At 40.3% G+C, this 576,716-nt stretch overlaps 4 protein-coding genes and 1 non-coding gene across 8 annotated transcripts; 2 read left to right on the top strand and 3 right to left on the bottom strand.

Moving 5' to 3' along the window:
• Positions 1 to 157,474: 157,474 nt before the first annotated feature.
• LOC127413494 (NT-3 growth factor receptor-like) lies at positions 157,475 to 417,344 on the bottom strand. Its single transcript, XM_051650682.1, has 17 exons — positions 417,097 to 417,344; positions 388,829 to 388,903; positions 378,325 to 378,396; positions 325,362 to 325,430; positions 308,645 to 308,799; positions 297,863 to 298,005; positions 297,396 to 297,537; positions 290,654 to 290,959; positions 287,582 to 287,596; positions 281,898 to 281,947; positions 281,666 to 281,768; positions 235,984 to 236,172; positions 202,077 to 202,207; positions 199,037 to 199,209; positions 192,262 to 192,505; positions 165,028 to 165,186; positions 157,475 to 158,895 (listed from the first exon to the last, which is right to left on the bottom strand). The coding sequence occupies exons 1-17, from the start codon at positions 417,342 to 417,344 to the stop codon at positions 158,710 to 158,712; spliced, it is 2,460 nt and encodes an 819-aa protein (XP_051506642.1). The 3' UTR covers positions 157,475 to 158,709.
• Positions 417,345 to 493,678: 76,334 nt separating this feature from the next.
• Positions 493,679 to 506,031, bottom strand: mrpl46 (mitochondrial ribosomal protein L46). 2 transcript variants are annotated; one of them, XR_007892594.1, is made up of 5 exons: positions 505,748 to 506,031; positions 503,298 to 503,499; positions 502,953 to 503,123; positions 499,146 to 499,411; positions 494,121 to 494,254 (listed from the first exon to the last, which is right to left on the bottom strand). XR_007892594.1 is itself a non-coding variant. In XM_051650600.1 (4 exons), the coding sequence occupies exons 1-4, from the start codon at positions 505,988 to 505,990 to the stop codon at positions 494,007 to 494,009; spliced, it is 864 nt and encodes a 287-aa protein (XP_051506560.1). In that variant the 5' UTR covers positions 505,991 to 506,027; the 3' UTR covers positions 493,679 to 494,006. The 2 variants fall into 2 exon arrangements, 1 of the variants encoding a protein (XP_051506560.1); XM_051650600.1 differs by lacking the exon at positions 499,146 to 499,411 and having other exon boundaries at positions 493,679 to 494,254; positions 505,748 to 506,027.
• A 211-nt stretch (positions 506,032 to 506,242) lies between these two features.
• Positions 506,243 to 522,181, top strand: mrps11 (mitochondrial ribosomal protein S11). The gene is made up of 6 exons (XM_051650630.1): positions 506,243 to 506,431; positions 506,825 to 506,941; positions 507,253 to 507,351; positions 507,596 to 507,725; positions 517,252 to 517,317; positions 521,849 to 522,181. The coding sequence occupies exons 1-6, from the start codon at positions 506,352 to 506,354 to the stop codon at positions 521,954 to 521,956; spliced, it is 600 nt and encodes a 199-aa protein (XP_051506590.1). The 5' UTR covers positions 506,243 to 506,351; the 3' UTR covers positions 521,957 to 522,181.
• Positions 522,182 to 541,362: 19,181 nt separating this feature from the next.
• kif7 (kinesin family member 7) lies at positions 541,363 to 575,696 on the top strand. 3 transcript variants are annotated; one of them, XM_051650282.1, is made up of 19 exons: positions 541,363 to 541,513; positions 542,727 to 543,123; positions 544,452 to 544,652; positions 546,748 to 547,135; positions 547,985 to 548,525; positions 549,413 to 549,556; positions 558,966 to 559,163; positions 560,741 to 560,892; positions 560,985 to 561,112; positions 561,247 to 561,408; positions 566,433 to 566,635; positions 567,144 to 567,341; positions 567,679 to 567,804; positions 568,161 to 568,337; positions 568,453 to 568,668; positions 570,532 to 570,738; positions 571,315 to 571,513; positions 572,801 to 572,962; positions 575,026 to 575,696. In XM_051650282.1, the coding sequence occupies exons 2-19, from the start codon at positions 542,796 to 542,798 to the stop codon at positions 575,418 to 575,420; spliced, it is 4,125 nt and encodes a 1,374-aa protein (XP_051506242.1). In that variant the 5' UTR covers positions 541,363 to 541,513; positions 542,727 to 542,795; the 3' UTR covers positions 575,421 to 575,696. The 3 variants fall into 3 exon arrangements, with proteins under 3 accessions (XP_051506242.1, XP_051506257.1, XP_051506249.1); XM_051650289.1 differs by lacking the exon at positions 541,363 to 541,513 and adding an exon at positions 542,010 to 542,026; XM_051650297.1 differs by lacking the exon at positions 549,413 to 549,556.
• Positions 575,697 to 575,837: 141 nt separating this feature from the next.
• trnar-acg (transfer RNA arginine (anticodon ACG)) lies at positions 575,838 to 575,910 on the bottom strand. The gene has a single exon. It is a non-coding gene; the product is annotated as a tRNA-Arg (tRNA).
• Positions 575,911 to 576,716: the final 806 nt, after the last annotated feature.

Raw genomic sequence — 576,716 nt, 5'->3', positions numbered from 1 at the left:
AAAGAACTCTAAACAAGATAACAAGACAATCAACAAATGAAAACAAGACACATGAACATGGAGGGAAACGTGAAATTACATGACAAGGGAACCACATGACAAGAAACAGCAACTAGTTTTTCAAAATAAGACATGAAAAACATGAACCAACAAAATACACCTGACATAATTTTTGTGGCAATCAATATTATGCCACAAATGCTGTTGATTGAGCTTAACTTATATTGAACATTTTGATTCAACGTAATTGATTGAATTAAGAAAAGTGGGCATTCCATACCACAATGGAGCCAAACCTGAATGAGTTTACTAAAACAAGCTATTTGGCTATTGGTTGACTTTTGGTTATAAAGAAAGTTGGTTCAGAGAAAGAGCACATTATTATGTTTTGATTAAACTGACTGAGATTTGCTCAGTTGCAAATGCTTTTTCCAACACGTGTCATGCATGTTTCCCTAGAATAATTTGCTCCATGGCAGTGATGCGGGTTACCAACAGTTGGTTGCAATGCTGTGAAACCTGTTGCTAAGGTAACAGTCCAAGTAGATTGCAAGGAGTGAGTGCATGCAGAGATCACCAGTGTCATTAAGAGAATTTGTTGAATGAGTAATCTTACTCTAAGAGATGTTTGTTATAACCCACTAACAGTTAAGGCAATGGGCATTTTCTGTATTTTTACAATTGGTTCAATCATGTGTAATTCAACTAATTCTGAGTTCTTGGGAAATGTGAAAAAACAGGCCATTACATAATAAAGATATAATCTAATAATAGTATATTTTTATACTATTATATATTATATTATTATAAATAACATTACATTACAGGCAGAAAGACCTTTCAATGCCTTTTGTACACACATTTTTTGGCAGCTTTTCAGTTCTTTGAATTTTGAGTTCAGATTTTCAGTTCATTTTTTTGGCAGATCTACAGTTACGACGGAGGTGGTTGGTCTTTGTTTATGGAATCATGATCTAATCCAGTGCCTCTATTTCTCTTTAAACTGTAAACAGTCCACAAACATAAAATGCGCTAATGTGCTACTGGAGTAGGAGTGTAAGAATCAGTCAACAACTGACCATAGATTTAATAAATGGTTATTCTGTATATTTGTTACATTCTTGTATGATAGCCAATCATTCTCAAATAATTATAGCAGTTTAAAGATGATGAATAAAAGCAAATATTTTCAGTCTATTCTCCAAGAGTGTATATATATATATATATATATATATATATATATATATATATATATATATATATATATATATTGTTATGATTAGTTATGTTGATCACTGTGACAGAACTCACACTATATTTAATTGTACCTATATTTCACAATATTTCGAATGTGGTCCAAATATCTAATATTGTACAAGATAAAAACCTTAACCCCAGTTTTGGTCATGATATTTTTCTTCAGTATAAGGGGGTGCATCTCAAAATCTGTCCAGAACCTGTCTGGGTCATGTTTTTACCTAAATCAAAAGAAAGATATAAGAACTTATATTAAATGATTAAATAATATAAAATAACACATTATTATTTTTTTAAATTATATTTTGCTTTAAAAAATGAAGTCTGTTTTAAGACCATTTAAAAAATGCATTGTGTTTACTGTAGCAGAGTAAAAAATAAACAAAAATACTGCATTACATTAATGACAATCACCACTGAGTTAGGTTAAAATATGATGAATATACCATCTCAACATTCAAGAACTAGCTGAAAACACATCTGTTCCGCGAGCACTTAACCAATCCACACTAACTGTACTTATAATTGAACTTAACTTGCACTTACTGTACAAACAAACAAAAAAATCCTTTTGTCTCTTTCTTCTGCGCTAGCACCTATACTACACCAGCCACCTTGAGAGCTTGGCAGTACAACACTGTAGATGTTGTTGAACTTTGTATGACAAATCGTTTGCTATGTTCCTCATTTGTAAGTCACTTTGGATAAAAGCGTCTGCTAAATGACTAAATTTAAATGTAAATGTTAACGATATAGGCATTTTCTGGGGGTCCAAAAGGTTTGAAAAGTCTAATACCATTGAAACAAAATGAATAAAAAATGTCAAAGCTATGTCTAATAAAAATAAAATTTGTGACATTGACCATGTTAACTCCTTTGTATAAAAGGTTAGATTTTCTTGCCTCCATTGAAGCACACAAGATGCTCTTTGCAACATTCTCAAGTCATGCTGGATAACATGGATCATTAGTCCATTTCAGTTTGTGTGCATGCTGTCATTAAAACAAAAGGGGGAAATACCAAATACTGTGAAATTCAAGTGACATTTTCAATTAAACTGTTCACAAACATTTTTAATATATCTTAAGTGAACAAACTGTATTAGAAGCATTTTTCTCTCATGGTCTCTGACGTTTGGAACCCAATGTACTATAAAGACAAAACGTGATTTGTCTCTGAAGTAAATTTGATATGAAATAAATGTTACATCAGTGATGGAGAATATTTCTGTGATAATATCTCATGCATTAGCAAAGCAATGGACCAGTTACATAAAACAATACAGAAGTATAATTTGCCCAGCAGACCAAACATTGCAAATGGAAATGGAGAGACAATATTGATCAATATCAATACACTGATAATATCATAATTTGATAAAAGGCAGAGCTGGACTTGAATGGCTTACAGAAAAATCATTCTGTTGTTTTTCAGAAAGTTATTCCTTTATTCAAAGAGAATTAAAGGACAGGAAGTTATATTCCCCATAATGTGTTTACCAAGAAAGCAAGTTTACATCAAAATGTCCTCATTTACTACCTAAATAAATACATGACTGGTTCCTACAGAGTGTGAATTCCATTTGTAATACTATACAGATTTTTCATTCTGTTTAGTGTATTATAGTCTAATCTATAATAAGCATATACGTATATATATATATATATATATATATATATATATATATATATATATATATATATATATATATATATAGTGCATCCAAGTATAGTGAATACTGCATCCAGAAAGTATTCACAGCGCTTCACTTTTTCCACATTTTGTTATGTTACAGCCTTATTCCAAAATGGATTAAATTCATTATTTTCCTCAAAATTCTACAAACAATACCCCATAATTACAACGTGAAAGAAGTTTGTTTGAAATCTTTGCAAATTTATTAAAAATAAAAAACGAAAAAAAAAATCACATGTACATAAGTATTCACAGCCTTTGCCATGACACTCAAAATTGAGCTCAGGTGCATCCTGTTTCCACTGATCATCCTTGCGATGTTTCTACAACTTGATTGGAGTCCACCTGTGGTAAATTCAGTTGATTGGACATGATTTGGAAAGGCACACACCTGTTTATATAAGGTCCCACAGTTAACAGTGCATGTCAGAGCACAAACCAAGCCATGAAGTCCAAGGAATTGTCTGTAGACCTCCGAGACAGGATTGTATCGAGGCACAGATCTGGGGAAGGGTACAGAAAAATTTCTGCAGCATTGAAGGTCCCAATGAGCACAGTGGCCTCCATCATCCGTAAATGGAAGAAGTTTGGAACCACTAGGACTCTTCCTAGAGCTGGCTGCCCTGCCAAACTGAGCGATTGGGGGAGAAGAGCCTTAGTCAGGGAGGTGACCAAGAACCTGGTGGTCACTCTGACATAGCTCCAGCATTTCTCTGTTGAGAGAGGAGAACCTTCCAGAAGAACAACCATCTCTGCAGCACTCCACCAATCAGGCCTGTATGGTAGAGTGGCCAGACGGAAGCCACTCCTCAGTAAAAGCCACATGACCGCCTGCCTGGAGTTTTCCAAAAGGCACCTGAAGGACTCTCAGACCATGAGAAACAAAGATTGAACTCTTTGGCCTGAATGGCAAGCGTCATGTCTGGAGGAAACCAGGCACCGCTCATCACCTGGCCAATACCATCCCTACAGTGAAGCATGGTGGTGGCAGCATCCTGCTGTGGGGATGTTTATCAGCGGCAGTAACTGGGAGACTAGTCAGGATGGAGGGAAAGATGAGTGCAGCAATGTACAGAGACATCCTTGATGAAAACCTGCTCCAGAGCGCTCTGGACCTTAGACTGGGACAAAGGTTCATCTTCCAACAGGACAACGACCCTACGCACACAGCCAAGATAACAAAGGAGTGGCTCCGGGACAACTCTGTGAATGTCCTTGAGTGGCCCAGCCAGAGCCCAGACTTGAACCCGATTGAACATCTCTGGAGAGATCTGAAAATGGCTGTGCACCGATGCTCCCCATCCAACCTGATGGAGCTTGAGAGGTCCTGCAAAGACGAATGGGAGAAACTGCCCAAAAATAGGTGTGCCAAGATTGTAGCATCATACTCAAAGACTTGAGGCTGTAATTGGTGCCAAAGGTGCTTCAACAAAGTATTGAGCAAAGGCTGTGAATACTTATGTACATGTGTCTTTTTTTATTTTTTTATTTTTTATTTTTTATTTTTTTTATAAATTTGCAAAGATTTCAAAAACTTCTTTCACATTGTCATTATGGGGTATTGTTTGTAGAATTTTGAGGAAAATAATGAATTTAATCCATTTTGGAATAAGGCTGTAACATAACAAAATGTGGAAAAAGCGCTGTGTGTATATATATCTCACTTTTCTTAATATGAGACAGTGGGGTTTACTCCAATGAATACATAACTCTCATCATGGGGGCTGCACTTAAAACCTGAGCCTTATCCCCTAAGCCATGTCATTTTCTAACTTTTTACTCAAGTGTGGCCTTTGGAACAAGTGTCCTTGGGGCAATGGAGCTTGCATGAACTTGCATTTATTAAAACTTTCTAGGTCTTATTTGCATAAACAGAAACGGGTTAGTTCAGACTTAATTGAGTGTGCAGTGGGTGGTAAGGGTCTAAGTGTTTCTCAGAATTCCAGTCATGCTCATATTCGTGACTTATGTACTTAATCACTGCCATTAGAAGTCAAAGACAAACACCTCTCCAAACTTCACTCTTCAAGCTTGAGTGTAGGGCCGCACTCAAAAAGTTAAACAGTAAAGTACCATACATTGCTTATTTTAGCCCACAGGATAAATATTATCTGCTTCTCTGATGATTTAGTTAGGTTTTTCTGTCAGTATTGTGAGATCACGTGTCTCGTAATCATGTGCAGTGAGATCAACAAAGAAAGACACTTTCAGGGCATGTTGGGTTGGGATGAAACAGCATACGTTTAGCCTAAAGATATGTTCCCTAAGATGCAGTTTTGAGCATTCAATCTGCATATTCAGCTTTTCCTCAAACGAACCATCAGGCAAATAAGACTGAAATAAGAGGGAAATTGGGTCACCCAGACAAACCATTACAAAGTAACTGAAATCCGTTATATTAAATAGATTTACATATTCATTAGCATCAAACTGAAAATGTAAAAAGGCTTTAGAGTATTAGATGTTGCTTGGTTAAGCAAGACTGCAGAGAACTTTAGAAGGAGTATAGGCATATTGAAAGGTTACAGTTTTGGTAATCCCTAAGAACAGGGAATACTCACATATGCAGTACTGTGCAAAAGTTTTATGCAGTTGTGAAAAATTTGGTATAGTGAGGATGTTTTAAAAAATAATGCCATGAATTTTTTTTTCATATATCAGTGCATTAAACATAAAAAGATCAATAATAATAATAATAATAATCAATATTTGGTGTGACCACCCAGTGCCTTTGCAGCACCAATTCTCTTAGGTACACTTGCACAGAGTTTTTTAAGTTTGTTGGCAAATAGGTTGTTCCGAGCATCTTGGAGAACTTGCCACAGTTCCATATATTTAGGCTGTCTCAATTGCTTCTGTCTCTTCATGTAACACCAGAATGACGCAATGATGTTGACATCTGGGCTCTGTAGTGGCCATTCCATCTGTGAATGGAATGGAAGATGCATGAATACATAGATTATCAATTATCAGATTTCTTTTCACAGGCATGAATCCTTGCAACTATCAGCTTTTATTTAAAAAATACTCTCAAATGTAAAAATGTGAGATATTAAATGTTCTGAGATTTAAAGCAAAACAGCGCATTGAGGGTGCTGACATGTGGTACCTGTTACTTTTCTCAGCGCTGGATAGGATGGGACAAATACAGTCATTTATTATTACTGGATGAGGATGTTTTTAAATGCTGTTATAGATAATGCAGAGGAAGATTTCCATTCACAGGTATGAATCCTTGCAATTATCAGTTTTTATTAAAAATAAATATCCATTGTAAAATGTCTCCAAATGGATATAAAACATTCTGAGATTTATATGCAAAACAGCGCGTTGACGGTATTGATATGTGGTACCTGTTACTTTTCTCAGTGCTGGCCAGGATGGGCCAATCAGTCGTTTATTATTAATAGATAAGGATTTTTAAAAATGCTTTTCTAGATAATGTAGAGGACTATTTCCATTCACAGGTATGAATGAGTTTTTAGTAAAAATAACAATCCAGTGTAAAATGATTCCAAAGGGATATAAAACATTTTGAGATTTAAATGCAGATTCATTCGGTTTTCAGAGTGTCAAGCACCCCTTGTATGAATAAAACTTTGTGTCTCACAAGACACAGTCAGTGGAGTTAGTAAAGATGTTAAATGTGTCCATAGAAATTATCAGTTTTTAAAAAAATTTTCAGGGTGAGGAAAGAAGACAGGAATTCTAATTGAGCAGGTACGAATAGTAATTTTCTGAAAAGGTTAATGTATTTTTTCTAAAAAATTAACCCTAATGCTTTTTCTGAATGTTTGACAAGATACACCGTGTATAAATATTTAAGAGTATGCAATGAATATAATTTTCTATTTATCAGTGCATAAATTTGAAATTTTATTATGCACTATTATTATGTTGTAAGAAACATTACAAAATTCCTAAAGTCTGGGATGATCTTATTTAATTAGTAAGTTAATTAGGTATAAGAAATCACAAAATATACAGTACTGTGCAAAAGTTTTAGGCACTTGTGAAAAATGTTGCATAGTGAGGATGTCTTCAAAAATAATCACATAAATAGTTTTCATTTATCACTTAATTTCATACAAAGTCCAGTAAACATAATTACCATTGCCTTTAAAACAGCACCAATTTTCCTAGGTACATCTGGACACAGTTTTTCTTGGTTTTTGGCAGATAGGGTGTTCCAAGCTTCTTGGAGAATTCGCCACAGTTCTTCTATCTATTTAGGCTTTCTCAATTGCTTCTGTCTCTTTATGTAATCTCAGACTGACACGATGTTCAGTGGGGGGACATGTGTTGCAGGGCTCCCTGTTCTTCTATTCTAATCTTTTCTATTTGCAAAAGTAATGTTTAGAAGTCTAACATTTATATTTCTTATTGACACACTAAAGCTGAAGATATAAATAACCATCTTAAGACAAATGCTTTTGTGAAAAATCTCATGTGCCTAAGACTTTTGCACAGTACTGTAATGTAACCAAATACTAAAATGTACTTAATAATATTCATAATAATAATATCTGAATATACTAAATATCCCTAATGTAAAAAAAAAAAAAAAAAAAAAAACTTTATTATAATACACCAATTCTTATAAAGAACATAAACCACTTTTACTGTGTGAATCATATCTCTGACTAAACACTGTGTGAAAGGTTTCTTTTTGCCTTGTTTTATTCAACTGGCATGGAAACGTTGATAACAGTTTTGTTTTATAAGCTCCTCATTCCAACTCTGGAGAAATGCTGTCATCTCTTCCTCTGTGTAATTGCATTATATTAGTTTTGTATGTTAACTTGAGAGAAAAAATATTTGTAAATATGTAAACTCGGAATCTGTTTCAGTCAGAATGCTCATTTTGCAATGTAATTATTTAAACATCTAATAATTCAAATTAAATGTATTGATACGATTTAAGTATTTGACATAAAATGATGACCCAGTGTTAGTTTATTAGTTTAGAAAAATGCCCCTGGAAATCAGTTCCATGGAGCAAATATTGCACCTTAATGGAAAAGTTCATTTCTGACCCTGGAACAATGCTTTAATAGTGCCACAGAGACTTACACTTAAACCTTTTAGGAAATTCAGCTAACAAATAGCTTACTTCAAGTTGTCTCTGTATATTAAACTGGAATAAGAGAAAGTATTTTAACATTAAAAAATACACACTTCAGCTTTAAGCCTTTTCATCAGAACCTTTTGGGGTCTGTAATTCAAGGATGATGCCTATTCCTCTGAGTAACAACAACCCTGTCAAAACCTTTGCCAAACATTGTAATTAGATGAATTTATCAAGCAATTACTTTTATAAGCTATTTAAACAATGTTCAGCAGAGCTCTCAATAGAGCTGCAGCACTTTGTATTGAGTGAGTAGGTTCTGATACTATTTCAGTCAATCCACTCTTTAGCTCTATGAAATCATTTCCTGCACCACAAGTGAGATGACTCATTTAGTAACTCTCATTACTACCAAACTCAATTTCTCTGCTTCCCACTGGCAACAAAAAGCTTTAACTTTTCTTTCCATTAAATTACTGGATTTAGTTTATTTCTATTATGGAGCTAAGAAGATGTATTGCACAAGCATATTTGTTTGGAATATAACCATTAGTGGTTGTAAAGAGGAGGCGAGAAGCAGCTTTCCTGGTTCAGGTAAGGATTTATTTTTCTCTTTGCAATATTCACTAAGTTGAACTATAAACACACACCGCTTCACCAAAATAAAACGCTCATCATTTGTAATAACAAAACTCTTGCTTCTTGTTCGGGTCTGTCATGCCCAGGCTCTCTCTCCTTTCTACTTGCGGCGTGGCTCTATTTATCCGTTCTCCCCGTGCTTACTGAAATTAGAGACAGGTGTTAGACATAATTTAGCTCAGGTGTAAGCGCACTTACCGCTTTCTCTCTCTCCGGAGAGATGCTTGACCACGCCCCTGCTGCCACAGTGGTGTTGTACTCAGTTGACTGAGTTCACTTGACTTGAGTGCAGAACTGAATATTCCTTGTTTGATCAATGTACACCATTTATCACAACTCTGACTGTATCTCAAAACAGTGCCTTGGTTTTGCTCTAAACAGCAGAATGAGTTTTATTTATGTATTAAGAATTTGTTCTAGGGTATTAGATAAGAAGGGGTTATCAAATACAAGAGAAAGCAGGATGGTATCCCATGATGCATCCTGATAAGAGTGCTGTGTTTGGAATGACTTCTTTATACATACATAAAGTATTTATACACATCTAAATTTGATAATTTTACACTGGATTAAATGTTCTACTCTGAAAGAGGACATATTTTCCTTGCTCTTTGGAAATTAAAAATTTCGATCTACTACGTAAACATAAATTCACAAGTAAAAGCTCTCTCCTTAGTCCACCCAGACCATTAATCAGCATAGTTGTGATGTCGCAACCACAAGTACATTAACGTGTGACCAACCCTGTTTACATATCATTGCCAATTTAATATTCAGCAACTTGAAGGAATAGTTTACAAATAATAATAATAATTTTGATATTATTACTCACCCTCATGTCATTCCAAGTTTTATTTTTTTCAGTGAAAAAAAAAAATATATTTTCACATCCTTTCACATTTTTTGTTTTTATGTAATTAATGTGAATTGTTTTTCTCTCTCAGAACTGGCCCATGTTCCCATTGACTTGCAAGCCAAAGATCACAGAAATGACTACTTTACTACATATTCTGGCCACAAACATGCACATAATTGAACGCGATCTTACACCGATTACAATAAGCCGACAATTTGTATGGTCATGTAAACATTAAGCGGCTTTCCTTCATTGAGGTAAGGTCATAAACTGTTTAAACATAATCAATCAATCAATCAATCAAATCACTTTATTGTCACACAGCCATATACACAAGTGCAATGGTGTGTGAAATTCTTGGGTGCAGTTCCGATCAACATAGCAGTCGTGACAGTGATGATACATATACCAATTTACAATAACATCAAATTAACACAACGCAATTTAAACATCTGTTATACATAATTAAACTCGACTTAAAACATCAAATTAACACAACACAATTTAAACATCTGTTATACATAATTACACTCAACTTAAAACATCAGATTAACACAACACAATTTAAACATCTGTTATACACAATTACACTCAACAATATACAATAATAACATACATTGTACAGTACACAATATGCTTTTTTTTTTTTACTATATAGATACTATATAGATACACATTATTCAATAAAAATTAAAATATATATGAAAAAAGTATATATATAGAATGTACAGTATTGTACTGTATTGACATTCAGGCTGTCGGTTGATAGTCAGTTGTTAAGAGAGACATAATATAATGACAGTAATATAATTTATGACAGTCCGGTGTGAGATAAAAGAGTAATAAAGTGCAGGGCTGATGTATTTTGATCGTGGGAGATCAAGAGTTCAGAAGTCTGATTGCTTGGGGGAAGAAGCTATCATGGAGTCGGCTGGTGCGGGTCCTGATGCTGCGATACCGCCTACCTGATGGTAGCAGTGAGAACAGCCCATGGCTCGGGTGGCTGGAGTCTCTGATGATCCTCCGAGCTTTTTTCACACACCGCCTTGTATATATTTCCTGGAGGGAGGGAAGCTCACCTCCGATGATGTGTTTGGCAGTTCGCACCACCCTTTGCAGTGCTTTGCGGTTGTGGGCAGTGCTATTGCCGTACCAGGCGGAGATACAGCCAGTCAGGATGCTCTCCACAGTGCAGGTGTAGAACCGTGTGAGGATGTGGCGGTTCATTCCAAACTTCCTCAGCCGTCTCAGGAAGAAAAGGCGCTGATGAGCCTTCTTCACAACGACTTCAGTGTGGACGGACCATGTGAGTTCCTCAGTGATGTGGACACCCAGGAACTTGAAGCTGCTGACTCTCTCCACTGGTGCTCCATTGATGGTGATTGGACTGTGTTCTCTGTCTTTTCTCCTGAAGTCCACCACAAGCTCCTTTGTCTTACTGACGTTGAGGGAGAGGTTGTGCTCCTGACACCAGTGTGTCAGAGTGTGCACCTCCTCTCTGTAGGCTGTTTCATCATTGTCAGTGATCAGACCTACCACCGTCGTGTCATCAGCAAACTTAATGATGGCATTGGAGTTATGTGTTGCCACACAGTCATGTGTGTACAGGGAATACAGTAGTGGGCTGAGAACACAGCCCTGCGGGGCTCCAGTGTTGAGGGTCAGTGATGAGGAGATGTTGCTGCCTATTCTAACCACCTGGCGTCTGCTTGACAGGAAGTCCAGGATCCAGCTGCACAGCGAGCTGTTTAAGCCCAGAGCCCGGAGTTTCTCATCTAGCTTGGAGGGCACTATGGTGTTGAATGCTGAGCTGTAGTCTACAAACAGCATTCTCACATAAGTGTTCTTTTTTTCCAGGTGGGAGAGAGCAGTGTGTATTGTAGATGCAATGGCATCATCAGTGGAGAGGTTGTTGCGGTAAGCAAACTGCAGCGGGTCAAGATTGAGTGGTAATACAGAGCAGATGTAATCTCTGATTAGTCTCTCAAAACATTTGCTGATGATGGGGGTCAGAGCAACAGGACGCCAGTCATTTAAACAAGTTATTTTCGATTGTTTTGGAACAGGCACAATGGTGGATGTTTTAAAGCATGTGGGGACTACAGACAAAGAGAGGGAAAGGTTGAAAATGTCCGTAAAAACACCAGCCAGCTGGTTCGCGCACGCTCTGATGACGCGGCCCGGAATGCCGTCTGGACCCGCGGCTTTGCGGATATTCACCCGTCGGAAGGATCGGGTTACATCCGCTACAGAGACGGAGAGTGAACTAACCTCTGTAGCTTCGGCCGTGAGAGCTCTCTCCGCGAGGGCGGTGTTATTTCCCTCGAAACGAGCATAAAAAGTATTTAGCTCATCCGGTAGAGAGGCAGCGGTGTTCATGGCGGAGTTTTTATTCCCTTTAAAGTCCGTGATGATGTTAATTCCCTGCCACATGCTTCTAGAGTTGGTGGTGTTAAACTGTCCTTCAATCTTACTCCTGTACTGGCGTTTTGCTGTTTTTTCGGAGGGCATAACTGGCTTGTTTATGCTCCTCCGCGTTCCCGGAATTAAAAGCGGAGGTCCGCACATTAAGTGCCGCGCGAACATCGCTGTTGATCCACGGCTTCTGATTCGGATAGATTCGCACAGTTCTGGTCGGAATCACTTCCTCTACACACGTTCTGATGAAGCACATTACGCTATCAGCGTAAAGCTCGATGTCGTCATCAGAGGCGGACCGGAACATCTCCCAGTCCGTGCGATCAAAACAGTCTTGTAGCGTAGAGTCTGATTGGTCCGACCAGCACTGGATCGTTCTGAGGGTGGGTGCTTCCTGTTTCAGTTTCTGCCTGTAAGCGGGCAGAAGCAGAATGGAAGAGTGGTCCGATTTGCCAAATGGTGGGCGGGGGAGGGATTTGTAGCCATCCCGGAATGGAGAGTAGCAATGGTCCAAAACCCGGTCCCCTCGTGTGTTGAAACTAATGTGCTGGTGATATTTTGGTGCGACTGATTTTAAACTGGCTTTATTAAAGTCCCCGGTCACAATGAACGCGGCCTCAGGGTGCGCGGTTTCCTGCTCACTTATACTCCCATACAGTTCCTTGAGTGCCCGGTCTGTGTCGGCTTGTGGGGGAATGTACACAGCAGTGATAATGACCGCTGTGAATTCCCTCGGTAGCCAGAATGGTCGACACAGAAGCATAAGAAATTCCAGATCAGGAGAACAGAAAGACTTGATGGAATGTACGTTCCTCTGATCACACCAGGATTTGTTGATCATAAAACATACACCACCTCCTCTAGTTTTACCTGAGAGGTCTTTCGCTCTGTCCGCTCGGAGCATGGAGAACCCCGCGGGTTCAATGGCTGAGTCTGGAATCTCCGCAGACATCCAAGTTTCCGTAAGGCAGATAACGCAGCAGTCCCTCGTCTCTCGTTGGAAAGAGATCCGCGCTTTCAGCTCACAGAGCTTGTTATCCAGAGACTGAACATTTGCCAGTAGAATAGTGGGTAGCGGGGGTCGATTTGCGCGGCGTCTTACTCTGATGAGAACGCCGGCTCTGTTTCCCCTTTTCCTCCTGCGTTTCCGCGGCCGTGCTGCCCAGACAAAGGGCTCCGCTTGCGTGTTTGTAAACAGCGGGTCGGCATTGAGGAATGTGAAGTCCGGTTTACGGTGTGAGATCGCTGAGCCAATGTCCAAAAGTGTTTGTCTGTCGTAGACAATAAGGCAGACAACATCCAAGACAAAAAACATAAGAATTGTAAACAAAACAAACAAACCATTGCTATGTTGTGTCGGAGCTCGCAACGCAGCAGCCATACTCGGCGCCATCTTGAGTCCGTCCTTGAGTCCGTCCCGATAAACCGATCGGCTTAGATTTTCGCCCATTACCCAGATTTTGCGTTTTATGTAAACATCTTTACCAACGTTCTTACCAGCTTATCCAATTTGTGCAGGTGTTCAAAAGCATCAAAAGCAGTAGTCTCAGCCTCAGATGCCACGCCCATGGACCGCCCACAGTCTGTGCACTAACCATTTGATGCTTATAGCGCACAAAACTGAAAAATGATTTCTCGATCAACTCAGCGCACATCTGATTGGCTGGTTTGATTGATCTTCCGCGAGTAGACGCACACAGGATGTTTTATAAGTCCACCTGGAAGCAAGCTGTGTTCATAAGGTTCCACGTTGATAGAATGAGCACTTCTGAGGATGAAATAATCAAGAATTTGCCCAAGTTTGCCAGGTAAGTGACATCAAATCTTTTAAAGATATTCAGAGTTTCGTTTAAGCACGTAGCAGAAAGTAAAGCAGACATCCACAAGAAGAGCTGCATTTTCTGCTTTGTTTACTTAGTTATGTCTGTGAAATTCTCTATAAAGAGGTTTTCATAGCTGTACTTAGACTCTATTCATTTTCTGCTATTCTCCGATGTGCTTTTGGTGCAATCACTCGCAGAGACTCGCGCGCCATTATACCATATATATTATTTATTTCCCCATGTCAGTCTTTTATTATGGTATGATACATCGCCGATAACCCTGCCCCTAAACACCCCATAATGACAAAACCGACTGTGATTGATCACTTTACACGTCAGTTAAATGGCTTTTCCTGTCTAAATGGGTGGTTCTTGGCCAACTGAAGTGGCTATAGACCCCAGACCAATGCTGTAGTCATAGGTGTGGCAACATGAGACTACAAAAGCGTTTTTGCCGTTGTTAGATCTTTTAAATAAGCAGATTTTTGGTACCTATCAGCGTATTAGTTGCTCATGAACATGCAACAGACGACAAGATTTTCACTGAAAAATTACTTAAATTTCAGGTTGTTTCTCACCAAAATCGAATGCCTTCAGAACACTTGGAATATGACACACGAGTCATTAAATTTTGGGTCCTTTTTTAAGCTTTAAAATGATTCACTATCAACTGACATTGTATTGAAATGACAGACTGGGATTTTCATTTAAAAAAATCACTTTTTGTTCTGCATAAGAAAGTGAGACAGGTTTGAAATGACATGAGGGTAAGTGAATTATGACAGAATTTAAATTTTGGGGTGAACTATTCCTTTAAAAGGCTGGTGCAGTGTAAATTGTTCCTACCCAAAACCAACTTTTCTTTGGTGGGAATGCCAGGAATGGAGCCAGATTGAGCACCAGCACCCTGTTTAGACTGATCTCATGGTGAATGAATTGAAACACAGCTCTCAGTGGCTGAAGTGGGAAGTGTTTTTTTAACGTAAGGGCATGTGTGAGTTCCAGTTTCTGGGTGCAATACCCACAGAGGGGCACCAAAAGCGAGTTGTTTCAACTGTAAAGGATGTAATGCAGTGAAGAGAAATGCATATTTTATTAACTCTACCCCCAAACCCTAACCCTAAACCTAACCGTCAGTGAAGTAAAAATGTAATTGTAGAGAGAAAATGGAACCTCTGAATTGCAGTCATGACTCATTATTCAAACATGATTACTTCATAGTTTCAACATGGGTAGAGAACCCATGTCTCCCACACTGCTGTCACAACACACTTCCAATCACACCACAGGAGAAGGTAAACACATTTGTACCGATACAAAAATGTCTAATGGGAGACAGCGCTTGTCAGTAACTCGGCATGATGGGGCAGAGGCCAGGGACCTTGACTAACATTATAAGTGGACTTCAGGGAAAAATGAAATGAAAGAAAAAAAAAAAAAAAATTTTAATTGTGAAGAACCTCAAATATTACATGACTTTGATTCTATCTATTTTTACCATGCAGATTTAATCAAATTCAGGTTCTTTCCCACATATATAATTCACTTGCTGTCTTTACAGTTTCTCATCTACATTCCTATCAGCTGAGCAGCAGTCAATAGATTTGTCAGCATTAATAATTCCTGGGGACTAATTTCTCCAACTCATTTATAATGTCTGGCTGGTGACTGCAGTGAATTAATCGTGGAACAAAAATCTCTGTTGCCCAGGCAACTTCTGTGACATCTGTCATATTCTTTGCGCTCTTCTGATGCCATGAGGTGCTCTTGAGTTCAGCTGCTCTTTGAAGCTTTTAAATCACAGATACATTGGAATTATATAAAATTAATGAATCAAATAAATGTACTTTAATATATTAATGTGAATACTTCTAACATATGAATTATAATTTACATGTTTATAGCGCATGTGCTGTACATGCAAAATTCCAATGATACATTGAGATGCTAAATGTGATTTCCCAGAAGCTCACTAATGTTTATCTAATGATAATGATCTAAAAGAGCTTGAGCCAACACATCTAGAGGAGTTATAAAAATATTGTCACAATTAATGTTTATATAAAATGAACTTAGCTACACATACATTATACACTGTAGGGTCTGTATATAGAAAGAGGCAATTAGATTGTGACATTTTATAGAAAAGAGTGATTATTTTACATATCCATATAGAGACATGATGTAAATGGAAAATAATAATGAAATTAGAAAGTTCATAAGGGTTGGAACAGGAAATTGCATTTTTTGTTAGGAATATTAACTATTGCAGTATGCCTTTTTACTAAGCACTGGTACATATAACTGATTATTTAGGACAAGAAAAAAACAATAATTTCATGAATATATAATAAACTGATGTTGCCTTATTGGCAGAGTAATGTTGTCTCATGTGGTTCTTACATAGGTGTGACACCTGGATATTTTGGCCTGTTGTGGGCCTAAGCTACACAAACAATTGAGAATAAAATGAAATGTATAAAGAAGCATCTGACTATTGTATTGTGTCGGCAAATTGTCTGGTAATAGAGAAATCCATTTAGCTGATTATTCAGCTCTCAGTGAAACAAACGAACCCACTGTTGCTCTAATATTTGTCCATGTTAATGTAATAAAAATAACATTAAATAAACCGCAAAACCACCATATGACCTTTGCATTTTGTGTGTAATGAACTTTGGATTAATGATTGTTTTATTAGGTTTAGGTTAACAAAAATGTTACCAGCACATTTAAAGATAATGGCTGAAATCTTGAGACCACCAATGACATGAAGATGAGCAAATAATGACAGAATTTTCATTTTTGGTTGAACTAACCAGTTAAGCACCTTATCTGCTTGTTACATATTAAACGGCAGTAGAGGAATGTAAATTCTCTGAAATATTCAACACATTTCTGTGTGCGTATACATATGTCCACACTCTTTTCTATGGACAAATTAAGAAAAAACAGAAGCAGAAAAAAACATTTCTATTTTTTGCGAGTCGAACATTTAGCTTGTGGCAGTCAAAAATACTTGTTTTCATTGCCTATTTTCAAAGCTCAGATTGTAATACTACCTGTAGCTCTAGACCAGAATGTAATGTTGTGTAATGAGTTTTCATGTTCTGGGAATTTCTTAATATACTTTCCTCTTCTTAGGTAAAATTCTATGTCAAATGAACAAACAAGAAATTTAAACTGAAAGATTGGCATAGTCTTCTGAATACAAATCCATCTTCCCCACAGCGAAGTCCTGGTCTCCAGTCTCCAACACCAGTGTTTCATAAATAAAAACAAATTAATATAAATAACAAATATCCATGCTAATAATCAGTGTGGATAAGGGTGCTGAAAAACCCCTTTGGAGAGAATCTTCATGAGTAAAAGTGAATGTACTGCATTCAAATACAAAAATAAAAACAGCAAGAATCACATTTATTTAATATCATATAATGACAGAAAAAATTTTGTTCTCATTACTTTTTTTTTTTTTTAAGCATTAGAAGCACAAATCACTACCTAACATAAAATCAACCTAGCATCAACCAAGTTTTAAACACATTCAGGGACTAAAAACGAAAGTTTTTCATTTCGGATCGTTCTGAGCAAAAACTGTATTTTTTCGATCTGGTTCAGAAGTTCTGCAGCCTCCTTTCCAAAAGGTTACTGGTTAGAACAAAATAAAAGAACGGTTAATAACGTTCTTTTTAAAATGACAGTACTCTGCACTAAGAGGTGGGTGAAATACCAATTGCGGCGTTGCCAGATCTTGCAAGATAAACAAGCAACATGGTCTGGAAAAACAAGCCCATAATAAGCTACTTACCAAAATAAATGAAAATAAGCTAATTTATTTTAATTTTAATTATTTTATTTTTTTTCTGTGTGGTGGATTTATCAGCATAGAAATCATAACATGCAGTTAATTAACAGTTAAGTATCATTTTATTTACAGATCTGCTTCTGAGTCAAAAACCCGGCAGCATCAAATCTGTATTAATTCATCATATCTAACTGAGAAACAACTGAGAAATGTACTTTTTACCTCTAATAATGTTTTCCTTGTATCTGGATTAGCTGTGCATGTATCTATAGTAATTGTACATAGTTGTTTAAAGGTCTTCATTCAGAGAATGCGACATCCACAATGGGCAATTAGGCAAAGAAATGTGTGATGCAGCAGTTTCCTTTTTGGATCAAAGCACGTTTCATTTTTTTCAGGCAACATGAACTGGTGTTGTTCCAGAAATTTACTGTGATAAACCCTTTGGTCTTTAGTTTCATGAAAAATTATTGGAACAAAATTAACCAGTTATAACTGTTTACCAGCATTTAAAAATAACGTTTTCACTCTCACGTTTTTGGTTTTTTGAATAATTTTTTGATAGTTATGACTCATAACTTATGAGCATCTTGCTGAGCATGTCACGCTCAGTGTCGGCTGGGAGAGGCAGCTGTTAAACTTACTACTGCTGTTCCTGCCTCACAAATCCACCGATTTGCACAATGATGTCGGTGTAAATAAAACAACATGTTTGATGCACTGTGGCACCAGGACATGATACCTTTGTTTGGAAAATTCGACAAGCTGTACCGCTACAGTAGGCCTACAATCTATGTGGTGTTTGTCATCAATCTTCTCGACTAAGTACTGTAAGTGTTTTCCTGTAAGTGCTCAGTGCCGCCTCTCCGGAGAGGAGACGGATCTGCAGCTCACAATATGCAGCACTGCTTGGTTTTAATAACACTATAATGTGTTTGTTTATGTATTGTATGATACATGTTGTGTTGTATAGTGAATGTTGTATCGTATAAAAGGTTTTTTACACCCCTAATATATATATATATATAATATATATATATATATATACAGGGTTGGGGTAATTAGAATACAGTTACATTCGAAAAGTATTTTGATTACTGAAGAGATTACTTTGCATTTTATTGTCATTTGTTTCATTTAATATTTAGTCCTTTCAGATGGAAAACATTTATACATATATATGATGCGATCCAAAGTGCATTTGAACAGCAGTGAAACACTTTCTTATGATGTGTTACATTCATACAAGTAGACAGAGAAGTAAGTTTGAAGTAAGTTTGGAGCAGAAGAAATAGAAATATACCTTGGGTAAACTGTCAGCTTTACGCTAAGCTAAAATGCTATTTCTAGACATTTTGCATGCATATGTTACCAGGCACGATCATATTTTTTTTTCATATTTCTTCAATTCTTTTTTTTGTAGTAAGACCTTTGATATTAGGGCAAAAATCATATTCTTGATAATACTTTTTGTTTTGTTTGTATTTTTTGTTTGCAAGTATTCTGTAATCTGTAGTGGAATACATTTCAGAAGTAACCCTCCCAACCCTGTGTATATATATATATATATATATATATATATATATATATATATATATATATATATATATATAAGAAAATATATTTCCTTAATTTATGGTAAATACTATATATTTATCAATCACTACAAACCAACAGTTGGTCCAAAACTAGCTATCACCTGCTGCTAGTAATAGCATAGATATTTGTAGCCCTGTTGCAACCCTGTAACTCATTCTGATGAATTTTATATTTTTAATTGTATAAATTGTATCTATTTAATATCTATTCAATTCAATTGTATTTAGACATGCCCCATGGTTACAGGAACACAGCTTTCATTGTTTTGTGAGTGGCCCTTGTAAACCACAGATTGATGCAACCATTAAAATGGTGCTCAAACTCATGTTATTTACCAATGCAAACACAAATGCTGTCCCATAGATCTTTATATGCAAATAGGATGCTCTGCCAGGTAGTCTAAAAGGCAGCACTTTACACTGGGCTGTGTGAGTAAATTTCATTCCAAGTGAAATAATCTTTATCCAGACTTTCCAACAGCTCTGCCACACAGCAATCACTTAACACTGATGACATTTTGGCACAGCAGATGGTCATTGACAGTGAGAAAACAAGCATGGAAATATCAGCACAGACAACAATCAAAGGCACAGACATCACATGGTTTCAAAATGCCCATCAGTAATGTCCTGGTCTCTGACCTCACTCCTTTTTAAAGGCATAAAGAAATGAACAGTCTATTGATACAGTTGAAATGATACAGGATTTATGTTGTCAGCCAAGTCAATTTCAAATGGATGTAGTGTGGTGGCCATGTGGGTAGACCTTCTTTAAACATTATCTTGGTTTGCATATGAGCCAAGAAGTCATTCAATCCTAAAAATAAAAAAAATTAAACTGACACAACAGATGACTTATTGACTTTGGGTTACACACTGTAGGCTGTTCCAATGCTCACCTTCCCAGAGGAAATTTTTATTGCTCAGAAACCGCTCCTTCATAGCTCTGGAGACTTAATGGAGTTTTCAGTTATCTTTCATTTAAGTCAATGATTCTCAACTGATGGGTTTTGATCCAAAACTGGGTCTCAGGTCTGTTCAGATAGGGTAACAGACAGCAAGGACAAAAAAATGCTAAATTCATGCAGAGAGCATGAACCTATCAAATTAATACATTAAAATGCTTTTGGAAACATTAAGGACTATTTTATAAATTTTTTGTAACTCATCCATCCTCCAATAACAGCCCCTCTTGCAAAGTCAGTAAAAGCCCCTTTTGCATTACATTGTGACATGTAAAAAAAACAAAAAAAAAAAAAAACATCTGTGCTGAAATGCATGACACAAACTTTTAAGATTGTACTTAAATTATCAGTGATCTTTTTAAAAATAAGCACCCTCTCATTTATAACATTGCAATCCTTCAGAAGGATATGCAGAGCTGTAAGTATACACGCAAACTTTATCACATATTATCATTACTAGTTCTAGAAATAGTATATTTCCAGCTTTCTCCACATTACCTCACCATTCCTGATCATCCAATAGGCGTCATTAATGTGTAAATAGGTTATTACACAATAGGTTTTTTGGTTTGAATGTTGGTAGGGACATATTAAAAGGAGGATAATATTCAAAATTTTGTTTTTAAGAAAATGCTAGAATGTCAGTATGGTAATATAGGCAAAATAACATAATTTCCTCATATAGGTTACAAGTCACATTTCTCATTAATCTGGTCCACCACATGAAATATTAGCCTGATTTTGTATTTTTATTTTTTAAGATTAAACAGGCTAAATCTGACCACTAGGGCTGCACAAAATGGAGTAAAAATGCCATATGTGAAAAACTTGTTGGATTATATGATGATGAAATGTGGTTCGATAAACCTGAAGAATGTGATTAAAATTAAATTCAATAGTTTTTTAGTAGCTGTACATTGAGAAAACAATGATATCCAAGGGACATAAAGTGTGGGGATCTTACATTTTCCTCCACTTTCTACATTCCAAATTCCTACCACTCTCACATATTTCACCTCCTTACCTGGCACAGTCGTTCAAGTTTGGAGGTGTTTTCCTTTATAGGAGCGCTTACCGGCCGATCACACAGAATCCTCCACTGGGCCACATGCAAAACTTAGGATGTTTTTTGTTTTTTTACAAAAAAAACAAAAAAAAAAAAACATTTGTACACGAAAAGAATGCTTGTTTAAATATATTAATTTCAAGGATTGGACGTAAAATACAAGTGGAAATTTGCCTGTGTAATCTCCAGAAAATTATTTTTAAAAAATCTTTACGCAGTAATCAAAAACAACTGTGATTGGTGCAACCAATGCACTGATTTAACATGAATTATGATAGTGAGGAACTTTAATATTCATTAAAATGAAAATAAAAACATACTATAAAGTTAAAGTATTTTATATGTGATAAAACTGCCCATATGTTGGTGGGGACATTTCTGATTTTCTAAAAGTTGGTAGGGACATGTCCATACCATCCCTACCTAAATCTACGCCTCTGGATGATGCAATCATATGTGACCTCACAAAGTTGCGGAAGTTCTTTTTCCAGCTTAATTTCAGTACATGCTGGGGAGGAAGTTTTGAGTTCTGAAAGTTACAAGACAAGGAAAGTTTACCTCCTTGTTAAATGTCATGGATTTTTTGTATATAAACTCTCTCTTTTTTCAACTGCTTTTATTTTCAGCAAACTTAACATGTGTAAATATTTGTATGAACATAAAAAGATTCAACAACTAAGACATAAACTGAACAAGTTTCACAGACATGTGACTAACAGAAATGGAATAATGTATCCCTGAACAAAGCGGGGGTCAATATCAAAAGTAACAGTCAGTATCTGGTGTGGCCACCAGCTGCATTAAGTACTGCAGTGCATCTCCTTCTCATGGACTGCACCAGATTTGCCAGTTCTTGCTGTGAGATGTTACCCCACTCTTCCACCAAGGCACTTGCAAGTTCCCGGACATTTCTGGGGGAATGGCCCTAGCCCTCACCCTCCGATCCAATAGGTCCCAGACGTGCTCAATGGGATTGAGATCTGGGCTCTTCACTGGCCATGGCAGAACACTGACATTCCTGTCTTGCAGGAAATCACACACAGAATGAGCAGTATGGCCGGTGCAATTGTAATGCTGGAGGGTCATGTCAGGATGAGCCTGCAGGAAGGGTACCACATGAGGGAGGAGGATATCTTCCCTGTAACGCACAGCATTGAGATTGCCTGCAATGACAACAAGCTCAGTCCGATGATGCTGTGACACACTGCCCCAGACCATGACGGATCCTCCACCTCCAAATCGATCCCGCTCCAGAGTACAGGCCTCATTCCTTCGATTATAAACACGAGTCCGACCATCACCCCTGGTGAGACAAAACTGCGACTCGTCAGTGAAGAGCACTTTTTGCCAGTCCTGTCTGGTCCAGCGAAGGTGGGTTTGTGCCCATAGGCAACGTTGCTACCGGTGATGTCTGGTAAGGACCTGCATTACAACAGGCCTACAAGCCCTCAGTTCAGCCTCTCTCAGCTTATTGCGGACAGTCTGAGCACTGATGGAGGGATTGTGTGTTCCTGGTGTAATTCAGGCAGTTGTTGTTGCCATCCTGTACTTGTCACACAGGTGTGATATTCGGATGTACCGATCCTGTGCAGGTGTTGTTACACGTGGTCTGCCACTGCGAGAAGGATCAGCTGTCCTTCCTGTCTCCCTGTAGTGCTGTCTTGTGCGTCTCACAGTACGGACATTGCAATTTATTGCCCTGGCCACATCTGCAGTCCTCATGCCTCCATGCAGCATGCCTAAGGCATGTTCACACAGATGAGCAGGGACCCTGGGGATTTTTCTTTTGGTGTTTTTCAGAGTCAGTAGAAAGGTCTCTTTAGTGTCCTAAATTTGTATAACTGTGACCTTAATTGCCTACCGTCTGTAAGCTGTTAGTGTCTTAATGACCATTCCACAGGTGCATGTTCATTAATTGTTTATGGTTCATTGAACAAGCATGGAAAACATTGTTTAAACACTTTACAATAAAAATCTGTAAAGTTATTTGGATTTTTACAAAATTATCTTTAAAATACAGTGTCCTGAAAAAGGGACCTTTCTTTTTTTGCTGAGTTTATTTATTATTTTCCTTAAGTTTCACTTATAATGTATGTTACATATAATACATGTTATAATGTAAAGTTTTTTTTTTTTTGCACAAGAAACATTATTGTAGTATTTCATCCAGTCTCTGATTCTCTGTCTTGGTTTCTGTGCTACTTCTCCTTTAAGACTTCAGTATACACACCCACTGTTATGATTGGCTAACACATTCAGGTCATCAGCCAGTTGTTGGTCCACCACAGGGTTGGGGGTAGGAGTCCTATAATTCTTAAGTTGCCACTCCACACTGATGCAGGGTCGTTAGCTGAAAACTTGTTTTTCAGCTTCTCAGATTATCTTCTTTTAGACACTCTGATTCCCTTATTCAGTGTGTTCCTGGCCTGATTGTACAAGACTTTATCCCCAACTCTTTAAGCATCCTCTTTGGCCTGACGAAGCTGCCTGAGTTCCGCAGTAAACCATGGTTTGTCATTGTTAAATGTTAAATAAGTCCTACTAGGAATGCACATATCCTCACAGAAACTGACATATGATGTAACAGTATCTATGAGCTAATCCAGGTCTGTGGCTGCGGCCTCAAAAACACTCCAATCAGTGCAGTCAAAGCAGGCTTGTAGTTCCAGCTCTTCTTCGTTGGTCCATCTTGTAACGTCTGTGTAAGATCAGTGATGGCTAATTACACTTTGTTTGAAAAAAACTTTGTTTGAAAAAAAAACCTTTTAGCCTTTTGACATTTGCATATAAATTACTGACCTGGCCTCCACGTTTACATTTATATGGGTGCTAAATTGCAGATGGTCTTTATCACTATCAAAAGGATGCTAAAACAGGTCTCCTCTGAAGTGTCTCCATCAAGCTTCAAACACATTCCACAGAAAGGGGGTGACCCCCCCGTGCCAGGCACCAGAGCAGTTGTCTGTCTCCAGTAATTCCAATACACGTCACACACACACCTAAAGACATTTTCTCTATTTAGGCCATAGTAAGCAGTTATAAATGTATCTGCTATATGCATGTGTTGTATGTATATTCCCCTATCATATTAACTTAGTTAAAACCCTTTACTTGTATTAGTTAGACGTTAAATGCCTATATTCAAGTGTATGAGTGTATCTCTGCTTTAATATCGTCTGGAGGTTACCTTCTTGGTATCAAAATGATCTTCCCTTTATTTCTCACACAATAATGTACACCATGTGATCGTGAAATGCATCGAACAATTCTTACTATGTTTTGAATTAAAAGCTGCACTAGCGGTCCAGATCAGCAATAAAATGCGAATGGGCCATAAACGGAGACAAAGGATGTTTCTCCCGCTCAAAATGCATGCCTCTGATTGGCCACTCCACCCACAAAATGGGTGCGGCAATGAACTATCAAAACTCCAGAGCGCAGACTAATCATCGCTCAAAACTTCTTCTTCTTGAGACCAACACACTCCAAAACTCTCTCTTGAGTTTAACCTTCTGGCAGTGTTTACCTTCAAGTAACTTTGTGGATTTGCTGTGGACTTCTTCAACTCACTCCTAAAGAAATCGTCGAGAACCTCGTCTACCGCATCAAGACTCTTATTCAGCAACAAACCAATGCAAGTAACCATTTACAACTGATTAGATGCGCGTTTAAGTTTGAACCCCTTTTAAGGTGAATTGTGCCTCTGATGATTCTCATTTAGGTTGTGGTTAACTGACGTGAAATACTGCCTTCTTTGCTCTTTCTCTCTCCTTTCCTTACGTTCCTTCATTCTATATATGTATGTTTTGCTTAGTTTGTTTGTATGTTAGTTATAGTTTCATTTATTAAATCCCTTATATTCACAATTGATTGTCTCTGTGTTCCGCTCACAATTCAAAGTCACTGAATGTTGCTCCTTGCTACATGCTAAACTACTGCTAGCACTGTATAAGTAGGAAGGCTATTGTTCCTTGGCCAGGAAAGTAATCTTCCTAGAATTGATAAATAATTATATTGTCTGCTCGCTGGACGGACAGATCAAGTAATTGTAATATCGATTCTGCTACAGTTAATTCTAAGATCTAATCTAAACATTTATTATTAATTATAACCAGTTATAATTAATTATAAATAATTCCCTTTTAAGCTAATTTGCTACAATCTCTTTACAGTCCTTATTACAGGCTTAGCAGATTTTAATTTCTGTCTGTAGGTTGGAAGAAGATGAACCAGACAGTGATCAGAGAGTCCCAAAGCTGCTCTAGGGACAGTGCGATATGCATCCTTTATTGTTGTGTAGCAGTGATCCAGTATATTTCTGTCTCTGGTTGGGCATGTAATGTGCTGTTTGTATTTGGGCAGTTCACGTGTGAGGTTTGCTTTGTTAAAATCCCCAAGAATAATAATAACTGAGTCCGGGTATTGTTGTTCTGTGTCTGTGATTTGATCAGCCAGCTGTTGCAGCGTGTCAATCAAACAAGCGTTTGGTGCAATATACACACTCACCAGAATAAACAAGGAAAACTCTCGTGGTGAGTAGAAAGGCTTACAGTTAATAAAGAGCGCTTCCAAATTAGGACAGCACATCTTCTTTAACATTGTTACATCTGTACACCAATTTTCATTGATGTAAAAGCATGTTCCACCGCCTCTCGTTTTCCCCATTAACTCCGCGATGCGATCCGCTCTGAACAGCTGAAAGCCCGGAAGATGTAACGTGCTGTCCGGAATGGCTTCACTCAGCCAGGTTTCTGTGAAGCACAAGGCAGCAGAGGTTGAAAAGTCCTTGTTTGTGCGGGTGAGGAGATGTAGTTCGTCCGTTTTGTTAGGAAGAGAGCGGAGATTCGCAAGATGAATGCTCGGCAACGTTGTTCAAAAGCCCCGCCAACGGAGCTTGACCAGCGCGCCTGCTCGTCTCCCTCGCCTGCGTCTCATAGCGCGTTTAAACAACACAGCCGTGCCTCCAACTAAAATGTCAAACAAAAATGTCAGAATATTCAAAATCCAGGAAAAGATTGACTGGTATATGCTGTCGAATGTTCAGCAATTTGTCTCTGGTAAAACGGACTGGAAAAAGATTACTAAACAGAGGACAAACCAACAAAAACAACAAAACAATAGAAGCGCTCCACACCGATGCGGCCATCCGCGGCACCATCATGATGTATATATCATGACCCCTTTGAAGTAATTAACAAAACAAAAACAAAAAAACACAAAATTGCATAATCAAGGGTATATTCAGCTTGGATTCAGTGTACTGATAATGACAGATTTGTGTGATTCTTGGAAGAAGGCAGGACAAGCTGACCCTGCTGTTCCAGACTGAATGTGTTATCAGTGGGCTTGTCATTAGAGTGTTGCATCAGGAATCCCTGCAACCCCCTTTCCAGTCCTGCTCTATTCCCCTTATTAGCAGCGAGTTCTACCATCTGCACTGATCTCCCCAATGAAAGCATAGGCATATGGCGCGCAGAATGGGCACAGGGTGCATTATCATATCAAACTCACTCTCTCTTTCTGCTCCAGGGAATTGGACACGTACCCACTGCTTCTTAAATGAACTCCATTACATCGATCAAACACCTTGACGGCACTTCACACTGTGAGAGGGATGTATGGTTTCATAAATATTTCACTGCCTCTCCTTGTTTGAGTCTTTCATCTCTCTCTTCTCTCTTGCCATTGGGCAGAATCAGCAAAGCATCTGGAGGCTGAAGACTGGCAAACAGTGGCTGTACTGGGGTGAGTGTTCCGTACAAATACTCACTGCTTAACCACCATAGTATGATATAACGTTACAGAAATTAACTAGCTAGTGACGACTGTTTCCTGAAACCTTAATAACTATGTTGCATGTCCATTGTTCGAACCACGTTCAACAACATAGAGCTGTCATTAATGACGTTATGCCAGGTTGGTGGAGTAATAATTTATAATATCAAATTATAATAGCTCATTTAATAAGCTGTTCAATTCCCAAAAGTTGCTGAAGACACGAAAGCTGCATGCACTATTTAATGCAACAGATAATTGCACTGCAATAGTGGTATTTCCATTTACATCAGACTTCAGGGTCCCTCTGAAACACTTGAGCACATAAGCACATGTGCATACTTCAGAAACCTATAAGAACTCCACTTATGCGTTAACATGGACACATAAGCCATGGAGGTGCAGAGCTGTAGTTCCAACCACACAAATTTTCGATACAGTTTGCGGATGTTCATTGGAACTATGGTTTTGGGAAACACCAAATCGTTTAACAATGCTGGTAATATGCGACCATAGTTGGCAAATGATGCTTTTGGGAAACACATCCCAAAACAGAGGATTTGTTTTGTTTAACATGTGTTTGTTTAAATTATTGTGTAAATTACAGTGAAAAAATGGGTTGTTTCATATTATTCAAATGTTTCCAAAAATTTGCTGTGCTGTGCCATTCATTCCACATCCTTTCAAAGAATTGAAAATGTCATTGGGAAAGGAAATTTTACTAAAATGAGGTGACATAAATGTAACAAGTAAGCCTATACGTTTCAATCTGGGGACAGAATGTATAGTATTTTATTAATTGCAATTTCAGGGAACTGAAAATGATGAACTGAAAACAAAAGCGAGGCAGAGAACTTACTGATATTTTGCTAGGTAATTGGATGTGTGGGACAATCAGGTTTCAGAAAGACTTTCTTGTGCTGGGGTTGCAACATTTTGGGAACGGACTGTTGTGAGAAACAACTGAGAAATCTATTGGTAATATGCTCCACCCTGAGAACTGATAGGTTGGAAAAAATATAAGAGTGGCAACCTAGGAGAGCTTGGGCCTCTCGGCTGGTCAACACTGTGAATGCCGACATCATAGCTCAGACAACAACTGAACTCAATGCACGAAAGGAATGTACTTGTTTCGTAAAAACAAATGTGCTGCCAGTGTCCTTGTGTTTACAGTTCTGGAGGTGAGTGTTTAATGGTCCATATTTCTATTTTTTTAGTGCTTTGCTAAGAGCCATTTACACTACCAAATTCATATGAATGGACTATCTTCATTTATATCGTCGTTGCTTGACAGGGAATGGAATATAATAGGAAGCAGATGGCCCAATAACCAGAGAAGACCCACAGGATTAAACTGCACTTGACCAAACCCATTCACACATTCTGTGCGCTATTTCACCAACCCACGAAGGCCCAAGACTTACCGCATGCTTCCACGAAAATACCAAAACTTCATGGCTATGCCCACTGACTCTGTGCTTTTGACGTATGGCATAACACTGCGCTTAAGACTTAGCGGTCTTAAAACAGGGCCTTTTCGTCTTATTTGCCTTCTCACATCTAAATATGGCAAAGCCTTTAAACTGGATGGCCAATGACAAATTACCAATGAGCAAAATTCTATTACACATAAATATAAACCCAGTCGATTTTTTTGTGAAATATACTATTGGGCATTTCATCTAATAGGCTTTAATGCAGTATTTAGTTCATTATTCTTTTTTAGATGCCATAGACAGTATATAACTTCTAGAATTGAGTTCCATTGTATTTGCTGTGCATAGAACAATCATACATTTACATTTACATTTATGCATTTGGCAGACGCTTTTATCCAAAGCGACTTACAGTGAACTTATTACAGGGACAATCCCCCTGGAGCAACCTGGAGTTAAGTGCCTTGCTCAAGGACACAATGGTGGTGGCTGTGGGAATTGATAGAATTTAGTGCTATTACTTCTGAACTGCCACCAAAGCAAGTTCACAAAGAAGAGAATAGATTAATCTTTAATCTCATTCCAAATTTTTCAGCTCTCCTCAGAGACAAAAATATAGTGTTTACTTTTTAGTTTTCTTAAGGGCTTATTACATTTGTTAGAATAGGCATTTCATTGTGATATAAAGAGGCAAAATTTGATCACATTTATTAAGTTGGGCTGTTCACATGGTCATTTAAGTGACACGTTCTTGCGTAGACTGAAGCGTGTAATTTTTAGCACATATACTTTATAACAATACATTTATGTATTAATGCCTTTAAGGGTTTTTGTAACGAATGCAGAAAGAAGTCAAGAGAGCAGGATCTAAGTGCAGCTTTGATTTAATAAGAAAATGAGTACAGATACAAAACTTGGAAAACACAGGAACAAAACAAAGCTAAAACTCAGGAACTGAACAAACGTTACATCCATGGGGATAACAGGAAACTACAACTGACAAAGACACAAGCAAACACAAGGACATTAAATACATTGGGGCAAACAAGGTAAACAAAAAAACAGCTGGGAACAATCAGGGCAGGAACCAGGAACAGAGACAAAAGAAGGTAAACAAAACTTCAAACTAAAAGTCTCTTAAACACCTAGCGACCTCTGGTGGCCGCTAGGGCAAAAGTCTCAGGTATGACAGTTTTACGGTTTTTTGGACTGGACAGCAGTACGCAAATAACGCACATCAATGCTCATTTATATACTTTTGTTCATGTTTGAGGCAGTACTTTTTCTTTTCTTTTCTTTTCTTTTTTTTAATATCTTTTATTTTTTTAAATTTTTTTGTGTGTTGCACGTTTTTAACAGCATTAGTTTAGTGGCTTTTGACATAGGACAATACTGCTGTTATTTTAATGCACACATAAAATATTTTCTTTATTTCCTTTAAAATGTAAAAGTTTCCATGAGTTACAAACAATTGTATAAACAATACTACTACTATTATCATTATGAATATTATGGTGGTGGTTGTATTTTAGGGAATTATGGAGATGAATTATTTATTCTAGCCTTTGAACTGTTAGTAGAGATAAGATAACAAGTGGTGCTCTTATCAGATAGTCCTTGAATTAACATGATTTCTCAAGTACTGAATAATAAACATTAAATGTTAGTATATGTTTCTATCATAACATAGAATTTGTTAAACAAAATCACAAATAGATTATATGCCTGACTACTTTCCCCATTATAAAACATAACTACTTATATTTAAACAATGCAGAAGCAGTTTCCTAAAAAACATTATATATATATATATATATATATATATATATATATATATATATATATATATATATATATATATATGTGTGTGTAAAAAAGTATTTTTCATATACACTGGGGCAAATACAGCATCAAAATACCGGGTAGCCCCGCGATTGCCGTGATTCACTGTGAATGCCCACTTTTTTTCTGCAGCGAGAGTGGATCATAGGAAAAAATATGCTATGAATTGTCAGATGATATGTGGTCTAGAGAGGGCATTTATAGTTTGATCGATTATTCTACTGACGAATTACACAAATTCCAAATTCATCCACACTACATGGTTTCATTTTGATGTGGCCAAGGAGTTTTTAAAACCTTTATCTCCGGTGTCAGTGGCAGATTTAGGCATGGGCAACATGGGCAGTTGCCCAGGGCAGCATCTTGCGGAGGGGCGGCACGATCCAGGTGGAGGAGGATGAATCTCATTTGCCTCCACGTCTGAGAGAGTCAATCTGCGCATCTTATCACGTGGCTTGGTGAGCGCGTTAACGCGGAGACATAGCGTGTGTGGAGGCTTCACGCTCTTCTCACCACACGCCCCACCAAGAGCGAGAACCACATTATAGTGATCACGAGGAGATTACCCCATGTGACTCTACCCTCCCTAGCAACCGGGCCAATTTGGTTGCTTAGGAGACCTGGCTGGAGTCACTCAGCAGCCCTGGATTTGAACTCGTGACTCCAGAGGTGGTAGTCAGCGTCAATACTCGCTGAGCTACCCAGGCCCCCATATTTATAATATTATTAAAATACATCGACTCAGTTGTGATTCCAGTGATAGAGTTATAATATTCTAATATATTGTTTTTAATGTGGACTGACGGCAGCAGCCATGTTTCGGATCATATGTGAGTCACTCTTAAGGAGTTAGAAATCCTCAGGATAACTTCAGGATTAGAAGCTGTCATGTGTTTAGGAGCTACTTTCAGTGTTAAAATGCTTTATGAAGTACTCTTAGATTAAAATTAGGAGTGACATACCCCTAATTTTTAAGAGTTGCTCCTAAATTTCCGCAGTAGGAGCTACATTTAGCCTTAAGATTTTTTGTGAATACAGGCCCAGATTTGTCATTTCCAGGCGGTTGCTATGGTGTTATAGGTGAATTCTAAGTGGTTACTAGAGTGTTCTGGATGGTTGATTGGACATTTGTAGGTGGCTAGTTGGTGGTGGCCATCCCACAAGTCTCTATGATACTCTGATAGCTATATGTCACTTGAGTCCCTCCTTTAAAGCAATAGTCCGGGTTCAATACAAGTTAAGCTCAATCAGCAGCATTTATGGCATAGTACTGATTACCAGAAAAAATAATTTTGACTTGCCCCTCCTTTTCTTTAAAAAAGCAAAAATGTGGATTACAGTGAGGCACTTACTATGGAAGTGAATGGGGCCAATCCGTAAAATGGAGTTTCATTTAACAAGGTTTGGGAGGAGCAAGTCATTTAATCCAAACAATCACACTGCCAGAGTAAGAGTATTTAAACAGCTACTTACCTCTACGTGGCATCAAGTCTTCTGGCATTCGGCCCCGCTCACTGCCCACAAACAGACCCGTGCAAGTGACTTGGATCATCGGATGCAACTTCGCTGCAAAGCATTCACCTTCATCAGAACAGCTCTCCCGTCTAAATTATCTAGTTTTTCAACAGAAGCTGCCGCAGCAGGTCATTCGTTTTTACATTATTGACAGCTACCACTTTAATTGTTACTTTAACTCTGTCTTTCTTCCTAATCCCTATTCACCGAAGCAGATTATTACATGAAGCTGCTTCCACAAACTGGCTGCTTCAGTGTTGTATACATGTGAAACATCTCCCTATGACTGTTCATATGTTCTCTCATCTAAACTTTCTACCCAGAGCGGTCCATTGCGTGAAGTTGCTTCCATGAACGGACGCTGCTTTGGTTTCATGCCACTTGAGCTCTATTACAGTTTTCGAATGCGAGGAAAACAAAGATTAAATATTTAATTCAATCATCATTCCAACGCTACCCAGTGTTTAAATCTGGTTCTCCCGCACAGCTGAATGGGTGCTCTCCATTCAGTAATTCCATTTCTTCCAACACGACTATCACGATTATTCTCCCTTCAAAGCACCCTTCGGAGTGTGATTTATTCCATTCGGAACACAAGGGCAATCGTGCAACTAGCGAACTCCTTCCAAACGACCGCTACTCTATGTTTACCATGTTACCATGTTTACTATTGGCTCAGTACACCCCTAAGCAGCACAATGTGCTGTCCAGGTGCCGCAACTGAGGTGTCTTTCGGGCCATGCAACAAATTCCCGCTACCCTGCAAACAGCGCAAATGTGCTGTCCAAGCGCCACAACTGTGGCGTCTTTTGGGCCATGCGACAAACTCCAACAACACTGCAAAACAGCGCAATGCAGCGTTTACGTGCCACAACCACGGCACACCTTTCAAGCCATGCGTCAAAGCTTCCACAGCCCCTTAACCCATATTATGCCACTTATACCAAACGAACCATTACCCACCTAGTGATTGACAACATTGAGCCATTTTAGGTCTTCCCTAAATAATTCACCACAACCCTGCATCTCCGCATCAATCAATTTCACACAAAACATGGGCTCTTCCTGTTGAATGCCGCACGGTCCCTTGCTCGAGGATTCAGCCCGTTATTTTCACATAAGGATTTCTTTTAAAATGCGGCACGACTCTTTCATTCAAACGTAGCATGACTCCTCCATTCAAACGCAGCACGACTCCTCCGTTCAAACGCAGCATGTCTTCTCCGTTCAAACGCAGCACGACTCTCCCGTTAAAATGCAGCACAGGCTCTCCTATTTTGAATAGCAGTAAGAGCCCTCCTGTACGAATGCAGCAAGTAGAGCCCGACTGGTATGGGATTTTTGAGACCGATACAGATTTTAGATTGGGAAATTTCACCGATTACTGATATGGTGGCCGATATAGCTACTTTTTGAACTGGAATGAAAACAGACCTTTTCTATATGGATTGTGCACCAATTTTGCACAGATATGACTTACAGTAAAGGTACTCAGAAGACTGCTTTCTTAAACAAATATTTTTATCAAAGAATATTTGACATTATTATTATACATTGTCAACAGATTCTAGAAATGAACACTGAGAAAATAAAGAATAAATAAAAATACAATAAATAGCTAAATAAACATCAGTACTGTATGTTCAGTATCAGTCAGTTGCTGACCATTTCAATAAAGAATAAATTAAAATTATAGCCAAATAAAAATCAGTACTGTATGTTTAGAATCAGTCATTTGCTGACCATTTAAATAAAGAATAAATAAAAATACAATAAATAGCTAAATAAACATAAGTACTGTATGTTCAGTATCAGTCAGTTGCTGACCATTTAAATAAAGAATAAATTAAAATTATAGCTAAATAAAAATCAGTACTGTATATTTAGTATCAGTCAGTTGCTGACCATTTAAATAAAGAATAAATAAAAATAAAATAAATAGCTAAATAAACATCAGTAGTACTGTTTAGTTTCAGTCAAATGCTGACTATTTTAATACTGCCAGTCAATTAGGGGCATGTTGTAAAATGCCTAAATAAGCATTTACACCTGCCGAGTCAAGAGATAAACAGCGGCAGTGGTGTTACACCATATTCTGCTATACAAGTTCAGGGGAAACTTTCAACGGTGGAAAACCAGACTTTTAAATATTACATTTTGTAAATGCAGCAACTGGAATTGTTCGGTTGAAGGGAGACCAAACTGCTAATCCTGAACAAAACAGTTTGGTGAATACATGTTTACACATTAGCTTCCACTCAGCTGACAAGCAATGAAAGTAGCTACGTGGTTAGCTAGTAAGCTATAAGCTCGTTGTCACGGAGAGCAAAAGATGGACTTTATTTACCTTCCAGCATTGCGTCTCACCAACTAGGTAACAACGTAGCGTGACATCAACACTCAACAGACACAATCCAAAACTGCGCCATTGTCTGCTGAGCTGCATAAAGGTGCTCTGACAAACTACAGCTGACTAACATAACAAACAGATGTGATAAACATGAGTGACATGGTTGTCAGGGACAGGGTTAACGTTATATTAGTTATATTAAAAAGGGAAAACGATGGGGTCATTGTTTATTAACTTTCCAGTATGTATTTCACAAACTAGTTAGCAACTTACCATGAAGACACCGCTTAACTCCGCACAGCTTAACTCTGCACTGTCTGCAGAACCACTGTCACCAGAACCACCATCAACTCAGCTCTGTAAACAGTGGAGTCGGAGCATGCTCTGCTGGACAAACTACGTAATGACACCAATTCTAAAGCATTGCTTTCTGCATTATCTGTTTATCGGCCGACCGATAAATCGCAGTACAGCTCTCTTGTTCTAATCACGGTATGGCTCTCCCATTCAAATGCAGTACGGCTGTCCCATCCAAACACAGTACGGCTCTCCCATTCAAAAGAAGTACTGCTCTCCTGTTCAAACGCAGCCCGGGCTCACCCATTCGAATTGCAGTAAGGGCTCTCCCGTTCGAATGCAGTGAGAGTCTATTTTGTAGCGCTGTTAATCTTAGACCTTTTAGTTCTTGGTGTACTGCATCAATCATTGTTTTTGTCGAATTTATGAATGATATCAGTTCATATCTAGTCATTTTAACTTCTTTCTGTATTACTGCAACACCCACTTGTGGGAACAGTGCTCCAAAGAATTTCTCTGTTCCTGTCCATAATCTGTGTTCTCTCGGTGTGGTATTGGGTTGACTTAGACTACTTCTTCTTCTGTTTGGTTTTTTCTCAATAGCTCAGACCACCATGGTGTGGTCACTTAATTCTACCATGGCACATCTACCTGTCCACAATTCCAGCAAAGCAGTGTACCTTTACCGCAGGTGTAGATGCACTATGCAGTATATGCATGCATACATAACAACTACCTTTCTTTCCCGTGTTTTTGGCCATAAAGTTAGCTAGTTTCCACCACAAATTGGTAGCATAGGTATGTGGTGCATCACCATCATCTATCCATGTCTCATCTATCCATCTATCCATGTCTTCGTCCCTTCTAATTCTCAAGTTCCCGGTTAGGCACTGGCGCTGCATGTTCAGCTCCTCCAGTACTTTCACCGTTCGCTTTCGAAATAGTCAGGCTCTCCCCAGGTGCAGGCGTCACACGGCTTGCGTGTATCCACTGTGGTTGCAGATCTGTCAGTACCCCGTCCTGGTTACAGCCAGAACCGTTGTTGGACCCAGATACTTGTGCTCACCGAGCTTCGTTGGTTTCAGACACTTCACTAGGACCTGCTGGTTTGGAACAAATGGGTGAGTGGGCTTTTCTGTGGGCATAGGGAGAGAAAGAGAAACATCACCATTTATGCTATTCAATGTTTTGACAAGGGAATCCACGTAATCAGCTACTACCACCTCCAAATCACCTGTAAACAAAGAGCATGCGCGGCCTTTGACCCAAGGGGTCTACCCATTAGTATTTCAAATGGAGACAGTCTTGTTGTTGCTGATGGAGTCATTCTTATCTCTGTTAAGACTGCTGGTGGTATATCTACCCATTTTCGGCCTGTTTCCAGGCATGCCTTAGTCAACCTATCTTTTATTGTTCTGTTATTTTGTGCACACACTAAGCACGTGTCTACAATTAAAGAGACTGTTTTTCTCACATTTGCAATACAATACAATTCATTGATCATCTGTATCACCTTTTCTTTTGAAATATGCTATGATAATGTCTGCACAACAGCACTATTGTTGATGTTGGTACAGCAAATCATTTTTGTTTGTAGTGCCAATCGTTTTTGTTTGTCTTTTAGCAGTCCCCTATCATCTGATACCTCATTGGTGCCCAATGCTCTAAGTTGTGTGTTGTTTGGTTGGCTTGCAAAATTTTTATGTCTAGATCACTACTCAAAGTGGAATGCATCATTGGTATGATGCCCACTTTGATATCTCATTCACCTATGTGTGGGCTATGAATTACTTCTTTTGCTGCCCTCTTTGCTACTTCATCTACAAGCCTGTTGCCCTTTGCTTCTTCTGAGTCACCAGTGGCATGGTCTGCCACTTTGATTACTGCTAATTTGGAAGGCAGCTGTGCTGTTTTAATCAAATCAGCTACCACATTGTGATGTGATACTGGTTTTCCATCCAAAGTTTTATAATTTCTTCCCATAATTTTGCTAAATTGTGCACTACCCCATATGCATACTTTGAATCTGTATATATATTTATCCATTGGCCTTTTGCCAATTGACAGGCTCTTGTTAACACTACTAGTTCAGCAGCTTGTGCTGATTTTTATGGTAACAAGTATGCTTCTATAATTTGATTGGGTAGCTCTGTAATTGCGTAACCACACCAGTACACATTGTCATTTGGTTTATAGCATGAGCCATCTACATATCAGTGTCTCCCCTCTTGCAGAGCGGATGCAGAAACATCCAGTCTGCATGCAGTGGAAACCTGTATTCTCTCTGTACAATCATGTGTCATGCTCAAAAGTGCCTTGAACCAACAAATCATGCAAATTAATCGTTGGTCCATGGACCACACTGGTTGGTTTTAGAGTCTAATTAGCAATAGATGTTAAAATAGCTTCATAACCAGACCGTCTTTGTGCAGTCATGTGTTGTGTTGAAATATTGTGCATAGTAGCACCTACCTGGTGAGTTGTGTGCACAGTCAGAGGATGTGAAAGCACAACTCGTTCTGCATCCTGTACCATCATCGCTGTTGCAGCCACTGCTTGCAGACAACCAGGGAAACCCTTTGCAACCGAATCCAGAGTTTTAGATAAATATGCCACCGGGTGGTAAGAACCCCTGTGTTCCTGGGCAAGGATTGCAGCAGCAGTCCCCCCAGCCTCGTGCACGCACAGATGGAAAGGCTTGCTGTAGTCTGGAAGACCCAGCGCTGGTGGTTTCCCAAGGCATTACTTCAGATGTTTAAATGCCAAGTCCATTTCCGTAGTCCATTGGATTGCATCATCATTGTTCAGTGTTGAATTGTCTTCATTTGATCTGCAGACATGCATACAGTCCCCTTTGTTAGCACATGTTCAAGGTATTCAACCTTTGGTTTGACCCACTGTAGCTTCAGTAAATAATTGATGCTTTTCTGCAATCCTCTGATGTTTCAGCAGTAACCATGAAGTTGTCGGCATACTGCAACAGGTATGTGTCAGGTGGCAGTTTCACATCCTGTAATATACAGTGCACAATAGCTGAGAAGACAGCCGGCGAATCTCTGTACCCTTCTCCATGTATATTGTTGGCCACCGTAGGTGAATGCGAACAATGGCTGGGTCACAGGTGAAACAGGTACACTGAAAAGGCAGAACATAAACCAATTACAGTAAAATGACCATGTGTTGATAGTATTAAATTAATAATTGTTTGTACATCTGGGACTATTGGAGAAAGTGGTTCAATTAAATCATTCTTGTGTCAGTCTCCAAGTTCCGTTAGCCTTTCTCACAGGATTTATTGGAGTATTGTATGGAGAGTGTGTTGGTATTAGAATACCTTGTTCAATCAATTGCTCAATGATTGGCCTAATACCTTCTTCCTTTTCAATCGATAGTGAATATTGCTTACAGTAAACTGGAGTGCTTACAGCTAATTTAGCTGTATATGGTTTCATATCTATAAGGTCAGCTTCGTCTTCGTCTTCCTCTAGCAGTTGCTGTCTGCTCATTTTCTCCCCCACACCTCCTGTAGGCACAGTGACTGAATACACAGCAGGAAACATGAGTTGCAGAGAAGCATTGTCAAAAACACCAATTGTGCACCAATTTTATGCAATAGATCTCGGCCCAGTAAACAAAATGGAGAGTCTGGTATGATTACAAAAGCCTGCATTTTGAACAAATATGGCAAAAGATCTTGTTTATGGACGGATAATCTGATTAGAAATTCTGTCATATGTCTGAACATCTGTGTGTTAGCCCATTTAAAATCTAGTGTTCGTCTGAACATTATCTTACCGTCTTTCCCTTTTTCTTGTGATCTTAATTTTGTGGATTTGGCTTCTTCCATTTTTATTTCCAGTAGATCATGCGTGCTAACCAATTCGGGGACTTCGTCACCTCAAGTGATTTTTCATATATTTATCATATTTAATAAATATTTATAGTTGCCCCATCCTTTGTTCACCATTGAATACGGTTCAGTTCCAAAATATTTGTTATATATATTGTTATAGATATTTGTTGCTATATATATGTAACGTTCATTCATTCATTCGTTCATTTCTAAACATCCAATGTAAGGGCATTTCACCTTGTATTGGTCTACTTATCGTTTGTCCCATTTTGTTCAAACAACAAAAATGTCTCTTGTTTTGGTTTTTTGGTATGAACAATTCTCTGATTTCATCAAAGTTCATTCCTATCACGAAGAGTGAATGCGGCAGTGAAACTCCTACTGACTGTTAGTGGAATCCGCTGCACTTCATCCACAGGACTGGCCCTTTTAACAGTCTTCAACAACAAAGATCCTCACCCCTTGTGAGATCTGAGCACGTTTTTTGTGAATTATCGTTCTGCGACTAGTGATACAACCGCAGTTGTCACAGACGGATCCTGACCATCGCAGAGATACAAGGAGTTTAACTGGAATCGTTCATTCTACGACTAGTGACACATACTGCAGTTGTGTCACAGACGGATCCTGACCATTGTAGAGATACAAGGAGTTTTACTTGAATTGTTTTATAACAATATTTAATAGATATCTCACAGATAGGCAGATAAATTATAAAAAGATCTTACCTGTCCGGAGATACCCCACTTTCTGACACCAAGACTGTTAGTAAAATAAGATTTGGATGCTTTATTCTGCCTTCCTTGCAGTCACTCTTCTATCAGGAGATGAATTCACCGGTGGGAAGAAATACACGGACACAGAATGTCACAAGCAGTTCTTCGATTTATTAAAGAAAAGCATGGGGTTATATGGTTCTTGTCACACAAGGCTGGTTACACCCCCCACCTCGAACTTTCTCAATCCTCCATATATGGGGTTGTTTCCTCTCGCTTACAGAAGTACATTCTTGCCAAGTTCATTTTGTGATCAAGACAGTGCCGAAAACACACAAAACAGATAAGCAAGCATCAAGGTCACATTGTTCCATCTGAGGCCTATTTCTCACACCCTCCCAAGTTAAATTTCCTCTAGATCCGCTCTTTTTCCACCTAAATTACAATCTGAAATTTCCTGATTCTAATCTCCACTCTATATCCTCCTTCACCTCACATCTCAATCAAACTAAGCCAGCCCCAGATCTCACTACTTGTTAAGGGTATCCACAAATCCCAACCCACCAGGAAAGATACTAGGCTACCCCTCACCATCGATCTGCTAATCCGATGCCTAAATAATCTCAGCCAGGGCTACATTTCTCCAAACTCCTCAAAAACACTAGACACCATCTTCATCCCCACCTTCTTAGGCTTCCTTCAATGTTCAGAACCCATTACCATGGCAAATTTGACCAAAGAATCCATCCCACTATTTTGGACCTCCATATCCTAGACAATGACACAATCAGATACTCCATCAAACATAGCAAAACAGACCAAACCCAAAGAGGGCATGCAATTTTCATTTTCAACCTTCCTATTCCATCCAGTCCTTCCAATCACTAGCACACTACCTACATTACAGAGGATCCCACACCAAAGACCCTCTAGACACCCTCTTCATCAATGACAAAAATCAAGCAGTGTCCCAATTCTGGTTCCAAAAACACCTCAAATCCATCCTGCTCAATTTCAGCATCACATATAAACTATACTCAAGCCATTCCTTTCCACCATTTAGACACTGCGGGGGCCCTCCCGGCCAGTCCGGTTCCTGCTTCCTCCTTTCCCGATGAACGAGAGGCTTGTCTGCCACACTGGTGCCGATGCCTGGGACTGGATGAATGTGCGCCGTTAGACAGCCCTCGCCGCTGCGATGCCAAGGAGAGAAGTGGTTATATGGTCCAGGAGATGGAGGAGTGGCTGCCATCCATCAGGAAGCAGAGGAGCCATTGCCATCTGCCAGGGGACGGAGGAGTTGCTGCCATCCGCTGGGAGGCGGAGGAGCTGTTGCCATCCACCGGGGATGGAGGACCTGCTGCCATCTGCTCGAGGAACCACTTCCTTCCGCAAGAGGATGGAGGAGCCGCTGCCGGCCGCCAGGAAGCGGAATCCAGTGCCATCACCTGGCGTCGTGGAGGATCGCTGGACAACTGGCTGAGGACCGAATGGCGGCATGGTCGGGAACAGCAGTTTTTCTTTCTCTCTCTCTCCTTCTCTCTCTCTCTGTCTCTCCCACTATCTTTCTCTCTCTCCTCCACTCCCCTTGTCCTACCCAGGTACCCAGGAGGCGGGGAAGACCAACCGGCATTGGAATGGCCAAAGGGGCAACTCCTCCCCTTCAGGAAGGGAGGAGGGGAGTAAGTCAGATCGGAGGTTCCCCCAGCCTGAATCGGGTGGTGGGGGTATGTGATGAGGTGTAGGGCATGGCCGGGCTGATAGGATTCACGCCTGGCGCTGAGTTGCCCAATCAGTGGGAGAGAGATAAAAGGAGGAGCCGGGGATGGCAAAGAGAGAGAGAGAGAGAGACGCATGCAGCAGTGTTTTGTGTGTGCGCTTTTGTTATGTTTCAGTTCAGTTTTTATGTTGAATTACAGTCTTTTTGATTGTTAATCTGGTTCCTGCTTTCTCCTTTCCCAATGAACGAGAGGCTTGACTGCCACAGATCCCTCCAGCACATTTCAGCTCTCCCAGAGCTCATTTCCATGCAACCGCAACCACCACTGTCTCTTCAGTGCTTCAACCTATTTTTATTCTCCATCTCTACCTATTCTACATCTCCCAGTTTCCTATCCTCTGAGTGGACCCTAGAGCGAGGCTGCCTCCTCTACCCCCCCATCCCTCAAATTAATTTAATCGTTTAACACTCCTTTTTGGGGGGTATAAGAAGCAACGTAAAATACTTAATCTCATCTCAAATACAAAGGTTCCGTAGACAACAGCTCACTGTCCCATTTTCTGGCACATTTTGGGGGGTATTCGAGCTTGGGTCAAGCCTCAAGCCTCTTCTGCCTAGGACAGCGAGCCATACATTTCCTTCAACGTTCAGAACCCATTACCATGCCAAATCTGACCCAAGAATCCATCCCACTAATTTGGACCTCCAAGGTTCGGGAGGAGCAAATCATTTAATCCGACCAATCACGTTACCAGAATAAGAATATATAAACAGCTGCTTACCTCTAAATGGCATCAAGTTTTCTGGCATCCCTCCACCTCCCCTTCTCCGCATATCTATCCATCAATAACTAATCTAAACTAAACTAAAAGTTGGGGGGGGGGGGTGTTATTCGAGCCTCAAGCCCCTTCCGCCCAGAACAGCAAGCCACACGTTTAAACTATCCTCAATGCAGGATTTCATTTATTTGTGAACTACTGAACGTTAAAATACTCACTGTTTCAAAAGTATAGCCACAAGACATAAACAATATTCGTGTTAACATGATTTTAGTGTGATAAAATAGGTTCCCTATCTGTCACTCACTTGACATTGTGTTAATGTAGTGACACTAGGGGTAACTCTTGGGAGCCCGAGACACCTCTGGTCTTTGATAAAAGGCCAATGAAAATTGGTGAGTGGTATTTGCATGCCACTCCCCCGGACATATGGGTATAAAAGGAGCTGGTATGCAACCACTCATTCAGATTTTCTCTTCGGAGCCGAATGGTCATGCTCACTGAGCTGAATTCCCATGACTTTTCATTCACCTCTGCTGGATCTGATGGCGCATTTCAGCGGCTTCTCCCCCCTCTGCACTGGTGCACTGCAGAGAATGCCCCTGGGCACTTCGGCTGAAATAAAAGAGTATATTTCTCTAAAAGAGTATATATCTCTAAAAGAGCGGCACACATGGAACGTCTTTTTAAAGACGCGTCTTTTTAAAGATGCCTTTCCTTTGTGTGTTATTCCTGGTTGCGCTCGTTATCTCTCGCCTTCTGACGATCACTATCTTTTGTGTCTGGGCACTGCTCACGCGGAGACAGCGTTCGTGGTTGGGCCATGTACTCATTGTGAGAACATGTCCATGGCAACGATGCGGTCGCGGCTTACCTTCGTAAGAAAGCAAGCCACCCCAGAGGCTCCCCGCCTCGGTCCTTCTACCCACGGGTATGAGGTCAGCGTGGCTAGCACTGGGGGTGATTTGGGGACCCCAATGGGACCACCTCCGCCGGGTATCCCCCCACGGACCTCCCATTCCCCAGCACGCTCGTCTGCCCCAATCGGGCTTCCGGATGAGTCCGCTGGCTCGTCTCACTGCGAGTTCGACCTCTTATTTGGAGCCCGCGAAGGTGATGAGTTCTCGAGCGCAGCATCGGAGAGCTGGCTCGTCCAGTCGGACGTGGAAACCTCTGCTGGGCTCCTCCCTTCGGGTGCAGTCGCCCAGTCACAGGCTGACGTGGAGATGATGACATGCTTTCCCAGGCAGCTGCGAGCGTCGGGCTAGAGTCAAGCCCTCCGCTCTCCCCTGAACCTTCGCGGCTCGATGATTGGTTCCTGGGCTCGCGGCGCCGCTCAAAGCCACGCCCCACCCCCATTCCTTTCTTCCCGGAAGTGCATGTAGAGCTGACAAGGTCATGGGAGGCACTTTTTACTGCCCTCACTACCCTCGATGGTGGGGTGGCCAAGGGCTATTCGGCAATCCCCACTGTGGATAAAGGCACTCGCGGTGCACCTATGCCTGCAGAGCACCGCCACCTGGCGCGGGCGCTCAAAGCTCCCGTCCAAGGCCTGTAGGTTTATGTCGTCTCTGGCGGCCAAGGCCTACGATGCCGCTGGACAAGCCGCCTCTGCCCTGCACGCTATGGCTCTCCTGCAAGTCTGCCAAGGTGCTAAAGGAATTGCACGAGGGTAGTTCTGCCCCGGGATTGATGCAGGAGCTGCGCTCGGTGACCGACCTCAATCTACAGGCAACGAAGGTCACGGCGCGGTCTCTCGGGTGGGCGATGTCCACCTTGGTGGTCCAGGAGCGCCACCTTTGGCTCAACCTGGTCGAGATGGGAGAGGCCGACAAGGCACGGTTCCATACTGCCCCCATTTCCCAAGTTGGCCAGTCTGGCGACACCGAGGACTTTGCCCAGCAGTTCTCAGTGGTGAAACAGCAGACGGAGGTTATCTGGCACATCCTGCCCTGGCGCAGCTCAAGATCCCACACCCCGTCTGCTCGTCGCCAAGGGTGTTCCCCTGCGGTGACTGCACCGGCTCCACCGCAGCCCACCCCTGTGGCCTGGCCCCGGCGTGGAGCCCACCGCAGGAAGCAGAGCCACCCGTCTCGCGGCCGCCAAGAACCCACGGAAGGCTTTGAAGCACCCCTGAGACGGGCGACCCAGGGCGATGAAACCTGCTGCTCTGGAGCTGGTAAGCAGACCACTCCATCCCCCGGTCAAGGGCCGGGAGGAGAATCTTTTGTTACCTTTGCATTTAATTGCGTTGCATACCCAAGTGGCTGCAGTACCCAAGAGTTCAGCAAGAGCGGTTTCCTTGTTCCCTGGGTCACATATCCAGTGTGCACGGGCGTCATCACGACCACCGTCCACCACTCTATTTGGCAGGTTTGGCGCTCCAGCGGCGGTCTCTCCACACCTGAGAGCCCAGCTGTGGCACAAATCTGCCCCCGATATGACAGTCTCCACGGGTCACGAGGACAGGCCTCTTCCTCCCCGTCCCAGGCTGTTCCGGGGTGGTCACAAGGAGCCAGGTAAGTACTTTGATGTCCCTGTACTCAGCACGGCCATGACATGGTGTGGCACCTCAGGCTCCACCCCGCCGCGAGGCCCCACCCACCGGTACGTCTGATGAGATTGTCCCTCCGGCTGAGATGAAGAAGGGGTTTTACAGCCCCTACTTCATTGTACCGAAAAAAGCAGTGGGTTGCGGCCAATATTGGACCTGCGATTACTGAACCAGGCTTTACACAGACTCCCGTCCTAGATGCTGATGCAAAGACACACTCTAGCAAGTATCCAGCATCAAGATTGGTTCGCGGCGGTAGACCTGAAGGACGCGTACTTCCACGTCTCGATTCTACCTCGACACACACCCTTCCTGCGGTTTGCATTCGAGGGTCGGGCGTATCAGTACAAGGTCCTCCCTTTCGGTCTGTCCTTGTTCCCTCGCATCTTCATGAAGGTCGCAGAGGCAGCCCTTGCCCCGCTAAGGGAAGTGGGCATTCGCATCCTCAACTATCCCGGTAGCATATGTCAACCGTCAAGGCAGTCTGCGCTTCCGTTGTATGTCACAACTCGCCCGCCATCTTCTCCTCTGGAGTCAGCAGCACCTCAAGTCGCTGCGAGCCACTCACATGGGCGACCTCAACATTGCAGCGGACGCGCTGTCATGGCAGGTTACCCTCAGGGGAGAGTAGAGACACCACCCTCAGGTGGTCCAGCTGATTTGGAGTCGATTCGGACAGGCACAGGTAGACCTGTTCACCTCCCAGGAATCCTCCCACTGCCCGCTCTGGTACACCCTGACCGAGGCACCTCTCGGTATAGATGCCCTGGCACACAGCTGGCCCCCTGGTCTGCGCAAATATGCGTTATGTCCTGATAGCACCCTACTGGCCCACCCAGACGTGGTTCTCGGACCTCACGCTCCTCACAACAGCCCCCCTGGCGAATTCCCCTGAGGAAGGACCTTCTTTCTCAGGGTCGGGGCACCATCTGGCAACCATGACCAACCCTCTGGAATTTCCATGTCTGGCCCCTGGACGGAAAGTGGAAGACCTAAGCGGTCTACCACCCACGGTGGTAGACACGATCACTCAGGCTAGGGCCCCCGCTGCGAGGCGCCTGTATGCCTTTAAGTGGTGTCTGTTTGCTAAGTGGTGTTCTTTCCAATGGGAAGACCCCAGAGATGCACAGTCGGATTGGTGCTTTCCTTCCTGCAGGAGAGGTGGGAAAGGGTGGCTGTCCCCTTCCACCTTGAAGGTGTACGTAACCGCTATAGCGGCACACCATGACACAGTGGACGGTAAGTCCTTAGGGAAGCATGACCTGATCATCAGGTTCCTGAGAGGTGCAAGGAGGCTGAATCCCTCCAGACCTTGCCTCGTTCCCTCATGGGACCTCTCTGTAGTTCTTCAGGGTCTACAGAGAGCCCCCTTTGAGCCTTTGCTGTAAGCTGAGCTTAAGGCACTCTCCTTGAAGACTGCCCTCCTGACTGCGCTCACTTCCATCAAGAGGGTAGGAGACCTGCAAGCGTTCTCTGTCAGCGAAACGTGCCTGGAGTTCGGTCCTGGCTACTCTCATGTGATCTTGAGACCCCGACCGGGCTATGTGCCCAAGGTTCCCATGACCCCTTTTAGGGACCAGGTGGTGAACCTGCAAGCACTGCCCCAGGAAGAGGCAGACCCAGCCCTGTCGTTGCTGTGTCCGGAGCGCGCTTTACGCATCTATTTGGATCGCACGCAGAGCTTTAGAGTCTCTGAGCAGCTCTTTGTCTGCTTTGGTGCACAACAGAAAGGAAGCACTGTCTCCAAGCAGAGGATCGCCCACTGGCTCATTGACACCATAGCTATGGCATATCACACCCAGGACGTGTCTCCCCCAGTAGGCTACGAGCCCATTCTACCAGGGGTGTAGCGGCATCTTGGGCCCTGGCCAGGGGTGCCTCTCTAACAGACATTTGCAGAGCAGCGGGCTGGGTAACACCCAACAACTTTGCGAGGTTCTACAACCTCCGGGTGGAACCGGTTTCATCCCGTGTAGTGGCATGCAATACAAGCAGATAAGTCCGGGATGGCCGGCCGGGTGTATCGCTTGCACATAGCGCCTTTCACCTCCCCTGAGCTGAAGACGTGCGCCATTAACTCCCAGTAGTGTTCACAAACTATGTTCCCTGGTTGACTTCCTCCGAGCCCTGTGGCAGTTGAATTTTAGGAGAGACTCGCTTCCGGCCCAGTACACGTGCTAACTAAAAGCCCTGTTCTGGGGTAGGTGCTCCGCATGTGAAGGTTCCCTGTAGGTAACCCCATGCAATGTGTATCTTCCGCTAATTCGTTTCCCTGTTGGCAAACTGCGCCATGAGACTTCCCCACATGACATACTTCCGACATAGCTCGGCAAGACCATGTGACGTATTCCCACTTAAATATCCCCCCTCTCTCTGGGCGAGGTGTGGTCTCCGCGGTGTCCTCCCCTTGGGAGGGACACCCCCCGACTAGACCTGGTCGGCCCAGTCGGATAATCCCCCTTTTTTTAGTGAGTGAAAAAAAAAGAAGGGGAAAAGAGGCCACGACTGGTCTAGCCTGTCTCTATCTTTTGGGTAGTCGACTTGTACCCAAAGGGCCGTTCGACACTCATAACTATGTTGGAGGAGGTTACATGTCGGCCTGGTGCGCTGGCTACGAGGCACACAGTTGTCTGCCCGTCACACACCGCCAGTTCACGTAACACAGTTCAGCCAGTTTCAGCGTTTTGTATAGGGACCCCTAGTGTCACTACATCAACACAACGTCGAGTGAGTGACAGATAGGGAACATCGTGGTTACTTGTGTAACCTCCGTTCCCTGATGGAGGGAACGAGACGTTGTGTCCCTCCTGCCACAACGCTGAACTACCCGCTGAAATGCCCTGGACCTTGTCTCGGCTCCTCAGCATAAAACCTGAATGAGTGGTTGCATTCCAGCTCCTTTTACACCCGTATGTCCGGGGGAGTGGCATGCAAATACCAATTTTGATTGGCCTTTTATCAAAGACCAGAGGTATCTCGGGTTTCCAAGCATGACCCCTAGTGTCACTACATCAACACGTCTCGTTCCCTCCATCAGGGAACAGAGGTTACACAAGTAACCATGACGTTACTAACCTTTTCGGTGTAAAGTTATATCCAATTTTACAACTTCATTGCCATGGCAATGCAATGTCAACAAACCCTAAAACCCTAAAATGACTGTAAAAATGATTTAAACAACTATACAGTTCAAATAATACATGAGTTTTAACAAAATAATTATTGTGGTTTGATAAAATTATAAGCTTCACATTTCTGCCTTTAAACCCTCCAAAAAATTGGTTCCATTCACTTCCATTGTAAATGCCTCGCTGAAACCTTGATTTCTGCTTTTTTTTTAAGAAAAGGAGAGAAAAGTCGACAAACATTTTTTTGGGGTAATCAACATTATGCCATAAATGCTGTCGATTAAGTTTAACCTGTACTGAACCCGGAATATTCCTTTAACTCAAGGGAATTTTGTCATCTGCAAAGTGAAAAATCTTAAATCTGATCGCTTGTCCTGGCAAGCACCACTTAAACATAATAATGTATACAAAAACTACTTTCAAATAAAAGTCTGTTATTTGATGTGCCAAAATACTTAAAACAGGTCCTGGGTAAAAGCCATTAAAATACAGTAAGCTGCCTATCATCACTAAATATCGATTGTAATGTTGAGCCAATATAATCTGTTGAATCAAAGACAAAAGCCCCACTCCAATGAAGTATCTTAGCATTAAGGATTCAAAGCATGAATAATGCCTAAATTATGAGGTGCAAAATAAGACAGAGAAAAACACATTCTCTCTTTAATCACTCATGGCTGAAATAGATATTATAATATGGTAGACAATTCATAGATATATTAATCATGAGAAAAGTGTTAAAACAATGTTCAGTGGTCTTTTGGATCATGTTGATCAGGGAGGTCAAAGGTTTGTTTACTGATACAGACCTGTTATAGATAGTGAATGGAATATAGAATGGGTATATTCTAAATTAGAACAAAATCAGTAACTTTGAGACTTTTGAAGATTACTGGATAGGGACTGAGATTGAATATAAAAAATTAAAGTAATAGCTCACCCAAAAATGAAAATTCTCTCATCATTTACTCATCCTCATGCCATCCCAAATGTGTGTGACTTTCTTTCTTCTGCAGAACACAAATTACGATTTTTAGAAGAATATCTCAGCTCTGTAGGTCCATACAATGCAAGTGAATGGGTGCCAAAATATTGAAGCTCCAAAAAGCCCATAAAGGCAGCATAAAAGTAACCCAAAAAACTCAAATAGTTAAATCCATATTTTCAGAAGTGATGATCAGTGTGTGTGTGTTTGTGTGTGTGTGTGTGTGTGTGTGTGTGTGTGTGTGTGTGAAACTGATAAATATTAAAGACAATTTGTTGCAAGAAATTCTTCTCCCTGCCCAGTAGGGGGTGTATGCATGAAGAATGTGAATCACCAAAAACACAAGAAGAAGAATATAAAAGTTAAAGTGGAGACTGACTGAGCAGGGAGGAGAATATATAGTAAAAAATTACAAAAATAATGATCTGTTTCTCACCCACACATAACAAATCACTTCTGAAGACATTGATTTAACCACTGGAGTCATATGGATTACTTTTATTCTGATTTATGTGAATTTTGGAGCTTCAAAATTTTGGCACTCATTCACTTGCCTAAAGAGCTGAGAAATTCTTCTAAACATCTACATTTGTGTTCTGTTGAAGAAAGAAAGTCATACATATTCAGGATGGCATAAGGGTGAGTAAATGATAATATAATTTTCATTTTTGGGTGAACTATTCCTTTAAGCAGCAAAACATCATACAAAAGTTTTATTACATACATAAGACATGTCCATAATAATCGGCTGTACATCACAATGTTAGATAGCCTGATGGAGGGCAACTGGAAAGTGTGAAAATATAAGACCAACCAGTCAGTATATATTTCATATGATGCCTGATTGGACAAACATCAGTGTTTCATCTGTAGACTGTAACAGCAAAAATAAATGCAAAAGATCAAAAGATACAACATCAATTACCCAAGCTGAAAAGTCATAGCCTGTCTTTTGCTTTCTTATCTTTTTACTTCTGATCTTAATCTTGCCTTAGAAAGGCTCTTTCTGGCTTTAGCATGTTTGTGTGTTGTTGATGATGTTTGCTTGTTCATTTGTTTTATTTGAAATTGATTGGCCTGCTGTGCCTTCATATTTGTCCACTGAAATACGTTAAACATGGCTGAGTTAATATCAGCTCAACACAAATCGTGATAGCTGGCACAGAAAGTGCTGTACTGTAGACCAGTGTTTCCCAACCTTTTTTCTGCCATGGCACACTTTTTATGACTAAAAAATTCTACGGCACACCACTATCCCACATAGGCTAACCATCGTCAATATTTTTCATTTTCAAGAACTTGTCCATGTTTTCTGTCCATCTTAGTAGCATCTATACTTGTAATGTTTGAAATTCGGCTTTGCAACCCCCCCCCAAAATAAAAAACAAGTCACATAGGTAGGCTACGCTGTGTGTGGTCACAGGTTGCAAGAGTGCTAAATGGGTAATTAAAAAAACAACAAATTTGTTTCTTTTCTCATTTGTAGGCTTGTTCTTGCAATGCCACAACAAATTACAGGGATGCAAACTCATGAGAGGCGAAAAAAGTAAGACAATCACTGGACCACGAAATTTTTTTCTGGGGATATTTTTTTCAAGTTTATTCAAGTTTACAACTGTGCAGAATTAGTTGCCAAATAAAGAATATTTTGGTGAGGCTTGCTTCTGTTTCACAAATTTGTTCAATTTTATTAACTGATTAGTTCAGTGACCCCTTCTGGAAATGTCACTAGGTGGCAACAAATGAGCGTCTTATGTGCTATGAGTGAGTCATTGAATAATTTGGAGTCGTTCATGACTGAAATCTATCAAGATACTTTATAGTGTTTAAGCATTAAAAGACCAAAGCAGATCTATAGTCTTCCTTCAGTCTGAGCAATATTTTTCATCCAAAAAGACAACAATAATAGTCTAATAATAATTAGTTTCAACAACGTCCTTACCATCTCCTTTATTAAAACTTGCATGGCTACAAATCTACTGACTTCCGTATAAGAATTATAAACACAAATCAGATCTATGGTATCATTTTCCTACCGTAGCCTATTTAAACTGCTGAGCATGGCTTTTATCAGAAAATACCACAATAATAGACAAATAATAATAATTTTGAGTTTCAATAATGTTCTTTCATCATTGTAAAGCACATTTCACGAGTTGAGTCGAGGCGTCAACACTCCGTTCAATGCCAGCGTCAAGCGCCGCATTGCCCTCCACATGACAAGCGTTGCAGAAAGTGTCACAGAGGGGCAATTTTACGAGTTTGCCATATAAAAAAGCAGGAGGTGTGCACAATAAACATTGAAAATGTATTTGGAAGAGAGAAAAAAAGCTTGCAGTTGCTTTAATAGCAGAAAGTAATAAAAGGACTCGTTTATCTTTAGGTCTAAGCGTTTTCTTGGTGAATTAAATTAGTTCAATAACTGGGGTCTCTGATATTCGTAAACGATAAGGTAATATTTAATTAAAATAAATTATGAGACATTCAATGTCTCTTCACAAATTTGGACAGTTTTTAAATATGTTGTGTTGCTTAGTACTCTCAAAGACATTATTGGTGAAGCAAAAACGTGTGTGTGAAAAACACTTTGGTTTAAAGTGGCGTCACTTCATAGACGTCAATGTATTCTGCAGTGGTGACGCAAGTCATGTGAAAGACCCTTAACGCTTATAAATATCAGTCACTTTTGCACATTAATCATTGCTCTTCAGAATCACAAAAGTGACCGATTATGGTTTCAAAATGGTGAATTTCTCAGAAAGGTGATGAGTTTGGATCCCTGAAATTATTATTTTTTTCATGCATTTATTTATTTTGTGGAATTTGATAATTTTCCACGGCACACCTGACAATCTTTAATGGCACACAGTGGTTGGAAAACACTGCTGTAGACCTTCATGAATGTAGGAAAGCTATGGTCAGAGAAACACAACATGTTGCTTACTAAAGTTTTACATTTTCTGAAGATAATGTGAGTGTTGGTTGCGAGTACAACACTCACTGCCACAATGCTACACTGTAAAAAAAAAAATTATTTGGTAACCTAAATTTCATAAAATAAATAACTGTTATTACCAATTGAAGCAATCTGTTGGTGTTGGCAGTATGGTACTGTTCTGTGCAAATCCCAGCCCATCCATGAAGCTATGCATGGACAGATGAGCAGGTAGAGCAGCAAATCAACTTTGTTTAAATTCCTAACCCTAAGAATAAGCAATAGTAATAGCGATGCTTGCCTTAGCAAACACCACTAATCATGTTTGTTGGGATGAACATTACCAGAGGTGGGTAGAGTAGCCAAAAATGTAATTAAAGCAAAAGTACAGTTACTTAAAAATAAAAAAAAAATAAAAAAAATTACTCAAGTAAATGTAATAATGTTAAAAATTACTCGAGTAGTGTTGAGTAAGAATACTCAAGTAGTGATTAACTAGTCACTTTCACATACTGTATAACGTAATGGATGTTTGCTCTTCTATATTCCAGTACATGATACACATTTAACATCCATTACAGAATGATTATTATTATTAATAATACAACTATTATTAATATTATTGTTAATAATGGAAATTGTCATCATTCACCACCATGCTGTTCCAAACTCATAAGACTTCTTTTTTCCATGCATCAAATTAAAGGGAAAGTTCACAAAAAAAATTAAAATGCTCTCATTTTCTCACCCTCATGCCAACCCAGATGTGTATGACTTAATTTCTTCTGCAGAACACAAATGAAGATTTTTAGAAGAATATCTCAGCTCTGTTAGTCCATACAATACAAGTGAATGGTGACCAGAACTTTGAAGTTCCAAAAAGCACAAGTTCCAAAAAATGAGGCCAAATTCCTAGTGTGTGTGTGTGTGTGTGTGTGTGTGTGTGTGTGTGTGTGTGTGTGTGTGAGAGAGAGAGAGAGAGAGAGAGAGAGAGAGCACATCTGGGCAATAACAATGTGATTTCTGATGGTATCAGATGGTAATACCCTGGTACTTTGATAAACAGTACAACTATTTATGCACCATTCTGTAGTTGCATGGTGCTTCAAAGTACTTCAAAGAATACCATGTTACTACCTTGGTAATTTGATATATGATTACCATATTCATATACTATTGTATTTACATGGTGCTTCAAGGTAATAAAAATAAAATACCACGGTACTTCTCTATATTACCACATTCATATACCATTGTATTAACATGGTGCTCCCAGGTAATGGTACATGTCCAAAAAACATGGTAATATCATGGTAATTTTTTAAGTGTTTTCATGTAGGTTAATAAGTGTTTTGATATTCTTTTGAAAATGTCTTTACCTGCAGAAGTCGTTCACAAGCTGCACACGTATTGAACTTAATAAAGACTTTCCTTATTACTGGCAAACGAAAGGATGTATTTAAAGGTTTGGTTTCCATTGATTGATTGTAGATCCACTGCAACCATTTGACGTGTTATAAAATATTCCATGAGCTTGTTGACAAGTGAGAGCGTGTGCCAAATGATTCAGTAACGCAAGCGCAAGCTTTGTGAGTCATTCAGATTGAATCGCAAAACAATTCAGACCGTTTTCCTATCATGTGTGTCCAATTCATTGTAAAGAACCGACTCAAATGAGCGATTAATTTTTGATCGGGCATCTTTAGTTCTGATTCAAAACTGGCATTAGTAAACACCACTGTGATGCATGATATAGCGGTGTAGCTTTTGTCAACGCTACGCCGCAACCTTGCCAAAAATGTAGCTTCGTTATTGAAAAGCTACTTGGTTTAAAAACTAGCGAAGCTACCACCTCACTACTTAGAAATTTAGTTTAGCTAATAGCTTAGCTATTTGTAGGGAAGCTACTGCCCATCACTGTCTATAACTTTACAAAATATAAATCCTTTTTTACTATTAATTATCCACCTTTGCCAGTAGGTGGTGATATGCACAAAGAATTGAATCACCAAAAAACACAAGAAGAATGTGAAAGTGGAGATTTACTAGTAAACAAGGATTTAAATATTGATCTGTTTCTCACCCACACTTATCAGATGCCTTCTGAAGACATAATTTGAACCAGTGTCATTTGTTTTCCTTTAATGCTGCCTTTATGTGCTTTCTGAGCGTCAAAGTTTTGTTCACCATTCACTTGCATTCTGTGAACCAACAGAGCTGAGATATTCTTCTAAAAATCTTTGTGTTCAGCAGAAGAAAAAAAAACATACACATCTGGGATGGCATTAGGGTGAGTAAATGATGCGAGAATTTTCAATTTTGGGGAAATTATTCCTTTAAGGAGATTCATCTTAATCATCATTTACTTTCACTGCATGTTTTTTTCCCTCCATATTTTGAAAGGGGATGTTGACTGAGCCTGTCAGTCTCTAACATTTTGTCTAACATCTTTTGGGTTCCACAGAATACAGAAAGTTTCACAAGGTTGAAAGAACATGAGGGCAGGGAAATGATGACAGGATATTAAATAAAGGCTGAACTATCACTTTAAGGATGCTTCTCAGATTTGGATGAATCTGTCAATTAGAAGAGAAGTTTGGAAACCTTTTTCTAGTAATTATTATGGTGAAAATGGGATTGTAATGGGGTTCGGGAAAGGAGGAGACAGGAACCGGATCGATATTGAACAAGACTTTAATTATAACTTAACATCAAACTGAACTAGAACATAATAACACACGTCAATGACACACACACACAGCTCCGTGTGTGTGTCTCTCTCTCTCTCTCTCTCACTGGCATCCCCGACTCCTCTTATCTCTCTCCCGCTGATTGAGCCACTCAACGCCAGGTGTGCACCCTCATGGCCCAGCCATGCCCTCCTCCTCATTACAGTGAACAATGTCACACAGTCCCAAATTATATATAATGTTTAATTATACACAGAAGGAAGATCATGTTTTATTCATGCCTTCTGTCATTATTTCACAGCTTTTTACGTCCTGCGTGAATATAGTTAAGTGTAGTTCCAGCACTTTCAGTGTCGAAAGAATTTAGATAATTAGTTCTGTACACTAAGGGTAAATTGCACCTTATCTCTTGTGTTTGGAAGACAAAGCCGCCTGCATCTGTGAAACGCTGTGCATGCGCCAACCTTGCATGTGCAGAAATGCTCACAATCACGAATGGCAGGGCAAAACATTTGCACTTAACGTGGATGTTTACAAGTATTTATACAGTAGGCACTGATATGTTGCAGTGCTGATATAAAAATGTAAACTGAGAAACTGAGGTCATAAGAGCCCACCGTTACAGATTCACGGTGAAAATGAATGAGCATCACAATGACCCAGACAAGCCCACATTATTACAATCTCTAATACTTACCTCACCGTGTTTTCTTAAGTTGGAGCTGCAATTTTAATCTTGAATATATCCTCGGCTTGGTGTAAAATTAAAGCACTGTGTGGAGTGAAAAAATGTTTGTTTGCACACTTGCTGCTGTAGTGTTGAATGCGACTCGAGTGAAGTTCCGCTGTCATAAGAGACACATACAAAAATCTAAATAAATTACACATTTATTAACACTTCTTAAATTAAAACCAGTAAGGTAACGACAGGAACACTACCCATTGTAACGAAGTAAAGTCATTTTTTTTCATGTAGCGCGTAACTACCCACCTCTAAACATTACATAATCGACCTTAAATTTTTTTTTAAATAATAGGTAATCTTAAAATAGTTAATTAAAATGAACTATTAACTACTAAAATTAAGTTAATTAAAATAATAGTAAAATAAAGTGGCATTTTAATGTTTCATCTACACTACATACTGTATCAAATTGAACTTTTGGAACTCTATTGATAGTTATACAGTACAGTATACACTCACTGAGCACTTTATTAGGAACACCTGTACACCTACTTATTCATGTGTTTATCTAATTAGCCAAACGTTTGGGAGCAGAGCAACGCATCAAATCATGCAGATACGGGTCAGGAGCTTCAGTTAATGTTCACATCAACCATCAGAATGAGGCAAAACTGTAATCTCAGTGATTTGGACTGTGGCATGATTGTTGGTGCCAGACGGGCTGGTTTGAGTATTTCTGTAACTACTGATCTCCTGGAATTTTCATGCACAACAGTCTCTAGAGTTACTCAGAATGGTGCCTAAAACAAAAAAAACATTCAGTGAGTGGCAGTTCTGTGGGCGGAAATGCCTTGTTGATTTGAGAGGTCAACGGAGAATGACCAGACTGGTTTGAACTGACAGAAAGACTACAGTAACTCAGATAACCACTCTGTACAATTGTAGTGAGCAGAATAGCATCTCAGAATGCACAACACGTCGAACCTTGAGGCGAATGGGCTACAACAGCAGAAGATCATGTCGGGTCTTTACACATTATTAGGACCATAGTGTTTGTACAGTTGTGCTCAAAATTTGCATACCCTGGCAGAAATTGTGAAATTTTGGCATTGGTTTAGAAAATATGACTGATCATGCAAAAAAACTGTCTTTTATTTAAGGATAGTGATCATATGAAGCCATTTATTATCACATAGTTGTTTGGCTCCTTTTTATATCATAATGATAACAGAAATCACCCAAATGGCCCTGATCAAAAGTTTACATACCCTTGAATGTTTGGCCTTGTTACAGACACACAAGGTGACACACACAGGTTTAAATGGCAATTAAAGGTTAATTTCCCACACCTGTGGCTTTTCAAATTGCAATTAGTGTCTGTGTATAAATAGTCAACGAGTTTGTTAACTCTCACGTGGATGCACTGAGCAGGCTAGATACTGAGCCATGGGGAGCAGAAAAGAACTGTCAAAAGACCTGCGTAACAAGGTAATGGAACTTTATAAAGATGGAAAAGGATATAAAAAGATATCCAAAGCCTTGAAAATGCCAGTCAGTACTGTTCAATCACTTATTAAGAAGTGTAAAATTCGGGGATCTCTTGATACCAAACCAAGGTCAGGTAGACCAAGAAAGATTTCAGCCACAACTGCCAGAAGAATTGTTCGGGATACAAAGAAAAACCCACAGGAAACTTCAGGAGAAATACAGGCTGCTCTGTAAAAAGACGGTGTGGTTGTTTCAAGGAGCACAATACGACGATACTTGAACAAAAATTAACTGCATGGTCGAGTTGCCAGAAAGAAGCCTTTACTGCACCAATGCCACAAAAAAGCCCGGTTACAATATGCCCGACAACATCTTGACACACCTCACAGCTTCTGGCACACTGTAATTTGGAGTGATGAGACCAAAATAGAGCTTTATGGTCACAATCATAAGCACTATGTTTGGAGTGGGGTCAACAAGGCCTATAGTGAAAAGAATACCATCCCCACTGTGAAGCATGGTGGTGGCTCACTGATGTTTTGGGGGGGTGTGAGCTCTAAAGGCACGAGGAATCTTGTGAAAATTGATGGCAAGATGAATGCAGCATGTTATCAGAAAATACTGGCAGACAGTTTGCATTCTTCTGCACGAAAGCTGCGCATGGGACGCTCTTGGACTTTCCAGCATGACAATGACCCTAAGCACAAGGCCAAGTTGACCCTCCAGTGGTTACAGCAGAAAAAGGTGAAGGTTCTGGAGTGGCCATCACAGTCTCCTGACCTTAATATCATCGAGCCACTATGGGGAGATCTCAAACGTGCGGGTCATGCAAGATGACCAAAGACTTTGCATGACCTGGAGGCATTTTCCAAGAGGACTGGGCAGCTATACCACCTGCAAGAATTTGGGGCCTCATAGACAACTATTACAAAAGACTGCACACTGTCATTGATGCTAAAGGGGGCAATACACAGTATTAAGAACTAAGGGTATGCAGACTTTTGAACAGGGGTCATTTCATTTTTTCTTTGTTGCCATGTTTTGTTTTATGATTATGCCATTCTGTTATAACCTACAGTTGAATATGAATCCCATAAGAAATAAAAGAAATGTGTTTTGCCTGCTCACTTATGTTTTCTTTAGAAAATGGTACATATATTACCAATTCTCCAAGGGTATGCAAACTTTTGAGCACAACTGTAATAAAGTGTTCAGTGATTGTATATAACAGTTAGTTTCTGATTGGCCAAACGGCCTAACAGCCGCAAGAGTGCGAATATAGTCCAACAGTGCCAGGAATTAAATTGGGGCGGAATGTTCTGGAAAGGCATTCCAGCACCTCCGATTCCAAAAAGAATAAAAATAGTCCTGGCTGTGACATATCAGAACCTGTTCTGCTTTGCCCAGAGTGGCACTGTTAGCACACACATACACCGCCTTGCTCTGCTGCCCATTTAAAACAGTTCAGACAGTGGGAAGAAATGTGTGAAACCACTTTGTATCACTTAATAGATTTGTTGAAAAACACAGACTCATTAAGAACAAAACACCACGAGAATGAGAACAGTGTATAGAGTGGACCTATGATAGATGCTTTGCTCCTTTTGGAACTATTTTCACTGGCAGAGAAGAAATGCACACTGACTGATTTTTTTTATTTTTAATCTGAACCATGCCTGAGGTCACAGCCATGCTGATGATATTCGGACCAACAGCACTCGTGCGCATGTGATATTGCTTAAATAGATTACACGTAGTCTGTAAATGATTTTTTATTTTTTTTTGTAAGACAATTCGGTTTTAGACTTTGCATAAAAAGATTACTTTTTTATAGGTCTCAAAGGCTTTCTGACAAGTCTTTAAACTACATAGTTATATGACAACTTTGAGCCAAAGCAATACCAGTGTAGTGGTACTTACATTAAAAAACAACAAACTGTGTCCACTTGACCTTATACCCCAGAGATAAGAAAATACTAAGAGAACAGAAAGAAAAACATGAGATGTCCAGTTTTCTGTTATTTAGCATGGAGAGGAGAAATATGACTCCATAAAAGCAGAAGGACCTGGAGAGCTGAGCATTGCTCAGATGAGGTGATGCATTGGGGCCATCCACCTGGCGACAGTGACATATTGTAGAGCTCTCTGCATCTGAGGGGAGGCAGGTGTATGACAAATGGCACAGCCAATCAGTAAACATCTGTAATTCATCATACCTCCACACCCTGGCAATACCTCTCCAGCTCTACCTGCAGCAAGGGTGCCACTGGTGCCAGCCATACTTAAAGACGGCACTCATGGCCATCGAGAGCTCTGGGCAGACGAGCAATGTGCCAAAGAAAAAATGTCAGGTCATGTATGCTGGCATGTGGCTTAGTAAGGTAATCTGTAAAAATCTTAGTGAGAGAATACTGTGGAATATATTTAGTAAAACATTCAGCGGCGGAAAAGGATAAATAAGCCAGATAAGTTATGGCTCATTTGTCAGTTGAACTATAATCAGAGAACTTAAGCAGTCCTGTATAACAGTATGTCCCTCAGAACGGACAATGATTGGGAAAGTTACATAAAAAAGTGATGCATTAATTTTTTTTATTACTCCTAAAAGGGACGTATTACGGATTTAATGAGTACTTTATGGAAATAATATATGGAAAGTTACCGGTTATTTATTTATTTAGTTTTTTACTTTTTCCTCACTCTCTCTCTCTTCCAGAACGATAAGTTTACCAGATTTCTGAATTTAAAGCTGACCAATATTAAGCAAACCAATACACAATGTTTTTTGTTTCTCTTTTTTTTTTCTCTCTGCTGATGTTCCCGTACACAGATTATATCTCCCTGATATCTTACTATAAACCTGCTAATTAATGACACATTAAAACGTTCTGATCACCAACCCAACATTTTTAAATATAGCAAACAAATCTACAAATCTACTTAATGTGTATAGGAACTCCATCCTCTGCTTCTTCACTGTGGCAAGTTGATATATGGCCCTGTCATTCAGTCTTTCACTTATTTTGAGGTTTTTCAGTAAATTGTTTTTGCTACATTTGAAAGTCTCTCTTTAACTATTGCATTAAAGGGTTCACCCAAAAATGAAAATCGTCTCATGATTTACTTACCTTTAAGCCATCCCAGATGTGTATGACTTTCCTTTTTCAGCAGAACCAAAGTGAAGATTTTTCTAAGTACATTTCAGCTCTTTTTGTCCATACAATGAGAGTATACAGGTGCCATCAGTCTGCTGGCTAATTGATGGTCCAAAAGGCATATTTAGGCAGCATAAAGTAAGGCAGAGGCTATAGATTCTATTTACACTAAGTGTAAAAAGCAACAAAAAGCATCTTCTTTGCACTAATAGTGCAAATAGTGGCAGATACTCTTACACCCCTGTTTAAATACTAACATACAGTATAGTGTCATCACTGCAGCATTTTTATTGTGTTTATTTGGAGTCTCACAGACACCCTACACTAACCCCTAACCCTACCTTACAAAAATTAACCATGGTTTTACTACAATAACCATAGTATCACCATTATATTTTTCTAGTAATATCATAGCAACCACAAAATTAAACGTAGTTACTATTAACTACTATTAACAACGTGTTACTGTAGTAATACCATGGTTAGTACATCAGAACTATGTATATAGTTTCTACCAAAACACATGGTTACTACAATATTACTACAGTAAAACCATGGTTAATTTTATCCGGATCAAATCCTTCTCTCAACTCCCCGACCTTCACTGTGACCAAATCACTGCGAGGAATCTCTTTTATTTATTACTATAAGTAGTATTATAGGAAATATTAAGAGTAGAAACATGGGAAAAAGTATGTCAAGGGGTGGGATTCAAACCCAGATCTCCAGCGTGACAACAAATACACATACCGTCATTACACACAGAGCTACTACAGCAGCACAAGGAGGTGCGGTTTGTTGTAATATTCTGTGTTTCCACCAGACTATTGGAGTGCAAATAGTCACTTAGTTATCCAATCTCTTAATCCACTAAATGTCTAACCCATTAACCAGTTTAATGTCTCTGCCCCATCGCAAAAAATTCAAATTTGCTGCCTTCATTTGATCAGCAGTTGATCCAAATAAATCTGTCATGGCTGTCTTGAGTTTGGTAGCAGTGGTGGGCAGAGTTAGTGTAAATAGCCTCTGCTAACAAGATGGGCTATTTGCACTTAGTGTAAATAGACACTCCTTAAAAGTAATCCACACAACTCCAGTCAATCAATTAATGTCTTCTGAAGCAAATAGATAGGTTTGTGAAAAAAAAAAAAAAAATAGATAATTAAAACTTGATTAACTTTTTAATTTTTTTTATTATTAAAAAATATTTTTAACATATATTATTGATTCATACATGTGTATTGATCCATACACAAAAACCAATAAACACAACATAAAATACGGAATTAGTTATATAAATTAAAACCCATCCCCCCAAACATCCCCCACCCACCCGACACAAACACGCATTACAGTGGTCTCTTACAATTATAACAAAAAATGAGAAACAAACTAAAAAAATACTTTCAAGAAACAAGAGTGCACATACACATCAAACTAAAAATTCAAAATCAAAAATCCCTCTCCACTGCCCCTCCCCGAGAACCCTCCAAGAAATCCAAATATCCACCCCACTTCCTATTAAACAAATCCCACTTTCCCAACCTTCTGTAAATCGCCTCCTCAAATGCCGCAACCTCACTCATCTCCCTGCACCATTCCTGAAATGAGGGTGTCCCAGCCGTCTTCCACTCCCTGAGAATTATTCTCCTGGCCACCATAACTCCGGCCAGGACCCAACAGAATGCAGAGTCTGGGGCAAAATGAAAACCGTGTGTCCAACACATCACACATAAATCCCTGAATCTTCAACCAGAATTCCTGTATTTTAACACATCCCCAAAAAACATTGGTTATGTCCCTGTCTTCTGATTGGCAGTGCCAACAGGTGGGTGTGTCTTTAAGACAAAGTCTATACAATCTAGAGGGGGTCCAATATAATCGATTCAAAATCTTAAATTGCATCAGACGCACCCTTGAATCTCTATATGCAGACTTGACGTTTTTTAGAATCTTAGCCCACACTTCCTCCTCCAATATCAAATTTAAATCTCTCTCCCATAATCTCTTGAGAGAAGTTGAAGCTCCATCCCCAGACACTGAATTAACAGTGAGTAATACACTGATGCCTCATGACCTTTTCCAAAAGCAGTTATCACCACAACTAGAGTATCTGCCCTTTTAGGGGGGTGTATGCTACTCCCAAAAATAGTACAGAGCAGGTGGCACAGCTGTAAGTACCTGAAGAACTGAGATTCATGAATCCTGAAATGTTGGACCAAATTTTCAAACGATCTCAACCCACCACTCTCATATAGGTTACCGAGTGTATTAGCACCCCTCACAATCCACTCCAACCAGCAGAAAGGGGACTCACCAATACTCAAATTTGGGTTTAGCCATATACTCGAGGCAACATTTAAATAAATGTCTGAATTGAACACTCTGGACTCTTTTGACCATAGCACGTAACTTCTCCAATTTGTTTAATAGAAAGGCTTTGTAATGGTAAAATAGGGGCAATAACTTTCTGTTCAATTCCAAACCAGGGAGGGGCTCTCTCAGGTGGAACTGACCAATGAGCTAATTGTCTAAGACCGAATGCATAATAATAAAACAAAATCTTGGGAAGGGCTAGTCCACCTGTCAATCGGTCTATGTAACTTGTTGAAATTTAACCTGAGACGCTTTACATTCCAAATGAAGGACTTCGCTATACTATCAGATTGCTTGAAATAAGAGAGGGGGACATCTACATTGAGACATTGTAGTAGGTAGTTGAATTTTGGAATACAATTCATTTTAATAACATTAAACTTTCCAATCATCGATAAATGTAATGAAGCCCATCTACTCACATCACTCGAAAACCTTTTTATTAAAGGGTCAAAATTAACTCTTTCTAAATTACACTATTTTGCTGGGAATAAAATACCCAAATACTTAATGCCCTGTTTGGGCCATTGAAAGGTGCCGTTTGAAAAGCTGTTAATTGAAAGTACACTGTCAGAGACAAAGTTTCGGATTTAGACCAATTAACTCTGTATCCCGAAAATTTAGAAAAGGAATTAATAATTCTGTGGAGGCAAGGCATAGATCTAGTGGGGTCAGAGACGAATAATAAAATATAATCTGCATAAAGTAAAAGCTTATGCGCCACACCTGCCACCACCCTTGGCAAACCCTCCTCCTTTCTTATCACGGCTGCTAATGGTTCCAGGGCAAGACAGAACAATAATGGGGAAAGAGGGCAGGAGGACCCTGCCGGGTGCCCCTATTCAGAGTAAAATAATCTGAAATTAATCCATTTGTTTGTACCGCTGCTACATGGTGTCTATAAAGTAACTTAATCCATCCAATAAAAGTATTTACGAACCCGTATATTTCTGCATCTTAAAAAGATAATCCCATTCTACCATATCAAACGCCTTTTCGGCATCAAGTGAGATGGCAGCGACCGGAGTCTGATCATTTGCCACTGACCACATGAGATTAATGAGATGCCTAATGTTGTCAGAAGAGCTGCGGCCCCGAATAAACCCCACCTGATCTATATGTATAAGAGATGTCATAACTTTACTTAATCGGTTAGCCAGAATTTTTGCCAAACTTTTTACATCTAGCTGGATCAGGGAAATTGGACGGTAACTTTTACACTCGCTTGGATCTTTGTCCTTTTTAAGAATCAGACTGATCCAGGCTTGTGTCATGGTTGGCGGAAGCTTTCCATTCTTTAATGATTCCATATAAACTTCTAACAAAAGTGGAGCCAGTTCTGTAGTATAAGATCAAAAAATTCTGCGGCAAAGCCATCTGGCCCCAGAACCTTGCCTGTAGGCAAGGCCTTAATTACCTCTTCAAGCTCCTCCAAGGTTATCTCAGATTCAAGAGAATTTTTTTGCTCAGTTGTCAATTTAGGGAGTTGTAATGGTTCCACAAAGTTTCTGATATCTTCATCAGTAGACGAAGACGTGGAACTATATAGATCAAGATAGAACTCTTTAAAGGCATTATTAATATCAATGGCAGAGGTAAAAATTTCACCACCAGCAGATTTCACTGAGGGAATGGTAGAAAAAGACTCTCTCTGCTTTATATATCTAGCCAAAATCTTCCCTGCTTTGTCTCCCGAAGTAGTATGACTGTCTTGCCCTGAATAACCAAAACTCCACTTTCAGCGACAAAATAGTGTTATATCTGTATTTCAAATGGGTCAATTCTCTGAGGCCATTAGATGACATTTGACATTTCAGCTCTGCCTCTGCACTTTTAATATTCTCTTCCAACTCCACGAGTTCTCGTGCTTTGGATTTTTTGGTGAATGAGGCATACTGTATGATCTGACCCCTGAGAACCACATTAAGTGCCTCCCAAGCCACGCCCACAGAAGATACTGAGGACCAGTTGGTCTCCATATAAACATTGATTTCAGCCTTTAACATTTGTTGGAAATCAGGATCTTCCAAAAGGGATACATTAAAGCACCAGCTGTATGATTTCTTTTCTCCGTATGTGGCAACATCTCTAAACTCACCAGGGTGTGATCTGAAACTAAGATGTTTCCAACTGAGCAATCGACAACAGATGAAATGAGGGACTTAGATATAAAAAAAAAAATCTATTCTTGAATAAATCTTATAGACTGATGAAAAAATGTATAGTCCCTACTAGATGGGTTCAAAAGTCTCCAGATATCTGCAAGACCAAGATTTTTACACACTTTTGCTTCACTATGATCAAGGACTGAGTCCATCAAAAGATTAAAGTCTCCTCCCAATAAGCGGCTTGCAACATCCCTTCAAGATCTATAAAAAAGCCCTGATCATCAGCGTTAGGTGCGTAAATATTAGCCAAAATCAACCTTTGCCCCTGAATTTCTGCTAAAACAATCATGACTCTTCCTATTTTATCTTTAATCTGTTTGAGAAATTTGAATTGTAGATGTTTATTTATCAGTATGATGACCCCTCTGCTCTTACTTGAGCCAGCACTAAAGAAAACATGTCCACCCCATATCTTCCCAATTTTTTCAGCTTCCTGCGCGGAAAGATGCGTTTCTTGAAAGAACACTATATCATATTTGTCCTATTCACATTCCACATGGAGAGAGATAACCTACTCATAATAACATTTGACATTTTGATATAATAGAAAAAATAAATCGTGTGTCAAAAACAAGATTATACAGACCACATTCAAACATTATTGCAACAATCAAACCCCGAACTTCCCCCTGAGCAAAACAAACAGAAAAAAGAAAAATGTGCGCATTAACCCTGCGCATGACAGCGCCAACTGGCGTCAATCCCTCTAAACTCAATGAGTCCATGTACGCATGCGAGAACCCCCGTGACAACTTTGCAACTTCGGAATGCTCAAGTCCGGTACTTCTGCACAAATTTTGTGAGACAAAATTTCATAACAGAAAATACTTTGTAAAAACAGACCCCAGCCAATAGGCAGAATAAACAGAAAGAATGTTTTCTGTCTTGAAGGTGTGTTCCTACACAAAACAAACTCCAGCTGATATAAAGCCGTTCAGTTTCCTCGGACAGACAAACAATTTTTCAGTGAGCCGGCTGTTATGAGTGCAGCAGATGACATAATCATTCCAATGTCCTGCGAAAATACTCCACAAAAACAAACTCCAGCCAACAGAAGGCATAAGCACAAAGAACGAACAGATTCATCCATAACTGTACCGAAGCAGTGTTATTCCACAAAACAAACTCCAGCCACTAGGCAGAACCAGCACAAAAAAAAAAAAAAAAAACAGGCATTTCGGTTTCTTGAATGATCAAGTGTGTATTATTCACTCGGAGGCTGCATAAAAAAAATACACCATGACTTACTCTGTCCGTCAACTTTATAAAAGACATCCTTTGTGTAGGCATGAAGATATTTTGCAGTCATTCTTAGTAATCCATTCTCAATCTGGCCGGGAACTCAGTGTAAAAGCAATCATCCGTCCATGCAAATGTTTCTTGAAGGAGTCATGCCACAAAACAAACTCCAGCCGCTAGGCGGAGCCAATGCAAAAAGAAACAAAAATGGCGCCCAGCTTCCTTGGACAGCCAGAGTAAGTACAGTGAGTTAATCCACTCTGGAGCTACATGAAAAACCCCAAATGGCTTACTCACCCATTGTTTTTATAAAAGACAGTGCTGGCTTTGGACACGTAAATACCCTGCGACCATCCTTTGTTTCTATTCTCAGTTCGGCCGGAAACATCAGTGCAAAAGCGATCTTCCGTTGATGTAAGAGTTTCTTACTTTCCATGAACCGATCGTGTTTCTCTCTTGCCGCATTCGCAAAGTCCGGGAACAAAAAAATATTGTGACTCTTCCAAGAAAGCTTTCCTTTGCTCCTCGCCTCACACAACACGAGATCTTTATCGGATGATCTCAGAAATTTGGCCAGAATTGATCGGGGCCTGTCTCCCTCAGCACATCTGCGAGCCGGGATTCGTATGTTATTCCTTCAGCTCCTATTTTCCAAATCTTCCAGTTTTTCCAAGACTTTTTCCACAACTATTTTGGTCGCGGGCAGATTAACAGATAATTCCCTTTTGGATGATTCCAGATAATCGATTCGTTTCTCAACTTCTGTCACTCTTGTAACCAACTCAGAGAACATTGCTTCCATCACCGTAATCGATTGACGTATTACAGCGAGATCCTCCAAGTCAGCAACAACCTTCGTCAGCATCACCGAGATGTTGGACAGTTGACACTGAATTTCATCTCCCGACATGCCGTTCAAATCGAGTCCCCGGCTCGCAGGGCCGCCAGAGGTTTCATCTTGAGCACGTAAGTGTCTTTTAATGTCTCAAGAGCCAGAGGATTTTGACTTCTTTGCCATGTTTACCTCAAAGAACAAATATGTAACTGGGTGTATCAATTCTCACCAGTTATAACATGAAAATAATAAGAAAAACAACAAAGTGCGCAGAGCTCGTGTTTCACACGTCTGCTACTCGCATGGCGTCACGTCGTCCCCAAAATGTATTAACTTTAAAAAATCGCTTTCTACCAGCAGTCAACGCTCCAGTGACTTAAGCGCAATGGTGCGTTCACAGGAGAAGTCTGAAGTGCGCTTTTGTATACAACAGAGGAACGAAAGTCAGGCGAGTGTTAGGTCATTTCAAACAGTAACCGGAAGCAAGGATTTATAGTTAAAAATGTTTTAATTATCGATTTGTTTCTTACACCAACCTTTCGATTTGCTTCAGATGACATTAACTGATCAACTTGAGTCGTGTGGATTACTTTTATGCTGCCTAAATATGACTTTTGGACCATCAAATAGCCAGCAGACTGATGGCACCTGTGTACTTCCATTGTATGGACAAAAAGAGCTGAAATGTGCTTATAAAAATCTTCACTTCGGTTCTGCTGAAGAAGGAAAGTCTTACACATCTGGGATGGCTTAAAGCTAAGTAAATCATGAGAGGATTTTCTTTTTTGGGTGAACAAACCCTTTAATGGAGTTTAATCCTCTTGTCAATCAAAACACAAGGATATAGGCTAAGGTTAACCAATAGCTAACTAGCTATATGTGTAGGCATTATTTTAGGCTACTGTTTTAGGTAATTAAGCTTTCCAAAAGCTAGCAAGTAGTTAATGCTGTGATTTAATGGGGTTAATGGTATGTAATAAAGGTTACGGCAACAACAGCATCAAAGATACATCAACAATTATTTTTCACTTACAAATAGGCCTACATCACAATATTGAAGTAAAATGATGTTGTGTCATGTTGACTTTAATTTTTATTGTCTCGTGTGTGTGTGTGATATGTATGATGAAGTATTATTCTCATCTTTTGTGTAATATTTCAGAAAATCTTTTTAGGCAAATACCCATTTGCCTATACTGTAGTCCAATGATGTTTACACAATAAATGTGAAAGTAAATCTGTGACAAGATTATACACAACAGCTATAATTAGTACATCTGCATAAGCTTTTGGTGCCATGAGTATTTCACTAATGAGAGAGAATAAAGATGAGGAATTCACTGTAGTCCCTGTTTGTAAGCTTTTGTTTTTGATCAATACAAAGAAAGTCTCTTGTGCATACAACGTTGGCAGATAAACAGATTCTAGGGTTTCTCCCATGTTAGATACATTCTTCTTGTATTCCTTGTGGTCTCTATGTTTCAAATAAATTCTCTGCATTATATTTTCACTGTGTTTTGAAAGATGTAAGATATCAGTGTATAAATCAGAGAAGACAGTTTGAGGCTTTATCAATAAGTCATCAAAGGTCAGTGACCGTTAGATAGGTCATGACGGTAAATGTATTCTGCTACTCATGCAGTTCAACACAATCAAATAAAGAATATAATTTACATTTTATTAAACTGTCTAGCAGCTTGGTGTTTTAGCATAACTTTGAACTATATTCAAATGTGCTTTTGCCATAATAAAATCGATTACTGAATATTTTTATCTATTAAGATAGACAGTGATTGGTAGAATGCTCATCTCATGCATATTATTCAGCAGCAAGCCTTTCTCATCTGTGTATATATTTTCATAATGGGAAACTCTCCCCAAATGCCTCATTAGGTGCATCACACATCATTTTCAACATCAAGTGTAAACTAGAGGTGAACATTTTGTATTTGGAAGCACTGGGCTTTGGGTCAAAGTTTGGGTCAAAAGTTTGAATCATCATAAAAAGTTTTTTAATGTAATTAATTACATGATATGCTGATTAATTAAATTGCAGTTAATTGCATATATAAATATTTGCTAAGAAAGTCTCTCAAATAATAAAAAAAAAAAAATAATATCTAACGATTAAATAATTATAAAAAGTTTTATTTAAATGATTATATATATATATATATATATATCTGGGATGGCTTAAAGGTAAGTAAATCATGAGAGGATTTTCTTTTTTGGGTGAACAAACCCTTTAATGGAGTTTAATCCTCTTGTCAATCAAAACACAAGGATATAGGCTAAGCTTAACCAATAGCTAACTAGCTATATGTGTAGGCATTATTTTAGGCTACTGTTTTAGGTAATTAAGCTTTCCAAAAGCTAGCAAGTAGTTAATGCTGTGATTTAATGGGGTTAATGGTATGTAATAAAGGTTACGGCAACAACAGTGTTTTAAAACACTTATTCTTTATTATAATTGTTTTTTTTTTTTCACATTTTAGGATAATAGTAAAGTCATCAAAACTATGGAATAACATAAATGGAACTATGGGAATTATGTTGTGACTAAACAAAATCCAAAATAAATCAAAACTGTGTTATATTTTAGCATCTTCAGAGTAGTCACCCTTTGCCTAGAATTTGCAGAAATGTACTCGACATTTTCTCAACCAACTTCTTGAGGTATCACCCTGGGATGCTTTTAAAACAGTATTGAAGTAGTTCCCATCTATGTTGGGCACTTTTCGGATGTTTTTCTTTATTATTTGGTCCAAGTCATCAGTTTCAAAAACTTGGCACAATTATATTTTTGTCTACAAATCTAATTTCAAAAATTTAAGCATACGCCTTCAGATCAAAAGATTTTTAAGATCATGAGAAACATTTTAGTCAAGTGACAGGTAGTGTATATATATATACACTATATTGCCAAAAGTATTCGCTCACCCATCCAAATAATTGAATTCAGGTGTTCCAATCACTTCCATGGCCACAGGTGTATAAAATGAAGCACCTAGGCATGCAGACTGCTTCTACAAACATTTGTGAAAGAATGAGCCACTCTCAGGAGCTCAGTGAATTCCAGCGTGGTATTGTGATAGGATGCCACCTGTGCAACAAGTCCAGTCGTGAAATTTCCTCGCTACTAAATATTCCACAGTCAACTGTCAGTGGTATTATAACAAAGTGGAAGCGATTGGGAATGACAGCAACTCAGCCACGAAGTGGTAGGCCACGTAAAATGACAGAGCGGGGTCAGCAGATGCTGAGGCGCATAGTGCGCAGAGGTCGCCAACTTTCTGCAGAGTCAATCGCTACAGACCTCCAAAGTTCATGTGGCCTTCAGATTAGCTCAAGAACAGTGCGTAGAGAGCTTCATGGAATGGGTTTCCATGGCCGAGCAGCTGCATCCAAGCCATACATCATCAAGTGCAATGCAAAGCATCGGATGCAGTGGTGTAAAGCACGCCGCCACTGGACTCTAGAGCAATGGAGACGTGTTCTCTGGAGTGACGAATCACACTTCTCCATCTGGCAATCTGATGGACGAGTCTGGGTTTGACGGTTGCCAGGAGAACGGTACTTGTCTGACTGCATTGTGTCAACTGTGAAGTTTGGTGGAGGAGGGATTATGGTGTGGGGTTGTTTTTCAGGAGCTGGGCTTGGCCCCTTAGTTCCAGTGAAAGGAACTCTGAATGCTTCAGCATACCAAGAGATTTTGGACAATTCCATGCTCCCAGCTTTGTAGGAACAGTTTGGGGATGGCCCCTTCCTGTTCCAACATGACTGCACACCAGTGCACAAAGCAAGGTCCATAAAGACATGGATGAGCGAGTTTGGTGTGGAAGAACTTGACTGGCCTGCACAGAGTCCTGACCTCAACCCAATAGAGCACCTTTGGGATGAATTTGAGCGAAGACTGTGAGCCAGGCCTTCTCGTCCAACATCAGTGTCTGACCTCACAAATGCGCTTCTGGAAGAATGGTCAAAAATTCCCATAAACACACTCCTAAACCTTGTGGAAAGCCTTCCCAGAATAGTTGAAGCTGTTATAGCTGCAAAGGGTGGGCCGACGTCATATTAAACCCTATGGATTAAGAATGGGATGTCACTTAAGTTCATATGCGTCTAAAGGCAGGTGAGCGAATACTTTTGGCAATATAGTGTATATGTGTCCGAGATAGATTAATTATAATTTCATAGGACATGTAAATGTAAACGTGTCAGATGGACGTTTTGGAGCATCTCACTTTTGTTGCGTTCCCTCAGTATTTTTAGTTTGCTGCATCAAGAAGTAAAATGTAGTTTGAAACTTAGAAAAACACATCTCGAGATTCCTGCATTCGGAATTGCACTCCATCCAGCTGTTTTTGAATGCATCATCATCTTGTGCTGTTGCTAGTGTCAAGCAAGCCTGAGTGTGGTTTGTTGTCTGTACAGCTGCACGTTGTCTGTACAGCTGGAGTTCCGCTTACAGTAACCTGCAGAAAACAGGTTGAACCTCAAGCTTAAATTGCTCCAAAGCTAGGAATATTCCTTATTATGGGACATGATTAATGGCGTCATTTTTTAATGTATTTGTAACAGATTTCTGTTTGTCTGGGAAAGAAGGAAGTGGGAGCCAAATGCACATTCAACAAAATTTAATTACAGCACAACATCAAACTGAAAACACAGCAACATAAAACACTGATGCACACACACTCGGCTTCGTGTGCATCTCTCTCTCTCTCTCTCTCTCTCTCTCTGGCGTCCCCGGCTCTTCCCTTATCTCCCTCCCACTGATTAGGCAACTCAGCGCTGGCCGTGCATCCTCATGGCCCGGCCACGCCCTCCTCCTCATCACACTCCTCCACTGCCTGATTCAGGCCAGGGCACCATCTGGATTGGCTTAATGTTTGTGCAGATGCTTTGTTAATTCATATCTTTGCTATCCAATAGTGGTTATGGAAATGATGCTCTGTATTCTAACATACAGTATATCTGTATAAGTGTATACATATATCAGCACTATTTAAAAAGCATGCTTTACAACAAAAGGGTTATGAGTTGTATTATAAAGAATAGTTCACCCAAAAATGTCATTATTTACCCACACGAATGTTGCTCCAAACCTGTATACTGTTTTTTCCTCTATAGAACACAAAATAAGAATATTTTGAAGAATGCACACACTAAGCTCCACAAAGGAAAAACAAACACCATAAAAACACCACAAAAGTAGTCCACATGACTCATGTGCTATATAACATGTCTTCAGAAGCCATGAAACATGATTCACTGAAACTTCCCTTTTCCCAGGTGAACTCAGCAGCATAAATTTTCTTTATTTTAAAGTGTGCTTTCTTAACCTTCAATCTCACATGCTCTGCTTCGTGTCTGTTGCGAGAAGGTTCGTGTAATATAAGACGTCACATTGGGTATTAATATAGTAATGACAATCGATTCTTAAATTCCATAATCGATGCATCAGCAATTCTTTGAAATTTTTATATTGCATTTCTACTCCCCTAATTCAAACACAATACAAGTTTGGAACGACATGAAGGTGAGTGAATAATGACATAATTGTTATTTCATTTGGAGAAACTGAAGGATGCCACCTTTGTCAAAAGATCAACAGCCACAATCACCAGGGACCTCTAGTATACACTGCCTGTCCAAAAAAATCACATACTCTAATATTTCGTTGGACCGATTAGCTTTGATTACGGTGCTCATTCGTCTTGGCATTATTTCGACAACCTTATGCAACATCACAACATTTATTTCCATCTAGAGTTGCATTATTTTTGGGCCGAGATCTTGTATTGATGACATCCCAAAGACTTTCAATGGGTTTAAGGTCAGGACTCTGTGGTGGGCAATTCATGTGTGAAAATGATTCTTCATGATCCCTGAACCAAATTTCACAAATTGAGCCTGATGAATCTTGGCATAATTGTCCTGGAATATGCCTGTGGAAAAATGCCAAGGAAGAAAAATATCCATTGATGGGATAACCTGGTCATTCAGTACATTCAGGTAGTCAGCTGACTTCATTTTATTGCCCCATAACGTTGCTGAGCCTAGACCTGACCAATTGAAACAACCCCAGATCATAACACTGCCTCCAGAGGCTTGTACAGTGGGCACTATGCATACAGTGGGTGCATCGCTTCATGCGCTTTCCTTCTTACTCTGACACACCCATCGCTTTGGAATAGTTGTTTTCTTTGCTTGATGCAGGCCAATAATTTGCCCCTTCTGAACACAGTAACATCTTTTCCACGACCATGGGATATGTCTTCCAACATGGTTGTTTCAGAAATGAGAAGCTACACACTAACATCAGTTAGGTTTAAAAGAACTGTTGCCAGCTGAAACCTATAAATAAATTATCAATCTATTAATTTGAAAATAAAAATGTGTATAAATAAACCAATTTATAAATGGACAAATAAATAGACACATTTAAATGTGTTTATTTAATTCACATTTAAAAATGTACTTATATCTAGCAATAAAACAGCACATTAATAAGTCGTTTTTAAATGCACCTTTTAAATTGCGTTTTAAAAAGCATTTGGCAATTGCTTTTCTTCATTCATTTGCCAGTTGCTTTTCTTCATCCATTTGCCAATTGCTTTTCTTTATTGTTTGACTTTTCCTTTTCTTTTTCCATTTGTCAATCCATTACTGCTGAAGCCGATGGGTGCCAATTAAAAAAGAATGAAGGAATAAATGATCAATCTATCAATTTGAAAATAAAAACTTGAATAAGTCAATGTATAAATGGACAAATAAAAAGACACATTTAAATGTGTTTATTTAATTCATGTTTAAAAATGTAATTATATTTAACAATAAAATTGTGCATTAATAAATAATATTTATTTCATGTTTAAAATGTCATTAAATGTAGCAATAAATTAGTACATTAATGAGTCTTTTAAATGCACCTTTTAATGCACTTTAAACGCACCTTTTAAATTGCATTTTAAAAAGGTATTTGACAATTGCTTTTCTTAATTCATTTACCAATTGCTTTTCTTCATCCATTTGCCAATTGCTTTTCTTCATCCATTAGCAAATGGCTTATCTTTTTCGTTTTGCTGTTCCTTTTCTTTTTCCATTTGCCAATCCATTTGCCAGTGCCTTTTCTTTCTTTCTTGACTATCGGGTTAAAAAATGTCATTGGACAGTTTAGTATGGATGTAGCCAATGAACTTCTACATTTTAAGACACCCAACCCACCCCCCACCCCACGTGCCAACCCAATGTACACGTAAGAAGTGCTGCCATTGGACCAAATTGGAGAATGAGAGAATGTATCATCATTCAAGCGGAAACTGTCTTAGATCCATATATGTTTTGAACAAAATGGAAGGTGGTCCAGTCGCAGTTAGGAGAGGGATTGTAGAGTCCTTATTATCTCTAGCAGATTTCTGTGAAACAACTTCTCTACTTGATTTTCACTTTACGTTTGGGAGAGTATTGCAATTGAGAGAAGACCTTGCAAATGCATCTGCTCATTTTAGTTGGACAGTTACTTAGAGGATTTGGTCAAACTTCGATGAGGCATAGAGCGCCATCCAGCAACTGAGCCCATATCTCTTAGTAGTCATCTTTGTGTGACTTTGCCTCCAAACATTCTGGAAGAAAACCAGTTGTTGAGGATGTCAGCATGGGAGACAGCAAGAGATCTTGGTGTGTCGCTAAGAACAGTACGACAAAAAATGGCACAACATAGTTTAAGGTATATACAGTAAAATCTTGTCATTGTCTTGTTGATTGTCATTTTAATTGTCTTTTAGGCACTGTACCTTGTTGTTAATTAAAAGTATGTTAAATCGCTACATTGAGGAAAAAAAGAGACACTAATACACTTTTAAACTCTAATACACCTAGTTTTTAGGAAACATGACATGTACACTTCCATCACAAATGAGGAATTAGATACAATTGTGAGGGAAATACGCCACAGTCGTCTTAATGCTGGCAACAGGATGGTTTGGGGATATTTGAGGTCGAGGCAACTTTGTGTTAAAGGTAAGAAATGTTACAATCGTCATGGTTACTGGTGTAACCTCCGTTCCCTGATGGAGGGAACGAGACGTTGGTGTCGATGTAGTGACACTAGGGGTCACTCTTGGGAGCCCGAGACACCTCTGGTCTTTGATAAAAGGCCAATGAAAATTGGCGAGTGGTATTTGCATGCCACTCCCCCGAACATACGGGTATAAAAGGAGCTGGTATGCAACCACTCATTCAGGTTTTACGCTGAGGAGCCGATATAAGGTCCGGCCATTTCAGCGGGTAGTTCAGCGTTGTGGCAGGAGGGACCAACGTCTCGTTCCCTCCATCAGGGAACGGAGGTTACACCAGTAACCATGACGTTCCCTATCTGTCACTCACTCGACGTTGGTGTCGATGTAGTGACACTAGGGGTCCCTATACAAAACGCCACAAGGCTGAACTGTGTTACGTGAACTGGCGGTGTGTGGTGGGCAGACTTGCTGTGTGCCTCATAGCCAGCACACCAGGTCGACACGTAACCTCCCCCAACACAGTTATGAGTGTCGAACGGCCCTTTTTGGGGACAAGTCGACTACCCAGAGATAGAGACAGGCTTAACCCAGTCATGGCCTCTTTCCCCTTCTCCTTTTCCACTCCCTAAAAAAGAAGGGGGATTATCCGACTGGGCCGCCAGGTCTAGTCGGGGGGTGTCCCTCCCAAGGGGAGGACACCGTGGAGACCACACCTCGCCCCAAGAGAGGGGGGGATATTTAAGTGGAAGAATACATCACATGGTCTTTCCAACCATGTGGAGAGCCTTCAAGGTAGATCCTACCCAATGGGGGAGAAGTTACTACAACATGGAGACTGAGGGGCTCTGCCCAAGGAAGACGCAGTTTGCCAGGAGGGAAACGAACTAGCGGAAGATATAGATCGCATGGGGTTAGCCTTACAGGGAACCGCCACATGCGGAGCACCTACCCCAGAACCGGGCTCTTAGTTAGCGCATGTACTGGGCCGGCAGCGAGTCTCTCCGAAAACTCGACTGCCACAGGGCTCGGAGGAAGTCAACCAGGGAACAACCTTTGTGAACACTACTGGGAATTAACAGCGCACGTCTTCAGCTCAAAAGGAGGTGGAAGGCGCTATGTGCAAGCGATACACCCGGCCGGCTATCCCGGGCTTATCCGCTTGTGTTGCGTGCCACTACCTGGGACGAAACCGGTTCCACCCGGAGGTTGTAGAACCTTGCAAAGGTGTTGGGTGTTGCCCAGCCCGCTGCTCTGCAATGTCTGTTAGAGAGGCACCTCTGGCCAGGGCCCAAGAAGCCGCTACACCACGAGTAGAATGGGCTCGTAGCCCTACCGGGGGCGGCATGTTTTGGGCGAGACATGCCATAGTTATGGCGTCAGTGAGCCAGTGGGCGATCCTCTGCTTGGAGACAGCGCTTCCTTTCCGCTGTGCACCGAAGCAGACAAAGAGCTGCTCAGAGAGTCTAAAGCTCTGCGTGCGATCCAAATAGATGCGCAAAGCGCGCACCGGACACAGCAACGCCAGGGCTGGGTCTGCCTCCTCCTGGGGCAGCGCTTGCAGGTTCACCACCTGGTCTCTAAAAGGAGTGGTGGGAACCTTGGGCACATAGCCCGTTTGGGGGTCTCAGGATCACGTGAGAATAGCCCGGACCGAACTCCAGGCACGTTTCGCTGACAGAGAACGCTTGCAGGTCATCTACCCTCTTGATGGAAGTGAGCGCAGTCAGGAGGGCAGTCTTCAAGGAGAGTGCCTTAAGCCCGGCTGACTGCAAAACTCAAAGGGGGCTCTCTGTAGACCCTGAAAAACTACAGAGGTCCGATGAGGGAACAAGGCGTGGCCTGGAGGGATTTAGCCTCCTGGCGCCTCTTAGGAACCTGATGATCAGATCATGCTTCCCTAAGGACTCACCGTCGACTGCGTCATGGTGTGCTGCTATGGCAGCAACATACACCGCAGGTGGGAGACAGCTTAGGTCTTCCGCGTCCCGTCCAGGGGCCAGACATGGAGATTCCAGAGGTCTGGGCGCGGGTGCCGGATGGTGCCCCTTCCCTGAGAAAGAAGGGCCTTTCTCAGGGGAATTTGCCCGGGGGGAGCTGTCACGAGGAGCATGAGGTCCGAGCACCACGTCTGGGCGGGCCAGTAGGGTGCTTACCAGGACGACCTTCTCCTCGTCCTCCCTGACCTTGCACAGGGTCTGTGCGAGCAGGCTCACTGGGGAAAACGCATATTTGCAAATGCCAGGGGACCAGCTGTGTGCCAGCGCGTCTATGCCGAGGAAGACCTCGGTGAGGGCGTACCAGAGCGGGCAGTGGGAGGATTCTTGGGAGGCGAACAGGTGCACCTGTGCCTGACTGAATCGACTCCAAATCAGCTGGACCACCTGAAGGTGGAGTCTCCACTCTCCCTTGAGGGTAACCTGTTGTTACGGCGCGTCCGCCGAAGTGTTGAGGTTGCCCGGGATGTGAGTGGCTTGCAGCGACTTGGTGCTGCTAACTCCGTTGGAGGAGACGGCGGGCGAGTTATGACATACAGCGGGAGCGCAGACCGCCTTGGCGGTTGACATATGCTACCGCTGCCGTGCTGTCTGTCCGAACTAGCACGTGCTTGCCCTGGATCAACGGCCGGAACCTCCGCAGGGCGAGCAGAATTGCTAGTAACTCGAGGCAGTTGATGTGCCAACCAAACTTACTGGACGGTGTGGAAATGCTTTAAAATTTTTCACCAAATCCACAACCTAAAATTTACTGATTTTTCGACCTGATAATCCGATGCTTAAATACTCTTCATCAAGGCTACATTTCTCCAAACACCGCAAAAACACTAGATGCAATGTTCAACCTTGCCTTCTTCAGCTTCCTTCACTGTTCAGAACTTACTACCACAGATACATTTGGCCTAAGAATCCACCCCACCATTTCGGACCTCCATATCATAGACAATTGTCTATGGGTAGGGAGGCTGTTGTGCACTGGAGGGATCGGTATGCTCTAATGTGGGGGACACCCCCTTGAAAGGGCAGGGTCGCCCAAGATGGAGGTGTATATAATCTTTATAATCCCTCCAGGCTTGGTTGGTTCGACGGATGGGCTCGTGTGGCAAACGGTGAATAGCTCACACTGCATTCAGGGGGGAGATCCCACTGCTGATTGAATGGGAGAGCCCTTGAATAGATTGTGTTGGAGGGGTCTGCAACGCCCTACCACGGGGGCCTCACAACGTTTTAATGGGGAAGTCCTCACCGCAATTCGAATGGGGAGCCCATGATACAAATAAACGCAAGTTAGCGTGCACACTTTAGAATGGGAGAACCCCTGCTGCAATTCGAATGGGAGGGCCCTTGAGTGTTAGTGGCGGGCCCGTCCAGCAATTTGAGATGGGTGTGGATAATTTCCATGACAGCCCCTGGACTGGCCGGAGAGGCCCCCACGGTGTCTAAATGGTGGGACCGGCCTAGGTGGTTGACAAGGATAAGCAAGCATCCCCCCAGCCCTGGTCATGAATGCTGATGAGGGCTTGTTGTACATTTCTGATATGGAGACAGTTAGTACGGATGTAGCTGAGGTAAGCATCAGATGACCAATGGCCTAGTAGACATATTTGGTGCTCAGGCAGGCCTTTTTGGGCTGCTGTGGTTGTGGCACCGATACAGAAGAGTAACTTGAGTATAGTTTTTCAGGGATGCCAGATTTGTTCAGAACAGATTTGAGGTGTTTTTGGAACCAGAACGGTGTATTGAGAGGTGTTCTGGTTAGGGAATTTCTGTAATGGAGATAGTGTGCTAGCGATTGAATGGGCTGGATGGGAGTTGGCAGATTGAAAGTGAAAACTGGATGCCCTTTTTTTTTGGTCTGATCTGTTTTTCTTTGTTTGACAAGGTATCTGATTGTCTCATTGTCTATGATATGGAGGTCCGAAATGGTGGGGTGGATTCTTAGGCCAAATGTATCTGTGGTAGTAAGTTCTGAACAGTGAAGGAAGCTGAAGAAGGCAAGGTTGAACATTGCATCTAGTGTTTTTGCGGTGTTTGGAGAAATGTAGCCTTGATGAAGAGTATTTAAGCATCGGATTATCAGGTCGAAAAATCAGTAAATTTTAGGTTGTGGATTTGGTGAAAAATTTTAAAGCATTTCCACACCGTCCAGTAAGTTTGGAGGGTTCGACGGGAAACAGCTTGAAGGATGGAGTCTAAGGAAGCTTGGTGGAGGAGTCTGAGAGGGTGGTTTATAGAAATTTCCATTCTGAACAGGGAGGAACTTGGGTTGGTGTTGGGTTCGCTTCTGGGGCCAAGGCTCTGAATCTCTGAAAAAGAAAATGAGAGAGAGAGAGTCAGCAATCTGTTTTTTTATCCTGGAATGTGTTCTGCTTTGATGATGAATTGGTTATGGATTGAAATCTAAATTAGATGCCTGAGAAATAGCGACAATTCTGGAGAACGAGATCTGCCTTTATTTCTGCACTGGACGGTGGCTTGGTTATCACAGTGAATTAGGATACTTTTGGATGTCCATTCTGATCCCCAGAGGGAGGTTGCTACCACAATGGGATATAGTTCGAACAGGGCAGAAGATTCTGAGTGAGGAGGGGATTTAGTTAGATTGGAGGGCCATGAGGATGCAAACCAATGGTCCTGGTAATAACCTCCGAAACTGATTGATGGGGCTGCATCGGTGTACAATTGGATGTCTTCTGGGGAGGAGATAAAATCATAGAAAAATGAGAGGCCATTCCAGTGTCTAAGAAAAGTCAGCCAAAGTTGTAAATCTGCCTGACATGCTTGGTCAAGGACTACAAAGTTGTTTAGGGAGTGAACTGATGAGGCTAGAGAGAGAAGGCGTGAGATGAATGGGCAGCCTTGGGGAATGATGCGCATGGCGAAGTTTAGATGGCCGAGGAGGGAGAGGAGGTCATGCTTAGTGTGGGTTGGGTTTGATAGGGTGTCGGAAGTGATAGAAAAAATCCTGTCGATTTTCTCTTTGGGTAGGGAAGCGAGAAATTTGGCCATATCGAGTTGGAAACCTAAACATTCGATGGAAGTGGAAGGGCCAGCGGTCTTTTCTTGGGCAATAGGAATTCCAATAGGCAATAGGCGAGACTATGAGGAAATCATCCAGCAGGTGGATGAGTTAAGGCATGGAGTGATTATTTGACAAAATCCTGTTTTTACCGTGTTTTAATCCGGTCAGTCTGGATAAGTCTTGTCTGGATAATTGGCCGGTTCTTTAGCTAATGGTGAAATGATGACAGGAGAATGGAGGTACTTTCTGAATGAACGATTGATTGAGGGTTTTTTAACTGGACAAATGAAGCGAGTGCGGGCTCCTCTGCAGAAGCTGCAGATGTGCAGAAAATGGCATGCTGGTTTGTGGCATCCAAAATCGTTGAAGTTGTTGCATATTTGTTTTCCTGCTGAAAAGCTCACTGTTTTTTCTTTGTAATCTTTGATGGATGAATTTGAAGGGTTGCTGCTGGGTTTGGGGATGTAGTTAGTTGGATTGATAACGGTCGCGGTGGATGGGGGGGGTGATTGAGGGGCAGGAAGTGGTTTGGTGTTCGGTCGACCTGCATACAGCACATGAAATGCTCTTACATCCAAGGAACACTCTATTGTGGATGTCTAAATCTAGCGCTCCCCAGAACTGACATTGATTCCACTGCGAGACTTGTGCTGCGCATTTGGCTGAATAGAGCTTATGGTTCGTGGAAAAAAATGGCTTCCGCCATAAGAGAGTGATGGATCGGCTATGACTGAGAGGTAGTCGTTGAGCTCGCACCATCTATGTGGAAACATAGAGCATATAACTTTGGGAAAGCGACCAAAGGCGATGCAGTATTTGGCGAAGGTGAGCATGCGAGAAGCGCTGGGAGAGGGATTTTTTTAGATTAACTGAAAACTTGCCACAATCTATGGTTCTAACCGTGTTTTCGTGTGGGATTGCTGACAGTAAAGAGGAGAGATCTATGTCTGCACCTGCGAGAATTTGAGAGCAGAGGTGATTGGAGGCTGCAGAGATTCTGAGACTGCGGTCTTGAGGGAATGGTGAGAGGTATAGCTGTTTGGAGAGTGAGAGTGGGAAGGCGAGCAGGAAGATCTGGGTTGGCTGAAAAAGGATTCGGGACCGGATTCGCTTGATGAGACAGCCTCGCGCAAGGAACGGGAGATTAGGATGATAGAAAGAAGGGGGGTAAAGTTGAGAGGGGAATGGTCGGGGCGGAGTTCTGCAGTGGAGGCAGCGTCACACAGGAATCCACTCCAGTTGCCCATGAATAGAGGGGGAGGAAGGGATAGATATTGTCAGAATTAATAGATTGTGTGGAAAAAATGGAGGCATTCAGAGGGGCTGTTGTTGAAGAGCAAGGAGGATGGCCCATAAAAGTGGTGAAAGATTCGGAAGCCGGGTGGTGATCTTGCTAAATGAAAGGCTATGAGTTTGCTGAGAAATCTGTTATTGGGTTAAGATTTGCCATGGTAGACAGAAGAGGGAAGGGAGAAGGAGGAGGGAGCTCGGTGGGGGAGGGGATAGTAGCTCGCGCTCCGCGGCTGGAGGTTCTGTGCAAGCAATGAATCTGCGTGATGACCTGAGGGGAAGATTGTTGCTGGGGCTGGTTTGCTGCAATATAATTCCTGGATTTATTGAAGTTGTTGTGTTGAGGGTGGCCAATTTTAAACGTTTAGCGGGTGGAAATGAAGTAGGTGGGGCAGGTGAACCCCCACGTTTATGGGCGACATACAGGTCGTAAAGTTGGGCTTTGTTTGAATGCCGAGGGTATGTAATGTCTGTGCTTTGGATATACCGGGAATGTCTTGGTGGTCGGACGAACAAGAAGCGATAGTTGAGGAGTTATGAGAAGCTCTTTAAGGAGAGCGAGAAGAATTGGTTCGACAGCGGTGCCTGGGTGAAGAGGTGACTGAGCAAAAAGCTTGATGGCCTCAGTTTTCCACTGGTGGTTGAGGAACAGCATTGGGAGAAGGCAAGATGATCTCAGACTCAACAAGCTGTTGTGGGGTGTCCGGAATGATTGAAAATTCCTTGTCGGAGTTGAAAAGTTCAAGTTCAATGGACATCGTTGATTGAGGGTGGTGCATAATGCCAGAAACACTCGGTGCCATGTAGAGGTAAGCAGCTGCTTATATACTCTTACTCTGGCAGTGTGATTGGTCGGATTAAATGAACTTGCTCCTCCCGAATCTTGTTAATGAAACTTTATATTGTATTAAAGCAATATCACACACAAGGTTGTGTTTTATTGTGGATATTGTCATGATTGTGCTTGGTGTCATGCCCACACTTGCAGTGGATATATGCCAACAGCCACAATATGGCACAACTTTGTGAAAATGAGAAAAAAGTACATAAAGGGAAAGAGTACAAAAAATCCTAAAGTAATGAACCTTTTTTTTTTTCTCTTTTTTTTTTTTTTTTTTTTTGCACAGTCAAAAGACTTGTGCTTTACCTTCAACATCAATGAGCCAGTCCCTCCAGAAAAAATAGTTTTAGTTTCTAGCTCTCCCTCATAGGTTTCTGGTTTTGAAAGGTTTACTTTAAAAAATAATGCTATGTCAGAAGCTTGATGTGCTTAAACATGATGTGAAACAGATCAGGGTGCGTCCGCATCTCTTGGAGAAGTCCAAGAACATCAAAGCCCTCCACAAACCTGTGCAAAAACATTAATACACTGCAGCATCTACCCTATAAGAAGGTATTAAATCAATGCTGTTGTTTTTTTTTTTTTTTTTTTTTTTTTTTTTTTTGGTATAGTAATGTTATGTAACTTGTGAGTGAGATGATGTTACATACTGTTGCAGTGCAACATTGCATCTGCCATCAATGAAGTATTCCCGCTGCTTGAGAGTACTTATGGCTCTGAAGGCTCCAACAATGGCCAAGCAATCTTCTGCCATTTCAACTGCAGCTCTTGCATCTGCCAGATTTTTAGCTTCCTTTATCTGTGGGGAAAAAAAACACAATGAAAAGAATTTGCAATTTTTTAGTCATAGATTCCCTGAGGAATTTAAAATATTTTAGAAATGCAGTTTTCCATTTCCAGTAAAATAAGGTCTGTGATTAACTACTTTTACATTTGTTCTACAAAAAAATACACAGCCTTACATAAAACTTTTTGTAGCTATTGTGTGCATTAAAAACTTGTGTTGCTTACAAACTGCTACACAAGGACTTCAAATTCTACAAGGATCTGCATTTACTGTACATGCATTTTTAGAATAAAATGTGAAAGTCTGAATGTGCACAGATCCGATCTTTTGACCATATCCGATTTTTTTGCCCTTTTTGTTTACATTCACTTAAGACATAAGGGACTGTGCTTACATTAATAACCCGCCAAAGAACATGCCATTTTACTTGCAATCACTCTTGGAAATATCGATGAACATCAGAAGGATACGATTAAATCTTTAAAGCAAAACAACTTCTTCCACCATCCACATGTGACAATTCCCATGAATACATGGATGAACCTTACCTGAGCACTACGATGATTTCATAGCCCGTCTGTCACGTAACTTTGAGCACATTAATATCCACATCACTGATTAAGGTTATTATTAAGACTTTATTCCAAAAAGCTATCCACTATCCTCTTCTGGAAAACTGGAGCGGCTTGCTCTTGCCATTTGTTATACTGTATTTAGCTAATTCTCCATATGTAATTTAGCTAAATAATTATCATTGATATCCTCCTCATTATGGTTAAAAATGTGCTTTCTGATAGACTACCGAACTTTTATCCGTTTGTATACCGATATTTGCAACTTTCATTTCATCTTTGTAATGCCTCCTTGCTGAAAAATGTGTGCTTGACATTTCACAAGCGCTTGGCTACCTGTAGCTTGCTGTTATACATACAAATATAAAGGAAAATTCTCTGAAATATGAGGAGAATTGGATACGAGTGTTTAGACGCAGGACAGATGTCCAGATATCGGATACGTATCTGATTTAAAACCACATTTGGAAGTGGTTCAGATCGGATGCGCAAAAAATCCGATCTTATGTAGATTTTTCTGTTAATATAATCTGTGATATCTGCCTGTATAGACCTTTGTGCAAAGCTGTAACAAAGAAAAATAAAATCATTTAACAACTGACAATAACAATCATTTAAAGATACGGTATAATGTAAGATACCACAAACTTTCAGATGATACATTATTTACTTGATCACATTTGTGTTTGTTTTAATTTATTGTAATACTGCCCATTTCCATACAGCCTAATACAACTAGAAACAAACTGACCTTCGGAGGAAATGCCTACCTTCCATGTCTAGTCACAACATCTTACAATTTTCAGGGCCCTCAAATATGCTGGCCCGCCTAACAGCCTTAATGAGTAACCTGAGAAATTCCCGGATTGGACTACCATTGTCAACAGCCCCCTCTGCTACTTTTGTTTCATCAACAAAAACCACATCGAGACTGGCTCCAGCATTGAATCAATGACAGCTGAATGCCTGAACCCTGCTTCTTAGGATGTTGTGAGTATTGCCTTTGTGATCCCTCACAACATTGATTTGGTTACTATTAGTTCTTGAATCATCAAGTTTGGAAGCAAGGTGACTCAAATTGTCTGGAGGTCAGTCCTGAAAATTAATAAAAGCTCACGACTGCATTATCCAATTAACTTAATTGGTTTTAACTAAACTATAGGGTTTCACTAGATATGGTAATTATTATAAGCCATACCTATGGGTAGATGTTGTGTCATCTCGTTCAGATTGAAGAGAAATGGATGACAGGTGCATCTGAGGCTCACTGGAGGTGCTGGGTTCAAAAAGGTCAGTGGTCCCAAATGTAGGATCATCATTTTTTTCTTACAACATTATCATCAAGTGAAGGAAACTATGTAAAACAAAGAACTTACATACAGGAAGACAAAGGAAACATGTTTGACATTAAAGTCTAAAGGACAAAAGTGCATTCTCCTCATTTCAATGCCATCATGTAACAGTCAAAAGGAAAGAGAGGGAAAAAAAAGACATCTGCATCCTCAGCTGAAATCCAATGGACAAAAAGTGCAGTTGGCCCTCTGATGTTCTTTTCCCAAACAGATCCACACAAGTCATTTCTGAGTGGTGGTGACAGGGCTTCCTGGCAAAGTTGAACAACACTTTTTGATTATTGCACATTTAAAATGTTTTAAACCATATAAATAAAACCAACAATAAAATGAAAAAATACAAATACCAACCTGTATTGACTCAGTTAAGACAAGCTTTCTAGTCTTCAACAAGCCACTGGGATATTTAACTCTTAGTGGCACCCCATGAGCAGCCTCAGGAATACCAGCCATTCGCATTTGTCTCTAATCTATAACCTAAAATAAGGGTGATACATTTTCAAAACAAAATTATTTAATATTTTTAATAATTTAATAGAAATGTATTAATAGTTAGAAAAACAAAAAGGAAGTACCAAATTTGAAAGTAATCCTGTAGTTACAGGGATTTACCTCTCTGTGTCTCTTCTCAACTTCTTCACTAGTAATCTTTTGCAGTTCCTTCAAAAAATTCAAACAAAAATGCAAAGGAGATTTTTTTTTTGGGGGGGGGATTTTCTCCCCTTTTTCTCCCCAATTTGGAATGCCCAATTCCCAATGCTCTCTAAGTGCTCGTGGTGGCGTAGTGACTCATCTCAATCCAGGTGGCGAAGGATGAATCTCAGCTGCCACGTTACCGCGGAGACATAGCGCCTGTTGAGGCTTCACACTATTCTCTGCGGCATCCACGCTCAACTCACAACACGCCCCACCGAGAGCAAACCACATTATAGCGACCACGAGGAGGTTACCCCATGTGACTCAACCCTCCCTAGAATTCTGGGACAATTTGGTTGCTTAGGAGACCTGGCTGGAGTCACTCAGCACGCCCTGGATTCGAACTCGCGACTCCAGGGGTGGTAGTCAGCGTCTTTACTCGCCGAGCTACCCAGGCCACACCAAAGGAGATCTTAATGAAAACAATAAGATTACAATTGGCAGACATATAGTGAAGTTTATCATACACACTTTTGCTTGATCTGCAATCAAAGACTGATGATATTCTTCTTCTTGCTGCTCACTAAGCCTCCGCCATTCATTTAAGGATTCCTTCAAATATTGTGTGAGAGAAAATCTATATGGGCATATAATGTAGTATTATTTTATTACATTATTTCAAACACTGTTTTGTGTGGTCATCAATTTGTAAAGCACAGGAGTAAATTGGGGTAAGAGAGTACAAACTGAATTACCAAGCCCTTCACAATGCTCAAACTTAGAAATTACCGTAACTGTATCGTCATCTGTCAGATCAATAATGTTGCTATTTTCATCAGTGGGAGAATGGACAAAATCTTTAGAGCTTGAAGATCTTCAGAGCTCGATCCCTGATGTTGTTGGTAGATGACTAGAACTTTCAGTCCTCGGCCTTTTAAAAAATTACAGTTACAGTTTGGTATTACAGTTGGTCTCCCTAAATAATGATAAAAAAATAAAAAATAAAAAAAAACTTCAAAGCTAAAGCTCTGTTAGACAGCCTAGTGAGCTGCTTCTGGAAGCAGAAAGTTCAGGCATCATAAGCCAAAATGTAAAAAATATCAATCATAAATATAAATAAATAAAATAAAAATTAAACATTAACAAGTACTAGTAAACAATAGTTATGTAATTAAAAGCTTATTAAGAATATTGTGACATTCCTCTTGCTTCACCTGTATATAATCAATTGTGAGAAGAGTGACTACTACAATGCCTACTGAATGTTGAGAGCATGCACCAAGACGCTCACTAGGGACTGTAACAGAGCTTAGATCATACCCAGTCATGGTTCTCCGTGCCTGCAACTGTCAATGTGAGCTTTTAGTTCATTGAAGCTGAAGCATCTTTCATAGACACGACATTTCTCCATTGGCACCAGTGTGGTAGATTCACGGTCAGCCCAACTCAAGAGCAGATATATAACTTTATACAAGATTATCTTATGTTGCACAACTAATATAAGGACCTATGATTTCTGCGATGTGGAAAACAAGGACAGAATCATGGAATCCAGTCATAAAAATGTAATTAACTATAAAATGCAGAATTAAAAAATACTTAAATAAATAAAAAAAATAAAAAAATCAAATACAATCAAAGAAAGAAAAACTTAAGTCATAATCAGAAAAAAATGCTGGTAAAACACAAGGCATGTCAAAAGATACCAAAAAAATGTTCATACATTTTTTTAAATGAAGGAGTACACGTTTTGTGTGTAAAATACAGTCTGTGGTGAAAGTTACTTGAAGATACTTTCACTTTTTGTTTTTTGGAAGCTCTTGACAATAGTTTTTTTTTTTTTGTTGTTGTTGTTGGCTGGAAGGCTCCCTTATGAGGGGTTCAGTCTCCATACTGGACACATGGTATACCTCACTGAGGCTTGAACCCCCCACCGAAGCCTATGACAATTGACCAGATAATTTAAGCAAATTGACAAAAGATACAGTATATTAATAATTCAGTACAATGGCGATATAGAACAATGTTTAATTTCAGGACAAAGAGTTGGGAAGACTATGATAACAGCCTATGAGCTGAACAGATAAGTTATTTCTCCATAGACAGAAAAAGCTACAACAGGCTCAGGTGGGCTTAGCATGAGGGGGAGTTGGGGATGGGGGTGGGGGTGGGTGAGCAAACGTCTGTGTAAAACATGCTAGCAACGCCTAGCTAAATGCTAAAGCATGCTAAAACAGCCTAGCAACCAGCTTTATCAGCCTAGCAACTCCTAGCAACCATCTACAACAGCCTAGAAATGCTTAGCAACCAGCCAAAACTGACTAGCAATGCCTAGCAACCATCTACAACAGCCTAGCAACGCTTAGCAACCAGCCAAAACAGCCAGCAACCAACCAAAACAGCCTTACAATACCTATCAACCATCTACAGCAGCCTAGCAATGCTTAGCAACCAGCAAAAACAGCCTAGCAAACAGGCAAAACAGCCTAGCAAAGCTTATCAACCAACCAAAACAGCCTAGAAATGCTTAGCAACCAGCCAAAACAGCCTAGCAACCATCAAAAACAACCTAGCAATGCTTAGCAACCAGCCAAAACAGCCTAGCAACCAGCCAAAACAGCCTAGCAATGCTTAGCAACCAGCTTAAACAGCTTGAACTCAAGCTGCCTTTCCAGAGAGACTTCCTCTCTGACTGTAAGACCTGTATAACCTCTATACATTTTAAAATTGAAAACTATTTTAAGCTTTCAGGCTTGGCCTAGCAAAGCCTAACAATGAGCTAAAACAGCCTGGCAATGCCTAAAAGGCAGCTAAAGCCTAGCAACACCTAGTAACTAGACATAACACTATAGAAATGGCTAGTAGCCATAACAGCCTAGCAACCACTTATAAATGAAGTACCTGTCTGTCTGACTGTTCTATCTATCTCCAAGTCTGATTTTCTGTCTATCTGACTTATTGTCTGACCTTAAGACCTGTTCAACCTCCAAACTTTAAAATTGAAAACTATTTTAAACTTTCACACAAGGCTTTGTCAAGCCAACATAAAGTTTGTCTTTAAACATTACCTATCTAGTAATTATTATTATTATTATTATTATTATCATTGTAAGGGGGTTTAGTGGAAAGGAGGCGAGAACCGGCTTGACAACTTAAATAATAATTTATTAACCAAAAACCCCAACCAAAAACACACACAAAACACACAACCAAAAACACAGCACAGCTGTCTGTAATTCTCTCTCTCTCTCTCGAACTGTCGTCCCCGGCCGCCTTTATCCCTCGTGCACCCCATCAGGCTGATTGGGGACCGGGTGTGTCTCATTCCAGCCCGGCCCCACCCTCCTCAGCTCTACACTCCTCCCGGCGTTGCCTCAGGCCGGGGAGCCCCCGGCATGACGTACACCCCCCCCCCCACCCTTCCTCTCCGGGTGGGGGGGGGCGTGCCTTATGCCCCGACTGCCGGCGGGTCCTCCCCGCCTTCCTCGACCTGGGAGGAGACAGGAGGGGAAGAACAACAACACAAAATGGCGAGGGAAAGGCCAACACGGAGCGGCAGAGAGAGAGAGAGGAGAGAGAGAAAAAGAAACTCACCGGTTCTCTGATGCGCCGTCGCGTGGTCCTCGATCACTACTCCACCCTCTCAGGCGGACTGCAGCCGCTCCTCCCCAGGCGGACCGGAGTCAGACCTCCGACCCCCAGCGGACAGAACGCCCCTCCGCGTTCCCGGCGTCCCGTGGGGACTCTCCTCCGCCCCTGGCAGCGGCCCTACCACTCCAGGCGGTCGGGGAGTCACTTCCCTCTTCCCCCCGCGGACGGCAGTCTTCTCTCGACCCCTCCGCGTTCCCGGGGGACGGCAGGGCACTCCTCCGCCCCCGGCAGCGGCTCCCTCGCTCCAGGCGGTCGGGGAGTCCCGTCCCCACTCGCCTCGCGGACGGCGGCCGTTCCCCGCGTCCGGGTAGTTGGGCTACTCCGTCCCCCGTCGGACGGCAGCGGCGCTCCCCTGGGTGGACGGCAGTGTCGAGGCCTCTGCGATGGGAATCCCTCCTCCTTCCTGGGTTTCGGCACCAGTGTAAGGGGGTTTAGTGGAAAGGAGGAGGCGAGAACCGGCTTGACAACTTAAATAATAATTTATTAACCAAAAACCCCAACCAAAAACACACACAAAACACACAACCAAAAACACAGCACAGCTGTCTGTAATTCTCTCTCTCTCTCGAACTGTCGTCCCCGGCCGCCTTTATCCCTCGCGCGCCCCATCAGGCTGATTGGGGACCGGGTGTGTCTCATTCCAGCCCGGCCCTGCCCTCCTCAGCTCTACAATCATTATTATTATTATTATTATTATTATTATTATTATTATCATCATTATTTGTCAAATAAAGTGCTGCACTTCCAGTGCAGTAAAGACAAAACACTTATAATCCAGATTATATTCAACATTCCCTGAAAACAAATTTTTATATCTTCTGCAGTATAGCTCTTAATTTAAATGTGCTTTGTTTTAAAGGAGTTATTAATATTTATATTGGAAAACATGTAAAAAAAGACTGATGTATGATGGGCTAAGACTATCCTTTCACCATTTTGCTCACTTGATTTCAAGCCATCTTTAACTCACAAAAAATAAAATAAAAAATAAAAAACAAAAACAAAAAAACACTCTCCTCTTACTAGATCTTCATATGGCTGATTTATTCAAGATAAGAAATAAACATCTTGACAGACAGACAGGCTATATAGTAATTCAATACATCGTAAGATGTGAGTTGCAGAAAGCGCATGTGCGAGACGATTGTCTCTCCCACTTTAGATTGTGGCACATTATGTGACTCATATAAGCGGCTCTGACGGTCTGACCGCTTAGAGAAATATCAGTATGAGAGTTTGTGCTTATTTACATGACATGCTTACTTATTATTTGAACTGTAATAAAGATATCCCCAGGGTGTTTCCTTTTAAGACGCCTTAATGTGCAAGTTTTGCTTCAGTGGAACGCCAGCTCCCACTTTATTTCACAATGACACTGCTTCTGTATTTCCATATAATTCCCTCATACTTTGTGATCTATACATCACCTTAAGCTGTTTGTAAAGTTTGGAGTGTGCCTGGATCCAGTCCGGACTGTGAGCTGTCTTCTTCCTCTCCTCCACTCGAGCCAAAGTGCTCTCTTGCATCATCATGGGAGCTTTATATGATCTCATGTTACGTTAAATGAGATCAAATGACTATTCGACAAAGAAAATTTTTGTCGACAATTTTTTATTGTCGATGTTGTCGATAATGCCAACTAATTGTTTCAGCCCTAATGAGCATAGCTGAATGCCGCATATGAGAATGTCTGACAGGTTGTTTGGCTCATGAAACTCACCTGTGATTGGCTGGATCGTCGCACAATCATCCCTAAGAAACAAATCCCAGAGAATTCTGAAATATACTGTACACAACACCTCACTTTTTGGAATCAGTAAGGATTAAGTTTGAAATTGGGGCAAAGTACCAGGAAAAGTGCAGGGGACTGATTTACATTTTCCCTGAAGAGTCCCCCACGTCCCCTCGCTGCGGCTGCTATGCCCTTAAATTTCCCTCTAATAAAATTAGAGTATAGGCCCAACACTAAAAAACAAAGTCTGTTACATTAATATTAATAATATTCTCAGATACCTGAAAGCATTGTGTGACAGTGAAAGAAATATAAAAGTAAATATTTTAGCATGCTGCATCATAGAGATATGAAAATGCGTCTATTTAGTCTTAGTCTAGAGCCCTGTATGTGCGATGATAACAAAACTGCCATACAAACAAGTCTCAAACATGCTTCCTGTACATATTTGCTTCTTTCGGCTATAATAATATGGTTTGTTCTTACCATCAACGGGGTAACAGGGTCCATGCAGTTCAGATGCTGATGGAGAGGCAGTACGATCAGGCGTTGTAACACTGGGAGAAGAACAGCCTTCCATTTCATTCGCAATTAATCTCAAAATTTCAGCAATATTAGATATGGTGCATTAAAAATAGGATTTGGCCTAATGTAATTCAAATAAAGCTCCCGTTAAACTGCATGAAGGTTGCAACCTGAGTTCCCACTCATACAGTTCCCTTGAATGATTATTCGTTTTCTCATTATCCAATTTGGTCCAATGGTAGCTCGTCTTACATGTACATTGGGTTGGCACATGGGGTGGGGGGGTGTCTTAAAATTTAGGAGAAGTTCATTGGCTACATACACACTGTTCAATGACATTTTTTTAACCCGGTTGTCAAGAAAGAAAGAAAAGGCATTGGCAAATGGATTGGCAAATGGAAAAAGAAATGGAAAAGGAAAAGCAAAACAAAAAAGAAAAGAAAAGGAAAGCCATTGACAAATGGATAAAGAAAAGCAATTGGCAAATGAATTAAGAAAAGCAATTGCCAAATGCTTTTTAAAATGAAATTTAAAAGTTGCATTTAAAAATGACTTATTAATGTGCTGTTTTATTATAGTTTTATTATAATTATAAATATAGGTACATAATATAAACATGAATTAAGCACATTTAAATGTGTCTATTTATTTGTCCATTTATAAATTGGTTTATTTATTCACGTTTATATTTTCAAATTAATAGATTGATAATTTATTCCTTCATTCTTTTTTAATTGGAACTCCTGGGCTTCCATACAAAACTGGTCGTCAAACATCTTTGACAAAAATAAGTGCTAAATCATTGGATTTCTATTTTTTCCCCCATACAGTTAAGAGCTTAGTACTATATTCTCTCACTAACATGTATTCATTTGTAGTAAATGTGTAATTTTAACACTGATAGTGGAGGTTTTTGGTGTGCCCCTTGATTTATTGTCCACCCTGTTATATCATGATACTTTGACCTTTCATTGTCATGATACTTTGACATTTCATTGAAGAAATATGCTATGAAATGACATCACACACACTGGAGGTGGATATCAGCCATACTGCAAAATTCTTTTGAAGTTTGTAACTCTTTTGTTTTATTTATTTTATGTTATTTATGTTTTCCTTTATTTTGTGGTGTCAATCACATGTGGTCAAGCAGAACATGTTCACCATGCTAAGTTTACAAATACGTTTGCTAGATATCAATCACAGTCCATGTAGTGGCTAATTTATCGATGGAATATCCACCATGTTATTGTCCAGCCTGTTATTTTCCACCCTAATGCTGCCCATTTAACTCGATGGACAGATTTTTTTAATTTATTTTTTATTATTATTATTATTTTTTTTTTACTTTTTTTTGGTCATTTAGCTTGACCAGAATTAATAATACAATACTTTAACATGTCCCTGTAATGATGAAACATGAAGATACTGTAAAATTATATTTTGCAAAAGTTTCAAAGCCGAAATGCCACCAAATTGTAGGAATGACCCAAAAGACAGATGCATAGAGCAGTGGGTCTCAACCAGGTGGACTCAGCAAACTTCAAGGGTGCCACAAGATGGCAAAAATTGTAATTTTAATATTTTAAGTAAGTTATATTAGAATAATATTACTTAATTAAAATGCTTTAAAAATCTAAAAAAAAAAAAAAATGTTAGGCCTACAACATACGTGTAAAATGACAGATCCTCGAGGGCCCTCAAATATAGTGTCTTTGAAATCGGGGGCTTTGAAATGAAAAGGTTGAGAACCTCTGGCATAGACCACCACCAACTTTCCAGACTCCGCTCCACCCCGCCCCAGTCCCATCATTCTTGCCATCATTTTCTGGGGCCACTGCATTGAGACAATTTCCTCAAGCACAGCACAAACGGCAGATTCTGGCGTGTGTCAGAGAACATGGTGCTCTACAGGTGCACTTAGTGCTGCATAAAACAGACAAATCACCCATAATATCCTTTCATGCATTTCCAAGGGAGGTACAGACAGAACATTACCTTCATTTCTAGATGTCAAAAGAGGTGGCGCAGCTTTATTTTGATAGATCTTGCCTTGAGGTGGCAGACTGCTGTAGCTAACAGCACTTCTGAGCAAACATGCTTGAGTCACCTACAACAGCTTTTTCGTGTTGCAAAGCTAGTTTTTCTCGTCTCAGAATGTACAGAGGTATATGAGTTGACAGAGCATAGTGTTATGCATATTAAAATCTAATGTAAGCATCATATCTCCAAAGATAACAATATGTCTTGTCTGGTTAGTGATTATGAAGACTGAATGCTTCATTAAGTTGCAAGAGACTATAAAGCATAGGCGTAAAATACACGGGGGATGCGGGAGACATGTACCCCTCACTGTCAATAAAACCAAACTTCATTCCCTGCACTTTTTCACAGGACAAACGTGTTTACACTGTGTGCTTCATAAAGCAAATGTGTATATGTGTAAATGCAAATGTTAAAATTCACTGATCAATCTTTTAAGAGATGCTCAACCACCTACCACATGAGCTCGTTGTGTAGCATCGTTTCCAATTACCTTTGGTTGAGAACCAGCTCGGGTGAGTGACCGCTTACTCACTCAAGCTAGTTCTCAGCCAACGGTCATTGGTCACGAACTCAATGTACCAAAATACTCTCCACTCATGTTTTTACTGTGACATCAAGAAATGTAAGTTACCATTTGGCATCTGTTGATCTTTTGGCTGATGATCTGATATTAATATGTATTATAGCTTGCGTCTAAAAGTGGAGTAGCTTAATTATGCGCACAATCGGCACTCGCCCTTACATGCTAATTAATTTGCGCATTTCATCCAACACTGGATCATAGTGGGTGACACAAAAGTGCCAGAGCTTACCAGTTCATTTGCATACTTTGACGATTGTGTGAGTCGCTCATGGCAATAATGTCAGGTAAAAATAAGGGTAGAAGCACAAACATTTTTTTTTCTCAATGCTTCCAAGTCTCCACAGAATGAACATTATACAGTATATCATACATTAGTACTGACTGTTTACTGTTGGAATTTGACTAAAAAGTAGGTTGGTAAATTAAATTAGCCATATAATTTATGTATTATTGCTTGGTTTGAAATACATAATCTGGCCGAAGAGTGAGTGTTTTTCTCTAACTATTTGCTTTGAAATTGTGCCCCACAAATGTAAAATGCAGTAATTATACCAACACTGAAACTGAGAAAAATTGCTGAAATTTTTTTTTTCAGCCAAATTTTCATTATTAAAGGTGCACTTGTGACAATTTTCATGTAATATTCGCCTTTTTTTTGCCAATGTGTGAACGGCTTGTAATGCAACTTAAAAAATGAGCCCTTCCTGGACTTTCTAGGCTGCCTATTAAAGCCTGTAGACTGATTTTCATGCGACAGGAGTGGGTCGGTTTTGCCGGGAAAATCCAAGGGATGTGACATATATGCGTGCTCCCAAGAGCCTTGCCTCAGTGCTTCTCTTCCACTATTCAACAGGGACAACAAATTGCAACACTAGGTAACGTTATATTAGAGATGGAATCCAGCAAACTTCCGGCTCCCAGTACAACACCGACTGCTACACAAACTCAGAGTAAGCCAAAAAAAAAAATAAAAAATAAAACATTTATCTACTGAATCCTGTCTGGTTAAGCGGGAACATGATCATGGTTGAGCGAAAACTAAAGTGAACATCGGCAGGGCATTTGATTCCTGGAGGGACCATCGTTCGGTTTTGGGGATCAAAACCGAACCTGAATTGGCGTTCTTCTTATTGGACAGGTAAGCTTACATAACTGCAAAGCATGTGAAATATAGTGCCATAAGGATTGATCTGTGTAATTTTAGCTAACTTGATCTTGCCTGCTGATGCTGACAAATTGCAAGCCACCTTGCTTCGTAACTTTCAAATAATTTCAATGATCTTCTCTTTATACTAAAAGTCAGGTATACAGGATAAATTTAAGCAAATACGCTGGTTTCTTAATCGTAGTACAACATATGACATACAAAACATACAATAGTGCAACATAAGCACGACAGTAAACTGTCTGGTATAGTTCGGTAATATGTAGCTGTATGTGTGTATCAGTATGCTCTGTTAGCTGATAACATAGCTTAGTTTAGTCTCAAAGTTTGTAGTAAAACAATCATAACTGTGTAATTTTAATTATGCTACCTAATCTGTCAGCATGATGCCAGTGAATCACGTTCAGTCTCTTTGTACGTTACGTCATTGTTTTGGCCGATGCTCGCTCGCTCACGTCCCTATGGAGTGTGTGCACGAGCGCGAGCATGAGCATGTGCAACAGGTAGCTGCAGTTCACTTAACGGCCACATGTGTCATTAATAACAAGGGTTTCTGAATCTTACATACTGCACCTTTAAATTTTCACCCTTCGTTTACTCTTAATCTTAGGATAGTTGAGCCAAACCCGTCTGTTGAAGGATCATTGTAAAAAGTGGTAAACTGCAATTGTTACCATAAAGAGCTATTTCTACTTGATCTCAACCCCAAAGCTAGCTTTTTGTGGTGTGTCCTAATTAATTAAGTTAATTAAGTTATGTTAAATGATATTTTTAACTTCAAATCAATAACCAGAAATTTAGATGTTAGGACATGAAGCACATTTAAGTCTAAAGAGTCTACTGCATATGTAAAAATGTTTAGTCAGGTAGCCTGTGTTAGGTAAAAATGTGCTTCATGTGGTAAAATCTAAATTAACTGCTTTTTTAAATAATAAATAAAAAAGCATCCTTTAATATTTCTGAATCAACCTGATTACATTACTGTAAATTATTCCAACAAAAGTAATATTTTTAAGATTAGATCAGGTAGAAATAGATCCTAAATTAAAATACCCCTTTTACAGTGTAGGCTATATGAAATCTAAAGCTCTCTAGTAAATGAAATGAGTAAACTCCATGTGCTCCCTTTTAATTTGAACCAATATTTGTTTTTAAAGCAGCATAAAGTTGATTTTGGACTAACTTAATTCATATATATATATATATATATATATATATATATATATATATATATATATATATATATGCCAAACATTCTGTCCCCCTCACTTTTAAAATGATGGCTACACCCCTGCTATAAAGTATATCTAATATTTTCAGATTGAATCAAAACACATTTTCCATTACATAACCAATAAAGTGACTCAGCATAGCGTAACATAAAACATCAAATAACACCTGTTATTATACGGGTGAATCATAATTGAAAATGCTTACCCTCACTATTTTCATCATGCCATTATTTGCCAGGAAGGAACTGCAATTAAAGGGAGAGTTCACCTAAAAATTAAATGTCTATGTCCCTTGTTTCAATCCAATAGCAGTTTGATTGTGCCTCTAGAGTTTGAAACAACATTAGGGTGAGTATATTATAAAACAATTAAAATGTTTTAGGTGAATTTGCCTATTCCTTTAAGTTTTATCCCTGGTTAAGTTTTATCCCAGACTGGTACAACATAACCAGTAGGGGTGTAATGGTTTATTGTGGCACGATACATTGCGGTTAAAATTTTTTGACAATGTGCATCATGGAGATGGGACATTTAATAATAATAATAATAATAATAATAATAATAATAATAATAATTTTAGTGTTTGTTATATCCAATACATGCAATGTCCTAAGCCTACGTAACGCGGGGATACAAATGGAAATCGCTTCACTGCACACAAGCAGCTTTAAAAAATTGTACACTAGCAGCCAAATGACAAATCACTGAAAAATGTTAATACAAGTTATACTTAATCAGTGGCATCTCAGGCTCATTATTTCTGGTGGGGCACAAAAAATCACTTAACCTGATTTTACCAAAAAATGTTGTTAAGATAATTTTATGATTACACATAATTCCAAATGCTATCTATCAATCTAAAAAAAAAAAGAAAAAAGAAAAACATCAGTTCAGTCAGGACCAGGTCCCCCCCAATAATCAGATATGGTCAGATTGCCCCCCACCCCCAATAATTGATATTGTTGTTGCTGTTCTGCTCCAGTCCATTATGCACAGCTGTTTAATTGCCATTAAGTTGTTGCATGAATAACATAATGATTTAAAAAAGTTATTTTTAGCGTGCACAGTAGTCTAACAACGATCGACGATGTCATTTGAGATAGCCAATCAAATCGATGAAGGCGGGACTCAAATTTAAGAAGCTGAGCGGAAACCTTGTGGATTATTCCAACGCCACGCAGAATGCACACATCAGTTTCATTAGTTCAGGTTAAGAGTGTTAGTGTCAGGTAAGATGTCAGTATATAGCTAAACATGCAATATTTGCCCACTATTTTTTTATTGAAATGTTGTACAGACTAACAGTAATTTCCAATGGTGCAAACTATTCACCATTTTTGCTATTCTGAATTAAAAATATGTCACGTGCAGTACGTGATTCATATGTAATTCAAAATTTTGAATGTGAAAACATTAACGGAGCCGTTTTCAGCATATCAGGCTTAAGACAAAGAGCGAATGTGCGTATATTTTAAAGGAATTGAATGAATGTGGTTATCTGGTAAGTTTCTGAAGTACCTTTTTAGAAAATTCACTTGATATTGTCTTAGAAAATGATCTATAACACAAAGTAGAGCGTTTTCACCCTCAGATTAAAACTAGAACATGGTAAGACCTGCAACTTGTGGCTTCAATTGAGTTTTTAGGTTGGAAAGGACAGTGTCATATATTTAATGCAAATATTATTAGGTAATAATTTAAAATCAATTTAAGATTTTCTAAATAATTCCTTTATGTCTTTAATTAATTCAGAATGTTGTACAGCATCTCCTAAGAGTCTTAGAGACCATTTAATTTTGAGGATGAGACACCAGTTAAAGAAGTTGTTCACCTAAAAATGGAAAATGTACTTTTACTCACTCATTTGCTCACCCTTATGTTGTTCAAAACCCACATGCTGTTACTTTTTCTTGGAACATAAAAAGAGATATTTTAAGTAGCTCTATTCCATAGAATAACAGTTTATAGTGAGCAGGAGCTGTCAAGCTTCAAAAAGAACAAATACTATAAAGTGGAAGTGGAATTCAGGTGTGAGGAAGAATGTAGGGCTGAGGAAGGCAAAGCATATAGACTTTAAACACTACAGACCAGGTCACACCTATACAGGACCATCAATATCACCTTCAGATATCACAACCCTCCCCAAAATTTTTAGGACACATACAGAGTTTATTAGTCATGTAAATTCATCTGTGATGGCCCCACTGTTTCAGCTACAGACAGATGGTCTTCTTCAGCGATGTTTTAGAGCAGATGTGGACAGCAACATGTCAGGTCTAAGCCAACAGAATTCAGAGATATCCCATTCTCAACACAGCATAATGCAAAGTTGTAGGAAGTGCAGTATGTTTTATGAGGCCTACATTAAACTATCTCCCATCCAAGCAGCTACTCTGATGGAAGAAACCAGGGTCCAAAGTGCTTCACAGTTATGGCATGATGCCAGGAAGCTGCATCTAACTACCAGCAGAGCAAATAAAGTCCCCAAACAGAGTACTACTATCCCAAGAAAATTCCTGAATGAACATTTGTACCCAACTTTCAGTGGAAATAGTGCAACGAAATATGGACCAGAAAACGAGAGTAATGTCATCAAACACATGGAGAGCCAAGGGCATGCTGTGGAGAGGAGAGGCCTGGTGGTGCACCCTGTACATCCTTGGCTGGGAGCCAGCCCAGATGGGATTCTTGACTCAACACAGCTCCTAGAAATCAAGTGTCCCTTCAAGACCTCCGTGTCACTCAGAGAGTTTCTGAGTCACCCACACGGTGATATCAAATGCTTGGGTGATGGGCAGTATGTCATTCTTCCCAGTGGAAAGGATAGATACTACCTTCTGGTGGGTAAAAATATATATTTTTACAACATAAATTATTAGCAGTAATTGTACTTGTAAACAATAACAACACATTTTATTGTTAAGTCATACTGATCAAAATTTTGAGCAGGGTAATTTTATCTTCCTTCAGATCCAACTGACCATGATGTGTCTGGGTCTACATAGTTGCAAGCTGGTCATGTGGACTCCATCTGAACACCTAAAATGGACATTCCATTCGACAAAGACTATGCTGAAGCTCTGCCATAAGTACCTGCACTTGTGAGCAAGTAGAGGGCATAAGAAATCTAGTCTACAGTATGCACACCAACACAATGTAAATATTTTTTCACAAATGTATTTATAAATTTTTTTTTTTTTTTTTGTCACATCTTATTTGTTAAAGGGATAGTTAACCCAAAACTGACATTTTAATACATTACAGATACAATAAAAACATACAGATACAGTTATAATTATTCAGACATGTACAGCAGCATATGAATCATTTATATACATATTGCAGTGTATTTATGGCAAATACAGACATAGCAGCAAATGAATAAATATATACATACAGCAGTGTATTAATGATAAATTCATGCTTCTGTTTGAACAGATTAAACTATCAGCTCATCTGAATGAGTAATGTTAAATGTGTTGGATGTTGGGTATTTATTTTCTTGAAATAAGCTCTACTCTTAGATTTACAAGAGCAGCACAAATGTTTAATATTGTATTAAATTTTGGGACCAGATTAATAGGTACAGTTTGTGAGAGAATCTTGTAGACCTTTAGATGCCTTATTGCTCGACATGGATGCGGGCATGTGCAATGCGTCGTGTGCTGGTGACTTCCTCATTAGTCAGCTGGCACTGCTTGCGTGTAAATGCTGGCATGACTAACCTCACCATACGTTCCTCCAGCAGGTCCCCAATGGTGAAGCCACGGTCCGCCATCACTTCATCTCCAGCATGCAAAAAGTCCAGAAATCCAGAGTTCTGTGCAGTGTACCTGTCACTGCATTTGCCACCATAAGCTTCTGAAATGAACATCACTATTCCAGATGGAGCAGTTGCTACTAGATACTTCTGAGTATTACTGGCTTAGTAATGACTGTAAGATTCTCTTCTAGAGTTTAGATTTGTAGCCTTCTGCAAGACAGTTTCAGTGCAGTCTGTCACACAAGTAGTATTTGGGAAATTGTCTTTAAAAGACTGTGGCAAAGTGGCCTTTATTGTTTCCCAGGGCAGCCATGGAATTAAATCCTTGGTATGCTCATACATAACATCTATCCAAAATGTCAGTGTTTAACTGACCTGACCATGTGACCTCTTAAAGTGTCTTGATGACAAAGTTCTGTCTTAGGTTCATCAATGTCATCAGAATTTGGTCAACAACAGGTATTGAAGATGAAGAAGGAGCGAAGCCTTGTAAGCAGGATACAAGTGTGTGAAACTCCAGAAGTGGAATCCTGGTGTACAATAGGCAGTCAGCATCATTTTGCAATGTACAATTAGCAACAGGCTGTGACATCTCTGGTGTTGATGCAATTGTCGTGCCTCATGTGATGGTAGACTCTTTGGAATAGGTGTGGTCCTCCATCCATGGGTCCGACCACTGTGTTTGGGCATTCTGGAAGGTCTTTGAAGTTGACTCTGACACATCCATCATATGCAGCCTACCTGCAGCTTACTGGAATGAATTGCACATTTAGGGTGTAACATAAGACCAACAGTAGTTTAACTACTGAGACAACTAAAAAAAAAAACATTTATGTAATGTAATTTAAAGCCAGAAAGTTGAAGTGAATCAGTGAATCATTTATGTGAACAAGTTATGACCCACTTGTGCAAAGACCAGCGAGTCTACCTGTGGAGTCCACCGAGCAAGGACACCGACAACGCGCCACTCACCATAGCACTTAAGTACCTTGTTATTGTATCTCTTTTCTTATTTTCCATCTATATACTAACATGTCTACTTCACGAATAACACATGCCTTCAAGCACATCCCTGTTATCTGTTACAGACCGTCTACACGATATCGATGCAAGACCAAACGCAACCCACAACACCTACGGCCACTTTGCACTTCAGCACCTGCTCCGCTCTCTTTCTCAGTGGGACTCTGGAACTGCCAGTCAGCTGTGAACAAAGCTGACTTCATTCCAGCCTTTGCCACACAGTCCACCCTCAGCATCCTGGCACTGACAGAAATATGGATACATCCAGAGGATGCAGCAACACCTGCTGCTCTCTCCAACAACTTCTCCTTCTCTCACACCCCTCGACTCACCGGTAGGGGTGGGGGAACAGGTTTGCTCATTCATAACAACTGGACTTTTTCACCACACTCTTCACTATGTAACAATACTAGTTTTGAATTCCATGCTATTACTACAATGCAACCCACAAAAATACATGTTGTTGTATGCTGTCGCCCTCCAGGTCAGCTGACAATCTTTCTTGAGGAGTTGGATGTCCTGCTGTCCTCCTTGCCAGAGGATGGTAGGCCACTTGTGGTTCTTGGTGATTTCAGCATACACCAGGACAAGCCCCAGGCCACTGAACTGAATACTCTCCTGGCCTCATTTGACTTGGAAAGACTACACACCACAGCAACTCACAGATCAGGCAGCCAGCTGGACCTCATTTTTACATGTAACTGTACCAACTCAAATATTCTTGTTACTCCTTTACATGTCTCTGATCACTACATTGTTCAATTCAACATGACTCTCCCATCTACAGTATAACAGTCTCCACCTTTGGTTTCCTTTCGCCATAACCTCCGTTCTCACGCCTCCCACTGCTGTCTCTACCTCTCTTCCCACACTAAATGTATTTACCATGCTTAATGTAAACACTGCCATAGACACACTAAGCTCTACTTTAACAACCTGTCTAGACAACATCTGTCCTATCTCCTCTCGGCCAGCACGTGCTACACCACCCAGCCTCTGGCTGTCTGACGTCCTTCGTGAACATTGGACTGACCTCAGGGCAGCTGAGAGGAGATGTCGGAAATCTAAAGATCCAGCAGATCTAGGTAAATATCAGTCTCTGCTTGCAACTTTTTCAGATAACGTTAAATCTGCAAAAACCTCCTATTACCAGAACAAGATCAACAGCACCACAGACACTCGCAGCTTGTTTAGAACTTTCAACACACTTCTCTGCACTTCCCCACCACCACCTGAAATATCATTGACAGCAGATGTCTTCACCACCTGTTCCCTTGACCCCATTCCTTCTCACCTTTTCCAGGCCATTTCTCCATCCATCCTACCTGCACTCACACACATAATTAACACATCTCTACTTACAGGCACTTTTCCCACTACATTTAAGCAGGCTTGAGTAACCCCGCTGCTGAAGAAACCCGCACTTAACCCCACCCAAATAGAACACTACAGACCAGTCTCTCTCATCCCATTCATGGCAAAAACACTTGAAAGAGCAGTTTTCAATCAAATCTCTGCCTATCTCTCACAGAACAAGCTGCTGGATGACAATCAGTCAGGTTTCAAAAGTGGACACACCACCGAGACTGCCCTGTCTGTCACTGAGTCGCTGAGATGGGTGAAAGCTGAATCCAGATCATCCGTTCTGATTCTGCTGGACCTTTCTGCAGCCTTTGACACAGTCAACCATCGGATCTTACTCTCTACCCTCTCCTCCCTGGGCATCATAGGAACTGTGCTTGACTGGTTTAACTCCTATCGCTCAGGTAGGCCCTTCAAGGTAGCCTGGAGAGGTGAGGTATCCAAGCCTCATCAGCTACATACTGGGGTACCTCAGGGATCAGTGCTTGGGCCACTGCTCTTCTCTATATACACAACATCACTGGGACCCATCATTCAGGCACATGGTTTTTCTTCCCACTGCTACGCTGATGACATGCAACTCTACTTGTCTTTCCAGCCCAACGACACCACAGTGACTGCTCGAATTTCTGCCTGCCTGGCAGACATCTCAGCCTAGATGAAGGAGCACCACCTGCAACTCAACCCAGCCAAGACCAAACTCCTTGTCTTTCCAGCCAACCCTGCTGTTGAACACAATATCACCGTGCAGCTGGGTGCAACTACAGTAACATCTTCCAAATCGGTCAGAAATCTAGGGGTAACCATTGATAACAGACTAAATTTCACAGACCACATCTCAAAGACCACAAGATCATGTAGATTTATACTCTACAGTATCAGGAAGATAAGACCCTTCCTCTCTGAACATGCCACACAACTGCTTGTCCAGTCACTTGTCATAACTAGACTGGACTACTGTAACGCTCTCATTGCAGGCCTCCCTGCATGTGCAATTAGACCCCTGCAAATGATCCAGAATGCAGCAGCACGTCTGGTCTTTAATGAACCAAAGAGAGTGCATGTTACACCACTCCTTGTCTCTCTCCACTGGCTGCCGGTTGATGCATGTATCAAATTCAAGGCTCTGATGCTGGCATACAGAATAGTCACTGGGTCTGCTCCAGCATACATAAAATCATTTATGCAGAGCTACACGCCCACTAGAAGCCTGCAGTCGGCTAAGGAACGTTGCCTTGTTGTACCAACACAAAGAGGCACCAAAACACTTTCCTGGACTTTCAGCTTCATCATACCACGTTGGTGGAACGACCTTCCCAACTCCATCCGTGAAGCTGATTCACTCTCTGTCTTCAAAAAACGACTAAAAACACATATTTTCCATGAGCACTTAACCAGTCATTAAAAAAATAATAATAATAAATCCTGTTGCACGTTATTCTGTTTTGAATACTATTCTGATGCTAGTGAAACTTTGTAATACGGCACCTTTCATACCACTGTCTCCTTAAGATGATTCGCTTATGTTTTCCTCTTTTGTAAGTTGCTTTGGATAAAAGCATCTGCCAAATGAATAAATGTAAATGTAAATGTAAGTTAATTGACATGTTTGATATTAAGATGCGTTAAGAAGTGTATTAACAGATACCATCATGTGCATGTATGTATGTGCTTTATCTGGAAAAGTTTAAAAACCTTGTTTTAGTGCAGCAGTTGACTGACAGGTAGAATGTTCACCCTAGAACTCATTGGTTTCAATGGGCTCATGCATTGGGTGTCCAAAAATGAATCCTATAAGCCTATCTACTGTCCTGTGTACAGTATGCCCAGTGCTTAATTTGAGCCAGATCCTACTGGATCCTGTTCCGGAAAATGTTAGATTTGCGTTCTGGTAGTTCTTTTAGTTGATCCGGTTTTAACCAGAGCATTGACAAATTGCAACAGTCTGTGTGTTTGTGTTAGAGAGAGAGAGGGCGAGAGAGAGTGAGAGAGTGTGGACATTGATGCTAATAGCAGTGCTTATCAGGAGGAATGTTCAAATCACGTGAAACTGGGGTGGGGTTTATACACACAAAATCCAAAATATTACAGATACTTTTGATCTACCAGACTCATATCCACCCAAAAAAAAAAAAAAAAAAAAAACTACTTCAATCATCTATTTTGGAGCATTTGAATGACCAAGGGTTACTGAAGACTGCGGATGTAAAGAAGTCAGAGGACAGCAATCAATTAAAGATACACAACAGTGGGACAGGATGTTTCACAAGTCGTCCAACAACAAACTATTGAGTTTAATATTTTTTGCTGTGGTGCCTTAAAAGGGATGAATTAAGAGATGCAACTTTTTGTAATGTTCAAGCATGTCCGAACTGCAAATAAGCAATGTTGTGCCCTATTTTGAAGAGTCAGTAATTATATACATCCTATTTATTATATTTTGTGTATTTATCAGTTTTCCTATTGCATGGCTGTGCTTAGAGTCCATATATCCCTTTGAAACATGTCCACTAACACGTTCAATTGTGATATGAAATTAATGTTTTGCCTCAGTTCTGTTTCTTAATAAGAAAATATGCAAATAATCTTAAAACAGATTAACCACGATTTTTTTCTCAGATGGTAATCTAACCACCAAAAACTCACACCACTGCATCCCTGTGCAGTCCATGTGTCAGCATTTAGTGACGTCACTGTGTGATCCGGGAAAGCTGAGTTCAGATGGTCAGCATTGGTCTCCACACCTCTTAATCATTGGCCACGGCTGAGTATGAAACCAAAGGTAGCTGTCTTGTTGCCTCACTGCCCTATCAGTCAATGACTCAACAGACAACATTTGCGCACGAAGGTACCTCCAGAAACTGGTTTTGGACAGGCTACTGAGACAGCATAAGGTCACATCGTTGCTAGGATACCAGCAATTGATTATCGCCATCTGGTGTCCACTAAAGGTAACATGTCTGCTTCATTCAGTCCAACTCAACCACAGTGGACAAATAATCTAGATAGAACAAAATCAAGAAAGTTTTGGCGATAACCAAGTGTATATTTAATAACTACAATACTACTTTCTCGCTAGAAATCTAATCAAAAGTTGGAAAAAGTGAATAAATAAGAACATTTATACACAAATTGTCTATCAACTGCCTCTTTGGCTACCATTTTTTTCCGTTCAACTCAATGCTGTGGATCCGCATGCATAGGATTGTGGGATTTCATAGGCAGTGAAGGATACATCTACAGTATGCAGCCTTCAAAAATTGATCAGATGAAGGTATCTCAGTAGACAGGATGTGACACGAACACTGGATTCGGACATGCCTTGATCCCTTCTTACCCCCATATACAACCTCCGGAGGCAGCATTTTCATTGTTTTTAATCCGGCAATTCTTCATTTACAAATTAAGCACTGTGTATGCCATTATAATGAATGCTACACCCCTGAATGTAGCTTTAGTACTCATAAAATATAAAACAAGTATGACGGATAAAAATAGATCCTGACAAAATTTTTTCAAGATTTTTTTCTAGTGCAACCTCTGAACATGAGGCCGCACACAAACATCCCTAATAATTTCATCTCAGCAAACACCACTAAATCATAAACATCCACATCAAAAAGCTCAAGTGATCATGAAAGCAAACCAGACATAGGCAAATCATCAAAGGCTGTGCATATTATCTCACTAACTCTCATGAACAACATAACAAAACTACAATAACTGCTCAGTATTCTGTCTGTTCATTTTTTTATTAATCTAATACAAACCAATTTCTTCAACAGCACAACACTTCAACGCATTGGCATGCGGTTCATTGAAATGATGAGTGGTGCGCTGTAACTAATCCAACCAGCAACATATTAGAATAGAAATAGCTTTTAAATCTTACCAATGAAGTTCAATACGGTCAGCACTCAAGAATGGTAACTTCCGAAGCTCATGTCAACAGCTTGACATAAATATGATCAAAACTTTTGATTAGCTCAGGGGCAAAGGCAAACGAGCGCCTCAGTCCATCAATGAATATTGGTTGAAAATGCGCATGACATTCACCAGATCTCCCTTGATTAACACTGAGGACAACAGGCTAGCCCTACACATATCAAATGAGAACGATTAAATGGCTTTAAAGCAACAGACCTTAATATATATATATATATATATATATATATATATATATATATATATATATATATATACGTATATATTTAAATAGTATGTACTTTTGTCTTCTATAATGGAAATAAAACAAGTTTAAGTTATGGAAAATATATTATTTCCTAAAATAAATTTATGGTGATGCCACACATTTTGCACAGCACCATCTGGTGGGGCTCAGTCCCACTTGGCCCTAATGTAGAGACACCACTGTACTTCAGATATTAGTACATGTTTTTACATGTTACAATTATTATTATTATTATTTTTAATACACTGTTTATTTTCAGCATTGACACTGTTGAATCACGCAGATTACGACCAGGAATTTGTATGAAAAAAGCGAACAGTTTTGATTTCATGTCAATTTAATAAAGCATAAACTAAATTAGATAATTTAAAGTGAAATATATAATAACAGGCTACTTAAAAAATATATTTTGAATGTATTTTGTGCACTTAACACTTAATTAGTATAAATAATAAGTGGAAAAAGACATTTTATTATATTGATTATAAGAGAACTATACACATATTAAAGTTGTAGTTGTCCAATGATTTGTTTCGGCAGTGTTTGGCAGTGACTGTGCTACTCAAAGTGCAGACTTGCACTTCAGCAATGAAGTTTTCAGCTCTCTGTAGTTGCTCGGCTGACCCCCGTGAGACAGTGTTTGGAACACATTATTGATTACACACGCTCTGTTTGTGACTTGAATCGCTTTACACCCGATTGTGGAATTGTATGATTTATCACACCACATCAAACAATATCAGCTCAAAAAAGAGGCAGAGAGAGGGAGAAATGGAGCAAGAGAGACAGAGTAATAGCAATAAGGCCTCATGGCTGGTTAAGAGAGATGGATGGTACTCTGATCATTGATTGGAGAGAGTGAGATAGCGAGAAAGAGAGAGATGTGCTTGCAGCTTTAGTACAGGATCATTCCAAAATGATATTACAGTAAGAATTAAAGCAACATTTGCCAGAGGAAACTTTTATTGCTTAGATGTTTCTCTTTCATTGTGCATGAGACTTAATGGAATTCCTATTTATGTTTCAGTTAATTATTAACTTTGTCTCAGGTGATGCTCCTAAAATTAATTTGGAGAAATCAAACTAGACAAAAATAAAAAAAAAAGACAATTGTTTACATACTGCGAGAATAGAGCTATGAATTGAACATGAATAGCATAGCCCAGATAATTAGTACTTGGAAGAATTTGATGAGAATACTGTACTTATTGAAATATCTTACTTTTTATTGCAAGATTTTGTATGTTGGCAAATCTGAGCACAGTTTGTGACAATGTTGAAATATCTGACACATGTAAGAGTGTCTTTTTCACAGGAGAAAAATCTGAGAAGCAGGAGAAAAAGTCTCCATTTGCTTACCATTTCTCTTTGCTGTCTAGGAGATATTAAAGAAACCTAATTTGTGATTTTGCTTTCCTATGGATGAAACTATGGTAACTGTAAGGAGGCCAAACAGTTGGAGTGGAAAAAGGAAACGATGTGCTGTACAAAAAGTTGATGCATAATCCAAAAATGGTGTTTTATTGGAAGGTGCAAAAATATTTACAGTGCAGGAGAAAACAAAAAGAAATAAAACTCTACAAAAAGAAAAGAAAAGAAAACAGCAACAATGTGTTAATTTGGCTAAACCAAACGGCCCAAGTTTGCCACACTGCTCAATCCACAATCAGAACTGAATGCATTCAGCCAGCAAGCCTATTTATAGGCTAAAGCCCCACCTACAGGGCATACCAACTTAACAGGAACAAACTAATAAGTTTGCAACAATCAAATAAAATAATATAAACACCCAACACAACAAGACTTAAACTTCCCAAACAGGTAATACAACAACCATTAACAGAAGAAAGTTTATCAACAAATTAAATGGCCAAAAACAACTGTTCCTAAATTCTCCCCTCTGATATCACACCAAAATGGTAGCTTCCACAGGAAGTGACGTGGCTGTTGCTTTAAAAAGCAGTTTGACCCAGATAATGGGTTTGGTTGTACAGAGTGTGAACTGGGAAGTTTAACTGCTACCAGGTTTGTGGAAAATTTATGAAAAAATAAAGGAAATTGTCACATTAATTATTGTATGTTCTGGCATTTTGTTCTTTTAGAAAAACATTGACAAACTTTAAGAAAACAAACTATAAGGAGTTGAAAACTCAGCAGTAACAAACTTTAGACTGAACAACACAAAAACTCCATAACACCTTCCTGATGTGTACACAGATGTTAATTTGCCGGCAATGCACAGTACAAGTGATATGGGTGTATGTTAGTAAGTCCAAGTTTATACAGCCAACAGGTTAACCTATGATATTTCTCCCTCTTTCCTCAGACACCTGAGGTGTCCTAGAGAGGTAATCTGCTGTACAATTTTGTGACCCAGTTTTGTATAAAACTTCAAAGTCAAATGGTTGGATGGCTAAAAACCATCTGGTCCCTCATACGACCCAACCAGGCCAATGCCCTGTGATCAGTCTCAAGTTTGAATTTGCTTCCCATCAGGTAGTATCTTAAAGAGTCCAATGCCCATTTAATTGCCAGACACTCCTTCTCAACCGTAGAATACCTGGATTCATGGGGAAGGAGCTTTCTGCTGATGTAGGCAATCGGTTGGAGCTGCCCTTTACCTTCCTGAAGTAATACAGCCCCAATGCCATGCTCAGAAGCATCGGTCTGTACTGAGAAAGTCTTTTCAAAGTCTGGACTCTGTAAAACAGGCTCTGTGCATAAGGAGTCCTTTAGGTCCTGAAAAGCCCTCTCACAGTCCTGAGTCCAGTTCACTATATTTGGCTTGTCATTTTTAGTTAAATCACTTAGGGTAAAGGCTCGTTCAGAGAATTTGGGGATAAAACGCCTGTACCACCCCACAAGTCCTAGGAAAGAACAAACCTGTTCCTTGGTCACGGGCTGTTCTTCATACTTTATGGCCTCCACATTCCCCACCTGTGGACGTATTACTCCTTGACTCAGCACATACCCTAGGTATTATGTCTCAGTCCTAGCTAGGGTATATTTGTCTGGGAGGATGGTTAGACCAGCATTCTTAATTCTTAATACCACATCCTTCAGATGATCCAGATGCTCCTGCCAAGTTTGACTGTAGATGATAATGTCATCTAAGTATGCAACAACATACTTCTCAGTCCCACAGAGGATCTGGTCCATCATCCTTTGGAAAGTAGCTGGAGCTCCATGAGGCCCTAAGGGAAGGACACGGAACTGAAAATGTCCAAAGGGTGTTTTAAATGCAGTCATCTCCTTACTCTCTGGACTTAATGGGACCTGACAATATCCCTTGCAGAGGTCAAGTGTGGTGAGATACTTTGCTCTTCCAAGACTCTCTACTAACTCGTCTACCCTTGGCATGGGATACGGGTCAAATTTGAGCTTGCGGAAATCCAGACAGAATCGAAGACTGCCATCCTTCTTAGGCACTAGAACAATGGGATTGCTCCATTCACTTGTTGAAGGTTCAGTCACACCAAGACTCTGCATGGTCTCCAACTCTTCCTTCATAACTGGCAGAAGTCTCTCTGGGACCCAGTATACTGGCTGATGATTGGGTTTGGGATCTTTGAGAGTGATGTGATGATGGATCATGCCTGTTCTGCCAGGTGTCTCCATAAAGAGTTGGGCCGGGAGGCACTGTAGAAGTTCCTGCCTTTGTTCATCTTCCAGGTGCTCAAGGCTCAGCTGACTGTTGCCCTGATGACCAGGCAGGTATTGTTCCTCTATTTCCTACTCTCCCTCCACAGATCTCACAAACAAGGCTGTTGCTGTTCCAGCTACTTCCACAGATGTAGGGTCTGGTTGTGTGGAACGAGCATACCACTTCTTTAACATGTTGACATGGAAGATTTGCAAGGGTTGGGTCCTGGATGGGATCTTTATCTCATATGTCACAGGGCCCACCTTCCGCTTTATTTGATAGGGGCCCTGCCACCTAGCCAACAGTTTATGCTCACTCGTTGGTAACAACATCAAGACCTTCTCACCTGGCTCAAACGTACGGGATCTGGCTTTTCAGTCGTACCACTCTTTTTGGCATGCTTGAGACTGCAGGAGGTTTTCTCGTGCAAGGGCTGTTGTCTTCTGCAGATGCTCTCTCATCTTTAGCACATAGGAGATAATGTTTTTCTTGCCTGGTTTATCAGTGGCCTCCCAACTCTCCCTCAGTACATCCAGAGGCTCTCTGACTGGGTGAGCATACAGCAGTTCAAATGGTGAGAACCCTGTAGATGCCTGAGGCACCTCCCTATATGCAAACAGGAGGAATGGAAGCCATTTGTCCCAGTCCTTGCCCATGTCAGAAACATACTTCCTCAGCATGGTTTTCAAGGTCTGGTTGCAAACGTAGGTTCAGGAGGACCTTGTTCATCTAGGCCTGCCAATCATATCCTAAGGATATACAGGTATAACAGCTGCTTCTCTCACTCTGATGACAATTCTTCTGGCATCCCACTACCTCCCCCTTTCCACCTTATTATTTCATAATGCCTATACTAATTTTTATTTCAAAAATTGCCCTTTTATTCCTTTGACCAGGGGGATCTCAGAGCTCAAGCACCTCCATCATGGATGATGCATTCCAGGATTATATGAACCAGTGAACTCTTGAATTTAGAATAAATTGATGTTCAATTTAATGTTGTCACCTGTTTTGTTTTACCCTTATGGAAATTAATCATGGTTTTAGGCTGCTATAGTAATATTGTTGTAGTCATGACTGTAGTAACTATGGTTAATTTCATGGTTACTACGGTTTTACTAGAAATATCATGGTTAAACTATGTTTACTGAAGTAAAACAATTATTAATTTTCGTAAGGAAATTCTGATTGTGGAATTAACTTAAATCATATCATCTGATCATTATACATCAAAAAATATTTTCTTTAACTTCAATCAGGTTAGCTACTTTTTGTCAATAGCTTGTAGTGAAGCTAACAACTTAAAAAAAAAAAAAAAAAAAAAAAGTAGCTTGACTGTAGTGTAATTAATTTAAGTTATATGTAGCTTAGCTTGAAAGCTACAGTTTCAAAGTAGCTTCACTAACTCTGGTGCCTACAGTAATGCTAATAAACAATATTACTTGACTATATAACTTAAAAAAAAACAAAAAAAAACAACATGTATTCTAATACTTAAACAGTGGTGTCCTTTATCATATTGCTCTTGCTGCCATTTTATAAATGCAATAAGTCACCCAAGACTGTGTATTATAGTGATTTTACCATGGGTTTAGGGGATTAGGGGACACAAAGCAAAAATCACCCCTTGCCTGTGGTAAAAGCAATGTAATACATAGTCTTGAGTGGGTTATGACTTTATTTTCTAAAAGCATTGGAATGAGTCACCACACTGTGCAGATTTGCAGTGCTACCCTAACCCCTCATCATGGAAGTAATGTCTCCAGGTGTGTTTCACAGCTAACAAGACACAGTGGGACTTATTTAGCAGATTCAGTGTGGTGTGAAAACAAAGTCTGTTTGAGGTTATGGAGTCAGTGTTTCAGGAACGATTGGAATGCAAAACTCAACTCACATTACTAATATGTCAAACCCAAAGAGAATCGGTAATCTTTATTTAATCGGAAATCTTTAAGCCATATAATCAAATTGGTCTAAATCAGTGATTCTCAGCTGTTTTTGCTTCAGACCCAGATTTTACATTGGACATTAAGTGGCAACCCAACATAGTAAAAACTTAACCTGTATTTAATGTAACCTGGGTTGCACTCTCATTTTGCATAGTTTTGTTCATGGTTTTCAAGTCAAAGTGGATGCATCAAGTAACATTATTTGCATTGTTAACAATAACAATGTCAAGAATAAAAGATACAGGAACCTTTCTCTCCCCCTTTTTAAAAAGTAGATGAGCCTATTTATTTTTATGAACCTATTATATTTATTATCCATTTTATTTCCTAATATCAAACATAATTCAAACAGAACCGAACACAGAATTTAAAGCCTTTTATGTACTTGCACTTATATTCAGAGAACAATGCCATATATTAGATCAATGTAGCTATACTTTCTAATAATAATAATAATAAATTATAGTATTTATAAAAAAAAAAAAGAAAGTAGCCTATATAAACTTTAACTACAAATGCCACTGTTGCAATTAAAATTAGGTCTTATAGAATCTATTTAACAGATGGTCTGTGGCGCGATATCGAGGGAAGCCAGGTTGACGTACGCGCTACAGAGATTCAGAAGATTAGAGCAGAGAAGATAAATGGTTTAATCACCAGGCAGATGAGAAGCATATTTAACATGTATAAAGTGCCGAATGTGAGATCAAGTTTTTAAATTTGCCTCGCTTGCCCAAATTTTAGCCTTAGCGGCCACCAAAATGGTGAGGCCATGACATTGTTCTTTCCCTGCTGTCCGTGACCTAATCCGAAAACAGACCTGCCAGACCTGCGACCCCTTTTTGGGTCACGACTCACCAATTGAGAAACACTGGTCTTGATTAACCATGTCGCTTCTTAGTGCTAGATGTACAATAATTCCATGTATGGTAATGCATATAAAAACATCTTGATGCAAGTTGAGGTGAGATACACTATATTGCCAAAAGTATTCGCTCACCCATCCAAATAATTGAATTCAGGTGTTCCAATCACTTCCATGGACACAGGTGTATAAAATGAAGCACCTAGGCATGCAGACTGCTTCTACAAACATTTGTGAAAGAATGGGCCGCTCTCAGGAGCTCAGTGAATTCCAGCGTGGTACTGTGATAGGATGCCACCTGTGCAACAAGTCCAGTCGTGAAATTTCCTCGCTACTAAATATTCCACAGTCAACTGTTAGTGGTATTATAACAAAGTGGAAGCGATTGGGAATGACAGCAACTCAGCCAAGAAGTGGTAAGTCACGTAAAATGACAGTGCGGGGTCAGCGGATGCTGAGGCGCATACTGCGCAGAGGTCGCCAACTTTCTGCAGAATCAATCGCTACAGACCTCCAAAGTTCATGTGACCTTCAGATTAGCTCAAGAACAGTGCGTAGAGAGCTTCATGGAATGGGTTTCCATGGCCGAACAGCTGCATCCAAGCCATACATCACCAAGTGCAATGCAAAGCGTCGGATGCAGTGGTGTAAAGCATGCTGCCACTGGACTCTAGAGCAGTGGAGACGCGTTCTCTGGAGTGACGAATCACGCTTCTCCATCTGGCAATCTGATGGACGAGTCTGGGTTTGGCGGTTGCCAGAAGAATGGTACTTGTCTGACTGCATTGTGCCAACTGTGAAGTTTGGTGGAGGGGGGATTATGGTGTGGGGTTGTTTTTCAGGAGCTGGGCTTGGCCCCTTAGTTCCAGTGAAAGGAACTCTGAATGCTTCAGCATACCAAGAGATTTTGGACAATTCCATGCTCCCAACTTTGTGGGAACAGTTTGGGGATGGCCCCTTCCTGTTCCAACATGACTGTGCACCAGTACACAAAGCAAGGTCCATAAAGACATGGATGAGCAAGTTTGGTGTGGAAGAACTTGACTGGCCTGCACAGAGTCCTGACCTCAACCTGATAGAGCACCTTTGGGATGAATTAGAGCGAAGACTGCGAGCCAGGCCTTCTCATCCAACATCAGTGTCTGACCTCACAAATGCGCTTCTGGAAGAATGGTCAAAATTACCATAAACACACTCCTAAACCTTGTGGAAAGCCTTCCCGGAAGAGTTGAAGCTGTTATAGCTGCAAAGGGTGGGCCGACGTCATATTAAACCCTATGGATTAAGAATGGGATGTCACTTAAGTTCATATGCGTCTAAAGGCAGATGAGCGAATACTTTTGGCAATATAGTGTAAGGTCAGAGCTAATGTAGCATCTTTGAAAATGTTAGAATCTAACCGATTTTTAAATAAGGGTTTCTGTCAAAGTATTAAACTACACCTGACATAATAGGTTAGGCATAGGCCCAGATGGAATCTTCTGACATTTTTTAATATTTTATGCACTGTTTTTTGGGGAATATCTGCAGAATTCTTCTAATGGATTTTAAAATGTGTTAGAGCTGAGAGTACACTCTTATTGGTAGCGGAAATCATATTCATATTTGCAAAATATTTAACAAACAAACACACAAGGGGTGAGGGATGTGTAGAAAATTGTGAATGATGGGTGCTCTAATTCTGTGGGAATCTGTGCCAGATTCTGTGTGGGCCATGGGCATAAGGATCTGGATTGTATAAATATAAGAGCAGGGTAGGAACTAACCGGAGGTGACAAAAGAAATAAGATCACATCAATATAACACCTGTGAGCAAGACACTTAATCCCAGTGGTACAGTTCCTGCAATTTATTCTGATGTGAATAAGGTGTTTACATTGATTTCTCAATATGATTATGCAATAACTAATTAAGATGTGGTCTGGAAACTTGGATATAAGTCAGACTTGAGAAGTTTAAGACTGGAGTGAGACTTGAAGCTTGAATCTGACTTCAAACCATTGATTAATGACTTTATAAATGTATTGTACTTTTGGGGTTAGTTTTCTAGATAGACCAAGATGGGGATGCAGATTCATCCTGCAGATGATACTACCTTAGGTTTTGCCTGTTTCCCATAAGACGAATTATCAGAACATCATTGTTAACAAACCAGAAATGAAGTTCACAAAATTGTTTTCATTGCCTACTCTGGGGTGAGTCTACTTTGAATTATATATTTAAGCCCAGATGAAAAAGATGCTCACATATTCTGAGCTGCACAATCACTTTCGCATAACTTAAAGATGTGGAGATTGAAGAACCATTAACTGTTGCCAGTGCAAGGTGCGTTTTGAGTAGTGTTGGGTTCGAGTCCACCTTAGTCGAGTCCGAGTCAAATACGAGTCTTTTACTAATCAGATTTTATTCATGTCCAAGTCCAAAGAGGGCCGAGTCGGACTCAATACCAAGTCCATGGCCGAGTCGAGTCCGAGTTAATCTGATCATGAATCTGAATAAAAAATAGGGGTAGCTCCCGACGCCCCAAAACAAAAACACAAAGTTCAAGAGGGAGCTGGGGTGGTGGGGCTGTGGCGACTTGACGTGGTTACGTGGCAGGACATGGAAACATGGTGAAAGAAGGTGTGGGGCGTGGTCCGGTGAAAACATGGCGTGGAGCATGAGACCAGGGTGGAGCCTGTGGGGGGTGGAGCCATGTGAGGCTTGAGGGGTGGAGCCATGGAAGGAGGAACTGTGACAGGCTCTAGGGGTGAAACCATGGAGAACTGGATATCCGGAGAGTAGCCGAAGACTCGAAGGGTGGAGCCGGAGGCAGGGAGGACCAAGGCAGCTCCGGAGGTTCGGAGGAGCAAGGCGGAGCTGGGGGAATCGGAAGACAGAGGCGGAGCCAGTGGGGCTGAGGACCAAGGCGGAGCCATAAGGATGGAGGTCCCTGGTGGAGCTGAAGGATCGGAGAGACGAGGCGTAACCAGAGGATCGGAGAGCCAAGGCGGAGCCAGGTGACTGACAGACCAAGGACGAGCTGGAAGAATGAGGGCCCCCGGTAAAGCCGACAGACTGAAGGACTGGTGGAGCCGAGGGAACATAGAGCCAAGGTGATGTCGAGGGATCGACAGGCCAAGGTGGAGTCCAGGGCTCGGAGGGTCTAGCCGGAGTCGGAGGTTCAAAAGTTCTCTGTGTCTGGGATATCTCAGAGGGCGATGGCTTGGGGGAAACCGGCTGATCAGGAGAACTCAGGGTGGGCACAAGGGTGGGAACCAATTCCAACTCAAAAAGCCCAGTGAGAGATGGCTCTGGAATGGACGAGGTTAGCAACGCTGGCTCTGGGACGGACGAGGCTTGCAATGCTGGTTCGTTGGATGTGGCAGACGTGGCCGTTGGCTCACTGACCGTGGCAGGCTTGGGTGTTGGCTCGTTGACCAGAGTTGAGCCTGAGACATTGCATGGAGCAGACTGAAGCTTGGCTGTGACGCAACATGGAGCAGGCTCAGGCGTGGCTGTGACACGGCATGGAGCAGACTCAGGCGTGGCTGTGACACGGCATGGAGCAGACTCATGCGTGGCTGTGACACGGCATGGAGCAGGCTCAGGCGTGGCTGTGTCATGGTTTGGTGGCCATGACGTGGGACCTGGTTTGGCATCCATCTCCCCCACAGTGAACAATGAACCACAAATTAGTAGGGCAAGGTTGATATACTGAGCCAGGCTGTGGGTACTCTGACCACCTGGCATCAGGGAATAGATTTGCTCATTAAGTCCAAAGTGAAAACAGTCCTTGAGGGCAATCTCATTAAAATCGACAAGGCAGCAAAGACCACAAACTCTGTGACATAATCCTCCAGGGGACGATTCCCCTGGTGTAAACGAATAAGCTGGATTGCTGGGTTCATTTTGGTCGGATAGGTATTCTGTAACGTTGTCAATAACAGGCAGACGAAGACGATGATGATGTGAAGAACCCAAGTGCAGTTTATTTACATAAGTGATAACCAAAAATGTGAATCCAAAACATAACAAACATAAATGACTTGACTTCGTTACACAAAACAATGTTACATTAACAATACCTGACAAGAGACAATGGCAAACATGAGGGCCTAAATACACAAACATGGGTAACAAGACAACCAATGAACAGACAGAACTATAAACAAGATAACAAGACTATAAAACTAAACCAATGACAAACTAGAACTGATAACGAGTTAACAAGACAATAAACCAATGAAAACAAGACACATGAACATGGAGAGAAACAGGATGATCACATGACTTGACATTGAAACAGGGAATCACATGACAAGATCACATGACAGGAACAAACATGGTATGGAACAAAACACATACAATCCTGACAGTTCTCCAGCACACATTCTATTGACATTTCAATAATTTGCCAGGGCCCAGGAGGCCACTACACCCCTGGTAGACTGGGCTCGTAGCCCTACCTGGGGCGGCATGTCCTGAGCGTGATATGCCATAGTTATGGCGTCAATGAACCAGTGGGCGATCCTCTGCTTGGAGACAGCGCAGAGATCCTAAAGCTCTGCGTGTGATCCAAATAGATGTGTAAAGCACGCACCGGACACAGCAATGACAGGGCTGGGTCTGCCTCCACCTGGGGCAGCGCTTGCAGGTTCACCATCTGGTCCCTAAAAGGGGTCGTGGGAACCTTGGGCACATAGCCCAGTCGAGCTCCAGACACGTTTCACTGACAAAGAACGCTTGCAGGTCTCCTACCCTCTTGATGGAAGTGAGCGCAGTCAGGAGGGCAGTCTTCAAGGCGAGTGCCTTAAGCTCGGCTGACTGCAAAGGCTCAAAGGGGTCTCTCTGTAGACCCTGAAGAACTACAGAGAGGTCCGATGAGGGAACGAGGCGCGGTCTGGGGGGGATTCAGCCTCCTGGTGCCTTTTAGGAACCTGATGATCAGGTTGTGCTTCCCTAAGGACTTACCGTCGACTGCGTCATGGTGTGCTGCTATGGCGGCAACGTACACCTTCAAGGTGGCAGGGGACAGCCTCTCTTCCAACCTCTCCTGCAGGAAAGAAAGCACTGATCTGACTGCGCATCTCTGGGGGTCTTCCCATCGGGAAGAACACCACTTAGCGAACAGACGCCACTTAAAGGCATACATGCGCCTCATAGAGGGGGCCCTAGCCTGAGTGATCGTGTCTACTACCGCAGGTGGTAGACCGCTTAGGTCTTCCGTGTCCCGTCCAGGGGCCAGACATGGAGATTCCATAGGTCTGGTCGCAGGTGTCAGATGGTGCCTCGTCCCTGAGAAAGAAAGTCCTTCCTCAGGGGATTTCGCCGGGGGGGGGGGGGGGATCTGTCACAAGGAGCGTGAGGTCCGAGAACCACGTCTGGGTGGGCCAGTAGGGTGCTACCAGAATGACCTGCTCCTTGTCCTCTCTGACCTTGCACAGGGTCTGTGCAAGTAGGCTCACTGGGGGAAACGCATATTTGTGCATGCCAGGGGGCCAGCTGTGTGCCAGCGTGTTTATGCCGAGGGGGGCCTCGGTCAGGTTGTACCAGAGCAGGCAGTGGGGAGGATTCTTGGGAGGCGAACAGGTGAACCTGTGCCTGTCCGAATCGACTCCAAATCAGCTGGACCACCTGAGGGTGGAGTCTCCACTCTCCCCTGAGTGTAATCTGTCATGACAGCGCATCCGCTGTAGTGTTGAGGTTGCCCGGGATGTGAGTGGCTCGCAGCAACTTGAAGTGCTGCTGACTCCAGAGGAGGAGACGGCGGGCGAGTTGTGACATACAACGAGAGCGTAGACCGCGTTGGTGGTTGACATATACTACTGTTGCCGTGTTGTCTGTCTGAACTAACACGTGCTTGCCCTGGATCAGTGGCCGAAACCTCCGCAGGACGAGCAGAATTGCCAACAACTCGAGGCAGTTGATGTGCCAATGCAGTCGGGGGCCCATCCACAAGCCGGCGGCTGCGTGCCTATTGCAAACAGCACCCCAGCCCATTTTGGAGGCATCCATCATGACCATGATGCTCCTGGAAATCAGTTCTAGGGTAACATCTGCCCGTAGACACGAGAGGTCATCAAAGGGCTGAAAAGATGGTGACAGACCAGCGTGATGACCACGCGATGTGTCCCGTGGCGCCATGCCCATCTCGGGACTCGAGTCTGAAGCCAGTGCTGAAGCGGTCTCATATGCATCAACCCGAGCGGGATGGCCACCGCTGAGGATGCCATATGCCCCAGGAGCCTCTGAAAAAGTTTCAGTGGAACCGCTGTTTTCTGTTTGAAAGTCTTCAAACAGACCAACACCGACTGGGCGCGCTCGTTCGTGAGGCGTGCTGTCAAAGAGACTGAGTCCAACTCCAAACCGAGAAAAGAGATCCTCTGAACCGGGAGGAGCTTGCTCTTTTCCCAGTTGACCCGAAGCCCTAGTCGGCTGAGGTGTGAGAGCACCAAGTCCCTGTGTGTGCACAACATGTCCCGAGAGTGAGCTATGATTAGCCAGTCATCGAGAATGCGAATGCCCACCTCCTTTAGCGGGGCAAGGGCTGCCTCTGCAACCTTCGTGAAGATGCGAGGAGACAGGGACAGGCAGAAAGGGAGGACTTGTACTGATATGCCTGACCCTCGAATGCAAACCGCAGGAAGGGTCTGTGTCGAGGAAGGATCGAGACGTGGAAGTACGCATCCTTCAGGTCTACCGCCGCAAACCAATCTTGATGCCGGACACTCACCAGAATGCGTTTTTGCGTCCGCATCTTGAACGGGAGTCTGTGTAAAGCCCGGTTCAGTACTCGCAGGTCCAAGATTGGCCGCAACCCACCGCCTTTTTCGGTACGATGAAGTAGGGGCTGTAAAACCCCTTCTTCATCTCGGCCGGAGGGACAGGTTCTATCGAACCCTTCCGTAGGAGGGTAGTGATCTCCACTCAAGGTAGCAGTGGTGGACACCAAGGTGAAGTGGACACCGCTGAATGTGGGCGGAGACCTGGCGAACTGAATCGCGTAGCTGAGTCAGATGGTCCGGTCCAGCCATCGCGAGGGATTGGAAAGCGCAAGCCATGCGTCCAAGTACCGCGCAAGGGGGACCAAAGGGACAACATCATCGGATGTACCGGCAGGTGAGGCCTCGCAGCGGGGCGGAGCTCGAGGTGCCACACCATGTCGTGGCTGTGCTGAGTCTAGGGACATCAAAGCACTTACCTGGCTCCTTGTGACAACCCCCGGAACAGCCTGGGACGGGGGAGGAAGAGGCCTGTCCTCGAGACTCATGGAGACATCGGGGGCAGATTTGTGCCACAGCTGGGCGCTCAGGGGTGGGAGACTGCTGCTGGAGCGCCAAACCTACCAAATAGAGTGGTGGACGGTGGACGTGATGATGGCCATGCACACCGGATACGTGACCCAGGGAACAAGGAAACTGCTTTTGCTGAACTCTTGAGTACTGCAGCCACTTGGGCATGCAGCGCAATTAAATGCAAAGGTAAAGAGATCTGCTTACCAGCTCCAGAGTAGCGGGTTTCATCATCCCTGGATCGCCTGTCTCAAGGGTGCTTTGAAGCCTTTCACAAGTTCTGGGCGGCCGCGAGAGGGGTGGCGTCTGCTTCCTGCGGTGGGATCCACGCCGGGGCTGGGCCGAAGGGGCGGGCTGCGGCGGAGCCGGTTCAGTCACCGCAGGGGGACGCCCTTGGCGACAAGCAGATGGGGTGCGGGATCTTGAGCCGTGCCGGGGCAGGATATGCCGGATAGCCTCCATCTACTGCTCCACCATTGAGAACTGCTGGGCAAAGTCCTTGACGGTGTCACTGAATAGGCCAGCCTGGGAGATGGGGGCAGCAAGAAATCGTGTCCTGTCGGCCTCACCCATCTCGACCAGGTTGAGCCAAAGGTGGCGCTCCTGGACCACTAATGTGGACATCGTCCGCCCGAGAGACCACGCCGTGACCTCCGTCGCTCGGAGAGCAAGGTCGGTTGCCGAGCGCAGTTCCTGCATCAATTCCGGGGCGGAACTACCCTTGTGCAGTTCCTTTAGCGCCTTGGCGGACTTGCAGGAGAGCCATGGCGTGCAGGGCGGAGGCAGCTTGTCCAGCGGCACCGTAGGCCTTGGCCATTACAGATGACATAAACCTACAGGCCTTGGACGGGGGCTTTGGGCACCTGCGCCAGGTGGCGGCGCTCTGCGGTCATAGGTGCACCGCGAGCGCCTTTATCCACCGGGGGATTGCCGAATAGCCCTTGGCCGCCCCACCATCGAGGGTAGTGAGGGCGGGGAAGATGAAAAGATCAGGACCGGGCATTAAAAAAGTGCCTCCCACGACCTTGTCAGTCTTCATGCACTTCCGGGAAGAAAGGAACGGGGGCGGGGTGTGGCTTTGAGTGGCTGCCCGGGAAAGCATGTCATCATCCCCACGTCAGCCTGTGACTGGGAAATCGTCCATGAAGGGAGGAGCCCAGCTGAGGCTTCCGCGTCCGACTGGATGAGCCCGCTCTCCGATGCTGCGCTCGAGAGCTCATCACTTTCGCGGGCTCCGAATAAGAGGTTGAACTCGCCATGAGACGAGCCGGCGGACTCATCCGGAAGCCTGATCGGGGCAGACGAGCATGCTGGGGAATGGGAGTTCCGCGGGGTGATATCCGGCGGAGGCGGTCTGCAAGTCGCCCCCAGTGCTAGCCACGCTGGCCTCATACCCATGGGTAAAATGACCGAGGCGGGAAGCCTCTAGGATGGCTTGCTTTCTTACAAAGGTGAGCTGTGACCGCATCGTTGCCATTGACATGTCCTCACAATGAGTACATGACCATCCACGAACGCTGTCTCTGCGTGACATGAAAGACAGTGATCGTGACCGTCAGAAGGCGAGAGATAACGAGCGCAACCAGGAATAACACACAATCGGAAAGGCATCTTTAAAAAGACGCATCTTTAAAAAGACGTTCCGTGTGTGCCGCTCTTTTAGAGAAATATACTCTTTTAGAGAAATATACTCTTATTTCTGCCGAAGCGCCCAGGGGCATTCTCTGCAGTGCACCAGTACAGAGGAGGGAGAAGCCGCTGAAATGCGCCGTCAGATCCAGCAGAGGTGAATGAACAGTCGTGGGAATTCAGCTCAGTTAGCATGACCGTTCGGCTCCAAAGAGAAAATCTGAGTGGTTGCATACCAGCTCCTTTTATACCCGTATGTCCGGGGGAGTGGCATGCAAATACCACTTGTCAAATTTTATTGGCCTTTTATCAAAGACCAGAGGTGTCTCGGGCTCCCAAGAGTGACTCCTAGTGTCACTACATCGACACAACGTTGAGTGAGTGACAGATAGGGAACCAGTGGTTTACAAAAATAAAATAAAGAAAAAACGTAATTACAAAATTAATCTCTTTATATGAAGTTTAGGTCATGCACTACCATTGCATAATACATTTTGCTGCCCATAATATCCTAATATTTTATTGAGCATGGTTGAATTCTGTGAATAGTGCAAATATGCTGGAAAAGACTGCATTTTAAGCAGTTCATCAATGCGTTGAAAATACAATAAATCAATAATAAATATAGGTGCTGTTTTATTTAATCAGTTTAGAGCTGCTGTCTGTTTTAGAAACAACAATTTGCCCACTATTTAAAAATTAGTTAATTTATTAAGCTTTTATGGACCTCCCGGATGGGGCTTCAAGTTCAAGCTGACAGCACAGCATGGACCTCAAGAGAGTACAGAAATAATAGCCTACTTGTGTGTACACCTAAAAAATCTTAACAGCCTAATATTAATAACTTGTCATAAGTTCAGCTAACAAAAAACTGGATAATTGAGTTATCTCAACAAGATCAGTCCAGGGACATTATACTAACTCTACATTTTAAGTTATGATAACTAAAAGGCAAAATAATTTTTACAGTGTGTATGTGTGTGTACTCAACATGGTGGGGAAAAACTCTGACATCAGGTGGTGCTACAGCTTTATGCAGACAGAGATGCATTTGTTTATTCCTCGTTTTCATTATTTTCTTTTTGTCTAAATTATTTTTCGATGCATCACAAATGCAATGGACTATTAACATGACATGACACAGTTTGAATTGACTTTAATATGTTTTTATTTAAAACATTCTTTTATTTATTTCTCATATTTGAGAAAACTTGGTTGTCAACAAATAGTCTCCAATAGTCTAAACAGTGAGTTTTGCATTATTACATTCAACTGAAAAACTCACATTAGATATCAAAATTCCAGCATCAGAAATTACAATAAAATGGCAGCATTACAAACTAAAATAAAATTCAAGAACAAAATGTTCACATAAATCAGCTAAAAAAAATTAAGCAAAAACAAGACTTGCCCTTTTAGTTGAATGTCAGCATGACAGTCACAATGAATGCATGAGAGTTTGTGTCAAAAGATTGCGAGTATCGGAGTGACTACATGTTTGACTATAGGTGACAATGTAAGTGTGTGTGTGTGTGTGTGTGTGTGTATGAGAGAGAGAGAGAGAGAGAGAGAGAGAGAGAGAGAGAGAGAATGTGAACTTACTGCTGACTTCTCTAAATGAAACTCCATTCAAAGTCTATGAGATTCTTCAGTAGAGTGGAGACATTGGGATTGACTATGACAGTCTACTTTAGGACCATTTTCCCAGTCCTCTTTGAGACCACTTTGGCCCAGCTGGTCTTAGACCCCTTTTCTGGGTTTATACCAATAATGTATTGTAAAAACATTATTGTTAGATCAGAGTTTAAGCAAAATAATGGTTAAAGCTGATATGTGTAATTTTTGGATGTTAAATTACATCATTTTTGCAATTTTGTTTGGTAACACTAGTGTTGCAGAAATTATACACTTCAGCTTTCATTCATTTTTGAATGATATGTGCTTGAGTGCCAAATGAAAGTTGAAGTGGAGGTGAATAGGACATTTCTTTCCTCTGCATGAATTCCAGTGTACAGCATGCCTCCTCCTGGTACTGTACATTGAAAATGTAGTACACTGAAAACACAGCAGCAAGGCCTGTCAAAAATGAGGTTGGATGCTCTCACAAATGACCTGCCCCTCAAAGCTGATCATCCAATACTCAATGCAGAACTGATCTGGTCTACCTGAAACTTTAAACAATATATCACATAATTTTGTGGTAACCTAATGAATTACCATGCTGAATACTGTTGAATAGGCAACACATTGTGCAGGAATAAATCATGTTGTCAGTCTGGTTCAATCACTCTGTTTTTACTTCCCTAATTCCTTAATAATAGTGCACCTACCAAGCAGTATGAGACGAGGACTTGCAGGTAAACTAAGGGTCCTCTCAATACTTACTGCACTGGCAGATGCCTGTATAAATTGCATGTAAGAATAACACCTGGAGTTGTTACAATTTCTCCATTACTCTTAACTTGTGTCAATTTGTATGTATAATACCTTTGAAAACCACCTCAACATCCTCAGCATGAGACTGAGAGAACACAGCTTTGACATTTTTATCATTTGAATTGTTAAAGTATTCAATGATTGATCTTCCACTTTGATCCATGGAAAGCTCCAGGGAATGCAGAACATTAATGTCAGTTAGGAGTTGAAAATGAGTAAAGATGGACTTTAAATGGAAAAGATAAAGCCATTGGCTGCTGACTTCTTCAATGGAGGGGGGTGGTGATGCATTAATATACTGTTCAGTAGTTCATATGTTAATGTAATCTTGTGTTGAAGCAGTAAAGTTATTTGGCTTGCTGTCCATATACTGGAGGGCTCGGAGCTCAAGACTCGACTTGAGTCCTGATTACCCCCCTGGACTTTACTTATTTAGATAATGAATCTAGAGAATATGTGGAGATGGGGTGGAGATGGGATGTCAGGAGAGTTGTCACAGGAAGCAGGTAAGCAGCGGCTTATATACTCCTGCTCGTGGGCTGTGATTTGTCAGATTAAAATTAACATGCTCCTCTGAGCCATCCAGTATACGGACTGCAAGCCAAATACGTTTACTGCTTTAACACGATAACATTAACATACGAACTACTGAACTGGAGTGACACGGTCTCTGTCTCTGAAAAAAAAGAAAAAAGAAAAAGAAAAAAAAAATTGCATTAAACAATAAGGGCAATTTTTATATAAAACATTCACAGTATGCTAATATACTAGGTAAAACAAACATGATTGGTGTACCCAATTACCTCATCTAAATGCCTCCAGTAGCTTGCAAAGTTGAATAACTGGCAAAAGCCCATCAATGTCCTCTTGATGTACATACTGCAAGTCTCCTTTACATTCTACACCACACTTCTTTAGTGTAGAAATAAGCTTTACTTGGGTCCCTTCATCAGTGTTTGGCAAAGCCTTCCAAGTGATGTCTATTAGCTCATCATCCAAGGTGGACATTGCTGTACAAAGAGAGGAAAAAATGAAGAATTAGCAGCGGGATACAATGGACTGTGTACTTGGGTAAAGGGTAGTAATCAAGTAGATGCTTATGGTTAACACAACAAAACATCCTCTTCATTGGTGCAATAAACACCCATGTCAGGACAACAAACAGCCTGATACTGTTCAGTAATAAAATAAACTGCTGAACCCTTATGGATTAGAACAACTTTGATATGTCCAAATACAAACCCTTCATCACCTTCACCAATTACAACAAACATGTCTTTTTTTGTACTTTGTTCCCTTTACTGTAACCTCGTGTGCTATCTGAGAGTTCACAGGTTCAAAGTAGAAATGAGAAACTGATTGTTTGATGTCATAATTGTAGTCTCCTAAAAATAAAATCTGTGCTTTTTTGCACTACCAAATTTGGTGGGAAGTTGCCAGCACTGAGGAAAGCCTGTAAAAGTTGATGCCTTTTTAAAAGTTGTGTAATTTCCAGGCACACTGTATGAAATATTTGTGTTTGCTCTCAAACCTTAGTGTCCACAGATGGATGAGAGGGCCAAAGTGGACAATCAGCTCTGAAAAAATAAATACTCTTCAATTAAAATTCTTAAATACTCTACCTGGCCAACAAAGATAGCTGGTGCACACATGAGCTCTGTTATCTGTCTCAGTTGCAAAACAAGTTGCCATATATTGCCATCACCAGGATTCACAATTTTTTCTCCAGTCAAGACTGGCAACATTCTCAGCAAGCACCAGTTTTGCACTGCTTGTCCAGAGAGTTTTTCACTCCCAGATTGAACCTCACAAGGTTTATTGTTGGCATCATGGCCTAAGTACTTAAAATGATCGATGCGTCTATTCAATTCTTGATTTGTGAATTTCTTCTCCGCTATTGCAAGGTGCTTGATATATAATACCAAATCAGATGACACAATACCTTCAAAAAGATCATGGCCAATACATGGAGGTAACCCAGGCTGACACACATGAAAATATGGAGTTAAATTTGACACCTCCATGGCCATATGATGATCAACCACAACTCTGAGCCTGTCCAAAATCACTGTATGATTGCACTGTTCTAATACAGCCTTTGGCAAGAGGATCTACGTGAAATGTTGCATGCTCAATATCACAATATCTGCAGAAGTGCATACTCTTACTAAAAATTTCAACAAAGCCTACAATATTATGAGATCACAAATTAATATGGCATGCTAATCAAATGTGGCAAACAACACTTGCCTCACATCTGAATTGCCATCTTTGTGTCGATAAGTTCGTTTAAGTTCGTCAAAATTATAAAGTTTCAAACTTTACAAAGGTTTTGTTACAATTAGGTAACACACACTTAAAAAATGCATTAGAGACATGTCTGTGTATTCGCATATACCTGGATAGTAGAACAATTTTGTGAGTACATTATGCAGGTGAACATTTTTGCGCTGACACTATGAAAGCACCCAATATTCAATATCAAGTTTGTCAGTTACACAAATAACTCATGAACTTCACAAATTAGCTAGGTGGTTCTAGCACCTGCTCCAAGCTTGCTCACTACATAGACCTACACAAAAACTACTATGATGCTGCCTCCAATTACAATTAATGATATAAACAATTATTATCATCACATGGCTCTCAATATGTTTAACAATCTAAAATAACACATGTCATTACCCAAACAAACAGGAATTATTATACATACCTTCTTACTGGAGCTAGCTGATGTTTCTCAGGCCTTCCACGCACCATGTTGGAAGGCAAGCAGTTTGTGTTACTAAATTTTTTTACATTTAAAACTGCCTTTCTTTAAATATATTATATTGTATGAATTAATAAATTTTCCTCATGAATTATTGGCAAATGTATTATTATATATATATATATATATATATATTTTTTTTTTTTTACCTTGAGAACCAGCAATGAGGTAACAAACTAACCTACTATGTAAATCCACACAGGTGATCAGTATTGCTTATCATACCAATACCAACTCACATGGATGGAAATCGGGAAAAGTGAAATAAATGAAAGTATTATATTATGCCGACGTGAAATTCATGAAATAATAATAGAATAAATGTGAGGATACATGAATATAGCACAAATATATATCATTATTGAACATACCTTGACAATCTGTCACTCATTCTGTTTTTATGAAGAAATGATTGTCTGAATATTTATGAGACATGTTTAACTGGTTCGTTTACAGTTGAACAAGTTAAGAGACAATAGGCTTAAATTCCTTAGAATCCATCACATTCAAAATGTCTTTACATACTGTAATGGGTAACAGCTGGGTCCTCAATATGTGTATGGAAGAATAAAACTCAGGGTCAGGTTTTGCAATTATCAAATGAGAAATAGTTTACTGATTGTTTTCTGCAGGTTCAATAAGCATCACGAGTCAATGAGATACAACAGTTAGAAAGAGAGGAAGTCAAAGTGAAGTTCTACACACTTTCCAAAGCAATTCTAGTCATATGCAAATTACATTAAGGGTGTCATTGAACCACAATTTCTAGCATTCTGGTAGGTCAGCATTTTAACATATTACAAATATGGACTGTTTCCGTCTTATATATAATTAATTGTTAGCCACAACATGAATCGAGGCCCCATCCTTGGTTGAGACAAACTTATGATCAGATATCAGAGGTTAGCTATTAGAGATGGGAAGTCCGATTCTTTCCGCAAACTGGTTCTTTCGGACAGTTCGTTTCAATGAACCGGTTAAAAAAAAACGATTCACCAGTTTGATAACGTCATCACGTAATGACTCACTTATACGTAATGCTATTATCCCAGCGGGTGAAAATACATGGTCAAAACACATTCAAATATAGCCGTGTGTAAGCGCATATAGCTGATTTACATTTTATTAAATTAAATAATAATTTAAGAACATATATAAAAGATAATTTGTTCCATTGGCGGTGACTGTTGTAGACCAAATTCTTAATTGAGGTACTATATATTTATATGGGTAGGTGTGTGTATGCATGTGTATGCATATGTGAGTATATATGGGCGTGTGTATATATGCATATACATATATATGTTGTATTGTCTTCACTAGTTTTATGTATTTTTTTAATGGGGACAAATGTGTGTTCCATGTGCTTTATTATATGGTATGTAAGTGGATGTACAGTATTGTCTGATAAGATGTATTTTTTATGCCAGTGTCAAAGATGAATTTCTGTCCAGGAAATCTGAACAGACAATAAAGTCAAAACAAAACAAACAAACAAACAATGTATCAGTGCTATCTTCTCCTCCAGAATAGAGGCCTTCTCCCCAACCCAGATGGAATGCTGGGCCTCACATCTGTGGAATATTAGGACAGAGCACAGAGGGAAACAAAAGGGCACTCCACTGCACAAGAGAGCACACTATTGCTGCATCTAGTTAAATAGGGTATATGATTCATTATGTAATAAAATAGAAATAGAAATGGAATAAATGCAATACAACATAAAATGCACATTCTCTGGAGGCCGGGCTAAATGAGTAATCACTGTTACTGCACTCCTGGCATGGGCCAGACCCTCAGTCACTTCTCAAATTACATACATATAACTTGTACCTTATAGTAAAAGAAACATAGAAAATTGATTAGTATAATAACAATAAATGAGGACGATAAAAGATAAGGTATAACTTGTAAAAATAAATAAAAAGGTTTCGAAAATCCACCCCTTCAATACTTTTTTTAACCAATAAAGTATTTAAATAACAACCTACCTTGAGCTCCGAGAATCCATCAGTGTATTGTGAAATCAGTTGTAAAATCTTTAGAATCTTTAAATCCGCGGGAGTTCATGGTAAATCAATAGTGGTGGTGTTACCATAGAAACGACAACAGCAGCTGTTTCCTTCATAAGACTTTTAAAAGAAAATAATTAAATAAAGTGTCTGCGTTCCTTTCAAAACTGATGTGGGAAATTCTGACATGGTATCTCTGACCATATGCATTCCATTGCCCGATGCTCGGAAGATCACGTATAACAACCAAAACTGCAATTCTTTTGTTTGCTCAGCCGGTATTCGATTGTCAACAGAGATGTCTCCTAGCAACCAAAATAACAAACAATTTAGCAATACTAGTTTTTTTTTTTTTTTTTTTTTTTAAATCACAATCTTCAGAACATTATGCACAGGGGACACAAATCATTAACACACGATTTGGCTTTGCCAAACACAACAAAGAGAGAAAAACCCTCATTCCTATAGGCTACTGCATCTCCACTCATAACAGACCTCACAATCCCATTCAACACCTGGGACATTCCAATGGCTTTCTTGTTTCTTTTAAGCTTACTTAGAGAATCAGCAAAACCTTTTATCTCAGAGTGAAATAAAATAAAGTTAGGTTTAGATGCTATCACTCTGGATTTGTGGATATTATATTTTCCCAACAAGCATAGGATTTTGACAGCATTGTCTAAGAGAACAGAACCAGTGTTACAGAATAGAAACAGGACCATTTCTTCTTTAATGTCAATTAGATTATTAAAGTAAGTAAAAATAAATAATGAGATCTCAGTCCAGAATGAGTTTGAAAAGGAACATCTAAAAAATAGATGAGGCACCGATTCAATTTCAGAACCACAAAACGAACATTCCGGTTGAATTTCCATACGTTTATATAGGAATAAATTGCAAATGTAAAAATTGTAAAGGATTTTACTATGAATCACTCTAACCTTGTTTGGTATTACAAAAAGGTTTTGTACAGTCCAAACATTATGAAAAGATATTTAAGGATAACTTTGTCTCCATAAAACCACTGCTTTTGGAGCAACACTGGTCATAGAAAGTATTGTTTTTCTAATATGTATGTTGTTGCACTTACAATCTAGAAAATCTACTCCTCCTATCATCAAACGAGGTGATTCTTCCATTAGCGGTGAGTATTGTAGCAAGGATTTAATATTTGATATGCCATTAATCACCCTTGAAATCTCAATACGAGTGATATTAACATTGTTATCTTTGTTAATTTTCTCGTAATTAATTGGATTCCCGCTATTCTCAATGAAGTTTGAGATAAAAATAATATTCTTCTCAGCATAATTTTTGTCAAATATGGTCCTGGCTGTTTCTATGCAAAACATACTGATTGTTCCATACAATACATCTATGAGGTGAAAAGTTATGCTTGAAAGCTAACTTCCATGAATCCAATGCTTGCTTGTGGAAATTAGCTAGTTTGATGGGCAGTTTGTTACAGTTAAAATTTTAAGCCACCACAACCGTCAAATATAAAATTTGGAATAAAGAACCAGGGAGCATTCCCACCTAAAAGGCATTGTTTAACCCAGTTGACTTTAAACACCTGGTTAAGGATTGTGAAATCTATAGTGTTAAAGCCCCGTCAGCATAGTTTTTAATTGTTGTTTTCCTCTTAATATATTCAGTCTTATTTTTCCAAATGAATTTGAATAAAAGAGAGTCAAATGAAGCAGCTGTTCTAGAGTCAACCTATAAAGATAAAGCAGGATAAACCATTCTTGAAACACCTTCAGTTTTCGAGAGCAGTATCTGTCCTTATATGGTTAGGTTCCTCTGAAGCCATCCACTGAGAACAGTCTTTGTTTTCTGCATCTTAAGAGAAAAGTTTTCATCCAGTCTTTCACGAGCTGATTTACTGATTGTGATTCCAAGATATTTCACTGATTGTTTGACTTTCACTCCACAAATAGAAGATTTGTTAGATTCATGAACAGTTAGTATCTCACACTTATCCCTATTAATTAGAAGGCCTTCAGCTTTTGAAAAGATTTCCAATCCATCCATAACACTCAGAACCTGGTTTTCATCTTTAAGAAAAATACATGTCATCTGCCAGCTGACTGATTAAGACAATATTCTTAAAATTATTATACCCTCAGCACTAATACAATTTACTGTATATTCACTAATACAATAATTCTGCTGCAATCAAAAATAAAAAAGGGGAAATCGGGCAACCTTGTCGTATACCCCTACTAAACATTTTGAAGTTCCTCCTGTGAGGGCAAAACTGCTATTTATACCTTTGTATATAGTTCGAACCATGTTTTTAAATTTTACTCCAAATCCAAATTTGTATATATAAATTCATGCTCAATAGAATCAAATTCCTAATAAAAGTCTAAATACAAAATTATGGCACCGTTTTCAACATGAAATCAAATCAAAATCAAATCAAATCACTTTATTGTCACACAGCCATATACACAAGTGCAATGGTGTGTGAAATTCTTGGGTGCAGATCCGATCAACATAGCAGTCGTGACAGTGATGAGACATATACCAATTTACAATAACATCAAATTAACACAACACAATTTAAACATCTGTTATACACATAATTACAATAAACAGTATACAAATAATAACATACACTGTACAGGATACAATACGCACTATATAGACACACATTATTCAATAAAAATAAAAAATAAAAATATATAAAAAAGTATATATATATATATAGAATGTACAGAATTGTACTGTATTGACATTCAGGCTGTCGGTTGATAGTCAGTTGTTAAGAGAGAACATAATATAATAATAATATAATTTATGACAGTCCGGTGTGAGATATAAGAGTAAGGGTAATAAAGTGCAGTGCTGGTGTATTTTGATCGTGGGAGATCAAGAGTTCAAAAGTCTGATTGCTTGGGGGAAGAAGCTATCATGGAGTCGACTGGTGCGGGTCCTGATGCTGCGATACCGCCTACCTGATGGTAGCAGTGAGAACAGCCCATGGCTCGGGTGGCTGGAGTCTCCGATGATCCTCCAAGCTTTTTTCACACACCGCCTTGTATATATTTCCTGGAGGGAGGGAAGCTCACCTCCGATGATGTGTCTGGGAGTTCGCACCACCCTTTGCAGTGCTTTGCGGTTGTGGGCTGTGCTATTGCCGTACCAGGCGGAGATACAGCCAGTCAGGATGCTCTCCACAGTGCAGGTGTAGAACCGTGTGAGGATGTGGCGGTTCATTCCAAACTTCCTCAGCCATCTCAGGAAGAAGAGGCGCTGATGAGCCTTCTTCACAACGACTTCAGTGTGGATGGACCATGTGAGTTCCTCAGTGATGTGGACACCCAGGAACTTGAAGCTGCTGACTCTCTCCACTGGTGCTCCATTGATGGTGATGGGACTGTGTTCTCTGTCTTTTCTTCTGAAGTCCACCACAAGCTCCTTTGTCTTACTGACATTGAGGGAGAGGTTGTGCTCCTGACACCAGTGTGTCAGAGTGTGTACCTCCTCTCTGTAGGCTGTTTCATCATTGTCAGTGATCAGACCTACCACCGTCGTGTCATCAGCAAACTTAATGATGGCATTGGAGCTATGTGTTGCCACACAGTCATGTGTGTACAAGGAATACAGTAGTGGGCTGAGAACACAGCCCTGCGGGGCTCCAGTGTTGAGGGTCAGTGATGAGGAGATGTTGCTGCCTATTCTAACCACCTGGCGTCTGCTTGACAGGAAGTCCAGGATCCAGCTGCACAGAGAGCTGTTTAAGCCCAGAGCCCGGAGTTTCTCATCTAGCTTGGAGGGCACTATGGTGTTGAATGCTGAGCTGTAGTCTACAAACAGCATTCTCACATAAGTGTTCCTTTTTTCCAGGTGGGAGAGAGCAGTGTGTATTGTAGATGCAATGGCATCATCAGTGGAGCGGTTGTTGCGGTAAGCAAACTGCAGCGGGTCAAGAGAGAGTGGCAATACAGAGCAGATGTAATCTCTGATTAGTCTCTCAAAACATTTGCTGATGATGGGGGTCAGAGCAACAGGATGCCAGTCATTTAAACGAGTTATTTTTGATTGTTTTGGAACAGGCACAATGGTGGATGTTTTAAAGCATGTGGGCACTACAGACAAAGAGAGGGAAAGGTTGAAAATGTCCGTAAAAACACCAGCCAGCTGGTTCGCGCACGCTCTGATGACGCGGCCCGGAATGCCGTCTGGACCCGCGGCTTTGCGGATATTCACCCGTCAGAAGGATAGGGTTACATCCGCTACAGAGACAGAGAGTGAACTAACCTCTGTAGCTTCAGCCACGAGAGCTCTCTCCGCGAGGGCGGTGTTATTTCCCTCGAAACGAGCATAAAAAGTATTTAGCTCATCCGGTAGAGAGGCAGCGGTGTTCATGGCGGAGTTTTTATTCCCTTTAAAGTCTGTGATGATGTTAATTCCCTGCCACATGCTTCTAGAGTTGGTGGTGTTAAACTGTCCTGCAATCTTACTCCTGTACTGGCGTTTTGCGGTTCTGATAGTTTTTCGGAGGGCATAACTGGCTTGTTTATGCTCCTCCACGTTCCCGGAATTAAAAGCGGAGGTCCACACATTAAGTGCCGCGTGAACATCGCTATTTATCCATGGCTTCTGATTCGGATAGATTCGTACAGTTCTGGTCGGAACGACGTCCTCTACGCACGTTCTGATGAAACACATTAAGCTATCAGCGTAAAGCTCGATGTCGCCATCAGAGGCGGACCGGAACATCTCCCAGTCCGTGTGATCAAAACAGTCTTGTAGCGTAGAATCTGATTGGTCCGACCAGCACTGGATTGTTCTGAGGGTGGGTGCTTCCTGTTTCAATTTCTGCCTGTAAGCGGGCAGAAGCAGAATGGAAGAGTGGTCCGATTTGCCAAATGGTGGGCGGGGGAGGGATTTGTATCCATCCCGGAATGGAGAGTAGCAATGGTCCAAAACCCGGTCCCCTCGTGTGTTGAAACTAATGTGCTGGTGATATTTTGGTGCGACTGATTTTAAACTGGCTTTATTAAAGTCCCCAGTCGCAATGAACGTGGCCTCAGGGTGCGCGGTTTCCTGCTCATTTATACTCCCATACAGTTCCTTGAGTGCCCGGTCTGTGTCGGCTTGTGGGGGAATGTACACAGCTGTGATAATGACCGCTGTGAATTCCCTCGGTAGCCAGAATGGTCGACACAGAAGCATAAGAAATTCCAGATCAGGAGAGCAGAAAGACTTGATAGAATGTACGTTCCTCTGATCACACCAGGATTTGTTGATCATAAAACATACACCACCACCTCTGCTTTTACCTGAGAGGTCTTTCGTCCGCTCGGTGCACGGAGAACCCCGCGGGTTCAATGGCTGAGTCTGGAATCTCCGCAGACATCCAAGTTTCTGTTAGGCAGATAATGCAGCAGTAACCGTCTCAGGCGTATCCATTCTTATTGCTTTTTTTGCTGGGCTATTACCCGGTGTCTTTAGAACTGGCTGGCCTCCAAGCTCGTCAGTGTTTTGTTTCACATATTTGTGGATCCGCTTGTCCCTTTCCACATCTGTTTTCATTGGCGTGGATTTTTGTTGAATCTTCCGAGAGTTTACGGTACTTGCTTTCATCTTTTGTTCCCAATAGATAGCTAATAAGTGCCCTTGTGCAAATTAGCTATTCAAAGTTGTAATCGCAAACTCACTAGGAGGGGTTTGATATTGATCCTGTTTTGGTCTAAACTTAAAACATCTATAAAAGATGCCCCGCACCTATGAGTTTAAGTTTGGGTAACCGAAAGCTAAGTTTTGCACTAAAGAAAACTATGCCTCTCAAAAGTTAGCTTGCTTAAGCGCCATCTTGGCCACCCTCCAGCAATACTAGTACTAGCACTTAATTTCCGGTAAAATCTCAGCGGCTATCTGAACTTCCGGTATAGTGTTTTCTGATAGGAAACTGTGGTAGTAGCGAACTCTTGCGGTCATACTTCGAATAAATATCGGTCACAACTAATTTAATTATGTAGTATATATTATTAACTGTAATAAACATAATGTTTTAGTTTATAATATTAAAGAATAACGTTCTAGGGATAGCAAATAGATTTAAATACCTTTGGCTTGAAGGTGGATTGTCTCAGTATTGCTGTGTCCCATCGTATGACACTTTGTCACATTTAAATACAGCGATTTACAAGTGAGGAATACATCCATACAAGTGACTGATGTTAAAAGAGAGCTCAAAAAGATCAGTCTGTTCAGCTGAAGTTTTAGCGTCATCTGCAGAGCGAACAAACATCACTGAGAACATGACAAAATTAAACAATACTGATTTTTGCATATTATTATTATTTCCCCATCCTCAAAGCATGAGCTTACACATGACATGAGTAAAGCACTATATTCTTCTGAAGAAAAAATTACTTATTTGAGGAAACTGTAATAGCACACCACAAAATTCATAATTAAACAACAGTAATGATACAATGCACAATTTAATCATTATTTATTGTGTCAAATTATTGTGTCATGGTTAACTGTCACTTCTTTGTGCAAATAAGGGAATAAAATGGAGAATACAAGCATCTCATAAGTATGCCTTCATCATACAGGCTCACCTTTAGTTTAGTATGGACCAGAGGGCATGATTAATTGCATTTGTTGTTTTAATGTGTTTTATTACATAATTAATCATTAAATTAATATATTAAGTGAACAGCCCACTTAGTCATTTGTAATTGGAAAAAAACAAAACTCTAGTTTCGTGTAATTTATTAGTCTTTCTTTATGTAGACGTTTGAGTGATAGAAATTACAATTCTAATCTTCAATGATTCTGCATGGACAAATCTCAATTCCACATGGAGAAAACATTTGTGTTACTTTCATATCGAGATGGAATTAATAATCAGCACATATGGGATATATATGAGAAAATGTTGTTGAGAATGAAAGTGTTAAGTTGTCCTCACTCATGCAGATGGAATGGTTTTCAGTTTGTGTAGTTCGAATGTCCAGCCACATTATATGGTGAGGGCCGATAGAGGATGGTTTGGTGCTGCCGTCAAAAACTAAAGCAGAAAACTTCAGCCAAAAACTTAACCAGACATTCAGTCACATGAGCAAAACTTTTTTTTTCTATTGTAGAGCCATCTGGGCCTAGGATATATGAGTGTGAAAAAAAGGAAATGAGATACAATAGTTGTCACAAAACAAAATATCACTGCACACACAATCTTTTTTTATTTGACAGTTTAAGTGAGTTGCTGCTTGTTTCATAATGTACTTCTCTGATGTTATCAACTGTTGTAAAGTAGTCAAATAATGACATATATTTGTAATTTTAGAACATTTTTCGATAATCTGCATTTAAACCATCTATCACACATTCTAAAATGTAAATAAAAGCAAGTAGTAATAGTGGATAAACAATATCAGATGCTGTTTTTTTTATTAAGTAACAGGTTTACAAAAATGTTTTCAAATCTATCGTGTTAGACTATTTTATTTTAATTGTTAATTTAGCACAGAAATTAGGTTTAATGTAATGAAAGTAAAACCGCTTAATTTGGTTAAATTAATCTCTATATTTTTCTTTAAGAAACATTGACACTTACACTCAAATGTATAACATTTACGTTCCACTGCCTCTGATGGTCCAAAATAGTTTGTTTTTCAGAGAAAGGGATTTTTTTCCTGAAATTGTTTTGCCATTGCAAAAATTGATGTTAACCTTAGATATCTGTGTGGAAACATCGTGGTTACTTGTGTAACCTCCGTTCCCTGATGGAGGGAACGAGACGTTGTGTCCATGTAGTGACACTAGGGGTCACTCTTGGGAGCCCGAGACACCTCTGGTCTTTGATAAAAGGTCAATGAAAATTGGCAAGTGGTATTTGCATGCCACTCCCCTGGACATACGGGTATAAAAGGAGCTGGTATGCAACCACTCATTCAGGTTTTATGCTGAGGAGCCGAGACAAGGTCCCAGCCATTTCAGCGGGTAGTTCAGCATTGTGGCAGGAGGGACACAACGTCTCATTCCCTCCATCAGGGAACGGAGGTTACACAAGTAACCACGATGTTCCCTATCTGTCACTCACTCGACGTTGTGTCGATGTAGTGACACTAGGGGTCCCTATAGAAAATGACGCAACTGGCTGAACTGTGTTATGTGAACTGGCGGTGTGTGATGGGCAGACCACTGCGTGCCTCGTAGCCAGTGCACCAGGCCGACACGTAACCTCCCCCAACATAGTTATAAGTGTCGAACGGCCCTTTGGGGACAAGTCGACTACCCAAAAGATAGAGACAGGCTAGCCCAGTCGTGGCCTCTTTTCCCCTTCTTTTTTTCCACTCCCTAAAAAAAGGGGGAATATCCGACTGGGCTGACCAGGTCTAGTCGGGAGGTGTCCCTCCCAAGGGGAGGACAATGTGGAGACCACACCTCGCCCAGAGAGAGGGGGATATTTAAGTGAAAAATATGTCACTATGTCGGAAGTATGTCATGTGGAGAAGTCTCATGGTAGGTCCTACCCAACGGAGGAGGAGTTACTTCAAACATGGAGACTGTGGCAGAGGGGCCTCTGCCCAAGGAAGATGCAGTTTGCCAACAGGGAAATGAATTAGCAGAAGATATACATCGCATGGGGTTACCTACAGGGAACTGCCACATGCGGAGCACCTACCCCAGAACAGGGCTTTTAGTTAGCACGTGTACTGGGCCGGCAGTGAGTCTCTCCGAAAACTCGACTGCCACAGGGCTCGGAGGAAGTCAACCAGGGAACATAGTTTGTGAACACTACTGGGAATTAATGGCGCAAGTCTTCAGCTCAGAGGAGGTGAAAGGCACTATGTCCAAGCGATACACCCGGCTGGCTATCCCGGGCTTATCCGCTTGTATTGCGTGCCACTACCCATGACGAAACCGGTTCCACCCGGAGGTTGTAGAACCTTGCAAAGGTGTTGGGTGTTGCCCAGCCTGCTGCTCTGCAAATGTCTGTTAGAGAGGCACCCCTGGCCAGGGCCCAGGAGGCCGCTACACTCCTGGTAGAATGGGCTCGTAGCCCTAATGGGGGCGGCACGTCCTGGGCGTGATATGCCATAGCTATAGCGTCAATGAGCCAGCGGGCGATCCTCTGCTTGGAGACAGCGCTTCCTTTCCACTGTGCACCAAAGCAGACAAAGAGCTGCTCTGAGATCCTAAAGCTCTGCGTGCAATCCAAATAGATGCGTAAAGCGCACACCAGACACAGCAACGACAGGGCTGGGTCTGCCTCCTCCTGGGGCAGTGCTCACAGGTTCACCACCTGGTCCCTAAAAAGGGTCGTGGGAACCTTGGGCACATAGCCCGGTCGGGGTCTCAAGATCACCTGAGAGTAGCCCGGAGTGAACTCAAGGCATGTTTCGCTGACAGAGAACGCTTGCAGGTCTCCTACCCTCTTGATGGAGGTGAGCGCAGTCAGGAGGGCAGTCTTCAAGGAGAGTTCCTTAAGCTCAGCTGACTGCAAAGACTCAGAGGGGGCTCTCTGTAGACCCTGAAGAACTACAGAGAGGTCCCATGAGGGAACGAGGCGCAGTCTGGAGGGATTCAGCCTCCTGGCGCCTCTCAGGAACCTGATGATCAGATCGTGCTTCCCAAAGGACTTACCATCCACTGTGTCATGGTGTGCTGCTATAGCGGCTACGTACACCTTCAAGGTGGAAGGGGACAGCCGCCCTTCCAACCTCTCCTGCAGGAAGGAAAGCACCGATCTGACTGCACATCTCTGGGGGTCTTCCTGTTGGGAAGAACACCACTTAGCGAACAGACGCCACTTAAAAGCATACAGGCGCCTCATAGAGGGGGCCCTAGCCTGAGTGATCGTGTCTACCACCGCGGGTGGTAGACCGCTTAGGTCGCGAGGAGTGCAAGGTCCGAGAACCACATGTGGGTGGGCCAGTAGGGTACTACCAGGATGACCTGCTCCTCGTCCTCCTTGACCTTGCACAGAGTGCAATGCCCATCTCGGGACTCGAGTCTGAAGCCAGTGCTGAAGCGGTCTCATATGCATCAACCCGAGAAACCTAGAAAAACCGAGAAAAGAGATGCTCTGAACCAGGAGGAGCTTTCTCTTTTCCCAGTTGACCCGAAGCCCTAATCGGCTGAGGTGCGAGAGCACCAAGTCCCTGTGTGCACACAACATGTCCCGAGAGTGAGCTAGGATTAGCCAATCATCGAGATAGTTGAGAATAAGCCACTGAAATGCGCTGTCAGATCCAGCAGAGGTGAATGAACAGTCGTGGGAATTCAGCTCAGTAAGCATGACCGTTCGGCTCCGAAGAGAAAATCTGAATGAGTGGTTGCATACCAGCTCCTTTTATACCCGTATGTCCGGGGGAGTGGCATGCAAATACCACTCGCCAATTTTCATTGGCCTTTTATCAAAGACCAGAGGTGTCTCGGGCTCCCAAGAGTGACCCCTAGTGTCACTACATCAACACAACGTCAAGTGAGTGACAGACAGGGAACCAGTGGTTTACAAAAATAAAAGAAAGAAAAAATGCAATTACTAAATTAAACTTGTTATATGAAGTTTAGGTCATGCACTACCACTGATAATACATTTCGCTATTGGAACACTTAACTTAGAAACAATAAAACTGCAGAAAACCATTGTATATAACAATGGCTAACATATCTCACTCTGTCCTAAACTCTTGTAATGTGAATAAGTCACCAAGTAGTTTTAATTAAAGAATATATGTATAAACTGCACCTCTATATATGGTTGCTGTTATCGGCACTACTGGAAAAAAAAAATTAAACCAGACTAAGATGGTTTGCTTGTCATAGCTGCTCTGTTGTCTGGTTTTAGAGAAGTTGTGGGGACTTGGATTGGAAACTGATAAAGCTGGCCAAACTGTTATTTGAAAAACTTGCTAGACCAGCTAAAGACCAGGCTGGGAGACCAGCTAGGCCTGCTTAAATCAGCTAAAACCAGCAAAATATCTTAGTCTGTTTTTTGTTTCTTGTTTTATTCATTTTTATTTATTTCAGCACTGCAGTGGTAAAAGGGGGGTGCTGAGGTATGGAATGGTGCAATCAAATGTTAAAGGTGCTATGGTGAGTTTGTGATGTATCTTGAAGTTTTAGATTTCAAACTACTTCTATACAGTACATTTTGAATGAGACAAGAATGACTGCAGTCATCAGATTGACTGGGGTGTAATAGGGTATTAGATTAGTCTAAAACTCTTTTAATCTTTTACTCATCCTCTCCAATTTACAGTGTCCTTGGTCTTTTCATCCAAAATATCACTATTAAGAACCCCTTAAACTATGGACGGTCGGTGGGTCCAAAAGGGGGGCGCTATATCACGAAAAAGTTTATGCTTAAATGTCCATATACATACAAGTCAGGCATATGAGGTATCATTTGAAAGCTTAGAATCTGAACTTTTCAGAGATCACTTCTGCATTTATGTTACTTAAAATAACAAAATATGGCCTCAAAACATTCTCATTGAAAATTAGCACCCACCCCCCAGAGATAATGGGGTAGAAATATTTATATACAAATAAAAGTCCTTCACATACAGCACCTAAACCAGGGGTTCTCAACGGAGGGCGTTCAAAGGATGCCAGGGGGGTGCTGAGAGCAAATAAGTAGAGCGGGATGCGTTAGGTTAGAATTGGGGGCCTTTATCACTCATAATAATCAAATCTATCCTCAAGCTCCCCTTTGCATTAAAACGTTTATCTAAACTTGGAGTATATCAGTTGGTTCTCAATTATACGGGTTGGTATGCATTTGTACCACGGTTCATCTGATTTTGAAGTTTAGCGACGCATCTGAAGTATCTGGTTTAGCAGCGTCAAATACACACAACCTCGGCTAATGCACCTGTATGGCTCTGTAGATGGATACAGCTCAATGGACAGAGCAGCACGAAGCAAAAAGGTGCGTTTTTACTTGCAGGCCAGTCTTGAGCTCTTAAATGCACAGCTCTGCGAGAATCAGTGAGAAGCAAGGTGCAAGAAGCGGAAACCATTTGAATTCATCACAGAATTTTACATTACCACCCTTAAATTTACTATAGTAACACTAACTGTACTTTAGGGAGAAATAGATTGATAATAAATATTATCATATCACTACTTCAGCTCTATTAAATTTGTCATAGGCTACATTAGGGGAGTGAGGGAATATAATTAATTTTTGTTACAACTTAAAAATATTTTTATTTTGTATTTATTGTTTTTACATGTGTTTAGAGTAAATCTACTCTTTATAATTTCAAAAATGCCACAGTTTGTTTTATAGAAATCATGTTACACCTAACCATGATAGTGAATAAGATCCATGCCTCCATGTGCTTGCTTACTATGGTCTTGTTACAAATATCATTGTTAAAACTATAAAAATAAATAATTAAAGAATAAATTAAAATTTTCCAAAGGGAACATGCAATTTTTTTTTAGAATAGAATAGAAATGTTTAAATCCTAAAAAATAGGTTGAGAACGACTGACCTAAATGGACAAGTCATATATCAAATGAAAGCTCTCATTCTCAGGAATGGGAATGTATACATTATTTTGTTACCCTAATACGAAAGATTTTCAAAAGAATCACAAAGTGAAATATGATTTCTGTAAGTCATCAAATACAAACGTCTCGTTTATGCTCCAATAACTGCTGCTGTAAGCCTCAAATAGCCAAAAATATATATTTTTTATATCTTCTTTTACCTATATCTACTATTTAGGAAGTTTTCTAAAAAATGAGCCATTTATTTTACTTGTCTGTATGCTTGCTTGGTTGAATTATCCAATGTTATGTCTTAGATGTCCAGAACAAAATATGCCATCCAGAATGAAAAGCATGCAAAACAAATCATCAGAAAAATATGTTTTCAACTACTGATGATAAAATGTTCTATATCATAGTATAGGGGAGGACCTCAGCTTTCTAAGGACACCTAGATTGAGGTTCTAGTCTACTCAGAGGCTAAGATATTCAAAGAAACAACAAGAGTGGTGCTTGAACTGAAAATTAGACTGAATGTCAATGGACGAGCACATCTGTGAGGGCTAAAATGTGTTAGAGCACCACCTACATTTCAGATCTGTATATTGTGATGGAATGTGATTGGGGGAAAAAAAAAAAAAAAGTGCTTTCTGCCACCTAGTGGAATAAAATTAGACTTTTCAAAATGAGGTAGAGTGAACAGAACCAGAATAACATGTTTACAAAGTTAGGACAAAGTTTTTTTTTATTATTATTATTTTTTTTTTTATGACTGTTTATCATAAGATTATAAACACATACAATATTATTTATGAATAATTGAAGTCTTTTTTATTATTATTTAATTTGGGCGTTTTCTGAAAAATGAGCAATTTTATTTATTTATTTTATTTTTTTGCATTTTGTAAAATATATGTGTGAATGATGAGCTTTTAAAAATGAGTGTGAAAATTTGTGGGAGGCAGCCTAAAAATGCACCGGAGTTTAAGGTTTTTTTTTAAGGCAGCTGCCTTAGGTTCCATCCACAGCCATTATGCTCTTCCTCTTTATGCTATCCTCTTCTGTTCTTCATAATTCTTCTTTTCTTGCCTTTTTGACATGCAGGAACAAGACATGACCAATTCAAAAATTGCATTAAGGCAAAAAACACAGTCTCATTAATCTTGTGATTATCTTAGTGTAAAATTAATGGGAACATGTAATCACTGATGAATCCACCACAGGTCAATTAGTGAGGTTCCTGTTTGGCATTTAAGAAATTTAGTCAATTAGTTACAATGTAAGGTGGCTGGGTTGACTGATTGGATGATAACTGATGACTAACATTGACTGTGGAAAGGAAGCACTAGGATTCTGACCACGGTCTAAGAGAGTCGGTCAGGTGTGCTATTCTGAATAATTCAAGACACAATGAAACTTAACCAGTCTAAGTAACTTTTTATATACGTCTGTGTATATTTCTAATGACATGTTTAAATTTAATGCAACAAGCTCCACTGAATCTTTTTTTTTTTTTTTTTTTTTTGGTTTAACTTAATTCACTTGTGAACATTAGTTCCACACAATGAAAATGTGTTTATTTGATATGAAATTGACTATATGAAGAGTGACTATTTACACTAGGTGTAAACTAGGTGTAAATAGCATCTGCCACACAATGCAGCTGTTTGCACTCCAATAGTCTGATGGAAACACACAAATTGAAGACAAACTGCAACTCCAGTGGAGCTACAGTGGTGTGCGGTGTAACAATGGTATGGATGTGCTTTTTTGTGCGGATAACACGTGTTAAATTCCGCATTTTGTCCCACTTTTTCCCCATCCTGTTTCCTGTCTCCAATATTATATTTCCTTTAATACTAACTGATTTTGACGTCAAAGGTAAAAAGACATGTGCACATTGGATAAGCCGGTAAGAACTGCGGTAAAGGTGTTTACACACAGCAAAATTGGGGCAGTAGGCAAACATCTATCTGTATCAATCAGTTTATGCTAAAGTCATTTATTACTGTGATATAGGAATGCTGTTTAAGGTTTTTTACATGACTTTTATGTTATCAGAAAGTGCATTTAACATATTCCATGACAATTAAGAGTTTCACTTGGTATTGCTGTCCTTTCATTTCTGGGCTTTTACCACTATTTTGACATAGACAGTAGAGAGGGGACATGAAAATTATTGGGCAGAACTCATTATTGTCAGAATACATGGCGCGTTTTGAATGGCCGTTGATAACGAATGGTGTAATTACAGCATCTACCAGCAAGGGATAACTGGACAATTCTAGCCAGCCAAACCATGACATCTTAATTGGGATTGGGACAACATATTAGAACTAGGTGTGGTGTTGTGGTTAAAAAAGAGGTCACACTAGAATTTGTGTTCCATTTACTTCCATTCATTCTCATGTGAACTCAGGAGAGCAGAAATCAAGCCTATGCATAAAAGTTTTGTCTTTCACTGCATAACAGTTGTTTGCAAATTCTGCCAATTCTTAGCAAAAAGATGTTTAACTCGTACTTGGTATTGCCATTATCATTTAATGTTTCTGAGTGTGAGTACATTGACATACAGTAATGATGTGGTTACACTTGCTATGCTTGGCCCTTAAGACCAGGTTGAAATCATGTTAGCGATTTGGGTGTTAAGAAGAACAAAAGAAACTTAAGGATGCCAATTGTAATATAGTTATATTAGCAATTTTAAGACAAGGCTTAAATTCAAAGAATTTATGCAGAGGTTGCATAACAGATAATTTACATCATTCTGTCATAGCTACTGAATTTCAAAAACATTAACAGACATGTTTTATGTCATTTTGACAGCTAAAAACAAGAAACATTTAAACTGAGCACATCAGTTATTATTTTATCCATCTTTAAGTGATATCTGCAGCTTCTCTTTCTCTCTCTCTGCACACGTTTGTGAGCGAGATAGCGATTTCACCGTACTTTTACTTGTCAAATGTCCATAATTTTAGTTTTTTAAGCCTTTGTGTAACCAAGTGAAGACACTTTAACTAACTAGGGATAAATTGAATGTGTTCCTCCGTGGCCGGTGCTAGAGGATTCTAGGTTAAGTTCTACAGCAATGGCTCTAAACCTTTTTTTGATAAAAATGATCATGTGACATAATTTGAAAATGGAGACTTTGTTGTACCAAAAAACATAAAACACGAAACTCAATATTTGTGTTATCTGCTTAATTTGCTTGATGCTACTTTGATGCATTGCATTATTATAAAGTTTTATTAATAAATTCAGCAGGCTTACGCCTCATGAATGTGAGACCAAACCTTGCGTTGCATTGCATTTGCATGTTTTCATTGATCATGGTATAAATACTGGGGGTTGTACTTGCTTGTTTTGGAAACTATGCCCCTGGATGCAGATGTAAATTTACTCATATCAACAACAGTAAGGTTATCTATAACATCTATAAAAAGTAAACCAGTTATTTTTCTTACACTCAAACAAAAATATTTTGGCCTAATTTTTAGGATTCAAACATTTCTATTTCATCTTTAAAAAAATAAATAAAAAATAAATTAATTAATTTGCATTTGCCCTTTTGAAATGTTTTATTTATTCATTAATTATTCACTTTTATAGTTTTAGTTTTAGATCTTCTTCACTACCATGGTTAGATGTAACATGATTTCTATAAAACAAATTATGGCATTTTTGAAATTATAAACAGTAGACCTACTCTAAACACATGTAAATGCAATAAATACAAAATATAAATATTTACAAGTTGTAACAAAAAATTATTATATTCCCTCAGTAGTGATTTGATATGTATTATCAATCTATTTCTCCCTAAAGTACAGTTAGTGTTACTATAGTAAATTCAAGGGTGGTAATGTAACATTCTGTGCCGAATTCAAATGGTTTCCGCTTCTCGCGCCTTGCTTCTCACTGATTTTCGCAACGCTGCGCGTTTATGAGCTTGAGCTTTAAGAGCTTTGTGCTCGAGCTGCTCTGTCCATTGAGCTGTATCCATCTACAAAGCCATACAGGTGCATTAGCCGAGGTCGTGCCTCCGCCTGTGTATTTGACGCTGCTAGACTATTTGTGTCGCTAGACTCCAAAATCAGATGAACCGCGGTACAAATGTGTACTAACCCGTATGACTGAGAACTAACTGATATACACAAAGTCTAGATAATCGTTTAAATGCAAAGAGTAATGAGTGATAAACGCCCCCATTTCTAACCTTACGCCCCCTCTACTAATTTGCTCTCAGCGCCCCCTGGCATCCTTTGAACGCACTCTGGGGGGCGGTACCGCATAACATTTACCGATTAATCGGGCCGTTAGTTGCATTTATTTATTTTTTCAACTGTCAGCTATCAGAAAAAATAAACTCAGATTGTTTCCGATAGTTATATTTGGTTATATTTCTCCATGACTGGAGGGTTCTACAGTCTGAACTCCATTGTTCAACAATAAAACAGCACCCTCTAGAGGTTAAATAAAAACAATCACTGACTCCACTTGGAGTTTGTTGTGCAAGGTGACTAGGCTATTGATAAAGACAGATGCTTCAAAAGCAGTTTGAAACATGGACAGAGAAAAGCCAAGGTATATATACAATACACTTATTATTATTTTCAAGGAACAATAAATCAGTAATTTAAGACAACCAAAGGGGGTTTGATAATTCATTTGTTTATAACTAATCGCTGCACTGGAGCATTGCATTGCCGACAAGGTGGAGAGGACGTGAACATTAAAGCTATCATTAGCTGTTCGAATGATTAGAACAATGGTAAAAGTCAAGGATGGAAACTGCTTACCTTTCCTCTTAATATGCTGTTTTGAATAAAAAAATAAAATAAAAAAAATCACTTATAAATTTGTGCAGATCGGTTGTTTATTTGTTTTTTTTCGGGGTTGAGGGGCGTCCAATATGTCCCAGTCCGGTTATAAACATTAGCGCTCCGAAGAGGTTTTGTTTCTGAGTGAATTTCTGAGTGGATTATCAGTAGTAAATAAATCGTTAATGCCAAATGTGGCGGAGGGACCCGCCCCTCCCTCTCATCATCGTTGCCCCGCCTCTGAGGTCCTGTATCCCACGATGGGAGTTTGGCAGAAGAGAAGAGGCGCATATTTAATAAGCCTCGTTGGGGCGGCGGATGATTAGGCTCACCTGAATTGGATGGAACCGCACCAACGCTGCCATAAAAACGCAGATCGTGCCTTTTCTCTGGTAGCCGGCTTCCATCTCCTTGTGTGCACACACTGGCATCCTTACAGATCCAGGAGCAGAGCGGGGAGGGTTCGGCCGAGTTAGCCTTTTATAAATATGCTGCCTGAGATTTTGCTTTTGCTCGGCCATTCTCTTGCTTCAGAAGACCAAGCACTGGCGAATTACATTGCGTGAACGAGACGCGCACATGAACAATTTTATAGTTTTACGTTTTATAGTTGTTTTAAAGTGTCACAAACTTTTTACATGTTAAATTAATTGGTGTCATTAATGTTCTTTTCATAAGGCTACCATGAAAATTGCTAATACTTTATAATTACTAATTAATAAGCATATGCATACATAATACGCAATAAACTGTTAAGCACTGAATAGCTAATATGGTTGTAGTAATGTTCACGTTAACACGTTATCTTGTATTACCATACAGTATATGGCCTACATAAGAATGAATGGTTATTTGTTTTATTTGTGTACTATAATGTGCTTTTCTGTGTAAAGTGGAATTGTTTTCCTACTTCGAAATATACATTGAAATTATTTGACATCATGAGAAAAAGGCACCACCGACAGCAGTAGGCTAAGGCAAAAAAAAAAAATAAAATAAAAAAATAAATAAATAAAAAAAGACTTTTTCTTAAAGTTTAATTGAATAAGTTAAATTTAAATATAGTCTCTCTCTCCTCTCTCTCTCCTCTCTCTCTCTCTCTCTCTCTCTCTCTCTCTCTCTACGTTTAGCAGGGAAATACATTTACCTAGTGGACCAGTGGCTCTGAAGTCTTTTCTATTTTTCAGACCATGTCTGTAATAAAAGTCTGAGTTAGCTCACCTCCACTGCCACCATGCATTTGCAGTTCCCCCTATTACTATTCATGCACAGATGAAAATAGAAAAGCAGCATTTTTATTAGCGGAAATGTATCTGTGCTGGTATCATTTATTCAGGTTTCTCAGAAAAAGAACATGAAAAAGTACTTTAGCTCTGAGCCCTGATTTTAACCCAGTCGAAGGATGCATCTTCCCTCGGTAGCTACAATAAAAGTGACTTAATCCAGCAGAGGAAACTGCGTGGAGCCAAAGGAGAAATGAAATGCAGCCATTCACTTGCATCATATGGACCTACAGAGCTGATATATTTTTCTAAAAATCTTAGTTTGTGTTCTGCAGAAGGAAGTCATAGACATCTTGGATGACCCATAATTTATGGGTTAATTTTAAAAATGCGGTTTATATCAAGAGAATAATCTGGAGTTTCAATTAGTAACACTGTGAATTGAAAAATAAAGAAGAAAATGTTTTTTTTTTTTTTTTACATTTTATATTTAAATAAATGTGAGTGGTGCTTGCCTATGCAAACAAAACGTGACACTAGTAATGTGGGTGGTTGCCATAGTGTTGCCAGTGGTGGCCTTAAGCATCTAAAAATACAAAAAAAAAAAAACATAAAAGAGAGAAATAAAGAAAAGATTCAAGTTGGTTTTCATCAATATGGTATATTTTTGGACTTCACCTTAAAAGCATTATGTGCACTTTCGGCATCAACAGCTCAGCATAGAAATAATCCAAACAATTCCCTTAATTAAAAACTGAAACAAAGCCATTATTTTTGCTTTGGAATAAGGAGAAGCCTCATCCTTCGGCAAGTATTTTGCTTGGGAATTAAAAGTGTCTGAAACTACTGGTAGTTTACAATGAATTGTGCTTTGCGCTCTTTCAGCACCATGGACATCTCACTACAGGCCTGGAGAGCGAAAAGAAGAGGGAGAGACAGAGGGGGAGCAAGCCAAGCAGGAGAGAGAAATTACGATTGCGGGAATCCAGTCAGCCGCCTGCACGGCCATAATATAGCTATATATATATATATATATATATGGGAGGCAGGTGCACTAACAATGAGGCTAAAGGCTACAGCCTCTAACGTCAGTCGCTAGTGCACCTCTTGAGGTCAGGAGAGTGAGGTTTATACACATTGCACAGCTATTTATCAGCTGGCTTCCATTACACTCACCCCCATAAACCTCACTCCCATCCGGGTCACGGCATCATTGTGACGCTCCTGTTCTACCCGCTCCGTACGGGACTCGAACCGGCGTCTCTGGCATGGGAGGCGAATGCGCTAACAAGGAAGCTAAAGGATACAGCCTCTAGCGTTTGTCGCTAGTGCATCTTTTGAGGTCAGGAGAGTGAGGTTTATACACATTGCACAGCTATCTATCAGCTGGTTAACCGGCTTGATAATATAAATAATAGTTTAATAAGGAACTGAACCAAAAAGACAAACACACACACACAGGTGTTGGGCAGCTGTCCGTAACTCTCTCTCTGTCGCACTGCCATCTCCGGTCGCCTTTATCCCTCTCGAGCTTAAACAGCCTAATTAGTGGCTGTGTGTGCGGAATCACACACACCACACACACACACACACACACACACACATATATATATATATATATATAATTTTTTTAAGTGGGTGAATTATTCAATTCTGGGATGTCAGTTGGGGGTCCCTTGGAAGGCGGGGCCCATTTCAATTGAAACGGGTGAAACATAGCTAAGGCTGCCAATGAGTGCTGCTATGCAGTTTCTAAGGTTTTTTCATGATTTTTAGCTAGGGTTGCCAACTGTCATGTATTAGTATGTCTGTATTTTAGTGCTTGAGGTGGACCCCACTTAAAATACTCAAGTGTCTCATAGTTGTGTGGTGGAAAGCTGGCAACCCTATTTTCAGCACATTGCTAAGTGGTTTCTAGGGTGTTTTGAGTAGTTTCTATGTGGTTACTTACTGGCCCAAAAGAGGTCACCCCCAAATCTCTACGATAGCATTTTTTGGTCCCAACAGTTGACTCCGGTCTCTCCTTCAATGTAAGTTTTTGCTTTTTTATCGTCCATTAGGTGGAACCTTAACTCTCTACACCTCTCCTCAACAAGTCACATAATTTGAGGTGTCATTCATGTCTGTAGCAGGAACAGTGTGACTTGAGTTAAGCACCAAAGTTTAATAATCTGATGCTTGCCTTAGCAAGCAACACTAAATTACTGTGCAAATGGCTTAATATGCTGGGAAGTTTTAGACAGATTTTATGTTGAATATTCAAAACAAAATTCTAAATTACCCAAACTAAAGAATCTAAGGCTAAAAGGGGAGGCAGGAAAAGTATTTTTTACATCCATCATAAAATGCGGTACAGTTGGATTTCAGAGAAACCAACAATTACAAATACTGCAGTTGTGTGCATGCTTGTCCATCTTACATGCTTGTAAGATTACTGCCTCCAACTATGAAGGAGAACTTGACCTTCACACTGTGTCCTGCAATTGACAGGCAACATAAAGTCAAGCCCAGCTAATTAGAATAAGAAACATAGATTTGTAGAAGCAGCAGATGTGACTGGCACACAGATCAATATGCTATGCATTCCAGTGAGAGACTCTGAGAATCTGCATCTTGAAAAGGTAAATGTTAAACCGTTGAGGGTAGACAACATACTTTATACCTGGCAAAATCTCATAATAGAATGCACTGGGGACACTTTTTGGAAACCATTTTTGTTATGAGCATAAGAGCTAAATTGTAAATGCTATCAGATTTTAAGTACACATTAGTTCCTCTAAGGACAGAAAAATAAAATTGGGAGTTTTAGAACTGACGTTAGCCAATACCTATAAAGATCAGCATATGAGAATCCTAACACAAGGGGAACATGGATATTCATGGATGTATTTTTATGAGCAATAACAGACAATTATATTTTAGACCGTTCAGAGAAATATGTGATCCAAATGAAAATAAGGTAACACTTTAAAATAGCTTTAGTAATATTATCTGATATTATAACATTTTAAATGCATAACATTTATATTTAAGACACATTCAAATAATTTAAATTGATACAAAACTTGGATTCATATTAATTCATGTTGATTGAACATGGATTACTGATCTATTAAGCACTACATAATGTTTCTTAATGGGTTATTAATTATAGAGTGTTGATTTACAGCTTAGGAAATCACTAGAAATCTTTCAGATATGTTTAAGCAGTAGTATCTCAAAAAGTGAAAACGGAAAACATTAAGGAGTATAATAACATGATATAAGAAACTGCAGCTTTTAAGCACATAAGTCATCCCTAGTAAATAACTGATGGAAAATGGACGTTGAGTGGATAGCCTTGAAGAACATATAAATTAAATGACTTTCATGTTTCCTATGCTCAATCAAAAGGCCAATTAATTGATCTGCAGTCAGTCTAAATTGTTTGTGGAGTTCAGATTTAAAGGGCACCATGCATCTGCCTGACAACTAATCATTGTATTTCTTATTTTATTTAGGCTGTGCTATATCCTCTATGTCCAGGAGTAGGTTGCAAAAAACTATTTCCAAAACCGCCAGACCATATACTGTGTACAACAAACAATCAATTGTTTTTTTTTTTTTTTTACCTATAGAAAGCTGGATATGCAAAATCTTCAGGGATGTGCCTGCACCACAATAACAAACAGAACATACTCTGACTTTAGATTAAGTAAAATAAATGCCCTAATTAAAAAGGAAAAATGTGCAGTCAATATCATGTACAACCAATATCAGAGGAAAGTGATAATGTGAAAGTGATTTGCAAAGAAAAATGCACCTACTCACTACAACTTCCCACTCACTGGTGTAGAGTGTTTGTGGTCAGAAACAACAACTTCAGCCACAATAGAACAACCAAGGATTTGCACATTTGCAATTGTTAACACTTATTCAGAAATGGAAAAGGTGAAAGACAAATTCTTTACTGCAACTTTGGTATTTATGATGATGTTTAATCATTCAATCACAGAGAGCAACCAATTTACTTTGTCAAATAGCTGACTTGCTTACAGTACATGTATTACAGGGACAGTCATCCCTTGAGCAACCAACATTTCTATTGTAAAACAGTGGTCAAATACTGTGTCAAAACTGGTATATTATACATTTATAATGATATATAGTTTGTCAAGATTAAATAAGAATTGAATGGTAATTTAATGGTAAACATCAACAATGCCATTTGCAGTCTTTGAAGCTTATCAGGTTCAGTGCCTTGCTCAAATCCCAATGCTGATTGTTTACTTGCTTCAAACCTAGATCCTTTTAGTTTGCATCCTAGAACTTTAATCACTAGGTTTTTGTCCTTTCATTAACTGAACCCAGAGGGAAATTTTTCAGAGTTTGCTCTTTCATACTGTACATAGCTTATAATGGAGCTCTCTGTTCCTTTTAAACATAAAAAAAAGGGGTGTTGGTATAATTTTAAAGTTTTTGTATTGTTATTTTATTAGTGACTGTTTACTAGTCTTGAATAATTACTTAATAATTTGAAACCATTCTTCCACAATTAACATATTACTTAGTGTTATTATGTGTTGTGGTTTTGAAGCTGGTATTGATTATCGTCAAATTTTGTTATTGTGATATTGTATAGCCTTTATTGTACATTGTAGATCTTGCTCCAATAACATGATGAAAAAGTAGATCTCATTCCACAGAGGTGTGAGCACCCCTGCTGTAAATGATGGCGAAGGAGGCTTTCATTTATTTGACTACCGTGTGTGACAAAACATCAAATGACAACAGCCTCCTCCCCTACCCAGTGCAGTTTACATTTCAAGTTCAAGGAAATCCACTGTTAAAAAGACAAGTTTAAAAAATAAAAATTAATAAATGCATGATGTTTCCAAAGTCAATGAGTAATTGCATTAAATAATCGTGATCTCAGTATTGACCAAAATAATCGTGATTATGATTTTTGCCATAATCGACCAGCCCTACTTCCACATCTGGTTGCAGGGATCTGAATCCTAATACCTTTGGTTTTAGCGTTCCATGACGCTGAACAACGTACTACATAATTTCTGATGAAGTCATCTGATCCAGGAAAGCTAACGTGTTTTTAGCCATATAGCACAATATTTGCTATGTGCACATTGTGCTTCGTGTAGATTATCTAATGATATATGCATCTTATTATGGTGTGTCTGGGCTCATTTTAAAGATAATCACCTCCTTTAAGTAATGGTATATATTATGTGTAGTTTATATTTGTCTAAGTTATAAGCGAAAATGTGGCAAATAACCAACACCTGTTTACATGTGACATGTATGGCAAAGACATGTACTTAGCAATTACTTGCTATATTTTTGTCTGTGAATAAAACAATTGAGCTGGTTGTATTCTACTCTATGATAGCTTTCCAACGACATATGACACATGGCTATTTGACCAGTTGGATGTTTACTGATTACCAGTACAGTAAGATGTGCAGTGCAAAATTATTAATAAATTATCAGAACTGAACACTTCTGATTTGTCTGCAGATTTCAAAGCAGTTGTTCAGTTTTGGTCATAATGCCTACATGCATTGTAAAGTACAGCTTCTAAGATTTAAAACGATACCAATTTTGTGTTGGTCAAGACTGTAGTTGTTAACATTTTGATAATTATTTTTTTCTCATCTGAGCTTAAAGGGTTAAGTATCAACTTGAAGAGAAGTGGATGAGAAATGTTTGAGTCCACATTAAAATCTCTGACTTTTGATTGCAGACTTTAATATCTTGAAAAATCTGAGTGCAGCCTGTGACAATGAGATCTATTCTGAAATTCTATTTTTGAAATTTTAATTCTGAGATGACTGCGGTCTTTGCAGGAGAAAAAATCTGAGAAGCATGAGACTTAAGCAAAAGTCATTTTTGCTCTCCTGGATTTGATCTCATTACTGTCTTGGAGAAACAACTAACACATTAAAGAGAACTAATTTTGTCTCTCTTTTTTTACCCATTATACCTCACTGAAAGCCATATACAGTATATACAGTATATATATCTATATATATATTGAGCCTACTTAAGTTTAAGTTTGAGCAAAAGCGTAACTCACTACTCAAAGGAATTCCAATCTGCAGGGTTGAACTGGGCTGAAAGGTGATGGAGCACGGCTGTGTGCAATAATGCAATGTTGCCGCAGTCCACACACCCTCTTTTAGATGAAACACGCATCAGACATGTGGCTGAGCTGTCAGACACACACGGCGGGCAAAGCCCCGGAGGGTTACAGCCCTGGAGTGGAGCTCACATCCCTAGTGCATTCTAATAAACATTAGGCAGCCTGACTCCCTGCAAACCAAGGTTAATCTAGGTGTGAATACCTGTCGCCGGAATTGGATATTGCTCTGGGGTGACATGAGCAAGCACCAAAAGAACGTACAGTCCCACAACGTGAATCTCCCTTTGTTCCTATTTTCCATATTGGGATCAGTTACCCTGGGTGTTCCATATTTGTTCGTTTGATTTGTCGAAAATTCCCAAATTCTTTCTGCCTTTAAATTTAGCAGTTGAAAAATTGAGATTCTGTAGGATGGCAAAAAAAAAATCCTTACTTTTACTGTACTGAGTAAATTTAACACTTGATTATTATACCATTCTTTGTTGCCACTAATCTAAATATACTGTTTCTAATATTTTCACCTGCCAAACAAACTTTTAATTTGATTGTAATTGGTGTAATTGTAACTTCAGCCTACAATGTTTCAAAACTTTGACACTGTGGCTGTGAAATGGTATAATATAATAATTTGCCAGTTAACTTTCTTGATATTACTTCTGTCATAAACTGCTGTCTTTCCCTGGGTTGCACTTGATTCTGTTTGATGCAGATTATTCAGATAAGATTAAATAGGTCTTTAGCGTGTTGCAATATGGTTGCTAGGGTCTTCTGGGTGGTTGATTACAGGCTTAAAAGAGCTCACCCCCAAGTCTCTATAATATTCTGTTCCCTAGATTTGGCTTGCAGCCCTCCTTCAAAGTAAATCCAAGGGATTTTTGCATGTTTTATCATCCGCCAAGCACATACCTTATGTCTGATTGCTTAGGAAAGTAAAAGCACACCTCTCTCAACAAGCCTAATGATTTGAGGTATCATTCATGTCTGTAGCACAAACGTGCAGGACAAGGTATGTGCCAAGTTTAAAGGGATAATTTAATGAGGAATCACATTTCCCTTGATCTTAGAGATTAAAAAGCTTGATGTACTTTGAAAACATACAGTAACTTTCAGAACTCAAAACTTCCTCCCCAGTTCAAAATGATTCCATTTTTTTTTATTTTTTTTTATTATTTTTTTTAAATAAGCTGCAAAAACTACTTGTTCTGAACTCCCATAATGAGTTAACAAGGAGAAAGAATGATAGATTTCAACCCTCTATGGACATGTTGGAGAAAGAATTGCCATTGGCTAGTACATTTTTGCCTTTACTCGCCAGACATTTGACAACATATAGCCTAAGCGTAATGTAACTGAAAACTAAAAAGATATTAACCTTTTCATGAGTAGGGTCTAAATTCCCCTGCATTGCCTCCTGGAATGAATTATTTTTGCATGTGTCACTGCACAGCCAGTAGAGGGGGGCAGAGTGTAGACGAGTATATTTTATTTATTTATTTATTGTCATAAAACAAAAACAAAATACTGTATATAATATAGTAAACGTGAACATAAACGTGGGTTATGTCTGCTGTACTGTATTTGTTTTATTTCATTTTTATAGCTGTAAAAAACAAATGAACAAATAATATAAGCAGTCCGGTTTGCCTGTATGCACTGTTTGACTTCTCAGACATTGTGTGTGTGTATGTGTGTGTGTGTGTGTGTGTGTGTGTGTGTGTGTGAGTGTGTGTGAGTGTGTGTGACAAGTGCTAAAGTAAACAGACTTGGCTGCATGCATAGGATAATCCCGCTCGATCAGCATGCTTTCACTGTGAGTATATGAGTTTTAAACTGTTGCTTTTGTGATAGTTTGGCTGTCTGTTTCAGCAAACAAATGTAATATATGCCTGAAAAGACTGTTTGAGTTGCTGTTTGTGTGAATGAAAACTGCATCTGTACCTAATAAGTAGACATGGCTGTGTGCTTCGGAAGATCGCGTTTAGATGTGATGGCTGTGGATATACAAGCTGTGAACTGTTATTGTGGTACTTTGGTGACAATTTGGCTGTTTGTTACATAAAATAAATGCATTATGTGCTTGAAAACACTCTTTGAGTAGCTGTTTATTTGACAAATGACACCTGCTAATAATGTAAACAAATGGCAGCACGCGTCGGAGGAAGATTTCGTTTGATGTATTGACTGTGCATAAGAGCTGTAAACTTTTTATCGTGGTACTTTGGTGACGAGTTGGATGTATGTATATAAAATAAACTTATTCTGTGGTTTAAAAGACTGTATGAGTAACTGTTTGAGTGAATATAAATTACAAACACTTGACCAGCGTAGCCTGGGTCGGCACAAAAGCTCATTTGAATCTGGCAGCTTGTAACGTAACTGGCTGTTGCAGAAACACATATGTGTGATGCTACTCGGCGGGGCCCAGTTATTAACCATCACATATGTGTGACAGTACATATGAAAGGGTGAAGCAAACTGAGAAGGGCCGTCTTCACATATAGTTTTCATACTGTATATATGACTTTACGCAATATATAAGCAAGATTTTACATTTGATCACATTTTAGCTTTTTTAAAATGTTAAAATTTCACATTCTGTCAATTTATGTGATTTCATTAAAATGTATTTTTATTCATGATAAAATCTTTTGTCATTGTTTAAAATTTCATACACATTTTTGGAACCTAATAATGAAACAGAATTACACATATAACAATTATTTAATAATTATATTATTAAAAAAATAAGTTAAGTGCTACTACATAAAAACTACTATGTACTATGTAAAGAAAAAAAAAATTACCAAACCCTTGCATAAATGCGGCACGAGCCTATTTGTTAAATTCTTTAATGTTTACAGTGTTTTCTGAAGTTTAAATATTCCATAATGTATGATTGTGCCTTTAAATATGTATGTACTTACACTAACTACACTACTACATTTTGTTAAATGTTTGTTTATATGCACTTGTGTGATTTACATTGAGTTTACATATGTATAACAAGCATTAAATTGGTACTTTAAGAGAATCAGAAGCTCGCAGGCAAATATTTATGGTTGAATGAGCATAAATTAAGGTGAGAGTAGTTGCACAGTGGTTTTTCCCTCATCTGTGCAATGTACAATAAGAATGAAGGTTTATTTTTTACTTTTTTGATCACCAACTGACTGCAAATAACGAAGGATATTAAAAGAGACATTAAATGAAAATGGACTGTGTGGATCTCGTCTTTGGACACACAATAAACACACAATACATGGAATGAGCCAAAATGAAACTTTTACTTGTATAATGTGTATTGACTTGCTTGTACACATATTTATTGTACAAGTTCTCAAATAGAAATCTACAAGCTTTCAAGTTGTGCAAAACATTTACCTTCCAACAAGACTTCCAACTTGCACGTCACTGGTCTGTAGATGCTGTAAAATGGAGAATCTTGTGAAAACAGTCAGTGAAAAAGTTTAACCAAGATCAGAGTTGACGGCGTTAAATACAATGTCAATGACATATCATGGCTCAATTAAAGCAACAGTGACAGCGCGATCATGACGCCTCAGGACCCACTGCAGCCAAATAAGGTCAATTTCCTTCAAAGCGTGCACTCAAAAAACACAGCACGCAGTAAAAGACGAGGCTGAATCAAGCTTCTTATTCGCCAGCTTCTTATTCAATAACAGGATCGCGGTGCATAAGCTCTTCTAAATCTGAATATTTACTAGCCAGTGGCTAATAACAGGCATATTTTAGTCGCATAGCACTAAATATAGTCGCATATGCTAGTGATTTACTCGCAATGTAGAGGGCTAGATACTATTTAGAGTAGTGCCATATTTAATATTTGACAGGAATAAAAAGGGTGTGAATGATAGACTTACAATCTGTACAATGGCATTGACAGTATAAAGCCATATAAATGTCCTAAATCACATCTAATTTTCACAATACGTACTGGAGTTTTTTTGTATACTGATATTTTTTTTCCAGCAGAACAATCAACAACAATTTACACAACAGTGCAACCCACTGAGCATACTGTATGTACTTCTATCCCTCACAGCCTTGTTTTTATTCTGTCATAAATTAAATGTAGCACTATTCCTAAACACCAGAAGAACTGATGATAATATGTGAAAAGTTTGCCAAACCTTGTGATGTTCCTGGTTGTGTGTAGCCAGTGGCGGAGCTAGGGGGTGGCCAGGGGTGGCCGTGGACCAAAGCCTGGCCACCCCATTCACAATTGATGTTTTGGTCATTTTTTGTCTTGGGCACAATGTAGTTTTTAGAGGTGGAACTGTATTTGTACAACTGCACAGACTTAACATGTGTGCACACCAAGGTTACCGCACCTCTCCGTCCTGGGTGTCATTGTATCAACTCCCCACCCCCCCTCAACTGTCCCATATCTCTATATATGTTGGGACATTTTTTTTTTTTTTTTAACAGTTATCTAGCAGGACACTACAGTGAAACCAATTAAGAGGAAAAACCAAGGCCTTTATTAAAACACCTCCCCACCATTGTGGAAGCCACAACCAGTTAGATTCACCTCTCCTCGATGCCTCAAGTGCGGAAGGTAGGGCACATCCAGTCGTCACTATGAATTTCATAACAGCTTCAGTCAAAACTTAGTTATCTCACAAACTATTTAGCAGCTATTATCAAGTCCGAACAGCTTAAAAGCAAACGGAAAAGGTTTAGATATTTATTTAATACTGAATCTAAACATACACTTGAATATGTTGCAAATATCTGTTGTGTACTGCAAAGAGGCAAAAGAATCCGTTGCCATCAAAATCCTGACTTCAAAGAGATTTGGTGTTGATTGACAAACATCTCCGAAAAACAGCCCCTCGATCAACATAGAACTGTTTAGCTACAGACAAAAACATCATGAAATTGTTAACTTTAGATTATATTGATATTTATCAAATGCTATGAAGATTGCAAAACATGAATATAAACATGATCTGACTGACATAGAGCCTGATTTTTAAGTCATGTTTTTCCACATTCATTTATGGTGATTGGAAAAGTATGGCAGCATGGCATTTTACAGATTGGGCTTGGCCATGATGGGTGAAAAACATCTTTACTTCCATAAAACAATAATAGACCCTGTATTGTAATGAGCTGCCAAGTGCTAATTTTAAGATACTGTGTGATATTTACGTTCTGTCCTGGCTGACCCTTTATAAAGTGTACATCACAAAACAAACCTTGTTTCGAAAAATAAATCAAAACACATGAAAAAAAAAAGTTAACAGGTTGACAAGTATATAAATTTACAGTATATACAACCACACATAATTAAAATTTATCAGCGTTTTAGTATTCTAAAGGTTCCAAGTTGCCCGCTCGTGAGCTATATACCTCAAATCAAAGTTACAGGGAAAAAATCATAGTGAAAGATGCCGAATGCATCATCAGCAAACTAATCAAAAAGTAATAAGTCTTTCTTTAAAAAAATCCCATCTGTAAAAGCTTATCACAACCAAAGAGCAGCCGTCTTGAAAAGAAAATGTATCAACAGCACTAAACATGACAGGCATCCACACATGACTTTCAAAATGAAACAAATGAAATAAAAATATATTCATACTCTGTTTGTTTGTTTATAAAATGAAACACTGAAAATCATAATTTCTCAGACACAGTGCTGTCACAGAAGGCAAAATGTTCTTGACGCAAATATATTTTGAGCATCACTTTTTAGGAAAATGTTTGTCTTTATTATATAATTCTGTACACTATATACTGTATCAGTAAACAAAATGTAAAAGTTTGTTTTTAAATATTTTATTCACTTTTATGTATATCCAGTGTATCGAGAAAAAAAAGTGTTGCAGGCACTTAAAGTCCATCGTGTTGGTGTTTTTAAAGTGGAGCGCAGTGGGAAAAGGGTTTGTTTGGTTATTCCTGGATTGTGTTGGATTCTGGTGAGAGTTTCTGCACCAGTCTTAGCCGAGGATGTCCAAGTAGACAGGCGTGGCTTTTCCCAGAGCATAAAGGACTTTCTGAATGTCTTTGATGTTCAGTCGCTGTTGTGGTTCTCTTTGCCAGCAGCCTAACATGAGGTCGTACACTTCCTTAGGACACAGACGAGGCCTGTCTAGAACCTGACCTTGGGTAATGCATTCAATGACCTGGGAAAAGAGAGATTTAGAAATGAACTCAGAGTGAAATTGATTTACAGTGCATTGCTATATCAACAAAGTGAAAAGCTAATTCTGGCTAGGATCAAAAATAAGCTCAATATACATAAGTAGACATTTAACTGGCACTTTTATCCAAAGAACCTACTAGTACACTTATTACAGGGACAGTCCCCATGCCGCAACCTGAGGTTAAATACTTTGCTTAAGGGTGCAATGGGGAAAGCTCACATCATACTACTTACACTACTTACATGTCTCAAACCAGCAACCGTCTGGTTATCTGACCTAAGCTTTAGCCACTACGCCACACAATAGCTCTGTTTCAAAACCATTGAGCTGCCTTGCTTATGTGTTATCAGTTACCACATGTACCATTCTTTGAATAGAGTATACATGAGATCAGTAAAAGAAGCTGTTTTAACAACTCGATGTTGATTTAAAGTAATATAAATGCAGTAGATATGGTGTAATTTGTCATGTTTACATTCATGTGACTCTCAAGAAAGGGGATCACTATTGCAGGGGACCCAGGACGCAGGAGACCCGGAATGCATTCACTACTGACAGGGAAAGCAACGTACAGGTGTTCCTAATAAAGTGCTCAGTGAGTGTATAGCACATGCAAATATTGTGTATAATAGCATGACAGCCCACGTACATAACCCAGATGTCTATTTGATGTGTGTGTTTACATCTGGAAGACTTATTTTTTTATGTTGCTTACTCAACTGCAATACTTGTATAAGGCGTATGTCAATAAGTATGTCCCGGATGCCAATAAGACATACAGCAGATGTCTTTGATACGTTTATGATTTAGAATGTTTGTAAATCTGATCTTTTTAAGATGTTTAGCAAATGTTAATTTCCAGATGAAAAGATAAATTATGGAGAAGCTCCTGTGCTATCTGGGTATTCAACTTTTATTCAGATTAAACAATTTTTTTTATATACTTTTCGGAATTGGATAAACAGTATTAGGGATGCCAGCAGGGGATGCTCACCCTACAGTTTGTGTGGGTCCTAATGCCCCAGTATAGTGATGGGGACACTATACTGTAAAAAAGGCACTGTCTTTCAGATGAGATGTTACACCGAGGTCCTGACTTTCTGTGGTCATTAAAAATCCTGGCCGAATTTCCCCCATAGGCCCTTCTCAGTCATGGCCTCCTAATAATCCCCATCCATTAATTGGCTCTATAACTCTACTCTCTAGTGATGGGTCATTCGTGAACGAGTCGGCTCTAAGAGCCGGCTCTTGTAGGTGAACGTTGGGAGCCGGCTCGCATATCAGAAGAGCCGAATCTATTTATAAAAATATAAAAAAATGAAGATATGAATAATCAAAAGATTTAAATGAATAGAATTGACGAATTCAAAGAATGAAAAAAGAAATAAAATAATATAGGCCTAAATGCTCAAGCGCACACACATTCGTTCTGACTATCTGCTCAGACTAACAGCCTCACCTGTTGTTCCTGTCAATCAGACACTCAGTGTCAACCAATGAACCAAAGATGCGTGAGGGAGGGCGGAGCTAACTTATTATGTTGTTCAGATTGTATTAGTTTTGAATTGTTACATTTATATGCACTTTGTTTATATACATTAAAAAAGTTATACTTTAAATGCACATGTGTAATAGCATCCTTCTTTTTTACATTTATTTCAATTTGTGGGATGCTGCAGTTTTGCAAATTGTTATTTATTTTTCTTTGATATGGTGCAATATTCTATTATGCTGTTCAGATTGTATTCATTTTGAATGGTTAGATTTATATGCACTTTGTTTATATACATCAAAAAGTTATACTTTAAATGCAAATGCAAACCAATGCATTTTTAAATACATTGTGGTTAAGGTAAAGTATGATTTCATTTAATAATTTAATTAGAATTGTTTTAACACCAATCATAGTCAAACTATCGCAAACTGTTTGACTTGGGAAAAAATACAAACATTTTTTTTTTTTTAAAGAGCCGTTTGGGAGCCAAAAGAGCCGGCTCTTTTTGGTGAGCTGAGCCGACTGAGCCAGCTCACTGAAAAGAGCCGGAATTCCCATCACTACTACTCTCTCCTCTCCACCAATAGTTGGTGTGTGGTCATCATACTGGCACACTATGGCTGCCGTTGCATCATCCAGGTGGATGCTGCACACTGGTGGTGGTTGAGGAGAGTCCCCCTATACTATGTAAAGTGCTTTGAGTGCCTAGAAAAGTGCTATATAAATGTAAGACATTATTATTATTTTAAAAATTTACAATTCTATTACTTCTATTACATTTTTCATTTAGTTCAATACAATATATGTGATTGCCTTATCCATAAAGGATACATGTGTTGCTACCTTATAATTTGGCCAAAAGGAAGTATCTTAGAAGGTCTGAAACCTGCAGCTCACTAGCTTTTAGAACAGATTTAATATGTGGAGAAATTGGGGAGTCACGTGACGCCATGCGAGGATCGGATGTGGGAACGGCGAGCTCTGTGCACTTTGCTAGTTTTAATACTTTTTACTTCCTGGGGAGTGTCCTCCCCAGGAAGCTGAAAATGTGGAAATATATGGGGTGGGAATTTTTTTTTTTTTTTTTTTTCTTTTTTTACAGTGCTGGCTCGAGTAAGAGCAGGGGAGTCATTACACTGATAAGTAAACATTTACAATTCAAATGTCTCAAACAGAGTAAAGATAAATTAGGAAGAGTCATTATTATTTTAGCTGAAATTCAGGGACAAAGTCTTATTTTGGCTAATATTTATGCACCTAACTTTGATGATCAGGGATTTTTTATAGATCTTGAAGGGATGTTGCAAGCCGCTGGCACCCCTCATGATATAATATTGGGAGGAGACTTTAATCATTTGATGGACTAAGTCCTTGATCATAGTGAAGCAAAAGTGTGCAAGCCCCTTAGAGCAACAGTGACACTTATTATAGATATTTGGAGACTTTTGAACCCATCTGGTAGGGACTATACATAATTTTCATCAGTCCATAAGATTTACTCTAGAATAGATTTAGTCCCTCATTACATCTGTTGTTGATTGCTCAATTGGAAACATTTTAGTCTCAGATCACGCCCTGGTGTGTTTAGCGGTGTTGCCACATACGGAGAAAAATAAATCATATAGTTGGCACTTTAATGTATCCCTTTTGCAAAATCCTGAATTCCAACAAATGCTAAAGGCTGAAATCAATGTCTATATGGAGACCAACTGGTCCTCAGCACTTAAGGTGGTTCTTAGGGGCTGGATCTTACAGTATGCCTCATTCACCAAAAATCCAAAGCACATGAATTCGTGGAATTGGAAGGGAATATTAAAAGTGCCGAGGCCGAATGTGCTCTAATGGCCTCAGGGAATTGACCCGATTGAAATACAGATATAATACTATTTTGTTGTGGAAGGTGGAGTTTTAGCTATTCAGGGCAAGACAGTCATGCTTTGAGTTGGGGGACAAAGCAGGGAAACTCTGGCTAGATATATAAAACAGAGAGAGTCTTTTTCTACCATTCCCTCAGTGAAATCTGCTGGTGGTGAAATATTTTCCTCGGCCATTGATATTAATAATGCTTTTAAATAATTCTATCTTGATCTCTGTAGTTCCACGTCTTCGTCTATTGATGAGGATATTAGACTTTATTTAGACTTAAATTTGTGGAACCATTAGAACGTCTTAAACTGACGACTGAGCAAACTTGGAGGAGCTTGGCGAGGTAATTAAGGCCTTGCCTACAGGCAAGTCTCCGGGGCCAGATGGCTTTGCCGCTGATTTTTTTTAGATCTTATCCTACAGAACTGGCTCCACTTTTGCTAGAAGTTTATACGGAATCATTAAAGAATGGAAAGCTTCCCCCAACCATGGCACAAGCCCGGATCAGTCTGATTCTTAAAAAGGACAAAGATCCAAGTGAGTGTAAGAGTTACCGTCTAATTTCCCTGATCCAGCTAGACATTAAAATATTGTCAAAAATTTTGGCTAACCGATTAATTAAAGTTATGACATCTCTTATACATATAGATCAGGTGGGGTTTATTCAGGGTCATAACTCTTCTGATAACATTAGGCATTTCATCAATATCATCAATATCAGGGCATTAAGTATTTGGGTATTTTATTCCCAGCAAATGTGTGTGATTTAGTTAGAGTTAATTTTGACCCTTTAATTAAATTTTTTCGAGCGATGTGGGCATATAAGCTTCATTACATTTATCTATGACTGGGAAGATTAAAGTTATTAAAATTAATTGTATTCCTAAATTCAACTACCTGCTACAATCTCTCCCTCTAGATGTCTCCCTCTCTTATTTCAAGCAATTTGATAGCATAGTGAAGTCCTTCATTTGGAATGGTATATGTCCCAGATTACATTTCAGTAAGTTGCATAGGCCGATTGACAAAGTGGGCTAGGCCTACACAAGGCCTAGCCCTTGTTTGGATTTTGTTTTATTATTATGCATTTGGTCTCATACATTTGGCTCATTGGTCGCTTCCACCTGAGAGAGCCCCTCCCTGGTTTTGTACTGAACAGGAAGTGATTGCCACTATTTCGCCATTGCAAAGCCTTTCTATCAAACTAACCAGAGAAGTTAAGTTACACCCCGTTATCTTGCATTTGCACGTGGTATGGACAAAATTGTCCAGAGTGTTTAATTCGGACATTTATTTAAATGTTGCTTCAAGCATATGGCTGAACCCAAAGTTATGTATTAATAAGTCCCCTTTCTGCTGGACAGAGTGGATTGTGAGGGAGGTTAATACGCTTGGTGACCTATATGAGAGTGGAGTGTTGAGATCCTTTGAAAATATGGTTCAACATTTTGGGATTCCCAGGTCTCAATTTTTTTTAGGTATTTACAGTTGTGCCACCTGCTTTGTACTATTTTTGGGAGTAGCATACTCCCCCCTAAAGCAGCAGATACTCTAGGAGTGGTGATTACTGCTTTTGGAAAAGGTCATGAGGCATCAGTGTATTACTCCCTGCTAATTCAGAGTCTGGGGGACAGAGCTTCAACTTCTCTCATGAGATTATGGGAGAAAGATTTAAACTTGGCATTGGAGGAGGGAGTGTAGGCTAGGATTCTAAAAAACATCAAGTCTACATCTTGAGATGCAAGGGTGCGCCTTATGCAATTTAAGATTTTACATCGATTCTATTGGACCCCCTCTAGATTGTATAGGCTTGGTCCTAAAGACACACCCACCTGCTGGCGATGCCAATCAGAATATGGGGACACAACCCATGTTTTTTGGTGGTGTGTTAAGATCCAAGAATTTTGGTTGAGGGTTCAGAGTTTTATGTGTGACGTTTTGGGCACTCAAATTTAATTTTGCCCCAGACTCTGTATTTTAGGCGATTGGGCGGTCATTAATATAGGGGAAAAGTACATAAAAAATTGGGTCCTAGCCAGAGTTATGATCAGCAGGCAGGTCATTCTTAGGGGATGGATGTCGGCTGGAGTGCCCTCATTTCAAGAGTGGCACACAGAGTTGGGCAGGGTAGCGGCATTTGAGGAGATGTCATGTATAAGGCTAGGCAGCCTGGATTTCTTTAATAAAAAAATGGGGCAGTTATTTGGCCTTTTTGGGGGGCTCTCGGGGAGGGACCATGGAGAGGGATTTGTAGTTTTGAATGTATGTGTGCAACCTTTTTGTTTTTGGTTTTTGGAGGTGTGCTTTTTGTGTTTTTGTGTTTTTGTGTTTTTGTGTGTTGTGCGTGTGTGTGTGTGTGTGTGTGTGTGTGTGTGTGTGTGTGTGTGTGTGTGTGTGTTTCTGAATGTTTTCTGCTGATTTGTTGTCTATTTGTGTGTCATTGTCAATTTAGCATTTGACCACTGGATTGCTTGTTTGTGTTGGGTGGAGGGGTTGTCGAGGGAAGGGTTTTAGTGTCATATAATGAATCATATAATTTTATGTTATGTCTGTTTGGCTTGTTGTATGGAATCAATGAAAATTGTTAATAACAAAAAAAAAAAAAAAAAAAAAAATATGTGGAGAAATCTGCCAACTTGATCATTGACAGCATCATGCCTCTCCTGTGGAGATCACACTTATGTTCTAAAAATTTCATATTCACACCAACGTTCTAAGAAAGGCTCCATCTTTCTTTGTGGAAAAAGTACCTCGTTATTGGATAACTGAAACCATGGCTGTTTCCCATAGGTGAAGATCTCCCACATAATGACTCCAAAGCTCCATACATCGCTCTCTGTGGAGAACTTCCTGTACATGATGCTCTCTAGAGGCATCCAACGTATGGGTAGCATGGTGTGGCCTCCCACCTAGGAGAGAGATTACGCATCAGAACATGTCACAAACATCTTACGTGGCATTGAGGACTGTTACAGAGAATAAAGAGAAAAAGCAAACTGCTCCTTCTCCTGTCTGTTACGCCAACATACACTGTGTTCTAATTACAGGGTGGTTGCAGTCAAAAGTGTTTTCAAGATGATTGAAAAAGAGTTATTTCACCCAAAAATGAAAATTGTGTTCCTTTCTTGTGAGAAACACAAAATGAGAAGTTTAGCAGAATCTCTAAACTATTATTTTCCATACAATGAAAGGAAATGTAGACGGATGCTGTCAAGTTCCAAAAAAAAAAAAAAAGGCAGAAACATAAAATATTCCATATGACTTGTGCTCTATAGTCTAAGTCTTTTGAAGCCGCACAATAGATTTGTGTGTTGTTATCACCTTTAATATACTGTATAATATCATATTCACACTTCTGCATATTCAAACTTGGCCTGACGAGCAGTTATGACGTGACAACCATCACTAGCATCACTAACGTGCAATGTGCCTTTTCATGGCATATTTAAATATACTCGAAAATTAATTAGATTTGGGAGCTAAAGCATAGGGAAAGATTTTCAGCGAATAAGTTTCAATTTTGGTCTGTTCCTCACAAATTTTATGGTGATTTTTTGGTCATTTTGGAAGCTGTTTTGGAACGATATGAGGGTGAGTAAATGATGACAGCATTTTATTTTTTGGTGTTCCTTTAAATGTTCACAAATTTATTAGCTATAAACCCAATAGCAGTAGACAGTCTGGCAGTGGATAACAACAGCTGAAATGTATCTGAACTTGACCAATTATCTATAAATGCACTTTTACTTGTAAATGTACTATAAAATTCGACTTTTACTGCTTTAACTTGTACTGTGGCTACAGCTGACAGACCAACTGAGAAACCCCTTTTCAAAACAAAAGATAAAAGGAGGTTCTTTTTCACTGCACACATGGGAATGTTATGTAATATTAGGGGTGGGCAGCGAAGCCATTATCTGTATTTGTATCTGTATCTGTTTATATTACAAAATTATCTGTCTCTGTATTCGGATAGAACCAGGTAGGGGCGGGGCTTAAACCGGAAGTGCATCAAAAATAAATGAAACGCCCATTTTTAAGTGTTATTCTTACATATATAGTTTATATTAATAAAATATGCATTGTATATGCCTTTTCATAATAATAGCCTAATAATCAGAATCAGAATCAGAATCAGCTTTATTGCCAAGTATGCTTACACATACAAGGAATTTGTCTTGGTGACAGGAGCTTCCAGTGTACAACAATACAAAAACAATATAAAAACAGCAGCAAGACATAGATAATAATAAAAAATAATAATAATAATTATACACATACATACATACACACACAGACACACACATACGTACATACATACACATGTAAACATATGTAGTGCAAATCTAATACAAATCTGTTATCTGTTATGTACAGTGCAAAATACAAATCTGTTATGTACAGTGCACATTTTTTTTTTTTTTTAAGAGGAATGAAATGGCAGAAGAGGTTGGATGTGTTGGATAAATATAAAAAAGACTAAACTGTGTATTGCACATAGTTATTGCTCAATGGGGCAATTTAACTGTTCATGAGATGGATAGCCTGAGGGAAAAAACTGTTCCTGTGCCTGACGGTTCTGATGCTCAGAGCTCTGAAGCGTCGGCCAGAAGGCAGCAGTTCAAAAAGGTAATGGGCAGGGTGAGTGGGGTCCAGAGTGATTTTTCCAGCCTTTTTCCTCACTCTGGAAGTGTATAGTTCTTGAAGGGGGGGCAGGGGGCAACCAATAATCCTCTCAACAGTCCGAACTGTCTGATGTCTGATTTCGTAGCTGAACCAAACCAGACAGTTATTGAAGTGCAGAGGATAGACTCAATGATTGCTGAGTAGAACTGTATCAGCAGCGCCTGTGGCAGGTTGAACTTCCTCAGCTGGAGAAGGAAGTACAACCTCTGCTGGGCCTCTTTCACAGTGGAGTCAATGTGTGTCTCCCACTTCATGTTCTGTGAGATGGTAGTGCCCAGGAACCTGAATGACTCTGCTGCCACAGTGCTGTTTAGAATGGTGAGGGGGGTCAGTGTTGGGGTGTTCCTCCTAAAGTCCACAGTCATCTCCACCGTTTTGAACTGAACTGAACTGAAGTCCACAACAAGGATCCTTGCATATGTCCCTTGTCTGTCCAGATGTTGCAGGATATGATGCAATCCCATGTTGACTGCATCATCCACAGACATGTTTGCTCGATAAGCAAATTGAAGGGGATCTAGAATGGGTCCAGTGATGTTCTTCAGGTGGGCCAACACCAGTCTCTCAAATTATTTCATGACCACAGATGTCAGGGCGACAGGTCTGTAATCATTAATTCCTGTGATTTTTGGTTTCTTTGGGACAGGAATAATGATTGAGCGTTTGAAGCAGCATGGGACTTCACACTGCTCCAGTGATCTATTGAAGATCTGTGTGAAGATGGGGGCCAGCTGGTTAGCACAGGATCGAAGACATGCTGGTGAGACACCATCTGGGCCTGAAGCTTTCCTCGTCTTTTGTTTCCAAAAGACCCGGCTCACATCATCTTCACAGATCTTAAGTGCAGGTTGAGTAGCAGGAGGGGGGAGGAGGGGGGTTGCAGGAGGTGTTGGTGTTTGTGTGAAGTGAAGGTCAGAGTGGGTGTGGGGTGTGAGATTGGGCCTTTCAAATCTGCAGTAGAACACATTCAGGTCATCAGCCAGTTGTTGGTCCACCACAGGGTTAGGGGTAGGAGTCCTGTAATTTGTGAGTTGTTTCATGCCACTTCACACTGATGCAGGGTCGTTAGCTGAAAACTTGTTTTTCAGCTTCTCAGAGTATCTTATTTTAGCAACTCTGATTTCCTTGTTCAGTGTGTTCCTGGCCTGATTGTACAAGACTTAATCCCCACCCCTGTAAGCATCCTCTTTGGCCTGACGAATCTGCCCGAGCTCTGCTGTAAACCACGGTTTGTCGTTGTTGTTTATTAAATAAGTCCTAGTAGGGATGCACATATCCTCACAGAAACTGATATATGATGTAACATGATGAGCTTATCCAGGTTTGTGGCTGCAGCCTCAAAAACACTCCAATCCGTACAATCGAAGCAGGCTTGTAGTTCCCGCTCTGCTTCATTGGTCCATCTCTTTACAGTCCTTACTACTGGCTTGGTTGATTGGAAAAAGATGAAGTCTGAAGATGTCACCAGACAGTGATCAGAGAGTCCCAAAGCTGCTCTAGGGACAGAGCAATATGCATCCTTTATTGTTGTGTAACAATGATCCAGTATGTTCCTGTCTCTGTTGGGGCATGTAATGTGCTGTTTGTATTTGGGCAGTTTACGTGTGAGATCTGATTTGTTAAAATCCCCAAGAATAATAATAACTGAGTCCGGGTATTGTTGTTCTATGTCTGTGATTTGATCAGTCAGCTGTTGCAGCGCTGTGTTCACACAAGCATTTGGCGTGATATACACTCTCACCAGAATAAACGAGGAAAATGTAGAAAGGCTTACAGTTAATAAAGAGTGCTTCCAAATTAGGACAGCACATCCTCTTTAACGTTGTTACATCTGTAAACCAACTTTCATTGATGTAAAAGCATGTTCCACCCCTCTCGTTTTCCCCGTTAACTCCGCGAAGCAATCTGCTCTGAACAGCTGAAAGCCCAGCAGATGTAACGCGCTGTCCGGAATGGCTTCACTCAGCCAGGTTTCTGTGAAGCACAAGCCAACAGAGTTTGAAAAGTCCTTGTTTGTACGGGTGAGGAGATGTAGTTTGTCCGTTTTGTTAGGAAGACAGCGGAGATTCGCTAGATGAATGCTCGGCAGCATTGTTCGAAAGCCACGCCGACAGAGCCTGACCAGCGCGCCTGCTCCTCTCCCTCGTCTGCATCTCAAAGCGCGTTTAAACAACACAGCTGCGCCTCCGACTAAAATGTCCAACAAAACGTCCAAATATTCAAAAACCAGGAAAAGGTTGTCTGGTATATGCTGCCGAATGTTCAGCAGTTTGTCCCTGGTAAAACCGACTGGAAAAATATTACTAAACACTGGACAAACAAACAAAAACAACAAAAGAACTGAAGAGCTACACACCGAGGCGGCCATCTGAGGCGCCATTTTGATGATTATAATATTCATATAATTATTATTTTAATAATTATAAATATCATAAAGATGATAATAATAATAATTATTATTACTATTATTATTTATAAAAATATTATTTTATTCTTTTTTTTCTTCTTACCAGGTCAAGATGAATTTGTAGGCTACATTAACTGTGGAATAATGTTTTGGTTTCTCCTGGTATTTCAGATATTAATATCTGCATGAAATAGAATTTTTATTGTTCTGTGCATGTATAACACCATTATTCTGGAGGCAAGAGGTGCCAAGCAAAATGTGAAATGTCAAGCACACATTTTGCAGTGAATAATAAATACAAATTCAAACATTAAAAATAAATGTAAATAAAATCAATATAACCTATAATCAGGAATTTTTATGATAGAACACCATTATTTAGTTAAAAAAAAAAAAATAAATAAATAATAATAATAATAATAATAATAATAATAATAATGTTAAATTTATATAGCACCTTGCACGAGTTCAGGAACACTTAAAATTTTCAAATTTAGCACAGTTTAAAGAAGAAGAAGAAAAAAAAGATGGAGCATGTTTCAGTTTCTTTGTTTTACATAAGGAGGAATATTCCTAATAGATGATACTCTATGGAGCATTTAAACCTTTATGGAGCGTTTTAACATTTTTTCGGAATAAAGTCTTAACCAGTTATTAACCTTAATTGCTGATGTGGATAAACACTTGTGGTCAAATGTTTGGAATAATGTACAGATTTTGCTGTTTCGAAAGGAAATTGGTAGTTTAATTCACCAAAGTGGCATTCAACTGATCACAAAGTATATTCAGGACATTACTGATGTAAAAAAACAGCAACATCACTATTTGAAAAAAAGTGATTTTTTATAAAATCTAGACAGGCCCCATTTCCAGCAGCCATCACTCCAACACCTTATCCTTGAGTAATCATACTAGTTTGCTAATTTGCTACTAGAAAATCACTTGCCATTATATCGCACACAGTTGAAAGCTATTTGGTTCGTTAAATGAAGCTTAACATTGTCTTTGTGTTTGTTTTTGAGTTGCCACAGTATGCAACAGACTGGCATGTTTGAGGTCAATATTAGGTCAGAAATGGCAAAAAAGAAACAGCTTTCTCTAGAAACTCATCAGTCAATCATTGTTTTGAGGAATGAAGACTATACGATGCTTGAAATTGCTCAAAAAACTGGAGGATTTCATACAAAGGTGTACACTACAGTCTTCAAAGACAAAGGACAACTGGCTCTAACAAGGACAGAAAGAGATGTGGAAGGCCAGATGTACAACTAAACAAGAGGATAAGTACATCAGAGTCTCTAGTTTGAGAAATAGATGCCTCACATGTCCTCAGCTGACAGCTTCATTGAATTTTACCCACTCAACATCAGTTTCATGTACAACAGTAAAGGGAAGACTCAGGGGTGCAGGCCTTATGGGAAGAATTGCAAAGAAAAAGCCACTTTTGAAACAGAAAAGCAAAAAGAAAAGGTTAGAGTGGGCAAAGAAACACAGATATTGGACAACAGATAATTGGAAAAGAGTGTTATGGATCTTAACCCCATTGAGCTTTTGTGGGATCAGCTAGACTGTATGGTGCGTGAGAAGTGCCTGACAAGACAGCCACATCTATGGCAAGTGGTACAGGAAGCGTGGGGTTAAATGTCACCTGAGTATTTGGACAAACTGACAGCTAGAATGCCAAGGATCTGCAAAGCTATCATTGCTGCACATGAAGGATTTTTTGATGAGAACCCTTTGAAGTAGTTTAAGAAGTTCTGATTTTTTCTTTTTTTTTTAAATTGTAATAGTAATTTTTCATGTTATTAAGTCCTGACTATACATTGTAATCAGTTGAATGCCACTTGGGTGAATAGAAGTACCAATTTTTTTCCATAAGAGCAAAATCTGTATATTATTCCAAACTTTTGGCTGCCAGTGTAAATGTGGTCAACTTTAAGAGACGGAAAGATGAGCTCCTATGTTAAATCACTTCAGGTCAGGAATTTAACATCTCGCTCAGGTTTAGGCTATAAATAAATACATGAGAATCATGTGTGAATTGTGTGATACATTAACATAGACATTTAAGAAGTGGAAAGTGTACATGATGTCTTATCTTAGTTAATGTTACACTTGACATGTTCCAGACGCACACAATTAACAAAAAACTTAAACGAAGTTGAGACCGCGCCCATCCAATTTGAAATCACAACGTGCACATTTTCATTAAGATTTACATGTTAGAAATATTGGCTGCACAGATTCATAAATGTGTTGTAATTTTGGATATGTTTATTTAAAATGTCGCATTATCCTTGTGCTTTTTGGATAATCAGTCACACAAATATTTTTTTATATTATTCGGATGAATCCATTATTTGTTTTGAAATCATTATTCGTGCTTTCCAAATAAGGTATTTGGCTTTGGGCACATCCCTATGTAATATAATTTAAGACAATACAAATAATATAAACAATAAAGCGTAACTTATCGATAATTAAAGCTAAATATAGCTGCAAGCAGCGATGAGGGGCCCAAGCACCATGGGTCCATTTCCACCTGGTGGCTTTTGGAAAAAAATGCAAGGTGGACACACGCATTTGGCATTTGACATTATTCGAAACAATTTTGAAGCAATTTGGGTAAATATAAGAGGACTATTTTAAAGTCTGTTGTAAGAGCCACACTTCCTGCTGCCAGGAGGTGGCATCATGATCCAAAATAGTCACATCCACATAATTAGCTCCCAAGACTAAACATACATTTTGATCTAAATCACACATTGCACACAGAAGACATGAGACACTTCCTGTTTCCCATTTTTCGCTATTAATTGAATGCCTCGCCATGGCAACACTGTTCGATATATCAAAAATCAGTTCACAATTTAGCGTCTTCAATGTCTTGGCATAATGTTGTCTAAATGTGGTGAGAGTCTCATGAATCCCATAGGATGAGTATTTAAAAGTTCAGAGACTGCAATATTCAAAAAATCCAAAATGGATGACTTCCTGTTGGGTGGAGTTAATAACTATAATTATAAAAGTTGTCCGGCTTGATGAGAACTATATATATACCAATTTTGGTGACTGTAGGTGAAAATAGGGGTGCTACAGAAGCCGTCTTGCATTCCCATTTTAAAAGGGGCACTACAGAGCCCACCCCCCCACCCCCGACGCCCATGCATGAACTTTTGCCCAGTCCTAATGGCCAACGACTTTGATGTGTGTGCAAAATTTCATGAAATTTTAAACATGCCAAGTGCCTCAAAAACACCCAAATATAGGAAGAAATTAATAACAATGAATGTGTTGCCATGGCAACACTATTTAAGATATCAAATATCCCTTGACAATTTTACATCAGCAGTGTCTTGACATTATTCTAAAGAATTTTTAAGCAATTCATGTAAACATAAGAGGGCTATTTCAAAGTCTGTTAAAAGTGCCATACTTTCTGCTGCCAGTTGGTGGCGCTATGACCATGACCCATAATAGCTACATCCATGTTATCATCCCCCATTATTAAACATGCAGCTGAATTTTCAACAAAATCACACAATGCAGAGAAGATATAAGGCACTTCCTGTTTCCCATTTTTCGCCATAAATGTATTGCTTCGCCATGGTGACACCGTTCAAAATATCAAAAATCAGTTTGCAATTCACATCTAAAATGTCTTGGCATGATGTCGCAGAAATTTGGTGCCAATCACATTAATTCCCTTGGAGGAGTATTTCCTGTTTCTAATTTTTTGCCATAAATGTATTGCTTCGCCTGGGTGACACCGTTCAAAATATCAAAAATTCGTTCATAATTTAGCATCTACAATGTCTTGTCATGATGTTGCACAAATTTGGTTCCAGTCACATGAATCCCCTAGGAGAAGTATTTAAAAGTTCAGAGCTTGCGATTTTCAGAAAATTCAAAATGGCTGACTTCCTATTGGGCAGAGCTAATGACTGTGAGTATAAAAGTTGTTCGGCTTGATGAGAACTATATATGTACCAATTTTGGTGACCGTAGGTGAAAACTTTGCCCAGCCTTAATGGCCGATGACTCTGATGTGCAAAATTTCAAGAGTTTCCACTCATGTTAAGTACCCAAATGTACCGAAAACCTTGAAAAGAATAAAAATAATAATCCTTAGAAGAACAATAGGGCCTCTGCACTTTCAGTGCTTGAGCCCTAATTATTATAATCCTTAGAAGAACAATAGGGTCTCCGCATGTTCAGTGCTTGGGCCCTGATAATAATCCTTAGAAGAACTAGGGTCTCTGCACTTTTAGTGCTTGGGCCCTAATAAAATCTTTAGACCACTAAGATTATTTCTTATTCCTTTGTCCTTGTTTTAAGTCCTCAACTAGTAGAGCCAAATTGATTAAACAATAATGCATTAATTGTGCCTGCACTCAGCTTCGATTAGAGTGGCTCATTCTCAAATCTATTTCTTATTCACGTCAGTTCCACTTCATCCATCATGTCTGTGCCAGCATGAAATGGAGTCCAAAGGACTGCTGTTTTTTTTTTTTTTTTTTTTTTTTTTTTGGAGCTCTTCCAGCTCAGTGTGGAATTTCATCTTAATTACTATTCCCTCAGTTACTGTATGTGCTGTTAGATTAATCTTACTTCCAGTTGGCAGAGAGCTAATGGTTGGTGGAATAAATGCTTGCCAACTTTTGTGTTAGGAATGAGCCAAGTAGGTCATTTCCTGTGTGACTATTGCTTATAGTCAATGTCTTATTGAATTTCTTTTGAATAATCTATTCTGCCAGTTTTGTTGATAATGATACTCAAGAGAGGATAGGAAGTTATGGGGGGAAGAGGGACTAATGAAATTAACTTGGACTTGAACTTGTGTCCCCCACAAGAGCACCATGGCTCAATGTGTCAGCATGGGAGCTAATTGCTTGGGCACTGCTTTGACATTCATTTATATCTTATTGGCGCAGGCTGATCCCTCCGCCCCCCCAAAACATGGAACCAAAACATCAAGACAATCATCTCAATCAGCTAGGTGGACATCAACATAATGACAAAAGTAGAAAAAAAGAAAAGAAAAAGAGAAATATTCTTTTTCTAAACCAAAGTTAGGTCATTCCAAGCCTTTCTGATAAATTAAACTATTTAATGGCATTCTTATTCTTCATAAATCTCAATGAACTATTGATATCAGTCTATCATGCTCACTTTTAAAAAGGGTTCCAACCAGTGGTGTTTTCTCAGAGGCAAGGGAAGCAGTGACTTCTCCAAAATTCCTAAATAAACAAACTAAATGAAATATTACAAAATGTGAGCTTGAATAATTTGTATAGCAGTCATATTTCTAAAAATTATGCTGTCCAACAGCAACACCAGCAGATAAAGTTTCAGCGGGTGGCATCACAAACTGGTCAAAGTGGGCAGATGCTTACAGATTAAACAATTAACCGACATGGACAACAACATTTCTGGTCATGTCAGAATCTAAATTAATTTGAAATAGAACATGAAATGGTCTATGAATGAGCTGGTTTTATTTTACACTTCTGTTAATTTAAAGGCACACCTCCGTGTTATCATGACACCTGTGGTTCTTACCAAGGAGTAAATGATCCAAAAATAAGTAAACTATTAAATAAAATAGCAAAACAACAATTAATAGTAATAGATACATGAAATGTGTGATGCTGTATAATTATAAGTATTATAAACATAAGTTTTTTGATTTTTTTTACTTGACTTGCTTTAATTAGTCTGTTAATATAAGCATACACAGCATTATAGTACTGCTTGTTAATAGTGTAAGTTCAAAAGTATTTCATATCCCTTCCCATAGAGAAATCTGATATATACCATGAACATTTAAACTATAGTTAATATACTTGGTCATACATTTTCAAATTCTACGTTGATTGGGGAAAATATTTGACTGTATATATGAAAACAGTTGAAACTATTTTTTTAGAGTATTTTGAAATATATGTTGTTGCATACAGTACATGTATAGGTATGACTTTTTATATATCAGTGAAAACAATTCATGAACATGCATAAGTGTTTTACATATATTGTGATATATCAGATTTCTGTAAGAGTTTCGCCTTAAAACTCTAAATGTAAAATGGAACTGAAATTTGAATTTACATAGGAATAAAAAGAAAATAAAGATCCCTGGGATGACACTTTGCCTCTTAATTTCAAAAGCCCACCACATGCCACTGGCTCAAACTCCTTTAAATAAGCATCCGAGTAGGATGTACAGAAAAAAAGCTGTATTACACATTGCAAACACTCCTCACATCAGTTCACTGCATTATGATACTGTGAAAACATCTCCTCTTTGATATTAGAAGTTATTGTCAATGAAGACAAGATCAAAATGATTAAAATTATATATATATATATATATATATATATATATATATATATATATATAAAAAGATATAACAAAAAAGGCATCAAAAAGCATTAATACATTCCCTCAACTCATAATTATACTTTTTTATTTTTTTATTTTATTTTTAAAAAATTTTATTTTTTAACTGTTAGCAGTTTTGTATTTTTTTGGAATAGCATGCATAAAAAGTTCCTACTACCTATCACTGAAAGACGTGTATCAATCAATCAATCAATCAATTAATCTGGGAAGTATCATGTGCTTTTTAGGCAATAATAACATTAGCCAATCTGAAACTATTTTAGCTTGTGAATCATTTTGCACATGTTGGCTGACATTCATCTCTAAAAAGCTTAAAATCAGTGTTTTGTCTAATATTGTCTAATATCATAGGCCAGAAAACAAAACAATGCAAATTCCACTTCTGCTCTAAGTATTCTCCCACTATGCCATGGTATATACAATATCTCATCATAATTAATTAACATTTTGTTGGTGTTACATGATGTAGAGCTATGTTGTTAATTGCCAATTTAAACAAGCTGCATAACAGTGATCTTACAGTAATAAGTTATTTATAGGTGGAATACACACACATTGACCTTAATGGAAATTACTTTCAAATCCCTCATTAAGATGAGTAAGTAAATTGGTTCAGCAATCAATCAAACCACTATCCATTGTATTACCTTGAGCTTTGTGGTTAAGGCTGGACCAAGTAGCCTGGCATGGTGAAAACAGATAAGCCCATTAACAAGTAAAAGAATGAAAGTGGAAAGGAATAATATCTCTGGTGTTTGTTCTTATTTCCATAGTCTGTCAGCCTGGTGTGGGTTTCAGGGAATAGGGAAAGTGTTTGTTTTATATTGGTAGTTTGTAAACTGGATTACTGGCTAGTCTATGGTAGCTCTGACGAGGGGAAACACAGGGTTCACCTAAGGGGAAACCGAACAGTGGAAACTCATCATACAGGATTACCAAGGGGGAATCACCACGCATGGAGCACTGAGCCCAAGCACACGGGCTCACCTGAAAAGGGGAATACTACGACTACTGGGCCTGGTGGTGTTACTCCTCCGGTGAGTTCGTCACCGAACAGTGCTAAAGAATTAAAGAGGTGTCCGGAGTTCACCGGGTACGGGGAACTGTTGTGGACAAAAAAAAAAAAAAACGCACATTATCACCTTTGAAAAATGGGAAAGGCGCAATGCAAGCAGTACACCCAACCGGCCGCCCGGTCTTCCTGCTGTTACCGCATAACACTCGGCTCGAAAGCGGGTCTATGCGTAGGTTATAAAACCTCGCAAAGGTATTGGGTGTAGCCCAACCCGCAGCTCTGCATATGTCTGCTAGAGAGGCCCCCCCCCTTGCCAGTGCCCAAGAGGATGCAACACCTCTAGTGGAGTACACCCGGACTCCCATGGGGCACAGCAAGTCCTGAGATTGGTATGCAAGAGAAATGGCATCCACAATCCAATGGGCTAACCTCTGCTTGGAGACAGCTTTCCCCTTCTGCTGACATCCAAAACAGACAAAGAGCTGCTCCGAGCATCTAAAGCTCTGCGTGCGGTCCAGATAGATGCGCACTGGACACAGCAACGACAAGGCTGGATCTTCCTCCTCTGAAGGACACCTGGTCCTGAAAAGGAGTGGTGGGAACTTTGGGCACGTAACCGGGTTGGGGTCTCAAGATCACGTTAGAATGTGCCGGCCCAAACTCCAGGCATTCGCTGGTAACAAAGAGCGCCTGCAGGTCCCCCACCCTCTTGACCAGGAGGGCCGTCTTCAGAGACAAAATGCTGAGCTCAGCCTGCTCCACGGGCTCAAAGGGGGTTCTCTGTAGGGCAGGTAGGACCACAGAGAGATCCCAAGAGGGAATCAGGTACGATCTAGGAGGATTCAACCTCCTCGCGCCTTTGAGGAACATGGTAATCAGGTCATGCTGTCGTGAGGATCTCCCATCCAGTGTATCGTGATATACTGCTACAGCAGCCACGTACACCTTCAGGGTAGAGGGAGACAGCCGTCTCTCCAGCCCTTCCTGTAGGAAGGACAGCACAGACCCGATGGCGCATCTCTGTGGGTCTTCCCCACAGGAAGAACACCAGTTCATGAAGAGACACCACTTAAAGGCATACAAACGCCTCATAGAGGGGGCTCTGGCCTGAGTGATCATGCTTACCACCGCTGGCGGAAGACCCGCTAGGTCTTCCACGTCCCATCCAGGAGCCAGACGTGGAGATTCCAGAGGTCCGGCTGCGGGTGCTGGAGCATGCCCTGCCCCTGAGTGAGAAGGTCCTGCCTCAGGGGAATGTGCCAGGGAGGTGCTACTACGAGAACCAAGTCCGGTTGGGCCAGTACGGTGCAACGAACAGGACTTGCTGCTCATCCTCCCTGACTTTGCACAGAGTCTGTGCAATGAGGCTCACTGGAGGAGATGTATACTTGTGCAGCCCCCGAGGTCAGCTGTGCACCAAGCAACCCGTGCTGTGGGGAGCCTCGGACAGGGAGTACCAAAGGGGGCAGTGAGAGAACTTTTGGGAGGCGAACAGGTCTATCTGCGCGTCCCCGAATCTCTCCCAAATCAGCTGGACTATGTGCGGGTGGAGTCCCCACTCCCCACGGAGCATTACCTGCCATGAGAGCACGCCCGCTGCACGGTTGAGGATGCCCGGAAGGTGAGTGGCTCGCAGCGACGTCTGATGACTCCAGAGGAGGAGGCGGCGGGCGAGTTGCAACATGCGATGTGAGCGTATGTCACGTTAGCGGTTATGAATCGCTGTGCTGTCGGTCCGGACCAACACATGCTTGCCCTGAATCAACGGCGAAGCCTCTGCAGGGCCAGCAATACCGCCAGCAACTCTAAGCAGTTGATGCTCTGCCAAAGGAGTCAGGGCCCTGTCCAGAGTCCCGAGACTGCCTGCCCGTTGCACACGGCACCCCAGCCCAAGTTCGAGGTGTCTGTCATGACCACGACGTGCCTTGAGACCTGCTTTAGGGGAACACCTGCCTGTAGAAACGCCAGGTCCGACCAAGGGTTGAAAGTCTGATGGCACTGTTGCATGATGGTCACACACCGGGTGCCATGGCGCCATGCCCACCTCGGGACTTGAGTCTGTAGCCAGTGCTGTAGCGGTCTCATATGCATAATCCTGAGGGGGAGAACTGGACTCAAGATGGCGCCGAGTATGGCTGCTGCGTTGCGAGCTCCAACACAACATAGCAATGGTTTGTTTGTTTTGTTTACAATTCTTATGTTTTTAGTCTTGGATGTTGTCTGCCTTATTGTCTACGACAGACAAACACTTTTGGACATTGGTTCAGCGATCTCACACCGTAAACCGGACTTCACATTCCTCAATGCCGACCCGCTGTTTACAAACACGCAAGCGGAGCCCTTTGTCTGGGCAGCACGGCCGCGGAAACGCAGGAGGAAAAGGGGAAACAGAGCCGGCGTTCTCATCAGAGTAAGACGCCGCGCAAATCGACCCCCGCTACCCACTATTCTACTGGCAAATGTTCAGTCTCTGGATAACAAGCTCTGTGAGCTGAAAGCGTGGATCTCTTTCCAACGAGAGACGAGGGACTGCTGCATTATCTGCCTTACGGAAACTTGGATGTCTGCAGAGATTCCAGACTCAGCCATTGAACCCGCGGGGTTCTCCATGCTCCGAGCGGACAGAGCGAAAGACCTCTCAGGTAAAACTAGAGGAGGTGGTGTATGTTTTATGATCAACAAATCCTGGTGTGATCAGAGGAACGTACATTCCATCAAGTCTTTCTGTTCTCCTGATCTAGAATTTCTTATGCTTCTGTGTCGACCATTCTGGCTACCGAGGGAATTCACAGCGGTCATTATCACTGCTGTGTACATCCCCCCACAAGCCGACACAGACCGGGCACTCAAGGAACTGTATGGGAGTATAAGTGAGCAGGAAACCGCGCACCCTGAGGCCGCGTTCATTGTGACCGGGACTTTAATAAAGCTAGTTTAAAATCAGTCGCACCAAAATATCACCAGCACATTAGTTTCAACACACGAGGGGACCGGGTTTTGGACCATTGCTACTCTCCGTTCCGGGATGGCTACAAATCCCTCCCCCGCCCACCATTTGGCAAATCGGACCACTCTTCCATTCTGCTTCTGCCCGCTTACAGGCAGAAATTGAAACAGGAAGCACCCACCCTCAGAACGATCCAGTGCTGGTCGGACCAATGAGACTCTACGCTACAAGACTGTTTTGATCGCACGGACTGGGAGATGTTCCGGTCCGCCTCTGATGACGACATCGAGCTTTACGCTGATAGCGTAATGTGTTTCATCAGAACGTGCGTAGAGGAAGTGATTCCGACCAGAACTGTGCGAATCTATCCGAATCAGAAGCCGTGGATCAATAGCGATGTTCGCGCAGCACTTAATGTGCGGACCTCCGCTTTTAATTCCGGGAACGCGGAGGAGCATAAACAAGCCAGTTATGCCCTCCGAAAAACTATCAAAACAGCAAAACGCCAGTACAGGAGCAAGATTGAAGGACAGTTTAACACCACCAACTCTAGAAGCATGTGGCAGGGAATTAACATCATCACGGACTTTAAAGGGAATAAAAACTCCACCATGAACACCGCTGCCTCTCTACCGGATGAGCTAAATACTTTTTATGCTCGTTTCGAGGGAAATAACACCGCCCTCGTGGAGAGAGCTCTCACGGCCGAAGCTACAGAGGTTAGTTCACTCTCCGTCTCTGTAGCGGATGTAACCCGATCCTTCCGACGGGTGAATATCCGCAAAGCCGCGGGTCCAGACGGCATTCCGGGCCGCGTCATCAGAGCGTGCGCGAACCAGCTGGCTGGTGTTTTTACGGACATTTTCAACCTTTCCCTCTCTTTGTCTGTAGTCCCCACATGCTTTAAAACATCCACCATTGTGCCTGTTCCAAAACAATCGAAAATAACTTGTTTAAATGACTGGCGTCCTGTTGCTCTGACCCCCATCATCAGCAAATGTTTTGAGAGACTAATCAGAGATTACATCTGCTCTGTATTACCACTCAATCTTGACCCGCTGCAGTTTGCTTACCGCAACAACCGCTCCACTGATGATGCCATTGCATCTACAATACACACTGCTCTCTCCCACCTGGAAAAAAGGAACACTTATGTGAGAATGCTGTTTGTAGACTACAGCTCAGCATTCAACACCATAGTGCCCTCCAAGCTAGATGAGAAACTCCAGGCTCTGGGCTTAAACAGCTCGCTGTGCAGCTGGATCCTGGACTTCCTGTCAAGCAGACGCCAGGTGGTTAGAATAGGCAGCAACATCTCCTCATCACTGACCCTCAACACTGGAGCCCCGCAGGGCTGTGTTCTCAGTCCACTACTGTATTCCCTGTACACACATGACTGTGTGGCAACACATAACTCCAATGCCATCATTAAGTTTGCTGATGACACGACGGTGGTAGGTCTGATCACTGACAATGATGAAACAGCCTACAGAGAGGAGGTGCACACTCTGACACACTGGTGTCAGGAGCACAACCTCTCCCTCAACGTCAGTAAGACAAAGGAGCTTGTGGTGGACTTCAGAAGAAAAGACAGAGAACACAGTCCAATCACCATCAATGGAGCACCAGTGGAGAGAGTCAGCAGCTTCAAGTTCCTGGGTGTCCACATCACTGAGGAACTCACATGGTTCGTCCACACTGAAGTCGTTGTGAAGAAGGCTCATCAGCGCCTCTTCTTCCCGAGACGGCTGAGGAAGTTTGGAATGAACCGCCACATCCTCACACGGTTCTACACCTGCACTGTGGAGAGCATCCTGACTGGCTGTATCTCCGCCTAGTACGGCAATAGCACCGCCCACAACCGCAAAGCACTGCAAAGGGTGGTGCGAACTGCCAGACACATCATCGGAGGTGAGCTTCCCTCCCTCCAGGAAATATATACAAGGCGGTGTGTGAAAAAAGCTCGGAGGATCATCAGAGACTCCAGCCACCCGAGCCATGGGCTGTTCTCACTGCTACCATCAGGTAGGCGGTATCGCAGCATCAGGACCCGCACCAGCCGACTCCATGATAGCTTCTTCCCCCAAGCAATCAGACTTCTGAACTCTTGATCTCCCACGATCAAAATACATCAGCCCTGCACTTTATTACTCTTTTATCTCACACCGGACTGTCATAATTATATTACTGTTATTATATTATGTCTCTCTTAACAACTGACTCTCAACCGACAGCCTGAATGTCAATACAGTACAATACTGTACATTCTATATATATATATATATATATATATATATATATATATATATATATATATATATATATATATATTTTTTTATATATATTTAAATTTTTATTGAATAATGTGTATCTATATAGTATCTATATAGTAAAAAACAAAAAACAAAAACAGCATATTGTATACTGTACAGTGTATGTTATTATTTGTATATTGTTGAGTGTAATTATGTGTATAACAGATGTTTAATTTGTGCTGTGTTAATTTGATGTTTTAAGTTGTGTAATTATGTATAACAGATGTTTAAATTGTGTTGTGTTAATTTGATGTTTTAAGTTGAGTGTAATTATGTATAACAGATGTTTAAATTGTGTTGTGTTAATTTGATGTTTTAAGTTGAGTTTAATTATGTATAACAGATGTTTAAATTGCGTTGTGTTAATTTGATGTTATTGTAAATTGGTATATGTCTCATCACTGTCACGACTGCTATGTTGATCGGAACTGCACCCAAGAATTTCACACACCATTGCACTTGTGTATATGGCTGTGTGACAACAAAGTGATTTGATTTGATTTGATTTTGATTTGAACCGCCGCAGAGGATGGCAAATGTCCCAGGAGCCTCTGAAATTGTTTCGCTGGCACTGCTACCTTCTGGCTGAAGGTCTTCAGGCAGGTCAGCACTGACTGAGCACGTTTAGTCGTAAGACGTGCCTTGAGAGAGACAGAGTCCAACTCCATACCGATAAAAGAGATGCTCTGAACAGGGGAGAGCTTGCTCTTCTCCCAGTTGACCTGAAGCCTGAGTCGGTCGAGGTGCTGAAGCACAAGGTCCCTGTGCGCACTGTAACGTCTGTGTAAGATCAGTGATGGCTAATTACACTTTGTTTAAAAAAAAACCCTTTTAGCTTTTTGACATTTGCATATAAATTACTGATCTGGCCTCCGCGTTTACATTTATATGGGTGCTAAATTGCAGATGGTCTTTATCACTATCAAAAGGATGCTAAAACAGGTCGCCTCTGGAGTGTCTCCATCAAGCTTCAAACACATTCCACAGAAAGGGGGGTGACCCCCGTGCCAGGCACCAGAGCAGTTGTCTGTCTCCACCAATTCCAATACACGTCACACACACACCTAAAGACATTTTCTCTATTTAGGCCATAGTAAGCAGTTATAAATGTATCTGCTATATGCATGTGTTGTATGTATATTCCCCTATTATATTAACTTAGTTAAAACCCTTTACTTGTATTAGTTAGACGTTAAATGCCTATATTCAAGTGTATGAGTGTATCTCTGCTTTAATATCGTCTGGAGGTTACCTTCTTGGTATCAAAATGATCTTCTCTTTATTTCTCACACAATAATGTACACCATGTGATCGTGAAATGCATCGAACAATTCTTACTATGTTTTGAATTAAAAGCTGCACTAGCGGTCCAGATCAGCAATAAAATGCGAATGGGCCATAAACGGAGACAAAGGATGTCTCTCCCGCTCAAAATGCATGCCTCTGATTGGCCACTCCACCCACAAAATGGGTGTGGCAATGAACTATTAAAACTCCAGACTAATCATCGCTCAAAACTCTTCTTCTTGAGACCAACACACTCCAAAACTCTCCTCTTGAGTTTAACCTTCTGGCAGTGTTTACCTTCAAGTAACTTTGTGGATTTGCTGTGGACTTCTTCAACTCACTCCTAAAGAAATCGTCGAGAACCTTGTCTACCGCATCAAGACTCGTATTCAGCAACAAACCAATGCAAGTAACCATTTACAACTGATTAGATGCGTGTTTAAGTTTGAACCCCTTTTAAGGTGAATTGTGCCTCTGATGATTCTCATTTAGGTTGTGGTTAATTGATGTGAAATACTGCCATTCTTTGCTCTTCTCTCTCCTTTCCTTACTTTCCTTCATTCTATATATGTATGTTTTGCTTAGTTTGTTTGTATGTTAGTTATAGTTTCATTTATTAAATCACTTATATTCACAATTGATTGTCTCTGTGTTCCGCTCACAATTCAAAGTCACTGAATGTTGCTCCTTGCTACATGCTAAACTACTGCTAGCACTGTATAAGTAGGAAGGCTATTGTTCCTTGGCCAGGAAAGTAATCTTCCTAGAATTGATAAATAATTATATTGTCTGCTCGGTGGACGGACAGATCAGATAATTGTAATGTCGATTCTGCTACAGTTAATTCTAAGATCTAATCTAAATATTTATTATTAATTATAACCAGTTATAATTAATTATAAATAATTCCCTTTTTAAGCTAATTTGCTACAGCACACAATAGATCTTGCGAGTGAGCTAGGATTAGCCAGTCATCTAGATAATTGAGTATGCGAATGCCCTTCTCCCTCAGCGGGGACAGGGCAGCCTCTGAGATGTTGGGAAAGATGCGAGGGGACAGGGACAGACCAAAGGGGAGGACCTTGTACTGGTATGCTCGTCCCTCGAAGGCAAACCAAAGAAAGGGTCTGTGTCGAAGAAGGATCGATATGTGAAAGTACGTTTCCTTCAGGTCGATGGCCGCGAACCAATCCTGATGTCGTACTGATGTCAGGATGCGCTTCTGCATTAACATCTTGAACGGAAGCCTGTGTAAGTCTCTGTTCAAAGCACGCAGATCCAAGATTGGGCGCGACCCTCCCCCTCTCTTGGGCATGATAAAATAAGGGCTGTAAAAGCCCTTGTGCAACTTGGCTATGCTCTATTGCTCCCTTCACCAGAAGGGTGGCAACCTCGGAGGACGGAGACAACCTCTCCCTGAACTGTAGTGGAGAGGATGCCACTGAACCTGGGCGGGCATCTGGCGAACTGGATCGCGTAACCGAGGCGAATCGTCCTGATGAGTCACAGCGAGGGGCTGGAGAACGCTAACCAGGCCTACAGACTCCGCACCAGCGGCACCTAGGGGACGACTGGACTTACCATGCCCGGGCAGGGTGGTTCGTAGCAAGGCAGAGCAGGTGCCCCACCTGGAAGACAGCCCAGGGTGAACGTGCTGCTCCGCAAGCCCGCAACAGTGGCCGTGACTGGGGCGGGCGAGCGACCCCAGAGACCAGCACACTTACCTGTTTGCCGGCTGTCTCTTGATGGAGAACGAGGGAACAGGAGGTACTCGCGTTCACCTGATTGACCGGAAAGACTTCCAGCACCTGGCCATCATGAGTGTGCTGACCCAGGGAATGAGGAAACTGGCCATGTGGGCGCCGAGGCCCAGAGGGCACCCGGCAATATAATACTTACCATGCGCTGACCCAGGGGCGATGGTGGGGCTGGAGAGTTCACCTGGGCCAGACCGGTTGGAGTCAGTCCCTCATCCCCAGGTTGCCCGTGCCGGGGCCGCCTCAAAGCCCATCCGAGTTTCTTGGGGGCCGGCTGATAGGCAGGTGGAGCCGACTTCACGTGGGACAATATTCTTCGCTGAAGCTGGCATACGGGCTCCGATAGTACGGGAGCCAGGGCCGGCACCGCAGGGAAAAGGCTCTGGCAAGAAGCAGACGGGGTGCGGGACTTCAGAGGCCTGAAGGCGGCTGAGTCGCGTTGTGGAAAGATGCGCTTAATCGCCTTGGTCTGCTTCCTCACCGTCGAGAACTGATGGGTGAAATCCTCAACGGTGTCGCCAAAAAGCTTCCCTTGGGAGATGGGCGCATCGAGAAAGCGGACTTTCTCAGCATCACGCATCTCCACAAGGTTGAGCCACAGGTGCCGCTCTTGGACCACAAAAGTGGACATCATCTGGCCCAGGGCACGCACCGTCACTTTTATCGCCCGCAAGGTGAGGTCGGTCGCAGTATGCAGTTCCTGCATCAGCCCTGGGTCGGTTCTACCCTCGTGCAGATCTTTCAGTGCCTTGGCTTGGTGGACCTGCAGGATGGCCATGGCATGCAGGGCGGAAACTGCTTGACCCGTGGCCTTGTAAGCCTTCATCATTAATGAGGAAGAGAACTTACAAGCCTTGCAAGGGAGCCTTGGTCGGTCACGCCAGGTGGCTGCACCCTGCGGGCATAAAGGCTCTGCTACGGCACGCTCCACCTGGGGGAGCTCGACATATCCCTTATACTCATTGCGAGCCGCGGACGACACATTAAATCCACCCTAAGGCAGACCGCCTGTATCGCTCGACAGCTCTTCCGGATAGAACAAGCGTGCTGGGGGATGGGAGGTCTGCGGGGGTTGAGCCTGCGAAAATGCTCCCATATCCACATCCAGATTGCCCGTGGTGCTTGCCGACCTGGCTGGCTGAGCATCAGCCCAGGACGGAGCGGGTCAGGTTGCAGCCACGGTGGCTCCTTGCTTCATGAAGAAGGAAGTGAGTTGCGACCGCAATGTTCTGATGGGCATGCTCTCGCAATGAGAACATAACCCTTCCATGAAAGCTGCTTCAGCATGCTGGCGCCCCAAGCACTTGAGACAGATTTCATGGCTCTCCGGAGGGGAGAGATAACGGCCATATCCAGTAGCGCAAACACGGAAGGACATCTTTAAAAAGACACCAAGCATATGCGTGAGCTCTTTTAGAATTAAATATACTCTTTTTAATATACTCTTTTAGCACCAGCGGACTCAGCCACCGAAGCGCCCAGGGGAAGCACAACACTCGACCGTGCGAGGGTGTCCACTGATATGCGCCATAAAATCCAGCAGCATAAGCAAAAGGTGAGAGGATGAACACAATACATGCATTCGGCTCCGAAGAAAAAATCTGAATGAGTGATGCACGCCATCTCCTTTTATACCCGTATGTCCAGGGGTGGAGAGTGGCATGCAAATTCCACTCGCCAATTCTCATTGGCCTTTTCTATATTAAGCAAAGGTGATTGGTGAACTCAAGATCGAACCCCTAGTGACACTACATCAGCACAACGTTGAGTGAGTGACAAATAGGGAACTAGTTTTAATGACTTCAAACTAAGTGTATATAAACTTCTGACTTCAACTGTTATCCTAAATTTATAAGCATGTAATTCTGGTCCTGTTCACTCCATCTCCCTTCAAAATTCTTAATTCATTCCACTAGATGGCAGCAAGTACTTTTTTTCCCTCTATCACCTTCCGTCACAAAATGCTAATCTGAAATGTAGGTGGCGCTTTAACGCATTTTAGCCCTCACAGATATGCTCGTCCATTGACATTCAGTCTAATTTGCAGTTCATGCACCACCCCCATTGTTTCATCGAATATCTCGGCCTCTGAGTGGACTAGAAGCTCAATCTAGGTGTCATTAGAAAGTGGAGATCGACTATCAATAGTTGATAACATATATTTCCGATGATTTGTTTAACATGCTTTTACTGCTATACTGCATATTTTGTTCTGGACATCTAAAATATAAGATTGGATTATTCACACAAGCAAGCTCACAGACCAGTAAAAAAAAAAAAATGGCTCTTTTTTCTTTCTTTCTTTCTTTTCTTTTCTTTTCTTTTCTATTTTCTTTTTTTAGAAAACTGCCTAAGATAAAAGCAGATATAAAGTTTTTAGCTATTTAGGGGTTAAAGCAGCAGTGATCGACACATAGAAGAGATGTTTGTATTTGATTGTTTACAAATATCATATTTCACTTTGTGATTCTTTTGAAAATCTTTCAAACTGTGGTATTAGGACAACAAAATGTACAGTCTTTCCTGAGAATAAGAGCTTTCATTTGATATATTATTTGTCTATTTAAGTGCTATTTGAAGGACTTTTATATTAATTTTAATATTTCTAGCACATGACCTCTCGGTGGCACTGATTTGCGACGCAAATGTTTTCAGGCCTTATTTTGTTATTTTATTTAACATAAATTCAGAAGTGAGGGTTATCCATGAAAAGTTCTGATTCTAAGCTTTCAAATGATACCCTATATGCCTGACATAACTTTTACAACCCTTTTGGACTCATCGGCGGCTCCGCAGAGTTGAAGAGTTTAAAGATTTCAGAAAGAAAATAGCATCTTTTTAACTGAATTTAATGTTCACCATAATTGGTGATTTATTGTGGGTACCAATTTGTGACAAAGAAATGATATTGAGACCTGTAAATTTAATGTGTTCATAGAATGTAATCAGCTGTTTGAGGGGTTTAAAAAACAAAGAAAGTACACTAGAGCTTTTGGTGCTGACCCAAGTCAGTCGTAGTCAGACAGAATTTGGTTTGTTTGGTTGGTTGGTGTGAACCGTTTTTGATAACATTTGATTTGCATCTTTGCATGCTACCTGTCATACTATTTTATAGTATGATGCATTTTTATAGCTGCTCAACACAGAATAAATTGCCTTCAGATTGCAACATTTCTCACAACTCTTGCATCACATCTGAAGCAGGCAAACACAAGTGCTGTTCCATGTGTGTTTTAACAGTAAATCCAAAGTGATAAATACTTACGTGGTAATCACAGTGATGACGTAAATGTACCATGGCTGTGTACCAAATTTTACAATGTGAACAGGTAGGTAATCAAATTCGGACCATGCAATCGAATCAAGCATCAAGCTTGGAAAACATTCCAAGACAATCCACAGGGCATTCACAGGATTGAGCACATGCTGCCATTTTCCATAAAGTAAGACAATCAGATTTATTTTATTATTATTTTTGAATCTATGAACAGTTCTAAGCAGGGTTATCAGAAACATCTAATGCAAAAAAAAATTTTTTAAACAAAAATTGTTATCACGTGACAGGTCGATTTGCCACTTATAATGTCTTGACAAAGGCGACTGAATTGGTCTTGTATGAAAACAGCTCAATCTCTCTTTCACTCATCATAGTCTGTTACTATGGCCACACGCCTCAACCCCAGGGGACAGCAAACATCAATATGACTCACCATGTGTGGATTACGTGCTTGGCGGGATCTGCTATTTATAATCACTTGACACAGTGAACGTGTCCAATGTGGTAATAATTTCGTTATCTCTCAGTTTTGTCAATATTGCAGACTGAGTATATTGTGTGTGCTTGGCAAAGATGTTCCTTCAGCTTGAACATTCCAGGCAACTAAATAGCTAGCTGAGTGAATCTCACAAAGAAATGTCCAGGTCATATTTAACCCTAACATAAAAAAAATAAATAAATAAATAAATAAATAAAAAAAACATTTGCATAAAGAAAATTAAGCCTATTTTTAGGAAGATTAAGACTTTCTGCATTGTGATATTATTTTCTTGACATTTAAAGTCCTGATGAATTTCTTTGATGAGTGCAGTTTTCTTTGGTGTGCTGTTGTATTTCCTACTAAAACAGGAAGTTGGGGCAGGACATGTCAAATGGCTCATCCATTAAAAAAGATTTTTTGCAAAAAGACTTTAGTTTACATCGCAGTCTGGAAAAGCAATACACATACCCCTTTTCCACCCAGATTGTGCTGCTTCTCATGCCAGAACCGGTGTTCGGCCGGGGAAACTGAGAACCGATCTTAACACCAGCCCAATTTTCCATTGATTGTAATTCGGTTTGAAAAATGATGTATCTGACCACGTTACTACATAACCAGCCACAAACACACACAGTGCATTGCGGTCTTTGTTTACAAGTTCTACGACCTGCTTTTGATGCAACCATCAAAAATTATAACAAATAAAATTAATATAAATAGTTTCACAAATATGGGATTGGTAAATATTTATTTTTAGATGAAACAGGGAAAAGAAAAGAGGCTGGAGCTGTGTGCTCATCTAATTCTGATGAATAAAACAATTGGAAATTCTGTTTGGAACGACCCTACAGCATGGATTGTGCTTCCTACAAAGTGCCCTGTGATGGCATTATATGCACCTCTTAGAACACAGACAGGCATGCTGCAAGATGTAGGGGGTGGGAATGTTCTTGTTAAAGAAAACATCTGATTGGACTAGGGATGTCAAAAGTAATGGTACTTCGGTACCGAGTCAATAATAAATATAAATAATAAATAATAATAAATAAAAATAATAAATAAATAATTATGTTACCAGTACCGAGCACCAACTCAGTTCGATAACTGTGGGGTGTCTGACTGACATATGATTAGTTTCAAATGCTCACATACGAATGTGACATATATGGAAAAAAATTCATGCACAATTAATCAAATTAAAATCATAATATGTCCTAGTGTGATTAATGAACTGCGATAGGATGTGATTTAAATAAATAAATAAACTGTCTGAATGTTCTGCATGCTTCAAAGTGAATATTTGAAGCCAGCAACTTCACATACACACAAAACTCCACATTATGGGCATTACACATGCTGTGCGTGTTGTAAGATGACAGAGAAGAGCACACATTCAATGTGAAGCGCCTGTCAAATACACAGAGAAACAGAAAAGCCACGTCAAAATAAAAGTTTCCGCCAAAATAAAAGCTCGATTCAACTAGACGCATGAAAATAATGATATTGCGACAGAAATGTAATACAACTGTATAGTAAAATGTAATATTAACTGTACTGATAATAATAATAATAAATAACAATAACAATAATGGTTATTATTTATAATAATAATAATAATTATCAATAAATGTCTCACAAGCAAGAGTGCTGTTGTACAGAATCAAAGTATTCATTAATGTTTTCCATTATACTGTGATGCTCAGTTGTGCAGCACTTTATTTGACAAAAAAAATAAGACCAATTTTGTGTTTTAAATTATGCTGTGAAAATCTTTTCAGAAGCACTTCATTTAATAAAAAAAACAAATGGTATGTTAAAGTAATTGTTCTATTTTTATTTGATTCAAGTTTTATGACTTAATTTTAAAATGAATAAAAAATTAAATGGAAAACATAGGATTTGGGGAAAAAAAAAACTTAAATCAAAGTTAACTTAATTGAAAAACACTTTAAGGAAACATTTTGTTTTTTTAATTATTATTATTTATTATTTAAATGTATATTTACCTTTTTAAAAAAGCTAAAAGAGTATGTTCAATAGCATATTACCAATTTTTGATGTGAAATCGAAATTGGTATCAAGAATCATAAAATTTTACTGGTATTGGTACTGACTACTAAAATTTTGGTATCGTTTTTTTTTTTTTTTTTTTTTCAATTTGGAACGCCCAGTTCCCAATGCGCTCAAAGTCCTCGTGGTGGCGTAGTGACGTGCCTCAATATGGGTGGCGGATGATGAATCTCAGTTGCCTCCTCATCTGAGACCGTCAATCCACACATCTTATCATGTGGCTTGTTGAGCACATAACCGCGGAGACGTAGCGCATGTGGGGGCCCGCACTATTCTCCGCGGCATCCATGCACAACTCACCACGTGCCCCACCGAGAGCAAGAACCACACATTATAGCGACCACTAGGAGGTTACCCCATGTGACTCTACCCTCCCTAGCAACCAAGCCAATTTGGTTGCTTAGGAGACCTGGCTAGAGTCACTCAGCACGCCCTGCATTCAAACTCGCGACTCCAGGGGTGATAGTCAACAATTTTGGTATAGTGACAACCCTAGATTGGACAAAATTTCTCAGCCGCTGAGACTTTTTTCATAGATTGCAAAAACATAAATGAAATGTATTTGCTGAACTGTCATGTAAATAATGTCCCCATGCATGGTTCTCAAAAAGCGTTAATTTTCTTTAATCAAAATATAATTTCTTTTGATATTGGGGTAAAATATAACCTTGATATGTTCTTGAAAGTATTTGTGAGATTCTTGAGGTTTTTTCTCACAGGCCATCTCCCTCATGAACATTTAAAAGTACCTCACTAGGACTTTTCATTGTGCAATGTTTACACTATGCAATGTAATATTGTCCAAAATAATCTCATGTACAATATGTAAATTCAAATTCATGTTTATTCTACCACATGTGCATACCTTTACCTCTGCTACACATTACATTCCCCCATACACATATCTATTCTGTACATATGTTATTCTGTCTTTCTATGCATATTCTATTTTATCCACCTTTTTCTGAGGGAAAGGTGGATTACTCTGCGTCTAGCTAATGCATGTCTGTGTGCTCTGGGAACTTCTTATACCGAAGACAAATTCCTTGAGTGTGCGCATACTTGACAATAAAGCTCATTCTAATGTAAATAATAAAAAATAAAAAAAATACTGATAAATAATTTTTGGGAGATTTATTGATTGGGATTGGGACTTAATTTAGGTTCAGAAGTGCAAATAGAAAGAAAAGTACCTGCAATGACACTTTAAAAAGTATGTTAAAAGCAAGAAATAAATAAAAATAAATAAAAAACTAATTAAAATTTAATAAAATAAAATAAAATAAAATAATCAAATAAGCCTGTTGATATAAAATGGAAACCCTTAAGTGATACTCACCCGATAGTAATCTGAGCTGTAGATATCTCTGGACATCCCAAAGTCTCCGATCTTCACTAACAGGCCATTTCCCACAAGGCAGTTGCGGGTGGCCAGGTCACGATGTACAAAATGCTGAGAGGACAGGTAGACCATCCCTGCCGCTATCTGTGTCGCGATATGAAGCATCTGGGAGAGACCAAGCTCCCCGTTAGACTGCATCGGTTGTCCATCCACGAGGATCATGGCGTCTGGACCATGGGCTCTGAAATGTTATAAAGTTGGGGAGACAAAATGTTAGGAAAGTTGTGTTGGTTGTGTGATTGCCCTACCGCTTCCTTCACTCAGCGAAAATGACTTGGCATAAGGTGGCTGTTAACAAGGCTTGATTGTAATTTGTGCATCACTTCTGGTCAGTGGCTCTTCAACACCATGCTCTTCAATAATGTGTTGAAGAGCTCACAATCAGGGCTCTAACAATCTTTTCAGCAGCACCGCTACTTTGATATAATATACACTGACTTGTCTGGTGTGCTTTAGAGTATGTTCTCATTATTTGCCTTTAATTCATCTGCATGAAGCCTTACTGAAGCTAGAATTCACAAAATGCTTTGATGTCCATGAATATCAACCAGTCTTGAATCATTGCAGCATCTAAAAAAATAATTTCATCATCCATCTGCAGAAGTGTGAGAAAATATTATCCTACTTCACAAAAGAATAATTTCTTATCTCCTGTTGCACATCATCACTTCGCTTTTACAAGACAGTCATCTAACTCCCGAAGTCTATCTTCACTATTCTCCCCTGCAAATGACAATTCACATGACCTGAACCTACCATGCGATAAAAAATTAAGTTTAACCATAAGCTGCCATTCAGCATCCTAAAAACTAGGGATGAGTCTCTAAATTTAGGGAGCTGACTCACTGTCTAATGTCTACATAAACAGCATTCTAACAAAAAGGGACCTGTGGTGAATATCCTGTGTGTTTTAGCGTTGCCCTGGAATTGGAGCTCATTTGCCAATCAAATGCAGACACTGATCGGTGTCACCCGCAAACAATCAGATGGAGGAGATTTAAACACCGGAGGAAGAGGAAGATGGGGAGCATCAACTCCAAGGCATGACACTAATCCTCTTCTCTCTCTCTTTCAATTCCAGACTCCAGCAATGAGTGAGCGTCGATCACCGCACGCATTCCACGGAAGCTTCACGAAACACCGGATTCAGGAACACAGACACCCCAGCACACTCACCCTGCCCTTGCACCGAAGACACCACGCACCATTAAGTTCTTCTTTGACTTACTGTCACAATAAAACACCCCCTTTGTGGGACTGTGCACTTAAGAATAATTGTCTGTGCCTCATTCATCCTGCCACAGTGGTGGAGAATGCTGGCTGAAATAAAGAAAATGAGGTCAGACAATGAAACTTACCCCAATTCCCCAACTGGTTTTTCCACAGGTCCAGCTCTCTCTCTGGAAACAACGGAAGAGCTCATGCGTCAGCTCGCGAACATCTCCCTCTGCCAGCAACAAATCACGGAGCAACTTTCAGCATGTCAAGAGCGGGTGGAACAGGAGCTCATGCAGCTGCGATTGGAAGCTGCTGCTCACGTACCAATCCCCGAACACTGTGCCGGAGCTAGTCAGCTGATCACCAAGTTAACGGAGCATGATGACGTGGAGGCGTATCTGCATACATTCGAGGTAATAGCTGAAAGGGAGGGGTGGGATATGAGCGAGTGGGCGAGAGCGTTTGCGCCCTTCCTAACAGGGTAAGTGCGGCGTGCCTACTACGCACTCAGCCCAGCCTCCGTTGATGACTATAAAGAGCTAAAGAATGAGATCTTGGCACGGGTGGGGCTTTCACCGGTATGTGCGGTGCAGCACTTTCATGAATGGGTGTATGATGCTCAGGTTTCCACCCGTGTACAGGCTTCGCAGCTATCCCGTCTAGCCCGTCTATGGCTGTTGTCCAGGCAACCGACACCAGTACAGGTAGCGGAACGTGTAGTGGTGGACAAGTTCCTCTGGTCCCTCCCCCGCATGCAACAGCGGGCTGTAGGAATGAGGAACCCCAGACTCTCGCCGCCCTAGTGGAGGCTGTGGAACTGGTGGAGGTGATGCAAGCCCTTGGCGGCAGCGAGAAAGCTGGCACCTCAAACACCGGAAAACACACCAGGAAAGGCGACCACTGGAGGGCACCTCATGGCCAGTAAGCAGACCAGCGACACCGTCCGCTCGGGAGGAACCCATGCCCACGGACCCAAACCCCCCGGAGGCCCGAGCCTGGCTGGCAGGTTGCGTCGTTCACCAAGCAGTGCCCCGGGAAGCCCCGGAAAGGGAGGTGAAGGTCGAGGGCCACTGTGTGAAAGCCCTCCTGGATTCCGGGAGCACCGTAAGTCTGACCCAGCCCCATATAGTTTTCCCCCGACCACACAGCAAAGCCTCAATCCCCATCACCTGTGTGCATGGCGACCTATGTGTGAGGCTGACGTGGAACTGACCGCCATGCTTGCCCGGACCGCTGAGAGCGTAAGGCTGGAGTGGAACCCTCCACCATGCCCTGAGCCCTCACGGCTTGATGATTGGTTCATGGGTTCAGAGCAACGCTCACGGCCGTGCCCTGCCCCAGTCCTATTCTTCCCAGAGGTTCACGAAGAACTCACAAACTCATGGTGGGCACCTTTTACTGCCCGGACCCGATTTCTGGGTTCATCCGCTCTCACTACCCTCGATGATGGGGTGGCCAGGGGGTACACGGAGATTCCTCAGGTGGATAAGGCGGTTGCAGTGCACTTGTGCCTGCAAAGTGCCACCACCTGGCGGAATCGTCCGAGACTCCCATCCAGGGCCTGTAAGTCTACATCGTCTCTGGTGGCCAAGGCTTACATTGCCTCCGCCCTGCATGCCATGGCCCTCCTGCAAGTACACCAGGCCAAGGCATTGAAAGAGCTGCACCTGGGTAGTCCTGATCCCGAAATGATGCAGGAGCTGCGCTCAGTGACCGATCTCGCCCCCTGGGCGACGGTCACGGCACGGGCACTCGGGCAGGCGATGTACACCTTGGTGGTCCAGGAGCGGCACCTTTGGCTGAATCTGGTCGAGATGACACCAACAAGGTCCACTTCCTCAATGTTCCCATCTCCCAGGTTGGCCTATTCGGCAACACCATTGAGGACTTTACCCAGAAGTTCTCAGCGGTAAAGAAGCAGATGGAGGCGATTCAACACATCCTGCCCCGGTGCAGTTCAAGGTCCTGCACTCCGTCTGCTCACCGTCGAGGGCATCCCCCTGCGGCTGCAACTCAGGCAGCTCCGCCCCAGCCTGAGCCAACCGCTTGGCCCTAGTGTAGAGCCCCCCACAGGAAGCTGATGCCCCCGTCTCACGGTCCGGAGCTAAAAGCCCCAGAAAGGCCCCCAAGCACCCCTGAGATGGATGACCCAGGGAAGAAGAGGCCTGATGGAAGCCCGGAGCTGGTATCCAGACCACTCCGTCCCCCGGTGGAGGGCCAGGAGAAGATTCCTATGCGATTAAGTTCGACCGGCGCCCGCCTGTGTTCAGCGGCGTCCACTTCACCTCAGTGAGGGGCAAGAGCATTGCTGCCCTCTGTGCGGAGATCGCGACCCTTCTGCAGAAGGACGCGATAGAGCCGGTCCCTCCAGCCAAGATGAAGAAGGGGTTCTACAGCCCCTACTTCATTGTGCTGTGGGTTGAAATGCGGTGGGTTGCAGCCAATCTTGGACCTGCGAGTACTGAACCGGGCCCTGCACAGACTCCCGTTCAAGATGCTGACCCAGAAACGCATTCTGTCATGCGTTCGGCATCAAGATTGGTTCGCGGCGGTAGACCTGAAGGACGCGTATGTCCATGTCCTGGTTTTGCTTCGGCACAGACCCTTTTGAGGGCTGGGCATATCAGTACAAGGTCCTCACCCTTCGGCCTGTCCCTGTTGCCTCGTGTCTTTACAAAGGTCGCAGAGGCAGCCCTTTGCCCGCTAAGGGAAGTGGGCATCCACATCCTCACTTATCTCAGTGACTGGCTGATTCTAGCCCGCTCTCGAGACCTGTTGTGTGCGCACAGGGACCTGGTGCTCAGGAACCTTAGCTGGTTGGGGATTCAGGTCAACTTGGAAAAGAGCAAGCTCTCCCCAGTTCAGAGCATCTCTTTTCTCTGGATGGAGTTAGACTCGGTCTCCATGATTACATACCTCTTGGACGAGCACGCGCAGTCTGTGCTGAGCTGCCTGAAATTGTTCAGGTTGAGGACAGCGGTCCCACTGAAATATTTTCAGAGGCTCCTGGGGTATATGGCATCCTCGGCGGTGGTCACGCCGCTCGGGTTGATACAAATGAGACCACTTCAGCACTGGCTTCAGACTCGAGTCCTGAGATGGGCATAGCACTGTGGCACGCATCATGTGGCCATCACGCTGATCTTCCGCTGCACGTTCAGCCCTTGGACAGACCATGCATTTTTGCGGGCAGGGGTCCCCTTACAGCAAGTGTCCAGGTGTGTCATGGTTATGACAAATGCCTCCAAGTTAGGCTGGGGTGCTGTGTGCAATGGGCACACAGCCGGAATACTCTCACATGATCCTGAGACCCCGACCGGGCTATGTGTCCAAGGTTCCCATGACTCCTTTTAGGGATCAGGTGGTGAGCCTGCAAGCACTGCCCTGGGAGGAGGCAGACCCAGCCTTGTCGTTGCTGTGTCCGGTGCATGCTTTGTGCATCTACTTGGATCACACGCAGAGCTTTAGATGCTCTGAGCAGCTTTTTGTCTGCTTTGGCGGACAGCGGAAAGGGAACGCTGTCTCCAAATAGAAGCTTGCCCACTGGATCGTGGATGCCATCGCTTCGGCATACCAGGCCCAGGGTGTGCCCCCCCTTTGGGTTATGAGTGTGGCGTCCTCCTGGGCACTAGCCAACGGCACCTCTTTAGCAGCGGGCTGGGCAACACCCAATACTTTCATGAGATTTTACAGTCTCCGGGCTGAGCCGGTTTCATCCTGTGTGTTGTCAGGTACAAACAGGTAAATTGTGGGACAGCTGGCCGGGTGTACCGCTTGCACACAGCGCCTTTCCCCTCCAGGAGGGGAAGATGTGTGCTTTTTTCCCCCATGCGAGTTCACGAGACAGTGGACCCTGGATATCCTTCCTCCCAAGTCCTGTGGACAGCGAATTCGGTGGATGAATTCGTAGCCGGGCCCAGTACGTGTGCTAGGATACCCTGTACTGGGGTGGGTGCACCACATGTGCTGGTTACCGCTCTAACCACTTGTGATGTATTTTCCGCAGTACGGTTTCCCTGTTGGTAAATTCATGTCTCACTTGGGCAGAGCTCCCTCTGCCTCTGGTCGCCGTGTTTGTAGAGCTCCTCCTCTCTGGGTAGGACCTACCACAGCACCTCTTCCACATGTGGCTGGCAAGCCCATGTGTCATATTTTCCACATGTTAATCTCCCCTTCGTGTAGGATGTTGTCCCTGATGCGAGTACATATGGCCCCAGCCGAAAAAGTCTTCACTCTATGGGGAGACTGGTGCAGCCTGTTCCCATTGTAGATATGTCTGGTAACCCCCCCCCCCCTCCCCCCCCGGGTGCGAGGGACTGTGAGATATTCTTGGGGGCTTTAGGGGAGGCTATGTGCAGACCGGGTGCACCTGCTATTGGGCACGCAGCGGATTGCTTGCACCCGCAGTCCACGTAACACAGTTCAGCTAGTTGTGGCGTTTCGTATAGGGACCCCTAGTGTCACTACATTGACACAACATCGAGTGAGTGACAGATAGGGAACATCATGGTTACTGTTGTAACCTCTGTTCCCTGATGGAGGGAACGAGACGTTGTGTCCCTCTTTCCACAATGCTGTACTACCCGCTGAAATGGCCGGGACCCTGTCTCGGCTCCTCAGCGCAAAACCTGAATGAGTGTTTGCGAGCCAGCTCCTTTTATACCTGTATGTCCAGTGGAGTGGCATGCAAATTCCACTCGCCAAGTCCCAGTGGCCTTTTCTCAAAGATCAGAGGTGTTTGGGGCTCCCAAAAGCGACCCCTAATGTCACTACATCGACACAACGTCTCGTTCCCTCCATCAGGGAACGGAGGTTACAACAGTAACCAAGACATTTTGTTTGCCTTCAGAAATTCCAAGAGATAACTTAAATCAACATGTTAAAATAGAAAGCCAACATTACCATTACAAGCACAGTGCCAACTTACACAAATGATGTGATCAAACATTCTAATATGTATTATTATACAGTATATAGTTATTTCTACGAAATGCAGAGTTATTTTAATAAACTATTCTTTACATCCTTAAATTTGTTTTAGTGTCTCTTACTGAACGTGCAATCATGCTTATATTCAAATATATTAAAAAAATGATGTTTATGAAAAACAAAATTGACAAGTTGCGATGAGATAGAGGCCCATAGTACAAAGTTGTCAGGGGGTCCAAAAATCCTAACGGCGCCCCCTGATCAGCACTCTTGGATGACACTTGTCCAATCACATTGAGCATCTGAACTAACTGACATTTCACAAGTTCACATTCTCACAAAATCTTAAGAGTGATGAACATAAACAGATTTGGCTTGCTGGTCACAATGGGATGAGACTTGACTCCAAATCTAATAATTAGGGAGGTGAAGAGATGCCAGAATTGTCACCTGAGTGAGGTAATCAGCAGTTTATATACCCTTGAGTTTCATTAACAGGTTAGATGAATATGCTCATCCCGAACATTCATTTAGAACTCCATATAATGTGAAAATTAAACACTACCTTAAAAATTTATTGAGATCTCCGTGCTTCATGTATTCAAACATCATTATGAGAGGGTCACCATCCACGCACACGCCGTAAAACTTCACAATGTGCTCATGTTGGAGGTTGGTAAGGAGCTCAGCCTCCCGTTGAAAATCTTTTCTGGCAGCCAGGGTCGGATCTTTGAGAGTCTGAGAGAAAGATAGCACTTTCACTCTTAGTGGTGAACAGACAATTACAAATGTATACTGAAAAACTAAGTACATTTATAGACAGTAAAAAAATTTTGCTTTTACGTGCACCTTCAAACTGTGTCCAGCAATAGAGTAGCCTCACCCAAGAGCTTATAGCATGGGTTCTCAACCTTTTCTGGGGGTCTGCATCCCATTTTTTGGTTACAAATTGTTGCAACACTTCACCCCCACCCACATCAAGTTTAGCTAATATATATATATATATATATATATATATATAAACATGCTGACATTTGCATCTCTGGTGACCCCACGCAGGGTCACCACCCCAAGGTTGAGAACCTATGGCTTACAGCATCACAAAAGCAATCTCAGACATTTTTGTCCAATCTCAGACATTTCACAAATAAACCTAAAAAGGCCCCTCAAATGTACCACTGGCCATTTCATTGTGAGCCCTATTCCTACCGATTAAATTATAACAGCCTCAACAACACATGGTGCAATTTTATTTTAATTACAGAATTCCCCCGATCACTCTGACATAAGCCGAGGGAGGCATCGACAGAGAATGGCATGCATGCCACAGATGGCAAAGTACTCATTTGTTTCAGGGGATCTGTTAGCATCATGCGGCTCAATACAGTCCTTCCGCACTGACGAACAAACACGCTGTCACTCTATTGCACAGATCTGCCTGGGGAACTGGCCTGGGCTCATAAAGACATATCCTCATAATACTAGAGGATTTTCAAAGCATTTTCTGTTATCTCTCTGATGTGAAAGTTTCAAAAGGCTCTGGTGAGGCAGTACATTGAATTAAAGGAGGAAGGTCAGATGGGCTGAGAGCTTCCTAATGGTTAAATTATATTAAAAAGTAGTTGTAAACAATACTATCACTGCCAAGACTTAGTTCTGTTCTCATTTTGCAGTTATTTATGAGTTATAATAACTTATTTATGATTATATTGAGGAATTGACTATGGCAGTGTTTTTTTTTTTTCTTTAGCTTATCTTATATTTTAAGCAGAACATTTTCCAAAATAAACTACTGTAAGCGTCCAGCATTGTTAACCATGGTATCCAAACGCTTTAATTGGAATACTAGAGAAAACAAATTAAGACCTCGGGAAACACTGTTAATGCAGATTCTAGCAGTTACACAGAGACTACATTTGAATTGAACACGAAACGTGTTCAATATCATGTCCTGTTAGCTATGTTTTGTCCATGTTGTATCAGTTCAAGTTTAGTTAGCTCTGTTTTTGTTTTATGGTTTCATGCGTGTTTGAGTTAAGTCTTGTCTTTAACATTCATGTTTTCTGGGTATTGCTGATTTGTGGACTTTTATTTTTAAATTTGCCTTCTGTGATCTTCCTGTTTCCCATTTTGTCATGTGTCCTGTTTCCACTGGTTATTTGTCCTGTAAGTTTTTAGTGGCCTATTGCACAAAGCTAGTTGAATAAACTCAGAGTTTCAGAGTAAATTTCAGGTTTACAAAACCAGAAAGAGCTAAACCGGTTTAGATCGGGTTAATCTTTTTCAAGACGCTCGATACAAACACTCTGTCAACTCACAATTTGATCCTGAGTTAATGATTAACCCTGAAGAGTGTGCACATGAATGAGTGACATTTGCCATGAACAGCCAATGCGTGAAGCTTTAATTTAAATTAAAGTGTGAGAATAACCTTACAAGGTTTTCAGCATTATGTACTGCATACAGGTACAGTATGTAAAGAAATGCAAAGAAACAAAGAAATGTGGTGCTCAAAAGATACAAGGTTCCCTGATCACACAAATAAACAATTTTATATTTTATCTTAATATATATAGGCCTAAAATATTAAATCATAATATAAACATTTAAATGTTTTAAATGTATACATTTCCCCTTGAAGCGCACTTTAATTTGGAGTGAAAGATTCAGGGGGAGTGACTTTGTTGTGTCAGAGATGTCACTTTACTCACTTACATCAGTTTGCGATCTGTAACCCAGAATAAATCTTGCTACGGAGCAGGTTAGCCGTGTAGCGTAAGTTGCTATGGCGATGAACACTTGTAAAAACCGACCCACCTTCTTGAGACAGAAAACCAGAGTTTGCTCAAACTAAACTCAACCTTACCTGGTTAGCCACTGAAACTGCCTTCATGCAACAGGCCTTAGGTCTTTGTTATTTTGATTGGTTATTGGTTTATTAGTCTTGTTTAGCCACTGGTTCTTGTTTCATTCTCCTGTTATCATGTTACCCTTGTTTGTGTATTTATAGCCCTATGTTTTGTTCAGTCTTTGTGGAATGTTGAAGTTGTGCGATGGTTTTTTGGTGTAGTGTCTATGTTTTGTGTTTACTGTTTTTTAATTCTTTGCTGTCAGATATGTTTTTGTCAAGTTTTATTAAACTACACTTGGGTTCTAAAACTTCTCTCCATAAGCCATCTGAATGTTGCAAAATCGTATTCACAACCCATAATGTGTTGTATTTGAGTGAAACAGGATATTTAACAAGAAAAACAAAATGTAGGGTGGGTTTTGCTTTTACTCATCAGGAACGGATTGGAATGTGTAAAGTTAGAATCCCACTTTGGAGCCAGATGTTTGGAGGCAAGGGGTTGGAAAGTAAAAGGGCTTGATGATGTCATTCAAAAAGGAAAGTAATTTTCAGAGGTTTTCATTAAAAAATACGAAGACTAAGGAACTAAGACCAGGAAGTAATTTGAAAGTCAACAGCTTTGTTGACATTAATGAGTGCAGTTCATCATTCCCAGAATAAAGGTAATGGAAAAATTAATCTATTTTGAGAAGTGTGAAGACCTTCATGAGCAAAGCCAGAAGAAGGTGCTTTAAATTGCAAAAGTGTCCCTCACCTTGACAGCTACCAGCATTTTATCATTATTGGGGCTGAGGTTGTAACATTCGGCCAGAAACACCTTTCCAAAAGCCCCCTCTCCTAGTTCCCGCTTCAGAACAATGTCCCTCCGTTTAATATGCTGCACATCTGTGAGAGAAATCGAGAAAAAAAAAAAACAACAACAACAACAACAAAAAAAAAAACGTGCTGGTTATTAAAGTTGTGTATTGCATCTCTAGGTTATCAGCTCATGGTAATGCAGTAAAATGAGTTGTTGGTCTGGATTTGAAATAGTGGCTTCACTTAATTGCTTTTTTGTTAGACACAAGGCAGAAATAAAGCAGAAAAAATTATATGATCAAAAGATTAGGAAAGTTTATGACTGCAGACACATCTTTTCTTTTTTGTTGAAAACATATATTAGTGGTGTTTGCCAATGCAAGCAGCACTATTTTTGTTGTTCATAGGGTTTGTTCTAAACCCATTAATTTAAGTAATTAACTTTGGGTAATTAATTTCTCCTGCACAATTAGTACTACACACAACATGAATGATGCCTCAAGGTTTGTTAAAAAGAGGTATACTATTACTTTTCTTTGCAATCTGGCAGACAATAACCCCACTGACTTTCATTGAAGGAGGGACACAAGTCATATCTAGGGACCAGGATATCATAGAGACTTGGGGGGTGGCCTCTTTTGGCTAGTAAGTAATCACTTAGAAACCACACAGAACATCCTACACAAATTTTTCACTCCTCATTACACTTGTGTATATGGTGGAGGGAAAATACAGTGGTTTAAACACCTTAGTAACCATATAGCAATGCCCTGACAACCACTCCCAACTCTAGTATCATGGCAGCAAGCTTTGCATGCACAAGCAAAACACAATTCATGTATTACCGGCTTAGTTGGAAACAATCCCATAGATTTTTAATGAGGAAATACAAGAATTCCTGTCAGTGATGCTAATATTTGACAATGATAAGAAAGGTCAAGGCACACAGTTATCCAAATAATATCATGGTAAGAGACAATGTCCCTTAGGAACAGGCACCAAAAAATTATTTTAGAAATGTAAGCCAATTCAAATGAGTGACAATCTGTATGCATCTGTGTTACATGTGTTAGCGCATACATGTACAAGAGTAAATAAAGGTTTCAATCGTGAGTTATTTGCATTGCGTAAAAGGTCAATTCTTGTGCAGATGGTGTTCTAGAATTGCTGCTCAAATTCGCAGCTGGATGTTTTCTGCATATTTTTTGCCGCCTCTGAGTTTGCTTTTTCAAAACAAAATGAGTGCAATGCAAATGAGAATCAATTGTAAAAGGTCTCTTTTCACCATCTGTTCAAAATTCACCTGGGACTTGTAATATTTTGCCATCAATGTCCATTGTCATTTCCAATTATTGGTGTGAATTTAAAGTAGCTTAAAAAGCAAACATTTTCTCCCACAAAAAATAAACTCTTATGGCTGCAAATATGACTCCATACAAACACAACAATAAGCACTATTATGTCCATACTGAGAACCTACACTTTGTTTATAAAGGTGGAGAATAAAAATTTACTCACATCCAAGTAAACTTTATCTAAGTGAAATTGCCAGTTAAATAATGTTATTATAAAAAGTTAATTTTTGTGTATGTCATCCACAAATATGAATTATTTTACAGATATGTACACATACTGTATGCACACATAATCATAGATGGCTGAGATGTTTTGTACATGTGAAATAGCATTTTTAATGTGAAGTCTGCTCTCAGAACACTCTTGTATCTGTCAATAAAACAATCATTTACTTTGTGCGTGTCAGCTGACCGAAATTAAATGATTTGTGGAAGAATTATTTGTTTTACTTAGTAAACATGACCTATAGTTGCTACAGTTAAGCCACACACAGGGATATTGTTAATTAATTTATATAGTGGAGACCAGGGCTGGTTGTCACATTTTTACTCCACTAAATATTTCACAGGGTGCATTTTTGAAAGTCTTTTAAATTTCTATATAGGCACATACCTTAAAGCAGGGCTATTCAACTTCATTGGTAAGTGGGCCGGATTGAAAAAATCTTCGGGGCATGCGGGTCAAGAATATTTAGTTAACATAAAGCTTCTATCAGATATCATAAAAAAAAAAAAAAAAACATAAAACAACCAGATAACCATAACATAGAGAAAAATTAAGACTTATTTTATAAATGGAGAAAATTGCTCTTGCATGTTTTTTGGTGAAGTTGCATCAGACGTTTCCCAAATCTAAGTTTGTTATACATGCAATGATATAAACATTTAAAATCTAATGATTACTTGACCAAATTAATGAACAGAGCTTTTGGTTTCTCAGAACTCACCAGGTATAGGTCTCTGCGGAACAGTAATGGGTGTTTTCAAACCGGGATGGGTATTTCTAAACTATCCAATGAAAGTAGGGAATTTCAATGTAGTAATCAGTGGGCGTTTCCAAATCAGGATGGGCGTTTATAAACTATCCAATGAAAGTAGGGAATCTCAATGGTTTGAAAATGCCCACTGACTGGAAAAAGTCCATTCCCTGTCTATCACTCACTCGATGTTGCGCCGATGTAGTGACACTAGGAGTTCGATCTTGAGAGCCCCAATCACCTTTGCTTAAAATAGAAAAGGCCAATGAAAATTGGCGAGTGGAATTTGCATGCCACTCTCCTCCCTGGACATACGGGTATAAAAGGAGATGGCGTGCATCACTCATTCAGAAAAGGCATTGGCCTTTTCTCCTTTTATACCCGTATGTCCGGGGAGGAGAGTGGCATGCAAATTCCACTCGCCAATTTTCATTGGCCTTTTCTATGTTAAGCAAAGGTGATTGGGGCTCTCAAGATCGAACCCCTAGTGTCACTACATCGACACAACATCTCGTTTCCTCCATAAGGGAACAGAGGTTACATCAGTAACCAAGACGTTTTTGTTCTGCAGACAGAGACATAAGTCTCGAACTCACGCTTTTTAGTCATCCATGATTTTAGTTCTTTAATCTTCCCATTCCGTCAAAATGACAGATAATGATGATTCGTGGCGCAACCTCTGGAAAGAGTCTAAAGTTGTGGTGCGACGTGCGTCTAGCATATGTTTACATAGGAAAATAATTGAAAAACAGCATGAACAGACACAACATGCGTTCGGTGTGAACAGCCCCTAAGACAACTGACAACCTCATGCGGACCACTGAAAATTTCAAACAGCCTGGATTTGGCCCGCAGGCCGCCAGTTGAATAGCCCTGCCTTAAATTCTTGACTACAAAAAAGTTTTTGAACACTTTCACAGTTATTGTCCAGAAAAAAAAAAAAAAAAAAAAAGATATATTTCAACAAACACATAATGTCCCATAGCGGGGCATGTAGGCTGTCACATTTTAAACTGCCATTTAACAGCTTATAATAGGCTTTTCAGTTAAATTTAAACAGTAGAACAATTATAAAACACACACACACACAAAAATAAGGAAACAATGAAAGTACGACAATATCAAACCATTGTTTTGGCCAACAGATGTAATTAACACATTTTATAAATTTAACTTGTGATAATGTGCACCAATAAAAATGTGATAACTTGCCTCAATCTGACATTAATAAAAAATACTCTTGTCCAGAGAACACAGTTTAACCCCTGAAAAGAGCATTATTTGACAAAAGCCACGATCATGGTTAACTGTGTATTGCATGCTCAAAAGTTTGTAAAACTAGAAAACCACAGGGTAAATCTGAGTCGAAAACATAGTGATGAACAGCACCATTTAACTAAATACTTTGATATGAACAAGAACACATAAAATAGTAAGCAGGGATTTCTCCATTTCTGACTTTTGATTAATTGAAATGTATTATCTGAACAAAAAGATTTACTGAAATTAGTCAGACTTCCCAATGCTCAATTTGAGAGAGAAGTCATTCTAGGCATAGTAGATTTGACTGTTATTAGATTTTGTAGATTTCAATCTCTAAAGTGGTGGAAAAGGTTGATAACTGACTGATCGGCCTATTGTTTTTAAAAACTATTCATTAAATGTTCAATTAAAATTCTTAGTCTTTCCTTACTGTGACGGGCACAGACATAGAGGCAGCAAAAGTCCAAAATAAATGAAATCCCATTTGAATAACGCCTTTCACAACACACATCATTTCAAAGCAGATTTACAGAAAATCATGCATTAACAGAAAATGAAACCGTAATATCTATAAAGTCTTAGAGTCATCATTGTGTAGTTTGATTAAATATGATTATGAAGTGTGTATAAAAATAAGTAATTAAATAATAATTGTATTTAGAAACCCAGTGAGTAAGCCGAAGGCGACTGTGGCAAGGAACACAAAACTCCATAAGATGCTGGTTAATGGAGAAAAATAACCTTGGGAGAAACCAAGCTCACTGTGGGTGCCAGTTCCCCTCTGGCTATCGGCATGAATAGAATGCCAATATTACTTATTTATGTGCAGTGCAAGTCATGGTTTAAAATTATTAAACTAAGCAAGTGTTAAAATTTGCTGCTTAATGCATTTGATTTTTTTTAACTATAAACTAGTCCGGTATACACCAGGGACTTTTATTTTGAAATGTTTATGCTCCAGAAAACCCAGATGAGTTTTTATTGTTATTCACAAGATATGAAGTTGGAGACATGAAATACTGTATGTGTGTATGTGCAGATTTAGCATTTTTCTTTGCACACTCTTGCTTCAAATTAGAACACATAATTATATAATCAAAACAACAAAAACTGCATTAAAGTGATGATACAAATATGGATGAATATAGTCATTGATGACCAATTTAGGGGCCGTTTACACGACAATGTTCTCAACTAAAAACGGATAACTTTTTATGCGTTTTGGCTGTTCGTTTACACGACAATGGCGTTTTGGGGCCTGAAAACGCAAACTTTTGAAAACGGGTTTCAAAGTTTTTGAAAACGATGCCATTATTGTCTCCGTGTAAACATACAAAAACGCGAATTTGTGAAAATGATGATGTCATGCGCATGCGTATTACGTGTTATATAAAGAATGATGGATTGATAGGCATCAATTTGAGATGTATAATTATCAATATGAATACTGGTGTCTGTGCAAATAACAATAATCAACAATTTATTCATTTGGAGTGTTTTGTATGGAGTGTGAACATTGTACAGAAGGCAGAACCTGCAATTTGAAATTCTTGAAATTAATGTATGGATTCAGATGGGAAAAAATTGATTTGTATTTAAAATGTTATTTATTTATTTTATTTTATTTGATGTACCTTCACCCTGCAATTCATTCACCCACCGCTTATGTATATAGCCTATAGAAAGAGATGTGATGCCATTTACAGTATTCAATGATATGCTTAAAATATGAAAACATGAGGCAGTGAAAATGCATGTTAGATCCAGTGTACACAAGACCTTTCTCTCCGTCAGAAGATATCCACATATCAGAGTTGTGTATGATATCCAAAACCAGTCAACATCAACAGCTAGTTATGTTAACTTACTCTCCTATCAGCCCAAGGGTCAGTAGGGGGAATACAGAAGGCAGGAGATGAAGTGATGGTAAAAATGTGCAGAGTTTATTGAATCATCTTGAGAGTTCAGTCTATAGGCATGTGCGCGAGTACTTCAAAACAGTACCCTAACCCTTCAAAACTACAGTGGCGGACTACAGGACTGTGTTTGTGCTGCTCAAAATTTTGAGTTTATTGATGCTTCTCCAGCAAAATAATTTTAGTAATAAAGCAACCTCATCCTCCGTCCAGACAAAATTGCTCGATGCTTCCGCCATCTTCATTGTTTGTACTCACTGCTCTGTGGAAGAATGCTTATGTGCGCAGTGTTTCTTTACGACGTGACATCGTCAACTACTGGCCTGGCATGCATAATACAGTGTTTTTAGTCGTTTTCATGGATCCGTGTGAACAGGGATCGTTTTGACAACGTTGTCGTCTGTACGCGAAACTTTTCAAAAACGTTGTCTTGTAAGCGTATCCTTAGACAGCAAATCCCCACGAGGTGTCAGTGATTGTTTCTATTTCACCTCCAGAGGTTGCGGTTACAAACATTTAGTAATTCAGTAGATGCTTTAATGAGATTTACAAATGAGGAACATAATCAATTTGTCATAAAAAAACTTGTAAGGTTGTACACTGGAACCTGCCAATGGAAATAAACTAATGACGATCTATCAGTGTTGATTTTTGCCAATAACGATAGTACCAAAAGCAGCTATCGATGCAAATTAATCAACAAAACAAATGAATCAGTCCACCTCTGTAGTACAGTCTTTTATTATTGCAGCAGTTTGCTCAACTGTAAAATTGTGACAAAAGACAGTGATCTGCCTACCTCGGCCTATAATCAACATGCTTGTTTGCAAGATTTGAAGTATTGTCATGCTGCATACATGCATATATAAACAGAAAAAAACAAAACATTATTTTATTTCACAAGTTTAAAAACGGTATCTTATTCAGTATAACCCCTTGCCATGATTCAATTTCAGGGCAACGAATCTTATTGATCGGAGTCAAAGACAATGACAAACAGCCAATATCCGTTGCAACTGTCCTCATCATTAAAACTCAAGCAGACTGAAACAGGTCAAGTCAAGGCTCAGGAGCCCGCTACTGTCTCCAAAACCTCATTTATATTCACTTGCTCTGCATGTAAGTGGTCTACAGGGTTTGTACTGTCCTCTGTGTGAACAATTACATGTGCACCTGCTGTTGGAGTGTGGGATAGGTTACCTTAACCTTCAGCATCCCACTCAACCAGTCAGCCCGACTCTCCCCGCGGCCTATTTTCCACATCCTGTTGTGGAAAGCCTCTGAATTAAAAGGCGATATCCCAGGACTCAATATCATTAATTTATTCTTCACCCAGACCATGCCCTCAAAGGCTCAAATAACAAACGACACACAGTCAGTTGTGTGAGCCCGCTTGCAGAGTTAAAACTCTTTATCTGTGTTTAGAAATGGTATGTGTGCTTTTCATTCTTAATTCTAAGTTCATAAAAATCTAGTTCCCTATCTGTCACTCACTCGACGTTGTGTCGATGTAGTGACACAAGGGGTCACTCTTGGGAGCCCGAGACACCTCTGGTCTTTGATAAAAGGCCAATGAAAATTGGCGAGTGGTATTTGCATGCCACTCCCCCGGACATACGGGTATAAAAGGAGCTGGTATGCAACCACTCATTCAGATTTTCTCTTCGGAGCCGAACGGTCATGCTCATTGAGCTGAATACTACTGTTCATTCACCTGGTGCACTGCAGAGAACACCCCTGGGCGCTTCGGCAGAAAAACTAGAGAGTATATTTTCTGAAAGAGCTTTTTCCCTCTAAAAGAGTATATATTTCTCTAAAAGAGCGCACACACTGACTTTTTAAAGATGCCTTTCCGATTGTGTGTTATTCCTGGTTGCGGTCGTTATCTCTCAACTTCGGATGGTCATGATCGCTGTCTTTCGTGTCTGGGCACGACCCACACTGAGGCAGCGTTTGTGGATGGTTCATGTTCTCACTGCGAGAACATGACAATGACAATGTTGCGGTCACGGCTTGCTTTCGTAAGAAAGTAAGCCACCCCAGCGGCTCCCCGCCTCGGTCCTTCTACCTACAGGTATGAGGCCAGCGCGGCTAGCACTGGGGTGATATGGGGACCCCAATGGGATCGTCTCCGCCGGGTAACCTCCCATTCCCCAGCACGCTCGTCTGCCCCAATCGGGCTTCCAGATGAGTTTGCCGGCTCGTCTCACGGTGAGTCTGGCTTCTTGTTCAGAGCCAGCGAAGATGATGAGCTCTCGAGCGCAGCATCGGAGAGCGGGCTTGTCCAATTGGATGCAGAAGCCTCAGCTGGGCTTTCCCCTTCGGGGACGATTGCCCAGTCACAGGCCGATGCCAAAATGACAGACATGCTTTCCCGGGCGGCCGCGAGTGTCGGGTTAGAGTGGAACCCTCCGCTCTTCCCTGAACCCTCACGGCTTGATGATTGGTTTCTGGGCTTGCGGCGCCGCTCAAAGCAGCCACGCCCCGCTCCAGTGCCATTCTTCCCGGAAGTGCATGAGGAGCTGACGAAGTCGTGGGAGGCACCTTTTACTGCCCGGCCCCGATTCCGCAGTTCCCCCGCTCTCACTACCCTTGATGGCGGGGCTGCCAGGGGCTATACGGTGATTCCCCCGGTGGATAAGGTGCTCGTGGTGCACCTATGCCCGCAGAGCGTCGACACCTGGCACAGACACCCTAAGCTCCCGTCCAAGCCCTGTAGGCTCACGTCGTCCCTGACAGCTAAAGCCTACAGCGCTGCTGGACAAGCTGCCTCTGCCCTGCACACCATAGCTCTCATGCAGGTACACCAAGCCAAGGCACTGAAAGAACTGCACGAGGGTAGTTCCACCCCAGATTTGATGCAAGAACTGCGCTCGGCGACCGACCTCGCTCTCTGAGCGACGAAGGTCATGGCGCGGTCTCTCGGGCAGACGATGACCACACTAGTGGTCCAGGAGCGCCACCTTTGGCTCAACCTGGTCGAGATGGGCAAGGCCGACAAGACACGGTTCCTTGCTGCCCCATTTCCCAGGCGGGCCTATTTGGCGACACCGGCGAGGACTTTGCCCAGCAAGGAAGCCGACGCCACCCGTCTCACAGCCAGCGCCAAAGAACCCACGGAGGTCCTCAAAGCGCCCCTGAGACTGGCAACCCAGGGACGAAGGAACCCACTCACGTGGAGCTGGTAAGTTGACCACTCCATCCCATGGTGGAGGGCCGGGTGGAAAATCTTTTGTTGCCTTTTTGTTTGATTTCGCTGTATGCCCAAGTGGCTGCGGTACCCAACAGTTAAGCAAAAGAGCGGCTTCCTTCCTCCCTGGGTCACATACCCGGTGTGTACGGTCGTCACCACGACTACCATCCACGGGCTTTTTCTTGCAGGATTGGCGCTCCAGCAGTGCCCTTTCCGCCCCTGAGCGCCCAGCTGTGGCACACATCCGCCCCCGATGTGGCAGTCTCCACGGGTTACGAGGACAGGCCTCTTCCTTCCCTGTCCCAGGCTGTTCCGGGGGTGGTCACAAGGAGCCAGGTAAGTGCTTCGATGTCCCTAGACTCAGCATGGCCACGACGTGGTGTGGCACCTCGCGCTCCGCCCCGCCGCGAGGCCCCACCTGCCGGTACGTCCGACGACGTTGTCCCCTTGGTCCCCCTCGTGCGGAACTTGGACTCGTGGCTCACGCTTTCCAATCCGTCGCGATGGCTGATCCGGACCGTACGACTCGGCTACGCGATTCAGTTCGCCAGGCACCCGCCCAGGTTCAGCAGTATTCACTTCACCTTGGTCACAAGCCCCGAATGAAACATTAAATCTGCCCTAAGGCAGACCACCTGCATCGCTCGATAGCTCCTCCGGGTAGAACGAGTGTGCTGGGGGATGGGAGGTCCGCGGGGGTTGAGCTGGCGGAAATGCTTCCATGTCCACATCCAGATCATCCACGGCGCTCGCTGGCCCGGCTGCCTGAGTATCAGCCCAGTACGGACCGGGCTGGGAAGCAGCCGTGGTGGATCCCTGCTTCACGAAGAAGGAGGTGAGCCACGACCGCAACGTTCTCATGGGCATGTTCTCGCAATGAGAACATAACCCCTCCATGAATGCTGCCTCTGCGTGCTGGCGCCACAAGCACTCGAGACAGATCTCATGGGAATCCGGAGGGGAGAGATAATGGCCACATCCAGTAGCACAAAGGCGAAAGGCCATCTTTAAAAAGACGCAAATCGTTTGTGTGAGCTCTTTTAGAAGAAAATATACTCTTTAGAATATACTCGGCCGCCGAAGCGCCCAGGGGAAGCACAACACTTGACCGTGCGAGGGTGACCGCTGATATGCGCCATAAATCCAGCAGCGTAAGCGTTGGTGACAGGGACGAACACACATGCATTCGGCTCCGAAGAAAAAATCTGAATGAGTGATGCACGCCATCTCCTTTTATACCCGTATGTCCGGGGCGGAGAGTGACATGCAAATTACACTTCCCAATTCTCACTGGCCTTTTCTATTTTAAGCAATGGTGATTGGGGCTCTCAAGATCGAACCCCTAGTGTCACTACATCGACACAACGTTGAGTGAGTGACAGACAGGGAACGAAGTAACTGCACCTGCTGCTTAAAGTCCCTATTACAGTTTTTCTCAATCACTTTGGCTCATTTTCTAAATTGTAAGTGCAATTGTCACAACTGTTTTATGGGACATCTCAACTCTATTGCATGTCTGCAAAATGTTTTAACAAAATGTAGAGCTTTTTAGATACCGATTTCAACAGTAGGTGAAAGTTTACTGGGAAAAGACAATACTGTACAGTACTGTAGTGCACAGTAAAAGGATATGCACATTTATATGTATAAAGTAAATGTATTTTTGTAGCAATGTGTTACATGTAACCAGAAAATTCACATTTGCATGTCCAATTTTATACATTTCTTACATGTAAAGTCATATGTAGTGAACAGAAAATTGCCACCAAATTATATCCATGCAAGTAAAAAAAATTAAAAAAACAAATTAAAAAACCTGCAATAATAAAAACCTGCAGTAGTTCTGTAAAAAAAAAAAAAAATTGTTTAGCAGAAATCACAAACAACACAAGCACCACATCTCTGTGATGAGCGCAAGGTATTTTAGAATACTATTGACAAAGTAGTGGAATTCAAAAGTTTACATGGCTAATATTTTTCTTTTAAACTGATTATTTTAGGTCTATCCTTCAACCGGATGGAAACTGCATTCGGATCCAGCTCAGTCGGATAATTGTTTTGTTTACGTGAAGGGATTTAAATCCAATTGAGCTATCAGTCGGATTATGAACAGATTATTTGGTTGCATGTAAACGTGGCCAATGCATATGTTTGCACTTCTGCAGTTAATTAAGAATGTAAATTCTAAGACTTTAGTCATTAATCTTACAGTTAATACAATGTCTTTTTTAATCATTGGCCCCTAACACTTATTTAGTTTACAAATATTAAATCTTGACTTGTACTACACATAAATAACTAATATTGGCTTTATACTGTATTCATGCTGTTTAGCCAGAGGGGAACTGGCCCACACAGTGAGCCTGGTTTCCCCCTAGGTTATTTTCTCCTTTAACCAACATCTTATGGAGTTTTGTGTTCTTTGCCACAGTCGCTTGCTCACTGGGGGTCTAAATATAAATATAAATATGTTCTATTATTTATTTTAAGGCACAATTTACAATCATGTTTTTTTCAACCGCACTATTATGACTCGAAGACATTACTACTATATTACAGCTTTTTCTGTTGAAGCATCATTTTCTGTAAAGCTGCTTTGAAATGATTGTGAAAAGCACTATACAAATAAAAATGACTTAACTAGAAACAATAGGAGTGGTTGAATCAGAATCTTTGTGAAGGTGTGCACTTCCAGAGCTCCATTAAACCTACCCTGCATTCATTTGCAATGCCCTTCTGGACGGATGCTTTTGTCCTCTGATAAATTCAGCTTGTCATCAAATGTTACCTTGAAACAATGCAATCGAAGTAATTGTGTCCAGAACATTGAAGGTACACAGGAGACATCTGTATGGATGTGTCTTCTCTAAATGTCCCTAAAGAAAAACGTGTTCACTGCTGGATGCAAAATCTGTGGTCATTGTCACCAGGGGCATAGATTCCTGGAGGATGGGGGTGAGGTAACCCCCCCCCATCCCCCATCTCATTATTTATACCATGATCAATGGAAACATGTAAATGCTTCACACGTTCAAATGTTTATGCTAAATCTACACCCTTGAAATTTGTCGCTAATCTGATGAAGCAGGAGAAATGGGCGGATTATGCAAGAGAATGATGAAACAATTGCTTCAGACAAAATAACAACATGCATTGATCAGTGAGATATCTTTTGCTCAACTGTATCTCTGAGAGAGGTTATTTAAAATGGAAGGTCATTCTTTCATTCTCTTGCATCAAAATAATTGCAATTTTTGCTCTTGCTACACGACAGAGTGTGGGCATTCGTATGTGACAAGACTGAAAATGAGTTACTTGAATTTCCCATACATTTAGCTATATTCATGTGTGCTAATGTTTTTTTGAAATTTGCTATGGAGATATATTTAAATGTCATTCTTGATTTCACATAAACTAAACATCAGTGATGAGTCCTGGTATAGGAGACAGAGTTGTACATCTAGGGCAGCAACATTATCTAGGCCAGCACGGGCAACCTAATATGCCATTTGTAGGTTTATATATATATATATATATATATTCTCTGTATGAAAATTACCCCCTAATGTGCTGTTTGTGATTTTTATATTTATTTATTTTTTTATTGGGGTGGCAGGTATCATAACATGCCTGTTCTTGACAAGTGATCCATCATGCATAACTGCGATTATATTATAGCCCATGAGATGACAAGAGATCATAGTACATGCTAGTGCACTCACTTTAGGAATACTGCCATGTGAATAATAATCTTCAGTCCCTTACATGTGAGCCAACTGTTATGCCATTCCTGTAACTTATACAAAAGGAATGGTGGCGTTATAAAACCAGAAAACCCAGCTTTACCCTTAATGTTAATGTAAAACTGGATTTTATTATCAAATAAAAGCTTTAAAAAATATTGCCTCATCCCCAGTCTACTTAGGTTAAGGAAATTAAGCTACAAAAAATGAAATCATCATGGTTATATCACAACCATGAGAACATTAACCCTTTAATGAATACCTCGGGAAGAGGCGGACCTACGTGACAGGCAAGCCAGGCAATTGCCTGGAGCCCCAAGCTGGGGGCCCCCCGCAGGTGGCAATAACAGTAGTTCACTGCAACAACACTTGAAACCAATGATTGGCAATGCTTAGCAGACTAGAATGACATTTTCGAAACAAACAAACAAACAAACAAACAAAATGTAGCTACAAATTCAAGTAAGAACAGAATTTAAAATGTTGCGACAGTCACAACATTTTCATGAGATCAGGCTGCATGTTTTGAATGTTCAAAATTCTGTGATACCCCCTAGAGGGGCCCCCATCCCCTTAGCAACTAATTCAAGTAAGAGCGGGATGCAGGAATCATGAAGAGGACATCCGATGTACTAATCTGGGAGACAGAAGAGGAAAAAAGAAATTGGATGAGGAGAAGAAGCATGACAGTGCTGACTGGTACATAATTTGTAATGTTTATTTAATGATCCCCTCTCATGAAAAGATTGCCAACGGCCGCGCAATTCGCGATCGGTATTGCTTTCATTCACTTCATGTTATTCTACATACAATTCTCATTTAATCGCAACAAACTATCCACCTTATTCCTACACCCTGTGATGCTTTGCGTGAAATGTGGGAGGTACTTCCGCTAAGAAGTAAACACATTAGTAGTTGCATTGTATATTCATTCATTTTTCGTTGCAGTGTTGATCTTTCATTCATACTTCTAAATGTGTGAGCACAGTTTGACGGAGCTTAATAAGGACAATATATGGATAGCCATTCCATCTTTAATAGAGGCTTGGGAGGACGATTTAAAGAAATGGCCTCAGGATGTATGTAGAGCTTGGAACCGCACATGTTATCGCTGAACTCTGTAAGGACATCGTAACGTGTTCTAGCCGAATCTACTTGAGCAAAACATAACACAATACTCACTAAGACCTTGTTTATAGTTGGTATTTGTTTTGTTCAATGATTCAAAATAAAATGACTCACTTTTTGACTCACATCTTAACATGTCTCTGTTTATTGACTGATCGCACATTACATGTTGGTCTTGTATGTCTGTTTCTCAAACCATTTATAACATTTGCTGTAACACAGTGCCATGTACCGGATTCTTGAAGAACAACAGGTATTGTAATTAATGCACATCATCACAGTATTAAGATGTATCTCAGGTGATCCGATCACATGTGGTCAGGCGAGACACATCACTGTTGTTCGCACAAATGCATCTCCTGTGAGCACTTGTGACATATAGCATCACTACATCATACATTATTAAACCGGAAAAATGTCACAAAAGATAAAGCAGAAGAAGATCAGTAAAGATCTCGTACATTTATATGTAAACTATTTTTCAATTTTCCCTGATCGGACAGTTATTTCCTTTTAAAGCCATGTGTCACCAGAGTCATGAACAGTTTAAACTCTTGATTTAGCGCAGCAGTTGATTGACAGATAAGGAGGCACTTTACTGCATCCCGGATGGTGTTTACAGCATTTCAAATGTGTTTTTGACTACCTCCATATATGTTTTTTTGTGATTCGGTCACAAAAGGTTTTGCACCCCATTTACACCTATATGTAGTGCTGATCACTTGTCATTGGATCAAACAAATCATATCCTAACACCAGCTGAAACGGGGTCCAAATGACCGCTGCCTAAATTAGCGAATGCTACAGAATGACTTCCGGTGGAAGTTCATCCCACATCCATTTCCCCAGTAAGACCCCCAGGAATAAGGTGAATACATCATTAGAAACGAGTAATCTCCAGATTTGATATTTCACCACTGTTTTATGATATAAATTTTACAGTAAGAGTAATTCTTTGAGTTATATAAGGAGTACACATCTGACATGTAAAATCAAAACGAGAGTTACGGACATAAACATGTAACAAAGACATGCATGTCCATTAAAGTTAGTAAGCTCTCGTTTTTTTGTCATTGCAAGACTTCAGTAAACAACATCCATTAGAAGTTGTAGTACAAATATGTGTGCATTTAGAGACAATTTTATGGATTCTCATATGTTAACCACATTTCTTTAGAAAAGACTGGATTGTCATTCAGTTCCCTGTCTGTGACTCACTCGACGTTGTGTCGATGTAGTGACACTAGGGGTTCGCTCTTGAGAGCCCCAATCACCTTTGCTTTATTCAGAAAAGGCCAATGAAAATTGGCGAGTGGAATTTGCATGCCACTCTCCGCCCCGGACATACGGGTATAAAAGGAGATGGTGTGCACCACTCATTCAGACTTGTTCTTCGGAGCCGAGTGCATCCCATCACCTTATTCCTTGCTGCTGGTATTTACGGCACATATCAGCGGTCACCCTCGCACAGTCGAGTGTTGTGCTTCCCCTGGGCACTTTGGCGGCTGAGTCCACAGGTGTTAAAGAGTATATTCCAAAAGAGTATATTTTCTCTAAAAGAGCTCGAACAAAGGATTGGCATCTTTTTAAAGATGTTTTTTCGCCTTTGTGCTACTGGTTGCGGCCGTTATCTCTCCCCACCGGATTTCCATGAGATCTGTCTCGAGTGCTTGGGTCGCCAGCATGCAGAGGCAGCTTTCATGCGAGAACATGCCCATGAGAACATTGCGGTCGTGGCTCTCTTCCTTCTTTGTAAAGCAGAGAGCCACCGCGGCTGCTTCCCAACCCAGTCCGTCCGGTGCTGAAACTCAGGCGGCTGTGTCAACGAGCGCCGCGGGCGATCTGGATGTGGATATGGGAGCGTTTCCTCTGGCTCAATCCCCGCGGACCTCCCAGCCCCCAGCACGCTTGTTCTGCCCGGTAGAGTTCACAAGCGAGGTAGGCGGTCTGCCTCAGGGCAGATTTAATATCTCATTCGGGGCTCACAACGAGGATGAGTTATCGGTTGCAGCATCAGAGGATGGGCTTCTGCTTTCCGAAGCAGACGAATCTTCTGAGCTCCTGCTCTCGGGCGGTAGAGCTCAGGATGAGGCGGACGCTAAGTTGGCAGCTGTGCTTGCCAGGGTCGGCCGTGAACATCGGGCTGGAGTGGAACCCTCCGGCCTGCTCTGAGCGTTCACGGCTAGATGATTGGTTTCTGGGCTCCAGTGCCCTTCGGGCCGGAAGTGTACGAGGAGCTCGCGAAGTCATGGAAGGCACCTTTCTCTGTCCATACACGCTTCACCGGCTCGTCCACCCTAACTACCCTCGATGGCGGAGCGGCTAAGGTATATGTCGAGCTTCCCCAGGTAGAGCGCGCCATCACGGCGCATTTATGCCCGCAGGGCGCAGCCACCTGAAGGAACCGACCAAGGCTCCCTTCCAAGGTGTGTAAGTTTTCTTCGTCACTCGTGGTGAAGGGTTACAATGCCGCAGGTCAGGCTGCTTCCGCTCAAAGATCTGCATGAGGGTTGGACCAACCCAGGGCTTATGCAGGAACTGCGCATTGCGACGACCTCGCTCTACGGGTGACGAAAGTCACGGCGCATGCCCTGGACTGGATGACGTCCACCTTGGTGGTCCAAGAGTGGCATCTGTGGCTCAACCTTGCGGAGATGCATGACGCCGAGAAAGTCAGCTTTCTCGATGCGCCCATCTCCCAAGGGGGGCTCTTTGGTGACACTGTCGAGGATTTCGTCCACCAGTCCTCGACGGTGAAGAAGCAGATAGAGGCCATCAAACACATCCTTCCATGGCACGGCTCTGCCGCCTATAGGCCTCCAAAGTCCTCCCGCAGGAATGCGTCACCGCCTGCCCACCAGCCGGCTGCCAAGAACCCCGGATGGGCTTTGAGGCGGTCCTGATACAGGCAACCCAGGGATGAGGCAGTGCTCATTGATGACTCTGACCCAGGTGTGCGCATGGGCCCCACTCCCACCCCTGGGTCAGTACGAGGTGGGTATTCCAACATCGCCAGATGCCTTCTGGGCTCTGGCACCCAGATTGTCAATACAAAAGCAGTTTCCTCATTCCCTGGGTCATGCATCCGTGACAGCCAGGCACTGAAAGTCTTTCCGGTCAGCGAGCAGGTTGCGAGTATCTCGTCCCAGCCACCGGTCACCACTGTGGGCTCGCAGAGCAGCACGCCTCCCCTGGATGATCCTCCCGGTGGGGCATCTGCTCTGCCCTGCCGCGAACCACCCACCCCGGGCGTGATAAATCCAATCATCCCCCTGGTGCCGTTAGCGCAAAGGCTGGAAGCCTGGTTAGTGCTTTCCAGCCCGTCGCAATGGCTCATAAGGACGATCCGGCTCGGCTACGTGATCCAGTTCGCCAGACGACCACCCAGGTTCAGTGGCGTCCTCTATACCACTGTGCAAGGCGAGGATGCCTCAGTCCTTCGGGTGGAGGTCACCACCCTTCTGGTGAAGGGAGCGATAGAACCCGTCCCCTTAGCTGAGTTGCACAAGGGCTTTTACAGCCCTTATTTTATCGTGCCCAAAAGGGGGGGGGGGTTGTGCCCAATCTTGGATCTGCATGCCTTGAACAAAGCCTTACATAGGCTTCCGTTCAAGATGTTGACGCAGAAGCGCATCCTGACGTCTGTACGACATCGGGATTGGTTCGCGGCCATCAACCTGAAGGATGCGTACTTTCACATATTGATCCTTCTTCAACACAGACCCTTTCTTTGGTTTGCCTTCGAGGGATGAGCATACCAGTACAAGGTCCTCCCTTTTGGTCTGTCCCTGTCTTGCATCTTTACCAAGGTCGCAGAGGCTGCCCTGGCCCCGCTAAGGGTGAAGGGCATTCGCATTCTTAATTCACTTGATGACTGCTGATCCTAGCTCACTCACGAGATCTATTATGTGCGCACAGGGACCTTGTGCTTCGGCACCTCGACCGACTGGGGCTTCAGGTCAACTGGGAGAAGAGCAAGCTCTCCCCGGCGCAGAGCATCTCTTTTCTCGGTATGGAGTTGGACTCGGTCACTCTGATGGCACGCCTTACGAACGAGCTTGCACAGTCGGTGCTGGTCTGCCTGAAAACCCTCACGCAGAAGGTAGCGGTCCCGGTGAAACAATTTCAGAGGCTCCTGGGGCATATGGCAACCTCGGCGACGGTACTCCCCCTCGGGTTGATGCATATGAGACCGCTCCAGCACTGGCTACAGATTCGAGTCCTAAGGTGGGCATGGCGCCACGGCACCCAGCACGTGACTATCATGCCTCGGTGCCATCAAATTTCAGTCCTTGGTCAGACCTGGCATTTCTACAGGCAGGGGTTCCCTTAGAGCAGGTTCTCGAGGTGCATCGTGGTCACGACAGATGCCTCGAATTTGGGCTGGGGTGCTGTGTGCAATGGGCAGGCAGTATTGGGTCTCTGGACAGGGCCCCGCCTGCAATGGCACATCAACTGCCTAGAGTTGTTGGCAGTATCGCTGGCCCTGCGGAGGCTTTGGTCATTGATTCAGGGAAAGCACGTGTTGATCCAAGACCTGCTGTGCCCTTTGGGACTCCGGGCGCACTCCACCAGAGGTGTTGCGTCCTCCTGGGCACCGGCGAGGGGCGCCTCTCTAGCAGACATATGCAGAGCAGCAGTTTGGGCATATAGAACCGGTTTCAACCCGAGTGTTACGGGGTAACAACAGGTAGGCCGGGTGGCCGGTCGTGTGTATCGCTTGCATTGTGCCTTTCCCCTCTTGAGGCGATAATGTGCGCTATCTTGTCCACAACAGTTCCCCATAACTGGCGAGCACTGAACACCTCTTTAATTCCTTAAGCACTATTCGGTGGTGAACTCAGTGGAGGAGTGACGCCGCCAGGCCCACTACTCGTGGTATGCCCCTTTTCAGGTGAGCCCATGTACTTATGCTCAGTGCTCCATACTTGGTGATTCCCCCCTTGGTAATCCCGTATGATGCATTTCCACTGTTCGGTTTCCCCTCAGGTGAACCCTGTGTCTCCCCTCATCAGAGCTCTTCTCTGCCTCGGCCACTGTTGCTGTGTAACCCCTCCGTAGATTGGGTCCTCCCCAGTGGCATCATTCCATATGTGGAATAAGTCCATGTGAGCTATTCTCCACGTTAACCTCCCTCCGGTAGGATGTGGTCTCCGTAGTGCTCTCCCTCCTGTAGAAGGAAGAGCACTTCCCCAGCACTATTCTAGCAGGTGCTCAGCGGGATATTATTTAATACAAAAATCAGGAAAGGCCACCGTCTGTAGCTTCCTCGGGTAAGTGCCTCCTCCCACCCTTGTTGGGACCCGGGAGACACCTTACCTAACTCGCTGGAAGGTCACGACGTGGTCGAGCGCTCGCTGCGAGACACGCAGCAGCCTGCCCATGTTCGATCCTCCGTACCTCGCGACACGTTCAGCGCCTGCTGCGTTTCGTATAGGAACCCCTAGTGTCACTACATCGACACAATGTCGAGTGAGTGACAGACAGGGAACGTCTTGGTTACTGGTGTAACCTCTGTTCCCTGATGGAGGGAACGAGACATTGTGTCCCTCCTTCCGTGGCGCTGAACCGACCACTGACATGGCCGGGACTCTCTTGGCTCCTCAACACAACTCTGAATGAGTGGTGCACGCCATCTCCTTTTATACCCATATGTCCGGGGCAGAGAGTGGCATGCAATTTCCACTCGCCAATTTTCATTGGCCTTTTCTGAATAAAGCAAAGGTGATTGGGGCTTTCAAGAGTGAACCCCTTGTGTCACTACATTGACACAATGTCTCATTCCCTCCATCAGGGAACAGAGGTTACACCAGTAACTATGACGTTTTCCCCTAAATTATGCGACTCTCATGGTGTGTGTTACATATGTACAGAAAGAGAGGGGCACATATAGAAGAGAGTTATTACATCACAGCTAGTTTATTTTTTCTGTCAAGTTTACGTTACATAAGCAACTTCTATGGATTAGATCATTTATTTGGTTGTGAGATGGCATTGCCAGCTTTAGAACCTATACTGAATGTTACAAAATGAATGCTTGTTAGAGAAAGTGTAGCTTAAATGCTCCATGCTTTCTTTTCTCTCTCTAAGAGCTTTACTGAAGTCTTTACAACACCCCAGACAAGCACATATTGAATGTGAATTCAACGTATCACAATGTGGTATTATTGATATCGATATGGCCTTCTCTCAAAAATAATTTTACCTAATTCTGTGTGTTACAATGAGAATATTCATGCTGAATGAGAATATTCAAGCTAAATTTACTGATATCTGAATATATATAATTATTTACTTTAATTATTTAGCAGTTCCATGGACTTCCTCCTGCTCTGCTCATGATGAAGAGGATCTTCACACATCCAGCAGTGCCATCAGCAGTACCACAACAGCATTCAGAAGGGCCTGCTTATTTTTTTTTACTAGGGCCCCCAGAGTCCCTAGGATTGCCTCTGACCTCGGGTCTTTAGTGAGTGCCCTGGGACGTCACTCCACCCCCTGTACCTCATCCATTCTTTGGAGGTATGCCCACACCTCTTTAGTAATCCTCAACCTTATGTTATATAAATATATATATATATATATATATATATATATATATATATATATATATATATATATACACACACACACACATACTGTATATACAGTACATTTAACATTGCTATTTGATGGAGCAACATGCAAATAAATTATAGCAAGTGTTTAGACTCAAAAAAATTGTGCATGTGTATTGCAAAAATATGCTTATTTTTAGCTTATGTGTAGATAATGTGTTATGTGTTGCTCAATATGTGTTTTACAGCCAGTTGCGTCTCATGAAATTTCAGTGTCGAAATAATGAATCCTGTTCTAGATTTGTCCTTATTTGTTGCATTATCTCTTTGATATATGAAAAATAAAACATAAAAATATGTTAGAATATATTCTATTCTATTATTTTTTAATTGTCTTATAAAATGTAACACTATCTGGGCATCATGTAGATCCATTTGTGATAGATATATACGTGCCGGGTCTCCAAAGACCCGAATATGTAATAATTTTTAGCGTAACCACCACCAAGGGTTAACATGACCACTGTTGTTTAGAAAACAAAAATGCCTATTCAGTTTTATAAACAGGACCTGCCCAGATCAATGACGCCAGTGTGTGGAGGTTAACCAATCATAAAAGTGGTCATTTATGCACACAAGTTTTAAAGCTACAGTAGCTAAAACAGCCTGTTATTGTAAAGGCTGAGAGAGAGAGAGAGAGAGAGAGAGAGAGAGAGAGAGAGAGGAAAATTGTTGTGTAAAGCTTCATTACAGTTTTGTGTACAAGAAACCTTATATTAATATTATATTAAACTTATATTACATATATTTTTGAACTTCAGGGGACATTTTTTTAATGTTACAAATGTGTCAAATTTGACCACTGTAAAATAAATAAGTCATTTTTATTTGTATAGTGCATTTCACAACACACATCATTTCAAAGCAGCTTTACAGGAAATCATGCTTTAAAAAAAAAAAATAAATAAATAAAATTAAACCGTATTATCTATAATGTCTTACAGTGATCATTGTGCAGTTTGATTAAATATGATTGTAAAATGTGTATAGAAATTAAACAATTAAATAATAATTGTATTTAGAACCCCTGTGAGCAAGCTGAAGGTGACTGTGGCAAGGAACACAAAACTCCCTAAGATGTTGGTTAATGGAGAAAAATAACCTTGGGAGAAACCAGGCTCACTGTGGGGGCCAGTTCCCCTCTGGCTAAACAACATGAATATTATGCCAATATTAGTTATTTGTGTGCAGTGCAAGTCATGGTTTTAAATTTGTAAATGAAGTAATCGTTAAGGTCCAGTGTTTTACAACTGTTTTATGAACTTTAAGATAAATGACTAATGTCTTTGAAGTCCATCCTGGATTAACTGCAGAAGTTTACACAGATGCATTGTCCTTTGTTAGTTGGCTGATGAAGGCTTTTGTTGGAAGTTAATTGATAGTCTATGTATTCTATTTCAAGAGTGTAGTCCATCAATAGACAAAGGTGATGCAGGTAGAGATAAATGTTGAGGTGCATCGCAGTTCAACCTGCAGGTCATTTCGGTGAGGTTCAGTGGGGTCCATCCTAAGTCCAAGGTTCGATAAATAAACAGGTAACAAAAGTCACATTTGGCTTATACATCTTTGTCTTTGACAATTTATGACAGTGATTCAGTGAGCAGTGAAAATTTAGAGACTGGACCTCTTGGAACTTTAATTAAATACTCCTGGGCTAGAGGTTTCTAGGCTCTTGTATCTAGATAAAGTAATACTCTAATGCTAACCACCAATGGAGAGTTTTCAAAGTTCAGGACTGAGCTCAAAGTCTATAACACATTGTCAAAATTGTTGTACAACTACTGAGCAAAACTACAATATTGTAGGGTGAATTTCACAAAAAATAATCCTCATTCTGTTCTCTCTTGAATCCTCATTCTGTTGTGTCTGTGTGTTCATGACCGTAACCTTGACAACTCATCTGGAGTCTTGCAATAAATTCTTTTTGGATTTTGGACTGATTGTTGGATTTTTATAGTGATTTGAATATGTCTACAAATATATTTCACTCCATTGTTGAATCTCTTGTCGAGTAAAAGTCTGATACTCATGCCATTCGAAACAGTGTATGCTCTATCAGTAAAATTCATGAGATGAACCATGGCCATTTTTATAAGGTGAATCCTTTATTTAAATGATTCAACTTACTGTGGCTAATGTATAAAGTGCTTCCTAGCAGCTCTGAGGCCAAGGAGTAAAAATATACCCACTCCTCTTGAGGAACTGTTATTTAAATATCACACACTCATCAGATTTGGGCACAGCCATGATGTTATGTATCTACAGCCATAAAGATTTTTTGCCATCCATTATGCATACAGTGTTAATTTATTCATGAGGGCAAAATGTGATTGTCCTCCGCCTTTGGATAGCTGTCAGTGCACTTTGTAAATAGACCACTGTTTTGTGCCTAGAATAGAAATAGAGTGTATGTGTTGATGTATGTGCATCTGTGTTTCCATATACAGTATACTATACTATGTGCTATAAATAATTTTGCACCCCTTTTAACCTTTGGCTTGAAAAATAAATTTGGTTAACAAAAAAATAAAAAAATAAAATAAATAAATAAATGCTTTAGTAAAGTGACAACTACATTTACAGTAGTCCAATTAATTACATTAAAGGTCTAAACTAAGACACAACATTAGCTCCAGTAAAGTAATTGTCAATGTGGAACTCTTCGGCCAGGACAGGCCCCAAAAATAGCAAATAAATATATAAATGATCTCATAAATCTTAGTAGGAGCTCTGCACATATGCTCATGGCTAAGAAACACCATTTACACAAACAATGGGGTTGGCATTTGTGCCTGTGCACTTGCAAGCTATACGAACCTCCAAAAGTCATCTATGTTTAACTGTAGAGTACGTCATGGTTACTGGTGTAACCTCCGTTCCCTGATGGAGGGAACGAGACGTTGGTGTCGATGTAGTGACACTAGGGGTCACTCTTGGGAGCCTGAGACACCTCTGGTCTTTGATAAAAGGCCAATGAAAATTGGCGAGTGGTATTTGCATGCCACTCCCCCAGACATACGGGTGTAAAAGGAGCTGGTATGCAACCACTCATTCAGGTTTTACGCTGAGGAGCCGATATAAGGTCCGGCCATTTCAGCTGGTAGTTCAGCGTTGTGGCAGGAGGGACCAACATCTCGTTCCCTCCATCAGGGAACGGAGGTTACACCAGTAACCATGACGTTCCCTATCTGTCACTCACTCGACGATGGTGTCGATGTAGTGACACTAGGGGTCCCTATAAAAAACGCCACAAGGCTGAACGGTGTTACGTGAACTGGCGGTGTGTGGTGGGCAGACTTGCTGTGTGCCTCATAGCCAGCACACCAGGTCGACACGTAACCTCCCCCAACACAGTTATGAGTGTCGAACGGCCTTTTTTGGGGACAAGTCGACTACCCAAAGATAGAGACAGGCTTAACCCAGTCGTGGCCTCTTTTCCCCTTCTCTTATTAAACTCCCTAAAAAAGAAGGGGGATTATCCGACTGGGCCACCAGGTCTAGTTGGGGGGTGTCCCTCCCAAGGGGAGGACACCGCGGAGACCACACCTTGCCCCAAGAGAGGGGGGGATATTTTTAAGTGGAAAAATACGTCACATGGTCTTTCCAACCATGTGGAGAGCCTTCAAGGTAGATCCTGCCCAATGGGGGAGGAGTTACTACAAACATGGAGACTGGGGCAGAGGGGCTCTGCCCAAGGAAGACGCAGTTTGCCAGCAGGGAAATGAACTAGCGGAAGATATAGATCGCATGGGGTTTAGCCTTACAGGGAACCACCACATGCGGAGCATCTACCCCAGAACAGGACTCTTAGTTAGCGCGTGTACTGGGCTGGCAGTGAGTCTCTCTGAAAACTCGACTGCCACAGGGCTCGGAGGAAGTCAACCAGGGAAAAAATTTTTTGAACACTACTGGGAATTAACGGCACACATCTTCAGCTCAAAAGGAGGTGGAAGGCACTATGTGCAAGCGGTACACCCAGCCGGCTATCCCGGGCTTATCCGCTTGTGTTGTGTGCCACTACCTGGGACAAAACCGGTTCCACCCGGAGGTTGTAGAACCTTGCAAAGGTGTTGGGTGTTGCCCAGCCCGCTGCTCTGCAAATGTCTGTTAGAGAGGCACCTCTGGCCAGGGCCCAAGAAGCCACTACACCACGGGTAGAATGGGCTCGTAGCCCTACCGGGAGCGGCATGTTTTGGGCGAGATTGCCATGGTTATGGCGTCAACGAGCCAGTGGGCGATCCTCTGCTTCGACACAGCACTTCCTTTCCGCTGTGCACCAAAGTAGACAAAGAGCTGCTCAGAGATCACTGTGAAGCATGCACCGGACACAGCAACGACAGGGCTGGGTCTGCCTCCTCCTGGGGCAGCACTTGCAGGTTCACCACCTGGTCCCTAAAAGGAGTGGTGGGAACCTTGGGCACATAGCCCAGTCAGGGTCTCAGGATCACGTGAGAATAACCCGGACCAAACTCCAGGCACGTTTCGCTGACAGAGAACGCTTGCAGGTCACCTACCCTCTTGATGGAAGTGCCTTAAGCTCGGCTGACTGCAAAGGCTCAAAGGGGGCTCTCTGTAGACCCTGAAGAACTACGGAGAGATCGCATGAGGGAACGAGGGGCGGTCTGGAGGGATTCAGCCTCCTGGCGCCTCTTAGGAACCTAATGATCAGGTCGTGCTTCCCTAAGGACTTACCGTCAACTGCGTCGTGGTGTGCTGCTATGGCTGCCAGCCTCTCCTGCAGGAAGGAAAGCACTGATCCGACTGCGCATCTCTGGGGGTCTTTGTGTCGAGAAGAACACCACTTAGCGAATAGACGCCACTTAAAGGCATACAGGCGCCTCGTAGAGGGGGCCCTAGCCTGAGTGATTGTGTCTACAACCGCGGGTGGTAGGCCACTTAGGTCTTCCGCGACCCGTCCAGGGACCAGACATGGAGATTCCAGAGGTCTGGGCGTGGGTGCCAGAGGGTGCCCCGTCCCTGAGAAAGAAGGTCCTTCCTCAGGGGAATTTGCCAGCGGGGAGCTGTCGCGAGGAGCGTGAGGTCCGAGAACCACGTCTGGGTGGGCCAGTAGGATGCTACCAGGACGACCTGCTCCTCGTCCTCCCTGACCTTGCACAGGGTCTGTGCAAGCAGGCTCACTGGGGGAAACGCATATTTGCAAATGCCAGGGGGCCAGCTGTGTGCCAGTGCGTCTATGCCGAGGGGAGCCTCGGTGAAGGCGTACTAGAGCGGGCAGTGGGAGGATTCTTGGGAGGCGAACAGGTCCACCTGTGCCTGACCGAATTGACTCCAAATCAGCTGGACCACCTGAGGGTGGAGTCTCCACTCTCCCCTGAGGGAAACCTGCCGTGACAGCGCGTCTGCTGTAGTGTTGAGGTTGCCCGGGATGTGAGTGGCTCGCAGCGACTTGAGGTGCTGCCGACTCCGGAGGAGGAGACGGCGGGCGAGTTGTGACATCCAGCAAGAGCGCAGACTGCCTTGGCGGTTGACATATGCTACCGTTGCCGTGCTGTCTGTCTGAACTAGCACGTGCTTGCCCTGGATCAATGGCCGGAACCTCCGCAGGGCGAGCAGAATTGCCAGTAACTCGAGGCAGTTGATGTGCCAACACAGTTGCGGGCCCGTCCAGAGGCTGCGTGCCCATTGCAAAATGCGCCCCAGCCATTTTGGAGGCATCTGTCGTGACCACAATGCGCCTGGAGACCAGTTCTAGGGGAACACCTGCTCGTAGAAATGAGAGGTCGGTCCAAGGGCTGAAAAGACGGTGACAGACCAACATAATGGCCACGCGGTGTGTCCCGTGGCGCCATGCCCGTCTCGGGACTCGAGTCTGGAGCCAGTGCTGAAGCGGCCTCATATGCATCAACCCGAGCGTGGTGGCCACCGCCGAGGATGCCATATGCCCCAGGAGCCTCTGAAAAAGTTTCAGTGGAACCGCTGTTTTTTGTTTGAACGCCTTCAAACAGGCCAGCACCGACTGGGCACACTCGCTCGTAAGGCGCGCCATCAAGGAGACTGAGTCCAACTCCAAACCGAGAAAAGAGATGCTCTGAACCGGGAGGAGCTTGCTCATTTCCCAGTTGACCTGAAGCCCTAGTCGGCTGAGATGTGAGAGCACCAGGTCCCTGTGTGCGCATAACCCAATCTTGATGCCGGATGCTCGCTAGAATGCGTCTTTGCGTCAGCATCTTGAACGGGAGTCTGTGTAAAGCCCGGTTCAGTACTCACAGGTCCAAGATTGGCCGCAACCCACCGCCTTTTTTCTGTACGATGAAGTAGGGGCTGTAAAACCCTTTCTTCATCTCGGCTGGAGGGACAGGTTCTATCGCGCCCTTCCGTAGGAGGATAGCGATCTCCGCGTGCAGAGTAATAGCGTTTTCGCCCTTGACCAAGGTGAAGTGAATACTGCTGAACCTGGGTGGGCGCCTGGCGAACTGAATCACGTAGCCGAGTCGGACGGTCTGGACCAGCCACCACGATGGATTGGGAAGTTCAAGCCATGCGTCCAAATTCCGTGCGAGGGGGACCAAGGGGACAATGTCGTCGGACGTACCGGCAGGTGGGGCCTCGCGGCGGGGCTGAGCGCGAGGTGCCACAGCACGTCGTGGCCATGCTGAGTCTAGGGACATCGAAGCACTTACCTGGCTCCTTGTGACCACCCCCGGAATAGCCTGAGACGGGGGAGGAAGAGGCCTGTCCTAGTAACCCGTGGAGGCTGCCACATCGGGGGTAGCTGTGTGCCACAACTGGGTGCTCAGGGGCGGAAAGGGCACCACTGGAGCGCCAATCCTGCAAGAAAAAGCCCATGGACGGTAGTCGTGGTGATGACCGTACACACTGGGTATGTGACCCAGGGAGCAAGGAAGCCGCTCTTTTGCTGAACTGTTGGGTACCGCAGCCACTTGGGCATGTGGTGAAATCAAACAAAAAGGCAACACAAGATTTTCCACCCGGCCCTCCACCGGGGGATGGAGTGGTTTTTCTACCATCTCCACATGAGTGGGTTCCCTCGTCCCTGTGTTGCCCGTCTCAGGGGCGCTTCGAGGACCTCCGTGGGTTCTTTGGCGCCGGCTGTGAGACGGGTGGCATCGGCTTCCTGCGGTGGGCTCCAAGCCGGGGCCGGGCCGGAGGGGCAGGCTGCGATGAGCAGACAGGGTGCGGGATCTTGAGCCGCGCCGGGGCAGTGCCGGATTGCTTCCGTCTGCTGCTTTACCGTCGATAACTGCTGGGCAAAGTCCTTAACGGTGTCGCCAAATAGGCCCACCTGGGAAATGGGGGCAGCAAGGAACCGCGTCTTGTTGGCCTCGCCCATCTCAACCAGGTTGAGCCAAAGGTGGCGCTCCTGGACCACTAGTGTGGCCATCGTCCGCCCGAGAGACCGCGCCGTGACCTTCATCATCCGGAGGGCAAGGTCGGTCGCCGAGCGCAGTTCCTGCATCAAACCTGGGGTGGAACTACCCTCGTGCAGTTCTTTCAGCACCTTGGCTTGGTGGACCTGCAGGAGAGCCATGGCGTGCAGGGCAGAGGCGGCTTGTCCAGCAGCGCTGTAGGCCTTAGCCGTCAGGGACGACGTGAGCCTACAGGGCTTGGACGGGAGCTTAGGGTGTCCATGCCAGGTGGCGGCACTTTGCGGGCATAAGTGCACCGCGAGCACCTTATCCACCAGGGGAATTGCCGTATAGCCCCTGGCCGCCCCGCCATCGAAGGTAGTGAGAGCGGGGGAACTGCGGAGTCGGGGTCGGGCAGTAAAAGGTGCCTCCCACGACTTCGTCAGCTCCTCATGCACCTCCGGGAAGAATGGCACTGGAGCGGGGCACGGCTGTTTTGAGCGGCGCCGCGAGCCCAGTCACCAATCATCAAGCCGCGAGGGTTCAGGGGAGAGTGGAGGGTTCCACTCTAGCCCGATGCTCACGGCCGCCCGGGAAAGCATGTCCATCATTTCGGCATCGGCCTGTGACTGGGCAACCGTCCCCGAAGGGGGAAGCCCAGCTGAAGCTTCTGCGTCTGACTGGACAAGCCCGCTCTCCTATGCTGCGCTCGAGAGCTCATAATCTTCACGGGCCCCGAACAAGAAGCCAGACTCGCCATGTGACGAGCCGGCGAACTCATCCGGAAGCCTGATTGGGGCAGACGAGCGTGCTGGGGAATGGGAGGTCAGCGGGGGGAGACCCGGCGGAGACGATCCCATTGAGGTCCACAAATCGCCCCCAGTGCTAGCCACGCTGACCTCATACCCGTAGGTAGGAGGACCGAGGCGGGGAGCCGCTGGGGTGGCTTGCTTTCTTACTAAAGCAAGCCGCGACCGCAACGTTGCCATGGTCATGTTCTCGCAGTGAGAACATGAACCATTCATAAACGTTGCCTCCGTGTGGGTCGCGCCCAGACACGAAAGACAGCAATCATGACCATCCGAAGTTGAGAGAAAACAACCGCAATCAGGAATAACACACAATCGGAAAGGCATCTTTAGAAAGACGCGTCTTTAAAAAGACGTTCCGTGTGTGCGCTCTTTTAGAGAAATATACTCTTTTAGAGGGGAAAAATGCTCTTTCAGAAGATATATTCTCTAGTTTTTCTGCCGAAGCACCCAGGGGCGTTCTCTGCAGTGCACCAGTGCAGAGGAGGGAGAAGCCGCTGAAATGCGCCGTCAGATCCAGCAGAGGTGAATGAACAGTGCTATTCAGCTCAATGAGCATGACCGTTCGGCTCCGAAGACAAAATCTGAATGAGTGGTTGCATACCAGCTCCTTTTATACCCGTATGTCCGGGGGAGTGGCATGCAAATACCACTCGCCAATTTTCATTGGCCTTTTATCAAAGACCAGAGGTGTCTTGGGCTCCCAAGAGTGACCCCTAGTGTCACTACATCGACACCAACGTCGAGTGAGTGACAGATAGGGAACACTGTGCTTACTGTATACAAACAACCTCTTCATGGTGATCGATATACTGTAGTATATAATGAGCATATACTGCAGGCTAGCGAAAAGGTCAAGAGCCAGACACCTCTCACAAACATCAATTTCTTTTCGAAAAATTCATGGTGAAACTTGTTAAAAATGTTTTATTATTTTATCAAGTTCAATTTACTTAGTCAACATTAAATGGCCTTTACAACCCATTTTCCTTCTTTAATATGCCAAGTTTCTGAGTGTAAGAGAATATTCAATGAGAAAACAAATGTCTACATGCAGGGTTTCCGCGGGTCCTTAAAAAGTCTTAAAAAGTCTCAAATCCAATAATCCGAATTTTAGGCCTTAAAATGTCTTAAATGTCTTAAATACGATTTCGACAGGTCTTAAAAAATGTATTGGATTATGAAGTTAATGTTACTTTTATAAAGTTCTAAACTTCAGCCTCGCTTTTAAATGTGTTTTTTGGAGAATTTCTTTATTTTTTATTGATCACGCTGTAACAAAACTACAAAACGAAACCACTCATGCAAATTGTGTAGCCCGGACAGAATTTATCGGAGCACGCCCACAATGTGGTGTGTGGGCTAATGTGGCCCCTCCTCCCATAAAAAAAGTATTGCTACTTCTAGAAGTAATAAGTTAAATTGTTTCTGTTAACGTAACTTTCATCTATTATGGTTAAGTGCAAGTTCAACGAGATCTGGCTCGAGAACAGTGCATTTAGTGCTTGGTTGAAGCCTGTTGAAAATAATGAAATTGAAGCCTGCTGCACCTTGTGCAAGAAAACGCTCAAAATAGGAACTTTGGGTATAAATGCATTAGGGAAGTCAGAAAAACATAAATCCACTGTAAAAAGCCACCAGCAAACGCCTGCCATCACTCAATATTGTTCTGAATTCACATTGGGAGCATCACCAAAGTCCGGCCGCAGTGCGACCCTGTCTGCACTAACAATGTTAACTCCTGCAACTCCAGTAAGCGACCTCCGGACAGCATTTGGATCTACGCCAACATTAAAAGTGGAGGTGCTCTGAACTTTACACACTGTAGCAAAACATATAAAAGCAATGAAGACATAGGTGAGCTGTTTCAAACCATATTCCCTGATTCTGACTTCGCTAAAACCTTCATTATGCAAATTGGATTGGCAGATTTCATTTAAAGAGACCTCATCTCAAAAATTAATAAGGGTCCGTCATCATGCTGATGTTCGACCAAAGTCTAAATCAAATAAACAAAACCAAGCAGTTGGACCTGCATGTACATTTCTGGGAAGGCGAGCATGTACAGCCGAGGTACCTGAGGTCCCATTTTTTTGGGGCATGCGACAGCCCTGCACTTACTGAAACGTGTCAAAGTAAGTAAAAGTTTTATTTATTAGCAAGCATTACATAATTTTTATTCTCACATTCATAGATTTTTTTTCAATAGCAATGCTATGGCAAAGTGTGATGATCTATTCTGTTGCATATTAAAAGGATAGTTCACCCATTTTTTAAATGTGTATATTGTTTCACTTATCCCCAAAATGGTATGTAGGACAGTTGTAATGGTGTCTACCTCACACAGTTCTAGCTGTGCTGGTGGTTATTTTGCAAGAAATCTAGCTGGGGGGATAGTTATTTGAGCACAGCTAGAACAATGTGAGGAAGCCGTCATTGCCACTGTCCTACATACAGTGATGGGCAGTAGCTTCGCTACAAATAGCAAGCTATTAGCTTAACTACATTTCTCAGTAGTGAGGTGGTAGCTTCGCTAGTTTTTAAACCAAGTAGCTTTTCAGTAGCGAAGCTGTATTTTTGTTAAGGTAGTGCGTAGCATTGACAAAAAGCTACACCACTGCATAATACATCACACTGGTGTTTACTATAGCCAGTTTTGAATCAGAACTAAATAAGTCTGACTCACAAATGAATTGCTCATCTGAGTCGGTTCTTAACAATGAATTGGTCACAGGTTATAGCAAAGTGGTCTGAATCGGTTCACGATTCAATCTGAATGACTCAGAAAGCTTATGCGCGCGCTGCTGAATCATTTGGTGCGCGCTCTCATTTGTCAGCATGCTCACAGAATATTTTAAAACATGGAAAATAAAGATAATGCTGGTTGCAGTGGATCTACAATCAATGGAAACCAAATCTACAAATGCATCCTATCATTTGCCAGTGATAAAGAAGGTTTTTATTAAGTTCAACACGTATGCAGCTTGTAAACGACTTCTGCAGGTAAAGAAATTGTACGACCAAAAGAGTATCAAAACACTTAAAATCCTACACGAAAACACATAGAAATGTACCATGGCATTACCATGTTTTTGGACATGTACCATTACCTGGGAGTGTAATAGGTAGCTGTGCAGTGTGTAAACCTCACTCCCCTGGCTTCAAGAGGCGCACTAGCGACTGACGCTAGAGGCTGTAGCCTTTAGCCTCCTCGTTAGCACGCCCGCCTCCCATGCCGGAAATGCTGGTTCAAATCCCATTCGGAGTGGGTCGAGCAGGACCGGTTGCAGTGGTGCCGTGACCTGGATGGGAGTGAGGTTTAGGGGGGTGAGTGTAAGGGTAGCCAGCTGGTAGGTAGCTGTGCAGTGTGTAAACCTCACTCCCCTGGTCTCAAGCGGTGCATTAGCGACTGACGCTAGAGGCTGTAGCCTTTAGTCTCCTTGTTAGCATGCCCGCCTTCCATGCAGGAGACGCCAGTTCGAATCCCATTCGGAGCAGGTCGAGCAGGACCGGTTGCAGGAGCACTATGTTAATACAGTGGTTTACAAATAAGGTAGACATATAGTGAAATACCATAGTAGTACCATGGTATTATTTGAATTACCTTGAAGCACCATGTACATTCAATTGTATATGAATGTGGTAATCATATATCAGATTTGGGCTTTCTGTCAGAAGCTGCTCATTCTGACACATGGACAGGCCTCTGTGGAGAGTGGAGACTTGCAACATGCAGGAGGACACTGTTGTTGCACACAGGCTTGTGTGTGATTATGTCACTCTACACGGGGGGTTACCAAGGTTCCCCTCACAAAAAAGCTCCTGACTTCTGTGGCATCAGCCAGGTCCAGGTACCGTGTCCACCTTGATCAAAAGAGAAGGAAGCAGGAGTCTGATGCACAGGGCCAGAAGAGAAAGGCTATAGAGGATTACCTGAAGGTACTAAAAAAGAAAAGGAAAACCATCCAAGAGGTTTCTGAAAGTCAGGCCAGAGACACAGACAGGTTTGCAGAGGAGGCTGAGGGCAAGGCTGGCAGTCGAATGGCCCAGCTCATAACAAAGTCAAATGCTCTGAGGAGAGGCTACAAGGAAAAGTTAGCTGAGCTCAAGAACATTGAGGAGGAGATTGCAGCCAAGGGAGAAAAGATCAGATTAATGTAGCCTAGTTATTGTGTACACACACACACACACACACACACACACACACACATTACTCTTGTGTACACAGTTCTGTGTAGTCATGTTCATGTTGAATGTGAATAAATTAATTTACTTTGCAAGTAATTCTGGGACTCTGATTTTCCTTCATATCCTTCATAATTTGTTTGCCAGTAATGATGTTAAATAGGTCTTAAATTGCATTCATAATGGTCTTAAAAAGGTCTTAAAAAGTCTTAAATTTAAATTGCTGAAACCCGCAGAAACCCTGACATGATTATATCCATCAGTAATTGATTGGATCAGAAAAAGCGGACATTCCAGACCACAATGGAGCCACACTTGAATGCAAGTTTGCAGTGGATTGTGGAGGACTACCTCCTCCTAAAAAAACACCTGCACTTTTGAGGAGGCTTTTTGACCAGAATGTGGAGGCTGGAGGTCAAGTTCAGCCTCGTGCATCCGAGTCCAATGTATCCCAATGGTAATTTACAATGGAATAGATTGTAATACCAAATTAATATGATTGACATAAACCTTTTTTACACTAACATGAACATAAACGGCATTAAATTACTGCATCAATTATTTGGCAAGATTTTAGGGTAGTCTAAAGCCCAAAAGTATCCTTCGGTCAGATGTGAACACTGAGCGACTGTGTACAGGACAAGTGCAAAAATCTCATAATCAGCAGATTGCTCGTGCACTGATCAAGCGCATCCAGATTTTTATAACTGCGCATCTTTGAATGCGCAGAATGTGCATGTGCTTGGAATTATTTGCACTAATTAGTGGGTCCACAAGGTGGCAAGTTGCTGTTGTTGTCACAAAGAAGCGCTAGAAGATGATGTAATCGCCGGTAAACAACAGGAGACAAAGGTAAAATCAACAACAGTGGATGTGCAAGTAAAGAGCACGTGTGAGGAGGTCAGTAGATACCTGCATTTGTATAACTGGAGTCTGAAGGAATATAAAGACATCTTTATGGGTCTAAACTTTTGAACAAAAATAGTCCAGTGTCTTATAGCAGTTGTAGCGTATGTGCCAACTGCCTGAATATGCGCGCACAGTCATATGGAGTATACTTTGACAGGCTCACATTCGACCGTATGCATACGCTGAGCATTCGCATCAAAATCTAAGTATACTGTACCTTGGGCTTAAAACAGTAGCCTAAAACAATGATGCTGAAAGAACTATTACAGCACCTTCCTAAACCCCTGTAATAACATGTACTGATGAATCATGCACAATAAAACCAAAAACACATACATTTTTAGAAAGTAAATAGGGTCCATTTTGATTTCATGTTTACCTAAATGCATTTGTAGAACCAACAGCCACATTCAAATTGAAGTATTAAGATTTACACTCACATGTGGTGGGCTTGTAACAGTTGTGTCCATGTCGAAAGTACTGTGGGTTCTCAGTGACAGGAATGCGACTCATGCCAATGACCACAGCATCAGGTCCCGCATCAAGAGAGCAGGGGGTGACGATCCCATGGTTGACATGATGAAGAGGACTTGCAGAGTCTTCCTCCCCACTGATGACTGCCACAGGGCCTGAAAAACAAACACAAAGAAAACTCAATTTTACTGCGGAAAATGTGAGTGGTGGTTGCCTGTGCAAAAGAACAGTAGCTTCCACAATGCTAAGGTGTTGTGAGTGGTTGCCAGTGTGTTGTTATGTGATTGTTAAGTAGTTGATTACTGGCCCAGGTCAAAAAAGTTGACCTTGTCTTTATGATATTCTGGTCTCTAGATATGGCTTGGGTCTCTCTTTTAGTGCTAGTCTATGGGATTTTTTCACCTGCGTTATCGTCCAGCAGGTGAAAATCGCAAGTGCTCTCCTCAATAAGCCACACAATTTGAGACATTATGTCCATACTCTAAATGATTCAGTGCGAATTACATGCCAAAGTTTAACCCTCGTATTGTCTTAGGGTCATTTTTGACCAGGGACAGGTAAAGAATATGTGATAAATACTGCATAGTTATTGGTATGGAACCAAACCAAATTTAGGCCAATATGGTATGAGCCAGTTGTGGCACTTCACCTTCAGACTTTCTTTAAATAGTTTTTTGTACATCTATGAATCAAATTTGACCAAAGTTTAGCCCATTAGCCACATACTGTTCTATACCTTCTATACTGCATCTTTCCCACAAATTGCACACTTTTCTCTCAAACTGGGTTTGTGCATACATGCTGCGCTGACTGCGCTGTGCTGACTGCCCCCTGGTGACTGCAAATCACAAAAAGATAAAGATGGTACTTCAAGCTTGAATTGCTCCAATGGTACATAGGAAAATTCCTTCTTATGGAATATACGTATATACTGTACGACAGGGGGCATGATTAATTGTGTTGATTTTTTAAGACTTTAAACATTTTTAATTATTAATCAAACTAAATTAACACGTTAAATCGACAACCCGACAAAAAAAGCTAAAGTAAGTATAGTGTTTCTATCAAATATGTGAATACTTGCTTTGTAGTCCAGAAAAAATTTTGAAATACCATTATTTGGAGGCATTAAAAAGGCAAAATATACCAAAACATCTTGTTACCTTAAAAATGAACAAGAGACACGTTTTACTTTATAGTAGGCTGCTCACAGTATAGGCCTACAGTATATATTTAGATTCAATCAGTCTCACCATCTCACATATCTTACATCAGTAGCAGTTTGAGACTCAGTGGACACCTGAAGAGACCTGAAAGGTATTTTTTTCTCACCTATATTGTCTCAGGGTGATGGAACATTGCCCAAACCTGCTAGGTGTAACACCAGCCAAAGAAAACCGAGGTGCAAGGTGTGTTAAAGGTGTGTACAAGAACTTTAATAAGAGCAGGCCAACCACTGGCACACAAATACCAGACTGAAAGTGACCTGCGCACTTGTATATATATATGAAACACTTTTATACATAGTGTAATGTAATAACTTCAATGAATTCTTAAAGGAATAGTTCACTCAATAATACTGTTATCATTTACCCTCATCTTTTGAAACTCATATGACTTTCTTCTGTGGAACACAAAAGGAGTTATTTATAGTGAAATGTCCAACCTGCCCTTTTCCATACAATGTAAATGAATTAGAGGCCATGGCTATCAAAAAAGATTTTCAGTAGAAAAAACTACATGACAGACAGAGAGAGACAGAGTAAAAAAAAAAAAAAATCATTTTTGGGTGAATTATTCCTTTAAATTTTGGGTAGATGGATCTTTGCAATTTGATAAGAATTTCTTTAGCTCACATAGCAACAGAACTATCGGATTAGATTTGATTAAACTGATAATAAATAAAACCCCTCTGAAACTAAAATAAATAAATGAAACCAAAGGCAAAATCTTAGACTTAGTCTTCAAATGAACATCATCCTTTGTTAACGATATTCTCTGATTGCTTTCGCTGATCAGGACTTACAAATGTGCCGCAATAGTTTTCATATATGCTTCCAAAGTTTTTTATTTACACTCCCTGAGTTTTCATTTGCAGTTCTGCCACAAATTTCTCATGTGGGCGGGGCTAACAGGGATGGGTTCTTTTTGGCTAGTGAGTTTTTGAGTGACAGCACCTTGACCTGGAAGTTGAGGTCTGTATTATGAGAATCGTCCTGGTTACTTGCGTAACCTCTTGGGAGCCCGAGACACCTCTGGTCTTTGATAAAAGGCCAATAAAAATTGGCGAGTGGTATTTGCATGCCACTCCCCCGGACATATGGGTATAAAAGGAGCTGGTATGCAACCACTCATTCAGGTTTTATGCTGAGGAGCCGAGACAAGGTCTGGCCATTTCAGCGGGTAGTTCAGCGTTGTGGCAGGAGGGACACAACGTCTCATTCCCTCCATCAGATAATGGAGGTTACGCAAGTAACCAGGATGTTCCCTATCTGTCACTCACTCAACGTTGTGTCGGTGTACTGACACTAGGGGTCCTTATACAAAATGCCTCAACTGGCTCAACTGTGTTACGTGAACTGGTGGTGTGTGAGGGGCAGGCAACTGTGTGCCTCATAGCCAGCGCACCAGGCCGACACGTAACCTCCCCCGACATAGTTATGAGTGTCGACGGGCCTTTGGGGACAAGTCGACTACCCAAAAGATAGAGACAGGCTAACCCAGTCATGGCCTCTTTTCCCCTTCTTTTTTCCACTCCCTAAAAAACAAGGGGGATTATCCGACTGGGTCGCCAGGTCTAGTCGGGGGGTGTCCCTCCCAAGGGGAGGACACCGTGGAGACCACACCTCGCCCAAAGAGAGGGGGGGATATTTAAGTGGAAAATACATCACATGGTCTTGCCGACCATGTGGATAAGTCTTATTGTAGATCCTACCCAGTGGGGGAGGAGTTACTACAAACATGGAGATTGTGGCAGAGGGGGCTCTGCCCAAGGAAGACGCAGTTTGCCAACAGGGAAACAAATTAGCAGAAGATATACAATCGCATGGGGTCACCTTACAGGGAACTGTCACATGTGGAGCACCAACCCCAGAACAGGGCTCTTAGTTAGGACGTGTACTGGGCCGGCAGCGAGTCTCTCCGAAAACTCGACTGCCACAGGGCTTGGAGGAAGTCAACCAAGGAACATAGTTTGTGAACACTACTGGGAATTAATGGCGCACGTCTTCAGCTCAGAGGAGGTGAAAGGTGATATGTGCAAGCGATACACCCGGCCGGCTATCCTGGGTTTATCCACTTGTATTGCATGCCACTACCTGGGACGAAACCAGTTCCACCCGGAGGTTGTAGAACCTTGCAAAGGTGTTGGGTGTTGCCCAGCCCACTGCACTGCAAATGTCTGTTAGAGAGACACCCCTGGCCAGGGCCCAGGAGGCCGCTACACCCCTGGTAGAATGGGCTCGTAGCCCTACCGGGGGCGGCACGTCCTGGGTGTGATATGCCATAGCTATGGCATCAATGAGCCAGTGGGCGATCCTCTGCTTGGAGACAGTGCTTCCTTTCCGCTGTGCACCAAAGCAGACAAAGAGCTGCTCAGAGATCCTAAAGCTCTGCGTGCGATCCAAATAGATGCGTAAAGCATGCACCGGACACAGCAACAACAGGGCTGGGTCTGCCTCCTCCTGGGGCAGCGCTCGCAGGTTCACCACCTGGTCCCTAAAAGGGGTCGTGGGAACCTTGGGCACATAGCCCGGTCGGGGTCTCAGGATCACGTTAGAGTAGCCCGGACCGAACTCCAGGCACGTTTCGCTGACAGAGAACGCTTGCAGGTCTCCTACCCTCTTGATGGAAGTGAGCACAGTCAGGGGGGCAGTCTTCAAGGAGAGTGCCTTAAGCTCAGCTGACTGCAAAAGCTCAAAGGGGGCTCTCTGTAGACCCTGAAGAACTATAGAGAGGTCCCATGAGGGAACAAGGCACGGTCTGGAGGAGTTCAGCCTCCTGGCACCTCTCAGGAACCTGATGATCAGGTCATGCTTCCCTAAGGACTTACCGTCCACTGTGTCATGGTGTGCTGCTATAGCAGCAACGTACACCTTCAAGGCGGAAGGGGACAGCCGCCCTTCCAACCTCTCCTGCAGGAAGGAAAGCACCGATCCAACTGCGCATCTCTGGGGGTCTTCCCGTCGGTAAGAACACCACTTAGTGGATAGATGCCACTTAAAGGCATACAGGCACCTCATAGAGGGGGCCCTAGCCTGAGTGATCGTGTCTACCACCGCGGGTCATTCCAGAGGTCTGGTCGCGGGTGCCAGATGGTGCCCCATCCCTGAGAAAGAAGGTCCTTCCTCAGGTGAATTCGCCGGGGGGGCTGTCACGAGGAGCGTGAGGCCCGATACCACGTCTGTGTGGGCCAGTAGGGTGCTACCAGGATGACCTGCTCCTCGTCCTCCCTGACCTTGCACAGAGTCTGAACGCATATTTGCGTAGGCCAGGAGGCCAGCTGTGTGCCAGCACATCTATGCTGAGAGGTGCCTCAGTCAGGGCGTACCAGAGCGGGCAGTGGGAGGATTCTTGGGAGGCGAACAGGTCTACCTGTGCCTGTCCGAATCGACTCCCAATCAGCTGGACCACCTGAGGGTGGAGTCTCCACTCTCCCCTGAGGGTAACCTGCCGTGACAGCGCGTCCGGTGCAGTGTTGAGGTCGCCCTGGATATGAGTAGCGACAGACTGCGACACACACAGCATGATTTACAGCCGTTAATTCCTCATTCTGGAGAAAGACGGCAGGCTTCGCCCCATTCTAGTTCTGAGATGCTTGAATTGCGCGCTCGCAACACGCCCATTCATAATGTTAACTCAGAAATAGATCTGATCACACATCCATCCTCAGGACTGATTTGCGTCAATAGATCTGAAGGACGCGTACTTCGTGTACCAATTGCACCGTGTTACAGTGGGCTTTTTATCCTTGCATTTGTCATGCCCTGTGTAGGCGCTACATGCATAAATTGAGCGAACCCGCCAGTTCAGACTGTCTGATCAGCTCTTTGTGTGCCACGAAGGACGTATGAAAGGAATGTCCATCTCCAAGAAAGACTTTCTCACTGGATTGTTGATGCGATTGCCCTGGCTTACGAGTCGCAGGGTAAGATCTGCGAAATATGGCATTATATCTTATGGTGTTAAAGCACACTCAACTAGAGGCATGGCCTCCTCATGGGCATTGACAAATGGTGTGTCTTTACAAAACTTTTGTTTTGCAGCAGGATGGTTTCTCAAAACACTTTCAAAAGGTTTTCAGAATCAGAATCAGAATCAGCTTTATTGCCAAGTATGCTTACACATACAAGGAATTTGTCTTGGTGACAGGAGCTTCCAGTGTACAACAATACAAAAACAATACAAAAACAGCAGCAAGACATATATAATAATAAAAAATAAATATACACATACGTACAGATACACGCATACATACATACACACATATACATGGGTAGTGCAAATCTAATACAATCTGTTATGTACAGTGCAAAAAAATTTTTTTGTTGTTGTTGTTGTTTTTTTTTCCAGAGGAATGAAATGACAGAAGTGGTTGGATGTGTTGGATAAATATAAAAAAGACTAAACTGTGTATTGCACATAGTTATTGCTCAGTGGGGCAATTTAACTGTTCATGAGATGGATAGCCTGAGGGAAAACACTGTCCCTCTGAAGCGTCGGCCAGAAGGCAACAGTTCAAAAAGGTAATGGGCAGGGTGAGTGGGGTCCAGAGTGATTTTTCCAGCCTTTTTCCTCACTCTGGAAGTGTATAGTTCTTGAAGTAGGGGTGGGGGTGGGGGGGGGGGGGACCGACCAATAATCCTCTTAGCAGTCCGAACTGTCCTTTGTAGTTTTCTGATGTCTGATTTTGTAGCTGAACCTAACCAGACAGTTACTGAAGTGCAGAGGACAGACTCAATGACTGCTGAGTAAAACTGTATCAGCAGCGCCTGTGGCAGGTTGAATTTCCTCAGCTGGCGAAGGAAGTACAACCTCTGCTGGGCCTTTTTCACAATGGAGTCAATGTGGGTCTCCCACTTCAGGTCCTGTGAGATGGTAGTGCCCAGGAACCTGAATGACTCCACTGCTGCCACAGTGCTGTTTATAATGGTGAGGGGGGTCAGTGTTGGGGTGTTCCTTCTAAACTCCACAATGATCTCCACCGTTTTGAGCATGTTCAGCTCAAGGTTGTTTTGACTGCACCAGACAGCCAGCTGTTCAACCTCCCTTCTGTATGCAGACTCATCGTCATCTCAGATGAGGCCAATGACAGTGGTGTTGTCTGCAAACTTCAGGAGCTTGACAGAGGGGTCCTTGGTGATGCAGTCATTGGTGTAGAGGGATAAGAGTAGTGGGGAGAGCACACATCCCTGGGGGCACCAGTGCTGACTGTACAGGTGATAGAAGTGAGTTTCCTCTGTCTCACAAGCTGCTGCCTGTCCATCAGAAAGCTGGTAATCCACTGACAGATCGACATGGGAACAGAGAGTTGGTGTAATTTATTCTGGAGTATAGCTGGGATGATGGTGTTGAAAGCCAAACTGAAGTCCACAAAAAGGATCCTTGCATATGTCCCTGGTCTGTCCAGATGTTGCAGGATATGATGCAATCCTATGTTGACTGCATCATCCACAGACATGTTTGCTCGATAAGCAAATTGAAGGGGATCTAGAAAGGGTCCAGTGATGTTCTTCAGGTGGGCCAACACCAGTCTCTCAAATGATTTCATGACCACAGACGTCAGGGCGACAGGTCTGTAGTCATTAAGTCCTGTGATTTTTGGTTTCTTTGGGACAGGAATAATGATTGAGCGTTTGAAGCAGCATGGGACTTCACACTGATTCAGTGATCTATTGAAGATCTGTGTAAAGATGGGGGCCAGCTGGTTAGCACAGGATCGAAGACACACTGGTGAGACGCCATCTGGGCCTGAAGCTTTCCTCGTCTTTTGTTTCTGAAAGTCGCGGCTCACATCATCTTCACAGATCATAAGTGCAGGTTGAGTAGCAGGAGGGGGGAGGAGGGGGGTTGCAGGAGGTGTTGGTGTTTGTGTAAAGTGAAGGTCAGAGTGGGTGTCAGGTGTGAGATTGGGCCTTTCAAATCTGCAGTAGAACACATTCAGGTCATCAGCCAGTTGTTGGTTCCCTACAGGGTTGGGGGTAGGAGTCCTGTAATTTGTGAGTTGTTTCATGCCACTCCACACTGATGCAGGGTCGTTAGCTGAAAACTTGTTTTTCAGCTTCTCAGAGTATCTTCTTTTAGCCACTCTGATATCCTTGTTCAGTGTGCTCCTGGCCTGATTGTACAAGACATTATCCCCACCCTTGTAAGTATCCTCTTTGGCCTGACGAAGCTGTCTGAGCTCTGCTGTAAACCACGGTTTGTCATTGTTGAACTTTAAATAAGTCCTAGTAGGAATGCACATATCCTCACAGAAACTGATATATGATGTAACAGTATCTGTGAGCTCGTCCAGGTCTGTGGCTGCACCCTCAAAAACACTCCAATCCGTGCAATCGAAGCAGGCTTATAGTTCCCGCTCTGCTTCATTGGTCCATCACTTTACAGTCCTTACTACTGGCTTGGTTGATTTTAATTTCTGCCTGTAGGTTGGAAGAAGATGAACCAGACAGTGATCAGAGAGTCCCAAAGCTGCTCTAGAGACAGAGCGATATGCATCCTTTATTGTTGTATAGCAGTGATCCAGTATGTTCCTGTTTCTGGTGGGGCATGTAAAGTGCTGTTTGTATTTGGGCAGTTCACGTGTGAGATTTGCTTTGTTAAAATCCCCAAGAATAATAATAACTGAGTCCGGGTATTGTTGTTCTGTGTCTGTGATTTGATCAGCCAGCTGTTGCAGTGCGGCATTCAAATACGTGTTTGGTGCGATATACACACTCACCAGAATAAACAAGGAAAAATCCCACGGCAAGTAGAAAGGCTTACAGTTAATAAAGAGTGCTTCCAAATTAGGACAGCACATCCTCTTTAACGTTGTTACATCTGTACACCAACTTTCACTGATGTAAAAGCATGTTCCACCGCCTCTCGTTTTCCCCATCAACTCCACGATGCGATCCGCTCTGAACAGCTGAAAGCCCGGCAGATGTAACGCGCTGTTCGGAATGGCTTCACTGAGCCAGGTTTCTGTGAAGCACAAGGCAGCAGAGGTTGAAAAGTCCTTGTTTGTGCGGGTGAGGAGATGTAGTTCGTCCGTTTTGTTAGGAAGAGAGCAGAGATTCGCAAGATGAATACTCGGCAGCGCTGTTCGAAATCCATGCCGACAGAATTTGACCAGCGCACCGGCTCGTCTCCCTCGCCTGCGTCTCCTGAACAACAAAGCCGCGCCTCCAACTAAAATGTCTAGCAAAACGTCTGAATATTCAAAAACCGGGAAAAGACTGTCTGGTCTAAGCTGTCGAATGTTCAGCAGTTCGTCTCTTTAAAACTGATTGGAGAAAGATTACTAAACACAGGACAAACAAACAAAAACAACAAAAGAACTGAGGAGCTCCACACCGAGGCAGCCATCCACGGCGCCATCATGATGAACATCATTTTACAACCTAGATGTAACGTCTCTCTCTTCACAAGTCCTCACTGTTTAGAGCGCTTGCTATTTCGTTTTCCAAACATATACTTATGCCCCTTCCCTTAAGTATGGGCTCCCCATCATTTTACACAACCGCCTGCATCAGGCCGTTGTAATTTACCATAAAGTCACAAGCACTTTCATTATAAATAACTCCCTTCCCGACTGGGTTCGTGAAGGGGTTAATTCATACTATATGACTATAGTTCATATATTCATTCTGAGTGCTCCCATTCTGGCCTAACATGAGGGTCACTCACTTGCGGCATACTCACTGCTGCGTCATGTTTCCTCTCTGGAAGGTTATGATGAGTAGTGCAGTGTGACCGGATTCTGTTCCCCACGTCAAGTGTACTGAGTCGTAAGGGAACGTCTCGGTTACGTACGTAAACTCAGTTCCCAAAGACAAAGGGAACGAGACATTGTGAATGCTGGCCGCACTATAAGACTCAAGAGTTCTTCTGAGGCATGAGCGATGCACTCCTTGTCCCTCAGTCAGAAAATTCTGAGGAATAGTGTTTTTGCACCTGCTTTTATAGCAGACAGCTTTGTGCCTAAATGGGCGTGGCTCAAACACCATAGCCAATATTAGAATATTGGCGTTATTGTAGAGGTTTCAACTAAGTCGTGTGGAAGGACCTCCCCATATGTGTTGGCACGCAATGTTTCATTCCCTTCGTCTCAGGGAACCAAGGTTACTTATGTAACCGAGACATTCTCCAAAGAGCTCCTAGCTAGGAGTTTTTGCTTAAAACCTATTCACAAAACTGCTAAGAGCAAGTTTTAGTAAGGAATTCTTAAGATAAGAGTAAGGCGGAGTTGCCCTCGTTGCTATGGATGACGTCACATTTTATTAGCATGCTCTTTTTTAAATTACTTTGAAAGGCAACATGATTGGCCATGTGTGATCTGATCAAGAACGCAGAAAAACGAAAAACCCACAAAAAACACATAAAGCCAGAAGTGAAAGTGGAGATTTAGGGTAAAAAAGGACTTAAATATTTATATTTTTCTCACCCACACCTATCATATCGCTTCTGAAGATATGGATTTAACCACTGGAGTCAGTTGGATTACTTTTATGCTGGCTTTATGTGCTTTTTGGAACTTCAAATGTCTGGACACCATTCACTGCATTGTGTGGACCTACAGAGCTAAATTATTCTCCTAAAAATTTTCTTTGAGTTTAGCAGAAGAAAGAAAGTAATGCACATCTGGGATGGCATGAGGGTGAGGAAATGATGAGAGAATTTTCAGTTTTGGGTGAACTACCCCTTTAAGAGAAGGGTTTAAACAGGATGTAGAAGTATTAGGGCTGTCAATCGATTAAAATTTTTAATAGAATTATGTACATGACGTGCCGAATTATTCATTGGAATTAATCACATATCAATATTTACTGAGATGCCAGAAAATAAATATAATTTAGTATATAATAATTAAAATAATTATAAATAATATATCTTTAATATCAAATTCAGATAATTTAAATACATTACATCATATACATGTATTGTGGCAACAGACAAGCATTTAGACCAGAGGTGCCCAAACTAGGGCCCGTGGGCCAAAGTTGGCCCATGATGACCTTCGATTTGGCCCACCTTGCCATAGATGACAGGAGGAAAAAAATAGAAAACAAATATGCCATTGATGCAGCTCTTCGTTTTTAATTAATCTTTTTGTTTTAAAATTTTTTGTTTTATTTTTTGCATAACAAAAACTATATCTTATTTGAAAAGTAGAGAGTATAAGTGATTTGATTTTTTAAAAATGTACGTATATGCATACTTTAATGACCTTTAAATACCTCCTGCTGTCTGAAAGTTCACTCCATTGGCCATCCCAGGTGTCACCCCAAAATCTTCACTATGATTGGCCAGCTACAAAGTCGGAGGTGTGCCTTCAATAATGCCAGACAGAACCTAGTTGGTTTAAAATGGAGCGGGAACAGAAGCAGTGTCAAGAAATGACAGGTAATTAGGTGGACTCACGGAACAGTGCGTACAGTCATCCGAGATGAAATATGGCTTGAATGCACGCTATACGTTGTGCAGCATTTCATATCCGTGTCAACGCAGAATTTTTAATAACCGTAAGATATAATGCCACATTTCGGCAGGTTCTTAATCATAATCATATTTTGGAGTCAACTAAATTAATAGGCCTCTCAATTTTTGAATTTGCAGAAATGTACTCCGTAGCTTTTATTTCCTTTCAAAATGTAATGCATTCAGCCTTATCCATTGTCTCTTAAGAAAAGAAGCAAAAGTACAATTCAAGTTTTTTTTATATCACAACAGGAAAACCATTTTAATGTCAAATAAAAGTAAGTAGGCTAAATCCATTAACTACACAAAAACATTTTACAGCATTGTTTAATTAAATAATCCTATTACATTAGGCAGTCCCAGTATATGGTAATACTGAGGGAAATCCAGGACAGTGTGTAGCCTAGGTCTATGATAAGAAGTATCTTTAATATCTTCTTTGTCACAAAAAAAAAAACAATATCCTACTTGATAGTATTACGTCATGCCATTATATATAGAGAGAGATATTCATCTCTCCAAAACTCCGCAAAACTGCACAGAACTACCATGTGTTTAATGTGAGAAGATGCACTGTTCTTAAAGAGACAGTAACCATGTTTTAAGAGATGCTTACATTTAGTCGTTTAGCAGACATTTTATTCAAAGTGACTCACAAATGAGAAAGAGACACTACATACATAAAAATTATATTGAAATCAATTATGTGCATTGTGCAAGTATGGAACACTTTATGATTTTAATTTTAGAGTGCTGTGAGTTTTGCAGTATTAATATTTAATTTTAAAATAATACAGTTTGATATATGTAATGTTTACTTTTGGCCCACTGCCCTCAATCAAGTTAGATTTTTGGCCCTTCATAGGAATAAGTTTGGTCACCTCTGATTTAGACAATACAAAAATTTGCTTTAAAAGTCAAAATATTGTTTGTTTTATTTCCAAATCATGCTGCCTGCTCATTGTTTTGACAACTAGGTGTGTTGCCTGTACAGCTGGAGCACTGACTGCCCCCTACTGCTGCAGATTCTCAAAAACATCAAGGTGGCACATCAGGCCATTTTTTAGAGCTCCTTGATTCAAGCTTGAATTGCTCCAGTGGTAGGAACAATCCTTGTTACGGAAAGTACGTATGGCACTTGGTGATTAAAGGGACAGTTCACCCCAAAATGAAAATTATGTTATAATTTATTCACCCTCATGTTGTTCAAAAACCTGTATGACTTTCGCTCTTCTGTCAACACAAAAGGAGATGTTAAGCAGAATGGCAACATTACATCCCACACACTTTCAATGTATGATTAAAAGATGTAATGAGGGTAAATAGTGACTCAAACAATGTAATCCATAGAGGAAAGAAAATCACACAGGTTTGGAACAGCATGAGGGTGAGTAAACAAATTACAGAATTTCTATTTTTGGATGAACTGGCCTTTAAACTTAAAGCTTAAGGAATGCAAGCTGCCAAATCTGGTTCTTTACCAGGAAATCTCATCAATAACCAGAGCCAATTATAGTTTCCCAAAGCTCCCCAGACCAAAGCACCAATGTGGGTTCAATCACAATTCTGAAGAACCTCGAAATACATCTGCAAATATCGTGACAAACAAAGCGCTGAGGTGCAGGCTGGCTAATCTTAAAAGTGCAGTACAAATAATCACAGAGGTGAAACACTGTCACCCAAAATCTGGGATAGCATAATGGGCTCTATCAGTCATAGTGCTGGAAGCAAGAATGTAATTATTGTTTGATTCTCCTCAAGTCGCCCCGCAGATGGTTATGTAACATGTATCAAATCAGCATTTCTTTTTAACTCTCCAGTTATAATTCTTCATAGAAGAATGAGTGGGTAGTCCAAGAAGTCTGTCAAAATCAAACAAACACGCACACACATTTATACATGTGTAGGGGCCCTTGGAATATTTGTACAGTGTGGCTCTTAAAATCACACTGGTCTTTCGCACTACTCGAGCAAAGTGACAAGTACACAGAAAACAAACACTCTTATGAATATCGAAAAGAGGGAAAGTGCTAAACAATTCGTTTTAGAATTAAATGTTTGATTAAAAAAAAAAAAGAAAAAAAAAAAGCATTTTTGTTTCATGTGGTGTTTGTGACTGTTACAATGTCTGGAACTTGCAGGGGGGATTCCCCTGCCAACACTCTCTGTTGATCAAAGGCAAGAAAAGGAACTATTTTGTTTGGTTAGAAGTGACTATTTATAATGAACTATGAGTCACAGATTTGACTAATAGTCACAGAAATTACATTATAAAAGGAACAGATTATGTTAAAGGGGTCATATACAGTAATACATATATTTTTTAAATGTACTATAACCTGAGGTTATATATTTATAATGTTAGTCAAGGTTTATTGGCTTGTAAACATTTGTAATTTAGTTTTACATGACCATTTCCCAACCTCTCTCTGGTCTTTACAATTTAACAGGCACTTTTGCTTACTGTACCTTAACAACTTCTATGTAAAAGCTGTCTGTTATGATTTGGTAAGGACACACGACAATGTCAAACCAGCCATGACACGTCTTTGTGTGCCATTTTTGAAAATATGTGAATGCAAATAATATTTGAGAACTGCTGTGGAGAAGAATATTGTCAGTGAATAACGACTCAAATTTCGGGTCTGTTCTTCACACAAAGCTGTCGTATGGATTCAGAAGACTTGGAATATACTGTAGTGGAAGTGACCCAGTTAAGCCCACCATAATGTAATTAAAAATTTAATTTAAATATTTTCTTATAGATAAGTGAACAGCCTTCCACTAAAGTTAAAATTTTATTGTTGGGCCTCATGTATTCAGATAGAAGACAAAGGCAGGCCTAACACAGTCGTAAAACCTAACTCAGGCCCACATACCAAGTCATAAATTTTACTGATAAAAATCGCACCAAAATCAAACAAAGGGAGTACAAAACAGACTACAAATCCCATGAAGCCTTGCTCACTAAAGGATCGAACTCTCAACTCCTATTGGATGAGGCACACAACAGAACGTCCCTCAACCATGACATCATCAGGAGTAGAAATACCTCTGAAATGCTTCCGGGATTTGCTTCCAGCAACTTTGCTCGCCGTGCGTAGACGCAGCTCATCGCTGCTCTCAGGTGCAGCCTCGTGGCACAAGGAAGTAACATCTGACTTGAAACTGTGGCCATACTATCTCCATCTCGCTGGACGATTTGAGATTACTCTGTGTTCCACCGAACACTCTAACGGATCCGAAGGAGACCACCGAGCAATCCGCATCTTCATCCATTTGCCTGCAGAAGTGAAGAGATAAGAGATTTCTCTTCCATCTTCAATCAAGTCGACATTGCTGATTTCTCAGCCGTACCGCCCACTGACAGAGCGAGGAAACGGCCTCCCGTCATCACCTGAGCCTCGAGGAACTGAGTCTGAGTTAAAGGACGGATGAACACACATTCTACGTCCTCATGCGATTCAAGTAAGAGGTTTATGTCTGGGCAGAGATAGAATATTATAGTGTGTTATTCTTGTGTATCAAGGTTATTGCTTGTACAGTTTACGGCCCACCGAGTCTGCTCATTGCGATTAACAATCAGGGTATTAATTATCATGAATGAGGTTTGCTGTATTGTAGTCCAACCACATTGGATTGTTGTGCATTTCCGCCATCGCGGGTGAGACCGCCACACTGAGTTTATCCATTAAAGAATCAAAGACCGCGGGACGGTTTACGAGCCGTCCACTGCGTCTCTGAGTGATAAACTAAAAGCTGCTTTCTTTCCCACGATCGCGAAACCGGCTTTGGGGCCACTTTATTCTCTCTCTCTCTCGTACTAACCACACACACACACACACACACACACACACGTGACCCTTCACAAACATTCTCGCACACATTTTTGGCTAGTAGATAGCTTCGTGATAAAGCTCAGCTTTGTCGCTAAGCTACCATTGACTGGTTTCTCTCCACCCACATTCGCGGTCATATTCTCTGGTCGGAAGTCTCGCGTGACATACTTTCCACGAGAGTCATGTCCGCCATTTTGTGCGCGTCCCTCCTTACACACACACAAACACACACACACACACACTCTCACACACACACTCTCATGTGTTATAGGATTATTTTGATTTCCATATCTAATCATATCACTGTTTAGTTTGTAGTTGTAAGTCAGAAGTTTATTGACTGCATTGTATTAATAATTAATTGATATTACTGCATAAATAAACTTTGTTATACTTCAAAGAGAAGTGTTTTGGTTTGTTTTGCATACACCTGTGTCATGCTGACGGGATGTCAGTGCTCGGATTCAAGCCTTCATTCATTGTTTTTCCCGAAAATCGATATTCTTCGGATGCCGATTTTCCTAAGAAAACAATCTAATATTGAGACTGTTATACTATCTGGTTATTAGTCCCTGATTCCAGGGTGGTGCCCCGTCAATATTAATCCTTATTGATATTCTATTAATTTTTGATAATTGATAATTATCTTTGATGATTGTTGATTTTGAAGGATCAATAAGCTAGTGTTAATTTTAATTAATGTTTCATTGATGATGATGATTGGTGATTATCTTTGATAATTGTTGATTTAAAGGATTAAAAAAGCTAACATTGATTCTCATCAATATTCTATTGATTTTAATAATTAATAATTATCTTTGATCATTATTAATTATTGCTAATAACCAAACCCGCTCCTAAACGTAGCGCACTACATTTACTGGAGCCCCATATGAGGTTTTAATGAGTTAGATTCAATTAATTAATTTAAATATTAATTAATAACTAAAGAAATAATTACCAATTATTTCTGATAGTAACACTGATCTAAACAACCAGTAAAGCCCTACATTATCAAAGAATAATCTTTCATCTAAACACTCATATTATGTTTTGTCTAAAATTAAATTACAAAGTGAAAGGTATGGAGGTCCACTGTAAAAAGTGGTAACCTGGAATTATTTCTTTAAAGAGCTATTTCTACCTGACCTAACACATAAAAACGAGTTCCCTATCTGTCACTCACTCGACGTTGTGTCGATGTAGTGACACTAGGGGTCACTTTTGGGAGCCCCAAACACCTCTGATCTTTGAGAAAAGGCCAATGGGAATTGGTGAGTGGAATTTGCATGCCACTCCCCCGGACATACAGGCATAAAAGGAGCTGGCTCGCAACCACTCATTCAGATTTTTTCTTCAGTGTTCATTCATTGAATTCATTCATTGAATTCCACTGCCGTTCCATTCACCTCTGCGTATGCTGTTGGATATTCGGCGCATTTCAGCAGTTTCTCCCCCTGGTGCACGAATAAGTGCAGAGAACGCCCCTGGGTGCTTCGACAGCTAAAAGAAAGTATATATTATAATAATAAAAGAGTATATTTTCCTCTAAAAGAGTGGCACTGACGGAGAGCATCTTTTTAAAGATGCCTTTCCGTCTGTGTATATTTCCTAGTTGCGGTCCTTACCTCTCTGCCTCTGACGGCCATGATCGCTGCCTCACTTGTCTGGGCTACAGCCACACTGAGACAACGTTTATGGATGGCTCATGCTCTCACTGCGAGAGCATGACCATGGCAACGTTGCAGTCACGGCTTTCCTTCTTAAAGGTAAAAGCCACTCCATCTGCTCCCCGCCCCGGTCCTTCTACCTACGGGTATGAGGCCGCGTCAGTTAGCGCTGGGGGCGATTTGGGGACCCCAATGGGAGTGGTTCCGCTGGGTAATCCCCCACGGACCTCCCATTCCCCAGTATGCTCGTTTGCCCCGGTCAAGTTCTGGGATGAGGCAGGTGCTCGCCCCAGGGCGAGTTTGATGTCTTATTCAGGGCTCGAGAGCAGGATGAGCTCTTGATTGCAGCATCAGAGAGTGGGCTAATCCAGGGGGTACACGGTGATTTCCCCAGGTGGACAAGGCGGTGCCACCTGGCGTAATCGCCCGAGACTCCCGTCCAAGGCATGTAAGTCCATGTTGTCCTTGGTGACCAAGGCTTACAGTCCCGCTGGACAGGCCTCCTCCATCCTGCATGCCATGGCCCTCCTGCAAGTGCACCAGGCAAAGGTGCTGAAAGAGCTGCACGAGGGTAGTCCCGACCCTCCGGGCGACAAAGGTCACAGCGCAGGCTCTCGGGCAGGCGATGTCCACCTTGGTGGTCCAGGAGCGCCACCTGTGGCTTAACCTGGTCGAGATGAAGGATGCCAACAAGGTACACTTCCTTGATGCCCCCATCTCCCAGGCTGGCCTGTTCAGCGATACCGTCGAGGACTTTGCCCAGCAGTTCTCGGTGGTCAAGAAGCAGACGGAGGCTATCCAACATATCCTGCCCCAGCATGGCTCAAGGTCCCACACCCCATCTGCTCGTCGCCAAGGGCGTCCCCCTGCAGTGATGACACTGGCTCCACCGCAGCCCGGGGCGACTGTCCGGCCCCGACATAAACCCCCTGCAGGAAGCTGACACCCCCCCTCCCACGATCTGTGCCAAGAACCCTAGGAAGGCTTCAAAGCGCCCCTGAGACGGGCGACCCAGGGACAAGGAGACATGCTGTAAGTTTGGAGGTGGTGGACTGACCACTCCATCCCTGGTGGAGGGCTGGGAGGAGAACCTTTCCTTTTAATTTGATTTCACCGCATGCCCAAGGGGCTTTGGCACCCACATTTTCAAAGAATGAGCGGTTTCCTCAATTCCTGGGTCACACAGCCAGTGTTTACAGCTGTCATTATCGCAACAGCCGGACACCAAACATTCATGGCAGGTATGGCACTACGGAAGCGGGTTCCCCGCCTTCGCGTGCCCAGCTGCGGCACACACAAACCCATTCTCAGGCAGTTGTGACGAGTCACGAGGACGTTCACCCTCCTCCCCCATCGCTGACCGGTTTTATGGTGGGCACGCGGAGAGAGGTAAGTGCTTTGACCTTCTCTCAGCACAGCCATGAGCTCGGGACACGAGGCTCCTTAACATGGCAACTCCTGCTCTGCCCTGCAGATAGGTCAGACGCGATTGTCCCATTGGTGCCCCTCGCACGGAGCTTGAAGGCGTGGCTAGCGCTCTCCATTCCGTCACGCTGGCTGGCCAGGACGATCTGACTCAGCTATGCGATTAAGTTCGCAAGATGCCTGCCCGGATTTAGCGGTGTCCGCTTCACCTTGGTGAGGGGCGAGAATGCCACTGCCCTGCGTGCGGAGATCACGATCCTTCTGCAGAAGGACGCGATAGAGCCTGTCCCTCCAGCCGAGATGAAGAAGGGGTTCTACAGCACCTACTTCATCATGCCAAAGGAAGGCGGTGGGTTGCCGACAATCTTGGACCTGCGAGTGCTGAACCGGGCCTTTCACAGACACCCGTTGAAGATGCTGATGCAGAAGCGCATTCTGTTGTGCGTCCAGCATCATGATTGGTCCGCGGTGGTAGACCTGAAGGATGCGTACTTCCACATCTTGGTTTTACCTCAGCACAGACCCTTTATGCGGTTCGCCTTCGAGGACCGGGTGTATCAGTACAAGGTCCTCCCCTTCGGTCTGTCCCTGTCGCCTCGCATCTTTATGGAAGCCGCAGAGGCAGCCCTTGCCCCGCTAATGAAAGTGGGCGTTCGCGTCCTCAATTATCTCGACGACGGGCTGATTCTAGCTCACTCTTGAGACTTGTTGTGTGTGCACAGGGACCTGGTGCTCAGCCGGTTGGGGCTTCGGGTCAACTGGGAAAAGAGCAAGCTCTTCCCGGTCTCTATGATAGCGCGCCTCATGGACAAGTGTGTGCAGTTGGTGCTGAACTGCCTGAAGTCATTCAGGCGGAGAGCGCCGGTCCCACTGAAACAGTTTCAGAGGCTCCTGGGGCATATGGCGTCCTCATCGGCGGTCACGCCGCTCGGGTTGATGCATATGAGACTGCTCCAGTACTGGCTTCAGACTCGAGTCCCGAGATGGGCATGGCGCCACGGCACGCATCGCATGGCCATCACACCGATCTGCCTGCACATGTTCAGCCCTTGGACAGACCTTGCATTTCTGTGGGCAGGGGTCCCCTTAGTGCAAGTGTCCAGGCGTGTCATTGTTACGACAGATGCCTCCAAGTTAGGCTGGGGCACCGTGTGCAACGGGAACACAGTTGCGGGCTCCTGGACAGGGTTGGCATATCAACTGCCTCGAGTTGCTGGCGGTTTTGCTGGCCCTGCAGAGGCTTTGGCCGTTGATCCAAGGCAAGCACGTGTTGGTCCAGATGGACAACACGGCAACGGTAACGTATATAAACCGCCAACGCGGCTTACGCTCGCTTCGCATGCCGCAACTCGCCCCCATCTCCTCCTCTGGAGTCAGCAGTGACAGAAGTCATTGCAGGCCACTCACATCCCAAGTGCCCGCCTGGGTTCAGCATTGTCCGCTTCACCTCGGTGAGGGGCGAGAACGCCACTGCCCTGCGTGCGGAGATCATGATCCTTCTGCAGGACGCGATAGAGCCTGTTCCTCCAGCCGAGATGAAGAAGGGGTTCTACAGCCCCTACTTCATCATGCCAAAGGAAGGCGGTGGGTTGCAGACAATCTTGGACCTGTGAGTGCTGAACCGGGCCTTTCACAGACTCCTGTTCAAGATGCTGATGCAGAAGCATATTCTGTTGTGTGTCCAGCATCAAGATTGGTCCGCGGCGGTAGACCTGAAGGACGCATACTTCCACATCTTAGTTTTACCTCAGCACAGACCCTTTCTGTGGTTTGCCTTCGAGGGCCGTGTGTATCAGTACAAGGTCCTCCCCTTCGGTCTGTCCCTGTCTCCTCGCATCTTTATGGAAGCCGCAGAGGCAGCCCTTGCCCCGCTAATGAAAGTGGGCGTTCGCGTCCTCAATTATCTCGACGACGGGCTGATTCTAGCTCACTCTTGAGACCTGTTTTGTGTGCACAGGGACCTGGTGCTCAGCTGGTTGGGGCTTTGGGTCAACTGGGAAAAGAGCAAGCTCTCCCCGGTCTCTATGATAGCGCACCTCATGAACAAGCGTGTGCAGTCGGTGCTGAACTGCCTGAAGTCGTTCAGGTGGAGAACGCCGGTCCCACTGAAACAGTTTCAGAGGCTCCTGAGGCATATGGCGTCCTCGGCGGTGGTCACGCCTCTCAGGTTGATGTATATAAGACTGCTCCAGCACTGGCTTCAGACTCGAGTCCCGAGATGGGCATGGCGCTGCGGCACACATCGCGTGGACATCTGCCTCCATATGTTCAGCCCTTGGGAAGACCATACATTTCTGCAGGCAGGGGTCCCCTTAGTGCAAGTGTCCAGGTGTGTCATTGTTATGACAGATGCCTCCAAGTTAGGCTGGGGCACCGTGTGCAATGGGCACACAGTTGTGGGCTCCTGGACAGGGTTGGCATCTCAACTGCCTCGAGTTGCTGGCAGTTTTGCTGGCCCTGTGGAGGCTTTGGCCGTTCATCCAGGGCAAGCATGTGTTGGTCCAGACGGACAACACTGCGATGGTAGCGTATATAAACACGTCACATGCCGCAACTCGCCCCCATCTCCTCCTCTGGAGTCAGCAGCGACAGAAGTCAGTGGCAGGATATGCTCAGGAGAGAGTGGAGACTCCACCCCCTGGTGGTCCAGCTGGTTTGGAGTCGATTCGGCGAAAAGCACAGGTAGACCTGTTTGCTTCCCAGGAATCCTCCTACTGCCCGCTCTGGTACTCCCTGGCCAAGGCACCCCTTGGTGCACTGGCACACAGCTGGCCCCGGGGGCTGCGCAAGTTTGCATTTCCCCAGTGAGTCAGCTTGCACAGACTTTGTACAAGGTCAGGGAGGATGAGGAACAGGTCATCCTGGTGGCGCCCCACTGGCCCACCCAGACTTGGTTCTCGGAGCTCATGCTCCTCACGACAGCCCCTCCCTGGCAAGTTCCCCTGAGGGAGGACCTCCTCTCTTAGGGACAGGGCAACATCTGGCACCCGTGACCAGACCTCTGGAATCTCCATGTCTGGCCCCTGGATGGGACGTGGAAGACCTAAGTGGCCTACCACCAGCAGTGGTAGACACGATCACTCAGGCCAGGGCTCCCTCTACAAGGCACCTGTATGCCTTGAAGTGGCGTTTGTCGCAAATTGGTTTTCTTCCCGAGGAGAAGACCCCAGAAATGCGCAGTTAGGTCGGTGCATTCCTTCCTGCAGGAGAGGTTTGAAGGGCACCTGTCTCCCTCCACCTTGAAGGTGTATGTGGCCGCTATAGCGGCGCACCACGTCTGGATGGTTAGTCCCTCAGGAAGCATGACCTGATCATCAGGTTCCTTAGAGGTGCGAGGAGGCTGAATCCTCCTAGGCCATGCCTCATTCCCTCGTGGGATCTCTCCATGGTCCTGCTGGGCCTGCGGAGAGCCCCATTTGAGCCCCTAGAGTCAGTTGAGCTAAAGGCTGTCTCGTTGAAGACTGCCCTCCTGACTGCGCTCATGTCCATCAAGAGGGTTGGGGACCTGCAGGTGTTCTTTGTCAGCTACACCTGCCTGGAGTTCGGTCCGGAGTACTCTCACGTGATCTTGAGACCCCGACCGGGCTATGTGCCCAAGGTTCCCACGACCCCTTTAGGGATCAGGTGGTGAGCCTGCAAGTGCTGCCCCAGGAGGAGGCAGACCCAGCCTTGTCATTGCTGTGTCCGGTGCGTGCTTTGCACATCTACTTGGACCGCACGCAGAGCTTTAGACGCTCTGAGCAGCTCTTTGTCTGCTTTGGCATTCCAACTGGATCATGGATGCCATTGCTTTGGCATATCAGGCCCAGGGTGTGCCCTCCCCTTTGGGATTATGAGCACACTCCACGAGGAGTGTGGCATCTTCCTGGGCACTAGCCAACGGCGCCTCTCTAGCAGACATCTGTAGAGCAGCGGGCTGGGCAACACCCAATACCTTCACGAGATTTTATAATCTCCAGGTTGAGCCGGTTTCATCCCGTTTGTTGTCAGGTACGAACAGGTAAGTATGCGGGGCAGCTGGCCAGGTGTACCACTTGCATACAGCGCCTTTCCCCTCCCGGAGGGGAAGACGTGTGCTTTTTTCCCTCATGCGAGTTCACGAGATGGTGAACCCTGGATGTCTTTCCTCCCTAGCCCTGTGGCAGGCGAATTCAGTGGAGGAATTCTTGCCAGGCCCAATACGTGTGCTAGTATGCCCTGTACTGGGGTAGGTGCTCCACATGTTGGTAAATCTGTGTCTCTCTTGGGCAGAGCCCCCTCTGCCTCGGGTTCCCGTGGTTGTAGAGCTCCTCCCCGCTGGGTAGGACCTACCGCAGAACTTCTTCCACATGCGATACTGCTGGTCGGTAAGTCCATGTGACTTGATGGAGGGAATGAGACGTTGTGTCCCTCTTGCCACAATGCTGAGCTACCTGCTGAAATAGCAGGAACCCTGTCTCGGCTCCTCAACGCAAAACCTGAATGTGTGGTTGTGTGCCAGCTTCTTTTATACCCGTATGTCCAGGGGAGTGGCATGCAAATTCCACTCGCCAATTCCCATTGGCCTTTTCTCAAAGATCAGAGGTGTTTGGGGCTCCCAAGAGCGACCCCTATTGTCACTACATCAACACAACGTCTCGTTCCCTCCATCAGGGAACGGAGATTACGACAGTAGATTAACATAAACAATTGACTCCAAATAAAAAGTTACAATTTACAAGTACAGTTACAATTTAAAACTATATGTTTTGAAGAGGAACAAAAAAATAATGTGTTCACCTGTTAAATAAAAAATAAAAAATAAATAAAAAAACCATCAGCTGCAATGCATACTCAGAAAGAAAGCACTTTATATGTGTTAATATTAAGGCATAGGTATGGCAGAAAGTTATTTTATTTTTTATTTTTTTATTATTATTATTATTATTATTTTTTTTATTAACTTGGTTGGGAACCCAACGAGTTAAGCAATGTCCAAAGCACTTCAGGTATTCATGGAGGTGTGGCTTAATTTGTTAGTAATAACTTTATTATCAGATGCTGAACATTGATTCATTGAGGCATCCTTCATGGTTGTGACATTACAAATGCACAGATTTTGGAATGTGGTGTTTTTGTAGCAATAAATGGTCCTTTGGGGCTAGGGAGGGAGTTTTGAGTTCTTAAATATTGCAAGTTAATTTGGTACATCAAACTGTTTTATCTAAAAATGTCAAGGAAAAAAAAAAAGACTATTCTTGATATGACCCCATTAATGACAACACATTTATGTGAAGCAGAACTTGTAGACAACACTAATGACAAACTTCAATGTTATGCCATAATAAAATGGAGACCATCAGATGCATTTAAATTATTTCTACATTTATCAAACATTCACACTGTGTTTTCTTAATTCCTGCTCTTTCAGATGTCATATAAATACTCAATGAGGGGGCTTTGGAAAGCTGAACGCTGCTTGAGGCTTATCACCTTTGAGATAAAGCAAACAGCTCTTGTTAGAATTTTCCACAAATTCTGTCCAGACGCTGTTCAGTTTCTTCTGCATGAGGCAGAATCTCCTCCAGCAATCAGTGTGCTGCTGAATGATAGCAATGGTTTTGAAGTTCAAACCCTTTTTATTTTCAGATGCTGCCCTTGAAGTCATTTTGTTATTCATGGATCAAAACTGTATATTTGTATGTCATGCTTAGGATGTGTCCATCTGTGTTGGTTCTATTGGTCCCAAGAAAGACATTCTGTTGATGTCTGTGTTAGACATAAGTGGGTAGCTTTTGCAGCACTTAAAGTCACCGGCAATCTCCAAACACTAACCAGCACTGATCTGGTTCATCAAGTTGAGAATGCAGCATGATTCATGCATATTTTCTTCAAGTGAATGTTGGATTTCCAGACTGTTAGAATGTCTGTAGGTTGTCACTTCAAAAGATGTCAAATCAAAAGGCACAAGACACACATAATATATAAAGTATAAGGTTAAATTTTGGTCACACTTTACTTGAAGTCTGTAGATAAAGTATAATACATTATAAAGGTTTTTTGGATGCATTACAGTGCATGTTTTCTTGTAATATATGTAATCACCGTTATACATAATAATAATAACCAAGCCATAGTTATCCCTTTAAACAATATAATGTATTAAAACACATGATCAAAACCCAATTTCGCTCACTTGTTTAAGTAAAAAGGTAAAAGAGGCCATACTGCAGTATATTTTGAGTATAGCCACAAATAAAGGCCATTCTTAGGCGCAATGCACAATGGAGTGACTACACTCAATGAGCACTTTATTAAGGACACCTGTACACCTACTTATTCATGCGATTATCTAATCAGCCAATCGTTTGGCAGCAGTGCAATACATAAAATCATGCAGATATGGGTCAGGAGCTTCAGTTATATTCACATCAACATCAGAATGGGAAAAAAATTTGATCTCAGTGATTTTGACCGTGGCATGATTGTTGGTGCCAGACGGGCTGGTTTGAGTATTTCTATAACTGCTGATCCTCTGGGATTTTCACACACAACAGTCTCTAGAATTTACTCAGAATGGGACCAAAAACAAAAACAGAGTGTGCGGCAGTTCTGCAGACGGAAACACCTTACTAATGAGAGAGGTAAACAGAGAATGTCCAGGGCCTCGTTTGCCAAAAGCATCATAAGCCTAAATAGATCGTAGAATCCATCTTACGATTCATCTTAGTTTTGTGGTCCATTTTCCAAAAGCATCGTAACTTAAGTAGTACTTGAAAATGCTCATAGATTTACGAGTGCTCTGGAGTAATCATACAGCACTAAGTGCATCGTAAGGACATAGATTTATGCAGACTCCTGCAGGACAATCACAAAATTACACTTCATACAATTTAAATAGCTACACTTTATGCTGAGACTTTAATATCAGGATATTTGTGTTTTATTTATTTTTATTTTAACAGACAAGTATAATAATAATAATAATAATGAAATGCATAAAATAGATTGTCTAAATGGATGAACAGATTAATTATTAAACAAATAAAGATATTTGTGTGGACTAGTCGGTAACAACAAAGTGGTGGCATGATTGATGCAGACAAATATATTAATTAATATTAGAGAGAGAAGAAAAAGCAATTAACTTGCTACTGTGGATGAAAATCGTCCATATATATTGGCTCATCATCCTACATTTACATTTATTCATTTGGCAGACGCTTTTATCCTCATCTCCTCTTCCTCTCTGACACCCAAAGGCTCTCTCGCCAGCACTACAAGTTGTGTAGCACCGCACATGCAGCATTGCTGTCACCGTCATTACTTTTGGGAGTAAAGAGCAGACCTCCGTTTGAGTGGTGAAGTTCTGTTCAGAAACATAGTGAGCTGCCAAGGCTGTCTACTGTCTGCATAGGTTAATCTTCTAAGGAAGCATCCTAACCAATATGGAACCACACAAGTGATTGATTTGAAATGCTCTAGGCAGCAACCCTCTTTACAGCATTAGCACATGTTGGTAAACTGCTGGTGTGAAACTTTAATAAGCACAGAAAAATACTGTACAGAGCATACACAAATATTAGGTTAAATATATTTTTTAAATTAGATTGAACTATTTATATCAATACCTAAAACATTATGCAATATATGTGTTTATAATCAGCATTACTTTCTAGTCTAGTTAGAAATCAGCATAATTTTGCTGTCTACTTTTTCAAAACTGTTTTTTGCTTACGGAACAGTGGCGGAACTATTGGGAGTGCATGGTTTACAGTCGATGGCTGCCTTAAAGGGAATAATGAAAAAATGCGGGCCTGACAGCAAGAACGGTCACCGTCTCGAAAGCGAAAACGAATGCGTGCACTTGTTACGAGGCACGCAGTGGTCTGCCCGCACCTGCACCGCTAGTCCACATAACACAGTTCAGCTGGTTGTTGCGTTTTGTATAGGGAACCGTAGTGTCACTACATCGACACAACGTCGAGTTAGTGACAGATAGGGAACGTCTTGGTTACTGTCGTAACCTCCGTTCCCTGATGTGTCCCTCTTGCCACAATGCTGAGCTACCCGCTGAAATAGCAGGAACCCTGTCTCGGCTCCTCAGTGCAAAACCTGAATGAGTGGTTGCGAGCCAGCTTCTTTTATACCCGTATGTCCAGGGGAATGGCATGCATATTCACAATGCATGCCACTCCCCTGGCCTTTTCTCAAAGATCAGAGGTGTTTGGGGCTCCCAAGAGCGACCCCTAGTGTCACTACATCGACAAAACGTCTCGTTCCCTCCATCGGGGAATGGAGGTTACAACAGCAACCAAGACGTTTTGTTGGTGTAACCTAATGTTTTCAGGTGGATTCAGACAATTTAAATAATATTTTTGACTTGAATAAAACCTTGAATCAAATTTAGATGGTAGCACATTTTCAGATTAACATTCTTTTGGTGTGCATGTGTAATTCACTTAAATCCCAAGAAAATAAATCATATCAGGTCACATATTTATTAAGCTCTAAATTAATCTCTTAAAGTCTCATCTATACTAGCCGGTTTTATTAATGGATTACAGTATAGCTACTATAAAAAATGTGATCCTAAAAAATTTACTTCGTTTTGATAACATAAATTAACTGGTTTTGTTCAAGCAAGAAAAAAAAAAAGTACATCACTGACTCAACTTCCATACATTAAGTCACACCAACAAAACAAATGTGAAGGGTTAGATCAGGCAGAAATAGCTCCTTAAGGAAACAATTGTAGGTTACCACTTTTTTATAGTGTAGTAACACACAACTCAAGAACTAAACAATTGACTCCAAATAAAAAGTTACAATTTACAAGTACAGTTACAATTTAAAACTATATGTTTTGAAGAACAAAACAATAATGTGTTCACCTGTTTAAAAAAAAACATCAGCTGCAATGCATACTCAGAAAGAAAGCACTTTATATGTGTTATTATTAAGGCATAGATATGGCAGAAAGTTTATTATTATTATTATTATTATTATTATTAACTTGGTTGGGAACCCAACGAGTTATGCAATGTGCAGAGCACTTCAGTCTAACTTAGTCCAGTTAGAAATCAGCATCATTTTGCTGCCTACTTCTTAAAACTGTTTTTTGCTTACGGAATAGTGGCGGAACTATTGCGAGTGCATGGTTTACAGCCGATGGCTGCCCGAAAAGGAACAATGAAAACAATGCGGGTCTGACGGTGAGAACGGTCACTGTCTCGAAAGCGAAAACGAATGAGGGTGAAAGGTGCTTTCCACTGGGCCCGATAAGAACACCACTGGTCGAGAGTGCATCTGTTTAAATGCTGTTTAGATAGGCAGCTCATTAGGTTTTGGACCACAGCCTATGTTTATCTATATACAGTATTGCACTCTTATAGGTTATGTTAACACAGTGTACATAACAGCAAGCCATTGAATATCATGTAACATTAAGCAGTGTTTTTCATTACCAAAAAATAGAAGAATTAAAAAGGCAATGATAAAGAGATGAAAGCTTTTGAGAGACATGAGTAGCATTTTACTATTCCCTCCTGCTTACATTTGTATTGCTTAAGGCCAAAGGCAAATAAAAACCTAACTTGCATTCAGAATATTCCTTTTGTTTGTTCAACGTATGGGGGAGACAAGAGCTTCACGTTCTCAAACACACTGAGCATTTTGACATTTTTCAAAAGCAAAACTTGATCTTTAAAAAGGCAGCTTCCTCCTACATCTGGGATTAAAACGATTATAGACTACTTTCAGGGTCTGTGATTCTGAGAGCGCAGTGATTTCAGCACTGTTTAACAAATACTAGAGTGCTGAAAATAAGACTGATTTGCATTCGCCCCCTCATCTACACTGAAATGATGCGTTATCTCTGAGGAATGACTCAGGTGCTCAGAACATGTTGTTTTTTAGATGTACAGTGAAAGGCTACAAGTGTTCCTCTAGCAAATCAACTAGACAGAAGACAGTGGCAGATACAGATTCTTTACATGACCTAAATAATCTTAAATATGTTGACAAGGACATATGGAGACTTTGTGGGAATTGCCATGGATCCCATAATACATTATAAGTGGCAGCCCATGAGGGAATTTTCAGAGAGGCTGATATGTAAATGAATATTGATCAAACCAATAAAAGAAGGTTTTATTATGTCTTCTTCCTGAGAATTGTGCCATATATGGTTTTTCCCTGATATTTTATAATACACAACAATTTACAATATTTCAGCAATTTCATCTACAAAGTATGATCAATAAAAAGATTTAAAAAATGAATGGAGAGACCCATTCCATTTAACATTTACTCAACTATAGGTAGAGGAACTCCATCCTCCACTTCTTCTTTATGGCAAATTCATTTTTGGCCCTGTCTTATTCAGGAGATCCTAAATAATCTGAATTGTATCAATATTTTGGCAAAATTGTTAAATCTCTCTTCACCTGTTTCATCGCGTTAATGACAAGCGGGCTTGATGAGGCACTAAAGTGGTACTGAAAACTAATTGGCTTTGTTTTCTGGTTTACCTATAGTTATATCTGAATAAGCTGGTATAGGAGAAAGTATATTATTAACTAGGGCTGTCAAAATGACATAAGATTACAATTAATTAATAAAAGAAATTGCATATATCAATATATGCTGAGATAATTCAATAAAGATAAAGATATAATTATTGATATTATATAATTTATTACATTACATTACTGTGGCAGACAAGTGATTAGACAATACAAAAAGTGGCTTTAGAAGTCTATATATTGTCCACAGTCCACAATCTGCCCGAGGTAGACTTAGGCTGACTGAATGTACACTTGCATCAGATAGATGTTTTGGACCAGTTCACTAGGGTTTCATCACATTTCACTGATTTTAAGTGTCTTGCACATAAATGCTGCATTTTTAGGACACTGTAACAAGTTAATCGCAGTTAATAACTTTAAAAAACATCGAGACCCCTTTATTCAGAGTTGTGCTTCGTCGAGCTGTCTTTGAACACAAGAATGCGTCCTGTGAGGCTTTTGTAATTATTTTGTACTGTCTGCTCTCTGTAAGTGCTTTTTTTTTTTTTTTCCATGTAAAACGTCATGGTTACTGGTGTAACCTCCGTTCCCTGATGGAGGGAATGAGACATTGGTGTTGATGTAGTGACACTAGGGGTCACTCTTGGGAGCCCGAGACACCTCTGGTCTTTGATAAAAGGCCAATGAAAATTGGCGAGTGGTATTTGCATGCCACTCCCCCGGACATACGGGTATAAAAGGAACTGGTATGCAACCACTCATTCAGGTTTTATGCTGAGGAGCCGATATAAGGTCCGGTCATTTCAGCGGGTAGTTCAGCGTTGTGGCAGGAGGGACACAACATCTCGTTCCCTCCATCAGGGAACGGAGGTTACACCAGTAACCATGACGTTCCCTATCTGTCACTCACTCGACGTTGGTGTCGATGTAGTGACACTAGAGGTCCCTATTCAAAACGCCACAAGGCTGAACGGTGTTACGTGAACTGGCGGTGTGTGGTGGGCAGACTTGCGGTGTGCCTCATAGCCAGCACACCAGGTCGACACGTAACCTCCCCCGACACAGTTATGAGTGTCGAACGGCCCTTTCTGGGGACAAGTCGACTACCCAAAGATAGAGACAGGCTTAACCCAGTCATGGCCTCTTTTCCCCTTCTCTTTTTCCACTCCCTAAAAAAGAAGGAGGATTATCCGACTGGGCCGCCAGGTCTAGTCGGGGGGTGTCCCTCCCAAGGGGAGGGCACCGCGGAGACCACACCTCGCTCAAAGAGAGGGGGGGATATTTAAGTGGAAAAATACGTCACATGGACTTTCCAACCATGTGGAGAGCCTTCAAGGTAGATCCTGCCCAATGGGGGAGGAATTACTACAAACATGGAGATTGGGGCAGAGGGGCTCTGCCCAAGGAAGACGCAGTTTGCCAGCAGGGAAACGAACTAGCGGAAGATATAGATCGCATAGGGTTAACTTACAGGGAACCACCACATGCGGAGCACCTACCCCAGAACAGTGCTCTTAGTTAGCGCGTGTACTGGGCCGGCAGCGAGTCTCTCTGAAAACTCGACTGCCACAGGGCTCGGAGGAAGTCAACCAGGGAACAAAGTTTGTGAACACTACTGGGAATTAATGGCGCACGTCTTCAGCTCCAAGGGAGGTGGAAGGCGCTATGTGCAAGCGATACACCCGGCCAGCTATCCCAGGCTTATCCGCTTGTGTTGCCACTACCTGGGATGAAACCGGTTCCACCCGGAGGTTGTAGAACCTTGCAAAGGTGTTGGGTGTTGCCCAGCCCGCTGCTCTGCAAATGTCTGTTAGAGAGGCACCCCTGGCCAGGGCCCAGGGAGCCGTTACACCCCTGGTAAAATGGGCTGGTAGCCCTACCGGGGTCGGCATGTCCTAGGCGACATATGCCATAGTTATGGCGTCAATAAGCCAGTGGACGATCCTCTGCTTGGAGACAGCGCTTCCTTTCCGCTGTGCACCAAAGCAGACAAAGAGCTGCTCAGAGATTCTAAAGCTCTGCGTGCGATCCAAATAAATGCGAAAAGTGCGCACCGGACACAGCGACGACAGGGCTGGGTCTGCCTCCTCCTGGGGCAGCGCTTGCAGGTTCACCGCCTGGTCCCTAAAGGGGTGGTGGGAACCTTGGGTACATAGCCCGGTCAGGGTCTCAGGATCACGTGAGAGTAACCTGGACCGGACTTCAGGCACGTTTCGCTGACAGAGAACGCTAGCAGGTCACCTACCCTCTTGATGGAAGTGAGCGCAGTCAGGAGGGCAGTCTTCAAGGAGAGTGCCTTAAGCTTGACTGACTGCAAAGGCTCAAAGGGGGCTCTCTGTAAACCCTGAAGAACTACAGAGGTCCGATGAGGGATCAAGGCGCGGCCTGGAGGGATTCAGCCTTCTAGCACCTCTTAGGAACCTGATGATCAGGTCGTGCTTCCATAAGGACTTACCGTCGACTGCATCGTAGTGTGCTGCTATGGCAGCAACGTACATCTTCAAGATGGAAAGGGACAGCCTCCCTTCCAACCTCTCTTGCAGGAAGGAAAGCACTGATCCGACTGCGCATCTCTGGGGGTCTTACCGAAGGGAAGAACATCACTTAGCGAACAGACACCACTTAAAGGCATACAGGCGCCTCGTAGAGAGGGCCCTAGCCTGAGTGATTGTGTCTACCACCGCAGGTGGGAGACAGCTTAGGTCTTCCGCATCCCGTCCAGGGGCCAGACATGGAGATTCCAGAGGTCTGGGCACGGGTGACAGATGGTGCCCCTTCCCTGAGAAAGAAGGTCCTTCCTCAGGGGAATTCGCCAGGGGGGAGCTGTCGCAAGAAGCGTGACGTCCGAGCACCATGTCTGGGAGGGCCAGTAGGGTGCTACCAGGACAACCTGCTCCTCGTTCTCCCTGACCTTGCACAGGGTCTGTGCAAGCAGGCTCACTGGGGGAAACGCATATTTGCGCATGCCAGGGGGCCAGCTGTGTGCCAGTGTGTCTATGCCGAGGGGGGCCTCGGTCAGGGCGAACAGGCGCACCTGTGCCTGTTGAATCGACTCCAAATCAGCTGGACCACTTGAAGGTGGAGTCTCCACTCTCCCCTGAGGGTAACCTGTTGTGACAGCACGTCTGCTGTAGTGTTGAGGTTGCCCGGGATGTGAGTGGCTTGCAGCGCCTTGAAGTGCTGCTGACTCCAGAGGAGGAGACGGCGGGCGAGTTGTGACATACAATGAGAGCGCAAACCACCTTGGCAGTTGACATATGCTACCGTTGTCGTGTTGTCTGTCTGAACTAACACGTGCTTTCCCTGGATCAATGGCCGTAACCTCCGCAGGGCGAGCAGAATTGCCAACAACTTGAGGCAGTTGATGTGCCAATGCAGTCGCGCACCCGTCAAGAGGCCGGCGGCTGCATGCCCATTGCAAACAGCGCCCCAGCCCATTTTGGAGGCGTCCGACGCACCTGGGGACCAGTTCTAGAGGAAGACCTGCCCGTAGGAATGAGAGGTTGGTCCAAGTGCTGAAAAGACGGTGACAGACCGACGTAATGGCCACACGGTGTGTCCCGTGGCGCCATGGCCGTCTCGGGACTTGAGTCTGGAGCCAGTGCTGAAGCGGCCTCATATGCATCAACCCGAGCGGGGGTGGCCACCGCCGAGGATGCCGTATGCCCCAGGAGCCTCTGAAAAAGTTTCAGTGGAACTGCTGTTCGCTGTTTGAACGCCTTCAAACAGGCCAGCACCGACTGGGCGCGCTCGTTCGTAAGGCGCGCCGTCAAGGAGACTGAGTCCAACTCCAAACCGAGAAAAGAGATGCTCTGAACCGGGGGGAGCTTGCTTTTTTCCCAGGTGACCTGAAGCCCTAGTCGGCTGAGGTGTGAGAGCACCAGGTCCCTGTGTGCACACAACACGTCTCGAGAGTGAGCTAGAATTAATCAGTCGTCGAGATAGTTGAGAGTGCGAAATGCCCACCTCCCTTAACGGGGCAAGGGCAGCCTCTGCAACCTTCATAAAGAAGCGAGGAGACAGGGACAGGCCGAAAGGGAGGACTTTGTACTGATACACCTGACCCTCGAACGCGAACCGTAGGAAGGGTCTGTGTCGAGGAAGAATCGAGGCGTGGAAGTACGCAACATTCAGGTCTACCACCGTGAACCAATCTTGATGCCGGACGCTCGCCAGAATGCGTTTTTGCATCAGCATCTTGAACATGAGTCTGTGTAAAGCCTAGATCAGAACTCAGGTCCAAGATTGGCCTCAACCCACCGCCTTTTTTCAGTACGATGAAGTAGGGGCTGAAAAAACCCTTCTTCATCTCAGCTGGAGGGACAGGTTCTATCGCGCCCTTCTGTAGGAGGGTAGTGATCTCTGCGCAGGGTAGCAGCGTTTTCGTCTTTCACCAAGGTGAAGTGGACACCGCTGAACCTGGGCGGATGCCCGGCGAAGTGAATCGCACAGCCAAGTCGGATGGTCCGGACCAGCCCTCGCGACAGATTGGAAAGCGCAAGCCATGCGTCCAAGTTCCGCGCAAGGGGGACCAAAGGGACAACATCATCGGACGTACCGGCAGGTGGGGCCTCGCGGCAGGGTGGAGCTCGAGGTACCACACCACATCGTGGCTGTGCTGAGTCTGGCTCCTTGTGACCACCCCGGAACAGCCTGGGAGGGGGGAGGAAGAGGCCTGTCCTCGTGACCTGTCGAGACTGTCACATCGGGGGTGGATTTGTGCCACAGGTGGGCGCTCAGGGGTGGGAGACTGCCGCTGGAGCGCCAAACCTGCCAAATAGAGTGGTGGACAGTGGTCATGATGATGGCCATGCACACAGGATACGTGACCCAGGGAACAAGGAAACCGCTCTTGCTGAGCTCGAGTACTGCAGCCACTTAGGTATGCAGCGCAATTAAATGCAAGAAGGTAACAAAAAGATGGAGATCTGCTTACCAGCTCCAGAGCAGCGGGTTTCGTTGTCTCTGGGTCGCCCGTCTCAAGGGCGCTTTGAAGCCTTTCACGGGTTCTGGGCGGCCGCAAGACGGGTGGCGTCTGCTTCCTGCGGTGGGCTCCACGCCATGGCTGGGCCGAAGGGGCGGGCTGTGGCGGAGCCGGTGCAGTCACCGCAGGGGGACGCCCTTGGCGCCGGGGCAGGATATGCCGGCTAGCATCTATCTACTGCTCTAACATCGAAAACTGCTGGACAAAGTCCTCGACGGTGTCGCCGAATAGCCCCCCTGGGAAATGGAGGCAGCAAGGAATCGTGTCTTGTCGCCCTCACCCATCTCGACCAGATTGAGCCAAAGGTGGCACTCGTGGACCACTAGTGTGGCCATCGTCCACCCGGGAGACCGCGCCGTGACCTCCATCGCTCGGAGAGCGAGGTCAGTCGCGCAGCGCAGTTCCTGCATCAATCCCGGGGCGGAACTACCCTCGTGCAGTTCCTTTAGCGCCTTGGCGGACTTGCAGGTAAGCCATGGCGTGCAGGGGGGAGGCTTCTTGTCCAGCGGCACCGTAGGTCTTAGCCGTCAGAGACGACGTAAACCTACAGGTCTTGGACGTGGGCTTTGGGCACCCGCGCCAGGTGGCGGTGCTCTGCAGGCATAGGTGCACCGCAAGCACCTTTATCCACCGGGGGATTGTCGAATAGCCCTTGGCCGCCCCACCATCGAGGGTAGTGAGGGTGGCAAAGCTGAAAAGATCGGGGCCGGGGCAGTAAAAAGTGCCTCCCGCGACCTTGTCAGCTCTTCATGCACTTCCGGGAAGAAAGGAACAGGGGCGGGTCATGGCTTTGAGCGGCGCCGTGAGCCCAGGAACCAATCACCGAGCCGCGAGGGTTGAGGGAAGACCAGTGAGATCCACTCTAACCGACGCTCACGGCTGCCCTGGAAAGCATGTCATCATCTCCACGTCAGCCTGTGACTGGGCAATCGACCCCGAAGGGAGGAGCCCAGCTGAGGCTTCTGACTGGACGAGCCCGCTCTCCGATGCTGCGCTCGAGAGCTCATCACTTTCGCGGGCTCCGAATAAGAGGTCGAACTCGCTGTGAGACGAGCCGGCGGACTCACACGGAAGCCCGACCGGGGCAGACGAGCGTGCTGGGGAATGGGAGGTCCGCGGGGGGATACCCGGTGGAGGCTGTCCCATTGGGGTCCCCAAATCGCCCCCAGTGCTAGCCGCGCAGGCCTCATACCCGTGGGTAGAAGGACAGAGGCGGGAGCCTCTGGGGTGGCTTGCTTTCTTACGAAGGCGTGCCGCGACCGCAACGTTGCCATGGACATATTCTCGCTATGAGAACATTCACGCTGTCTCCGCGTGAGCAGTGCTCAGACACGAAAGACAGTGATCGTGACCGTTAGAAAGTGAGAGATAACGAGCGCAACCAGGAATAACACACAATCGGAAAAGCATCTTTAAAAAGACGCATCTTTAAAAAGACGTTCCGTGTGTGCGCTCTTTTAGAGAAATATATACTCTTTTAGAGGGGAAAAATGCTCTTTCAGAAAATATACTCTCTAGTTTTTCTGCCGAAGCGCCCAGGGGTGTTCTCTGCAGTGCACCAGTGCAGAGGAGGGAGAAGCCGCTGAAATGCGCCGTCAGATCCAGCAGAGGTGAATGAACAGTAGTATTCAGCTCAATGAGCATGACCGTTCAGCTCCGAAGAGAAAATCTGAATGAATGGTTGCATACCAGCTCCTTTTATACCCGTATGTCCGGGGGAGTGGCATGCAAATACCACTTGCCAATTTTCATTGGCCTTTTATCAAAGACCAGAGGTGTCTCGGGCTCCCAAGAGTGACCCCTAGTGTCACTACATCGACACCAACGTCGAGTGAGTGACAGATAGGGAACTGCACATTACCTGTACAGCTAGAGTTGTGCTGTCTGCCCCCTGCTGCAACTCATGAAGGTGATAATGTAATCTTGAATTGCTCAGAAGGCAGGAAAACTGTCATTCTCATTGCCCTGCAATGTTTAAAAAAAAAAAATTTGAAATTCCTTATTATAGAATTTACGTGCAGTCAAGGGGCATGGTTAATTGCCAATTTTTTTTTGTTTTTTTTTTTTTGCATAATTAATCACTCTTAATTGACATCTTAAATTGTCATCCTTAGCTTTATTAAGATATACTTTTTGACACATTCATAATGTTTTTGCCTTTAAAACATCAAACTAATTCATGGACTGTGTCAGCAGCTGGGCAAATGTCATCATGGACTGCCTACGGTCTTCAGAGTGAACTTTGATATTATGATCACAATGCGAAAGTAATGTTATAACAGGCCTAGCATAGAGACAAGCTAGTATTAAAATTTTAAACTGAATATCTCTCTCTTTCTCTCTCATCAATTACATCATCAATTCATTAGATGTGCGTCATAACAGCAGACACACTGCAGGACTGCGACCCAGAATGTCTGAACTCTGTCTGATGATTAATCACAAAGTCAGTTAATCTTCCATCGGTGAGTAGTCTAAGCATGTCACACTATACAATCCAAGACGGCCAATTTTGCCTCCAGGCAGAATACAGTAAATCTTTCATGATTTCCAAATTTGATCATGATGGCAAAATTAGGGCAAAAATTGTACAGTGTGCCCCCGGCTTTAAACTAATAGGTGTCCTTTGCTCCGTTGAGTTTACCTAATCTGGGAAATGACTCCTACAATTGTTGTTAATTATCATGCTCAACGAGTCATAATTGGCTGCATTTGTTCCCACTGGAGCAGAAAAGAGCTCCGAGACACACATTAAGTTACATAAGCTGTGACATGACAATGAATAGAAGCCTTTTAGAAATGAATGCTTATCTAAAATTTTGACTTGCTCTTTTGGCATGATTTATGTATTGTCTAATTTTACAACCACACATTTATGCAGGACATGCAGCCACCATCAAATTCTTAAATTGTACTACTATCATTTTAATGCAATAACTGAAGATATTTCAATCCAAAAAATCTCTTACAAACCTCTTATGAAAAAGATTACATTCTTTTTTAGAAAGCAGCATTGAAATCAATTAATCTTTATACAATAGTTAGTTCCGGTCCTCTAATCTGATTGGACAAACAGCGTTCAAGGAGTGCTGATTTTTATTATAACAGCACTGGAACATTTCACTGTTTGTATCATTCAGCTTGTATGTGTTTGCAGAGTTCCAGACAGACTGTCAGTCTGAACGTTGCTCAGCGACATGCAATGGTTAATAGGGTCGTTTCAGACCATTCTTTGGTGCCCCCCGGCCTAGTTCTCCTATGCCTAGAAATGGCCCTGATGTTTAATTCTGCCTTGGCTTAGTTTGGAACTATTTTCGTTTGTGGAGCAAAACAATTTTTATCCTTTTCGCATGTGAGTTCTTTAATGTGCACTGTAATAAAAAAAAGTAAAAAAAATCGTATCTTACATTTCACAGATGCACTGAAGGACAGATTATATATTACCAAACATATAATGTGGTTTTTAAATGTTTATAATGATTGATTATGATAGATAAGATGTGATCGCGAATGTGCTTTCCAGCTAGGTACGCCACCATATTGTTTACGTGCAATGCAACATGGAATTCTTATTTTGTGATAGAAGCATAGAAGGTTCTAAAAGCCTAGCCCTTCCACTTTCCCAGCACCGGAAGTGGTTAGAATGGGTAAAGGCTCAAGTGGAGTGACTAGTTTGTATATTCTATGTTTGACATCAGAAAACAGTCAGTTCAGACGGTAACGGCTTTAAACTTTTACTTAGTGATTGTTTGAATGTTTCTAACATATAAAAATAAAGATATTGTGATGTTGAAAAGACTACTTGAGCAGCTTGTTCATTATGGCAACCGTTTCAGTCCCTCTTTTGCTGGTAAACAGCAGCACGAATGCAGAACACGCCGTTTGAATGTACCAGCCTAGTGTAATCACACTGATTTAACTGTACATGCAAAAGGGTTAACAACTGGCCATAATGTGTCTAAAACATAAGTTACTATATGTTAACTTCTTGTTTATAGAACTGTTGTATAAAAGCAAAAACACACTTGCTTTTGTGCTGTTGTACTGAATATTAGCACAGCTGTGATTCGGCCCAAAGGCACAATATCTTGCTTGTGATATTGCTTAAATAATATACACTTTGATCTTCACATTGAACATGATAAAACCATAAGCAAGGCTAAAAAAAATGTACACTAACACACAGACTATCTCCAGGATTTTGCATCACATTGGTTGTGTTGTTGCTATCAAAGTTATCTGCATTGTGGAGCCACTATTAAATCAAGTGACCTATCAATTGATGCAGATCACTGGTGAGAGGGATACAGAGTCATGATGCGGCGTAGAAAAGAAATGATTTCTCTGTCCCTACAGCACTCTTCTCCACTGCATCCTCCTTTCCTGTGACAACCGTGACAACACACCATGACGATCACAGAAATTGCCTATTATAGATGACAGTTCCGCTAAAACTAATGCACAAAATGCCCCCGTGTTTTTCAGAAATGTATTGCACAGGTCTAGGAGACACAGAGCGTGGATAATACGGATACAGATAAATGCTGGTGTGCATATATGATGTATATATATGCATATTGCTGCTACAAAACAGCTGTGGGCTCATACTGTAAGATGTATTTATAAATATTATGGTGGTTGGTTTCAATACACTATTTTTCATTTTTATTTTCTTTTTTTTTTTTTTTAATTTCTGTAAATATGCTTTGGAACAAAACTGCTATACAAATAAACCAAGATTGAATTGGATTGACAATTCAGCTGAAGGCTGCTTCTGCTCACCTGGATTGATCTTGATAACAAACATAAAACAAACATGAATGCAATGAGATTAATGACTTTGCACTGAATATTCAACAACAAATTAATCTTGCTCTCTCACAGGCATAAACAACTAACTACACAAAAAGTGTCTTTTTACAATCTGCATTTGTTCACCACACTTATTATCAAAGCATATCATCATTGTGTCAGCTTATATCATGTTTAATGGTGTTACGGCAAGAGGGACTGAGTCATTTCACAGGCATGAAATGTACTTAGTGCATTGCATTTGGGTGGGGTGGGGGGGGGGGGGGGGGTAGGCTCATCTCTGCATGACACACGCATTCATTTCCATTTCACACACCCTTAAGAGCAAGAGAACGGGCCTGACATCCTTGGTGAGGTTGCTTATCACTGTCTCCAATTCCCTTTATAATAAAGCTGAGATGGGCAGTATCTCTTTGCTGATCAGTTTTGAGAGGTTAAGTTTTATTACTGTGAACTACATATGTTGGATATAAGAGGCTCTTCGGGAAGAAGTAAATGGATACATTTCTAGGAATGGAGACAATACCATAATACTAAACTAGATTTTTGTGAGTGATTGCCCCTGCAAAACTCGTTGTGAAGTTGCTAAGGTGTTGTGAGTGGTTTCCAGGGCAGTGATATGCAGTTGCTCAGGTGTTCTAAACATTTTAGCAAGTTGCTAGGCGGTTGCTATAGTCAAGTCAAAAGATCCCACCCCCAAGTCACTAGGATATTCTGGTCCCTAGATATGACTTGAGTCTCTCCTTCAATTAAAGTCAAGAAGAAGTAAGAAAAGTAATAGCACACATGGTTTATGTATACACACACAGCGTTTCCCAACTGGCGTGCCGTGGATTTCATGTTAATTTTCACTGCATTTTGTCAACTTTAAACTGGAGAGCATTGACTTATTAAAGGGATACCACTTAACTTTTAAAGGGATAGTTGACCCCAAATTGAACATTCTGTCATTACTTACTCACATTCATGTTTCTGCAAACCCATATGACTTTCTTCCATCCGTGGAACTCAAAAGGAGATGTTAGGGAAAATGCAAAGTCTCAGTCACGATTCACTTTCGTTGTATGGAAAAAAGATGAATGAAGTGAAGTGAATGGTGACTTAGACTAACATTCAGCCTAGAAATTCCTATTGGCTTGGAACAACATATGTTCAAGTTTCATGACAAAATTTTACTTTTGGGGTTACCTATCCTTTTCGCTGCCTATTAAAGGCTACCCTAGGCATTCAAGGGGGTAGCAGGATGCCACAAGATTTTGTAAATTCTCAAAGGGTGCCATGACTGAAAAGAAGGTTGTGAAACATTATTCTAGCATAGTGAGTTCATACTGGCACAGTATGTGAGCTGCAGAGCACTTACAGTAAGTAACAAAGAAATTTAAACAGTGCTTGAAACAATGAAAAAATACAAGATGACCAATAACCAATAATTTTTGTAACAGAAGGGTTTTACATATCAAGAAGGGTTTTCACTATTTTCTTTTCTTTCTTTATTTAGTTATTGCTAAATTTATGTGATTATTATAGATACTCTGGTCACAGGTAGGGCAGGCCAATGGTTGAAAAGTAGAGTGTATTAATTCAAGAAGAAAGTTTTCTTTTGAAACATTCATAATGGTGTAAAGCTTTCAAAATTGAAAAATGGAGCTGAATGACCCTGGTTCACTTCTGAGGAGGGGAAAGAACAATTCAGCTGTTCCTTACTGTGATTTTGAAATCAGAAAATGGTCATTGTTCCATACCAGTGAAAGCTTCTGTGTTTTGAGCATTCTCATCTATCAGAGAGACTGCACGTCATGTCAGAATTGCTACAGACATGTTTGTGGCTGTCTTCATGTGTGAGCTGTTGTTCTATGTGTGGCTTCATTCACTGGGGCAAGGTGAATCAGTCAGGCATGAAATCTCTGGGTTTGATGATGTGTGCTAAACAGCCCTTGGCTTATTGCAGTAATGTAGCCAAGGAAGGTTTAAGCCCTTATGACAGCAGTGATAAGATCTTAATAGGCAGGAAAGGTATCAGGGCAAAGATTGAACAGGGGAAGCAAAGGGGAGGGTTAGCGGTGAAGGTAAAATAAACCTTGTCACATGCTGTTAGTGATGTTACGATCATGAGTCGTAACTCAGTTTTCTTTCTCAATATTGGGCAAGAAGCATATCTTAAGACATTTTAGATGTATGATGGCAATATTAAGATAGAATCAAGTACATTTCCAATATGGAATATAAAATCAATGTCGATGTACTGTAATGTTGCTTCTGAATCATACAGGGATGAAGCAATTTGATTATCTTACAGATTTGAGGCATTATAATTCAGTTAAACGATGGCAATAATCTGAGACTGAGACTCCCTTAGAACCAACTGGAGTCACATCCTGTCCTGGCAGGAAATGACTAAATTATATTGATATTCATTCAATAAAACATCTAAATATGCCAAAAGGAAATGTTTTGAGTGGGAATGCTTGAAGTTGAACATTTTCTGAGAAATTTGCATAGAGGACATAAAATGATAGGGTGAAAAGGGAGAACCAAATCAGGAAATGATGCGAGTATGATTCAAACTGCCTACAAAAGCGCAACAGCTAAAAGTGTCAAATAAGTAATCATCCTCGGCTTTACAGGTATTTTTCAGTCATTTTATTGCTATCAGGATCATAAATGTCAATGTTTTTCTCACACCACTAAAAGGCACTTTTCCACCATTGGGCCAAACTGTTCTGAGCACAGTAAGTAACGGTTCCAGCAGCATTTCCACTTGTGCACGGTCCAGTACAGTACGATTATAAACCCTTCCCGGCCCGGATTTCTCAGAATGGTTAGCTAACCGAATCACACCGTGCTGGTGGAACGGCTTTAGTGACTTGGCGACTCACGGTTGGTCACTTGCTTAGTCAGTCCCTTCTAATCCTGATTTCACAGAACCACAATGGACCATAGTTCTGCAGTGAGAACTCTTTGGCCATATGGTGGAAATGCACTTAAAGGGATCATTCCGGAACCATTTACCTACTGTTTTTTTGGCAAACACCAGGGTCGTGTAATTGATTTCTCATCCAAATCAACATTTTTCAAAGTAATTTTGAAAATCTTTTAGTACCACTGCTCTGTGCAATATGGCTAATATTTAGGCATCTTTACACATGCCAGTAAATGCAGGTCTATGCGCCTCCCAATTCTGTTTAAAGATGCAACACTGTATAAAAGCTGTACTATATGGCTTCTGTGCCACTTTTCAGTGTAAAATCCAATCAGGTAAACAAGAATCCAAACAGGTAAACTTTTATAATGGGCCGTTATATTATAAAGGCTGCTACAGGAAAGCAATGCTTTGTCTTCCTTACCGTATTGTTGGTGACTGACCACATGAGAGTCAAACTTTTGTGTTTGTTGGACAACACAACTCTCTTCGAACTCTACATAATTATTTATTGAGTTTTATAATGGATGAGCCATGAAATATTTTTTTACAGACATCACCATGACAAAACAAACAAACAAACAAACAAAAAAACATCTAAATAGTGCTTTTGATTCCATTTAGCTGTGTAACTGAGTAACTGCATATATCAAAGCTATATCCCACTCGTAATTCTACTGAATAACAGCACAAATGTGATTCAGCCTCAGGCAATCACAGCCGCCTTTATATTCAGTACAACTGCACAATTGTAAGTGTGATATATATATTCTCTCAAATCCTGCTTGAAAAAAACTATTGGAACAGCGCTCGAGATTGCATTTGCGACTTGTTAAGTAGGGGCAGAATGATCAAACTTCAGACTTTAGTGAGAGACATTATCATTTGACGTTATTTACAAGATGGCAGTAACTAAAAGTACCATTGTTTTTTTTTGTTTGTTTGTTTTTTTTTTAAGTGGAGGTGGGAAAATTCAGAATTGCCCGGAATGCAGCAAGACTGAAATCCTTTGAGTGTCCTATTATATAGTCCATTCCCTGTCAAAAGCGTCCTATTATATAGTCCATTCCCTGTCAAGCACCAGTGGTATAAACAAAGAAAGCACATTCATAAGAAGTTGGTAGTGTATATTGACTGTATGCAATGAATTAGAAGAATAGAAATATGGACTTACATTGTTTTGTGCATTAATTGCATACATGTTGAATGTCAGGCATATTTCTATGACAGTCACATGCTCCTTTGGATTAACTCTCCATTAAATTACAGAAAATTTAAGTATTATTAATCATTTTCATCTACTGACACACACATCATGGCTAGTATTAACAGTGATTGTATCGGAACACACCACTTCAACTGGTTGATTTTGATTTTGAAAAACTATATTCATTTATTGAAACAAAAAAACTGAACCAAAAATATTTCTAAATTCAAATTACACTTTCATTTTCAAAATTAAAAAAAGTGGTCAAAAAATAACACAAAATCCAAACATTTTACTCCACTGGCCCCTTTTGCAGTGACTTAAAAATCACTCAACAACAACAGGTGGAAAAATACCAATACAAATTTTATCATACATACAATTGTAAATATAAACATAATAATAATAATTGAAAAATAAACCATCACCTAAAGATAATTTAACACAAATCTCATAAATATTTGTTTCATAAAATGGCTACAACCGTGATCATCATGGACATAATTTGATGTTCCCCTTGGATGTTGTGCGACACAACTTCCATCTATGATTTGATGATTTCATCACAATTCAATGGTCCAAACAAAGAGAAAGTGAAGAAAACGCACACACACACACATCAATTCTGATTTTACTGGCCGCCCAAAATAGTCTAAGATCAAACTCCGATGGCAAAAAAGGGCTCTAGAATGATTGAGAGAGGCAAAGATACAATACAGCTCAATCTGAGGTAATGGTTGCCTAAGACCTCCAACTGATTTTAAGAGAAAAACAGGACAAGTGGTCTATTGTAGGAAGGCCAGCATGCTGAAAGGGGCTGGTATTGACGTCACACTCTGAGTGTCAATTCTTTTATCCCTCTTCAACCTTGCCAATGATCATGAGACATAATGACGTGTTCCTCTCAGAGTGAACAGACCTCATATTCCCTGTCTCTTGTAAAGACTGTCACAACACAGTGTGAATCGCTTTTATGCTAGACACATACATGAGAAAAGAACAGCGGGTCTGAGGGGGAAGCAAAAACCATTAATATTGGTTTAAAAGTGCAATCTTTGAAAAGGGAATATGAATATGAGGTCTGCAATGTGGATGGTAAACAAAACATCATTTTCTGTAATTTGTTTCCTCTTTGACATGTTGCCTTGGACATACAATCATTATTCAAAGGCAGAGTGAAATGAGGATAACACTGGGAAAAGATGGAAGTATAAAACTGCAAATTACAAAAGGTGTTCTTGTAATTCTGGTAGAGTTGCTAGCAACACCATGGTCATGGGTTTGATTTCTAGGAAATACAGACTAAAAATAGAGTGAATATGGGTAAAGTGGAATAAAGGGTAAAGTGGGACAGTTAAGCTTGATCCCCATTATATCCATGTGTATTTCCTTAAATGGTTAAAAATCATTACACAAAACTAATCTCGGGAAGTAAACAATTAACGATGTTTTAAGTTGATTATGTTGCATCGGGATGTGTGGCAGAACTCTTTTCATGACCACCAGTGGGAAAAGCAAAGCAAAAAAAAAAAAGTAAAAAGCATTTACACAAATATTTGAGATAAATCTTTTTAAGGTTATAAAAAAGTAAAAGTTGTCTGTAAATGTTACATATAATGATTTATGATGTGAAAGTATATCTGAAAATGTAAAATTTACTTCCAAATAATTTGTAGATATATTTTCTATAGAATCATTTTCCTCTGTCCAACTTTACCAGAATCATACTGGCAAAGTGAGACAGAGTGATTCTGGTAAAGTGGGACAGCATATCAAGAGTTATGAGTTTATTATTATCTTTCCTGTAATAATAATAATGATTGAATGGCAGTTAATTGCAGTTCAGTATGTAGTGTATTTACATGTGTGTAGTGCAGTGCACAATGCAGTGTATTTACATGCAATGAAAGGAAAATTAATTATTTCAATTTGTTCTTTTGATCATATAATTTTTAGGTACCATGAATAGAAAATATAAATTAATGTAGCCAATTTTTCCCTTTTTTAATGATTTGTTTTTTGAGCACCTGCACCTTTGTGTTTTGGATGGGAATGCTTTCTGAGGTTTTATATAAGTTTTTGTGCTATACACTGTTGCAAGCAAATTTATAATATATTCAAATTCTGAACAGTGTTTATTTTTCCCTGTGTTTACAAAATGTTTTACACTAATATCAATTTAAGTTGATTTAGCAAGTTTAGAAATGTCCTATATCTTCATGTAAGCCTAGGTTGCAAATAAAATAAATACTTACAATAGACTACTTAAGTACAGGCCTCGGTCTAGCTTGTAGTGTCCCACTTTACCATTACTGCCTGAAAAAAATCTGGGATTTGGTCAAAAGAGGGTATTCAAAGGTTCTTCTTCCCATTATGTCTTCATTTTTGCTTTTGACTATGGTAGGAGGCATCCTATGCTTTCTATAAAGGTATAATATCAGGTTATATGGCATTTGGATCACAATTTAAGGGGCCAAGAAATGTAAAATTTCCAAAAGTGTCCAACTTTGCCCATATTCACCCTATTTACCCGAGAACACTAAGTCATTTTGGATAAAGCATATGCTAAATGCATAAATGTTAATGAGGACCAGGCGGCATATACAGTACATTGAAATGTGTTATTTTGTTCCTATACTGTACCATGGTAGATATATACAGTATACACAGCGATCAGTGGGCAGGATTGCTTTATGTTATTTACATGTGAGAGCTACAAAAAACATGGATTAATGTGAAAATACAGAGCGGGACGTGTCCCAATCAAGTTAAGATGAGGAAGAACTTTTTATTGTGGAGAGTAATGCAAAATTAAATCTAGTTGTTTAGGGTTACCAAGCAATAATATATAAAATTAATTGTGTGATGTGTGCACAAAAACAAAAGTTTTGAATGTGGCTCATTCAATCAAAATTTTGTCTGAACTATCCTTTTGACTGTTTTTCAGTCTTTTGTTTGTAACTTAATTTTTATATCAAGTTCCTTTCATTGATGAATCACTGGATTATCAAACACATTTTTTCTTGACTATCCAGCTAAAATAACTATACTTTGATATAATGTATACAGTTATAATGATAAAACTAAATTTTAAAAAATCATGCCGCATTATATATTTTGTTCATACCATCCACCCCTACTACAAATGTTGGTTTGAAACAAAAAGCAATTCTGTAAACACTTGCTCCACAGTGACATAAACTACACTACTGTGGTATAAGCAATAACACTGCCAGAAGAAGTCAGGCTAACTGAAGAAATACTTGCAGGCATTTCCGCCAAATGCCTCCCCAAGGTCTGAGACTGGAGGATGCATTCAACTCAAATTCTATTCACAGAAATCCACACAGCACAAACCAAACCCTATCTGACTCATTATGCGCTATAACACTGTTTAAAAAATGGCTCTAAACATAACCCAAAACCAAAGCCGTGAGCTCTTATAATGTTACAGAGTCCCTCAGGATGAATGACAGCTAAAAGACTAAGAAAATGCATTGTGTTTGGTTCAGGAAAGAGTAAAAAAATGTATAGGGTTTTATATTTGTGTTTTTCCATTGGGAATTCATCATTTAACAAATCCAGCAGTACAAAAATGTCAAAGAATATATTTTCACTTACCTTTTATTCCAAATTTGTTGCGCCTGCTGTATTTGTTGATGAGGATGAAAACCACAATGAGGAAGACACAGCCAAAACCAGCCAGACCCACAGCAATTGACATCTACAGGAAGAAAGCAATAACACATTCAAGGACACAACTACATTGGTTTAAAACTTGGTGAAATAGAAGGATGACAAACAGACTTGAACTTCAGCCTGTTGTGCATTTTAGACAATAAGGAATTTTTACTCCAAATGAATCATCTTCAGGTCTCTTCACCTCATCTTCAGGTACTGGAGCTACAGGAAATAGAAAAGACAATCAGTTGGGGAGGCCAAAAGATGTCTTCATTTGTGTGTTTTGAACTTCTTCTTTAAAAAAAATCTCTATTTCAAATTCCGTTTTCAGCTAAACTGATTGTACTACATGAAACCAATAGTATAAATGTAGTATGTTTTTATTAAGAAGTGTGTAGGATTTTGTGATCTTGGGTATTTTTGAAATGGAATCCTACTGTAACTAACTACTTACTGAATACTACACAGTATACACTGTATGGTGCCTGATATTTACAAAAATAAATTGTATGTAAAACAGTAGGCAGAACTGAGCAAATTATATACTGTTGAATTTGGTCAAGGAATAGTAGAAACTTTTGGAACAGCTTTGGCATTGGGAGTGTGCTTTTGATGCCTTAATGTAGGCATTTTAATAGATTATGGAAGATAATGTGTATGTAAATCATGTTTGAAGTCAATAATTGAGTCAAGTCTAGTCCAGTTTGGTTATGTTCGGTTATGTGTTTAGTTCAGTGTTCCCTATCTGTCACTCACTTGACGTTGTGTCGATGTAGTGACACTAGGGGTCACTCTTGGGAGCCCGAGACACCTCTGGTCTTTGATAAAAGGCCAATGAAAATTGGCGAGTGGTATTTGCATGCCACTCCCCCGGACATACGGGTATAAAAGGAGCTGGTATGCAACCACTCATTCAGATTTTCTCTTTGGAGCCGAACGGTCATGCTCACTGAGCTGAACTACTACTGTTCATTCACCTCTACTGGATCTGACAGCGCATTTCAGCGGCTTCTCACTCCTCTGCACTGGTGCACTGCAGAGAATGCCCCTGGGCGCTTCGGCAGAAAAAAGAGAGTATATATTCTGAAAGAGTTTACTTCTCTAAAAGAGTATATTTCTCTAAAAGAGCGGCACACACGGAACGTCTTTTTAAAGACGGGTCTTTTTAAAGATGCCTTTCCGATTGTGTTTTATTCCTGGCTGCGGTCATTATCTCTCAACTTCGGATGGTCATTTTCGCTGTCTTTCGTGTCTGGACGCGACCCACATGGAGGCAGCGTTCGTGGATGGTTCATGTTCTCACTGCGAGAACATGACCATGGCAACAATGCGGTCGCGGCTTACTTTCGTAAGCAAGACCCCACCTTGGTCCTTCTACCTACGGGTATGCGAGAACATGACCATGGCAGAACATGACCATGACCATGGCAATGTTGCGGTCGCGGCTTGCTTTCGTAAGCAAGACCCTGCCTTGGTCCTTCTACCTACGGGTATGAGGCCAGCACTGGGGGGCGATTTGGGGGCCCCAATGGGATCGCCTCTGCCGGGTATCCCCCCGCGGACCTCCCATTCTTCAGCACACTCGTCTGCCCCAGTCGGGCTTCCGGATGAGTCCGCCGGCTCGTCTCATGGTGAGTCTGGCCTCTTGTTCGGAGCCCGTGAAGATGATGAGCTCTCGAGCGCAGCATCGGAGAGCGGGCTTGTCCAGTCGGATGCAGAATCCTCAGCTGGGCTCCCCCCCTTGGGGACAATTGCCCAGTCACAGGCTGATGCAGAAATGATGGACATGATGGACGTGGCACCGCTCAAAACAACCACGCCCCGCTTCAGTGCCTTTCTTCCCGGAAGTGCACGAGGAGCTGACGAAATCGTGGGAGGCACCTTTTACTGCCCGGCCCCAATTACGTAGTAATATAGCCAGGGGCTATACGGCGATTCCCCTGGTGGATAAGGCGCTCGCGGTGCACCTATGCCCACAGAGCGCCGCCACCTGGCGTGGAAAACCTAAGCTCCCGTCCAAGTCCTGTAGATTCACATCGTCCCTGACGGCTAAAGCTTACAGCGCTGCTGGACAAGCCGCCTCTGCCCTGCATGCCATGGCTCTCCTGCAGGTCCACCAAGCCAATGCGTTGAAAGAACTGCACGAGGGTAGTTCCACCCCAGATTTGATGCAGGAACTGCGCTCGGTGACCGACCTCACTCTCCGAGCGACGAAGGTCACGCGTGGTCTCTCGGGCAGACGATGGCCACATTAGTGGTCCGGGAGCGCCACCTTTGGCTCAACCTGGTCAAGATGGGTGAGGCTGACAAGACACAGTTCCTTGCTGCCCCCATTTCCCAGGCTGGCCTATTCGGCGACACCGTCGAGGACTTTGCCCAGAAGTTCTCGGAGGTGAAGCAGCAGACGGAGGCTATCCGGCTTATCCTGCCCCAGTGCGGCTCAAGATCCCGCACCCCATCTGCTCGTCGCCAAGGGCGTCCCCCTGTGGTGACTGCACCTGCTCCGCCACAGCCCGCCCCGTCAGCCCGGCCCCGGCGTGGAGCCCACCGAAGGAAGCAGACGCCACCCGTCTCACAGTTGGCTGCTAAGAACCCACGGAGGTCGTCAAAGCGCCCCTGAGACGGGCGATCCAGGGATGAAGAAACCCACTCACCTGGAGCTGGTAAGAAGACCACTCCATCCCCCGGTGGAGGGCCGGGTGGAGAATCTTTTTTTGCCTTTTTGTTTGATTTCGCCACATCCCCTCGTTGTATGTCACAACTCGCCCGCCGTCTCCTCCTCTGGAGTCAGCAGCACTTCAAGTCGCTGCGAGCCACTCACATCCCGGGCAACCTCAACACTACAGCGGACGCGCTATCAAGGCAGGTTACCCTCAGGGGTGAGTGGAGACTCCACCCTCAGGTGGTCCAGCTGATTTGGAGTCGATTCAGACGGGCACAGGTGGACCTGTTCACCTCCCAAGAATCCTCCCACTGCCCGCTCTGGTACGCCCTGACTGAGGCCCCCCTTGGCATAGACGCGCTGGCACACAGCTGGCCCCCTGGCCTGCGCAAATATGCGTTTCCCCCAGTGAGCCTACGTGGTTCTCAGACCTCACACTCCTCGCGACAGCCCCCCCCCTCCCCCCCCGGCGAATTCCCCTGAGGAAGGACCTTCTTTCTCAAGGATGGGGCACCATCTGGCACCTGTGTCCAGACCTCTAGAATCTCTATGTCTGGCCCCTGGACCCAGGGTGGTAGACACTCAGGTTAGGGCCCCCTCTACGAGGCACCTGTATGCCTTTAAGTGGCATCTGTTCGCTAAGTGGTGTTCTTCCCGATGGGAAGACCCCCAGAGATGCTCAGTCGGATCAGTGCTTTCCTTCCTGCAGGAGAGGTTGGAAGGGTGGCTGTATAGCAGCACACCACGACGCAGTCGACGGTAAGTCCTTAGGGAAGCACGACCTGATCATCAGGTTCCTGAGATGTGCCAGGAGGCTGAATCCCTCCAGACCGCGCCTCGTTCCCTCATGGGACCTCTCTGTAGTTCTTCAGGCTCCTGACTGTGCTCATTTCCATCAAGAGGGTAAGAGACCTGCAAGCGTTCTCTGTCAGCGAAACGTGCCTGGAGTTCGGTCCGGGCTACTCTCATGTGATCCTGAGACCCCGACCGGGCTATGTGCCCAAGGTTCCCACCACCCCTTTTAGGGACCAGGTGGTGAACCTGCAAGTGCTGCCCCAGGAGGAGGCAGACCCAGCCCTGTCGTTGCTGTGTCCGGTGCGTGCTTTACGCATCTATTTGGATCGCACGCAGGGCTTTAGGATCTCTGAGCAGCTCTTTGTCTGCTTTGGTGCACAGTGGAAAGGAAGCACTGTATCCAAGCAGAGGATCGCCCACTGGCTCATTGACGCCATAACTATGGCATATCACGCCCAGGACGTGCCGCCCCCGGTAGGGCTACGAGCCCATTCTACCAGGGGTTTAGCGGCCTCCTGGGCACTGGCCAGGAGTGCCTCTCTAACAGACATTTGCAGAGCAGCAGGCTGGGCAACACCCAACACCTTTGCAAGGTTCTACAACCTCCGGGTGGAACCGGTTTCCTCCCAGGTAGTGGCACGCAATACAAGCGGATAAGCCTGGGATAGCCGGTCGGGTGTATCGCTTGCACATAGCGCCTTCCACCTCTTTTGAGCTGAAGACGTGCGCCATTAATTCCCAGTAGTGTTCACAAACTATGTTCCCTGGATGACTTCCTCCGAGCCCTGTGGCAGTCAAGTTTTTGGAGAGACTCGCTGCCGGCCCAGTACACGTGCTAACTAAGAGTCCTGTTCTGGGCTAGGTAATCCGCATGTGGCAGTTCCCTGTAAGGCAAACCCCATGCGATGTATATCAAAGCCCCTCTGACCCAGTCTCCATGTTTGTAGTAACTCCTCCCCCATTGGGTAGGAGCTACCTTGAAGACTCTCCACATGGTCGGAAAGACCATGTGATGTATTTTTCCACTTAATTATCCCCCCTCTCTTTGGGCGAGGTGTGGTCTCCGCCTTGTCCTCCCCTTGGGAGGGACACCCCCCGACTAGACCTGGTGGCCCAGTCGGATAATCCCCCTTCATTTTTAGGGAGTGTAAAAAAAGAAGGGGAAAAGATGCCTGGGTTAGCCTGTCTCTTTCTTTTGGATAGTCGACTTGTCCCCAAAGGGCCGTTCGACACTCATAAATATGTTGGGGGATGTTACGTGTTGACCTGGTGTGCTGGCTATGAGGCACACAGTGGTCTGCCCGTCACACACCGCCAGTTCACGTAACACAGTTCAGCCAGTTGTGGCGTTTCGTATAGGGACCCTAGTGTCACTACATCGATACAACAACGAGTGAGTGACAGATAGGGAATGTCCTGGTTACTTGCGTAACCTCCATTCCCTGATGGAGGGAACAAGACGTTGTGTCCCTCCTGCCACAATGCTGAACTACCCACTGAAGTGGCCGGACCTTGTCTCGGCTCCTCAGCATAAAACCTGAATGAGTGGTTGCGTACCAGCTCCTTTTATACCCGTATGTCCAGAGGAGTGGCATGCAAATACCACTCGCCAATTTTCATTGGCCTTTTATCAAAGACCAGAGGTGTCTCAGGCTCCCAAGAGTGACCCCTAGTGTCACTACATCGACACAACGTCTCGTTCCCTCCATCAGGGAATGGAGGTTACACAAGTAACCAGGACGTTTTCTCACTTTGTTCCATAAACGGCACTTTCTCAAACTTCATCACATCTCGAGAGTCGTCAAGTTACAGGGAGGGCTTTTATGGGTTCAGAAGTCTAAACCTGTGTAGGTGCCAGAGAGGAATTGCCAGCCACGTAATTGAACCATAATGGTTAAAGTGCAGCATATTGTTGTGTCATGCACCCAAAGTATGAGCCATCCTTCTCTGGACTCTAAAAACAATTACACCATCCTGAACTTTCCATGCTCCATCTACAAAGAGCTTGTGTACGTGCCGAAATCGCCCTTCTCTCATGTGTACTAACGTTTTGAAATGCACAATAGCTATTTTTCCCAATGTAAAGTGTGGATGGGGTTGTCCTCTCTTACAGATACAGGAGAATAAGGACAATTTTAAGTGTAAGATGGAGCAAGGTTATGTAGTGCATGCTCTTGTTGAGTGTTTTATTGAATTATTATATATGAGATACTGCTTAAAAGATTATATTGTCTGATCAAATCCTTCAATGTATTCTCTATTTTCTTAGATATTGTAGATATTATATTTGAGGACAGAATAAAATAATTGTGTATTGGACAAAGCCAGAACAAGGACATAATATAGAAATATTTTTTGTCTGTCTGTACTTTTAGTGTCAAAGAGAGAGAGGTACTTACTGTACTCAATTATGCCTAAAAATGGCAGCGCACAAGGAGAAGAAAGAAAAGAAAAAAAAGGAAAGATTAACAATGGAGGAATAAGAGAACAAAACTTTTAAATACATATAAATATATATACTATAGTATACACCGATCAGCCACAACATTAAAACCACCTGCCTAATTTTGTGTAAGTCCCCCTCGTGCCGCCAAAACAGCGCCAACCTGCATCTCAGTATAGCATTCTGAGATGCTATTCTTCTCACCACAATTGTACAGAGTGGTTACATGAGTTACTGTAAACTTTGTCAGTTCGAACCAGTCTGGCCATTCTCTGTTGACCTCTCTCATCAACAATTATTTCCGTCCACAGAACTGCCGATCACTGGATGTTTTTTTGTTTTTGGCACCAGTCGGAGTAAATTCTAGAGACTGTTGTGCATGAAAATCCCAGGAGAACAACAGTTACAGAAATACTCAAATCAGTCCATCTGGCACCAACAATCATACCACAAATGAGATCACATTTTTTCCCTATTCTGATGGTTGATGTGAACATTAACTGATGTTCCTGACCCGTATCTGCATAATTTTATGCACTGCACTGCTGCAACACGATTAACATGGAAGATTGCTGGTGCCAGATGGGCTGGTTTGAGTATTTCTGTAACTGCTGATCTCCTGGGATTTTTACATACAACGGTCTCTAGAATTTACTCCGAATGCTATTCTGAGATGCAGGTTGGTGCTGTTTTGGCGGCACGAGGGGGACCTACACAATATTAGGCAGGCGGTTTTAATGTTGTGGCTGATCGGTGTATACAGTACTGTGCAAAAGTAATTTAAGACCAAGGTTATTTATATCTTCAGCTTCAGTGTATCAATAGGACATATACATTTTAGACTCCCAAACATTCCTTTTGCAAATAGAATAGAAGTACAGGGAGTCCTGCAACAAATGTCATTGCCCCCACAGATCCCCCCACTGTGAATATCGAGTCAGTTTGGGATTTCATGAAGAGACAGTAGCAATTGAGACAGCCTAAACTGATAGAAGAACTGTGGAGCTTTCTCCAAGAAGCTTGGAACATCCTATCTGACAACAACCAAGTAAAACTGTGTCCAGGTGTACCTAGGAGAATCAGTGCTGTTTTGAAGGCAAAGTGGTCACACCAAATATTGATTCGCTTTTTTATGTTTACTGGACTTTGTATGATGTCAGTTGATAAATGAAAACTATGTACGGTAATATTTTTTGAAGACATCCTAACTATACTACATTTTTCAAGTGTCTAAAACATTTGCACAGTACTGTATATTTACAGTATACAGTATAATATACATTATAGTGTATACAGTATAATAGAGTATATATAAAAAAGTATTTATTTATATGTAATTTATTGTATTTATATGAGGGTTTTCAATTGATTAAAAAATTGAATCAACTTAATTGTAATGCACTGATAAATCAAGTGAATTGATGAGAAAAAACAGACATTAATGTGGCAGATGTGAAAAACATTGAATGGACATTACAAAAATTAGTTTTAGAAGTAAATATATTTATTTATTTTCATATCATTAAACATAATGCTGTCACTAGCCTACAGGCACACTGCAAACTCGCACAAACGTGCTTTGCATTTATGTGGTTCTTAAACCTTAAATTGCTTCAATGGTAGGAAAATTCCTTTATGTATAGGTAATGGGTATGATTAAATGAGTTCATTTTTTATTGCATTTTTTATATAGTAAATAGTATGAAATTGTACCAGTGCATTAAATTAACAGCCTTAGTTTATGTTAATGACCTATTTATTAATTAATTAATTCATAGGGCTGCACGATTTAGACAAAAAGTCATATTGAGATTATTTTTAAAAATATTGCGATTGCGATTTGAACTGCGATTTGATAAACAATAAAGTGATTCCTTTTGACAAAAATTTGGTAATGTTTTGCCCTTGTTTTACTGTCAATAATAAGGAATATTCCTACCATCGGAGCAATTCAAGCTTGAAATACCCCCTGTTTTGTCTAAGGGGCAGTAAGCGAAATCTCTGTTGTATAGGCAACACAAAGCTTAAACCACACTCACCGACAGCAGACAACACAAGAGAACACATTCTTGCATTCAGATACAACTTGATGGTGTGCAAATCCGAACACAGGGGTCTCAAGATGTGTTTAGAATTCATTGTGTGTTGTGTGCTTACAATTGTGATTAATTCCATTAACTAATCAGCAAACATTGCAATTAATTTGATTAAAAATTGTAATCGATTGACAGCCGCTTAATATTATAATGATTATTATTATTATTATACAATGGTAATATCTCTCAATTTCCATGGCCATTGCTAGGCAGTCCAGTTAAACCAATGAGTTCTAAACTTTGAAGCATTTATTTTAGCAGACACCTGCAAGAAGAGTTTGTGTGTAGCTGAGTTCACATTTACAACAGCAGCATAATGTGCTTCTCATTTTAACATCTCCTATGTCCACAAATACCCAGTGCAATGGGGTGTTTTATTTGTATTTGTATATTAACTTGTAGTGGCCAAACATATTTGGAATTAAGCAAAAGTGAAATTAAAGTGAATCTGTAGCGCTTTAAATATAACGCATTCAGCACACGCAAGCAAACGTATATTAAATAGATGCACACCTGTTGCTCTGAGCAAGAGAGAGTTGTGGAGCACTGAACCACTCTAAAAAACACTGTAATAATGCACTAACACAACACAGCTAGGACAGAGCAGCGCACATAAACTTTGAAGTGAGAAGCAAGAATTTATTTAATTAAATCGCAGCCCTTTGTGGTTTAATAAGTTCATATCGTGATTTCAATTTTATTTTGAGTAATTGTGCAACTTTAATATATGACATATATAATTTCTAGATTTCCAAAGAGAGACAAGTTTTATTATTTTCTTTTTCTTTTTGTCACAAATCACCCAATTGCAACCAAGCAATCAGCCATAATGATATCTATAAATATATTTTCAGAGCTTAATAGAAAAAGCAACACCATTACCTCATTATACATGAGTAAATAAATAGCTCAAAAACAGTTAACAGACTTACCGTCATCTTCACTGAAAGGTGGCTCAAGGAAATATCCGTGGACAGTTTTGGTGACGGACCCCAGAGGGTTAGTGGCCACAAGGGTGTAATTTCCATTGTCGTAATGCGTTGGGTTTTCAAAAGTCAAGCAGCCTTCTGAGTAATCTTGGTAATACTCCATCTCCATGTGTATATACTCGCTCTGTAGGATCTCACGGTCCATGTGGAACCAGCGCAGCGTGGGATGGGGGAAGCCCCTCACAGTGAACTCAATGCAGGTGTGGTGGCGGCGTTCCGGCTCATCCAGCTTCAGGATTACTGGCGGAACTGATGTGATGAAAGAAAAACTGGCTTTATACAAGACTTCACTTAACGGATACAACTCAGACTGGATCATGGCACTTTTTGCCAGCTGTGAAATGCACAGATTTCTCACCAATGGTAATTTTCTGTAAAAGGAAGAAAACTAAAAACAAGTCACCCAACCATTGGTTTGCTGGCCTCCTATGTTAAGGCTGTGGACTGAGGATTCTTTTTTTATGCAATTCCAGTCGATTTTCTTACAAAAGTGGGGACTGGAGAATAAGATCAAGACACGAATCAGGCTAGACTCAACCTTGTGTTTCCAATAAAGCTCTAAAAGCACATGCACTATTGTTTCACCGCAGCTCTGACATGAAATTGACATTTTTGTGCATACAACTATACATTCCTTAATTATTTTGTCTATAAAAATTGTACAGCGCACTAATTGACTGAGGGACAGCTCGTAATCATGCTGTCACAGACTGTATATTACTTGTGCAAGCGCCTCATCCAACACTGCATGTTTGTCATTCAAACAGGAACTCATCATTGTTGTCAGTTGCCCTCTTTCACAGAAGTGATTTGGGCTTTGCAGACTGATGAGACTAGACGAGAGAAAGATCCCTCCCATAGAGCAGCTCGGCACACATCCCACCTAAACAGATGACATGTGTTTTATAATCAGCATGCAGCAGCCCCCTTCCTCTCGGCCTGTCTGCTCTAACTACTGCATGAGACCTGTCATTTAGAGAGTCCTGCTGTAACCCCTCAGGAGAGACAAAGAGAAAGAGAGGGATGCACATCCCATTTGCAGGGCTTTTGTTTGGGCTACTAAAATTCAATGAGAGCACTTTGTTATTCATCTAACATCTACATTTCTATTTGGCGTTTTAAGACTTGTTGACACTGCCCCTTGTGAGAAATTACCCAGAATAAAATAATAATAATAATAATAAAATGCTTTAAATATTTAAAAACCTTTAAATACAGTACTGTATTTCATTATATTCTAGTCTAAGCTTAGTATAGGTTTAAATGTTTTTAAGGTTAGAAAAAAGTATGCCACTGAAAATCAGTGTTGTGGAACTTTGCCCTTTGAAGGTGATTTCTATAAGTAAGTGAAAGTATAAACACTGTGGTTCAATGGCACAAAACGTGACCCAAATTCAAAACTTTGCTCTATTTGAGTATCTTGATGAGTCCGATACAGTAACATTGGCTCCACTAATTGTGTAATATTTAGGATGGACTGTTTTGACCAGTGGCAGATGGGGGTTGCATTCGGAAAACCTGATTAAAACATAGGGTAATAGAGTCTTATTAATGAAACATGAGTAAAATTCATTTTTGTGTATTCATAAATCCATTTGAAAAATTTAAGTTGTCATGAAGAGGCTTGTGATTCAAGTCCAGACTAATACTTTAAGTTCGAAAATGAATTAACGTATACCTTTTTGAAAGTTAAAAAATTATATAATATAATATATATATATATATATATATATTTTAAACTATCAATTTAAACACATATATTTACATTTATATAACTTTATATATTTTTGTCTAAATGTTTTAATATTTTATTAAAGTTTCCTCTGTTACATGCATTTTTGTCATTTTGCATATTATCATCAACTAAAAAAATTTTTTTTCATTGATTATAATAACTGTATACACCATTTTCGTCACTAAAATTAATGCATATGACATGATGAAATGTTGACTAAATTTAAAGGACATTTTTGCAAAGTTTGCATACGCTTGGAGAATTGGTAATATATGTACCATTTTTAAAGAAAACATGAGTGAGCAGGCAAAACACATTTATTTTATTTCTTATGGGATTCATATTCAACTGTAGGTTATAACAGAATGGCACAATCATATAACAAATCATGGCAACAAAGAAAAAAATGAAATGACCCCTGCTCAAAAGTCTGCATACCCTTAGTTCTTAATACTGTGTATTGCCCCCTTTAGCATCAATGACAGTGTGCAGTCTTTTGTAATAGTTGTCTATGAGGCCCCAAATTCTTGCAGGTGGTATAGCTGCCCATTGGGCAAAATGCCTCCAGGTCATGCAAAGTCTTTGGTCATCTTGCATGAACCGCACATTTGAGATCTCCCCAGAGTGGCTCGATGATATTAAGGTCAGGAGACTGTGATGGCCACTCCAGAACCTTCACCTTTTTCTGCTGTAACCACTGGAGGGTTAACTTGGCCTTGTGCTTAGGGTCATTGTCATGCTGGAAAGTCCAAGAGCGTCCCATGCACAGCTTTCGTGCAGAAGAATGCAAATTGTCTACCAGTATTTTCTGATAACATGCTGCATTCAACTTGCCATCAATTTTCACAAGATTCCCCGTGCCTTTAGAGCTCACACACCCCCAAAACATTAGTGAGCCACCACCATGCTTCACAGTGGGGATGGTATTCTTTTCACTATAGGCCTTGTTGACCCCTCTCCAAACATAGCGGTTATGGTTGTGACCATAAAGCTCTATTTTGGTCTCGTCACTCCAAATTACAGTGTGCCAGAAGCTGTGAGGCATGTCAAGGTGTTGTCGGGCATATTGTAACCGGGCTTTTTTGTGGCATTGGCGCAGTAAAAGCTGCTTTCTGGCATCTTGACCATGCAACTCATTTTTGTTCAAGTATCATCATATTGTGGTCCTTGAAACAACCACAACATCTTTTTCCAGAGCAGCCTGTATTTCTCCTGAGGTTACCTGTGGGTTTTTCTTTGTATTCCGAACAATTCTTCTAGCAGTTGTGGCTGAAATCTTTCTTGGTCTACCTGACCTTGGCTTGGTATCAAGAGATCCCCGAATTTTCCACTTCTTAATAAGTGATTGAACAGTACTGACTGGCATTTTCAAGGCTTTGGATATCTTTTTATATCCTTTTCCATCTTTATAAAGTTCCATTACCTTGTTACGCAGGTCTTTTGACAGTTCTTTTCTGCTCCCCATGGCTCAGTATCTAGCCTGCTCAGTGCATCCACATGAGAGCTAACAAACTCATTGACTATTTATACACAGACACTAATTGCAATTTGAAAAGCCACAGGTGTGGGAAATTAACCTTTAATTGCCATTTAAACCTGTGTGTGTCACCTTGTGTGTCTGTAACAAGGCCAAACATTCAAGGGTATGTACACTTTTGATCAGGGACATTTGGATGATTTCTGTTATCATTCTGATTTAAAAAGAAGCCAAACAACTATGTGATAATAAATGGCTTAATATGATCACTATCCTTAAATAAAAGACAGTTTTTTTGCATGATCAGTCATATTTTCAAAAATCAATGCCAAAATTTCACAATTTCTGTCAGGGTATGCAAACTTTTGAGCACAACTGTATATATAAACTGTAAATATTAACACTGCTAGTGGTGCAGAAATTACACATTTCAACCTACAAGCTTTAAAATGGTATAATGCTTGTCAACGTAAACAGTGATCCTCATTCTAATAGTTTGCCAGTAAAACCATTACTGTAACAAATCCCCTTTGGGGAGACAATATTAAAGAGTTAGTTCACCCAAAAATGAAAAAAATCTCTCATTTTCTCACCCTAATGCTATCCCAGATGTGAATGACTTTCTTTCTTCTGCAGAACACAAACAAAGATGTTTAGAAGAATATTTCATCTCTGAAGGTCCTCACAATTCAAGTGAATGGGTGCCAAAATTTGACGCTCCAAAAGCACATAAAGGCAGGAATAAAGTAATCCATAAGACTGCAGTGGTTAAATAAATGTCTTCAGAAGTGGAATGATAGGTGTGGGTGAGAAACAGATCAATATTTAAGTCCTTTTTACTATAAATCTCCACTTTTGCTTTCACATTCTTCTTCTTTTGTTTTTGGTGATTTACATTGTGCATTTCACCATCTACTGGACAGGGAGGATAATTTATAGTAAAAACTTACTTAAATGTTGCTCTGTTTCTCACCCACACCTATCATATCACTTCTGAAGACATGGATTTAACTACTGAAGTCTTATGTATTACTTGTATGCTGCATGTATATGCATTTTGGAGCTTAAAAATGTTGGTACCCATTCACTTGTATTGTGAGGACCTACAAAGCTGAAATATTATTCTAGAAATATTTGTTTGTATTCAGCAGAAGAAAGAATGTCATACACATCTGGGATGGCATGAGAGTGAGTAAATGGTGAAAGAATTTTCATTTTTGGGTGAACTATCCCTTTAAGAAGGAAATAAAAGTTATGTAAAATATTGTTAGCTATATACATAAAATGTTATGTTGACAAGATCCTTTATAGGTAATCTACAATTAAGCCTTATTCTTCCTTAAAGATAGCAATGGAAAGCCTTGCACTTGGTTATCAAAAACAAATTTGGCAGTGCCTGTATATCTTGCCACTGTCATTTCACCAGTGTTGTAGTCGAGACCAGCTCATCCGAGTCCAAGTCCAGTCCGAGACAAGTGTAGGTCGAGTTCGACTCAAGACCAAGACTGGAGAGGGCCAAGTCTGAATTGAGATCGAGTCTAAGACAAGAGTTTTTTTTATGAATGTATTAAATAGTTTAAAGAACTATAGGCGTAGATATCAAATAAACATCATTTATTATTTTAACATTTCTGCTTTACAAAATACAGTATAACTGTACAAAAACTAAAATGGGCCTAAAAACCAAACAATAATGTATTAAATATGACAATGTTTACGCAGAAAGTGATATAACATTTACATTCAATTTGTTAACAATTTCCTTTTGTTTGTTAACAATTGCACAACTATATTTCATTCATTGTAAGTCAAGTAAGCATTTCTGCTAACTTTTACCTGCAAGATTTCGTTTCATTTTTTATTTTATTTTTTCTTCAGAAAACATTCAATTCTGATGACATTGAGAGAAGTATTTTTTGCATTTTCTTTAGTATGTGTAACATTCATGTAACTAATGGCTAAAGCATTTCTAATAGACTAGAGGCCGTTCGACCAACGCAGTGCAAGGAACCCAGATAAAATGTTCATCTCCGAGATGTCTGTTTTAGATCTTTTCATCTGGAAAGCATCTAACATCTGCTAAACATCTTAAAAAGATAAAATTATTATTTTTTGACATCCGAGGCATTCTTATTGACATATGTCTAATAGACGTATTGCAGATGAGCAAGCAATGTAAAATAGATGTCTTCCAGATGTAAACACACATCAAATAGACTTCTGGGTGCTGGGAGGAACCGAACGAGTTTGGTGTGAACAGCCCGTTAAGTCCGAGTCCACACTTGTTCGAGTTCGAGTCAAGACCGAGTCAAATTGCTCATGAGTCCATGACATGAACAAGACCATGAAAATATGGTCTCGGACTCGAGAACCAGTCCGATCTCGCTTTAATGTCAAAGTCATTAGTCTGCGCAGTTATAAAATGTAATGCTTTTCATCTACCCACTATCTTAAAATCATGCTCTATTTAATGAGCATAATGATGCCTGAGTGACATCATATCTGGGTCCTGGAACATCCACATCATCCGTGAGAAACATTCTCTCACTTCCAAGGGTGTAAATTTCAAGGGGGGGTTGTACTTGCTTGTTTTGATTAATGGGGGGTTACCTCACCCTCATCCCCTCTGGAATCTACGCCTCTGCTCACTTCCATTAAAGCAGAAAGCTGCAGATACAATTCTGCCTCCGGCTAAATCATCTCTTATACCTTTGTTAACCCACTTATACACAGTGCCGAGAATTGTAATGCATACTCACAACACGCTCGCTGAACACACGTGACCTCTGATTAAAATAACACAACAGCTCACAGGTGCATAGTTGTAAATTAGCATATCAATTAATTTAGTACCTTGTTCTATTTTAAATGTGTCAATATAATAGTGTTCTTCTTTAGAGAATGCTGTGTAATCTGTGTTGAAGTCTGCAACATCACATTCCAGTTAAAGCATTTTTACCATGACTTCTGAATAAGGATTTGCAGCCCTAGTTTAAATAGTTAGACAAAAATGACTTGTGTCACAATGTTATTTTGATCTCTCTTTTGTATGTAAAGTGATACTGTTTTAGCGCACATGCAGTAAGTAATTATAGGACTAAATAACATAACAACTAAAATACACTCAACTTACAGTTCTTGGCAGTAGTTAAATGAGCTTTAGAGTGTTTCTAGATAAAGCACTGAAAAGTGAAGCAGACTTTTGGAGCAAATATTAAAAGATAACCTTTCGCTTTACCTTAACAAATAGGCCCAGATATGAAAACATGCAAATAGAAACTAAATTTTTACATTTCCTTCAGGATATTCTGGTCCCACCTTCCTCTAGGATGGCTTAGGTCCCACCCCTACTGTGAGTCTATGGAATTTTTCACCCATTTTATCATCTGCTAGGTGAAAACTGTGTTCAAGTTCAATCACCAATAAATATGAGACATGAAAAATGCAACATTCAAAAGACAAGATCAACGTACATAGCACAGCAAGCTGAAGGGACACATTGGTCATCCCCACCACATTCTCAGAGATACAGGTCAGAACAAATCCATTGTCGTCCCGGCTCACATTGACCAGCGTCAGGTTGATGGAGTGAATGTTAGGCCAGTAGACGTTCGACTGGAGGGCAAGCGAAACACAAAACATTTAATTATGCTTATGATGAAATAAATACAGTAGGTTGTTGTAACAAGTAAAGAACGGGCAAGGAGGAGGCAGGAACTGGCTGAACAGTAAACATAATGTTTAATGATAAAATTTAACTTAAAACAAACATAAACACAGACACACATGCAACACGGCCGCGTGCGTCTCTCTCTGCGGCTGCCCCTTATCTCGCTCTCCTTCTGATCAGCTGATTCAGTGCCGGCCGTGCTCCATAACGGACCGGCCATGCCATCCTCCTGATTACAGTTGTGTTTTGTGCATGATAAATGGTGCTGACCTGATGCGTGTTGATGGAGTGAAGGCCGTTCACAGTCCAGTCCACCTCAGGTAACGGAGAACCAGAACCGTTACAGCTGAGAGTCACATTACCGCCCTCCATCACAGTGAGGTTACTGTGAGCAACACTGATATCTGGCAGGTCTACATCAAAACAAGGGCCATTTAGTCCGTTGATCCTGATACCACCATTAGAAAAATTTACCATGGTAATCATAGTTTCCAAGTGTCTAAATCTTTCAGAATATTTATTTCATTTTGTTTAATTTCTATATTTGTTGACTGATAGCAAGGTATCACAGTTTGTGTTTACTATTGTGATAGCAATATCTGTAGTAACTAGGGTATTTTGGTGTAAACTATGGCTTTGTTCACACAGGCAGAATTTTTTAATTTGTTTGGCAAATCTGACTCAAATCCGTTTAAGTTTTTTGTAGTCTGAACAGGACAAAAACACAAAAAATCTGATTATTACAAGCCTGATCCATACCACATTCGGAGCTGGTTTGGAATCCGATTAAAATACGTTCCCTATCTGTCACTCACTCGACATTGTGTCGATGTAGTGACACTAGGGGTCACTCTTGAGAGCCCCAAACACCATTTCTTTATTGAAAAAAGGCCAGTGAGAATTGGCGAGTGGAATTTGCATGCCACTCCCCCAGACATATGGGTATAAAAGGAGCTGGTATGCAACCACTCATTCAGATTTTCTCTTCGGAGCCGAGCGGTTCTATTCATTGAGCTGAATTCATCCACCGAGTTCACTCACCTCTCTCTGCTGGATCTTACGGCGCATTTCAGCGGCTTCTCCCCGTCTGCATCTGTGGTTTGCAGAGAACGCCCCTGGGCGCTTCGGCAGAACATTTAAAAGAGTATATTCTAAAAGAGTATATTTTCTTTCTGAAAGAGCGGCACACACGGAACGTCTTTTTAAAGACGCATCTTTTTAAAGATGCCTTTCCTTTTGTGTGTTATTCCTGGTTGTGGTCATTATCTCTCCGCTTCCAACGGCCACGATCGCTGTCTTACGTGTCTGGGCACTGCCCATGCGGAGACATCGTTCGTGGATGAGTCATGTCCTCATTGCGAGAACATGACCATGGCAACATTGCGGTCACGGCTACCCCAGCGGCTCCCCGCACCGGTCCTTCTACCTACGGGTTTGAGGCCGCGTCGGTTAGCACTAGGGGCGATTTGGGGACATCAATGGGACCATCTCCGGCGGGTATCCCCCCACGGACCTCCCATTCCCCAGCACACTCGCTTGCCCCGATCAGGCTCTCGCACGAGACCGGCGGCTCGTCTCAGCGCGAGTTCGACTTCTCGTTCGGAGCTCCAGAAGACAATGAGTTATCGAGTGCAGCATCTGAGAGCGGGCTCGTCCAGTCTAACGCAGAGGCTTCGGCTCGGCTTCCTCCTTCGGGAATGGTCGTGGAAATGACGGACGTGCTTTCCCGGGCGGCCGCGAGCGTCAGGCTAGAGTGGAACCCTCCACTCTCCCCTGAACCCTCGCGGCTCGACGATCGGTTCCTGGGCACGGGGCACCGGCCACGCCCCGCCCCCGTTCCTTTCTTCCCGGAAGTGCATGAGGAGCTGACAAGATTGTTGGAGACACCTTTTACTGCCCGGTCCCGGTCTTTCAGCTCCCACCACACTCGCTACCCTCGATGGCGGAGCGGCCAGGGGTATTCGGTGATCCCCCAGCTGGACAAGGTGCTTGCGGTGCACTTGTGTCCGCAGAGTGCCACCACCTAGCGTGGGCGCCCGAGACTCCCATCCAGGGCCTGTAGGTTTATGTCGTCCCTTACGGCTAGAGCCTACGGTGCCGCTGGACAAGCCGCCTCCGCCCTGCACGCCATGGCTCTCCTGCAAGTACACCAAGCCAAGGTGCTAAAAGAACTGCACGAGGGTAGTTCTGACCCGGGATTGATGCAGGAACTGCGCTCGGTGACCGACCTCGCTCTCCGGGCAACGAAGGTCACAGCATGGTCTCTCGGGTAGGCGATGTCCACCCTGGTGGTCCAGGAGTGCCACCTTTGCCTCAACTTGGTCAAGATGGGAGAAGCAGACAAGGCACGGTTCCTTGATGCCCCCATTTCCCAGGTTGGCCTGTTTGGCGACACCGTCGAGGACTTTGCCCAGCAGTTATCGGCGGTGAAGAAGCAGATGGAGGTTTTACAACATATCCTGCCCCGCCGCGGCTTAAGACCCCTCAACCTGTCTGCTCGTCGCCAAGGGCGTCCTCCTGCAGCAAAAACACTGGCTCCACCGCAGCCCGGCCCCATGGCCCGGCTCCAGCAGGAAGCAGATGCCACCCGTCTCATGGCCGGCCGCTAAGAACCCGAGGAAGGCTTCGAAGCACCCCCGAGATGGGCGACACAGGGGCGAGGAGATCCACTTCTCTGGGGCTGGTCGACAGACCACTCCATCCCCTGGTGGAGGGCCGGGAAGAGAATCTTTTGTCGCAGCATGCCCAGGAGGCTGCAGCACCCAAAAGCCTGACAAAAGAATGGATCCCTTGTCTCCTGGGTCACATATCCGGTGCGCACGGCCGTCGTCATGACCACTGTCCACCATCCCATTTTGGCAGGTATGGCACTCCAGCGGCGGACCCCCCCGCCCCTGTGCACCCAGCTGTGGCATAAACACGCCCACACGGGATTGGTTCCAGTGGACTACGGGGACGAGATTTCTCCTCCCCCCTTCTCGACCAATCTTATGGTGGGTGGCAGGAGCCAGGTAAGTGCTTCGATGTCCCTGGACTCAGCGCGTCCGCTTCTCGGTGAAGGGCGAGAATGCCGCTACCTTGCATGCAGAGATCGCTACCCTTCTGCGCAAGGGCGCAATAGAGCCTGTCCCTCCAGCCAAGATGAAGAAAGAGTTCTACAGCCCTTACTTCGTACCGAAGAAAGGCGGTGGGTTGCGACCAATCCTGGACCTGCGAGTACTGAACCGGGCTTTGCACAGACTCCTGTTCAAGATGCTGATGCAAAAACGCATTCTAGCAAGTGTCCGGCATCAAGATTGGTTCACGGCTGTAGACCTGAAGGACGCATACTTTCACGTCTCGGTCTTACCTCGACACTTCCTGCAGTTTGCGTTCGTAGGCCAGGCATACCAGTACAAGGTCCTCCCCTTCGGCCTATTCTTGTCCCCTTGCATCTTCACGAAGGTCGCAGAGGCTGCCCTTGCCTCGCTAAGGGAAGTGGGCGTCCGCATCCTCAACTATCTCGACGACTGGGTAATGCTAACTCACTCTTGAGAGTTGCTGTGCGCACACAGGGACCTCGTGCTCCGGCACCTCAGCCGACTGGGGCTTCGGGTCAACTGGGAAAAGAGCAAGCTCTCCCCGGTTCAGAGCATCTCTTTTATCGGTCTGGAGTTGGACTCAGTCTCGATGACAGCGCGCCTCACGAACAAGCGCGAACAGTCGGTGCTGAACTGTCTGAAGGCATTCAGACAGAGAACAGTGGTTCCACTGAAACTTTTTCAGAGGCTCCTGGGGCATATGGCATCCTCAGAGGCGGCCACACCGCTCGGGTTGATGCATATGAGACCGCTTCAGCACTGGCTTCAGACTCGAGTCCCAAGATGGGCATGGCACCGCGGGACACATCGCATGGCCATCACGCTGATCTGTCTCCACCTTTTCAGCCCGTGGACCGACCTTGCATTTCTATGGGCAGGGGTCCCCCTAGAGCAGGTCTCCAGGCGTGTCGTGGTTACAACAGATGCCTCCAAGACGGGCTGGGGCACCGTATACAATGGGCGGGCTGGCTCCTGGACTGGCCCGCGGCTGCGTTGGCACATCAACTGCCTAGAGTTGTTGGCAGTACTGCTCGCCCTGTGGAGGTTTGGCCGTTGATCCAGGGCAAGCATGTTTTGGTCCGGACGGACAACACAGCATCGGTAGCATACATCAACTGCCAAGGCGGTCTACGCTCCCATTGCATGTCAGAACTCGCCCGCCGTCTCCTACTCTGGTGTCAGCAGCGCCTCAAGTCGCTACGAGCCACTCACATCCTGGGTGACCTCAACACTGCAGCAGATGCACTGTCACGTCAGGTTACCCTCAGGGGAGAGTGGAGACTCCACCCTCAGGTGGTCCAGCTGATTTGGAGTCGATTCGGCCGAGCACAGGTAGACCTGTTTGCTTCCAGGGAATCCTCCCACTGCCCGCTCTGATACGCCCTGACCGAGGCACCCCTCGGTATAGATGCGCTGGCACACAGCTGGCCCCCTGGACTACGCAAATATGTGCTTCCCCCAGTGAGCCTAGCCCAGTGAGGTCAGGGAGGATGAGGAGCAGGTCATCCTAGTAGCACCCTACTGGCCCACCCAGACATGGTTCTCAGATCTCATGCTCCTCACAACAGCCCCCCCCGGCGAATTCCCCTGAGGAAGGACCTTCTTTCTCAGGGACGGGGCACCATCTGGCACCCGCGACCAGACCTCTGGAATTTCCATGTCTGGCCCCTGGACGGGACGTGGAAGACAAGTGGCCTACCACCCGCGGTGGTAGACACGATCACTCAGGCTAGGGCTCCCTCTACGAGGTGCCTGTATGCCTTGAAGTGGCGTCTGTTTACTAAGTGGTGTTCTTCCTGACGCAAAGACCCCCAGAGATGCGCAGTTGGGTCAGTGCTTTCCTTCCTGCAGGAGAGGCTGGAGGGGTGGCTGTCCCCCTCCACATTGAAGGTGTATGTAGCCGCTATTTCGGCGCATCACAATGCAGTAGATGGTAAGTATTTGGGGAAGCACGACTTGATCATCAGGTTCCTGATTGGCGCTAGGAGGTTGAATCCCTCTAGACCGTGCCTTGTCCCCCCGTGGGACCTATCTGTAGTCCTTCAGGATCTACGGGGAGCTCCCTTTGAGCCCTTGGAGTCAGCTGAGCCTAAGGCACTCTCTTTGAAGACTGCCCTGCTGACTGCGCTCACTTCCATCAAGAGGGTAGGGGACCTGCAGGCGTTCTTTGTCAGCGAATTGTGCCTGGAGTTCAGTCCGGATTACTCTTACGTGATCTTGAGACGCCAATTGGGCTATGTGCCCAAGGTTCCCACGACCCCTTTTAGGGATCAGGTGGTGAACCTGCAAGCACTGCCCCAGGAGGAGGCAGACCCAGCCTTGGTGTTGCTGTGTCCGGTGCGAGCTTTACGCATCTATTTGGATCGCACGCAGAGCTTTAGAAGCTCCGAGCAACTCTCTGCTTTGGTGGACAGCGGAAAGGAAGCACTGTCTCCAAACAGAGGATCGCCCACTGGGTCATTGACGCCATCACGATGGCATATCAGGCTCAGGACATGCCACCCCTTGTGGGGTTACGAGCCCACTCTACCAGGAGTGTGGCGGCCTCCTGGGCCCTGGCCAGTGGCGCCTCTTTGGCAGACATCTGCAGAGCAGCGGGCTGGGCAACACCCAACACCTTTGCAAGGTTCTACAATCACCAGGTTGAGCCGGTCTTGTCCCGAGTAGTGGCAGGCACGAGCAGGTAAGTTCCGGGACAACTGGCTGGGTGTACCGCTTGCACATAGCGCCTTTCCCCTCCCTTGAGGGGAAGACGTGAAGACCCAGTAGTATTCACAGACTGTGATCCCTGGATGACTTTCCTCCTTAGCCCTGTGGCAGTTGAATTTGCGGAGAAATGTGCTAATTGTGTAATATGTGTAAGTGCGCTAATGAGGCCCTGTACTGAGGTAGGTGCTCCGCATGTGCTGGTTCCCCCGAAGGCAACCCCATGTGATATATTCCGCAAAATCATTTCCCTGTCAGTAAATTGCATCTTCCTTGGGCAGGGGCCCCTCTGCCCTTGGTCACCATGCTTTGTAGAAACTCCTCCCCCTTTGGGCAGGACCTACCATGGGACCTCTCCACATGACATACTTCCGACAAGACTCGGTAAGACCATGTGACATATTCCACTCAAAATACCCCCCCCCCCCACCTCTTTTTGGGCAGGGTGTTGTCTCCGTGGTGTCTTCCCCCTTGGGAGGGACACCCCCTGATGCAGACACTGATGGCTCCCAGTCAGTTAACAAATTCCACTCTTTTTGGGGAGAAAAGAGAGGGAAAAGAGGCCTCGGCTGGGCTAGCCTGTCCCTATAGTTTGGCAGACGACTTGTTCCTGGTGGACCATTCGATGCTCATAAGAACATTGAGGGAGGTTACATGATGGCCTGGTGCACTGGCTACGAGGTACACAGCAGTCTGCCCATCACACACCGCCAGTTCACGCAACACTGTTCAGCTAGTTGTGCCGTTTTGTATAGGGACCCCTAGTGTCACTACATCGACACAACATCGAGTGAGTTACAGATAGGGAACGTCCTGGTTACTTTTGTAACCTCCATTCCCTGATAGAGGGAACAAGACGTTGTGTCCCTCTTGCCACAATGCTGAACTACCCGCTGAAATGGCCGGGACCTGGTCTCGGCTCCTCAGCACAAAACCTGAATGAGTGGTTGCATACCAGCTCCTTTTATACCCGTATGTCTGGGGGAGTGGCATGCAAATTCCACTCGCCAATTTTCATTGGCCTTTTTTAAAAAAAGCAGAGGTGTTTGGGGCTCCCAAGAGTGACCCCTAGTGTCACTACATCGACACAACATCTCGTTCCCTCCATCAGGGAACGGAGGTTACGAAAGTAACCTTTTTTTCTGTCATTCGTTGTGCATGATGGGTTGTATGTACTGCATTCCAAATGGCCTTCACAGGACATTTTGAAGGGAAAACAATAATGATGGCCACGCTGTAGGATCAGAACAAGAGAATTGTCAATAAAAATTACTTAAAAATGAGTTCAGAATGATCATTTTACTAAACCTTTCAGGCCTTTCTGGGATAAAATACAGGATGTCTGGCAAAAACTGGATAATTGTAAACCTTAGCAGCAATAAACATTGCATTTGCCACCTCACCCATTTATAAGCACTGTTCTGTTAAGAATGTGATAATATTTGGATGCCCTCATGAAAACATCTTTTGATAAATTGTTACTATGACAACTAATGTAGACGTGCTAGCAAAAGCGACTGCAATCTGAACAGCAAAAATCCGATCTGTCCACATATAACCTGCAATTTGAGCAGTCAATCTAAAAAAAACAGATTTTTAAAAAATGAGATATTTCCTGCAGTGTGAACAAAGGCTATGTTACCATTGAAATATCTAAGGATATGAGTTTCTTAAAAGCAACTTGTGTTATTTATACACAATTTGTGTTAGCTGAGAGGTGACTGGGGGTTCCCTATGCCAGGAGTGCAGAGCCCAGCTTCCAGAAAGCAAACATGCATCTGTGTTTGACTTCATTTTAGAGGCCGACCGATATATCGGTTTTACCGATTAATCGGTGCCGATAGTTGTTTTTTGGAAACATTGATTATCTGCAAAAATCTATGTCGATTGTTGCCGACAGTTTTTTCATAATTTTGTCATTTAAAAATGAAAGTCCCCTGTTTGTTTTGGGCTTGTTTATACTTACAAGTCCTGCGTTATGCACCAAAACTTCATTTTTTTCTGATTATTATTGGGATTTTGGTTGGAAAAAATTCATTTTGGACTCTTTGTCTTTACCTGCCATAATAACGAAAGAATAAGAACAAATTGACATTCTATTTATAGATTTTAAAAACTTAAAAAGTTATCGGGCTTTCCCACCACCTTAGTTATCGCTATCAGCAAAATCTACTAGCGGATGACCTATACTTCATTAAGTTATTTCTTTATTTATATTTATTTATCCATATAGGGGAGAATGGGGCAAGTTGTCACTTTTTAATCCATTAAATATTTCTCAGGGTAAGGTTATTTTTTAAAGTCAGTTTGTGCATACACGCACACTTGAAAGTCTTGGCCACAAAAAAGCTATGCATCGACTGACAAAAATCTCTTATCTCATTGGTCAGTAAGTTTTCATCGCAGTCCGAAGAAAAACAAAATCGGAACACTCTCCATCAAAAAAAAAAACCTTTGTCAGGATGGTACATTTTTGTAAAGGAGTAATAGTGTAATAATGTTTAGAAATAATGTTATAATATAAAAATATAATATATAATATACTATTTTTATTATCATTATAATATGATGATTTTGTTGAAAAGATGTATATAAAAATATACATATATATATATATATATATATATATATATATATATATATATATATATATATATATATATATATATATATATATATATATATATATATATATATATATATATATATATATATATATATATATATATATATATTACTTTCAGTAAATTATTTAACAGACCATTTAAAAGGATTTAAATAAATTAGACATTAAAGGTTCACTCAGTAATTTTTTTGCTCATTTAAAAAGTTTTACTTCTAAAGAAATGAATAGTAATTTTGAAACATATGTGTAAAATCATGACCAATCATATGAGATGAAGAGTTCAGTCATTTCAGTAAACTCATAAAAGCTATTTTATTCTACATGAAGCAGGGGCGCCTCATGGTGGCAGCAATGTTAGCGTCACATGACCAGCTGTGTACTACTCGCTTAATCTCAGTAACTGCCCTGTCACTGGACACTTTCATTCATTAATTAAATTAATCCTGGTTTACTGTGCCTAGTGAATTTCTACAGTTGCATTGGTAACTGAAAACTACTGTGTGTTAGAATGATGCAGAATCCAGGCCACTAGTAGGTATCAGTGTAAGCCAATGTAAGCCACTTCGACATACTTAAAAAATTACTGAGTGCACCTTTAAACATTGGGATGACATCTAAAAAGTTGCTGGTTTATATGAACTCATAATACACGTATACCAGTACTGTTTATATACTATCTATCTATCCATCCATCCATCCATCCATATTAGTGCAGTTAGTCAATTCAAATATTTAATGACGATTAATTGCATGATTTTTCAGTTAATCACGATTAATGACAGATAATGAAAGTGATAAAATTTGACTGTATATGTACTCATTTTCCTGTCAAAATGCATTTAGTTAATATGAAAAGAAAAGAATATGTAAAAATAATGTTTTATTAACATTTTATTACAAATTATTCCACAGTATAAACAGAAATTCAGTAAAATAGCACCAATTCAAATAACATTAAATTATTCCAAAAGTCTAAGTGGGAGGTTGACTAAATAAAAGAACTAGTCCCCAAAGGTTGAGTATTTATTGCAATGGGCATTAAGAATGGGCATAAATATCTTAAACACTTGTCCTTCATTTGCCCTCTTAATCATGACTATTCACAAGTCACATTCACATGATTTGTAGCATTTAATACTTGAAAAACCCATGAAAAACACTGCATGGAACATCTTGTTTTGCTCTGAGCACTGACACTGCACACATTAATGATACTTTTTCTGAACTGTCTGGTAAGATGGAAGTGCAACAAGGCAGCGGGGAAACGCTGATGCTTCACTCCAGTAACTCATATGAATGCAGCTTTTCACAGGTCCCATCTCGGTTTGTTTTTTTACAAAAAATACAGATAAGAGATCATTTATCCATCACTTGATCATTGACACAGAATCAATGTTGTGTGTATTTGTGGTGTGTGCGTCATTGACAGTGAACACATCGCAAATGTTCCACCCTATTCCAACCAATGCTCAGGACTCACACGGAACTGTGTGTCGTGGTCGCATTACCACATCAGGGTGCATTATTTTTAAATATTCAACATTCCAGATTAAATTATTCCGCTTAAAACATGGTTACAACACCTCAAGACATCATTCAGAGTTTTATATCAAGACATTTTCTGGTTTTCATCCCTAAAAACACATTTTGTGAGTAGAACTACATTCTTCTGCCACAGATTCAGCATCTAGCTTTGATACAGCCCAAGCCTTCAATGCTAGTTCCAAAACATCACTTTAGAACAAGAAATGAAGGACACGCTGCTTTCAGCATTAGAGTAACAAGTGTGTGTGTGTGTGCGTTTGTGTGTGCATGTGTGTGCAAGTGTGTGAGCAAGAGAAAGAGAGAAACTGAGAGAGATCGCATGTGCAATTACTTGTGTTAAATGCGGTTCTCGTCAGCAATAACAATGCTTCAAACTGCCAAGATGTAAGTTTAAGTATATTTCTCAGCAGCAGCGAGAGTCGCCATTCTTGTATATAGCTTTTACGTTGCTAAACAACTGTGTGCCAACTTTGATCCAGAGTATGTGTGTGTTTCTGTGTGTGAAAATTTGTGTGAAAGCAAAAGAGAGGGGAGGGGGAGCGCGAGGGTGCTTTCCAATATGGTTGGCTGATCAGGGTGAAATACATTAAAACACTTGCACATATTAAAAGTTATTTCGGATAATAAAGAAATTCTTGTATTGATCAAGTCGCGGGTGTGCGTCTCTGTTTGTTGGTCACGACTCGAGTCTCTCTGTGTGTGCGCTTACATATGTATGTGTGTCGGCATGTGTTTGTGAGATGAGAGCGAAAAATAGAGAGAGAGGGAGCGCAAGGGTGCTTTTCAACTGAAATGTAAATACATTTAGTATATTATAGACATTGTTCGTCATTCTTATCCGATGTACAGTACTTAACCAGTGTCTTTGTTTTAACTGGTTATTTTGCTGTGGTAGCCTGTACGGCTCTTTGAAATAACTGAAATAATTTGGCGAAGTGATATGGAACTACTTCATAGCTGTGCGTTTACTGGAAAATAATTGCACACATTAGAACATCTATCAACCAATCAGAATCAAACATTCAACAGACCCATGTTATAAACAGTATGTAAACAGTGTTGCTACTGTATTCTTTATAAAATAAGATATCTTACCACAGTGGGCAATGCTCATTGATCTCAGGCGAATCTTGTATGGTCCGTTCTTGCAGTAAAGCTGTTGGGTGTGCAGACTGGCCTCACCTCGCTGCTGCCAAAGCTGAATCCATCGAATCTCACAGCCACAGTCAAAGACGACCCCCTCTAGCCTCCTGCATAAACAACACAGGGCCAACAGTAGTTATACAATCACCACACACCACTATTCTCATGTAATGTTAATTCAAAGATGGGAATATATCCATCTGTGATTCATGAGCAATCCCCATTGTGCTCTTGAGTAAAGCACATAATCCCAGGTTGCTCGAGGGGGACTGTCTGTGTAATAAGTGTAATAAGTGAAGTTGTTTTAAAACAAAAAACAATGTCTACTAAATCAGTGTTTTCTAACCTTTTTTGTCTTATGTACCCCCAGATCCCTGTCAGTAAGGCTCAAGTGCTCTTCACTGACACCAAACCAGAAATGTGTTCTTTTTAGATGATACTTTCAACCTTATCTCATAGAATCACGTCACTATACCTATATTTTTGTAAACAGATTTTTACATGGCTCATTTCCAGTTTCCTGGTTAAATGAATACTAGAGCATTTGCATTACATAAATACACTTAGCACTTCATTAGGAACACATATAAAGCTACTTATTCATTATCTAATCAGCCAATCATGTGGCAGCAGTGCAATGCATAAATTCAAGCAGATCCAGGTCAGGAACTTCAGTTAATGTTCACATTAACCATCAGAATGGGAAAAGAAATGTGATCTCAATGATTTTGACCGTGGCATGATTTTTGGTGCTAGACAGGCTGGTTTGAGTATTTCTGTAACTGCTGATCTCCTGAGATTTTCTCACAAAACAATCTCTAGAGTTTGCTCAGAATGCTGCCAAAAACAAAAAATATCCAGTGAGTGGCACTTCTGCAGATGGAAACGCCCTGTTAATGAGAGAGATCAATGGAAAATGGCCAGGCTGTTTCGAGCTGACAGAAAGGCTACGGTAACTCAGATACCCACTCTGTACAATTGTAGTGAGCAGAATAGCATCTCAGAATGCACAATATGTCAAACCTTGAGGTGGATGGGCTACAACAGCAGAAAACCACGACGAGCACTTTATTGGGACCATAGTGTTTCTAATAAAGTACTCAGTGAGTGTAATTGTAATCCGGTACTAATAACAAATTATGTTTAAAGTTTTAATTAGTTATGTAATCTATTAGATTACTGTTTTTGTTAATCTAATCTGATTACTTTTGGATTACTTTTGGATTACCTCTGACCTAACTTTTGTTTATTTGATGTGACATGCATTTGAGTTGGATAATCTATACCATTTTGACATAATGTTGCTTAAGAAAACCTACTTAAATAAAAAAAGGGAATTTATATGTTTTTTGTGTTTTACTTGGTATTTGTCTGTTCATGAGTGAAATAAAAAAGGCAATTAAAGGGTCATGAATCACAAAAACACATTTTAACTGATAAGGATAATTTATACCTTCAACGTACCTATTTAGAAGAAGATTACAATGCATTTCTTATTGTAGACTTTTTAGAATAATGTACAGGTTGGGCTTGTTTAACAAATGTGGTCTTGCTCCAGCAATTGCAGTATTACAAATGTCACTTATGAAGGGTAAAAGATTTGACCTGTAATATTTGAAAATCAATGACCGATACAGTCGGTTCGGCATTTATGTGTGGATTAGATTTTAAAGCCGAAATTGTGTGTTGCCTATTTGATGGACAAAACTTTTCTAAAGACATAGTCATATGTCATATAACATGGTTATATGACATACAGTGTAATAATTTAAATAATAATTAAAATATGTTCGTCAGGAGTTGGTTAGATGTGCAATGTAAAGAAAACATGCAAGCATACCTCCAATGCTTCTTTAGATTTCACAGAATTATTTGCAGAGGATAGGGTATTAAGTTTTGGAATGCAGAGTTTTCATTGCACATTAACGTTTTTGCCCTGTGTTTCCTGAAAAGTGAAATTATTTTTGTGAATCCAGAGGTCCAATGTTGAGTGAGACTAGTGTCTAGTAATAGGTCTGTGTGTGCATTTCCACAATCTTCCTCCTCTCTTCTGAAAACACTCAAAGTCCAACTAACCAAATGAATATCAGCAGTAGGCTTATTTAAAATGAAAATGTTTAAAAAAGAACAATTAGGGGCATCAATAATTTATGAAAAATGTTGTGCCCAAGGCTGGGTCCTTAGTTTAGGTTTTCTAGTTTTAAAAGGAGCAACAGAGTCTAAAATGCAAGTACAGGTATTGTTAAAAAGAGTGATCATCTCCTCTGTGCCTAGACTTGGATGAAGTAGCTTCATAGTGCACGATACAGGAGAAGCAGAGAAGGCCTCAGAGAAATGTCTGGATGTAGAAGAGGTTATAGAACATGAATATGACCCAGATAAATGAGATTTTGATCATGTGTTGAGCCAGTAACATGCTGTGTGAGGTTAAATGAGTCAATAAGTTGAACAAACTCCCTTACCTAAGGTTTGGAAGGGCAGCAAACATGACTATTAAAATCACCAAGAATGATAAGATTGTCCGTAGTAGGCACAATGCTAGATAAAATATCAGCAAATTTCTGAATGAAATACCGGCCGCTAAAACGCGGCGAGGTCAAGAGAGGACCACCGACCGTGAGCGGGGAGGGGCTCCTGGCCGACCGCCTGGAGAGGGAGAACCGCTGCCAGGAGCGGGGGAGACCCCTACCGTCCACTGAAAATGCGGCGGAGGCATTCCATCCACAGAGGCTGGAGGACTGCCTCCAATCCGCCCAGGAGGTGCGGCTGTCATCCACTAGAGGGTGGAGGAGTGGCCGAGGACCAGGCTATGGCGTATCAGAGAACCGGTGAGTGCGTATTTATTTTTTCTCTCTCTTCTCTCTCTCTCTCCCGCTGTTGCTCCGTGTTGACCTTCCCTCTCATTTTTTTGTTGTTGTTTTTCCCTCCACTTGTCACCCTCCCAGGTCCGAAGAGGCGGGGATGACCTGCTGGCAGGTGGGGCTGGAAGTGCACATAAACAGTCAATTCGTCATCCAAGCACAGCAACTGTGGCGCCTTTAGGGCCATACAACAAACTCTCACTACACGACAAACAGCGCAAACACGCTGTCCAAGCACCATCACCGCTCACATGCCACAACTGCAGCACGTCTTTCAGACCATGCATCTCAGCATCCATGGCTCCATAACCCATATTATGCCACTCATACCAAATGAACCATCATCCACCTAGCAACTGACAACAATCAGGCTGTTTCAGGTCTTCCCTAAACAGTTCACCATAACCCTGCATCTCTGCAATCAATCAATTTCATTTGAACATAGCCTACCATATGCCCTCATGTCAAATGCCATGTTCAACCCATCCGTACCACAGAGTGAGTTCTTACTCATTTGCAGCATAAACTTTTCTCATGAAAACATGGGCTCTTCCTGTTAAACTCTGCGTGAGTCCTTGCTCGAGGATTCATCCCATTCATCCTACCATTGAATTGTGGATCCAGCCGCTCGCAGCTTCGAGCGTGCTCAGTAAAATTCTGCATAAACATTCTCACATGAATCATATGCTCTCCAATTGAATGCTGTGTGGTCCTGCGCCTGAGGATTCAGCCCATTCATATCACAAATGCTCATGCAAGCACGTATCCTGACATAGCCTCGCATATGTTCCAGATGCCTTTATTTTCTCCTATTCTCCTATTTGCAAACCCCGCAAATATGCTGTTCAACACTGCAACCGTGGTGTCTTTAGGGCCATATGACAAACTCCAACTACACTGCAAACAGCGCAAACGCACTGTCCAAGCGACGCAACTGTTAACGTGCCACAACCTCAGCACGTCTTTCAGACCATGTGTCTCAGCCTCCATGGCTCTGTAACCCATACTATGCCACTCATACTAAATGAACCATCACCACCTAGTGATTGACAATCGGGCCGCTTTAGGTCTTCCCTAAACCGTCCGCCACAAGCCGAAATCTCAATGGGATGCTTAAGGTCTGGTCTGGGTGGCTCGGTTTCTCCCACACCTGGGACAGACCTGCCCGATCAGAGGGGGTTGCCCCTCTTGCTCGGGCGTGGCGAAGCCCTCCAGTTGCAATTACAACAGCTCTCTGTGAGAGCTCATTTTCTATGTGGCCGCAACCGCAACCGCCACTGTCTTTCGGTGTTTAAGCCTAATTTCACTCTCTAATTCCTCCCTATCCTACACCTATTGGTTTCCTATCCTGCAAGCGGACCCTAGCGCGAGGCTTCCTCTGCAAGCGGCTCCGTTTGTTCTGTCTTTTTTGGCACCTCTGTCCATCTGGCACACAAGGCTAGGCGAGCGTCCCCCTTCTCTTCCAGTACGTCGTTTCAGGTTCCATTCTTTTGTGTGTGGGGGGGGGATATATTCTCATTAAAATCAATTGGTTCCTCTTATTCCTTCCAACACATGACTTCCATGCCTCACGAGGCTACGATGGCAGCGATTTTCTGTTCCGTTTCTTGGCTTCTTTTGGGGGGCATTTGAGCTCAGGTCGAGCCTCAAGCCCGCCGCAAGGGACAGCAAGCCACATATTTTTATGCTATCCTCACTGCAGGATTACATTAACTACCGAAATGGTGTTTTATTAACAAAGTTCGGGAGGAGCAAGTTCATTTAATCCGACCAATCACACAACCAGAGTAAGAGTATATAAACAGCTGCTTACCTCTACGTAGCATTGAGAGTTTCTGGCATCCCACCACCTCCCCATCTCCTCCTATCATTCCATCAATACTAATCCAGTCTGGGGGGGCATTTGAGGTCAGGTCAAGTCTTGAGCCTCAAGCCCTCCACCAGGGACAAACCATATGTGTTTACACTATTCTCACTGCAGGATTACATTAACTTGAAACTACATGTTATTATTTAGGTATCTACTTATAAAAATGATGAGAATTTAACTAACCTTACTTGATCAGCTAGATTCTCTTAAAATGGTTGCTTAAAACTAGTTGCTTTGAAAAATAAAACTGACTTTGGAAGAAGATGCAAATCTCTTAAGGCAGGGATGGGCAACTTTGATGGTGATGAGGGCCAACATTTTTTTGTCCTTTCTACCAAAGGGCTGAATTATATATCCACACCTTTGCTTTGATCACCCCTTTCTCGATTCCCTCGAAGGAAAGTGCAATAAGAGGTAAGTGCCTTGAGTTTGCGTAATTAATCAGTCTGTAGTGTCTCTCAGCAGTGATGAGCCTTAATGCTGATGTTGTTAGTTTAAAGCTGTTTAAAGCTATTTCCTGGCTTTAGTAGTGTAGTAGTAATACGAGGGATCATGGAGTGTTGTTGAATATAAACACTGAGTGACGCTGACTCACTTCACATCACCAACTGGCTCATATTACACATAAAAATGGTCTTTTGCCTCCACCTGCTGGCTAAAATATGTAATGTCACAAAATTAAATGTAAAGAGACAGATGGCTCTTAACACACCTGCACTGCTCTTACACTTTAGTTTAGAATGGCATGAACACAAGCGGAGTGATACACACAGTGAAGTGTCCGAGTGCTGATGGTGTGATATATATATATATATATATATATATATATATATATATATATATATATATATATATACACACACACTGTATATATTTATATACTGTATATGTAATATCAAAGTGGCTGGTAAAAAATCAAAGTGGCTGGTAAAATTGGGCATTCACCCACCAATGTGGGTGGTGGCCAAAAAAGTTAATCTCATACCCTGGTCATTTCCCAACAATTGATCTTAGTAGTTAAGAGCATTTTAATATAAACGTTTGTTATTTTTTACTTGCGTTTCCCAGAGCTGCACTTAACACCAATGCGCAAGGACGTGCTTTAAATGCCAGAATCGCTATCCTTATTTGTGAAGTGCTTAAATGGGAGAGTGTAGTGTCGCTTGTCAATGTAACTTCATTATATTTATGCGTAACTTTAGAAATACTAATTATTTAATTTGCTTTATTTTCTTAAATACAAAACCTAATTAACTACTAAGGCTAATTAAATGTAGTTTTGTGACCATTTTGTGCAGAACAATCTATTACTTTTAGACAATCACTGCTTTGTTCATCTATGATGGACTGGCCATCTGCCCAGGGTGTTTCCTTGCCTTTGGCCTGAGACAGCTGGTATAGGCTCCAGCACTACCCTACATGGGACAAGTGGATAGATGGATGCTTCATTCATTAGATGTGTGTTTTCAATATTTCATTTTCACAAATTGTGTGGGTCGAGGTGCAATTGCTTCCAGTGTAAGTAAAGACATTGGAAGGCCCTGTGAATAATCCTGACAATGATCAAGCACATATTGAATATAATGAGGTTCACCGTGATGTCAGAGGAGTGCAAAGTAGGAGGCTGGAAGCTGCGCTTTAGGAACATTCACCAATCAAGCGGAGGTCTGCTCTTTGCACCCCAACGTGATAAGGTTAAATTTTCCACAACATTATGGTGTGGATGAGAGCGCCTTTGGGTATCAGAGAGGAAGAAATGAGGATGACGAGCCAAGACACGTGCAATATAGCCTATGGCTGGTTTGTTGTTGTTGTTACCAACTACTTGGCTATCCACACAATTCAGTGTAATTTATTTATTTACTACATGTATCTTTTTTAAGCATTTATTTATTATTATTTTTAATTGTTGATTAATATACAAATAAATAAACCTTAAAAGTTGCTGATATTAAATTATCATTGTATGTAGCATAAATTGTAATCATCATAAATTTACAGGTATTAATTGTATTAAGTGTAATTTTGAGATTGCCATGCAGATGACAGCATAAGTCTATCACCTTACAATGCTATTATCGCACTACGATAACTCCAGAACACTAGAAAATCTACCACAATTTTCAAGTACCACTTAAGTTACGATGACTTTGGGAAACAGGCTGCAAAACGTTTAATCTTTTCATCAAAAAGATTAATCATAAGGTGGATTCTATGATCTACTTACATTTACAATGTTTGGGGACACGAGACTCAGCACTGTTTATAACATTACAATGTGCCACATGTAATACAAGTACACATTTACATTATATAAATGACTCATTAGTAAATTATTTGCGACACGTACAGTACTACCGAAGTACACACTTGTCTATAGCAGTGCTTTGTAACAATTCCTCTTCAAAAACTACAGTATCTGAACTGCATATTACACTGACAAATACTGTAGGTATTTGCGACAGCATTTAAAACTCTACTTAGTCAAATTTGCTGAACTGAAAAAGGTTCTGATCTCAGCATGAAATTTTAGTCCATTAATCTGTATGCTCGGGTTAGAAAATACGCTACGGTATGTTTTCAGAGCCCTTCATTATTTTGCAAATCTCTTTCTGTAAATATCCAGGAATCGGGTCACCAGCAGGAACAAATATATCTGTGCAACGTGGAAAGAGCTGACAGGTAGAATGACCAAAGTGATTTTCAAAGATCTGAATTTGATTCAGAGAGAGATCTGAAATAGAAGAGGTTTCGTCATGATGTAAACTAAACCATTATAACGCATTAAAATAAACACATTAAAAAGACTGGTTTTGTTTTCTACAGTAAGTAATTACACATGTGCTTTGAGCATATATTCAAACATCATTTATGCTGGCAGGAATAACCCTGCAGCAGCCAGTGGGGGTCTGACTATCATCAGCAATGATTGACAGCCCATTACATGATCATGCATGCCGATGAGTTGTGCATGTGCACCTGAAAGCTATTGTGAAATGAAGTTAGAAGAGGCAAAGAAACTCTGCTGAAAGTAATTACATAACTTCCATTTGAAGACTGAAACAAAACATGTACATGTTCTGAAGGATAAATTCTACAATCTGTTTTCTTGCACCCGGGCTGATATTATTAGGCCTAAAAGGATTGCTAGAATGGTCTGCAAATCAATAATTCCTGTAAATCTCATCTAACTTTGGAGATAACACCATTATTACAGAACCATGGTAACAAAACTCATCCAATTGACACCATTCATCTACATAATACATGTAATGTGTTCAGTGAAGTTCACATTAGTTTGTTTACAAAATATTCAGTGGCATTAAATGTTCTTTCTTTCTTCCTTTTATTCATTCAACTACATCAACTGAAATAAAGTGCTGAATCCATTTTGAAGATGTATTAGATTTTTTGGCTTGGTCAGATTTTGGGGGCCTTTTTTGTTTTCTTGGCAGAAGATTAAAGATTCAAACTTGGAATAATTTTGCTGGTTGTAGAGAGAGAGAGAGAGAGAGAGAGAGAGAGAGAGAGAGAGATGTTGTTATTGCTTCTCTGATATAGTAGTCTATTTAGTAACTTTAGCAGCAAAAATGTAGATAGAATTGGTAAATTCAATTCATTTCCGTGAATCAGTTCAAACTGTCTGCTTCTATGAATCAATTTAAAACTCAGACTCAACTTCTTTCAGTCATCACAAAAAATGTTCACAGAACTACATATGGGTTAATATCACTGTTTACTATATTGTGTTGTTATATTGGTACAAATGAAGGAAAATATCATTATTCCTTGAGTTCACTGATTATTTGAACTAGATTCATAAAGCGTTCATTGATTATTTGAACTAGATTCATAAAGCCTTTTAGTTCTTCATTAAAAATGTTGAATCTTGGCAACAATGGCTATAATCATTGAAATGATGATTCATTTGATTTAAAAAAGTAAGCTTTTTCATAGCAAATATATAAATATAAAAACATAAACAGTATCAAATATCATAAAAATGCTGCAAAAAAAAAACAGATAATATGTTTTTAGCTATATCGCCCACTATAGTAATGTCACTTCCTTTCAAAAAAGGAAATTGTCGCTTGAGATGGAGTTGACCGTAGTGATCCTAGGAGACAGACACTGATCAGGCCACATGCTAATGCAAATGTTTGTGTACTAAGTGCCCTTGGAGACAATGACTTTGTTGGATTTATTGCACTGTCTGCTGTCATTTAATCTAAAGTAAAGTTTAACCATATCATCAATCACTTTGATGAAGAGTCATGCAAGTTGTGAACGTATTGTGTAGTTACTCACAGGTAATATTGTTACATGTTCTGAATGACCTCTGAGACATCATTTTACATTCTGAACATTTTTTTTAACAATTCCTGACATTTAACATTGCAAGCTACACTGATTAGAAGAGCCATTTGCATACTGTATGCCCTGTTTTTTTAATTTGCTATTGAAAATCCCTGGTTGCAGGGGCAGATCTACTGGGGTGGCAACAGTATTTGGTATCCCAAAGTACCAAATATAAATTAAAGTACATTATATTTGATGTTGACATTATGTAAGAGTTTATTCATGTCGAACTGCCTCAACTCCAACCGAACGCATAAATAACTACCGTGGATCTAGACTACTGTGGCCAATCACATAACTGATTACAGCAGTGGCTGATCGTGTTTGGCTACTGCAGTACACAGTTGCCAAGTCCGCTTATAATTAGCGACTGTGGGATTTTTTTTTTCTTTTTCATAAAGTTGCTTATAAATATGGGCACTTACATTTAGCATATCAGAATATAGTCAGATTTTTAGGGTTTGCTTGTGCATGTCCACAGCACAATAATATATTAAAAAATCCCCAACTACTGTTCGAGCTGCACTCTACATCAGTGGTGTAAAACACACATTGAACCCGAAAGCTGCGCAATTTATGTTTTCCATCGGAAACTGGATGTGTGACACTGTCACAGAGCAACCCTGTTCATTTTCCTCAACCACAACAATAATGACAAAGTGGAGAGATACATGGAAAAATTTAGATTTCTCCACGTCTTTACTAAATGATTAGATATGATGCATTAATACATATATGAAGTCGAAGTTGACCTGTAATTAAAATTATCCATACAGTTTTTTTTATTTAGGCCTTTAGGTGTTAAAATTAGGTTAATGTTTGCTTTTAAATGGCCTTTTTTAAAGTGGTGACACAAAGGTGATACATGACTTTATTAGCTCTAGAATAAGATGGTCTGTGCATGCACTCTCAATTCATGGGTACACCAAGGTTTACCAAAATAAAACAATTCGGCCTGCAAAAGGTGACTTATTTCAATTTGGCCCTCAATAAAAATAAGCAAAAGCCCTGCTCAACACTATATAACTTGTCATTATTGAACAGTCAATAATTTTTCCTAGCCCCTACCCCAAATATGTTTAATAGTGTGATCTATTCATTGACTTTAGATTGGCAGTTTTATATGTGAAATATTGTAATTATTTGATAAAATTATATGTAAAAGGATAAAATTATTGAAGATATATATATATATATATATATATATATATATATATATATATATATATATATATATATATATATATATATATAGACACACACACACACACAATACCGGTCAAAAATTTTGAAACACTTGACTGAAATGTTTCTCATGATTTTAAAAATCTTTTGATCTGAAGGCGTATGCTTAAATGTTTTAAATTAGTTTTGTAGACAGAAATATAATTGTGCCACCATATTAATTTATTTCATTATAAAACTAAAATTTAATAAAACAAAATTAAAAAAAAGTTTTTGAAATTGATGACTTGGACCAAATAATAAAGAAAAGCAGCCAATAAGTGCCTAACATAGATGGGAACGCCTTCAATACTGTTTAAAAAGCATCCCAGGGTGATACCTCAAGAAGTTGGTTGAGAAAATGTCAAGAGTACATGTCTGCAAATTCTAGGCAAAGGGTGACTACTTTGAATATGCTAAAATATAACAGTTTTGATTTATTTTGGATTTTGCTTAGTCACAACATAATTCCCATAGTTCCATTTATGTTATTCCATAGTTTTGATGACTTTACTATTATTATAAAATGTGAAAAAAAAAAAAAAAAAAAAAAATTATAATAAAGAATGAGTAAGTGTTTCAAAACTTTTGACCAGTAGTGTATATATATATATATATATATATATATATATATATATATATATATATATATATATATATATATATATATATATATATATATTAGTATGTGTATATAGGGAGATGGGACAAGTTGTCACACAGGGAATTTGTCACAGGGGCTATAGATTATTTAAGTATATAATGCTATTTAAAAATTTAAAAGATAAATGTCTAATTACATAACTGTGTGTTTTCTCTAGCCATGGTTTTGTATGCTGGTTTTAAACACCTACTGTAGTTCAAAACTCTCTTAAATTAGAATTTTTGTTTGGGAATTTTTTGGGGGACAATCACATGAATGCTGACATAAAACCTATGCCACTGGCAGGTTCCATTGTGACAAATTATCCCTATAGTGTGGACAAAAGGCCAACGTTCAATGAACTGTATCTTTTGAACTGTAAATGTTGTTGTTTTCCTGCAACAGTGGTACACATTTTGGATTCCATTGTTTTAATGTAGTTAACAGTAGCAAAATTATATATATGTGATCTCTGTAAAAAAGCAACTGTATCAAAAATGAATGTGCATTTGTAATTTGATTGTGACTTCAATAAATGAACTACTACTTGTTTAAATGAAGCTTGGTATCTTAATCTACATGAACTATGAATGGGCGCTTGCTTTGGTGTTGCCACCCCTTATAGTCCTCATGCCTCCCCCTTGCCACCCCAAAATAATTTTCTAGATAAGCCCCTGCCTTGTCAGCTGTCAGTACCAATGTTGCCATTGCCATTCACTGCCATTGTTTGGACATGCTTGACTTTATGCTTGGCAATAAATCTATTGTGGGGACTACAAAAGAGATGTAATTTATGGTGAGTTACTTCTGATATTGGCCCAGAAACAAATAATTGCACAAAATAATAGCTGAGACAGTTTCATCTTTTGATATTGGCTCGTAACAGCATGTTTAAGAGGTGCAGGTGAGAAGTACTTTTATTCGTACATTTTACACTTAGCTTTGCTGAAAAAATCACAAATATAGCTGAACGCCTATGTGGTAAATATGATTTTGTTAGGAACAGTTCCCCCAAAAATTATAATTCTGTCATCATTTACTCAACCTCATGTCGTTCTAAACTGTATGACTTTCTTCTGTGCAACACCAAAGAAGTTTAGCAGCATGTCTGAACTGCTTTGTCCATAAAATGAAAGTGGATGGTGACCAGGGGCTCCAAAAGGTAAAGCTCCAAAAAAGGTAAAAAAGTGCCACTGATGTTTCAGTAATTGACTTGATTTACATTTGACATTGCTATTTGATGAAGAAACAACATGGAAGTAAACTATAGTATGATAACAGTACAGTAAGATTTGGCCACTGTCATTTGGGTATACTACTGAAATTCTGTAAGTTGTGCATCTATTTAGACTCAATAAGCGCCTGAGAAAATATATGTGAAACTTAGGTGTATCTTATGTGTTTCTTGTGTTATGTGTAGCACAATATGTGTTTGACAGCCAGTTGCATATCAGAAAATTTCAGTGTGAAAGTAATGCATCCTGTTCCATTTGTCCTGATTTGTTGCTTTTTCTCTTTGATATATGAAAAATAAAACATCAAAATATATTTTATTATATTATTTTCTAATTGTCTTGAAATTATTTTGAACATTTTACACAATCTTTTTATTTTATTTATCAGAATCAGAATGAGCTTTATTGCCAAGTATGCTTAAACATACAAGGAATTTGTCTTGGTGACAGAAGCTTCCAGTGCACAAAAAATACAACAAGACACAGATAATATAAAATAGAATCAAAATAAAAAGCGAATAGAAAAAAGTATATATAGAAATACAGAATAAGACAAAAAATATATACATATATGTATGTACAAATACAAATCTGTTATATACAGATAGTGCTAGGGAATGTAATGGCAGAAGTGGTAGGATATGTTGGATAAATATAAAAAGACCTTAAATTCCTCAATGGGCAGTTTTAACTGTTCATGAGATGGATAGCCTGGGGGAAAAGACGGTTCTTGTGCCTGACGGTTCTGGTGCTCAGTGCTCTGTAGCACCAGCCAGAAGGCAACAGTTCAAAAATTTTGTGGGCTGGGTGAGTGGGGGCCATAGTGATTTTTACAGCCCTTTTCCTCACTCTGGAAGTGTACAGTTCTTGAAGGGAGGGCAGGGGGCAACCAGTAATCTGCACCGTAGTCCGAACTGTCCTTTGTAGTCTTCTGATGTCCGATTTCATAGCTGAACCAAACCAGACAGTTATTGAAGTGCAGAGGACAGACTCAATGACTGCTGACTAGAACTGTATCAGCAGCGCCTGTGGCAGGTTGAACTTCCTCAACTGGCGAAAGAAGTACAACCTCTGCTGGGCCTTTTTCACAATGGAGTCAGTGTGGGTCTCCCACTTCAGGTCCTGTGAGATGGTAGTTCCCAGGTACATGAATGACTCCACTGCTGCCACAGTGCTGTTCAGAATGATGAGCGGGGTCAATATTGGGGTGTTCCTCCTAAAGTCCACTATCACCTCCACTGTTTTGAGCGTGTTCAGCTTTAGGTTGTTTTGACTGCACCAGACAGCCAGCTGTTCAACCTCCCTTCTGTATGCAGGCTCATTGTCATCCTGGATGAGGCTAATGACAGTAGTATCATCTGCAAACTTCAGGAGCTTGACAGAGGGGTCCTTGGCGGTGCAGTCATTTGTGTACAGAGAGAAGAGTAGTGGGGAGAGCACACATCCCTGAGGGGCACCAGTGCTGATCGTACAGGTGCTGGAAGTGAATTTTCCCATTCTCACTAGCTGCTGCCTGTCTGTCAGAAAGCTGGTGATCCACTGACAGATAGAGGTGGGAACAGAGAGTTGGTTTAATTTAGTCAGGAGAATAGCTGGGATGATGGTGTGGAAAGCCAAACTGAAGCCCACAAAAAGGATCCTTGCATATGTCCCTGTCCTGTCCAGATGTTGCAGGATATGATGCAATCCCATGTTGACTGCATCATCCACAGACCTGTTTGCTTGATAAGCAAATTGAAGGGGATCCAGAAAGGGTCCAGTGATGTCCTTCAGATGGGCCAACACCAGCCTCTCAAATTACTTCATGACCACAGATGTCAGAGCGATGGGTCTGTAGTCATTAAGTCCTGTGATTTTGGGCTTCTTTGGGACAGGGATGATGGTGGAGCATTTGAAGCAGCAGGGAACTTCACACTGCTCCAGTGATCTGTTGAAGATCTGTGTGAAGATGGGGGCCAGATGGTCAGCACAGGATTTTAGACAAGTGGGTGAAACAGCATCTAGGCCCTGTGTTTTCCTTGTCTTTTATTTCCAGAAAACCGGGCACACATCCTCTTCACAGATCTTAAGTGCAGGTTGAGTAATAGGAGGGGGGAGGAGGGTGGTTGCAGGAGGTGTTAATGTTTGTGTGAAGTGAAGGTCAGAGCGGGTGTGGGATGTGAGACTGGGCTTTTCAAATCTACAGTAAAACACATTCAGGTCGTCAGCCAGTTGTTGATTCCCTACAGTGTTGGGGGATGGTGTCTTGTAGTTAGTAATATCTTTCAGGCCTCTCCACACTGATTCAGGGTGGTTAGCTAAAAACTTGTTTTTCAGCTTCTCAGAGTAGCTTCCTTCAGCCACTATAATCTCTTTTGTCAGTGTGTTTCTGGCTTGATTGTACAAGATTTTATCCCCACTTCTGTAAGCATCCACTTTGGCCTGATGAAGCTGCCTGAGTTTAGCTGAAAACCATGGTTTGTCATTGTTGAACTTTAAATAAGTCCTAGTAGGAATGCACATATCCTCACAGAAACTGATATATGATGTCACAGTATCTGCAGCCTCAAGTACACTCCAATCAGTGCAGTCAAAGCAGGTTTGTAGTTCTAGCTCTGCTTCATTGGTCCATCTTTTTACAGTCTTTACTACAGGCTTAGCTGAATTAAGTTTCTGCTTGTAGGTCAGAAGAAGATGAACCAGACAGTGATCAGAGAGTCCCAAAGCTGCTCCAGGGACAGAGCGATATGCATCCTTTTAATGTTGTGTAGCAGTGATCCAGTATATTTCTGTCTCTGGTGGGGCATGTAATGTGCTTTTTGTTTTGTGGCAGTTCATGGGTGAGGTTGGCTGTCTTAAAATCGTAGAAAATAATAATAAGTGAGTCCGAGTACTGTTGTTCTGTGTCTGTGATCTGGTCAGCCAGCTATTGCAGCGCTGTGCTCCCACACACTTGTGGAGGAATATTAACACTCACCAGAATAAACGAGGAAAACTCCCGTGGCGAGTAGACAGGCATACAGTTGATAGAGCACTTCCAAATTAGGACAGCACAACTTATTTAATGTTGTTACATCTGTACAGCAACTTTCATTGATGTAAAAGCATGTTCCACTGCCTCTCGTTTTCCCAGTTAAATCTGCAATGCGATCTACTCTGAACAGCTGGAAGCCCGGCAGATGTAACACGCTGTCCTGAATGGCTTCACTCAGCCACGTTTCTGTGAAGCACAAGGCAGCAGAGTTTGAAAAGTCTTTGTTAGGAAGAGAGCGGAGATTCACTAGATGAATACTCGGCAGCGCTGTTTGAAAGCTGCACTGATGGAGCTTGATAAGCACGCCGGCTTGCTTCCCTCGCTTGCGTCTCAATGTCCAGCAAAACGTCCAGATAGTCAAAAACCAGGAAAAGATTGTCTGGAATGTGCTGCCGAATGTTCAGCAGTTCGTCCCTGGTAAAACTGTTTGGGAAAAAAATTACTAAACACAGGACCAAACCAAAACAACAAAAGAATTGGAGAGGTCCACACCGAGGCTGCCATCCGTGGCACCATCTTGAGAATAATCTATCTGGGAATTTTGTAAATTAATTTGTGATATATATATATATATATATATGTGTGTGTGTGTTCCGGGTCTCTAAAGAGTGTTTGGCGAAATTCCCGTGCATTAAAGGGTTAAAATTAATTAAATTGAAGAAAAGATCTGGACAAATAAAATGTGATGTTTACATCATCAACCACAACAACCTACATCACTGAGAACAGGTAAAGAGCAGTGTGCTTGGTTCTGAAATACCTTAACACATTCTGAATTGAAAGGCCAAAAATTTTTGTAATGCAATATTAACCAGGACATACTGTATGTCAGCGGCTCTTCAAGTCGTGTTTAGCAACAACAAAGAATGAGGAAAAGACGTTCCAAATTAAAAAAAAAAAAACTTTGTTGTTGTTTTGCCATTTTAAATGCAACACAATGGCACCATGTTGCCACTCACAATCAGTAAACAAACTCATCACTTTATGTACATGCAGATTGCTCTATTATTCATGACAAACAAGAAAATGAGGTCAGGCTTCCAGCAGACAAGACCAATACATTTCACTGCCATGTCTTAATTAACCAACACAACTCGATTGTTAACAGACGTGTAAAAAGCATTTCTGTTTCATCACTAGAGATGCTTTGCTTTGACAGAGATGCAAATCTATTTCAGAGGGGAAAGTGGGGGCTAGACAAACAAATTATTTGACAGAAAAGTGCTGAAAACATTTCTAATCAACATGGAGCGATTCAGTCGAAAATAAAGTCTTGATTTCAACTTCCAATTTGGCAGGCGAGTGTTGATTATCACAGAAAATATAAAACAAGAGGGTTTTGAGATTTATCACTGACTAGGGGATTATGCCTTGGTCTGTTTATATAGTGTGATTTGATGATTGAATTCATGTTAATTATCTAACTTTGGTAAAATACTTGTAACGAATGCAGCGCAAACTTACAGTTCAACAAGTTGAAGGTGCTGGAAGAGCTGCCAGGAGAGTGTCGAAAGGGGGTTCTTGGACAGATTTCTGTGGAAAAAAGACACACAAAGCAATTTATGATTTAGCTGAAAAACGCATGAGGCATTAAAGTCAACATGAAGTTTTACAAACATGAAACAAAGTTTGTGGCCCATTTTAATTTTGTGATGTGACACATTTCAGAGTGAAACATATTTTGCATATTTAGTGAGATAAAAAAATGTAGGGTGGGGTGGATTTGATCTGTGATATTGAAATAATTCTGATATATTTAGAATAGAATAGAATACTCGAACACATGATCAGCTGTAAACAAGCTTCTCTCATAGCAGTCATGAACACAAAATGCACATCAAGAATTTTGCTGAAAAGTAACTTACATTTTGAACTGTTTCTCACCAAAACCTTTAGAAGACTTGGAATATGCTGCATGAAATATGAGCACATATGGACTACTTCCATGATACTTTTGGGTCCTTTTTGAGCTTTAAATAGAAATATTGCCACTGCCATTTTATTGGAAAAAAAAAAGGCTGTGATATTCATTAACCCTTATGCTGTGTTCCAGTCATTTTGACAAGATGATTTTTTTTTTTTTTTTTACTAAATCCAATTGGAATAAAATTCCTTGACTTTGTTCACATATGGTATCTGAAAACACACAAACACACACACACACACACACACACACACACACACACACACACACACACACACACACACACACACAAATCAACCATTTTCTTTACATTTTACTGGTTTTATTTCACTTTGTTACACCTGTTGTTTTCCCAGACAAACATGACCGGTCACTGAATTTGAATATTTTAAGATCTTCTTATCATATTATGTTGTGTTTGGGCTCGTTTGAATCAGGATAGTCTGCTGTACGTTACTGTATGTCATTATCTATTTTATATATATGTTTTAGGAAGTAATAAGGAAAAATGTGATAAAAAGACACTCCTGTTTATTATATTTACTGTATGTATGTCAACAGGAATTTCATACATAATATTCACTGCAGTCTGACCTCAGAGTGAAAAAAATGTGCTCATTGCATTTTACTTATTGAGACCTTTCCACCGATGTACAACACATGGCTATCTCATCTTTTTTATATTTTTACAAACTCTGAAAATAATTGTAGTGATAACAAAATTGCAGATTATGAGAACAAAACAGCTCTAATTTGTCAGCAAATTAAAGAGCATTATTTAAGTATTGGTAGGATCGGCTACAGTATATGCATTGTAAAGTCTATAGTCTAAACTTATGCCACCTATTAGCCCGGTTTAAGCTCAGTTCAGTGAATCCTTCTATCAATAAAACATATATATTTTTAAAATATGTTCAAAAAAGAAGTACAAAACCTAAATGACTAAAAAAGAACTTGACCAAAAGATCTAATGCAATATCTTGGGATAATATATGCAATATGAGAGATTTATTAACAATCTAATGGGCCGGTCATTTTTGACCGGAAACACAAAAGGTGTTAGCACAAACGAACACAACAAAAGGGTTCAAACATCACCTCTTGTGTTTCACAGAAGAAAGAATATGGGTCATATGGGTTTGGGATGACATGAGGGTGAGTAAATTATGACAGAATTTTCATTTTTGGGTGAACTATTGCTTAAATTATTGGTGAACGTGTAAAAACAAATAAGGATTCAGTGTGCATGTATTCTGTCAAATTCAACCCAGTCGAAAGAGTTAACACATGTGAGAAGGACATTATGCAACAGGAAATCAGAGAGAGCCCCCATCACTGCCAAGATGAGGCAAAATAAAAGGAGCAGCTGCAGTGTCTGCTTATCCAAATCAGTAAAGAGAACTTGAGCAGTTAGCCGTCAACAAATTCAGTAGATGCAATGAAAGCCAACAAAGTCAATACAAAAAGGTGGTCTGGGAGTTGTAATTGGCTTTTAACCAACAAAGCTGAAGGCATGATATGTGGACGAGGCATTAAAATAAATCTGCTGGTTATAATAAAAGATGGCCATCTTATGGGGAAATAGATGGAACAGACATCACAGAATTGATATTGGAATGGCTGTAATTGCAAGTAAATCATATTTAGCATCAATACTTGGCCAAAATTGGTAATATAATTATTTTCATTGATACAATTCTATTAGATTCTGTGCAAAAGATGGTTATAAATGGTCCAAGATCTGAAACCTTTGGGACAATGTATTTATGTCTGTGTTAAAGGAAAAGTTCCCCCAAAAATAAAATTCTGTCATCATTTACTTATCATCATATTGTTCCAAAACTGTATGACTTTCTTTCTTCTGCAGAACACAAAAGAACACAACATGCAACAGATTTCAAGATTTTCACTGAATAGTGACTTAAAGGTGCTATAAGCGATTTCAGCCGCTCTACTTCCACGAGACTGAGACGTTGGATTAGCCACGCATTAGAAATGGTTGTTCAAAACAACAGTAGTAAAATAGCACCATTAACTGACAACTGTCATGAACCACATGGCATAAAATGCATTATGCCTCAATAATTTGCTGCAGCTACAATATTATGAGAACGTGCAAAATGATCAACAGGTCGAAAGCGTCATTGTCCGTGGACACATTTTTGTTTGCTGTTTACAAAGTCCAGAGTTGTCACAGTGATATAGTGTGATATAGTTATATAGGGATATATCTCAGGGCACTTACTTCATTGATATCTTTCAGGGAGTAGGACAATTTTTTGCATACCTTTCTATGTGTCAGGATTGTATGTGTTTTTGTTCATGTCTTTTACTTTAAATTAGTTCCATGCCATGTTAGTTCCTGTTTCCTTGTCATGTGATCTTGTCATGTGTTTCCCATGTTCTTGTGTCTAGCCCTTTGGTTCATTGTTTCATTAGGTTGTTAGCAGTCTTGTTATCTTGTTTAGAGTTCTAAGTGTTCATTGGTTTTCATTGTCATGTGTTCTCCCTTGTCCAAGTATTTAACCCTCATGTTTACCATTGCCCATTGTTGAGTATTGTTTGTGTAATGTTGGTTCCATGGTCAAGTCAAGTCATTTATGTTTTGTAGTCATGTTTTGAAGTTAGAGTTTATTGTATATCACTTTTGTAAATAAATTGCACTTGGGTTCATCGCACTTCATCATCGTCTCTTCGTCTACCTGTTGCCAGCCATTGTTACAGAATACTCGACCAAGATGAACCTAGCAGTTCAACTTCTTCGCCTACGCCAAGAAAACGTTTCCATTGAGGAATATGTTGAGAACTTTTGTGCTCTGGCCTGCAGGGTCGATTTTAATGAGACTGCCCTCAAGGACTGTTTTCGCTTTGGACTGAATGAGCCAATCTCTTCCCTGATGCCAGGCGGTCAGAGTACCCACAGCCTGGCTCAGTATATCGACCTTGCCCTACTAATATGTGGTCCATCGTTCACTGTGGGGGAGGTGGACGCCAAGCCAGAGTCCCACATCATGGCCACCAAGCCAGAGTCCCACGTCATGGATGCTGAGCTAGTGCCATCTTTTGCCCGGATCCTGAGTCTGCTCCATGCCATGTCACAGCCATGCCTGAGCCTGCTCCATGCCATGTCACAGCCACACCTCAGTCTGCTCCATGCCATGTCACAGCCATGCCTGAGCCTGCTCCATGCCATGTCGCAGCCACGCCTGAGCCTGCTCCATGCCATATCACAGCCATGCCTGAGCCTGCTCCATGCCATATCACAGCCAAGCTTCAGTCTGTTCCATGCAATGTCTCAGGCTCACCTCTGGTCAACGAGCCAACGCCCAAGCCTGCCACAGTCAATGAGCCAATGCCCACGTCTGCCACGGCCAACGAACCAGCATTGCAAGCCTCATCTGTCCCAGAGCCAGCATTGCAAACCTTGTCCATTCCAGAGCCATCTCTCACTGGGCTATTTGAGTTGGAATTGGTTCCTGCCCTTGTGCCCACCCTGAGTTCTCCTGATCTGCTGGACTCCGCCTTGGCCTGTCGATCCCTCGACATCACCTCGGCTCTATGTTCCCTCAGCTCCACCGCGGTCCTTCAGCCTGTCGGCTTTACCGGGGTCCCTCGTCCCTCCAGTTCCTCCTTGGTCTGTTGGTCACCTGGCTCCGCCTTGGCTCTCCAATCCTCTGGCTACGCCTTGTCTCTCCGATCCTTCAGCTCCACCAGGGACCTCCATCCCTACGGCTCTGCCTTGGTCCTCAGCCCCACCGGCTCCACCTCAGTCTTCCAATCCCCCAGCTCCACCTTGCTCCTATGAGCCACCGGCGCCGCCTTGGTCCTCCCTGCCTCCGGCTCCACCCTGGCCCTTCGAGTCTTCGGCTACTCTCCGGGTATCCAGTTCTCCATGGTTTCACCCCTTGAGCCTCTCACGACTCCGCCTTCCATGGCTCCACCCCTCGAGCCTCTCATGGCTCTGCCCCCCCAAGGGCTCCACCCTGGTCTCAGTGCTCCACACCATGTTTTCTCCAGACCAGTCTCCATGCCCTGTCTCACTAGGCCACACCCCACACTTTCCATGTCATGCCACGTAACCACGTTAAGTCGCAATGTTGGTTCCATGGTCAAGTTATGTCTATAGTCAAGTCATGTCAAGTTTAGCTAAGTCGTTTATGTTTTATAGTCATGTTTTGGAGTTAGGGTTTATTGTATATCACTTTGGTAAATAAACTGCACTTGGGTTCATTGCATTTCATTGTCGTCTACCTGTTGCCAGCCATCGTTACCCTATGAAAAAATCGCTTACAGCACCTTTAAATTGTTTTTTTTTCATCAAAATCTATATGCCTTCAGAAGACTTTGAATACTAGTTGCATGGATTAATTTTATGATACTTTCAGGATCATTTTGAAGCTTGAAAGCAGAGTAACTGCACTGCCATTGTAATTAAGAGTGGCTCCGACATATTTTTTTTTTCTCCTTTTGTGTTCAACAAGAAAAAGTTGTAGGGGTTTGGAACAACATGAGGGTGAGTAACTGATGAGAGAATTGTAATTTTTGTGTTAACTACAGTATTCCTTTAAAGCTGAAGTATGTAATTTCTGCAACACTAGTGCCACTGAATGGAAATGCAAATAAAATCAATGTTTTCAAAACAGCTTTCTGAATATGCCCCTTTTCTGCTGTTGTTCAGACAGTCCCGCCCAAAACTCATGCCATTGGTTTAGTTACATTCTTGGCTAAGCAGGTAGCTCAAAACAAACAGGAATGTTTATAGTGCCACAGAGAAACACAGTGTTTAAAGTTTTCGAGAAAATTAGTCCATGAATGGCTTACTCATAGTTGTTTCTGCATATTAAGCTGGGATTGGAGAAAGTAGTTTAACACTGAAAAAATTTCATACTTCAGCTTTAAGCAAATATTAAATAAAACATTTAATGCCAAGTCTCGGTGTTCTCAGAAAGAGTGTTCTAAGTCATAGTGGTGGCCTTGTGGTCACTGTGAGGACTCTGACATATTGAGCTATCATTCTCATTAGAGACCGGGTTTGAATTCTCCCTGGGTTGGATTCCCATTCCATTCCCCTTTCTATCACCCCAAATTTCCTGTCTCTCTACCATGTCAATCAATAAAAAATTGCAAAATGCTAATAAATAAATAAATAAATAAATCAACATCAGAAAGAGTGCTCTCGGGGGGTCACGTGACGCCATGCAAGGAGCGGACGTGTGAGTGACGAGCTCTGTGCACTTTGCTGAATTTTTGATTATTCTCATGTTAGAATCTGGTGAAATTTGATACACCCAGTTACACATTTGCCCTTTGCTGCAAAACATGGCAAAGAAGTCAAAATCCTCGGGCTCTGGAGACATTAAAAGACACTTACATTTTCAGGATGAAAGCCCCGACAGGCCTACAGACCGGGGAGTCGATTTGGATGGTGCGGCGGGAGAAGGAATCCAGCGTTAGTTGTCCAACATGTCGGTGATGTTGACGAAGATTCTTGCTGACTTGGAGGATCTCGCTGTAAGACGTCGATCGATTACGGCGATGGAAACAAAATTTTCTGAGTTAGTTACAAGAGTGACTGATGTTGAAAAATGAATCGATTTTCTGGAATCTTCGGAGAGGGAATTAACCGCTAATCCGCCCATGACCAAAGTTGATTTGGAACATCTCCTTGACAAGATTGAAGATCTTGAGAATAGAAACCGCAGGAATAACATTCGAATTGTTGGAATTCCTGAGCATGATGAGGGCAGAGATATGGTGAAATTCCTAGACGAGTTTTTCCCGAGTCTGCTCGACATAACAGGCCACAAGCTGGAAATCGAGCGAGCTCACAGAGTGCTGGCTCGGAGACCTACTGAGGGAGATAGGCCCCAATCGATTCTGGCCAGATTTCTGAGATCATCCGATAAAGATCTTGTGTTGCACCAGGTGAGGAGCAAAGGGAAGCTTTCTTGGAAGAACCATAATATTGTCTTGTTCCCGGACTTTGTGAGTTCGACAAGAGAGAAGCGCGATCGGTTCAAGGAATGCAAGAAACTCTTACATCAGAAAAAGATCGCGTTTGCTCTAATGTTTCCTGCCAAACTGAGAATAGAAACAAAGGTCGGTCGCAAAGTATTCACATGTCCAAATCTGGCAATGTCTTTTATAGAATCAGTGTCTGAGTAAACCATTCGATGTTTCTCATGTGAGTGGGCCTGACTCGCAGTACTTACTCTTGAGGAAGCTGGGCGACATTTTAGGTTTTTTGCGTTGGTTCCACCATGCGGCTGGAGCTTGTTTTGTGAATAACATTCCTTTGGAGCAGCTGTTGATTCATCTGTTCGTTCTTCATGCTTATTCCTCCTGCTGGCTGTGGTTTGTTTTGTTGAGTTTTTTTTTTTTTTTTTTTTTTTTTAATGAGACATTGGAATGATTACGTCATCCGTTGAACTTATAACAGCCAGCTCAAGGAACATTCGTTTGTCTGACCGAGGATTCTGAATGGTTTTATATCAGCTGAAATTGGTTTTGTGGAAGATCACACCTTTGAGACAGTTCTGTGAATGAATCTACACATTCTTTGTGTTCATTCTTCCTATTGACTGGGTTTATTTCACAAAGTATTTTCTGTTATGTAATTAAATTGAGCAATCCGATGGCAAAGTTGTCGTGGGGACTCGAGGGCGTTCATGGACCTTTGGAGTTTAGAGGGATTGTCGCCAGTTGGTGCTGTCGTGCGCACATTTTTCTTTTTTCTGTTTGTTTTGTTCGGGGGGTTGTTCAGGGGTTGATTGTTTCACTAATGGGGAATGTGGTCTTCATAATTTTGTTTTTGGCACACAATTTATTTTTCTATTATATCAATATGTCAGTTGTTAATATAAGTGTACTATCTCTCTCCACATGGAATGTGAATGGGTTGGGGCACCCCATAAAAAGAAGGAAAGTTATTTATTTTCTTAAACGTAAGAAATACGATATAGTGTTTCTTCAAGAAACACATCTCTCCCCGCAGGAAGATGAAAAATTTGGGAAGATATGGGGTGGACATGCTTTCTTCAGTGCTGGCACAAGTAAGAGCAAGGGAGTCATTATATTGATTAATAAACATTTACAATTCAAATGTCTCAAACAGATTAAAGATAAACTAGGAAGAGTAATTATTGTTTTAGCTTAAATTCAAGGGCAAAGGTTGATTTTGGCTAATATTTACACACCTAACGCTGATGATCAGGGCTTTTTTTATAGATCTTGAAGGGATGTTGCAAACCGCTAGCACCCCTCCTGATAAAATACTGGGAGGAGACTTCAATCTTTTGATGGATTCAGTCCTTGATCATAGTGAAGCAAAAGTGTGTAAACCCCCTAGAGCAACACTGATGCTTCACAGGATGTGTAAAAATCTTGGTATTTCGGATATTTGGAGACTTTTGAACCCATCTGGTAGGGACTATACATTTTTTTCATCAGTCCATAAGATTTATTCTAGAATAGATTTTTTTTTTTATATCCAAATCCCTAATTTCATTTGTTGTTGATTGCTCAATTGGAAACATTTTAGTCTCAGATCATGCCCTGGTGAGTTTAGAGGTGATGCCACATATAGAGAAAAAGAAATCATATAGTTGGCGCCTTAATGTATCCCTTCTGCAAAATCCTGATTTCCAACAAATGTTAAAGACTGAAATCAATGTTTATATGGAGACCAACTGGTCCTCAGTATCCTCTGTGGGCGTGGCTTGGGAGGCACTTAAAGCAGTTCTTAGGGGCCGGATCATACAGTATGCCTCAGTCATCAAAAAATACAAAGCACGAGAACTCGTGGAGTTGGAAGGAAATATTAAAGGTGCAGAGGCAGAGCTGAAGCGCCGTATGTCAGCTGGTGGCCTCAGAGAATTGACCCGATTGAAATATAGATATAATACTATTTTGTCGCGGAAAGTGGAGTTTTGGTTATTCAGGGCAAGACAGTCATACTTTGAGTCAGGTGACAAAGCAGGGAAGCTTTTGGCTAGATATATAAAGCAGAGAGAGACTTTTTCTACCATTCCATCAGTGAAATCTGCTGGTGGTGAAATATTTACCTCAGCCATTGATATTAATAATGCCTTTAAAGAGTTCTATATTGATCTTTATAGTTCCACGTCTTCGTCTACTGATGAAGATATTAGAAACTTTGTGGAACCATTAGATCTTCCTAAACTGACGATTGAGCAAAAAAACTCTCTTGATTCTGAGATAACCTTGGAGGAGCTTGACAAGGTAATTAAGTCCCAACCTACTAGCAAGGCTCCGGGGCCAGATGGTTTTGCAGCAGAATTTTTTAGATCCTATGCTACAGAACTGGCTCCACTTTTATTAGAAGTTTATACTGAATCATTAAAGAATGGAAAGCTTCCTCCAACCATGACACAAGCCCGGTTCAGTCTGATTTTTAAAAAGGACAAAGATCCAAGCGAGTGTAAAAGTTACCATCCAATTTCCCTGATCCAACTAGATGTAAAAATATTGTCAAAAATTTTGGCTAATCGATTAAGTAAAGTTATGACATCTCTTATACATACAGATTAGGTGGGGTTTATTCGGGGCCGCAGCTCTTCTGATAACATCAGGCGTCTCATCAATATCATGTGGTCAGTAGCGAATGATCAATCTCCAATCGCTGCCATCTCACTTGATGCCGAAAAGGCGTTTGATATGGTAGAATGGGATTATCTTTTTAAGATTTTGGAAATGTACGGGTTTGGGAGTACATTTATTGGGTGGATTGTGTTGCTTTATGGACGCCCTGTAGCAGCGGTACAAACAAATGGATTAATCTCAGATTATTTTACTTTGAATAGGGGCACTCGGCAGGGTTGCCCTCTTTCCTCATTATTGTTCTGTCTTGCCCTGGAACCATTAGCAGCCGTGATAAGAAAGGAGGATGATTTTCCAGGGGTGGTGGCGGGAGGTGTGCCACATAAGCTTCTGCTTTACACAGATGATATTTTATTATTTGTCTCTGAACCTACTAGATCTTTGCCTTGCCTCCACAGAATTATTAATTCATTTTCCAAGTTCTCAGGATACAAAGTCAATTGGGCTATATCCGAAGCTTTGGCAGCGTACTGCCCAGTAATGGCTTTTCAGCCGAGCGCCTTCCAGTGGCCCAAACAGGGCATTAAGTATTTGGGGATTTTATTCCCAGCAAATTTGTCTGATTTAGTTAGTGTTAATTTTGACCCTTTAATAAAAAGGTTTTCGAGCGATGTCAGCAGGTGGGCTTCATTACATTTATCGATGATTGGGAAGGTTAATGTTATTAAAATGAATTGTATTCCAAAATTGAACTACCTGCTACAATCTCTCCCTGTAGATGTCCCCCTCTCTTATTTCAAGGAATTTGATAGCATAGTGAAGTCCTACATTTGGAATGGTAAATGTCCCAGATTGCATTTTAATAAGTTACATAGACCAGTAGACAAAGGAGGGCTAGGCCTACCCAAGATTTTGTTTTATTACTATGCGTTCAGTCTCAGACATTTGGCTCATTGGTCACTTCCACCTGAGAGAGCCCCTCCCTGGTTTGTTATTGAACAGGCAGTTCTTGCCCCTATTTCGCCATTACAAAGCATCTCTATCAAACTAATTGGAAAAGTTAAGTTACACCCTGTTATTTCGCATTTACACTCGGTATGGACTAAAGTGTCCAGATTGTTTAAATTGGACACTTATTTAAATGCTGCCTCGAGCATATGGCAGAACCCAAGACTATGTATTGGCAAGTCTCCTTTCTGCTAGCCGGAGTGGATTGTGAAGGGGGTTGCTACACTCGGTGACCTATATGAATGTGGTGTGTTGAGATCATTTGAAAACTTGGTCCAACATTTTGGGATCCCCAGACCTCAGTTTTATAGGTATTTACAACTACGCCACCTGCTTTGCACTATTTTTGGGAGTAGCACACATCCCCCTAAGGAGGCAGATGCTTTGGGAGAGGTGATTGCGGCTTTTGGAAAAGGTCATGAGCATCAGTGTACTACTCCCTGTTAATTCAGAGTATGGGGGACGGAGCCTTAACTTCTCTCAAGAGAGTATGGGAGAAAGATTTCAACTTGGCATTGGAGGAAGGAGTGTGGGCTAAGATTCTTAAAAACGTTAAGTCTGCATCTAGTGATGCAAGGGTGCATCTTATACAATTCAAAATTTTGCATAGATTTTATTGGACCCCGTCTAGACTGTATAGGCTTGGTTTTAAAGACACACCCACCTGCTGGAGATGCCAATCGGAGGATGGAGACATGGCCCATGTTTTTTGGTGGTGTGTCGAGATCCAGAAATTCTGGTCGAAGGTTCAGAATTTTGTGTGCGACGTGGTGGGCACTCAGGTTTAATTTTGCCCCAGACTTTGTGTTCTGGGCGATGGGGCGGTCATTGATGTGGGGAATGGCCATATAGAGAACTGGGTTCTGACCTGTGTGATGATCGCCAGGCAGGTTATTTTGAGGGGTTGGAGGTCAACTGGTGCGCCCCCATATCCGGAGTGGTGCTCGGAGGTGGGGAGGGTGGCAGCTTATGAGGAGGTGTCATCTGGAAGATGGGTTGGCTTGGATAAGTTGTTTCGGAAATGGGGCAGGTATTTGGAGTTTTTGGAGGGCTCTCGGGTGGGGTGTGGAGAGAGTAGTGTATTATAGTTTGTATGATTATTATGTGTGTGTATATATATATGTATATGTATTTATGTTTGTATATGTATGTATGTATGTATATTGACCACAGTGTGTTTTTTATTTTGGGGAGGCGGGGTCGGGGAGGGGGGTTATGTGGTTTAAATGTTGATTTTATATATATATATATATATATATATATATATATATATATATATATATACAATTCATTGTAAAAAAAAAATTATATAATAAAAAAAAAGAAAAAAAAAGAGTGCTCTCTCTTGGTGGAACAGCCTTTTAGGTTTGTTATCAGAGACCTTGTTCAAAAAGATCCTCAATAAAGTGTCTTGCTCAATGATTCACAGCTACAGTATAAAATAAGTAACAATAAAATGACTATTGATCAGGCCTGTCACCAAGGGCGGCCATTAGGGGGCAGTGCCCCCCCAAAATGAAACACCATGCCCCCTTAAAGCAAGACCTTTTCATCTAGTTAATAAGCATATGGAATTAATTTTCTATTAGTAGCAACATGATCAAACCTAACTCAAAGGAACACTGATCTACCCAAAGGTTACTTAAAATAACACATTGTTATTTAACATAAAACTGCATATTTAACACTAAACGGAACTTGAAACAGAATTACAACCACAATTTACTTATAAATGACAATTGAAAGCATCTACAAATAGTCCCCAAACCTTGCACAGACCTACCTTATTAATTATTTGAATGCAACAGCCACTGGCTAGTCCCCAAGCATAATCAACAACAAAAGTCGAAACCTTACGTAGCATGTGATTCCTGTGCACGCTGCAGTCTCAAAATCTAATTTTGCCAGTGCTGTGATTCTGATATGTAGCAGTATGAATATAAAAAAATGGTTTAAAGACTCGAGTCATCATCAACTTCGACCAACAATAATGGAGTTAGGCAGCAGGAGGAGGAGGGAATGAGCCTACCGACACAGGCATCGGCATTGTCACATTGATAGAGCAGCAGGTGGACATGCTATTGCGAATACTTTCAAAAGTGTAACGTTCATCGCGGATACTAACAGTAGTGGAGTTGTATTTAGTGTTGTTTTTATTGATGCTTCATGGTTTTAGCTGTGGAATATGGATTAGTGTGTTGCATGTTTACTAAGTGTATAGACTTATATGTTACATAAATTCAAATGAGCTGTGGTGTTATACATTTATTTATCGTACTTGTTGTAGGCTGGACAATTTTGTTTGTATTGTGTTTTAGTGTTATGAGATGATTTATTTTAAAACTTGGTCTATTATAACCACTGACTGGGTTGTCTTACATTGTGGTGTGGACATTGTTTTGGTGTATCTCTGAGACTTCAATCATAAAAAAGTGTGCACCCCTATGAAAACAAAATTCCCTCTCAGAGGAACCATGCCAAAGCAGTCAGCATTGGTGTGCATATAAAATCTATAGATTTTTTGTGGTGTTTGCCAAGAAACATATCACTATTATGTCAAATAGCACATACAGTAACTCATCCTGTATTATTTGTGATACAAACACGAATGATTTCTCAAATCATGAGGTTTGATGAGGATATGTGTGCTATTACTTTTCTTATCGAGGAATACCCACATTAGGCAACATTTACAATGAATATCAAGGTTAAATTAACGATCTTGAACGCTTTCGCCGTGACACCATCTGACCAGCTTAACATATGGGACAAACTGCATCCCGTATTGATTCGATACAGGATGCAACTTTTCATCTTTAAAAACGGGATGATCCTGTACTTGCCAGGCAGAAGTAAATTAAGAAGAATTAAGACAGAATTACACCAAGATGGCCTATTATTCCGGGAAATTCCTCTAAGCATTAAGAAGCCAGGAATTTGGACTGGCGCCAAGCAGTCTGAATTGACCTGCATCTGGCCAATGTAACTGTCACAAAACAAGGGAGGGTGTCCAGAAAAAAACAATCTTTACCCAAAACCCCCACAACTGGCATGCACATTCCAGAGAAAGAACTGTGACCATGGTTTCCAGAAATCAAAGGAAGCTCCTTTGTTCCGTTCATTCAGTCAGAACACATGAACACTTAAAATTATATACTGAATGACCGTCATGTGACAGTCAGCCATTATACCATCACATGCTTAAAACTCATTGTTCAAGACAGAGAGATTGAACAGGCACGCACTGGATCTGAACTGTTGAACTGTTTTTAGTTGGACACAAACTGTTGTTTTTCTTATCTCTTCAAAAGACAATTTTACAGATTTGACAATGCATATACATATATTATGAACAATAACACTATCAAAAGACTCCATTGTATCATCATTCTACACTTCACAATGCACATAACTGAGTTTTATATGCTAACATGCATCACATGATGCCTAACTGTAGTTAGAATCATAGAATGCATTATTCTGGCCTTAGTATACATGATGCTCACTTATACAATGTATAATAATGTATATTCAAATGTCAATGTGGAGTGAAGTAACAATAAAAAGAAAGTATGTCATGTTTCATATGTAAATGCTTGCCTGTTTATGTAGAGAATGTTGATGCTAACAAATGTTGTCTCTTGCACCGATTTCATTATATAAAAGTCAGGATAAAAGTATGCTCACTTTTTAATTGTGAAAACTGATAACCCTTAGAACAATGGGCCATAAATTAATTATCTTGAGGGGAGGACAGAAATGACCATATGACCCAGCAAAAGACACTGCTGATTGGCTCAAGACACATTTGGGGTGCAGCCAACCTCAACTTAACAAAACCTTCCTGCCTAGGACTAACTCTTCTCTCCTGGCTCTTGGCTCTTGCTCTTCTCTTAGCCCTTCTTCGGCTGGCTTCGCTTCTGCACCCCTCTGCCCAGGTTCCGCAAAATGTAGAGTTCAAGAAAGCTCGGAATGCAAAGTTCTGAGGCGTTTTTCTCTCTTCTCTGCTCTACAACTCACACACGTGACAGGTAGTCGCGAGTCTCCCTTGTGGGAGGCCTCACTTCAAAGCCCCACCTGATCATTCTAGCACGAACTACTCACCGTCCACGATCTTAACATAGGTCCAAAACATCAACGGAACAACCAGAACGTTCTACAGACCCAGCCAAAGAACCAAAGCAACACAACGAAATGCAAGTACACCTCCAGACTTTTTCTAGAAAGTGCTGGTGTTTTATGTAAATACTTCGGGTAACCTGACCGCAAATCGAGGTATACTAAATGAAGTATCTAGACAGATAAATTGGTTGATAGAAATGTTTCAAAAAAGTATTTGAAAATCGGATAAAAAGACAAGGATACAAGACTGCACTTATCATCTTTCATAAGGGCATGAACTATAATCCTTTGAAGCACTGCAAATTACTTAAAGGGTTTGTTCACCCAAAATTTAAAATTCTCTGATCATTTACTCACCCACATGCCATCCCAGATGTGTATGACATTCTTTCTTCTGCAGAACACAAACGAAGGATTTTTAGAAGAATATCTCAGCTCTGCAGGTCCATACAATTCAAGTGAATGGTGATCAGGCCTTTGAAACTCCAAAAATCAGATCAAGTCAGCCTAAACATAATCCATCAGACTCCAGTGGTTTGATCAATGTTTTCTGAAGCGATCCATTTGGTTTTAGATTAGAACAAAACAAAATATAACTAGTTTTTCACTGTACATCTTGCCTTTGTAGTCTCTAGGCACGAACATTATTTCAAGCTCAATTACACTTCCTATAGCTCCATCTAGCGCTCTGCGCATGCGTCAAGCACTAGGAAGTGTAATCGAGCTTGAAATCATGATCGTGCCTAGAGACTGCAATGGCAAGATGTAAAGTGATAAAGGAGTTATACAGTATTTGGTCTGTTCTCACCCAAAATCAGCCAGATTGAAGAAAGAAAGTCAGACACATCGGGGATGGCAAAATAATTTGTGAATTTAAATTTTTGGGTGAACAATCCCTTTAATCAAATTAAAAACAATAAAAAAATAAAACTATTGATTTAAAGTTGCTGATTATAAGTATAGAAACAATATATTTAAATTGTATTCTAAAATATTAATATATTTACATATATATAAATATTTTGAAAGTGTAGGAAGGCCGACGCAACTTTATCATTCACAGTACGTCATGCGAGTGGGCAGTCACTGCAGCGCTTGTTTGGCGCACTTTGTTGGCCATGATTCTATCATTGGTGAAGCCTTTCTCTTCAGAATCATAGGTACTGTAGTTCTTCACCAGGAATTCAGATTTTGAAATAATACGGACTAATGGCTTCAACTGAAGCATATACCATTGTTTAACAACCTCAAAGCTTAAGCCTCATGGTAGGTCTGTCTTAATAGATTTGTAAGTTATTGTTAAAAATCAATGTGCCAATGGAAAAAAATTATGTATTTTTTTACATCCGGAACCAAACTGTTGCACTTTATTGTGCATACTTGTTCTGTTCCAAAACCTAGTGAGCAACCACCTACATAGGTAGCTGCCTTCTAAAACAGCCTACTGCCTATTGTTTGGAACAACCTTCGTGAGAGCATGCCTTATGGGTGGATGCCTAAAAATGCTGTCTATGTAAACAGCCCACTAGATTTTGAAACAGAGCTAATGATTAGTGTTGCAACATACCCACAAAATCCTGTCTTTGTTTTTCTTTGTATTTATTTGTAATTTCTGCTATAGTAGTGACAAATTCTTAAAAAAAAAAAAAAAAAAATGACTTTTGTGAGTCGGTCTGGATAAGAGAGTCTGCTAAATGCCTTTAATGTAAATCTAAATGTTTTGGCATGTTTGTGCAAAACCACCTGCATATTTCAGGAGCTGCTCTTTTAAAAAGTCATCTTTCAGCACTGTGAAGAAAAATGTCAGTGCAAACTGAACAGGGCGGATGGTAGTTAATGAATTAGGAAATAAATTAATTTGGCACCAGTTGAGTAAAAGATACAAATTACTAAATAAGAAAAAAAAAGAATAAAAAAAAAAAAAGACAGATACATAATCATGCCTAGGTGCAGGAACATGTGAGTTTTCCATTATTGTACACCCAAACAAACCAGTGTGTTCTTTTCCCTTCATAGGTCATCTAGTCATTTGTTGAAAATATTAATGCAAAGTTACTGTTAAAATATTAAATTGAACCCAATGTTGCTAATGGGAGCACAGATACACAGTAGAGCGCAAGAGGGGCCCCTCTACTTTTTCAGCCGTCTTGGTTCCAGAAGTATTTTTCCTATTAATTTTTTTCCATTAGGATTTAACAGTAGCGCATGTTGTTGTGTTGTGCATGTGTACATCTCTGCTTGTTGATCTAAAATGCTTTTGAATGATTGATTGTATTACTCTCCACTGCTTAAATAGTGCAGTTCTAAATATTTTTTATAATGTTTTGATACCAGAACTTTTTTGATACCTTTAAATTTATTACACTCCGCAATGTATTAAATATTTGTATTTTTTATACAACTCTACATTTTTATTAATGATTTATCTCTGAGAGTGACACTGTGTTACCAGATATTAATTGTGGTCACACCCTAATAAAAAAATAAAACTACCATGTACCTTGACGATAACATATTTTGGACATGTACTATGCATTATTAGAAGCACCTTGAAATATTTTGTAAATCCTACGGTATATATCAAAGAACCATAGGATTACAATCTGCTGCCCGCTGAAATTTTTGTTAGAGAAATGATACACACACACTGAGCACTTTATTAGGAACACCTACTGTACACCTACTTAGTCATGCAATTATCTAATCAGCCAATCGTGTGGCAGCAGTGCAATGCATAAAATAATGCAGATATGGATCAGGAGCTTCAGTTAATGTTCACATCAACCATTAGAATGGGGAAAAAATGTAATCTCTGTGATTTTGACCGTGGCATGATTGTTGGTGCCAGACAGGCTGAATTGAGTATTTCTGTAACTGCTGATCTCCTGGGATTTTCATGCACAACAGTCTCTAGAGTTTATTCACAATGGTGCCGAAAACTAAAAACATCAAGTGAGCGGCAGTTCTGGACAGAAACGCCTTGTAGATGAGAAAGGTCAATGGACAATGGCCAGACTGGTTTGAGCTGACAGAGAGGCTACGGTAACTCAGATAACCGCTCTTTTGTAGTGAGCAGAATAGCATCTCAGAAAGCACAACATGTCGGATGGGCTGCAACAGCAGAAGACCACGTCAGACACCATAGTGTTTCTAATAAAGTGCTCAGTGAGTGTATTTCACAAAAACAAATATACACCACAATATTTCAAAAGCTATGAGCACAATCACGTTTACAAACTTCACTAAGAAATAAAAAAATAAAAAATAAAAAAAGTATAAAAATACCTGAGACCTAAAAAAATCAATGTACAATATGGGTCAGTGAGGACATGATTTCAGTACTGCTATTTAATTATAGATTGAGAGGTAGGCCAGTGATTCATTGTTACTGTAATTACAGGAACCATGTAGGGGTGGACTACTCTGCTCAAAACAGGAAACCGAGGCCATTGGTTGTGAACTAAAATATTATATATATAAATGTTATTTATAAAAATAACATTTTGGCCTCGCTTTTATATATATATATATATATATATATATATATATATATATATATATATATATATATATATATATATTATTTAAAGTGATTTTTTATTTATTCTTTTGACAGCCCTAGTATTTTTTCATCAGTCAATCTTATCAAAGACTGCACCTATATAAAGGTGCTCTCAGCATTTGTTTCCTCATTAAAGACAATTCATGTCTTTAACTCCTTAAGACATGAATTGTATTTTTCCAATATACAGGTGCATCTCAATAAATTAGAATGTCATGGAAAAGTTCATTTATTTCAGTAATTCAACTCAAATTGTGAAACTCATGTATTAAATAAATTCAGTGCACATAGACTGAAGTAGTTTAAGTCTTTGGTTCTTTTAATTGTGATGATTTTGGCTCACATTTAACAAAAACCCACCAATTCACTATCTCAAAAAATTAGAATATGGTGACATGCCAATCAGCTAATCAACTCAAAACACCTGCAAAGTTTTCCTGAGCCTTCAAAATGGTATCTCAGTTTGGTTCACTAGGCTACACAATCATGGGGAAGACTGCTGATCTGACAGTTGTCCAGAAGACAATCATTGACACCCTTCACAAGGAGGGTAAGCCACAAACATTCATTGCCAAAGAAGCTGGCTGTTCACAGAGTGCTGTATCCAAGCATGTTAACAGAAAGTTGAGTGGAAGGAAAAAGTGTGGAAGAAAAAGATGCACAACTGAGAGAACCGCAGCCTTATGAGGATTGTCAAGCAAAATCGATTCAAGAATTTGGGTGAACTTCACAAGGAATGGACTGAGGCTGGGGTCAAGGCATCAAGAGCCACCACACACAGACGTGTCAAGGAATTTGGCTACAGTTGTCATATTCCTCTTGTTAAGCCACTCCTGAACCACAGACAACGTCAGAGGCGTCTTACCTGGGCTAAGGAGAAGAAGAACTGGACTGTTGTCCAGTGGTCCAAAGTCTTCTTTTCAGATGAGAGCAAGTTTTGTATTTCATTTGGAAACCAAGGTCCTAGAGTCTGGAGGAAGGGTGGAGAAGCTCATAGCCCAAGTTGCTTGAAGTCCAGTGTTAATTTTCCACAGTCTGTGATGATTTGGGGTGCAATGTCATCTGCTGGTGTTGGTCCATTGTGTTTTTTGAAAACCAAAGTCACTGCACCCATTTACCAAGAAATTTTGGAGCACTTCATGCTTCCTTCTGCTGACCAGCTTTTTAAAGATGCTGATTTCATTTTCCAACAGGATTTGGCACCTGCCCACACTGCCAAAAGCACCAAAAGTTGGTTAAATGACCATGGTGTTGGTGTGCTTGACTGGCCAGCAAACTCACCAGACCTGAACCCCATAGAGAATCTATGGGGTATTGTCAAGAGGAAAATGAGAAACAAGAGACCAAAAAATGCAGATGAGCTGAAGGCCACTGTCAAAGAAACCTGGGCTTCCATACCACCTCAGCAGTGCCACAAACTGATCACCTCCATGCCACGCCGAATTGAGGCAGTAATTAAAGAAAAAGGAGCCCCTACCAAGTATTGAGTACATACACAGTAAATGAACATACTTTCCAGAAGGCCAACAATTCACTAAAAATGTTTTTTTTATTGGTCTTATGATGTATTCTAATTTGTTGAGATAGTGAATTGGTGGGTTTTTGTTAAATGTGAGCCAAAATCATCACAATTAAAAGAACCAAAGACTTAAAATACTTCAGTCTGTGTGCATTGAATTTATTTAATACACGAGTTTCACAATTTGAGTTGAATTACTGAAATAAATGAACTTTTCCATGACATTCTAATTTATTGAGATGCACCTGTATGTAGAGAATAATGACCACTCACATTATAATGAAGACTCCAGTCATATCAGTAATCGTATAAAAGCTGTTTTATTCTACATGGAGAGGGTCCACACATGGGGGCTGCCATGTTAGAATCACATGACCAGCCGAATACTACTCGCTTAATCTATGATGATGCTGCATCCAAGCCACTTGGTGTCAGTGTAAGTCCAAGATGGCACAATGAGAATTAACATTACTTGCGTTTGAACATCATATTTACGGACAAACTGGCATTATTTTTTTTAGACATTTCCGTTGAAACAAAGAATTGTGGATTGTGAGTGCCCACGAAGGATACACCTCATGCATCCTCCAAATTCCCGTGAAAGAAGGTCGTATTCGAAGGCTGCATTCTAAGTGTCCTACTCGCTTTTCTGAAACGAGACAGCCTCGATGACGTATGTGGCCGATAAATGCGACCTCCAGAGGACACAGCCTTCCAAACAAGACACAGCCTCTCTCTCTCTAACTGGTGCCTCCCCTCTCAGCTGATTAGACCAATTCAGGCCCAGGCGTGTGTCCTCACGGCCTGGCCCCACCCTCTTCTTCGTCACAATATGATTCATATGACAAGTTCTGAATCAGTACAAGTAATCACACTTTGAGTCTTTCACACAGTTAAACTGCCCACATTTAATGACTGACAGAATATTTCTATTTTCCTTCACAATAAAATCTCCAGAATAGCATGCTTCGGAAAAAGAAATAGCCTACCAAACAGGAGCTTAATTGTTCGGCTCCGGTTCAAGGGATGGAGCTGGAGCTCTGCCAGTATCTGTTTTTGACTTGGCTATAGCCAACTTTTAAAAGCTGTCTTGTCAGAGATGCACTGTGCCACCCAAAATGTTAATGCTTCCTCTGCCTCTCTCTACAGAAGGCTGAGTCATGATGACATCTATTATTCATAACTGCAGATTCTTGCTTTACATTTCAAACAGCTTATGTCCTAAAAATTTTGCAATGGTATCCAGTAAAAAAACAAAAAATAATAATTGTTCTGTGTATGCTAATCGATAATAGTTTAGTAGATAATTCTCTTTACTGTCTTGTTTCAACACTACACTAAAAGCAACATGATGAAAAAACAAACAGCTTAGACTAATAGACATGGGCTGCTTTTCCCAAAAACATTGTACGCTTTAGATTGTAGAAAATCTACATAAGTAGATCGTAGGAATCGAACGATTGTACGAATCATCTTAGAACTAAGGGCTGTTTCCCAAAAGATTCGTAAGTTAAGTAGCATTTGAAAATGGTCGTAGATCTATGAGTGCTCTGTAGTAATCGTAAAGCCGTAAGTGCATTGTAAGGAGACAGAGTTATGAGGACACCTGCTGGCCAACTGGCAAATCGCACCAAAACCTTATATGTGTACAATGTGACTTCAATATCAGGTTTTGTGTTTACTTTTCTTTATTATGATTTTTAGTTCAAATAACTTAAGATGATTCAAAATAAAAAAAAATGGCAAAATAAATATCAATTAAAACAACAAATCATTTCATCATCATCATTCACAATCATCAAATTTAAATGACTGAACACAGAAATGAATAAAGGAAGGAAAAAGAAAACTGCTGTATATGGACATTAAGTAGTTGGTACTAACTAAGGGACAGAATGATTTTTGCTGCTAACTGCTGAAATATTATGAAAATGTTATGTTTAAGAGGGAAATGAGCAGTGTGATTCAAAAACTGGGCAAAATACAGCAGGAACTAAAAAAATGTGTCAACGACTTGCTGGCGTGCATGAAAACCAGCCATGTATTGAAAATGTCTTGGTTAGTCGCCATGTCGTCCCATGCCATCTTTCTCCTCTTCCTCCACCTCTTCCTCCCTGATGACCAAGGGCACTCTCACCCGCACTGCAATTTTGTGCAGCATTGCTGTTACTGTTATTACAGCACATCACTTTTGTGGAGCAAAGAGACGACCACCACTGGACTGGTGAATAGCCCGAAAGTGCAGCTTCCACCTCCCTAAAGTGTGCTCCACAATACTACGGGCAACATGGTGAGCCTCATTGAAATCTGTGTCCCTGTTATTGGCAGGATTAGCTACAGGGGTGAACAGATATGGCCTCAGTGGGTAACCACTGTCCCAAGCAGTCTCCACTGTCCCTGTGAGTTTTACGCCTCTTGACCCACAGATTAATTGGTGAAGATGAATGAGTCATGTATACTTCCCGGCCACCTTGCCACAATGTCTGTGATCAAACCCTTATGGTCGCAGATCACCTGGCAGTTGATAGCTGTGTAGCCTTTGTGGCCTATTATACATGGCCATCCACAGAAGGTGTAAGGATGGGGATCAAGTGCCATCAATCACTCCAATGACCTGTGGTATCTGGTGATGTGTTAAAAAGTGCTGTTGTATGTCTGAGTTGTACTGTCTTGATGCTGGGAATTTAACATGTTCAGCAGCAAGTGGAAGCAAAGCGTTGGTGATTGCTTGTACAGATCTTGACACAGATCCCTTACTTAGTCCAAGTCCATCACCAACTACCTGGAGAAAACTGCCTGTTGCATAAAATCTCAGAGTGGCTAGGAGTTGCACTTGGGGGGACATGGCAAAATTCCTCCTGGTGGCACGCATCAGTTTAGGCCCAATGATATTCTGCAGTTGGACTCTTTTTCCTCGTGGCAGACAGTATCTCTCGATGACAGCCATGTCGTCCAGTATATCCAGAGGGTTTTGATGCTGCCTGATGAAGGCATTTATAGTAACCAGTCTGCTTTGTGGTAATTTCTGTCTTTCTCTTTCTCTCACTCTCAGCTGAAGAACACGCTGCAGTGCAGCCATAATTTCCATTGTAAGTCTACTGAAGTGTGATCTCTATCCTAATTTCTTATAGGAACCATGTGATTAAAGGTTATTATCATCTGTTTCACTAATTTCATTAGGCCCTACCTTGAAGAAAGAAACTGAATGCCTGATTTACTGAGAAATCGTACTGATTATCTATTCCTTCAATTAATTTTCTGATTATAATGTTCATAATGACAAAAGGTTGTTCTTATTATAAATATGTATACACAGAACAGTCATGGTAAAACATGTCTACAATAAACATTGTCTGCACCTATATAAATGTATAGGCTAGATGAAGAAAACGTATTCGTGCTACTCTCACCCATAATAATATATATACTTCATTTCAAATAGCCACAAAACCCCCCAGATTCAAGATGTAATAAAATGTGTAGGGCATGTATGCTTTTGTTTTTAATGTATATTTGAAAATAACTTGTTGTAACAATCAGCCATTAGCCATTCACTTTGAAACACTTATTAGGACAGTCAGAATACTTGAACAGTATTTCATAGGGCCTTAGGCCTTATTCAACAAACATATTATTAATTAGAGCACTGACTCAGGTTCAGGTTGAGGCATCCCCAGTCCTCCATGAAGGTCAATACCACCACGAATTCCATGTGAGGCACTTGTGCCATGTATTGACAATGTCTTTTCTTCTTTAGTTGTGAGAAGAGGGGAATCATTGGTCCCGCCATCTGTTTTTTTTTTAATTGCTGTCCTCTGCAGTGCCTTTTTCCTTTTTGCAAGGCTCGCAAAGTCCTGCCACTTCTTCCGGACCTCCTTCCCTGACCTTTTAATGCCCTTGATTGCAGTTAATTTTGTTGCAATATCCTCCCAGATTTTTTGTTTTTGCTTATTTGTGTGGCTTCCTTTAAACCTGCTGAAAATTACATCTTTGTTTTGCTCCACCTCCTCTAAAATAACATTGATTTAATCTTTTTGAAAAATAACTTTTTTTAGTTTATTTTCTTCTGCCATATCTGTGTTTTCACCCGTAGGTAGGTGCCTTATATAGATTGTTGGCTTGATAGCAAATGCAGATCAGGTGAAGATAATTAGGTTAAACATTTAGGAATACAAGGGTATGTAACAAATTCGAGCCATTATATAAGGTGGCATTTCAGCACTGGACAGCTACACTCTTAAGTAGCACTTAAAAATCGTCCTCATACGCTCTTACTAAGAGCATGTTTGGGAAAAACACATAAAAAAGGAGCGAATGTTCATAACCTCACACGTAGAGAACGCTAGTAAGAGCAAAGATCGATCATTATCAGGAAATGCAGCCCAGGTTAAGATGATCTTAACTGGTTTTAGAAATATAATGCTAGTCTGTTACTGGCATCAGTTTTGGAGAACCTACTTTAAATGTTCAGGGTTGGGAGGGTTACTTTTAAAAAAGTATTCCACTACATATTACAGAATACATGGTGTAAAATGTAATTTGTAATGTATTCCATTAGATTACTCAAGGTCAGTAACTTAATCTAAATATTTTGGATTACTTCTTCAGCACTGGCAAATTTTTTTCACTTGTTTTGACTAGTGTAAGAAAATAAGAAAATACACTTCACTGAAGAAATACATGCTCTGAAAAAAAGCCTAAATATCTTATGCAGTTTTGCTACTCAAATACATGTAAATTTTGTAAATGTATTTTGATTACCAACTATTTAAATTGTAACTGTTATGGAATACAGTTACTAATATTCTAAATACGTATTCCCGTTACATGCATTCCGTTACTCCCCAACCCTGTAACTGTTAGGGTGACATTCTCTTATTAAAAATTAACCATAGTTTTACTACAGTAAACATAGTTTAAACATGGTCTTTGTAATAAAACCAGAAATCATAGTAACCACAAAACTACCTATGATTATGACAGTATAACAGGTTACTACAATATTACTTAAGTAAAACCATAGTTAACTGTATCAAAGCCATGGTTTCCTAAAAAAAGAAAAAAAAGAAAAGAAAAAAGGAATCAAATAAAAACCCATGGCCAGCCTTAATCACTAGTCATGGTTACTCTGATATTACTATAGTAAAAAGCAGACTGGCACAAGCTTAATAAGATGAGTGTTGGTGCAGGAAGGCCAGTTTGACCAGTAAAGGATTGGTAAGCAGCCCAAAACAGCACAAAAGTGCCCAAAACATACCTTATACTGGCCATTTAGGTGCCATACAACAGTTTTAAAGGTTAAAGCAAGCACAATTCTCTTATTATTTACTCCGTTTACTGAAGTCCCAATTTTTTTTTGTTATTCAATGATAATTTTCCCTTCGCTGCCTTGTTGCATTTGGATATGAGACACAACACAACCAAGGGTGTTTGGTGTCAAAGCCATCAAACCACATGCAGCATAATATTTGAATACAAATGACATTTGAGAGCTGTGGCAGAGGGGAAGATTTTCAGTAAATAATTACTTATATTTCAGTCTGTTCCTCCCATAAAGCTATCATATGGCTTTAGAGGATTTGGAATATAACACACAAGTCATATGGATTACTTTTACGATGCGTTGTCATTTTTGCTGCTCTCCCAGTTCACTTTCATTGTATAAAAAAGCACAACATAAATATTCTGTCTAACAGCTCCTTGTGTGTTCCACAGAAGAAAGTCATAAATGTTTTTAACAGCATTAGGTTGAGTAAATTATGACAGAATTTTCTTTTTTGTTTAAACTGTCACTTTACTGATCATTTAAACTAAGCTGATGGTCAGTGTTGTTTTAGCAGTAGTGGTGTTTGAAATTATAACAGAGGTAAAACAAAAAGGATATATTATCATAGCTACAGCTAATGTTGGTCGAATTATACTCTAAATGTGCTTCTGTGGTTTCAGAGCACACTGATATTAGTAAAATAATGTTTTCAATCTTAAGGAACAACAGGAGTAACAATAGAAATATTTTTCCAGACCCAACCAGGCATTGCTAACAGAATGTGCTATTATCATGTCAACACGCTCACACTAATTGCATAAAGGTTAGATAAAAAATACATACAAGTGCAATAATAGTTTAAAACAGTTCCATTAATGCCTTTTTTCAACTTTACAGTTATCCATTTACTCTTTACTGCAAAAAATGCCTTTTTAAGGCTGAGTCACTGATACATGCTGTTGGTAGAATATGCCTTTATGAAAATGCCCTTGATGAAATAACCGTGCCACCTCATCACAAGAAAATAAATATAATAAATAAATGTTTAAATATATAAACAAACCAGGCACTTTAAATGTAACATATTGCAAGTCTTCCAACTAGAAAAGTGGAGTTCATTGCTTAAGACATGCTGCCCCCATAAATAGCTTTTCATATTCTGTCCCCTTTGATTGCCTGGCTTTGATGGTGCTGGTTTTCAATGATTGCACAATGAGTAGAGGAGATAGATTCATGAGATGGGACATCATGCTTTCAGGCATAGTCCTGGCAGGGGAGGCTTGAAAAGAAAGGGAACATAAGCTCAGGTGGAAAATAAAGAGGGAACTAGAACAAAAACACTTGGGACATGAAAGATCTGCTGCTGCTACTACAGCTAGAGCAAACAAAGCCTCATCTCTGTGTTCTGGTCCTCCGGGTGGTCTCTGCACACAGCAGGTGAAACTGCCTCTCTGCTGTCTCCTTCGAAAGCTCTCTTATTGCAGTCACAAAGCATTGAAGGGGTTGTCGGTATTACCAAAATAAATGTTTGGAATAATTTTATATCACGTATTTGTGAATACACTGTAAAAAGTGGTAACCAGCAATTGATACCTTAAGGAGCAATTTCTACCTGATCTAACCCTTAAAAATTTGCTTTGTTGGTGCAACCTAATGTATTCAGCCTGTTAAATTGATTTTTTATTGATTTGGTGATGTTAAATAAATAGTTCACCTAAAAATGAAAACTCTCTCATCATTTACTCACCCTTATGCCATCCCAGATATGTATGACTTTTTTTCTTCTGCTGAGCACAAACAAAGATTTTTAGAAGAATAAGCCAGCTTTGCAGGTCCTCGCAATGCAAGTGAATGGGTACCAAAATTCTGAAGCTCCAAAATGCACCTAAAGGCCACATAAATGTTATCAACACGACTCCAGAGGTTAAATCCATATCTTCAGAAGTGATATAATAGGTCTGGGTGAGAAACAGTTCAATATTTAAGTCCTTTATTACCATAAATGCTCCTTCCTGCCCAGTAGGTGGTAATTTACAAAAAGAATGCAAGTCACCAAAAACAAGTGAAAGTAGAGATTAATAGTAAAAAGAACTTAAATATTGATCAGTTTCTCACCCACACCAATCACACCACTTCTGAAGAAATGGATTTAACCACTGGAGTCTTATGGATTACTTTTATGCTGCCTTTATGTGCTTTTGGAGTTTCAAAATTTTGGTTCCCATTCACTTGTATTGTATGGACCTACAGAGCTGAAATATTATTCTAAAAATCTGTGTGTTCTGCAGAAGAAAGAAAGTCATAAAAATCTGGAATGGCTTAACGGTGAGTAAATGATGAGAGATTTTTTTTATTTTTGGATGAACTATCCCTTTAAAATTATATTTTTGACTTGGATAAAACCAGTTAATTAAAATGTTTATACAGGAAGCACTTTTTAGGTTAACATTTGTTCAGCGTATCACGATATAGCTATTTAAATCAAAATCAAATCAAACCAAATCAAATCACTTTTATTGTCACACAGCCATATACACAAGTGCAATGGTGTGTGAAATTCTTGGGTGCAGTTCCGATCAACATAGCAGTCGTGACAGTGATGAGACATATACCAATTTACAATAACATCAAATTAACACAGCACAATTTAAAGTCTAATATACACATAATTACACACAACAATATACAAATAATAACATACACTGTACAGTATACAATACACACTATAGATACACATTATTCAATAAAAATAACAAAATAAAAAAAAAGTATATATAGTAGTATATATAGAATGTATAGTAGGTTGTATTGTACTGTATTGACATTCAGGCTGTTGGTTGATAATAAGTTGTTGAGAGAGAATATAATACAATAATAACATAATTTATGACAGTCCGGTGTGAGATATAAGAGTAAGAGTAATAAAGTGCAGTGCTGATGTATTTTGATCGTGGGAGATCAAGAGTTCAAAAGTCTGATTGCTTGGGGGAAGAAGCTATCACGGAGTCGGCTGGTGTGGGTCCTGATGCTGCGATACTGCCTGCCTGATGGTAGCAGTGAGAACAGCCCATGGCTCGGGTGGCTGGAGTCTCTGATGATCCTCCGAGCTTTTTTCACACATCGCCTGGTATATATTTCCTGGAGGGAGGGAAGCTCACCTCCGATGATGTATCTGGCAGTTCGCACCACCCTTTGCAGTGCTTTGCGGTTGTGAGTTCCATGTGAGTTCCTCAGCTGACTCTCTCCACTGGTGCTCCATTGATGGTGATGGGACTGTGTTTTTCTACTGAAGTCCACTACAAGATCCTTTGTCTTACGACGTTGAGGGAGAGGTTGTGCTCCTGACACCAGTGTGTCAGAGTGTGCACCTCCTCTCTGTAGGCTGTTTCATCATTGTCAGTGATCAGACCTACCACCGTCATGTCATCAGCAAACTTAATGATCGCATTGGAGCTATGTGTTGCCACACAGTCATGTGTGTACAAGGAATACAAGAGTGGGCTGAGAACACATCCCTGTGGGTCTCCAGTGTTGAGGGTCAGTGATGAGGAGATGTTGCTGCCTATTCTAACTACCTGGTGTCTGCTTGACAGCAAGTCCAGGATCCAGCTGCACAGCGAGCTATTTAAGCCCAGAGCCCGGAGTTTCTCATTTAGCTTGGAGGGCATTATGGTGTTGAATGCTGAGCTGTAATCTACAAACAGCATTCTCACATAAGTGTTCTTTTTTTCCAGGTGGGAGAGAGCAGTGTGTATTGTGGATGCAATGGCATCATCAGTGGAGTGGTTGTTTCGGTAAGGGTCAAGAGAGAGAGGGTGCAATGGGTCAAGAGAGAGAGGCAGCACAGAGCAGATGTAATCTCTGATTAGTCTCTCAAAGCATTTGCTGATGATGGGGGTCAGAGCAACAGGACGCCAGTCATTTAAACAAGTTATTTTTGATTGCTTTGGAACAGGCACAATGGTGGATGTTTTAAAGCATGTGGGGACTACAGACAAAGAGAGGGAAAGGTTGAAAATATCTGTAAAAAAACCAGTCAGCTGGTTCGTGCACGCTCTAATGGAATGCCGTCTGGGCCCGCTGCTTTGCGGATATTCACCCATCGGAAGGATCGAGTTACATCCGCTACAGAGACGGAGAGTGAACTAACCTCTGTAGCTTCGGCCGCGAGAGCTCTCTCCACGAGGGCGGTGTTATTTTCCTCAAAACGAGCATAAAAAGTATTTAGCTCATCCGGGAGAGAGGCAGCGGTGTTCATGGCGGAGTTTTTATTCCCTTAAAAGTCCGTGATGATGTTAATTCCCTGCCACATTCTTCTAGAGTTGGTGGTGTTAAACTGTCCTTCAATCTTGCTCTTGTACTGGCGTTTTGCTGTTCTGAGGACATAACTGGCTTGTTTATGCTCCTCCGCGTTCCCGGAATTAAAAGCGGAGGTCCGCATATTAAGTGCCGCGTGAACATCGCTATTTATCCATGGTTTCTGGTTCAGATAGATCCGTATTGTTCTTGTCAGAAACACATCCTCCACGCACTTTTTGATGAAACACATTACGCTATCAGCGTAAAGCTCAATGTCATCATCAGAGGCGGACTGGAACATCTCCCAGTCCGTGTGATCAAAACAGTCCTGTAGCGTAGAGTCTGATTGGTCCGACCAGCACTGGATCGTTCTGAGGGTGGGTGCTTCCTGTTTCAGTTTCTGCCTGCAGAAGCAGAATGGAAGAGTGGTCCGATTTGCCAAATGGTAGGCGGAGGAGGGATTTGTAGCCACCCCGGAAGGGAGAGTAGCAATGGTCCAAATCCCGGTCCCCTCGTGTGTTGAAACTAATGTGCTGGTGGTATTTTGGTGCGACTGATTTGAAACTGGCTTTATTAAAGTCCCTGGTCACAATGAACGTGGCCTCAGGGTGCGTGGTTTCCTGCTCACCTATACTCTCATACAGTTCCTTGAGTGCCCGGTCTGTGTCGGCTTGTGGCGGGATGTACACAGCTGTGATAATGACCGCTGTGAATTCCCTCGGTAGCCAGAATGGTCGACACAGAAGCATGAGAAATTCCAGATCAGGAAAGCAGAAAGACTTGATAGATTGAACGTTCCTCTGATCACACCAGGATTTGTTGATCAAAAAACATACACCACCACCTCTGCTTTTACCTGAGAGGTCTTTCGCTCTGTCCGCTCGGTGCACGAAGAAACCTATGGGTTCAATGGCTGAGTCTGGAATCTCCGCAGACATCCAAGTTTCCGTAAGGCGAAAAGAGATCCGCGCTATCAGCTCGCAGAGCTTGTTATCCAGAGACTGAACATTTGCCAGTAGAATAGTGGGTAGCGGGGGTCGATTTGCGTGGCGTCTTACTCTGATGAGAACGCCGGCTCTGTTTCCCCTTTTCCTTTTGCGTTTCCGCGTCCGGACTGCCCAGACAAAGGGCTCCACTTGCGTGTTTGTAAACAGCGGGTCGGCATTGAGGAATTTGAAGTCCGGTTTACGATGTGAAATTGCTGAACCAATGTCCAAAAGTGTTTGGCTGTCATAGACAATAAGGCAGACAATATCCAAGACAAAAAACATAAGAATTGTGAACAAAACAAACAAAACACTAACATGTTGTGCCGGAGCTCGCAACGCAGCAGCCATACTTGGCGCAATCTTGAGTTGATATTTAACTGGAAATTCAGTTTAAATAATCGTTTTTATGGTTTTATATGGTCTAAATAACCTAATTTTATTTTAATGCAAGTTGCGCATTGTGGTTGCTTAGCAATTAAACTCACATTTCACATTTCAACACCCCTTAATAACAAGCTATTCCTCATATTGCCTTTTTTAGGACATGTCCCACTCTGTATTTTTACTTCAGTCCATATTTCTTCATTGCTTTCACGTGTAAAGAACATAAAGCAGTCTTACCAACAGATAGCTACACTAATATATCATTGCGGTGTAAACAGTATAGCAAAATCTCTACTGTTTAATACATTTCTACTGTTGCATGGTACATACTGTACATACTGTCATAACATCCAGCCCTATTTGGTATCTTCAAATGCACTGATCATAAGGGCATAGATTGTCAGGCCAAATATTAGAGGGTCTCATGACTTGACAGAGGTGTGAGGGGCACTAATGAATGCCGAACTGTCATTAAGCCCAGGCTTGGCAGAATGCTGGCAGCTCAGCAGCTCAAAGCTGTCATCCACAGAGCTGCCATGCCCTGGCACCTGGGCCCGCAACCTTCAGCTCCTCTGATGAGTTGAGAGACAGGGGCAGATGGCAACGTGTACTGGCACAGAGTTACAGTGTTTGGAGCAAAGTTGCACGGCCCTGCAAAACTCAATCAGCGGGCTGCCTTGATCTGGCCGTTCCACTGCAGGTTTTGTTTTCCTCGCTTTATTGGAAATACTACATCCAAAAGATCAAACAAAAACTGAGAATTGTTAACACTGTGTCTCCTAAGGATAAATGTGGATTAATTTAACTAAAACACAATTAAAAATCTCTATCACTTTTCTTAATGTGTACTGAAAGCAATGACCATTTATTAGTTATCCTATACCTATTTTATTACACAGCTCTCTGGAATACTTGATTGTGATTAGCCAATTGCTGCATTCTGTGGTCAAGATTTTTATATAATGACCGTTAACATGTATAATTGACCGATTACCTACATAGCTGTCTCTTTCTTCTCACATAATAAATTAATTTGGACTCAAATCATTAATTCATGTCCATTTATTCAGTAGCCAGCCATGTAATAAGCAAAATAATACATACTGTAGTTAGCCGGTAATCATCGCAAAATATAGGCCTACCTGTACATAATCCCTTATAGTGCATAGCACTCTAAAGTGTATATTTACAAAAGAGATGGTTCTGACTCTTAATTCTAATTGGATGATTGGTGTCTTTTATCATATTCTGCTTCGAATTGTGCATAGTGTTCTTTACATTCCTTAACTGTAGTAAAATCAATGTAACACACAGACTCTAATGGCTTATTGCTTAAATATATAAACAATGCTTTGCCTTTGAATAGTGGTGGGGTATGAAATAAAAGCACACTGCCCACATAGTTTCCTGTTGTAGCTATTTGCGTCGTCTCAGCCAAGCTGACTAATGTGGCGAACATGAGAAACTTTTGAGACTTGGCAATGTCAGTGTCCTACTCTCTGGAGGTATTACCTGACAGGGGTATCCTAGAGACCTGTTAGGCCTCCATTGGTTTTAATTAGAACAGTCAGATGAGCACAAATAAGCACAGCGTGAACATAATGCTGAGCAATTCTAAATAAGGCATTCTCCAAATAACTGCACAGTCCTTAAAGATTTAGTTAACGTTTCCATAAAAAAGATCATGTAACATTTGAAAAAGCACTAAGACATAAAATACTGTAATTGACAAATAAAAATAAAAATGAATATGATATATTTTTTGAGGGAGGGGTTTGTAGAGAGGAAGCGTGCTTCAAGGGATGGGTGAGCGGTTTAATTCAGTGGCTACTATGGTTGAGCAATATATCAAATATTCACAATATATTTGAAATGATTTTGCTGGCAATGTAAAAAAAAATAATAATAATAAATAAGGTAAATTGTGAATATCGTGATGATATTAATTAACTTTTTATTTGGCCATTAAGCCATTTTTAAGACTAGTTTTGTGATCCTTTCTTGTCTGGTAAGTATGAGAGCACTAAAACAACTGTTTTCATTGCATCTCTGATTTAAAGTAGCCAACAAGGCATTACAGTTGGTCATTTTGATTCATTCCGTGAAGCAGTTTAAACTGTCCAGTTCAATAAATAAATTCAAAATTCTGATTCATTTGATTTTGATACATTTGCATCAGTTAGACATTTTTATGAACGTCTATGCATGGCATTTTTTATATATTAAAAGGTTTTTAAAAAAAAAAAAAAATGATTTAGGTAAACATTGCTGTTTATCTCTAAACAGGATTCAACAATAAGGATTTCTCGCTGACACGGGTCCAGTATGAGGCAGTTTCAGGTCAGTTGTCACTTGCTCTATATTGGGCTAGTTGTGAGTTGTCGCTAAATGTTACATTTGTTGATCTTGTACATGTTTTTATGCCTTGAAATGTAAACATTTAGATTTCTGTGATGTATTGAACATAGTTGTTGCAAATTCTGCTGATTTAAACTTTACACAAAATAACATTAGTAATTAAAAATGGCTTAAAATCAAAAATCAATCAGTACCATTTTGCATTGCATGTGTAACAGTAGCCAGTATGTATGTGATAGCTGTGCGGTGTGTAAACCTCACTCTCCTGGCCTTAAGAGACGCATTAGCGACCAAGGCTGAAGACCATGGCTGTATAGCCTCCTTGGTAGCACATCCGACTCCCATGCCGAGGATTGCCGGGTTGAGTAGGACAGGTGACACTGGTGCCATGACCCAGATAGAGTGAGGTTTAGGGGAATGAGTGTAACGGTAGCCAGCTGGTAGGGTTGGGGAGTAATGGAATACATGTAACGAGATTACGTATTTAAAATACATAATATAAGTAACTGTATTCCACTACAGTTACAATTTAAATAATTGGTAATTAGAATACAGTTACATTCAAATAGTATTTTGATTACCGAAGAGATTACTTTGCATTTTATTGTCATTTGTTTCATTTAATATTTAGTCCTTTCAGATGAAAAAAATGTACACATATAAATGATGCAATCCACAGTGCATTTGAACAGTGGTGAAACATTTTCTTATGATGTGTTACATTATACGAGCAGACAGAGAAGTTTGAAGTAAGTTTACACCTTGTGTAAATTGTCAGCTTTACGCTAAGCTAAAATGCTATTTCTAGACATTTTACATGCACGTTACCAGGCATGATCATATTTTTTTTATCAAGAAAATTCACGTTAGATCATAATTTCTTTTTTTCTAGTAGGACCTTTGATATTAGGGCCAAAATCGTATTCTTGATAATAATTTTTGTATTGTTTTCCTGTAAAAATATCTAAAAATCCTTAAAACAAGATCAATTTGATTAATCTTGTTTTAGAAACAACACTGCATAAGATATTTAGGTTTTTCAGAGAATGTTTTTTTAACATGTGTATTTTGTCTTAGTGTACTGGCAGAGTTTTTATAGTCAAAACAAGTGAAAAAATCTACCAGTGCTGAAGAAGTAATCCAAAGTATTTAGAATACGTTACTGACCTTGAGTAATCTAATGGAATACATTACAAATTACATTTTACTGCATGTATTCTGTAATCTTTAGTGGAATACATTTCAAAAGTAACCCTCCCAACCCTGCCAGCTGGTGCGTAATAGCTGTGCAGTGTGTAAACCTCACTCTCTTGGCCTTAAGAGACGCACTAGCAACCAAGGCTAGAGGCCATGGCTTTAAAGACTCCTTGCTTGCGCATCTGACTCCTATGCTGGGGATCACCAGTTCGAATCCTGTTTGGGGAGGACTGGTGACACATGCAATAATTTTCAACCATAGCTAGTTTATTGAAAATAATAATCATAGTAAAAAAATCATAGTAATAAGGATAACTTTTATTTAAAGTATAAAAATTATTGCTAACACATACATAAACATTTATTTATTTATTGTTTTGTGCTGGTGGTGACGGTGAAAATGTTGGCAGGCAAGTAAAAATCTAAACTTCTAGCCTGAGCGGGCCAGCAGAAAAAAATGCTTAACACTGAGCCCTACTGTATACTGTTACTGTATATTAGTGCTATATTAATGTGAAAAACAGTTTGGAAAACATGGCTTGATTATTTTTGACTCGATTTTTGTTACTGTTTTAAATGTTTAATTTTTTTTATCTACTTGGCAAAAATGGCTGTTGATATGAAATGATGGTTCCTCTAATTAAAAAAAAAAAAAAATAAAATAAAATAATCACCCTTATAGGCCATTTTTGAGTAAATGTATTGAGAGATATCGAATATAATGACAAGGCTGAAAAAATATCCAGTTAGCTATATCACCCATCGTAGTGGCCAGTTCTGGCATAGCAAGACGACTAAAACCATTTACAAGCAGCTTTACCCTCTAGGCCAGTACAATGCCTACCTGTTATTTTGATTTAGCTACACATTTAGATTTAAATATGTGTTGTAGATATTTAGCTTTGACATGTATTTCTTACATTTCAGCCTATATGCTTTGTGTCGAGGAGGATGGTGTGGCCAGGCCATGATGGTACACGGCCGGCGCTGAATCAGCTGATCAGCGGGAGATAAAGGGAAGTTGGAGGCACCAGTTCGAAAGAGAGCCATTCTCCAGGGGAGCAGCCGCCACGTCTGCCTGGGGTGTCTGCCTCACTGTGGTCCACCGGGGGAGGAGCGAGCTGGCATCTGCCAGAGGGCAGAGGAGCGGTTGAGAACCGGGCAACAGCACATCCGTGAGCCGGCGTGCAAGTTCTTCACTCTCTCTCTCCTCTCTCTCTCTCTGTGTGTCCCCGCTCGCCCTTTCCCTCTCCCCACACCTCCCCTCGTCTCTCCCCCAGGTTCACAGGAGGCGGGGTGGACTACCGGCTGACAGAACGGCTGGAAGGGCAGCATCTCCCCTCCAGAGATGGGGCGGAGTTACTCAGACCGGTGGCGCCCCAGCCTGAATCGGGCAGGGTAGGAGTGTGATGAGGAGGAGGGTGTGGCCGGGCCGTGCACGGCCGGTGCTAAATCAGCTGATCAGCGGGAGAGCGAGATAAAGGGGAGCCAGAGGTGCCAGTTCAAGAGAGAGAGACACACGTGGCCATGCTGCATGTTTTATGTTGTTTTAAGTTAATTCCTGCTGTAGCTATTCAAGTTTATGTTGACTGTTCAGCCGGTTTCTGCCTCCTCCTTGCCCGTCCTTATCCTGTTACAATACTAAAAAAGTTAAATGATTTAAAGAAACTGAAAAAGATAACAGCTGAAGCCTAAAAATGGATAAAAAAGGTTCTCTTATTTCTTGGAAGCAAGAGTTTTTCTTGCAGTTACTGTGAAAATCTTTTAAAAAAAATTTTAAAAAAGTATAAAAGAATGTAATTGTACACACAAATTTGCCAGGCTGAACCAGTCATAAACAACTTAGCTCTCTCCCTGAAATTTCTCAAAAACAACAACTTTTATAAATGTCATTGTAAGTTCAGTTTATGTTCACGTTTTTATCAAATTATGTTAAATAGGATGCCCAACTGTGACCAAACAATGTTTAGTGCACAATCAAAGTTTCTTTTTTTATTATTGTGAAACACAATAGTCTGGGATGAAGCACATCATCTTCTGTGGTACAGAATCAACTATCAGCTGGTGTGGAAGAAGCAGGCAGAAACAAGATGACCCCAACAGTGAGTGGACAGGTTGTGAATGGAAGACATCTTCCACAATCCACTGGAGTTTGAGCAGACAGTGATGAGCTTGTGTTCACGGGTCTGATAAAACGCTTCAGACTGGAGTGAGTGACAGAGGTTTGGAGAGGCTGTCTTTACCTGTGTACACAGACTGTCAGGCCTAGAGCCTGTAACTGTCTGTCAAAAGCCAAGCTGTTGAGTGAGCAATGTGTGTGAGCTGTGATCGATCGATTATTCCCTAATCTTATTTAAAACAAAAAGAAAACTTCAGGAAAAATCACATTACTTTCCCGCTGCTAGACAACAATGTGTCCAATAAGTTTGAATTGTGCATCATTTATTTGGCATATAGCAATTTTCGCAGCTTGCTGTAAATCTTCATTGGCTTCCGCATATTTTAGAATTGCAGCTACAGATAAAGGAGACATATTTAAGCAATATCACATGAGCAAGTGTGATATGGTAATCACAGCAGTGCTGATTTAGGGCCATATAGCATGTTTGCGAGTGTGATATTGCTTATATACAACAGTTCAATGAACAAGTAAATTTTAAAAAAATTGGAAAAACTGAGTACGGACAAAAAAACGCATTTGTGCATGGAACTACTTTCTTACGCGACGGATCAGAATCTGCCATTGCTGGTTCAAACCAAATGATGCGTCCAAGCCTTCGTTAATAAATGTCATTTCAGAAATAGTATCACGGCTTGTGCTGTTTCTAACAAGTTATTGGATAAACAAGGATGGATGTGTGTGTGTGTGTGTGTGTGAGAGAGAGAGAGAGAGGGAGAGATGGAGCATGTGCGATCACCTGTTGCCACTCCCAAGTAGAGATGAGCTTTCTCAGTGGAAAAGTAGCAGTCCAAGCAGGGGTATTTCTCCCTATTTCACGGTAGCCAGTGCACAAAAGTCTTTCACTATAGAAACCGCAATCTTCTCCGCCATTTTAAACAGCACGTCCTCTCCAGCGTGGAAAGTCTGATAAGAGGTAAGCGCCTTGAGTTGTGTAATTAATCAGTATGTTGTGTCTCTCAGCTGTGATGAACCATAATGCTGAAGTTGTTCATTTAAAGCCGTTTAAAGCTATTTCCTAACTTTAGTAGTGTAGTAGTAATATGAGCGATCACGTAGTGCTGTTGTATGTAAACTATGACTGATGCGGATTCACTTCACGTCACCCAACTGGCTCATATTATACACAAAAATGGTCTTTTGCCACCACCTGCTGGCTAACATATGTAATGTAAAAAAAAAAGACATGTAAAGAGACACACATACAGTAGCTCTTAACACATATGCACTGCTCTTACACTTTAGTTTAGCATGAACACAAGCGGAGTGATACACACAGTGTAGCATCCGAGTGCTGATGGTGTGAGACAGTCAGTGCTCATTGAATGTCTCTCGTCCAATCAGATTCAAGGAACGGAACTAACTGTTGTATATAATTGAATAAGTAAGCAATATCACATGAGCAAGAGTGCAGTTACACTGAATATTGTTTGATATGCCTTAAAACAACAGTTTATCAAGTGGTTAATATCAAGTAACTTAAGTTTTGAAAAAACTTTGGCCAGTTAGTGTATTTTTTACACACCAATAAAAATAGTTCCAAAAGAAGCCAAAGCATCAATTTTTAGAGGTCACTTGTCTGGAACCAGCATGATCATACGGACCATTCTGCCGAGTCACTGACAAGTGGAATCTCCCATCAGACATTTTTGCATCAGTTCAAGTGTGTTTATCTTTTCCTGTGGCACATTATTGTGCTTAATCCCAGACCTGGATTCCCATCCCTGTGTTGAAACCAAGAAGTAAACACATTCATATGAACTATGGTGAGTGCAATTCAGAGGTTCCATTTTCCCTCTTAGATTACATTTTTACTGCACTGATGCTTAGGTTTAGGGTTGGGGTTAGGGAGTATGGTTAATAAAATATGCATTCCTGTTGACTGTGTTACATCATTTACAACTAAAAATAACTCGTTTTACAACTCGCTTTTGGGGCCCTACTGTGGACATTTCACCCGGAAACTGGCGCTCACACCTGCCTATATGATCAATGCAGTGATTGAAAGCAGAAAAGTGAATAAGAAACTAACACAGAGGCCCTGCAATCCACACCAAAAATTCCTCAATGTCATAAAGACTCTCCTCTGCTGGTGCCAAGGAGCCTGAGATGACCCATATCTGGCCAATAAAACGTACAAATGAGACTTTGTTACCCGAAAACACTCGTTAATAATTATTTACTCTGTAATAATAGACTACTCTGCTGAAGAAACCCTCATGCCATGAAGTCTAAGACACTCTCCTTTTGTCCTTCAATATAAACAATTTGCTACACTTAAATTAGTCCAATAAGGGAGCATGAGACATTTCTGTGTCACATGCTAAAACTCTGTACAAGACAAGAGAGAGCTTGAAAACTGTCTTACTGTCTTTGGAAGGATCCCCTTGAACTCTTGTTAGCAGGACATCTCATCTTAATCCAGGAACTTTGACACAATCGCAAAACTAACTTTTCTTGGGTTTTAACAATGCATATACATGTATTATGTGCTATAACACTGTCAAAATACTTCATTGTATTGCTGTACACTGCACAATGCACAGTCTATTTTTGATAGTAAAATGTTATCTTACATAAATGATTGTAGCCTGATGTAACCTTTAAAATATGTGTAGTGATTTGTAATCACTTATAACTGGCAAATTGATGATTATAATCTTTAATCTTGTCTTATTCATGTCATATTATTAGAATGGTAGCCATTCATGCTAAAGCACATCATGTTTACTATCGTTGAGATTCTTTATGCATTTCAGGAATGTTTATGTTAATTAATTTTTTATATATTCGGTAGTATCCTAGATATAAAAGGTCATGATTAAACATTGCCCTATTTTGAGTGGGAAATGGGAATCTTCACAGACAAAGGCTCAATCACTTTCAAAAGGAGGGACAGAGTGATGATCACATGGTATTTGAAAAGACACTTCTGATTGGCTCATGGCACCTTTGGGGTGCTGCCAACCTCAAATAAGTAAATATATAAATATCAAATAAATATTTGTGGTATTATTTTCAAGAAGCCATGAGTATAGTATTACTCTAACAAAGCCTCTCTGCCTAGGACGAATGTAACCCTTAGCACAATTTGCTGCAGACAAAATCGGTCTGAGTATGGACCAGCTCTATCAGAAGATCAGATTTGCCTACTGAGAATAAGGAGCTCACAACAATAATGACTCACTCAGACACTATATTAGGTTCAACCGAATATATGTCTTGTTAGAACCTTATATCATAACACATTAACTGGAATGCATGACATGGAAATAAAAAAATAAAATAAAAAATAAAAAAGTTATTTTAAGAAAGAAGATAGAAAGAAGAATTTCTCAATACCAATTGTATTACTCTGATATTCTTAACTCTTTTTTCTCCCTTTCCCATATAGGTTGCAAAGACTTCAGATGACCTAAGGAGGATTCAAATGGTAAGTATATTCACCTTTTCTTGAATAATGTTTATATAAATTAGGGTATTAACTTTTGATTCTTCCCTTCTAGGTATTATTCTCTTATTTCTTTAAGTTTACTCTACAGAAATAAATGTGAACCAACTCCAGTGATAATCTGAGTTCACCTTTTGAGTAATAAATTCACTCTAGAAATAATTTGAGAAATTAAATTCACTTATTTGGTGCTTCTTGAAATTTATGCAATAAATTTCCCTTCCTGTTTCAATTTGTAAAAATAAAAAATGGCACTTGATCAAACAATACAAATTTTAAAAAAATACACACAAATTAAATCAAAATAATTTCACATATGATTCCCTTTATATAAATTTAAGTCTCAGTTTTCAAAATGAGTTCTGTGAAGCAGTCTTTGAAGTTTTATCCACAATTTTGTGAATATGGCTGAAACCTTCGAACAACAACTATATTGTTTTTCACTCAGTCTTTCCTCTTTGATTTAGTTCCTCCAAAAGAACAAGAGAAATACAGGTGTATGTGCTGTTGGTTCAATTTCCTACCGTCCAACTCGGCAATGACAATGTCACTCAATCACAACTCGATGTTAGCTCCTTGTGGCTCACCGGTCCCAACTCCCTCCACGAACACGGGAATTTGAACGAATTCTAGAAGTCCAAGAATTCCACTCCTGTAAACGTCACTTCAGTGTAAAAACGGCTCATCAGCACACAGCATTTACCAGGCAGGAAGACGATGAAACCAAATCCAAACAAATAATAAACAGGGAAAAAAAAAAAACCTGACCTTGAATACAAGGTCACAGAACCATCATTAGTAATGTTTACGTGATACACATCACATCAGTTACCACAGTTCAACTCGATATCAAAATGGCCGTTATATTTTACATATGAACATGTAAGCATGCGTTCATCACACGTGGCCTCATACATTCACAATTAATAAAGGAAAATTAAATAAAACTCTCTTTCATTTTACATTTCAGTTATATGAACATTCTAAACAGATTAGTACATGAAATAACAGTTTTAACTCACCAAGACCACTGATGAACTTGACTGTTTAATCCCTTTTAACTCCATTTCCACTTGGTCTTTCGCTCAAACGTCTCATAAAAATTAAACTCTCACTTTAAACTCTTTATTTCTTCATAAAACAACTTTTAATGCGTTAGTAACGCGCTATGCGTTAACGAGGCTTCTTCTCAGCAGCCGTGTCAATCTCAGCAACTAAAACAGTCTCTTTTCACACTAAATCTTCCATTCTCACATGTTAAATCGTGTCTAAATAAATCTCACTTCAATATTAACCAAATATTGCTATTTGACTAATCAAATTCTCCCATTTCTTCAGAGTGCAATGAAACATGTCTGCTCTCTTCTGGTCCACTGAGTGGAGAGAAAAAAAACTCAACCGGTGTGAATTCCAGAAAATGTAAATGTGCTAAACAACATTCTCAGTTATCATTGGTCAGTTCTCCCAAATACAACATATTTTTCACTGGCTGTTTTTCTACTCATAAAATAATTACACTCTGCTCATTTACATTATTCAGTCACATCTTAGTACTGATTGTAATAGTGATGGGAAGATTGGATCATTTTACTGACTTGAATCTTTGAGTCTCGTTCAGCAAAATGAACGAATCTTTATTCCAGTCATTTAGTTCATTTCGTTCATTTGAGCAGAATTAAATTAAAATGTTACATTTTCAATAGCCACGCCTACTTACGCAAACTTTGATTATAGTCCCAATAAGGAAAAATTTATATCGCAGCCAAGGACAATTTATGAGAAACAGAAAGATTAGTTCACCTCTGGAATCTTCTTGTCCGAGTCATTCGTTCTTTTGTCACTGCATAGCGTAATTGTCTGTCAAGTGACGAAAGAACGAACGACTTGGACCAGAAGACTCGAGAGGTGAACTAATCATTTCTGTTCCCTATGTGAGCAATGCATAGTGTATACGGCTGTCACGTGACAAAAGAACGAACGACTCGGACCAGAAGACTCGAGAGGTGAACTAATAATTTCTGTTCCCTGTGTGAGCAATGCATAGTGTATATGGCTGTCATGTGACAAAAGAACGAACGACTTGGTCCAGAAGACTCGAGAGGTGAACTAATCTTTTCTGTTCCCTGTGTGAGCAATGCATAGCGTATACGTCTGTCACGTGACAAAAGAACGAACGACTCGGACCACAAGACTCAAGAGGTGAACTAATAATTTCTATTTCCTGTGTGAGCAATGCATAGCGTATACGGCTGTCACGTGACAAAAGAACAAATGACTCGGACCAGAAGACTCGAGAGGTGAACTAATCATTTCTGTTTCCTGTACAGCGCCTATGCGGTTTTCACGTAACAAACGAATGGAGGTTGTGCAATGCACATGTGTGGCCAACACAAAATGAATTAATCACTCTCTGAGACTACTCGTTCTTCTGAGTCACATAAAAGATTCATTCAAAATGAACGAATCTTTCATGAACGACCCATCACTAGTTTGTAACCGGGGTTACACGAACGCCCTCTTAATCTCTTGCTCTTCTCCTCTCTTCGCGCTCTTGCCCTCTTCCCTCTGGGCTCTTAGCCCTTCTATGCCCAGGATCCATACAATGTCCAGGAAAGTTTGGGACGTAAAGTTCCGAGAAAGCTCTTCTCTTCTCTGCGCTATGACTCACACACAGGACGGGGAGTCACGAGTCACACTTGCGGGAGGCCTCGCTTCAAAGCCCTGCCTTATTATTCCAATCCATGATCTTAACAGAGATCCAAGACATTGACGGAACAACCAAAACTTTCTACAAAGAGCCAAAGAACCAAAGCAACACAAAGAAATGCAAGTACATCTCCAACTTTTGCTGAAAGTGTCTCTTTAATATCATTTGGGTAACCCGATAGCAAATCGAAGTATTTAATCTAAATGAAGAATTTATGGTTCTCAAGGCTTTGTCTATAGACTCCATGAACCATCTGTTACAGCTCACTCACCAACCTGTTTATGTTTGTCTATATGTGTTAGTTAGTTTGATGTTTTAGATCAGCAATAAAGTCCTGTTTGTATTCAAAGATAATTTGACTGTGGTGTATTTTGATAAAAAAAAAATCTCTTCATATGATTTATTTTATTTTTTTCACCCAATTTGGAATGCCCAATTCCCAGTGGGCTTTTAAGTCCTTGTGGTCATGTAGTGATTTGCCTCAATCCGGGTGGTGGAGGATGAATCCCAGTTGCCACCATGTCTGAAACCATCAACCCATGCATCTTATCACGTGGCTTGTTAAGCGTGTTGCCAAAGAGACATAGCACATGTGGAGGCTTCATGCCATCCACTGCAGCATCTGTGCTGAACTCACCACATGCTCCACTAAGAACAAACCACATTATAGCAACCATGAGGAGTTTACCCCATGTGACTCTACCCTCCCTAGCAACTGGGCCAATTTGGTTGCTTAGAAGACCTGGCTGGAGTCACTCAGCACGCCTTGGGATTCGAACTAGCGAACTAGCAAACTCCAGGGGTGGTAGCCAGCGTCTTTACCACTGAGCTACCCAGGCCCCCACTTCATTTGATTTTTTAATGAAAAATCTGAAGCTCGAACCATATCTAAACGTATTTGTGGTATTATTTTCAAGAAGCCATATATATAGTATTACTCTAAAGAGTTAACAGATGCATCATATCAACTCAGCGTGGCTGAGTGATCAGACGTACACCTTAATTCTTTCAATAAGTGAATTAATCATAATTCCCTTATTAAGCTAATTCCTTACATATAAATTGTGAGTGGATGCAAAAACCTGTTGTATTACATTTTTAATGGTGGATAATCTTTATTCAGATTTCTAATCTGATCATTTGTCATTTATCCTTCTTATAATGGTGGTCAAATGCAGCTAATTCCATTATAACATTTCCTACATATTATTGTTGCTGGTTCACGGGCACTTTAATCCATACCATGTACATTTATACTACTAAAATTCCCTTACATAAAAACACCTCACGCTTTGGCCACTTAGGCCAAGCTTAAGAACTTTCAAATGACTGTACCATCACCAAATTCACAGTGAGATCATGAGTATGTGAATGTGACAAAGCACTCTGTAATCACTCTGCTCCAGCCTTACTTCGGGTTTGCCATTTCCCACTCCCTGCTTGATGATGACTACTTTGCAGACCACTTTGGGTGACAGAAAGCAAAGAATGAGAGAACACACAGATGCCTCGACTTTCAAAAAAACTCCACTTCCACTCACATACTCAGATCTGGAACATAGCAAACACAGACAAGTGAAGTGCAATGTCCCAGTGATGTTATAATAATCAAATTGGCTATTGTATAAAATTGAATTTTAGAACTTGTTTTATGTTTTTTAGCCATAGAGGGTGGCAAGAGTGTCCCAAGCTTCAAAGATTTAACAAAAAGGGTGTGACATTTAGCTGGGAGTTTTTTACAAATTAAATGTGCCTAATGATAGCATTGGTTATTTGCACACGCTGTCTGCATTGTTTTAGCGCCCCATTCACTAAATGAATTTTGCAAACCAGGTAACCGTGTAAATGGCCAAAAACTCAATGTGCATGCCTCAATTGTTTTTGGTTGCTCGGCTGAGAAGAATTTTTAAATCAAATTCCATTTAACACCTGCTTTCCACGAGTGGTAACAGCGTGAGATTAAAGGTGTCATGTCATGAGGAATAGTAACAACCATTTGATTAGCAATGTTCACAGCTATTACAGCTTTCAGTATTTGCCTTAATGACACAGACCTGGGTGTTCATAAATCTTAAAGAAACCCCTCCATTTCGGCACATCATACCATTCACAGCTGCAGTGTTTCGGAAAATAGCAGTTTAAATTTGAAAAATACACAGCAAAATGTGTGAAGACTTTCTCCAAATAGATGCAATAAGAATAGACCATTTTACTGCCACTGTTGTCTCATTGAACAATGCATGCTGCATCTTCCAAATGGAGTCTGACTAAAACACTTAACAAAAATAAGTGGTTATCTAAACTCTCTGTCTGGTGAGTCTGTATGTGTGTCTGGTCTGAGTAGAATGGTCTGTCGGTAGAAACAGTAAACAGCAAATTAGTAAGACAATAAGAGGAAATCAGGCTTCACTGGGCAGAAGTTCTTAAGATTAATTAAGGTGATCTCCTGGATTTTACATTGAGAATATGCTGTATAACTTCAAAGTCAAACTAACTGACTTTAATGTCCAGTTTTAAATGGATTTATTTGTGAATTATATACATATATTAATGTGCACACACACACACACACACATATATTAAAGTGCACATATTAATGTGCATACACACATATAAATAGCACATGCATTGTGTTTATTATAATTAGTTGAGTGACAGCTATTCACAACCAGCCAGTGTCCAACCCACAATAATACAAAACTCAAGCATAATTAATAACACATTTATTGTTTAGAGCTGAAGTGGAAGAAACTTGACCCTCAGAATCAATCATTTGTCTTCACTGAAAACATTTTCCTCATCATAAATCATAAACTGTATTTATTAGAGATGCACCGATACCAATTTTTGAAGAATGATACAAGTACCAAGTACCTAGTTTTAGGTATCAACCAATACCGAGTACCAATACGAAAAGTTTTGTGTTTGTATATGTATCCCATTCTATTTCTATTTGATATCTTGATATAGCCAATATTAGCGTTTTCAATCATTAAAAATTACAATTCAGAACCATTTTACCAGGGTGTCGCTTACCTTAAAAGTAACTAAGCTAACACTTATGATATGTTATTCTTGCTTTAACAGTGATATTTTATGCATATTGTTATGGGCATTCACAGAGTGGGCAATGCGGCCTTAGTATTGATTGATTGTTCTGGGTTTGTTGCGTTGAGCCTGACAAAGTTTGACATTCATTTGATTTCTTTACCCTGTGTTGTTGTTGGGTTAAGTAAAAATGACAGACATAACTCCTACACTTTTTCCAGAGTCTTCTTTACACATAACACATATGATTTTTGGAGTTGCAGTGTTTAGGACGACAACGACCGTCTGGCACGAGTCTAAATAAAATGTTCTTTTGCTCTCTCTCAAACACAGAGAGAGAGAGAGAGAGAGAAGCCACACATATCACGTAAAGATGAATGAAATAAAAACTCATGTGCTGAACACACCAATATTTTTCTCATATCTTTAGACTGGTCTTAGAAGAGCCATGCATTATTTCATATTTCCGAGTACAAGTACGAGTATTTCTCCCCCAGTATTGGCCCAATACACGTACTACCAAGTAGTATCGGTGCATCATTAGTATATATATTAAAGATTTTTCGCTGCCACCGCAGTGTTTTCATTTCTGGCCCAATCCCCACCTGTGGCCGAGGATTGGGGCGGTTCAGCAGGCTGCTCAGCCTCAACACCTGGCTTTCCTCTGTCAGTGACTCCCACATATGGGCTTTATAGACAATTTTATTATTTTTTGGGACAGGAGGCCTTTTTTCAGAGCAGACGGGCTCCACTTAAACAAATCAGGCAGCCATTTGCTCTCTGCCAACATATCATATGTCATACAGCATGCTCATGTGAACACAGTTACCACTAACTGCAACTATCTATGCCACCAGTTGGCACTTGCTGACCAGTTTGGGATTGATGTCCCCTAGGTCCTAGTCTTTAATGTTTTAGTTCCACTTTTAACAGTAACACTTCTTACCGGACTCAGACCGTTTGATATTTCTAACAATTCAATAATTCCGGTTGTTATCACTACCAGACATAGCACCATACTTCATAACACCAAAGATATGTATGGTGTGAATTTTCATAATCTTAGAACCATATGCACACATAAACCAACATCTACTAATTCACCCCTTAAGAATATTTTACCCATGACCCTGAATATGGCACTTTTGAATGTCAGATCTCTTTTAAACAAAACATTTCTTATTAATGATCTGATTTTAGATAATAACATTGATTGTATGTTTTTAACTGAGACATGTCTTACTACTGATGGACCAGCTACTCTTATTGAAGACTCACCACCAAGCTACAATTTTTCATATTCCTCTAGGGAGGATAGAAAATGTGGGGGTACAGCGACAAATCCTTTCAGTGTCATTTGGTTTTAAAGATATTAGGTTTGATGACTACTTATCCTTTGAATATCATTCTTTTATTTTTAGTAGCCCTCCAATACTGTGTATAACAGTTTACAGGCCACCCGAACGATTCACAGTCTTTATGTCCAATTTTTCAGAATTACTCCCAGTTATCCACTCCAATTACAACTAAATTATTATCTTAGGTGATTTTAATCTGCATGTGGACAATCAATCAGACTCTTTTGCTTCAGAATTTTTAAATCTGCTTAATTGTATACATTTTATTCAACACCTTACTCAGCCTACTCATAACAGAGGCCACATTTTAGATCTTGTAATAACTCACGGCCTGTCTGCTAATATCTCTTCAGTTGTGGATGTAGGCTTGTTTGATCACTTTTGTGTCTTTTTTTGGTTTAATACAACAGGATATCCCAGAACGAACTGTCAGGAAACGCAATCTTACCAGTGAAGTGGCTGCAAATTGTATTCATCTTTTATGTGACACTCCTGCTGATATTCTACCCTCCTCTTGTGATTTTATTGTAGATAATTTTAATAGTAAACTAAGATCAACCCTTGACATAGTAGCTCCATTAAAACTGAAAAAATCTACGGCTAACCCTACATTGATAGTCAATTATCAAATTGTCAGCAGTTGACTAATTACAATAAGGCAATTAAAAATGCAAGGCAAACTTACTTCTCAAAATGTATTACTGGCAACCGGAACAATCCCAAAATCTTTTTCCCAACTATTGATGGTTTAACTAATCCTGTTTTTATGAAGTCCAGCTGTATGTGAAGAATTTGCAGCCCACTTCAGAAGAAAAATAGATCAAATTTATCTCAATGTCAGCATATAAATTTTAACACCCCAGAATCCTTCTCTACACATGAGAAATTTGTCCTGGTTGATGCTGAGATGCTTGGTAAAGTTATCTCCCAACTAAAACCGGCAAATTGCTTTTTAGATCCCATTCCCACATCCTTTTTAAAACACTTTTTTGCTTTTTTTTAATGAAGATTTACTTAACATTGTAAATTATTCTCTTCAGATGTGTGTCTTCCCTAATGCTTTTAAGACTGCTATAGTTAAACCCCTTCTGAAGGAAGACTATTTAGATGCCACAATCCTTAATAATTACAGACCAGTATCCAATCTACCATTTTTAAGAAACATTTTAGAGAAGCTTGTTTTTAATCAGTTAAATGATTTTATGAACTCTTATAATTTGTTTGGAAAAATATCAATCTGGTTTTCGGACCAATCATAGTACAGAGACAGCATTAGTCAAGGTTGTAAACAACCTCAGGTCCAATATGGATATGAAAAAACCCTCAGTTTTAGTACTACTAGACTTGAGCGCAGCCTTTGATACAGTAGACCACTCAATTCTTCTTGACAGATTACACAGATTGACTGGCATCTCGGGTACAGTTTTTAATCGGTTCAAATCTTATTTTACCGATAGAGGATTTCTTGTAAGAATGGATGAATGTTCATCTAAAATCTATAAAATGAATTGTGGGGTTCCTCAAGGTTCAATTTTAGGTCCTACACTTTTTAACCTTTATATGTTGCCACTTGGAAAAGTCATCAGGAAGCACAACATTAATTTCCATAGTTATGCTGATGATACACAGCTTTACATTGCTGTGTCTCCTGATGACCCAGGGCCAATCGATGGTCTTTTTAACTGTATTCTAGATATCAAATCATGGATAGCTGAACATTTTCTACAGCTCAATCAGGACAAAACTGAAGTCTTGGTTATTGGTACTAAAGCGCAGAGAGAGAACCTCAATGAGAAACTGCAAGCACTGGCTTTAAATCCATGTCAACAAGTGAAAAACCTGGGAGTCATCTTTGACTCAGATCTCAGTTTTGAGCCTCACATTAGAAACATAACTAAGAATGCATTTTATCATCTGAAGAATATTGGCAGAGTGCAACCGTTTCTCTCTCTAGCCAATACAGAGACACTACTGCATGCTTTTATTACCTGCAGGACTGACTACTGTAATGCTCTGCTGGTCTCCCCAAGAAGAATATATAAACTTCAACTGCTTCAAAATTCAGCTATACGTGTGTTGACGAAGACCAGAAAGAGAGCACATATTACACCAATTTTAAAATGTCTGATTGATTTTAAGATCCTTTTATTGGTTTATAAAACTCTTAAAGGGCTTGGTCCCACCTATTTATCAGATTTGCTACTATTAGAACCCACAGGTCTTCAGGTAGTGGCCTTTTAATGATACCCAAAGTCAGGACAAAAACCCACGGTGAGGCATCCTTTTATTATTATGGCCCACGTCTGTGGAACAGCAGAGAATGTTGATATTTTTAAAACCAAACTTAAGACCTTCCTTTTTAGTCTGGCTTTTAATAGATTTTTACCTCCCAGTTCCTTACTCCCTGTTTTTATTGAGTCTCTTTATTAGAAAAATGTTTTTATAATATAGTTTAATGCTTTGTGTGTCGATGGTGGGGTGGGGAATTGGTACTTTAATGTGTAAAGCACTTTGTGTTACATACTGTTTGTATGAAAAGTGCTATACAAATATCCCAATATCATAAAAAAGTGTACATGTTGTCCCTTACAATGCCTTATTGGGAAAATAGACTACAGCTAGTGCATTACAATTCTGGCAGTATACTGCACACAATCAGATTTGAATAGAAGAATACAGTTTATGAAATTCTGAATTTATTTTCACTAAAAAACAAAATTTTGCAATTCTATATATTTCATCCATACAGAAAAAGCCATTTTGGTTATTATATTATTGTGCCAATCTGTTTGAGTTACATAATATTTGCCCTCTATTTAAATAAGAAGTCAGCGAAAGGACTTCAGTAGAGAAAGTGACATTTCGGAAAGGAGAATTACGGGGGCGGGGGGGCACACTTAATGAGGGAGAGACTTTCTGCCCTCCCAAGAGGATATGACCTTACCTCCTTCCCTACAATGGGTCCTTCAAATTTATTAGGCCCCTGTTGATATGTGGGCTGTAGAGACACAACGTCTGGCCAACCAGACTGCATTCCCTCATTAACTACACAGGACATTTAGGATGCATAAAAACCAAAAGGTTCATTCAAGTCAAAGTAAGGAATTAACAAGCGGTTTTCTTTGGGGAATTCATTGTGATGGAAATTTAGTTGAGATTAAGGAGCATGCTATCAGATCAACCTAAAATGCATAACACAAATTTGCAATAAACTAATATTTCATAATCACATTGCAGTAATTGTGAGATCTTTCCCACTCATTATCTCTATACACATAAAAAAAAAAAAAATTGAACCAAACCAACCAGCTTCAAGATGCATGACAACATTCAGCATTTGAACTGTTTTTTTTTTTTTTAAAAAAAGAAAAGAAAAAAGAAGTTTGATATTAAGACGATGTACTTTAATTAACTACTTATCCCACAAAGCATTGAGACATAATCATATCAGCAATACAAGTCAATATATGTTGTTGCTGTGCATCACTGACAGTAAGTATAAAATACAATATATTTCAGTTTTTTTGCAAAATATTAATGTTCTACACAAGGTGTTTTAGGGAGATTGGCTTATGTCATTCGCAGTGTTTTATGGGAATGGGCGGTCACTGTTGAGCTCTTTTGCAGCAATTCCTGCTTCCTTGCTAACAGCACCTTGTCTGATTGGTGGATCTTGCTTAAGGTTTGTGGGTAGGGTAGTACCTCAACAGGAATTTGGCTGTTTAACTTTTTTTTTCATTAAGTAGAATAAGTGGCTTCTACAGAAGCATACACAATCGCTTAACCTCTGAGCTCATGGTAAATCTACCTTAAAAGATGTTATGCTAAAAATGGGTTTCTCTATGTAGAAAAATAATGGGATTTTTACTTTTAGAGGCCAACTGTTGCACTCTGTATGCTTCCGATTGTTGAATTCTTACTTAGACCACTCCAATACAGTCTTGATTTACACCTCGATTTAACTTTCAGAATAATTCATCCTCTGAATATTGTATGTCTGATAAGTTATCAAGGAACACAATTAAATACTGGAGTGCTTAGATTTTTTACTAATAGCTAATGAAAGGCATTAAATGTTCAGTTGTACAACTCTTTTCTTAGACTGAATGATAATAACTAGTGTAATGAATATACTAAAAACTGCCCTTAATTCAACTTACCCCACACGGCCTAAATAAAAAAGTGTTGTCTTTGAAATTGTTGTTCATTACATCTAAAGGAGATTTATTTCCTGTGGCCATTACAACTTCAAACCCTACCATTTCAGTCCTCTGAGAGCCACAATTAAATAAGACATAAGCAGTCATCGTCTTTGTCACTGGAGTTCCTGACCGTAATTTTAATGACTTCGCAATTAGCTTGTCCATCTGCTCTGTTTGTGCCTTAAGTGAATGCAAGATCTAGTATTTTTTAATCCATTCATAGACTGATTAGCCTGTTTGCTTGCCAGTAATTGAGACCATTAATGCATACTCTATAAAATTTATGCATTGCTCTGGTTGTGAGATCCAGTGACCAAGCAGGCTATGACAAATGTCAAAAGCCACAGGACAGTATGTTGATTATTGGCATAAGTGGTGAAAAATGTAGTAATGAGAGCATTGTGGTTTCTCCCAGAAATTCCAAAACAGCATGACCAACCATTATTATGCAGTTTTATTAATCGACTATTCGTCCAGATAAGTAGTTGAGTAGCAGATGGGTCAGTGTTTAGCAACCTTATGTAAATGACAAACCGTACTTCATGAGGCCTTAGTGGTCGAATGCACTGAGTAGAGCTAATTAACTAGCCAATCAATCTGTGTAACCCTACCCATCAGTTATGCAAAGGGTCAAAGAAAGGTTTCATAACAGCACCAGTAAAAGAGAAATAGCAGGAGCTATTACTTTAAACTGGCCCCTATGTACATTTCAGAGGTAAATTGAAATGGATTAAAATTCAGCAAGGGTCAGAAGAAAACTGCTTAATGAAAAGACAATCCAATCAACCAATCATTGAGCACTGATTTTAGGGTATGGGTAGGGTTATGGCTAAAATTGCTTGAAAGGAATGCTGTTTCAGAAACAAAAAGGAATGTTGATCCAGGAAAAGGTCATACTTGTCTAAATCACACTAAGCATTTAAAATCATATCAGGTCGATTTCAGATTGAGCTACACCTTTAAAGGATTAGTTCACCCAAAAATGATAATTCTCTCTTGAATTACTCACCTTTAAGCCATCCCAGATGTGTATGTCTTTCCTTCGTCAGCAGATTTTTATAAGCACATTTCAGCTCTGTATGTCCATTTAATGTAAGTGAATGAGTGCCGTGACGCTGCTGGCGGTTTGAAGGTCCAAAGGGCATACTTAGGCAGCATAAATGTAATCCACACGACTCCATTCAATCAATGAATGTCTTCTAAAGCAAATCGATAGGTTTGTGTAAAAAATAAATCGATAATTAAAACTTAATTAACTTTTAAAAAATGCTTCCTGCTAACAGTCGTCCCATCACGGAGCTGTCGCGTGACGTAAGCGCAATGGTGCATTCACCTGTGAAGTCGGAAGCACATGCTTTGTATACAACAGAGGAACGAATGTCACATGAGAGTTAGGTTATTTCAAACAGTAATACAGCGGTGGGCAGAAGCAATGATTTAAAGTTAAAATGTTTTAATTATCAATTTGTTTTTTACACAAACTTATCGATATGCTTCAGAAGACATTAATTGATCAAATGGAGTCATGTGGATTACTTTCATGCTGCCTAAATATGCCTTTTGGACCATCAAACAGCCAGCAGCCTCATGGCACCCATTCACTTTCACTGCATGGACAAACAGAGCTGAAACGTTCTTATAAAAATCTTCATTTCAGTTCTGCTGAAGAAGTAAAACATACACATCTGGGATGGCTTAAAGGTGATTAAATGATGAGATAATTATCATTTTGGGTGAACTAATCCTTTAACTATCAAACAACATTTCATCTACATTAGAACTGTGGTTGTCTACTGGTTTTGCTTCAGGGCCCAGATTTTACATTGGGCATCAAGTGGCGAACCAACAAAGTACCACATTTTTATAGTTCAGTACTAACACCCAGTGAACTGCATAGGATGTACTATCTTTGATGTCAACAACAAAAGATATAAGCATTTTGTCCCTTTTGATATCCTAAATATGCACAATTATATGGTTAGATGCATTTCATTATTTGTATGTAACATTGTTTTTTCCCTGCTGTCCGTGATCCTATCAGAACAGACATACGACCCATTTTTCGGTGGTGAGCCATCGGTTGAGAACCACTGAATTAGAAAACATTCTACTCATCAGAGTTGTAGCCTCGTGGGCAGTAGCATCACTGGCGACCCAAGTTCAAGTACCGGCTTGAGTACCTTTCCCGATCCTGATCCCTCTCTTCTCCTTGTCATTTCCTGTCACTCTCTTTCCACTAATAAAGGCGAAAAATGCCCAAAAAAATATTACTAAAAAAAGAAACATTTTACTTACATGTAGCGGAGGTGGGGGTTCTGTGCAAATGCACGTGCCTGAACTGTCCGTAAATTGCAGTTCATTATCGTCCTGCAAAAAGACAAAGAGGCCTTTTAGAAAATGCACATTTTAAGTGAATGATAGGTGACATTTGTCTCACAACAAATGACTAGCATCAATCCAGCAATGATATGTGCATATGAACTTCCCAAGGACCACCAAACAATTTATTTCAGCCTCCACACAGAGCTGTTCATCCAGAAATTTTGACTGAGGGCCCTGTTGTTGATCATTTGCACCTGGTATTGCTTGTAGATCATTTAAAGCTGAGAAAGACAACAGTTCATTTAAGCCTAGCAGGTTGATACACCATTTATGATGATAAACTGCAGAAGCAATCTAAGTTCACCATCTTTCCCATCTCTTCAGAGAGCGTAATTAGAATAATGGTATCATCAGGGTCCCCAATTTCACAGTCCTGAGCCGCCACAGCAACTGGAATGAATTGTGCATCCTAAAGACTCCATTCACAGCCGCCGTGGTATTAATTGTTAATGACAGCATCCTTTTCATTACATGAATTTAATGCAAAAAGTGATTACAATCCAATACCCTTATCCAACGAACAGTAATCAGCACATAATTAGTTTTATTATGATGATGGCTCTATTGTAAACTATTTCTCAGAATACAATTATCTGTCACTGTAAAGAGAAAGAGATAAGGAGGATGGCATTTTTTTGCCATTTTTCCTCTCAACCATTCAGCTCTTACTGTAAAAGCTTGCAAACAAATGCAAGGGGCCTTATTACGAAACTCTCATTACAGTCCTTAATGCAACATACATGAACTTGTGGCAATGGGATTACGAGTGAAGGCAGAAATATCATGTACGTATGTGCTGTTGCAATGGTGTTTCTGACTGTATTGAACTCTGTACTAGCAGGTTGTTTCTTACCATTCTTATCTTGTTTGAACTAGAAAAAATTCTTCAAGACAAACTTTTAAAAAGATTAAAAATCCTTGAAGTTTGAAGATTGTATAGACCTCATGTAATTTGAATGCTTTAAGATAGTATATACAGCGATAAGTGTTGGGATATAAAGATAGATCAGTGGTTCCAGAACTTTTTTAAACTACAGCACCACTTTGTAGTGTTTTCCCCATGGCACTCCAACCACTGAAAAATAAATATATAAACAAATGTGCTATTGAAAACATTCAAGACATTAATATGAATAAAGTTTTATATTAATATAAAAAAAAAAACAAAAAAAACAATGTAGCCTACTTTTAAGTAAATATTGCTTCAAGCGTTAAATGTAATTATTCAAGAGCCAGTAATCAAATGAGTAAATAGTGCTTTAGGTTTTTCAAAAAAATCCTAACATAAAAACGTTAAAAAAAGTAATCTAATGCAAAAAAGAAATAATAATTATTATTTTTATTATTGACAGTCTTTACTGTGTGATTATAAGATAAACAGAAATACTGATTCAATGCTGTCACAATCTGTCTCCCTCATGGTTTCCTAAGGACTCTTATTTTGAAGTTTTCCCCTGGACTACATTTCCCAGAATTCACTGCCCTCATCACTTCCATCTATTTCCAATCCTCCTCACCTGTCTTCCATTCCATCATCTGCCCTTATTTGTATAAATACCCTCCTGTTTGTACATTCCTTTGTCAGTCCTTGAAGTGTTATGTTGTGTTGTTATTTGTGATGTTTAGCTTTATAGTTTGTTCCACTCCAGCATTTGTTCCACTCCTGCATATATTATTAAAAGATTGAAAGTATCCACTCCTGCATCTCCTCTCTTCCTCTCCAAGTACCCAACATTACAGAAGGACTGACCAAACAAGATGGAAATACCCGCTGGCGTCAGGCTCCTCCTTCTTGAGCAAGGGGACCGTCCAATTGAGGATCATGTCCGTGAGTTTTTACAACTGGCGAATTTAGTGCACTTTAATGACCACTTTCTGGTGGTTTTCTTCAGGACTGGTCTTAATAGTGCACTAAAGGAGCTAATGCCTCCAGCGGATCCTCACTGGACGCTGCTCGAGTTCGTGGATGTGGTTCTACAAGTTAGCGGCTCACATTTCACTGTGGGTGTGGTGGATGAGGACTTTGAATCTCCTCCCAGAGTGGACGCTTCCAAGCCTTCCACGGCTCCTCCCTCGACGCCTGCTACAGTTAACGAGCCAGCACCCACGCCTGCCACGGTTAATGAGCCAGCGCCCACGCCTGCCACAGTTAACGAGCCAGCACCCATGCCTGCCACAGTTAATGAGCCAGCAACCGTGCCTGTAGCCCCGACCGTCCCAGCGCCCGTGCCTGTAGCCCCGACCGTGCCAGCGCCCGTGCCTGTAGCCCCGACCGTCCCAACGCCCGTGCCTGTAGCCCCGACCGTCCCAGCACCCTTGCCTGTAGCCCCGACCGTCCCAGCACCCGTGCCTGTAGCCCCGACCGTCCCAGCGCCCGTGCCAGTAGCACCGACCGTCCCAGTGCCAGTAGCCCCGACCATCCCAGAGCCGGTGCCAGTAGCCCCGACCTTCCCACAGCCAGTGCCAGTAGCCCCGACCTTCCCAGAGCCAGTGCCAGTAGCCCCATCTGTCCCAGAGCCAGCTCTTGTGGAGCTAATAGACCTGGACTTGATTCCCACCCTGACTACCCTTCTTCCTCCGTTAGTTCCAGCCAGCATAACGGACACCCTGGTTCCATCCAGTGCCCTGGCCCTTCCTCCTCCGCTGGCTCCATTTAGAAAATGTCCTCCTCCTGGTCAGCCGGTTCCTCCCACATCACCGGCTCGAGCTTCGCCCCCTGTGAAACCATGGTCAAGGGGAACCTCAAACCCTCCAACTCCGCCTAGACCCTCTGAGCCCTGGACTCCACCTTGGTCCCTCATCACTTCCATCTGTTTCCAATCCCCACCTGTCTTCCATTCCATCATCTGCCCATATTTGTATAAATACCCTCCTGTTTTGTACATTCCTTTGTCAGTTCTTGAAGTATTACTTTGTGTTGTTATTTGTGATGTTTAGCGTTATAGTTTGTTCCACTCCTGCGTATATTATTAAAAGACTGAAAGTATCCACTCCTGCATCTCCTCTCTTCCTCTCCAAGTACCCAACATTATAAATGCAGTCAGAGTGAAAAACAGACTTGTCATTGAAATGTATTGGGCTTCAAGCTACTTAAGTTATTCAGCCAAGGACAGTTTGTGCTTTTCACTTTTTCTTGTCAACATTGTTTTTCTTGTCAACGTTGTTATTTGATTAATATTTAGGTCTATTAGGTTGCATTTACACATCGAACTCATCTGATATTTTGAGATAAGCTTTTTGCCCTGTCTGCTTACACTCATGTAATACATTAACTACGGATGCGCCGATCGATATGCCACTAACCGGTATCGGCCAATATTCACATCTTATGACTCGACTGGTGATCGGTAATTTGGCCGATCGCATAAACCGATCGCTCATGTAGCAAAAGACGCGTGGCTCCTTTAAGACTTGAGCAGCACTGTCATGGCATCGTAAAGTGTAGGGAATACTGGCATAGTGTTGTAAGACAACAAACTTGATTCGATGCAGTGGGAGAGGTATGGCGAATATGAAAAGTTTGTGTATTGTACTGTTAATGTGGCATTTCATTCACAACAAGGCAAAGGGAAAACAGCACGAGCTGTGAAATGGTCCTTATTATCGTTCATGGCGGCAGCTTCTCAGTCTCCGCCGGGCATAGGCATCTCAATAATAATGTGAGTTACAAGATGTGGTGCAATTCAAACATCTTTATTAAATATCTCCCAATTAAATGGTATTAACAATAGTAGCACCTGTAGAGTCCAGAAACATGCGCTCTTTCTCCGCTTTCGTTTCATCTCTTTCCCTCATGAGAGAGCGCTTGTTTCCCTCATTAAATTTCAAGCAGCAACAAGTGAAAAATTGACTATTAATACAATCATCCAACTAAATGAAAAGGCACAAATTGAATTTATAAATATTATAATTCTTTATAAAATATTAAGATACCACAATGTAATGTATTAAATATAATGCAAAAATAAAATAACAATATTAAATAATGACAAAGAATTAATAACCAAAAATGTCACATTAAGTTGAATTGCACCTATGGGTTATCAGTTTGTCTTCAGTTTGACACTAAGCTTAATTTTTTATAGGGATATCTATCTTTATATAGAGACTATTTTGTTACCCTATACTTGATTTAAAGCTTTTTTAATAAGACTTTTAAACTTTAAAAAAAAAAAATTGTCAGCAAAAACTAGGCAAAGTGATATTACTGGGAAGAGGAAAATTCAATTAATAGTGGCAGTGTGCAGAAAGCTTACATATTGCCAGTTATGACAGGAATCCTGATAAAAGGTGAAATGATCTGTATCGGAATCAGAATCGGTATCGGACGATCATGTGACAGGAAGATAGGTGATCGGTATCGGCTGAAAAAATCCCGATCGGAGCATCCCTAATATTAACGGCTGTGTTTACTTTAATATCACATCTAGAGGGGCAATTTGACCAAGAAGCACATTTGATTGTTCACACGTTCAGTTGCATTCACAACGAGACACAATTTTGTAATACCAAATTTACTTTAAACATCGTTGGGTATTAAAATATTGAACTGAGCACAGATTCCGTAGCGGCACCCAGTTTGGGATTCACTGAGGTAAATAGTCTAGCTAGATAGATAGAAGCCCCAGGGGTAAAAAAAATAAAAAATAAAAATCCTAACTCAAGTTGTACAATAACAGTATGTTGGCATTGTCAAGCCAACATAATTATCATCGTCCATAACTATCAGCCTACCCATTAACTCAAGTGGGCTAAGATGTTCTATGATTCAACTACACTATTCCACACCAAACCTCCACAGAGAGGACTTGCAGTCATGCTTTTGCTAATGTAACACTTCTAGACACATTCTTTATGCCTAAAAAAGCAAAAGGAGATGTAAAGAGCAGAGATCAACACATGCAGAGGCTGCTGACCTTTAGTGGAACCTTTAAAGGTAGCTAGAACCGTTCACAAGCGTGGCAAAAGTGAATAAAATGTTAATTTGAAAAATGCTAATCTGAGACTGGGGATATTCCACTTAGCTTCTTTGTTGAGAGATCAAGCAGAGTATGGGGCAAACTCTTTCTTGAGGGTGTGAGGAATAGTGGATAGGGAGGGGTTTTACAGAGGTGAAGGAAAGCTCATAAGTGGGAGTGATGAAACACTGTGGGAGGTCTGGATCCGCAGCAGATGGTCAAGTCTTCACCAGTTTTTTTTTTCATTTATATATATATATACATATATATATATATATATATATCTATATATTCATACATATACAATATACAGCTCTGGAAAAAATTAAGAGACCACTGCAAAATTATCAGTTTCCCTGGATTTACCATTTATAGGTATGTGCTTGAGTAAAATGAACATATTTACTTTATTCTATAAAGTACCAGAGGTGGGTAGAGTAGCCAAAAACTGTACTCAAGTAAAAGTACAAAACTTCAAAAAAATTATTACTCAACTAGAAGTAAAAGTACTAACATAAATGATTACTTGAGTAAGTGTAAGAAAGTATCCAATTAAAAGAGTACTCAAGTAGTGAGTAACTCGTTACTTTCACAAATTACATAATAGACGTTTACTCCCCTATATTCCATTACATAATACACATTTAACACGTACTACAGAACTATTATTATTATTAATGGAAATTCTGTCATCATTGACCATCATGTTGTTCCAAACCCATATACTTTCTTCCATGCAACACTAAGTACATATTAGACAGAATGTTCACCAGCTCTGAGGATTGGTTTTTCCAGCAGGACGATGCTCCATGCCACACAGCCAGGTCAATCAAGGTGTGGGTGGAGGACCACCGGATCAAGACCATGTCATGGCCAGCCCAATCTCCAGACCTGAACCCCATTGAAAACCTCTGGAATATGATCAAGAGGAAGATGGATGGCCACAAGCCATCAAAAAAAGCCGAGCTGCTTGAATTTTTGTGCCAAATAGTAGCATAAAGTCACCCAACAGCAATATGAAAGACTGGTAGAGAGCATGCCAAGAAGCATGAAACTGTGATTGAAAATCAGGGTTATTCCACCAAATATTGATTTCTGAACTCTTCCTAAGTTAAAACATTAGTTTTGTGTTGTTTAAAAATGAATATGAACTTGTTTTCTTTGCATTATTTGAGGTCTGAAAACACTACATCTTTTTTGACCAGTTGTCATTTTCTGCAAAGAAATGCTATAAATGGCAATATTTTTATTTGGAATTTGGGAGAAATGTTGTCAGTACTTTACAGAATAAAACAAAAATGTTTATTTTACTCAAACACATACCTATAATCAAATCAAATCAAATCACTTTTATTGTCACACAACCATATACACAAGTGCAATAGTGTGTGAAATTCTTGGGTGCAGTTCTGAGCAACATAGTTTTACAATAAACATCAGATTTACAACACAATTTAAAATCTAAAATACACATAATTACAACACAATATACAAATATTAACATACAATGTACAGTATACAATACACACAATATAGAATACACATTATACAATAAAAAAGTATATATAGTATATATAGAATGTACAGTAGGTTGTATTGTACTGTATTGACATTCAGGCTGTCGGTTGACAGTAAGTTGTTAAGAGAGAATATAATATAATAATAATATAATTTATGACAGTCCGGTGTGAGATATAAGAGTAAGAGTAATAAAGTGCAGTGCTGATGTATTTTGATCGTGGGAGATCAAGAGCTCAAAAGTCTGATTGCTTGGGGGAAGAAACCGTCATGAAGTCAGCTGGTGCGGGTCCTGATGCTGCGATACCGCCTGCCTGATGGTAGCAGTGAGAGCAGCCCATGGCTCGGGTGGCTGGAGTCTCTGATGATCCTCCGAGCTTTTTTCACACACCGCCTGGTATATATGTCCTGGAGGGAGGGAAGCTCACCTCCGATGATGTGTCTGGCAGTTCGCACCACCCTTTGCAGTGTTTTGCGGTTGTGGCCGGTGCTATTGCCGTACCAGGCGGAGATGCAGCCAGTCAGGATGCTCTCTACAGTGCAGGTGTAGAACCGTGTGAGGATGTGGCGGTTCATTCCAAACTTCCTCAGCCATCTCAGGAAGAAGAGGCGCTGATGAGCCTTCTTCACAACGGCTTCAGTGTGGATGGACCATGTTAGTTCCTCAGTGATGTGGACACCCAGGAACTGATGGTTGATGGTGATGGGACTGTGTTCTCTATCTCTTCTCCTGAAGTCCACCACAAGTTCCTTTGTCTTACTGACATTGAGGGAGAGGTTGTGCTCCTGACACCAGTGTGTCAGAGTGTGCACCTCCTCTCTGTAGGCTGTTTCATCATTGTCAGTGATCAGACCTACCACCGTCATATCATCAGCAAACTTAATGATGGCATTGGAGCTGTGTGTTGCCACACAGTCATGTGTGTACAGGGAATACAGGAGTGGGCTGAGAACACAGCCCTGCGGGGCTCCAGTGTTGAGGGTCAGTGATGAGGAGATGTTGCTGCCTATTCTAACCACCCGGCATCTGCTTGACAGGAAGTCCAGGATCCAGCTGCACAGCGAGCTGTTTAAGCCCAGACCCCGGAGTTTCTCATCTAGCTTGGAGGGCACTATGGTGTTGAATGCTGAGCTGTAGTCTACAAACAACATTCTCACATTAGTGTTCTTTTTTTCCAGGTGGGAGAGAGCAGTGTGTATTGTAGATGCAATGGCATTATCAGTAGAGTGGTTGTTGTGGTAAGCAAACTGCAATGGGTCTAGTGAGGGAGGCAGCACAGAGCAGATGTAATCTCTGATTAGTCTCTCAAAGCATTTGCTGATGATGGGGGTCAGAGCAACAGGACACCAGTCATTTAAGCAAGTTATTTTGGATTGCTTTGGAACAGGCACAATGGTGGATGTTTTAAAGCATGTGGGGACTACAAACAAAGAGAGGGAAAGGTTGAAAATGTCCGTAAAAACACCAGCCAGTTGGTTCGCGCATGCTCTGATGACATGGCCCGGAATGCCGTCTGGACCTGCAGCTTTGCGGATATTCACCCATCGGAAGGATCGGGTTACATTCGCTACAGAGACGGAGAGTGAACTAACCTCTGTAGCTTCGGCCACGAGAGCTCTCTCCGTGAGGGCGGTGTTATTTCCCTCAAAACAAGCATAAAATGTATTTAGCTCATCAGGGAGAGAGGCAGCAGTGTTCACAGCAGAGTTTTTATTCCCTTTAATGTCTGTGATGATGTTAATTCCCTGCCACATGCTTCTAGAGTTGGTGGTGTTAAACTGTCCTTCAATCTTGTTCCTGTACTGACGTTTTGCTGATCTGATTTTCTGAGGGCATAACTGGCTTGTTTATGCTCCTCCGCATTCCCAGAATTAAAAGTGGAGGTCCGCGCATCAAGTGCCACGCGAACATCGCTATTAATCCAAGGTTTCTGGTTCGGATAGATCCGTATTGTTCTGGTTGGAACGACGTCCTCTACGCACTTTCTGATGAAACACGTTACGCTATCAGCGTAAAGCTCGATGTCGTCATCAGAGGCGGACCGGAACATCTCCCAGTCCGCGTGATCAAAACAATATGTAACATTTTTACATATAAATAGTAAATCCAGAGAAACTGATAATTTTGCAGTGGTCTCTTAATTTTTTTCAGAGCTATATATATATATATATATATATATATATATATATATATATATATATATATATATTAATTTAGAGTTTATGACCTTACACTATTCAACCTATTATATTTATGACCACTAGTCCCATTGCTTGAATTAGAAGCTTCAACCAATCAGGACCTTATTCACAGTAGGGCCATCTTTAATTTTTGACGGGAATGACGAGGCTGTAAAGGAATACACTCGATAGACTTACAGTCTCTTCAGTGGGTTGTACTCTTGTTTATAGTGTTTTGGAATCATTCAACTGACAAAATATTGAAGAAACAAATTTAATTGGCAAAAAACTCCAGAAAACATGAATTTTGGAAAATTTGATGTGATCTAAATACAGTATATTGGGATTCTGTAAGTATTGCGATTTTATATATTTATATATTTTATTTAATTCATGCTTGATTACACTTCCTATAGCGCCATATAGCACTGTGCACATGCGTCAAGCGCTAGGAAGTGTAATCAAGCTTGAAATCATGATCATGCCTAGAGACTGCAATGTCAAGATGTACAGAGAAAAAGGAGTTGTCTTTTGGTCTGTTCTCAACCAAAGCCAAATGGATCGCTTCAGAAGGCATTGATTAAACCGCTGGAGTCTTATGGATAACTTTTATGCTGACTTTATCTCCTTTTTGGATCTACAAAAGTCTGGCCACCATTCACTTGTTTTGTATGGACCTACAGAGCTGAAATATTCTTCTAAAACTCTTTGTTTGTATTCAGCAAAAGAAAGAAAGTCATACACATCTGGGATGGCATAAGGGTGAGTAAATGATGAGAGCATTTTCCTTTTGGGGTGAACTATCCCTTTAAATTGCATTCACACCTTGCATTCTAATGCATCTCCAGTGTGATCAGATAGAGATCCGATTGCACTTATCCACACAAAATGGAAAACGACACGTTACATCAGAGGTAATTTTTTCTGATAAATTATTTACTGAATTTTAAAAACATAATTCAAATAATTCAAAATGTTCATTAATGTAGAGCAACCTCATTACATAAATAATTATGTTCATAGCTGTATGTGAACAATGAAAATGTATTTGCATGTTTACGGTGAATGTGGTCAGAATCCATCCCCGAACACCGGCGGTTATGGTTTCAGTGATCCGATCACAATGCGTCTTGGATGCTTTTGTTGGCTTTTAATGTGGTCATGTGCTATCCAACTGTGATATGATATCGCATATTAATGCCAGGTGTACAAGGGGCCCATTCACATTATTTACAAAAGAGTTTTCCTAAAGCTCTGTTTAATGCAGATTTTTTTTTTTTTACTTCCCTGCTAAAAAGACCAGTTTAACCAGGATGCAATTCCCATGTTAGTCTAGGCTGGTTCTGCTAATTAGTGCTGGCTTGGTGCTGGTATAGCTGGTGGACCAGCATAGCCATGCTTTTCACCAGCAAACTTAGCTGGTGAAGCTGGTTGACCAGCATTGTCTTTCTGATGAAGCTGGTTAAGCTAGTTTAAATCCTGGTCGAGACACAAGCTCACCAGCATCCCATGCTGGGAGACCAGCACCTGAAACACAACATAAGCTGATGACCAGCAATGCTGGTCTTTTCAGCAGGGTTTACTCTTACATTTGTTTACATGTGCATCTTGACCTTTCCAATATGGCGGATATGCTAATGTATTGTTGTCATTAGCAACAGTTGCTCATGAGGCATTTGGCATGAGCAAGGTCTACAGTCACTTTGTGCAATCTGCTAATGGACATATGATCAGTAAGGATCAAGTTTTAGAATACTCACAGTCTCTGGAGTCCTGTGTACAGTTCCATGTCAACATCCTTAAGAATCTGCAATCCTGTCCAATTCTCTATGTGTCTACAAAAGAAACACAGAGATAAATTAAAAACGACACCATAACCACCAATTTATTCAACCAGCGGATATGTGTTTCTCCGCTTGCATGGCCCAATGATGTCTGTTGTAGGGACCCAATGGAAGGTCCCTGGGGTTTTGAAAAATGTATCATACTGTAGTTCAACAAGTGCTTGTGAGATATTCCTCTAAAAGGCATTTCTATGTTGGCAAGCAAATGGCCTAAGAGTGTGATTACTTGCAAACCACAGTGTAAATAATTATCAAAACTTGTTACTGCCTAGACTATAAGGTCAAATGCATAGAACATGTGGGAAAAAAATATAATTACTATGTAGAACAACCAGGGAGATAAGTAAACATATATAGTGTCAGTGAAACATCATTATCAGTTTCACAAAACTTTCCACTTGAAATCACGATAACATTTAAATTCAGCTTTTGTCAGGGCCTGCAGCACTGCCTTTATTTCCTATTCTACAGACTTCTTCTATCTACCAGCAATAACAAACACAATCTGGACAGGAGTGAGAGATGTTCCAAGCTGGAGAAATCACAGACATACCACTAACAGAACAGCACCACACACCCAAGCAAAAAAGTATGGGTATGGACTGTGAGTGGGGGGGCCAGGCTTCTGTCAGGGGGGGCCACTGGTGCCCCCATTTTTGGACCCTCTTTCATTTCACAACTGTGATCAAATATAGCAGGAAGCTTTTCTTTTGACATTGACAGTACTTTGGGCAAAATAAATGTAAGACTAAGAAAAAAAATATACTGTAAAGGTGAAGCATTTAATTATTTTAATGTTAACCCTAGAATGCATATGCAACTTTACCCCCTATAAAAGTTGAGAGGGAGAGGACGCTGGTGCACTGTGGCTGCCACTTCTCCATCTGTGCCTGTGTTTGCTAGGCCTGATCATCTGGGTGCTATTGCTATCGCTCTGCTTGGGCTGGAGGCTGCTCGCTATTAGGACTGGGTGTGCTGGGTCCAGTGTGCTGGGATCCAATGTAGCTACATCTGGATTTCATCTACTGACACCATGCGGATTTAATTGTTTTCTATGATCATCTATATTTTCATTTTAATTAGACTTTTTATGAAGCAGCACCTTGAACATTACGATTTTGCCATCATCAGGTACTCTCTTTCTGAACTCCTCAATCTGGATCATCATTCACCTCCTAATATTTTTGTGACAAGAACTTTACGATCACTTCAGCTTTTATGCCGGCCCAGATATTTACATAGAGGCTCCCTTTGGAAATTTCATCTCACAGGCGCTGGCATTAATGTTTTGTGATCCAGTTTCAGGCGCTCTGACAACTATATTAACTGTGGCATCTGTTCAATGAACTTATGTTACCCGTAGAATTGTGCTGACAAGTGCAGTGACACAGCGTGTCTCAAAACTATTAAACTTGCTCATCTGAATGTATGTTAAATGAACAAGAAATCGGCATTACTTTATGATACTATTGTGGATAAAAACCTTGATTTTCTCTGCCTGTGTGAAACCTGGCATCAGTCAAATGACTTTTTCAATTTAAATATGAGTGCTTCACATATACATTGAAAAGCAATGTTCTACTGGGAAAGGTGGTGGCCTTGCTGTTATTTACAGATCTGCTGTGTCTGTTACAGAAATAACAGAACCCAGTGTTTCATAATTTGAATGTCTTGGTTTTTAAATTAATGGTGCATCCCCTGTTCTTGATCTTTTAATTTACTGTCCTCCAAAACCAAATCCTGTGTTCTTCTCTGAACTCATAGGACTTCTGATACTTGTTAGTTCCATCTGTCCAGCTATGATTTTGACTGGTGATATTAACATCCATGTGGACAACCCAAACTGTAATGGCACAGTAAACTGACACAGTTAAAAGTAAAATAAATTGACTTCCCAACCCATAAATTTGGTCATACAATGGATTTGGTTTGCTCTGTTGGTGTTGACATTGACCAGCTTGAGATTATTGAAATGATGATCAGTGATCATAAGCTTCTTACTTTTAATATTGCTGCTCCTTCTTTAAGATCTTCTACATGTTATCATTTTTAGGAATGTCACCTAAATGAGAAATGAGAAACCTTTTCTCCTGCTCTGTTTCTGAGCTTCCTTTAATTAGCTCTGTTGATGATTATAACTTTGCCTTATCATATATTTTGGATGTGTTTGCCCCCAGGAGAGAGCGTGTTGTATTTTTTAGTAAATCATCTCCCTGGTACACAGCTGAGCTAAGGGCACTCAAGGTTAAAGTTAGACATCTTGAGCGGCAATATAAAAAACCGGGCCTAACTGTCCACAAGCTCATGTTCGAGCAATACCTAACAGAGTATAATGATGCTCTTAAAGCAGCGAGAAAAGCACAATATTCAAAAATAATTAATAATGGTGCTACAAATCCTAAATTTATGTTTAAGACTATCAACAAACTTCTTAAACCTACCAATTCACCTACATGTTTTTCTGTTGAACAGTGTAATGAGTTCCTTCATTTTTCCGCTGAAATTCAGAACATTATAGTTCTGTTGCATCTGCTCCCCATCTGAATCCATTGAGATTTTACCAATGAATGTACCTGTTACTGTGTTTTCTCATTTTAACACTGTTAATAATGATTTTATCTCTGAATTAGTGATGAAGATAAATTCAGCTACTTGTATTTTTGACCCTCCTCCTACTCCTGTTCTTAAGGGATGCCTGGCATCTATCTGCTCCCTCATTATGGAAATTGTAAATACTTCACTTGATACTGGGACTGTCCCATTGTCTTTTACAACTGCGGCTATCACACCGGTCCTTAAAAAGCCTTGGTGTGACATGTCTGACCGTTCAAATTATAGACCCATCTCAAATCTCCCATTTTTGGCTAAGGTTCTTGAACGTGTCGTTGCGGCACAACTTCACAGTCACCTGTCACTTAATAAATTAATTTAACCTTTTCAATCTGGGCATTGTACTGAGACTGCTCTTGTTAGAGTCATGAATGACCTCCTATTATTTTACACTGTTTGTCATACCATTCTACTTGAAAGGCTGCAGATGTGGGATGGACTTTTGGGTACTGTGCTGGATTGGTTTAGATCCTATTTTACGGATCGATCCCAGTTTGTTGTCATGGGAAACAACAAATCGGAAACAGCAAAAGTTTGTCAGGGTGTTCCTCAAGGGTCAGTCATGGGTCCCATATTGTTCAGCATTTACATGCTGCCCCTTGGTCAGATCATCAAGAAATATGGCTTAGGGTATCACTGCTATGCTGATGACACTCAAATCTACATCAGCACCAAGCCTGATATTACAGCCACTGCAACATTTCTTACTGACTGTTTGCATGAAACAAAAACATGGATGCAACTTAACTTTATTACACTAAATTGTTCTACGACCAATGTTCTAATCATTGGTACACCAGCAGCTACTCAGAAGTGTAATAATTTTAAATTGACAGTTGATAATAACCTGGTACTTCCCACTAATCAAGCACGCAACCTTGGCTTTATCTTTGATGCACAGTTAACATTAGATGCACACATCAAGAGTGTTACTAAAACCACACAATCAGGCCTTTTCTCTCGTTGCCTGATGAAGAAAGGCTCATAAATGCCTTTATTATTTCCAGAATGTATTATTGCAACACACATTTTTCAGGTTTACCCACAAACTCCATTAAAAGACATACATTCAGAATTCAGCTGCTCGTGTTCTCACTTTTACATCACCATGTCAACACATTACTCCTGTGCTCTCTCAATTACATTGGCTTCCTGTCCGTGAACATATTGATTTTAAAACTCGTACAGTTGTATTTTAACATACAAAGCAATACATGGGACAGCTCCTTTTTACCAGTGCGATCTTATTACTCTTTTTACACATTCTCACTCTCTCTGTTCAGCTGACTCTCTTAGTCTCCAGCAGCTTTTCCGCAGACTAAAAACTATGGGGGAGAGAGTTTTCTCATTCACTGCCCCTAAACTATGGAATGCACTACCTACTGCTATTAGGAATGCTCCCACGTTGAACTGCTTTAAGAAATATATAAAATCTTTTTAAAATAGCTTATATTGATTGAATCCACTTCAGTTTAATTTACTGGGTCTCGATTTGGTTGCATAAATTGCTTTGTTTTATTTTAATCTACTGTTGTACATTACTTAATTTTATTCTTCTTGCTTGTTGAGTATTATTTTGCTTTGGTATATATATTTTTTTGTATTTGTGTTGTAGTGCTTTGAGTGTGAGAAAGGCACTTAATAAATCAAATGCATTATTATATTATTATTATTATTATTATTATTATAAAATGTGTATGCGGGTCTGAAAAGACTCTAGATGCATATTCTTTATCAAACTACTTATTTTTTCAAGGAAAATTACTTTAATGATAATTTTATTTATAATTTACGTTTTAAAATGGTTGATATATCATCTTTAATTCTAAAGAGTTTTACATGCACTGAGTTTTGGGTAACAGTATAAAAAAGCCTGTATAACAGTAATATGTAAATTGTATTGTAAAATGACAACCTTATGTACTGTATATTGCTATATTACTCTGTGTAGCTATATTTGTTGTTTGGAATGCTGAGGCGTACTGAAAAAAGAAAAGTGTGTGCAGGTTAAAACACACTAAGAAGTGGTCCAGGCGCTATTACCATTGTGCTCTTGCTGTCAGGTTGCTCTGTGGGAACTGTCCCTGTAATAGGTATAATGTCATGCACTTTGGATAAAAACAGGCTGAAAGAAAGCTTGATATACTTGCACACAACACATACATATGAACATGGTATTTAACATACATTTAATTACATAACAGATGGAAAATTAAAACAATCAATGTATTTAAACTGTAATACCATTGTTAATTAATTTTGAATACCAAAGTAAACACATATGGGTCATATAGGACCCATGCATTCTAGGGGTAGTGATGCAAACTCTTATAATTTAAACTTATTTCTTTAAAAGTCAATTCACATGGTCAAAGACTCAATTGTCAGATCAAAAGAACTTTTACTTTTACACTTCATGTAAAAATTATAGTCATTGGCCGTGTCATTTTTGGCTCACATATGCATGTTAGGATTAAAATACTTTCTCCTATCCCAGCTTAATATGCAGAGATAACTATACATGTCATGTAAGTTATCCATTGGTAGGTTGATTTCTCCAACAATGTGGGGTGAATTCACTAAGAATTAATTGTGCCCAATAAAAGCGCCAGTTATTTGCGCTGTCTGCGCAGGTTTAGTGCCCGATTCAATAAAGGAATTATGCAGATCAGGCAAGAGCGCAGACGCGCCCACAAAATCACTGCTGAATGCAATTTGCATGCACAATTCCAATCTTGCAGGCCGATTCTTAGCACCATTTAGTGGAAGATGCAGCAGAACACCATTATCTCACTATGGGAGGACTGAACAGCATCACTGACTACTGTGATCCAGACACCTGAATCATCTCTTTAACATGCCAAAAGTGCACTTGACTACACCGTGCATCTGGATACGTGCTGGGTTATAACGTTCTTCATTTGATCATTATTTGAATAATTACTGCTTATATGATGAAAATGTACACAGACATCTCTTTTAAAGAGCAACTATTATGGGTTTTAAATGTGCCTAATTTAGTTTTAAAGGTCTCATACAATAGATTTACATGCATCCAAGGTCAAAAAACACTTTAATTTGCTCATAATTTAAATTGCAGCATTACCTTATTTCCCCCAGTGTCAAAAACGACTCGTTCAATGATCCATTCTAAAGGGTTCATTCTAAACTCCTCCTTTCAGAAAGCCTACTCTGCTCTGATTGGTCAGATGTCCCAGTCTGTTGTGATTGGTCTACCGCTTAGTGTAGCGTTTAAGGGCGGGTCAAAGCTGTTCGCGAGCAGCCAATGAAGACCAGAGGCAGGTTTTTTTGTTACCAAATTACGTAGGTTAGTACAGGAAGTAAGTCAATAACTCCATTTGTCGTGCACTTTGATTTTTGAAACTTTGCAGACTTTTTTTACATTCACAAACAGCTATATAACACACTACATGAAAGGTAATATTTGAAAAACCATAATAGGTGCTCTTTAAATAAAATGTATTTTATCACCTGCTTTCATCTGGACTGGCCACCTGTCGAGGGTGTTTCCCTGCCTTCAGCCTAAGACAGCTGGGATCGGCTCCAGCACTACCCGTGACCTTAAATTGGACAAGCAGCCATTGAAAATTTATGGATGGATGCTTTCATCTGGCGCTAATAGCGCAATGTATATTGTGCCAGGCAAATTTTGCGAATGAAGTGCAATTTACTTTAAGCCTAATTTACATAGAAAGAAGGTGACAATTACTTTATTTAAAAAACTCATGACGCAGCGCAATTTCAGCACTGATTTTTTTATGAAATACCATGCGCAAAAGTGGCACAACTTTAAAGTGAATTCGCCCCTGTGGCTCTGTTTCGCTCTCAAAACATTGCTCTGTTTCACCGAGTATACAACCAGCCTGACATAGCAACCAATGGCATGAATTTTGTGCCAGGAGTCACAGGACTCTGCGGTTATCTGTTATCTTCCAATGGAAGACCAGTGTTACATGACACCACATTTGGTTTCATGTTTCAATTCCAAAAATGACCCAGATGCTAGCATTAGAAAGTTTGTTTCATTTTAGCAAATTGGTTTGTTCACTATAGAGGGTTCATTCAATGATATACTGATTCTTTTCAGTCATCACTCAAAGACGTTCCCAAATGATATAGTTAACAATATTGTCCCCATCTCGCAGGCTTACTCCTAAATAATGTAATCTCTGACAGTTTACAAATGCTTTAAGGTGTCTTTTGAATGATACAAATAAAAAAATAAAAAGATCTACAGCTGAGTAAGGATGGGTTTGTTATGTGCCAGATGCAGAGGAGGAACCATGTTTGTGGAGATTGCTTAACCAAAGCCATGTGAATCATTCCAATATCTTTCAAAGGCTCATTGCCTGTACCATCTCAGCTTGCAATGAAAAGCCCCTCTCAGGCTGTGCGCAAGTTCATGGCTGTTTTCATCATAATCTCTTCTCTTCTCTTCATTGTTTCCGTTATCCATGCCTGCGCATGATTAACGACTTTGTTTAAATGCACAAGTCTACAGCACAAGTACATGGAACTTAATGGAGGAACATTTAATAAAACAGATCGTCTCATGGGTGCTCTCCAGGCATTGATCGACGCCTTCCTTTTGTTTTCTGAGCCAGGCGTTGTGGAAATAACCCCAAAACAGATGAAAATAGCAGTGGATGCAGTGATTAAAAGTCTTCCTTTTATCTCACACATTCATTTTAAGGGCAAACCATTTTAAATACTCTTAGACTTATAGAGCAGTATTGTAGCAATAGCTTTCATCTGTTCTGTTCTGTTCTTTTCTCTTCTGTTCTGTTCTATTCTGTTCTGTTGGGTAGCGGACAGCAACTTTGTAATTTTCCATTGTTAAGATAGCAAAATAAATAATCTTATCAACTTTCAAAAGGGAGAAAATGCTTCCCATATTTTTAATTGTTGAGGCTGCACATCGAATCAAGATTCTTCTGTATTTTGGCATATAGGTACATGCCAACATGGACAGGTTGCGTGACACGCCTTCATCCTAAAACACCAAGAGCAAAACTACACAAGGTAAAAAACAACAACCAAGGCTACATTAAATATGGATTCACTTGAATATGGATGAATAAACTTGGTTTGTGCCAAGTACAATTTGTTTTCTGCTGTGAATTGAGCCTGACACAGCCACATTAAAATTCAAAAAGACATTTAGAAACCAAAATACAGACTAAAAAAATACAGAGCCATTGGCTCCTAAACTGAAACATTTAGGAGCCAAATGGCTGTTCATAGTTGCCAAATTATGGAATTACTTGATTTAGATGGTTGTTCAGAAACAAGATAGAAAGCAAAAGAAAAGAAAGACATCTGATTACTGATAAATCGGTTGATTAAAAAAAAATGGAGGTGAGCGCAATCAGGAGGGCCGTCTTCAAGGAGAGGGCTTTCAACTCGACTGACTCTAGCGGCTCAAAGGGGGCTCCGCGAGAACTGGTCTGAGAACCAAGTCTGGGTAGGCCAATACGGGGCCACGAGGGTGACCTGCTCCTCGTCCTCCCTGACCTTGCACAGGGTCTGTGCAAGTAGGCTCACTGGGGGGAACGCATACTTGCGCAGCCCCTGGGGCCAGCTGTGTGCCAGCGCGTCTGGGCCGAGGGGGGCCCCCGTCGGAGAATACCAGAGCGGGCAGTGGGAGGTTTCTCGGGAGGCAAATAGGTCTACTTGTGCTTTGCCAAACCAACTCCAAATCAGCTGGACCACCAGGGGGTGGAGTCTCCACTCTCCCCTGAGTGTCACCTGCCGCAAAAGCACGTCCGCTGTGGCATTGAGGTTGCCCGGGATGTGAGTTGCCCGCAGCGACCTCAGTCGGCACTGACTCCATAGGAGGAAACGGCGGGCGAGTTGCGACATGCGATGTGAGCGTAAGCCGCCTTGGAGATTTATATACGCTACTGTCGCTGTGTTGTCCGTCCGGACCAACACATGCTTCCCCCAGATCAACGGCAAAAGCCTCCGCAGGGTGAGCAATACTGTCAGCAACTCGAGGCAGTTGATGTGCCAACACAGTCGAGGTCCTTTCCAGGAGCCAGTGGCTGCGTTCCCATTGCAGACGGCGCCCCAGCCTCGCTTGGAGGCGTCTGTCATAATGACGACGTGCCTGGACACTTGCTGTAGGGGAACTCCTGCCCGTAGAAATGCAAGGTCTGTCCAAGGGCTGAACAAGTGGCAGCAGATCGGCGTGATGGCCACGCGATGTGTGCCGCGGCACCATGCCCATCTCAGGACTTGAGTCTGAAGCCAGTGCTGAAGCAGTCTCATATGCATCAACCCTAGTGGTGTGACCGGCGCTGAGGGTGCCATATGCCCCAGAAGCCTCTGAAAGTGTTTCAGTGGAACCGCTGTTCTCTGCTTGAATGACTTCAGGCAGTTAAGCACCGACCGCAAACCTTGAGAGTGAGCTAGAATCAGCCAGTCATCGAGGTAGTTGAGTATGCGGACACCCACTTCCCTTAACAGGGCAAGAGCTGCCTCTGCGACTTTCGTGAAGACGCGAGGGGACAGGGACAGGCTGAAGGGGAGGACCTTGTACTGATACGCTCAGGCGGTCGTAAACACTGGCTATGTGACCCAGGGAGTGAGGAAACTGTCAGAGGCGGCCTGACCAGCAGCACTGTAGGCTTTGGCCGTCAGAGACGACGTCGTCCTATAGGCCTTGGAAGGGAGTTCCGGGCAATCCTGCCATGTGGCTGCACTTTGCATGCACAGGTGCACCACAACTGCCTTATCCACCTGAGGGACCTCCGTATACCCGTGGGCCACCCTGCCATCGAGGGTAGTGAGAGCGGACAAGCTGGGAGGGCAGTTTCAGGTAGAAAATGGTGCCTTCCACGACCACGTCAGCTCATTGTGCACTTCCGGGAAGAAACTGAAGGACTACAGAGAGGTCCCATGGGGGAACAAGGTGCGGTCTAGGGGGGTTCAACCTCCTAGCGCCTCTCAGAAACCTGATGATCAAGTTGTGCTTCCGCAAGTACTTACCAGGAGGTGGGAGGAGGAGTCTCGTCCATGAGGTCCATCGGCACTAATCCCGTGTGGGGGTATTTGTGCCAAAGCTGGGTGCCCAGGGGTGGGGGGGTCCACCGCTGGAGCGCCAACCCTGCCAAAAAGGAACGGTGGACGGCGGTCGTGACGACAGCCGTGCACACCGGACATGTGACCCAGGAAACAAGGAAATTGCTCTTTTGCTGAAACTTTGGGTACAGCAGCCTCTGGGGCAAGCGGCGAAAAAAGAAACAAAAGATTCTCCTCCCGGCCCTCCACTGGGGGATGGAGTGGTCTGTGCACCAGCTCCAGAGAGATGGGTCTCCTTGCCCCTGGGTTGCCCATCTCAGGGGTGCTTTGAAGCCTTCCTCGGGTTCTTGGTGACCGGCTGTGAGACGGGGGGCGTCTGCTTCCTGCGATGGGCTGCACGCCGGGGCCAGGCCACGGGGGCGGGCTGCGGCGGAACCGGAGATGTTGCTGCAAGGAGACGCCCTTGGCGACGAGCAGACGGGGTGCGGGATCTTGAGCCGCGCCGGGGCAGGATGTGCTTTATAGCCTCCGTCTGCTTCTTCACCGTCGAGAACTGCCGGGCAAAGTCCTCGACGGTGTCGCCAAACAGGCCAACCTGGGAGATAGGGGTGTCAAGGAACCGTGCCTTGTCAGCCTCTCGCATCTCTACCAAGTTGAGCCAGAGGTGGCGGCAGACGAGATGTTGAACCCGCCCTGAGACGAGCCGGCGATCTCGTCCGAGCATGCGATCGGGGAAATGAGCGTGCTGGGGAATGGGAGGTCCGTGGGGGGATACCCGGCGGAGGTGGTCCAATTGAGTATACTCAATATAGAATATACTCTTTTTTTTGCTCTGCCGAAGCGCCCAGGGGCGTTCTCTGCACTGCACAGGCACAGAGGAGGAGAAGCCGCTGAAATGTGCCGTCAAATCCAGCAGTCTTTAGCGAGGTGAGTTTTTCTAGAAGAATTGTATTCAGTGCACTGAATGCAACCGTTCAGCTCCGAAGAGAAAATCCGAATGAGTGGTTGCATATTAGCTCCTTTTATACCCGTATTTCCAGGGGAGTGGCATTTAAATTCCACTCGCCAATTCTCAATGGCCTTTTTTTAAAAAAGCAGAGGTGTTTGGGGCTCCCAAGAGTGACCCCTAGTGTCACTACATCGACACAACGTCGAACAAAATCCTGGATTATCTTGTTTCATGTTTCACATTGTTAATACTTTACCCTGATTTAATAATTAATCATGTTCCGAGGTTTCACATTGTACATTCGTAAACCCCGGGTTAATGTTTTTATTGCAGTGTCAATAACATTGATTCAACAAATACAGCTTGCGACGGACACACACCTGTCACTGGAGCTGCTTTTCTGTGGAAAATGCCAAGCAAATCAGCTCTGTTTGTCTTTCATGCCACAAAAACACACACAAAAGGAAAACTGTCTCTTCATCACAGCAGTTATCGCATTTGCCATCACTACAGAAAACTTAAACAGCGCATGAGTTTTTGTGACTGCACAAAGCCTATAAATATTAAATTAGGTTACCACTTATATGATTGGTTGTGTGTTGCTATACAACTTTTCTCTAATATTCTAACCAGTGGCATATTGCAATTTTAAGGATATTTCTGTTTACTTTTGCACGATAGAGAAATTCTGTAGTAAAGCAACCGTACATTTACAAACCTATTCTTGACTGGCTTTCCAACTACACCCACAGAACCTCTGAATAAATGTAATTGCAAAGAGACAGGTGTACAACATGCATAATTTCTGAAGGATTAGTCGATGAAATTACAGCTGGCCTCCATCTGTTGTTGATTTAAGGTTTCAGCCCTGGATTTACATTTCTAATGCATAAATACAACATGCCTCACCTTTACTGCTAACAAGCTACGAATAATTTGTAGATGCCACCATGCTGATTTGCATTTTAAATGGGAGGAAATATATATGACATTATGTGAGGCAGCACTTCTAATGTTTGTTAACATTTGTTATGTGGCTTAGAGTTTACAGCAGTGGCATGCACAGAAGTGGGGCAGCAGGGAAGCCCCTTTCCTTCACAAATATATAGGTTCCCTTCTTGTCGTGCAGAAAAACGGGAGACATTTTAATAATAAAATAAAATACTTAAAAAAAATGTATCTCTTAATAATCTCAAAATAAAAGTAATAACGTATGAGACTAATTTGCTACAGCAGATCGGGGTGAATCCCAATTGAAAGTGATCCTCCCTATGCCCAACTCACTCTGAAGTGCAAAGCTCTTAAAGTGTGTATACTGTGGGGAAAAAAGCATTAATGTATGAATATACCTTTCGCTTAAAGCCTTGTGAAAGGGCCTTTCAAGAAAGGATTAATTTTTGTTACTTTACTTTGGAACAACCCTTCAAGTGGTGTTCCCTTCCCACAGTAGTGCCCTTCAAGGGAGTAAAAATACAGTTTGGAATTCACCCTGGAACACCGAAGTGGCGCTGCCTCAGACAGGTCAGATAAAAAGTCCACTCTATATACTGCATTGTAAGTTCATCAAGAGAATAATACTTGATTGTAACTGCATTTATGACATTGCACACCTGCAGTGTAGAGAGCTTTATTCAATTATAATCAGAGCGGTCACGTCGATTTTACATCTTTCGTAGAATACTGTCGTAAACTGTCCTTTTCTGCATATCGCGGTCCCTTTCGGCATATCACGGCGCCGTTTCGCGGCCCTCTTCAGCCAGTCATGGCCTGTACGGCATAACGCAGTGGCCTGTTTCAGCTTATCGCCACCCGTTCTGCCCTGTTTTGTGACTAGCCCATTAGGAAAAGTCCCAGTTCTCCCTATGGCCAGTCCGCCCCTGGTACCATGGTTTTGCCACATTACTACTGTAAGGTCTTAAATTTTGATGACAGAATATAGCAAAATAACATTACCTTAATATAAAAGGAAATTAAGAGAAATTACTATAGAAAGTGTCACTTCTATAGAGGATAATGAGGACAGAGAGAAACCAGGAGAGATGACAGGATGAAGTGAGGGAGCAGAGATGAGAGAAAGAGAAGAGTGATAAAACAAGAAAAACATTATAGCCCTAGCCAAAATAGCACTGTGCCCGGTATTTAATACATCAGTCATTAATCCATCATTTTCATTTTGTGTGTGTGGCCACCAGAGAAGCAGACAGGTAAGCAGGTCACAGGACATACATTAAGCAACACGTAGGGATTCACTTCTGTAGTAGACACACTAGGTTAGGGGCGAGTGCCATCCACTGTATTCATGTTTTGGATAGAGAGTGTAGATTATTCTCTTTGGTTTAATAGTCTGTGTAGAGGAGTTATAACGTGAGTTAGTCTTTGTTTTGTTTTGTTTATTTCTTTTCTTTAGCAACCATCCCCCAAATCCCCCGCCCCTCCGTTTTCACTATATTATCAACTTTTTGTAAATAAAACATCTTGTTTATATAACAGAATGTTATTATTTGTGATAATGGAAATAATGGAAAAATTAGGATGTGTATAATAAAAGAACAAATGCTTATTGTAAATATTTGTAAAGCAAAGGCATTATTTAAGTATATATAAGTGCTACTCATTTAAAAAAATACTACTAAAACTACTAAATAAAAATGTCAGTGCCATTTTTGATTGTTCCGCCCCTGTTCCTGAGGACTGTGCACGCCACTGGTTTGCTTTCTAAATCAGGATGATTGCTTGGCCATTGCAAGGTGGTTGTTAATCCAAAGTACTGTATGATCAATATTGATGTTTGCCTTAGCAAGAAACACTTAATAACCAATGCCCAGCACAACTACAATATTTGTAAGTCAGCTGAAAAACAACAGAAAAAAACAAAGGGTTGTGTATAAAGTGGTTTTATATATATTATCAAAGACCAAAAACCACCTGCCTGTTATTGTGTAGGTCCCCTCGTGCCACCAAAACAGCACCAACCCGCATCACAGAATAGCATTCTGAGATGTTTTTCTTCTCACCACAATTGTACAGAGTTGTTATCTGAGTTACTATAGACTTTGTCAGTTCGAACCAGTCTGGCTATTCTCTGTTGACCTCTTTCATCAACAAGGCGTTTCCGTTTGCAGAACTGCCACTCACTGGATGTTTTTGTTTTTGGCACCATTCTGAGTAAATTCTAGAGACTGTTGTGTGTGAAAATCCCAGGAGATCAGCAGTTACAGAAATACTCAAACCAGCCTGCCTGGCACCAACAATCATCCATGCTATTATATAATCAGCCAATCGTGTAGCAGCAGTGCAGTGCATAAAATCACGCAGATATGCATGAGCTTCAGTTAATGTTCACATCAACCATCAGAATGTGGAAAAAATGTGATCTCAGTGATTTGGAGCGTGGCATGAATGTTGGTGCCAGATGGGCTGGTTTGAGTATTTCTGTAACTGCTGATCTCCTGGGATTTTCACACACAGCAGTCTCTAGAATTTGCTCCAAATGGTGCCAAAAACAAAAAACATCCAGTGAACAGCAGTTCTGTGGATGGAAATGACTTGTTTGTGAGAGAGGTCAACAGAGAATGGCCAGAGATGTTCGATCTGACAAAGTCTACGGTAACTCAGATAACTGCTCTGTTCAATTGTGGCGAGAAGAATAGCATCTCAGAATGCTATTCTGAGATGCATGTTGGCCCTGTTTTGGTGGCACGAGGGGAACCTACACAATATTTGGCAGGTGGTTTTAATGTTGTGGCTGATCAGTGTATAATATATACAGTATACATATGTACATATAAGGACTACAGTATATAAGACACTACATCAGTAGCTGAGCCTTGAGGACTGGAAATATGTAAAATCTTTGTATTGACTACTTTGTTCACGTTTGACTTATAAAAGTATCAAACTATTGAGCTTTTTGATCAATTGGATGACTTGCTCACAAAAAGGCATTCAACAGAGGTAAAATCATGATAATGTCTCACCTCTAGTACACAAGGCAAATAAACTGTCATACCTATTTCACTGACGTTTACACCCAATGAGGTCTATAATACCTGGAGAGAGATATCCGTTAGCATTCCCATTCATCTCAATGGCAGTAGCTCGACTGGCACATGATCCCCCAAAAGTATGAAATCTGAATTCTGCGATATTTGCTAATGGACACTCAACTTTTTATCCATCCAGGTTTTTTAAGCCAATCACCTGAGCCATAAATGCCATGTAACCAATCATTCTGGAGCTGTAGGAAAATATCATTGGTTGATTGGCTAAAGCATCACAAGAAGGTGCACACTCCAAGCACAAGTCCATTTCATACTTTTAAGAGACCTCCAAAACAAATCTGTCACTGGTAAAATATCTACTATAATAAAATGAAATATTTGTGATATTTTACTTGCAAAAATCTTTTTTAGTCAGAATACAAACTGTTGGTTCCAGATGCTGTGGTTACGGCATCTACCAGCAAAGGCTACGAGTAATTGGCCGATGCTAACCAGCCAAACTTTGACCCCTTTGTCTAAACATGCAGATGTCTCAACCAGAGTTTCTTTATTTACTACACCAATAAGCAATGCCTTTGAGTATTCTTTACATTCTTCACCTCATTTCCATTTTATTGCTAAGAAAAAAGTTTGATTTTAGATAGTTTGCCAGCAGTGCTGCCTTAGTCAGTTAAAAGAAAACTCACATGACATTGTAAACCTGGTACTTTTGACCCCTATGCCATGACTGATCTTTTACCTCATGATACCAACCCCCGACTTCATTAAGTAAACGCTAAAGTGTTCGTTTTATAACATTGCTTATGGCTTTGATCAGCAACTGTGCAATTGCACATGCTGAAAGAAGATTTTCAAAGTTCTGCTGCCAATTTATTGAAGCTAATGCATGTACAACTTTATGTTCCAAGCCTAACTGTGTCCAGGCATGCATTTAAGGTTCATGGCCAGAATTGACAGTCTAAATATAGGCACACAAAACCCCTTCTGAACTGTATCTACATTCTGCACCTCTCTACCCTCCATCCACTCCTAAACTTCAGCCAAAATGAAAATAAGCATAATTAGGTCCCATGAACCAGAGAGCATTAGACAGAGCAGCAGTACTGGCACAGATGCCAGAATCTTCCTGGTATTGGAATGTCACCCACCATGCCAAAGGCTGCAGTTAGCACCCATTTGAAAAACCTCGACTAGATGACTTCCTTAACACACAATATTACTCACAATTCAATTTTCTGCAGTTATCAGGAAAAACAGCCCCCTATTAAATTTTGTGTTTTTAGCAGAATTCAGGCTTAAAAACTGTATTTTTCAGGTTGGTCCAGCAAATGCACATTCACGTTGTAGAGCAATAAGAAGAGGCGCTACCTTTATCAATAAGCTGATTGGTTCTTTTAACTAAAAGGCAGGACTGTCTTTCCTATAGCTACCTTTCTAAGCTTTACAATTTCTCCCATTCATTTTTTACAGATGGTCTGTCTGCCCCTCCTTATACTGTCTCTGGTTTGGCTTTGGAGTGGGATTTGTGTACTGAAGCAGAACGCTGTGTCCTCCCAGACATGGGTGGAACATTGTTATGGACCATGCGCAACACGGACAGGTTAAGCCGGTGCGCACCATCTCCAGGATGCGAGTAGGGTCTGAGTTGGGGTGGTAAGTGGGGTGGCAAAGCTCATACCACCCTTCTGGCCCCGCCCCTGGTTGTATGTAAAGGTTAGGTGCTCACAACTTGAAATGTATTTGTAGTGTAGTTAGCATGTGGGTGTATTATATTATGTCAGATAATATACAGTATGTAGATGTTACAGCAAATAATTTGTTAAAATGAGGAGGAAAACAATATGTTATTCTGACTTCTTCAGCAAGAAGGCAATGGCTGACTCATAGGAAGGCATAGGAAGGTGAAGTGATGTGAGAGCAAGCAGCTGAAAAGACAGGAAGTCATAGGGAAAGCACAGAGTGTGACAAAGGAAGCAGTGGCAGTGAGCACAAAACAGAAAGAAGGCATGAGCTGTTTCCACAGTCTCTGACCTGACAGGTATAATTTTCTGCTGTGATTTCCTCCCTAGATAACTAGATTTCAGCTACAGACTGTACTGAAAAAGTTATTGTTTAGGGGTAAATAAGTTTTACAGGTTTTCTTGGCATAATTGATAATTTGTCCTTTAAAACCATAATGCTAATGTAACTGGTCCTGCTCTTCCGGCTCCGAGCGGGATTTGTACTGGGGTTTCCAGCAAGGGAGGTGGGCGCGCTAATGAGGAGGCTAAAGGCTACAACCTCTAGCGTCAGTTGCTAGTGTGCCTCTTGAGGTCAGGGGAGTGAGGTTTACACACTGCACAGCTATCTACCAGCTGGCTACCGTTACACTCACCCCCCAAACCTCACTCCCATTCGGGTCATGGCACCACTGTAACCAGTCCTGCTCTTCCCACTCCGAGCAGGATTTGAACCTGGGTCTCCGGCATGGAAGGCAGGCGCGCTAATGAGGAGGCTAAAGTTACAGCCCCTAGCATCTATCGCTAGTGCACCTCTTGAGGCCAGGGGAGTGAGGTTTAGGGGGGTGAGTGTAACAGCTGGCTACTGTTAAACTAAGTGTATGAAATGGAGAAACTGAGTCATTGGGTATGGGGATATTTAATGAGTATTACTTATATTGCTTCATGTTTCACCATAGATCAAAATCAAGAGCAGAGGGCCCAAGGCAACCACAATCAAATCTCTTCGGGACTCTACATTCTGAGAAATGTTTTACCTCAGTGCAAATATGTGGTAATGACATACTTATCTATGAACAAATAATCTATAATTGTACATAACACTCTTGGAGCATTAACATTTTTTAATTGTATTTAGTAAAGCTGCTTTTGGGAGCTACATTGCTGACACCATAATAAATAGTAGCTAGAGTACACTTTTTTACATTGATAAGTGAGTCTGTGCTACCCCACTCTTGAAAAGCACAAGCCATCACTGAATCATATACATTTTTATAACTAGAATAGGCCTACATCTTATATGGTGAGCATTCGCAACAGTTTGGTCACACAATCTGATTGGCTGAAGGATGTTCTAACTGTACATAAATGTATAATTATGCTGATGCGAACCACTGATAGCTCAGTCTGGGTTCAATACAAGTTCAGCTCAATCGACAGCATTTGTGGCATAATATTGATTACCACAAAAAATTTATTTTGACCTGTTCCTCCTTTTCTTTAAAAAAAGCAAAAATCTGGGTTACAGTGAGGCACTTACAATGGAAGTGAATGGAGTCAGTCAGTAAATGTTAAAATACTCACTGTTTCAAAAGTATAGCCACAAGTGGTAAACAATATGCATGTTAACATGATTTTAGTGGGATAAATCGCTTATTAACTTTTCTTAAGTTATGGCCAATTTGACAACTTCGTTTCCATGCCAAACGACTGTAAAAATGACGATTTAAACAACTTAAAAGCTCAAATAATACATGAGTTTTAACAGAAGAATTAATGTGTGTTTTTAAAAAATAATAAGCTTCACATTTCTGTTTTTAAACCCTCCAGAAATGGGCCCCATTCATTTCCATTGTAATTGCCTCAATGTAACCTCGATTTTTGCTTTTTTTAAAGAAAAGGAGGGAGGAGTCAAAATAAAATTGTGTGGTAATTAACATTATGCCACAAATGCTGTTGATTTAGCATAACTTGTACTGAACCTTGAATATTCCTTTAAGAGTCACATGGAGGAACTACTTTATTTGGTTAAGGGATTGTACATACTACAAAACTACTAAAAGTTATGTTTCTGGGTTTGCAGCAATATCATTTGCAGTAGCACACTTTCTTTTTTTTTTTTTTAATTGTGCAGTATATTTCTTATCTAAATTAACTCTGCACCTGCCATTTTTCATTGAGAAAATAAATGATGAGAATGACTTGTTCACGTGCATAACACAGTTAAACAATAGTGTAATGATGGCATAGTCAGTACCAATAAAGTTTAATGTTCTAGAGTTAAATGATCATTTTAACTTTTATTGCAAAGGCTAAATAATGATTCCTTGTCAGATATCCTGTAAATTCTGAATCACTGTAACTTTTCTGCTACAATACAACTTCATATTGTGAAATTCAACCATGCTACAGCCTTTATTGTGTGCCACTCCAAGATTTTAACTGGCCCCTTGTGGCCACCCCATTACAAATGAACATTTCCTGGAGGCATCGCTGTCGATAGCTTGCCGTTGATTCCATGGTGCAAAACATCATCAGCAGGTCAGGGCAGGTATGCCTGTCAACAAGCCTTAAAGTAGTATACAACATGTTGAGCTTTCTCCCTTACACTTGTTATGTCTTGTCTTGTCTTGAGCAATGAACAGCATATGCCCTAATGAGTAATCTAGCAGCCCACTGTAGTACTAGAAGCTTTTAAATAAAATACTTGATCACTGATCTCTTCTGTACTGCCGAAAAGCCAAAAATGCCACAGCATTCAAATCTGGGACACTTTTGGCTGTGAAAATAAAGTGTGTTTAAAGCACTTCCCATCTGGAGTTCTCATACATACAGTACATGCTGTTGATCACAATTTGCAACCCAACGGCTGGGATATTGGGATAGCTAACATACTATGTGCATGCACAAATGCGCACTAACTTCCTCCAGTTCCTCGCACTTGCAGCAAGTGTTAACTAACTAAATTTTAATTCAAATGAAGGACGGTTATTCATTGTGACATATCATGCAGATTGACTGTGAAATAGTGCCTCAGAAGTGTTCCATTTCCATTGTGGTCCCTTTGGGACACATAAAAGCAGCTTTCTGCAAGGTTTGATACATTTTTTTCATTATGCCTTCTTTCACTGATCCTTTTGTGCTGGATCAGGGAAACAAACAAAGCTACTGTAATCAATGGCAAATTACTGTAATTGTAAAGGGTTTCATACTTTAACTGGTGTCTTTATCATGAGCGACCCAACTGCTGACTATAAATTAACAATCAAAACATTTAGACAAGCTCAACTAACAACTTATTCTACCTTTTGATACATCGGGGGAGTTTTATCATTATAAATCATAATAATAGATTAAACATTGTGTAATCCAGCTCTAAAGGCAAATAGAAAATTGATATAGATTCCATAAAGAGTTGCAATGTGCATACAAACCCAAAAGTGAAACAGATAATCCTGCCTGATATCAAAATTGAAAAAGTATCAAATAAATCATAACAGTGAAAATATTAAGCTCTGGTTGCTTAGGTGAAAAGTGACATAAGTCTTGCTATGTAATACATATCAAATCCTATTCTGTGTTGTTCACATCTTCCAAGCCCTTGGAGAATCACTCACATGACAAGAACAGAACACGCTTATAGAACATTTTCCATTTAAATTGGTCCTGCCGTGTTTCATTTTCAATCTCCATATCTACACAGCTCGTATTCTTTAAAACAGGAAATCACGAATGTCTGACAGATTTCATTTCATGATATTATATAAACCTACACATTTGAGGTTCTGCCAATCATGCAATAGCTGAAGTCTATTTAAGCAGGTTATTCAGCAGGTAGGACTACAGTCTGATCATAGTGCATTCTGTAATATATAGTCTTTTGGACCACTTCCAAAATATCGAATTTTGTGGCTTTTCTCTATTAGCTAAAAACATAGGCTATGCTCTGTATGGCATACTGTCTTTCTACTCTTAATGTTGCTGCAGTATAAACTATGTATACGTACACAATATACACATTTTGTGTGTGCTTGAAATACATGGAATACCTACTACATTTGCTAAAATGAGCAGCATACAACAGAGTTTAATGCAAGTTATACTGTATTCCACAAAACAATGCACTTGACTTAAGCTTCCATTTCCAGTGTAATGGATGAACCGGAATGTCAGTCATAATTTTTAACATCTCTTTCTTGACTGGATTATTTGATTGGACTCCCAAATGTTAAGACATTTTACACCTAACTGGAATAAAAATGCTAAATAACTGTTTTTAGCTCCAAGATGATAACTGGTCGGCACTCTTTGAATTAAACATGCAACTCCATGAGGAACTGTGACAACAATGTTGCATATAACTGTTTGCAACATTTAGTTGATAATGCCTACTGTTTTAACTACTATAAACACTACCGGTCAAAAGTTTTGAAACACTTGACTGAAATGTTTCTCATGATTTTAAAAATATTTTGATCTTGAAGGCGTATGCTTAAATGTTTGAAATTAGTTTTGTAGACAAAAATAGAATTGTGCCACGATATTAATTTATTTCATTATAAAAATAAAATTTAATTTAAAAAAAGTTTTTGAAATGGATGACTTGGACCAAATAATAAAGAAAAGCAGCCAATAAGTGCCCAACATAGATGGGAACTCCTTCAATACTGTTTAAAAAGCATCCCAGGGTGATACCTCAAGAAGCTGGTTGAGAAAATGTCTAGAGTACATGTCTGAAAATTCTAGGTAAAGGGTGACTACTTTGAAGATGCTAAAATATAACACAGTTTTGATTATTTTGGATTTTGATTAGTCACAACATAATTCCCATAGTTCCATTTATGTAATTCCATAGTTTTGATGACTTTACTATTATTCTAAAATGTGGGGGAAAAAAAAATAAAAAATAATAATATATATATATGTATGTATGTATGTATGTATGTATGTATGTATAATAAAGAATGTGTAAGTGTTAATAAAATAAAAAATACTAGGTGGTATTGTCAAACAAGATAGGCTTTCAAAGAGTGAAAATAAAAATTAAAGTTGCTCTAAAAATAGTTATGTTGGTAAGGAATTTGTTGCACGTAGGGTTTTATGTGACCTAGAAAAGGAGGATCAAAGGAATTGTGTTCATGGATTGAAAGTGTTCAATATTTCATGGTGAAATAATGCTGTCTTGAAAGAAGAGGCTTATGGTGGCAGGTGAAATCTGTGCAGTGTCGAAAAGAGTGGCATCTTCTGCTGTCATATTGTTGCTTCTGCGATTAAATGTACACATAGCTTTGATTTTCACTACAATCCACACTTGAAAGACAGACACCAAGGGTAAAATCACAAATGTGATATGTCTGCCACCCCACCTCCTTCCCAACCTTCATCTTTCTATACTGTAGCTACTAGATTATTATTTCCTGGTGTGATCTTTTTAATTAGATATTTTGCTCATTTAATTTGCTCACTTTTTTTGCAATCTCTGCGTTTTCTTGGCTATATAAAATGATGAGTCAATTTGACTTGGCTCAAATAGATCCGGTCTAGCTTTTTTTCTTAGGGCTTCTCACTATCCATATAATTATGCATTATGGTGCATTTTGACTGCAACTTCTTCAGATGAACTTCAGCCATCGGAAGGCTCTCTAATTATAAAGAATAGGATTCGTTTTGACCTGGAAACCTCACCATTAACACACGGACAGAGCTTGACATAGACACATTTCCAATTAAGGAACCAGCAGGGTAAATCAACTTTTTATTACATTATAATGTAGCATGCATTTGCTGATCATAATGGAAGGAGCAGATTTTAAGCAAAGCTGACAGTCTGTTCCTTCTAAAACAAATCCTTCCTGATTGCTTCTAAAAAGAAAGCTCATGATATAGTAACCATCACACAAAATATGTTTGGACTTATTTTCAAAATACTGTGTGGTAAATTTCTCCAATCCTCACTTCAGTTTTATAAACTAAAGAGATTTAAGGTGCCCATCCATGTACTGACTAAGCTCAACCCTGTTTAGCTTTAGTGGGTAACCAGTTAAAAGCTACAGAATAATAAACTACTGGCTATTATGCTCTTAAAAAATTAAATACATTTATTTATTTGCTCATAAAGCAATTTATTTGCATGCTTCTCAGCTCTTTTAACATTCCTATAAACTTAAATAAACTTATAGACTAATACTAATTGAACGAACACATTCAAATTTACTAAACAAAGCAATGCTACTGAGGACAATTATTAAGAACTCAAAAATTGTACTGCATGATGTTGCCTTGATTTTTTTCACTTTGCCCAACAATTCCTTTTTTCTGAAATCAATATAGGTTGTGAAAAAAGGCACATCTTCAATGCAGACTTTGTTGCAAGCATTTCTCACATCTTTGAAATGTTGTTCTTTGGCCTTCAGCTGCTCATCTGAAGTATGCACAAAAGGACAGCCTTTGTATATATTAATGTATGCGTTTCACTTATCAGTGTTACAATGGCTTAACATTTGCAACTAAAGCTGACAATAATAATAATCTAGCTATTAGGCAACTAAAATTATGTCAGTGAATGTTATTCATTTTTATTCATTCTTATTCATTCAATAATGACTGGGATATCCCATATATTTTGCCTGTATTATAATATTTTTAAACAAGCTGTATATATATATATATATATATATATATATATATATATATATATATATATATATATCGCAGAAAGAAATTGATGACCATTTAGGAATTTTTACGTTTTTTGCATTGTGACATCACTGTAAAAAAGGAATTGTTGGGCAAAGTAAAAAAATCAACATGACAACATGATTTTTAGTACAATTTGTGAGTTCATAATAATTGTCCTCAGTAGCGTTGCATTGTTTAGTAAATTTGAATGTGTTTGTTCACTTAATTCAGAAATTCTTGCTGAGAGAACTATTCATTTCTTGTTCAGTCAACTATCAATTCGCAATACAAGAACTTTCCTTATGTCACCCTTTCAATCTTACACTGTATATGATTTTAAATTACTTTAACACGAAGTGAACTGCAATTTTTGCCTCTGAAGAGAGGTATGTCATGTGAGGAAAGACAGTACGTACAATTGCTTGACACAGACACACAATAGACCTCAACCCTTAACACACAGATCACATTAACAGTGACAATCAGCAAACCTCATTAAGTTAAAAGATGAGCTCTTAACATCACCACACAAAAATTACCTAAGAGTGGCAACAAAAAACAATAATAACTGCATAAATTAAGTCAGCAAACAGCAAAAAAATAAGCTTAATTGTCATAAAAAATATATAAGATACATATTTTATGTGTATTGTGTTGTTGAAAGTGATTCTTAAGTCAAGTGTTCTTGACAGGTTTCAGGAAATTTGCCCATATCCAAGCCTTATTTGTTATTTAATCTCTATAATTCCATATACAGTGAATGTTGTTGGAAAGCCCTAGACATTCATCGTGGATTTATGTTGTGAAACAGTAAAGAAATCGTCTTGGTTACTGTTGTAACCTCCGTTCCCTGATGGAGGGAACGAGACATTATGTCGATATAGTGACACTAGGGGTCGATTTTGAGAGCCCGAGACACCTTCAGATCTTTGAGAAAAGGCCAATGAGAATTGGCGAGTAGAATTTGCATGCCACTCCCCCCGACATACGGGTATAAAAGGGAGGCTGGTATGCGGATTAATTCAGGGTTTGCACTGAGGAGCCGAGACAAGGTCCTGGCCATTACAGCGGTGTAGTTCAGCCTGTGGCAAGAGGGACACAACATCTCGTTCCCTCCATCAGGAAACGGAGGTTATGACAGTACCTGCTGAATCGACTCCAAATCAGCTGGACCACAGCAGATGTTCTGTCACTTCCTCTACGTGATTTTGGCCCAGGCACGTGAGGCAGTGATCGTGACCATCAGAGGCGGAGAGGTAACGACCGCATCCAGGAACTGCACAGAGATGGAAGGGCATCTTTAAAATGACGCGTCTTTAAAAAGACGTTCAACGTCACTGTGCCTGTTCTAATAGAGGAAATATACTCTTTAGAGGAAATAAACTCTTTTAAAGCGCTGTTGAAGTGCCCAGGGGCGTAGTCTGCAGTGGAGTGGAGAGTGGAGAGAAAGCCGCTGGAATGCGCCGTATATCCAACAGCACACGCTTCTGAAGAGGTTAATGGATCAGTAGTAGTATCCAGCTTGCTGAAATACGACCGCTTGGCTCCGAAGAAAAAATCGGAATGAATCCGCATTCCAGCCTCGCATTTACACCGTTTGTCTGGGAGAGTGGCACGCAAATTCTACTCACCAATTCTCATTGGCCTTTGTTTAAATATCTGAAGGTCTCTCAGGCTCTCAATATCGATCCCTAGTGTCACTACATTGACACAACGTCGAGTCAGTGACAGAAGGGGAACTACCATACAGCTTTAAGCCATACCTTCAATTTTTCAATTTCCCTCTCTACACCACAGTATGTCCAACACCACTACCGTTTTTTTTCCACATGATTCATAATAACTCAATTAAAATACAATCACCTTAGAAACAAACTTCAAAGCTCGAACAGCTCAACCCGAGCCTCATTTCTAGATCTCAAGCACTTCCTTTTTGAACCGCCTTTGCTCCCACAGGTTATCAATGCATCTTTTGATTGTTGGCTCAGAAGGTGCTTCATTTATATTCCTTAGTAAAAGTGGGGTCCCCGCAGATGGCTCAGAGTAGCCCGCTTACACTGATCTACAATCAGTTTCCTCCACAATAATCCTTATTATTATGATAAGCATTATTAGGGGAATAAACAAATCTGTGCTCAGATTTCCTTTTAAAGGACATCTTCTACCAGCACTCCACAGAAGTCAGGGTCTGCCTGGGGGAAACAGGGTCAGCATTTGGGCAGTGCCATACTTGTTGCGGTTTTTCACATTGAGAAGCCGAACACCGACATTCGTCTTAATTCTCAGATGGCAGCCCTGACCTACTTAACACAAAGACGGCCTCATACAAACTTGATGATGTGCTTGTAAGACATGAAAAAGTTTCAACTACTCTTTATCAAGAAAATACAACACATGTGTGTGTCCTATTATGTAATATAATTAAACTGTATTTCAAATGCTTCACAAATTAATGATATATTAGGTTAAAGTATCTTAAAATTAAGAGAAGAAAGCGATTGTAATGGTTCCATTAAAAATATGTGGATTCACCAATTCATAAAATGTTAGTTTTTATATTGTATGTAATCTTGCATACAATACTGGGTGTGAGGTACTATATAGCCTTTTGTATAGTTATATATTTTCTAGTTCTAATTTCTTCAAAGATTATAATAGAATGTCATATAAACTGAAACTTTGCAAATTACTGAATAAACCTATTTAAATTCAAATGAATTTCACTGTGTCTCAATGTTAAAATGAAATAATTTGTTATCAAGGTTCATTGAGTCTGAAAGAAAAAAAAAACTGCTCTTATAAAGAATTTCATACTTGAAGAACAGGCACTTTGAAGGATCCTCTCCATTTTCTGCGCCAGAAACCAAATAAATCATGTGTTCAGTGAAAAATATCACTGTCATGTAGCACTGAACAGCTAGCAATGAAATGGACAAACAAACAGACAGTAAGACAGACAGACAGTAAGATAGATAGATATCTCTCTTGCTTATATATATATATATCTCGATCAGCCACAACATTAAAACCACCTGTCTAATATTGTGTAGGTCCCCCTCGTGCCAACAAAACAGTGCCAACCCGCATCTCAGAACTGCATTCTAAGATGCTCTTCTTCTCTTCATTACCAACATAGTTCAACGATTTGGCATTTCCTGAAACCGTAGTTCCAACGAACATTCGCAAACAGCGTCACATAGTTGTGTAGTTGGAACTACAGCTCTTTACCTGTGGTTAGAAGCATAGTTCATTATTAGTTTGTGGTGTCCACATCTTTGATTTCACCGCAGCTGGGGTATGTGCTATTCAGAGTTATCACCCCTATGCCCTATTGCTTTCAAAGACTTCAAGCCTTTCAAAGCTCTCTGAGTGGATGGTGAAGTTGTGGTGCTCAAATATCACGTAATTTACATTTTTTTATTATTTTGATTGGAAATTGAGATTGAAACGATCTTCCAGCGTGACTGTCACAATTGTTCTCCATTTGGAGTGCCCCCCTAAGGCATTATTTATGACATTTGGACACAGGATTGGCTTTGTTTTGGCATAGAAAACGTGAGCTATTTTATTATTTACAAGCGAATATCTTTGTTACAACATTTTCCAAAGAGAAATTTCACATATGGCTATATATGTAAAACACAATAGGCATGTTAATGGTTTTCACTGATATAAAAAGTTATCTGTACTGTACACACAGTATATGTAACATATCTGCAGTACTTTGAGTATAGTGTCAGAAAAGCGCTATGTAAATGTAAAATTAATTCATTTACATATTTTTAATATTACACTTTCATCTATGTAAAACATAATTTCCCAAATCACAGTGTACTTGTATATAGCCAATATGCCCAAATAAATGACTGTTTTGCATGAAAATCCCTGGAGATTAGCAGTTACAGAAATACTCAAACCAGGCCGTCTGGCACCAACAATTATGCTATAGTCAAAATCACTGAAATCAAATTTTTTTCCCCATTCTGATGTGCACTGCTGCCACACGATTGGTTCATTAGATAATCGCATGGATGATTGTTGGTGCCAGACGGGCTGGTTTGAGTATTTCTGTAACTGTTGATCTCCTGAGATTTTCACACATAACAGTCTCTAGAATTTACTCAGAATAGCATCAAAAACAAAAAACATCCAGGGAGTGGCAGTTCTGCGGACAGAAACGCCTTGTTTATGAGAGAGGTCAACAGAGAATGGCCAGACTGGTTCAAACTGACAATGTCCAGGGTAACTCAGATAACCCGCTCTGTACAATTGTGGTGAGAAGAATAGCATGTCAGAATGCTATTATATATATATATATATATATATATATATATATATATATATATATATATATATATATATATATGTATTAGATCAGAGCATGACAAATTTAATCACTCAGCACTGTGGAGATCCGAGGAGCTGTCCAGAGTGCTGATAGAAATCCTTGTAACCTGTTGGCGCAAAACTTCAAATCATTCATGCATTACCAATGTTATATAATATAATTACTTCTATAATATAAATTTGAGAGCAACGCATTTATGTTTTCTCCTCGAATACTAATGTGTTAATACAAATAACCAATTTAAGCAATTAGGGTATATGGACACAACTAATTCCAGTGTCTGAGAAAGATGAAATAATGTGCTGGTGATCCTGTGATAATCATCACCCTGCAATATTAGAATGAACACTTGCTAGGAAGGTTTCATTCAATAATAAGAAAAATAGGATTGGTTCCACTGACAAAACCTATGAGAACGCAGTGAGTGTCAATCTACACGGCTCTTATTCGGTATAATGTTTAACAAATGCAGAATTAGAGGCACCACGACATACATTGGCACCAGGACAACAGCAATAACATAGTCCTTATAAAAAACATTGGATGTTTAATAATATGGTAAAATGTTCTGTATATCTTCTTGTACAACCTTTGAGAAGAACCAATGTCCTACATCATTTGAGATCTCTGTTGAGATTGTGAGCTCTGAAAATCTTCGAATTAGTTTTAAAATAAAATAATACCGCATAAAAGTACTCTTGCGAGTTCTAATAATAACGCACATCTCACATTTCGACCAAGTTCGACTTGTCTATATGGGGAACGCGGGGTGAAATATATATTTATATATCTAGATTTTTCCGCAGTAGATGATGGACGTAAAGAAGCACACTCACATGGACGTGATGTTCCTGAAGAGATCTTCAATGTCATTATTGTTACTGCCATTGCCCAGCGGATCTTGTAGAGCAAGTAACGGGAAAAAATTCCCACTGTCGGACTTATTGCAATAGATCTCAGTGGGCGAACAGCTGCATGTTGGCGGACAATCGAGCATGGAGCTCCAATAGCACTGGAAGAGGCTTGAAAGAAAGAAAAGCCACCAGGTGAACACTGGAACCGCTGAACAGAACCATACATCCATGACTTTTGGGTCCAAATAAACGACTCGATGTCTCCCAGAGCTGATGAAGATCGCTGATGAAGAAATGGGTTTTAAATGTCTAAAAGCGTTGGCTACAGGAGATTGTGCCCGCCTATAAACATCGTTTGAGGTTTGATTGTTACTCTAATCTCCTTTCAATTGTTTGGATTGTATTCCGTTAGAAAAAGAAATACTGGAAATGCCACAACTCGCTATGACTTTCCATTACACAGTCCATGATAGGGATGTTCTCAGTCTCCAAGCCGGAGAAAAGTACTGGTGAAAGCACTGATGCTCTGGGTGACGAGCCTGAAGTCCCACCTACTGGACAGATTTAAGACTGACACCTGCAAGAGGAGGATGAATCACATTCCCAAACTTATGGTAAAACCAACAGACTATTATGTAAGAGGTTTGCATGGCAACGTTTTAGCCACATTTATATGTAGCCAGTTTATTGCAGTTCCGTTGGTGCTCCGTCTTGTTCCCCCTAAAAATTTTTTTGAGGTGTTGTTGCTGTTTTATGTCCTTGACTGTGTCGTGTTTTTAGTACGTATTCCACGCTGTAAAATTGTTTTAAGTGAAAACGATTTCACACAGTAACTTTATGTTTGTGTCATCTTGGACTCACAGTGACACCTAGCGGCGTGAATGCAGCATCATTCAAAATCAATAGTTTTCAGTTGCAGATGCCATTGTAGAAATTCTATATTCAAAGTCAGCCATGATTCTTTTAATTCAGGAGGGAAAGTGTCTTATTGAACTGTTCAGCCGTGACGTCAATTTGTAGTAGAACGCGGAAGGCCATGGGCTCCATCGGGAATTTCCTATGGGTTTTTGTAATGGCAGCTAGGATATATGAGTAAAATACGGTCTGTGGTAAACATTACTTAAAGCTACGTAGATTTTTTTTGTTCTACAACATAAATTGCACACTTTCATACTTCAAATGTGAATTTCTATGGGTTTTTTAAGTATTTTAAGTTGCTTCAATGCAGCTTAAAAATTAACATTCTTCATCAGCTCGGTACCTCAAGTGGTGAAGTAGGGTGAGGCAAATGGCAGTTGCTGCACATGTTTCAGTTTGGGGCGTGGGTTGGGAGGCTGGTTCTGTTGACAGCATCACGATTACCAGCTCCCATCCTGGACACACATCACTGTGCACGCTCATGTAGGGCCGCGTTCAGCATTTCACAGCAACAGTGAACAAGCCACCTTTAACTTCTGGTATGTTTTGCATCCTTTTCTTATGCGTGGGATTTGCAGATCCAATAATATCATGTAAACTGCTCGTACCATCGTCTAATGACAGGCCGTCTTATATCCTCTTTGAGTGGCACGTGGGAGAGGGGGTGTGTCTTATAACTGAATCGAAAGTTCATTGGTTGCTCCCACGAGTCAACAGTCCAATGGCATTTTTCGATTATCGATTCTCAATTGGAGAAAAGAAAGGAAAAGGAAAAGTAAAATGAAAAAGAAAAACCATTGGCAAATGGATGAGGAAAAGCAATTGGCAAATACCTTTTTAAAATGCAATTTAAAAGACTCATTAATGTACTCATTTATTGCTACATTTAATGACATTTTAAACATGAAATGTTTAAACATGAAACATGAAATAAATATGATTTATTAATGCACAGTTGAATTGATTTATTTATTGATTTATTGATTTATTGATTTATTGATTGATTGATTGATTTATTCAAGTTTTTATTTTCAAATTAATAGATTGATCATGTATTCCTTCATTCTTTTTTAATTGGCACTCCTGGGCTTCAGCAGGTATGGATTGACAAATGGTAAAAGAAAAGGAAAAGTCAAACAATAAAGAAAAGCAATTGGCAACTGGATGAAGAAAAGCAACTGGCAAATGGATGAAGAAAAGCAACTGGCAAATGGATGAAGAAAAGCAATTGCCAAATGCTTTTTAAAACACAATTTAAAAGGTGCATTTAAAAATGACTTATTAAGGTGCTGTTTTATTGCTAAATATAAGTACATTTTAAAACATGAATTAAATAAGCACATTCAAATGTGTCTATTTATTTGTCCATTTATAAATTGGTTTATTTATTCACATTTAAATGTCTGTTTATTTGTCCATTTATAAACTGGTTTATTTATTCACATTTTTGTTTTCAAATTAATAGACTGATCATTTATTCCTTCATTCTTTTGTAAATGGCACTCCTGGGCTTCCATATTTAACAGGGTGGTTACTGAGATTAAATCTGAAGTATGTAACTTTGTCTGTATTGAAAAACTTTCTTCAATCCCAGTTTAATATGCAGAGACAACTATAAGTAAGCCATTCAGAGGTTAATTTTCTTGAAAACTGTAAACACTTTGTCGCTGTGGCACTATGTAAATTCCTCTGTTTGTTTTCAGCGACCCATTTAGACCTGTCCCAACAACATTACTCAACCAGTGGCATGAGTTGGAGGTGGAACAAAATAGACATTTTCGGTTATTTGCACTTTCTAAGTGGCATACTCTTAACTACAGTATACAAGCGGTTTGGTCATTAAGCAGCTTCATAGCAACGTTATTTCCCCGCGACGCTGCTGTAAATAACAAACATGGCATCTGAGGATTACTTCTGTTATTTTCTGTTCTCCGTTGTTTCGCTTTATTTTCGCATGCCCCTCTGTTGCTGGTGTGTTTGTTTTCATCACGGCCTGTCGCAGCATTGAGTTGCAATAGTGGGGTTTCCCTCTTACCTCTGGGGCACTTGAGCACATACATATGCACACTTTTAAAAAAAACAATAAGAATGCCACTTTTGTTCTTGACACAATGAAAGATATAGAATTAAATATATATGGAGTGAAAGATAGACTGGGTCTGACAAAAGGGGCTCTGGTGAAGCTGTGTGGTGCTGCATGGCAACAAAGAAGTTAAAAGTTAAAACCCTTCACAATCTGAATTTAAATACAAAATATAATATCCCATTTGATGACCAAAAATACTCTGTCATTTTTTAACATGTGTTTTGAGTTTGTGCTTTTCTAATACACTGGGATTTCATCCAGTAGTTTAACATGTAGAAATGAGCACATAATAGATGATACTTGTGACATGGTGCATTACAGTAGCATTGGGATGCCAGATCAAATTTAAGCAATTATTGTGTGAATCATGTCATGCAATGTACTTACTTCATTATCAACTACTAGAATAATGTCATTAATAAATTATATGCTGTAAGCGTGATTAAGAATCCTATGTATGGAATGAAATACAAACCTTTATTGTTTTGCAGTGGTGATGACCCACCATCACATACACTACAACAGTCAAATAACTAGCTGGCTATATGTAAATATTTTCTCAATACACAAGATAATAGCCATGATAATAGAAGCCAAACATGACACAAAACACATCCTTTATTTAAATCCTCGGACAATTCTCAAGAGAGGCCTTACTTCTCATTTTTCCCAAGCCACAGCATGAAAACTATGGGAAAAAAACAGCATTAAAGCAGCCTATTTTAAAACCAAAACCCATTAACAAATTAACAAAATAATTGTTTTATCAAATTAAGCTGTGCCCTATTACTGTCAGAAATCATTGATGAAACACTCACGTTTAGCTAGTTAATTTAGATGATTATTAGCCACCAAGGTGTTTCTATCCATTCCTCAGGTGCATCAGTAGCAGGTATATTAATGACTCTCCTAATAAATACAGTATCTACTGTATGTGTGTATCAAATGCTCAACAATGGCGGCTTTACAAGAATCCTACAGCTTGAGCACAGAAGGGGATGCAGAAGTCAGGTAGTGTATATAAATGCCTACATAAGGACAAATGTAACCCCCCTTGACTCTCTATCTGATGACAACATCATAAGAAAATTCTGGATTCCAAGGACGAAGATCCTTGAATTGCTGCAGGTTGTGAAACCACACCTTCAGAGGGCCACAAGAAGAAACTACGCCTTAAGTCCAGCAGTGAAGTTCTTGTTCTTCAATAATGAAGCTGCACTGCATTATTGTGCTGTGGGAAGTTTTATGGAGGTGGTTGGTGATGGCATGTGGCTTTTCTGACACTATACTCAAAGTACTGCAGATATGTTACATATACTGTATGTACAGTACAGTACAGATAACTTTTTATATCAGTGAAAACCATTAGCATGCCTATTGTGTTTTACATATATAGCCGTATGTGAAATTTCTTTTTGGAAAATGTTGTAACAAAGATATTCACTTGTAAATAATAAATAACTCACCTTTTCTATGCGAAAACGAAGCCAATCCTGTGTCCAAATGTCATAAATAATGCCTTCGGAAGGCACTTCGAAGGAAGAACAATTGTGACAGTCATGCTGGAAGATCGTTTCAAACTGAATTTCCAATAAAAATAACTTTGAGCACCACAACTTCAAGCCTTCCAAAGCTCTCAGAGTGGATGGTGAAGTCTTTGAAACCAATAGGGCATAGGGGTGATAACTCTGAATAGCACATACCCCAGCTGTGGCGAAATCAATGACTATGCTTCTAACCACAGGTAAAGAGCTGTAGTTCCAACTACACAACTATGTGACGCTGTTTGTGAATGTTCGTTGGAACTACGGTTTCAGGAAACGCCAAATCGTTGAACTATGTTGGTAACGATGAAACTTGTGACCATAGTTCGCTAACGATGCTTTTGGGCACCCCTGATCGAGTTATCAATGAAAGTCATTTTAAATGGTCAAATCAGGTGGAAAATAACTCCTTAAAGGGATAGTTCACCCAAAAGTGAAAATGATCTCATAATTTACTCACCCTCATGTCATCCCAGATGTGTATGACTTACTATCTTCTGCTAAACACAAAGATTTTTTTAGAAGAATATTTCAGCTCTGTAGGTCCATTCAACACAAGTGAATGGGTACCCAACATTTGAAGCTCCAAACTGTACATAAAGGCAGCATAAAAATTAATCCAGAAGACTCCAGTGGTTAAATCTATATTTCCAGAAGCAAAGAAACAGATCATTATTTAAGCCTGTTTTTACATAAATTCGCCTCCCTGCACAGTAGGTGGCGATTTGCACGTAGAATGCAAATTGTCAAAAACAATTCTGACAATTTTTGACAATTCTTCAAAAAAAGAAGAATGTGAAAGTGAACGTGGAGATTGATAGTAAAATAGGACTTAAATCGCTTCTGATGAGATAGGTTTAACCACTGGAGTCTTATGGATTACATTTATGCTGCCTTTATGTCCTTTTGGAGCTTCAAAATTTTGGAACCCATTCACTTGTATTGTTCATGAAATATATTGTTCTGAACATCTTTGTGTTCAGCATAAGAAAGAAAGCCATACACATCTGGGATGGCATTAGGGTGAGTAAATGGTGAAATAATTTTTATTTTTGGGTGAACTATCCCTTTAAGCTAACAACTCACTTTGCATTTATTTGCATTCATACTTGGCTTCTATCTTGGCTATACCTCCTATGTGAAAAGTCATGCATCTCATTATATATTTAAACAGACCTAATGTGTAATGTTAATAAAGTCATAAATGAATCAAAATAATTTATCAAAATATGTTTGTTTTATATTTTCTGTGTATCCTCTGTGTTTCTTTAAGCAGACAGTATATACAGACATATTTTAAAATAATTTACATTGAATGAGCAATATGAAGCGACAACTCTCATGAGGATAAAAAACAAAATACCTTTTCTCTCCCAATTTCTATACATAGTTAATTTTGCAAAACCTTTGTACTTAACCAGAATTCTACATGAATGGCCTCTAAAATATTAAGTGGTTTTATCATTTTCAGTATTCATATTGTTTACATAAGTCATAATAACAAATAAAGAGTTTTGTTTAATAGACACCACAAAAAGCAGTTTATTGATCACAAGCCTAGATTATTACTAACCTCTAGCCCTTATTTCAGTGGTCACACAGGCAAGAATGGTTTGAGCTGATCCACCTCTCAGGTCATTACACCTACTTGACCCCCTACGATTTGCATGCATGTCTAAGACGTCAATTATTGAATTCCGTAGGCAGTGTTGTCTTGCACTTCATACTACAACAAATCTATTGTATTGAGATTCTTTTTGAAGATCTTAACTCTGCATTCAAAACTATAATAACAGAGCTGTAACAGACAAAGGTTTTTCCAACTGACAGTTCCTGACCTAAACCTTCAACATGTCAGAGAGTTTCTGATCAATGGAAAAGAGAACACGAGGCTAGGAAGTTGGCAGCCAACACTAGTTGTACAGTTTAAACTAAATTATACACAAAGATGTACATTTTAAGGTTCTAAGAAATGTAGTCTGCCACAGACCTTGATGGCTTGTATATACACCCCCATCATCGAATCCATCTTCACCTTCACTATATCATTGTTTGGCAGAAAGAATCATTGGCTGTATGGAGCCTGCCCTTTACAAACCCTTTCACATCAAAATCCAGGAAGAGAACAGCAAGAACGTCATTGTCTTCCTCACCTTGATCATTACATCTTTTAAGCACTACCTTCCAGGAAGTAATTCAGAGCAATCAATGCAAAAACACGCAGGCACAAAAATTGGTTTTCATTCAGGCACTGGCCCTCATTAGCAACTGAAATACACCTTACACAAAAGATGTTATTGCATTTTGGATATTAGAAGTCTCCAGCTTGAATCAAGCACTCTGTACTAACTGCCACATAGGCTTATTAAATATGTATTATGCTAAATGTTTTCTATAATTTCTAATAATTTCCACTCTTTCCACCTCACAAAACTTGTCAAGAAAGTCATATCAAAAGAAAAACAAAAAAGGAATATATATTTTCCAAGAAAATGAAGCCTATTTATATGACATTATTTTTTTATGACATTGAATTATGAAATTTGCACTATGACATTTCAAGACAATCAAGCAACCCCCCATTATCATTACCTTAATGTAATATGTAGTACTTTGAAGTGCTGCCTTTAATTTATTCTGATTTAAATCATTGTATTATAGTAATTGAAATGTGACCCGTACAAGTTTTCGTGAGATTTACCAGAATACAATGTATGATTTTATTCATTGTGTATTTTATGTATCTTGTGATCTTGTAAGTAACTCTCTAAGTCAAGTGGTAATTCTGAATATGTTTTTATTATCATGACATGATAACAAATAGCTGACATTATTGGAACATTTTATGCAGATATCCAGATAATTAAAAAAAAGTTTAACTGTTTCTTACAGCGTTACATTATGATATAAGTATTGTTCATTGTTAGTTCATGTTAACTAATGTAATTAACTAATGTTAACAAATACAACCAAGAGTGTTACCCATTAAATTAACACAAAATAAGAAAAAGCTGTTTAAAAGTTTTAGATAGTTTTAATAGTATAGGACACAGCTGACAATGCTGGGGGGGGCCATAAACACAACACCTCGAAATATATATTTGTAAACAAATGTAAAGTATAAACACATACCTCTTAGAGAGCAGAGATCTTTGCAGATAGGATGGTTTGGTCATATGGTCATATGTTCACTCTATGTGAGTTTTTTGCATCTTTATATTGACAGTGTCTGAATTCCTTCCCCGGCAGATTATTCTTGAGAAAACGTGAAAAGCCCTAATGATTTGTCAAGCGTTGTTTCTGCTATCCTTTCCACAAAATAAGCCTCAAAGACTCAAATAGCCAACACAATAATATTATTTCCTGCGTTTCTGTCAGGCATGCACATTATTCAGTAAGGTGTGCAATCTGTGTCTAATAATACTGTGAAAAGAAGCATCGCTCCAGTTCACAGCAATGCTTTGCGTTATGAATAAATTATGCTGATTAGTGTGTACTGCTTAGCTTTACTTCTTGCCGATTTTAGATATACTGCTCTTATTTTATTAGTTGTAACTTTCAATTATTTGTCTCTTTGTGATTATTCAGAGCTTATTTTATACTTACACTGTAATATGTTGTTTTTAATTTTCACTGACATTGTGATTTGAATGTTAAATGATCAGGTCCACGCGCATTGAACACTCTCCAGAGTGTTTGCATGATAGAAACAATAGGACTGTAGAGAATATATATATATATAAATAAATGGTAAGTTTTTAACTCTCATAAGCTAAAAAAATAACAGTTTCAACTTAAGTATTAATGGCATAATTTCTACTGTCCTGCGGAGTGACACTCTTCTTGTATTTACTCTAACAGCTCTTTCATTAAGATTTTGAATGTATGTAAATAATACATCAAGTGTAGGTCAAATACTAATTGGTAGCTTTAAAGCTCTAAAATGACATGCTAAACTCATCTAAAACTACTTTCAACAGCATTTTGAAAATTTTATTATAATATTGTGCAGTTTTCATTAGCTCATATTTATAAAAAAAAAAAAAAAAAAATACATGGAATATTAGAACTTTTACAATTAATTTGTCACACCACATGACCAGTTACAAGCATATACTTTCCCTTATAAAAATATGTTAATGGTAACCTAAAATCTCTTGATGTTGAAAAGAAAAAGTTAATGTCCATTTGTCCATGTCTAAATGAGCATGCCACAAGGTAGATAGATATGGGACTTGTTATTAGGAAATTAATGAACTTTGTTATTCTCCACATTAAGGGCATTACAAAAACATTTTTGATGTTGAGGAGTTATTGAAGTAACAGTAATAGCTCAACCTTGCTCAACAAGCCACATGATTTTAGGTACGATTCATATCCATAGTACAAGTAAGTTTATTACCTAAAGGTGCACTCATTAACTATTGTCTATGTGTTCTCTTGGACTTACACAGACACCTAGCGGCCTAGATGCAGTATCATTTAAAATCAATAGTTTTCAGATACAGATGTCATTGTAGAAATTTAGTATTCACTGTCAGCCATGATTACTTTAATCAAGAAAGTGAAAGTGTCAAATAACAGGATGGTTACTGAGATTAAGCGGTATTTGGCTGGTCATGTGATTCTAATATGGCAGCCCCCATGTGCAGACCCTCTCCATGTAGAATAAAACAGCTTCTATAAGGTTACTGATATGACTGGAGTCTTCATTTTAATGTGAGTGGTCATGATTTCCTACATGCAGTATATTGCAAAATTACAATTCATATCTTTAGGGGTTACATTTTTTTAATTAGGAAAAAATTACTTAGTGCACCTTTAATATAAGCAGTAGTAATACTGATGCTTGTCTTAACAATAATAATTATTAAAAGGTTATTGATAATTTCAAAGATTTATATGTTTGTTTATTTTTCTTTTTGCATACTATTGCCTCTTTGCACCAGTTTTATGAACAACCTCAAATGTTTCCCCATTTTCTTAAACCACAAATTAAATTCTGTCTGTCTCTAACCTGTTTATCAAAAAGGAAGAGGCAGCCAAGGGTAATAAATAGAAATCTGTGTGTACCTGTCAGAAGCACAAACAACATAACTGCAGAGGATCCGCACCTGGCAGCATTCATGGCAACTAAAGGTCACCTACAAGATCTGTCACAATAAAAGTTACACTTCATTTGTTGCCCTTATCTTAGTGAGGATGTCTAGAGACAAACACAATACAGACCATGACCCCGAGGAGGCTATTGGCATTTGAAAGACACATCTGCTTCAGCTTTCAAATGATTATGATATGTGTTAAGGCAATTTCAAATTAAGTGAACATGCAAATGCAGTTTTTCTCGGAGATGACACCACTTGTTTTTTGTTTATAAAAATATTATGTTCCCATGTTGTGCAAGATTTATCATCTGGCATGAATAGAAATGTGGTATTATCATATGCATTTTACCCTATATCATGAAATCCTGTGTTTTGATAGGCCTAGATTTTGTGAAGTAACTTGACATGTGCTTGACATGCTTGCTTAGCAGGCTAATACAAAGGGATAGTCATACAGTGAGTTTAGTGTACTAAGTATCCTAGATTATGTCTAATTATCACAACCCATGTTTTCCATAGTTTTTTTTTATTTATTTATTCATTTATTTTTTTAGCATGACATGATTTTTAATGTTTCGTCAGCTGAATGATCAACAGCAAGGTTATAAACAGAGCACACTGTACATCCACTATTCGTAAAATATTTGGCACCTACCCTGAATAAGGTCTATAGCTACACATTTGCCAGAAATTCACTGCAATTGCAAGGGTTTCCCTGTTAATTTTAGTGGCATGGTATAAAAATCAACAAATCAGAAATATATTCTTATATTCTGTGATTATAATGTAATTACAAAATATTGCCCAATATTTTACATTATGATGGAATATCCTATTGCAATCATACAGAATGACTGTGTTCATGATTTGGTAAATTTGCTATGTAAGGAAGGTCCTTTTTAATTCTATGCTTACTTGAGGAAGAGTGTCATTAGTTTCATTATTACTTTTTTTTTTTTTAACAAAGACACTCAAGACCAACCTTTATCCTGGGTCCTGGTGGTTGTTTGATCTTGTCTGAAAACACAGTTCAAAGACAAGTATAAAGAAGGGGGTTGATGGGTAGACAAACTCTCTAAGAGACTTCAAAAGTTCTCCAATAACAGCACATTACACATTATTACATTGTCGTTTGAAATACAGACATTTAATACAACAACTGCAATTTAGACATTTGATTGCATCATTCAGTTCAGCCCTAGATTCATAATTAGTAACACACTGTAGTGCTACAGCATGCATTTTGATTTCGTGTTTAAAGTCGATGTCATAGATGTCAAAATATAAAATGAATGATACTCATGACCATCAATGCGCTTAAAAAATTTGTGCTAGTTATATTGTCATAAGATATAACAAGTCATACTTTTCACTCATACAGTGTACATAGCAGCAAAAAGCCTCTTCTTTGCACTAAGTGCAAATAGTGGCATATTCTATTTGCACCCCTAATTAAATACTTAAATATAGTGGCATCACTGCAGTGTGTTTATTGTGTTCACCAACCCCTACCCCTAAACCTAACCCTAACCTTCCTTCATAAAAATTAAACATGGTTTCACTATATTAACCATTGTATCACAATGGTATTTTGTAGTTAAGTCATAGTAATCACAAAATTAAGCATGGTTACTATATTAACAACATATTACTGTAGTAAAACTATGGTTAACTGCATTAAAACTATGGCTTCCGCCAAAAACACGGTTACTACTAGTAAAACAACTGTTAAGTTTTACCCAGATGAAACTTTCTCTCAACTTCTCGAACTTCAATGTGACCAAATCACTGTGAGGAAATCAATCTTTATATTCATTTTTATTTATTATAAGTAGTAGTATTAAAGGAAATATGAATACTAGACACAGGAAATAGGATGGTAAAAAGTGGGTCAAAAGGCAGTTTTCGTCATCCGCATGAAAACATAGCATTTCCACACTGTCCTTACACCACACACCACTGCAGAAACACTAAGAATGCAGTTTGTTTTCAATTTTTGTGTTTTCACTAGACTATTGGAGTGCTGTGTGGAAGGTGCTATTTACACCTAGTGCAAATAGTCACTCCGGTGCAAAAAATATATTGTTGTCATGTTGTGTGAAACACATATCGAAGAAAACCATTTCAAGAACATCAAGTGCAGGTGTGTTTTGCTCGTAAGGAGGAAATAATGTGGGATTAAAAATGCAGTCTGGGTTATTGTGTGTCACACAATGACAGAGAGACTAGTGTGTGGGTGAAGACGGTGCTGATTATCAGCATGGAAAGAAAAAAGATATGTGAGAGGAGAGAAATGTGAGAGGGAGGTGATAAAGGTGAGAGCATCTGCGTTAGCTTGGAGACCATGTGTGAATGATATTTTCAGTCACCTTTTCAGCTCTTGCACTTCAAAGGTATAGACAGGGGGAGAGAGAGGGGGGAAGATACAAATAAAACTGTCAAAACTAAGTCTTCCATATTCCAACTATATGTGCTCTAGGCCTATACAGTGCATTCAGAATGTATTCAGACCCCTTCATGTTTTTCACATTTTGTTGTTGCAGCCTTATGCAAAAAAATAAATAAAATAAAATAAAATAAAATCACATCTATCTACACTCCCCATAATGACAAAGCAAAAACCAGATTTCTGATAACTGCAAATTTATTAAAAAGAAAAAACTGAAATATCACACTGACATAAGGATTCAACCCCTTTGCTATGACACTTGAAATTTAGCTCGGGTGCATCCCATTTCTCTGGATCATCTTTGAGATGTTTCTACACTTTGAACGGAGTTCACCGGTGGCTAATTCAGTTGATTGGCCATGATTTGGAAAGGCACACACCTGTCTTTATAAGGTCTCACAGCTGAAAATGGATATCAGAGCTAAAACCAAGCCATGAGGTCAAAGGAACTGCCTGCAGAGCTCAGAGACAGGATTGTTTTGAGGTACAAATCTGGGTAAGGCTAAAAAAAGAAAGTGAGCACAGTGGCCTCCAGAACTCTTAAAGAAGTTTGGAACAACCAGGACTCTTCCTAGAGCTGGCCACCTAGCCAAACTGAGCAATCGGGGACAAGGGCATTGGTAAGAGAGGTGACCAAGAACCAGATGGTCACTCTGGTTGAGCTCCAGAGATCATGTGTGGAGATGGGAGAAACTTGCAGAAGGACAACCATCACTGCAACACTCCACGGATCTGGGCTTTACGGCAGAGTGGCCAGGCGGAAGCCTCTCTTCAGTGCAAGACACATAAAAAAGCACATTAAGGACTTTCAGACTGTGAGAAACAAGATTCTCTGGTCTGATGAAATGAAGATTGAACTGTTTGGCCTCAATTCCAAGCGTAATGTCAGGAGGAAACCAGCGCAATACCATCCCAACGGTGAAGCATGGTGGTGGTAGCATCATACTGTGGTGGTGTTTTTCAGCAGCTGGGGGACTGGTCAGGGATGAAGGAAATCTGAATGCTGCAAAATACACTACGTGCCCAATTATTAGGCAAACTGTATTCCTCAGGATTAATTTTATTGTTGAACAAACACAATGCTTTCAGTCAGTCCAAAATGTTATTGAAACTCAAACCTGAATGTTTAACAAAGGAAAAAGTGAGTTTTGTCTTTCTCAGGGGAATATATAAGTGTGCACAATTATTAGGCAACTATTAGTGTGCACAATTATTAGGCAACTAAATTACAAAAATATTTTTTGTTTATATAGTATAATATAATAACAATTTTTAGAGTAGGTGCAATAAATAAGTAACACAAAATGACAATTAAATAACATTTTTGACCTTTCAAAAATATTCAGTGACCAATATAGCCACCTTTCTTTTCAATAACTGCCATGAGCCTTCCATCCATGGAGTCTGTCAGTTTCTTGATTTGTTCACGATCAACTTTCGCTGAAGCAGCAACCACAGCCTCCCAAATGCTGTTCATAGAGGTGTATTTTCTTCCCTCACTGTAAATCTCACATTTTGAGAAGGGCCCACAAGTTCTCAGTAAGATTTAAGTCAGGTGAGGAAGGGGGCCAAGTCATTATATGGGCATCTTTGAGGCCCTTGCTGGCTAGCCAAGCAGTGGAGTACTTAGATGCATGTGATGGAGCATTGTCCTGCAAAAAGATCATGGCCTTCTTGAATGCTGAGGACTTCTTCCTGTACCACTGCTTGAAGAAAGTACTTTCCAGAAACTGGCAGTAGGTTTGAGAATTGAGTTTCAGTCCATCTTCAACTTGAAAAGGTCCTTCATCCTTAATGATGGCAGCCCATACCAGTACCCCTCCTCCACCTTGCTGGCACCTGACTTGAAGTGGTGTCCTGTGTCCATTAGTGATCCAGCCACAGGCCCATCCATCTAGTCCATCAAGAGTCACTCTCATTTCATCTGTCCATAAAACCTTTGAAAAATCTGTCTTCATGTATTTCTTTGCCCAATCTTAATCACTTCAACTTGTGAATATATTCAGTGGTGGTCGTGTTTCAGCCTTCTTGACCATGGCTATGTCTCTGAGCACTTGGCACCTTGTACTTCTGGACACTCCAGGTAGGTTGCAGTTCTGGAATATGGTAGCATTGGAGGATAATGGGTTCCTGGTAGCTTCACATTTAATTCTTCTCAAGTCTTTTGCAGTTAATTTGCACCTTTTCACCTCCATGCCTTTTTTGCACCCCAGTTGACTATTCGCAACAAAACATTTGATTGTCCGGTGGTCGCGCCTCAATAGTTTAGCTGTTTCAAGAGTGTTGCATCCATCTGAAAGGCATTTTACAATATTTGACATTTCAGTGTCAGTTAAATCTTTTTTTTGTCCCATTTTACCTGAGGTAATGAAGCTCTCTAATAATTATGCACACCTTGATATAAGGTGTTAGTCACTTTCGACACACCCTCCCTCATTACACAAATACATACCACCTGAAAATGATTGAATCCAATAAGCATTCAAGTTTATATGGTTTGGACTTGGAAAATGTGCATGGAAATAATGATAAGATCAGAATACTCACTTGCCTAATAATTGGGCACGCAGTGTACAGAATTATCCATAATGAAAACCTGGTCCAGAGTGCTCAGGACCTTAGACTGGGCCGAAGGTTCACCTTCCAACAGGAAAATGACCCCAAGCACACAGCCAAGACAACACAAGAGTCGCTTAGGGACAACTCTGTGAATGTCCTTGAGTGGACTTGAACCCAATTGAACATCTCAGGTGAGACCTGAAAATGGCTGTCCACCGATGGTTCCCATCCAACCTGACAGAGCTTGAGAGGATCTGCAGAGAAGACTGGCAGAAAATCCCCAAATCCAGGTGTGCAAAGCTTGTTGCATCATTCCCAAAAAGACTTGAGGCTGTAATCGCTGCCAAAGGTGCTTCAACTAAGGATAGTGCTTCAGTTAAGGGTCTGAATACTTATGTCAATATGATATTTCAATTTTTTCTTTTTAATACATTTTAATAAATATTTCTTTTTGAAGTTATCAAAAATCTGGTTTTTGCTTTGTCATTATGGGGTATGGAGTGTAAAATTATGTGAATTTTTGTTTAAAGCATTTTAGCATAAGGCTGCAACATAGCAAAATGTGAAAAAACCGAAAGGGTCTGAATATTTTCTGAATGCACTGTATTTTTACGTTGTTCTGAAAATAATTTAATTAAATTGTAACATTATAAACGTATATAATTCTGACCAGTGTTGGGTGTAACCCAATTAAAAAGTAATTAGTTCATGTAATCTAATTACTTTTAATAAAAAAGTAGTGTAATGCATTACATTTTTTATTCTTGTAATCAGATTACAGACTTTTACAGACAATTAATTTAATTACTTTTAAGTACATCATAGGGTTATGCTTATTTCCAATATATTATTTATGTAGAATACATGAATTATGGCCCCGTAATGAGTCATTGTGAAGGAGATAAGTGAGGTGCTGAGTGTATGACTTGTGTGTAACAATGAACAAGAAAGAAATATAGACATTATTTTGAATTTGTTGAGCGGAAAAGTGTTTTAAAGTGTTTAAAATGTTTTTTATTTAAATCAGAAATAAGCAAATACTGAGTAAAACACACACACACACACACACAAAATATCATATTAATTATCATATTTTGATCCATTAGGTAAGCTTTCTTTACATTTACATTTAATCATTTAGCAGACGCTTTTATCCAAAGCGACTTAAAAAATGAGCAACATAAGCAATTCGACATAAACAAGCCAACAATATCCGCAGTATCACACTGCCAAGTGCAAATCATAGCTAGAGTAGTATAGAAGTTAGAGCAGAGGAAAGACACAAAGGAAAAAAAAAACTTTTTTGCATTCTTGCATTCTTTTATGCATTTAAGAAACATTATGTCAAAATGGTACCAGCTTATCCTACTCAAATGCATGTGACATAAACAAGAATTAGTTCAGAAGTAACTACAGTTTTAGTCATGTAATTTGTTATCAGTACTATCTACCTAGCACTTTAGATGGTGACCTCCTGTCACCGTCTATAGTGAAACAATTTGTCATGAAAGGGCTAGAAAACAACTACAGCAGATGAGCACGTGTATAAAGAGGTCAGGAGAAACCTGCATTTGTATAACTCGAGTCTGAAGGAATATAAAGACATATTTATGCCATCTAGTCTTATAGAATGAACGTTATTATAACAAAATTTCTGAAAACTGACTTTTATGTTCAAATACTGCATTTCACTGCAGTTTCCTTGTGAAATTAGAGCTGCTACAACTGTGTGTTTTATTTACTTGCACACAAATCACAACTACAACGGCTGACTATGACGTTATTAACACTTATTTTTTGCCCTATTACTCACACACTGCTATGTAATATTGAAACAGCTTTACTATAACGCAAAATTTGAAAAACGATCAATTTTAATGCTTGTATTACAGACCCAGCTACATTTACAGATTATTAGAGTATGATTAACTTCTGCAGTAGCTCAACTGATAGAATGTTGGACATTGAACTTGGGAGACCATGGCTTAAGACCAGTCAAGCATGCAAGCTGACATGTGAGATGGAAGTGTCATAGAAATGACAAGCGATGACGTGGTTGCTTAAAAAAATGAGCTTTTCATGTTCTATTTCAGATTACAACACTATCGGTTAGGTTTAGGGTAAGGATGTCTGTTCACCTCTCTTTTGCTTTTTAACCCTCTGGGGTCTGAGGTTGTTTTGGGCCCTGGAGAAATTTTGACATGCCTTGGCATTTGTGCTTTTTTCAGTTGCTTAAAAACATATTAATGGCTTCAGCACAAACTGGGCTACAATAATATGTGAACAACTTGTATGTACATGTTTGTATTTTTGATAAAATAACGTTTATGTGTGGTTTTTGAAAAACAAAACTTTTAAGTCACTGAAATAGGGCCATATAACACATACTAAACATTTGTTCACAAGACTTTTGAGAACTGGATCTTGTAGCCTAGAGTTTTTGCTACAAAATGATGTGAAAACCATCCTGATCACTCCTTCATACAAAACAATATCATCATTTAACTTTTATAAGACACTTTTAGTGTTAGAAAGGCCATATGTGAGGAGGCGTGGATGATCATGAGTATTGATGTGATTCACACCTGAATGAATGTGAGGAGACTTAATGATTGAATGTATTGTTTGTAGCTTATTCACAAAATCAAGTTTAACCCTTTCCAGCCGGAGCGTTCAAATTTGGGTACAATTATTCCAATGGTTCCTGTCTCAATATCTTCGCTATCCAATCACCGATTTTATTGCTGAAAACTGCCAGATACTCATGACAATATAAGCTAAAAGTACATATGATTGGTTAAGGGGTTACTGGGCATGAATAATAAATGTATCGTCATCAACGTCATCCTCCATTTGCCTGGGCGGAGCCAGAGAGGATATCCCGGGAGATTACCTCCAGTGCTGGACTTACTGCTTCAAATTGAAATCTGAGGCAATCTTTCGAGGTAAGACAAGTTATTTAACATGTGTTGTCAAAATTGTCTATTGAAAGTCAAAATATTTTAGTTATGAAGCATTTATTTGTAGGAGTAACGCTAGTTATTTCTGGAAAAAATGACATGACCGTTGCCGTTCATCGGACAGGCAGCTAGCCTCTATTTTTAAGCAAATTTCTGTGAAACTTGTTAAATAAACATTAGCTAGCACTACTATGTACATTTTTAGCTAAATATAAATAACTTTTTTGGACAATTTTGTTGCTTGTGGAAGATAGTCAAACCTTTTTAGTTACAAATCTTTTATTTGCGCTAGCTAGTTTACATTTTTTTTTTTTCTGGAAAAAAAACGTGACAGTCATCGGCGAGCCTCTTCTTTTTATATAAACGTTTTTTTGGCAGTTTCTGTGAAACTTGCTAAATAAACATTAAATAGCAATACTATGTACATTTTTAACTAAATATCAATAACTTTTTTTGCCAATTCTGACGCTTGTGAAAAATCCACCTGAAGTAATATGAGGCAGAGAGCAGACGCTGTTCAGACTTTTTTTTTATTTATTTTTTTTACGCTGTTCAGACCTGCCTGGAAACTGGCCTGCTAGTTAGATAAGTTATCTAGCTTGTTGATTTTCCCATGTAATAAAAAAAAACGGTAGGTACCTTTCTATAATTTAGCCAGTCCAATCCAACACACAAACATGATTTTAGATTTTGTGTAGGTTCCTGTTCACAAGGAAAGTGTGAGAGGGCTGTCTGCAGTTGGACATTCTGGTTAGTCTGCAAGCCTTTGGTGAATATTCAGTGTATGGATTTGTGAAGAACACACTGCTGGCTACCAATTGTGTACTTTTTTCTATTGTAGAGATGGATAGAGACTATGGCTCCCTGCTTTTGAGGGCATGAGCACACAGGAGGAAGATCTTCTGGACCAGGAACTACTGCAGGAAGACCTGGACCACGAGGAGACGGAGGATGAGATGGAACCTGATCCCCAGCCAAGACCATCAACTGGGTATATATGAATGTGTATGTATTGTTTGTTTCTATTTCTCATATGACTGATACTCACAGTAACACTAACACTGTTACTCTTATTATTTTGGGTATGGCTAGCCATTCTCGCACAGGTCCCAAGTCAGCTAGAAAGCGTAAATGCTTCCCTGACTCTGTTTCTTATCCCTCGTACTCTGACATCGATTCACAGGCACCAAAACCTCTCTGATTTAAGCCTAGCCATCCATTCCGTATTGACTTAGGTAGTGTGCATCAGGCTGTGTGGTCAACCTCCAATATGATGTTGCAAGAAATTGACTTTTTCATGCTGTTTTTTACTCAGGCTGTAGTTGCTGAGATATGCAGCTTTACAAACCATCAGGGGTGGGAGCTCGTCCTAAACTGTCCGTCATATTCCAGCTACTAAGGAGCTTGGATGGAGGTGACCCCCGATGAATTTTACAAATTTCTTGGGTTGCTCATTTACATGGGGTTTTCAATTCTCCCTGATTCCCATCGTCATTGGGGAACCAAGTCACATCAGGGCTCGTGGGCGAGGGGATTTATGTCGCATGACCACTGCAAGGCTCTTTTAGCAGCTCTACATGTTGTAGACCCTACCACAGAGGATAATCAGGATCACCTTAGGAAGCTGCATTATCTTATGGACCACCTCAAACAAAAATGCCAGCAGCTCTTTCAGCCTAACCAAAATCTTGCAATAAATGAACGTATGGTCAAGTCTAAAGCTCGGTCAGGATTTAAACAATACATGAAGGGCAAGCCTACTCGGTGGAGTTTTAAATTAAGGGTAATTGCAACATCAGACTCGGGGTATACTCTCGACTTTAATGTTTACACAGGTAGTCATGATGGGCATGTCACTGACTTGGCCACCAAAGTAGTTGAATCGTTACTGCAGCCACTCAAAGACCAGGGCCACAATGTTTGGTTTGACAATTTTTACACGTCCCCAGCTCATATGGTTAATTTGTTAGAAATGGGAACTAATGCCTGTGGGACATGCAGGGTGAATCATAAACTGTTTCCTGCAGAATTTAAAGACATCAAAAGATGGTAATGCAAGAGAGCTCGTGGGGATATGTGGTGGTGTAGATTGAGGGGAATATACTTGTAATTCAGTGGAAGGACACACGTGCAGTTACATGCCTCTCTTTCCACAATGCGAATGGCTCAACCGAAATTACTAGGTTTGTAAAAAATGATGCCGACTGGATAAAAGAAGTAGCCCTCCAGCCCACTGTCATCAGCGATTATAACAAACACATGGGCGGTGTTGATAGGTCAGACCAAATGATAAAATCTTACGATGTCCTACAAAAAACTCAGAAGTGGTGGAAGACTTTGACATTGCCGTCGTCAATAGTTTCATATTGTTTAAGGAATGGCAACACATACATGGGGCACCAGGGGATGAGCATAGACCGGTGAACTTAACCCAGATAGATTTCAGAGAAAACCTGGCTCTTCAGCTGGGAGGTATCAATATTCATGCAAGTTTCCCTTTGCATACACTAAAGCCTGTAGTCCCTCCTTCGTCATCACTCCACACAGCCCATGTCCCTAAATTTGAAGAGTCTTCTAAGAGATGTTGGCTATGCTATCGGAAAAGTAGGACTGAAAATAAAACTAAAGTAGCTTGTTGCATGCCGGAATGTAATGGCAAAAGACTTTGCTTGTTCACAATAGGAACTGTTTTCAGTCTTGGCACTCAGCTGAGTGTGACCAGTTTTGCAAAGAGGCCTAGGTTGGGCTGTGTTTGTTGGTGTTGTCCTCCCCCTCCCCTCTTTTCTCCCTCTCTTCTCTCCACAGGTATTGCAGTTGTTGAGTATTTATGAATTTATATATTTTCTGTTCCTGCACTCTTTATTAAAAATGTATTTACTGTAGATAGTTCGAAAGTTTGATTTTGTATGTTTTGCTGTGTAATTCGTGTGTAATTCTAATGTTCAAATTAAATAAAGTGTGTGTAATGTAGTGACATTAGGGGTCACTCTTGAGAGCCTGAGACACCTCTGGTCTTTGATAAAAGGCCAATGAAAATTGGCGAGTGGTATTTGCATGCCACTCCCCCGGACATACGGGTACAAAAGGAGCTGGTATGCAACCACTCATTCAGATTTTCTCTTCGGAGCCGAACGGTCATGCTCATTGAGCTGAATTCTACTGTTCATTCACCTCTGCTGGATCTGATGGCGCATTTCAGCGGCTTCTCCCTCCTCTGCACTGGTGCACTGCAGAGAACGCCCCTGGGCACTTTGGCAGAAAACAAGAGAGTATATTTTCTGAAAGAGCTTTTTTCCTCTAAAAGAGTATATATTTCTCTAAAAGAGCGGCACACACGGAACGTCTTTTTAAAGATGCCTTTCCGATTGTGTGTTATTCCTGGTTGCGGTCATTATCTCTCAACTTTGGATGGTCATGATCGCTGTCTTTCGTGTCTGGGCGCGACCCACACGGAGGCAGCGTTTGTGGATGGTTCATGTTCTCATTACGAGAACATGACCATGACAACGTTGCGGTCGCAACCCCCACCCCAGCGACTCCCCACCTCGGTCCTTCTATCTACGGGTATGAGGCCAGCGCGGCTAGCACTGGGGGCGATTTGGGGACCCCAGTGGGATCGCCTCCGCCGGGTATCCCCCCACGGACCCCCCCATTCCCCAGCACGCTCGTCTGCCCCAGTCGGGCTTCCGCATGAGTTCGTCGGCTCGTCTCACGGTGAGTCTGGCTTCTTGTTCGGAGCCCGTGAAGATGATGAGCTCTCGAGTGCAGCATCAGAGAGCGTTGTCCAGTCGGACACAGAAGCCTCAGCTGGGCTTCCCCCCTTCGGGACGATTGCCCAGTCACAGGCTGATGCCGAAATGACGGATATGCTTTCCCGGGCAGCCGTGAGCGTCGGGTTAGAGTGGAACCCTCCACTCTCCCCTGAACCCTTGCGGCTTGATGATTGGTTACTGGGCTCACGGCACCGCTCAAAGCAGCCACGCCCTGCTCCAGTGCCATTCTTCCCGGAAGTGCACGAGGAGCTGACGAAATCGTGGGAGGCACCTTTTACTGCCCGGCCCCGATTCTGCAGTTCCCCCGCTCTCACTACACTCGATGGCAGGGTGGCCAGGGGCTATACGGCAATTCCCCCGGTGGATAAGGCACTCGTGGTGCACCTATGCCCGCAGAGAGCCGCCAACTGGAGTGGACGCCCTAAGATCCCATCCAAGCCCTGTAGGCTCACATTGTCCCTGACGGCTAAAGCCTACAGCGCTGCTGGACAAGCCGCTTCTGCCCTGCACGTGCAGTTCTTTCAACGCCTTGGCTTGGTGGACCTGCAGGAGAGCCATGGCGTTGAAAGAACTGCACGAGGGTATTTCCGCCCCAGATTTGATGCAGGAACTGCGCTCGGCGACCGACCTCACTCTCCAAGCGACAGAGGTCATGGCGCAGTCTCTCGGGTGGACGATGGCCACACTAGTGGTCCAGGAGCGCAACCTGGTCGAGATGGGTGAGGCTGACAAGACACGGTTTCTTGCTGCCCCCATTTCCCAGGCTGGCCTATTCGGCGACATCGTCGAGGACTTTTCCCAGCAGTTCTCAGTGGTGAAGCAGCAGACGGAGGCGATCTGGCACATTCTGCCCCGGCGCGGCTCAAGATCCCGCACCCCGTTTGCTCGTTGCCAAGCAGGAAGCAGACGTCACCCGTCTCACAGTCGGTGCCTAAGAACCCACGGAGGTCGTCAAAGCACCCCTGAGACGGACGACCCAAGGACGAAGGAACCCACTCACCTGGAGCTGGTAAGAAGACCACTCCATCCCCCAGTGGAGGGCCGGGTGGAAAATCTTTTGTTGCCTTTTTGTTTGATTTCACTGCATGCCCAAGTGGCTGCGGTACCCAACAGTTCAGCAAAAGAGCGGTTTCCTTCCTCCCTGGGTCACATACCCGGTGTGCACGGTCATCATTATGACTACTGTCCACAGGTTTTTTCTTGCTGGATTGGCGCTCCAGTGGTGGTCTTTCTGCCCCTGAGTGCCCAGCAGTGGCACACAGCCACCCCCGATGTGGCAGTCTCCATGGGTTACGAGGACAGGCCTCTTCCTCTCCCGTGCCAGGCTGTTCCGGGGGTGGTCACAAGGAGCCAGGTAAGTGCTTCGATGTCCCTAGACTCAGCACGGCCACGACGTGGTGTGGCACCTCGAGCTCCACCTCGCCACGAGGCCCCACCTGCCAGTACGTCCGATGATGTTGTCCTCTTGTTCCCACTTGCGTGGAACATGGACGCGTGGTCAAGAACGAAAACGCTGCTACCTTGTGCGCGGAGATCGCTACCCTCCTACGGAAGGGCACGATATAACCTGTCCCTCCAGCCGAGATGAAGAAGGAGTTTTACAGCCCTAGTTCTTCGTACCGAAAAAAGGCGGTGGGTTGCGGCCAATCTTGGACCTGCGAGTACTGAACCAGGCCTTACACAGACTCCCATTCAAGATGCTGACGCAAAAACGCATTCTGGCGAGTGTCCGGCATCAAGATTGGTTCATGGCCGTAGACCAGAAGGATGCGTACTTCCACGTCTCGATCCTTCCTCGACACAGACCCTTCCTGCGGTTTTGCATTCGAGGGTCAGGCGTATCAGTACAAAGTCCTCCCTTTCGGCCTATCCCTGTCTCCTCGTGTCTTCATGAAGGTCGCAGAGGCTGCCCTTGCCCCATTCTCAACTATCTCAACAACTGGCTAATCCTAGCTCACTCTCGAGACACGTTGTGCGCACACAGGGACATGGTGCTCTCATACCTCAGCTGACTAGGGCTTCGGGTCAACTGGGAAAAGAGCAAGCTCCTCCCGGTTCAGAGCATCTCTTTTCTCAGTTTGGAGTTGGACTACCTGCTACCTGCAGTGGTAGACACGATCACTCAGGCTAGGGCCCCTTCTACGAGGCACCTGTATGCCTTTAAGTGTCGTCTGTTCGCTAAGTGGTGTTCGTCCCGATGTAAAGACCCCCAGAGATGCGCAGTTGGATCAGTGCTTTCCTTCCTGCAGGAGAGGTTAGAAGGGAGGCTGTTCCCTTCCACCTTGAAGGTGTACGTTGCCACCATAGCAGCACACCATGACGCAGTCGACGGTAAGTCCTTAGGGAATCACGACCTGATCATCAGGTTCCTAAGAGGCATCAGGAGGCTGAATCCCTCCAGACCACACCTCGTTCCCTCATAGGACCTCTCTGTAGTTCTTCAGGGTCTACAGAGAGCCCCATTTGAGCTTTTGCAGTCAGCCAAGCTTAAGGCACTCTCCTTGAAGACTGCCCTCCTGACTGCGCTCACTTCCATCAAGAGGGTAGGAGACCTGCAAGCGTTCTCTGTCAGCGAAGTTCAGTCTGGGTTACTCTCACGTGATCCTGAGACCCCGACCGGACTATGTGCCCAATGTTCCCACCACCCCTTTTAGGGACCACGTGGTGAACCTACAAGCGCTGCCCCAGGAGGAGGCAGACCCAGCCCTGTCGTTGCTGTGTCCGGTGTGCATTTTACGCATCTATTTGGATTGCACGCAGAGCTTTAGGATCTCTGAGCAGCTCTTTGTCTGCTTTGGTGCACAGCGGAGAGGATCGCCCACTGGCTCATTGACGCCATAACTATGGCATATCACACCCAAAACATGCCGCCCCCGGTAGGGCTATGAGCCCATTCTACCAGGGGTGTAGCGTCTTCCAGGGCCCTGGCCAGGGGTGCCTCTCTAACAGACATTTGCAGAGCAGCAGGCTGGGCAACACCCAACACCTTTGCAAGGTTCTACAACCTCCGGGTGGAACCTGTTTCGTCCCAGGTAGTGGCACGCAATACAAGCGGATAAGCCCGGGATAGCTGGCCGGGTGTATCGCTTGCACAAAGCGCCTTCCACCTCCTTTTGAGCTGAAGACGTGCGCCATTAATTCCCAGTAGTGTTCACAAGCTTTGTTCCCTGGTTGACTTCCTCCGAGCCCTGTGGCAGTCAAGTTTTCGGAGAGACTCGCTGCCGGCCCAGTACACGTGCTAACTAAGAGTCCTGTTCTGGAGTAGGTGCTCCGTATGTGGCGGTTCCCTGTAAGGCTAACCCCATGCGATGTATATCTTCCGCTAATTCGTTTCCCTGTTGGCAATCTGCGTCTTCCTTGGGCAGAGCCCCTCTGCCCCAGTCTCCATGTTCATAGTAACTCCTCCCCGTTGGGTAGGATCTACCTTGAAGACTCTCCACATGGTTGGAAAGACCATGTGACGTATTCTTCCACTTAAATATCCCCCCCCCTCTCTTTGGGCGAGGTATGGTCTCCACGGTGTCTTCCCCTTGGGAGGGACACCCCCCGACTAGACCTGGTGGCCCAGTCGGATAATCCCCCTTCTTTTTAGGGAGTGGAAAAAAGAGAAGGGGAAAAGAGGCCACGAATGGGTTAAGCCTGTCTCTATCTCTTGGGTAGTCGACTTGTCCCCAAAGGGCTGTTCGACACTCATAACTATGTTGAGGGTGGCTACGTGTCGATCTGGTGTGCTGGCTATGAGGCACACAGTAGTCTGCCCACCACACACCGCCAGTTCACGTAACACAGTCCAGCCAATTGTGGCGTTTCGTATAGGGACCCCTAGTGTCACTACATCGACACAACATCGAGTAAGTGACAGATAGGGAACATCATGGTTACTTGTGTAACCTCCGTTCCCTGATGGAGGGATCAAGACATTGTGTCCCTCCTGCCACAACGCTGAACTACCTGCTGAAATGGCCGGACCTTATATCAGCTCCTCAGCATAAAACCTGAATGAGTGGTTGCATACCAGCTCCTTTTGTACCTGTATGTCCAGGGGAGTGGCATGCAAATACCACTCGCCAATTTTCATTGGCCTTTTATCAAAGACTAGAGGTTGTCTCGGGCTCCCAAGAGTGACCCCTAGTGTCACTACATCGACACAACATCTCATTCCCTCCATCAGGGAACGGAGGTTACACAAGTAACCATGATGTTTTATTGAACACATAAAATGTATATTTCAGTGTTTGTGTCCTTCAATTTCAAATGCAATCTCAATTTATTATTACAGGTGCTCAAAAGGAGTATTTGAGGAGTGGTCATGTGAAATGTATCTTAACATTTTAAATGTTTGTTTTATTCCGTTTTCCCACTAATCACTTGGTCATAACTTTTAAACAATAGATTATATTTCTAATCTGTCTGCTATTCTGTATTGCCCACAAAATTATGTATATTTCATACATTCTAAGTTTCCCTCTAGCTTGTAATTAAAATGGTTGAAAATGCAGTTGTCTGATGAAGTATGGTGGCCGGAGAAGATTTTTGTAAAAATTGTTGTGTGAAATCTTATTGATAAAGGATGATTAGCCTTAAATAATCATACATATATTTATATCATTTGAAAGCTCTAGTTCTTCTCTTCAAAATGGTATATACAGTTCAGGTGTGTGATGTTTATGTAATATGAAAATGGATATGAATATCATATTCTGGCACAGAATGGAATTTTTGGAATTTTGGGCTCAGGCTTTAAAGGGTTAAGTTAAAAGAAGTAATCTGACTATACATTTTCTTTACATAAAGACTTTACTTAAAAACTTTAGACCTACACAGATTTTTTAATGTTTTAAAAGAAGTGTCTTCTGCTCACCAAGGCTGCATTTATTTGATCCAAAATACAGCAAAAACAGTGATACTGTGAAATATTTTTACAATTTAAAATAACTGTTTTCTATTTGAATATATTGTAAAATGCTATTTATTCCTGTGATCGAAGCTGAATTTTCAGAATCATTACTGCAGTCTTCAGTGTCACATGATACTTCAGAAATCATTCTATATACTGATTTTCTAATATGGGCATATTTACAGCACATTTTACACATTTACACCCGAACAGATATTTGCAAGCACAAGCTTCGTTGATGATAATGAGGCAGCATAAACACTAGTTAAAATATAATCTAAATATTCATATTATTTTTATATAATATTACATATCATATTTATATCATACAGCATACAGTTTAAATACCTGCTTTAGGCAAAACAACATTTAAATGTAAATACAACTTGCCTATTAGGACATATTTCAAATTTCAATACTCTGAATCCAGGCTGGCAAGTCTGGAAATAGTCCAACTAGTAAAATATGTCCATGTTTATATAAAATAGCATGTCAACTAATATGTAAGTAAAACTAAATGACTTACTCATCCAAAATTGTATCTTCGGCTGGATCAAGTCGCTCTTCAAAATGCAAACGTTCATCATCGGATTCCCTCTCTTCTTCTGAGGCAAATGTGAACTCTTCGTCACTATCCAGGAGCTTCATCACCTGTGTAGCATGCCATCTTCCAAACGCACAGGAAAGTGAATGAATCAGATGATGAACTTGATGTTTTTTAAGGCATTGTTGGGGGTGTTTACCATTTGCATTGATCGCCTCAGCACATTACCGTGTGAATAGCACCCTCTGCCCGTGGGTGGGATCACATTAGCGATAATTAGCTGAGCCAGGAGAAACTGTACATCACTTTGTTTCATACAGATTACATTGCAGGAGAATATTTGTTTTAAATTTGAATTGTTTTATTTAAAAGTAGACATTTTAAGCTTTCTTTAGACATATGAGTTTCAGTTCATTTTTGTGACGTGTTTCAGAAAGATGCTCGTGGAGACAGAGACGGCTGAAAGTGCACCCTGTTTATATTCTTTATTTTACAAAAGCACAAGGTTTTGTTGTTATTGTGAGTGTACACAAATAAAAGTAGACCCTTTATAGTCTCTAATGATGTCTTACACTTATCTGAATGCCCAAAAATGATACTGATAAGCTGTTTCCGCTGTTATGAGGAAAAAATACAGCAGGATGTGCTGGTGCGTCCGTCGACCCCTGAGGGTTAAAAACACTGTTGGTTAGGTTTACATTAAAGTTTTAGGTTAGGGAGGTACATAATTCAATAAAACCCCTGACAAATAATCACCTGAAAAACCTTGTCTGCTTATGACACCATTTCACTCGCTTTTGGCTCCTCCTGCTGGACATTTCACGAATAAATTGCAGCTATACGTTTAATGAAGCACATAATTTCATTTTGCAAAAATGTTGCCACAGTAATGTAATGTTCATGAGACCAGGCGGTAATTATGGGTCTAAACTCTTGAATATTAATAGTCCAGTCTCTCATAGCAGTCGTAGCGTGCATGCGCCAACTGCCTGTGTATGTGCACACATTCAAATGAAGTATACTTTGAAAGGCTATTGTTCGACTTTACTCAAACGCTAAGTGTTTGCGTCAAAATCGAAGTATACAGCTATACAGTACTGAGAGCAAAACAGTGCTCTTTCACATACATAGTAGAGAACAAAACTAGGATGTTTCACGTAATGTGACAGAAAGTGAGAAAATATTTGAGAGTAATTAAAGAGCTCTCACCGTGAATATTACAATCTGATTGGTCTATTGTTTTTCTGACATATTTATAGCTTTATATTACCTTAGATCATGTGATATACAGTAAGTGTAGGATATAAAAAGACAGAGACAAAAGTGAAATGCAAATGCAAAAGGGGGGTGGGGGTGGGGGTATGTAAACCCTCAGACTTTTAAGCAAAGTGGATTTTAAATTTAACTTCCAAAAAACAATATTTATCAGTTTGATGAATCACAGTGATCTCACTGTAAATTTGGCAACAGGAGGTCGAAAATTCTGCTGCTAAAATCATTCTGTGCTTACCAAAATTCTAGCCACTGCCCCCAGTGGCTGAAGCTGGAGGTGATGTCATTTTTCATCGCCCTTCAGGCCCACGGTTGTTTTTATGGTTCCTTTTGGTTTACCACCGCGGGCCCCCTCTCACCCCAGTCCCTAGTGCGGCTGCCCATCCTGCCCTCCCTGTAGTTATGCCCCTGCCCCAACCCTAAACCTAACTGTCAGTGGAGTATACATTTAATTTTCGAGGGAAAGCACAAGCTCTCAATCGCTCATTATTGTTTATGTAAAACACGTTTACTTTTTGTGGTTTCCAAAGTGTCTCAGAGGCTGCTTGCATGATGGGCTATCTATTGTGCCACAGGAAAAGGTAATCATTTGAACTGATGCAAAAATGTCTGACAGGAGATGATGCTTGTCAATAATTTAGTGAAATGGCGTCAATTTCATTGTACAGGAACATTTCATAACAACATGTAGATTTTCTGTGTGATCTCATTGGATAAATACAGGGGTGTCGGAATGATCTAAAACTACATGAAACAAAATCTGAAATGACGTTGCTAAATTTGGTCAGTCCAATCGAGTCACATCTTCATCAGATCATTTGCTTTAAACTACAAGTTCTGCTATCAAGTGAGCCAGGCCACTGGTGCCCCTTAAAAAATAAATAAATAGTTGCATGATGCCCCTGGACTTGATGTTCGTGCTTTAAAAGAGATGTTTTCAGTTTCAACCCTCACCAAGGACTCACCAACATTTTTGTAAAAGAAATGAATGCTGAATTCATTTTGGGTATTAATTGCATTAACAAATGCTCTATGAGGAGTTTGTGTGGATGAGTCAGAGGCCCAGTCTTCTGTTTAATCTCAGTGGTGTATCAAAAGCCTTGACCGTGAACAGGTATAATCACAGAGTGTTACTGACTTCTCCCCAGACTTTCACGAATTGCCTTCAAGCCTAGACACCTTCAAAGACACCATTCATCCCTGCTGCATTATTGTGAAAATGCGTCAAGTAACTCCCTGTTGGTTAGGTCACAAGAATGAAAGGGAAATATTGTCAATTGATTTACCTTGAATATACAACTAATTGACATAAAAGAGAGGAAGTAGCCACTCTAGTCCATTTTTTTTTTTTTTTTTTTTTTATGAATCTAGAAGTGAGTCATCTGTAATATTCATTATCTGAGAAATAAAGCCAACATTACATACGTATTGTGTGGCTACTTTTAGATACCATACAGCAGGGGTTTGTGTGAACCATATATAACCATTTATTTGTTTGGTGGCTGTTCAGCATTGGTTACATAACAAACTTGTCATGTATTCCCTGTTTTTTGCTTAGACTTTTATGTTGAAATTCTTGTTTAGTTCCCTATTCCTGTTTCCTGTGTTAGTTTTGTAGTCCTTTGTAGTTTTATTTCTTGATTGGTTCTCCCTGATTGTTTCCCCAGTTGTTCCTCATTCCCTGATTGTTTCTCCAGGTGTTCCTTGTTTTCCCTTGTGTATTTAAGCCCTTGTTTCCCCTGGTTAGTTTGTCAGTCTTCACATGTGTTGTCATGTTCTGTACCTGGTTCTCTGTGTTTTGGTTTCATTCTAAATCTGAGTTACTGTGTTCATCTTTTGTTTAAGTTAAAGCTGCATTTAGATCCTCCATCCTCATCTGCCTTGTTACAAAACTAAATATTGCCATTAGATCGTGATTACAGGAAATCAACGAATGTAGCAAACACCTAATTTGTCTTAGAAGTTCACATCCATTCAATCTAAAAATAAGATTCTATTGTTCCCTAGTAGAAATAATTGAAATTTTGCAGCAGTGAATTCCAGTAGGCTGAATTCTTAAAGGAATGTTGCAGGTTCAATTCAAGTTAAAGGAATATTCTGGTTTCAATACGAGGTAAGCTCAACTGACAGCAGTTGTGGCATAATATTGATTATCACAAAACATAATTTTGACTTGCCCCTAAAATAACAAAAACTTGGGTGGCACAGTGAGGCACTTGAAAGTGAATGGGGCCAATCCTTAAATGTTAAAATACTGATTTTAATGTTTCAAAATGATTTGAGTAATAAAATTGCTTACAAACCTTTTCTGTGTGAAGTTATAGCCAATTTTACAATTTAAACCGCTCAAATAATACATGAGTTTTAACAGAACAATTAATGTAGCTGCTTTTATAAAATTATAAGCTTCACATTTCTGCCTTTTAAACCCTCCAAAAATTGGCCCCATTCACTTCCATTGTAAGTGCCTCACTGTAACTTCTATTTTTGCTTTTTTATTTTTTTTAAAGAAAAGGAGGGATGAGTTGAGTATTTTTTTTTAATGGTAATCAACATTATACCACAAATGCTGTCGATTGAGCTTAACTTGTACTGAACCTGGAATATTCCTTTAAACTCAGTTGACAGGATTCGTGGTGTTAGATTAGCACAAAACTAATTTTATGGGGCCATTCCGTAAATGTTAAGATTCATACAGTTTCAAAAGTGTTTTTATTTTTTTTATTAAGGATTTACTGGCATTATGGCTGTTACAAGATTCCCTTACGACTCAGTGCACTTGACACTGCATTACTAAGCTGATGCTTGGGAAGTGCCCTTCTAAACGACCTATTTATTTATTTATTTATTTTAATTTTTTATCCCCTTTTCTCCCCAATTTAGAATGCCCAATTCCCACTACTTAGTAGGTCCTCGTGGTGGCGCGGTTACTCACCTCAATTCGGGTGGCAGAGGACAAGTCTCAGTTGCCTCCACTTCTGAGACAGTAAATCCATGCATCTTATCACGTGGCTCGTTGTGCATGACACCGCGGAAACTCCCAGCATGTGGAGGTTCATGCTGCTCTCCGTGATCCACACACAACTTGCCACATGCCCCACTGAGAGCCAGAACCATGAATCGCGACCACGAGGAGGTTACCCCATGTGACTCTACCCTCCCTAGCAACAGAGCCAATTTGGTCGCTTAGGAGACCTGGCTGGAGTCACTCAGCACACCCTGGATTCGAACTCGTGACTCCAGGGATGGTAGTCAGCGTAAATACACGCTGAGCTACCCAGCCCCCCCAGTTCAATTATATGAGTACAGTAATCAATTATGTTAGAACTAAAATTCACCAAAATTATATTTTCACATTCTAACGGTTGTAGTAACTTCCCCGATGATAGACGGACTTACTACAGGTGAGATTATTACAACCGCCTACAGGTACTGGCTGTCTTTCTAGCTTTGAGATCTTTTCATTCCGATATCGTAAATCACCACATTCTGATTCGTTCAAACAGCACAACAGTAGTGGCGTATATAAGTCACCAGGATGCTCTGGCCCACATATGGCCAGCAAAACGTAAGTATGCATTTCCCTCAGTGCGCCGCCTCCATTCTGTTATCAGCAAAGTTCGAGTGGACATGAAAACAGTCCTGTTAATTGCGCCGAAATGGCCCAATCAGTCCTGGTTTCTGGAGATGGTAGAAATACCAGATGGGCCTCCATGGGAAATACAGCTGAAGAGAGACCTTCTTTCTCAAACACAAGGCATGATTTGGCATCCCCAGCCAGAGCTGTGAAGCCTACATGTGTGGCCTTTGAACGGAGCACAGCGGATGAGCCAGAATTGGCTCAGTCGGTTATGATCACCATTTTACAGGCTAGAGCACCGTCCACGAGACGACTTTACGCACTGAAATGGAATGTGTTCACTAATTGGTGCTTTTGTCACAGTCTGTCTCCCTCATCTTCTTCAAGGACTCTTATTTTGAAGTTTTCCCCTGCACAACGTTTCCCATATTGCACTGCCCTCATCACTTCCATCTGTTTCTTATTACCCTCACCTGTATTCCATTCCCTCATTAGTTCCTTTTGTATAAATAACCTCTAGTTTTACCCTCTCCTTTTTCAGTCCTTGAAGAGTTACGTTGAGTTAATGCAAGTGCTACTTTGTGTTTAAGAAGTGTTACATTTAATAGTTTGTTTCCACTCCAGCGATTGTTCCGCTCCAGCGAATGCTCTACTCCTACGATTGTAAAGGATTTAAAGATTCTACTCCTGTGTCTCCTCTCTCTTCCTCTTCCACTTCTAGACAACCAATGTTACAGCTTTTCACACGGCAAAGACCCATTGAACTGCCCCATACATGAAATTTGTACATTTCATTAAAGGAATAGTTCACCCAAATATGAAAATTTGCTGATAATTTACTCGCCCTCAGGCCATCCAAGATGTATCTGAGTTTCTTTCTTCATCAAAACAGAATTTAAGATTTTTAGGATTTCATTTCAGGCCTCCTCCTTTAAACAATGCAAATGAAGGTACTCCATTTTTTTGATGGTCCAAAATGCATATTTAGGGTGCATCAAAATAATCCACATGACTCCAGTTGATAAAGTTCTCATTCCCTTCATCTTAGGGAACCTAGGTTACATACGTAACTGAGACGTTTACCGCTGTTATGTCGTTGTAACAACAAATTTGTAATATTAGATACAACTTTACACAGGTGAGGTTAGTAAGCAATTTTATTACACGGCTGCCTAGAACACTCAATTCTGATTGGTCAATGGCGCCATCTAGTGGTCTGGTATTGCTCTGTAACAACTGCAGCTCTACGTATCAGATTGCTCATCTGGGTCCTTGCGAGCCATCTCTCCTGCTTCTTTGATTACTGTGCAATCTCTTCAAGTAAGGTAATAAAATATTTTCAACTCAAATCAATGTTTGATGTCCATTTATTTGTTTATTTGGCAAGTAGTCTTGTATTAGCCTGGACAATTAGGAGGCAGTCAGCCATTTTCGCAAAATAAACACCAACAGAACTCTGATGTAAACTGGTTGATTCAGCTGTTCAGCGATTTATTTCTTCTCATATAATTACACAATTTCAATGCAAATTAATGTTTTATGTCCATTTATTTGTTTATTTGGCAAGTAGTCCTGTAATAGGCTGAATAATGAGAAGTCAGACGGTCATTTTCACAAAAAGAAACCACCAACAGAACTCTGACGCAAACCGGAGGTTGATTTCAGCTGTTCAGCAATTTCTTTCTTCTCAAATTGCATAATTTCAATGCAAATCAATATTTTATGTCCATGTATTTATTTATTTGTTTAGTAGCCATGTAATAAGTGGGATAATGTACAGTCAGCCAGTTGTTATTGCAAAATAAACCCCTTCAGGGTGATACGAGACCCTTTCTGATCACCCTGCTGGGGTTTATTGTGAGATAACAACCAGCTGACTGTACATTATCCCTTACATATCACACTAAAATCATGTTAATACATGTATAATGTTTAAGTCTTGTGGCTGTACTTTTAAAACAGTTTATGGACTGGCCTCATATACTTCCATTGTAAATGCTTTAGTAACCAAGATTTATGGACAAGACTAAATAATTTTTTGTGGTAATTAACATTGTCACAAATGCTGTAGATTATGCTTGATTTGTTTTAAACCCTGAATATTCCTTTAATGTCTGTCATTCACAAACATGTGACTAAACATAGTTTTTATTCAAATATGTCATTTGCAATGCTTCATGGGATTGTAGTTCGTGCCCCTGTGTAAGATGTTAAGAGCACAGTCTTATACCTTTTTCTTTTTGTCCGATTTTTAAATAGATTTCTGCTTCAAATCAAAGTTTGGAATGTTGTGATTCACCTTGGAGCTGGTTGGATTGGTTCATGGCTTAGAACTGTTTTATGAAGGATTTTATGAAGAGCATACAGAAAACAATAATGGTAAAAATATTACGGATTCCAAACGGCTAAAAAAGTGAATGGGTACTGTATCGCTCTATATGGCAGAAGTTCAGAAAGTCCTGTCTTACAGTTAAAAGAGCCAATCACCTTTTTGAATAAGGCATTGTCTGTTTGTTCACTTGAGAATGTGCATGTGCATCAGCTGGAACGGCCTGAAAAATTTTGTTTTTGCATGATTTGTGCTAAATTGTTGGTCCTACTTTATATTAGGTGCCTTTAACTACTATTTACTAACATTAAAATATATACAATACAATGTATTTATTGTGTGACTACATGTTGTTCTGAAAAATACTCACTCAAATACTCAAAAATACAGGATTCACATTTGCTGCTACTGAGGTTGAGGTACGGATAGATATAGGGGTAGGGTTAGGGATAGAGTTAGGGGTTAGGGTTTAGGGTTAAGGGTAAGATTAACAGTGTAACTACAGATGTAATTAAATGCAGGTACTTTAAATGTAAGTACAATGCAATATGTATGTATGTACATTATAAGTACATTATATCAAATGCTGTACATAGAAGTTAAAGACACCTAATATAAAGTGGGTAAATTTTTTGATACCATTGATGTCAGATTTTATTGCTGATTTGCAATATGTTATTCAAACGTAAACTTGACCAGTCGTTTTGGAGATTACGTTTATTCCCCATTCAAGTAGACAGCAGCTTTCATTGCATGACTGAAAATAGCTGCCCGGAGACATAAGTGATATGGCCACTAAGTGACCTGACTTTTCTTAAAGTTTGTTTCATAAATGACACACTATACACTATGCACTCAGCCATGTAGTGTATGAATGTTCAAAGTGTAGTATCATCCCAAATAAAACACTTAACAGTTTTTTGCTACATGGAAGCATTCACTGTTTAACAGCTGATGAAAGTGATGTTTTAAATGTAAGTAATGTGTTGCCACTCGGTTCAACACTTACTGAGCACTTTATTAGAAACACTATGGTCCTAATAAAGTTCCAGATGTGGTCTTCTGCTGTTGTAGCCCATCCGCCTCAAGGTTCGATGTGTTGTGCATTCTGAGATGGTATTCTGCTCACTATAATTGTACATGATTGGTTATCATGCCATGGTCAAGATCACTGAGATCACATTTTTTTTTCCCATTCTGATGGCTGATGTAAACATTAACTGAAGCTCCTAACCCATATCTGCATGATTTTATGCATTGTACTGCTGCCACATGATTGGCTGATTAGGTAATCACATGAATACGTACAGTACGTGTACTAATTAAGTGTTCAGTGAGTGTATTTGTTATTATTGTTATTTACACAGGCTATGATCACATACTTGTGCTCATGTCATATTGATAATAAATCATATGTGCAAAGCCAACATGAATAATAATACCCACTGTCTTACCTAATGCCAAGGGCATAGACTTGGCTTGAACACTGGGGGGTTGCAGTGTGAAGCATTTCCCATGTCTCAATTGATCATGGTATAAATAACCGATCTTTTTTAGTATTTTGTGTATGCCCATCTAAAATAAGTGATGGTACATATGGCCACCAGAACAACGAGTAGGCTTTAGACCCAGAAGTTTTTCAATCTACTAACGCGATGCTGCAGCACCGTTGAGTGAATTGTGTGCGTGTGTTTTTAATAAGTGTTAATAAGTAGAGATTCTCTCTAAATGTGCATGGAGCTGAGGGAGGCAGGAGCGCAACTGATGGGACAGGCAAGACAGACAGTCCGACTAAGCTGATCCACCAATCAGAATGTTCATTTCAGACATGATTGGATATTTGCTAACCAATCATATTTTCCGTTCCAGATACATAAGCATCTCTGGAGTAACCATAATTTGCGCAGTAATTTTATTTCCCTGCTAAACGTAACATACATTTAAATGTAACTTATGCAATTAAACTTTGTGAAAATACTGCATGTTATTGCACTCATTCTAGTTTTTGATGCTCTTCACAGATGCTGAACAACTGTGTCCCGTAATCATATCGAATGTCTTTTTTTATTTGCATTTTATTAATTATATATATATTTTTTTTTGCCTTTTACTGTTGTCGGTGGTGCCTTTTTCTCATGTTATCAAATCATTTTTTAAATAGGCAAAACAAAATCACTTTACTCATAAAACCACATTATAGTACACAAATAAAATAAATAACCATTCATTCTTATGTAGGCTTTATATGGTAATACAACATAACGTGATAACATGAACACTCATATTAGCTATACAATGCTTAACTGTTTATTGTTTATTACTTCATAAATTCACAGTATGCCCACCTCTTCAGACACTACTACACCACTGTTGTAACTAATAAGTTCACTCTCGTTATCCTGAGCAACAGACAGGCAAACATACCCATTTCATACTTTTAAGAGCCTTCCTAAATATCTACTATAATATTATAAAATATTTGAGATTCATATGTTGATTGCAAAAAAAATTATTTGTCGGAATACACAGCTACCCCTTAGTCCTAACACACCAAATTTGAATATTCGCAAGTATGAATGAAATAAAATTTCAGTCTGTTCCTCTTGCAAAGCTATTATGAACATTTAGCAAAATATCTAATTTTGTGGTCCGCAGAAGAAAGAAAATCATCACTCCACCACTACAGTCCAGGCACCTGAATTGGCTCTCTGTAATGCCAAATGTGAGTGCGTCAGCACTGAGCGTTTGTATATATGCCAGATTATAATGTTCTTCTCACTCCTTTGATGAATAACTGTGCCATGATCAATAGATAATGTACACAATCAACTATTTTTCATTAAATTTGCTGTTCAATAGAGTGGCAAATAGCCCTGACTTTTGGGAATAAGGTGCATTCGATAATAAGACTCATTTGTATATAAAAGAGGCATGTTTGCGTTACATATAATGAAAATAGCTTAATTTAAATACTCCTGGTGCAAAACTAAACCAGCGCATATAGCACCTGGTCAAATAGGAATGTGAATGGTTAGTAAGACGCAGGTGTTTGTGCTAAAATACTACATGCTAAAGTGATGCAACTGTTTAGTGAATTTGCTCGATACAAGGAACAACATGAGGGTGAGTGAATGACAATAGAATGTTCATGTTTGTGTGAATTATTCCTTTAAGGTAAACACCTGAAAATGGAGAAGACGTTACAGATGTTAAACATTTTTGATTGACTTTTAAAGTGGATGTGCAGGGGGTAATTTTAGGACAACTTGAGCAATTCAAACCTGCAACATGATTAAAGGGTTAGTTCACCAAAAAATTAAAATTCTCTTATAATTTAGCCTCATGCCATCCCAGATGTTTATGACTTTCTTTTTTCTGCAGAACACAGATTGTTAGAAGAATATCTTTTTAGAAGAATATCTCAGCTCCATTGAGGAAACAGATCAATATTTAAGTCCTTTTTTACCATAAATTTCCACTTTCACAGTCACTTTCAAAATGTGAAAGAATATGAATTTGAAAGTGGAGATTTATAGTAAAAATATTGACTTTTTCTCACCCACACATCATATTCTTCTGAAGATATGGATTAAACCACTGGATTCTTATGGATTTCTTTTATGTGGCCTTTATGTGATTTTTGAAGCTTCAAAGGTCTGATCACCATTTACTTGCACTGTATAGACCTACAGAGCTGAGATATTCTTCTAAAAATCTTCAATTGTGTTCAGTAGAAGAAAGAATGTCATACACATCTGGGATGGCATGAGGGTGAGTAAATGATGATAGAATTTTCCTTTTTGGGTGAACTATCCCTTTAAGATTCAGGGCTTCGACAAAGCTTAACAATTAAATCAAATTCTCTGTATTGAATTCCATCATAAGCATTGATCCATGGGCAATGACTAGAATCTGTAAGTTCCAGTAATTCACATTTTACTTTATAAAAAGGCTTAATATGAAATTTCATGAACTGATCTTAGAATTGAGAAATTAGAGAGTTTAAACATGACTTTGCTACCCACCAGCTATTTTCCAGAATATTACTGTATATACAGCCATTCGATATAAGTATGGACAAATACATAACATGGATGACATGACATTTTATAGATAAGAGGTCATTAAGCACTAAACATAATTAAACAGATCTGGCTAACGTCATGGTTACTGGTGTAACCTCCGTTCCCTGATAGGGGGAACGAGACGTTGGTGTCGATGTAGTGACACTAGGGGCTACTCTTGGGAGCCCGAGACACCTCTGGTCTTTGATAAAAGGCCAATGAAAATTGGCGAGTGGTATTTGCATGCCACTCCCCCAGACATACGGGTATAAAAGGAGCTGGTATGCAACCACTCATTCAGATTTTATGCTGGGGAGCCGATATAAGGTCCGGCCATTTCAGCGGGTAGTTCAGCGTTGTGGCAGGAGGGACCAACATCTCGTTCCCTCCATCAGGGAATGGATGTTAAACCAGTAACCATGACGTTCCCTATCTGTCACTCACTCGACATTGGTGTTGATGTAGTGACACTAGGGGTCCCTATACAAAATGCCAAAAGGCTGAACTGTGTTATGTGAACTGGCGGTGTGTGGTGGGCAGACTTGCTGTGTGCCTCATAGCCAGCACACCAGGTCGACACGTAACCTCCCCCAACACAGTTATGAGTGTCAAATGGCCCTTTTTGGGGACAAGTCGACTACCCAAAGATAGAGACAGGCTTAACCCAGTCGTGGCCTCTTTTCCCCTTCTCTTTTTCCACTCCGTAAAAAAGAAGGGGGATTATCCGACTGGGCCGCCAGGTCAGAATGCGTCTTTGCGTCAGCATCTTGAACGGGAGTCTATGTAAAGCCCGGTTCAGTACTCGCAGGTCCAAGATTGGCCGCAACCCACCGCCCTTTTTTCGGTATGATGAAGTAGGGGCTGTAAAACCCTTTCTTCATCTCGGCTGGAGGGACAGGTTCTATTGCGTCCTTCCGTAGGAGGGTAGCGATCTCCGCACGCAGGGTGACAGCGTTTTCGCCCTTGACCAAGATGAAGTGAATACCGCTGAACCTGGGCGGGCGCCTGGCGAACTGAATCGCGTAGCCGAGTCGGACGGTCTTACAGGGCCACCGCGACGGATTGGAAAGCGCAAGCCATGCGTCAAAATTCCGTGTGAGGGGGACCAAGGGGACAACGTCGTCGGACATACCGGCAGGTGGGGCCTTGCGGCGGGGCAGAGCGCGAGGTGCCACAGCACGTCATGGCCGTGCTGAGTCTAGGGACATCGAAGCACTTACCTGGCTCCTTGTGACGACCCCCGGAACAGCCTGGGATGGGGGAGGAAGAGGCCTGTCCTCGTAACCCGTGGAGGCTGCCACATCGGGGGCGGCTGTGTGCCACAGCTGGGCGCTCAGGGGCGGAAAGGGCACCGCTGGAGCGCCAATCCTGCAAGAAAAAGCCCGTGGACGGTAGTCATGGTGACGACTGTACACACCGGGTATGTGGCCCAGGGAGGAAGGAAGCCGCTCTTTTGCTGAAATGTTGGGTACCGCAGAAATCAAACAAAAAGGCAACAAAAGATTTTCCACCCAGCCCTCCACTGGGGGATGGAGTAGTCTTCCTACCAGTTCCACGTGAGTGGGTTCCCTCGTCCCTGGGTAGCCCATCTCAGGGGCGCTTCGAGGACCTCCGTGGGTTCTTTGGCGCCAGCTGTGAGACAGGTGGCGTCGGCTTCCTGTGGTGGGCTCCACGCCGGGGCCGGGCCGAAGGGGCGGGCTGGGGCGGAGCCGGTGCAGTCACCCGATGAGCAGACGGGGTGCGGGATCTTGAGCCGTGCCAGGGCAGGATGTGCCGGATTGCTTCCATCTGCTGCTTCACCGTCGAAAACTGCTAGGCAAAGTCCTCAACGGTGTCACCGAATAGGCCCGCCTGGGAAATGGGGGCGGCAAGGAACTGTGTCTTTTCGGCCTTGCCCATCTCGACCAGGTTGAGCCACAGGTGGCACTCCTGGACCACTAGTGTGGCCATCGTCTGCCCGAGAGACCGCGCCATGACCTTCGTCGCCCGGAGGGCGAGGTCGGTCACCGAGCACAGTTCCTGCATCAAATCTGGGGCGGAACTACCCTCGTGCAGTTCTTTCAGTGCCTTGGCTTGGTGGACCTGCAGGAGAGCCATGGCATGCAGGGCAGAGGTGGCTTGTCCAGCAGCACTGTAGACTTTAGCCATCAGGGACGACGTGAGCCTACAGGGCTTGGATGGGAGCTTAGGGCGTCCACGCCAGGTGGCACCGTGAGCGCCTTATCCACCGGGGGAATCGCCGTATAGCCCCTGGCCGCCCCGCCATCGAGGGTAGTAAGAGCGGGGGAACTACGGAGTCGGGGCCGGGCAGTGAAAGGTGCCTCCCACGACTTCGTCAGCTCCTCATGCACTTCCGGGAAGAACGGCACTGGAGCGGGGAGCGGCTGTTTTGAGCGGCACCGCGAGCCCAGAAACCAATCATCAAGCCGCAAGGGTTCAGGGGAGAGTGGAGAGTTCCACTCTAGCCCGATGCTCGCGGCCGCTCGGGAAACCATGTCCGTCATTTCAGCATCGGCCTGTGACTGGCCGATCGTCCCCAAAGGGGGAAGCCCAGCTGAGGCTTCTGCGTCCGACTGGACAAGCCCGCTCTCCGATGCTGCGCTCGAGAGCTCATCATCTTCGCGGGCTCCGAACAAGAAGCCAGACTCGCCGTGCGACGAGCCGGCGAACTCATCCGGAAGCCTGATTGGGGCAGATGAGCGTGCTGGGGAAAGGGGAGGTCCGCGGGGGGATACCCACCGTAGACGATCCCATTGAGGTCCCCAAATCACCCCCAGTGCTAACTGCGCTGACCTCATACCCGTAGGTAGAAGGACCAAGGTGGGGAGCCGCTGGGGTGGCTTGCTTTCTTACGATGCCATGGTCATGTTCTCACAGTGAGAACATGAACCATTCACAAATGCTGCCTCCATGTGGGTCGCACCCAGACATGAAAGACAGCGATCATGACCATCCGAAGTTGAGAGAAAACGACCGCAACCAGGAATAACACACGATCGGAAAGGCATCTTTAGAAAGACGCGTCTTTAAAAAGACGTTCCGTGTGTGCGCTCTTTTAGAGAAATATACTCTTTTAGAGGGGAAAAATGCTCTTTCAGGAAATATACTCCCTAGTTTTTCTGCTGAAGCGCCCAGGGGCGTTCTCTGCATTGCACCAGTGCAGAGGAGGGAGAAGCCGCTGAAATGCGCCATCAGATCCAGCAGAGGTGAATGAACAGTGCTATTCAGCTCAATGAGCATGACCGTTCGGCTCCGAAGAGAAAATCTGAATGAGTGGTTGCATACCAGCTCCTTTTATACCCGTATGTCCGGGGGAGTGGCATGCAAATACCACTCGCCAATTTTCATTGGCCTTTTATCAAAGACCAGAGGTGTCTCGGGCTCCCAAGAGTGACCCCAAGTGTCACTACATCGACACCAACATTGAGTGAGTGACAGATAGGGAACTCTATTTCTCTCCCAGACTCAAAGTACTATTGTTCCTGTGCATATCCATCTTAGCAAACATTATTTAGTGCACATCAAGAAAGACTTGACTGAATGTAATTTTTTTTTTTAAATGAAGGAACCAATTTTTAGGCTAAGCATTTCGTTTTTCTGTTCAGCTAAAATTAATTAAAAGGCTACGGCAAGCTATTAGTTGTACCAACAATTAGCTCTGTGGATTATACTTGTATAGAACTATATACCTATTAGCATGGTCATTATGGTTGTTCAAAGACCTTTTATTTTACATGACATGTTATTAGCCAACTAAACCCCAAAAGAGTGGAGATGAGGAAATGATTATGATTGTACACTGTAAAATTAATTCATAAAACAACAGTATCCTATGGTTGCCTCTACTCATGATGAAGCTGTAATGAATTTTGAAAATGAATTGATTAATTAAAAGATTTTTGATCAAAGTTTACTTTCCAAGGGGCTGAACCTGTTTCAGCAAGATAATTCATGGCTGTGCCCTAATATGAGAGGGTTGTGCGGGTTTGTGCACTAACAAGACATCACATATATTGGGGTCTAATGAGAACAGTGAAGAGAACAGAAAAATGAGATGATTATACAACTACAATTTTGGTGCAATTTCATTCTCTTTGTAGGGGTGTCCTTCAGTATTACAGGGGCACAAGTCCCCCATTAAGTAAAAAGGTGTTGTGTAGGGGGGACAAGGAAATGTTCTCCCACAAGATTATTATTATTATTGATTTATTTTTCTTCTCAAAATCAGCACCAAAGCATTCGGTTCTGGTGAATTTGGGAGAAGCATTACTCCATTACTGTGTAGCATTCATGTAACTAAGGGCTTCAGAGAATTTTTTTAAGACTCATTCACATATTTCAGCACTAGTTTCAAAATTGTAGCCTGCTGTGGCAGTACAGTGATGGTATCAGATGGTAATACCATGGTACTTTGATGTATCCTCCTGAGACCAGAGCATGACTGCTGTGTGCATTTTCCATTTCCCTTTTTTGATTTTTAACCAGTAGCACCTAATAAAGCAAAAAAATAAAAATCTAAAATCCTAAAAATGTCCTCCTATGTGGACAGCAGGATTAAGAATTTTTTAATAATACCACTGTATAGAAAGTCCGTTTTTTTTTTTCCTCCAAATGATTTATGTTTCCAGGAGTGTTTATTATTCATTTTGCCAATCAGAAATTAGCATAATTGCTTATCATACAAGTAATGGCCAGCACTGTCCAATAATTGCCAACCATGTTCAAATAAAATCCTCAGTGTGAAAATGCACAGTAAATACAGTATTTCTAAAGAAAACCTTGTGCTATTGCACACATTAGAGTACATAGTGTTAAGCAGCGTGGTGTTTCACAAAAAAAAAAGGTGGGTGGGTGGGTGGGTGGAAATGCTCAAATTTTAAAAATGGCATATCGGATAAAATTCGAGTGTCGTGAAACGAGTCAGGAATGAGGACCCAAATGCAGGAATGAGTGAAAATATATTTTTTTTATTAAAACAACTGAAAACAGAACAGGTAACACAAAACTCTCACGGGGAAGAGAAAACAAATAAAAGAAATTAACTAGAAAAAGTATAATAACTAAGACAGACTGGGAACAGGACAAGAACAGACTGACTTGTAACAAAATCCACAAAAAATATCTGGAAACAGGAACAACACTGGAACAGGAGCAAACGAACTAGCTAACAAAATGATCTGACAAAAATAAGAGGGAAGAGCATACAATATATAGAGAAAAGCACATGAGGAACAGGTGAAGGCAATTAACGAGGGAGAGTGATGAGGGTAATGAGGCGGCGGGGTCAGGGAAGAACATGGCTAACACAAACACAGCCAATTGCACATATACACGACAAACGCACAAACAGAAAACAGACAGGGACAGGACAGACATAGAAGGATCATGACAGTGAGACTCTAATCTTTTGACTCAAAAGGGCTTCAATGTAAAAACTTATTAGGTATCTTACCAGATGTAGTTTTGTTGCCGTTTCTCTCAAAGACAATCTCCGCTGTGATCGGCACCATGTTGTTTTGTCACACTCTATATGTCGAAAGTTTAACCCTTTACTGACAACAGAAAGTCTCCTGAACTGAGATCAGTCAGTTTAAATGAAATGAAATTATGTGTTGCATATAGTGAAGCCAAAATACAACATCCTTGCATGTGTACGTGGGGCCGCATAGGGGTATACCACTGTATTAAATTATTATTATAATATATATATATATACTGCATATTTGTTTGTAGTTAATCATGATTAAATCACAGATTTTGAAAGTGCTGAAATTTGACACTATATATACTTATTTTCCTGTCAAAATGCATTTATTTCCATCTTATGAAAGAAAAGTAAACAAAATATGACATTATAATGCTTTATTAACATTTTCCAAACAAAGCCTTCCCCAGTATAAAGATAGAAATGCGCTTAAATAGCACCAATTCAAGTAAAATGTAACGTTTTCCAAAGTCTAAGTGGGAGTTTGACTAATTGAAAGAATTAGTCCCCACATAGGTTGCATATTCATAGAAATGGGCATTAAATCTCTTAAACTCTCATCCTCCACAATATTAATTAGCCGGTAGACTGTGGCTATCCGCTTTGTTACAGCAATCTTGAAGCTGTGTTCATTATTTGCATCAGAGTGTCAAGCACCGCTTTGAACTTCACATGAAGGGTGCTTGTAAACAAAAATGTCTCTTTCTGTGTTTTGGTGATAGTTAAGACTTGATGTGCTTCTGTAGTAATTAAAATTCACCTTACATAGGCTGAAAAATACTTGATTTCTATGACAAGTCCCATCTGGGCTTGTTTTGTACATCAAATAGTGTTAAGAGGTACTTTCTTCATCATTTATCAAGGAAGAACTGTGTGTGTGCAGAGATTATTTTTTTTACTTAGATAACCTCCGCAGCTCTATCATAGGAGAGAGAGTAATGGTCAACTAGCTTGTTATGACAGAACCGCCCATTATGCAATTTCTTTTACTAAACTTGTAGGTTTACCTTGATAAAAGGGCTCTGGTGGGTGTCTGCTTGTGGCAGGCGTCAGTGTAATGACTCTGGACGGGCTTTTGAAATTAATCGCATGCATTAATTCTAACAGCTATATATATGAGATAATGAAATGCTACTTTAAGTGCTTTCATGTACTGTTGGTGTTTGGTTGGAAGATTTTTAAACCTGCAGTAGCCTACCCTGGTGAAAAAAATATATATATACTTTATTGTATTTCAAATATATTTGCTTTTTCAATAATACATTGCAAATATATTAAAGAATTGTACCATCTTTAAATATATAAAAAGTATATTAACATCATGCTTTTACCTATTTTCACAAAACTTTTAACCCACTTTAAAATATTTTAGAAAAATATACTTAAAGTGAAAGTTCCGTGTAATTTCTAAAGTGTACTTATTTGAACTTTATTTTTAAATATATTTTAGGTCTATTTTATACTGTATGCTCAAAATTATCATTGTAACAATGCACTGAATGCATATTTTAAAAATACATTATTTAATATCCTGACATTGTAGTATATTTTAAGTTAAATTTGAGTGTAATTTTTAAGTTTACTTATTCATGCTTGGAATTCACTTCATTACTTGGACATTTCATTTCTTTTTCTTGAAAGCCCGTTAGTTTTTGGAATTAGCCAAAAGTATAACGGAGCATATCGCAAAAATAATATATTCATGGTATATTGCTAGTATGTTTGGAAGACACTCATAATAAATTTGTAATGTACTTCTAACACAATTAATGTACACTTTAATTTCACTAATCAAGCATGTAATTAGTCCCTACACAGAAATATAAACTTAGTACAAAATTAGTTGTTCAAAATAGCAAATTTAAAGTTAACTAATCATTGAAGTATACACTTGAAGTATAATGATCATTAGTCTGTCTGCAAGTACACTGAAGTATGCCAAAATTTAATATATTAGCATATTTATTTTTCACCAGGGTACAGACTTTACAAGTTGCACATGCAAGTGTTGAACTTAATGAAGTTTTCATAGCTGGCAAATGATAGGTTACATTTGAAACTATTGTTCATTTCATGATTGTAAGTAAATATCCACTTCATCTGGCACTCTTTTTGTTCACCATGTTCTAAAGTATCCCGTTCACTGTTTTACTAAGTAAGAAATAGCTCCAAACGATTCAGTGCGTGAGGTGAACCAATCCAGATTGTTTTTCTAACCCTTAACCAATTAATGGAAAAGAACCGACTCAAAAGAGTGATTCGTTCATGAATCGGGCATCGTTCTAATTCTAATGTTGAAAATATTTCTCAAGTCTGTATATGGCAATATCATTATTATTAATAATTACATTTTCTTAATTAGTTATGTAACTGTAGCATGCATCCTCTTAATTTAGTTCTTTAATTTTGTGGTTGATCATTTATTTTATTCTGTTTATAGCCAACAGATGTATACAGTATAAAGAGATAATTATTTCTTATAGGCCTAAATGTTCATAACTGTCATGATTCACTGTTGTTTGCCTTGTGTTTCTCCCCGGTCATCTGTTCCTCCCGGACTACACTTCCCATAATTCCCTGCCGTCATCACTGCCAGCTGTCCTTGATTGTCCTCACCTGTGTTTCATTAACTTATTAGTCTTTGTGTATATAATGCCCTGATTTCTGTTCAGTCCTTGTCAGTTGTTATATGTTTTGACCTCCTGTTCATGGACCCTTTCCTATCATAGATGTTTTCTCTGTTCCTACGTTTTTCCCCATCGTGGATGTTTGTTTTTTTGTTCCTGTGTTTACCCTGTTAATCTGTACTTTGTTTACTTTAAATACTATTTTGCTGCGTCTAGATCCAGCTCTCGTGATTTTCTTCCAATATGTTACAATAAGTGTTTTTTTTTGTTTTTTTTTTGTCATTGTCAGCTGGTCACCCAACTGTCAGATACAAAAACAATATGTACTGTCATGTCCAATATTTATCATAAATATTGACAAAATTCCTCACTTCCATTAATGGATGATTTTAGAATACTGGATTCACTCCGAGTCGAGCTGATTTTCAGCTCCATCTCTTGAATTGTCACCATCAGACAGAAATTGTGATTGGACTGGAGAGTGAGTGAAAATATCATTATTTTGATAAAATAAAGATCAAATCAAATGAAATTGCACTTTTGGCAACTAATGGCACAAAAAGTTGTGGGACATATTTTGTCCCATGTCTCAAGAATCAGTGCCATAATAGTAATTATTGTATCCAATGCTAAAAACTGAGATGCAAAATACTATAGTGGATATGAATAGCATAGATAAATGAAGATAAATAAGGGTTATACAACAAAAACCTAAATATACAGCAACCTTTGTGGGTAGAAAAAAAAATACTCTCCATCGTGGACCTGAGTCTGTTTCGTTGTTCTATTTAATTAAACCACAGTTGTAAAAGTAGTACAGTACACAATTTGTGCTGAATTGTTCTTTTCAGAATGTTTATGCTTGTGTCCAGTTCACCACCAGAGGCCATAAAAACACCTAAAAGAGCAATAAATCTATCCTGGTCAGATGCGGAGACAAATCATGGGAGCTTGCATAAGCTCTTTGTCATACATAAAAAATGGAAACCTTTAATATTTACATGCCACTTTTTTAATCCAATTATAAGACACATTTTCACACTAATGTCTGTAGCTTTCAAAATTATTCTCTACAGACAAATGGTTTCCTGTAACCAAAAGAGCCCTTATCAGCATTATTCAGTCTGATCAAAACCATTAATGTAAGTGTTTTGCATGCTATTGCCTTCACCAGTCAGACTGTCAGTTTATTAGGTTACAGTAGGTGAAATATAAAATGCTGAGCAGCTGTTTTTCTACTTTCAAGAGAGGCATTAAATAGATTATAAATATATACTGAATCGTCATGACATCAATTTGTGGCCATTTATGTGAGGAGATGTTCACGGAAGATGGTAGCTGTTGAGATATACGTCAGTATCCAAAGTGGATGTTCTTTTAAACAGTGATGAAGATATGATAATAATGCTTTTAAAATATATCATTCCTGATGCATCAGATATGTTTGTGTCATACACATTCCACATGTCCACCAAGACTGCAAAATCCCAACACCTCCCACATCTTACTTTGCTGGATCATTTGCATGTGAGGGTTAGACAATTGAACAAGTAAGCAAGCTAAACAATCCACTAGTTTACTGACAAAGCCAGTGATTGACAAATGAACAGTGCAAGTTTCCTTAAAGTGTAGCACAGTACACTGGCAGCCTGAAAATCAGACTCAAAATGATTGCTGGTAGATCATTGAGCAACCTTTACAATATGAGATGTCTTGTCAGGCAAAAAATAGCTATCAGGATGTGCTTTCACAATAAATGAGGTAATAACATAGGTAGCACATCTTGACAGCAGGAAATAACTATAACCCATCCCTAAAATGACATGCTTGTGGTATTGACATTGTAAAAAATGTAATACCTGCAGTGAGAACCATATTTTAGTCCAATAACAATCGTCCATGCAATGATAATCATATTTTATTTTCAGCAACATTGTTGTTCAAACATTAACTTAACAAGGTGGTTCAACTTTATGTCTTCAGAGATATTGTTCAAGGCAGATGAAAACAGGTCATTATCAAAATATGGTGACACACACATGTCCCTTTACTTTTCAGTCATGAAGAAGATTTCAAATAGTCAAGAAACCCCATTTGAAAGGCATCATCTATAACCTAACCTTTTTAGATAATATGAAATTGTTTGACTCTATCTTGTTTTTGTCACGGATCCACCAGGCTCTCTCTCTCTCACTGCCGGCACTGCACTCACTCTCCCCTGAGTTTTAATTACCCACACCTGCACATCATCAGAATGCCAATCATGGACTGCATTTAAACCCCTCTCACACTCTCATTCATTGTCTGTTCTAATCAATGTTCCCACAAAGACTACAGACTCCCTAATCCTTCGATACTTACCTGTTGATATACCTACCTTGCTCTTTTCCCATGATTACTATGTGTTTCATCCTCTATGTATTCCTCCAGCAACGTATTCTGTTCCTCTGTGTTGCAACATATCCTACAAAGACCAAAAGACTGTTGTGAGTGTTCTGATCATCTGTTCGTTGTCACTATACCCTGTTTGAAGTTTATTCACCTGCTGTTCGTGCCATACCAGTTTTTGGATAACCTCACCTGTTTGTTTCACCTCACACCCATTCCTGTCATCAATAAAACCCGCGATTTTGAGTCCAACCCTCTGCCTCGGAGTTCTCACGTGACAGTTTTACAAATTAAGAAAATATTTGAATTTGTCAACTGCCTGAAAAACCCTTGTCACATTCATCTGGTACACCACTTCAATGACATTCCCAGTTGTTTATTTTTTATTCATTTTTTTTCCCTCAGGCCAAGGCCTAACAAGTGTGCAAAACATAATCATTTAAATAATTAAAATGAATGTTCTTCCCTTGATTTCATTTCATTGGCATCACTTTTCAAAAGCTGTATTTAAAAACAAATAAACAAACAAAAAAAAAAAAAGTTGTGGAAAATAACTTCCAAGGTCAAAGTTCAGAGAAAGAAGTAGCTAAAACAACACTATGTAACAATACAAGAACTGACCAGGAATGAATAAAACTGGAGGGTATTTATACACACAGGTGCTGATGAGGAAATGGAGGACAGGTGAGGAAGATTGGGAACAGATGGCAGTGATGAGGGCAGTGCATTATGGGAAGTGTAGTCCAGGGGAAACTAAGGATGACACAAAAACCATATCAAAATAAGAGTCCACAGAACAGAATAGTGAATAACTGTGACAACCGCAAAGAGAGTCATTCATTTGTTCTCCATGCACTTGTCGATGTGCATGATACGAGATATTTGTTTTGGCACTCCTGGAAGTGTCATGTTTGCAGCATCGGATCTGTGCTATGCCGTTAAGATCAATCCATAATCATGTACAATAAATTGGCTTTCAAGGATGTTTACCTTGTCGTCATGATTAACACAGGATAACGATTGGGGTAAATTCTGTCATGTGACACATTTTTGTATTAATGCCAATTTTTCTTGATTAAAGGTGTTTCCAAACCAGTTTTTCGCAACATTTGAAGTATCGACATAGAGTTTATGTGCTAGAGTTAAACTGAAAAATATTATGTCAACACTTAGCGATAATTTGCATTTCCATCAGCTTTATTTTGATGCGCCAAAAGTTTTTTCGCAAAAAATCCTTGGATGGAAATGTAGTTAGTGATAAAATGATGGAGAATGGACCTCTTAGCGCTTTTCTTTGATGAAGCCTACAAAATTAACGCAGATGGAACTTGTTATAAAAATAATGTATTTTCAGCCTTTGTAAGGCGCATTTTAATTACCATAGAAGCACCTCATGTCTTAACTATCAATCTGCTTTTCCTGTGGAGTTCAAAGCAGCGCTTGGCGCTCTAACGTGAATGATGAACGCAGCTTCATGATTGCTGTAACAGTGGATAGCCCTAGTCTACTGGCAGATTAATATTGTGGAGGATGTGAGTGTAAGAGATTTAATGCCCATTGCAATGAATACTAAACCAATGGGGACTAAAGCCATCTGAGGTGGCAATTTGATGTATTTCCATAGAGCAGGAATAAATGCATTTACACAGCAGTTGCAAATACATAATGTTATGAGATTAATATTTTAAATATAAAATTATGAGATAGAGGATATAGAAATATGAAATGAATGAAAATATGAATAAATACTCAACCTATGGGGGAAAATTCTTTCAGAAATTCAACCTCCCAATTGGACTTTGGGAAAATTAAATTTAGAATTGAAATGAATTGGTGCTATTTTAGTGCATTCCTGTCTTTACACTCTGGAAGGCTTTGTTTGGAAAATATTAATAAAGCATTATGTTGTTACATATTGTTTTGTTTTCTTTCCTAAAATGGAAGTAAATTCATTTTTACAGGAAAAAATATATATGGTGTCAAATTTCAGCATTTTCAAAATCTGTGATTAATCGTGATTAACTACGAAAAAAAGATGCGATTAATCGCGATTTATATTTTTAATCGACTGACAGCCCTAGTTTTTAACTTTAAATTGGCACTGCAATCCAGGGCTCTGATACTGTTTGAAATAGCCGAACTCTCGCGTGATGTTCATTCTTCTCTTGTGAATAAGCTGTGCTTCCAAATTCTCACGTGAACTCGTTGACGAGTTTTTTTTCCTGATAAAAGCTTTTAGGATTTTCAATTTGAAAATTGAAAGATTTTGTATGTTGGAAAGTCAAAATTTTTGAGATTGGTTTACACATTGCACACACACACACACACACACACACACACACACACACACACACACACACACTGCTACTTCAGTGGAGATGAAAGGGAATAGCTTTCTCCAAATGTTTTTATTGGCAAGTACATTGAACATGTACACAATTCAGTAATACTGTAATATTAATAAACTATAAATTAAACAATGGATATCAAATGAGAAAAAAATAAACATTTGGTAAATTGCACAACTAAAAAAACTGTACTTGCTGCTTTCTTGTTTTTACAGTTCTATATTCATGAGGTAATTTGCAATTTTGTAAGATATAAATCAAAATTTGTCTGACAATTTCATCTTGTGATAAAAGAATATGCCATACATAACTAAATATACAGTATTTATTATGAAATATATACACTCACTGAGCACTTTATTAGGAACATACTCCTTATTCATGTGATTATCTAATTAGCCAATGGTGTGGCAGCAGTGCAATGCATAAAATCATTCATATATGGGTCAGGAGCTTCAGTTAATGTTCAAATCAACCATCAGAATGTGGAAAAGATGTGATCTCAGTGATTTTGACTGTGGCATGATTGTTGGTGCCAGACGGGCTGGTTTGAGTATTTCTGTAACTGCTGATCTCCTGGGATTTTCATGCACAACAGTCTCTAGTTTACTCAGAATGGTGCCAACACAAAAAATATTCAGTTAGCGGCAGTTCTGTGGACAGAAACACCTTGTTGATGAGGTCAACAGAGAATGACCAGACTGGTTCAAGCTGACAGAAAGGCTACAGTAACTCAGATAACCACTCTGTACAGTTGTAGGTAGCAGAATAGCATCTCAGAATGCACATGTCAGGAAGGATGAGACAAAAGATCCAAGTGCGGAAAACAAGGATAAGTTCATTAATATAAACACAGCTAGGCTGGTAAGCTTCAAGAGAGGAACCCAGCACCGACTGCAGCGTAGACAAGGATGGTGTGTCCGTAGGCTTGTGTGCATAGTGGTCATGTAGAATAGATCCTTGAGGAATCCAGAGAGAGTAGTATGTTTGTAGGCTTGTGTGCATAGTGGTCGTGTGCAGAGCAGTCCCAGTGCAGAGAGGAATCGCTAAGGAGAAACGCAAAAGAAGTGTCAAAGGCAGGCAGGATGGTAACCACAATCCCGGTGCACACAGCGCTGACTAGTAACCAATTTACAGACACAATACAGGATAGACTAGGGCAGAGGGAGAGAGTGGTAAGAAACAGGACACAAACAAACAATCGAGCAACAAACACAAAACAGAGTGAGGTCGATATAGCCCGGGAAATAAGGGTGATCAGGTGCCGCTTGTTCACAACAAGCTGGCATGATCAGCGTTACCATGGAAACAATCAAGGCTTCCATGGCAAAGCTGATCACATGAGTCAGCAACACCTGAACCCAACAGATAGAACATAATGACAAAAGAAAACAAACCAGCGGACTCACTGAGACAGTGACAGCACAACAGTGACAGGCGGATGGACTACAATAGCAGAAGACCACGTCAGTAACTTTATTAGGACCATAGTGTTTAATGAATTTAATTCATTTAAATGTTTATGGGGCCAAAACAAATCAGAACTATCAAAACAGATGTTAAAAATTATATTATAAGAGACCTCCTTGGGATGTACTGGAAGCCAGAAACTGATGACTTTCTTCCAGGTACATACTGAACCCTGCCAAAGAGCTGATGCAGTCAGACAAGGCCCATGCAACATCAAGGAGCTTTTTTATATCAGCAATTGTAATCAACCTTTTAAAACTAAATAAAACTACATTGAACCTGCAATCTTCTGATTCTAGGGTGTGTTCACACTTGTAGTTCGGTTCTCTTGGTTCTCTTAGTCCGGACCAAAAAAGAAAATGATACATTTAGTCCTGGTTCGCTTAGCGTTCACATTGGCATTTTTAACACCGAACCTAAAGATACAAAACAAAGGGCATAAGGATGAGGTCACAACCTGATTGGACAGCTTTTATGACGTATGTTTTGCGACGGAACTTGCTGAACATCCAAAACAATGCTGGCTGCTGGACTAAATGTGCTCGTTGGACCCACTTTCCCTTAAACTATCGCTGATCATTTTGAACACTTGAGCATTTTTGTGCGTTTTTCCAGTATACTGGAAATATGCTCGTCGGGCCAATTGTTAATAAGGAACTTTACCTCCTCATTCCTCCATGTTTGCCCTCTGCTCATTTTGTTTTGTGTACGCCGCTCTTACCTCTCTTTCTGTTATCAAAACACGTGATTTTTAGGGTCGCATCTTGTGACGTCACATCCTGTTATTGGTCTGTTTAGACGTCTTTGGTCCATGCTGCATTCATATATCAGTCGAGCCGCGCTAGAGTTCGTTTGGAAACGGACCGAGACCCACTATTCAGGAGGTCTCAGTCCGCTTGTTTGGTGCACACCAAGGCTCAGATGGCAGCATTCACACTTGTTCAAATGAACCGCACTAACAGACCAATCAGAATCAGAATCAGCTTTATTTCCAAGTATGCTTACACATACAAGGAATTTGTCTTGGTGACAGGAGCTTCAAGTTTACAACAATACAAAAACAATACAAAAACAGCAGCAAGACATAGATAATAATACAAAATAAAAAATAGTTATACACATATGTACATACACACACAGACACACACATACATACATACACACATACACATATGTAGTGCAATCTAATCTGTTATCTGGTATGTACAGTGCAAATGCAAATCTGTTATGTACCATGCAAACGTTTTTTGTTTTGTTTTGTTTTGTTTTTTGTTTTTGTTCAGAGGAATGAAATGGCATAGTTATTGCTCAATGGGGCAATTTAACTGTTCATGAGATGGATAGGCTGAGGGAAAAAACTGTTCCTGTGCCTGACGGTTCCGGTGCTCAGAGCTCTGAAGTGTCGGCCAGAAGGCAACAGTTCAAAAAGGTAATGGGCAGGGTGAGTGGGGTCCAGAATGATATTTCCAGCCTTTTTCTTCACTCTGGAAGTGTATAGTTCTTGAAGGGGGGCAGGGGGCAACCAATAATCCTCTCAGCAGTCTGAATTGTCCTTTGTAGTCTTCTGATGGCTGATTTCATAGCTGAACCAAACCAGACATTTATTGAAGTAAAGAGGACAGACTCAATGACCGCTGAGTAGAACTGTATCAGCAGCACCTGTGGCAGGTTGAACTTCCTCAGCTGGAGAAGGAAGTACAACCTCTGCTGGGCCTTTTTCACAATGGAGTCAATGTGTGTCTCCCACTTCAGGTCCTGTGAGATGGTAGTGCCCAGGAACCTGAATGACTCCACTGTTGCCACAGTGCTGTTTAGAATGGTGAGGGGGGTCAGTGTTGGGGTGTTCCTCCTAAAGTCCACAATCATCTCCACCGTTTTGAGCGTGTCCAGCTCAAGGTTGTTTTGACTGCACCAGACAGCCAGCTGTTCAACCTCCCTTCTGTATGCAGACTCACTGTCATCTCGGATGAGGCCAATGACAGTAGTGTCATCTGCAAACTTCAGGAGCTTGACAGAGGGGTCCTTGGCGATGCAGTCATTGGTGTAGAGGGAGAAGAGTAGTGGGGAGAGCACACATGCCTGGGGGGCACCAGTGATGATTGTACAGGTGCTGGAAGTGAGTTTCCCCTGTCTAACAAGCTGCTGCCTGTCCGTCAGAAAGCTGGTAATCCACTGACAGATAGACATGGGAACAGAGAGTTGGTGTAATTTATTCTGGAGTATAGCTGGGATGATGGTGTTGAAAGCCGAACAGAAGTCCACAAAAATGATCCTTGCATATGTCCCTGGTCTGTCCAGTTGTTGCAGGATATGATGCAGTCCCATGTTGACTGCATAATCCACAGACCTGTTTGCTTGATAAGTAAATTGAAGGGGATCTAGAAAGGGTCCAGTGATGTTCTTCAGGTGGGCCAACACCAGTCTCTCAAATGATTTCATGACCACAGACGTCAGGGCGACAGGTCTGTAGTCATTAAGTCCTGTGATTTTTGGTTTCTTCGGGACAAGAATAATGATTGAGCATTTGAAGCAGCATGGGTCTTCACACTGCTCCAGTGATCTATTGAAGATCTGTGTGAAGATGGGGGCCAGCTGGTTAGCACAGGATCAAAGGCACGCTGGTGAGATGCCATCTGGGCCTGAAGATTTCCTCGTCTTTTGTTTCCGAAAGACGCGGCTCACATCATCTTCACAGATCTTAAGTGCAGGTTGAGTAGCAGGAGGGGGGTTGCAGGAGGTGTTGATGTTTGTGTGAAGTGAAGGTCAGAGTGAGTGTGGGGTGTAAGACTGGGCCTTTCGAATCTACAGTAGAACACATTCAGGTCATCAGCCAGTTGTTGGTCCACCACAGGGTTGGGGGTAGGATTCCTGTAATTTGTGAGTTGTTTCATGCCACTCCACACTGATGCAGGGTCGTTAGCTGAAAACTTGTTTTAGCCATTCTGATTTCCTTGTTCAGTGTGTTCCTGGCCTGATTGTACAAGACTTTATCCCCACCCCTGTAAGCATCCTCTTTGGCCTGACGAAGCTGCCTGAGCTCTGCTGCACAGTTTGTTGTTGTTGAACTTTAAATAAGTCCTAGTAGGAATGTACATATCCTCATAGAAACTGATATATAATGTAACAGTATCTGATGCTGTTTGTATTTGGGCAGTTCACGTGTGAGATTTGCTTTGTTAAAATCCCCAAGAATAATAATAACTGAGTCCGGGTATTGTTGTTCCGTGTCTGTGATTTGATCAGCCAGCTGTTGCAGCGGCGCATTCAAACATGCGTTTGGCGCGATATTCACACTCACCAGAATAAATGAGGAAAACTCCCATGGCGAGTAGAAAGGCTTACAGTTAATAAAGAGCGCTTCCAAATTAGGACAGCTCATCCTCTTTAACATTGTTACATCTGTACACCAACTTTCATTGATGTAAAAGCATGTTCCACTGCCTCTCGTTTTCCCCGTTAACTCTATGATGCGATCCGTTCTGAACAGCTGGAAGCCCGGCAGATGTAACACGCTGTCCGGAATGGCTTCACTCAGCCAGGTTTCTGTGAAGCACAAGGCAGCAGAAGTTGAAAAGTCCTTGTCTGTGTAGGTGAGGAGATGTAGTTCATCTGTTCCCAAGATGAATGCTCAGCAGCATTGTTCAAAAGCTCCGCCGATGGAGTTTGACCAGCGCACCGGCTTGTCTTCCTCGCCTGTGTCTCCTGAACAACAAAGCCGCGTCTCCAACTAAAATGTCTAGCAAAATGTCTGAATATTCCAAAACCGGGAAAAGACTGTCTGGTATAAGCTGTCGAATGTTCAGCAGTTCGTCTCTGGTAAAACTGACTGGAAAAAGATTACTAAACACAGGACAAACAAACAAAAACAACAAAACAATAGGAGCGCTCCACACCGAGGCAGCCATCCGCGGCGCCATCATGATGTATAGAGCACCATGATGTATAGATCATGATCGCACCATAGTTCGTTTTAATTGAACCAAACATGCCAAGCATGACCACACCCTTAAGTCAGACACCATATCCATTAAGCCATGAGGACTTTGACAATAAAAGTAAAATTATCATTCTCTCCACTCTCCAAAAATAGGGCCTATTTGGATTTGACAGATATTTAGTAACATTTCTGTTTTAAAAAATAAAATCGGTGTGTATACAATTAACAAAAAATATCCTAATTGTAAATATTTTTGTGATGAATCTAGACATCATAAAGGTCAGAGGTTAAAGTATCATAAGGTCGTTGTTCTTCCTCTAGGGGGCGCAGCGGAGGCCTAATGGATAAGGTGTCTGACTTCAGACCAGAAGATTGTAGGTTCAAGTCCTGCCAAGATCACAGTTTTAAATGACTGATCACATTGGGATGAAAAAATATGTTACAAAAGAGAAATCGCTTATAGTATAGTAACTTTGAAGAAAGTCTCTACTAAATGAATATAAAATGTCAATTGTTCATTGTAATTCTAGTTTAAATTAAACTGACTGTAATGTATACATTTCCCTATCATAAAGATAGTCAAGCAGACCTCTTCCCATTATATTTTTAAATACTTTAAAAGGTATTTAGTTTAAAAGGATTTAGTAAAAAGTTTCGTGTGACGTCACTGTATGACCGCGCTGCCATGTTTGTGACCAAAATTCCATATACCTTCAATTTGCTGCACTGTGGGAATGCGGCAAAAGCCAGTGAAAATTTTGTTTCTTTTTATAATTATTGAAAAGGTGATACTGCTGTTTAACTGCCAGAGCCTAAATGTAATTTTTCTTTCAATAAAGTTTTATCTTTTAAGTGACACGGCTTCATTTCACAAAAGTCAAGCAGCGATGAAGGGGGAGAGCAGGAATAAAAACATTTGAAGGTTTTTTGCTCATTTATTTAGGCATGTCAGTTATCTGTACACTTGTCAATTATATTTATAACATTATCGATTCGGATACAATTAAACTGGAAATGCACATAGGATGATGTTATTCATAACACCCTGTATAAAGGTATATGATAACTGTAAGATGTTGTAATAAATAAAGCACTATAATGTTAATATATAGTATATTTTCAATGTGTATATACTAATGTTTGTCAATAAACAACACATCATAAGATCATAAAGCACAGATTTTATTCACACCGCCAGACTACAATGTAAACGTATTATTCATATACACTAATATGCCTCGGTTGCTTTTGTGTATACTTCATGAGTTAAAAGTAGCTCTTACATTCATACAGATGGGATCATAACAGACGTTTTGTAATATTTTGACCAAATCAGAGCTGAAAACAACACAAACGTGTAACTTCTGAATGAGAGATGTTCACGGTGATGTACTGGTAGGCGTGTGTACTCGCCAGTCACACATCAGACTCACCGCCGTACGGAGGTAAATCCTGGATAAAATATATTTAAATGTCCGCGAAAGTCAAATTTGGCAATATTTGTGCTGACCTCAGACATGTATACACCTTTCCTGGGACTTGGCATGGATCAAAAGCATTTTCTGAGGTTTTTCTTGATATCGTTTTATGAGTGTTTTTCCATTCACATCCATTGTTTCCTCCCGCTGATGGTCACAAATATGGCGGCTGCAAGGAAAAAGTGACATCACTGAAACAGGTCAATAGTTGATATAGTGTAGATATGGTGGAAGTATTCACAGTGCTTTACTTTTTCCACATTTTGTTATGTTACAGCCTTATTCCAAAATGTATTAAATTCATTATTTTCCTCAGAATTCTACAAACAATACCCCATAATGACAATGTGAAAGAAGTTTGTTTGAAATCTTTGCAAATTTATAAAAATTTGAAAAAAATCACATGTACATAAGTATTCACAGCCTTTGCCATGACATTCAAAATTGAGCTCAGGTGCATCCTGTTTCCAATGATCATCCTTGAGATGTTTCTACAACTTGATTGGAGTCCACCTGTGGTAAATTCAGCTGATTGGACATGATTTGGAAAGGCACACACCTGTCTATACAAGGTCCCACAGTTAACAGTGCATGTCAGAGCACAAACCAAGCCATGAAGTTCAAGGAATTGTCTGTAGACCTCCGAGACAGGATTGTATCGAGGCACAGATCTGGGGAAGGGTACAGAAAAATTTCTGCAGCATTGAAGGTCCCAATGAGCACAGTGGCCTCCATCATCCGTAAATGGAAGAAGTTTGGAACCACCAGGACTCTTCCTAGAGCTGGCCGCCTGGCCAAACTGAGTGATCGGGGGAGAAGGGCCTTAGTCAGGGAGGTGACCAAGAACCCAATGGTTACTCTGACAGAGCTCCAGCGTTTCTCTGTGGAGAGAGGAGAATCTTCCAGAAGAACAACCATCTCTGCAGCACTCCACCAATCAGGCCTGTATGGTAGAGTGGTCAGACGGAAGCCACTCCTCAGTAAAAGGCACATGACAGCCCACCTGGAGTTTGCCAAAAGGCACCTGAAGGACTCTCAGACCATGAGAAACAAAGATTGAACTCTTTGGACTGAATGGCAAGCGTCATGCCTGGAGGAAACCAGGCACCACTCATCACCTGGCCAATACCATCCCTACAGTGAAGCATGGTGGTGGCAGCATCATGCTGTGGGGATGTTTTTCAGCGGCAGGAACTGGGAGACTAGTCAGGATCGAGGGAAAGACGAATGCAGCAATGTACAGAGACATCCTTGATGAAAACCTGCTCCAGAGCGCACAGGACCTAAGGTTCATCTTCCAACAGGACAACGACCCTAAGCACACAGCCAAGATAACTAAGGAGTGGCTACAGAAAAACTCTGTGAATGTCCTTGAGTGGCCCAGCCAGAGCCCAGACTTGAACCCGATTGAACATCTCTGGAGAGATCTGAAAATGGCTGTGCACCGACGTTCCCCATCCAACCTGATGGAGCTTGAGAGGTCCTGCAAAGAAGAATGGGAGAAACTGCCCAAAAATAGGTGTGCCAAGCTTGTAGCATCATACTCAAAGACTTGAGGCTGTAGTTGGTGCCAAAGGTGCTTCAACAAAGTATTGCACAAAGGCTGTGAATACTTCTGTACATGTGAGGTTTTGTTTTGTTTTTTTTATTTTAATAAATTTGCAAAGATTTCAAACAAACTTCTTTTCATGTTGTCATTATGGGGTAATTTAATCCATTTTGGACAAAATGTGGAAAAAGTGAAGCGCTGTGAATACTTTCCGGATGCACTGTATATGTGTATGTGTATATATATAATATATACCTTTTTTTTTTGTTGTTGTTGTTTTGTAACATTTAAGTAAATATTTATTTAAAATTACAACTTCAGCAAAAAGTGTACTATTTTCTATTTATTTCAATTTACTGACAATTGGAAAAACACATCTCAGGATTTCTCAACCTTGGAAGGTCTATTGTCCAAAATGAAAACGCATATAAAAATATAAATTACTTTGAGGCGAACTGAAACTCTTGCTTGTGGCTGCTCTCTCTAAATGAGCAGATTGAAGTTTGTTATGCATTAGTATTAAACATACAGTATGACTGAGTGCTGTCACTCAAAAGTATGCCAACAAATGCAGCCAATGAAATACCTCGCTGCATCACTGCAAGAGTTAGAATGGCTGAAAGCGAGATTTAAGTAATCAAAATAGGGACACTGATCCCCACTTCGATACTTTAGCTTGCAATACCATTCATAAAATATGTTTCATTCATCTGGATTCATAGCAATACAATATTTCACTTTAATAACAAAAATATTTTCAGCAGAGTATAAATCAACAATGACACTCACTGTAAAGTTATCTTGATAATCTTAAATGAAGTCCCCAAGTGTATGATAATCAAATATATTTATCTTTTTATTTACTATAGATGAGGAAATAAATGTATAAGGCGGCAATGTGATAGTGTAAGGTGCCTATAGTCACCCTTTACAAATACTTTGATATTCTATTCCAATATAGTAGCATTTAAGTAAATATTTATTCAAATTAACCACTTTAGCAAATTGTGTAACTTTTTCTATTTATATCAATCGCAAATGAATTTCCATTATGATTTTTTCACACACAAATTTAAAAGCTCACCATTCACACATACTGTGGACTAATTGTAAATAAATTGGTTTCATTTTTCAGAGAACCTCCCAAATATAAAAAAGAATACAGTTATTCATAAATAATATTGTATATGTTTATAATCTAATGATAAACATGGTTTTTGTTGTTGATGTTGTCCTAACTTTGTAAACATGTAATTCTGGTTATAAAAAGTCAGTCCAGTAAGTCCAGTAGCTAAAACAATATTTTTTTTTCTCTCTCTGTCACATTTCATCACAATATACAGATCTAAAATATAGGTGGCACTCTAACACATTTTAGCCTTCACAGATGTGCACATCCATAGACATTCAGTATAATTTTCAGTTCAAGCACCACCCCTGTTGTTTCAATGAATATCTTAGCCTATGAGTGGACTAGAAGCTCATTCTAGAAGTCATATGAAAGCTGAGATCCTCCCCTTTGTGATGATTTACAACATTTGATCGAATAGTTGAAAACATATTTTCTGATGATTTGTTTTCATGCTTTTCCTTCTGGATGGCATATTTTGTTCTGAACATCTAAGATAATATTGGATTATTCAGCCAAGCAAGCTCACAGACAAATATAAAATGGCAAATGTCTTAGAAAACTCCCTAAGGTAAAAGCAGATATAAATATTTTGGCTACTTGGGACTTACAGCAGCAGTTATCGGAGCATAAAAGATATTAGAGCAACAAAATTGTACAATCCCATTCCTGAGAGTGAGAGCTTTCATTTGATATATGACTTGTCCATTTAGGTGCTATGTGAAGAACTTTTATTTTCATATAAATATTTCTAACCCATTACCTCTAGAGGGCACTCATTTTCAATGTGAATGATCTGAAGCCTTATTTTGTTATTTTATGTAACATAAATGCAGAAGTGATGGTTATCTCTGAAAAGTTGAGATTCTAAGCTTTCAAATAATACCTCATATGCCTGACTTATGTATACGGAGACTTTAACGTTTTAAGCGTAAACTTTTTTAACGATATAGTGAACCTCCTGCTCAAGAACTGGAGATGTTTCTTCTGCATTAGACACTTGCCTGATGAACGCTATTTCAAAAAGTGGTGGGGAAAAAATTGGCAAAGGCAAAAAGTGGTAAGGACATGTCCCTCCCCTGTTTTGGGAGAACATAAAATCAAAAGAGGGGCCTGGGGGGACCTTTAGCCTGGTTGCACCCTACATATTAACCAATTAAAGGTGTTTAGTATATAAAAGCCATGAAACAAAATAATCCTTTGATTGACCGGATCTGAGAAATTTAAAAATGGAGAATTTGATCTGACACATACTGGATAATTGGCTTGTCAGCTAGGCCTGAGAAGAAAGCTGAGACAAAATGGGAGGAATGCGAGTCTAGTGATCCCAAAAGACAATCTGCCTGCAGGAGGATATGTCTATATTATGCATCTGTCTGCAGTGTTCTGAGCTAGTGAATAAAATTAAAGCACTGGACCCCATGATAGTTTATAATATCTATAATGCTTTCAGACATTAATGTGCTTGTTATGGGTAGTTTCACCCTTTAATTATTTAACATGCTACACATTTACAATGCAAAAGTAGATTTACAATCACAGTGGTTGACAGAGAGCTTCATCGAGGACTGTTTACATAATTATCAATAATGAGCAAGACACTTTAAGTAGTGCTTAAAAGTAGCTCTGGGGGAAGCTTCATAGAATTTTTCAACTTCAGAACCTGAGATTCAACATCTGAATATTGGGCCTTTTTTAGTCATTAATAAATATTTTTTTTATTTTATTATAATATATTATGTTTATATTTGTTAATAAATATAAAACAATATCAGGCCTTTCCATATTTGGATGAGCCATGTGCACAAAGTCAGCGACTAAAATTAACCAAAATATGTATATTTACATTTCTATTAAAATGCTTTGTAAAACAGAGCACCTACTTGAAGTCATTTTGTCATGCATATTCATTCCCTGCAACCTACAAGACCAAGTGTTTTCAGGCAGCTTGTTGGAGCAGCGGCTAAGAGAGCAACACAGTAATCATTCAAATCTACAGCGATCTATTGATCCGCAAACGCCACCTAATCGATACAACCATTCAGAAAAGGCAGAAAACAAGACCACAAAAGAAAATGAACAGTTTAAAAGGCAGCAAGAAGTGCAATCAGTGATTATGTGCACATGGTTTTAGCACCTTGTGTCACCCAGATCATAAATGCATTAAGGACAGATCCAATTTTGTGATCTCTTTCTTGTGAGAATAGATTTCTCGAGGACTTGGACAATCCTTAGGTAGAAGATAATATTGGTGAGTGGACACTCAAGCACCTGGGGTAGATATTGGTACCATAGCAGATTTTTAAGATTAAACATTAGAAATGAGAATAAAAGTATAAAAAGGGCAATCTTTGTAAACTTTAAATTAACCTGTGAATTTGCTCTGACCCTATGACTACAGAGTAAGGTCAACAGTAGCGTACTACAGTTTGGCAATCACACATTCAAATAGGCTGCACACTGTTCAGTTTAGTTGTAAGGTCTTGCTGTTACGCCATTACAACAAATCTTTTCCCATGACTGCAAATGTTAGAAACCTTGTGTGCTTTGATGTCTAATGGTCCATACAAAGTAATATCATCCTGTCCAGCTAAATGCATTAACATTTGAAAGAGCACATAGGGGTTTAAACAGAAAGGCCAATTGCTTTCATTAATCTGTGCAGACTGCCAAATTATGGACTGTATGATACCTTTGTTAATGGCACAGTCATTTGAGGTAAGGCATAATGTAATTTTTCTGAAACTGTCTGAGGTGAGAAGATCTGCTGTTTTGTGAAGAATCTCTCTCTCTCTCTCTCTCTCTCTCTCTCTCTCTCTCTCTCTCTCTCTCTCTCTCTCTCTCTCTCTCTCTGTTATTTAGCCTAATTTCTAATGGGAATGTGTGTACATCTTTACAAGGTTATTTATTTGCAAGACCTGTAGGTGTGAGGGGAGATCAGAAAGTTAGTTTAAAGATAACGTAGTTGTACTGAAACTTAAAACCAATAGGTATTTTTCTCCTCAGGCATCTGCAATGAGGAGTCAGAGTGTATGCATTTGCATTTCCAGGAAATGTTGGCTTGCTATTAATCGAAGGATTTACCAAAAAGTGAAGCATCTCATGAGCAGGAGATTGTACATTTCAAAATGTAGGTGAAAATGAGTGCCAATGAAAGTCCTTAATATTGGTCCTTAATAACAATTATTAAATATTCACACTGCTTAAAAATAAAAAATAAAATGGTTCATCATGTTAAATGTAAAGAGAAAAAATACTGTCACATTTTTAGTTAAGAATTTGTTTGAACTAAACCTTAAAAATGAGTTTTGTTGGTGAAACCTAATGTAGTCAAGTTGATTCAGTCATGATAAATTATGTTTTTTGCTTGAATCAACCAGTTAATTTAGAAGTTATGACACAAAGCAAATTTTTTAGGCTAACATTTTTGTAGAATTGTGTAGACATTGATGTGATGAACAGGGCTAATGGCACACCTTGTAGGAAAATTTGCTTTTTTTCTGGTCAAAACTGTGTATCAAAATTGTAAAAAATAAATTTCTTTATTTATGGAGCAACAGAATCTGTGTGAAAATACATAATAAGGGAAGGTTGTTTAGATTAAAATCCTTTAAAAAAATAAAAATAAAAAAAAAATAAAAAAGATGGCAAGGGAGCCTTTTACACCACGCTTGAGGTAAAAGGCCCACACATTCGGGGTAAAAGGCCCCCAGTGGGGTTATATTGATATCATGTAAATATAGGGACAACAGTTATAGAGAAAAATTTATAAACTTATGCAAATACTTTTGAGATAGCAAGATGCCTTTTTTGAGGTACAAATGAAGATAATGCTTATTCAGAATAACCACTTCAGAAAAGTGTGCATATCTGCAGGTCCATACAATGCAAGTGAATGGTGGAGAGAACTTTGAAGGTTCAAAAAGCATATAAAGGCAGCATAAAAGTAATCCATACAACTCCGGTGGTTAAATCCATATCTTCAGAAGCGATATAATAGGTGTGGGTGAGAAACAGATCAATATATATTTTACTATAAACAGAGATCTTCTATCTACTGGTATCAACCTCTGTGTTTTTACCATAGGAGAGAGCATAATGATCAACAAGCATGTTAAGCTATTCTATGCTAACCTTGTAGGCTCCCCCTTCAGACAGCCTCTGCTATAAATCCCCACTTTCACATTCACATCTTTTGTTTTGTAAATTTGCATTGTTTGTGCATATCGTCACCAACTGGGGAGGGAGAAAATAGGGCATAGTGACAAAAAGATGTTTAGGAAAGTACTGTGGTGGTTTTTGGTGCCGTTTATGTTTTGGGAGAAAAACAAATCAAGAGGGCCTTTTACCCCTGGGGGCTTTTAGTCCTGTTGTACCCTACAATCTTTTTCTGTTGAAGGATGGAACCTTTGAATAAAGTATGTATTTTGTGTTGCACTACATTTTTTTTTTTTTTTTTTTGGATGTTATGTTAAAGCTAAGTATGTAACTTTTTCTGTATTAAAATACTTTATGCTATCCCAGCTTAAAATGCAGAGACAACTATTAGTCATTCATAGGTTAATTTTCTCAAAAACTGTAAACACTGTGTTTCTCTTCACTATGACAATTGCTCTGTTTGTTTTGAGCAACCTGCTTAGTACCACCACAACAATGGTACTCAACTAATGGTGTGAGTTGGGGCAGGACTATCTCTTTGTTTGACCAACAGCAGATGGGGGGCGTTCAGAAAGCTGTTTTAAAAACAAAGTTTATTTTTAGAATTTCATTTGGTGGTGCAGAAATGACATACTTCAGCTTCAAGACTGTTCTCACTGTGAATTCGGAAAGAGTAGGTTGACTATAAAATGGAAAATGGAACCTCCGAATTGCACATGTGACTAATTACCTGAACACTTAGTGGTTTCAACACAGGATGAGACCCCAGGTCTACCACGCTGCATATTCAACACACTTTTGTTCACACCACAGTAGAAGGTAAACACACTTGAACCGTTGCAAAAATTTCTGATTGGAAATGGCGCTTGCAGACTGATCTTACAGTTAATTCGGAAACAGTAGGTTGACTTTTGTTGAGCTAAACTCGTTCTGTGCTTATCAAAATTCGAAGCATCGAGAAATATTTTTGAATGTAAGGGCACATGCTCCATGTTGTAATTGATTGATGGCCCATAATTCCTTCTCTGGAGACAGTGAAAGAACTTTAATAAACAACAAATCAAATTTCTGCACTTTTTTTTTTTTTAGCAATTTCAGAATATGCCTTTAGAGACTGAAGAGATTTTAAATTTGACAACACTTTCTCAAAATAGCTTTAACAATTAGCACATTACCCTGGGTTGTCTTGTAAGGAAGCTTGAGAGGAAAGGTGTAAAGCTTTATGTCGTTGGCAGGATAGCAAATCTAGAATACTTAATAAACAGGATGGATGCAATGGAGACAGCTTGTAAATATCCAGAAAAAAAAGGAATATATCAAAAGCCATTGTAGAATCTTTAACAGTTCTCAGCTCACCTTAACAGGGACTTTTTCAAACATTTCTAATCCTTCCATTTTCCCCAGAGGGATTTCAGTTCAATTTCAGTCTTCCCATTCTTTGGATCTGTACCAGGTCAGGGAAGGGGCTCACTCCCTCGGTCTCCCATAGCTCTGCCCAATAGGTGTAATTATGATAGATGTGACAATTTCTAGAAGCTCCATTTTTTGCCAAGGGGGTCATACCCATCTTGATTTCTCACAAATGTAATGACTTTTCAAAAGAGCGCACTCACAAAAGTGCATCAACAGCACAGTGTTTGAAAGATGACCTCAGGCCAGGGATGGAAAAGTGACAAATCAAAGACTATAACTGGTAATAGCACCAAATGACACATTTTTCCCTTGCGCTCAAGGAAGCCATATTCAATGACACATTTATGTTTTATTTTTCAATAAAATATTTTTCTTGTTAAATTTTCCTTGAAGGTGCTATGACTCTTACATCACAGAAATGTCAAGCCACCATCTTATTAGATTATTTTAGTTTGATGACTTCTTTACAAGAAATGTCAAGTTGTGCCCAGTAAATCTCATCATCCTTCAAAGTGTGAATTTGTTCTAGTCTAAACATTAAAGTAATAAATAAATGACTTGTACTATACTTACACCCTACATTTGAGCTGGAAGGGAAAGAAACCTTATTTAATTATGTAATTTATATTCAGATCAATAAAGAAAACATACTTGATTCCATATAAATATTCTTGAGATGTCTGGAAATGTGATAAATAATACTGAGATGATTTTTTTTTTGTGCCATACTCCTTCACATAAGAAATAATATCACAACAAGGTTCAAAGGCCACAAAGCAGATTCTAAAACAGAAAGTCATGTGAGCCTGAAGTAGACAGTATTGAACCAGAGTAAACAAGGTTGGTCATTACTAGGTGATATTAGTACATATGTGATTCGTCCTTCAAGGTGATGGTGAGTTAATCTAATGAAAGCATGTCCACGTCACAGGTCCAAAAAATATTCTTTGTGTTTAGATTTAAAGGGGTCATGTCATGAGGAATAAAATTTTCCTTGATATTTTGAAATATAAGAGGTCATCCTATTATAAAAACATACTATACATTTCAGAACTCAATACTTAATCCCCAATGCAATAAAAGCATTTATTGAAACCAAACTGCACAAACGCCTCATTCTCTACTTCCGCAACTTCCCTATGTCACTAGGGGGCGAATTAATTCATGACCACCACTATAGCGAAAATACATCACTGCCTACTTTACATCATCGCACCCTTGGCCCCACCCACTGGCGCTTAATTTAAACTCAGAAATGAGAACAGGACAGAGAGGCCTGGTGTAGCCTACTAAATAATCCTGAAAACAAAAGGGAACCAATCTGAACCAATTTGAATTATTTTTGTGTACAAACAAGCACTACACAGACATCTTTGACCATTGTCATGTATCTTGTGCCACTTTAAAAAGACATAATGTCAAGTTACAAATCTGAAAAGGAGATGGCATTCTGTTTCAACAGCCTCTTGCTGTTTTGAGCACAAACACATCCTCGATGTGTTCTCGCACCCATCTGCACTATTTTTAAGTGTTGGTGTATGTAAACATGCACTAGATGTAAGAAAAAAGTGACTGTTTTGATGTGTTTCCGGCAATGTGCATTTCAGTGCAGGATGATACTGGAAACTGGATGTGTGTGCATCTAATTCACCGTGCTTTGGACTATGTATGGATGTGTCTTCATCATTTTTCAGTGAGGATTGAATGTTTTTTCAGCTCATATCAGCATGAATTGCTCGTGAACCTGTTATAAAATGATTCAAGCTTTGCAAAGGAACTGTTATTGAAGAATGGGGCAGTTCAAAACACTATCGGACCTGATCACAAAACTGTAAGTAAACTGTATTCATTCATGAATATTTCAAATGTCATGACTGTTTGATAGTTTATGGCGCTGTTGTGCTTACAGTAAGTGAACAGTTGAATATATCCGGATGCAGTGTGTTGGATGTGTGTTATGTGTAAACCCTGAAATTGTGATTTATAATGTTGTGGAGCTTGTTCATTCTCTTCTGATTGAGTTTCAAATATGGCTGTATTTGAGAGGCTGCACGATGTTAGCCAATCATAACAGTGGGCATTTACGATGAAGTTTAAAGGAGATGCTGAGGCCAAAACTGAGCGTTTTAGACAGAGGGCCAGAGATGGGTGGAAAATTATCATATATTACTAAATTATAACTGTTTTGATGCAAAAACAATTTACTAACATTATCAGTGAACCTCAGGGAAGATAATAAAAGATAACATTTTTTATTTCAAGACCCCTTTAAGGATTACAATATTATAACATTCTAAAGTACTAACAAATACTACCATTATGTATACAGTACATACTTTGCAGTATTATACATATTTTTTGTTTTGCATTATGGTAATGAGAATCTGGGGGGACAATCCTAATTGTCCTAAAAAGGCTTTATTTTCTAGTAGTGGTTAGGCATTTGGGCCTCTATAAATGTTGCACAAAGTTAACTGAGCATGTCAGTACTAACAAAACTAAAATCTAATTCAGATACACCCCAAGTTGGATAAAAAGCATCTTACAAGTACTACATGCAATGTTTTGTTTGTTTTAAATCAATAAACCCACGTACAGCGTATGAGTTTCACTCCACTATGCAGTAGTCAGTGTAACAAATAGAAAGTTTCATTTGAACTGAGGAAACATATACAGTGCATCCAGAAAGTATTCACAACACTTCATTTTTTCCACATTTTATTATGTTACAGCCTTATTCCAAAATGGATTAAATTCATTATTTTCCTCAAAATTCTACAAACAATACCCCATAATGACAACGTGAAAGAAGTTGGTTTGAAATCTTTGCAAATTAATTAAAAAGAAAAAAGAAAAAAAAAAAAAAAAAAAATTCACAGCCTTTGCTCAATACTTTGTTGAAGCACCTTTGGCACCAATTACAGCCTCAAGTCTTTTTGAGTATGATGCTACAAGCTTGGCACACCTATTTTTGGGCAGTTTCTCCCATTCGTCTTTGCAGGACCTCTCAAGCTCCATCAGGCTGGATGAGGAGCGTCAGTGCACAGCCATTTTCAGATCTCTCCAGAGATGTTCAATCGGGTTCAAGTCTGGGCTCTGGCTGGGCCACTCAAGGACATTCACAGAGTTGTCCCAGAGCCACTCCTTTGTTATCTTGGCTGTGTGCTTAGGGTCATTGTCCTGTTGGAAGATGAACCGTCGCCCCAGTCTGAGGTCCAGAGCGCTCTGGAGCAGGTTTTCATCAAGGATGTCTCTGTACATTGCTGCATTCGTCTTTCCCTCGATCCTGACTAGTCTCCCAGTTCCTGCCGCTGAAAAACACCCCCACAGCATGATGCTGCCACCACCATGCTTCACTATAGGGATGGTACTGGCCAGGTGATGAGCGGTGCCTGGTTTCCTCCAGGCATGACACTTGCCATTCAGGCCAAAGAGTTCAATCTTTGTTTCTCATGGTCTGAGAGTCTTTCAGGTGCCTTTTGGCAAACTCCAGGCGGGCTGTCATGCGCCTTTTACTGAGGAGTGGCTTCCGTCTGGCCACTCTACCATACAGGCCTGATTGGTGGAGTGCTGCAGAGATGGTTGTTCTTCTGGTTGTTCTTTCTCCACAGAGAAATGCTGGAGCGCTGTTAGAGTGACCATCGGGTTCTTGGTCACCTCCTTGACTAAGGCCCTTCTCCCCCGATCGTTCAGTTTGGCCAGGCGGCCAGCTCTAGGAAGAGTCCTGGTGGTTCCAAACTTCTTCCATTTACAGATGATGGAGGCCACTGTGCTCATTGGGACCTTCAGTGCTGCAGACATTTTTCTGTACCCTTCCCCAGATCTGTGCCTCGATACAATCCTATCTCGGAGGTCTACAGACAATTCCTTGGACTTCATGGCTTGGTTTGTGCTCTGACATGCACTGTTAACTGTGGGACCTTATATAGACAGGTGTGTGCCTTTCCAAATCATATCCAATCAACTGAATTTACCACAGGTGGACTCCAATCAAGTTGTAGAAACATCTCAAGGATGATCAGTGAAAACAGGATGCACCTGAGCTCAATTTTGAGTGTCATGGCAAAGGCTGTGAATACTTATGTACATGTGATTTTTTTCGTTTTTTATTTTTAATAAATTTGCAAAGATTTCAAACAAACTTCTTTCACATTGTCATTATGGGGTATTGTTTCTAGAATTTCGAGGAAAATAATGAATTTAATCAATTTTGGAATAAGGCTGTAACATAACAAAATGTGGAAAAAGTGAAGTGCTGTGATTAATTTCCGGATGAACTGTACAGGCAGGTTTGTGGATCTAAGCAGCTGTTGTTTGAGTCCACTGTGGCCTTTAAATAAACATACTATAAGGCTATTTGCTGAAGTCCTACCAGCAGACTCCAAAAGACTTTGCATCTTAAATTCCACATTAGAAATGGTAGATTGATTATCTGCTTTGTTTTTTAGGGGTGGTCATTTAATTTAATTTGAAATGGGACTTGGGTCTGATCTGCAAACAGAGGGGAGGAAAGGTGCTTTCAGAAGCTCTCTGGAAATATCAATTCTTACATTGTCAAGGAGTGTTTAATCCTCTCAGACATGACAAAGCAGAGTGCTGGAGATCTGACAGAAGAGAGTGGACAAAAGATGCTGATTAGCTAATTGTAGTTCAGCCCCTCAATAACCTCATCTAATCTCATAGAGCTGAGCTCAGCACTTGTGGTCTTTAAAGGAAGGAAAGGTTCATACTTACACCCCATTGCTTTTTGGGCTCCATTTAGATGTCTCTTAAGACCTCTAAGACCCTGTTTTCACCTTCAATTATATATTAAGCTGTTGAGGTATAGTGTGTTTATGAGCTAATTGTGGCCAATTTAATTTGAAATGGGATCTGAGTCTAAATGTCTCTACAGCAAACATGCATAATGTTCTTTTTTGTTGCTGTTATTAGCTTTAGCAGTAGTGTCTTGTGTATTCTTAAAGGGATAGTTCACCCAAAACAAAAAAATTGCAACATTTACTCATGCTATCCCAGATGTGTATAGCTTACTTTCTTCTGCAGAACACAAATAAAGATTTCTAGAAGAATATTTCAGATATGTAGGTCCATACAATGCGAATGCAAAGTGAATGGTGACCTTTGAAGCTCCAAAAATCACATAAAGTAATCCATACTACTTCAGTGGTTAAATCCATGTATTCAGTAGTGATTTGATAGGTGTGGGTGAGAAACAGATACATTTTTAAGTCCTTCTTTAGTATAAATCTCCACTATCACATCCTGAAAGTGCAGGTTTATCCACCTTTTTCCTGACTTCTCCATGGGCGGCACCATTACGGCAAGAGAATTCCTCTCGGATGCTCCACACTTCCGCTTAGTTGTTGTTATCAGCTAGACTAACGTTACTGGTGATTGCGAGCAGCGAAGGCTCTGGATGAATATGCACTTTTAAAGGGTGTTATAACAACTACAGGTTGCTTAAAAACCACTGTAAAATGAATGTCACAACAATAAGCCCTCACAAAAGCTGCCAGTGCTGAAACATTCTGAGTCAAACCAGATGTAATAAGCAGAGGTTGCATTAAACTAATTCTCTGTCACTTGCCTATTTTTTAAAACATTCACAGATAATTCCAAATGATGTCTGTCATTTTGGAAGATAACAAAGATGAAAAACATTTAAACCAAGCTCCTTGTTTTTTTTATCATCTTTACAAGGTTCATATCTCATGTCGTGCTGTGAGTGTACAGTGCATCCGGAAAGTATTCACAGCGCTTCACTTTTTCCACATTTTGTTATGTTACAGCCTTATTCCAAAATTGATTAAATTCATTATTTTCCTCAAAATTCTACAAACAATTCCCCATAATATAACGTGAAAGAAGATTGAAATCTTTGCAAATTTATTAAAAATAAAAAACGAAAAAAAATAAATAAATCACATGTACAAAAGTATTCACAGCCTTTGCTCAATACTTTGTTGAAGCACCTTTGGCACCAATTACAGCCTCAAGTCTTTTTGAGTATGATGCTACAATCTTGGCACACCTATTTTTGGGCAGTTTCTCCCATTCTTCTTTGCAGGACCTCTCAAGCTCCATTAGGTTGGATGGGGAGCATCAGTGCACAGCCATTTTCAGATCTCTCCAGAGATGTTCAATTGGGTTCAAGTCTGGGCTCTGGCTGGGCCACTCAAGGACATTCACAGAGTTGTCCCAGAGCCACTCCTTTGTTATCTTGGCTGTGTGCTTAGGGTCGTTGTCCTGTTGGAAGATGAACCTTCACCCCAGTCTGAGGTCCAGAGCACTCTGGAGCAGGTTTTCATCAAGGATGTCTCTGTACATTGCTGCATTCATCTTTCCCTCGATCCTGACTAGTCTCCCAGTTCCTGCTGCTGAAAAACATCCCCACAGCATGATGCTGCCACCACCATGCTTCACTGTAGAGATGGTATTGGCCAGGTGATGAGTGGTGCCTGGTTTCCTCCAGATGTGACGCTTGCCATTCAGGCCAAAGAGTTCAATCTTTGTTTCTCATGGTCTGAGAGTCCTTCAGGTGCCTTTTGGCAAACTCCAGGTGGGCTGTCATTTGCCTTTTACTGAGGAGTGGCTTCCGTCTGGCCACTCTACCATACAGGCCTGATTGGTGGAGTGCTGCAGAGATGGTTGTTCTTCTGGAAGTTTCTCCTCTCTCCACAGAGAAATGCTGGAGCTCTGTCAGAGTGACCATCGGGTTCTTGGTCACCTCCCTGACTAAGGCCCTTCTCCCCCGATTGCTCAGTTTGGCCAGGCGGCCAGCTCTAGGAAGAGTCCTGGTGGTTCCAAACTTCTTCCATTTACGGATGATGGAGGCCACTGTGCTTATTGGGACCTTCAATGCTGCAGAAATTTTTCTGTACCCTTCCCCAGATCTGTGCCTCGATACAGTCCTGTCTCGGAGGTCTACAGACAATTCCTTGGACTTCATGGCTTGGTTTGTGCTCTGACATGCACTGTTAACTGTGGGACCTTATATAGACAGGTGTGTGCCTTTCCAAATCATGTCCAATCAACTGAATTTACCATAGGTGGACTCCAATCAAGTTGTAGAACTATCTCAATGATGATCAGTGGAAACAGGATGCACCTGAGCTCAATTTTGAGTGTCATGGCAAAGGCTGTGAATACTTATGTACATGAGATTTTTTTCATTTTTTATTTTTAATAAATTTGCAAAGATCTCAAACAAACTACTTTCACGTTGTCATTATGGGGTATTGTTTGTAGAATTTTGAGGAAAATAATGAATTTAATCAATTTTGGAATAATGCTGTAACAAAACAAAATGTGGAAAAAGTGAAGCGTTGTGAATACTTTCCGGATGCACTGTATGTGAATGAGGTAGAGACAAAGTTATTGTCGGCAGAGTGCGTGAGAAGGCAGCACTTGTTAATGCAGAAATAATGCCGTAAATCAGAAGATTTTTAAATGGAACCTATGATGACCATACACCCTCTTCTCACAGACATGTCCTCTTTTTCGAACCTTAATAAAGCATCCGGTCGGATTTCTAGATTCCCTAAATGTCCAAGATTTTTATATTGAAGTGCACAACAAGAAATGCAATGAAATCTAGTACAACATATTCGTGGATTCTCTCTCTCTCTCTCTGCGTGCTGTATATCTGTGTCTCTCTGTTTCACACACACACACACACACACACACACAAACACAGGGCGCGTGCAGCGAGCACTAGAGTCCAGTAACTTTACCATGCAAATGTGTGTGTGATTGTGTTCTCATCTATTCGGGATTGCTGTAGAAACCTAATATCCATACGCAGACATTAGTGAGAAAGTGATTTACATTAAGTAAACACAGACTGTTCTTCCGTTTTTTATTGTTGTTAGTGATATTATAGTGCTTGGTAATGGGAATAAGCGGCAAAGCGGAAGTCTGTTGCATCTGCATTGGAAGAACGTGTTAAGCATAATGGGTAATTTCGCTGCCTGTGGAAAAAGGTGAATAGTAAAAAAGGATTGAAATATTGATCTGTTTCTCACCCAAAATGACTACTTTGCTTCAGAAGACATAAACTCAGCAAAAAAAGAAACGTCCCTTTTTCAGGACACTGTATTTTAAAGATAATTTTATTTAAAATAACTTTACAGATCTTTATTGTAAAGGGTTTAAACAATGTTTTCCATGCTTGTTCAATGAAGCATAAACAGTTAATGAACATGCACCTGTGGAACAGTTGTTATGAAACTAACAGCTTACAGACGGTCAGCAATTAAGGTCACAAACTTAGGACACTAAAGAGACCTATCTACTGACTCCAAAAACACCAAAAGAAAGATGCCCAGGGTCCCTGCTCATCTGTGTGAACATGCCTTAGGCATGCTGCATGGAGGCATGAGGACTGCAGATGTGGCCAGGGCAATAAATTGCAATGTCCGTACTGTGAGTCGCCTAAGACAGGGCTACAGGGAGACAGGAAGGACAGCTGATCCTCCTCACGAGTCACGGTTTTGTCTCACCGGGGTGATGGTCGGACTCGTGTTTATCGTCGAAGGAATGAGTGTTACACCGAGGCCTGTACTCTGGAGCGGGATCGGTTTGGAGGTGGAGGGTCCGTTATGGTCTGGATCGGTGTGTCACAGCATCATCGGACTGAGCTTGTTGTCATTGCAGGCAATCTCAACACTGTGCGTTACAGGGAAGACATCCTCCTCCCTCCTGTGGTACCCTTCCTGCAGGCTCATCCTGACATGACCCTCCAGCATGACAATGCCACCAGCCATACTGCTCGTTCTGTGCGTGATTTCCTGCAAGACAGGAATGTCAGTGTTCTGCCATGGCCAGCGAAGAGGCCGGATCTCAATCCCATCGAGCACGTGTGGGACCTGTTGGATCGGAGGGTGAGGGCCAGGGCCATTCCTCCCAGAAATGTCCGGGAACTTGCAAGTGCCTTGGTGGAAGAGAGGGGTAACATCTCACAGCAAGAACTGGCAAATCTGGTGCAGTCCATGAGGAGGAGATGCACTGCAGTACTTAATGCAGCTGGTGGCCACACCAGATACTGACTGTTACTTTTGATTTTGACCCCCCTCCCCCCCCCCCTCCCCCCTTTGTTCAGGGACACGTTAATCCATTTCTGTTAGTCACATGTCTATGAAACTTGTTCAGTTTATATCTTAGTTTTTGAATCTTTTTATGTTCATACAAATATTTAAACATGTTAAGTTTTGCTGAAAATAAAAGCAGTCGAAAGTTTCTTTTTTTGCTGAGTTTATATTACACCACTGGATTTGTATGGATTACTTTTATGCTGGTCTGGTCACCATTCACTTGCATTGTATGGACCTATATATCTGAAATATTCTTTTAAAAATCTTTGTGTTCTCCGGAAGAATGTAAATCACGCACATCTGTGATGGCATGAGGGCGAGTAAATTATGAGAGAATTTTCATTTTTAGGTGAACTATCCCTTTAAGTGCAGAGATCACTATATGTATACATGAAGAAATAAAACTAGAACGGTATGCCAATATCTGATATAGATTAATAGTGGACTTTAGATATGGCTTTGGTGTACAAAGAAAAACTGTTGTTTAAAAAAATTTAATAGAGGGCAAATCTCACAATAAGAGGTCAGTGTCATAATTCATCCCTATATATTCCTGTTTGGAGACAATTTGTTTTTTTTTGTTTTTTTTTAAATCAGCATAAATACAATTTAGTGTATCCAGTACCATTATTTATACTTACAATTGTACTTTTTTTATTTTATTTTTTGCTGACTTAGGACTTAATGGTCCTAAAAATAGATTTTTTTGAGAGTCACATATCACTTAGGAAAATAATTTGTTTTTTCACTCACGGTTTCATAACTCTACAAAAAACTGGCCTGTTCCCTTCTCAAGAACACACATTTGCATGAAACAAGTCATCAATTTTATAACTGTAGAGCCCACAGCTGCACAATTTATGAGGACTTTTAAGTTTTACCAGTTAAGTAATTTCTCCACCAAATCCCAAAACACTGACTGAAATGACTGTCTACAGCCAATTTTTTGTGACCTACATAATCAAGAGCCCTAAATAATTCATAGTATTACTAATCCCCATTTCTACAGGCACAGCATAAAAGTCAATGACCTGAGAAAGACATAAAAGGCAAGAGAAACCTAAGTAAAAAGCATTTAAATATGAAAAGACAGAAATATGCTGGCCAAAAGCATTAGGATATCTTTGCGTTTTTCTTCTAAAAAGGGGGAGGGGGATCCCTTTCTTTGTCCAACTACTGCCCCCAAGTGGAAATATTTTAAAAGCTTGTTGGCCAGACATTTTTTAAGTGCTTCTTTTGAATGTTTTAATGTTAGGACAGTGGAGATAAAAAAATAAATAAAAAATAAAAAAAAGAATTAAAAAAAAGAAGAGGAAAATAGAAAAAAAATATGAAAAGTAAAAAAATAATATGATTTTCATCCTGCCCAAAATATTTAAACAATACATGCAAAGATGAGATCACTCAAAGTGAAAAACTGGACCCTTTTTAATTTTGCACACACTTGCTGAGAAAGCGGTTTCTATTCATAGTGACGGCAAGATCAATAAACTCAATCATAACATCCACAGACATAAATACACAAAGACAGTGACAACATCAAATTGTCTGGGCTAAAAATGATCAAAACAGTACTGATACTGTATAACGTGGGTGACAATTGGAGCAACACCCATTTTGTTTGTTGTCATTCTCTGATAAGTTCTAGGGTCCAAAATCTTGGAATCCATGTCCTAAATAACCTACACTCACAGTCCATTCCCTATCATATTTTCCATCATATCCATTTCTTCAAATATTACAGACCCATTATGAAACGGTTGACTTGTTTCAGGTACTCTGGCTTCAGGAAATCCTGGAGTTCATCTTTTTTCACCCAGGCAAATGATTTTTTCTCCATGGGTAAGTGCTTATGGCTGGACAGCACAGCTTTGAAGAAAAACACTTTGGCTCCAACATTGCCCTCCTTTTGAATGTCTTTTGGGTATTTGTATTTGTAAAATCCACAGGGTGCATTGCCAAGGAAAGTAGCCTTCAGATCTGCACCTACAGAGTCAAGGGACAAAGAAAGTTCAAATTAAACAAAGTTAAAGGGATAGTTCACACAAAAATGTAAATTCTCATCATTTACTCACCCTCATAATATCCAAGATGTGTATGACTTTCTTTCTTTTGCAGAATACAAATTAAGATTTTTAGAAGAATATCACAGCTCTGTATGTTCATACAATACAAGTGAATGGTGAGCAAAACTTTGAAAGCTCCAAAAAACACAAAGGCAGCATAAAGGTAATCCATAAGACTCCAGTGGTTAAATCTATATCTTCTGAAGCTATCCAATTGTTTTTGGATGAGAAGAGACCAAAACATAACTCCTTTTTCACTATAAATCTTGACAGTCGTCTCCTTGGCGATCGTGATTTCAAGCTTGATTACAGGTGCATCTCAATAAATTAGAATGTCGTGGAAAAGTTCATTTATTTCAGTAATTCAACTCAAATTGTGAAACTCGTGTATTAAATAAATTCAATGCACACAGACTGAAGTAGTTTAAGTCTTTGGTTCTTTTAATTGTGATGATTTTGGCTCACATTTAACAAAAACCCACCAATTCACTATCTCAAAAAATTAGAATACATCATAAGACCAATAAAAAAAACATTTTTAGTGAATTGTTGGCCTTCTGGAAAGTATGTTCATTTACTGTATATGTACTCAGTACTTGGTAGGGGCTCCACAGCTACCAAGCTTAATTACCACAGCTGCTGAGAGAGTGACAGTAAATTTGGCATCTCCAATTTTACTCTCCTAATCCATAGCTCTCTATTTTTTTCCTCTTCTGGAAAGTCATTCAAACATAATAGTGGATTTTTTTCTTTTGGTCTTGGAGCAAATGGGTAAGTGAAAATAATATTTGCTGTGATCTCCCTTTCACTCCCATTCAGTGCTGTCGAAATTTACCCTGCAAGTATGAAGGTAAATCGGTAGCAAAACTCGACAGCTTGCATATTTGGATTTGAGAACTTGTACAATAAATATTTGTATTCGTAAGTTGGAATTTACACACAGCACCGATGTGAACATTTTTTAAATAAAAATTTGAAGTGAAATGTTGCAATCTGCACTCACAGACAATTCAAATCTTGTGTTTTGAATTCACAATTGCAGACTAGTAGTCACAAATGTGTAAAATTAAATTCACATAAATACAACTAGAGACACTTGTATTACACATTAACTTTTGTACGAAGTACAACCACAAATCGGCACTTACAACCTCTCAAATCAAAAAAAAAAATAGGAACTACATTTTCCATACATAGTTAACAGGCTTTTTAAAATCGTCACACCAATTTAAGATTGAAATAATAATAGTTCTGTTTGTTTGGCAAAATCTTAAAGTGCACCTATTATGATTTTTAAATGTTAAAAGGTCTCATACAATAGATTTACATGCATCCAAGGTCAAAAAACACTTTAATTTGCTCATAATTTAAATTGCAGCATTACCTTTTTTCCCCAGTGTCAAAAACGACTTTTTCAATGATCCGTCCTAAAGGATTCATTCTAAACGCCTCCTTTCAGAGAGCCTACTCTGCTCTGATTGGTCAGATGTCCCAGTCTGTTGTGATTGGTCTACCGCTTACAGCGCGTGTCAGAAAAGAAACGGCCACTACCATATCCAGAGTTTCAGCTCCGTCTGAAAAATGTCTGTTTTACCTTACCAATTTGAGCCCGAGTCCGATAGTGATACATCGGAAGATCAATCCGAACCACCATCGCAAGCACGACGTTTCTCTGTGGTAAGTTTGTATGTAGTTTGACAATAACGTGAGTTAGCCGGTTAGCAGAGGCTAACAGCTAACAGGCTAACAGCCTGCACTGGCTGTACATGTAAACAGAGCAGAGGTGGGGGTTTTTTGTTACCAAATTACGTAGGTAAGTACAGGAAGTAAGTCTGGAATTACTAATGACTCGTTTCAGGTGTTCAGAATCGGTTCTTTCTTTTGGGTGTCAATAACTCCATATGTTGTGCACTTTGATTTTTGAAACTTTGCAGACTTTTTTTACATTCACAAACAGCTATATAACACACTACATGAAAGGTAATATTTGAAAAACCATAATAGGTACTCTAAGTTTCTGAAGAAATTTCTCATGCTTTCACAGAGTTTATTCTAATTTATTCTCACCCACTGGTCAATTTGGTATTTGTACTTGCTCTCCACAAAAAAAAAGAAACGCTGTTCTGAAAGATCATCTTCTTTCATCTAGCAGTCATGGGTAGTTATAAACATACGACATTGTCATGCACATAACCTTTGAAAAGTAAGTGATGCTGTTATAACAATGTAAATACAATTATTTTACACATTATCACTAGGCCAACAGAGTGATCTAAAGAGTAGAGGTCAATTATTGAGACATTTGAGACTATGATGCTTTAATTTTGCAAATAAAATAATTCCACTTGCACTTTACTGCTCTGACAAGTGTAATCACCAGTTCCCATTCAAATCAAAGTTAACATGGGAAACCAGATGTTACCCTGTGAAACTGTTAAAATTGGTCTTAAACTGTGTCAAATTCATTAGAACAGACATCAATTAAACAAAGTGGGTTAATAATGTTACCAAATTTTTTTTTATAATGTGTAAAAATGTCTTTTCTTTGCTCCTTGGCTATTCATATTGAAGGAATCCACTCAAAAGGCATGTGAAATGATTCTCATGCACGCGCACATCCCCAGTTAACACTATCCATACCGGTGGCCAGACATTATCCAATAAAATGACTTTACTGTCCCCCTCCCCCACCAAACACTGGTCTTGCTCTCTCTCATCAGGATTTTACAAGTGCACAAGTGAGTTTTGCTACAGGCTTTTCACAAAATTAGTTGCAAAAGTCAAAGCGTGAAGACTTAAAGTTGCAGTGCCAGATTTGAGAGGCTGTAAGTGTCGATTTATGGTTGTACTGCGAAAATGAATTAAAGACTTACAAAAGTTAATGTGTAATACAAGTGTCTGTAGTTGTATTTATGTGAATGTCATTTTACACATTTGTGACTACTTGTCTGCAATTATGAATTCAAAACACAAACTCTGAATTATTGCGCAACATTCAACTTCAAATTTTTATTTTACAAGTTTTTACATTGGTACTGTGAGTGGAAATTTCAACTTACGAGTTCAAATATTTATTGTACAAGTTCTCAAATCCAAATATGCAAGCTCACGAGTTTTGCTACTGATTCACCTTCATATGAAAATGTTTACTTCCGCGTTCCAAAACCTGGAGTGTGAAAAAGGTCTATTATGAGCACCGCTGTTGGGATTTCACATGATTAGTTTAATATTCTTGACGCAACATACGCTTGCCAGCCCCAGTCAGCTGTGCTCTTGAACACTGCGAAAGAGACCCCATCACACAAACACACGCGCTTACTCACAGTGACGTCACCGCACAACAACACGTCAAACTCGCTTCATTTCAAGTGGCCCGCCAGCTCATTTCTGAAATGTAGGATGGCAGGGAATCACAAAATTTCACAGAAAAATCAGTTAGTGTTTTCCTCGTGAATATAAATGCGCCTTCCCCTGTCATCTGTATGTTTTGGAGCACATTTTGCTCACTTCAAAAGTGGAATGAAACAGCGCTACACGGATCACGGCTTAATCATAGCAGCACAAGGACAGAGCAGGTGCAGTAATTCGCAGACAGGTCTCAACCGAAAAGACTATTTTAAATGCGCTTGTGAACCAGTGAGATGCACGGCAGGGACCGCGAAACCCGTTAGAATGCAGTACAGAACTGTCTGTTGCAAAACTCATATGACTCGGTGATAAAACTAGTTTAAAACAAACAGCCCACACATTCTAGACAGCACTGACAAAGAAACATAAATTAGAAGGCTTTTCAATTCACAGAACACAATGCTTACAAAACTTTACCCTAGATTTACTGTAGTAACACTATATGTACTGTATTACCTACAGTAGTTGTGGCAGAAAAACTTTAGATTGCTGTTTTTTCATTACAAAAATGCCATAGTTCTTTATATAGAAACCATACTAACCATGGTAGTGAAGAGCCATGCATGGTTTTACATGGTTATCATGAACTATTACAAATATCATTGTTGTCGGATTGCGTGGCACTGAGGGTTTAGGGAGGAGCTAGGAAGGCACAGTATGACAAGGTGGTTTCCAGTGCAAAAAGGCAGTTTATTTACAAACAGTGATGAATGGTAGTGCTATCTACAAAAAGTGCAAAGGAACATAAAGAAATAAATTAAGCAAAAGAAAAAAATATATTACAACTTCAGTGCTCAAGGCACAGCACATACACTTTGTTATACAAAAATTGCTGTGAGCAGCAAAACCTAGCACTAAAACAATGCTCAGTGTCTCACTCACGGCAACACCTTTTGTATCAGAACAGCCTCCCTTGTCTATATGTCTCCCCCTTTAAAACCTACCAAAACACTGGTTACATTTTTACCACCAAACAAAAGTGGGACAAACCATTACCATGAAGTAGCACCACTTCCCCATTATCCTTTGTATAAACTACAACAAACAGTCCCTTTGCTTTAATGGTCAAAAAGAGTCCACAATAACACAATGAAAATCAATGAAACATTTCACAGCGATAAACATACCTTAAACAAACACCTAACAAAGACACAAACATGAGTGACACCGGGGTTATGCAAAATAGTATGGCTGTTTTAACATAATCGTGTTCCGGGTTACGCACGCTTACCAGAACAAACCAGGAAACAGTGAGATAAACAGGCAAGTAACAAACAGTATAACAGTTGTTGTATGATGACAAATGACAACAAATGCCTTGTTAGAACATATACTGACTGTTGCGGTTATTTTACATGAGCGAATGACAACAGATAGATTGTAAACAAAGGAATGAGACTTACATAATGTAGATGGACACATGATCTGTTGTGATGGCGATAATGTCCGTAGCAGAGTTTATAAACCACATGGATATTGACAGATGAATCAAGAACGGGGGGCAGTGGTAGCTCAGCGGTTAAGGCTCTGGGTTACTGATCAGAAGGTTGGGGGTTCAAGCCCCAGCACCGCCAAGATGCCACTGTTGGGCCCTTGAGCAAGGCCCTTGACCCTATCTGCTCCAGGGGCGCCGTATCATGGCTGACCCTGCACTCTGACCCCAGCCTAGCTGGGATATGTGAAAAAGAAGAATTTCACTGTATATGTGCAAATGTATAATGTGTGATAAATAAAGAAAATTATAATTATAAATTATAATTATAAGAACATGTCCATATGAATTTGCACATAAACCATAAGATTAGACAGTGTGTTGGTAAGACTATTACAGACATGTAAACAAACACAGAGGCGCACTGAGCCAGCGCTCCGGTGATCATCACGATGGTGATGACGTCTATCCGCTCCAGGGGCGCCGTATCATGGCTGACCCTGCACTCTGACCCCAGCTTAGCTGGGATATGTGAAAAAAAGAATTTCACTGTATATGTGCAAATGTATAATGTGTGATAAATATAATTATAATTATAATTATAAAATTATTAGATAAGATGCTTGTTTGTTCAACTGGATTTTCCCCTTCCCAGTCCTCCTTCAAGACATCCAACGTCCTCGAACTTGCCGTCCATACAGCAACTTGAAGGGCGAATAGCCTGTTGATGACTGGGGAACCTCTCGATAGGTGTAGAGAAGGTAAGGCAACCAATGTTCCCAGTCTGCCCCTGTTTCAGACACAAACTTGTGTAACATGGCTTTCGGTGCTTGGTTGAATCTTTCAACCATACTGTCAGTCTGAGGATGGTAAGGTGTGGTCTGTATGGGGTGTATGCCTAACATGGAGTAGACTTCTTTGATTTGCTTTGACGTGAAATCGGTTCCCTGGTCTGGGAGTATTTCTAGACGTGAAAAGAGCTGGATAAGGGCATTGACAATCTGTCTGGTTTTTATGTCCCTGAGGGGAAATGCTTCTGGATATCTAGTAGCACAGTCTGCTACTACTAGAATGTAGCGATTCCCTGCCCTACTCCTTTCCAGGGGACCAACAATATCCATGGCAATATGTGAAAATGGAATGTCAATGATGGGGAGACTCACTAGAGGTGCTCTGTCACCTTTTCAATCTGGACTAGTCAATTGACATTCTGGACACGACTTGTACCATGTACAGTCTGGGTCAATAAAATCTGCGAGCAATTCTGGCTAGTGTCTTCTGTTGCCCAAAATACCCTGCCCATTGAACTGAATGGCCTAACTGCAACATCTTCAACCTCATTGGTTCAGGAACCACCAACCTTTCTCCCTAAGCACTTTGTAAGTACAGCCTGTCATCTTTAACCACATAGTGCTCTTTCTGCAACAACACTGTCTCAGGGCTCACACTGCTTGCTCACCAATCTCCTCCTTATTACGACACTTGGGCATCATCCACTTCTCGTACAAGTCCTTCAGCCTTACATGAAGCTCTTTTGGAGTCTCATTCTCCTGGACACTGTATGATCTGAAGCGTTGATGGTAGGTTTCAGCGTTGATTTAAAACTTGTCGAGGATAGCTTGCTTGACGTAATCGTAGTTTAAGGATTTATTAGGCTCCATGGCTATGTAGGCTGCCCTCGCTTTACCTGTAAGGAGGGGCAGAAGATGCAATGCCCAGTCATGTGTTGGCCATCTGCATGCTTGAGCGATGCATTTAAATGTTGTCAAGTAGTGCTCTATGTCCTCATCATCCTTCCACAGTTGCATTCTAGTACTTTGGAAGCTTGGCAGTGAAGATCCTTGCCACTGTGCTATAGACTCATGTGCATCATCCTGGCTAGCATGCTGGGTCTGCTGACTTGGACAGGTGGGTGGTGGGGAAATCTGGGCTGCAGCTGATGGAGAGGTGGTGGGGACTGTCACTCCTCCCTTTGACTGTCAGTCCTGCCTCTCCTGATGAACTTAAGACTGTAGCTGAACAAACTGGTGCTGAAGCACACGCCATCTGTGCTCTTGACGTTGTGCCTCTTTCTCCATGCGCTCCTTCCTTTGCTGCTGTTTTTGCAGGAATGTACGCAGCATGGCACCAACTGGGTCTGTTACCTCCCCAGATGATACCTCGACTTGGTCTGAGCATACCGCTACTGTCCCTGACTGGTCTGGGGCCGGAACATCAGTCTTGGGTTCTTCCATGACCCTTACAACTTCAGTGCTTAAGGCGCAGCACATACGCTTTGTTAAACAAAACACAAAGCAAAATTGCTGTGAGCAGCAAAACCTAGCACTAAAACAATGCTCAGGGTCTCACTCACGGAAACACTTTTTGGCATCTTGGATCCAAACAGCCAACCTTGTCTGTATGTCTTCCCCTTTAAAACCTACCAACACACCAGTTAAATAGGCATTCGTCCCACCACACAAAAGTGGGACAAACCATTACCGCGGGGTAGCATCACTTCCCCGCTATCCCTTGTATAAACTACAACATACAATACCTTTGCTTTAACAGTCAAATAGAGTCCATAATAACACAATGCAAATCAATTAAACATTTCACAATGATAAACATACCTTAAACAAACACCTAACAAAGCAAAATAGTATGGCCGTTGTTAACATAAGCGTGTTCCGGGTTACGTGCGCTTACTAGAACAAACCAGGAAACAGCGGGATAAACAAACAGTATTGCTGTATGATGACAAATGATCAATAAATGCCTTGATAGAACATATACTGACTGTTGCAATTATTTTACATGAGCAAATGACAACCGATAGATTGTAAACAAAGGAATGAGATTTACATAATGTAGATGGACACATGATCTGTTGTGATGGTGATAATGTCCGTAGCAGAGTGTATAAACCACATGGATATAGACAGATGAATCAAGAACATGTACACACAAATTTGCACGTAAACCATAAGATTAGACAGCATGTTAGTCAGACTATTACAGACATGTAAACAAACACGGAGGCGCACTGAGCACTCCGGTGATGATGTCACCACGACGGTTTGTCATCACAATTGTTAAAACTATGGATACTATGGAAGAACTATGGTGCATTTTCATAATTATGGACCAAGCTATCAGTTTTCCATCTGTGTAAAATCTGTACTCTTGTAATGCTCTCTGATTGTCGGAAAATGCAAGTTGTTTTGTTTGCCTTCAGAAATTCCAAGACATGACTAGTTTTATCAGTAGGAGCCTGATCAAAGGAATCTGTAAAGAAGACCCAACTTAGTCACACTGTCAGAATATTTCAATTTAGCTATTTAAAAATTAGGTGTTAATTTTAACCACAGATGTTACTGTTGTTAATATCTTAATTTTCATCTGCATCCCAACCTCAAAATCAATACTGTACTGTCAAATGTGCTTTGAACATGTAATATTATTTGCATAAGTGCTACCAAAGCAGGTGCTGGTGCCACATTTTCAACCGGTCCTTTGAGGGCACAAATAAACCATGATGTGGCCCAGGCTGAAATTGAGTTTGACAGCCCTATTTTAATCTATTCTTCGACCAACATGTTTTAATGCGGGTATGGCGTGGCAGGCTTGTGGACGCGTGCACAACAGCACCGCTGCTGAAAAAAATCCTAGGGGAAACACTGTTGTTAATAACCAAATGATTTGTGAACTGTATTTAGCACTTTTAATCAAGACTGACAACTGCATCCTGCTACTGTGTGAACTTAGCCTAAATAGAAAGTGCATTTAAAAGAATTACCTGGTAGACTTGCAAGGGCACGATCGGCTGTCTGTCGAAGCGTCTCACCAGTCTGCCACTGTATCTGAGGCAAGAGCCAGAGCTTTTGACTGCCAATATCCTTTTTCACCAGCAAGATCAGGCTGTCTGCTAAACAACGCTCTGAAGAACTCACATCTGTCTTGTCAACACCTGTAGAGTGATTTATGGAGAGATAGGTTGTCAATTGAGCAGGTTTCTCAAATGCAGATAAAGAATTAAACTAAACTACTCCTCTTAAAAAAATGTATTATTTCAAACCAATTATTTAACCTGATTATGTGAAATAGCCTCTACGGGGTGAAGTGATCTTTACAGACTGCTCACCATTGGACCTCAGAGCAGGTTGAAACTGCTTCAGTTTCTGTTCCCATGTATCCTCCAGATCTTGTGCCGTAACAATTTCTTTGCCTCCATAATCCTCCTCCTCATCTGAATCATAGTCCTCTTCCTGTTTCCGACTCATACGTGCTGCATCCTCCATGAGTCTCAACTCATGGTCTGAAAGCAGACTTCTCTCTAACTCCATCTGTATAACAATAACCAATCCTATGAGATGTACTTGACAGGTGGCTTGTGGGAAGCAGTTTAAAGAATAGGCAGCATTGTAAATGCATGCTGTCCAGCAGAGACAAATACACAACCTCAAGAATAATGCTAGACATAATACTCCAATTATATATGTGTATCAATTATTTACTTCATTCTCATTTTAGAAAATAAATAATTAAAGCATGTTAGTAGTGATGCCAACAAAATATGAAACAAGATTTTCTCCAAGGTGGTGGATAGTAATGATGTGACTCGTAAATTAAGGAATAAAGTTATTATATCTAAATAATTGATTTACTGATAACTTGATTGTTTGGTGATGTCTGCCTCCTTTCTGTTTGTATATATTTAACCCTTACATGCATGGGAATTTCACCAAACACTCGTACATATTCAGGTCTTTAGAGACCCAGCAGGTATATCTATTACAAATGGATCTACAGGGGGCCTGGGTAGCTCAGCGAGTAAAGGCGCTGACTACCACCCCTGGAGTCGCAAGTCCAGCCAGGTCTCCTAACAACCAAATTGGCTCGGTTGCTAGGGAGAGTAGAGTCACATAGGGTAACCTCCTCGTGGTCTCTACCCCATGTCTCTTGCTCTCAATGGGGCGCGTGGTAAATTGTGCATGGATCGTGGAGAGTAGCATGAGCCTCCCGTGCTGTGAGCCTCTGCGGTGTCATGCACAACAAGCCACGTGATGAGATGCGTGGATTGACTGTCTCAGAAGCGGAGGCAACTGAGACTTGTCCTCCGCCACCCAGAGTGAGGTCAGTAACCGCGCCACCACGAGGACCTACTAAGTAGTGGGAATTGGACATTCCAAACTGGGAGAAAAAATGGGATAAAATTATATAAAATAAAATAAAAAAAATTATCTACACAATGCCCAGGTAGTGTAAAATATTTTCAAGACAATTACAAAATATTAGAATAAAATATATTTTTCATATATTAATGAGATAATGCAACAAATCTAGAACAGGATTCATTACTTTTACACTGAAATTTCACGAGATGCAACTGGCTGTCAAACACATTTTGAGCTACACATAAGTATTTTCTCAGGCACTTACTGAGTTTAAATAGATGCACAACTTACATCATTTCAGTGGTACATCCAAATGACAAAAGTCATTTCATACTGTTCATGTGTTGTACTTGCTATAGTTTACTTCCATGTTGTTTCTTCATCAAATAGCAATGTCAAATGTAAATCAAGTCAATCACTAAAACAACAGCGCCACCTTGAGTAACAAATAGCATGTATAATATGTATGTGTACATACATATGGGATACTGATAATTCACAATTGTTGATAATTCATTTGTTGCACAGAAAATCAATGGAATATAACCTAATGTGTATTTGTATGAATATAGTACTCATTTCTCTTGTAATAAACAAATAAATAGGTATCCTGTGATAGTAAACTAATATAGATATAAAATAATCATAAAAATATAATTTTTGGAAGTACAATAAAATAAATAAATAAATAAATAACACTATTACATACCTAGGGTTTCTAATGACCCTATACACTTTTGGTTCTTTAGCCATTATAAAAAAATATTTTTTTTTCTTTTTCTTTTTTTGCAATTTTGGCATTTTTTTCCCCCCTTTGTGTGCTGCACTATATGGCATTTTTTTATGTTACACTATTTACAAGAGAAAGATTGAGGAATACTAAAGAGGTGTGGGCACAACTCCAAAAAAAAAAAAAAAAATGAAAAAAAAAGATGAGGTATAGGGACTGGAATAAGCTCCCTGGTCAATAAAGATCCGAGGTATGAGCTTAAGGGATAAGCTATCAATTTACTCATATATTATTGTATGCATGTATTAAATAAGAAAGGGGGAAAGTAATAAAAAAAAATTGGTCAAATTGTTTTTAATAATAATAATAATATCTGGGAAACATGGTACTTCTGCAGGCTAAGAATTTGTACATTTTGAACACAAATACTTTTGCCTTTGATGTCCTATTAAAATCTTCTCTCATTTATTTTATGAATACGTGAATATCTGGTAGGCCATTATTTACAATATATGAAAATATTAATTAAGTATATTAAAGAAATGATATCTTCATTTATATTATCATATTTAAAAAATATAATTATATATGTTTAGATTTATATTTAAAATATACTAATAATAAATCATAACATATTATATAAATTATTTCATATGAATTGATTACATAAGACTGGGTCACTCTTACCTGATACATTAGCTCCATGAACTTCTCCTCTAGGGGGTTCCTGTCTTGAGAGATCACTGGCAGCCTCTGAAGACATACAGCTCCATGCAGCGCCCAGGGAGATGCAGCACTCACTGTTCTGAGACTTTGCGCGCAACACTGATTCTTAGAAGACGACAAATTTCGTACCCCTAAGTTTAATGTCCCTGATCCATTTATTATTCTCAGTAATGGCCGACACACCGTCCTAAAGGGCGCCGCCATGTTCCCCACACGTGTGTTTCCACTGTGCAGTGCAGAATTTGCGAATTGGACGCGACTATTTTGAAGACGAGGGGGGGATATGGAAAGCAAATGTTTGGCTATTTATTAAGAGACAATTAATCAAATGCTATAGATAAGGCTATTTTAAATCCAAATGCACAAATTGTTACTCACTGCGAAATCACACATGATTTGTTGACGTCTAAAAAGTGTCGGGTATATATAATTCACCCCTCTAAAAAACATGTTTATTAAACATTCCCAATACCCATGACCCTCAATGTCCGCAAAGCAACCTTAAAAAAAAGTAATGTGTGTTTTTCCGCGGATAAACTGTATGGAATAAACAAACACCTTCACTATGTATCGTAGGTTTTACAGCCTTTTAAGAGGTTCGTGTCAGCAGCTTTTGGGGCCTTTGAATTCATCGGAAATATTGATGTAAGTGACGGATATCGTTGAAAGAGAAGCTATAGTGAGCACATGGAGTGATAAAAACGTATATTTGTGTAATAGTCATTACTATAGTGTAGTATGGTTGTCTTCCCATATTCAAGGATTTGAGTTTGGTGTTAACGCTATATTTAAGTAACATAAAAATGCCCAGTAGAACTACTATGCATTTTGTTCCATGGTAGTACCATGGTATATTCTTTGAAGTACATTGGATTATTGTGTAAATACTATGGTATTTGAATATGCTAATCATTCAGCATCATGTTACAAAGTATCATGGATCAAAGTACCATGGCATCACCATCTGACAACATCACTGTACCAATGAAAAGCATTGTATTTTTTATAAGGGGTCTAATTGGTTGTTGTCTCCTGCAGTGGAGGAAATGTGGGGTTTCAGCGTCCGCTGTCATGCAGTGTCATCCGATTACAAGAGGCTGATGCCAAACCAGTGGAAACCAAGAGTCCATCTGCCCCCATCAAAAGATTGAAAGAGTATGGCTTAGACATAAACATTAAACACTGACTGTCATGTCAGCACATCTACTTACTTTCTTACACAAAGTTAACATAGGGGTTCCTAACCTTTCTTTTAGCAAAACACATGATCGAAATTATTTACTTGAACTACCGAACTTTTCAAGTAGTGTTCTTCTAACTAGTAGTTGGCCGATATATGTTTTTCAATGCCAGTGCCAGTACTGATGCCAATATCTAGAGAGCAGAGTGGTTAAGGGGCAAATTATATTTATTTTTAAAGTGTTAATCACTATTTTTCTGTTGTTTGTTTTCTCTTCCACATTTAGTCACTTCCCTCCATTTCCTGGTCAAGAGAGCTCCTTGACGTGGGACAGCAAAAAGTTTGAAGAGTTGCCGATCGCACACATAAAAGCCACATACAACAAGTAAGCTGCTTGACACAAATTAAATCATTGAGATCGATTTTGGAATTGGTCCAGACACATATTGGTCACACTAGGATGTTACAGGATATATTCACTAATCTGAATATATAATTTCAGAAAATACACAGTTATCATCTGTTGTGGTACCTTGACTAAACATTGTGTTTTCAGGGTTCTATGACAACTGAGTGACAGACTGGCACCACTTAGTTCACTATCTTTTGTCTTTAATTCCTTGCTTTAGCACACATATCCAGGTCACAGATAGTGTGGGCCAGTACATGGTGAGAACCTCATGTGGATCAGAGGGCTTCAAGAATGTGAAGAAATCCACTCCTGTTGCAGCACAGACCGCTGGGATTTCAGCCGCTGCGGTAAGATGGCAAAAAAAATTATCAAGTTGGTTTTGATTGAATTTGCTTCCAGGATGAACAGATAAAACATGCTTAAATAAAAAATATCAAAGATTATTGACCATGTTCTCTTATTAAAAATAAATGAATGCATAATAGAATTATCCGTAGGAGTCTATCAGTACTACGGTTGACGAGGAGTGCACAACAAAACCAAATTAGCAAAGCAAATAAAAGCTGAAAACACAACGGGAATAAGCCTCAACATATCGGAAAAGTCACAACACAACAAAATGATCAGAAAAGAAATAGTTATAAAATCGCTGTACTTATTTGTCCTTAAGTGCTCTGGCCAATACCTGGTTGGGTTTCTACCAGAACTCAGTGCACATAACTTCATCAACATTTGCGTGAATCCGTACCAGTACCTGCAGCTGTTCTTGCTTACCGGCAGCTCTTATAAGGTGTCCTGCTCCTGCAAAAATGGGCTGTATGACTTGCAGTGGGACGAGAAGCTCCCTGCATCTTCTGAGCAGCCTCATGATCTCTCATGCATTGTGACAGACTGCCACATGATTTAAAAAACAGTGATTAAAAATATTTATTCTCTGTTCGTTTGGCTGTGTCTTAATTTTTGTGGCTTATTTCCATTGTGTTGTGGCTTTATTCCGTTGTGTTGGTTTTATTTAGTTGTGATGTGGGTTAATTTTGTTGTGTTTTCAGCTTTTATTTGTTTTGCTAATTTGTTTGTGTTGTGCACTTCTCAGCCACCATACAGTACACTTCAAGTACACAAGTATAACAGGAATTTTGTCAAAGCATAAATAATGTATAATTTAGTTTGATCTGTCTAGTAGACATACACTACCGGTCAAAACTTTTGAAACACTTGATTGAAATGTTTCTCATGATCTTAAAAATCTTTTGATCTGAAGGCGTATGATTAAATGTTTGAAATTAGTTTTGTAGACAAAAATATAATTGTGCCACCATATTAATTTATTTCATTATAAAACTAACATTTATTAAAAAAGTTTTTGAAATTGACTTGGACCAAATAATAAAGAAAAGCAGCCAATAAGTGCCCAACATAGATGGGAACTCCTTCAATACTGTTTAAAAAGCATCCCAGGGTGATACCTCAAGAAGTTGGTTGAGAAAATGTCAAGAAGTACATGTCTGCAAATTATAGGCAAAGGGTGACTACTCTGAAGATGCTAAAATATAACACACTTTTGATTTATTTTGGATTTTTATAGACACAACATAATTCCAATAGTTCCATTTATGTTATTCCATAGTTTTGATGACTTTACTATTATTCTAAAATGTGAAGAAAAAAAAATTATAATAAAGAATGAGTACGTGTTTCAAAACCTTTGACCGGTAGTGTACATATTAGACATATCCAGCAAAATTGTTGCCATCCACTGGATGGCAGCACATTTCTTTCTAGTAATTTACCACAACCCACTAAATGAACCCTTTTCAAATACCGATGACACATTTCCGTCTTAATTTAGCAGGGTAAATGTAGCAAACCTTTTGTTTTTTGTTTTTTATTATTTAATGTACATTTAGATCACGGTGTTAATTTTTACAGTTTTTTGTTTGTCATAGTTTTAATCTTTTGACAAAAACGTTCTTTAACATTAGTCAGTATTTTGTTGTCATATTCATTGATTTGTTTCAAACATATAAAATATAGGTGACATACAAAATACTGTCCAACTGTCTGAGCTCCTGAAATAATAGCACTAAGTGTAAATAGCAACAAAAAGCATCTTCTTTGCTCTAAGTGCAAATAGTGTTAGATGCTATTTACACCCCTAATTAATTACTAACATACAGTATAGTTGCATCACTGCAGCATGTTAATTGTGTTCATTTAGAGTCCCATAGACACCCTTCACCTACCCCTAACCTTCCCATACAAAATATTAACCATGGTTTTACTACAGTAACCATAGTATCACCATGGTATTTTGTGATAAAATCGTAGTAACCACTAGGGTTGTCACGAGACCATAATCATATCTTACAATACCAGCTAAAGTATCACGATACCACACGATAGTGTGTTAATTCTTAACACAGTTTGTCATAGCAAAGGTGGTTCTTAGAAACTAGCAATTCCACTTGTTGCTCTGGAAGTGGTGAAAATAACTGATGGATGAATTCGGAGAAGGGTCAAATGCATTAACTTCTCACCTAATACATTCTTAGTTTGACGTAAAAAAAAAACTTTGCCACATCAAAACAGCCAGTTCAAACGGCAACGGCTATGAACTTCTATTCCATTATTTCTGTGATTATTTGATTGTTGGTAACATAAAAATAAAGATATTGTAACATCGAAAGCATCGCGAGTGCAGATTACACACACACAGCGGTTTGATCGCACGGCTCAGGGACGTGATCTAATCATAATTGCGAACTTTGAGAAGATACCGCCACAATGCATTTGTACAACCCCAATTCTGAAAAAGTTGGGACAGTATGAAAAATGCTAATAAAAACAGAAATGTGTGATTTGTAACTTATATTCACCCTTTGCTATATTGAAAGCTCTACAACTACACATATGATGTTTTACCATGTGTATTTCATTATTTAAAAAAAATGTACAGTAATTTCAAATCAGATGATTGCCACACACTCCCAAAAATTTTGGACAGTCGAGTGTTTCTAATAACACTTATTAAGCATTTGGGCACTGAAGAAACAAGTTTAAGTTCAGAAAGTGGAATTTTCCCCCATTCATCCATTATGTAGGTCTTTAGCTGCACAATTGTATGGGGTCTTCATTGCCATCTAATGCGCTTCATAATGCAGGTCAGGACTACGGGCAGGCCAATCTAACACCTGCACTCTCTGCTTACACAGCCATGCACTTAAAATACAGGCAGTATGTGGTTTGAAGTTGTCCTGCTGGAAAATGCAAGGACATCCCTGAAAAAGACGGTGCTGGATTGCAGTATATGCTGCTCCAAAAGTTTTACATATCTGTCTGCATTCATGGTGTTCTCACAGATGTTCGAGTTACCCATACCATGGCACTGACACACCACTGACCCATACAGACCCTGGCTTTTGGACCTGACGCTAATAACAGCTTGGATGGTCCTTTTCCTCTTTGGCCCCGATAACACGATGGCTGTGTTTTTCAAAAAACTTTTTGAAATGTGGACTCTTCGGACCAAAAAACACAGTTCCACTGTTCTACTTTCCATCTAAGATGAGACCGAGCCCAGAGAAGTCAGCAGTGCTTCTGGACAGTGTTGATGTATGGCTTCTGCTTTGCATAGTAAAGTCTTTCCTTGCATCTGTGGATGCAGCGGCGAGTGGTGTTGTCTAACAAAGGTTTACTAAAGTAATCTTAAACCCATGTTCATAATATCCATTACAGATGAATGATGTTTTTTTAAGACAGTGATGTCTGAGGGATCAGAGATCACACGCATTCAGAAGTGGTTTTCGTCTTGCCCTTTACGCACCAATATTTTACCAGATTCCTTGAATCTTTTAACTATATTGTGCACTGTAGAGGATGAAATGCCCAAAATCCTTCCAATTAGTTTTTGGGGAACATTGTTCTTAAAGTGCTGGATTATTTGCTGAGGCATCTGTTGGCAAATTGACAAGTTTTGAACAATCCATGCTCTTGAAGGACTAGGCTGTTTTTGGAGGCTCCTTATACAGTATACAGTACTATGACACAATTGCCTCACCTGTTTAACATCTCCTGTTTCACATTGCCTTGTTATTTCAACTCATCAAATTGTTATTAGTCTTAAATTGCCCCTGTCTCAACTTTTTTGGAGCGTGTTGCAATCATCTGATTTAAACTTACTGTACATTTTCAAAAAAACAATCAAATTCACCAGGTAAAACATCATATGTGTAGTTGTGATGCTTTCAAAATAGCAAAGGGTGAATATAATTTACAAAATTACTTTTTGTTTTTATTATCATTTTTCATACTGTCCCAACTTTTTCGGAATTGGGGTTGTACTTGGGGGGGAAAAAAGTTAACCGAGTGCAACATTCGATTTTTCAGGGAAGCGGTAAATCTGTAAATGTTAAGATAAAGCATTTAGGTTAAATTAAGTGGCACTAACCTGTGTGTATTCAGCAGAGGCAGTGGGATGTGTCCAAAGGTGTTTACTAAGGTTGCTGGTGTTTCCCCCTTTGGCTTGAAATCTCTGTCGACGTTCACGGCAGATGGGTTTTCCTGGTCTCATCAGGCAAAACCCAGAATAATTCCAAATCTTGCTACGTGAATTGTATAAAAAGCATCTCACTCTCCAGAGTTTTACTTAAATTCATATTATCCATTAGGAGACGTGACCGCCAAATTAACACGCTGGGATTCAGACGTGTGTGTTTGAAGCATGGGAAAACCACTCACTGAAAAATAAACAATATCATACAAGTGGCAAATTCTAAACAGCATTTTGCGCTCTAAAGGGCACTGCGTGAAGGGGACGCCACTCGAAATATATTTTTCATGTTATTGCAGACATAGGTCTGATTCAAATGAAGGGTTAAGTGAAAATAATATTTACTACTACACATACAACAACTTATGGTACTACTGTATTAACGGTACTACCATATAAAAAATACTGTGGCACCGCCAGTATTTTGAAGCTTTATTATCACGATACTACCATAGCAACGGTCTACCGTGCAACCCTAATAACCACAAAATTAAACATGTTTATATATTAACACCATATACTGTAGTAGCACCATGGTTAATTGCATTAAAACTATGGTAATTATAAAACATCGTTACTACAATATTACTATAGTATAAACATGGATCAAATTTATCCAGATCATACCTTTCTCTCAACTCCCTGACATTCACCATGACCAAATCACTGCAAGGAAATCAATCTTCATATTAATTTTCATTTATTATTATAAGTAATATTGAAGGAAATATTAATAGTGGAGACAGGAAACAGAATGAGACAAAGTGGGATAAAAAGTGGACTAGAACCCGGGTCGCCCGCACAAGAAGCACAACCACATTGTCTTTACAACCCACACCACTGCAGTGACACTAGTGGCCGCAGTTTATCATCTATTTCTGTGTTTTCATCAGACTATTGGGGTGCGTTTCAATCAGTTCCCTAGTTCAGTAGTCAGGGCACTGATCAGGGAGTCGGCCATTTTAAGGGCTGTCTCAATCGCAAAATCGTTCCAGTGCACTGAAACATTTGCTCCCTAAAAAAATCCCGCAATGCATCGTAAAAAACGGAGAGCATAGTTGCTCACTATATTCCCTTACCAGAAATGTCGTCATGTTTTCTGAAGTCTCCAAAGTCATTAGAAGAGGAGCACAAGTGTAAATATATGAAATCAAATCCTTATTTTCTCTTTAAAAGAGATGTTTGTAATGTCTTTCATCCATAATTACAATGAAAGGGAAGCAATCTTTTAAATATTACAGTTGTTTAAAATAGATTTAAAATACACACCTTTATATTTTTATTTCTTTAATGTCATTGATCTTTCATAATAACACTATGTCTGAATATCTTAAACGAAAATGAACAATAGTGTCATTTATACAGTGATGGTGCCGATTAATATCAGCTGCGCTTGAACGCTCAAGCTCCTTATCGTGTTACGGGTAATTGAGTCATAATTGTCCAAATGTTTAGTGGATGAATACCCTTGCCAGTGCCTTAATTCGGTTTTACGATATACTGATTCACCGCATAGGGAGCTAGGGAGCTGATTGACTTTAGTGCAAATAGCAGCACTGTGTGGCAGGTGCTATTTACACCTAGTGCAAATAGTCAGTCCGTATAATGAATATACTGAAGTATTAGTTACTTTTTAGACGTTAGCCTAATGTATTCTGAATTCTTCATGCTTTACAGACTTGTATTAATTTAACGTGTTTAGCTAATTTAGGATATTGCATTGCATGTAGTGTGCTTTTTATGGAAACAGCATATTCACAACCCAAGTTATGCATATTAAGCACATAACTTAGTTTGAGTTCACCTGTTCATTCGCTTTGTGCAAATGGAAGTTGTAATCCGATATTGTGGATATAGTGATTAATCTCATGTATAAATAGGATGCATTTGAGTGAGGTAATTAACCAGTTTTAAAGCGGTTCATTATGCCGGTGTTCAGCATGTTCAACTCATGCAGCTCAAGTGGGGAAATCCTCAACATACTGAATTATTGGATAATTAGAAAAATCCATATCTAATAACTTCTTCTATAAACAAATGTTTCTCTAGTTGTTTCTTCTGTTTATATCTTGCACTGTTAATATCTTTTTGTATTATGTATTTTTTATCATCATACTTTCATCAACAACAGTGTTATTACTGTACCTTCATTGCTGAGGGAGTGACAGTAAATTTGGCATCTTTCTCTCTTCTTAGAGCCATAATCCTCTATTTTTTCCCCCATTTTGGAAAGTCAAGGACATGTACAGTAATAGTGTAAATAGGTCTCCTATTTACCTCTATAAAAGTTAACCCTGCTATAGTTTACTTGTGGCATTTTAAAGAAATATAGCACTAACAAACTTTTAAAACAAAACACAAGATGTTTGTTTGGTTTCTGATTATAAAACAATTGAAATATTGTTCAAAATTAAGAAAAATGTATTTGGACACTTTTCTTTTGTCAGTCTTGTGGAACATGTGCATAGTTAATGTGATGAACTACACCTGTGGTAATTCTGGTTAGACACCACAACTTGAATGGAAATTGACGTCATTAAAAAACTGATGAGAACATTGGTTAAGAAAGTGATGTATATTATTTTTATCTAATGCAATGATATTCAGACATTTTTAAGTGTGACTTAAGACTTAGTGTCCAAATACTTTACGGGCCAAATATGTTGCGTTAGCTGAATATGTTCCGTCGTTTACCTAATTTATAAAAAAAATCCTTTTATTTTGGCAGATAAAAAAGAAACAAGAAAACCGGTTAAAACCTAGTGCACCAGTTTTAATTTTAACCATGTTTACATTGTGTATACAGTGGTGGCCAAAAATATTGGCACCCTTGGTAAATATTAGAAAAGAAGGCTAAAATATATCAGTATTGTTTATCCTTTTGGTCTTTCATTCAAAATATTCACAAAAATATATCCTCAAATAGATATCAAACAATTCCAAACACAACACAATTTTTCTCAAAAAAACAAATATTTTTGTCAAATATATGTGAGGCACAATTATTGGCACCCTTTTATTCAATACTTTGTGCAACCTCCCTTAGCTAAGATAACAGCTCTGAGTCTTCTCCTATAATGCCTAATGAGGTTGGAGAACACATGGCAAGGGATGAGACCATTCCTCCATACAGAATCTCTCCAGATCCTTCAAATTCAGAGGTCCACGCTGGTGGACTCTCCTCTTCAGTTCACCACACAGGTTTTTTTATGGGGTTCAGGTCGGGGGACTGAGATGGCCATGGCAGAACCTTGATTTTGTGGTCAGTGAAAAAAAATTTGTTTTTGAGATGTTATACAGAGAACCTCAGATACAGAGTGGTTATCTGAGTTACCGTAGACTTTGTCAGTTCGAATCATTCTGGCTATTCTCTGTTGACCTCTCTTATCAACAAGGAATTTCCATCCAACTGCTGCTCACTGGATGTTTTTTGTTTTTGGAACCATTCGGAGTAAATTCTAGAGACTGTTGTGTGTGGAAATCCCAGGAGATCAGCAGCTACAGAAATACCCAAACCAGCCCGTCTGGCATCAACAATCATCCATGTGATTATCTAATCAGCCAATCATGTGGCAGCAGTGCAGTGCATAAAATCATGCAGATATGGGTCAGGAGCTTCAGTTAATGTTCACATCAACCATCAGAATGGGAAAAAAATGTGATCTTAGTGATTTGGACCGTGGCATGATTGTTGGTGCCAGATGGAGTGGTGGTAGCGTAGTGGGCTAAAGCACATAACTGGTAATCAGAAGGTTGCTGGTTCGATCCCCACAGCCACCACCATTGTGTCCTTGAGCAAGGCACTTAACTCCAGGTTGCTCCGGGGGTACTGTCCCTGTAATAATTACACTAAGTCGCTTTGGATAAAAGCGTCTGCAAAATGCATGAATGTAAATGTAAATGTAGATGGGCTGGTTTGAGTATTTCTATAACTGCTGATCGCCTGGTATTTTCATGCACAATAGAATTTACTCCGAATGGTGCCAAAAACAAAAAACTTCCAGTGAGTGACAGTTCTGTGGACGGAAATGCCTTGTTCATCAGAGAGGTCAACAGAGAATGGTCAGACTGGTTCAAACTGACAAAGTCTACGGTAACTCAGATAACCGCTCTGTACAATTGTGGTGAGAAGAATAGCATCTCAGAATTAAGGCTGCAGCTAATGATTATTTTGATAATCGAATAATCTAACGATTATTAGAACAATTATTCAACTATTCGGCGATTATTGCAACGATTAATTATTAGCTCTTAACTGATTATTCAGCTTGTGCCCCGACTTAAAAAGTTGTATTAAACATGCTTACTAAAAATAAAGAGGACAAAATCATCTTTTAAAAATACCTCTTAATGACATTCACTGAATTAAAGGAAAACAAATACTTTTTATTAAGTTTTTCTTTTTTCAGTAAAGAAATTCACTGCAAAAAGTCCTATTGTTATCAAGTGTTTTTGTCTTGTTTTCCATTAAAATTGTCTAAAAATCCTTAAAACAAGATACATTTACTTGAAAAGCAATACATAAGATGTTTAGACTTGCTTTAAGAGAATGTATCTTAAGTGTATTTTGTATATAAGTGTATTTTTTTCACTTGGTTATACTTCTGCGAGTGCAATAAAGACAAAGTATACTTATATTCAAGATCTATTCTCTAAAAGCACCCCACACCATGTTAAATGAGATCAAACAACTATTTGACAATGAACATTTTTGTAGACAATTTTTTTTATTGTCGACGTTGTCGATAGCATCGACTAATCGTTTCAGCCCTACTCAGAATGCTATTCTGAGATATGGTTTGGCACTGTTTTGGCAGCACGAGAGGGACCTACACAATATTAGGCAGGTGGTTTTAATGTTGTGGCTGATCAGTGTATATGCACTTACCTTTTACTAAGGTTGTTTATATATGAAGGTTCTTTCAGTCCATGTTGGAGATTATTTTAATCAGCAGTATTTGTTTGACCGTTTCAGTGACGCTTATACTGATAATTAGACTGGCCAAGGTTTGAAATAACATTCAGATCCTCGGTTTCATGTTTATACATCTCCTCGGCTACTTCCAAGCAATTTTTTTGTAATTTCATCAGCGTTTACCATAAAGAGTCTAATGAGAACTATGAGTCACAGCAGTCTGCATAATCAGTATATGACTTCTCAATGATAACCATTAATTTCCTGCATGGACACAAGTTATGATCTAAATTAGTGGTTTCAGGCAGACCTCAAATTCTAAGCCCCTGCAATTTTGTTTTTCCTTTGTGATTTATTAGTTTGTTATTATGCTAGCTGTTGTGAATTTATGTATGTTTGTCTTGAGCAGAAGGCGAGGGCAAAAGGGGTCACCTATGTTCGTGTGCTGGTGAAAGGACTCGGTCCAGGACGCTTGGTGAGTAGCTAAAAGCCTTATTCAACGCCTGTATAGAGTTACAACTGAAAACTGTCCAAAGCAGGGGGTGGTATCAGTTCCTTGTAGTTTACGCTACATTTAGGGAGAGAACATGGATTAGTGAATACTGGGGCTAGTTGTTACAAATTTTACAGTGGTAAATATTTTTTTTTAAATCCATTTCTGCATAGCCACATACATTGAAGTCTTGGCTACAAAAAAGCTCTAAACATTTTCACAGATATTTCCCAGAAAAAAAAATAAAAATACTGAACACACGTTGGCCATTTGTATGTCGTCACAGTGTAACTTGCCATCAAACCAGTGGTGTAGCCTTCACCCCCCCAACCCAAAAAAATAATCTCTTTAAATCTCAGTAAATCGATCTCTCTCTCATTAAATTAAACATCTTATTAAAGGGATAGTTCACCCAAAAATGATAATTCTCTCATTTATTCACCCTCATGCCATCCCAGATGTGTATGACTTTCTTTCTTCTGCTGAACACAAATGAAGATTTTTAGAAGAATATATCAGCTCTGTAGTTCCATACAATGTAACTGAATGATGAACAAAACTTTGAAGGTCCAAAAAGCACATAAAGGCAGCATAAAAGTAATGCATAAGACTAGGGGTGCACCGATCGATCGGTCACCAATCCGAATCGGCCGATATTCGTCTTAAATCCGTGATTGCTGATCAGCTGATCGTGCCTAGATTTAGGGCCGATATTTTTTGCAGCATGCAGGGAATCACACATACACTGCTACTCTAAAGAATGAGCGCATGCTCAGCCCTTAATGCATGACAGAGTATCCTTTGGAGGGTGAGTTGTTGGCAGTTCGAAGCATTCACAAATTTAAACTTTCAGACATGCATATTCATGTGAATTACAGCCAGTTTGGTTTTTAAAATGTGTAAGAATTACACGTGTATGAATATTAAGCAACCCATTTTCTAGAGTCGTTATGGTATTAATTCTGACTCGCTGCACAGTGAGCAGGAAGAGGATAAAGAGGCTGCTAACGGGTATAAAATCGAATGAAACAACAAATAAACATGCAAATACATGACGTGAGTCGCAACAATCAGACGTTGTGTTGAGCTATAGAGACTGTTTGAGCGATCATGAGCACTTTCAGCTTCACTCCCTTCGATAAGCTCACTTGCGGTGTCAATCAAACATACGCGCTCTGCAGCTGCTCTGAATATCTCCTAAGTCTCTCATCTCAGCGCTATTATCTGAGGATCCCAATTTAAATCAGATTAATATTAGTCACAATACCACTAATAACAGATATAACTATTTAACCTTCAATAACGGCACCGCGTCTTCACGTATTTGCTTAATAATTAGTGATTTGTTTTACAACAAGACGGCAAAGACCGTAAACAAATCATAGATATTGATGATTTCTCACTGGAGCAGTTTTAGAGCTTGTAATGGATATATTTTTCTTATTTTTGAATGTATCTCTGCGGTGTGTGATGCTCTCATGGTTTTTACTGGTTGCCAGTATGTCACAATGACCTTTTGATAGTTACAACATAATTATTAATAACGGTTTTCAATACAAATAAATGTTTGCAATACACAATATATGTAATTTTAATGTAATTTAGTAACTTTATAAAAAGGTTAAATTCGTTAACATTAGTTAATCCATTAGGTATCATGAACAAACAATGAACAATATATTTTTTCAGCATTTATTAATCAGTGTTAGTTAATAAAAATACAATTGTGCATTGTTAGTTCATGTTAGTTCATAGTGCATTGATGTTACTAATACAACTTTTGATTTTAAAAAATGTATTTGTATATGTTGTAACTAACATTTAAGTTAATTAGTTAATGTTAACTACAGTAATGTTGTTAAATAATATTAACAAATTGAACCTTTTTGTAAAGTGTTACTGTAATTTTACTGTGTGGGGCATAAACATATAACTGCAGCATATAACTTGCAAAAGTGTGGCAAAGGGCATTTAAAAAAAAAAAATCGGTATCGGCCGATCTTATTGTTAAAAAAATAGGAGATCGTATCAGCCTCAAATTTCCGATCGGTGCACCACTAGTGCTTAATATGCAGTTGTTGCCTCTAATTTCACATAGCTACATATATTTTTCCATTTAAGGCCAGTTTGGTCTGTAAAAGAGCAAATAGACATCTTTTTGATGAACTCTTTCATTCTTTTTGTCTGTTGCTTAAAGGAAAAAAATCGGCAGTCGGAAAATCATGAAAAATCATGATCGGTGCATTCCTACATAAGACTACAGTGGTTTAATCTATATCTTTAGAAGTGATATAAGTGTGGGTAAGAAGCAGATCAATATTTAAGTAATTTTTGCCCTGTAGGTGTCAATATGCACAAAGAATGTGAATTGCCAAAAACAGCGAAAGTGAAAGTGGGGATTTATAGTAAAAAAGGACTTAAGTATTTATCTGTTTTTCTCACCCACGCCTATCATATCACTTCTAAAGATATTGATTTAACCACGGAGTCATATGGATTACTTTTATGCTGTATTTATATGCTTTTGGGACCTTCAAAGTTCTGGCCACCATTCACTTGCATTGTATGGACCTACAGATCTGTGTTCTGCAGAAGAAAGTAAGTCAAACACATCTGGAATGGCAAGAGGGTGAGACAATTTTCATTTTGGGTTAACTATCCATTTAAAGGATTTTTTTAAGCAAAATATAAAAAATAAATAAATTATGAAGCACAAAACAATTCATGAAACAACAGAAATCGCATGTTTACCCAAAAATGTCATGATAGTCAAATTTTACTTTGAGGGTAGAATTCACAAAAATTATTCTCATTTAAGAGGGTTGTGAACTAGGTGTTTAAAACCAACATGCAAAACCTCTGCTAGAGAAAACAGATTTGCACAGTTGGACTTTTTACTTAAAATCTTATCACCGAGATATATTGCCTATGTCACATAACTGCCTGATTTGATGCATCGCACTGCTGCCACACAATTGGCTGATTAGATAATCACATGAATAAGCAGGCGTACAGGTTCTCCTAATAAAGTGCTTGGTGAGTGTAAAACAATTATATTTAAACTAGAAAAGTTTGTATAACTTCTATGTGTGACAGCTAGCCGTTTTCTTTTTTTTTTTTTTTTTTTTGTGACACATTGGCATTATAAATTGTATTTCATTGTAGTGAGACTTTCATGTGGCACAACTTTTCTGTTACTGATTTAAAACAAAAACTATTGTTTTCAATCTGTGAGAGCTGTCAGCATCATAATTTACCACTGTTATCATATGAGACAAAAAATGTCTCCATGATATATAATAAACTTTAAAAGCATTGCATTCTGCAGTAAATACCAAGTGAAAGGGATGAAAGAAATAAGAATATATATATATGACATTGCATCAGTATATTGTTTCAGTATTGTGGTAAAATAATCCTAGTACAATTCAATGTGATTTCCTAACCAATGACACACACACACACATATAATATATATATATATATAAAATATTTAGATGATTTATATTATGATTTTAAGTTATCATACCTCCACATCCTAGTTTGTATGTAAGATTATATTTTTTCCATCAGTCCTTTAATAACATGACAGCAGTGTTTACATATCATTCTTTGCGTATGCCCATATGGGAGGTCTACCTTTATGAGTGCTGACTGTTGAATCTATAATGAAACTGACCAATGAGTTCTCTGAGCTCATCGGCAGTCTCCATGCTGTTACTCTGAGCCAAGAGAGGACATTAAGGTGTGGTGCGAATCTAATGAGCCCCTCCAGAGCTGCAGCCAACAGGGAGCTTTTAAGACTTGCATGAATTCTTGACCTACCCTTGGTTTATTCAGTGTCAAGTTAGAAGCTTCTAAGATACATTTAAGCAGATGGCAGTTTTGGCATCAATGCAAAGCCACCAACTGCAGTGCTTACTTATTTGAATTAAATTACTAAATATGCTAATTTTGTTGTAGCTTTATTTAGCAAATATTACACCAATTATGCTTAAAATAAACCGACAACATGTAAGGTCATGTAAACGTCTTAAACTGTTTTCCATGGGGTAAGCTCATCAATGGTTTAAGCATAAACCCATCTGTACATGTATATTTTTGCCTCGATTTTGCATTGCATGTAAACACCTTTACCAACTTTTTTGCCAGCTTATCCAATGTGCTCAAGTGTTGTGAGCATGCCTGTTTACGTTTTGACGTCAAAAGCAGAGAATAATAAATCTTATGTAAACCTTTTTCTTGCGTTGTCGGATGTTTGGTAGTTATATTGGTGTGCATTTAAGCACACTCATGGATGCCAATCATTTTGATTAATTATTTGGCACATCATGTAATTAAATTAGATAATAAATTAATCAATTGACTGCTCTAATAAAACGTTAAGGAGTATTTTGACCCACTGGTTTTCTCATTTAGAGGTATGTCTCTTAAACACACACTACACTTGGAGTGTATTGCTCTGAACTCGCAGCTGACATAGCCTACATTGATTTTTCTCCCCTGTGTGTAGTCTGCCATTAAAGGGTTAACCATGGGAGGACTGGAGGTTGTTTCCATCACCGACAACACCCCAGTGCCACACAATGGCTGTCGCCCTCGTAAAGCACGAAGGATGTAAGGAGGAAGAAACCCTTTTGAACTCTGATGTCTTGTCAGTCTGTCTCTCTGTATTATCATCGATCATCCAGTCTGAATAAAGAGGTTAAATGCTCAACTGTGCAGGTCAACACACTTTAGGGTATAATGCTTTTTTGAAAGTTGTTTATTGTGGCTACAATAAGATCTTAAATGTTATGTATTTGTTATTTACCTTTTTGATGATTATTAAAGTGTGAAAATTTCACTCGCAGTGTCTGTTTAGTTTCTTATTGGTGCTTGCATTGCTTTTGGCTTGCATAATTACATACATTCAAATACTTCCTGATAAATATAAGTCTTGAAAACAGAAAAAGGTGGCAAGTTGTTATAGTTACAGATTGTTTCAGAAAATTGCACAAATTATTGTACCATGTGTGCTTTCAAAGGTAGGTTTTTAAACATTACTCCTCGACATCCTAGCACTTAATCTGAGTCTGTTTCCTAGTTGGCAGGCACAGGGTGGAATAGCTCCCTTTAAATAAATGGACCCTTGTAAGATTATTGCCCTTTCCTAGCATTACATTAGGTGCTTTGTTGCTATGGCAACGGCAATTAGCAAGAACTCAGGCAGGCGCTTGAATATAAGTCTGTCCCTAGTACCCATAGCAACCAAGGTCAGGCCTACAACGCACATCTGCCTTTATACTAGCCCAGGCTTTAGTGCACTCTATGGCTTGAGGAATGGAGACACAAAAAATTAATCTTAGACAAGGAAATAATTAACAGACATGTTAACAAGCGTAAGCTTGGTGGTCCTCTGTATTGTATAGCTAGATTGAATGATTCAGTTAGATTTCAATAATAAATTAAAGGGATAGTTCACCCAAAACAAAAATTCTGTAATTTACTCACCCTCATGTCATTCCAAACCCATATGAATTTTCTTTCTTCTGTGGAACACAAAAGGAGATGTTAGGCAGAATGTTAGGGACCGACAGCATCAGTCACCATACACTTTCATTGAATGGATAAAAAAGATGTAGTCTTTAACTACGCAGTCCTGTCAGAAAACATCTTACATGCTTCATGCTTTAAGCAGGAACTGTTCTTTTGCAGCTATCGAGCAACAGCTGTCCTTTCACACCAGCTGTCAGCTGTCTCCTTTCACACCAAGCGTCAGAGCCACAACAAAACACGTTTCATCAGCGGCAAAGCGTGACTCCTACCAATGTTTAACCCAGATGGCCAAGCATCTCCGATGTCCTCAGATAGCCCATGCATCCGGTGGAAGCTCTAACATGTAACATGAGAATCCCTGCTGGGCAGTGATTTGAAACTGGAGCCAACAAGGTTGATTGAAAATAGAGTTAAATGGTTTGCTCAGTATATGGGTGGTTTTAAATAAAAAAGGTATTCTTGGCATGAGCATTATAGGACATCTTTGTATTGTTTGTACTTTTACATTTCTTGTCTTTCTTCTTTATTATTACATGAGTGGTGCTTACCCATGCCTATTGTTGGGGGGGGTTGCCAGGGTACTGCTATTTGGTTGCCAAAGTGCTCTGAGTGTTTTTTAGTGCATTGCTAAGCAATTGCTAGGATCTTCTGAGTGGTTGCTTACTGGCCCAGAAGAGACCACCCTCAAGACTCTATTGATATTCTGGTCCCATATGGCTCCTTCAATGTAAATTTATAGGAATTGTATACCCATTTTACCATCCAAAAGGCAAAATTGTTTATTTTTGTCCTCAGAAAAAATAGTGCATTAGCTACATGTGGTGTTTAATACTTAAAGGGATAGTTCACACAAAAATGATTATTCTGTCATCATTTACTCACCCTCATGATATTTCAAACTTGAATTAATTTCTTCTGCAGAACACAAAGATATTTTGAAGGATGCATGATGGGTCCAAAACTTTCAAGCTCCAAAAAGGACATAAAGGCAGCATATACGTTATCCATATTTGATATGGAGTGGTTTAATCCATGTATTCTGAACAGATACAATTACACTGGGTGAGAAACATGCCACTGTGCTCATGAAGGAAACTGCAGATGTCAAAATTTATTGTGAATAAGGACATTTTGGTCTGTTTTTCACCCAAAGCAATAGTATCACTTCAGAAGTCATGGATTATGCCCTTTTTGGAGCTTGAAAGTTTTGGACCCCATTTACTTACATTGAATGGACAAAAACACATACATTCTTCAAAATGTCTTTGTGTTCCATAGAAGAAAGAAAGTCCAACAAGTTTGAGATGGCATGAGGGTAAGTAAATGATGAAAGAATGATCATTTTTGGATGAACTATCATCAGGTTAGTGGTTTGTATGAGCAATAGGGGTCTTTGCATTAGCAAACACTTCTAACAAATCAAATTTTTATTTTTTTTGCTGAAATGTGAACAAAGCAAATAATAGATTTTTCAATAAATGTAAACATGACCATTTTGCATTTTGCTTAATACTTAATAGTTATTTTGTTATTATGGGTCACATTTTAAACCACATTTTTAGTAAATCAACACATGCACTTGGAAGTAACTAAGAAGTAAAAATTTTAATGGGTAATTATGTAATTACTTCAAGATACAATTTGCTCCTAATTACGGTACCATTCAAACATCACCTATTGTGATAAAAAGCTGAAATGATTGCACTAATTACAATTTCCACTAGGGATTTTGTTTAATTTTTATGGTTTTAGCACTTGATAGAGAAGACACACATGAAGGAAGGATTACTCAAACCAACAAATTTGATCATACAACTAAATAAAACAACATTTAATTACCAGCTTAACCAAGGTTTCTATGTTTCTAGAGCAATTGTTATTTGTTATTTTAACTCGTCAAACTGTTATTAGTCTTAAATTGCCCCTGTCCAAACTTTTTTGGAGTGTGTTGCAATCATCTGATTTGAAATTACTGTACATAAAAAAAATAAAAATAAAACAAAAATCACAAGATAAAACATAATATCATGTTTAGTTGTAGTGCTTTCAATATAGCAAAGGGTGAATATAATTTACAAATCTCTCCTTTTTGTTTTTATTAGCATTTTTCATCCTGTCCCAACTTTTTCAGAATTGGGGTTATAAATGTTTCTTCAAAACCAAGAGTTAAACTGGCTTTAAATATTACTGATGGATTTGGAGACATGCATGACCTAGACCTGAGAACCCTGGGAACCATATAATGAGAGCTACTCAGGCATCAATTTGCACATATTAGTAGCACACACTTTTATACACTGCAGGATATCTGCATAGATTTTGCAATCTTAATATGCATTCATTTAATTGCACACTTATAGGATGTACGTATATAGGAGGTAATCATATGAAAGCCACATACATATTTTACCTGGAACAGTTTGTCCAAATCCTTTGATAATGACACATTTTGTAACCCTGTTGTGAACACTGTCTCTTATTTAACAGCCAGACTTCCCACAAGCTGTCAGACTACTTAAAATTTTCATGTGACAAAAAAGAAAAAGATAAAATAAAATGAAATCTGTTATTTGGACCTTGAAGATTTTTTGCATTCTCATTAACATAATGCAATAAATCACACTTTCATTACTGTAATGGGGAAAAAAGGTAAACATGACATTTTTTAAATTGTGAAGTACAGTGCAATTTAAACTTAAAGGGTTAGTTCACCTAAAAATGAAAACGCTCTCATCATTTACTCACCCTCATGCCATCCTAGATGTGTATGACTTTCTGTCTTCTGTTGAACACAAACAAAGATTTTTTGAAGAATATTTCAGCTCTTTATGTCCATACAATGCAAGTGAATAGTGACCAGAACTTTGAAGGTTCAAAACGCACATAAAGGTAGCATAAAAGTAATCCATAAGACTCCAGTAGTTAAATCCATATCTTCAAAAGTGATATGATAGGTGTGGGTGAGAAACAGATAAATATTGAAGTCCTTTTTTTACTATAAATTCACCTCCCTGCCCAGTAGGTGGCGATATTCACAAAGAATGTGAATTGCCAAAAACAAAAGAAGAATGTGAAAGTGGAGATTTAAAACATCTAACCACAAATGTCATGTATATAATGTCACAATGCAAAAAAGGTCATTAAAAGACTTAATTTCCTTTATGCAAAATAGAATTTATTTTGATTTTGGGGTGAAATGTGGTCTGGGCATGTTTTTGTGAGATTCACCCACATATATATTGAAACGAGAGGAATGACTTGAATTGAATCGATTCTTTTCTGATTTTCGCCTAATAAGAGCGAAAATCAGACTAATGCAATAAGCGCCACAAAAAATACTAATTGAAACTCCATATAAGACATAATTTTGTCATATAAATCATGTTCCTTTTCTATCTTACAGCAGTCATTTTTCTTCAAAATTTTCTTCTTCAAAAATTCAAGTAGGAAAATGTAAGAGTATTAAAAGCAGGAGCTCCATGTATGGCTTGAGTGCTTGACAATGGGCTTCCATCCAATTATCTGCTTCCATGAATGTAGACATAATAATTGTAATTTTCTGTAATGGCAGGCTGTGGACATGGGGGGAAAAAAGGAAATAAAAAAGAAGACAACATTGGAAGAACTGTGATATATGCATTGCTGAATATTTTTCAGATTTTGTGTTTTTTATTTTTTTTGGACCACAGGACTTTAGAAAATGTTGAAGTGTAATATGCCCTACCGGCATCTTGAAGACGGACTCTTTCCCTTTTTGTTTTCATCCAAAAAATTTCCTGTAACACCCCTACCTCTCCTCGCTCAGGCTTTTAGCAGCTGCTGGCAAAGGTACATTATCAAAATGTAATAGGAGGCAGAGAATGGAAGATTAGAATGCTCATTGGATATTTAGTCAAGAAGCCCATAGTGCCCACTTGAGCTCCATTTGGGTGCTCTTACCTATGCTGTTGCATTGAATAGCACCTTTGTTCTAAAGACGAAGAGCAGGAGAAGATTGTAGAGCTGCTGAGGTTTACCGTAGTGAATGTAAACAGCAGCACAAAGCATAATGAGACACAACCGTATGTAAGGTATTTTGTAGATGATATGATGAATAATATAAAAGCCAGGGGCGGGCACTAATTGTTGAAACATTATACAGTATTAATGAGTACTTTTTGTACCAGCTGAACTCATGCCCTTAAGAGAAAAACATCTTTTGTAGCCTTCTCAGGGGCACATATCTGCCATAAACTTTGTAGGGGACATTTCCCTCTAATATTCAGATTATAGGTCGATCAATATTGGCTGTTCATTGACAGATTCATAAACTTTTACATTCTGAGAGTGGGCCCTATCTCTGAATATTAAGATATTCAGAATGATCCACAAATAATTTATTGATTCACTAAATGTTTATTTAATTAGTAAAATTTAACAATAATGTAATTTAATATGTATACTCATTTAATTTGTATTTGGTAATTCTTAACAATAAGGTTTCATTGATAACATTAGTTAACAACATTAGTTAACATGAACTAACAATGAACAATACTTATACATAATTTATTAATCTCGGTTAATGTTAATTTCACCATATACAGTTTGTAGTAATACATTTTTAAAATCAAAAGTTGTAAATGTTAACATTAGTTAATCCACTATGAACTAACATGAACTAACAATGAACAATTGTATTTTTATTAAAGCTGAAGTATTTAACTTTTTTTGTGTTAAAATACTTCCTACAATTCCAGCTTAATATACAGAGACAACTATTAATAAGCTATTCATAGGTTCATTTTCTCAAAAACTGTAAACTTTCTGTTGCGCTATGAAAATTGCTCTATTTGTTTTGAGAGACCCGCTTAGACCTGCCCCAATAACGTTACTCAACCAGTGGTGTAAGTAGGGGGCGAGACTCTCTCTATGTTTGACCAATGGCAGACGGGGGACATATTCAGAAAGCAGTTTTAAAAACAAAGTTTATTTTTGCAATTCTGTTTGGAATTACGCAAACATTTATGCAGATACATACAGTACTTCAGCTTCAATTAGCAGTAACAAAAATGTATAAATGCTGTTAATAATAATAATAATAATATATATATATATATACACACACTGGTGGCCAAAGTTTGGAATAATGCACAGATTTTGCTGTTTCGGAAGGAAATTGGTACTTTAATTCACCAAAGTGGCATTCAACTGATCATAAATTATAGCCAGGACATTACTGATGTAAAAAACAGCACCGTCACTATTTGAAAAAAGTCATTTTTGATCAAATCTAGACAGGCCCCATTTCCAGCAGCCATCACTCCAACACCTTATCCTTGAGTAATCATGCTAAATTGCTAATTTGGTATTAGAAAATCACTTACCATTATATCAAACACAGCTGAAAGCTATTTGGTTCATTAAATGAAGCTTAACGTTGTCTTTGTTTTAGTTTTTGAGTTGCCACAGTATGCAATAGACTGACATGTCTTAAGGTCAATATTAGGTCAAAAATGGCAAAAAAGAAACAGCTTTCTCTAGAAAGTCGTCAGTCAATAATTGTTTTGAGGAATGAAGGCTATACAATGCTTGAAATTGCCAAAAAACTGAAGATTTCATACAAAGGTGTACACTACAGTCTTCAAAGACAAAGGACAACTGGCTCTAACAAGGACAGAAAGAGATGGAAGGCCAGATGTACAACTAATCAAGAGGATAAGTACATCAGAGTCTCTAGTTTGAGAAATAGACATCTCACATGTCCTCAGCTGACAGCTTCATTGAATTCTACCTGCTCAACACCAGTTTCATTTACAACAGTAAAGAGAAGACTCAGGGGTGCAGGCCTTATGGGAAGAATTGCAAAGAAAAAGCCACTTTTAGAACAGAAAAACAAAAACAAAAGGTTAGAGTGTGCAAAGAAACACCGACATTGGACAACAGATAATTGGAAAAGAGTGTTATGGATCTTAACCCCATTGAGCTTTTGTGGGATCAGCTAGACTGTAAGGTGCGTGAGAAGTGCCCGACAAGACAGTCACATCTATGGCAAGTGCTACAGGAAGCGTGGGGTGAAATGTCACCTGAGTATCTGGACAAACTGACATCTAGAACGCCAAGGATCTGCAAAGGTGTCATTGCTGCACATGGAGGATTTTTCGATGAGAATTCTTTTAAGTAGTTTAAGAAGTTCTGAACATTTTTTTTCAAATTGTAATAGTAACACAAATACATTGTGATCAGTTGAATGCCACTTTGGTGAATAAAAGTACCAATTTCTTTCCATAAGAGCAAAATCTGTACATTATTCCGAACTTTTGGCTGCCTGTGTATATATATATATATATATATATATATATATAATTGGGGGAGACGGACGGTGGCCGCGTGGTGCTTTAATGGCCAGGTGTCGCAAACTGAACGTGAACTTTCAGTTCACCTGAAACTGAAGCTTAAACACACGAATTCCAAAATATAACAGAGGAATTCGATCTACCAGATTCATATCCATCAAAAAAGTGACTTAAAAATACTGTTTGGCAGCATTTAAATGACTGAATGAAGACGACGGATGTAAAACAAGCAGACAGATGTCATAGAAACACATCCAACAAATGGGACAGGATGCTCCACTATTCATCCAACAACAAGCTAGTAAGTTTAATATTTTTAGATTTTAAAGTGATTAAATAAAGATTCCACTTTAAGCGTGCTGAAAACGTGCGGTACATTTGTGTGTTACTATCATCGTGTAAACTTGAAAAGTTGCGTCTTAAATCGTCCTCATTATTTAAAGCATTGCTTCTGTACAGATTCACTGCATTGAACAATAAATGTGAAGTTTTGTCATGATCAGACTTTAAATTGCCTGCTGTAAGCAACATCCACTTAGACGTTTAGACAACTGTTATATGATATGCATTTTTTTGCATCAGTGCTGTTGCATAATAAAAAAAAACAAAGCAATTGCAAATAATTGTAAAACCGGTTAACCGCAATTTTTTTCTAGTAGGCTAATCTAACCATAATCTAACCATCAAAAACTCACACCGTGGCATCCCTACATTGAATATACTTTTTTTATTTATCTGTGCATTAATTTGAACTGCTATTATGCATTGTGTAATTTGTTGTAATGAAATATTATGACCCCTTTCCCAAAAATTGGGCTGGTCATGATAGGGTCTTGATCCGGTGGTCCTCCATCCACACCTTGATTGAACTGGCTGTGTGGCATGGAGCATTGTCCTACTGGAAAAATCAATCCTCAGAGTTAGGGAACATTGTCAGAAAAGAAGGAAGCAAGTTTTCTTCCAGGATAACCTTGTAGGCTACGTGGATTGATTCATGCGTCCTTCACAAAGATGAATCTGCCCGACTCCAGCCTTGCTGAAGCACCCCCAGATCATCACCGATCCTCCACCAAATTTCACAGTGGGGTGAGACACTGTGGCTCGAAGGCCTCTCCAGGTCTCCGTTTAACCACTAGATGACCAGGTGGAGGATCGGTGATGATCTGGGGGTGCAGAGATGAAGACTCCAGTGATATCAGTTACTTTACATGGAACAGGGCTGCGTTACAGTGTTGAAATCACGTGACCAGCCGAATACTACATGTTTTATCTTGATAATCCCCCTATTATTGTACACTTTTGCTCACAGAGTAAATTAATCATGGCTGACTGCAGTGTATTTTTTAATGGCACCAATAACAAAAAAGGATTGCTTTTACATGATGCAGCATCAACACTGCAAGGTGTCAGTATAGTTCCAAAACAATGGGAAATCACTACATAAACAAAATATTACTGAGTGCACTTTTCAAGCACTGTTTTTTGCAATGTTTACCAAAGCATCTTTTTCATGGTCCTACAAAAGTGCCAAGTGACAAGTCACTGTACCCAATCAGAGTATTATTGTGACCGAGTGACTAAAAAAACATCTTAGGAAAATCCTGCACACATCAGTTCAATAAATTGTCAGCAAATCAAACTCTCCAAATGCAGCATTTGGTTTGTCTAAAAGGTCCAATGAGGGATTGCTTGGATGATTAGCCATCAAAATGACAGATTTCTGTTGCTAAGGAACATGACTAGACTGCAAAAATTGTTGCATCGCTTGATCTACTCGAAACAGACTCTGACACTGACAGCACTTGTATTTCCCTCTTCAAATGTTTATGTTTACATACAATTATTGCACACAATCTTTTGCTGTCCCTATTTGTCATGCATTGTCATGCAAGCACAGACTGCAGAGGGCTCTAGCACCATATAATGTTGACAATTGTTCATATAATTTTTTTGTTTCATTTATTTTCATTTATTTTCCGCAAGGATGCCATAAGACACATCCATGTTTAGATAGACTAACAGTCACTTGCAAACATGTCTTACAGTACTGGTTGCTTTCTGATGCTGGTTGCCCTGGTTACCTCTGGGCACCAAACAAAAGGGAAGGGGAGAGGAACTCCAATGCATGCTGGTGACTGCCCTTGCTTTCTGAGTTTCATTTTGTAACAGGACTGTATATGTGTGGATAAGAGGTGTTGTATCTGTGTAGGACTTGAGTTAATGTAGTGAGTTAACTGAGTTAAGGCTTGTTGTTAATTATTCTATAAGATTTTCTTATATGCCTATTTAAGAGTGTTTTTTTACAAACACTGCATCAATGCATTTATATGCAGATATAAATATACTTTAAGTTTATTTTTTTACAAGAAGGGGTGAAAAACTTCTCCATAATCTGATGGAATTAATGAAAATGAACATGAGAAACCATTTGGGGCATAAAGGCAATTAGTGGATTATAGTGGTAGATTAAAGTGGGCCTGTTTAATACTTGAGCGCAATCCTCTTGGAATCTTTCCCAGTATTAATAGTATTAAAATAATCAAGAAATAAAACAAACTTCAAGACCACTACTGATTGCTCAATTAGTAATCAGGGAAGTAATTTGTTGGTAACAGTAGAAGGGTGGTAAATACCCAATTTTGGGCCCTCAAAAAAACATGTTATTCACAAATAACTTGCTATGTATTGTTCATTTCAGACAAGGGCCTTGATAGTGAACTTATACATTGTTTGATTGTAGCCTTTATGATACATCATACAATTAGGTCACTATTTGGATCAGTTATTGATCCTTTGTAGAAAACTGGGAAGTAATTTAGATGATTAATTATATCGTGCCTTTAATTATGATTTTCTAACAATATTATTATTATAAAATATAAAATAATAGGATAAATAATATAAAACAATCCATGTTATTTACATTATATTGTATTATACATTTTGTAATGTATTTTTCATATACACTATGCATTATAATATAGCATGAATATTCTGAAGTATAATTTTATATATATATATATATATATATATATATATATACATATACATTTTTGCCATTATCCTAATCGCGGTGACGTCATCGACGTTTTTTCCCCGCGTCCCAATCGCGGTGACGTCACTGACGTTCATGAATTTGACGGGCCACCTGTCGGTGGAACTGACCTCGCCTTTAAGAAGCTCTTGCAGAATGAAAACTAGAGCTGTTCACAGCACATGGTGCTGAACGATGCCGAAACACGCTGAGACATTATACAGAGATAAGACAACACCAAAGAAGCACTGTTGTGCTGGAGATGAAAAGCTACTGCTGAGAAGAGGAACCGATGGAGCAAGACATCGTTTTCACAGTGTGTAGCTTTCACATTTTCTCTGTTTGTAACCATGTTGATAAAATGTCATCTGTGTGTGTTAGCGTGGGAGTGAGTGCCGAAGACATGACTGGACGAAGCAACAGGTAGTTTTCATCATTTATTACATTAATCGTGCTTTTTCATTCTTGGTTTCTGTTCTTTGTTGTAAAGAAAATCTGTGGAAAATGTCATGGTAGCTGGAGATTAAATCAAGGGCTATAATTCAGTGATATTGTTTTTCATCCTCTTGTTCTTTCTCTGTTTGAAACTTTTCAGTGTGTTACAGATGTTGAGTTGCAAATAGGCTAAGTGTTTAAGATTTCAATATCCATCGTCCTCTTTGTCTATCCCATTGCACAGATTGTGAGTTTTGTCAATTTGGTGAATTTAAACCTCTATTATTTTGCTTTGCTTGTGTTATTATATATATATATATATATATATATATATATATATATATATATATATATATATATATATATATATTTGGTCACTTCCCAATGATAGCCTATGCGTAAGTTTGAATTTTTATATGTCATTCTTCCTTTTTTTATGGGAATGTTGAACAGTTTTTGTTCTGCAGTTTGTGTCTGTGATCACCATTGTTAATGTCTTTAAACAGAATTTTGCTTTATTTCTTATTAGGTTTATAAAAAGCATACTGTGGGGGTGACAGTTCATCTGTTGAAGGCCTTTTCATTCTAGGATATTTCAGAGAGGTCCTGTACACATTCAAGAACAAGTCTGTTTCACTGTCTTGTGTTTTATCACCATAGTTCAATAATAGATCAAACTAATAACAATAACAAAAATTATAATAAAAAAAATCCGAATTATTAGGTGCTATGACACATTTTTTAAATGTTCAGTTACATTAGAATACTGCTTCTCTTTTAGGCTGTGACCATAGCTGGCAAATTTGAACAAATCTTAAACTTGTTACATTTATTTAATAAATATGCATGGTAACTATTGGCTACTTTTTAGTTTATTAAATCTATCTGTATCTATGCAAACAGCCATAAGATAGATAGCCAGATAGCCGTAATTGCCTGACAGCAATGTTTTAAGTTTGCTCTCATGCATTTATTTTCCCTGGCGTTCAGCTAACATGACAGCAACAGACAGACAAGTGATTAGAAAATATGTGGCTTCACATATGGTATTGCCATGAATGTACACACAACTTTGAAGGGACCTTCTTTTGAAGGGAGCAGGCCTTTTGAAGCCCCACACAGCCTTAGAAAAAAGGAGATCAAAACTTGATAGAATGTGCACAAAGAGGACCCATTCAGAGACACATTTGATGTGCCATTATAATCAGGTCTGGATGAGTCCCCAAGCTTGCCCTATCGTCCCTACGGGCATCAGGGTGCAAGGACACTATTTGATCTAGCTTTTCATGGACCCAGGTGCTACTGAAAGGATTCAATAGATGGCTGCAGAAATGACCTCTTCTCATAAGGAATGTCATATGTACAAGGGGGCGTAATGAAGGCTTGGTGCTTGCGCTAGTATCTGTTATTGCATTTACATTGAAACATTTTTGCTACTAGTTGCATGCTAAGAACATTAAACAACCTTGGATGACTGGACAGCCTACATTTGGGCAACGTTTGTAATTTAATGACAATAATGGGCCGTCAATTTACTACCATTTCCATATTTCTGCGTTTCATCTCTTGAGTTGAAGGCAGTATGAAAACTATCCAATAGATAAACAGAGTTAGAACACCAAATAAGGTTAACTCACAAAATTGTCTTATAATATGATCACACCAGTGTCACAGGGTTTATTTCAGGGTCATATCTGGTGTGTTACCCAGCAAGAGGCCTTAATGAGGAGACCTGTGTTTGGAGAACTCACTGATGCTACACTTGGAGTCTTGTAGCAAAGGTGACACCCAAATGAGAAGAGTGGTTCTCACCTCTCCTCACTCAGATGAAGGTATACAAAATGACTCATGCAATACGACCAGACTTTTGTAGCATTAGTAAGAAAAAAAAATAGTAACTAGCTTACAAACCAAAACTGCAATATTGCTGCCATGTAATTTTTATAAAACAGAAGTTGCAAGAACACTGTAGTCCATGTTACCAAAAAAAAAAAAAAAAAAAAAGGTATTTTGATACATTATTGAGCGATTCTGATTCCTCCATGTCTATTGAAAGCAATACTACATTTCAGTGGTTTTTGGATGTCACTGCAAGACACCACTGATAATACAAATATTGAAGATATTTGTGAAAACTATATTTCTATGGCAATTACGATTTGTTGTGCATAACCATGAACATAATTTTTTTTAATCATTCTTCTGTTAAAAAGCAATGATTTTATCTGCTGTTATATAGTAAGTACCAAAGGAACTCCTTAACATATACAATTTTTAAAATCATTCTACTGTTGTAGTCATAATTTTCAGGGTAGATGGTTACAACAACCTTAGATGGTTTGACCTGCATATTAACATTTATTATGTAATTACTGGCATTATGACATACAATAAGAAATGGTATGATAAATGCTTCCCTTTAATTTCATTGTGTTGTTTGCATCCAAAACGATACAAACAACATAGACGGGTCAGCATTTGGATTAGTAAACTTGTTAATGATCTGGGAACATTATGCCCTTAACAAGGGTATAGATGTTTGTTTTTATTATGCATCCACACTACTTGACTATATGAGATTTTTATTGCATGATCAACCTCTGATTAGTTTCTCCTTGAGCTTCAATAGCCTCCTATCAAACAACTAACTATATTATAACTAAATTTTAACAAAATTATACAAGCAGTACAGCCGCATTATCTGTGTTTATGCGAGTGTGATATTTTATGTTTCTGTGTAAGTGAGTGAACCGTTCAGGAGAATAAAAGAGACTACAAAATGTCATATTTTTGCCATGCATTTCAGTTCATTGCTCAGGGAGGTAGAAATTAATAAAATAAATATGAATAAAGCAGCACATTAGACTTTTCTGTCACACTCTGTGAGTAACATGCTTGCTTGATGAGGCATCAAAATCAAATTACAGTAGACGAGAGAATACTGCCCCACCTTACAGGTGTGATTTTTAAATAAATGCTATTACAATAAATGCACCCCCAACTGAATATTAATTTTGTTTTCTGTTTTCCCCAGAGTTGTTATTGATGTTTATTGGAGCCGTATATGTCATTTCCTTCATTTCATTTTCAATTCAAGTTTCATTTATGGTTTCAGAGCTAAGATAAACATAATAAAAAGAAAGCAATATTCAATTAGTAAAACCTAGTGTGGATGTTTAAAGAGGATACATTGCTACTGTAAGCAAAGGCAAATAACTGTGAAGGAGAGAAAGTGATTCATTTGGCAAAATAATGTCTATTCGTTTAGCAAATGCTGCATTACAAAAATGTGTCATACAATAATGAATCAAATTACCATCAAATAAGGAATTAACACCTTGTAGAGCATTGATAATTCCCTGAAAATATGATCTGTGAATTTTCTCCCGATTCTTACATCTGCCACTTACTAAAGCATACTGTAACTGGCTATAGAGAGTCTATTTATTCTCCCCACAAAACAGAGTAATTAAGTTATTCTGCTGAAAAAGGTAGTCCTATTTTTATTTTAACAGTGGAACAATTTTTCCAAACAATATTTCTGTTGTTTATATTGTCTGCCTCCTCATTTCCGAGTGGTTGTGAAAATGGTTCATGAGTGGCAAGTCAACCAAGTGCTTATTATGACCGTTTATGTCTATTCAAACCACACAAGGACAAGACCATCTACTACATCCGCTTTTACCCACACTGCTTCAGTGGAAACTGTACAAAATGTAAGATATTCTTTGCAACTGGAGGACAGTTTTACATTTTTATTTGAATGATGCATTACTATTCAATTCTTATATCTCCCAAGAGGCTGATTGGCTATCCTGCAGTAAAAGGGACCTTTTTATGAGATGCCTGAATGCATGGATGGAAGGGTGGATGGATGGATGGATGGATGGATTACATCAAACAGTTACAAATGGATGGTGTTTTTATAGGTGCAGTCAGATATGACAACTGATCTCAAATGGTCAAATAAAAATGTTTGACCTCCAGGCAAGAGTTAATGTTATGCAGCACAACTGTTTTCAGATAGCAGGTAAATCTTTTATTAGGGCAGCCCCTCTGCAACCACATTTAACAAACTGGTTGCCAACATTGAAATGTAATAAAGGTTCAGTCTAAAAGGCTTGAGTAATGAGGAGTCATTTGATAACCTGTGGATATAAAGATGGATATGGACAGAAGAGACTTTGTCTGGAAAGGGCATGGGGAGTCAATGGCTTGACATTATTAACTAGAGACATTTTTTTTTTTCGATTTTTTTTTTTTTATCTAAAAATTTTCAAATCCATGTGACTGATGATCAACTACTCCTATTTTTTATTTTTTATTATTATATTACACTGTAAAACATGTTTTGTCAGGTAACCTAAAATGTTTTTGAAATTAACACTTTATTTCTAAGCACTTTATTAGGAACACCTGTACATCTACTTTTTCATGCAATTATCTAATCAACCAAACGTGTGGCAGCAGTGCAATGCATAAAATCATGCAGATACGGGTCAGGAGCTTCAGTTAATGTTCACACCAACCATCAGAATGGGGAAAATACGTGATCTCAATGATTTCGTCCGTGGCATGATTGTTGGTGCCAGATGGGCTGGTTTGAGTATTTCTGTAACTGCTGATCTCCTGGGATTTTCACAGACAACAGTCTCTAGAGTTTACTCAGAATGGTTTTAAAAACAAAAAACATCCAGTGGGCGGCAGTTCTGCGGATGGTAACGCCTTGTTGATAAGAGAGGTCAACGGAGAATGGCCAGACTGGTTCAAACTGACAGAAATGCTATGGTAACTCAGATAACCACTCTGTACAATTGTGGTGAGCAGAATAGCATCTCAGAATGTACAACACGTCAAACCTTGAAGCGGATGGGCTATAACAGCAGAAGACCATGTCAGGCACTGCATTAGGACCATAGTGTTCCTAATAAAGTGCTCAGTGAGTTTAATTATTCTAGCAACAAAGTAACAACCACATGTAACCACTTTTTAGACTAGAGTGTATTCGTAGAATTCATAATCACAAATGACTTCTGTTGTGTATTGTTTCAGCTGTGTTTCACATTGGAGATTCTGTTATTTTTGGGCACCATGGAAGACTAGTGATTTTGTTGTTGTAAAGTTACCAGTACTGACAACAAATCACAGTCTGCCTCTGTGACCAGGATCCATTCACCGTGAACTTCATTTGCCTTTGATTGACAGATCATCCAGAGCATTCCAGCTTTCAAGATGACGTTGATCTGTGATGATGGCATTAATTAGTATAAGAACTAGTGAAGAAGGTAGAGGATGAAAATGTATTTATGGGTAACAAATGGGTTAAAAGGCACATTTGGTTTGATTTTCTCCCAAAACACTGAATAGCAACAAAGACTACCACAGTACTTTCCTAAACACCTGTCACTATGCACTGCAATTTTTTCCTGATTAATGAGATCTTTGTGTGTGATGTTTGGTTTTGAGGCAATTTGATCTAATATTTATTTATTTATTTATTTAAATGTTGCAAATTTATTTAGCTAATGTGAATACCTGGAATTAACACTTTTATTTTGAGACAATATATATATATATATATATATATATATATATATATATATATATATATATATATATATATATATATAATTTTTTTTTCAGTTTTGATCAAGGTCATTAAATCAATCAACTGTCTAATAAGTGAAAGGATAGTATTTGGGGTAAAAAGCCCCCCTGTTGCAGGGGCTAGAGGCCCCCATAAAACACACTGTTTTTCTTAAGTGGATGAATAGGTTTGTTTTGAAAAATGTTCGAAATGGGCTGACATTGACTGATGCGATCACAATTGAATGAGATTGTTTAAAGAATACTTTAGATGTTATAAAATGCCAAATGTGTTTGAAATTAACAGGAAATTGTGCACCCTTTTCTGAAGTAGTTATTTTGAGAAAGCATTATCTTCATTTGTTACTTAAAAAAGCATGTTGCTGTATCAAAATGATTTGCATTAGTTGGCAAATTTTGCACATTATATTGCACATATACAAGGCGGACTGGCCGTCGGGAGCACCGAGCATTTTCCCGGTGAGCAATAGGGTAATTTGGGCCACCTGATGCTGTGCAAGAACCGACCCGTACTACAGGCGATATAGGTAGCCATCCTGGGCTCCAACATGCCCACGCGGACCTCATTACAGAGTGAATATTCAAAAACTGTGGAATGTAAAGCCAATCAACTTTTTTATTGATTTAATCGAAATTACTTCCTCATCGTTGAACTTTTCCATTTGAGTATCATCACCATACCTTGCATGGACCTCATTATTTGACATACAAATCACAGTAATGGTGACAACCATTACAACCATTAACCAAGACAAAATATTAAGTATAAGATGAGCTCTGAATAAACACAAAATGAGAAAAAGTTGTATATTACAACAAATACAATTACAGTAGCATAAAAAAAAAATTGGCAAACAGTAAAGCTATGAGCAGTACATAGTCATTTGCATAATTTATTCATACCGCAAAGCATTGCTGGGAGCTGAATAATGCTCATGCCTGATAAAACTGCAGAAAATAAGTCATGAAAAAGATTATTTTGTGGCTATTTGAGGCTTATTTTGTTTAAAGGATAGCAGAAACAGCTCTTGTCAAAGCATTGGGCTTTTCACTTTTTCTCAAGAATAATCTGAGCAAGGAATTAAAACACTGCTGATATAAAGACGCAACAAACTCATACAGAGGGAAAATATGAGCAATTAATCTGCAAAATATCTGCAGAGAGCTACACTTTAAAAGGTATGTTTATTTTGTTTTACATATATTTATATTTGTTTATATTTATATATGTACATATTCTAGCCAAATTTGTTTTCACTGATTTTTTATAATAAACATTTACACATAGTTATGTGGGTAATTAACATGACATTTTAAGCATTGCCATCAGTGTCCTGCTGTGACACTTTCTTCATCTAACTACTTGTATATATATATATATATATATATATATATATATATATATATATATATATATATATATATATATATAATACATTATTATTGTACTTGTTTCCACATCCTCATATTAACTAAGAGAATAGTTTATTTGCACTTCTAGAAAAAAGTTGAAAGGTGATTAAGGTCTTTAAAAACTTTGAAGAAATGCTGACTTGTCACAACACCTAAAATAAACACTTTCCCGTGTACTTTCTTGTACATTTTAACCTAACATCTGTATGTTGGGGAAAAAAGTTTTTGGACATGTTATTTGTCTGAGCTATAAAGTGCTTATTTTAGTGCTTTCTTTTTAAAAAATCCACTCATCACATTTGTCGTGATTTTATTTGTTTTAACATAACTATTTTTGCAATGGTTGGGCCCGCAGTCAATAGAAATTTCTTTTTTTTTTTTTTCAACACAAAAATGAGAAATTGTACCGGAAAATAATATCAATGAGCCTGTGTGTGATGGTGTGGTGTATTGCAGACCGGGTTTGGTGGGCCACTCTGGGCCAGAAAGTCCAGGGCCATTTTTTAGTCCCAGTCTGCCCCTGCACCTAGATCTACACAATATCACTATAACCCCCCTTGGGGCCTTTTACCTCAAGCAGGGGCGGACTGGGAAGAGAAATCGGCCCTGGATTTTAAATAAAAACCGTCCCAAAATTTGTTCAGCGTGGGTTGGGGGTGGTAGTTTACCCCAAGTGTGCTCCATCAATATTCAATAAAAAGAAATCGATCTTGATAAAATATTGTGACCAAAAAAAAAAAAAAAAAAAAGCAAATTTTCCTTAATGTGTGTGCCTTTAGCCCTGTTGTACCCTGTTTATGACAAAACACATGTGTTCTGTTACATTTGAAGGGTTGTAATAACATTTGAAAGAACTGCCACTCTAATCCTTGTTCTGACCTTGTGTAATATGATATTCACAATACTTTCATATTACTTGCACAGTCTTATTCTTATAACAGTGTTATTACTGTATGTGTACTGTGTTGCCGTGGTCTCCAAATAATAATAATAATAATTTAAAAAATAACAATTAAATAAATAAGCCTTTTTATTTTTTGACCATTTGGGAATGGATAACAGTTAAAAAAAAAAAAAAAAAAATGACTGACATGCAAATACACAAGACAACAAAATGAGCTGACTTTGTAATGTTATGAAAGACATTTTTCAAATAGATAAACAGCAGATGAGAATAAAAGGCTGAGAATGTGGCTATTACTCAAATGTAAAAGCCAAGTGAATTACCAAAGGAGGACATTTGCGAGAAGATATTTACTCCACTGACTCTGGGTGTTTTAATAGATTTTAACCTAAAAGCTTGATGCTATAAAGGTTTAAGTAGGCCTACATGCTATCTGTCAAATACCCTAATATTGTTCAAATAATACGACTGATGTTACTTCACTGATAGCTATATGGCCTATCCAGTTTCATGAGCGTTAATCTAACAAGTAGGCTTTTTGACCCAACTAAGAAACATATTGATATTGTGAGGGATTTACACCCTCATGTTTTATTTATTTATTTTTTTTATTTTTATTAAACCCATTTATTACATTGGTACACAAGTTAACTCTTTACTTGTGTATGAAACACACAAAGGTTTAGTTTGTAAGATATTAAAGACAATTTGTCTTGAGTGATGACATAAAACACTACAGCAAACTGACTGGAGACAGACTGTTTTATTCAGGCATTTGGGGAGCCGACTGAATGACATCACTGCATCCCTAAACTCGTCGTGGGCTGCTCTCAATCCAGGGAATGGGCTCTGGATTGGGAATGGGAATGCGATGTGCCCTGCGGACTCAGATTGATGGACCCGGAAACAACAGTAAGTTTGAAAGTTATGAAAAACCCCTAAAAATGTACACCATAAAAGTAGCGTTTGAGTGCAAATGCATTTGCGATGTGTGTTTTAATATTTGCATGCATTTTTCTCTAAGCGTTGCGACGATTACGTGCAGTGGATCTTTAAAAAGATAAAAACCTCTCGGCAACTTTTAAAGAGTTTGCTAGCAGGCTAACATTTGTAGCAGTTCGGTTGATCTGAGTTTAGGGAAAAGTTCAACATATTTATCGTGAAGAACTCGTAGAGGTTTTCTGCATCTCGTCGCCTATTTTTCTAAAAATATATTTAGTTTCTGCTAGGAACACTTTGTTTACTAGTAGCCTACTTTACATGTTTCTGTTGCGAAACTACTGTTGATAAAAAATAAAAAAAAAGCAAAAAGCTTTTTTTGTTCTCAAACAAGTTTGGACTGCGAGCACCGAAAGTTCTTGCGGTTTGGGATTTGTCTCGTAATTTGTGATAGTCATGTCGTTGTTTCGATTGTTTTTATTGATGGTAGTTTGTTTTTATTGTCTCGTATGGTACTTTATTATTGACCCGTAGTGGTTTGCGATTATGTTATTTGTTGTCTCGTAGTTTGTGATTATTTTCTTTTTGTAATTTGATGGGTTCGTCACAAAAGTAGAATTTGTGAGCTCGATATGGTCTTTTTAGACTGTAACATCAGTTACCACTGTTACAAAACCTTTCAATAACATTTCATGATAATTTAAAAGACATGTGTTCTGTAAATAATTCGTTAAAGTGTTCCCAAAAACATATTAAATGTCATATTATCCTTAGTTTTTTCTAGCATGCGTTTTCTCTTATTTTAAAATGCTTAAATTTCTGTTTTAGTACTGACTAATATATATATATATATATATATATATATATATATATATATATATATATATAAACTATTTTATGTTATTATTGTTCTAAAGAATGAAGAATAACCATGTTTTTGTTTCTAGTTTTGTTTAACTAGCTGTCTCTTGTTTTGTTTACATTTACTTTTTGTCCTAATACAGAGGACCACTTTTTTATGTTTATAATTTTTGTATTAGCCTATTTTGTATTGCGATTATCAGGTGTTATTGTTTTTGTGGAAAATAAATGCTACACATTAATATTATATTAAAATATAGGTTGGTAGAGAACACTTTTTGTCCTATACTCTGTTTAATCCTTAAATGTATACATTTTAATGCAGTGGCAGTCAGATGACCAAAATCGCATGACAGATCTATAAAGGAATGAGGGACTGATAATCAGCTCAGCTATGTCTCCCAAAGGAGTTGGGCAGAGTAAGGTAGAGGAAACGGCTGTACAGGTGGCCGTCCGGGTGCGTCCACTGCTCCCCAAAGAGATTTTGCATAACCATGAGCGTTGCATCACTGCAGACCCAGAAGAGAGGAGGGTCACCTTGGGCAATGACCGCCACTTTCACTGTGACTTTGTTTTTGAGGAGAGTTCTAGCCAGGAGGAGGTGTATACTGACTGCGTTCAGCCCCTCATTGAGGCCTTCTTTCATGGTTTCAATGCCACTGTTTTCGCCTATGGGCAGACAGGCTCGGGCAAAACCTACACCATTGGAGAAGCCAACATTTGTAAGTCTTTTATGTATTGTTTTTTGTAAGTTATATCCTCCTGAGACCTGAGCGTGACTGCTGTGTGCATTTTTCATTTCCCTTTTTGATTTGTAACTAGTAGCTCCTAAGAAACATGCACACAAAAAGTAGTTTTCCTAATGTTCCACTAAGTTGTGAAATTTTAAATAATACCAAGCTATAGAAAGTCAGATTTTTTTGATCAAATTGTTTTAATATGTTTCCAGGAGTGTTGGTTATTCAAGTCAATTACATCAGCAATTAGCATAATTAATTCTGATTCAAAGTAATGGCCAGCATCATCCAATCACTGCCAACCATGTTAAAATAAAATTTAGCATTAAAAATTCTGAATCTATGTACTGATTTTCACTGTCCCATGTCTGCCAAACATGTTGAGTGGTCCAAACATCATCTGCAGCCTGAAACTGAACTTTTGGCTGAATGTTAGGAGTGAATGTACTTGGCTGCATAGGAAAGCTATAGGATGCTCCCTTGCTCCCTAATTAGGAAATGACTTAACCTCCAGTGTGCTGTCTGTCTGCTGTCTCAGAACAGTTTGAAATGCACCTTATTTTCATCCTAACTCCATATACAGCCTCTGAAAGCAAAATATTTCAGGTTTTGGATGCATCCATTGATTCTTAATGTGCACAGTAAATATAGGATATTTGAATGAAAATGAGCCTATAGTCCATGTACATGGTCATTGTGTTTAACAACGAGCCATTTCACAATAAATCGATGACGTTTTCAAAATGGAATATTGGATGAAACTAGAGATTATACTGTTTTGACTCAACCAGATGGAGTTTTGTTGCCGTTTCTCCCAAAGATCATCTCAGCTGAGATCATCGCCTTGTTGTTTTGTCACATGACTCAGTGCATTGAAAGTTTAACCCTTTAATGATAGCCTAGAGTCTCCTGAACTGAGATCAATTGGTTTAAATAAAATTATGCATAGCCTATAGCGAAGCCAAAACGTAATGTCCACGCATGTGGACGCGGGGCCTCAGGAGGATATATGTGGAAGTGCATTGAATTATGACAGCTGATGTGTTTAGAAAATATATCAAAATTGTGCCTTTCTGGAGTTGCTTATAACATCTTATCAGCTGGGCTTCATCTACACTAGACATGATTCACAAGGTTTGGAAAGGCTTGTCTGTGTCTTGTTTAAATGCTTCCATGAGTTTACCCGTTTGTGCTGCCAGCAACACCTCCCCCGGTTCAGTTGCCACCGCATCCCTTGCCATCTGAGATCTTGCTTTTAAGCATTCTGCCTCACAGAGTTATTCATTAACCTGCTGTTGGTTTTTTGGCCACAGCCGCTTTTAGGGATGACGAACAGGGCATCATTCCCAGAGCTGTGGCCGAGATCTTCAAACTGCTGGATGAGAATGACCTCACTGACTTCTCTGTCCGAGTGTCGTACATTGAGGTTTACAAAGAGGTCTTCAGAGACCTTTTGGAGGTTGAGACAGCCAGTAAAGACATACATATTCGAGAGGATGAAAGGGGCCACATAGGTAAGTTGCGTGAGAAGAACTGATGCAAGATGGCTAAGAAGCTTCTTATGGAATGCTCCTATGTTGTTGCCATATAATCATGAACTTCCTATGTCATGCACCATTTTTTATTCAATATGAAGATTTCAGGTTAACATTTACATATAATTTACACTTCCGTTCAGAAGCTTTGAAACAAGAAGACATTTCTTTAAATGCATTGAATTGATCAAAAACACTATCTTAAACATATGTAATGCTGCAAATATCTGATGTCAAAGTCCCATTTTCAGCAGTCAATACTCCAGTCTGCTATGAAAATAATGTGTCACGTAATTCTGAAGAAACTGTCCTAATGTGGTACTCAAGAAACATTTATTTTTCTTTTTTTGTTAGAACACAGATGCTAAAGTGTTGAGCTCACTTGGTTTTAAAAAAAAAAATGGCCAAAAAGAAACAAATCCCTCTAGAAATGCATCAGTCTGTTGTTCTTTTGAGAGATGAAGGCTATTCACTTCTGTCTTGAGAATGAAGTGGACGGCCCAGGTGCAAAACAAGAGGACGAGTACTGTACACCAGAGACTAATGTTTGAGAAACAGACCCCTCACAGGTCTTAAACTGGCAGATTTATTGAGCAGCACATGCCAAACACCAGTTTCATCTGCAGCGGTAAAGAGAACAATCTGGGATGTTAGAGTTTTAGGCAGACTTTAAAAGAAAAAGCCACATTTTAAACTGGCAAAAAGAAGAAAAGGGGAGAATGTGCAAAATAACTTAAAAAGATTGAGTAGTAAATGATAAAATAATAATAATAATTTAAAAAATATTATTATGGGTGGATGAATAAAAGTTTGAGGTTTTGAGCTGTTGTTAGAAAATATTTGTTTGGGAAATCCATGAGAAGAGCCCTACAAGCTAATTACATATTTGAGTGCTGCAGAACACATAATGTTATGAAGATCGAGAATAAACTGACTGCTAGAATGCCTAAGGTGTCATTGCTGCAAATGTGGGATTCTTAAATGAACAAAGTTTGAAGAGCATTTATTTAAAGGAATAGTTCACCCAAAAATGAAAATTTGCTGATAATTTACTCACCCTCAGGCCATCCAAGATGTATCTGAATTTCTTTCTTCATCAAAACAGAATTTAAGACTTTTAGGGTTTCATTTCAGTCCTCCTCCTCTAAACAATACAGGTGAATGTACTCCATTATTTGACCGTCCAAAATGTATATTTAGGATGCATCAAAATAATCCACACGACTCCAGTCGACAATTAAAGTTCTTCTGAACGCAAATGATTGATTATTTTTAGAAACAAAACAATACTTATATACTTTAACTACAAATGTTCGCTTCTGTACATCTCTTTGACGTGCGCTCATAAGGGGGATGATGTAAGCTCGTTGGTAAGGTCACGTGTCACGTGGAGGAGGAGTCAGGAAGCGAATCATTGTTTACATAGTTTTTTTTTAATTATTATTATTTGGAAATGTTTATTTTTTTAATATTCTTTTGAAATTGTTTTGGACTGTTTTGGTTTGTGAACGGCCCAAGTTTCTCTTGTAAACAATGACATAGTCATTTTAAACATTATACATGTCTTTACCGTAATTGTTGATCAATTTAAAGCATCCGCGATAAATACATTTATTATTTTCTTTCACAAACAAAATTTTATAATGTTTCCAAACTTTGAACTATTGTAGTGTACATATACTGTAAGGAGAAGTGGATATCTTGGGTCCTGGCCACTATTTCACTCTTTTTCACCCCTTTAAATCAACTTTCAATGTTCACCAATTCATGGTAGAATTCATGTCAACTAATCTCCTATTACATTAAAAAAAAAAAAAAACGTATACAAATTACAGAATAATTGGGGGAAAACGTTTTTGATGATTTTTACGTCACACCACTCCACACTGCTAAAACTGCTTGAAATTTCATGTCACTAGCCTCCTACAATATCCCTAAGGAAAATTTTTCTGCAAAAGCATGCTTTTCCAGTATATAACAAGAATGTATCCCAAAGAAAAGGGATTTTTCATCAAGTCCTTTAGAATTAAAGCTTATTCAGGAAAACACAGACATCTTTTGTGTTTATTTGCAGTGCTTTGCGGTGTGAAGGAATGTGAAGTGGAGGGACTTGATGAGGTTCTGAGTCTCTTAGAGTCAGGCAAGACAGCCCGTCACACAGGGGCCACACAGATGAACCCCCAATCCAGTCGTTCCCACACCATATTCACTGTGCTTATGGAACAGAGGCGTGGAGGTTCTCGAGCAGCGAGTGGAACTTTGCAGATCCTCTCTTCCAAATTTCATTTTGTAGACCTGGCTGGATCAGAACGCATTCTCAAAACCGGCAACACCGGTGAGCGGCTCAAAGAAAGCATTCAGATCAACAGTGGACTTCTTGCTCTTGGAAATGTAATTGGAGCTCTTGGGGACCCTAAAAGAAAAGGCACCCATATCCCATATAGGGATTCCAAAATCACCAGGTACAGATTGCTTTGCTCATTTTGCTTAATGTTAGTTACAGTGTGCTTTCAAAAATAGTCTAACTCTAACCTTTTTGGCTTATTCGTAAAATAACTAGAAAGTAAGTAATGCAATTTTCATAAGAATAATCAAAAAGTAGCATGTGTGACATATAAAAATGAGACACAGCTGTATATTTCTTTACGCTATTTCAGATTTTTACTACATTGCTCAACTCTTGACCATATAGATTAGGCCAGGGGTTAGCAGCCTTTTGACATTAAGTGCTATTTAATTTTTTTCTTGTTAATCACTGTGTCATATCAGCCTGTAAAGAAACAAGTGCTTGTAACATTCCTTCAATAACAAAAATCGAGGTTACAGTGAGGCATTTACAATGGAAGTGAATGGCGACAATTTTTGGAGGTTTTAAAGGCAGAAATGTGAAGCTTATTATTTTTATAAAAGCACTTGCATGTATACTTAAGATAAAACTCAGGTATTATTTGTGCTGTAAAGTTGTTTATAGTTCATTTTAGGGTTTGTTGACATTAAGTTGTAAAATTGGCTATAAATTTACACAGAAAAGGTTATCACACTAAAATCATGTTAACACGCATATTGCTTAAGTCTTGTGGCTATACTTCTGAAATTCACTTCATTGAAACCCAGATTTTTACTTTTTTTTTTTTAAAGAAAAGGAGGGGCAAGTCTTCATTTATTTTTGTGGTAATCAGTATTATGCCACAATGCTGTCGATTGAGCTTAACTTGTATTGAACCCGGAATATTCCTTTAACCTTTTAAAAGCTTTCAAATTTGTCAAGCTGAATTACTTAGTGACTTACATGCATTCCTTATTGTTGTCAGGATCTTAAAGGATTCTCTTGGAGGCAATGCCAAAACACTCATGATTGCTTGCATAAGCCCCTCCTCTTCAGACTTTGATGAGAGTCTAAATACACTTAATTATGCCAAGCGGGCTCGTAACATCCAGAACCAGGCCACGGTCAACTGCCGGGGGGAGCCAGACCGCGTCGAGGGCCTTGAACTTCAAATCAAGGCACTAAGACGAGCCCTTGAAAACCGCCAACGCTCTGAAACCCGCATCATCACTCGCTCTGACCCTCAAAAGAGGCTTCGACCCCTTGAATTGGACATGAGCAAGCTGCAAGCAGAGAGCACTCACTACAGGACATGCACGGATTCAGCCTACAGGCTTTTTACAGAACTGCAGGGGGAAGGGACTTTGAATGCAGGTCAGCTCCTGCGGGTGAAAGAGTGGCTTTGCGCTGTAGAGGAGGAGCGTAGCGGCCTTACCTCAGCATCAGGGCTGGACAGCGGCATAGAAAGCAGCTCTACTGAGGACAGTACAGCACTCAAAAAGGGACGCGCAGCATTGAATAACCAGGTATGCTGCAGGTAGCTCCTTTTGGAAAGTTATTTTTGTGTAAATACTTTTTAAGGGTAATGATTATATACCTTGATATAAAATTAATAGCGCTTGCAGTTAGGGCTTGGGCTGCACAATTGAGTAAATAAATAAGATTACATTTACAGCTGCCATAATTAACTAATCTTGAAAAGTTACAGACTATCACAGACATGTCAGTTTCTGTGTAATTTATTAAAAATGTGAAGATTTTCATCTTCATGTTTTAATGTACTGATTCATAAAACAGCAATAAAGTCATTTAGAGACATAGCTCTCAGCTTGTTTTGGATGTGTAGCCTACATAAAGAAGATGGCTTTCATTTACTCCACACAATGTTGCTCCACAACTTCTATTAATCTAAATTTCCATAATCGCCTTTGCAGTATAAATTGAAAAATTTGACTGTTATGATTTTTTTGTTATAATCGTGCAGCCCTACTTGCAGTATTACTATTAGTCATACTTGGAAAACAGAGTTGATTTGATTTGAGCAACCCCCTAACCTGAAGTATTAGTCTTTGTCATGTAACTTGTCCCTCACTGTTTGTGCTAAAGAGCCCCTAAATCATGTGGCTTTTAGAGGAGTGGTGTGTTATTACTTCTCTAAGTGATAAAACTTAAAATTGTCGAGCCATATCCTGGAGCAAGTGTATGAAAGAGTCTTGGGAGGTATGTTCTTTTGACTTGGGCCAGAGGACTCCAGCATTGTGGTGGCCGGTTTTTAATGGGCAAGCACCACTCATCTTTTCTGGAGAAAATGTAAAAAAAACTAGTTCAAATTCTGAAATGCCTTAATGTCACTATGCATACTTTGTGAATGTTTACACAATTCTCACGGCAGTGGCATTTATTTGTGCCAAAGGACCCCGACCATGTGAAAACAGATTGGAGTGGCGACAGAGAGGACTACATTTCCCAGCTCCAAGCCCAGATACAGCAAATAGAACAAGAAAATACTGACTTCTTAGCTGCCCTAGAGGATGCCATGGAACAATACAAACAACAGGTGTGGGAATGAAAGAAAGTCTTTACCACAGTCTCTGTGTTTACAGTTATGTTTAGTTTTTTTAAATATTATTTACATGGAGCACTCTGCCCCCTCATGGGCGTTGCCGTATTGACTTCATGTGACCAACTTTGTCATGCAATTGACAGTTACTACTACTACTACTGCTACTACTACTACTAATAATAAGCTCCCAATGCACAGATTAAGGACAAATGCAGTAACATCAAGCGCAGAGCACAAACAATGTGGAGGAAGTTGAGAACACACTTGTGCTTCACTGTGTTATTGTTGATTTGTGTGTGTAAATATACACTGGCGGCCAAAAGTTTGGAATAATGTACAGATTTTGATCTTGTGGAAAGAATTTGGTACTTTTAATCACCAATCTGGCATTCAACTGATCACAATGTATAGTCAGGACATTAATAACATACAATTTGAAAAAAAATGTTCAGAACTTCTTAAACTACTTCAAAGAGTTATCATCAAAAAATCCTCCACATGCAGCAATGACAGCTTTGCTGATCCTTGGCATTCTAGCTGTCAATTTGTCCAGATACTCTGGTAACATTTCACCCCACGCTTCCTGTAGCACTTGCCATAGATGTGGCTGTCTTATCGGGCACTTCTCATGCACCTTACGGTCTATCTGATCCCACAAAATCTCAGTGGGGTTAAGATCCATAACACTCTTTTCCAATTATCTGTTGTCCAAAGTTTCTTTGCCCACTCTAACCTTTTCTTTTTGTTCTTCTGTTTCAAAAGAGCTTTTCTTTGCAATTCTTCCCATGAGGCCTGCACCCCTCAGTCTTCTCTTTACTGTTGTACATGAAACCGGTGTTGAGTGGGTAGAATTCAATGAAGCTGTCAGCTGAGGACATGTGAGATGTCTATTTCTCAAACTAGAGACTCTGATGTACTTATCCTCTTGATTAGTTGTACATCTGGCCTTCCACATCTCTTTCTGTCCTTGTTAGAGCCAGTTGTTCTTTGTCTTTGAAGACTGTAGTGTACACCTTTGTATGAAATCTTCAGTTTTTTGGCAATTTCAAGCATTGTATAGCCTTCATTCCTCAAAACAATGTTTGACTGACAAGTTTTTAGAGAAAGCTGTTTCTTTTTTGCCATTGTTTGACCTAATATTGACCTTAAGACATGCCAGTCTATTGCATACTGTGGCAACTCAAAAACAAACACAATGTTAAGCTTCATTTAATGAACCAAATAGCTTCCAGCTGCGTTTGATATAATGGCAAGTGATTTTCTGGTACCAAATTAGCAGTATAGCATGATTACTTTAGGATAAGGAGTTGGAGTGATGGCTGATGGAAATGGGGCCTGTCTAGATTTGATCAAAAATGACTTTTTTCAAATAGTGATGGTGCTGTTTTTTACATCAGTAATGTCCTGACTATACTTTAAGATCAGTTGAATGCCACTTTGGTGAATTAAAGTACCAATTTCCTTCAGAAACAACAAAATCTGTACATTATTCCCAACGTTTGGCCACCAGTGTGTGTGTGTGTGTGTATGTGTATATATATATATATATATATATATATATATATATATATATATATATAATAATTATTTTTTTTACACATCAGCAGATTGACTACCCACACCAAGGACTGAATGAGCCAATGATGGCTTTGTAACATCCAGTCTGTAAAATCAGACAAAAGTGTGAGGCAATTTGCAGCTGAACAAATGTCCTGGACTGAAATGCCCTTAAACAGCGCCCACTAGGTAGCCATGCCTCTGGAAGAATGAGCTCTCAAGCCCTCCAGAGGTTACAACCCCAGACTGTTATAGCTTAATAGAATAGCTTCCACTACCCAATGAGACAGGTGCTGTCATGATATGGGTCTGCCTTTATAAGAGTCAGCCCAAGAAACAAAAAGCTGATTATTCTTCCTCAGTACCTTGGTTCTCTCCACGTACAAACGTAGAGTACGAACTGAACACAGACAATTAAGCCGCTCGTCCTCCGATGAGGAAAACAGCAGCTGGTGAAAAGCCAGCAAGTCCACCGGCTTACAGCTGAGCGCAGAGTCGCTCACCTTAGACACAAAGGCTGGATTCATTTTAAGAGACACTCTCGACAAATCCACCGCAAAGCACCTCCAATAGTGATGTACCGACAAAGCATGGACTTCAGTAAACTTGCTTCGCGGTCATCAGAGCCAGTAACAAAGCTGCCTTTAGTGAAAGGAGCTTCAATTCCATACTTTCAAGTGGCTCAAAGGGAGGCTGAGAAAGCGCCTTCAGAACCACGGACAGATCCCATGACGGAACTAGCAGTTTTGACCAATATGGCAGGGAGATAAACCTTGACGGTAGAAAACCTTTATCCAAAAGTTCCTGAAGAAAACACAAAACATCTGCCATGAACATAAAAATGGAACAAATGTCTGTGTGCACACCACTTCTCAAACACACTCCATTTCCGATTGTATGCGGATTGCGTTGAGGCAGCCCTCACGCTCTGAATCGTTCCAATCACCCTTGGGGGTAAACCCATGACACTCAAATTTAGCCTCTCACGGGCCAAGCCCAAAGAGCTACTTGGTCCGGTTCGGGTGAAATATTTCCCCCGTGCTTGCGAAAGCAAGTCCCTGCACAGTGGGAGGCGCCAAGGCTGACCGTACAAGAGTTGTATTATTTCTACCAGCCACAGTTTTCCCGGCCAGTACAGGGTGATCAGTATGACTGAGTGACTGTATTCTCTTACTCTACTTAGAGTTGAAATGATTAAACTCAGAAGGGAAAATGTGTCAAGTAGCGCTTATGGCCACGGATGCGCTAGAGCATCCACACCCATAGGAGAACCATCTCTCATCAGAGAGAAGAACATAGGGCAATGAGCGTTTTAGTGCTATGCGAAGAGATCTACGGCAGCTTGCCCGTATCTCTCCCACAGCTGACTCACCACCTGAGGGTGAAGCTTCCCCTCTCCGTACAGAGGATTCCCCCTGGAGAGGAGATCCGCCCCTGTATTCCTCACTCCTGGAACGTGCGTCGCCTGCAATGAGAGCGCGCGCACACCGCTCCACACAGTCAGCTTTTGTGCATGGCTGTGAAGTCGCTGTGAATGCATGCTCCCTTGTCTGTTTATGTATGCCACTGTTGTCTTGTTGTCCGATCTGACTAGGGCATGGTGGTTAGTAACTCCAGAAAGTTTATGTGCGCGTCGCGTAGTGACACAGGCCAAACCCCATTCACTATTCTGCCTTCGCACACCCTGCCCCAACCTGTGAGAGATGCGTCTGTCATCAACACTTTCTTCAGAGAGACTGCCCCCAAAGGGATTCCCCTGTGAAGGAAAGCGGGGATTCTCCAGTGACAGAGCAAGCATCCCCTCTGACGTCACTGTCACCCTGCGATTTAAGTGACTGCGAGGACACAAATGCTGCATTGCTATCCAGTGCTGAAACTCTCTCATTCGCAGTAGTACCAATGGAATGACTGACGCCGTTGAGGCCATCAGACCCAGTAGGTGTAGACACAGTCTGAATGAGACTTTTTTCCCTCTCTGTAAAGGACAAACAGCTGCAAATCGATCCGATGCACTCCTCTGACAGAAACGCTCAATACAGATCGGAGTTTAATCTGAGACCCAGATATATTATTTCCTGCGAGGGCATCAGACAGCTCTTTGTCTCGTTTATTTTGAAACCAATGCTCTCTAAATGAGACACCAGTGCTCTCATATCTATCTCTGCTTGCTGCCGCGATGGAGCACAGAACAGTAGATCGTATAGTTAAGCGGATACTCTGAAACCCGTTAATCTCAGCGCAGTTAGCACTGCTTTCACACACTTGCATGACACTCTCTGTGCTAATGACAGCCCGAAAGGCACTGTCAAAAGTTTGTAGGCTACTCCCTGATAAGCAAACCTTAGGAATTTTCTGTGTGATTGGTAAACGGCAATGTGAAAATATGCGTCTTTCAGATCAACTGAGGCAAAACAGTCTCTGGGATGAACAAATTGAGAGAGTGTTTTGAGTGTGAGCATTTTGAATTTGTACCTTCTGAGGTGTTTGTTGAGGTTCCGCAAATCCAGAATGGGACGGAGACCTACCCCTCTCTTGGGGATGACTAAATACCTGGAGTAAAAACCTTGACAGCTGACTTCCACCGGCACCATCCTTGTAGCTCAGCAAATTGGCTATTTCTTCCTCCAAAATCTGAGCTGACTCCATGTTGAAGAGAGGTGGTTTTACAGCAAATTGCAGGCGATAACAAGCAGAGAGGGGCCCGCTGTTGCTCTCGCTCACCAATGGTGCTGCGGCACCATCTAGTGGCGGAGCTGGAGATTGCAGCTCTAAATTGGACATTACTTGGGAGCTTTTTATGTTTATTGTCACATTGCTGTGCCCTAGGGCCACTGTCTGGATGCACAGAGAATCGTTTTATTTTTGTATTTATTTTCGTGCAAACTCTCCTCCTCTCTCTTTTCTGACCCCGTGGGTGGAGAGAGGAAATGCAAACTGAGAGGCACTTGGGGGAACTGGTGCCAACACTCTCCTTAAACTCTTTTTGTAAGAGCTGTGGAACACGAAACTTAGTTTTCCACCGGGGCATCTAGGAAGTCCGTCTTCTCTCTCTCAGACAAAGCTGACAAACCCACCCAAAGAGCCCATTCGCCCATGACGCCAAGACCCATGCTGCGGCCACAGCTCTGGACGGCTCCTCTTGACGTGCACAGGTTGAGATCCGCAATGATGCAGACCTCCTCCCACAATGCCACATCCGGCACCCCGGCACTCTACCCTCCCTAGCAACCGGGCCAATTTGGTTGCTTAGGAGACCTGGCTGGAGTCACTCAGCATGCCCTGGATTCAAATTTGTGACTCAAGTGGTGGTAGTCGGCATCAATACTCGCTGAACTACCCAGGCTCCAGCTATAACCGTTTTTAACTCTACCGAAAAAAATGCATAAACCCACCTTGACGTGCTGATTTGTACCCGGAGAAACAGTATCGACACAGCAGAAAAGTATATTCACTTCGACTGTGAATATAATCGCAAAAGAAAAAAGCCGCGCTCTGCGACATACCTGAATGGCTCGTCTATTGAGTGTCTTATATAGGGAGGTGGGGCTCCCTAATCACTGCTGTGATTGGTCTGTCAGCTGACAGACGTGGTGTCAATGCTTCCAGTGTTGGATACGCCTGAGGCGAATTCCCATAGTGAGATACCAAACGAATGTTAGAAAGAGAACGAGTTGTTTTCGCAGCTTGGTTTCATAAATGCATTTTTTTTTGTTTCGCAGTTTGAGTTCTGAAACAATCCGTATGTTTTTGTAGTACAATTAACTTTTATTTGTCAAAAGACAATCAATGACATTTTATATATAATAAATAGAGCTTTCAAAATTAACGCGTTAACGCATGTGATTAATTAAAGTTTAACACATACATTTTTCTTAATCGCAATTACCGCATTTACTGTTAATAAGTCATAAACCAGCAAAAAACACTGATGGGACTAGGGTGGAACCTTTGAAATGTGTCCGCCCCGAGTCATTGCACTGATGCACAAAGCACAACACACGAAACAGTGATGGGAAAGGACCTCTTAACGCTATTTGTATGTAAAAAAAACATGCCCAGATGGGACTTGTGACAGAAAGCAAGTATTTTGCAGCCTCTGTAAGGCACAATTTAATTACCACAGAAGCAGGTCAAGACTTAAATATCACAAAAACGCAGAATGAGACGTTGTCTGTTGCGCTTTTCATGTGGACGTCAAAGCAGCGCTTGATGCTGGCATTGACACCCTCATGTGAATCATGAATGCAGCTTCACGATTGCTGTAGCAAAGTGGATAGCAACAGTTTGCCAGGTGATTAATATTGCGGAGGATGAGGGTTTAAGAGATTTAATGCACATTGCAATGAATATGCAACCTGTGGGGGGACCAGTGATTTTAATTAGTCAACCTCCCACTTAGACTTTGGGAAACGTTTAATGTTACTTTAATTAGTGCTATTTTATTTTATGTTAATAAAGCATTATATTCTTACATATTGTTTTGCTTTGTTTCCTAAAAAGGAAATAAATGTATTTTGACAAGAAAATAAGCATATATAGTGTCAAATTTCAGCACTTTCAAAATCTGCGATTAATCGCGATTAACTATGAAAAATGATGCAATTGCGATTAAAAATTGTATTGACTGACAGCTGTAAAAATAAATAAAATATATAGTCAATTTGTTGTTTTAACATGTATTTACACCCACCCAAAAAAAAATAAGCATTTGGATTTACATAATCAGAGACTTAAGTTCATAAGTTCATTATTGCAATGATTAATATGTTTCAGCTGGCATCAGTTCTTTTAACCCTAACTAATGCAGTGTGTAGCTTCTCATTTCATAAACAACCATCAGAAGACGTATCCTGTGGTCGTAGAAAAGATGTTACTGTGTTTCAGAAGGGGCAAATTATTGGCCTGCATCAAGCAAAGAAAACAACTAAGGAAATTGCTGAAATCACTGGAGTTGGGTTAAGAATTGCCCACCGCATTATTAAAACCTGGAAGGATAGTGGTGATCCATCAGCTTCGCGGAAGACATGTGGTCAGAAAAAATCTTGAATGATCGTGATCGGAGATCACTAAAACACTTGAAGTCACATCGTAAAAAATCGTCAGTAGAACTCATGGCTATGTTTAATAGTGAAAGTAAGAGCATTTCCACACGCACAATATGATGAGAACTCGCAGGATTTGGACTAAACAGCTGTGTGGCCACAAGAAAGCCACTTGTTAGTGAAGCTAATCAGATAAAATGACGAATTTGCTTGGGAGAATAAAGATTAGACTGTGGCGCAATGGAAGAAAATCATGTGGTCTGATTTACCCTATTCCAAAGCAATGGGCATGTCAGAGTAAGAAGGGAAGTGCGTGAAGCGATGCACCCATCATGCATAGTGCCCACTGTACAAGCCTCTGGAGGCAGTGTTATGATCTGGGGTGCTTCACTTGGTTAGGTCTAGGCTACATTATGCAGCAATAAAATGAAGTCAGCTGACTACCTGAATGTACTGAATGACCAGGTTATCCCATCAATGGATTTTTTCTTCCCTGATGGCACAGGCATATTCCAGGATGACAATGCTAAGATTCATCAGGCTCAAATTTTGAAAGAGTGGTTCAGGGAACATGAGGAATCATTTTCGCACATGAATTGGCCACCACAGAGTTGTGACCTTAACCCCATTGAAAGTTTTTGGGGTGTGCTGGAGAAGACTTTACGGAGTGGTTCGACTCTCCTGTCATCAAAACAAGATCTTGGCCAAAAATTAATGCAACTCTGGATGGAAATAAATGTTGTGACTTTGTTTAAGGTTGTCAAAACAATGTCACGATGAATGCGCGCCGTAATCAAAGCTAAAGGCGGTCCAACGAAATATTAGAGTATGTGACTTTTTTTTGGCCATGCAGTGTATGTCTTGTTTTTTTAGCAGACACCTCTATCCAAAGCAAATTATGAATGAGAATAATACGAGCAGAAGCAATTATTTAGATTTGTGCTTTGAGACAACAGAGAATGGCCAGACTGATTTGAACTGACAAGGTCTATGGTAACTCAGATAACCATTCTGTACAATTGTGGTGAGAAAAATAACATCTCAGAATGCTATTCTAAGATGCGGGTTGGCATTGTTTTGGCGGCACGAAGGGGACCTACACAATATTAGGCAGATGGTTTTAATGTTGTGGCTGATCGGAATTTAAGCAGCAGCAATGGGGTTTCAAATGTTTATTGGTCAAAATAATTTTCAGGATGATTTTTGACCTGATGGTTACCTTAATTACTATATAAAAAAGAGATATTAAAGCTCATTTGTTTGTATATTCAGTTATTTTTCTGATTTTGTATATACACTCACTGAACACTTTATTAGCAACACTATGGTCCTAATAAAGTGCCCAACATGGTCTTCTGCAGTTGTAGCCCATCTGCCTCATGGTTCGACATTTTGTGCATTCTGAAATGCTATTCTGCTCACTACAATAGTACAAAGTGGTTATCTGAGTTACTGTAGCCTTTCTGTCAGCTTGAACCAGTCTGGCCATTCTCCATTGACCTCTCGCTTAAACAAGGTGTTTCCATCCGCAGAACTGCTGCTCACTGGATGTTTGGAAGTAAACTCTAAATTGGCTGATTAGATGATCGCATGAATAAGTAGGTGTACAGGTGTTGCTGTACTGTCCTAATAAAGTGGTCGGTGAGTGTATATTACCTATCTGAGATCATTTTGACAGTATCTCTGACCACAGAAATATTACAGAAACAAAAGCAGACAATAAAGCAAAGCCATTAGGGTTACAGATAGAATATGTGGCTGATCAGAGCTCAGGTCTGTTACAAATTGTTCGGCATGACCAATAAACACTGTAGTACTTTTTGTTCTGTTCTCCATTGTAACAAAATCTTATATTTCTAGTCAGAGTGGGATCTGTTTTTGAGAATCCAAGCAGTGTAGTGGTGAAATTCTGCAAAACCACCTCAATTATAAGAAACCCGCTGTGCTAATTATCTGAGCTCAAATAGAAGTCACAAGTGAGACGCAGTCGATAGCTAGTCTGTCACTTCTGACAGATGTTTCTGTCAATCACTAATATCAGAACTGTCAACCTTTCTTAGCTCATGAAAAATCTCTGAAAATAGGAACATTGTGTGGTCGTTGAGCAAGACAAATCTCCTGTAAAATACTTGGCTGGAAGAGGGAATGGAACCAGAGAGTTTTTGAAAAGCAGCAGGAGCTGCCCAAAATGGTTTAAAATGAAAATAAAATCCAATGCAATACAAAGGCTTGGTATTTACTATCGTCATCTGTTACTATGGGTACAGGCATTATTCAAGGTTGTCTCAGAAAAAGTAAAAGAAGAAGATTGACCTCGGTTAATTATACATGCAGACATTGTTCTAGATAAGAGTATAAGAAATTATGTAACAAGGTAATGTGGGCAAGGAGGAGGCGGGAACCAGACGAGCCATCCAAATAATGTTGAATGAAAACTTAAAAAGACATAAATATAAACATAAACACACACCACAGCTGCGTGTGGCTCTCTCTCTCGAACTGCCACATCCGGCTCGGCTTTATCCCTCTCCTCAGATGATTGGGGGGGCCGGCGATTGGTGCGCACTCACAGCCCTGCCCCGCCCTCCTCCTCATCACAAATTAATTATGTGTATAGATTTGCTCTAGTTTACCCACAAATCAGAATAAACATGCAGCTTGCATTTTTCTAATTTCTAAACCAGCACGATTACTACACAGAGAAAATAAGTGCAAACCATATAAGCCCTAAAACTGAGCTTTTGGGGGATTCCTTTTGCATTCTCGAGAGTTTATGATTGGTTTTCATTTTCTGTCTTTCCTAGAGTGATAAACTGCAGGAGCAGCAGGATCTAATAGCAGAGCTTTATAGTCTGTTAGCCCAGCCTGGTGGAGTGGGGCTGCTGCAGCTGAAACAGAGACCTCACACTGCTCCCATCAACTCACTACTACAAGCATCAGACTGCTCTGGCCGTCTGACTCCTCCCTATGACTGTGATGCAGGAAGAAGCTTCACCAGACAGGTAATTGATATGTTTTGATTTGTCTCCCAGCATTCGTGACCACAAACACCCATCAACTTTAATTAAAGGTGAAATCAACAGCTGCCGCCACTGTGGCTGAGCTGTTAGTTGTACACAAACGTCTTCATACATTTACCACATTGCCATATAATTCTGTGCTGACTCCACCCTAAGAATTTTAGACACAAACAAATTCAATCAGAGTGCTAATTGCCAAGGTTACATTGTGATTTCTTATTAGTCAACTAGATACCCTAAATCTACATTTGATGATTCTTTTTCAAGTCTGTTGTTTGTTTGACAAGGAGGCATTTGATGTAACATCTGTAGACAGAATTATTCATTATAGCAATAAGCCAAGGGAGGGCATGTTACAGTGGTTTTACCATGAGTAAGGGTTGTTCTCTGTGTCTTGCATAAAACCTCCTTAACCGTTACACATGCCCTCTTATGCCTTATTGCTTTTATAGCTAAATGATAAAAGACACCAATATTCAATATTTTAATTTATTATTATTATTAATAATAATAAGAAGAATTCTTCTGCCAAGTAATTTAGTTCATTAATCTAAGGCCTGTTTCACAAATACTGCATATGCAGGGCATGAGTGGTAGAGCTCCGTGACTTGGGCCAGGGCCAGTTGCGTTCCCACTGTCACTTCCGGGGCTTCATCGTACTTCCTCGGGGCCAATGGCCTTTGGCCATCTGATTACCCTTGGGCCAAAGAAGGCCAACTGGGGATTGAGGTAGGATTCAATGTCTAAGGTACTAATTTTCCAATTTTTAGTATCTAGCTACCAGCTTACCTCAACAGATCAGCAGAGAATGGAGAATCATCAGTATAGGTCAGTAGACGAAATCAGGGCTCTTCTGAATATTTGGGCTGATGAAAATGTCAGCTTGAGCTTCCCTCTTGCTTGTGAAAAGGGCGGACTGTGTGACGTTGACACCAGGGCGGCACATTAAGGGCGAGTTTAATGGCAATGCTGCAAAGCTATTGACCTGATAGTGGAAATGCAGATCGATTTGGTTCTTGCGGCTCGAGGTCCGAGGCTATCAGCCTCGGCTGACCAGTTGATAACCCTGGCTTGCACTGGCCCAATAGTGGAAAAGCAGCTATTGACAGGCTCACATAGAGCTTTCATACTTGTGAAAATGTTTCTGCTATATAATATAGATGCCACTCTACACAGAAAATAAAGTTATTTTTTTGGGTTACCGCATAAGTTTAAAATGATTATTGGCAAAAACAGGCTTGTGCCAAAACGAGCTTGGGACGCTTGTGAAAAGCAACACCATGCTGCTCATGTTCCCAGTGTGAATTCTGTATTCTGGTAATATTGGGTGGCGAAAAGAATATGTGCCGTTCACACCACAGAGACGCAGTTTGTGAAACGGGACTGTCTGTCGATGATATTGTTGATAGATACACTTGGCAAACTAATATAGAATTAGAATAATTTGTGGTCACAGGAGTGCATGCATCAGTTATTTTGGCTTTGAATGTGGCTCATATTGTAACCAAACCCTTTTGTAATGGCCATTTTTTTTTACCTTTGTGTGAACTGTTTCTTAGATCGGAATTGGTGCATCTGTAGACAGCAGCTCATTTTCAGACCAGTCACAATGGGGGAGTGGTGAAGAAAATACAAACTATGAAACCTTTGGGAAAGGAGTGAACCGAGATAGTGAAGATGGCCACTTCAAAGCTGGAAGAGACAAACGCAGGTATGGATGATAATGGTATTTAGCTAACATTGATAAGAAGGTCCATTAAGAAGAAATGTCCAAACATTTTATTATGGCATTGTTCTTGACAGATCCATCAATATTACCTGGATAAAGAAAGATGCTTCATCGCTCCAAGGACCCACTGCAGGTGCCAGGGCAGCTCTGCCTCAAGTAATTGGGCTTGGCCATCCAGTTGTACAATGCACCAGACGCACATGTGAGTTAAACATCTGTGAATACATTCGACAAGCTTCAGAGGTCTCAGTGTTTGTTTTAAGGAAGGGCACCAGCCCACATTTTTCCCTCCATTATTCAGTCAGGTCACTTTGACTATTTTGATCGATTCTCCAGCTTACAGCAGCAATGGCGAGAGCTCGGTGTGGGAGAGTGGGAGAGGTTTTGGAGGTGAGTTTTGCTCAGAGAGAGGGCTTCTCCAGGCCCAGCAGAAGATCAGAGAGCTCTCGATTACCATCCGGATGAAAGAGGAACTCATTAAAGAGCTGGTCAAAACAGGTGAGGCCAGAAGCATCCTGCTCGCTCAGATTGAGTGGGTGTCAGATTTTTGAGCCAAGTGGATTTTAAATGCAACTTAACCCTCATGCACTGTTCAGTCATTTTTTACCAAAATCAATTTTGTTTCTTCAATAAAACTGGTTTCCTTTATCTGAGGGGCACGAGACTTGGTGACTTTTCGTCCATTTGATATCTGAACACACAAAGAAACTGGTGTTGATTTGATCAGTCTGAGTGGCAGGAAACTGGCTTGTACTGTTCCTGGTCAAAAGTGACCACCATAGGAAATTAATGGGAAACGCTAAAGATCACAGATTTTTGTTTTCATGATTATTATATAAAATCTAAAAACAGCCACAATGCAGAAAAAAACATGCAACATGCAAAGCCCAAAATACTTTAGTGCTTTTACATGATTTAATTTAGAGTTGTTACATTTCTTTCATAACAATTAAAAGAATTACACGTTTATTTTTTCCAGTAATAATCTTTGATAATTATTGTAGGTTAGAGGAATGTTTGTATTGTGGTAGAAACAATTCACAAGTCAGTCCAATCGAGTTGCATGTTCCGTAGATCATTTGCTTTAAACAGACAATTATGTAATCTACCCATCCTCATGTTGCTCAATTCATATAGCTTATTTTTCTTCTTGGAAACACTGAAGGTGGTATTATCATAGTGTCAAATCCACTCATTTACATAGTACAAAAGTGCATGTCTGTCAAGTTGCAGTTTTAATTTGTTTGTTTAAATTTGAAAAAAATATATATTGTGCCGGAATTAGGACCTGATTCCCCTTACACACTTAGCATAAAGTGTAGCACTAGACCTTTTTCTAGTCTTACAAAAAACAAAAAAAAATTCTATGGTCATGTCCTGTTTAATCTAAGGCATGTGTGCCAGTGAGCCAGGACTGCCACTGGCATATAAGGAATAATATACAGTCAGTCGGTCATCATCGCAAAATAATCCCAGACGAGGTGATCAGAGCCCTGGCATGAAGCACAAGACTGGCTGACTGCACATTATCCCACTTATTACATGTCTACTCACCAAATAAACAAACAATTGAGGTGAGCTATTTGGGTTGAAATTATTTTGTTAAATGAGAAGAGACCTCAGAATTGATACGAGAATCAGGAAACTAGCATATCTTTGCAGAAAATCAGTTGCCTGAGACAACGGTCAATTACACAGATTAGAGGTTATTGCACAGTATTGATCATTCAGAATCAAGCATTCCAGAGAGCATAATAAATATTATAACTGTCAGAATTAACACGTTAATGCATGCAAGTTTAATGCGTTCGTTTTTCTTAATCTCGATTAACAAATTTATTGTTAATACAGCATAAACACTGGTGTGAAGGGCAGAACCTTTGTAATGTGTCTGCCTAGAGTCATGACACTGGAGCACACACCACAGCACCAGAGCCCTTCTACCAAGGAGAGTCTACAAACTTAGCATAAAACAGCATAACACAGCAGTCCCATAGATATTCTATGGGCTGAACGGTCTTAACACACTAAAGTTGACCGTTGCACTCTCTCCTAAGATAGAGGCGCATGGTGAGTTCAAAGCGGCGCTCGACACTGATGTTGCCGCCCTGATGCAAATCATGAATGCAGCTTCACGATTGCTGTAGGAAAGCGGATAGCCGCAGTCAGGGTTGGGGAGTAACGGAATACATGTAACGGGATTACGTATTTAAAATACAAAATATAAGTAACTGTATTCCACTACAGTTACAATTTAAATCATTGGTAATTAGAATACAGTTACATTCAAAAAGTATTTTGATTACTGAAGAGATTACTTTGCATTTTATTGTCATTTGTTTCATTTAATATTAGTCCTTTCAAATGGAAAACATTTATACATATATATGATGCGATCCAAAGTGCATTTGAACAGTGGTGAAACACTTTCTATTATGTGTTACATTCATACGAGAAGACAGAGAAGTAAGTTTGAAGTAAGTTTGGAGCAGAAGAAATAGAAAAAGACATTGTGTAAATTGTCAGCTTTACGCTAAGCTAAAATGCTATTTCTAGCCATTTTACATGCACGTTACCAGGCATGATCATATTCACATTCACGTTGGATCATAATTTCTTTTTTCTAGTAAGACTTTTGATATTAGGGCAAAAATCTTATTCTTGATGATAATTTTTGTGTTGTTTTCCAGCAAAAATATCAAAAAATCCATAAAACAAGATCAATTTGATTTATCTTGTTTTAGAAACAACACTGCATAAGATATTTAGGTTTTTCAGAGAATGTATTTTTAACATGTGTATTTTGTCTTACTATACTGGCAGAGTTTTTATAGTCAAAACAAGTGACAAAATCTACCAGTGCTGAAGAAGTAATCCAAAGTATTTAGAATATGTTACTGACCTTGAGTAATCTAATGGAATACGTTACAAATTACATTTTACAGCATGTATTCTGTAATCTGTAGTGGGATACATTTCAAAAGTAACCCTCCCAACCCTGGCCACAGTCTACTGGTAAATAATAGTGTGGATGATGAGAGTTTAAGAGATTTAATGCCCATTGCAAGGAATATGCAACCTATGTGGGGATTAGATCTATCAATTAGTCAAACTCCCACTTAGACTTCGGGAAACGTTTGATGTAAATTGATGATATTTTAGTGCATTTCTATGTTTATATTGTGGAAGGCTTTGTTTGGAAAATGTTAAGAAAGCATTATATTGCTACATGTTGGTTTGTTTTCTTCCTAAGATGGAAATAAATACATATTGACAAGAAAATATGTATATATATATATATATATATATATAGTGTCAAGTTTCAGCACTTTCAAAATCTGCGATTAATCGCAATTAACAACAAAACATTATGCGATTAATCGTGATTAAATATTTTAATCAACTGACAGCACTAATAAATATATATAATATTAATTAGATGTAAATATAGGTATTAGGGATGCTCAGATCGATCGGCCACCGATCGGTATCGGGCAATTAAATTTATCGTTTGCAGCGGCCTCTCAGTCTTCGCTGGCCATTTGCATCATGATAATAACGCGGGTGACAAGGTGTGGTATAATTCAAACAACTTTATTAAATAACTTAAGAGCAAACTGTATCAACAGTAGCACCTCTTCAATCCACAAACGTGCTCTTCCTACACTCTCCTTTCATCTTCTGCCTCACAAGTGAGCGTGTGTTCCCCTCATTGAAGTCCCCGTAAAGTTCCTTGACAAGTCCTGTTCGATTTGTTATTTTGACGTATTTCCTACTGAAACAGGAAGTGGGTGTGGGATTGGTGTATGACTCATCCCATTTGAAAAAATAGCCAGTAGGCTTTAGTTTACACCCCCACACACATTCCTTTCCACCACGCTCTTCATGTCAGAGCCGCTTACAGGTGAAACTTGAGAAGCGATCTCAACACCGGCCAGCTTTTCCAAAGACTTGACAATTGAATGATGATCTAGCTGACAACAATATCCAAAGCCTGCTCACAAATGCACATAGCGGTCTTTGCTTATGATGAGGCTGGAGCTGCTGTACAATGCAGATGAATGAGAAACAAGCGAGTAAAAGATAATATCCGTGTTTTGAATCACAATACATAAGCATAAAGAATTACATAAAGCTGTACATCCCAAGAAACTGGCTTCACAAAAAATATAAATAAACTCAAGAAACTTTCCTCACGTCCAGCTCCTGCATTGGTGCGTCCCTTCAGAAGTGATCATCCCTATGCCCTATTCCCTTTGAAGACAATAACCCTCCAGTGTAAGAGCTTCAGGTGGCTGAAAGGTGATAATGCTCATTCAGAATTAACTTTTAAGCAATTCTTATTGGAAATTGTTTGGAACAGTCCTACAGCATGGACTGTGTTCTCTTCGAAGTGCCCTGCGAAGGCATGATCAGCACCAGTTAGAACTGCCATACATGCTGAACAGTTGTAAGGGTAGGGTGCATTCTCGCTTTAGAAAGCATTGGATTGGACAAGGTTTCTGAACCTCTATGTGACGTTTTGAATGTTATTGAGTCTTTTTAGCCGGAAGTGAGAGACTGCAGATTTTAAATGCTTACGTCTTCTGAAAATGAATTTTGTCAACATTTAGAAGCACCTTAGCATATAGATGACCTTCAATCTAATAGATATTATCTTAATGCAGCAAAATTTTAATTTGGATTTCACTGGGTTTTTAAAGCTCCAGCAGAAACCAGTGATAGATGAATGCATATTTCCAATACCAACAAAATAAGAAGGTGGGGAGCATATTTATAAATATAATAATTCTATATATAGTATTTTTGTGTTTGTTTATTTGATTAGCAATTTACCAACCTACAGTATTTTTCTCAGTAAAAATAGGCAACAACTATGGTATTACTAAAAGGGAAGTTACAGTGAGCAGAAATCTTACATATAAACAGTTATGACAGAGCTCCTGATAAAAGGTTAATGATTGGTAGCCGGACCTGTATCGGGCGGTTAGATGACAAGAAAATCGGTGATCGTGTCTGCTGTAAAAAATAAATCCTGATTGGAGCATCCCTAATATATACTGTATAGAATATTAAAACATGCATTATCTGCTAGGCAATGTGATGACATATTTTGATGGGACTAGTGATGATTTATCATTTTTATTATAATTTATATTTGTATATATTATCAAATTGATTATAATATTGATATTTATTATATTGATTTTCGATAAAAGTATTTACAGGTGCAGTCATTAAAATTTGTGTTTACCCAGCGTAAATGCAGCATTGTGCAAAAACAGAAGTTGTCTGTTACTGATGTTATTGTAAAAATGCGCTATCTGCCATGATACATTTTTCCAATAAGTAAAACCCCACGCATAATATTTGGCAGGTCATATGAATAAATTAAATCAATGGTAGCAGCTAATTTTTTTTTCTTTGTATTAACTATACTCATCTTTCAGTATCAGTCATTAATAGTGTTTTTTTATGTTTCAAATTCCTGTACTGTTGCAGTCATCATTTTTTCTCTCCAGGAAAAGATGCCCAGGCCATGAACAGGCAGTACAGTCGAAAGATCTCTGAGCTGGAAGCTGAAGCAGAGCAGGCCCGCATGGAGTTCACAGAGGCCCAAAAGCAGCTGCAGGACCTGGAGGTGCAGGGCAGTCGTGACGCAGCTGACCGCTTCAAAGCACAGGAGTGCAGGAGGAAGATCGCAGCTGCACAGAGCAAAGTTCAGGTCTGAGTCTTGTGGCTTTGGCTTGCCGAAAGGCATCATTATGGAAATCCCTTTTGAGTGTTTCTCTGTGAAGGTTCACACATTTTTATTTGTACAAGTATTCTACTAGCACTAGAACAAGTAATTGATTTTGCTAATGAATTATTGCTGTTGAATATGTTATGATATTGCCAGTTTCAAAGAAACAAATAAACACTCCTGTAACAGGTGTGTAGGACACGGTGTGATGTGGGAACACTAGAATAAGCCCTGCACACTGTCGTAGCTTGTAGATATTTATTGAAATACTGTATGTTTGGCCTATTGATATTTAGCCTCTGAAAAAGCAACAGAAACGTTTACTTCAGTAAATATATGCAAGCGCGAATAATATTTGGTATTCTATTATTCTATTTATTCTGGCTGTACAAATTAAATGCAAATATAGATTCTGCCAATATAAATGGGTAGTTGTTGCATTTCATGTCAGCTACCCAAATATAGCTCTGCATGTGGTCCATGTTTTCAGGTGTTGAAGCAGAAGCAACGGGACACTGCGCAACTGGCCTCCCTGTCTGCACAGAGTGAACGGCGAGTACAGGAACTCGAAAGGAATGTGCAGAACATGAGGCAGCAGCAGGATCTGCTGCAGCGCCGCCTGCGAGAGGAGAGCCAACAGAAAAGACGACTGGAGAGTGAGATGCAGAAGGGAAAACACAGAGTCAAGGTGAGCTGACTTGCTGTGCGATTCAGCTCAGTATTTGTGTTCGGCATACACTTTATCAGTGTAGGTAGGGAAGAAAGCCATGTGGAAATAGAAAGTATAAATGGAATAAAAGGTGAAGTGTGTAATTTTTACATCACATTTTGATGCATAAGTCATCCCACACTGCTTGTGCTACATACATGAAAGATTATTGTCCCTGACTTTTTAAAGAACTGTGATTTGTTCTGTGATGATCTTTGTTTCTGTATTCCAGTAAAAATATTTTTCAGTGTAATCCAATTTCTCAGTTATTCTTGTGTATGTCAATAGTGGATCATTTACCTTTCTCTTTGAAAAGGAGTTGGAGATAAAGAATGAACAGCAGCAGAAAATTCTGAGGATTAAGACGGAGGAAATTGCAGCGTTCCAGAGGCAGAGGAGAAGTGGAAGTAACGGATCTGTCGTTTCACTAGAGGAACAGCAGGTAGATTCCGACAAACATGACAGCATGCTCTTTTTCATCACGACCTTCCTCCACTATTACGCAACAAATGTCTATTTTTAGACTTGTTTACTCTGTCATGGTGCTTAATAGTTTGATAGATGTTGTGAAATAATTGTATTATTGTTTCTTTGTGGCCAAAAGTATCTTACAGTAGCTTTCAACATGTTCAGAGTTCAGTTTGTTACCTAAATTTCCTCTCTGTGTGGTATTAGTAAGTCTTCATGTTGAGATATTTACTAGGGTAATAATCTTATTGGAGTGTCTTTTAGTCTGTGACTCCATTCTGTTTATTTTTTAATCAAATAAATGCATTACAAATATCTCTGGGTGAGCAGAAGATCGAGGAGCAGAAACGCTGGCTTGATGAAGAAATGGAGAAGGTTTTGGGACAAAGGCGAGGACTAGAGGATCTAGAAGGAGAGCTCACCAAGAGAGAAGAGATCTTAGCCAAAAAGGAGGCCTTGCTCTTGGAACGCAGTGGCCTGGAATCCAAAAAGCTTCGCTCTAGCCAGGTCTATTTTAACTTTGTTTCTTGCCTTGACCAAGCATCCAGCCATCATCTCGAGTCTTTAACAGTTGCACCCTTCCTGTTTTGGTGAATAATACTGTGATCTAATTCCTCTGCAGGCTCTTAGTAAAGACCTGGTCACCCTGTCGAATCGAATTGAGTCTCTGGAACGGGAACTGAGTGAAAGGAACGGTCAGTTGCGCAGTGGCAGTGCTCAGGACTCCCAAGAAATCAGACAGGAGATCTCCAACCTCAGGCAGGAGAAGGAGCAGCTCCTCAAACAGAGAGTGGAGCTGGATGACAAACTAAGACAGGGGAACCTGCTCTCCTCTGAGGTGGAAATCACTTTTTTTTTTTTTTTACTCAATTAAAAACTTTCTGAAACCTCTAATGGTTTTGTAGCTAAGAGTAAAGTAGTCTTTGCTGTATTTAAACTACATGAATTTAGAGAGTAGGAAAGCACAGAGATACTACCACAAAGGGGTGTTTAAAGATTCTGAATTAATCCTAATAATAGCACAAGATACATACTAACAATTTAAAGGCTTTAGAATTTATAATTCTATAATTGTTCAGAGAATGTCATAACCAACCTTGTTTGCATGATTTAGAATTGTCAGATTTTTAGAGGAAACATCCTAACCAATGTTGATGACATGATTTAGAATCTAGTTTTACATTTACACCTCTCATTCAGACTAGAATGCCTTTTACCACCACCGAAAAGGGAAGATTTTGAAAACGCTCTCCATTAGTGCATACTTTGGAAAACAATGAAATTAGGAAATGGGAAACTGAGTTTTCAAATGTCAGTGTATGGATGTGGATGTGGCCTTACACTCTGTCTACACCGGACGTGAGTGGCGCGGCTCGTCAAAAGCAATAGAACCCATTTTAATCAATGATGCTGTCACACTGGAAGCGTCCGTTGTGTGCGTCGCACCGACAGTTAACGAGCATCCCCAAGGCTATAACCATGTCTTGAACATTGAGGGGAACCAAACCATTTTTGGGGTGGGAGGTCACGGATGTTGAGGTCACAAATATAATGGTCTCTTTGGTCCTTTTAATATAGTAAAGGCGCTGAATGGAATAAAGGCTTGAAATGTGATAAAGGCCCAAAATTGCATAATTTTTGGTTTTAAAAGATAAATGTATTTTTAAAGTTCACACAGTACAAGACAAACACTGTGACTGTTTCAGTCATCTTTTCTTTCTTTTTTGTGCTGTCTCAAAGAAAAGACAAAAATAATTTTAATTTCTTTTCATCATTGATGTATCTATAAAATTGAATGACTGTGTCAGTTGGCTAGCAAAAAGAAAATATGCAAAATTATTTACTGCCCTCAAGTTGTCCCTCATTGTTTTTTCCTCCCAGTAGAATCTTAATACAATATTTTCTTCAAGAATCCCAATGCTGCTCTTTTCCATTGAAAAACAGTTCATATTGACCACTGCTGTCAAGGTCCAAAGATAATAAAAAAAAATTTTAAAAAACATTATAAAAATACCATAAAAGTAGTCCATACATTACATAGCTGTTGTATGGCCCCAGAAAGCTTGGAATATAGTGCACTTGTCATATGGACTACTGTTATAATGTCTTTATACTGAACCATTCCTAGTGCTTTGTAGAATTTGTCCTTTTTGAAACTTGAAATCTCCTGCTCACTATACACTGATCAGCCACAACATTAAAACCACCTGCCTAATATTGTAAAGGTCCCCCTCGTGGCCACTTTTATCCAAAGCAACTTATAGTGCCCTGATTACAGGGACAATCCCCGTGGAGCAACCTGGAGTTAAGTGCCTTGCTCAAGGACACAATGGTGGTGGTCGTGGGGATTGAACCAACAACCTTCCGCTTACCAGTTCAGTGCTTTAGTCCACTACACCACCACCACAGTTTTTATATAGAGAGTGAGCTGTTTGAAACAGGCCTTGGTTAAAACTTCTCAGCCAATCCTTTTTGTATGCTTTGGAATTTATAACATTACAATTCTTTAGGCTTTACGAGGGGAACTTACTAGATAACCTTGTTTGCCTTGTTTCTGAGTTCTTACGATTTGTAATTTAGGACTTCCTAGCCAACCAAGAATTTTACAATTCTTAAGCTTTTGGAGTTACAACTTCCAAGCCAACCTTATTTACATGATGTGCAAAAGATTAAAACTGCATTGTTCTTTGATCACCATCAGGAAGAACGAACACTATTCCAGTTGGACGAGGCCATCGAAGCTCTGGATGCCGCGATTGAGTATAAAAATGAGGCGATTACCCAAAGACAGAGGCAGCTACGGGCATCAGGGAGCATGCTCACTCAATGGGAGATGAATCTGATGGCCAAACTAGCCTATCTGTCTGCATCTGAAACTCGAGCTCTACTTTGTAAATACTTTGATAAGGTCAGTCAGTATCCTCAAATTCTCAATATCTTCTCGTTTATGAAGTTGTAGGCAAACGCATTAGTGTACTTCTTCATGGTGTTGAATTTTATTTGAAGAGGGGCAATCTATTATCGCTACAACTGGCAGACCATCATAATGCATCTCAAGAAACCTATCAACGAAAACAACACCTCCAAGTCTGTTTATCACGGCCAAACATTGGTTTTACCCTGTTTTGACTACTGTAAACAACACAGTTTTAGTCACAAATGTCTCACATTTTTCAAGGCTCTCTTACATTCAAAAAATTAAGTCATTGCCCTTACTCAAGTTTCATTGAGCCAACATAATTTAGTTGGATTAGGTGAAATCAATGTACTATAGTAATTTTAACTCCATTTGGTTCATCAATCTTAATTGACTACGTTTTTTTTTCAGTTAATTTTCTTATGTTGCCCCAACTTAATATATTTTAGTAATCATTAATATATGTCATGTGAGCAAGTAATAGAACTGTAATTGAAGAGGGAACAACAATTTTATATGATTATATATTGTATGAAATCTGTTATATTGTCGTATGTGCTCATGAAGGTGGTGTCTCTTCGTGAGGAGGAGCGGAGGTTGCAGTTGGCTTTAGCTGAGCTGGAGCTGAGAGTTGAGGAGCAGCAGAACTTGGTTGGATGGTTGGAAACAGCTCTTGAGAGACAGCAGCTAGAGGCAGACCGCAGACTCACCCAGCTACAGAAAGAGCACGAGAGAAACATCCAGTTACTGCTGCAGCAATGTCGAGGTTTGAGTCAGATACACTGAGTCACTGTAGTCTTCATATTTAAACTGACTCCAACACAAAGATACTCATGCACACTCAATTAGGCCTGTTTAACACATATTGCATTCTTCTGTTGTCTAAATAAACAGGTTACAGCATTCGCACTGTGTAAGTGAGCCATGTGGCAGTAAGAGTTCAGAGCACATCAGAAAACACATTGAAAATGCATTGTAATATTTAGCAATATAGGCTTTTATTAAGTAGTATAAAATACTGGAGTGAATTAGTTGCCAATTGTTGAAAAAATATATTTGTTTGGAACTTCATACAAGTTCATCACGCAGTGACAGACACAAACAATACTTCCTGTCTGACAGAATCCAGACGATTTTAGCAGTTTTGTGATTCTGCTTCTCATATACTGTATATATTACATTTCAAGACAATTGAACTTGGCCAACTCCTGACCATTTTACAATTTATGGCAGTTATCACAGGAAAAACTCCATGTGGTAACCCAGTTATCACTTTTAGTCAATTTAGAGAGCAGACACACTGTACACAGCAGAAACTCAGCATGAAAATGCCCCTGCCATTTCCATTCATGGAGCCACACCACACCCCGCAGGTGCAGAATGTGTGAAACATATTACTCATTCATCCTTGGTTGTACAACTTACATTTTACATTTATGCATTTGGCAGACACTTTTGTCCAAAGCAACTTACAGTGCCCTTATTACAGGGACAATCCCCCTGGAGCAACCTGGAGTTAAGTGCCTTGCTCAAGCACACAATGGTGGTGGCTGTGGGGATTGAACCACCAACCTTTTGCTTACTAGTTCAGTGCTTTAGTCCACTACTACACCACCACAAACTTAGCAAGTATCCTGAAATAACATTACACTCAGTTTATATTAAGTTATATAACACATGGAAAATTAAACCAATCAATGTATTACAAATGTAATACCTGTTTAATTGTATTTAATACCATAGTAAACATACTGTATGTATGGGACCAAAATGACTTAGGGGTAATAAAATAATATTTAAAAAATAATAAAATAAAAAATCCAAGTAAATTTAAAAATTGTCAGTCACAAGATACCTTAATTGAGGCATTACTGGAGTGTAAAAAAAAAAAACACCATGTAAATATTTTTGTCAACAAATACACAACTGAGTCATTTATGACCAACATATGCATTTAAAGGTCATCAAATCTGGGCAAATTTGGTGATCATACTCACTGATAAAGGAGACAAGCATTGAATGTTAATGCACTGACTATTTATTGTGTTTCTAGAGCAAATAGATGAGGGTCTGGCTGGTAGACAGAGGCAGTATGAGGGCTTGATTCACAACCTAAGCAAAGAGCTGAACTTCTACAAAATAGCCAATCAGGAGCTAAGTAACAAACTTAGGGAAAGGTGTGGCCCCGTCAATCAGGCTGGAGAACAAATTAAAGGTGAGAACTGTTGTTACCCAACTAAAATGTTGAGAGTTCCTGATGCAATGTCCAGTATTTTAGTATTTTTATATTTTTTCAGTATTTTTATTTTTCAGTATTCAACAAAAAACAAATTCACATTCAAGCAAGGCAGCGCTGTATTGGTATTCCTCATACATTTTTTTTTTTTTTTTTTTTGCCAATTATTTCAGATGCTTAAAGGGATAGTTCACCCAAAACTGAAAATTGTCTCATCATTTACTCACCCTCATGCCATCTCAGATGTGTATGACTTACTTTCTTCTGCATAACACAAACAGAGATTTTTAGAAGCATATCTTAGCTCTGTTGAACCACACAATACAAGTGAATGGTGATCAGAACTTTGAAGCGCCGAAAAGCACATAAAGGCAGCATAAAAGTAATCCATATGACTCCAGTGGTTTAATCCATGTCTTGTGAAGCGATCTATTGGTTTTGGGTGAGAACTGACCAAAATGTGACACATTTTTCACTATACATCGTGCCATAACAGCAAGCACTAGGAAGTGTAATCGTGCTTGAAATCTTGATTGGCAAGGAGACTGCAGATGTCAAGATTTATAGTGAGGACATACATTTTGGTCTTATACACATCTGGGATGGCATGAGAGTAAATTAGAGAATTGTCATTTTTGGGTGAATTAGTTCTTTAATGAACAGACTGTATCTTATGCTATTTTAGAATTTTAAGATTTAGACTGGAAAATCTTACTTATCTAGACTTACAGAAATCTCAGAATCGAACAGCCATTGTAATATTTGCATAATGATTTGTTATTAGTCTTTTCTGTTCAAACAATATTGACGCCTTTACACTGCAAAGAAAGAAAACAAGACCTGTGCTGAGGATAATTACTATGGCAGTTCTGCCTTTTGCTGCCTCAAAAGCACTGTATGTTTTGCAGGAATTGTACATTTCAATTCTTGTTCTTGATGGTGAAAAGTGAAATCGACTTTGACTACAGCTGCAAAGATCTTACATTTTACAGTAACATCCTAGAACTGTAAATGAATAGGGTAACAGGTAAAGAAGTAAATAGTTAAGCTTAACAGTTGCTTGCTTGTTTAGCTAAGGAAAGGTAAATGTACCAATATCTTAAATGTACTTCTGGCTCCATTTACTAGCCATAGTTGAACCAGTAACTTTATGGAGATAATGTATATTATGCTATTTTGGCCAGCAGTGCATTATGCAGGGTTGGGCTGTAACGAAGTACATGTAATGGCGTTATGTATTCAGAATACAAAAATGAAGTAACTGTATTCAGCCTTGTTACGTTTTCAAACACTTGTATTCATAATTTCTTTATAAAATTTTGTTTGTATACTTTTAGAATACTTCTCTCATAATGAACACAAAATAAGAAAAAGAAAAAACAGAGCACCTTTTTTCACTGCACACTTGTCCTCTTGCACTCTCTATTCCAGAGCAGCTGCAGTGCATGTGCAGTGTTTCCAGGGTTGCAGCAAATTATTATTCGCAGGTTACAAATGACAATTTAAATGACTATATAGCTCAAATAATTCACGTTTTAACAGAAGAATTAATGTGAGTGCTTTTATAAAATTATAAGCTTCATATTTCTGCCTTTTAAACCCTCCAAAAATTGGCCCCATTCACTTCCATTGTAAGTGCCTCACTGTAACCTCGATTTTGGCTTTTTTTTTTTAAAGGGGACGAGTCGATATAATTTTTTTTGTGGTAATCAACATGTATGCACAATGTTTTATTTTTTTGAATTTTTTTTTATTATTATTATTTTTTTTTATTGAATGTATTGAATCCCTGAATATTCCTTGAAGTATTTAGCCTAACCCTGACACTTATTACATGGCTACTTACCAAATAAATTATTTGACATTTAAATACTGAAAAGAGACCACGGTTATACTAGAGACATAAAACTAGCACAGCTATATAAGAAATCTGTAATTATATATAAATATTTGACCACAGAATGTTGTGACTGACCAGTTATAATTTAGCATTCCAGAGAGCTGTGTAATAGATATCATGACATTTATTGCACCTTTCTCAGGTACCAGTTGTAACAGTCGGCTCTCAGGTGGTGTTGAAAGGGTCCAGGGCAGAGTTACCGACGACGTGGTCAAGTTTACCCTTGAGGCAGACGCAGGACCTCAGAGGTCGAGGGAAGAAATACGGGACCTGGTGCATGCCCCTCTTCCTCCAACATGGAGGCGCTCTTCTCTGCCCTCAGAGGACCAGTACAGCATGGAGGAGTTGAGACAGAGAGCAGCATGTGAACTGCCAAACAACAGAATAGTTCAGCCCAGTATGAATTCTACACACTGGAGTGGGACAGCCTCCTTGCCCATCACAAGACCACGCAGAGAATTTAGGAGATCAAGCCTCAATACGGGACCGCTGTCTTCTAATTCAGCAATAATTGATGTTCGGAGAAATCCAGTGTAAAGAAGTCTAATTTTGTACAGTTAGTTAAGTATCAGTTCAATAATCCTTGTTTTTTTTATCATATTGAATCTTGTATTTTATGGGTAGAGATTGTACTTTGTGTTGCTTTTTTATAATCCTTGAAATGTAGGCTACATTTGATGTCATTTCAAGCACATTTTTCATGGAACTGTTTCAGGTTTCAGACCCTCTTGGACACCTCTTTAGTGAATGTAAAATGCTTGTTCTTTAATGCATATTGAAATAAAAACAGTTGCCTTCACAACAAAACAAATATCCCAAATCAAAGCATAATACAGTTGAAACAGTAGGGAAATCAAGAAACATAAATAACAAAAAGAAATATTGTAAATGTATAGCATTTTGATTGGATTGAAGTTTCAGTATCCGAAAATGTGAATTTGAAAAAAAGTGAACCGAGCCAGCCAGGAGTCGAACCTAGAATCTTCTGATCCGTAGTCAGACGCGTTATCCATTGCGCCACTGGCCCGTATGCGTATGAGCTGAGCACACACTCTATTTAGTATTGACATAGTGAATGTCTCTAAGCGTTTTTTCTTATAATGTATAATAGAAGTGTGACACGTCAATTATGATCGTTTTTCCGTTTGACTGTTATTTCGTCTTATTTTAATCGTCTTTGTAAGAGTAAATTATCTTTTGTCTGTTTGCGTCCTCTACTGGTGAATCTGTGGAAGGGAGGCACCTTCAGATCGCAGGCATCGAGGCATAATGGATAAAGCGTCTGGTTTCGGATTAGAAGTTTGTAGGTTTGAGTCTTGCCGGGGTCGCACTTTAACATTTGTTCTATATCTGTGATATGAAATTATACATGGGTGAGATATATAATCGTAAATTAAACAGATTAACTACATTTCCCATATGAAATATTACATAATGTCAAAAACATATAAAAATGTTTTTCCTGGTCAAATCAATACCAGGGTTGAGACGGTTACTTTTAAAAAGTAAATAAAGAAGAAAAAAAAACATAATAGGCTATCTTATGCAGTTTTGCTACTCAAGTAAATTGATGTTGTTTTAAGGATTTTTAGGTATTTTTTACAGAAAAACAATATTAAAATTCTCATTAAGAATATGATTTTTGCAGTACATCTTTGCTCTAATATAAAAGGTCTTACTAGAGAAAAACAATGTTATGCTCCAGCGTGCATTTTCGTCATTATAAAATATAACGCGCCTGGGTAACAGTAGGGTGACCATACGTGCTCTTTTTCCCGGACATGTCCTCTTTTTCGGACCATAAAAAGCATCCGGCCGATATTTCTAAATTTG

This window comes from Myxocyprinus asiaticus, chromosome 2, assembly GCF_019703515.2.
Source record: "Myxocyprinus asiaticus isolate MX2 ecotype Aquarium Trade chromosome 2, UBuf_Myxa_2, whole genome shotgun sequence".
NCBI classification, from domain to species: Eukaryota; Metazoa; Chordata; class Actinopteri; order Cypriniformes; family Catostomidae; genus Myxocyprinus; species Myxocyprinus asiaticus.
The sequence above is the reverse complement of the archived record's forward strand: the minus strand, read 5'-3'. Positions and strand labels throughout refer to the sequence as shown.

Bases quoted from the DNA above. Each gene is read 5' to 3' on its own strand.
- LOC127413494 (XM_051650682.1), bottom strand. From the start codon at position 417,344: ATGGATGTATGGTTCTGTTCAGCGGTTCCAGTGTTCACCTGGTGGCTT. The intron at 308,800-325,361 runs GTAAGTTTGCGC...TTGTTTATGCAG, and splicing joins CACCTTCAACTTGTTGAACT to GAGGCTAGAGGGGGTCGTCT. The intron at 199,210-202,076 runs GTGAGGGACACT...TCTTTCTCTCAG, and splicing joins AAATGCTGGTAGCTGTCAAG to ACTCTCAAAGATCCGACCCT.
- mrps11 (XM_051650630.1), top strand. From the start codon at position 506,352: ATGTATCGTAGGTTTTACAGCCTTTTAAGAGGTTCGTGTCAGCAGCTT. The intron at 507,726-517,251 runs GTAAGATGGCAA...TGTCTTGAGCAG, and splicing joins CTGGGATTTCAGCCGCTGCG to AAGGCGAGGGCAAAAGGGGT. The intron at 517,318-521,848 runs GTGAGTAGCTAA...CCCTGTGTGTAG, and splicing joins GACTCGGTCCAGGACGCTTG to TCTGCCATTAAAGGGTTAAC.
- kif7 (XM_051650282.1), top strand. From the start codon at position 542,796: ATGTCTCCCAAAGGAGTTGGGCAGAGTAAGGTAGAGGAAACGGCTGTA. The intron at 549,557-558,965 runs GTGTGGGAATGA...TGTCTTTCCTAG, and splicing joins TGGAACAATACAAACAACAG to AGTGATAAACTGCAGGAGCA. The intron at 568,338-568,452 runs GTCTATTTTAAC...ATTCCTCTGCAG, and splicing joins AAAAGCTTCGCTCTAGCCAG to GCTCTTAGTAAAGACCTGGT.
- mrpl46 (XM_051650600.1), bottom strand. From the start codon at position 505,990: ATGGCGGCGCCCTTTAGGACGGTGTGTCGGCCATTACTGAGAATAATA. The intron at 503,124-503,297 runs GTGAGCAGTCTG...ATCACTCTACAG, and splicing joins ACCTGCTCTGAGGTCCAATG to GTGTTGACAAGACAGATGTG. The intron at 494,255-502,952 runs GTAATTCTTTTA...TTGACTCTGTAG, and splicing joins TGCCCTTGCAAGTCTACCAG to GTGCAGATCTGAAGGCTACT.